The sequence below is a fragment of the Pezoporus wallicus genome, unplaced genomic scaffold, assembly GCF_028554395.1.
Source record: "Pezoporus wallicus isolate ANWC-B61680 ecotype Strahan unplaced genomic scaffold, APGP_CSIRO_Pwel_v1 scaffold_3294, whole genome shotgun sequence".
NCBI classification, from domain to species: Eukaryota; Metazoa; Chordata; class Aves; order Psittaciformes; family Psittacidae; genus Pezoporus; species Pezoporus wallicus.
In genome coordinates this window covers 4,683,595-5,228,786 of record NW_026635478.1, presented here as the reverse complement: position 1 = coordinate 5,228,786, position 545,192 = coordinate 4,683,595, and the positions used below count along the sequence as shown (strand labels likewise).

The following is a 545,192-nucleotide window of genomic DNA, read 5'->3' as shown; positions in this document are numbered from 1 at the left end:
AACTGCCACCAGCCTGTTCAAACTTTCCTCTTTCCAGAGACAGGTATATGGTTTTGGTTTTATTAGTCTACTTTCTATTCTTAAACGATAGTAACTTGTCTTTTTTTAAATTTATTTTTAAGTGCAGAAATCACAGACTCACACATTCTAATCTAATCAGCAGGTTTTCTTTTGGAAACGTACATCCCAGCTGGGAAAGTACAATGCTTCTTCATTATTCTGTTACCTATTTTAATTATTTCTCTTGCAATGCTCTTTCTGACCTGTCTTATACTGTCCAGGCTCTCTTATTTTAATGGAGTTTGTGCTTTTCGTTAAACTCGGTCAGACTTTTTCACCTACTTTTGTCCTCAGCCAACCTTATAGATTTGTCTGTCATAAGTTATGCCTGAAGCTGCAGAAAACTAATTTAAGGTAGTTATTTGAAGTTTCTACAGTTTTGGGGTGTTTTGCTTGGTCAACTTGAGCATGATAGAAACAAAAACCTCTATAAATCAAAGAGTGATGTAATTTGTCAAATAATCACTGCTCATACAGTAGACCATAATTTTGCTTGTATTTTTTTTTTGCTCATTTTAATAAGATGACACTTAGTGTCCTGGTAAGTCATTGAATCATTTTCTGTTCCTTATTCCAAAGACCTTTGTTATCCCCAGTGTTGTTTTCCCACTTCTGTCGTTATAATACACAACCTTTCCTTTATTCTCTGAGCCTGGAATTAATTCTTCCTCTAGTTTAGAGTTGGTTGATTTTGCAGGCATATTCATTCTCAAAATGAGGCTTTTCTTGTCCCAGATGTTTGAATAGCTCCATATTGACCGGATCCCATTCTTTGCTGTTGCTTTCCTAGCAGCACTTGTATGGTGACAGTCTTTATCCTGAACTCTAGTTCTTTTCACTGTTGGGTTTAATTGTGTAGTGTTTTCCTTCTCCTATAACTGGCACCTCCTAACCCAACACACTCTTTTTTTTCATGCCATCCAGGCACAGCACATCTGGCTTAGACAATATGCGTGGGGGGGGGTTGTGGGGTGTTGTTTTTAATTTTTCCCCTGTAGAGTGCAAGGACAAGAAGGAGGATGCATCATTGAACACTGAGCACTTTGTGGTACATGCTGATGCTGCTGGTGGGCATGGTACAGGGAGCAGTATGCTATCTATGTCCCAAAGCACAGCTATAAAGGAAGTTGAGGATAACTTGGGAACAGAAGATAGAATCAGCCTTATAAAGGAGGTGGAGAAAGATGGAAGATACTGCACCCTGCAGGCAACTGGGTCAGCTTCCCAAGACTCAGCAGCCTTTGATGGCCAGCTTGACCTTGCCTCTGTATGTGGGAGGTTGTCAAATTTCCTCAGTGACACAAAGGCTGTGCCTCCACTTTCTGTGGTTGAATCTGCACAGGAGCCCACATCACAGTCAGGGTCCCATGAGCAGTGTCAGAGCTATTGCTCTGATGGGATTGAAAAGGAGGCAAAGAAGAAGAAAAGTAAAAACAGAAGTGGGATGTACTCCAATAAAGTACCTGGTGGAATACCTGGAGACCTCTGCAGACAGGACGTGTGTGGCCCAGCTACTCACCGATCATCCAAATGTACTTCAGGCAGCGTTGCAGCTCAGCAATCCTACAACATGTCTTCAGTCCTGGAATGTGGAAGTAGCCATGATGGGACCAAGGGAAAGAAGAAATTATTTGAGAATCCAATAATTCTGCCACCAGTCAGGAAGAAGTTACGCACCTTCTATAACGCAGGTAGATACTGGGGAACCCACTGGCAGTGACACTTGTAGTGTCAATGGCACTGATGTTTCCTTCACCATACTTAAGGCACAGTATGGGGGTGCTGAACTGCTCTAAATGGCATTGCAATGCATTCTACATTTAGATGTGTGAAGGCTTCTTCAAATAAAGGTTTCTGAGTACCTGATGCTTGAAGCATCACTAGTAATGCTCTTTGTTTTAGTGTAGAAGATTTTTACTTTTGTGGTTTACTTGAAAAAAAAGCCCAAACCAAACAAACTAAAAAATCTCTTATGTTGTTGAAGTATTTTTAGGTATAGTAAAAAATGTTCTGTTTTGGCTTTTCCTGTCTTGTTTCTTTGTTTGTTTTCTTATCGCGTACTCCCGGTTTTTCTCTCTCTCTGAACAATGTACCATATCTAGAGCAGTTAGAAGAGTTGGAGAAGATGTTCCACGAAGACCACTACCCCGACAATGAGAAGAGGAAGGAGATTGCAGCTGTGGTTGGTGTAACGCCACAGCGTATCATGGTAACGCCTGCATGGGTAACAGTGCTGACAGTGTGTGCGTTCTGTGCAGAAAATTGATGGGAGAGGGACTGGGGTACAGAGGAAGAACTTGAATAGGAAGGAAAGAGGAGCTCATGAGTAGCAGGCTAGAGACTGCACTTGCCACTGGTGACGAGAGAAGGAAAAGACCTCACAAGGATGGACACTGCACAACCAACTGCCCCATTCAGAATGGCAGTGGAGCCTGCAGTTGTGTACTCCATCTCTTCCCATTTCCTAAGACTAGACACATGGTAGGTAAAAGAGGCTGGAGTTAATCTCTTACCTTGAAGATCATGAGCAACAAAGGAAACTGGTGTTCAGGAGGTATTGTTCTACTGTTCTTCTCTTTTATTTGCAATAAATCTTGCAGGTTCTTGCAGGAAGAAAGGTTTCTTATCTGGTTATGTGTGGAGGCAGTCATTGTTGCCTCCTTGCCTGTGTCCCCATGTGTAGATGGTTTCCTCTTTGAATGCATCCTTTCTTGCATTTATCAGGTCTGGTTTCAGAATCGCAGGGCAAAGTGGCGGAAATCAGAGAAGTTGAGTGTGAAAAGCGACAAAAAGCATCCAACATCCTCAGCACCGTAAGTCCCCCTTGGGTCAGATGGTTATGGGTGAGGGACTTAACTCTGTTTTCTCATTTCTCCACAACAGATACCTAATGAACTAAGTATTTTCCCTTGCCATTTCCCCTTCACTTTTAACCTATGGAGAACTGACCATTCAGTTAGACCTCCGTAGCATGTTGGATTTATGGGCAAGTCGTAGTGGACCCTCTTAAAAGCACTTTTGATTAACCTGGAGCACTGTTTTTGAATAAAACTGTTTAAATGGCTCTGGCTCTAGGATTTGCCCATCGTAGAACAGTTAGAAGAGATTACATTATTATAATGTCTTGTCTTGTCCTTTGGTCCATGCTCATACACTTTATGTATACCTCCAGGCCACCTCTTCTGCCCATGCCTCCATTGCCTGACATTGCTCATGACCAGTCTGCTGTGCTGGACGTTGACACTACAGGTGGGAACTACTCCAGCTTGCTCAGTGGATATCCTGCACCACTTGCCTCCTCCTCAGGTGAGACCCTGTATCATCACAGGTGTTTTGTGGAGCTGCAGCATTAGCTGGTGGTGCTGGTAGGTTCTCAAACACTTTAGGGACAGTCATCTGAGATCCCTATGTCGTCAGTCCAAAAAGTGACATCAGGTTTAACAGCTCTCTGCTAACTGAGTATCAGTTATGTACCAAGTTTGCAGTCTTGTTCATGTCCTAGCACAAGCCATTAAGGAATTCTGAATATGACTTCATAAGCATACATGGCTGGGGCGTTCTTCCATAAAAGTTGTTTGACACTAGTACTGCTTCTCTGAATTATGATGAAAGTATTATTCTGGTTATTATGTCCCTCATGGCAGATACACACATCCCATGTTCTGGTTTAGGCTATAACATCCTGCCTTGAATCTGTAGTCAAGTGAGCTGTTTGAGGAACATGCACTGTATAAAATCTTAACTGTTGGGGTTGTAGAGCCTCCCTCAGGTACTCCATACGTTTAAATCTCCAAAGGAAGTTCCTTGACTTCTCCAGCCAGTGCAGTTTTTGTGCAAGATCTTGAGGGAGTGAGACTAGTTGAGTGCTTAAGCATACAGCTTAATTGCTGGTGCAGTGTTGTTGAAAGTCAGTGGGGTGTGCTATTTGACCGTTTTTCTATGTAAGCTGTATTTAGACTTTAAAGATACATGGCATCCAAAGGGAGAGGATTAGTTCAATTGTGTATTCATGCATGAAGTACCAGACCATTCCCTAGAGTCAGGAATGTTCCCTAGAGCATTTCCTATATATGTTTATGTTTCCAAGTTGGCACAACTTGAAAATATTTCCAAAGTGATGAGGACTTCGCCACTTCCTTAGGGATGGATATCCCAAGCAGTAAATGAGCTGACATCTGGTACTGCTGTACATATTTTCCTGCTTCCCAGTGTAATTAATTCTTCTGAATTTTATGTCATCATTTCTGCCCGCTCATTATATTCTAAATATACAGTGTTATCAGTATTAAGGGCAATTCTATCCACGTCATTTTCTAATAATGACTCAAAGACTTCAATGTATTTTTAATAATGCTGATACCTTAAAAGTATTTCGGCACAGTAGAAATCAACTATAAGATTGTACCAATAAGCTTAGGATACCAATAAATAGATATGTATGCTAAAAGTACTTAACTGAGATATTACCTTGATACCATCATTTAGGACTTGTTTAAATTTGCCTGTCATAGTTGCAAGGCAAGGACTACTTCAGTCTATCTTATGAGCTGTTTAACCAATACGACTGTAATTCAGTTAGTTCCAGTTTCTCCATTTCTTTGTGTAGCAGAATAAATATGGGCAAAGTGTTTGAATAATTCACTGCTTTCCAGAATGATGAAGTGGTGCAGTCTGTTGAGTCCTGTATTTAATTAGACAAAGACAAAGATTTTGCAAAGTAATTAATTTAAAGGAAACAAACCAAACATCCTCATCTTTCTGCTCTTGTATTCAGAACTTTCCTGCTTCCTAAAGTACATCTGCAAACATGCTATTTAGTCAAGAGAGAATATGCTGAAGAGATTCAGGGATGTGATGTTGTCATCTGTCTGTATGGAGCAATTTCTTTCTGGGGAATCTGCACAGTGGGATGCAATTCTCTGTGTAGAAAACACCAACAATCTTTCTGATACAAAAGAAATGTCCTGTGAATTCTTTGTGCAATGTGTAAGGAAGAAAAAGGGCAAGTGAGCGTCTCTGAGAGTGGACTGGGTATGTGAGAAAATAAGCAACAAAGATAGCTGGGTTTTTTTACTCCTTCAGTCCTTTGAACTTCCAGCTGGCTGACATCTATTGCATTTGTGTATGCATCTAGCGTTTATGAAACACATGCTTCCTTTGCTCATCTGAAACCCCTATATCTTCAGTGTAATGGATCTGTGAAGATGAGAATGCACTTCATTCTGCTACATTTATAAGAGGGAACAAGCTTCCCCATGTTCTCTTTAAATCATGCTGGGCAAGGAGTAATGAAATCTATTTGTGCCATCTAAAGCTGGTAAATACTTTCCAGATACAGATGTGGGTGCAAAAAGAAGAGTACCTTTTCTAAATCACTCTTCAGAGAAGAGGCATGCTTTGCTGCATGGTGAGGTTTGGTGATTGGTTTTTAACCTCCTTCCTTGAGGGAAGGGAGGAATGTGGTGTGTGTATAAGACACCCACCCTGCCCTCCAAATGTGTACATAAAAGGTGGAAGTCTTAAAAATTACATTCTTACAAGTCATGGAAGAACTGGTGCCCAGGCAGTGTAGAGACCTAAGTTAGTGCTCCCTCTGAGGAAAAAGACTTAACTAGGTGTAGAGACTCCTCATGGAAGAGAAATCTGCATGGTAGAGTTGCTTGAAAAGCTTCAGATGCAATTTTGCCTTACTAGAAACATAATAACACAGCCATGGGGAGTGAAACTTGCTTTTTTTGTTATCTAGCATTGCACAGGCAGACTTTTCTCTTTAAGAATGAAAGCTGAAACTGAAATGGAAAGAAAGACGATCCGACTTCTTAATTCATTCAGCCTCCTTGTTCAAAAAAGGCTTGACAATAAATACAGCCATCTAGGGTCCACCTTCTTTCTGTATTAGAAGATCTCGGAAAAAGAAGGAAATAAAACTTGATAGGATAAAATCCAAAATAACAGAGGCAAAACAAAAGAGGGAACAAATGAATTAAGTCATCAACTTAGAAGGCAAAAACCAATTGCTTGGTAGAAGTGAACCTTGTGGAAACAGCTAATGGTGGGTTTCAGCAAAATAATTTGTGACCTGTGCATAATGGTGCAGTTATATCTGGAGACTGTGGCCTAATGGAATGGCTATTCAGGTGCTTTCCTTGGTAGCCATGTGTTTAACCACTTTCAGCAGGACAAGGAAATGACTTACATGCATGAGAACAGTATGATTTGTTACCTGACACTTTTGGAGAGTGTTCAGTCCTGCCTTTTCCATTGTTTTCCCTTGCTCTAGACAGTAATTCTGACTGTCTGATGTGGGGTCTCTTTTATGTCCCACTGTTTCGTACAGCTCTCCAAACAAGCTGATTAAAAATGTATTTGATATGTATTTTACCTTGCTGGCAGTTATGGCTTCTGGTTTTGGTATTAGACCCACTACTTGCCCTAACAGCCTTTTCTGCTTCAAAAATTCCATCTTGACCTTATTCTGATCTTTGGATTTTATTTTTTTTTTTTTTGCTGCTTTTGCTAGACAGATAGGTTGCTTTAAATTAATGTAGGGTTTTTGACATTGGCAGTTATTTGAAATTTTTCTTATTTTTCTGAGATTTCTTATGGATATATAAATGTGTGTGTGTGTGAGAGAGAGAGTCATTGACTTAAAACATTGGCTTATGTTTCTTTAGAGTTAACTTTAGAAATTAAAAATACTTTCTATGCCCATGGTCTGTGGGAGGAGACTTTTCTGCCCCGCAGATGCTTTTGTAGGAACTACTTTGTTTCATATGGCTATCTCAAGGGCCCAGGAATAATATCAGGAGCCCAGCCTGTGCTGGTAGCTCTGATGCAAATAGCAAGATGATTTTCAGTGGCAGAGATGGGATTGTAATCTACATCTTGGGAGCAGTTGGATAAAGTTGGATATCGTCTGTCAAAGAATGGTAAATAAATGACATGCTGTAATGGTTTCACTTAGAGGATTCTGGCTTTTGAACAAGTTACTTTAAAGCTGATGATGTGTAGCAGCCATGGCAAGAAAGAGTCATACCTTTCAAACAAGTGGTAGGTTCCAGAAGAGGATCAGAGTAACATGCTTCTCAAAGCAGTGCAGTTAGAGCCTGAAGCTGATTTACTAATCTTCAGTCCATTAAAATAAGAACACTCTTGCTTCTGTTTGATTAATATTTTGTTTACCTTCAAAATGTCATTTACAGAGAAATGTATTTTCTTGTGTTTTCAAGAAGAGGATGTATTGATGAAAAGCTTTGTGATGGCCCTTAATGTTCCTGTAAATGGTTTCACTAAAAGAAACTGGATTTGATTGTGTGTGATATAGAGACTCTTAGTAATAGAGCCTTTTGCTGTACTCTTGATTTGATGCTTGACAGAGCAGCCATAGCAAGTAGACTATCTGAGGTTAGTTAGGTTGTTCAGCCTTTAATCAATGTCAGCTGCATAGTGCCCAGTACTGGGCTTCTTAAACAGTTACAGTCATGGTCTCTGGCCTCTCAATTTGCATAGTTAACTGCCAGAATCATTGCAGGTTTCTCATGCCAAAGCCTTTTGGAGTCAGCATAAGTGCTTCACTAAGAAAGTCATGTATGGCTGATGTCAAGAGGAAGGCCTCAAGGGCAGGGAGGTGTCACTCAGGCAACAACTGTTGTGCACATAATCTGGTCTGTTAATAACAGTGAAAGGAGCCTTCTCACAGCTGAAACCATTCCCTGTTGGAAGTTCATGGGCACCTTTCTAGAATAGGCCTTAAGTCTCCTTCAAGACTGGTGAAAGACTTAAATCACATTCATCCTGACAGAAATATATACACATCCAGTTCTGTTAATTTAAGGCTCTGTCCAATTCATTAGAAGCTATGTGCATTTCTTTAATGGGTCTTCTAACTGCCAGGATATTGAGGAAGCAGCTATATAGGGGGAAGATATCTGTGTAGCCAAAGACTTCAAGTACCAATTCTTATGTTAAGACAAGTGTAGCACCAGGACTGGTTCAGAGATTTGAAGCTGCAAATTACTATGTTGCTCTCAGGAAATTCCCAAGGTTATCTTATGGGCTGAAAATCCAGAAATAATGGAAGAGATAAACAAAGATCCTACTGTTACATTCTCATGTTCACTGGAAAGCCTCTGTGGTTATTGTATCAATGTCAGGAAGAGTAACAGATTTGGGAAATGTAAGTATTATCTCAAGCCAGTGATCAGAATTCATCACTAAACAAGATCTGTAAATATAGTGTCAGATTTAGCAGGTATTACTTCTCTGGCAATTATTTATTCCTACTGCATTTGTGACTTTATTCAGAAGACTTTATTCAGACACAGAAATTCTGTGTCTGTCTTTGAAAGGGCAGAGAAGTAGGAGCAGCTTTAGAAAAGGCTGAACCAGCTCTTTGGAGGCCAAGTGTGCCATCTTCACCATCTTTTTGCCTGTGTCCTAGTGCCGTGATCCACAAAGATTATCTGTGTTGTTGAAAATGTTTCAAACCCAGAACTTAATTCTTACTAGGTGTGAAAGTGGGTTTAGAAGCAACTTCCTTATCTCTGGTGTTAATACTGCTTGTATTCATCCTGAGCAAGACCAAGGCCTTGTGCAGAATAGCTAATAACACTGTCATTATTGAAGTTTTGTCTGGATATAGTCTTTTTCTGGTAAGTTGTCCCTCACATGGCTTCTGTTTCATAATGTTTGTGTGAACTCCTACATTCTGTGACAAAATAGTTAGGAGAACCAATGCAAATGGAGGTTCAAAAAAAAAAAAAAAAATCAGAAGAGATCTTCAGCTTCATTTCTGGCTAAGCCATTTTGACTTCTGAGGAAATAAAATGTTGACAAGTGCTTTGTTTGTGTGGGGAGTAGATTTATGCTGTGTCAAAACCCAGGAATGTGACAGGTACATTGTAAATGCTGCCTGACATAAAGAAGTCATATGTTCAAATAAAAAAATGTAAACCATGTCTGGGCATGTGAATGCTTTAGGGATGCCACCCCAGATCGTGCTCTAGTTTTCTAAGTGAACCTATTCATGTTTTCATTGAAATGAAAACTCCCTCTCTCCACAGTTGCAGAGAGCTGAAAAAAAATTGATATGTGAAGGTGCAACAAGATAGGCACAGTTGCACAGCACACTGGCAAATCTCAGAACTGATGCTGTAAGATGTTAACGTGGCATCTCCTTGTCAGTTCTCTGGGCATGCATTCCAAAATTCTCTAAAAGTTGCTCTGCTTGCTGTGGCAGCTTTATGTTTAGGTTTTGTCTTTAGGCTTTATGTTTAAGGCCTTTGATTCACATCTGGTGGATTGTATTTGATGTTACTCTCTATGTTTGCAAGGGTGAAGTACAGCTGTAAGCCACCCATGCTACTAGCTTTCCCTGAATACTTTAGTGGGTGGGAGTAGACCAACTTTACCTGAACAGTCAGTGATACTTTCTCATACATACCTACCTCATCTTTGTGCTGGTTCAGCCTAGCTAGACTTCACAGAATCACAGAACGGTTTAGATTGAAGGGACCTTAAAGATCATCTAGTTCCAACACCCCTGCCACGGACTTAAAAATCATTTCAAGTTGTGTCATGCACACTTGATCATTAACACTTCTCAAGAAGGAAATCACTTGCCGTTTGGCACAATAAAACAGAATCTTGTTCACCATGTGCACGCTTCTTGAACTTCCGTGTATATATGTTACTCTGGATCACCAGTATACATGATTTTGACCTTTTCATTTCCTATATTGTCCTCTTTCCGCAGAGGCTGTTCTGTTCCTCCCTCCTTTTCCAGCAGTGACCGAGGAGACGGGTTACCAAACAACATTCTAGCAACCAAATGGTGTTGGTTTCCTTTTCCACCTCCCAGCTTCTTTTTCCCAAGGCCCTTCAGCTGATGTATCTGCTTTTTTATTTTTTTCCTAACTATTTTTTTTGGCATGACTCATCAGAGGCCAAACCAGGAATGAAAATTTGGTTAAAAGATGGCTCAGACAGTGGATCTCTACAGGCACATTTTTGTTTCTTTCAAACCACAGTTACATTTTTCAAAAGAGTAATCTGTGCAGCACACTCTTCCCAGAGGACAGCAGAGATGGAAGATGGCTGGGGGATTGTTCCTGGCTTTTTTCCAGGAAGTACTCTGCTTCATTTGGCTGCCTTGAGAGCAGAATAAATCTAGTATGGAGAGACTGAAATCATGAAGGTAATTTTATTTAACCAATAAACATCATCCTCTGTTCCAGAGAGCTTGCTACTACTCCCCCCTTTTGCTTCCCAGCAGCAATGCTGGTGCTTGTTTACTTTTATTCCCATCAGTCAACCTCCACTCTTTCACTGGCATCTTGTTTTTCTGTTCTGCCACTTTTGTCATTCCCTCTGCTTGCTCCTTTTAATTTTCAGAATGACAGCATAGCATGACAGTCCCTCTTTTTATTTACAGTATCATCAGTGGTAGGAATGGTGACATCCTGTGAAGCAGTTCAGACAAAGGCATTGCCACAGCTCAACTTCAGTTTCAGCAGAATGGAGTGCTTCCCTAGTCTTCCCAGCCCTCCACCCATCCGCAGGGCCAGCCTGCCCCTCAGTTTGGCTGTCAGCTTGCACAACCACGTTGTTCCTTTGATGCTGGACACTCCCAACAGTGAATGCTACTTTTCCTGTCAGCAAAATGGCTCGAGAGAGGCCTTCACGTACAGCATCCAGAATCAAGGGTAGGAACAAACGAGATTAAAAAAGTGAACCCTGGGAGAAACTTTGGGAGGGTGAAGGTGGGACTTGGGACAAGGAAATAGCGCAAGTTTAAAGTCAGACATGGGAATGAAAATGTCCTTTAAATGGAATATGAAAAATATGTATAACCTGTGTGGTAGGACAGGTCACCAGCTGTTGATAAAGTGATGCCTTTAGTAACAGTGTTTTCAGAACTGCATGCCTGTCAAGTGAAAGTATGGTTCAGAAGCACAGTGAAAAGGAATTCTTGAGTGCAGATGTTTTAAGCATTAGGGTGTGCTTTGGAAAGTGGGAAGAACTGCAGGAAAGGTAATCCCCACTAACACAACTGTTAAAGAATCTTGCTGTGAAAGCCCTGGCTCAAGTGGTTTCTGTTACCCTTCTCCCTCCTTGCATTTGAGAGGAAGGGCTGGAGTCATATCAGCTGTCAGGGGGAAGATGCAGTTGTTTACAGGTTGCTGTAGCTGTTGACCCTACTTGAATCTCTGAATTGCTTCTCTCCTTGCTCTTTGCAGTTTGAATTCACCAGTTCCCTTCAATTACCCTGAGGAGCTGGAGTCAGCAGGCAACCTAGAGGACACATACTGTTCGTACGGCAGCCAGGATGGAATTTACCAGCTGCCCCAATATCCCCAGCAGCACCAGCTCTCCCAGTTCCACCAACTGCCAGCTCACCTGACCAGCAATGTGCTCGCCAGTGTCCACCTCAGTCCTACACCCACTGAGTCCCATACAGCTTTCCTCCCCTTACCTGGTAACAGTGGAGTTGTAACCCATGGGGCACCGGGAACCACACAAGCATACATACAAAGCCACGTGGGGGAACAACTGTTGTTACAGCAGCCAAGTGAAAACTCAGGTAAATTCTGAAATCTTTTGGCATCCTGCTCCTCTGGAGTAACTAAACAGTGCACTGAAACATTCAGGATGACCAGAGGTTTTACTGATGACTGTGAGAGAAAGGAGGAATGTGCATATACATGCACAAATATATCTATATAGATATATATGCTGCCTTTTACGTATTTTCTACTATGTTATTTTTTAAAAGCGCTGAGTGACCCATTAATTTGATTCAAAAGTTACTACACAGGCTGCATGTCAGAGAGAGCATTACTATGTGAGTATCTCAGGTATTGCAATAGTTCTGTCTGTAATGGAAAGCTAACTTTTATTTTTCAGGAGTGTACTGTTGTGCAGACTGACATGCCTTCAGTGTATGTGGGTGGGGGTCAAGGGTGCAAAGTGAGAAAGGTGCCACAGCAAATGGAATAGGTGTAGGCAGAACAAAAAAAAAGCATGCTTCCAACTGCTGGGCTTCTGCAGACACCATTTTGAAAGAATGTTGTGTATGTAAAGGTAGTGCAAAAGGAGAGAGTTAGATGGGATAATAGTATAGATAGAGCTTCTTTCTTTTTCTTCTTCTGATATGAATTTGCAGTACCACTTAGATGAAAGCATTTCAGGAAATTTAGTAGAAAAGCAACTAGGTAAAAATGGCATTGTCAGTCTCCTTGTTTTATGTCAGGGATTTGTATTTTTGAAGTTGTTCAAGTCGAGATACAACCAAAAGGTGAACTATTGCAGTTTATTGTCTGGACTGTCAGGTTTGTTAAATTAAGCTTACGGTCCAAAAAAATATCTCTCTTATCTTATAAAAGAGCAAGGAGTTTTCAGACCACAGAGCTGCTCCTGTTTTTCCACTGTTTTGTGGACCTTGTTGGGGAGAGAAGTCTGACGCACAGGCTGGTGGTACAAGCTGGCTCATGTTCACACTGTTCATGTCTACCACTCTGCAGAACAGGTTGGCAGCACGCATGCTATCTAGCACAGAAAGGATTCTCCTTTCTGCTTGTAAGGGATAATTATTATTTTCTGTGGTGTTTCAGTTTGAAGTGCCAGAAGTAATGGGGTGGGCTGTGTTCCATTGCATGGTGTTATGTTTGTATAGAGTGATGCCAGAAGTGGCTTGCATGCCTTAAGGCATGTCTTGTGAGCATAAAGGGATATGTAAAGGTGCAAACCTTGTTAGGACTGGTAAAGTTGGGGGATTGTTGAACAGAGGCAGAGATGATGTTCCCTTATGCTATACTTAGGTCCAGAGCACAATTAGCAGTGCCCGGCTCTTCTGTTCAAGGAAGGGATCCTCTGATTGTTATGCAGTGTTGACAACCAGGGCCTGGGGTTCCAGAAGTTAAATGGGGAGGGAACCAATCTGTAAATATAGGCACACTCCTAATTTTTCCTCAGCATGTAAGCAAGTGAGCAGTTCAGATGGATTATACATATTCATTAAAAAACATTCCTGCTTCCTGGATGGCAGCTTTTATATATGAAAGTGAAGATTAAGCATCCAGCTTATGCTTTGCAGAGCTTACTTGGAAGATAGGAGTGGAGGAAAGACAGTTGGGGTGTGTGTCTCTAATATTATTACATGCACTCAGGATATATGCTGAAGTGACATGGTTGTGGGTTTTTTTTGCCTTTTTTTTTTTTTTTTAGATTATAACAACAGTATGAACTTCCAAAGTTTTTCCTTCTAATAACCATGTTTTGGATAAATACACTGCAATGTATACAACAAAGTTTACCTTCATGTGTGTGATGTCTGCAAAACCGTATTTGCATTGAATGTGCTCTCTTAAGCCCAACATACATATATATTTTTATATACGTGATTTTAGTCCTCCTTTCCTTATTTTCATTACTCTGTCCTTTGTTGCTTTTTCCTCAGCAGGCATTCCTGCCTATCCAGCTGTCCCCTGGAATGATTTCTACATGCAGGGAGCTCCCTTCTCAAATCAGCTGTGCTCACGAGTGCCATTTTCTAGCACAGTAGGAGGAAAGTACTTCACTGAGCAGACTTCCTATGCTCAGGCACCTTGCCTACCCTCCTCCCCCCGTTTTCAAGTGCCCAATGGAACAACACTGGGATCCATGCCACATGCTGAAAAACAAAAGGGAGGGACACCACCAGACCAGAGTTCCTATCAGAATCACCAAGAGCCAGAGATGACATCTCTTCCTGAAAGAGAGGAAGTAGAGAGTAGCAGCAAGAAAGAAGAGGCTATTGTTGGTAATTAAAAGGCCAGCTGATTTTTTTTTGAGAAGGAGGGGATAAAGAAAGAGTTCTAAGACAGCAGTAGCTCCTCTGAATATAGGATTGAAACTATGGCATGAATGAGAATGGTACTTTTTCTTGGGTTGCTGTCCAAGACAGATCCTATTATCCTATACCTAGTTCTTAGATTTATCTGCTTTTAGAATCGGACTTATAGGTCAGTAATATAGACTGATAGACTCACAGAATGGTTTGGGTTGGAAAAGACCTTAAGATCATCTACTTCCAACCCCCCTGCCATGGGCAGGGATGTTTCACACTAGACCATGTCACCCAAGGCTCTGTCCAACCTATACAGATAGCAAAGTTTTGTCCTCTGTCAGATATTATCTGTTGTGAGCTGAACAATTATACAGGACCAGTTATTTCTAAGATTTCCATAGGCATAGACAAGGTAGAACTTCTAAGTAAGAAGAGGAAAGGGAAAGGAAAATGAAAACTTTGTGTTTGGATTGCCATTTGCAGACTTTTATTTTGGAAACAGAATTACCTTACTCTGGACTAATTGAAAGGTGTCATATGCCTTAAATAGTCTTTGTTTGTCTAACTTTGAAATATAAAAATTTGTTCAAATTTAAGATATTCTGTGTCATGTGAAATCACATTTTCTTATGCATCTGCCTCTTTTTTCTTCAGAAATTAAGAAGAAACTAATGACTGATGCTGCACTCTGAGGGGGGGGAAAAAGTAAAGGAAGAGGAAACGTTGCCATTTTTTAAACTCTGCAAAATAAGAGCCCGAAAACAAGAGACAAGGATAATATTTGCAACAGAAACAATATTTTGTTCCTTTTTGGGGGTGTTTTTTTTTTTTTTTTTCTTGTTGTCATGATTATTTTCTTGCTGAGGAAAGAAGCAGGGAAATTTCAGCCAATAAAGGCTTCTGGCCTGTGTTTTTTTTTGCAAACCTCCTGACTTTATTCTTAATGAATGAATTCTAATCTTGAGGAGCACGCAGACAAGAAAAAAAGCTGATACAGGCACCACAGCCCCATGAGTAGGTGGAAATTCCAGATCATGCAAGAGTCAGAAGGTATGACTGGTATCCTGGAATACGTGGGAAGACAGCCCCAGAAGAATAACTCATTTGCAAAACAGGGAGAGGAGCTCCAGCAACTACACCTAATCTTAGGGACTCCAAACAGTGAAAGAAGTATCATTGGAAGTCCAGCACTGGTTTGGTGTTTACTAGCCTTGAACTACTTTTCTTTAAAAATATTTAATATAAAACTATAACAATAAATGGCAGCAAAACTGGGATTATAAATGCTGACAGTGTAACTGGATCCCTCTCAGTTATGAATTGGTTTAGCATCCCATTTGAATTGTACATGGATTTGAATGTCTGAGGATTGTGTTAAATTTTTGTTATGAATTAGTTGATAGCTGAAGTATTTGGTGGGTACCGCTTTCTTAAGTTACTTGGTCATCATCTGTGGAACTAACCCAACTGGTATTGCTGAGATGGCTTAGTTATCTCAAAAGTGATTAAGCTCTCTACTGTCTTTGAGTTAAGTGGGTATGCCTTGCATTTATGTCTGCATCCTGTTGGATGTTTTACAGTTTAATCTGATGGGATATTTTATAACTGTGGCTTTTTTTCATGCATTCCTCAAATCTTACTGTGGGAATATCACACTGCAGTGTCAGCAGGAGTAGGGCAGTAGAGCAAGTAATCTTGGCTTGATAGTCTCAGCTTTTGCTTTACCTGGGGCTGTCATCCTGGGAAACGGATACAACATGTCTCTGAAATCAGTCATCATCAGCAGTAGCCAAGGACTCAAGTGAAGAGATTGTTTACTCTGGTACATAAACATATGGCTGCAGTCTGCAGGAACTGTGATTTCCAAATGAACTTTAACCACCCAAATGCATGGGATATATGAGTACCTAAAACAGTATGTCAGGCTCTCACTGTGTCCTTGTGAGGAAAGACCATTGTGTTGAGGAAGCTGGGGGTGCATTTCCTTTGATAATTTGTGCTTAACCCAGCGTCTTTCTGCTGTCTTTTGGAGGCAGGCAAGGCCTGAATAGTTTTCCTGCACTGAGCTTCCCTTCCTCCTGCACTGAGCTTCACTACCTTCTGCACCTTCCAGCAGGGCTGAGAAGGCCAGGTGCTGGGGGATGGCCCCAAGTACTCAGCACCACCAGTGCCCTACACTGCTGCTTAGCTTTGGGGCTCTCTCCTTATATTTGAGAGACCAGAGGTTAAGATATAGTAATTTACAGTGATTTAATTACCAAATAATAAGTGGGATAATTTGGGAGTGTGAAGTTTTCCAAGCTCTTACATAAAGAAAGAAAAATGTTTTGTTTTCCTCATACTATGTGCTGAAGAAAATTTTCATAATTTGAAGTGAATTTTATACAGTCCTTTCTTTACTGAAATGAATAACATTTGATTGGTGACTTCTCAACACCTTGCTTGGACTGAAAAGACAGTCCTTGTTTATTGTCAATAAAAAATAGTGATCTTTTGCCATAGAAGCTTTGTTTCCATAAGTGATAATTTTAAGAAAGCAAGCACCATCTTCTCTACTACCATAAATTAGAATCAGACTTACACAATTTCTTAAATAAAGTAGTATATAAAAAAAGTTTATGGTCATTTGCTAGTGGCAGCATTAGGAAACTGGCAGACATTTGCATCTTCAGCTGTGTGCTGTGAGGTGTGGACAGAGCTGGGTCCTGCCATCATTGCAGCCGTGGCAGAGTAACACTGAAGGGACTAGAAGAGGTTGGGATGCCTTCGTGGCTCTTCTTTTTCCCAGTGTAATGCCTTAAACCACCCGGTATGCCGCCATGGCTTTCTAATACCTTTCCACATAAACAGTTGTGTGAGTCACCATAATGACTAGGTTAGGTGGTCTATAAGGCTAGATCACCTAGATGGTTAGATGGTCTTGTTTTGTGTTTGGCTTGGGAGTTGTGACCCACACTGTGAAGATGTTTAAGGCTTCCCAAACCCTATGGACTGCAACTGGCAGGCTTTGTCAGCAAGAGTAGCTCCATGTGGAGCATGCTTCTGCTGGCTCCTTTTTGGGAGCAGTTCCCACTGAGGGCTTTTGGGCTGTTGTTAATTAAGTGAAAACTGTATGGCAGGGGGGTAGAAATGGATGATATTTGAGGTCCCTTCCAACCCAGACCATTCTGTGATTCTATGATTTTTATATCTACAGTGATCTGGGTGCTCCTTTTGTACCTTGTGAAATTAAGCTTTACCAGGTCTTTCAGTTTCTCCATAGTGTATTCATAGTGTCTGGCAGGAGCTGAATTCTGCTGCTCCTCTCCTTTTTCTTTCTCCCATGTCTTGTAAAACCCTGTTTGAGAGTGGCTGAAGACTAAGCAACATACTGAGGGACAGATTTATTTCATGAATATACAGATTTGTGTAGAGATTCTGGAATTTCCATTTCCTAGAGCAGAAGTTTATTCTTGTCTGTAACAAGCTGAGGATCAGTGGGGAATGTGCGTTAATTCATACTTGTTTCACTCACCCACAGCTGAACAGCCTAAACCAATATTTCCAAAGGTGTGAATAGGAGTTTTCATTGCAATTACAAGTGCACTCTGAAAACTGTTAGTGGTGCTGACGGCAGAATTCCTCATAGCTCAGGCCGGCTATGAATCTTGCCTGGATCCAAACCCAATCCTTCCAAGAGATGAAGAGGGCAAAACGAATAACAGAATGCCAGCTTGTCCACCCCTTCCTGACCCTCCTCTTAAAGAAAAAAAAACAATTTAGGGTGTTTTTTGAGAAACTTTAAGAAATACGCCTTTTCGCTGTAGTCTGGTGGCAGAGCCATGCAGCCAGCTTGCTTATTCTGCCCATGACATTGCCATGTCATTTGGACATTCAGGATCACTAAGGGCTATGTGATACAATCTTAGGAAGTTTGGAGATTGAGCACAGACAGATTTTTGAAATGGAAAATCTTTCGTGTTCAAGCTTTTGGATAAAATGTAGGCTTCTCTGGGAACAGTTTGAGTGGAACAGTCTGATTGGTTTCCACGCTTCTACCTTAAACTTGCCAAGTTCAGTCAGGCTTGAAGTTTTGAACTGAGTTTTTTTTCCTACCACTGTTAACAGCTGAAGGGTGGGTACCTGAGAGTACACAGAGGGCTGGATTAATCCTTTCCGTGGGTCCGCTGAGTTTGATGGAGCTAAAGCAAGGTTAATCTACTCCAAAGGTATGCAGATTGCTTTTTTTCCCCTGGTGCTGATACTGGCAGAAGCAATGACAGCCCTTGACATGTGCCAGGTCTCCCACCAAGGTGAAGAGGCTTGCAGTTGTGTGAGCCTTTCTATTACACCTGCAATACAGAGTACACTAGTACTTTGGAATTGCATCACTCCTTAGTCTCCTTGTGCAACTTAATTTTAGTGGAATTATGTACATGTTGCACAGACACCTTGGGTTGAGGCCCCTGTGCACTCCTATTAGCTATTTCCTTTGCAGCTGAAGTCTCAAGAAGGCTCACTTCCTTAGGGTGGCAGGATCAAAATTCAAAATGCCATGGCTTTCTGACTGTGGCATCTCCTCTTTCAAAGTGAAGAACTGTTTTGCCTCTCTATTGTAATTTTAATTGGAAATACCAAGCCAAGGAGTCAGAATTTTGAAGGGAGTCAGACTTGGTGCAAATGGATATGGCTGTGTGTGTGTTATTGAGTACTGCTGTGGCTTTTCCTAATTAACAAAGAGGTTTACGAGGTGGAAAGACAAATCATGGATGTGTGTATTTGTGTCAGATTAACTCAGTACCATTGTTGTAAGACTGGAAACAAGAGTGAGGATATTGTTGCAAGCACGACTCCACGGAAGAAAAGCCACTGTAAGGTTTTGTCCTGTTACCAAAGCACAGATGTTCAGCTGAGCAGTACACACACATACATACTCATATGCATATCTGTACTCTGTATGGTACATTTTAACATAATTAAAATTGTTATTTTAAAAAAGTAATTTAAATTGTTATTAACATTTTAACATAATAATTAATTTGTTAACCTTCATAGAATCATATACTGGTTTGGGTTGGAAAGGACCTTAAGACCATCTAGTTCCAACCCCCCTGCCATGGGCAGGGATGCCTCACCCTAGAGCATGTTGCTCAAAGCTCTGTACAACCAGGCCTTGAACGCTGCCAGGGATGGAGCATTCACCACTTCCATCAGCAACCCATTCCAGTGCCTCACCACCTTCACAGGTAAGAACTTCTTCCTTATACCTAACCTGAACTTCCCCTGTTTAAGTTTAAACCCATTACCTATTGTCCTACCACTGCAGTCCCTGACGAAGAGTCCCTCTCTGGCATTGTTCAGATATTGGAAGGCTGCTCTGAGGTCTCCATGCAGCTTCTCTTCTCCAGGCTGAACAGTCACAACTTCCTTAGCCTGTCTTCTTATCTACTGCTACTTCTAAATACCTGATGTATAAATGGGTAAATTTGGTATATTAACCTTCTCCTGTATGCCTTAGCCAGCAAGGAGACATTATTTTCTACAAACAAGTCCTGTTTTATGTCGTGAAAAAATATAAAATCTCATGAACAAACTCTTTGGTTTTAGTCAAAAAGAGAAATATTTTCTTACAGGCTTTTCAGTTTCTGTAAAGCTACCAACATTTAGAAAGTATCAACATTTATTCAGTATAGCAGTTGAAATTCCCAAGATATTTTTTGCATTGCATATTATAAATATTGCTACAAATAGCATGAGAAAATAATCTATTGCTGAATGGTAAATGAGGATTTTTTTTTTTCTTCAGTAGCTAAGCACAAGAACAATAATTTAAAAACCCCAAAAGCACAAACCAAATCTATTATCTGACTGACAGTGCCATCCATCTTCATAGCTAAATGCTGATGGGCATGGAAACACCTGTGAAACCTCATCTGGTGTAATGATAATCATACCTTCAGAGCCAATAAATAAAGCTACCCGATGAGTCTGCACAGCGTAAGTCATTGATTCCAACACTGGGGGAATCCAGGACACATCGCTCAGTCTTCTTGTATGTCTCATGTGCCCACATTGGAGTGGTCCTATCAGACAAGGGCTGGTAAATCTTAAACCTTAAGCCAACAGCTTCACAGAGACCAGGGTTCTGACAGCAGCCTTCTAAAGAAATGAACTGTGGAAAAATGCTTGATTTTATGGCAAGGCAGCTGTAAATAGCCAGGAGCTTAAAGGCTCCAGTTATACAGGCATATAAGCCATCCTCCTGGGATACTTCCTGTGCCCTTGTGCTCACTATATATTTTTACAGCACCTAGAACAAGGGGGTGAAATTCCGCCCTTGGTTTCTTTCCAGGAATTAGGAACAAAGTGTGAAAACAGAGAAAGAGCTGCAGCCTGTTTTACCTGCAAAGTACATCTGAAGCCCACCTCTCCCTCTGGTCCTGGGGAAGAGAGGAAGCCCAGCTTTTCCAGTGCTCCTTGCTCCAACAGATGGGCTAAGGAACAAGCTCCCACATAGTTTGTGGGAAGGTAATTCCATCCTTGTCTTTCTCCCTTACTTTTAACAGGGAGATCACACAGCTGCTTCCCCTCAGCCCAGTTGCCTGGGGAAGTTGGGTGGAGGCTTTTTGTATGAAGTCCCACCTGCCTGCCTGGAGGTTCAGGCAAAGGCTGGGCACCTTCCATTTGTGCCCAGGCTCTTCCTTGTGCCACATGCAGCTCCAGGTGGTGTAAATCAAAACATTGTGATCAGTGATGACTGGCCAGAGCCTCTTGTTTTGAACTCCTGTAAGCATTGAGGAGTGCAGAAACTGTGCTGGGAGATGGTCTGAGAAAAAAAGAGCATCAAGGGGAGACAATAATAAGAAAGAGGGGGAGAAACAGATGTGCGAAGGCATGATATGACTGTGTTCAGGCAATGGTGGGAATGCTGAGGCCACAAACAGCTTTGGCTCATTACAGATGTGTTTGTGTCCATGCAATCTCGCTAGTGCTGCTGCCTGGCATCTCCTCTAGCCATGCCCCTGCAGTTTTCATTCCATGAGTGACCTGGGGGCTTCAGGCTACCCGGTGGTCCTGCAGCAGTCTGTGCTGGCAGAAAGGTGAGTTGAGCCTGGGAGGCTGCCAGCCATCTTTTTTAATCTCTCCTTTGTATTTTCATGCCGGGATCAGCATGCTGTGATATCACACCCCCACCCTCTGAGCTCATTTTTGCATCTCACTGAGGAGCACTTCAGTCTGACTGAGACCATGTTGATGCCACAGGAGCCCTTCTGGTAAGCCAACAGCCTCTGGGCACCTACTTAATTTGAGCCTTTTTAGGGAAGAATGAGCCAAAATAAAGGTCACTTGGAGACTGCTATTGAGAGGAGGATGCCCACAGCATCCAGGCTCTGTGCTCCAGTGTCGTGGTGGTGGTCTGGCTGGAGCTCATCCTTGGGGAGCTGGTGAGGCTGCCACAAGGAACTGCATCCCAGCACCCACAGCTCCACCTGCCAGGGCTGTTGTCCTCTCATCACACCCCTCCAATACTCAATGAGAGCTGAGGACGTGCACAGCCAGTGCCGCAGCTTCAGGGCTGCATGGCTGTGTGCAGGGAGGCAGCCCGCTGCTGCTCCCCATCCCACACACACTGGCAGCTGGTTCCTGCGGCTGGGTTGTTTACACTCGCACTGCTCGCAGCAACAAAGGCTGAAGATACTTCCCATAATTTTCTGTTTGCTGTTCCCTGCAGAAGAGTCACAGTTTATTTTTACAGCATTTGGAAAATCACCTTCCTGTTTGTGCCATGCTCCTGCAGTGGCAGAGGAATACATGCCCTCCCAGCCTGCAGAGTACAGCTAAGATGTGATTCCAGAAACACTGAAGAACAGCGCATCTGGAGGCATGCTCTCTGCTGATTCATTTAGTTAATGGCTCAGGAAGAAAAGCCCTTTGTGTATTCATGACTGAATAGCAGCCAGTGTATCATAAGCAAAAGTCATTGCCCTTTTCTTCTTTTCCAAACTAGGCTCCCCACCCTGCCAGATCTCTTTTACCGAGTCATTCCACTGATTTAAAACAATGGTTTAAACTTCGTCTACAAAGGGAGGAAATGGGAAGGGAATCCCCATCTCCCTGCCTCTCTATAGGGGAAGCTTACTCGGCCATGCCAGACTGCTCTCAGTGAGAGCGTCTGCCTGGGGGAAAGAGTGAGTAATACTTTACAGGAATATGTGTCTCTCTTGAATGCAGCTACAAAGCAGCAGAGCAAAGGTGGAAAAGAGAGGGTGAAATTGGAAGAGGCACAGAGGCATGGGTGGGCAGCAGGAGGGGAGCCAGCACTGCCTAATCCAAGCAGTTGCAGAATGCTGTGGGCAGGGAGGGGGAAAGGCTGGTGGGACCCCCAAGTTGTGTTAGGACTGTCAGTGCCCAGCTGCATACCATCACAGCACTTGGCCAGTCAAAGTGGCTACAGATGAGGAGTGAGGTGGGAAACAGGATTAATTCCTGTTTGATTTAATTCCTTGTGAAATGAAACAGCTTCTGCCTCTAGCCAGAGGCAGCCTGACTGGGTGGGTGGGGCTCGCAGCCTGGAGGTGCGGGTGCAGACTCTGCAGGACATGATGCAGCAGAACTGTTCCTCTGCTAGAGGATGCTTGGCTATTTTAAAGCGCAGGGTACCCTGCAGTATCTCCGGCATCTTGAGAGGAGGATGGCGCCATCTGCGATAACCAAGGGGGGGAGAGGTGCTTCCCTCCAGCCTGGAGGAAGGTCGCCAAATCCTGCAGGGATTTAAAGCGCCCTTTTGCTGATGTTGGCAATGATTGCACAGGCTTGGCTGTAGTGAAAGCCAGTTTAAGGAGCATTTGCTCTGGAGTCTGAACGGGTTCCAGTCTGGTGGGCAGGACTCCTCCCACAAGGCAAGGCTCTTGGTAAGTAAGTGTGCTGCTGGACAGGCTCTAGACCAACACCCTCCCTTTGTCCTACTCCACTGAGGGGCTGGAAGCCCAGAGAAATCAAAAGGTGGAGGAGGAGAGGGAACTCCCTGTTCTGCTCTGAAAAGTGACTGTATAAATGTGATGCTGCTGAATAAAACACTAAACCGAGAATAGTTTCTGTGTAACTTACTGGATCTGCAAACCCCAACCTAGCCAGGGGGAAAAGAGCAAGGCATGCTGAGCCAACACACTACCCAAATTAGGTTCCTGGTTCAGCAGCACCTTTTGCCCTCAAAGGTATTTGCACAAAATAAGCCCCAAAACCACTAATGTAAAAAGGAGCGGCTATCTGGAGAGAGTGCAGAGGCACGCATGGAATTCTCTAGGACTTTCTTACTGGCAACTGCATACAAAATGGAAAATACCCTGCTTGAAACAGAGCTGGTAGGCAGAAAACAAACCCCAGCGTTACATGGAGCATAGCTGATGTGCAGCCAGAGACAGGCAGCAGGAACAGAGCCTTGTATAGTCACTATTTAGAGGGTAGAATAGCATATTATTGAGAAAAAATGTAGAAAAATACTTCAGTTACTAGAGCTGAGAATTCATTAGCAAATGCTGCTATGAAGGTGCAACTTACATTCAGTCTCTTTTGTGCCTATGCATACATGATCTTGTAATTAAGGCCTATTTTTAGCTCAGAACCTCTGTCTCAACCAGTGAGTAGGTAGGTAGTAATTTGGATTTTTTTTAGTCTATTCAGCCAGTGTGTGACTGGGACAATATTTACTTCATGTACTCCTAATTCCACACAGAGTAGTTAATAATTTCCATGTGGCATTTTGATGATGCTCATCAGTATTGTTTGTCACTGTCCCACAAACATGAAAGTACTCACATAACACCCCGCAGGAATAGGAGGCATTATTACAGTTCCCTTCTACACCCTCGCTTTACAGCTTGGGAGCTCAGGCACAGAAATTTTTAAGTTCAGAACTAGGTACCAGCAACTGATTGAGACAATAGAGGTATAATTGTTCAGGAGGAGCAATGTTTTGTAACCCATGGGTCTTACACACTTCAACTGTTGCCATATGGCCTCAGGATCCCAGCAAAGCTAAAAGCATTCTACCAAGTGAACTCAGAAAATAGTACAGAAAGAGCCCAACAGTGTGCCTTACCTCACATCACTTTGGGTCCGAATCAAGGTTATCTTCATCACAAGAATATTCTTTCTCTCCCTTGAGCTCTTTGATTTGTTCATTGGAGCCTCCAAACTGCCACCAAAAGGGAAGCGCAAATCTTGCAAGAACTGTAGTGCACTTATGCTGGTTTTGGCTGGAATAGAGTTAATTTTCTTTGTTATAGCTTGTGTGGGGCTGTGTTTTGTTTTGTGCTGGAAACAGTGTTGATAACACAGGGATGTTCTAGTCATCGCTGAGCAGTGCTTGCACAGAGCCCCACCAGTGGGTGTCTGGGGGCGCACAAGAAGTTGGGAGGGGACACAGCCTGGACAATTGACCCCAACTGACCAAAGGGATATCCCACACTGTAACACGTCTTGCTCAGCACATAAAGCATGGGTAGATTTAAGGACTGGCACAAAGGAAGAGGTCACCAGCTGCTCTGGGACTTTTCATTTAACTGTTGGAACAAAACAAGGAAAACCAGAAAGGTCCCAAAGGGAGGATCAAACCCCTGATGTACCATCCTGGAGATGCAGAGGCCCGGCTGTGCTGTTTCCTTATAAAAGAGGTCACTGTAAAACGTGTAGTTGCTTTTGGAACTGCTCCGTCTCTTCTCCCAGCTCCAGGAAGTGCCACAATCACCGAGCTGTGAATTCACATGTCTTACTGAGCACCAAACTGTCCCGCACACTTCAACACCACAACAGTGGAGGTGTGGGCATGAGAAAACCTGCTCTCGTAGCTGCAGCACAACAAGATGTTTCTGCATCACCTGGCATGTTTCGCTGTTGTGTCATGTGCAGTTTTTACAGGAGCTTGGCCACACACCCAAGACAGCAAGTTTTACAGCGTGGGCCTGTGAAGCCTGCCATGGAGTGTTTAGCATCAAGCTGAGAGAATTAACATGAACCAGTTAACCAGGAGGGCCAACTAGAGATAAATCTTCAAGGCTGCCTGCCAGGGCATCCAGAACTAGATCAGTAGGTTTTACACAGCAGATACCTCCCGAGATGAAGAGCTGGGCACCTGGGATGCCAGCAAGATCGAAAAAAGCCTCTCTCTTTTGATGGGACTATCTCCAAACCACCACGGAGTAAGGCACTCTGGGTTAGAGCAGTGCCTGGGCACCAGGCTGGGAGCACTGGGGGAGGATAAGGCAGGTTAACCACTGACCATGATTGCCTTTTATGTCTCCTTTACTGGAACCCTTTTACTCCCCCGCTCCCCCTAAGGGCATGCCTTGCTAGATACATTCTGTTTGCCTTTCACTGTGAAGCCTGAGGGTGCCAGGGGAAAAGATGAGGTGAACCTGAATGAAACAAGCAGATTTGCAGGGTGTTGTCCAACTAGAGGCAGCAGACTGCAGCACGGGGGTATTTGCGGGTGTGCCTGAAAGACTGGTACCTCAGGACATGTTTCAGTAGCCCGGGTGCCTTGTGGCAGCCTACAGCTGGGTTGAGCCAGGTCTGATGCTTTCAGGTTTCAGTATGTGTTCCTCCTGCGCAAAGCTGATGGCAGAGGTGTGCTGTGGGCTCAAGAAGCCTGAGAAAGCACTCTCCTCCTCCACCCAGCATGCAACATGGAGAGGTAATTTGGGCCCTCACCTACACTTGGGTGTGAAGGATGGCGGGTTGCATGCCTAAGGCTGAGAAGGGGCTCCTGGGGAGTCTGTTGTATAAAAGAGCTCTTTCTCCTGCTGTGCCCCTGAAAATATTTGCCTCTGCAGTATTTACACCACATCCTATCTCCAGGTGCGCCGCAGATGTCTGTAGGCATCCAGGAAAGACCTTCCCACAGGGGCAGATCAGGCCATCGTCTCCCGGGGCAGCCCGAGGCAAGAGCTGCCCAGCTGAGCCCTGACCAGGCTGACAAAGCTGGGTTTGCGTTACAGCACAGATCTCATTCCCAGGAGAAACTTGATGGCTATCTATGGATTTTAGGTGCGTGTGGGGCTAAGTGTGGGTGAAGCTTTTGAGCTTTGCATTGTCAATCCCTTAGGGACATGCTTAAGTGGCCAGTTGTTTCTGTGGGCTCACCTCCAGCTCTAGCAGGACTACACAGGTGAAGGTGTCTCCCATAAGCTTATACTTTCGTGCATTCTTTCCTTTCTAAACAGCCATAGGCACATCTCTAACAAAAAGCAAAGGCATCCACAACTCCCAGGCACTGCCTCCAGACCAGAGGGTGTGCTTCAGATAACTGGTTGCTATTTTTTCTTAAACATTGGCAAAACAACATTTTTTCCTCCAAGCTCATTGTTGGCAACCACTCGACTCCATTTGCTGATACTTCAGTACACACAAAAAACCCATTCAACTTGAGGCAGGCAGCATAGAAAGTTTTAGCCCAGACACTTGAACTCTGGCAGTGATAAGGTGCCAGGGCCTGATAACGACAAGAACAGAGGAATAGCTAGTACCAGCTGTAGGGCTGATTTTACAGGTAAATGGGGCACGCTTTCTAAACCAAAATGCTTATAGAAGAGATACCTACACTTTTAAATAGAAATCTTCCCCTGGAGTAAGATGTTTGCCAGAGGAAGGAGAGCTCCTCTCATGGTGCGAGGAGATGATATCAGCAGTGAGCATGGGGTTCACTGTTCTGGGAAGGGATGTGGTTATTTGCATCCACATGGCTGGAAAAGCCGAGGAAGTGGCTTGCAAGATATGCCAACAGGCTCAGGAGGGGGAACCGATGGCAGCAAAAGTCAGCTCACTGAAGTGCCAAGTCAAGGGTGGAGCCAAGCTGGCCCTCACAAAGAGGGGAAGTTTACATTTTAGTGGACCTTGGCTTGTGGAATTAGCAGTCCTTGATGGGAATGACTTGCCAAGTGGCATGCTTACTGGTTGCTCAGCTTTCTGCCCTATTTCCACCTTGTTTTGTTTCTTTTTCCACAATAAAGTCCTTAAGGATAGACATGCTATCTTTCACAAACCCACAAAATACTTTGCAGCGTACCAAAAAAACTGCTGATTGCTTTTCATCAGTATAGTTCTTCTAACTTTGGCTACTACCAGGCCAGAACATCCCAAAGGAGTGCCAAGGGCACAGACTGTTCTGAAAGCAGCAGAACAAAAGCCATGGCTGTGATGATGTTTTTCAGGCAACCACCCTATGTGGAAGGCAAGTCTTGAAGATTTCCCCAGAAGAGTGGTGAGGTATTTTCCATGCATTTAGTGTATTTGTTTCTGTCAGAAATAGACCTTTGGGTCTCTCACAACCAGGGCAAGTTTCCAGGTATGCAAAAAGGCACAAGGTGCCTGCAGGGAACTGTCCTATTTAACATCTGTATTAAGAAAGAGGGGATGGAGCCCACTCTCCTCCCAGTTGCAGGGAGGCTGGTCAATACACTTGCAATCAGAGCTGTTGTCCAGACAACAGCTGTTGTCCAAGCTGGAAGAATGGGCCAGAGACCTTAGGGAATTCAATTACTGCAAAGTCTTGAATCTAGGAAGAAATAACCCCATAGCAACAGTGCAGATTGAGGAGTGCCAAGGCTGGGGAGCACCTCTGCTGAAGGCCCTTGGTGAGGAGTTTGGTGAGGCTGAAGGCCCTGTGGTGAGGAGTTTGGTGGCAGCTGTGCAGGCTTGCAGGCTGAATTATGACCTGGGAGTGTACCCCAGTAGTGATGAAGGCCAACAGCATCCTGGGTTCCATTAGCAGGAGCAGAATCAGTGGCTCAAGGGAAGTGATTACCTCCTGCTTCCTGCCACTCCTTTGACTGCATCTAGAACGTTGTGATCAGTTTTATCCCTCTCCAGTATCAGAAAGGCACTGACAAACTGGAGCAAGCTTGGAGGAAGACAACGAAGATGGTCAGCATGCTGGATAGAACATGTACCCTGTGAGAAGATGCTGGGGTTACAGGGATTGCTTGACCTGGAGAAGAGAGGACTTTGGTGGAGGGCTAATGGCAGCCTTCCAGTAGCTCTGAGGAGATGATCAGAAAGACAGAGCTAGGCTCCTCAGCATGGCAAGACAAGCAGCATAGGTTGAAACAAGAGCAAGCTTTTAAGGAGAAACTTTCCTGCTAGAAAAGCCAAACCAAAGCCAAGCAGTGGACCAGGCTGCCCTAAGAGGCTGCATGGCTTCCACCCTTGGAGGTTTTCAAGATCAGGTGAGGCGAAGCCCTGAGTAACCTGGTCTGACTTCATGGCTGACCCTACTCAGAACAGGAGGCTCGACCTCCTGAGGTCCCATCTAAATTGGGCAGGTTTACGATCCAAAAATCTCTTTAAGTAAATTCTATGGATTATTACAGCTTCTGATGCAAAAATTAAAGCATGCAGACTGTTTCTTAATCCTGTAAAACATGATGAGAAGGTGCCCCTAGGACTCACACTGCAAATAAAGCAATTTCTCATCTTAAAGACAGCTATGGTAAGAGTGTGACTGGACACAGAAGGTGGCAGCATTTTTTCATGTTGGCTGGTTAAACACATGACATGTCCCTGCTCAGCCTTGTGATATAAAAACTTCTGCAAATATACTGGTAACTCCCATCAAGGAATGGCACACAGTACTGGCTAACATGGACTTTGCCCCTTCTTTTCCTCCTCATAGGCCTAGCAGAGGCAGCCACAGTGCTGCATAGCGACAAACCTGCACCATGGTACAGCACATGGGAGCCATTAAACTCCATCTGAAAACAGAGACTGACATCCCTGCACAATACAGATTTTTCTGTTTTCACTATCCTGCAGAATAAAGTCACATAGAACTGCAAAGGAGCGGCCAGTCCTCTTAACAAGAGGCAAAACAGTAACTTTATTGAACACCCACTGCCACTTTCAACATGTCTGCATTTACTCTGTGCCCTGAATAGCCTGCAAGTAGACCTAGTCACACATCATTACTTGCTGTACACTAACCCTGTATCTCTTCAGCTCTTGCTGTACTGCTGATGGTGTTATGCGACCTGAAATACTACTGCGAGATCAACCCTACTTCAGGTTACTGAGGCAAGGAGGGGGACCAAGAAATTGCTGCAACAGAGAACACTTACAGCTATTCTTCTAATTACAAACCTGAACTGAGGTGAGGCTGTGAGCTGGAAAGAGCTGCTGGGTACTCCCCCATCTTCCCACAAGCAGAGGCAGTGCTGGCATAAGTTGGAGTTGCAGCTTGCATCAGGCTGCACTAAGGCAGAGCTGAAAAACCTGTCCTGCAGTGCAACTTCCCCAGCTCCTCTCCACCCTATTCCTTCCTCATACACAGCCATGAGGCAGCATCTTGAGACAAGCTCCTTTTATTGAGCCAGACCTGTCATGTTAGTGTTTGTGAGAGAGTGATTTTGTTGATGGGAAAGCGCAGTGAAAGCACAGTGGTCCACTGCGTGGCAAGTCAGGGACTAAAGGCCAGCATTAAGAACAAGGCATAAAAGGTCACTGCTCAGCCACAGCCTGAATAACTATTGAACATCACGCAGGCAGCTAAAGAAGAGAAGCATTCAAGATACCATGAATGGGTGCCTTGTGGATTCATTTGGTGGGAGCCACACATGTGGGAGCCTGTGTCCAGCAGTGGAAAAATCTCACTAACCTATTTTTAACATTGCCAGCAGTGTCTGACAACTGTCTAGATGTTCTAGGTTCATTTTAAAGTGACTTTTGATAGGGTTCAAGATCCTTACTGCTGGCAGTTCAAATTAGGTCATTTCTTCAGAGCTGCCAACAGGCAGCAACTGAAAAGATGGCTATTTTATAATCACCATAATTATACACTAGCCATAGCATCAACCACCCCCTAAACATAGAAACCCAACAAAACCCCGCTCAGGCTGTGCTAAGTTAGTGCTTGCACTGGCATAGTTAAAACAGCAACTCGCACCCAAGGACACCAGCTCAGTCCCTGGATGTCCCTCATGCGCAGTGGTAGCAGCGGGTCCTCCATGGACTTGTTTACTCTGCTCCAAGTCTCCTGGGTCAGTTTCAAGAGCTACACAGCACACCCATGCCAATCCAGGGTCCTCCAGCCCGAACCTACCTTTGTATTACCAGCCTCAGCACCAGGCTGGCAGTGAAACAATACAATTAGGATGAAAACAAGAGTGCTGTAGTACACAGAGCCCCTGCATTGCCCGTTATCACTGCTGACAGCTAGAGGCTTGCAAGTGCTTGTCTTAAGAGCTTGTAAGAGAACAGGGCAGGGCACAGCCTGAACAACACAGCACCTCCCCCATTGGAAACTGCATCCGACTCTTCACCAGGATTTAGTCTCCACCACTTTATGTTTTCCTCGTCTTCCCTCGGAGCAATTGCAAAGTTTGCTTAGACTGACAAACTCAGCTGAAAAGCAGGAACAACAGAGATGTACAGGCAGGTCCTAAAAATCTGCCTGCAAGCACTTCATATTCTTTTCTATGGAGGGGTGCGGAGGGTGTAGTATAGCCCTGACTGAGATAGATAGCTGGTAAAATAAGATTAGGCTTTTTTTGTCCACTGGAGCAATTCCTTTAGGAGCTCTTTTTGAAGTCACCCTGCAGGGAACTACATCCTCCCCTTCTGCAAATACATCTTCTCTACACCCTTTCTGAGTAAGCCTGTTAATTGCTGAAACATACTCAGAAGGTGGTATGATGGATTCAAGTTTTTAATGTGTCTGAGAAGATAGTTTTATTCCCCTACAAATATGTTAGGCTCACACCTTTCTTTCCACTAATGTCATCTTCCCACATCCCACACCCTTCTTATGGTTCATGGACCTGATGTCATTTTTTCCCTGTATTCAGTTACAGGGCTGGTGTGCTAGGATTCCTGTAAAATGACAATGCTCTACCACAAAAGACCTTTGCAGCTCCACTGTAAAAGAGGAAGCGCCTGTCTCTGTGGAAAACCAGGCTTGCCCTGCCTTAGCAATGCTCTCCTGCCACTCCTACCTGTGCAGCTAGCTTCGAGACTCCCCTCCAAGGTAGGCTAGCTCTGATCTTCTAGTCAGTAAAAAAAAAACAAACAAAAACCACCACCCAAACAAACAATGCCCCCCCGCAACAAACAAAAAAGATCTTTCTTCTGGCATAACTGCCTTATAGATCCCCAAATCCAGCCTTCCTCAGGCTTCACCTGTGAAGTCCTTACCCCTTAGTCAAACATTTATTTTATAAGCTTGCAACAGCAGATAAACTGTTTCCTGGTGCAAACTGCAATATTCTGCATACACTATTTTTTCCCTACTGTCTTTGGATAGCTTACAACATATAAATAGCCATAGTCTTTAGCTGTTTGGCTTTATCCTTCCTTGTTTTCCTCACAGCAGCAGGCAAAAGGCACAACTGACATCAGCCTTGGAGCAATCCTATGAAAAACCCACCAATATGTCCCCAGCTACACAAGCCAAAACCCAGCAGCAACCTGTGCTCTGCCACTTTGCCACATCTTTCATCACCTCAATACCATCTTTGCATAACTTTAGTCATTTGACAGCATTACAGGTGGTGTTTTATGTTAGTGTCTAACATAGAACTTGCTCCTATTACGAGTCATCTCTACTAGCCCAATCCAAGCAAAGATCTAGCCTAGGACTGCTCTGATCATAACAGTGTTTTGGGATCCCTTTGCTATCCACAAACAATTCACATAGATGTACAATATATAGTGTCACCTGGGCCATAAAACACAGCTACAAGTTTAGCACTAAGGATTAGCAGCACCTGTGCTAAATGAAGAAGTCTGCTTGTGCTTGGAAATAAAGCTCCTTAAGCCCCTTTCCTTCCTGGAGTGGTTTCTCACATTCCAGGCAGGCTTTGCAGTCTAACACCATTACACCTTTGTTTACCAACAGAGAAACTAGGATGGCATAGAAAAGTCAAAACAGTGTTTTATATTATTGTATGCTTCCCTTCCTCCTGTCTATTCCTCCCAACAGACAATACATCCCACCTCTAGGATAATGTTTTCCTACTCTCAATTTTTTTTTTTCCAAGCATTGGTACTTGCTTCTCTGCTGACCCACCGACCCAGGACAGATCTCTTCCTAACAGGGATCATTGCTGTGTCCTGACTCACTTCACTTTCCCTCCCTTCACCAGCATTATACCACCATTAGTCACTTCTGCCACAGCAAATCCATAAGAAAAAACATCCCACAAGCCCATTCTGACATTCATTCCAGGCTCGCCTGCAGATCATAGGATGACTGCAACCATGTTCTGAATCTGTAGTTCATGCTCTTGCTAGAAGGAAAGTAATATACAGTAGTTCTTCTTCAATAAAAACACAACTTGCTCATCTGCTGGTTACTCAAAACTCACCAACCTACACACATAGGATGTTCAAAGAGAAGGGCTAATGATTGGGCTGTAGGACTTAGCATATAGGGATAATGGGGCAGGCATCACAAAATTATAAAGTGTTGCAGTAGACACTTGTTAAGGCAGCAGTATTGCAAGGTAAAAGCTAACTCACTGGAAGCCCCCATCCAACTTTTGTAGAAGGCAGAAACAGCAGATGATATAAACTTAAGTCTTCTGTATATTCAGTTGATCTGGATTTCAGTTTGAGAGCTTCTTCCATAGCTGTTGTCCAAACCCATCTTGTGAGCTGAGGTGCTGAGCTTATAGCTTAATTCTCACCATAACAGTTAGAGCCAATTGCATTTTCTTGGACACTGACAAACACTCCTAGTTCTGGACTAGAGCCATGTTGAATGCTGGCAACCTGAACACAAGCACCAGTCATCATGGAGCAATAAAACCAAGAGTAGTTGAAGTCAGCAGTAAACTTCCATTATGGTTGACAGCAATTCACTCCAGCTGTTTCAGGTGCCAGGTTCAGTTTCACACCCAGAATTGCACAGCTGGAATGAAGCTACTTCTCAGTTCTGCAGGAGCTCAGGGACATGGTAGGTCTCAAAGTCCCGTATGAGATTAGATTTTTCCCTCTGTACTGTCATATATCCAAGGAGGAAAATTAGATCAGCGCCTTTCTGGAGTCATTCCAGTCCAAGACACACAAAAACATGATTACCATTTGACTTTTTTGAAATCCAGACTTTAAGAAGGCCTCATTAACACATAACACTACAATACATTACAGAAGAGGTGTAGGGTTTGCATCAACCCTTAGACAAGTGACAGTGTGTAGCACAGAAGGTGGGCAATACATTCATGCATTAGTCCAGAGCTGCAACCAGAGCCTGACCCTCAACACTTAAGGCTTCTCATAACAAATATCCACCTAATTTAAAGAGAAAGATAGGAACAAGGACTACTAGTAGACATTTGTAATACCTGAAGGACAAAGACAAGGAGCTCCGAGGAACACAGCTGAGATATTTCAGTAGGTGAACACCAGATACAGGTATCACACATCAACTTGCGGGTAAGGGTCCAAGTCCATAGGTAGTCTCCACCAGAAGGTTATTTTAGAAGGAAAAGCCCACACATTTAGAGTGGAAGACAAATTGGTAGTTCTTTAGGCTAAAGTTTCCACACTACTTTCTCTGTTCCCTCCCATCTCCACTTTGAAACAGGATAGTCACAGCTCTAGCTGCTGCAAGCAGCAACTGCAGAGCTGTACTTTTTCATGCAACTTTTTTTCCACTTGGAAACCTGAGATTTGGCACATGTGCTGTAAGCTCTTGAGACTGTAATTCACTGGGGCTTTGGAGAAACAAAACACAAAGCCAGCCACTGAGAAAAGTCCTGAGCATTACATTATGGGAATCTGCCTTGCCAAGGGACTAAGGCTATGTCAGATGCCAGGGGACACAGTTATGTCAGCAGACAGGCTGATAGAAGAAAGCAGCCCAGCTGGCTCCAGGGTAGAGCCCAGCCTGTTTGCATCCAAGTACAAAGTATGCACTGCCTGCACATCACCACTGCAACAGTCATCCTTTGCCACCCTTCATGAATATAACAGCAAAAGTGTTAAGGCAGTAACATTTTAGGTATTTGATTCAGCGCTACTTTTGTTCACACACACCAATGAAAGGAAAATGACAACACCTTCCCAAACATGCTCTGACAGTAGTCCATTCCTTGGAATTCCCTTCAAATATGGCATTGGCATAGGACTTATTTCTTGCTTTCTACTAAAGCCCTAGTGATTTAACGCTTGACACATTATGCAAGTTCAACTCCATGCCACACATCAAATAATGATTAATAAGCGTAGTATAACCTCATCTACCCCAAACACACAATACATCTTATTCTTTATTATCAAATTGTCTCCAACATAAATTACATCCAAATTATGTAAGTTTCAAGAAAGTCAGATATTTTATGTACAGTATTTGTCTTGAGTCAGATATATCTTTATCATTTTAATCTATAACAAAAAGCAAACCTACATCAGTACCAAATAAAGCATTAAAAAGGTAACAAATATATAACTTTTTAGAAATGCTTTCAGAACACTAAAGTTAATGACAGATTTTATAGTGCAGCAGTCTTGGGTTTTTAAGCTCTTAAACCATTTCTCTGTTTCTGCGGATAGCACAGCAGAGAACCATACTGAATATCATGCCGAAAATCTGTAAAGAAAACAAAAACATTAGAAACTGGGAGACCAAAGCACATTCTTCTGTCAACATGGGGACAAGCATAGCCTCTGGGCTGGGAAAAGTAGCTATGTTAAGACTCTATTCTGCAATTCATGTCCCTTCTCCCTTCCTCTCCACCCTCAAAATTTCACTCCTCATGAATCCCCTTCATGCTCAGTACTTCAAAATAAACAGCTATAAACCACTATCTCCTAAGAAGTCTTTGATCATTCCAGCAGATTCACATCCATGTCATATTTTCCTTCAGAGAAGTCAAACAAAAATGTTTTCATTTTCTTACTAGCACTGTTATTTCAGTTCTCTAGCAGATCCTTAATAGTTCTAAAAGGAGAACAAAAAAAAGGCAAGGATTCCCAAGAGATATTAGGATTATGTGGGCTGGCAACATGACCAATACATCTTCACCCTGTATTTATACACACACATGCACTACTGATAACTTCACCATTACTAAAACTACAAGGAGGCAGATCTTAATCCAAAGCAGAAGCCAGGAGGTCCAAGACACCCAACCCTCTGTGCTGCCTCAGGGCCCTGCAGTACACACCCCAATCCTGCTGGTACTTGTCATTACTAGAATGGGCTTGTAGGCTGCCATGTCAGGCACTGTTCAACAGACTTGTGCAGCAAGTATCCTTTAGCCACACAGCTACCCTTTAAATAACCCGAAAACTCACCATTATTATAGCAATGCCCAGGCCAACTGCTCCAATCACATTCAATTTTGAATTGAAGACATCATCAATGGCAGCAGGGCATGACTGAAAAGAAACAGACCATTCATTAGTGTTTCATACATACATACACGCTTGCTTGTTTGAGCTCGAGCCTGCCAACTGATGCTACACCTTCAACCAAGTCTGCTTGTATTAGAGATGAAGCTTTTGAAAACTGCTCTGAACTGGCCTTTATTTTCCACACAGAATCAACTAGGTTAGAAAAGACCTTTAAGATCAAGTCCAACCACCACCCCAGGACCACCAAGGCCACCACTAAGCCATATCACTGAGGACCTCATCTACATGGTTTGTGAACACTCCCAGGAACAGTGACTCCACCATTGCCCTGGGCAGCCTATTCCAATGCCTGAGCACTCTCTCTGTGAAGGAATTTTTTCTTAATCTTTAAAGAGCCAGGGATATTACAACACAAACTGGAGAAGTAACTCTACTCTTCAAGTACCTAAACCTCTTGACTGTGCCTTGGTTACAGCAGGATTCCCTTGATCAAGTAGATCAGGACCAACACCAATTGTACTAGAATTGGCTTGTTACTACTGGCTGTCATCATTTAAGTTGATGTATTGCTCAGCCCTTCCTGAAACAGATTGAAGCCACTCTTAATATTTCCAATTGCTATTGTAATTTTCCAGACATGGTAATGACAGGATTTCTTGAAGTGCATTGCATACATGCTAAGCTGTGGGTAGTTTCATAGATATGCCAGTTTGAAGCTCCTAGCACAGTGAATTACCACTGCAACTAGAAAAGTCAAGTACAGTCCTTTCTCCAGCAAGGACATATGGCAGCCAAAGAAAACGGCAAGGAACTTTTACAAAGGTCTAAATCTTTACAAGCCTGGTAGCTGGTCAAAGCCTCATCCCAACTCCTGTCCTATTTACTCCAGCAGCAGGCTAGAGTGAGCTGCTGAAAGCTTTTCTCTTTAGTTGTCCCTTATACAGTCCAGAAGGAAAGACTGAATCAAGTATTAAAGGGATATACTGGTGAGAATTACTCAGTTAAGTCAGTATCAATACAGCAGTGCTTCGTAGAGGCACACAGATGAGCCACACCATTACATCCCTTTAATCTCACAGTCTATATACTGTTTTTCTACAGTTGAGACTAGGCCATAAACAAACCACAAGATGAAACCAACAGATGAAACTTAAACACACTTAGCAGAATAAAGCCAAGCAATAAAACCTGCATGCTGTCTCAGCTACTTCCACATAGGCTAACTCATAGCAGATTGTACTGACAAGACTAAAAATACAGTCTAAATACAGATTTGAAGTGTTTCATGTGGTCAGTTATTTGAAGGCACAAAATTATCTGCAGCAAAAGGAACACCACAAGTAATATGAAAAAAACAAATTAAGTCATTAACTTTAATTTCTGCATCATAAGAAACTTATTTATACAGGAAGACTCATACAGGCTGTCCTGGAGCATGAAGTAAAAGCAACAAGTAAGAAAGAGGAAAAGGGGTAGTTAGGAACTATACAAGATGCCACAGAGAGCTATGGCATACAGGCACCTTTGCAGCAATTTCAACAGGGGAATCATAATAGAGAATTGGCTTCACAGTGACATACTCACCAGGCCACCAGTGCATTACCCTCCCTTTTCCCCTTCAGACCTGCTCCCACCTCATGCTCCCTAACCAAGAAGAAAGGCAACAGCTCCCATGCAGCACCAGGAAGTTGCTCTGGCAATAGGAGCAGCCAGGAGGAGAGCCTTCTAGCCTTTTTTTTTTTTAGGTGAAGTCTTATGCTGTCCATCCCTCTAGCAAGCCCAGTGACACAGATCATGCACTTCCTGTCCAAGTTCAGATTTCCTGCTGACTCTGCTTGTTCTTTCCATAGTAATAGTATGTTGATTTTCCACAACCAGACTGAATATAGACATAATTTGCAAAGTGCAATATGGGTACTTCCCCAAGGACTAGAAGGGTTTACTCGGAAACATGTTTCTCATTCTACTCATTGGGCAGAACTGTTGAAGTAAGTCATGCTTTACCACTACAGAAAGCGACTCAAGCATGGTCTTCTTTGGGCAGGTGTCCATGAACTGCTGCTCCAGAACTCCTGTAAGACCACAGCAGTCTAGCTATAAGAGAAAACAGGAAGAGAACCAGGTTAAATAATCCTTACTTTTGCTCTGCATTTGGAGAAAGAAATTACATCAGGTTATCACAGATCTTGTGCAAATTTGCTCAGAAGTCCTGCAATGTCCTGCCCCAGCTCCTTTCTCCCCCCGCCTCCTGGAGGGATGGGGAGGAGAATCAAAAGAATGTAACTCCGATGGGTTGAAATAAGAACACCCCAGTAACTAAGGTGTAACACAAACCACTGCTGCTACCACCAATAACAATGATAAGAGAAATAACAAGGAAGCGAATACACCCACTCACCACCCACCAACCGATACCCAGCCTGACCAAGCAGTGATCTAGCCCTTCTGGGTAACTGCCCCCAGTTTATACAGTGGGCATGACGTGCTGTGGTACGGAATACCCCTTTGGTTAGTTTGGGTCAGGTGTCAGCTTCCCCTCCTCCCTGGCAGAGCATGAGACTGAGAAGGTCTTTGGTCAGAGTAAACATTACTGAGCAGCAACTAAAAACAGAGTTAACAGCACTGTTCCCAGGCTGAAAGTCAAAAACACAGCACTTGCACCAACTACTAAGAAGGAGAAAAATGACTGCTACTGCTGAACCCAGGGCAGTAATATAAGCCTCATTTTAAAAAGCCCTTATTGCATAAAAGGAAAAGATTATGAAAGGAAGAGCTAGATCTCAAAGCACAGACACATTTTGATGACAACCTGTACCTCTTACAAAGATGAGCTCTTCACAGAGATGCAGGTATGCATACTACAGTGTCTCTAGATCAGTACCCACAGATCTAGAGTTTAGCACCTTGCTTCTGAGTTTTAGGAAAGCAAGGTTCTATGCATTTCAGAGGTTCAAAGGGACAAAAAGGCATACTGAATTCACTGACACAAATACCTCTGCAATTTGTTACTAATACAAACTGGTTTCTAGTTAGTTCAGTACAACAACGTAAAGGGACTAGATGACAAAACAGTGTTAAAAAGCTGCATTACTGTCTCATTTAAGTATAACCACATACTTACGGCTAACTGAAACGCTTTCAGGGTCTCTCTGGCAGGTGCCTGAGATCTCTTTTCATAGGTTTCCATGTAGAACTCCTTTAACTCTTCAATAACCTACAGGACAGCAAAGAGTTGTGGTATACTACTGTCTTACCTTAGTATTAATTATGAAAAACTCATTTTAAGTCAGTCATTAACAATTCTGCAACCTGCAACACTCATCCATTTGATATGTAGAAACAGAAGGTGGACGGTATTTCTCACCCAGAACAGGTTAGCCTAACTGGTATACACCCTAGAAACCACACCTAAACAGGTAAGATTAATTTTCCCTTCTAAAGCTCTGAGGTTCTATGAATGAAAATACCAAATCTTTGCCCACTGGTTACATAAAGATATTCCCTATTCATTTACGTACCCCAGAAGCTGCTGTATTTCCCTCCTGTATAATGTAAGCAGAAAAGCAACCCTGATCACCAAGCAGCTTACTTTGAAACAAGATAATCTTGACTGCTTGCAAAGAGACAGCCCTAACCAGTTATGTTTTAGCTGCAGAAACATTCAGCCCCTATCTGCCCTAGCTTATACCTAGAAAAGGTAAAGTTTCAGTGATGGCCTGCTTCATTTCATAGCTTAACCAGGTACTGCCTGAAGGTCATTTCTAGCATGCAACACCATCTTGGATTGTGGCTTCTCAGCTACAGACTCATTATTAAATTATTGCTTTGCTACAGCAAGTCTTCTTCCTCTCCCCCAAATTCCCTGGGTAATCAGGATTTGAGTAGTACAAATTTCAGTACAGAGCTAATTTTATGTGGGCACAGTTACAGAATTACAGAATGGCTGGGGTCAGAAAAACCTTTAAAGATCACCTACTTTAGACCCCCACCATGGGTAAGGGCATCTTTCACTGAAGCCAGGTTGCTCAAAGCCCCATCTAGACTGACTATGAACACTACCAGGGATGAAGCATCCACAGCTTCTCTGGGCAGCCTGTTCCAGCATCCCACCACCCTGCCAACTTCACAGCAACCTACCTTTTCTTTGTTTGCAAATCCCCAGATTGCAGCAGCAATTTCAAGGGCAAAAATCACAAATAGGAAGAGGAAGAACTAGAAAAGAAAGATCACATTAAGACCACAGCACCACAAAAGAGCATCATACACATGTACTACAAGCTTGTTGAGTCCCCAGGTGTCCACCATTGCAGGAACCCTCACTTAATCAGGTTCCAGGTGGAGGTCTGAAACACTGGTAAGACTAGGAAAGAAGCCACATTGCTTTGGCTCAGCACTTCTTCCCAGGAGCATCAGAACACCCAGCAGTGTTTCCCAAGCAGAAGTCCTCCTTTTTGATCAGTGGTAATTAAAGCCAATCATTTGTTAACTCAGACTTTGAAGTTGTTCAGGTCACTCAGGCACATCAACAGCTGACACCAGTTCTTTTCTCTGGTTTGTCACTCCTATTGCTTTAGGAGTCATTGCCTAGGAGCTTTCCATCAACTCCTAAAGAGCTAATGGTTACTGCTTTTTTTGTGTAATCCATAAAATAGAAATAAAAGTGTCTGCTCTACATTTAATTGACTACCAGGTCCAAAACACAAGGCACTTTAAAGATATGGTCAGAATTACAAAGGGCTAGAGACATAATTTTACAAGAAAAATATGAAAGCAACTTCTTCCATGCCACAAAAGGGGAATTGTTTGTTCACCAGCTATAGCAGTAGTCTTATTAACTACATCTGGTTATTTGGATGAGTAGTTCCACAAGTGTACAGATGTGCATGAACCCAGTAAGCTCTACTGGCCCCTCCAGTCTGAAAACAATGAGGTTGCTCTCCAGTAACTGGCTTGCAGAGCAGTTGTTAACTGGAAGAGCTCATCCTGTGATTATAAACAGTAGAGGCTTGTTGTTTCAAGGATCAAATACCACAGTTCTGGTCTCATGCATAACACAGCCTTCAGAGTTCAGGGCAAACTGTTTAATTAGCTTTACTCTTATCAATATCTTAAGTCCTGTGTCCACATATACCCCTAGCCTTCATACTTTAGTGTCTGAATATGTCACTAACTCCTGAGGTCATCCTGTATTCAAACACAATAGGGACATTTGGATTTAGGGTCAGAAATGGAAACTATATTTAACACTTTAGTGTTATGTAAGTGACCAGGAGTTTAAACATTGTGGAGCCAAAACAACCAGCATCTATTGTCCATTAACTGCACAGTAATGTTTTCCTTTCCTCACTATGCTGCTAAAAATTTAAACACTGCTCTAAGCACTTACCAGGCCAAGCATACACTGAGATTCCTGCAACGCACCACAGCATCCCAAGAAACCAACCAGCATCATAAGTGCACCAGCTCCAATAAGGATGTAAACACCTAGGGAGGACAAAACCAGACACATATACAGGCTGAGACCTCAGCAGCAACATATAAGATTAGCTGCTCCACAAAAAACATTTGTGATTTTTGACAAGGCATAAGGTTTTTACTGAGGTGTTCCAAGCAAAAAACCCAAAACCAAACCAGGGGGCCATGCTTCATTTTCAAAGCAAACATCAACACTTACAGGAAAACTGATCAATAGAAGTTTAAACTTGCAACAATTAATGTGTACCACCACCACAGTTTCACAGGTTTTAGACAATGGGCAAGATAAAGCCATCTAGGACAAGCTGTAAGACATTTTAAAACTGGCTCAGAGCCAGAGTTATTAACTTATCTTCAGATGAAGAGTATGTTACAGTCAGAAACAGCTGGAACTAGTGATATCAACATTAGAGAATTCTTGAAGCATGCTACCTCTAGGAGAATGGTTATTAAAAGGCATTATAATCATCTGCCATATGCCTTTAAATGCTTTCTACCCTGCTTCTCCATCAGGAAACACTGAATTGTGTCAGTGTCAGTTTCCATGAGTCATGACCGCCAGTCATGGTGGTAAAAGTCTACACTACCTAACTTAACAGCCTCTAAACTACAAGAGGCTGTTTTCTGCCTTTGCAAAAGCAGATACTTCTTCAAACCATTATCAAGTGGCTGACCATGTAGACTATTCTGCCCTGAATTTAGGTAGTGTGCTGGATAGAGGGCAACCATTTCTGGGCTGAGACCTCATTTATGCCAAATCTTCTCCTCCTAGGCTTGGGAGCCACCAGCATTAAGCATGACAGCTGCTAGGTGGTGAGAGCAGCAAGATGTAGTGAGCAAAACAACTCCCAAAGGATGGCAAGAAACTATTACTGGAGTGGTGAAACATGAGGCAAAGAATTAGCACAAAGCATGTTAAATCAGTATGACATTTCTATCAATATAGACAGAAATACAATTCTGGCCTTCAGAGACCCAATCAATACTATTTAAAGAAAGCCATACGTAAGCATTTGCAAACAATATTTTCTAGATGCAAGCCAGTAAGATTAGCTGCCAAAGTAAACATCTGCTTGATTAAGTGTATGTAAGGGATTAAGGGTGACATTTCTATCAGCAGGAAATTCCAGCACTAGTTTTTTTTACCCCAGCTTAAACATTTTCCATTTTGAAAAAAAGACCATCAGAACCTCTTATTTCAGTCCTATAGAAAGCTTTTGTGGTAACTTGCTTCATTACTTTGTTACAAATTGGCAGATTCTTTCAATTTCCCATTGTGAACTGCAGTCAGTGACTACTCGCAGAAAGATATGTTAAAACAATAATTCCTATTAAAGTTTTTTAAAACTCACTTTAGCCTACAGATATTTTAGGTAGGTTTCACTGGCTGCATTGAGCCAGTAGCTTAAATATCAAATCATAAAACTTTTATGTTTTTAGGAGGTGAAAGAGTTGTTTTACACTACCCAAAATAAGACTTCTTAAATATTCAGCTCAACTGCTAAGTTTAGATTTCTGCTCCTTTTCCAAAGAACAGTTAAAAGCATCTGAAAATCTTCCTGGCAGCTGCCAGAAGAACCCAGTTTGTTACCATGCCAGCATATCAAGGGTGAAATACAAGCTCTCACAGGTAAACTGTCTGCTGTGGATTCTTCACAAAGTCACAGAAGCATTTCAATAATCCCAGCCTAACCACCCTATGGACAGCCAAATGATGCCATATAGGACATGGCAAATCTAGGTGCTACAGGGATGCAAAATATGTATGTACAAGAATTGTCCAAATCAAAGACAACACATATACATAAGGTATATATTTGGATTTGCTTTCTTCCCAATTGTTAGAGGTCTTCAAACACAACTACTCAGTTTCAGCAAAAGGGGCTGAGCACCTACAGGTAGCAACCACCAAAGCAGCATGTATTCCTCTGCCCAAGCCTAGAAGTGAATGTGGAGATCAAAACGTTACACTTAGGATAAGGTCCGATTCAGTTAGGAATTCTTAGAAGATGAGAATAGCAAACTGAACATGTGTTTGTTCCCTACTTAGTAATCCTGCAAAATAGAATACATCAAGGAATAACTTCCACCTGGCCTAACTGAAGCTACACTGATCTAGGCTGCCTCTCATAGTTGCTCATATAAGCCAAGATATTTGCGCATCCTTTCCATTACATTCAATATACATTAGCATACATAGGGCTGTAAGAGTTAGACAATATGCTCCTCCTGAGAGATGAAGTGATAGAGTTGTGGATTTGGGTAGCTCAGGTTGGAGAGGAAAAAATTAGTTACTGATATCATCTGTGACTACTCAGTTTGCAGTGAAACTTTGCTGACTCACTGTGAGAAGCATCAAGAGGAGACATCTTCCGTGTTTAGCAGGAGTCCCTGGGATTACAACACACTTACCAACAGCACCCAAAGAGGAACTGCAGGGTTTAAGCTGGGAAAAAGCTGAAGTGATATACAACACAAAGAGCCAAGGAACCACTAGCATGATGCTGCTGCTGTCCGTGCAAGAGCTCGCAAGAATGGCTCGCCCCCTGCACCAGCCAGAGGAAGCTGCTCTCCACCCTGCTGAGGCTATTCAGGGCTGATACATCTTTAGCCTTCAAGGAAGGCTAAGGTTTCTAAGCAGCCTGGAAATCAGGGTGCAAAAGTGCAATCTATCACCACAAGCCATCTCCTAGCTTACCTGTGTAAAATGTTGTGTTGTTGGATTCCAGTTCAAAGATGCTTTTGGTCTGCGAATCAAACCGAAGCCATAGTCCAATTGCAAGAACTGCTGTCCCTGCAAGCTGCAAGAACAAGTAAGCCATGTTAGATAATACAAATACGCTCACTTTTGCATTAGTAACATCAGAAGTAAACACAGGATACAGCTCTGTTATTTAAAGAGGTGGTGACAAAGAACCAGCATAAAAGGACAGGGATACCAAAACAAGAACAAACTTAGTTTCTGACAGGCGGCATCTTGTTGACAGATGCATTTATATATTAAAGTACAATGTCACACAAGAACAATACCATTCTTATTCTTTACTGAAAATGCCTGAGGTTTATCCAAGTGCCAAGTGTCAGTATTTCCAATATCCCCTCCACCCACCATTTTATTCTGGGTGACTGTAATGACACTGCATGGCTTTGTAATCTTAAATCTTCACACTGAAGGACAAGTGGATCAGACGAAAACCCACCATGCAAGGCCAGATAAGTTTTAGCATGTTAAACAGACTGGTAAGAGTTCAGCATACTACAGCAAAGCTTTTAGAAAGAGTGGTCTTTCTTGCAAAACAGGACAAAACCAATCCAGTTAAGTTACCACACTAACAGGAAGAGGCAAAATACATGCTGCTGAAATAGGAACATTGCTGTGTGCTGATCTGGAACAATGCAATCAAATTTTAGATAATATCTAGTTTTATTTTATTATCATCTCTGCCTGTGTGTCTCCAGGTTCCTCTTAACATCAGTGCCTGTGTTTGCAGTAAATCACTGTGTGTATAAATTAGTTTCTGGATGAAATATCTGGAAAAAGGTATTGGAGAAGTGTTGCAGGAAAGAGGGGATTGCACTTGGGTAAGGCAAAAGCAACAGTTTGCTTTGAACAGACTGAATCCTTCCAGTTTTAAAAGGAAAAAGCCTAGGGTTGTCTTGCAGGCAAAAGAGAAGCCAGGGCAAACTAGAAAGTTTGAGTGTGCTTCTCAGCACACTTCTCTCCTTTGAGGACTATTTAACTATCAAAAAAACTCTACAAAAGTGAGATAAGGGCAAATACCATGCACTGCAGCAGACATTTAAAATTTAAACTTGAGAGTAAACAACAAGCTTCATAAGTCTAGAGCTTTGGTTAGGCAAAGCATTTATGAAGAGAAAAATCCAAAGCCTTCTCCAATAAGTTCCTTCAAGAAGGGAACAACATACTTGATTTACCTCCAAGACACTGGAAAGTGTTTACTAATGTCAGTATTCAGTGAGAGTATGGAAAGGCATTCCCACAGAAAGCACCTGTGAGTATACTCCTTCCACAACAAGCCCAACTCCCTCAACCATGGGAGCCCTTTCTCACTATTGTGAGAGTATCACATTCAAGGATGGACACAGATTTGCTGCCCACAGCTGTCTTCTCTAACCTCCTAAACTTGTTTACCAAATAAAATCATAGGGAGAGCTTTGGAGATTCACACAAGGGGCTAAGCAAGAGTTTAAGGGAAGGTATATCCCTTGTAGCTTCTCAGCAGAAAGGGTCCCAACTGAAGTGCCAAAGGGCTCAGGTATCAGTGAAGAAAAGCAATAGGCCAGCTGCACCACAAAAACCAGCATTTCTTGTGTGGCAGGTGCCCAACTCCCAAGCCTGCCTCAAAGAGAAGGTGCAGAGCTCTAGCTGGGAAAAAGATGAAGTGATACATCATGCAAAGAGCCAAACCCAAACAGAGGTTTCCAGACCCATGCAAAAGCACTTTATTGGTGTCACAGGTGTGTAGGTGCAGGCTTACTCACAAAGCACACAGCAAGAACAAAGCCTGCATATACCTGCCACTTTCCTTGTTAGGGCTGCACTGACAAAACAATGTTAAATTATGCTGAAGAACCTCAGTAGCACACAGTATGTCACAACAACATTATTTCAATTTACTGTGCCACAGCAGTACCCCAGGGGAAGGGAGAGGTGCAGTGGGGAGCCTGGCAGAGAGAAGGGCTGCTGCTCTACCTGCACTCACTGCTACAGCATCACTTACAAAAGCCTCTCCAATCTCATCTCACTTCATTGCCCCTGTTCGGAAACCAGAAGTGCTTAGTGACGGAAGAACACCCTCATGAACTGTTTCTAGCCTACTGCTAAGTCACACAATATTAAATAATATTCTGCTTGAGACTCACTTTCCTGGCTCAAGCACTCTTCAGCTTTTATAGGCACCCAGATCAGCAGCATTAGAAGAAACCTATAGTCCCTGCTTGTTTTGCTAGGAACTCATGAATTGCAAAGCCAGAAGCCTGAGCACATGCAGCTGTCTGCTTCTACCTGTGCTTGTGGCTTGACAAACCTAAGTGTGCAAATAGAGAGCTCAGGGGCAACACTGCACATTGAGCACAGCACAGCAAGGGGACTGCAAATCTAAACCCCAGAGCTGATCCCCCAGCAGACCTTTAAGGCCAGAGTATTCAAACTGAGAAGAAAATCTAAGCTATGTTACAACTGTGCAGATAATCTTACAAGTCTCAGCCTTCTGCTTTGGTTGATGACCTCTTCCAAAAAAATCAAACTGGGAGAGATCACATACCCAATATTATTCCTTTCAAAAAACACACTTAACTCTGTGTGGTGGTGGGGGGAAAGGTTAAGTGGCATGTTTTCCCCTTAGAAAAGCCAATCTGTGGAAAAAGTTAAGATGACCATAAGGAGGCCAGAGACTTACAAGATCATAGAACAGCAATAGTGCCAGCTATCTGTTCCACATCACTAAAAAATGGTAGGGTTAAAGTGATGATTCTGTCCATCACAGACTAGGGGAAAAAAACAGGTCCTTCTTGCAAGAAGAAAAGTGGCTTTTTGTCTCCGTTTGAGGAAAGCATACTTGTGTTCTCAGTTCATGCTCTCCTTACCCACAATGACCACTGCACTAAAAAAAAAAAAAAAGGCACTTTTAAAGCAGAAGGCAAGAAAGTAATTTGAAGCCTCAAGTTTCCATCAAAACAACAAGAGACCAGGGCACCAACACCAGAGGAAGAAGCAAGCACTGCCCCATGGGCACCACTGCAATTGGCAGCATCTCAGACCAATCTGATACAGCAGAGGCTGGTACACAGCCACCTCTCTCCTCACCCAGGCTGGGCCAATAGCTTTTGGCAGCTTTGTCACAGCAGTTTTGGTAGCTGTGCTTTTCCTCCCCAGGAAGGGGGGGGTGCAAGCTCCCCTGCCCAGGTTGCATGGAACTATATCCACTGAAGAGCTGGTTGTTGGGTTTTTAACCCAAGTGTTTTCCCAATCTAACAGATCAGATGACCTGTTTTGTCATAGGAGTTGAGTAATACAGGATATTAGTAAGATCTATCCTGTGCTGAAAGAAATTTAACAGGAAAAGAACAAAACTGTTTCCCTGAAACTTACCACTTTGTGCGCAAAACCCTACAAAACTAGGAAAACAGGTTTGTGTGCTTATGAAATACTTAGTATATTTCTGTAGCAGCAAGTACAGGAAAGGGACCTCTGAAGGTAGAGGGTTTTACCAATCTGACTAAAACATGAAGGGTACTGTTCACTCCCTGTATTGTAAGAGTTTGTGGCAGTGGTTCTCGTGCATGTCCTGGCACAAGTATGCTACCAACATCTCTGCTTGAGCTAAGGAGGCTTCCTTGTGTTTCCCCTAACCACTACAAAGCATCTTAGAGCTCCCAGCAAATTTCTGCTTGACTTCATTACAGAATAGACACATAACAGACATAAGCCAAAGAAAGATAAAAATACCAGATTATTCCTCCTCTAGTCTTATAGGGACTCCTAGTTGCTTTTTGCATTGCATGCAAATATGACCCATTGCCTCACAGGATCTACCGTTGCATGCATCTTTCTGCCTGCTGTGACAGGAAAAAAAAGCTTTTCTTGATCTTTGTTTCTTACACTGCCTTGTGCCTTCTCTAATAAGCTTCTTGTGCAAGATACCTTCTCCCACCTATTCAGGCTCCCAACACTGATGAGTACCTTCTCCAAAGTCAGCTCTTGCCATCTCCCCCTTCCAAATTACATGTTTTTTCCTCTGATCGTATCTAAGGATGTGTCCCATTATTTATCTTTAATACCCTACTTTCTTTTACCCTTCTGTGACAAGAGAACTGACAAAGGATCAGTCCACTGCAGAGGGCAGTCACTATATACTTGAGATGAGAAACAACCTGTCCATTCTGGAGGCAGAAGCAATATAGACCACTCTGCCTTCCTCCCTTCACCATACTTACCAACTTCAGCATCAACTTGGAGCATTCAGTGCTGAGGCACACTATCAAGCAATTCCCACTGCATTTTTTTCTTCCTATAACACCTGAGTTTCACAGATACCATCTCCTAGCAGAGGGCTTGCACAGGAGTAATTAGATTTTACTAGTGGTGTAAAAACACATCAAAAGACTGTGCTTTTCAAACAAATTCCAATCTTTGTTAGCGTATCCCGTGATATAGCAGTGTGTGACAGTACTCTGGAAAGCTGGAAGGCTTATTCTGGGTTTAACCACTATTTTGCAAGGACCATTTTGTACAGTTCCTACTGACTTTATTGCCTTGACCCATCTTGAGAAAGGACAATCCCCTGGCAAGTACCCCACTTGCTGCAGACACCTTACAGCACACTGCAGAAGAACCACCTCTCAAGGGGCTCAAGGTCCAGGCAGCTATCTATCCCTTAGAGCTAGCAAATAAAGCTTTCAAAGGGGTGTGTCCCCTCAGCATCCACCAGGTTACCCTTCAACAGCATGTAGGCAGGGACAGGGAAGAAATACAACACTGCAATAACTCCTCATATATAGATCAAAGCACATAGAGAAAAGGCCTTTGTAAGGAAACCATGGATTCTATTTCAGCACATATTAGGTGAAGCTTATATCCTACTTCTAACAAGTTTATGGCGTTACCTCTAGCAGAAGGTAAGTCAATGTGTGGAAATACGACAGTTTGTAAAAAAAAACTACTACTTTCAGTTCTGTCAGCTCAGCATTGCATCCATCAATACTGTTATTGATTCTTTCTTGAAGATGATATGTCAGGCTCTATGTGGTTGCTCCTTACACAGGTTTTACCCAGGGCGTGGCAAAAGTAGACTGAAAAAAGCCACTATCTTCCCTTCTCATAAACTGAGAAAAACATTTAGCTAAAATCTGACTCAGATCTTCTCCATCCGACAGACAACTAACTTTTTCCTGACTGACCAACCAAGACTGTGGATTAACTAAACCAGGGCCAGATGTATAATATTGCAAAGCACATGGGCAAAGAAACTGAGAACATTACAAGCAGTAGAACAGTCCATTTGTCCTGTTACTTGCTGGTACTCTATAAATAAAACACCATAAACAGTAAGTACAGATGAGGCTCACCATCAATCTAAACCCTTAATTACAGGATTAGTGTTACCCACTAACAGCACAGGTTTTCAAACTTCTTTAAAAAAGCTTTCCTAACAGATGTGTAGTGAGTGCTAGCAGTTATATAAGAAATTGCAGATATTCCCAAACTCTTTTAAAAGAGCAGACTGGAAAGGAAGGATTTTCTTTCTGCTTAAACTAGTTTCAAGAATGTTGTGGACTAAGTTAATGTCACAGCATTAACTGAAGTAAAATGGTGCTCCAGTACAGTAGGAGCAACATTACAGAATTCCTGAACCACAGCCAGGCCTAGTACCCATTTCATACAAGTTCCTATTCAGAAGCCAGTCTACTATATTTGCAATTTAAATTGCAAATAGGAGCTAGGACTGCTAGAACTCTAAGTACAAGTAGCTTCACATCAGGTTTCTCAAGGCAACATCCTCCAACTCCACTCCTGACTTCACAGCACTTAAGAGTTAAAATACAGTGCTGAGCCCAAGCAGCATTTTGATTCATACACACTGCAGTCAGCAAGTAAATTGATTTATTACAGAAAACAAAAACTAACTTGTTTCTTTCGTATATGTGTGCAGATATACACACACGTGCATATTCCCCTATCCATCCTGCAAGTCCTCTTCTCCACTTGAGCAAGGAAGACCCTCTTCAGCAGTCAGAGCACCAACCTGCTACTGGCTGTTCCTGGTGCAACATGAGCAGAGGAGATTATGTCTCAGAGCAAAGTCACTGGTTATCTTCAAGTTACAGAAGGAAAAAAGCCCTCCAGGCCTAATCTTGCTAATTGTACTTTAGCAGGCACTCCCTTAGACAAATGCATTTGTTTATATAGCAGAAAACATTCTGAAGAGCAGAGTGCCAGGACAAAACAGTTGCTTTGTAATGTAAAGGAACAAGAAAATAATTGCTGTAACACTCAACATGAACTCTGATCGCATGGTACAGCACTTCTCTGCCTCTAATACTTAAATTATAAATATTAGCAGCAGACGCCTGTGTTCTACAAAATTCACAAGGGGAAAAACACAGCATTTAAGTTTAATGATGCAAGCCCTTGCTTTTGTTCAGCAGCAGAAACCCAGTGGGAGAACACACAGGCACATGCTCCATATGTGTGGCCATGCTAGGCACCTGCCTGACATGCACTGAGCTGCTTGGAAGCCAATAGTGTTTATTAGGAAAAGACTTTGTCACCAGGGCCAACAGCCTGAGCAAACCCTGCAAGTTAAGGGAGCTCGGCCAGAGGTAATCACTCATTACACTGCTCAAGGTAATCAAGCACACACACTAAGGTTCTTCAAGACCAGCTTTGCTAAGATCACTCCACTGCTTGGGTTTAAGGCACATAACATGACTTTTCCATTGACTTCTTGGCCAAGTTTGAGACAGCATGGTAGAAAAAACATGTAAGTCTTTGTATTAGTTCCGTACCAACTTCAACACCTCCCTCCCCACTCCAAATCAGCCCCAGAACCTTCAAAGACCTGAACTGGTAGAGCTTTCATTACAGACCAAACCAAATCAAAGACACCAGGGCCAGCACTAGCAACACAGGAACTGCATGCAAACCCAGATGAGACTATACCACCCTGACAAAAACAGCACAACAGGAGCTAGGAGCCTGGTGTCTGCAGTAATAGCTGAACCAACAGGAAAATGCTGCCACCCCTCCTTCCCACACCTCAGAGGGGATTGGATCTCCTTACTGATGTATTCAAGCACACTAATAAAAACCGTTCCTTACAAATGCAACAGTTAGCCAGACTTCATGAGCATTTGTAGCAGCCATCCATGAGCACCCTCCCTCTTCCAGTCAGGCCACAAGCACATCCTAACCAAAGCTCTGGAATCCCAAAAGTTTCAGAGGACACCATACTAGCTAGATAAATGCCTGGCCTTGCCAACTGGAGAAAGCCATCAGGCCGGTTATGATCACAATCTAGCACAGCAATCTACAAGGGCCTCCTCAGGAAGGGTTATCAAAAGGCAGTCAGTAGCATTTCCCAGAACTAGCCTCCCTGTTCACATGCTAAACAGGTTGTGCAGAAACAGACAATACTTTTAAAGAAGAAAAATTAACATAAGACTGCTGCACAACATGTTAGCCAGGTATGCTTTGAACCACATGCTCCACATCTGCTGGGTATAAAGCACAACCACTGTTCCAACAGCTATACCCTTTTCTCCTGAAACTTCCTCTTTACAGACTTAACACCTGTCAGTTCTTACCAACTTTTTCAATACAGTCAGGTCCTACCTGGCCAGCTGTGATCCTACAGACCTCTAGCACATTTTCCTCATTTCCACACTGAAGAATCCCAATTCACTCGCAGTTCCCGATAGCAAAACCCCTCCTCTTCCTTTTCCACAAATCACCAAGCTCTACAACTTTCCCTTCAAAGTAGACAGAAGGCCAGAGCAGCCCATAGCACTGCAGGACATCAGCACACCATGGATTTATGCAGTGGCATCACCTTCCCTCTTATGTCTTTTACTTGTGAAGCAGTTTTCCTCTTGCAACTGAACACTCAGCTGGTGCTTTTGTGAATTCATCACAGACCCTTTTCTCCCAAATCGTCATTGCTCTGTTGAAGAAGCTGCCCCTGAACCAACTATTTCACAACTCCAAGCTGCTTACTACTCATGCTAACACACGTTACTCTATGCCTACCTGTGGCGTATGTCACATAGCCTGCTACATTAGCATGCACCTATCTTCAGCACAGCTTAGAACGGATGCTGCACAAGCACCAAAGTGTTACTTCACATGCTTGTCCAGAGTAGGTGGGACTGCACTAATCACCACTCAGTTCACTCCTCCATACCAGCTCTGTTACTTCTTTCTACTGCAAGAGATTTTCACCTCATCTCATCCCCACAAAGAACTTACTCCAGAACTGCTGAGTCTTCTTTAGGAGCTCTGTGATTTCCAGGAGACAATGAACAAGTGAACTAACATCAACCAGCCCTTGTCTCTAAGATTCAGGCTTTTAAAGACTTTAACAGCTTCATGAAGTCCAGCTGCCCCGCACAGTAGCCATTCTCTCTTCTCCAACATCACAGCTCCATGTGTACATCAACTTTTTACTTCTAAAGAATCTTCTCCTCTGCCTCTTCCAGAAGCACCATGTATGCCACTCTCTACATACACCAGAATATTATAAAACAAAACCCAGCCTCAAATTCACTGCATTCCAGCCCTCCAGCACCGAAGTGGGTGGTGAGCATAGGTTTTACCTAATCACAACACATTTATAGTTCTGAAACAACTGTTGTGTGTGACCCTGCAAAGATGTTAATCAGCATTTGCTATTGTTGTCTCACCACCTTTTCATCAAGAGGTCAATTCAAGCTTATGAGAGATTCAGAATCAAAGGTAGGTTATGGCACAAAACTTCCCCAAGGTATTCCCCAAGCATCGCCAGCAAGGGGAAGTCCTACAGAACATCACTTCCCCACACACATCTGGACTGATCACTGCCTCTAAGGATCTCTCCAGGAAGATCCCTGGTCCTCATGTGTCTGAAGAGAGATATTTTAGTTGGGTTTGCTTCTGCAAGTTATTCCCCTAAAGCTTTCCTTTGGCTAGCTTTATCTTTGTATTTGACACACCAGTATTTATCAACCTTTCTCTCGGACACAGCTTCAACTTTCTCAGAGTTTCCCAATTCTTGTTTTTGTACCAAGTTGTTTCACACTTTCTGCTTCTTTTCACCCTTGCCCAAGTCACTGATGGAGGCAAATACAAGCATGCAGTCTACAGATACCTACAGGTTTGCTGCAGACTGTTTAAATTCCTCACCTGTCCTTTTAGGACAGCTTATTTTAAAAAGGAGGTATCGTTTAAGCTTCACAGGATCTTTTAGAGTCTCTTGCTCCAAAAAGTGCATTAAATCAAACTACATTACCATCACCAAGTAGTGTGTGGACAATAGGACCTCACACCCAGGACTACTCAGAAGCAAGCAAAGGCTTTTTTTGGGGGGTAGGTTCCCAAGGCCAAGAGCCAGTCACTGATTGTGCTTTAAATTTTCGGGTCAGAATTGCACTCAGGCACACCACTTTTGCTCAGTCTATTTCCATTACTTCGTAGACTTTTCACATCTCCAGTGCCATATAAGAAACATTAAAGTCTTTGTATTAGGGTTGTTCCTGCCCTCTAGTGCTGCCCGCCCCAAGACACTTCTTTTTACACTGTTCACCAAGGCCTAACATTCTGAAATAGCCCAAGATATTGCTACTTTATTCCTCTAGAGGACATGAGGTTCACTAACACCATACTCTAAACTCCCTTCAGCAGTTTTGTTAGGGCACAAATACATGTAGTGAGCCATGAAAGCCAAGGACTAATCCAGCCAGTCTACAAATACTTATCTCTGGCTAACCCGAGCTGCTTGCATCTACTGCCTCTTGGTACTTCCTGCCACTTGTTGGGATACTCATAAGGAAAGGAACATCTATCTCCTTTTAATTCTTTATCTTCTTACTCTTTCTCTTCCTTCTCCCACATCTTATATAGCCCCCTGAGAGGGCTACTTGAAAAGCATCACTTTCATGGCTGCTCTGGGCAACAGCTCTACTCAGGGCAGCCGTACCAGCTTACATGTGGTATGGCCCCATTCCCCACCACTCTTCTTCCCTTCCACCTTCTTGACAGGTCAAGCCTACATCCACACTTACTGGGCACCCAAAGTGCAAGTAAAGCTTCCGAGCTTTATTACCATGACACCCCCAGGCAACAGGTACCTCCACAGCTACATAATGTGTCGTGTTCTCAGCCACGGGCTCCAGACAAAGTGGCAATGCTCACATTAAGAGCATCTTGGAGACAAAGCCTTTGCCACAGCAATAGCTCTTGTGCTGTAACATAGTTTGTAGGAAGTCTGCAGCTTTAAAAAGAAATATAAAAGACCAGAAAGCAAGCCATATTTCCTATGGTTTCAACAAGACTTTCAGCACCCCGCTGACTCAGAGGTTTCAGCCAGGGCACTGGTAGGCTTTTCTTTTTACTAGTTATAACCTTCTGAATATACGTCCCCCACTCACCCTCCTGGTGAGTCTCAGGTGGCAATCAATGCATGCTTTCCTGTACCCTTGTAAAGTTCCTCTGCACAACCTCCCTCAACTGCATCCCAATTTCATTTCCTTACTTTGCTGAAAGCCATTTTTGAGTGATCACAAGTATTTTATCTGTTTGCATTGCACTGTCCGGCCATCCCACACGCAATATTCTAACTCCAGAAGTGAGTTTTTTCCACAGCTCTGACTTAATTTCTCCACATCAGATGGTAAAAAGGAGTCACAAGGCCATTTCTTTGCTGTAGCAGATAGCCAAGAGAAAATCCATTTTTCGATCCTCGCACTTCACGCCTGCTGTAATAGGCACATCCTTGGGTACTTTTCCATAAGGCAGAAGATGCCAAATTCAGACATCTACACCCCAAGTGCTTGAGAAGCACCTCTCAGTTAAGCTATGCTTTCTGACAGAGAAAGATAGTCTTGCGGCAAACTGCCCCAGCGATGTGATTCCTACTCACAGGGGTAGTGTGCTCCTACAGATTAAACTACTACAGGATTTTCTTTACAAGACGCTGCCTGGAAGATAGGAGGCAGAAGCCACAGCTCCAGCCGAGGCTCCCACTAACGACCGCAAGCGCTGTTAACTTGCGAGGAACCGGCTTCTCGAAGGCGTTTACAGCCGTCGAGGCGGAAAAGACCAGGGAGAAACAAGTACAACCCTCCAAGAGTTTCAGGGGGAGCGCCGCGTGTACTGTTGGAGTGGGAAGCGCTACCCCTCCCGCACACGTTAAGAGCCAGGACACACACCTGCCTTACCTAATCGCGGTCCTACCACCACATACACAAACACAGCACGTAATCGGACAGCATCAAAACCCGCCCGCACCGGCGGGGCCGGCCAGGGGAGAGATACACCGAGCCGCCGCTGGTGCCACCGCCCCACTAGGGTATCGCGGCCACACCGGGGAAATCCCCGTAACAGGAGGGAGAGAGGTGGGGTAGAAGGGCTGTGCACCCACCCCTCTCCTCCCGGGAACCAGGAAAAGTAAGGGAACAGGTGAAGCCAAACAACGAAAAGCTCCAACCAAACCACCGCTCCCGGCGCTTCGTCCCTCCCCCGCCCCGCTCCCCTCCAGCTCCCTCCCGGACAGCCCCACCGAGCACGTCTCGGCCCCGCCGCGACCCAGTCCGGGAGCAGGTCCCTCACCCAGAAGATGAAGTTGAAGCCGAAGAGCAGGTACTTGATGCACTTGGTGCCTCCTTTGACAGGCATGGTGGCTGCGTGCAGCAGCAGGGACGGCAGCGGCAATGAGCAATCCGCCTGGAACCACTCCTTAAATCCGTCTCTGCCCAGGTTTGTCCCGGGCTCTCCCCGCCCCGCGGCTGCCCGGCCCGGCGCTCTCCCCGCCCCGCGGCTGCCCGGCCCGGCGCTCTCCCCGCCCCGCAACGGCCGCCCATAGACCTGCCCCCGCCTCCACCCGCACCTGCTGCCGCCTCGCCCCGCCCCGCCCCGCCCCGCCCCAGGAGCGGCAGCCTACCGTCGCTGCCTGTCCGGTGAAGGGGGGCGTGTGTGGGGGGTCCTCCAGGGGTCCTGTACCCACGGCCCCGCCGCCGTCCCGGGGAGGTGGTTTAGTGCTGCAACAGGCGGGTGTGCGAGCACACGGGAGGTGGATGGGTTGCGAATCTGTGTGTTGTAAGCGCGCAATTGTTTGGCCTGGAGAAGAGAAGGCTCCAGGCAGACCTTAGGGCAGCTCCCAGTGCCTAAAGGGGTCTACAAGAAACCTGGAAAGGGACTTTTCACAAGGGCATGTAGTGACAGGACAAGGGGGAATGGATTTAAACTGAAAGGGGGTAGGTTTATATTACATAATAAGGAAGAAATTCTTCATTATGAGGGTGGTGAGGCACTGGCACAGGCTGCCCAGAGAAGCTGTGGCTGCCCCATCCCTCTCAGCGTTCAAGGCCAGGTTGGATGGGGCTTGGAGCAACCTGGCCTAGTGGAAGGTGTTGCTGCCAGTGGCAGGCGGTTGGAGCTGGATCATCTTTAAAGATGTCCCTTCCAACCCAAACCATTCTATGGTTCTATGAATTTAGAAAAATTGGGTTGAGTAAGTTTCAGCCCACCACATGCTCTTAGGTTACCCCAGTTGTGAGACAAAACGTTAAATTTCAGGAAAAATGAAGAATTGCCCTTTGGTTTTAATGGAAAGTTCAGCACTCAACTTCTGAGTCTGTTAGCTCATGAATGACAACTGAGGTACAAGCGTACCTTAATTTAATACAATGTGACTATATATTCAGCAGCTATCCAGAGTCAAAAACCCCCCAAGCAAAACAGAAAGAAGAGACTTACCGAAATGCACATAAAAACATGTTGGAGTTATTGTTGCCAAAATAAATGATAAGATAGAGTGCATTCCAGAGCTAATTCAGTGGAGGAGATGTTGAACTGGGCAGCTTTTCACATAGCAGCTTGCAAAGCATTAATGAAATGCATTAGAAAGCAAGGCAGAAAAATTAAGAGCTAGGAAAAATTCAAAGGTAGTAAGGAGTGCACAAGAGTAGCCAAGCAGAGAGGCCTCTGCACCTGCTGCATCACAGGAAAAATGGGAGAGTTTGGGAAGTGTGTCTGGCTGTGGCTGTAGCCAAGTATCCAAGTGGCCTCAGTCTGAAAGCAGAAGAGTGGGGAGCTGTGACAAGTTAAATGATGCCATAGGATGTTTTCTGCTGCTTTTGGTTTGGGGTCTCTAAGTAGGCTGGTAGTAGATGAACTTGAGTCCAGAGAGGAGATTGAACAGTGTTTGACTTGAAGCAGACTCTACCTCAAGCATTGTGGTTTGTTATGTAGTCAGTAAAGGGAATCAGAGAGATGGAGGCTGGCCACAGCAATATAGATCCAGCAAGGCTGAAACTAGTAAATGCACTTGACTAAACTCATGTGGTAACTGCAAATGGAGCAAGTGAAAGTCCCTTGTCTCACTGCTGAGCTGAGACTGATCTCATGTGTGGCTTTTGGTCTGGAGTCTTTTTGGATAACTTTGCCACTAAGAATTGATGCCTCTTAGTTAATATGAGTAATATGTCTCTCTTTAGCTTTCTGTAGTTAAGGGTAAAAGAAAAACATTGGATACCCTCTTCCCGCCCGTGTATTATTAAGCTTTTCATGCTTACTCTGTGTTAAAGCAACTTCCATTAAAAATCATGGGCAATAGCCTGTTGATCAGAGGCAAGAACTGGACCTGTTGGATCAAAACATCCTGAGAGTTTGTGCTTACTTTAAACTCTCGCTATTTGTCTGGTGAATTAATTTATGAAGAAGTGAAACCTATTTGTGCATTTTTAGTATCCTTAAGAATACTGAATGAAAATAGTAAGAATTATGTGGCACTCTATATAGGAAGGGTCCAGAGAGAGCGTTCATGTTTCAGTCTTCGAGTCTGCTGATCTGGTAGATGCATCTCTCTGAACATACCTGATCTTCTGTGACCTTTGGAATGAGACAGTAATTAACGGAATTTCTACACAGTAGACATCACTAATGGAAATTCATGACCCTTGTAGAGGTACTTCAGAATGATTTATTGTTTTAAAACCTTGTATATGCATGGGATAATAGGCCAAAATATTTTGCATGAAATTTTATTATCTGCACTTAAAATTGTACTGGATGGTTAAAGTGTTATTTTGTCCTGATGCAACAGAGAAGAGCAAAGTCAGGATATTGCCAATAAGACTAAATCTGAGTTTACCAGAAGCCTCCTAAAATTACCTTTCTAAACATCTATATGTGACACTGACTTAGTTTTCATATACAGATAAGCTGAATTATTTTCTCCTATTTTAATACAAAATTAAATATCTTGTTTGGACCAACAGTGAAGAGGAGAAGTGTTTGTTTCTCACTGGGAAGAGTTTTCCCCTCAGACTGCACTATTCAAAGGACCTTGATCCTTTTATTTATAGAGCAAGGCAAAGGAGAGAAGGGGTTTCTCTCCTAATTGCGTTAAAGGATGGTGGGAACCACTGGTAAGTACTGCAGAAGTAATGGGGTTCACACCTCCTACAGTTGTTTTCACCATATCTCTGCCTTTATGAACATGTGGAAGAAGTAGTGTCAACTACCTTGATGCCTTTAGCCTTCTTTGCATAAACAATTTCAGGTCTTTTAAAAAGCTTCTTTCAGCTCCCTTAAATGGCCAGGCATAAACGATTTGAACTGCAGGGAGATAAAGTACAAATTGTTCCCCAGTGAACAATTGGGATTAACAGAGTTTCTTGAGAAGTGTGGATTAGAGGAGAAAAACGATAACAATTTTGTTCTTTGTAGAGAAATAACATCTCTAACTGTACAACCAGTCACAAAATTAAAGACCCCAAAAGGTCGTTTTGCTTACCTTTTAGCTTCAGTGATTTTTTTCTTCTAAGTGTAGTGACTGGTACACTATGTGCTGGGATGGATCTGACTGTCCAGTGAGGATGGAGGCTCTACAGCCACATCGCTTCTCTGCTGTCAGGGAGCTGATAGCTCAGATGACACCAGCATAGGGTCTGGGGCTTCTTATTTCCCATACCTCTCAAAATCCATCCCCTGAGTTCATGCATGAGCATTCAGCTTAACTGCCTTACTTCTGGCCTAACCTTTTCCAGCAAATTTTAGAGGTAGTGATCTGGTTCTTTCAAATACAGTATATCATTTGGAATGGTGTGATACATGGGAGAGTACCGTGATGGGTAAGTGTTCCTGCTGGCTTTCTGTAGCTGTGAAGGAGGGGCTGGTCTTGGAGTTGTAGAGTCAAGATTTTCACTCTATTGCAAAAATGACTCATAGGATCAGTCATGCGGATATCAGTGTGTCAAAGGCACTGGCCTTTTTCCACTGCTGGTGGAAAAGTATTTGGTGTTTGGTATCCATAACAGCTAAATTCTGGAAGACCTCATGCTGTGAGAAAATCTGTGCATTCTGAAAGTTAGTCTGCTTTCTGCCACAAGAGAAGGGCTTTAAGGAGTTCACAAAACCCTAGAGATTTCACTAGAAATTAGCTCTTCCCCTATAGCTGGAAGTGTAGCTGGAAGTAAGGACTTGAATCCAGACCTCTTCAGTTTCAATTTTTAACTCACTTTTTTTAAACTGAGATTTGAAGATTAGAGGAGATTGAGGCACATCCTTGCAAGTATTTGGCATAAGACCTCTGTGTATGATACATTAGTACTGATAATGTTGAGAGAGCAACTGGAAAATATCAGTGTGAACTTAGGAACCTTTATAAAATAGTTTCATAATCAGTTATCATTTTCACACTGAGATAAAATGTATGGGATAAAAAGCCAAAGTATTTTATTCTTAGTTGTTTAAATTAAACTTTTAGTCAAAGTATAAACATCAGTTCCAAATAATTCAGACTCTGTCTTACTACTACCAATGATGGAAGTAGGTCACTTCAGGAAGGAAGGATGTAGAAAATGTCATAGTTTTACTTAGGGAAGAGAAGACACATCTGATTTGCAATTGTCATGGAATACAAATACAGTCTTGATGCTCCTTAATTTCTCAGAGAGTCAGTTTGACACCATTGAATATGTAGCCTATGGTTTAACTCCTTTTCAATTCAAGTTAAATTACCACTTAAGACCCTCATGCTGCATATAGTAGTAGCTATATCTGGCTTTCAATCTGTGAGCAGCCTCGTACCTGTAGGATGGGTTCCCAATGCTTTAATAAGCAGTAGGCTGTTGATAGTGACAAATGCTGTGACTATGAAGGGTTGCAAAATGCCTTTGTGGAAATCATGACTGTAACATGCATGCAGCTCTGAGTGTGAGTCATGTAACTACTATTTTGATGTCTGTATGTGTCAGAACTCTTGGTATAGGTGAGGTTATTTTAGGAGCAGAGGACAGAAGTGAGGCCACAGGCTGTGGCTTCTATTGTGGTGCATGCAGTTACATGGGTTCTTGAGCACAGGGACCCATGATTTGCCACATATCCCTTGCTATAATGTAGCACTGTACTGTGTGTGTTGAGCTAGGGCAAACCTTTTTAGATGTCAGATTCAAAATTAGGTCACTGAGGGCCACCTAGGACTTTCGCGGAACAAACTGTTAAGAAAAATCCTAACTTTTCAAGTGCATGAGAAACACAGGTAGCATCAGAAAAGAATGAAGTGGTTCAAAGTTTATGTCTCATAGCCAAGAAAACAAAGGCCGCCGCGGGATTTCTCATTATTCTGATGGGCAGGTGCCAGCATCCACAAAGGTGGCTGACACTAAATCGTATCCCTTGACTGGAAGTCTGGCAAGGTGCTATTTAGAATAAATTGTTGCTTTAAACAGAAAAGCTTCCCCTGGTGTGAGTGGTTGGCGTAAACAAGTGATACCCACTCTCTTGCATTTTCATTCTGTACTTCCCACTAAGATGTCCCTGGTTTTCATCTTGTATGTACAGTGGAAGAAATAAGTCATATACATGCAGCTTTTAAAACACCTGGGATTTCTGCCAAGTGCTGCTGCCCCAAGGCTACTTTTATGCTGCCAGAGTGACGAGGAGCTACCTGCATACATTTAATAGTATTTCAGTTAAAACAAACTATATATCAGGTACTGGAGTGTATTTCAGACTGTTAGGAGAACAGATCAGAAAGTGGTTTACTCAGTGCTGTGCAGTGGCCCCAGTATCATGGCTAGCCAAACTAGTGCTTTACCAAGAACTAACAGTTGCCTGTGTTAGTCTTTCAGGAGGCCTCCCCCCTCCCCTCTCTCCCATGAATAGTATAAGAATAGCTGAGTTGGAACTTACCTACAAATTATCACCTAGTCCAACAGCCTCACCACTGCAGGGCTGACCCAGAGTTAAAGCGTAGTATTAAGCACATTGTCCAGTTCTCAAACATAATTACTAGTAAGTAATACTGAAAGTATTTCTGGTCTTTATTCTGTTCTCATGAGGAGCTCTGTAAGCTTTCATGGTTCTTTTCATGGTAGTCAACACGTTTACTGTGCTTGGCTTTAGCTGCACACATTGGCTACATCTACTTGTCTGACCAAGTTGAGAGGAGGAAGTTCAGGTGATGTGGATTGGGCGGCAGCAGTGGTCCCATGAACATGTTTAGTTCACATTTTGTCACATAGGGCTCCCAGCACTGTTGTTGGGTCTGTCGGTCCCTGCACTCCCTCTGCTTCTTCCTTTCTGCCCCTTTCCTAAGTGCTGTCATCGAGTACACTGGGGTACAAATTCATCTGTGTTTCCCCCGTGCCCGCCCCATGGGAGGACTGCCAGGATGGGGCAGCCAGAAGTGGATGTCCAGGTGTTTTCCCCAAATTCTCCTGGAAGTCCTGGTATCTCTCTTGCACATGATCCAACTCATTGACAGCACATGTTAGGGAGACACTTGGCTTTTCTTCTTGGTGCTGCTAGGTGGCTAACTGGGAAATTGTCAAGACGTATTTTTAACTTGAGATTCATGGTCACATTAAGAATTTTACAATTTAAATTTCTGATGCAAAACACTCTGGCAGAACCTCCATTAACTGTGTTTATAAATCCTTCTGTGTGTATAAGCATAAATGCTTTTCAAACCCAACTAGAAACTTTAGAGTTACATGACTAAGGTTTGAATTAGTGGGGCTTTAACTTTAATTCAAATTAAGAAACCAGGAAAGGTAATGTTAAACAGTGGAGAAAGTAGGGGTATTTTCCTCCCCAGTTTTTCAGTTATGCAGAACTTTTCCAGGAGATTATTCTCTCTGACTTCTCAGAAAGAAAATAGCCTTTATGCAAGTGCAAAGAACAAAAAATCATATAACGAATAACAAAACCCCCCATACATGAAAAGAATAAAAACCATCAAAAGATACCTTTCATTTTTAGTGATAGAGGTTTAGTATTAGGAGCTGTTATGGTACACAAAAAGCCTTCATAACCTCTATCCTCACTGAAAATTAGCATTTCTTAACTTCATAGTAAGTACTTCAGATTAGCTGTTGCAGAGTAACCCCCTATCTAAGCACTGTCTGAAAGGGAGAGGGTTTTGTTTGTGGGTAACTGCATAACACTTACAGGTGGAGCTAAATCTTTTTGAATTCTGAAATAGCACTCCTCTAAGGGAGCTGATCTAAATAGATACTCCAGCACAGGTTTAATGAATGATGGACTAGATAATGCTGACTGTTTTCCAGTACTGATTTCAACAAGTGCATGGATTTATTTTTAAGCTTGGCAAAAGCCAGACTGGGGAAGGCGTGGATGCTGGGATTCAGTTTAGAAGAGGGAGGTCACACCAAATTTGAAATGATTGCCTGATATCCTTTCAGTGGGTGCCCAAAACAGGGCTGTATTTACATTAAATCCAGAAGCAAAGCAAGATTTTTCAGTATAAACAGGTTGTTGAACACGCTTTTCCTTTTCCATATGATACTCTTAGGGGCTAGGGAATGTTTTCTCATCAAAGACAAGACATGGTGGGTAAAGAAGTGCTATTTTTTATAGTTTACACCTGTTCTCCTGCATTTCTTCCTATGAATCACACTGCCTTGAAATTATGGGCACATATTTCTGCAACTGCTCCTCAAATCATCACTAATCAAATGATGATTAATTAAACCCTTCAGAAGAAATTTGTGTCAGCACATATCCTGTAGTGTCACTCAGGAAGGCTTGTTTCCATAGGAAGGCTTGGTTTTTGAAGAGTGAGGTGATTTTGTAGAGCCACAGCATTGTATCTCTTCCCATCTCAACTTCAGCTTATGCTACATTAAACTTAAAATCTTTCTTTAAAGGCATAGCTGTTACTCATGCTGACATAACTTGTGAAACTCTCTGATAATGGAGCAAAACCGTATGTGTTATGATTGCTTGATCAGCCCATAGGTGAACTTAACTTTGCTGGCCTCTAACAACTGTAGCTTCTTTTAGCTAGTGCCACAACTTCCTTTGAAGAAACCTCAGGTGAAATGGGTGGATGAAAACATGGATCAAGATAGAGCATAACTGAAAATAATCTCTTCCATACCTAGTAAGTCATGAAACAAGGATTGAAATCCTCCTTACACATGGGGCTTGGTATATGCATTTTTTTTTTTTATAATCTGCAGGCTTCTGAAGGAGGCAGAGTTGGATTCTCTGACTTTGAAGTCTTGTTTATGTAGTGTTTTCTGAAATAAATCTCCACCTGAGAAGTTAAAGAGGTGGTAAATAAGCATCATCATCTTATTTTGATTCTTTTTGCACTGACATAATAAAAATCTTTTGCTTTTAATAAAAGATGTTATCTTATTCAGCTCACTACTAAATTTGAAATTATGTTTGTACTGTGTGTAGCCATAATATCAGATATTACTGCTCAAAGGATGTGCTGATCTATAGCTTTGGTCAACCCTTTTGAGATAATAGGTAATACCAATTTTCCTTGTTTGTGAGCAGCTCATCACCTTAGGTCAGGATAACAGGTGATTTCAGTTTTGCAGTTGATTAAGCAGCTTTGTGGTTTTCAGGCTTTAAAGCCCTGTTGGAGTTGTTTAGAATGAATTTTTTGATATGGAGATGTGAAGAAACAATGCGTTCATCTTCAAGTTACTGTGAAGGAGTCTGTTTCTTAAAGTAAGCAGTGAGTATTTCTAAAGAAGTTGTAATAGAATAGTTAGGGCTGGAACTGACCTTAAAATCATCTAGTTCCAACTCTCTGCTATGGGCAGGGACACCTTCTACTAGACCATGTCACCCAGACCTCTGTTCAACTCTCCCTTGAACACTGCCAGGGATGGAGTGTTAAAATCTGCTTGTGTCTAGTTAATAGTAAGTGTGGGTGCAGACCTTGCATAAATAGTGCAGGTTTGCTTTTTTTTTTTGTGTTATTCTTTTTTTATTTTTACCTTCCACTGCTTGCATACAGACATGTTGCCGTGGAGCTGACCAATGTTTGGTATAACTCATCATGTAAACTTGAGAGTTTGGCTAACCAGTCAGCTATATATAAAGCAAGAAAGAGCTGATTTTGTTCTCTCTTGGAGTCTAGTATTGACTTAAGCTGTAATTCTCAGTGTTCTCAGCTCCTAGGGCTTTGTTCTCATTAAAAATAAGGATCTCTTATAAATGCTCAGCAGTGAGTCAGGTGTGTGGATATCTGTATTTAATTCTCTCAACTTGGAATTAAGTGCTTAACTTAAAATTGCTAAGCTTGAAGATTTTGCCAAGTAGCTTTATTCCAAAGCAAGTCAGGGAAAATAATAAGAAAGGGGGTGTTTGATTTTGCTTTAAAACTCCCTTTTTGCCTTCAATAATCATAAAAGATGCTGGACAGACAGGAATGGAGATTGGTTTCTGGTCTACCAAGTGTGGCATGGGAATTAGCATGGCTCAGCCTTAAACTGAAGAGACCACCTATATATTTACGCTGCAGAACAGCACCCTTTTATCCTGCATGAATGGCCTGATGCTGTGCAAGACACTACTCTCACACGCCATCAGTAGGCATCTGAGGCTGGCTCTGTGTGGTGCTTTGCTTCCTTGTGCTAGCTGGACTGTGAGGGCTGGGGGAGGTTTGTGGAGAGCTGACCCCCTCTCCTTTCCAGCTGAATAGTTTCCTGAGGAAAAATAAAAACCTGTTCTTGTTCTTGACTTAATCATCCATCACAGCCGTCAAATTATCTCCTGTGCAGAGATGCCAGAGAAGAATGGGCCAGCCCAGTTAGCAGGTGGCCACTACTTAGAGAAAAAAAGAATAAAAATTGCCCTTGTTCACCCCAAACTGTTAATGGCTTGAGATTACAGTTTAGGTCGTAGCAAGTATCACTCGGCCTGTAAGAGGCAGCACTGCAGTAAATGTCCGATTGTCAATGCATTTATTTATTTATTTTAATCTATTTTTTTTAACCTGGTTTTAACCTTTTACCCCAAGTTCTTTTGTTTCCTCCAGACTCGTGCTTCTCTTGCTCATCTCTGACCTGAGCAGTGTTATTTTCTGATCATTTTGCTCTCAGTCCTTTACATGGAAAGGATGAGAGGCACAGCTTTCTTCCTTGTGGCCTCAGCACTTTCCCTGCTCTAACTTCTCATCAGGGTTGCTCGCTTGTCCCTTCTGTCTCTGTCAGCCTCTGTTCCCTCTGCTTTGCACTCCTCTCAGCTAAAACACAAACTTGGTATTTCCACAGCAGGGCTTGAATTGCTTCTTTAACTTTCTGGGTGGAGGAGGGTAGTCTTTTGAAAAGAATACGGGAACACTGTGCAAAGGGCTGGGCTCATAATTCAGTATTATCCTGGAGCACACTAGGATAGTCAGCAGGAATGCAATATTGAAAACTTGCCAGATACCAGAGCTCTGGAGGACTGGAATATATTCTTCAGAAGACTGTGACAGCTGAGTACACAACCATTCTTTTCTGACTGCAGAGGTAACGAGTGTGTGAAGGCTGGGTTTTCCAGTGCTCAGCTGCCACTTGGTAGCAAAGCTTTTAGGAAAGTCCCAGATCCAGTTTGAGTACCTGGATTACAAATGCATATTTCCAAAAAGTTTCCATTTCTAATTTGAGGTCATTTGTTTTGGAGTCTAAATAGGAGTGGACATTTGCAAATACATGTTGTTCAAGTGCTTGATTCTGCCTAGGGTTCACAAAACACAGGCTCAAGCCTGGGATTAGATGATAAAAAAATCTGAAAAGAAACCAAACATGTGATATTCATGATGGATATTATTACTAAACTGTTTGCCATTTAGTATGTTCTGGTCCTTTAGAAGCCTGTGGCCACACATCTGAGGGGGAATAAATCTTTGCTTTGCCTTGCCTTGGCTGCTGCAACCTGTGTCAGTCAGGAGGATGGAGTGGGGGGACTGTGCTTCCCAAGGATCTGCTGAGCCCAGGGTGGGAGACTTAGTGGGTAATGAGTCTTAATGGTTTTTAGGTGTCCAGCTTGAGATACCAGGTCAGGAAACTGAGAATATTTCAGTCCTCATACTTTTAGTTTTATATATATATATATATAAGTGCATATATACACATACATAAATGCATGTGTACTTATACATACATATGTATATGGATGTATATTTTTATATATATATATATAATTTTCCAAAGTACCTTCTAAGTGAACACCCTCCAGTTTGTCCAAGGAACCTGTGGAAATTCACAGCTGAATTGAGATTCCTGGTATTGCTGAGATTACGTGTTTTGTTGTTTAATTTCAGGCAGCCATTAAATTTTGTCAATAATTCTATAATGTATTTAATAGATATGTATAGTCTCCAGAGCATAAACAGCTGGGGGGGCTTATTATTTTTTTCTCTCTACTCCTTTCTTTTTTTTTTTAAATTGTGTTGTCAAAAGGTGGGAAAGTTTCTGTATACTGCCATAGTTCTGTTATCTGGTTTGGGATGAAGGGGAGGAGAGGAATGTCATTCTGTGCAGATGATTTACTTTTTATGTCTGGAAATAAAGCCAATATTTCTTTTCTCCTAGTATGTTTAATTTCTATAGTTGAATCCAGAAGTGACAGCCTTCCCATTAGTGTGATTTGTGGTTGGTTTGTTTTCATTTCAAGGGCTTCTCAGCACAGACATCAGCAGCCCAGTAGGTACTTTCCTGCTGGATGCAAATCCAGGTGTGTTCCTGTCATTTTGAGAATCTATACTGAAAAGTGTATGGAAAACATTTCCCAGAGATAAACAAGTTTGAGTTGCATTTGCACAGTTAGAATAACATAACTAGCTGCCTCTTGTCACAGTGATACTGTCATCAGTGTTGAATCAGTATTGAAGATAAATCTAGAGGAATAAATATAGAAGTTCAGGCATTTTTATTTTTTAGTATACTGGCATCTGATCTGGGATTAAAGCAAATACAGTTGTGTTTCGGGGCAACACCACCCTGATACATCCTGAGCTGGAAAAGTTAATATTGTGTATTGGGTAGAGGCTTTGCTCAAAATTGTCATTGCTAGACCTCAGATTTATCTAACCGTTGCTGTACTTGGTCTCATGATGTTGCAGGGGCTTGTGCCTGCCAGAAAGGATGGTTTCCTGGTGTCTGAAAATCTGCCAACATACTTGCCACAGCGAGACTGGTTCTATGGCAGCAGAAGTTGCAGAACAGTTGTAATACAAGTGCTGAGGAGTAGGAAAGCTGGGGAGGCAGGGGAAAAGTCATGGCATCTGATAGATGAAAGCCCTCAGAACATAACTCCCCACTGAAGCACGGTGTGAGCATCCTCTCATTGCATCTGCCCATGAGTCCAGCTGGACACAGCCCGCTGGGGAGCTTGGAGCCGGACTCATTGTGCTGCTGATTGCAATCCCTGTGCTCCATCCTCCTCTCATTGCGGTAGGAATGGTCTGTTCCAGAGGCCAGAAAGAATTGCTAGGCAGCCTGTAAAACAACAGCAATAGAAGGTTAGATTTATTCCTGCCTTGTATCAAGCAGGATGGATTTAGAGTGTCCACCTCTTCACAAAGCAGTCTTTAACTGCATTTCTTGTTTCTCAGCAGTTTGCATTTATAGTGCCTTATTAGTCCTTGGTTTCTGGACATTCCTTTAACCACGGTTAGCACTGAGAACAAGTTATTGCTGTACATCCTTGCTTTTCAGTGAACAAGGATTTTTATTTTTAAAATTAACTATTTTGTACAGATATTTAATTTTTCAGGATGCTTTCTTAACCCTGGCTGAAGATTTTGGAGTCTCTGGTTTCCTGACAGTGACTGTGGTGGGCACACAGTGCCTTGGCTGCATGCTTGTTCTTTCCCCATCTCTTAATCTCCTCCTCTCCCCCCTCTTCTCACCTAGTGCAACACTTTGTGTTATTTTCCACATCACAGGATGTGCAAATTGGTTAAAATGGTTGGAAGGAGCAAGAATCAGGGGACAGGCTGACTTGGTGCACGAGGTTGTGAAAGACTTCTAGAAAATACGGTTGAAGACCATCATATTCTCACTGTTTTGCAGTAGCCGGCCCTGGCATAATTTGGGACCCCCATGTGCAAAATGACCTTTGTAAATAACTGGTGAGGTTTTGGTAGATCTATATCTGAGGGACTTCGAATTTAGACTGTGTGTTTAAAAGGCACAGTAAAATTTCAAGACAGTGAAAGTCAGCATGAATCTTGGGTGCTTAAAATCTTCTCTAGCCTTAGCCTCTACCTTCATTATAGAAGAGGGTGAAACTGTCTTCTGTGCCACTGCACTTTACTGCTTTCAGTGTACAAAGCTTTGTCTAGACTAGGATTTATGTCAGTTGTGCGATTAGTTCATTGATGGATGTAAATTCCAGCCTAGGTATGAATGTGTCTTTCATCACTTGCAAAGACTTTACCTTCTCTCCATTCCATGGGATTGAACTTAAGGTGTTCAGTGCGTGTGGTAGAGCTCAGTTTTGATTTTCTTTTCCTTTTTTTCCTTAACGTTTCTGCTGTGGTGCTGGTGCTGTTTGTAATGCAGAGTGGTGGACCTGCTCCCCACTTTGCTAAGTTCTGTACTGAGAATATCAACAAGATATCAGGTCCATATAGTTTACACTGTGTGTAAAAAAAGTTACCTGTAGACAGGAGGAGCACAAAAAATAGTGAACCAATATTGTCAGCATCCTTGCCTGTGCCCTTGGCAGTTCCTGCAGCCAAGCCACCATCAAGGACCTGTTCTGCTCTTTATGGGAGCCCTGATTAGGTGATAGTATGTAGCAGATCAGCCTGCCATCACAATGTTCAGTCTTTATCAGGATAAATAATGTGAGTAGTATATACTTTCTTCTGTGCCACTGAACTGCTGAGCTCCTGTACTTTTCAGCAACAACTGGATAAAACCAGACTGCAAGCTGTTTTGAGCATTATTCTGCCCAGAACATCCTTGTCAGGTTTATCTTCCTGCATGGCAGAGTGACATTTCTGGCTAAGTTCACAAGCCTTCCTTTGTCCCCACCGAGAGTCCTTCAGCCTCCTTGTTCTCCTGGTGTGTTACCTGCTAAGGAAAGTAATTGATGAGGAGGGGCACTGTGGTACTGTTGAACAGGAGGTGTGGTTCCTGAGTTCTCAGTACAGCTTTCTAGCATTGTCATTGGAAAATTCTAGTTCATCAGAAGAGATGTTATGCCTGTGGTACCTTTGGTTTAGGTATCGATCTGTCCTCTTGACTGATCCCCTTTTTTGTCATCACAATGCCTGATTAGGCTGTTGTGGAATGGGGGGATGAAAAAAATCTAGGAGGCCTCCAAAACTGGGATGAAAACCTGGAAATGAAGAATTTTCTAGATGGCAAAAATGTTGTTTCCCAGGTAGCTCAGTTATCACCACGTTGTGGAGTTTTAAATGTCTAACAGGAGTTTCCAGACTTCAAGCTTCCATAATATCCTTTCAATTAGGAGGCAGGACAGGAACTTTGCAAAATCACGTCTCAGATTTTCCACTTGGAACATTAAAAAAAAAAAATAATGATATATATATATAGTTTTAGGAATAGTGGGAAAAGCAGAGTTAAGTATCCTACAGATCTGTACCCTCTGCATCTCCTTCCCACTGTAATAACCAGTTTCTCTTCCTCTCTCTCAACCACATCTCTTCCTCCCTCTCCCCTTTCTGACCTCCACGTTTTTCCCCTCCTGCTGTCACTGAAAGCCACCCCGCAGAGCAGGGACTTCCTGCTCCTTCCTGTATTTACAAACTATCACCAGGGAAATGTACTGACTGGTTTGCAGTTGAGGCAATGCTGATAATGTTGAGTGGGTGCTTCAGTTTTTCCTTCCTTCCCACACAAGGATGCTGATACTCATTAAACACATGAGGACATGATTTGGTTAAAACTGGCCAAAGAATTAAATATATATTAAAATATGTATGTAAGTAAAGTTTAAACCAGACTAAAAACCAGGCTTAAATACATCCCTTTAGGAAATGTTGACTTTTAGTTTCCAGTGCTGTTAATCCCCAGCCGTCAAATAGGAGCCAAGAGATTTGGAAGAGGCTGGTCCCACAGGCATCAACTTCAGTGCCTGGGAACCACTTTTTTGGGATAGAGCCCTTCTGTAGTTTAATGGTAGCACAGAGCTTCGTACATACAAACATGGCACAGAAGCGGCAAATCTGTTACTTAACAAATACGGCAGCCAGTCTTTAGAAGGACTAAACCTGAGTTTTAACCCATGTTTGTAATTTCATAGTTACTGATGCTAGTCTGAATCTCACTAGTTCTAGTTATTGGAAATTCAGGCTTTGGTGCTTTCCAGCTTTTCTTTGAGGAATGTTTTCTTTGGCCTTTTTGCCAAACAGGCCTTTTTGCTGTAACTTGAGTTACAAGTTTTAGATGGTGAAGGTAAAAATAGACTAAAGTAGTGTTAAAATATTTAAAGCTTAATTTATTTGCAAACTGAGTAAATTCTCAAACCATGCTAAGGTCTAGTCAATGATCTGTAAAATTTTGTCAGCATAACTACCTCACTCAAGTGTTCTTTCTGTGGTCTTCCTACTGATGCTTTGGGTTTGGACAGCGTTTGTTGTCCTGTGTTTATACAGCAGTTAACATAGTGGTACGCTGGCCTATGAGTAATCTCGTAGGTGCTCCTCGGGGTTCTATAATGGAAGTGTATTTTTCTTTCCTCTTTATAAATAAAACACTTGCTGTGGGATGTGTTTCCACTTCTAGTTACATGTAATCAGCTCAACACTTTTGAGTCTGGAAGAAAATCAGTATGTGCTTGTAAGAATTGAATTTCATGTCTTTTAATAGATGAGATGTAGCAGTGCTCCTGCTTTAAAATGCAGTGGTTTAGATAATTTAAGGGTGTTTTTTCTTTTGTTTCCCCAACGAAATGACTATACTATAATGGTTAATGATAAGCAAAAAAATGTTTTCAAGGTTTTTTTTCTTACAGAGCATTTATTGCATTTTTGCCGCTATCCTGTACAGAGGAATTGATGGTTCTACACGTTAAAGAAGCAATTAGTTTATTTGGCTTACGGAGTTAATTAAAGTAGTGGATGTTAACTGCTTAGAAATGAGGAATAAAAGCTCCCTGGAATCAGTTCTGGCACTTCTGCCAGCCCTGTAATTGCTATAAAATTATCTTTATGCAATTAGTAGTGGCACCTGTTACAACACTGCCTACTATGCATCTCTGCCTTCCTGTCCTGAGAGTGATGACATGACCTGGGATGTATTTCTGAAATCAAGGGAAGGAGGAGAGGAAAAATGGAGTAATACACGGAATGATGAATGTGTGGAAAAGAACACGTGTCACAGCATGTTAATTAAATAGTCCGTATTAAAGTAAAATGGCCAAAGGTGAGTTAACTTTTGGAAACCTTTTCATTTGTAAAATGAATACTAATTTCAGGGAAGAGGATTTCATGTCCTGTGTTGAAAGGTGAAATGGGACTGAGAAAGATATTGCAAGAGCCACTGAAAGGTGAGTGTACTCTTTCTCAGCCCGTTAGGTTCAAATTAAACTTGACTTCTGCTGATTTCATATACGCTATACAATCTACCCTAACCTTCCTGAAATCTCTATATATCCATGCCTGAATCTCACCTTCCAGAAAGCATGTCAGACTGCTGGGATCAATAGCTCAGTTTTGTATGTGTGTTGAGACCTGAGTGTTTCCAGAACTGTTTCTATGCATATCTACAAAGCCAGCAAGGAGGGTGCTGACCCTGTGCTGTCAATAGGGAAAAATGAAACAGAGTAAGAATGTGAACAAAAGTAAAATCAAATGAACAAAAAATTCGGTTACATCCATGCTTGCTGGATCCTCAATACTGTTCTCTCTAAATAACATGTATTTTTCTCCTAAACAAGGGAAGGAAAAAAAAGATTATATTCTGATTATTTTAGTTTAATATCAAAAGTAAGTAAGCATAATTTTTAACTGTTTCATGGTTTCAGAACAAGTTATGACCAGTATTATGTCAAGCCATCAAACAGAAATAAGCAAGATAGTCTTCTTGTTGTTGTTCTGCAGATAACATCTTTGGAAATGGGCTCACAAAATAGTGAACCCGAGGTAGCTCTCAACTTTGAGGCTGTTAAAAAACTAAACTTTTAGAACACAATTTTTTGCACAGTTCTTGTCCCACTCTAACTGGAAAATTGTTGGACTGCGTCAGCTGTTTCTTCCTGTTAAAATCATAGAATGACAGACTAGCTTGGGTTGGAAGGGACCTTAAAGATCATCCAGTTCCAACCCCCTGCCATGGGCAGGGACACCTTCCACTAGACCAGGCTGCTCCAAGCTCATCCAACCTGGCCTTGAACACTGCCAGGGATGGGGCAGCCACAGCTTCTCTGGGCAACCTGTGCCAGTGTCTCACCACCCTCATAGTGAAAAATTTCTTCCTAATGTCTAGTCTAAGTCTCCCCTCTGCCAGCTTAAAGCCATTCCCCCTTGCCCTGTCACTACTTGTCCTTGTAAGAAGTCCTCCAGATTTCCTGTAGCCCCCTAGGTACTGGAAGCCTCCCCTGAGCCTTCTCCAGGCTCAACAAGCCCCATCCCTCTGATCATTTTTATGGCTCTCCCCTGGACTCACTCAAGCAGCTCCACAGCCCACTTGTACTGGGGCCCCAATGCTGAAGGCAGAGTGCTCAAATTATATTTAGGGGGTGTTTTTAATTTTTAATGTAATTTATATAAAATTCCGTAATTTTTGGAACAGTTCAGTTCCACACGTCTCCCCTCCCTCACCCATCCTTGCATCTGCATTGTCATTATGCCTGATGATGTTTTGGAATCTTGCAGCATTTGGAGGGTTTTATCTTTTATTTGAATGCCAAATACAGGAGTTGGGAGTTCTTCTGAATATCTCAGCTTTGTTCTTCATCTTGAAGTAAATCTTTACCCTTCATGTTTATGAAGAAAGCCTTGTAAATGCTAATCTACATTTTTTGATGATAAAAAAATATATCAAAAGGCCTATGAGAGAGAACTAATTTTTATTTAGAATGTCATAGTTCTTGTATTAGTCTTGTGATTTTAGGATACGTGAAGACATGAAGAAAAATTAGGAGCTAAAGGCAAATTTCACAATATAAGCTTCCCCCCCTATCTCCCATGCTTACATAAGATGATTGAAGGAAAAAAAGGGTGGTGGTGGGGAATGTGCATAAGACATAGATTTGTTGATCACATAATGGTGCCAATTGTTCCCAGTGAGCAGTGAATGTTTCTGTGACTTAATTGTCCTCCACATGCTCTGTTTTGTACTGGGGTAAATCAGCGTTTCAGAAAGAGAAACGCGTGACTTTGCGTGAACGATCTGCTTATTATTAGAGTTGTTCCTAGCTTGGCATTATAAAAACAGCTAAATAGAAGTCACATCCATGCACAACTTTTCTTTTTCAAAAGTGATGGAAAATGGAATAAACATTTAAGGTAAAATCCTGTCTCCTCTTGGGGCAGTGGAATGAACTTCCATGGGCCAAGACTTCAGTGCTAGGGGCTGTTACTAGTGGAGACCTTCATAAATTTCCTTTTTTTCAATGGGAACTGCCATCTCTATGCAATTTGGTTTAATTCATAGCACTCTTCCCAGACTTTTACAATTGTTTTGTTTGTGTGCAGAAGCTTCCTGAAGAAAAGTATAGCAACATTTAGTCAGAAAAGTTTCCTTGTTGTAGTCCATATTCAAAAGAGAATTAAGTCAGTGAGCCTGAAAGCATATATAAATATTTTAAGTGAAGGCCAGTATCATAGAATCACAGAATGGTTTGGGTTGGAAGGGACCTTCAAGCTCATCCAGTTCCAATCACCTGCCAAGGACAGGGACACCTTCCACTAGACTGGATTGCTCAAAGCCTCATCCAGCCTGGCCTTGAGCACCACCAGGGATGGGGCAGTTGCAGTTTCTCTGGGTATGTTTCACAGAAAGTTTGTATCATAGCAACTCACTGTTGCTGCTAGAAATACAGTTTACAGAGCAAGGAAATCTGTGGCTTCATTTTATCAGAAACATAATAGAAATTTTAAAATTTGCCTGCTAAAAAGTATCTGCATGATGTTATAATTGAATATAGCGATTGAAGCTCTGGTAGGGATGTGAAAGTTGAAGTTCCAGAAAAGTTGAAATCGGTGGGAAAAAATATTTTAATGCCTAAGCTCCCCCTTGCTGATTGGTGTTTCTGGTGACCTGTACTTCGAAACCTGAGTTACAGCATGCATTTTTAACATGGTGTGGCATTAATTGTTGGCACGGTTTATTAACAGTAGTATTGGGTTGAAATGTTAAATGAACCCTGGTGGTATTCTAGTTCAAAAAATAATTAATCTAGGACAATCCTTCAGTGGTCAGCCTTGAACACAGGAGCTCCAGCTGGCTCTGAATGCTGTCTCCACCGAGCAGTGGAAAGATGTTCATCAGCTGCAAACCTGGATGGAAACCTCTGCTCTTGCACGAGCATTTTGGGAAGCCTGTCATTAGTGAACTTCATTAGTAAACCTTAGACCAGCCCTGTGCATGGAGAAGATACTAATTTATCCTTGCTTACACACTTGTGGTGCAAATACTGGAGATACTGTTTCTATCTTATTGCAGAAGGCAAGAGGGATGAAATTGCTTCTCAAGCTGTAAAGCCAGCACATTACCTATGCTTGCCCCCTTCTGTAAAGGCAAAAAATAACCACTTACACCATTTAAATCTCACCTGGCAAAGTATGACTCCTGTTGCTATTGTCGTAACTGCTGAAAGAAGGGGATTTATACTGACAGGAGCAAAAGCATGGACATGTACAAGATGTGATTCAAAATCAAGAGAGTTGTAAGAACTAGCAAAACAAGGCGTTAGTTCGTTAGTTGTAAGAACATACAAAAAAGATGGCTTTCCTCTTCTTTTTTTTTTTTTTTTTTTTACTTGTTTGCCACTCTAAAAGGGTATTTTCCATCTTTTGTCTGCTCTTATTTATCTCTGCTCCTGTCAGGATATATTAGTGTTTTCCTTTCAGAACAGATGCAATTGGTGTTTATATGCGAGTGTGTACATATATTGGTGTATATTTGTACATGCTTGCATTCATGGTGCTTAATTGTAGAATGGTCAGGGTTTGAAAGGACCTTAAGACCATCTAGTTCCAACCCCCCTGTCATGGGCAGGGATGCCTCCCACTAGATCATGTCACCCAAGACTCTATTGCTTTTGGAGTTAGTAATATACTTTGATTCTCCCCCCTTCCTGCCTGAATGGAGAGCACGGTGGTGAGGCTGTGACATCAAAGCTACATTTCTGTTCTGTTGGCCTCCTCCTGTGTTTGGTCCAGGATCATCAATCAAGGGCAGTTTTACTTATATATTTACTTTAAAACGGTAAATCTTAAAAGTTGACAACCCCCCAGATATTCCAGTTAGAAGACTGAATGAGGACATTTTCCATATAAATGAAATTTGGAGATCTTGGTGTTTATCTGAGGGTAACTTTGGCTAATTTAATAATGAATTGCTCTACTGCATATATGGTGTTCCAGGGTGAGTTGTTACTGCAAATGTTTTACAGTCCCATAGCCTGGAAGTGTTAGCTAGTCACGTTTTTCATGGTTTCATTTAAAGGCATTTTAGCAGCCAGACATTTGGACAAACCTAATCCCAAAGGGAGGGATTAACTGCTTTTAAAGCATGTGTTTTGAAAACTGGCATGACGTCATGCACACTTCAGACTCTCATTTTCTCTTATTATCTTAATGGAAAAAATACCTCCCATTGTATGTATCTTATTAGGATTTTTTCTTCAGGAGCCTAATGGTGATATTGTGGTGTTTGACTGTCTGGTGTCTGATGTCAGTGCTGATGTTAAGGTGTGATGAGGATGTGGAAATGTTTGCTCTGTGCAGAACAGGCTAAATGAATGGAAAGCATCCCACAGAGAAATTGAGGGCTTGGTGAAGTGAATATAGCATGTATGCACTGAGTACACGGCTTAGAAAATCTTATGCCTGTAAATACATAATGCAAACTAATAAGGCTAGAGTTTTGACTAAAAAAAAAATAAAAGGAATATGAAAACCACAATTCCAAGGGTGGGGGGAAATTGTTGAATTAGGCTTTGCTGACTCCCAGTATGCAGGGAATTTCAACCCGGCGTGGAGGTTTAAGACATTAACAAGCAAAGAGCAGTGAGCAACTGCTTCCAAACTCTTACAGGAGGAGACTGAAAACAATCAGTCCCCTCCCAAGGTCTGCTGTTCTGCTGTTGCAGCATCCCCTTCCTGGGAGCGCTGAGACGTGTTAGTGTCTAGAATGTAGTGTCAGGTGTATATCATTGAGGTGCTTCCTAACTTACACAGGGGATAAATAGTTCATAGACTATTAGAAGAAAAATAATCTCTCTCCTGATCTTTCATTCAGTTTCTGGTAACTCTTTGTAATGTAATGCAAATTTATGAGGTTTTTTGGCTCTTCAGCTAGCGCAGACTAGAATAGTGCCGCTGACTTCAGCAGAGCAGTACCAGTTGACACCAGCTGAAGATTTCATCCTTCAGCTATAGTATGCTTACTCCATAGAGATATTATAGGATCATTGTACAGGAGGGGGGATATTTTGCTTTGATGCTGTGCTGCATATCACTGGTCTTACAGGAGGCATCTTGGATTGTATTTTATTGTGGCAGGTTTGTAGTGTAGTGGTTCTGCAGCTACGCTGAAGTGCTTTATACAGGGTAGCACTGAAGAGCCTTGCATCACTTGCTGTAGCCTGAGGTCCTTTTGGCTCAGATGACTTATAAGATAACCCCAGGAAAAGCTGTGAAATTGGAAATCCCATAAACTTGCCACCAGGGCAGGAGTTCAGCTTGTAATAAAAAGAATTATCTTTAAAAATGCCCTTCTCTGATGTGTTGTGTAGTTAGGGGAGAATGTCCAAGTGTTTGATTTACCTTGTGCAAGTGGTAAACAAACAAAAGTGTTTGTTTGTCTTTTGCCTTTCCAGCATGTGGAAGGATGTCCGGAGGTTGAGGGCTTATGGACATTGCAAAATGTGGGTGGTTGGTGCCTATGGTCCTCTTTGAAGAGTGTCTCTCTACGCCATCTATCATTAACTGTGCCAGGAGAAGGAACTGAGCACTGATGACCCCCAAAATGCATTGAAGCCTCTGCAAATCATATGGGACTAGAGCCAGGGGCACTGTTTAGTTTTCCAGATAGGCTTTCTGTGTGTTTCAAAGAAATGGACTTGCCGCTTCTTCCTGAAATTCTTTTATAGTGCTGTGTGCAACATAGTCCTGTTTGGGCAGCTGCCACAGGGACAGATCACGGGCCTGGCTTTCTTGTGATGCAGCTTAGCTGTTCGACTTGCCTTGCTGAGGAGTCCCTTGGCACGGCAGAGAAGTGGCGGAGGGGCAGCATGCAGCTCCAAGGGCAAACAAGCACTTCTAATGCCATCCTCAGGGACATGGGGCAGCCCTGATGAGTATCCCTTACTTCTGGCACTATACTGCATTGCTAGTACGCATCCAGTTTGCTGTTTTGGCCATGGCGTCTCTAATATCTAATATCTCTAAGTGGCTTATTTTCCCTACCCTTATGTGTCAATGAATGATTATGCACTATAGATCTCATTCAAAGCTTTTCTGCATGGGGAATGTCAATACTTCATATCAGTACTACTGTATTGTTCATCTATTTTGCTCAGCTTTTTCCTCGAAGGAGTACAAAAATACATAAGTATTCCAAAGGGAGGGGTTCAAATAAAGTGTTATATGAGTTTTGCCATCTGATATTCTCTTGTTTGTGGGGTCTGTCTGTCTATCTATCTGTCTATCTATTTTGGCCTTTTATTTTTTTATTCTCTTGGGGATGGGAAAGGTAGGAGGGGATGCTGTGCCCTGTGTTATTTCTGGCCTGCTGCACTGGGCTTTCAGGAGCTGCTGAGGGATGCTCTTACTTTCGGAACTATTTGCAATGTTTCTTATTTTAGCTTATTCGTTTTTTTTTATGCTGAGTTTCACTCTTGGGTCACTAATGGAAAAGCGTATATGAATCTCAGTTGTGAAAAGACACAGATATAATTTCCTGTGGACTGGGGTAAAGAAAGCAGGGTGTTTTGGAGTTTGGTTTGGATTGGTTTTGTTCTACCCAAAAAGTAGGATTCTGGTGGCTAACACCTGTTGCTTAGGGAAACAGTTGTAAGAAATGAGGTGTAGTGTTAAAGGATGGGATTTCACTCAACAGTAAAGACCACAAGCTCTTATCTGATTCATCATTTGATGCCTGTGATTTGATTTATCACTATGATGGACCAGTCCTTCATTAATTTATCTGACTTCTTTCTGACAGAGTGACCTGTGCTGAGGCCTTCCAGTTATGTGTTTTAAAGGCTGAGAATTTCATTGACTGCTCCCAGCTTTACACTGGGAGAAATGATAAATACTTGTTTCTTATTTACTGTCTCTGTGCCATTTGTGATATGGTAGATGCCCCTCATGCTTTCCTTCTCTGATTTTCTGAGATTAGAAATTTTCTTCCCTTCCAGAGAAGTTGCTTTCTACCTCTAATCATCATTTTATCTTTTCATTTTCTATGCTTAAGAGTGTCACTGTTTTTGAGATAGATTGGCTGAAAACACAGAATATATTAAAGATTAAAGTCTACGTTGCATTTATGATTGCACACTGATTTCTTTTTTTTTAATTACCAATTTCCTGTAATTCTTTCACTTTTTCTGAAATCTCACTTTTCGAAAGTGATAAAAGCTCACTTTCGAAAGCTCACTTTTTCACTTCCAAGCAATGAAGCAGCGTGGCTTCCTTCCCCATAAGTTTCTGCTGATTTATGAGGTATGTCTTATGTTCCAACATTTCCTACATTTCACAGTACACCATCCTTCATTTGTTTTTGTGTGGCATCTCAGGATGTGGCATTTGGGATTTCAGTTTACTTAAGATGAGTTTACTCAAGTGTAAGAACACTTTTTAGACTTCAGAAAATCAATCAATGCCTTTACCTGCAGAAATTAAGTGATACTTACAGAAACAAACTTTTTCAGCATAGGATACTTCTACTCAACATGCTTACATCAGGGCCAGAATCAGGCTGAAACCTTCAGATTAGTTAGCTCTATAAAGGTCCACGTGTTGATATCCTAGACTGGTTTGTTTCCCACTTAAAAAAACAATTTTAAAGAAAATGTTGTTACTGAACTTCATGGGTGTATTTTCTGTAAGGTGAATTTCTTTACAGTGGATGCTTGCATCTTTTAAATAGTCTTAAAGTGGCATCCTGTGTTGCTACCATAGGCTAATCTAATTTGCTGGTTCCTAAGAACAGAATCAAAACTCAGTATTGCTAGGCATTAGTTTTCCAGCTTATCAACATATTTTGGCTGGTTTTTGTTGTTCAGGCCCTGTATGCTTCATCACTGTTCCTACAGTCAGCGATGCTGTTTCATAATGTGGATGCTTTGTATCAGTACTTGTGTAACCAGCTTGATGACAAACGTGGCATGCTGTCTAATGCTTTAGTGCATGTTATCATATAACTGTTAGGAAGCTTTGGACTTGTTGCATGTTACCTAGTATTTGAACAAAGCAATGAAAATCAGTATTATGGATAATTTTTCTCAGAAATCCTTTCTATTCTGTTCCAGGAACTGGCTATAGGGGGCTTTCCAGCAACAGTGCATAGTCCTTTATTTTATTTCCCTGTGTCTCAGGTGTATTATTTGTAAAACTCCACGTCAGATCTGTCCAATCACTGTGCTTTGTATTGGAACAATGTACAATATCAGTCAATGAATGTGCTCTTTAATTACCATTTCCCTTTTCTGGGGGAAAACAGAGCCAGGAGGGGAAAAAGACACCCAAAAAGCAAACTTCCTATCTCAATTAATTTTTTCTGTTATGTTCCCCAAGGCACTTAAAAGGTGTCATGATGTCTGGCTTATCTGAACCATCTATTAAACATTGGCAGTGCAAGTCACAGAATGTCCCCCGGTGTAGACCAAGGCTCTGATCATGCTGATAAGCACCCATGGACTTCAGAGGCTCAGTCCAAGCTCAGTAACCAGCCTGCCTGCAGCCTCCTCCTCTCTGAAGCACCTTTTGATGGGCTCAAACTTTTGTGCAGTTTGGTCTCTTGCTCCCTGGTGCTCCAGATAAAGCTTGTTGTGGTGTGAAAGCAGCAGCACAAAAGCTAATAAAGGAAGATCTCAGCCATCCATCACTGTTACAGACTAAACAATCCTGTATTGTTGAAGAACTGGCCCCTTATTATAATAACAGTAAAGAAATTGCTATAGAACAAAACCAGCAATCTTTTTATTTTTAATGAGCATTTTAAGGAACTCTCTATCCTTGGTATGTACAAAAGACTGAATCAAAGCTACCTGTTAGATTTAGATTTGCAAGAGAAAGTTACCAAATGAAGGGACTTAGGGTCTCAGGATTTGGGTCTCAGGATTAAAACTGAGAAGGAGACAAAAAAACAAGGTGATAGGAGCTCTTATTCCCTGTATTGTGAATAATACTGGGATTTCTATAATTAAAGGTTTTGAGAACACCTCCCTGTGATTACTAACGCCCAGGCTCTTGGAGATGTGAAAGACTTGCTGAGATTTGGCAGATGGACCCAAGAGGAGAGAATGATTCCTGGTCAGCACTCTTCCTCTGTCTTCACACAAACCCAGAATTGGTTATTGTCCTTTACTGGTACTTTATTGCAGCAACAGGGATTGCTAGGATTGTTCCATGCTGGAGGGATGTCTGTGGAGCACACCGAAAGCCATGATTGCACTGGACACCAAGTTTCTGCGCGTGTGGAGCCTTTTACTGTATGTTTCCCAGGATTTTCCCAGCTGCTCTCAGGCATGGGCCTTGCATTGACATGAATGTGAGAGGGGAAAACCTCACTGCTGCTGGAGAAAAGGCAGGAGGATCTGGCCGAGAAGACCAGGACTAAAGGTGTTCATTTAAGAATCTTGTTCTCTGGCTTTTCACATGGAAAGAAACAACTTGGTCTGTGTTGTTTTCTTTTTGTCACTTGGTAGCTGTAGTGCAGCTCTATAGCATTTTAACATGCAGATGTCATGAAGAGTTCATACAAGACAAAGTAAGTATGGCTAACAATTTATTATTTGTATTTTTTGTAACTACTCAACCGAAGTAGAGTCATCACCTAAATTGTCTTATCTATTGCCATTCTGCAAGTTTCAGCTTAGTCATCTCTGGAAACCATAAGGGAAATTGCCTGCAGGAAGAAAAGATATTACAATTTTTATATTTATTTTTTATTTTTTTTTTTCAAAGAACTGTGTGCAGGGCTCATACTCTCTGCATTCTCAGAATTGCTTGTGCACTAGACAGGCACACCTGCTGGGGACTCTGGGGAGGCACATTTTTATTGTTGTGCATTGTTTTTCTTGGTTCAATTAAGGATGCGATTCTGTGAACTAGTGGCAAAATATGATTTACAGGGAATCGTGTTGCCTTCTGACCCCTGTGTTGTTACTAGGATCTATGGAAAATATGAAGCATGGGACATTGAAAGTAGTGTCATCTGCTCTGCATTTTTTGCTCAGCGCTGTACATATATGCCCATGAAGCTTGTGCCCACCTCTGTAAAGAAGTATATGCATGATTAATTTGTTACCATGTCTTGTTCCAGAGGGTACCTTTATAAACATTTGTGAATTTAAGGTTCCAATGTGTTGATCTAATACAATGGACAAAATTCAAACGTGTTTGTATGTGGAGAACAAAACCAGGCTGTTACCAACTCTGAGTTGTTTTTTTTTCCTTCTTTCTTCTTTAAAGCAGATGTTTGCAGGAAAAAAATAGTAGGGTTCTGCGGCCTTTAAGGTATGGAGCATCCTTCTATTTCTCTTTAACAATAGTCTTTTAAATAAATGTGCTGCCTGTTGGCTCAGCCAGTGAGATCTGTCACACATACACATGCAAAATATATTTCAAAGAATTACCTGTCATGTAAGATTTTAAAACTATTTCCCCTCATTGTAACTTTCTGGCAATTAAGGCTACTGATTTACACGATAGCAATTTAATCTATTGTCTTGAGACTCAAACGGATGTGACGTTTGCTCTTTATCTTTCCTTTTAAATGAGCAACAGTTCCTGCTTGTACAAAAACAAGGAATTTCAGACCAAAACCATTCCAGTCCTGTCTTCTGAGGGAACGTGGGAACAATGGTGTAGTAGGCTATTGGTAGCAACTGGAGGAGTTTCTTGTTCATGTGCAAGAGGAATCTCGCATAGAAGAAGGTACATTCATTTATCATTAAGCCAGTGATAAAATTTATTGAGGGTTATATACTGGCAAATCATACTTGACTGTATTCTGATTCGTTGGTGGCAGCTGCTTTATCACTGTTGGGAGAAAGTTCAAGTCTGCAGCTTAGAACAGACTGGGAGGTGGAAGGGGACTGAAGAGTTTTATACCCTGTCTTTTTTCTTTGCCTGCTTTGTAAGACTGAAGGGTTAACAAGGAAAAGCAATATCTGGTTCTGTCACAATAACACAGTGCATGCACTAAAAATAAACTAGCAAGTGTGTAATCTGAGAATAATGCCTATTGTTTTCTTTACCATTACTCTGTAGTCACATTTCCATGCAGTTCCCACTTCTTAGCTATCTTTCAGTAGTAACAGCCTTATGTCAGACTGGCATTTGCAGCACTAGATTAGACTGAGTTTTATAATGGATCTTTCTTTTCCTGCCTTTGGTAAATGTGGCAAACCTGGTGTTTATTCATGTGGCTGTGAATTGGACCTACATAATTGACACCAGAATTTGTCTTTGCAAAATGTATTCTGATCGTTAATCAGAGGGTTCTTTTAGAGAAAGGTGTGTCTGATCTCCTGGCATTAATGTATTAAATATGGTATATTTAAGCTTCTCTAGTTGCTTATCTGACCACTGAAATTAACTCACTTAGATGGAGCTCCCTACAGTTTTCATCCATTAACTGTTAATGAAATACAGAATGCATCTGTAGTTCACCATCTGTATAACACTCATATCCCATTATTACTTTTACAGGTCTGGCAGTACAGGAGGTACTTTACAGACATATGGGGAACAAAGGCTGATGTTTTCATTGTACAAAATAGGAGGCAATACTAACACTGATTTTGGTGAATGGAAATTTTCACCCTGGGTCTGTAATCTCTGCACGATTTCCTCCCTTTACTACTTGCCATTTATCTCAAGTACACCATCACCCTGAAATCAGTGGATTATAAGCATGTGGTTATAATGGTCTGCCAGCCAGATCTGTTGGCTGGTGCAAATCCTATCTATTTTTTTCCTCCTGTGGAATTTTGGGCAGGATTCAAATCTTGTGCAGTAGAGGTGACTTCTGCTGGAGCCAAGTTGGCTGATCCAGTTTGGTGTGCTTCTTCATGTCAAGTTGTCTGATAAATAATGCTGTGTATTGAAGGGCAATGTATTAACTTGAGTAAATTGGCATATATGTGTATGTTGGGTTGCATTTCCTGTGGAGGTAGCTCACATTGCTGAGGGGTGAAAACGGAAATAAAGAATAATTAATCTCCTAGATTACCTATTTAAAGAAGCATGGATGGGTAACTGAATTACTGTGAAAGTCTATAGATTATTGGTTTATGAAATGTAGAGCCTCAGAAATAACTTTATAAAGAAAATGATGAGTTGTTGCGAGCCAAACAGTATATTCTAATCTTTCTCTTTTTGATTTTTGACAGATGCTCCTCTTGACAGTGGTGCTAACAAACCTACTACAGGCTACTGTAATATCAGGTGGGAAAACGTGTTTATTTTCTGATGTCTAGGAACTGTAATATGCTTTCTCTGTTTCTTCTGTAGATCCTCCCTGCCTCCCCACCTCACCCATCTAATCCTGCCATCCTGGCTCAGGCAATATTCTCATCACAGTGAAGGCATCAATAAGGTTACTGCTTTTGGCCCTTTACCTTGCAACAAGCACTGTATTGAATCACAGATTCTCTGAAGTCAGTGATGCTTGGCTGAACAAACCATGCGACTTGTTCATGCCGCCCTATTCATGCTAAAATAAATAGGCTATCCTGTTTATTTTGATAGGATTGCAGGCAGATACAGATGAACGAATGCACGGTATTCGTTAAAGAATCAGAACTGGAATTACCCATGCAAGGTTTGGGCAGGTAGAAATAAAGCAAAAAAGCCATTTCACTAATGCATATAATAATAATCTGTGCTTGATCCTATGTACTGTCATGCTGTCCTAGAAGCCAGAGCTGGAGGTTCAGAACACGCAATGATCAATGGCGATGAATTCCAGCAGATAAATTCCTGAACTACAAAATGATTGTTTTACATTGCAAGTTGTGTTGTGTTTTGATATCCAGGATCATCAGGTTCTTTGCTTCAGGAGTCATCAGGTTCCCGTTGCAGCCTATTTGGGAATGATCACATCAAAACTTTTGATGGTTCTTTCTACAGTTTTGCTGGGGACTGCAGTTACCTCCTTGCTGGGGACTGTCACAAGCGCACCTTCACACTCTTAGGTGAGTCTGAGCAAGATACTAAGAAGTAACAAATGTAAAATGTGTGATACGGCATTTCACTTAGGTCGGGTTCCACCACTGAAAAGAAAAAACAAATAGCTGCCCTTTGTCAGATAGGATGGACCACTGCATAAAAGGGTCTTATTTGTGGTTTGTTCCATGTGGTGTTTTAATTTTCTTAGGTATGAAAAGTAAGGAAATTCTGTCACTTTGGTTTCAGTTATCCCTTGGTAATATTGCTCCCACATAACTAAGCTGCCAAGGAATGGAGATTTTCTTACTGGCTTTTCTAAAGAGGGAAAGTTAGACCTTGTTTAATTTTGATTTTTCTAGAGGAATGTGGCTGTTAAAGCTGAGTACAAGAGTAAGAACTACACAACCACATAGAATTAATTGTACCTGTATGCTAAATACCCCCAGTGAGAAAAAAATCCCATCCTACAGGACAAAAGGCTTTGGATTAGCATGAGTCTCTGCAGTATTACTCTTAGGGATGGGCAAGAGAGATGAAAACTGTGTATTACTCTCACCAACTCTTTTGGTAGATATTCTAATAACAGTTCTGTATTAGTCATAGTTTAAAATGACTCTTTGCTGACTACAAGTAAATTGAAATGAACTGATCCCATCACTCTGAAAAGCAACCATACAACGAATTAAGTAATTTTATTCTTCAACTTGAACAACTTGGTACAAAGTTTTTGTATGTAGAACCCACCAGCATATGAATTGATTACAGTATTTCATGTCATCAAATAAATCTTAAAAAAACCAACAACCCAAACCAACAAAATATGAGCAGACACTTAGCGTTTATATTGAGCACATAAACATGGCATAACCTATTTATGATTCCTATCTTAGTGTATGTGTGTGGGTTTGTTTTGATTCTAGATAACTGGCTGTGAAGTGCAATCTGTGTTGCTGAGTAAAGTGTCCAGGTCTGGGCAGAGCTGGCTACCTCAGCAGGAGGTCCATTGCACAAGGAGCTTCTGTAAAGCCAAAAATAGACAATGGGCAAAAGCAGAGAAAGGACTGTGTCTGAACTCTCCTGCCTCTCTTCTCTCTCAGAGCCTAAATTGTTTTCATCTCTATGTACTGCTGCTTTTGAAAAAAGCAGAGTGAGTTGCCCCCCCGCCACTTGGATAGCCAGTATTGGCATCTACCCCTCAAAGGCTAGTTGAGATGATTAGAGAGCTTATCAAGTATAATGACATTCAGGCTCAGTTCTTCCCTAAATTCAATGGATTCAACCTCCTTCTCTTACCACTGAGCTATGCATTGGTTTTGGGAGGAAACAGGGAAGGGAAAGAGCATAGCAGATCTTCACATTCTTCTCATGTGGAAACTCCTCCAGTGTGCATGGAAGGATAGGAAATTCCCTGGCTAGACAGTAACAGTGAGAGCATGAGTCCATAGCCAGTGCCAAGTCACATGCTTGCCAGTGGCTGATGCCAGCCCTAATCCTGAGGCTATCTGTCCATTTCACATTAAGCAACTATGGGATGAAATGCATGGATGGAACTTGAAAATCTTAGATGATACAGTCCCAACTCTGCAATGTGTTACTTACAAGTTGTCCTGCCAAATCCCGGAACTAACAATATTTACTTATGTCTCATCTCTTCAGGTGACTACCAGGATGGGAAGAAAATTGGTTTCTCTGTGTATCTTGGAGAATATTTCAATCTTCGCTTCTCTTTAGATGGAGTTGTGATGCAGGAAGACAAAAGGTACCAGTGGGAACAACTATTCCAACGGAACCCCCCAGTGTTTTCAGTGTGTCATATTCTGAGAAATTCCTATTTTTCTTCACAGGGTTTCCATACCTTTTGCTTCCAATGGCATATTTATAGAGAAGGAGGCAGGTTATTACAAAATATCCAGTGATGAGCATGGCTTCATGGTGAAGATTGATATCAGTGGGAATATTCAGATAATCTTTCAAGAAAAGCACTATAATAAGACCTGTGGGTTGTGTGGCAACTTTAATACATTTCCTGAAGATGACTTCAGAACTCAGGAAGGTAAGACTGCGACTAACTGATTGTATTTTAATATACATTCTGCACACTCTTCCTGATGGGTGATTCAACACTAACTTCGTTGATCCAGCAAAATGTTTCTACCTGTCAGGTGCCTCATCTTGATATGCCGAAAAGCTGTCTGACTAAGTTCTTTTATCTTCCTTTCTCCTCAAAGGAATGAATTTAACACTTTCAGAAATCTTGAATCTAGGGACATAAAGATAAAGCTACAGGCTAAAAAATGTATAATACAGTGTTTGGAGAGGCCGACTAGGAGAAGACCCAGCAAAAAAAATGTAAGGAATACTCATTGATTCCACTTCTAATTTTTCATGAGTTAGACAAGTGGGAGTATGAATAAAGTGGTTACTTTTAGTGACATTTCCCTGTCTATGTGGGTTGTTGGACTGGAGGTGCACCCTATATCACGCCAATCCCTATTAAGAGGGAGAGACAGGACTGCTTTGCTGCTTTATACACCTTTATGTGAAGTCTGCTGGTGTGGGTGAAGACTTAAGAGTTGTGGAAAAGCCATGAATATGGCTTTGAAGGACTGATCTTAGTATGTGGTGTTTGAGAGTGTTTTCTAATTCTTTGCACTTGAAAAGGAAAGGTTAAGAGTAAAGTTAATTAAACATTAGTATGTTAAATTGATAGTTTAGAGTATGTATTAAAAACAAATGATACAGAAAATAGAAAGGGAGACAAAGCAGCTTGGAGAAGAGCCTGGCATTGCTTCAGAGAAGTAAGATGTGTTTTACTGACAGTTGGGAAACACAAGCATAGCTTCAATGTCCAGAGAAAAACCGGATTTTATAGTATGTTAAAATGATTGATCAATCCTTCAGCAATGTAAATAATAAGAAACAAACTCAGCTCACAGAATTGAGGGCTTTGATACCTTGATGTCTGAATGTGTTGAGATCTGAAGTTTACATCTTTTTAATAAGACCAGAAATAGGAGTAAGGCTATTGCAAAAAAGGAGAAGGGAAGGAGACTGTATTGCCTTGGACTCTTCAAATGTAGAAGGTTCTTTCCTGCTTAAAAGTGATTCATGCTGTATTTGTTTAACATGCCAGAGACTGTATCCTCCCTCTTAAAAAAAAACAGTGCTTTCACAGCCACAGATTTCTGAGTGTAAGGAAGTACATGACAGGGTCATTGCTTGGAAGAGCTGAAAAATAATACAGAAGGTGACAAAGAACATGTGTAGCTCTTCCTCCTTACTGAGGAAGGCCCTGACTTCTGTAATCTACATGGATATACAGTTTGGTGCTTTTAGCCTGAAGGATAGAGTCGTATCTCAGCAATTCTGCCTTCTTTTCCTCCCTGATACAATAGACCTTTCATTTAAACTATTTTTGAAGGAATTAGGATTAATTATGGTTTAATTTGTTGTATCAGTGAGGAACGTCACTGTTCCCACACATTGTTTGTCCCCTTGGCAGCGCTGGTGGGGAGGTTCATATGAACATTTCTCAACTTGCTCTAAGTAAAACCAGCTTTTGATTAATCCTTTTTTTTTTTTTTGAAACTGTTGAAGCTGACTTTCAGATTAGGGGCAACAGAAGCAGCTGGGAGAGGTAATATTCTTTAAACAAAAGATCTTGGCAGACAATTGCTAGCCTATGAGGCAGTTTACCTTTTCCTTTCCACTGCAGTTTCTGTTTGCTCTCCATTTAGCCAGATTAGATCTCATAAAGGTCAACCCAACCCAGGATGTGAACTTCGTGGCATGACTTAGCGATCTCAGGGCACTGAAGTGTTACTTTAAGGGTGCTGGCAGGCTGAACTGTCCTGTTGATGTGTCCATTGCTTTCTGTTAAAATCTGGCCATATTTTGGTTTATCAGATTGGGCCCTGAGTTCTAATCCATTAGATACATTTCTGGGCTGGATTTGTGCTGATAATAAATACAATAAGAACTTTCAGGTTCAGAATGATATGCAATAGAAGCATAGTGGACAAAGGGAAAAGACAATGATCTAATGTTGCCAAGATTATGGGCTCTCATCTGGAAACCGCTGGTGTGCAGATCTGAATGTCAGAGGGAAAGGAAGAGAGATGATGCTAGAGGTTATACATCAGGTATTGTGCTATAGCCAGTGAGCTTGTGAGAGAGCTGAGAAGCGTTAAGCCTTCCTCCATTTTTTTTTTTTTTCAAAGGCTCCTCAAGATGTACTAGCCCTTAAACTGCTTTGATTTAGACTGACATGGTAGACTCTCTAGTTGATAATAGGCCTGGCCTGGTGGGAGACCCTATAAGAACCACTGTGGTGGAAAGAGGTCTGCAGCTGAAATGTCATCTTCTGTCTGTCTCAGACACTAGCTCACACATTTTAAAAAGTAATGCAGGACTTGTGTATCATCTTGTATCTGCCTGCATAGAAGGAAACTCATGTAATTTGATGGCCTATTTCGAGGGCTTCTCTGTGGCATCAGAGGACCAGATCCCAGATATGTGCAGAAGTCAGAGTTGCCATAGATAGAATCTAGCCCATAAACAGTGTCTTTCATGAAACATAGAATCATACACTGGTTTGGTTTGGGAAGGACCTTAAGATCATCTAGTTCCGACCCCCTGTCATGGCCAGGGACACCTCACCCTAGACAGTGTCACCCAAGGCTCCATCCAACCTGGCCTTGAACACTGCCATCATACATTTTTGTCACAGTTTTCAACAAAATGACAGTGTTTATGTTGAAAAGAAATAAACCCATATTTTTTCTATATTTTATGTGAAAAAAAAAGAAAGAAGTGACTTAACACGGGGTTAGTTTGCTTTGTTGCTAAGAAAGTGGCTTATGATACAGAACTTCATTTATTAGGTGAGACACTAAGGTAACCCTTCAGTGCCCTCAGATGGGCCCTACAGGAAATCTGGAGAGGGACTTTTTACAAGGGCATGTAATGACAGGACATGGGGGAATGGCTTTAAGCTAATGGATGGGAGATTTACATTAGACATTAGAAGGAAATTCTTCATTGTGAGGGTGGTGAGACACTGGCAGAGGTTGCCCAGAGAAGCTGTGGCTATCCCATCCCTGGCAGTGTTCAAGGCCAGGTTGGTCGGGGCTTGGAGCAACCTGATGTAGTGGAAGGTGTCCCTGCCCATGGCAGGAGGGCTGGAACTGGATGAGCTTTAAGGTCCTTTCCAACCCAAACCAGTCTGTGATTCTGTGATATTTGGATTGTTTCTGGGTGGCAGAGAAATAAGAGTCAAAGCAACTGCTCTAATACTGGACATTAGCAATTACAGCGAGTAAATAAAGGAGGTGTGAAGGAAAGGGTGTTTAAACAATAAACAGTGTGAAATCATTTTATTTTCTTATGATATATTTATACTCATGTACTATAATTTATCCAATCACATATTACTGTCATGGCACTCCTTTGATTCCTCACTGTGTTTTGGTGTGCAAACGCAAAACTGATAGTCTGATGAGAGGGTAACACATTGCTTCTGGATACATTTTTGATGCTCAGTTACTGGAGGTCTAAGTGACGTGACTCAAACTAAGATACCCTTACAAATGAACATGGGTAGGACCCAGCTTTGAAGGTAGTGGCCTTAGGCAGTAGCTCTTGAACAAAGTCTCCCCAGTAGGTTTCAGTGTGGCAGAAACACATTGTCATTCAGAGGATGGGGTGCTGAGTCACTCCCATTGACATAGTTTGTTACTAAATTTGCTCATCCTGCAAAGAAGTGCTCATGTCCTGTCGAGACTTACAAACAAGATTGATTATTTTGTATGTAGTTGCTTGTTTATTGTATATGGCTGTAAATACATGCCAGCTGCCCCTTGACAGTTTGTTCTCACACTTTCAGCATAACTCATAGTTATGAGCATTTTACAATTGGGGATCCAAAGCACAGGCCAAAAGAGATGACTTCCCTAATACTACAGAGGAAATCGGGCAGCTTGATCCTGATATCTCCTCAGGGCATGCATACATGTGTAAGGCCCCAAAACCTCATAGCCTTGCATCATGTTAGTGATCAAAGGGCACGTTCTTACCTTGTAGAAAGTGTAAGGAATTTTCTCCCCAGTGAGAGACACTGCAGTGCAAGCTCCTAGAGCTTATTTGTGTGCCCGTAGCCTCAGTCTTTGCTTAGTACTCTTATCAGTGAGCTGTCTAACACTGATAATCGCTGCGATAGGTGCTTGGATGCCTAGGTCATCATAAAATCATATACTGGTTTGGGTTGGAAAGGACCTTAAGATCATCTAGTTCCAGTCCTGCTATAGGCAGGGACACCTTCTACTAGACCATGTCGCCCAAGGCTCTGTCCATCCTGGCCCTGAACACTGCCAGGGATGGAGCATTCACTGCTTCTTTGGGCAACCTGTTCCAGTGCCTCACCACTGAAGTTTATTTGTACAAAAGAGCTCATTCAAGTCCAACACAGGGATATTAATCCATCACTTTGTTATTTGTACATGTTAAATACTCTTAGCATTATGGGGGGGAAAAACCCAACCCACATTAATCCAGTGTCAGTCCCATTATGCTTTTCTTGGCACTGGCAGGAAACATATTTCTGGGAATCTGTCTCCAAATTACAAAGACATTAATCATAAAACAATGCCCATGGCTAATTTTGGATAAAGGCTTGATATTCTGAGCCTGCTCCAGCTGTCAGCAACACATTCCAGCCATTTAAGCTGCTGAAATACAGAATATATGATGCCCCTGGAGAGTGACAAGGAAAAAATCCAATGTTTCAGCTAATGTTTTCATTCCAAAAGTAGTATAAATGCATGTGAATGAATATGCAGCTTCCCTGTGTGGTACCTGTTATCTTAAAGCATGTTCTAAACACACAGGTATGTTAGTGCAGATATTTATTTTTTTTCCCCTAAAAAAATATAGCTTCTCATCAGTCTGAATGGTTTGGCATTTTAAAGGATATCACTAATTTGATTTTAGGCAAGTTTTTGTTTGGCCTAAGTAAATGATCTTATTTTCTTTTTTGCATTTTAATTTGAAAGCAAAGGGAATCGTTTCACAGAGAATGTAGCTGTTATTTACAAGCAGTATAGATGAAGAAGACTTGCCTTGTACCTGTCCTCATTGTATGGCATTTATCTGAGATGCCAAAAGCCTGTGTTCATAATCCACTCTGCTTTATTCAGAGTTTGGAAAAAAGTTAGACATTTATTTTGAGGAGTGTGCTTTCATCACTGGGCTGTAATTTGAGGTGTTTCTTTCCTTCTCTTGTCTTTTTTAGTACTAATTTTATATTTACTGACCCAGAGAGGGAAGGAAAGACTATATAGCCCATGACTTCAACATTTCATAGTCCATGACTTCAACATTTCATATCATTCATTTGGTCCAAACCATAGTTCAATATTTGGTCAACTTTGCCAATAGTTTTGCTTGCCTGGAACCATGTACAAAACTATGTAAATCTGTGTAGAAAAAAACAGAACCAAAACAAAACCCAAACCAAAAAATGCAAAGAAAAAACCAGAAACACTCTCCACCCCTCAAAAAAAACAACAAAAAAAAAAAAGAGAAAAACCCCAAACAAACCCCAAACCAAACCCAAAAAGGAAACAAATAAAAAACCCCAACAACCCCGTAACAAACAAAACCCCCTATTGCTTCATAGATAACCAAGGTGTGAAAGTTATGCACCTCTGCTGACAGTATTGTAGATCCCTGCACAAATTCTTGCATGTATTTTACAGATGAGCTAACAGACCCTGGGAAGAGTTAACCTGATGGGCCTATAGCCATATGGAAAATCTGGAGGAGGTCCAGGGAGGGAGGTCAGGGCTTCTGCCTCCTACTCACATACCTTGAGTGCAAGGTGGTTATTGCTAATGCTTCCCCTTTTCTGACCATCAGTCTCAAAGTAAACAAGCAGCACAACAGTTTCAGATTTCAAAAGGAACTGGTGATTTTGGGACCCAGATATCATGGTGAACACTGATTTTTCTGTCAGGAGTGAATATCATCTGTGTGAAAATCAGATAAGTGGAAGCAACTGTTCTGACCAGAAAAGAAAAAAGTTGGGAGAAAATGGGTGTGAAGTTGTCTAAAACATGTCAGTGTGGTGTGTGGTTTTGTTTGCTTGCTTGCTTTGCAGCAGTCTCATTTTAAAATTATAGTGCCTCTCTAGCCATTTATCAATTGCCATAGGTCACTTAAGGCTACATAAGACAAATCACAGGAAAAAACACTGTTGGCTGATATCTCTTAGGTTATTACTATCCTAGATTTTTACTGTCCTATGTTGAGGAGACTTGCCTGGGGCAAGACCTTGAGCTATTGAGCAAACTCAAATCGATCAAGTATTGCCTGTTCAAAACAACTTGTAGCTTGATTTAAGGGCCCCAGGACTTTGCAAGGAGATAGATCTGCTCTGGCAAGTTGTTGGCAAATCTCTGGTACCTTTGGAAATAGCTGCTAATATACAGACAGGTGGTGGCAACAAGAGGGTTTGAAAAGCAGGCTCCAAAAAATATAAACCCAAATAGCCCCACAATTTTATTAAAAAAAAAAAAAAAAAAAAATTAAAACCCAGGTGACCAGCATTTCAGGGCCAACAGTTGTCCCAGCCTTCAAATCTTAACTTGTGGGTGAATGAGGATCTTGGGGTACCTGCCAGTAATGGGAAGCTCAGCATGGATGTGCATTGAGACCAGAGGAACATGACTTCAGAGTGGAGCCCATCTCCCATTACATATAGCTGTTGGTGTAAGGCTGAATTAGTGTAAATAAAAGTCAATGTATTTAATCTGGCATCTTGCTTCTCATCAGACTACATTTCATTGTTAAACTAATCTCTACAATCTATAGTAAGCTAAAGAGTTGTGTTCTTGTTTTTCTTTCCCTGTGCTCAATTTTGGGGGTGTAGATGAAAATTTCATGCCTTTTACTGTTTTTCCCTGTGATACTTTCCTTGGAGTCTTCTTCCTTTTATATCTCTTGCTGGCCTAATATGCTACATTTATAAACCCCCAGTTTCTAGTTTACAAAAAGTCTACTAGAGGCTACTGGCTTTATTACATCTGCCTTAGCATTCCTAGTGTAGACTACCCTGTAGGAACATTTTTAGAGTACAGTATATTCTGTGTGTTTGTACTTAATGTACAGCAGGTAGCTCAATGACGATCTTATTTGATATAAAATGATATAAAATATGAAATATAAAAATATTATATAGATACATTTGGGAAACATTTGTTACGTTTTCCAAATACAGTCAGGGTCATGTGTCAACATATTCTCTGCATAAGGTCTTGGGTATTGTTTTAAGAGCGGCAACTGATACTCTCACATGCAACACAGCAGGGTTTCAAAAAGCAGTGTTGCAGAACTGAGAGTCATTAACTGTTTTGTAGCAGGAGCTCACAGAAGGAAGCAGAGGTAGTCCTTGGATCAGCCATGCCATAAGAGGCAAAACGGGGAGGAGGGAACATTCCCTTTCTGGGAGGATCCCTCTTCTCCAAAGGATGGAGCAAGAGAAGCAGAGAACCTGGTTTGCATCTCCCACAAAGTGCTAGTCATACAGTTTACCTCCTTTGGTTTTGCTTTTATGCAAAATGGGTGCAAATCTTGTCAAACCTGGGCCAGGAGATGCTTGTAATAAGGCAGAGGAGCTGTTTGAGGACAAATTGGACAGTAAGATCATGGGCCAAAACAATTATGGTGCATGTAAGTTCCTTTGCGCACAAGGTTTAGTTTCAGACAGGAGAAAATCAAGGCTATCTGGGGTCAGGGATGCTAATACTTTCTTTGGTTAGGGAGAGTATTTTCATTTTGTTTGCCTCTCTAAGATGTCTTGTATCTTACTGGCAACTTTTAAATAGTACAAAAATGTGTATGCATGCTTAGGGCTCTGCAGATTATAGCTGACCAGCAAATGACTCCTACCATGTTCCTGCAGGTGTGAGAAGTGCTGGGAGCTGCCTTCCGCAGGCTTTAGTCTGGCCTTGAGGTCCTCTGTAGGAATCAGTCCAGATCACTGAAAAGGGCTTTTCTACAGTCAATCTGTTTTGGAATAGAAATTCATTTGATATGACAGGTTTTATTCTTAGAAACAGATTTTATGGTTTAGTGGTGGCCTTGGCAGTCCTGAGGTAATGGTTGGACTTGATGATTTTAAAGGTCTTTCCAACCTAGCTGATTCTATGATTCAGCAGACTATCACAGTGGTAGTGGCCAACAATGACTACTTGTTGCTTTAGCTCTTAAAAAATCCATGTGCTTCTCCTCTCCTTCATTCACAGGGACCCTTGTGGCAAACAGTTATGACTTTGCAAACTCCTGGGCTTTGCACAGTGAAAACAAGCAGTGCAAGAGAGTGCAGACTCCAAGCAACACCTGCAACATTTCATCTGAGATTGCAGAGAAGGTTGGTGCCGCAAGATACCATTCTGGTTTTGGTCCTCCCATACCTGAAGGCAGCTTGCTTGCCCTGTGGCAGAAGAACACAAATGCTTCCTTGTAATCCATGTCTGCACCTACCGTGGTCCTCCCACAGCAAGTGATTAGGATGCAAGGTGCAGGAGATATGTGTTTTGGGTTTCTGAGGTGCAGTGTGGTCTGAGATAGCTATGCTGGGCACTGATCTCACCACTGCACTGGAACAAGGTGCATGGCTCCTCATCCAGCTAGTTAACTGTGGGGCTGGTGGTGGCTGTATGTAGGTTGCTGCTGTGGTGCATGAGGATCAGGTGCAGGGTGAAGGTGGAAGTAACACATCTGCAGCATGGCCTGCGATGTCTGTGTGTGTTTGCAGTGTTTCCATGAGCCAGCGTAGGGCTGGATGCAGGATGCAGCTGTGTGCCTGCAGTTCCTGAGCTCCCTGCATGCTCTGGCTGGGAATAGCAGAAGGATTTCTGTACTGGGCTGCCCGATGCTATAGAGAAGCGACCTTGGAGACTGCATGTTATGACTGATGTATTTCTTACATGCAGTGTTGAGAAAGGAACAGTTTATTCACTAGTTAGTGAATGCAATTTTTCTCCCCTACTGCACCCTTCCTGTCACTCTTCTTTCTAAAACTGTAGTACCTATATACCCCTCCCTCCCAACACACAAGCATCAAATGGATAAGCAAGGAAACCAACAGTGCATTTGAGACTGAAGGGTGAGTTGCTGCCAAGGAAACTTTGGTACTATTTGGGAAAGGTGTGTTTAAGTTGTGCCTGTAGAATGAAGTAGTCAATTCCTTTTCTGATTCTGCAGTTGGGAAGCAACAGTTCTGAAACCTCTGTGAGCACCACCACCACAGATGGTATTTGTGATTGTGTTGCAGTTCATGTACTTGGGAGGCCCCAGAGCGGTGAGGTGCTTCAGCCAGGCTATTTTTGACACAGGAGATGTTCTCTGTAGATGTTGCAAAGGCTCTGTGCTTCTTCCCTTGCCAGAAGAAGGAGGTTCCTTCAGCTATGCATATAATGGTAGCTCTGATTTGCTGAAGAAACACAGAACTGCTTGTCTCACCCATCTCTGTGACCCTTTTTGCTGCATCAACCTTTTTCTTCTCCTCTTTTATAAGTATAAACATGTTCCTTGTTTTCCTTAGGCACAGGGTGGACACACGCAGATCGTCACTTCCAGGGAGGAAGGCTACTTCTAGGGGGGAAAGTAGCTTTGAATATACACTGACTGCATGGGGTATTGCAGGTTATGACTGTCACAGTAAATTGAGCCTACATCCATTGAGGGCTTGCATCTGGTCTCATGTATTCTATAAATCAGAATAATATCATGGGTGTCAGGTTTAGATTTATGCCAGGGTAACTAAGGCCAAACTTTACCTGTCAGTTTCTTGCTATGCAGGACCTGTAGACCAATACTTGTTGAACCAAGCTCAAATAATTTCTCAGGAGTAGTGGCGCTTTCTGGAACATATCTGCTCTACAGCTACTTTGCATGCTGGTTTCCCTAGTTACCTGGAAAAACCTGACTAAGACTTGGACAAGCTTGCAAAGTTCTGACTCTATATTTCCACTAAGCTTTTGGATGGGGACATATATATTAGACATGTTCTGAAATTCAGTGAAGCATGCTCCATATCTTCAGCCTTACAGCCTGCACACTTGACTGAGGAAACACAGCAGTGATTCCAGGTTGGAAACCTGCAGCCTATGTTTCTTGTTTGAGCTGAGGTGGTGTGTCGGGGCATTCCTGTCAGGGACAGGACTGATGGAACAACTGACTTGAGTAGTGCTATGCGGTGCCAAGGGGGTGACCAAAGCACGAAGGGTTTCAACCTGGTTAAGATGTCTTCTGAGGGACAAGACTGTGTTTTAAACGTGGTTACAGCCCTGCAGCAGGGTTAATTCTTGTGAATGGTGCTGGCCACTGGAATTTTATCTGTTCAGGCAAGTTTAGTGTTTAGAAAATGTCAACATTGCAACTGAAGTCCGGGAGAGGCATCCTGTCTGATGGGTAGACTGCAACTAATATGAGTTTTATACAGATCATGTTAAATATTGATGCTTTGTTGGATAAAGTTTGCTCTCCTACAAACGGATGGAATTATCTTCTCTCTCATGTGAGTTCATGAGCTCACAGCATTTAACATTGGCTTAATTTATTCACTGTGCAAGAATAAACACAGCACTATTAATAGAAGACCAGCCAAAGGAGTGCCTTTCGAAGAATGTGGGGCTTTTTAATAGCCTGCTTTGTTTGCTTGCTTCAGCTTCAGGAATGTAAATCTCCTCCATCTCCCAGCCGGGCGATCAGCTGCTAGGTGAGGAAAACAACAGCTTTGGTTCAGTGTGCTCCTCCCACCCATCCACCCACTCAAGGTAGATCTGTGGTTTACTTTGCCCTCTCTGCTCCCCACCACAGCAGCATCCTTGGAGAAGTGGCTTCTGACTTCTTTGCAAGCGCAGTGAAGTCAAAAAGTGCTGTTGCTCTAACCTCAAATCGTAGAAAACATGGGCAATTTCATATTCTTTAATAAGGAAGAGCTCTTGTTGTGATTAACAGCTACGTGTATCAGCTAAAGGTCTTGACCCAGCTAACTCTTATCCTGCTGTTGCTCTGGTCCTCTCCCTGCCCTCCACCTCTAAAACACATACACACTTCCACGTGTTTGACTACTGCTCTGCCTGTAGATATGGTTTCTTCTCAGATACTGTGTTCTTCTCCTAGGGCAGGAGGCAGCTTGGCATCTGCATAATGTAGCTGCCTGTTGGCTACCTGTCTTGTGACCCGCAGAGCATGCCAAACTGGGTAATGCTGAAGGGAGGGAGCTGCTGCCGCCCTTCCATGCCCTGCCCTCTACGGTTGCTGTTGAGTTACCAGAAAGAAATCTGAGACCACAAAGAGATCTCTTTACCAAAACCGATCAGTGTTTTCTGTTTTTTTTTTTCCACCACAGGATGTGATGATTTAGGCTACATGTTCAATGAAGTACTGCCTAATAGGCTTTTAGATGACTGGCATGGTTGTCATGTTAGCATGGGTAACATGGATCTTGAAGTATAAAATGGAGTGACATGGATAACTATAGTAACAAGGCAGCCTTGGAAATAATATATATGTTTTAAGGCATTATGTTTGGTTTATGCATTCTTAGATGTTTATTTTTCAGATTTCACCTCTAATAGAAACGGTGCTTGAGGCCACAGTTTACTGTATTCTTTCTTTCTTTTTTTTTTTTTCTTATTAGGAAACTATACCTGTAACATGTTAGACATGAAAATAATTGAAAATAGAATTCAAATAATTCCTGCTTTTGCTGAAACTCAGCTTTTCCTGTGGTTGGTAAAAAATAAACCTACTTGTATCCCATGGAGTACTTCCATATGTGGTAAAGAAATAGCATTTATCCCCAGATCTGAAAGCAAGTGGGAGAGGTTCTTGTCTACCATTACAGATTACGGTCCAGAAGCTATCACAAGCAGGTCCAGCTAAGACATGGACATACGGTGCCATAAAAGGTTTTAGGGATGAAAATGAGGCCTGCTATATCTAAAATCACTTTTTTTCTGCTCCTGAAATGTACAGGCTAGCTGAATCAGCATTTGAGTGAAGTAATTTCTGTCAGTTATTATGTTTGCTCAAACATACAGCCAGCATTTCGTGTACTAAACATGCTGGCTTTGGAAGCTTTTTATCTGGAAAGATGGGAGGCTAAGTCATTCTCCATTTGAGTGAGCCAAAAGATGTATTCTGAAAAACTTTATCCAATTACAGCATCAAAATATGCCCTTCCTAAAGGGAGAAACACTTTCATGTGTCTATATATCACAGGGTTTAAATTCAAGGGAACAAGAGAGTGCCTCTGCTTTCTTCTGTCATTTTCTAGGTTATATCTCTTTAATGGCAATTGTTAAGCAATAGGCAAATGCAGTTCTTGTAGCAGCAGAAGACAACGCCACAGAAATTGGAAGAATGTACAAAATTCCACCTACAGCTCTGTGTGGTGGGACTGGGGCAGAAAAAAGGTCAGCAAGTTTGTGGTTGCTAAGGGTTGTTAGTGCCAGGACACCACTAACCCATTTAAAGAAACACTTAAAATAGAACTCATGCAGAAGTCAAGGGAAAAGTTTCAAAACCTTTCTTTACCTGTGCTTTGGATATTGCAGTCAGTTCTGCTATGTTTAATCTTACTGGCACCTATACTCTAAGCACTCTTTCAGCCTAAGGCTTCCCTCCCTGGCTGACTAGTTTTAGATGATTCTTTGGCTGTGTGAAGCTGCTTTCAGGACTGTTCCTCCATGAGCAGGAATGCTACAGCAGTGGGTGAGACTGGCAGTCTCTGGTGCTCATCATGTATGTGCATTGTCTCTTAAACTAGAGGACAAGGACCTCTCTTAGATCAGCCTGACCACTGTGTTTTAAAGAGAGAAAGGAGAGAGAATAAAAACGATCTGCTTCCTTTCTTCTAGTTGTTTGTTTTGTTTTTTTTTTTTTTTTCCAGCTGGTTCATCATGGTGGCTGCTATCTGGGCATTAGATTTATTCCAGGCTGGAGCTGATTTTCTGGAGGACAATCATGTTCATCTCCCTAAAGGCAATATGTTAGCATTGCTTTTAGTTCCATGAGGCCTTTCTCGGAAAGCTCAAAACCTCTTTCTGCATGTGGTTGTTCACTGAGCACTTTCCTAAACTCTAAATATATTCCCAAGGGACCAGACATTTCTGGTTTGTCTTCATAAGTAAGAAGTTCTCTCAGTTCAGACATGTATTAGTTTTTGCTGATCACCTGGACAAAACACTCTTTAGGGAAAACGAGTCTTTTCTACTCAGCAGTTTTCCTATACAGGTATACCAGCTGAAATTCAGAGAAAACATCTAGACATCTGCTGACCTCTGGGTTTTGGGGTTTTTTTGTTCCACATTTTAGATCTCCCAAAAAATGAAGGCTCCCACCCCACCTTCTCCCCCCACTTTTTTTTGTTGTTATAACACAGCAACCTGCATGTGCAATCTCCTCAGGTACTTGTTGAGGTATTCAGGAGTAATGCATTGTTACTGTAAACTGCCCATATTTAACACCTGAAATATACAGCATGGTTATATCTGTTTATATGAAACACAGACAAATAAGTAAAAGAAAGTTATGCTTCAACTGTTTGTGCCAGAGTTGTCTCAAAAAAATCATTTCTCCACTTATCTAAACTCAGCATCGTTGAGGATCTCAGGTTTATTGAACTGTGACATAATGCATACATAAGAGAAAGTCTATTTGGGGGAGACTCCCTTAGAGAATGAAGCTAAGTTTTCTGTAGGTTTTGTTTCACATACAGCTAGGTTTCCTCTTAGTTTGCTGCCATTGAAAAGAGAGGTCTTGGTGCCCTCCCCCATCTTACTGTGCAGTCCTCTCATTACACTAGCTATCACCCTGCTGATTTAACTTGTGAGAAGAGCAGAACAAATTGCTTTTCTTCCCTGGGTTATTTTTCTGCTATTTATCTGGGATAAATTGACCTGTTGTGCATTGGACAAGCTAGCAGGAGTGACAGGAGCATGTGGCCAGAAGTGGGAAACAAATTTGATTCCTCAGATTCCAGTCAGACTTGATCTTTTAGTATGAAACTTACTCTGTTCCCTCATTATCCAAAAGATGGTCTGGTCATTTTTCTTCCTAAGTACTTCAATAGTAAGTTCCTCTTCCCTTGCTGTGTGTATCTTCCTGGTACTTGAGACGCCATCTGGTTCTTCATTGGTAAGAAGCAGTTCTTTGCTTCCCTCCATTTGCTGACTGGTTGACTGGCATGTTTCTGCATGAAACCTCTCTTATATGACACTCTATTTTATAATAATTAATATATTAATGTCCCTCTGTGTGTATATATATATATATATGGGTGTGATGAATAAATGGATGTATCTCACTACTAGCTCTTGACTATTGATGTTATTTAACTAAGCAGTGCTGTTAAATACTAGCTGTTAAATACTACCCATTTAACAATAGCGATGACAGTGTGTTTTGAAAGGTTGGGATTTCTCTCTTCTTTCTGAGACTATAATAATTAATTTTGCCCCACTTTTTTCTCTCTCTCTTTCTACCTTTGCCCCTCACTTGTTGTGCAGGGTGTCATTGAAACCTGCCAGCTACTAAGAACATCTTTGACCTTCTCCCGGTGCCACCATCGAGTTGACCCAGAACCATACATTGATCTCTGTGAAAGAGACATCTGTGCCTGTATCCAGGGCATGGACTGTCACTGCTCGGTGTTCCTTGATTATGCAAGAAGCTGTGCTGATGAAGGATTGATTTTGAACGGATGGCCTGAAGAGAGCGCATGCAGTAAGCTGACAGAATTATTCCTAGGCTGCTTATCCCAAATGAGATCATGCTTGTATTTCAGATTTATGTGCTGCAGCTAAAAGTAACTGGTGCTTTTTTAGGATGTTGATTCAGGTTGATTTAGGCATGGCAGGTTAAAACTTGAAGTGCCTGTTACTTCCATTTATCTGAAGAGCCTTTGCTCGCTCCCTTTTTCAGCTCTCCATCACCCACCTTTTTCTAGAATTTGTTGTCACTAAGGCAGGACTGTTTGAACCACAAATTCTGAGCTCTTACAGGTCCTGCCATGGTATACAGAGTCAGTAAAGACTTACTTGATACTCAAAGATATAGACTAGGGTGTTTAGGAGCTATTTCACATATGACCCAGTTGTGTGATGTTAACCCGCCTGTACGGGTAAGTCAGCATCCTTGTGAAAGGCTCTCCTTGACACTTTATTTATTTATTTATTTATTTATTTATTTTAGTACAATCAGTTATTTCATCCTTTATTTGCTTGAACCAGTTACACTGAAATGGAGATGTTGCCTTTTTTAAAGCCAAATTTTGTCTACGTTAGAGATCCTGATTGCATTTTTTAATGCTGCTTTTATTAGCTTAATTTTGCTGAGGTCAGAGGTCCTGATTGCATCTTTGCTGAGATTTTCAACAAGGAAGTGCATGGATTGACTGGGATGAATTGCATTTATAGAGAAAAGGTCATGTTTGCACCTACTGTTGCTATATGCACATGCCTCTGCTGGAGAACCCTGGTTAAATACATAAGCACACAAATGAATAACAATAATATCAATCCTCTGATATCATATTCTCAATGATTTTTCTCATGTGTTTACATTACACAGGAAAGACAATTTTCATAGGATGTTTATGTAAATTGATTTCACAGGGTGAATGGCTGTTATATATTAACAATGCCTTGTTCTCTGGTAAAGATATTCTGCTATTGGCCACCACTGAAGAAAATGGAAAGAAAATTATGATTAGGGCAGGAAGATGCTGCCAACCACCTTTTGAATGGATTGGACACCAGTCTTCTAGCAGTAATTTGTTACCTTTCCACTGGGACATAAAAGGGATCTTCACACCAGGAGCTTAATTTTCCATCATCCTTCATCCCTGCTATGATGCTTTCTCAGGAGATGATGGTGATAGTTGTGTTGGAGGCATGAAACACTCTGCTGCGTTGGCAGGGCTCTAGTGCTGGCACACTGTACTAGTGCGAGCTGGTGCCCAGGCCCTGGAGCCACAGAGGGCAAGACTGCTAGTTCGTTATCCTCCCACCTCCTTCAATAGAGGGTTTGCTGGGAAAGGGCAGGCTCTAATATTTTCTTCCCACTCCATGCCCACAGAGTTTTGAGGTGTGTCTATGCATCAAAATGAAGGGATAGCTGTAGTGTATGCTTGCATAATGGCCTAGCCTAGATAATGACAACAGTGAAGACACCACAGCATAGGTGTTATCCTGGGATGGCAATTCTCTGGAAGAAGAAGGATGGGATTTCAGTATTAACTGTCTCTCAGTTCTCTCTGGAAACATGGAACAGTATAATTTCACAAATGAGTGGAGTAACTGCTTAGCTTAAAGGTACAGAATATGCTTGTCTACCCAAATTACTTATTTGTTATTGCAGAACTTCACATGTTTAATTGTTCTTAATGCATTGGTTTTAGTTATTGTGACTCAATTTATTAGAAAAGAAATTGGCTTTAACTTTTAAGTATTTACTACACTGCCTGACAGATGATATTGCAGCAAACTGAAAATGAAGTATTTCTTAAATGTCATGCTCTTGAATAAGAAGTCATTGATAGGAGAGCATATAAACTTTCTGGTGTCCCTGTGATTCAGCCTTTGATAATTAAAGGATTTATTTTTTTTACGAGTTATCGAGGAATTTGCATTTCTAATTTCTATTAATTGTTTCAGGGCCAAGATGTCCAGTTGGCATGCAGTATAAGGAATGTGTATCCCCTTGTGCCAAAACCTGCCAGAGCCTGAATATCAATGAAGTATGTCATGGACAATGTGTTGATGGCTGCAGCTGCCCTGGTAATTTATTTACTGGATTATTTACAGAGAAACATTTGGCAATGATGCTACGTATTTTATTAGAAGAAGGAAAGCTGTGTCTTCCTTAAATTTTCTTGAAATCAGAACTAGTTCTCTTTTCTGGGACCGTGCCCTAGAATAAACCAATTTCTGTAATGCCTGTATGCTCACTTGATGAAAGGGCCATTTTTCAGACCCAACTGAAAAATAAATGTTTCTGTGAAAATCAGCACCATCTAGTACTCTAGGGTTGCCTTTGTTTCTTGGTGAGGGACTGCTTGCCATTGATGTATCTAGATTCCTTTTGAATTGCTTTTGGTTAGAAGCATCCAGTTAGAGGAAGGAAGAAATAGAATGTACTGAAGGAGTTTCTTACAGAAAACCAGCATGTGTGGGCCTTGCACTATAATTCCAGAAATCTTAATGATTGTACATGAATGATTTCACTTACTATTGAGTAATTTGTACAGGAGAGTTGATTGGCTTCAAGGGGCAGCCTAACCACCACAGTCTTCCTCCTGTGTCCATTGTACTTAAGACAACTGCAGGAAGAGAGTCATACAAAGCATGATGGAGGTTTGCTGAAAACATAATTTGGTTTCCAAAACAAGGCAGTAATGACAATGTTATCCTTGTTTGAGGAGTTGTCATTGCATCCAGAGCTTAGTAGTTGCACATGGAGGATGAAGCCAGATGTGATGTAGCCAGACACAGGAGCTTATTTTGTTGTGAAGGACCTAGTTATTATATTTGTGTAGTCCTGGGGCTGCTGGGGAAGGCTGAAGGAGATGAATCCACTGGCTACACAAGGGCTTTCACTGTGTTCTCCCTTTGGTAGCTGCACTTGTTAGTTCAGTCCAGGAAAGGTCTAGGAGAACAGGAACTGAGAGAAGCAGTTCAACAGAAAGCTTCCTGAATGAGAAACAGATGAGTAGAAGGAACTGCATGAAAAGAATTACCAATCAGCAGTTCAAAAATTTTACTGTTACTTACTGCACAGTCAACAGGGAAGAACTTTGATTTGAGTTTCATAGAGAACCAGGCAGATCTGACAGATGAATAGAGAAATTTGGGATTTACAATGAGGATTATACATTTACTTAGCTTCTTTCCAGTGCTCCAAGAATCAAAAGGATCTGTTCAATGGTGTGTTTCTTTTTTTTTTTTTTAAACTTAAATGCACAACACAACAGCACAGTCACTTTAATTGCTGTAAATGGAATTACTATTGTCAGGAAAAAAGGCGGATGTTCTGTTTTGTTGTGCTCTCTGGAGAGTCACACCACATGCTCACATGTTGTTTTGAATATTTCTCACTGAAAGGCTTTTCTTAACAGCAAAGGTCTTTCCAAGCAGCTATATGGGAAGAATGGGATAAAGGGGACTTACCTGTGTCTCACTGTCAGTGGTAACTGCTGCTGCCAGGAGAAGGGGCCAAAAATCTCTGCAGGCGATTGGAAGGAGTCCCTCAAAGAGGAGTGACAGGGGTTTTCAGCAAACAAAATGTTTTGCTAAACCAGCTCTTTTTAAAATAGAGGAATATCAACCATGTTTCAGCATGGGGATCTAAAAGAAAGAAACATGTCATTTATTCTATTGCTAGCTTAGTGCAATCTTGGACAAGTCTTGTAACCTTCTGGCCTCTGTTTGTCTTTGTAAGATAAAATTCTCTCTGTATAGAATAGGTAACTATATTTGTGTAATATGGAAACCTCAGCAGTTGGATCCAAGTTGGGAAGCTGGCCCTGTCACTTTTTGTTTCTGCAGAAGTTGAGAAATGAAGCACAGCTCCACATTATAATGTTTCTTCTCTTAGACTCAGTCTGCTAGACTTTTATGGTGTCTAACTTCATGTCTTCATTCCCTATGTCTCTCCTCATACAACAGGTACAAAGCCTGTCTAGGCACCCTTTACTACAGTCAAGAGCAGTAAACCAACAGTCAGGTTTCTAGATCAGCTCTGATCAACCTTGATTGTGCTCCCTGTGTTTGACTCATATATGTTCCAATATGTGTTTTTTGGACTTGAGGACTCACTAAACAAAGAGCTCTTCTGGGGGCACCAGAAATGCTCCATTCAGCACATCTGAGGGAGAGGCAGCACTAAAAGGAATGTAGACATCAGCACTCATAAGGCTTTTTGGCAAGCCTAATTCATTTTAATTGCTGTGACTAACTATGGATAATAATGCATATGAATAACTAGAAAATCTAATTGTATTCATGTTTGTGCCCCTGTGTGTGTGTATGTGTGGCATGTGTATCTGCTGCTACCTGACCTATCCAGATGGAAAGCTCCTCGATGGTGAACATTGCATTGAAAGCTCTGACTGCTCCTGTGTCCACTCTGGAAAACATTATCCTCCTGGCTTCACCATCTCTCAGGACTGCAACTCATGGTAAACTGCGTGTCGCTCTGGTGTGGCTGTTGTTGCTCTAGATAAGTACTACACATCAGTCAGTGACTGTTTTAGATGATCTTTCTAGAAAGCCTTTTAACAAAAAATCCTTTCATTGGCAAAGGACCTGCTCTCTGACTGGAAATGCCAGACCCTTCCAAGAAGTGAGCTGTTCACAAAGACAAAATCAGCTCCACTTTTAAAGGGATATTTGATCTGATAGAACAATGTGAGGGTCATACTCCTTCAAACAGTAGAGAACTACCTGTTTCCTGTGGATAAGAAAGACTGGCAGGTTCCCATGTCTGGTTAGTGTCAATGGTGGTGTCTTTGTTTTGACTTCCTACATTTATTTAACCCCTAAACCCCATTTCTTTCCAAGAGGAGTTATCTCAGGCACGTCCTTGAAGCTTCTTGCAAAACTAATGACTCTTCCCAGCTGCATGGCTCATGAATGCCAGCCTGAAGGGGAAGGCTAGCTGTCTAAAGAAAGGAAGGGGAATGAGTAATGTATTCCTAATCTGGTTTTGTGTAAGTGTGAACATATTTGTGGAAGGAGTTCAGGCAACTTTGTGCCCATATGTTTTCAATTAGAGTACAGAAGAGGGACCCAGTGCAGGCCACAATATGCAGAAGAAAGACGGTCTGTGCATCATCACTGCATCTGTGCATCATTACCTGCACCATGTGTCACAGAATTGAATCATAACCATGACAGTAGCATTTTGTCTTTTTCCCTGAAGCTGTCTGTAGCTTTGAGTTTGGCCACATTGTTCAGCCTTTTCTCTTGAGAAATCAGTGCTGCCTGATAGACTGCGTTGTTAGAAAATGCTTCCTATTATTCAAATTTGGTAATACTGTGGAGGACATTGGCTCTGCATTTACCAGGCTCAATAAACTGACGCCCAACGAATGTTTTTCAAGGGCTGAGATAATTAAAGAAGTAAGAAGAATCTAGCATCTCTTGAAACTTAATTGATTTTTGAGATTCAAGGATTGTCTGGCATGGTATCCCACAGACCCAAGAATGACGGACATCTCAATCACTATCAGTGCATGTTACTGGTTACTAGTAGTGCCCAAGGGAGATGGCACTAAATCCACCACCCAAAGACATTAAGGAAGAGATAATCCACCTCCCTACAACTTGCACAGAAAGGGAAACCAAGCAAGAGGAGCTTGGAATTTGCAGTGTGCCATTGAATTGTTGAAGGTCTGCTTTAGCAGAAGTCTAGCTGGCCAATGAAGGAAAGGCATTATTGCTCTTCTGTGATGAACTCATGAGGTTGTGAGTTGAGTAGTGTGCCCACTGCAAGAGAGAGGCACTGGAGAGGACACTGGAGATGATCACATCAGGGTAGTTTATAATGTGAGAAGCATTTGTTTGAAGGCTAATGGGGGAACTTTCACTGCCTAAAGGAGGATTGTAAAGAAGACAGGGCCAAGCTTTTCTCAGAGGCAAATGGTGAAAAAACATGAATCAATGGACAGGTTGCAGCAGTGGAAATTCTCTTTAGACACAAGAAAAAATTCTTCCCCCCAGATGGTGCAGCACTGCGACAGCTGCCCAGAGAGTCAGTGGAATGTCATCCTGTAGGTTTTTAAACTCAATGGACAAGGTCCTCAACCACCTGATCTAGCTTTGAAGTTCCCTTCTTTGAGCTGGGGGTTGTAGTATATAATTTTTCTGAAGGTCCCTTCAAATTTCAATTTTTCTATGATTCTGTTGTATTAACAGACATACCTTGAGAATTGTATTTAAAGCTCACTTCACATCAGTGTAACGTAATTGAATACTGTATTCAACACAGAGCTTTGTCAGGAGAAAACAGAATTTCTTGAGTTTGCAACCATTCTGGCTCATGTTACTAGCAGCTGCTGTTGAATGATGGTAAGAAGGATTGGGTATATTAAGAAATGAGATTACGGGAGGTGGAAAGGATGTTGGGGACTGGTCCAACTTCCCTGAAACAGGGGCCCATCTTTCAATTATTTTGGGAAAAGTTGCAACAGAAGATTTGAATTCATGTGCTCTTACCTAACTTGTCATGATGTTTCCTAGCATTTGTCGGCATGGCACCTGGATCTGCAGCAATGGGGAATGCCCAGGTAAGTCAGCGCTACTCTTTTCAGGTTTTGACAAGTAAGCCTTGTCTAGATCCCTCCCACTTACATGTTTTCCACTCAGAAAGGGAATCTGTCTTGCTTGCTTCCTCCAGTACAAACCAAATAGGATCATCATTATAAGTTATTCTCATGAGACAAGCCAAACACAGTGTTACCTGGGTTTTGTGTAGCAATAAAAAATCCTTTTGGTGAGAAGAATGGTTCCTCTTTTGATTACTTAGTTTACCAAGATTTAAGGGCCTGTATGTTCAGAGGACTGACTTTCAGATAGAGGAATACTGCTGGGTTTCTTTGACTAAGTACTGTTCCCTATGTGTTTGTATCAATCAGCATAGTTTTGTTGATGGAACAATTTGAAGCACTGGGAAAAGATTGGATCACTTTTAATACCCCATAGGTTTGGATGCTAATGATCATATTACAGGCAAAGGAGGGAGAAAGTGGCCACCCTGCCTTCCATGGGTGGTGGCAGACTGGAGAGGTAGCTCTGCCTGTGTTTGTGCTCCCCATCCTCCTACTTTACCTCTAAAATTCACCGTTACTGGTGGCTGCTGTCCTAGTTTTTTGCCCACATGGGGAATATGACTTCTCATGCTGTTATTTGGCCAGCAAAGTGCTGCCTTCCTTAATTCCTCCTGCTAGTTCTGTGGCATGTCCCCTGTCTCAGTTCCTGCACTATGTTCAACCATGGAAAGGCCTCCTTGACCTGAAACAGCATTTGACTCTGCTTGTGTTGTGTATGGAAGACTGCAGGGAGACAGTGTGGCTCTTTGTCTTGTTTGTTGTCCTTGCTTTTGGGAAGTGAGAGTGGAAGGGATGAGAAGGAGGCTGGGGTTATGGCAGGACAGGAAAAGTCAGAGTAGGGTTTTTTTTGCTTTGGTGGTTTTCTTTTGTTGAGATGAGGCTGTGCAATCCTCACAAATTAGAACTGCAACAGTCTTAAAATGGCTATCAAAAAGTCTGTCTTTTGATTTAACCTTAAGCTTGCCTGACCCATCAATGCTCCATTTCTTCCTGTTTGTGACTGAAAAAGCACTTGCCCTACTGTGTCAGCAGTAGAAAAAATAAAAAGTAATCCGCAACTTAAGAAATGAGGGGGGGGAGTGGGGTATTCAAATGTTCAAATAGAAATGACATTTTTAGTGAGCTGTGCCAGGCAGGACTATGAGAAGCCCTGTGCTTGTGGTGTTCATTAGAGATCTCTCTAAGTGCAGGAAACCTCATTGTCTAAAACACGGAATCAAGGACACAGGCCCAGCTGAATCGTTACGTCTGTTAGCTAAAGGGCATCAACAGGTTTACAAACAAGAAATGAATCTTTTTTTAACTTCAGTTTTTACCTAGGTTATGTCCTTGCTTTCTGGTCTACTATGACTATTATGTGGGCCCAGTGTTCATCCTCAGCTGCAGCCATGTTTTGTTCATAGTGATTATAGAAATGATGATAAACCTGATATTGAGGCTTGCAAACGGGTACTGATATATGGCTTTGTGCAAGAGGGCGTATAGTACCCCTGCCTTTTTTCTGAGTTGGGAAACTGTGCCAAATGAGCAGAAGTCAAAAAGGTTATTTTTGTACCTTCTGCCAATGTATCCAAGTCACTTTTCAGCTAGGCTTGTGCAAGACTGAAGGCTGTATAAGTGCAGTAGTTGTGCATGTGCCTCCTAACATCTGCAGACTGTTCTGAGACAGTACAGGAAGGCAGCAAACCTTCCCAAAGCAGCAGCCCTTGATAGGAATGGTAGCCAAGTATATATTGTTACCTGTCCTGTTTTGTCTCTACTTGAAGCAATGTTACAGAATATTTTTATTGTTGGCTGGTTATTTTTTCAACAAATATTTCTAACATCATGAGTCACAGAAAGTTTATATACTTAGACTCGCATATGCTGGAGGTAGTTCCATTGATTTTTTTTTTTTACCAACCTGTTTATCAGGAAAGGTTTCTTTTATATCATGGGAAGGAATTGCCTAGCTGTATGTTAGGTGATAAAGTTGGGTGCCCAGCTGGAGGTAGTGCTACAGAAGGCAGTGTTGTGTCAGCCAACTAGCAATAGCTGGCTAGCACTAGAAAGAAGCTCTCAAGCTGATATCATAATTAAATTAATTATGAAGGCAGTAGGTTTCAGGGAATCTCATGGGATGCATTACACGAAATGGAGTAGATAGAGGGACCCATAAGAAGAGACTTTGCCGCAGGAAAGAAATTTCCCTTCCAGGAGAAAGGCCAAAGGGCTGGCACTTGCTTTGGGTAGCAGACCCTAGCTCTCCATGCTGCAAGGCTGTCTTCTTTGTTCCTAGTTTCAGAGAATTCCCTGGAAATAAAACTGCGTATAATATGGTGGGTTATGCCTAATTCTCTTTAAATCTGTTCTCCGTATCTGATAGTCAGTTAAATGACTCTGAGTAACATAACACTTGGTTTACCTTTATCTAAATTTAACTGAACAGAAAATGGGGCTTCCAGGGTGAGCTAGTAAATACCGAGCTGCCTTACTCTCTGGGGGATGTCATGCAGGGGATGACATACAGTGAGTACTGGACTTCTTTAGGGCAAATCAGAGATGCACAAGGCTGAGAATCTTCAGGATCTGTGAGGCTGTGCTGTAACACGGGCTGATTTAAGATGATTAATGCTGAATAATATATTGAAAAGTGAAATTTCCACTTGATGTTCATTAGTCAAATGCTATGTGGGACTCAAAGGGAGTGAAGAGGGAATAACTCATGGAATTCATCTGCCAGTTTGTGACATTTAACCTTTCTCCATCCTTTGTCAGGGGATTGCCAGTGTAGGCCCAGCACCTGAATTTTGTTCTGGACAAGGTCTCTGCCCACCTTGTTTGCCATGGGACCATCTCTAAGTGTGAGGGTCTATCTTTGCAAGTTCTGTGGAGCTGAAGCCTCCCTTTGTGTTTGCAGAGATCCTAGCATAACAGGGTACTAAATCCCAGTTGTGGCATCTGAATACAGCCTTCCTGGAAGTGAAAAGCCACAACTTACCAAACATTTTAAGATGTTGGTATGTTTAAATAGCCTGTTTTCTGTAATAGAAGGGTGGGCTTCCCAGGCTTTCATACTATTCTGTAAGGACTTTAGATGTAGCTCTTGTAGAATTATTTTTAACTTTATGCTAGTTAATTAAGATAATGGTTCAGAGTAAAGTCCAACAAAAATTCTGCCCTTGGAAGAACTCTAGCCCTGATTATCTAACAGCTCTTCATTCCGATAAGGTATTTTTACTTCAATGCTAGAATAAGTTCTTACAAGGCAGCTCAAAGAAGAAATCAACACTTGTGGGGGCTGTCTTTAAGGAGGATTTCAGACACTGTTGCCTTCATAAAACACCAGTAGGGAGATGAAAAAGGAGCTCACTGTCTGCCAAGACACAACCGTGAAACAGAATAAGAATTGAGGCATCTCTGCAGAAGAGCAGAGCAGCAGTGAAAGTCCAACAAGTCTTGTTGCAAATCTTGATTTTTCAAATCAGTAAAAATGTCTGCATTGTACAGCCAGCTCCATGGATGCCCCAACGGGCTAAGTAAAAGTGGATTTAGAGTGTGCTGTGTCAAGATGTTGCAAGCTCCCGCATAACGGTAGAGAGGCAACATGTCCTAGTGTATGGAGGACTAACGCTGGGTAATCCTGAGTGTCTTTCCCAGCTCTGTCAGTCTTGGGCATTAGTGTACATCCACTCTCTGTGCCTCAGTTTTCCCATTGCATAAAGGGGGAAACTTAGTTCCTACATAAAAGAGAGCATGGGTTGCTGTTTAGAATTGGTTAGTGCCACCAGCACTTACATCCTAGGTGTGACCTACCCTGTGGGGACATTGACTGTGCTGAGGCATGTACTACCAAAGATTCAGATCTGCTTCAGTGCAGAGCTGAGCCATTTGCTGATGTCCTCATGACCCTTTATTTGAAACACTATATATGCTTTTCTGTAGGCATGAATTTCATCTCTTGAGTGCGATTTGCACCATATTCCACAGCTTTTGCTGGCGCCTCTGTTACTACTGGTAATGAGTTACAGGAATAAACAGTGAGATAAGCATCTCAACGGTGCTTTCTGCTCTGCAGAGAAACTGGTCCTTGTGCAGCCTGCTCCACTGGGTTGCTCTTCCAGCTCAGCGGTTTAGGTGGGGATGGGCAGGATTTTGCTCACAACTGGCACTGGGGTGATTAATGTCTCTGCCTTTTTCAGGAGAATGCTCTGTCACTGGCCAGTCCCATTTCAAAAGCTTTGACAACAAGTATTACACCTTCAGTGGCATTTGCCAGTACTTATTTGCCAAGGACTGTGTGGAAAATTCCTTCTCTGTGATCATCGAGACCATGCAGGTAACAGCAGCCATGGCTGGTGCCTGTGTACCTCTGTGCATGCTCTTGAGAGAGTAGGAAGGAAGGGCTGTGGGAGCATGACATGAATTGCAGATATACAGGCCAACCAAATTAATTTTCCTGTGAAATAATTAGTTTAAATAACAGATGCAGTCTTTCTCCTTACTTAATAAGTGCTTTGCTTCTCCTCACTGCTGTTCCCAGGAGCCTACCTGGAGACTGAGATTCATAATGAGATTTGGAGAATGAGCCCTCACCGCCTCTTTGCCAGCTGAACAAACAAATGCAGGCAAGGGTGTGCCCCTTGCAAAGCACCCTGAAGGCTGGGGCCTGGATAATGCCTGGGGAAAAGGCATTTCCTCGAACACAGAGTAGGGTGCACAGGCAGAGTAGACCCTCAGGTTGCTTTTCATTAAGTCACATTGGCCGGTGATTTCTGTTGCTCATTAGCCAGTCATCGACTCCTGACTTCCTTCCGTGTCTCCCCTGCTGGATGTGAGAAAGGCAGCTGGAGGACAGTGAGTGGAGACAGCTGGAAGGAGGCAGGAAAGGGAGCCAGGCCAGCGCGGGGAGGGAAGGAGACCCTGGAGGAGGTGTCATAAGAGAGGTTAACCTGGCCATGAAATTAATCAGTTAGTTGCATATACGAGTAGGTGAACTATGCTGGAGACTGAACAGGGTACTGAATCAAGCAGTGGGGAAGACAAGGGATGGGGATGGAGAAACTGAAGGCAGGGAGGGGTACAGTGGAATCAGGAGACTGGGAGTGAAGGGGAGTATGAGCCTACTTTGCAGGACGCGAGCAACAGAGCAGTCACAGGGTGTGACGGTCTACGCACCATATACGTCTGCATTAGAAAGCGCTGATAATGCAGCTCTGAGGTCATCTGTGCTGGGGAACTTGCAAAACGGGTTTCCACTGAAGCCTCCCTTTCGAAAGCGGGGAGGAGCCCCAGGGGCCTGCAGTTCTGGTTCCTCAGCCAGGAAAATAAGTAGCACAAGAGTGTGGGGCAGCATGAACCGTGCAGCTGTTTCCCAGGCTCATGGGCTATGCAGGGCATCGTGTCCTTCCTGCCGCAGCCCGGGGGGGGGGGTGGCTGTCCATCACTGGTATGGGCTGCTCCCAGGGGTCCTAGGGAATGCCTGTGGATTGCTTTCCCAGCTCTGAGGCAGAAGCTGTGTGGGTAGCTCCCTGGTGCATGATTAACAGGATAATGGAAGAAGGGCTTCCAGCCTAGTGTTTGTGGGATGCAAAAACTAGATCCATAAAACCATCAAGACACTCAACACCTCCCGAATTAGGTGCAGAAATGCCTTCTGGGGGCCCGGGGCTAAGTATCCAGTGAAGTGAAACTTGAGGTTCAAGGCAAATGTTCCCTTCTCTGTAGTGTGCAGATGATCCTGATGCTGTGTGCACTCGCTCAGCTTCTGTTCGAATCCGGGATATGGACAACAGCCTTGTTAAAATGAAACATGGAGGAGGAGTTTCACTGAATGGACAAGACATACAGATCCCTTTGCTACAAGGTGTGTTTTCTTCAGCTAACTCTGGCCAGCCACTGATGAGTGAACACTTATGAATGTTCAGTTCAATCAAAAAGTGTTTTTAAAACCAAATTCTCACTTGCAGTCTCTTCTAGAAGCTCTGTCATTTCAACTTCTCTCCATTCAGTTGATACATCTTGGCTCAGCTCCTCTAAAATCAGAATTAAGCTGGTTTGTTGGTCTATGCTTTTTCAAATTATTATTATTATTATGTATCCAGAAGCTGAAAGTCCCTCCAGTTATCTTGCAGAATGTCACAGGTAATGCCTGAGGTTTTGCAGATTGCACATACATCCTCTCCTAGGACTCCCGAGTGCCTTAAAGCAAAACCCATGAACTAGTTCATGCAGATGTAAACTGCTGAACCGGCTCAAAGCTTGGGAAGTGTGAAGCAGGCATTGCTGGCACTCTTTGCTTTGGAAGACCTGAATGCCCCTGTTCCATGGCAGCTACTCTGATGGCCTGTTCAGTCCAACACAGCAGTCCCAGGCAATCAAACACCACATCCTGGCTTGGCTGACTGACACTGTGGTTGTCTTAAGGTGCCCTCCGTATCCAGCGCATGGTGAGGACTTCAGTTCGCATTTCCTATGGGGAAGATTTGCAAATTGACTGGGATGGTCATGGTGAACTCCTAGTGAAGGTACTCTTTCTTTCTGTCTTATTTCTGTCTATTTGCCCCCTCTCTCGTCCCACCCAAACATGTACAAATATCTTCTTGATGAAATGAGAAATTGTTTTGTGTTGCATGTTAGAAATTCCATTCTTTTTTGCTACCCCCAGAGCGATATACAGGTCCTTTTGTATTCCAGAAACAAACATTTTCATCCTACAGCAGCTTGGTAGCTTTTTTTTTTCCCCCTCTTTTTTTCTGCAATGACAGCCATTATTACCCATGAATAGTTTTGTGTTTTGTTCAGCACATATCATCCAAACTGGATTTCTGCTTTCATTTCCTTTGACTGCCCTGTCTAAGACAATGGATTTGTATGACTTAAAATAAGGAAAGAATGTGGCTCCAGAGACACAGTTACTCTTAATTTCCAGGGAGAACAATCAACTCACAGAAGTTATGTTGCGTGCTTCTTCTACAGTGAGGAATGCTTAAAGTCACCCTTGATTAACAATTAGCGTTTGTCTGTGCTGCAGACCACAGAGTGTAGAAATACCCAAACCAGGGTGTGCGTGTCTGTGTGTGTGTTACAAGCTGCAAAATTATTTTCCTGTGAACGAAGGGGAGGGAGATTATTCACTGCGGAATAGTCTCCTCATAGGTGATAAACCACCACAGTTTCTACAGCTAAGCCATCTGTTTCCCTCTTTGCTTGTACAAGGGGCTGTTTCCTTTTGATCGCAGGTCCCAGTGACTGCAGTTGTTGACCCTGAGTGTGTAAGGAGCATGAGTCCGCCTGTAGTGTTGCTCCCTGGTGTAATGAGCTGCAGGCTACAGATGCTAAGTCAGATCAGTGGGCTTCCATGTGCTGCTGGGCAGCTGCAGACCTGTGTGCTCTGCGCCATGCTAGCATGGGTGGGTGCTTAACCACAGCCCTGCTGCCTTTAGCCCCATTTGGAATAGGGGATCTGCAGCTGGGCCCCATGTGGGGTGGTTTTGCTCACCGAGAAGATTTTGGCAAAGAATGCCAGGTTTCCTGGCGTTTTCTACTGGGCAGTGAGTGCTGCTGTCTCTAAACCATTGTACTGCTTTTGGAATCCTCTTGCTGCCCCCACATCTGGCTTAAATGCCACATCTGGCACAGCGTAAGGGTTTGTGAAACCTAGTTCAGAAATACAAGAGTTGAAAGGACAACAGAGAAGGGAAGTCAAGAATAACTTCAGAAAACATCTGTGGTTTTGTTGTTGTTTCCATCTTGCCTTTATCTCTGTGTTCCAGGGGTCCCAGAAGTTGGTTTTGGGTTCAGAATAATTCAGTTCAGCCTCTTGCCACATCTCAGAAGTTTTGGCTTTTCTCAGTATTCAAAGTAATTTTTCTTTTTCCTGGTCAGAGGCCTGTATAGCCTGGCAAATCCTTTCTTAGTTAAAACAAATCTAATTTTCTGCTCCAGATCCTCCACCCATAAGAGCAGTAGAAGCTTCTCCAATTGTCTGCATTTATTCAGTTCTGCTCCTAGCTCCTTCTGTCTCTGGGCATTGAAAGCATTTTTGGAATTGCTTTTGGAGAGTTAATTTACGCTGGATTTGTAGACTGACCTGTTGCCAAATATTTCTGACAGCTGGGGGAAGTGAAACGCTTCCATTACTTGGGCAGACTTCTGGCAAAACTTCTTTCTGTGTTCCTCAAGAAGGCTTCCCTTTCTGTGACCACTTGATATCTGTGATTCGAGTTTCCACTCAAAAATACCCCAGACTCTGGATTTGTCAGAGTCATTGTCTGTCTGCAGAGTATATGGAAAATGTAGCCTCCTTGGCCTTCAGAACAGTAAGGATACATAGCCTCTAATAATTCATGTTTGTCCTCTCAATGCTCCATATTTACTCTCTGACCACTGTGTTTGAATGGAGGGAAGTATTAAGTTAAATTTCAGAGAATGTTTATGTTGTTTTTGTTTTTTTTTTTTTTTAATTATACAGAAAACCAGTTTTCTTCAAAAATGTGTTTTTCTTTCTAGCTTTTTTGGTTCTGTTTCTCTGGTTACTCCTGCAAATCTGACTAAAGTAACACTCTACTAAATGTGTAGAGAGAGCTATTGTAGCATTAAGACACAGAGTCAGCTCCCGAGGACAGTTGGTTTACATGTGATGTACCAGATCTTTACTTCTAATAGAAACTGACAGTTCCTACTAGAATAAAAGGTATTAGTGCTTTGTGTTGCACAAGTTTCTTAGATTTCCCCCATTTACTACTTCATTTAGGGTCCAATTTCAGCTGTTCCTTAATTAGCAGCAAGAATAAGCAAGGTGAAAAGTCCATCTGCTATATGGGTTGTTTGCAATGCCATCGTAAGTTTCTCTAGGCAGAAGGAAGCTCTCATGTGAGGTAATATAACTTTAGGGGTAGTATCCTCTTCCTTTTTTTATTAATGATCCTTTATGTTGAAGGGAACAACTCCTCCAACGTTGCCTCTGTTTTATGACAAAACAATCTGTTTAAGTTTTCTTCATTTTCAAGTTTTCTTTTAAAATGTGAAGTGGTTTTGGATGCAGTATCTCTTCCCAAATTACCATTGGAAATATAATCATCTCACTATATTAAAACAATGCAACCCCCACTGTTACTCTGTTTTTTTATATGAATGAAGGGGAAACACAGGGAAAGACTAAACTGGATCAAGGCACAAAAGTAATTTTTCTCCTAGTCACCTTCAATTGCCATTGAAATTATCACTGTACCATGCAAAAATTGCTAATAGTAGCATTTTTGTTAGAAGTTAAAAAATGCAGTACAATGAAATTGTATTTGTAGTATTTTAATGTGTATTTGGGAATCTCCTTGATTGTTAAATAGCGTATGATTCATTCTTTAGAAAATCATGTCATACATTGAAGACATATTCAGGAGGATAATGTTATGGCTAATATTGTGTTCCTTAGATTTCTTCAGTCTATTCCGAAAGGATGTGTGGGCTATGTGGAAATTACAATGGTAACCAAGGGGATGACTTTCTTACACCTTCTGGCATGGTGGAAGCTCTTCTAGAAGATTTTGGAAACTCCTGGAAGCTCAACGCAGATTGCCAAGACTTGTTAAAACAAGACAGTGACCCCTGCAATCTCAATCCTCGCTTAGGTACTGAGCTCTGTCCAAAATTAACACGTGCAGCAAACTATGATGTACCATTTTACATAACAATAAAAAAATAAGAAGAAACAGAAGTAAAATAAGGAAAAAAAAGAGGAAGCTAGTGTTGCTTACACGGCCAATAGGGTGGCTGTTAAAACAAAACCAAACCCCGACATCAAAACCCAGAGAGACACACTGATTGATGCAGGCTTCCTCAGGAAAATGTAATTTTTTTTTTGCAAATTTTAAACAAAAATTAGTAATGTGGGATTGTGCTGCTGTTCAGTTTGAATCACAGTCAGAGTTAAACCATCAAAGCCACAGTACAAACTTGTGCCACTGAAACTCCTTTTACAAGTGATACCAATACTGTGATTTGCCCACTCTGAGGATAAAAATCTGTCATCTTCACCCCTCTGATTTTTACATCTTATACACTTGCCCTGATCCCTTGTCTCCCTTCTTTTACTGCATTCTAACAGCCTTCCTCTTTCCCTCCATACTACTTGGCTGTGCTGGTTAGAAATGGGGAGAAATTTGTGTCCCAGGGGTTACAGCAACTTCTGATTCTGGGGAGGAGTAAGCACACAGAAAAAAACCCAATAGCTGTGTATCAGAGCAGGCTCTGGTGATCTGTGAGTGTAGAGCAGCCTAGAAGGTTTAATTTTGCAAATGTAAAAAGCAGCAGAAAGCAGAGGCCCCATAAAAGGAAGTACAGCACCAGAAATAGTGCTAGCAGAATATAAAAGCATTGCTTTTTCTTGATTTGTTTTACTAGTGAAACATTATCCTTTTAGTGGAGCTTATGACCTTATGAGCTATGATGCTATCTACGCCTCCTTGATCCTATTTTATTCTTCTGTGTTTTTTTTGTTGTTGTTGGTTGTTTGTGTTTTTTTTTATATTTATTTTCATTTTTTAAAAAAAAGAAAATGCCTATTGTGTCTCTTCTAGCTTTTCTTGAAAGCCATTGATTGATTCAGTGCAAGCATGTAATTTTTCTCCTTTTCAGCCAAATATGCTGAGGACTCCTGCTCAGTTCTGATGTCTTCTGCATTTGAACCCTGTCACCATGAAGTCAGTCCCACTCCCTATGTGAAGAACTGCCGCTTTGATGTTTGTGCCTGCTCCAATGGCAAGGATTGTCTGTGCTCTGCTATTGCTAATTACGCAGCAGCCTGTGCTAGGAAGAATGTCCTGGTCCACTGGAGGGAACCTGACTTCTGCCGTAAGTGAAATGCTCCTAAACCCCACTTATTTTCCTGGTCTCAAAGGAATTTCTTAGCAATGTCAGATGAGAAATCTAGAATGAAGTGATTTCTGCAAGGTGCCAAGTGTTACTTATGGCAAATCATGGGAGAGAGTATAGCTTTCCTCCACTATCAAAACTGTTCACAGAGACTGCTCAGCACTGGGGAAGAGCAGCAGTCATCTAACGTACCTTCGCAGAACTTTTGACTGGATTTCCATTTTCAGCTGTATTTAAGTTACCTGGAAACTTCCTGGATATCCCAGGGTAGGAATATCCAAGTGATTTGTAGTAGTATATTAATTGCTTTTTTGGTACTGCCTTCTTTCAAGGCTCAAGCTTCCCAGGCCCTGACCTCGTCAGTGACTCCTGACTTCAGCTGAAGTTGAGGGTATGGAGAAAGCACAAAGTCAGGTACTCAGACAAATGGTATCACAGAACAGAATCATACAAGTATAAACAAACTCATATTAGAAGTGGCCTCTGGCAGTGTTCTGGTACCACCCCTCCTCACTGCAGGGCGAATTTACTGCAGATTGCCTAGGGTCTTCTCCAGACAAATTTTGAGTATCTTCAGGGATGGAGATCTCACAACTTCCCTGGCATATCTCTCTCTTAGCAGTTTGATTATCACTCTGTCAGTGCAGAAGTCTGAGACCTATGTCAGATCTCCTTTCATGTGCATCATTCAGCTCGTGGGTGAACATCATTTTTCTAACCACATATGAGCTCCATTCCTTTTTCTCCTTGTAAATTCTAGTATGAAGTGATAGCTGGTTGAAAATGTGATCCTGAACTTTGATCCAGCAGGGCATGAGTAGCACCACTGACCTAGGCAAACAAGAGCTTTGATTGTTTTGGTTTCTTTTTTAACTCTGAGTGTCAGCAAGAGGTGAGTTTTTTAATTCCCCTGAGGGTTGTTTCCAGGATTTCACCTATAATGAATGGCAACCCTGGTTCAACAGCTTGCAGTCAAAAAGATGAGATGTTGCTAGATGATAGAACAAAAATTCAGACTACAGATTTAGGTTACAGAGGTGGGGTAACAGAAAGAATAGGATGGTTTTGCACACATCAGTCCATGTAAGATTAATAGCCAAGCTGATAAGAAGCTGGAGCAGAAGCAGCCAACATCCCGTGTTTCTTCTCATTCTCAGTTAGGTCAGTATGTTAGGAAAGAATCCCTTGCAATGGAATCTTTGTGGAACATGGCCACGCTTTTCCCAATAGGTATTTGTGAAATGGATGTTTTTCCATTTTCCTGAGCAAGTTTGCAATAGCAGCAAATAAAGGAAAGAAGACAACTGAAAATTTTGGGAAAAAGCATGTATACTTGGCAGGCCTCCAGATCTGCTAGTGACTTCTTCCCAAACAGGGGGTGGGAAATACATTTATTTATAAACTGAGTGTGTAGAAACTGGAAGAGAGAGAAAGAAAGGTCAGTGGCCTTCCACCGGGTGGGGTCTGTACCTGTAATGTCAGTGACAACATCTTCTGCAGGCTGGAGAGTACTTACCACAAAGAAGAATGAAACCAGTTTATGTTAAACTGCTGCATGGTTTCATAATATTTTACCTAATTTATGTAAATGTTCAGATAGTGGAACAGTAATGTAATAAAAATCCTTTTAAAACTGCAGGTCTGGAGGCTGAAAGAAAGAGCACTGATAATGCACCATCATTCTTTCTGTAACTGAACAAGTCAATTTTGACAATTAATCTTTAATAGTGCAGAGCTGCTTCTTCCTTTCTGTGCATTACAGAGCGCTTTATGCTCTCATAAAGTGACGATTTTCCTGATTGCAGATCCATCAGCACCCATTAAATAATTCTGATGCCCTAGACATCTCCTGTCACATGAAGGAGAGCAATCCCTCTTTTAATGGGCTTGAGAAGTGAATGTGCAGGTTGCGTAATTTGTGCTGACAGCCCAGTGCACTGAACACATGCTCTGCTCCTGCCTTGGTCAACAGAGATTCAGTTTCTTGGAAAATGACTTGACAGAACCGGTTTGCTTCATTTGAAGTGGGTAAGTGGCAGGGAGGTAACTCATTAGTATAGCACAGCATTTCTGCTGCGTATCAAAATAACAAGCCTTCACCTTCCATGTATTTGAAATTGTTTTGGTTGCAGATTGATTGTTGAAGGTTTGGTTTGTACTCTTGCAGCCCACCATGAATAAGCAACAGAGCAAGGAAGGAGCAGATAGGGCATGCTGTGAAGGGCTGTTTCTCATGCAAATGCATGTGAAAAACTGGCTGGATGGCCAGGCCCAAAGGGTTGTGGTGAATGCACTTAAACATAGTTGGCAGCTGGTCACAAGTGGTGTTTCCCAGGACTCGCTCTGAATGGGGGGATCAAGTGCGCTCTCAGTAAATTTGCAGACGACACCAAGTTGGGTGGGAGTGTTGATCAGCTAAAGGGTAGGAAGGCTCTGCAGGGGGATCTGGACAGGCTGGATTGATGGGCTGTGGCCACTGGCATGAGGTTCAACAAGGTGAAGTGCCAGGTCCTGCACTTGGGCCACAACAGCCCCATGCAATGCTCCGGGCTTGGGGAAGAGTGGCTGGAAAGCTGCTGGGTGGAAAAGGACCTGGGGATATTGATTGATGGAGCTGAAGATAAGCCAGCTTGTGCCCAGGTAGCCAAGAAGGCCAAAAGCATCCTGGCCTGGACCAGCAATAGTGTGACCAGCAGGGCCAAGGCAGTAATCATCCCCTTGCACTTGCACTGGTGAAGCCACACCTCGAACACTGTGTTCAGTCCTGGGCCTCTCACTGTAAAAGAGATACTAGGTGCTGGAGTAGGTCCAGAGGAGGGCAATGAAGCTGGTGAAGGGTCTGGAGGGTAAGTTCTGTGAGGAGCAACTGAGGGAACTGCGGTGGTTTAGAGAAAAGGAGGCTCAGGGGAGACCTTATCTCTCTCTACATCTGCCTAAAAGAGGTTGTAGCATTGTTGGTCTCTTTTCTCAAGTAACAAAAAGTAGTAGGATGAGAAGAAACAGTATCAAGCTGCACCAGTGAAGATCTAGACTGGATATTAGGAAAATTTTCTTCACCAAAAGGGTTGTCAAGAATTGAAACAGACTGCGCAGGAAAGTGGTGGAGTCACCATCCATGGAAGTAAATGATGTGTAGATGTGGTGTTTAGGGATATGGTTTAGTAGGGATAAACCATATCCCTAAAGGGATATGAACTTGGTAGTGTCAGTTTAAAGGTTGGACTCGGTGATCTCTAAGGTCTTTTCCGACCAGAATTATTCTATGATGTCGTGTGTGTCTGTGTGCATGTGTGTATGTGTATATTGTTCTGTGCCACAGGGGAAACAGTCAACAGGTCCCTAGATGTTTCTTCAGATTTTAGGACCTGCTGATAAGCCCACTATTTTCCTTAATGTGGTGGTGTTGGGTAGTTTATTGTCACTGCATGAAAACCCACCCACAAGAAACTGGATGAACTATCTGATGGGTACACATTTTTCCAATGCTTTCCCACTATTTCCTATCTTATCCCTGGGACAGGCTGAGTTTCAGACCACAGCACTGAGCTGTTTTGGTTTTATAACAGGCTCCGTAGAGACTCGCCTTTTCCTCTCATTTCCTGTCATAGTGGGATGGTTTTATTTTTTTTCATGTCAGTGTATTACAAAGTGTACAGACAACAGTCCCCTCCCAAGTCAGTTGTCTTGCCTTTTTGCTGTTAAAAACAGATGTTGCCAGGAGGTGATGGAGCAGTGTACTAGGACTTGGAGCGTGAATATGGCATTAGGTAGCATAACTGGAAAAATGAAATGTTTCTAAAACCTTAGGAGGTGCACAAGCAGGTAAGATGACTTGCAAAGCTTTAGCTAAGAAAGGGATGACTGCAAAGTCATCCCTGTGGGCAGGGAGTGATACCACTGACTAGAAAGTAGGGCAGGATAGTGGGCTCAGTTATCCTATCTTTTTTGATTCTTCAAACTCTAGTAAATTGATGTACCCACCTGAAATCTGCCAAACCAGTTCCTTGCTTCCAGAGGCTCCTGTGTAGCAAATCGTAGTTTTGGCTGAGGCTTCATAGTTGTCCTGCTTGCACATGCCTTTAGTGATGAAAGTTACTTTTAAAATGGTCTTCAGCCCTGGGCTGTGACTGACAGTATTTGATTTACTGCAGAGATTGTGTTTAGGTACATTAGAAGCACTGTTCTATGAAAAGCTGCCAAGATGACTTTGAAATGCAAGTAAATCTATCACCTACTTATTTCTGAATTAGGAGGTATTTTCTCTGCCTGCTTTGTTGATGTGAGCACATATTAATTTCTTGGGCTGTGTTGTGAAAGTTTAAATAGTTTGGGCACAAGTCCCAAACTTGGGAGATCTTTGCTCTGAAGAAGTCCTCAAGTGACCTTAGATGCCTCTGGGCTGGATCCTCAAGTTAAGGTTTACGCTTCCACCCATGGGACTGGGGTGCCTCAATAAAAGCTGGGGAGATGTTAGTGCAGCCATGTCTCTCTTCAGTGAGTAGAAGTACCTCTTATTTGCAGAACAATTTTGTGGAGGTATGCATTAGACGTCACTTAGCATGTAGGCCTTGCTTTGTTAGCCCCAGTATTAATTAATTCAGCCCTACCAGCAGCTGGGCAAGGCTGCCGGGCTGTAGCCTTGCTATAGTTTTTCTTTTACTGCTGTTGCTGCTACAGTTCCCAGGTGTGTGCACTCACAAAAGAGAGGGTAGGGATTATGGGATCATTCTGCAAGGGATGACAAGAGGAAAGGCTTTCTCTGTAACCCCTTGATCTTGGTTTTAGAACAGTACAAATGTGCCAACTTTTACTTGCAGCTGCTTCCCTCACTCTGCTGAACATCCTGCCTTATCGCTTTACAACTCCAACCGTTTGCTTTCGCGGGTTGCTACAAACGACAGGTTTTGTAAATCCTCGTTATCAGGAGGCCTGTTAAAAGCCCTTGACATAGTAACTTGAATTCTCTTCTTCTGCAATCTGTTGTCATAACTGCCACCTAGTGCTGATGCTGATGTATGCAGAGGAGATTGTCAGTGCTGTTGTAGAACTATGTGTAAGCTTTATAAACAAGGAAGCCAAAATGGTTCCAAAGGTCATAATTAGGTCTCCCTAAAAATGAATCCATCATCAAAAATCGTTAGTGCCCAAAGTTTGGCTCCATGATCACTAAATGACTTCATTATTTGCACCTGCTTCCACAGAAATCACTGAGAGCTTCTGGAATGTGAGGCTTTAAGCTATTGTGGCACCTGCTTGTCAAGGCAGAAACCTACACTTCTACTTATTTGGACTAAATTGTCCCTTAACCATGTTGCAAAGGAAAAGAAGTGTGAATGTGTACATAACACTTGTAATGCTCCTAACTTGTAGATCCAAGTAGTAACAGAGGTTGGACAGAGCCTGTGTTTTTTCATTCTGGATGAAGATTTGTAGATAGATTTCCATCACAGGGTTTGCAGTCCAGTCCCAGTGTTTATTGGGAACTGCATGTAGTAAGGTTTTGCTTGTGTGTATGTGTATATAGATATACACATACATATAAGCAAAGCCATATATGAAGCAATGCTTCACTGGTGCTGCAGAATTAAGGAGAGACAGTATAATATAGGCTTCCATCAATGAGTAACTGAGTAAATACATTTCAATCCCAAGCTTTTTAAGCAGCTTTTCCTGTAGTTGGCTTCGAATCAAATGCCAGCCTCCCTAATGTGCACATCATTCAACAGCAATGACCTGTCCTGAAGGCCAAGTGTACCGGCAGTGTGGGGTGTTGTGCAACCAGACCTGCAGATCTTTGTCCTACCCGGATGAGGGCTGTGATGAACTCTGCATGGAAGGATGCTACTGTCCCCTTGGGCACTACCTGGATGAGCATGAGCAGTGTGTACCAAAGTCCCAGTGCTCTTGTTACTATGACGGTGAGATATTCCAACCAGAAGACATCTTTTCAGATCATTACACCATGTGGTAAGTGCAATGTTCGTAAATCATCCTTACATGCTGTGACTTAAATTTTTGGATAGCCTGAGTGGTTAACTGGTTCCTTTACCTCCTCTGAAACTAGTTTAAAAGAGAGCAAGATTTTGGCTCCCACAAACAGAGTGGTAACTTTTGCTGTTGCATCTCTATCCATATAGTTTAAAATGCCACCTTAGTCAGAAAACAGTATAAAACCCTCATCTGTGAACAGTTCCTAGCAATTTGAAATGGAGTTTAATTACTGACAATAGCTACTTTGTAAGCTTTTAAAATACACTTCAGTGTACTGCGATATATTTCTTAAATGTTAAAACCTAATTACAAATATTAAAAAGCATTTCTAATTGTTAAATTGAGTAGCTGTACACTGAGAGTAGGAATGTAATTGCTGAGCTGTTCCTGGTAAGTCCAATTTAGGGAACAGTGCCTTATCCTTTTCTCCTCTACCACAGAAGTCATGTAAGTTGCAGGCACAAAGTGGTCTCTCGCCTTTTCCACAATAGACCTGACTGTTATCTTGCCCAGTTTTAGGCCTGTGCAGATGGAATTCAGCAGGACAGGGCTAGCATGCAGCTGTATTACCATTATATCACATCAACTATCTTAAGGAAGGTTTGCCTTTAAGGTGGATAAGCACAGTGGAGGGAGTGCAACAGATCATCCTCAATGAGAGGTGTAATTTTGGTATTCTGTCAAGTTCCCTGCAGCCTATCTGAAAAAAAAACCAGTGTGAATGAAAGCTTAATGTCACTTCATTAAATATAAGCTCTATTTGTTTTTCTTAGCTATTGTGAAAATGGTTTCATGCACTGCAGTACAAACAGAGTTCCTGGTGCCTTCCTGCCAGATGTTTTCGCTGATGAGAGGCCATCTGCCAGAAGTTAGTATGCCTTAAAAAAATAATATTTTTTCTGTTTGGTTGTTTTTCTTTTCTTCTCTTCAGCCTCAGTAATCTCGGATAGGGAAGAAGCACCGGAGGCTGCGGTGTCTGGTGATGTTGTGAGACTTCTTCCTACTTTTATATGTTTTACAATATTGAAAGAAAAATTTAACATGGGAGGGGTGCAGTTAGCCACTGTGATCTCTCCTTATTTGAAGAGGTTAAGGACTCCCTTGGCGGTGATCTGAGGCCCACAGTTGCTATTTGAGGATCACACTACACCAGTAGCGAGCTAGCTTTATACCCTCTGCTTCTGACTAGTGGGTTTCAAGCTCTCTTTTCTGGTGCAGATGAAGCTTTTTGTTGCCTGCAGGTTAGACTGCCACCTGGCATCAAGTGTGTCTTCCAGCCACCAAGCATCTCTGCATAAAACCTCCTGGAGCCTGACAATTTCCTTGCAGACCTAGGGGGTTTGAGACCAAATGCATCTCAGAGGGGACTGGGATAGTGGGGATTTGATGAAGCCCAGGAGCATCCCTTCATGACTATCAGGAGTAAGCCCAAACATAGTGTCTTCTGTGGCATACTGCCAAATGCATCCGTTCAGGGTGTTTGGACAAAGTTTTTGGTTGGTATTTCCCAGATCCTTGGAGCAAAGGGTTATTGTTTGCCTTTGCATCTTCTGATAAACTACCACTCACCCCTACTGCCAAGCTTCTAGTGGAAAACCCTGTAAATCTGACTGGTTGGTACAGGGTAGTCACCTGCTTAATGGTGCTTGGTAGACAACCAGTAACAGTGTCCCTGGTTGGCCCATACTGTTCTCCAGGTGAAGCATTCTGGGTGTATATCTCATCAAACTTTTAATTTAATGCTGTTAAGACATAATTTTCCTACTTTAGAGCATTAAGACTTACAAAACCTCAGAGATGCATATTGTTAGAACTGCTTGAAATAATAACATGGAGTTTCTTGGGACGTTCTGATCTGCCAGAACCTAAAGACTCAGGGTTTGAAAACTTTGTTTTTAAGCTTAGGACATTGTTACTAGCTCACCACTGTAGTTATACGCATTGGAAGTGAGTCTAAATACAGTAATATATGGGGGTGTTGCTTCTCAAATTATTGACTTTGTGCTGACATTGCTAGTGTACACTGCCGACAGGCTGAAATATGTTTTGCACTGAGGTGTGCTCATAGCCCCAGTGCAATCTGAAATTGCACTGTTTATGTTGCTGAAATGCTATTTACCCTAGTGAAGCTTCTTTTGCTTCTATATTAGAATATGCATGCCTTTATGGCAGCCTAACTGAGGTCACTGTCATTTCAGGAAAATGAGAGCTGTTGTCTTCACAGTGTCATGCATAGTGGTGTAGTGGTTTTGCTTCAGGCTATATTCTAAATTAGTTTTCTAGTAAGAATGTTGATCCATCCTTTAGAAAAATACTGTGCTAACAATATTTAAGTTCCAATTACAAGTTTTGTAAATTTATTGTTTTAAAGTAAAAAGGAGCTTGACATGCAGATCCCCCATGGAAAGATTTGTCTGTCCTGCAAACAACCCAAGAGCTGAAGGGTTGGAGTGTGCCAAGACTTGCCAGAACTATGACTTGGAATGCATCAGCCATGGCTGCATATCTGGATGCCTCTGTCCAAAAGGGATGGTAAGCAGGCTTAGCTGCAACAGAGAGAAACAGATCCTCTTTGCTTTCTTGCCTTCATTCTTTCCTACCAGCAGTCATCTTGTGGCTTGGAAGTACATGGTTGTGAAGTATTGACTCTGCCAAATTCTGGCTGGTGTAAAGTGTATTTGTTACTCTATCTGCATAGAAGATGAAGTTTAGCTTGTAGTAATAATAATTGATAATCAAAAGCTAGACCTTTTCTGCTTATACCAGTTGCCTCCTTGTGAAGTCTCTATCTCTGCTGTTGCTTTCCTGTGTGTGGTAACAAACTGAGAATTCTCCATGAAACAGAATGTGGGACATGAAACTTGCTAACATGATGCTGGCGGGTGTCCTGGAATTGCAGGTGGTGTGCTAAGTGTGCTTTTTTTCCACTGATAAGATGCTTTCTGGAGTCCAGGGTGATGTCCCCTTTTGACCTGCAAATTTAATCTTTAGTTTAGTCATTTTTCAACAGAGCAAACAGCAAATAGTTATTTGCTCAGCCAGTGACTGCGAGCTCAGTGTCAATTTAGAGCTCTGATACAAAGCAGATGGAGCAGAATAGACAGCAGATTGCTGCTGTTGTTCTCTGAGCAACAGGGAAAAAAACATCAGTGTTCAGTTCTGTGCAATGCTCTTTGTGCAGGCGAAGTCGTGCACAGGATCTCACCAGGGGCTGGGGGTGCAGTCCCAGGCATCGTGTGAATAGGGTAGAGGTGGAGCACGTGGTCAAATCTTTATGAAGTTAAATAAATGGCACTTTTGAGTTCTCTGTCCAGGAAAACTGATGAGATTTAAGAAGTCTGCGATGTTCAATGCATGCACTGCAGGTGAGCATACCTAGTAGATGTTGGAGAGAGTTGTGTCTTTATTTTGCTTGAGGCCTACAATACAACTGTGAGACTTCACACCTGTGGCACTTTGAGACATTGCTGGTACAGTTTTCTGGCTCAGAGAGGTGTAAAGTAAAGCAAGGTGTTTTCAAAAGCTACGAAGTTTAGTAATTAAAAGATTACTTTTGTTCTTTTTAATCTTTTATACTTGCTCAAGGATCAGGCTTAGATTATTATGCACTTGATGTTGACAGTTAGCAAATGAAAGTATGGATTATTACTTTTAGGGCTGAGATGCATGTTTAGACTTCAGCTCTAATGAATTTACTTTAACCACTATTTAGCCACTAGTTTAAATTCTATTTTAAAAAGCAATTATCTTTACTTGGAACATGCATTTTTATAAAGGCATGTTGTTTTTCCACTTCTGTGTGTATATACAGAAGAGAAAATTTCCCCCCAAATTCCTTCCATTGTCTTACTAGACATCCCCCCTAAATTCTTAAATTAATAATGAAAGTAATTTCTAGAATTAATATTTTTAATGTTGCTATCATATTCTGATGATAAGCATATGTTTAAGTAAATAGATGTTACTCCTTAATGAAATGCCAGCTTGTAGGCAAAAACTCAGGCTTCTGAAGTGTCTTGTAGGTAGAAAGCAAAACATACAGAACAGAATTTAAACTCATCTGTATCAACATTGAGCAAATTTTTACCACAATTTTAAAACCAAATGTTGCTTCTTCTCACGTTTCAGTTTTTAAATGTCTTTCCTTTTAGAGAAGAAAATTCCCAAATAGTAATATGTTAAATAAACTTCCAAATGTTTGTGTACTAGTAAAATTCCAAGAGTTCCAGTGTGAATAGGTTTTTCTCTGTACATCACAATCGGAATTCTTTGATTTGTTGAAGGGGCTTGAGATTTGGTTTCAGTCCAGGATATGGTAATAGTATACTTTAGAGATAGTAATGGAAAACCCCCTTATGATAACTGCTCAACAGGAAAAAAATGGGCTGGGACCCCCCCCCCCCCAAACCCTCCCTAGATCAGCTTTCTAGTAATTAACCTTCACATTTAGTATAGAATGTCGTATTTCTTTTCAGTGGGTTGAAACTATCATTCAAACGATTGTTTCATAAAATTCTTGCCAGGAGAAGCAGTCTTTGGCATTTTGGAATTGGGAGCTGCAGTTGACCCTGCAGTGATGGGACACATGCAACAAGATGGTTTGTCAAGTTTCGGATAAAAGAACGGGGCTTGGTTCGTTTTGGTTTTCTTAAAAAGTAAAATAAGTTTTTGTCCACTAGATGACAGTATGGTTCAATTTTCCAGTAAACTCGGAATATACTGTAGTTCTTGTGTGCATCCAGTCCGACAGGGAATAAAAATGATGAGATACACGTTTGTCAAAGCCACAACGGGAGAATGTGGTATCTAGGAGATTTTGCTGTAACCACTGCCATGCAAAGACAGGATCAAGCTGGGTGCCCTTCAGCCTCCTGGTTCCACAGGGCCTTCCAGCTTCTTTTCAAAGAGCAGTTTCCTCCTCACCACCTGTAGGTAGCTAACCAGGATGGTTTTAGGGAGGCTTATTTCTTATTTTTTCACTCTACAATGAGACTTTGTGCTTCCAGTATTGTTTGCCAAAAATGTGAGGATGTGGGGTGATGAGCATGTTCTCCTTTCCATCCTGCCTCCCTCTACCTTAAAGGTGCTGGGCAGACTGGAAGAAAATGCTTGCAAAGTCGCAAAGTCTCTGTTTTCCAGACTTGTACCCGCAGAGCTGAGCAGTAAAGGGACCAGGAAAAGGTTTTAGCATTTCTTTTGCCAGTTAATCTCCCTTGTTGGCGTTCTGTAATGCTGCTTCCTATGCAAAGCACTCATGGAGGTGAGTTACTCTTTGTACAAATGTCTGTGGGAAGCAACAGATTACTGCACATATATGGGAATAAATATTTGCACATATTGTCACTTTGTAAGGAACTGTGCCTTTTTACTGAAGATTTTTGTTTTTCTTTTGTGGTATAGTAGCATATAAAAATTAGGAATGGCCATGGATAACTTACTAGTAAAAATCAAATAAAATCTCCTTGCTTCTCTGAAGTGGTTTGTACCATCAGGAAACACAAAGATATATAGTTTACAGAAACAACTCTCCCATACAGTTTGCAAGTACATGTAGCAGTTAAGATGTGATTAAGTGCAATGCTATCTCAATGTATATAAAGAGATGTTTAGAGATTAGTTAGCTGAGTTACCAGTCTTAAATAGAGGAATCCATAGTCTAAAATCTGTATGTACAGCCTGCCAAGTTTGACTAGCATACCTAAAAATAATTAAAAAGAAATAAATCAGGGAAAAGAAATAAATCAGGGGTTGCTCATGAACATGATGCTGCAGTTGGCTGGATTTGAATTGGAAGATTTGTTGGGGTGAGAAATTGCCAATCAATCAATGGATTATTTTCCCAGCCAGAAAATGCAAAGAAATCCTAATTTCTTTCAACTGAAAAATAAGTTTTCCAGTTCATCTAATATTTTACAATATTTTTATTTCTTGAAAATAAAAACGTTTGATATGCCATGAAAAGTAATTCTTCTTCTTCTGTCTTTGATCATCTGGAGGGTGGGAAATTCTCCATACTTGTCACCCTTTTACAGAGCAGAAAAGATAAATCATAACATATGTGCAGAAGTGTGGGGAAAAATATGCTTTCTCAGATTAGTTTACTGCATTCCATTTTTTTCCCATTGGAAAATATTAATAAATATACAAATGGAGTGTTAACCACCTTTCTGGGAAAAAAAAGAGGAACAGAACAAACAGAAAGCACAAAATTCAGACACTCTAAAACTAGAAATTAAACATTTTATTGTAGTCTGACTGCTGAAGTAAAATTATTTATAAAATTATGAGAAGTTGGTAGAGAAAGGAAAAAAAAAACCACCCAGACCAAGCCAAAAACCCCTAAATATTTTAATCAGAAGAGTTTGGAAGAATTTTTTTCTTCCAAACTGTTTTCAACAGAAATTTACTAGAGTGCTATATTGATTTTCCTGCTAGCTCTACTGTATATTGTTCAGTGTAGGCTTATCCTATATTATAACATAAGAGAGTTTTCATGAGGGGGTGGGTGCCATCTTTCTGGTATGTACATCTGCCCAAGGATAATACTTCATAAAACAAACATAAGAAGCATACAGCTATTGTAAAAAAGAAAAGCCAAGTGTAAACCAGCACGTGTTGAGTGGTCTGTCCTAGCATGCTTTTGACTTGTCTTTGCACAGAAATGATGACAGGCTGGTTTTGTTAAAATGTATCGGCTATTGGGTTCTAACCTGACCCACTTCCTTTACTTAATCCTGTACTCCTTTGTACCTCTGGCTGTCTTTCTGCTGAAGCCCTCAGGTGTATCAGGAGAAAGAGTGAAAATCTGGGCTCCCTTTGACAGTGCAATACTCATCAAAATTGTGTGACCAAAAGAAGTTAAAATTCAGCCTCATCAAGGCAGAGTTTAGGAGAAAAGAAACTTAAAGGTTCTGAAATCTGTAACACTGTCTTCCTTTTGCAAGATTTGTCAAGGATTAACAATTAAGGAGATAGAGCGAGGAAATGATGGACATATCTGTTAGATCCCCAAGTCGAGGAGGGTCAGGAACATCAGCTAGTCAGCCTCTTATAATCCGTGGACATACTCTCAGGAGAATCATTATAAGGGTGTGAGATGGTGCAATCAGCAGCTGTTCTCATTACAGACCTGTGTCTTTTCTTGTGGTTGCCTCCCGAAAACTCATGCCTCTCATGAACTCAGGCACTCAGGACTGTTAGGTCTCCTGTATTAAGTGCTCTCTATTGATGGGTTGACAGACTTTCACAGGAAGTCCAGCTGTTTGTCTGTAATGCCACTGGCCTTGTAGTACCACATGTATTGTGTTTAACTGACCTGCAGCATGGCATTGGTCTGCCAGATATACAGGTTTTGGGTGTGGGGTCAACATGACCAGTATATTGTGTGTTACTATTAACAGAATCACAATGTGTTGAATTTTGCAGGAAAAATAATTAGTCTTCTGGTCAGAGCCTATTTTGGGTATTTATGTCCAGCTTCTAAATCTACTCACTCTGCAGTGTTAAGACAAGGTAGTCTTCTGTCTTTGTCAGTGGATTAATAGCTGCTGCACTGTAGCTTCATGGTGGCCAAGCATTCATGATGGAAATACTAATACCAGCCTATTAAGATTTTAGAGTTGAGGATAGGCTGTGGCTAGCTTCTTATCAATGTGTGAGGGAGCAAGTAGAAGAGGTCCTAATCCTGCCTTTATTAACCACATGTCTAATCTCAAGTTTTATATCCAGAAGCTAGCCCTCAAGTTTATTATGCACTATGTTGCTGAACAGTATGGGAAAAATTCAGAAATGTAGTCATGAGTGTGAAGTCATCATTTTTTTTTTTCCTGAGTGCCAGCAGGAAGGAAGGAAGGAATTAAACACCCCTAGAAACATATGGTCGTCTCTAGCCTGTTTTCTCCCCATCCTTTGTGGAGCTTAAGTCTAAGGCAGAGCCCCAGCTCTATCATCTAGAAAAGCATTTCTTCGTTTCCGTCTAGCTTCTACTGGTGTGTGTTTATTTGGCATAATATAGCTTTCCATAAGCCATAAAGCAAGTGGAGCTGCATATGAATAAAGGCTCTCTGGGCTGTGAAATCCTTTTTATAAGTAGTTCCCTGTGGCCATTCCAGGTCCCCATAGGAAAAGGCAGAGCTGTTCTACTTTATTAACCTGGTTTTCAGGCTTCATTGGTATTATTGTCTTGTATTTATGGTAAAAAAGAAACTATTTTATTGATTTTACAGAAAGAGTTTAAAGTGGGAAAGTGATATTTTGTGACTTTTGAATGAGAGGGGAGGGAAGCCCTTTCTCTTTCAGTATTCCATGAAGTATGAGACAAACCTGCTTCTGGCTTTGGAGAAACACGACCAAATGAAAAACAGCATAGCCAGCCTTGGTTTTGTTTGATACTCCAACACTGCCTGTCTTCAAAATAGAAAGTAATCACAGAAAAAAAAAACCAACAGAAAAAAGGAATTAAAAAAATAAAATAGTCTAAGGCATTACTTGTTATTGAATTTGTTTGTTTGTTTAAGTGGAATAAATATTTTGTTGTTGTACAAGGAGAAACTAAGATCAGTAGGGTATGACTGAAAAAGAAAAAAATGTTGGCAAATCGTAATGACATATTTCCTAGCAACAGAGCCTGTGAAAGTGAAATAATGTCTCAAGTGGACTGATATTTATCTTGCTTTCTAGGAAATAAATAGGGATTTGAAAGTAAATGAGTGACTACTGCAGTTTTCAGAGGCGAGCCAACAGGGGAGTTGGGGGGCTGTTGTCTGTGACAACAAAATGTGCAGTTGCACTTGAGTTCTAGTGCTACAGCTCCTTGTCTCCTCAGTGTTCATATTTTAGCCCAGCTGAGTTGTGTGTTTGGTTGCTTTTCTGGTAAGCCATCCTTGAGTTTTCTGTATGTGATAAGCATGTTCTATTCATCTGTTCTCCATATTCAGGTTAGCCTAATTTATCTTCATTGCATCCTGGTTTTGGTCAAATTGGACTTTCTCATCATGATGTTCTTCTCTAATCTAATTTATTCTCCCAACATTTTAAACAGGTGTCCAGCCTCTGAAGCAAGACTGAGATTTATGTACCCATAGCTCTAATTATGTTAATGGAAAAAAATATTAGCAATGCTGTACCTTTCTTGCCCTAGTCTTGAAGCATTTCCTCTCTCCTTTCCTTTATTCTTTATCACATTTTGTGCTTGCTCTTCTACATACCAGCACATACTGACAGACCCATATGCTGACGAACTTTGTTTTGCTTAGGTGCGACATGAAAACAAGTGCGTTGCTCTTGAAAGATGCCCATGTTTTCACAATGGAAGAGAATATGCCAAGGGAGAGACAGTGACTAAGGACTGCAACACCTGGTGAGCCACTGGAACTGTGATTTTTGCTTTTTCTGGGGCACCTAATATGTTTAATAAACCAAACATTGTTTGCTTAACAGATCTGTTTTATATAAAATCAGGTTTTGAAGTTTAGTAATGCACATATTGCACAGACCAGCATATTCCATTTGCATGGAATAAAGATCAGTGCAATATCTGTTGAACTGTATGTGGTACCTTACAAATAGGGAGTCTGTGTGTCTGTGGAGGTCATCATAGCCACTAGCTAGTGGATTTGCTCCTTGATTTTACAACACAAGATAACAACATAGGAGATCCTCTGGAGTGGCAGGAATGGAGTCTGTGCTTTGTTACTAAACTTTGCTGTCTGCTTTCCTCTTTTGCCAACTGGGGCCCTTCAAATCAGCCCTTTTCAGCAAGCATCAACAGAAGGTGTGTGATATGCCAGCTATAATAGACAAGTGGGACTGTTCCTAACTAGTGTGAGACTTAGATAAAAGGTTTTATGGTTTTGTATGGAAACAGTGACCTCCCAGTGTTTTGTTTCTTTTTTTTTCCTTTGCAGCTACATATTGCATTGTGAATCATGTACTATAATTAGACCTGGGGAAAAGTAGGTTTAAAAGAAGGAAGACGGAGGAAAAATTGGTATTGTTATATAGATGCCATTTTAACTGACCTTTCCTCTAATACGTAGAATTTTCTTCAATATAAGGGTCAAGAAAATGTTAGAAATCATGCTTTTTCTCACTGATAAAAAGTTCTTCCTCTCAATTTAGGTATTTTCCTAGAATGTGAAAGCAAAATTGAAAATACGGTCCCTTCAAAAATGTCACTAGGGCTTTTTTGAACTATGTGACTTTGAAAAGTTTCATGATAGTTCTCAGTAAATATGAAGTCAAATGTCATTTAGAAAGTGATATAGGAAATTACTATTGCTTTGAGAATTAATAAGAATTGAGAGTCTGCATTTTGGGGGTGGATCTTCCTTTTCTTTTGGTGTTTTTTTTTTTCTTTTTGTACTGCTGTTGCAGGAGTTCTCATTCTCACTTGTTCTTAGCCAGATGTGAACACCTGCAAACACAATATATGAGCCAGAGGTGTCACATTTGGCATTTACATTTGAGTTGACATATGGGAGACCCTAATTCATGAACAGTGGAATGTCTCCAAGACTAAGCCAGTGGCAAAACTTTTGTTATGCTATGTATTGGGAATTCATTGTAAAGCTCAGTGAAAATTTTAGAATAACATTTATGAACAGTACACAGCAGAAATTTGCTAATCTGACTTTTGCTACAGCACATACTTTATAATATGTCCATGCACTTATATGCAAAATCTTGGTCTTGCTTTACCTGTTAGCAGAGATTTAATAGCAGAAGGTGCAATCAGTTTCCTGTTACTGAAATGTCATTCTTTGAAGAAAATGCATTGCACAATATTTATTATACTGTGAAGTGTTACCAAGATTAAGCAGTAGTTATGCTTGGATTAAGGCATTACTACAGAACTTCATTCAGTACCTAGCTTTTCTTTGGTTGGCAATTTGATCTTGGGAAAGTTCTTCAGGTTTTTTATCCCTGAGTTTTATGTCTGTAAAGCAGGGATAGTATTTCTCTTTCCCTGCTGTTACAGAGTTAGATTAGAAAATTCCTGGGTCAGTGATGGTGTCCGTCTGCATTCATATAGCATTTGGTAGATGAATGTTTCTCCAGCCTCAAGCAACATATTGCTTATTAGATGATGATATTAATATTATTCGATTAGATTAATAGATATGGTGTCAGATGCTATTCTGAGTCTTCAAAATTAACTAGAAATGAGTGAACAAATTTTATGCTTTTTTTATGCTTAATTTGCCTGGCTTTTTATTTAGTTTGTTTAGTTTCTTGCTAATTAGCACATTAATTTAATTCACTGGTCAAAAGCTCGTGGATGCCAAAAGAAAGATCCCCTTTCTTACCTGCAGCTTCTGTAGCAAAGCTTGTGGTTCTCCAGGATACCTCTGGGAAAGGGCAAGAGGATCATGTGGATGCCCTGAAGTCTGTTCTTTACTTCTCAATTTCCCTCTTTTCCTCATTTTAGCATAAGCATATATACCTCCTTGAGCCTTATTTATCAGGGTACCATGTAAGATTCAGATTATTGTGTGTCACAACAGTGAATGGATACAAATGTTCTTGGAAATTCTCAGAAATTTAATAATGATTGGTGTTGAATATGGCTGATTTGGTGTCATCACGAAGACTAGGAACCCTACTGTTTTTCTTCCGTGTGTTACACTGGTATAATTGCACTAGAACCCGATGAGTTGCACAAACGCTTTCTCTGCATTTTGAATATCCACACAGAAGATGGCCACCATGTGGGATTTTTGTTTTGTGTTTTTTTTTGTTGTTGTTTTAACAAACAAAAAAACAGAATAAGAAAATAATAAAAAAAAGCAAAAAGAGTACAAAAAGAGTGAAATGAAAAAAAAACCACCAAATGCTGTCCTTTCTGTAGTGTTTTTGTAGGATTAATAACAGTGCAGTACATCTGCTATAGCAATGTGGGCATAATGGTATCAAGACCTTTAACCCTGTGTTTCATTGCTCTTCAGAATTACCCTTCCCCTGAGAAAACAAGGCATCATCTTGTTTTTCTCTGCATGTCAGGATGTCCCTTTTCTTTTCTTGCATATTCTGTGCTTGTGAGGAAGTCTAGGAGGTGTTCTGGACAGCCTCACTTGCAAGCTGTGCAGGCAGACAGCTACAGGTGTATCTCCTTTCATGATCAGGATGTGTGTCACATCTTGTATTTGTATGTCCTATTTGTATGTTGCCAAACTTGAATCCTCCTGTAGGGCAGATGTTCTGTTTTAATCACCACAGGAGACCTCAGGGGACAGTAACACCCTCTAAGACATTTCTCATAGGGTGTATGTATATGTGCACCTATGTACAGAAAAAGAAATATATCTATCTGTGTTTTCTTGGCAGCCTGTGAGGTAATGTCTCTGACTGCTAGGTCAGCTATGCTATCCTGAAGAGTGAACTTAATTTAAGAGCAGAGAAACCTCTTTGGAGAAGGGTGGTATTATGCTTCAGTATATATTCAGAACAAAAATTTGCTGGGTTGAATTACTGTCCTGGTTACTTGGTCGCAGAAGTTGATCACTAGACTAAGAGCATGTCATTTGGCATCTGCTGGATATTAAATTTACTAATATTTTGGCTTTTAATAGGGAAAAATGGACAGTACTACAAATAAAAAAAACAGGGTTGCTGGCATTATACTCCATATTTAACCTGTCTATAGAGGGTAATCAATCTGTTTTTCTGAAGGGTTGCACAGAGCAGAGTAGGATATCCAAAACAAAATATTAACACAAAATATTCTAGCAGGCTCTGTCCAAACCGCTTCTTGTAATAGGGAAGTTCAAAAAGCACATACTCCTACATGCAGCTTGTAAGAAAAAGGGAAGAACATTCCTTATTCATTTATTATGTTTCAATGCACTATTTGGACTTACGCACCCAATGCTAACACACACTAATTTATGTTTATGAAAGTGTTATCTGATGCACGGTAGTGTAACGTAGTTATGGACATCTATCTAAAGAAGGGTTCTAGCAGCTCAGGTGTGTACCCCTCTGAGAGTACCTTCTCAAGGCCAAACACAAGCAGAAAGGATCTGCTGGGGATATACCTGAGGTCAGACAGCACCACCGACAACTGCAGAGGTTCCACACAGAGCTGCAGCCCGTGTCTGGATTAAGATACACAGGGGAACAGTTCTCCTGTTTGGTCTACAGTTGGTTATTCCCTGACCCAGCCTCAGGAAAAAGGCAAAATAGCAGCTTATCACCACTTGTGTGTCTTCTGGAGAGTTTTCAGATCATGCTGTCTTGGAGGAATCAATTTTTGCTCTTTCACTTTGCCTAAAATACCTTTCATTCTCTTGCTTATTACTTTGGGAATAATGATAACTGTCACTGACTTGTTTTCCCTCTTACAGTGTGTGCCATGGTCGAAAGTGGGAGTGCACCAAAAATGTATGTGATGGCACCTGCACTGTTATTGGTACGGCTCATTATTTGACGTTTGATGGATTGAAATACAAGTTTCCAGGAAACTGTCAGTACGTATTAGTTCAGGTAAGAACATGTCAAATTCCAAAGCTGTCTAATAATATATAAGGTGTTTTATACCTGGATAGAAGTCCAATCTTTGGATAAATCACAGTAAAATAGTCTTAATTACTAAACCAGATGTGTGGTAGAAGAAAGAGAAGCTTATTAGTGACCTCAAAGATGCCTTGAGAACTTTGAAGATGCATTGTGCTCCATAGATGAGTTAGGTTGTCGTGTCTAGCTGGCAGTCATGAATCGTATGATAGCAGCATGGTACAGAGAAATGTTATCTGAATATCATCTCTAACAAGGGATTATAGGTATCCATAAATCAATCTTTCCTTACTCTCCACTAACTTCTTTATCCAGTATTGATGGCTCACTGTCTAATTGAGTGAGACAAGCAGTGCTCGGTGAACTTTCCCTAAATGCATCTAGGGCACAGGTACTGCTTCTTCATTTCAGCAAAGCTGCTGTCCTGTTCCATGCCTATTTGCAGTACACTGACAATATCCATTTTCCTTGCAGCAAAGAACAGAGGTAGATAGAGTCATAGCACACTAACATCAATTTGTGGATTCACTGGGCCAGTCAGAAATAAAGTTAAATGAGATTACATCTCACCTACAGGCACAAATCATTGTGTGTTTAAAAATGTGTGTGCAGAAGATGGATTTAATCTGAAAATTTGGCTTAACATGTGGATCGATCCACTGCTAATTGGTAACAAAAGTCTTCTGCAGTTACAAGTGGCATGCTTCTTGGGTGGGCTACTGTTTTCTCCACAGATCCTTTTCATGAGGCACATTCCTCCTTGCAGTTCTCCTTGATCACAGGAGATCACACAGGAAAGTGTGATCAACCTGTCTTTGGCTAGGTCTTTGAAATATGCTCCCACCTTGATGCCGGCCGGGTTACCGTAGAAGAATGGTTGCTCTGATGCTAGTGAGAGCTCTGTGTAAAGGTCTTGTGGGCAACAATAGCATAAAGTACTATAAAACTACTTAAAATGAAAATGAGATCCATTTCCTCATGAGAAATACAGAGAGCTGTGTTATTCTTTAAAGCTGTGTACTGAAAAAAACCCAACCCAATTTAAAAACCTAAAAGGCTTGAGAGTCATGAATTGTCATATAAGTGTAGTACTAACTCTCTATGCACCTCAGAAATATTTAAGTTGAAAGAAAATCAATGCATTAAACTTTTAAATTTTAATTTAAAGTTTAATACATTAAACTTTTTCTTACTAAATACATGAGAAATAGGTTGACATTATTGTAATTATTATTCAGGTGCTGGTGGGAAAACAAGGGCATCAAAATTTTTGCTCGAGACTGTGCAGTAACTTTATTTCTAACCTAATATTCTAGTTTTAAGTTTTATTTTATCATTAAAGCTGCAGTCTTGTTTTCACTGTTAAATAAATTAATATGTGTTATTAAGATGTACATTGTGCTCATTGTAGGTCTTTAAAATACCACAGATATTATAATAGCATGGATTCTCCCTGCCAAAAAATACCCTGCAAAATATGTGCATGTGTGGGTGTAACTGGCAGAGGGCACCTCATTCTTTAAGGGGTGGACCGTATGAATATCAACACTAAGCACAAAATAAGTTAATATAGGAACAGTTGGCATGCCAACGCATATCCTACTGGCCACAGATTACACAGAGTATTTGAGGCTTCCTTTTTCTCCATAGAGCTGTTTTGTTTTTTTCTTTTTTTTAGAAGTCCCACATTAATGTTTCTTTTGTTTATTTTCATCTGATAGGATTTCTGCAAGGATGTCTCTGGGACATTCCGGATCCTCATTTCAAATGAAGGCTGTGGCTTCACTGGAGAAAAGTGCACCAAAAGGGTTATCATTCTGTATGGAAGTGGGGAAATAGAGTTGCTTAATGGAAATGTATGTACACTTTTGTTCTCTTTAGTTCCCTTTTTTTTGTGAAAATAATTTCAAGTTGTTTAGTAAGATGAGCATGAATAACCTCATGCTCAGTGCTTCTTGGTCATAAAATGAACAGATCAGCAGAATTATAATTGTCCATTTTGTTCCCAGAGGTGTAATACCATTTTGATATTTCTGTTTGATACCAGATAAGAATGCTGTTCCATGCAAACTCATGCAATGAATGCCCTTTCTAAACATGGGAAGCCTAACTCTATTTCAAGCTACATTAAGTGCAAGGAACAGCTAAGAAGTGACTGTCCCATGACTAGTAAAACTTTCAGATCTAATTTAGCCATCTGCAGGACTGAGCACACAGGAAAAAAGTCATGTCTCAAACAAGTTGATGTTGCAGAAGCAAATACCAACTATCCTTTCCTCTGTTAAATTGTCAGATGGAAAATCCAGATGACTGGATTCTTCTTTTTTTCCCTTTTCCTACCAACAAACACTAAAGAATTGAACAAGAATCACTTCTACATCCCACATCCCTTCATGGCAGGAAACAAGCTTTCCACAGGGCAAAGCCTTGAGAGCTGTAGCTATTAAGACTGTGTGTTCAAACAGTACGCAGCTACAGTGGATTATAGTGTTTCAGATGCTCAGTTTTCAGAAACACTGTGATTTGAACTGGCATCTAGACCAGAGATTTACAAAAATGTTGCCTGTGCAAGGTGAAACCAGGCTACATTTGCCTTGTTTTGGGTTCACAAAGCTGTACCAGGTTTGGGCTAGCCTGCAAACTTACTGTGGTTGCTGTGTGCACTGATACTTGACAGGAGACATAAAACGTGACTATTATTACTAGTGTCTGTGCGGTGCATCTTGACAGTGTATGATGCATGTAGGCTTTTGGTTGCTGGAGAAATGAACAGAGGACAGATTGGTTGCCCAGCTCTTTATTTCTACTGCTAAATAATCCCCTTCCTGGGTGAGGATGAATTGAAGTGTAGGGATCATTCCATAGAGCCAGGAAAGCTTCTTTAGGTGGCAGATTTTCAGAAAAGCTGTGATTCATTTTGGACACCTAAAGAAGGGCTAGAAAAGACAGGAGGTGATGAGGCATCTAGCAATTCCAGCAACAGAGGCTGTCTGGTTCCTAAGAGAGTATATCCTTCTAGGAGCTAGGCTTGTATCATGAGACTGAACTTTTAGCTTTCTTCCTAGAGTTTAAGGCTCAAAGAAATAATATCTAGAGCAGGTTTTCACAGAAAGAACAGCAACTGAAGGAGAGATTAAGATAAAACAACTCATATGAAGACTCTTAGGCAATTTCTTACCCAGCGATGACTTTCTACACTTTTTCCACAAGAAGCAAGCAGGAGAATCAAGGCTTTTTGCCACTGAAATATTCCAAAGCAGGATAGTTCAAGTTTTAAGATGATATTATTTTGAAAGCGGCTTCTAGTTTTAAGTAAATGAGGGCTTAATTGAAATATCTGCCTGTTAAGGTTCTGGCTTACAATAAAAAGAAAAAATCTCATGAATTCATTTTTGCTTTTCTGAAATATATAGATCTGCCTGTTTGTAAGGTCAAGAGTTTATGACTTCATGGTTTGGCAAAGAGCCTTCATAAATACAGAAATATTGTAAGTTAGGTCAATCTCCCAGCTCAGCTTTGTTCTTCTCTGTTTTTTTTTTTTTGCCCGAGTTTGGATAGAAAGACTACTCTATGGAGAATTTAAGTAACCAGCGTGACTCGATACTAATATGTTTGGCATAAGAGAATATGAAGAAGCTTCCAGTTCCTAAAATATCTTTTAACATATTATTCCCTAAAGACATTGTAGGCCCTCTTTAGGAGATCCTTTGAGAATGTGAACTATCATCTCTGGGGATAAAGCTTTCTGATAATAACCCAGAGGTGAGAAGAAATGAGCTTTTACTGAATGGAGCAAGAAAGAATAGTGGAAAAAAGAAATCTCTTGCCCTCAAACTAGGAAGTGGGTGAATGGTTTGTGGGCTCCTCTTTCTTCCTTGCTTTAGTCACTATTTGTGCTGATTGAAAGTTTTCATCTGCCTCTTCCATGATTAAGCAGTTCATGAATTAACGGTGCTTAAAGTAACAGCCATGCCAGACCTTTCTCTCCAAATGTAGTTAATAATCCTATTAGATTTCCCACTGAAAGGGGATTATGGTGTGAAAGAAAGCTTTTTAAATTAATCTCTTAAATTCTTAGGAACTGAACACCTCGAATTTGCAGCCAGATGGAAAGAGAAAGATGCACACAGGGGAAGTGAAAGTGATGGAAAAATAAAGAGATACCAAAAGGAATCTCTCAGGATTTTTCCTATTGGTGTAGCTGTTTGGGAAGAAAGTCCTTCAGAATCAGATTCTGGTCCTTCAGAGACCACTGGTGCATGTGATTCTCCCAGTTCACATTGAACTTAAACCTAGCCAGCCCTTTTGTCTTTTCCTGACTTAGGAACACGAAACTGTTAGTTTCCTAAAAAGTTGAAATAAAAATAAAACATAATTTTTCAGTGAGCCATCGACTGAATACTAAGATGATCATTAATTTTTTATATCCTGTCTTCTTTATCAGCCCTCTGTTTAGCAGTCATTGCTTTGTGTCAGCATTTGTGGCAAATATGTTATACTCTGGCAGCAGAAGGGACATTGCCACATTCAAACTTAGAGAAGTGTGATGAAAATGGACTGTCGTATTTGTCTCCCAATTTTCTGTTCAGAAGTGTTGTTTTTAAGGCAATAATTTATCCACAGCAGTGGCGAGTGTAGAGACAAGCCTGTAATCAGTGTCTTAGCAATACCTTGCCTACAGTTTTGCAAGTGCTCTGGAACATCTGTATATCGTATGGGAAATACCTGTTCTCTGGAGAACAGCATGTTTGAAAGTAGCTGTTAACCTATGTTAACACGTGTCCCACTGGGAAAGTGACCTATATGAAATAGTAATTAGAGACACAGTTGATAGCACAATGTGCTTTTCCTATTCAGGTAAACATCAAGGTACCTCCTAAAGACGAAAATGATTTAGAAGTCATGAAGTCTGGCCGTTATTACATCATTTTACTGGGCAAAAGCATCAGTGTGACCTGGGATCTGGCCATGGGAGTCTCAGTTATCTTAAAAGGCAATTTTAAAGTAAGTGGTTTTTGCTTTACTTCTTATTCTCACTAAAGAATGCACTTACTCGCTCTCTGAGGAATAGCATTTTTTTAATGCAGACGTGCTGATAGATTTCCATGGAGTATTAGGCACTTGCTTGAAAATGAAGGCAATTTTTTGTAATACCATAAGGATTCCTTACTTTTTCAGTAGTTCAGCTGTAAGGAGTAAATCCTGGGTCATTGGAGATGAGCTATGACAGAAAGGATGAATGCTGTGGTACTTTTGAAATATGCTGTTAGTGATTTCTTCTGTATTCAAGAGCAGTATAAGGAGCCAGATTTAGTAGTTATGGTGATGAGATAGTCATCTCCAGAAATAAAATGGGATTGTAGGGTCATACTCCAAATAGGGCCAATCGGCACTGCTGGTCACAGTTGTCGTCTTGCTTCCTGGAGACCTTGGAGACAGTATGGACCTACTTTCTGCTAAGCAGTATGGGAATATGAGCTAAACATTCTCTGTGAGTGACTATGTCTATTTTAGTGAACTTGGCAAGGTCAGGGATATTTCAGTTTTTAAGCCTTGTGCCATTAAAGCACTGGGCTAAAAAGACTTCTTAACAAAACCCTAAGCCAATCTACAGACAGAAGATTTATGTATTTTGTGTTTCTTTCCCTGCAAGGATCAAGTGTGTGGTCTGTGTGGAAATTTTGATGGAATCCAAAACAATGATTTGACCAGCAGCAATGAACATCTTGAAGTAGATCCAGTTGACTTTGGAAATTCTTGGAAAGTTAATCCATACTGTGCTGATGTTGAAAAGGTGATTGCGAATGAACTGTGAAAACTAATTAATACGGGTTACAGTATCACTCAAGAGCAGGCAAAGAGGTTTGAAAGGATAAAAAAAAAAAAAAATAAAAATTAACTCCTTCCCCCATCTTTTTGCCAAATAATATTATTTCTTGAAATCCGATAAAAGATCAATTAACTTATTTAAGGATTCTGTGCAGCCTGGCTTCAGATGAATGTTAAATATGTACAGTAGAGGGTGTTCATAGAGTTTGCCAGCCCAGATGATTGAAATCCAGGTATAACTGGAAATCTCATTTTAGAGCTTAATCTGAAAAAACAGCTGTAATTTTCAGATGGGGAGTTCAGATAAGAATTTCTTAATTCCCTATCCAAAATTCTATATCCCAAATCCTAGTCTTTTAAATTCAGTATGAACAACTGAATGTGCAGGTTAATTTCTTTCTATATGCTTCTCAGTCTTTTTTGAAGAGCACTCAGTTACTATTTTTAGGTTGGAGAGGCTTGAAGAGAAAAAGCAAGATACAGGAGGGAATGCAAGACCTTATTGCCCTTTTCCTCTTTTCCAAATACAGAATTTTGAAAGAATAAAATTGAATAATAAATTTGTCTTGAGCTGGCAAATAATTATGGCCAGAAGTATTTCCAAACCAAAAAGTGAGAGGAAACAACTGAAAGACAACTTTTTTTTGACATTTGCAAAATTAAGCATTTCGTTCAGATGATGCTTTAAGGCTGAAAACTTTCTCTTGAAAATTCATCTAAATTTTCAGAGGTTGGGGGAAAAGGCTTTTTTTTAGATCTTTCTTTACAAGATTTAAATTATCAGAAAATAAAATGAAGCATTTATTTTTGATCACCTGAAACATTTTAGGTTACTTTAACTAGTCACAGCATTATCTTGTTAAGTGTCACTTTTTTGATATGACTTGATTGGAGCACAGAAGAAGTAGGAAAAATGAGGAGTGATACCACAGCGTAAAACAGAGGGAGCAGCTTATTTTAGTGTAATAGGCACAAGACAGAACCGGCAGACTGTCTCTGTGAAAAATAACATGTCAATACTAGTGCTTCTTGTTAGTAGATAAATTAAATGGGAGAGGAGGAGGCTACGAAACCATTCTTATTCAGCACCGGCCTTGGGTATTGTCTGCTGAAGACTGATTATATTTGTGAGTCTCGTGGGCCTTCTGTAGAGCTGTGAATGATCATTTTTCAGTGACACTTACTGTCATCAAAATGTCAATGTTAAAACTGTTGTTTTAGCAAGTAAGAGCTGGAGAAAATGTAGAAGGTGACCTGCTCAATTCTAGGTTCTGCTGTGGCAGGATTTGTGCCTGTCATACAATAGATTGAAACGTTCTCAGGGAAACAGTTTCTTTTGTCATGAAAATTGTCTAGTGCTAGTGAGTCTGTACTTCAATTTGAAGTTGTGAAGGCACAGCTAATGCAGTGTGTACTTTTTCTCACAATATTAAGCCCAACAGGGAGCAGACCTTGATGTCTCCACTGTGTGATGGAAACATAGTGAAGCAGGTGATGGTAGAAACATCATGCAGCATTTTGTCTGGGGACCTCTTTGAAGAATGCAAAAAACTTGTGAGTATTGTGTCATGTGTTTAACATTCTTTAATCTGCAATGATCTGTGCTGACACTGATTACAGCTGAGGGAAAAGTATGGTTGTGCTGACAGCATACAGGACTTGGAGGAGGCCAACTAATTGGCATTCTCATCTCTGACCCTCTCCTGTAGCTGATGCTTCAAGAGGAAATGCAGGGTATCACCAAGTAGTAAGCTATAGAATAACTTTTCTTGAGGGAAATTTTATTCTAAAGCCTACAGACTGTCATGTGAAGTCAAGCACAAGAGTTGAGGTTTGAGGGGAGAGGGATCTGAGCTAATGTAATACCATTCAGACTTCATTCTACCTAATCTTCTACACAAGGGGGTATGGGGACAGGGCCCAGAAACATATGAAATTACTCCATAGAGGGAATATGAAGGGACAATAAACTGCACTGTCTGTAGCAACTTTGAGAACATAACCCAGTTTGAGTCCTTGCTGACATCAGTAGAAAAATCTGGTTTATGTGGCTCTTGGAAAATGAAGCAGCCAAACCATCTGAATGGTAAAATATGTCTACAAGAAGGAGACGAAGGAATCACTAAGTGTACTTACCCTGTATTTCTCTTTCGTAGGTGAATCCTGAGCCCTACATAGATATTTGCATGTATGACACTTGTGCTTGTGAATCTATAGGGGATTGTGCTTGCTTCTGTGACACTATAGCAGCCTATGCACATGTCTGTGCACAAAAAGGTGTTACTGTCCACTGGAGATCACCAGCTTTGTGCCGTAAGTACACAAATGAGGAAGTAATGAGGAAGAATTGAGTGAAAAGGTTCAAACTTTTAATAAGTAACCTGTTGGCTCAGATAGACTGTTCTCATCCTGCTCTGCTCCCACTGATGTCCAGAGAAGTTCACTTTTAATGGGACTGGGTTAGTAGCTCACGCTGACATTTCCATTGCCTTTTCTGTTTGTGTTCAGAGCCGTACCTGGAAAAATCAAACCATTCCCTCAATTAGGAGATATAATGGTCTGTGGTACAAACAAATCTAGAGAAAGAAAAGGTTTCTATAATATATATATATATAAAATAACACATATATATTAAAGCTTAAAGCTTATTTTTTGCAAGTGTTTTTATCAAAACCAAAATATCTGGTCCAGAGCTAGTATTTTACTACGTGAAAAAGAGATGATGCTGTGGTAAAAACCATAAATTCTCATTCAAAGATGGAGATCTTTCTTTTTCTAGGTATATGTGGTCCACTTTACACCAAGTCATCATAGTTCCGAGGGGCATAGTGAATACACTCTGATTTGATTCTTTTTTTTTTTTTACCTCTGTTTCTTTCACTGCATAGCACAAAGCTGCGAGGACCTGAATAAACAAGAATTAGATTATCAATGTGAATGGCGATATAATAGCTGTGGACCTGCTTGTCCTATAACATGCCAGCACCCACAGCCTTTGGAGTGCCCTCTGCAGTGTGTGGAAGGATGTCATGTACACTGTCCTGCAGGTAGGTCCATCTTTAGCTTTAAGCAGTTACTTGCCTTTTTCTGCTGTGCTCCTGTTAATTGTAGGTATTGCTGTAGAGTTTTGTTGTAGTTGGGTTTTTTTAACCCTCTATGTGTTTCTATTGCATGAAAGCATTGCAGTCCAGAAATATTCACAGATATGTAAGGCTGGACATTGCAAAATATTTGCATGTAGAAGTTAATTCCTTAACAGGCTTACTGATGTGTTTTCACTACAGTTTCTTACTGCACAAGAGGAAGGTAGTTAGGCATCCTGGTTTTCAGTTGTGAAATGAGCACAGTATGTGGAGGGCATGAAAAGTTACCTAAAGGAAAAGAATGAAACATTGCTAGCAAGAACAAGAGAGGATGGGAACAAGGTGGTAAGAAAGGAACTTGTGAAAATTAGGGGCTGTGTAGCAACAGAGGTTGTTGACTATGTGCTTAAAGTAGGGTATGAACTTGTGCTGGACACTCGTAAAATGCCCTGCTTCAGAGCAATTACTGTAGTGGTGGAAACCCATTGCCTTGACCTGCTTACTACCTGCAAGGCTCTGATGCTCCTGAGAGTGCCCAGCAGCCATCCTCCTGAGAGCTTGATCTTTCAGCATAACTGTTCCCAACAACTGTCTCACAGAAACAGTTGTTTTTAATCAGTAAGCTGTTGATTACGAAAAAGGGAAAAGGAAATTAAAAAATACGGGAAATATGGGGCAGGGAGAGGAAAGACAGGCATTAAGGGAAAGAGTGAAAGATAAGCGGGTGAATAAATAGCTCCTAAAGGCAAAGTGAGAAGATAAGAAGGTGAAGAAAGAAGGTATTTTAAGACCCAGAATAGCTATTCTAGGCCCTGGTATCTCTGATCAGAGGGAGGTAGGGGATACTGGGAGAGATAAATAATATACATGTAAAAAGGAAAATGCCATTTTCCCCTGTTGCCATCAATGCTTTGTTCTAAAAATATATTCACCTTCTGAATGGTACTGGCTGTTGCAGATTATGTTTTTTTTTCATAGCAGGGTAAATGCAATGATTAGTTTCACAATAGATGAAAATTGGCATCTTTTATACTACTGTGCTATTTTGAAACAGGGAAAATACTTGATGAACTGTCCCTGGATTGTGTCAGTCCGGAAGAATGTCCCATGTGTGCAGTTGGAGATGTCAAGATCCTGCATGGAAGGAGAATAGTTTTGAACAGAGATGATCCACAGCACTGTCAGTCTTGGTATGATAAGCTTATTCAGTCAAATAGCATGCCTGTTGAGTAGGATGAAGAGGGAGACATGAATCACATCCACATGAATAAGTTTCTGGATGTAACTTTAAATATACCATTGAAGGTGAAGCTTGGAAACCATCTTTTATGTCAGTATTCCTTCACATAAAATCTGAAGATGAAGTATTTCAGTGACAGTAGGGATTACAGAATGTCAGCTGAATTTAAGCAAGTGAAATTCATAAATTCCTTTCAAAAAAGGCATTTTCCCATGTGTAGGTGGCCCTGCTGGCTTCAGATGTTCCATTTCTTTCTGTGTGAGGTGTGATTCAACATCAGTAAAGCCATCAGACTCTTTGCTTTCGCCAGTACGAAAAGAAATCTTAGATATAGTGCAAGATCTGAATGTGCACTCAGCCTAGCACTCGCTGAGACTTTTAGCAGTTGGAATTGTGTGCTGTTATTGGAAAACCGTTTTCCCCAAGATTTTAAGATGATATCCTGTGGCCTGATACTGCACGGATGCATTTCCAAATATGATGAAATTAATGACAGGATGCACATGTTGTGCACCATGCAGAATGAGGGCCATAGGCTGCAATGTGGCAGAGATCAGTTTTAATTCTGTAAACTTCCCAGTGGCATATTATGCCATGGCCTGTAGTATTTGAAAAGTTTTTATTCTTTGGATGTCTAGACCCTTGGTGGATATATGATGGATAATAATTTCTAACACTGTGAATACAAGAGAGTTTTCCGTCTTGCATTTTTGACCGTATTTAAAAGTAACTGAGTTGTAAAACTGCAGCAGCTATTTAGCCCAGACTATCACCTTAGCTCCAAGTGCTCTGAACCTCTCAGAAGCTGTGGATGGGATGGAATTCCTGGCCTCTTGCCGGGTCTAACGTAAGTCTGTGCTATAAACGCAGAGCATGAGACTATTAGGCTAATCAATTAATTTTTTATTATTTTTTTTTCAACAGTATATGCAGAGCATCTTAAATTCCATCAAAAGGTCAAAAAAAAAAAATTCTTCATAAATGAGTGTCTGTTCCCTAATTTTTGTAATCCTTAATAATAATTTATCTTAAATGTTGATACACTGGCCACTGTTCACAAACGATTTCAGAACATTAGGAAAACTTACCTCACTAGAGAAACATCCTTTTGCATAGCTGTCACCTAATTTAGATGCCTACACCATCTGTATAAACAATAGAAAATCTTGCACAAAAATGAATTTTATAGCAAATATCCAAAGGAAATTGAAAACTAGAAGAGGCTCATTCATATTAGGATTAAAATAATAAATCTGCATTTGCTAGATGTTAATGCCAAAAGTAGCTGTGCATTCTTCAATTAGGAAGACACTAGAAGCAGCTTGGAAAGAACATAGTGCTTAAACTAAGGGAACTTAAACTAAGCTGCCACGTTGCCAGTCTTGTCCTGGAAAATGGCACCTTCTCCCAGTATTGACTTATTTAGTTGGTACATCATGGGTTTCTGTGGCAGCGAAAACAAGCATTTCTTTTAGTCTTTGCTCTTTCGTAAACTTTTCCTATTCTGTTTCTTGGCCTGTCCATTAAGCCAAAGAAAATGTCTGTACCACCCTGTGCATAATTACAGTCAAGTTCTTTGCTCTGACAAGTGAAGAAAAGAGAATCTTGCAACCAGGAATTAGAAAAGCAGAAGTGTTAAGGCTTTGCTTGAGATAGAAAGAGATGAATTATAAACAAGTTCCTAAAAGGTGAAGGGTGACAGAGGTGAAAAATCTCATGGCAGTGCAGAAGGATGAATAGTGGGAAAAGCAGAGATGGGGGAAAAGAACAATGGGAGCTGAGATGGAAGGGGAAGAGAAAAATGTACTAGTGGAGGTGAATAGAAATGGTGGGGAAAGACGACTATAAAAGAGATAACAGCTATGGATGAAATATGCCATTTAGTATGAGAAAAGGGACTGAAAAACAGAACACAGTAAATAAAAGGAAGATAACGCAGACATAAAAAATATGGAGGACAAACGTGCCAAAGCTCTACCCAAAACAAAATCAAGTTGGGAAAAAAAAAAGGAATGTAGAGCACTTTAGAGGCAGACAAAAGGCTGTTTTTATTTTCAGTACAGTTAAAATCTAGGTAAGCTTAGCCTCTTTACAAAGTCTGCTAAGTCATATCACATCTGAAAGCATCTTTCCTACGCCAGAAGTTTACTTTGTGTTAGCTGCCGCCAGTTTGCCTCATGTTTTTCTTGCTTGTGAAGCAAACCAGATCTGCCAGTTCAGTCTACCAGTGGCTTGTTGACGAAGCTCAATGGATTTCTAGGCAATTTCCAGACACAGATTTTACATATTCTGCCAAAGACTATTGTAAAGACAGTTTCCTCTGACAAACACATCGTAGTTTGTCATATGTTTCCTGTATCTCAACAAACATACATGAATATATAGGGTTTAGCTGTACAGTACCATACTAGGAGCTGTGGGGAAATGGGGAAGGGGATAAAAAAGTCATAGAATCATCGAATAGGTGGGGCTGGGAAGGACCTTAATATCATCTAGTTCCAACCTCCCTGCCATGGTTAGGGAAGCATCACACTAGACCATTCTTTCACATTGATTGAATTCACATTGCTTCACATCATGTTTTGGTTTTGTTGTGTTTTTGAGATATTTAACTGTTTCTGTATGAACATTCTCTCATTATATGTGGGTGATGTGTTATTATAAGAATTGTTTTTTTTTACAGTTAAATTTGTTGATTTTTGTAGTCTGTGTGAAGGGAAGAACTTAACGTGTGTATCCTGTGAGCCAGTGGAAGACACCATAACACTGACAACCCCTGCTCCAGAGGAGGACATTGAACTGCCACCCAGTGAATACTCTTGCAGCAAGATGATGGACCTGGCCTTCCTCATGGATGGCTCCAATAAACTGTCAGAGGAGGACTTTGAACAGCTGAAGACTTTCATAACTGGCATGATGAAGAAACTCCACATCTCCCAAAAGAAAATCCGAGTGTCAATTCTAGTGTACAGGGCTGGCCCCACAATCTATCTTGGCCTTAAAGATATCAAATCACAGTCCCAGATGAGAAAAATTGTCCAAAACATAAAATACACAGGTGATGAAGCTTCAAATGCTGCTGAAGTCCTTAAATACATCGTGTTTCATGTATTTGGAAAAGCAGAAAGAACCAATGCTGCCAGAATTGCAGTGCTATTTATAGCAAGCAAGTCTTCAGGAAAACTCCGCAGCATCCTCCCAGTTCTGAAGAATAAAAAAATCACAGTAATACCTGTAGGGATCGGGCCGTATGTCAGTGTGGAGCAAATCAGGTTCATTGAAAAGCAGTCACCAGATAATAGAGCCTTCCTACTGAACAACGTGTTAGAGCTAATGGATAATAGGGGTCTCCTCATTGATCACCTGTGCGATCTTGGACCAGAAGAAAGTTCTCTGTTGCAGGCTACATCCACTCCACCCGTATCCAGTGTCTTATTTTCCCCCTGGGGACTTACAGCTCCACCACCCCTTTCAGAAAAGCCCACTCACAAAAAGCTGGACGTAGCTTTTATTGTGGAAGGATCTGACAATGTGGGGGAGGAAAATTTCAGTATTGTCAAGAAGTTCCTTGAGAAGGTGGTCACAGAAATGAATGTGGGACAGGAAGATATTCATGTTACAGTTATGCAGTATTCCGAGTCTGTCACTCTGGAGTATTCCTTTAGGGAAATACAATCAAAAGAAAGTATTCTTGAGAAGGTGAGGAGCATACCCTACCAAGGAGGGAAGGCTACCAACACTGGGAATGCCCTTGATTATATTTCCAAACACACATTTACGGCAGTGAATGGGGGCAGGCAAGATGTTCCTCACTTAGTATACATGGTGTCATCCAGTCCTTCCACTGATGTTATCACACGACCTCCTGGGAGCATAAATGTTATTCCCATAGGCATAATCCCCAATGCAAATATCCAAGAGCTCAGAAAGATCGGTCACCCTAATAATCCCATTATCTTGCATAGTTATAACACACTTATTGAAGAAGCACCTGAATTAGTGCTGCAGTCATGCTGCTCTCATAAAGTTTGGAAAGCTTGGACAGACCTTCCAGGTAAAGTTTGGATGTATTTTCTGTGTAATTTACTCTTTCCTCTGTCCTGTCTCTTCCACTTCCCCCTCACATCACTGAAATTTGAAGGTTTCCTGTATCTCATTTGGTATCTTCTTGTCCAAATGCCAAGGATGGACCATTTATCTTCAGTGGAGGCTGAGGCTGCTGCCCCAGTTCAGCAGTACCAAGCAAAGACCTGCAGCCAGCCTTCTGTAGGCACAGAAGTCCTTGGCTTCATTTTTCAGTAAAGTACAGTAGCTTTCAGATAGGTTGTACGGTGACAGAAGAAAAAAAGTTGTTCTTTTCTGTGTGTCTCAAGGAAGTTAAAATTATACTTCCTCTTTCCTCAAGAGACTTCATTGGTTTTGTGTTAGGTTTTTGCTTTTTTGGGGGGGCAAGGGGTGGGGTGGGAGGGGGAGGAAGGATTTGGGAGGTTGGTGGTATTTTGTGGTTTGGTTTGTCTGTTGTTGGAGTTTTGTTGCTGCTGTTGGGTTGTAGTTTTGTTTTGTCAGGGTTTTTTTTTTTCTTCTTGTTTTTGGTTTAGTCCACTGAGAGTAAAATAGCATTATCAGAAAAGCAGGAATTGAAATACCCATGCTTCCCACTGAATATAAAATCTCAAAGTTTTCATTGAAGGGTCATCACTTATTGTTTCAATTGGTCATTATTTCTTTGTTTTCCCAAAATGCCCTTTCTCCTCTTTCTGCTCCTACCAATAGATTACCAGATGCTACTTGTGGTTATCATGTATAAATAACATTTTTTTTTCTTCCTCCTCCTCTTCAGAGTTGTGCAACAAACCAATAGATGTCATGTTTCTTCTGGATGGAAGTTCCAGTATTGGAGCATCAGAGTTTGAGGAAATGAAAAACTTTATAAGGGCATTTATTGAAAGTGCTGAGATCAGTATGTGTCTGTCTTTTAAGTCAAACACATGAAAACGTTTTGTATTCTTTTGCTTATACAGGACAAAATAGCTTCTCAGTATCAGTTTTCTTAATTCTTTATTTTAAAATGACTCATTCCAATTCCTCAAAAAAAAAAAGTTTTTATTGGGGAAATCAGGCTGGTAAAGCTTTTGGTTCAGATACAGTTCAGTTTCATCCTAAACCAAGCTGTTCTGGTTCAGGTGAATAAAGGTTTGATATCGAATTTGGGAAATTGTGTGACAAGAAATAGCTCAGACATCAGCTCTTACAATAGCTTCCGTGTATACTGCACTGGACATAAGAAGTGTGTGTGCCAAACCAGCAAAGAGGTCCTTGTCACAGCATGGAGATTTAGCTGAATCATTTTGTATGGCAGAAAAGCAAAAATATGTGGTTGGTTTTGGTTCACTTCTGGATTAGGTTTGACGCAAATGAGAGTAATAGTTCAAGTTCAGTTCTGCTTCAGGTTAAAATGGATATTTCAGAGGGGTTTTCGTTCAGGGTTGGTCCCACTGCAAGGTTTTAGTCTTTAGAACTGGCATTCCTGGTTCTGATCAGCCCTTTTTGGCTAACGTAGGATGCTGGAAATGACTTTTTGAGATTTATTTCTTGACTTATGTTGGATGACAAATGCTTTTTGGGAGTGCTAGACTTGCTTGCAAGGTATGTACTGATGGGATGTACACCTTTAGTTAGGTCGTTTAGCACAAAGGGAAATTTGCATGAAATGTAGTCGTCTGGGGAACTTGGCCCATCAGACAAATGGGGCATCAAGCTACTGCTCTTGCAAACCAATGTGCACATAAAAAAAAAAAAGATGTTTAGACAATTTTAAAATGGAAAAGGAATAATATTTAGATATTATATGTTATGTATTTGGATATTATAATATTATATTAATAATATATTATTATAATATAATATCTAATAATATTATTTCAACAAATTGGATTCTCCAGTCATGGTCAAGTTGACCTGAGGTAAAATATTGTATGCTAATTTCTGACAGAAAACAAACTGTTTCCAGCAGTATTGCATTTTTTTTTTTTTGCCTGTAAATAATTCAGTTTTGATCGTCTGATTGAAACTGCAGCTATCTAATTGTGCTTAATGTAAAACACAACCGTAGTGTATCCTTTTTATTTATTTTAAGACATTCATATGCACTGCTTAGAATGTGTATTTCTTGCTTTTTCTTTCAGGCAATACTTCGATTCATGTGTCAGTTCTCCAGTATGCCAGGGAAAATAATCTAGAAATTTCATGGAATGTGCCTCAAGAGACTAAAAAGCTTGTAGAAATGGTGCAATCAATTCAACAAAGGGAGCAAGGTCCTACCAGACTAGGTGAGTGATTATGTGGATGTTGATGTTTAAACAAGAGTTAAAAATTCCCCAACCAAAACATGGAAATACTGAATATAGCCTGGCCCCAGTCACCAGTTTGTGTCAGTGCTACTCCTAGAATCAAAGAATTGTAGAATGGCTTGGGTTGAAAGAAACCTTCAAAGGTCATCTAGTCTAACACCCTACAATGCTCAGGGGCATCTTCTGCTACATCAGGTTGCCCAGAACTACATCCAGCCTGGCCTTGAATGTCTCCAGGGATGGCACAGTGGTATTGTTCTGTAGCAGGACTCAAGGGTTTTTTTAGTTCACTCATATATTTACCAAGAAATGTACATATTGTACAGTTTCAATTTACTCTTATTAAACTGTATCTGTAGCTTACTTGAATTAGGCTTCATTTTAATGTACTTTGGAAAGAAGACGACCAGTTTCTTTTTTGCCTTGAAGTAGTTCTCAGCATTTGCATTCATTATCTTTTAAGCAAGCAAGACATAACTAAGAAGTGAAGATTTTGATCATTAAAGTTTCACCAGCAATTAGTTAATTAGACATTCAGCAGCACAACTGCTTATCCTGACTTCAATAGCTGCTACTGTCAGGTGTTTGTTACTCTGTTCTGAGCCACTGTAACCCATCTGGTTGAAAAAAAAACTTAGCAAAACAGGAGTTATATTCTGGGTGGTTCAGTTTCCTCACCCAAGTTGCTGTTCTGGTCCCACAAGGACTTGGGCTGACACAAGATTAGAGATGGTGTCGGGGAGCAAGGATCACCTTAAAGCGGCACCTTAGCTGAAAAGCTACTTGTGAAACATCATCTTTTGTTCCAGACAACTGCATCTTTTGTTCCAGACAACTGCATTCTGAAAAACATGTCCACTTCAATTTTCATGTGCTAAAACATAACACAAAATTCCCACTGGGTCTGTGGAAATTCAGTACACACACATGTATCAGTTGTAGGTTTCAGCAAAAAATTATTCTCCTACAACATATCTGATCTTTCACCAGATACCCTGAGAATTTTGTTCTTCTGGACTGGAACTGCATATGCTCTGGCAGCCACCAAGCATTAGGGTCCTATAAGAGTTGAGGAGTACACAGATTTTTAGGGTCTTTGGCCTACTTCAGACTGTAAAGAGTTATTGGTACAGAAAAGTGAGAAATAAAACCTGACTTCCATAGTTCGCAAGAGGATTAGCCATGATTGCTTTCTCAGCCTGGAGAAATAAAAATACCAGATGGCTGATGAGACTTCTATAGGCTCGTTGTGGGATAAATTGTTACATACAAATAGATAAGTTTCATGAAGCCTTCCATTTAATGTGTATAGTAAGCTACGCTGAACTACAGGATAAACAGAGAAAACATGGCCTTTGGGAAATGAAATGGGAGAGGCAGCCACATGACATACTCGTTAGTGATTTGTTTATGTCTCATTGGAAAATGCTCAGAGACCACAATGAGGGATGTGATATAATGAACCAAAATGGAATAGAGTAGAAGTAGTTCCTCCCAAATGAAGTAATGAAAATAAGTCACTGTGGTCCTGTCCTGTGCCTTGTAATGTGTATGAATTCAGCTGACTGTGTAGAAGACTCGGCATCCATGGGAAACACATGGTCATTCATGTCTTTCTGTCTGTGCTCTGGCTTCTGAAAATGCAGAGGCTGCTTAAAAAGTGTGGATGGCTCAGTCTGGATATTGCAGTTCCCTAAGTAGCTTTGGAAATCTTTTCTAGCCTATGGAGGACTTGATTACGATTTACCTATCAAAAATATTGTTACTATCAGACCAGCGCTGTCTCTTCTCATTTGCATTGGTTTCCCTATGGTAGAAACACAATCCTGTGTAAACTTTATTCAATCTTTGCTGATCCAAATCATCTTATTTTAGTCAAAAAAACTATACGTGCAGAGAGCTACTGTAGGCACTGTTGCCAGTGCTGCAAAAGGCTTACTGTATAAATGTTCTCTTTCGTTCAACCGTAAGGAAACTCCAGGAGAGAGATACATTTTATTAGTAAGAAATAATGAAAAACTAGACTATTGGAGGGCATAGGCAGCACAAAAGAGCAGCTTACACCACAAAGCTTTCCCATGCTTATGCAATAAAATAACATCAGGCAAATTACGGCTCAAGTGACCTATTGAGAAGCAGCTCTGGGAATATTTAGACATAATGAAACTGTGTATGACTTTACTGAAGAAATAACTGGGAAACAAAAAAAACCAACCAAACAAACAAAAAAACCCAACCCCTAACTGCAAGCAAGAGCTGACTATGTCAGCCTTCATTCATCTAAAAGGGTGATCTATGCAAGAGTACTGAGAATCACATAAACATGCCTCTGTTCAGCATTCATGGGTATTTAGGAAAGTGATGGGGAGCATGCTGAGCAATCCCTGTAGTAAGATCACAGAATAAATAAAACCAGAATGGTTTGGGTTGGGAAGGACTTTAAAGATCATCCAGTTCCAACGCCCTGCCACAGGGAGCACCTTCCACTGGGCCAGGTTGCTCCAAGCTCCATCCAACCTGGCCTTGAACACTGCCAGGGGTGGGGCAGATACAGCTTCTCTGGGCAACCTGTTCGTCATAGTGAAGAATTTCTTTTACATCTGATCTAAATCTCCCTTCTTTCAGTTTAAAGCCATTACACCTTGTCCTACCACTGCATGCCCTTGTAAAAAGTTCCTCTCCTACATTCTTGCAGGCCCTCTTTAGGTACTGGAATGCTGCTATAAGGTCTCCACAGAGCCTTCTCCCTCCCATCCACTGAAGGACAGGACTACCTCACTTGCTTCCCCACTGCTGTTTCTGAATTGCTGGTGTCAGCTTCTTTCTGAAGCCGGCTTTGGGTGACTACCAGTCTCTTCCCTTCTTCTCATTTAATTCATTATACTGGGAGGTGGTTTTGTTTGCTTGCTTGTATTTTTAGTTCATTCCTTACAAGGTTTGACAGGTGAATATGGCCTTGGTCGTGGTAAGAGAAATGCAGGATTTGTGAACTGCAGAGTCAGAAAAACAGGGAAGGCGGTTTGTGACCTTGTAGCCTGCTTCTTTCAGTGCTGGTAGGCTGTTGGACTGACAAATCTATGCTGCTCATGAAGAGTTTAGCTATTCTGTTAATTGGCACATGTTAATGCCAGGCTATTAATGTGCTAAGAATTGGCTGTTTAAAGCATTGATCTGTGGAATCAGTTTGCAATAGCTAATTTGTTTCAAAATTAAAATAATCTGCTATTTTCAGTTCAAAAACCCCAATTCAATGTCAAGTTAATACTAAGTCAAAATGTCAAGTTCAAGTCAAAATAAGATGTAAAAAAGCAGCTACAGTATTATCATCATGGAGGGTTGTTCCTAATTAGACAAGTCCTTGGTTAAATAGATGCCCTCTGGACTATCAAACAGTCTAGATAGTGTTGGCTTTTCCTATGCTGCTTCAGGTGCTGGGGAATCATTTCTCTTCTTTCCCAGGCAGCTTTCAGTACTTGTGAATGATTAGGACCTATTGTGTCTATTTTCTTTTTTGGTCAAGATGTTGCAGAAATGTTAGTGAAACCACTGAGGCCACTTAAGGCACTGATTCACAGGTTCCCGGCAGGAACCTCCATCTAACTGGAATCCCCTGTCTGTCACAACTCCACAGACCCTCATGGGGGCCCTATGTTTTGTTCCTCATTTCAGACAAAATTGAAGAAAATAACTCCAAAGGTTGCTTTTAGGAAGTTTTTGCTTTCCTTGAGGCACCCACCAAATCATTAAATGTGTGTTGGTTTATTTTCCTTCAGATTGGCTTATTTTGGGATGAATCCTTTTTAACTTTAATTTCTTGGATGTATTTCAAACACTTCTAGAGCACCTTGTGCTCTTTCAGTTCTTTCCATGGTGTTTATAATTGCTCCCAGTCTAATATCTGTGATTTGGATTAGTGTGCCTTTTTGCACATTTTCCCTCCTCTATCCAAATCATTAATGAAATTACTCAATAAGGCAGAATATAGTGTAATTCCCTGTAGGCTGACACTAAACATCTTCAACTCTACTCAACAGATTGCCTTTTATCCTTAAAGTTTGTTTATGTCTATTTAATCAGCTTTCAGTCCTTGCAGGAACCTCTTACATGAACCGTTCTGAAATATTACTGCAGAATATGAGTTTGGCTTGAATGTGCATCAGGTGATTAAAAAAAACAAATAATTATTCAGCTAATTAGCCCTTATTAAATAATCTTGTTCAAGAAGTTTCTTGCAAAGGCTTTTCTGACTGTCAGAAGTTCAGCATCGCAAGTCCATAGCCTTAGCTGGCAGGAAAAAACTGTGCAGTAATGTCACCATTTTCCATTCTCCCCAGACCCCTAATTTTTGTAGGATATCTTCTATTGATTTTGCTTTAATGATATTCCAAACAGACTTTTGTTTTGTACTCTATAGTGTAGTCAGGAGTGTATCAGCACTGCAAGATACATTCATGACTATACTAGTACTAAAAGTATTGAATGCTGGGGAGAAGGTGATGTGCTGTGGTAGCATCCTTTGGAATGACTGACTCACCTTTTTTAAAGCAGCCAATATAGATCAATGTTTTTTTTGTTTTTTCTTTTTATTTATTGGTATTTTTTCCCTGGACATGGCCAGTGACCAACAATCATGCTCTACCGACTGAGCTGAAAGGCTGCTGGGGGCTCGGTACTCCTGCAAGCTAGACCAGTTCGTTCAATTATGCAGATAAAGGTTTAGATGTTAAAATTTGGGAAGTGCATGTGCACATGTGTGAAATTGTGGCTGTTATACCTGCCAGGAACCAGCATAAGTGTAACATGTTAGGAGGCAGTAGAAGAGGGGGCAGGAGGTCAGAGCAGGTGACCGGACATGCATTCCCCATCACATCCCCTGACTTTGGGAACAAGATTTCTTTTATTGTGTGTCATGCTGCGCTTAGCTCTGTTATTCTCCTGTATGCAGTGAAGGATCTTGGCTTTGAGACTTCCATCTTGATTTCTCATGGGTTGTATGTCTAATGCCTTAAGAACTTATGAGTATAGAAATCGTTCTGCTTCCAAAGCCGATCTGTTGCTTTTCTTTTTTTGGTAGTACATTGTATATGCAAGAAACAGAAACCTTTTGTAACACATGAGACTAACATAATCTACTCCCATGTTCAGTATGTGGGAACATGTTGGCTGCTAGTCTGCATCTCAGTTAACAAGCACACAAAAAAGAAAATCCTTGAAGACATGTAACCCTTAAAGCCTATGGCAAACCTCCTGTTCACTTCACTGGGGCTATATGATACCCCTTGTCAATGCTAGCAAAGGATGTTTTGGCCACTGTCAAATTTTCTTCAGACAAAAACTATTTTTTTTGTTGTTTTATGGAGCAGGATTTAGAGTATTTTTCTGTTAGTGTTTTGATTTTCTCTAGGGTCCATCACTGAAATGATGTGGTCCCATACAGCTAAGCAGGTTTAAGAGCTAGCTACTGCAGAAGGGCCCAGCCCCAGCCTCCTGACACATAGTGCTGCACACTTGCTCTGCCTTCTTTCTGTGGGAAGAGATATGCATTCAGCCTTCAGTGAGCTGAGGGAAGGGCCAAAATGACTGAAAGCAAGGTACTTTGGTTCCTGAAGGAGTGGACCCTTCCTTCTGCCAGTAGCTTGCTATGGCAGTAATGCAGCCAGAGATGTGTTTGCAATGTATATAGAAAGGTCAGAGCAAGCTGGAGTGGAGCCATCAACAGCAGTGGCCCAGATGTCAGCTGCTGGAGGGATGTAAAAGACACAAGGTGGTCTCATAAAGGCTGAAGCCTGGTGATCTGGTCATTTTAAAGCTAGTTTAATTATGTCCAAGATGCTGTGCACTCTCTTTTTGATCTTATGTAGCCTTATGCTTGATGATATTTATTTCAGTGTAAACATTTCAAATTGCCTTGGTTGGTATGAAAATGGCAGATTACTGTTATGTTTCAGTTCACGTTGGTCACTTTACTAGCAGTCCATACTTTTTTTCTTATGGCTTCTGAGTAGTTTGGTATTTCTCTCCCTGGTGGGATCTAGAGGTAAACAGGTGAGAAGAGACACCTTCCAGCTTGGGATGGTGACTTTCTTAATCCCTCTAGCAGGACAAAAGTTTTCATTTGATCCTATCTTCAGACACCTGGCTCTTTTCTCTCTGGCTTCAAAATAAGGGGAGGCATCCAAAGAGTTTTTAGTACACTAAAACAAATTTTCCACACGTTAAAATGAGTAATTGTTTTTTGGGGACTTTGAAATAGTCCCTGGTTCTATTACAATGGAACTTGATTTCTTTATTAGAAATTATAAAAATAATGGATTTTCCAGTTTACAGGTTTGTGTGCAAGTTTCTGAAAGTTTTCAGAATTAATGGGAGAAATAAAAATGGAGCTGGAGAAGTTGGTGACCACACCAACCACACAAAAATCAAAGTGTCATTAAAAACTGACGAGTACAGAAGTACTTTTCACAAATAAAAAAATGAAAATCCATTTGTAATTCTTGCTGTGTGAAAGTTTAACCTAAAATATTTTAAAGTTAAAACTTGAAATACTTTTTTTAGTAATTCTTCATAGGACAAAAGGGAAATGAATCAATTTTTTGGCAGAGTGACCATCCTGGAAAGATCTCGGGGACTGGAATATAGTCATATTAATTTTCTGAAATTTGTTTTATCCCTTAGTTTTTTATAGCTAACATGCCATTCTTCATCTAACATCTGCCTCTGCAGACATGTAGAGTAACTGTTGAACAACAAAACCATTTGTAGCAAAGATTGTGAGACAGCTATATTGGATATGAGTTAAATACCTGGGGCTAGTTAATTTTTCTGGTGAGCAATAGTAGTTTGTGAAATTGAATCTCCATTGCCTAACTGATAATGATATTTTAAAATATGTTTTGTTGCAAGTAGAAAAATATTCGAAATTTCAAGGTTTTCACTAGAAGCTCTAAAGTGTTTTCATTTTGTATATAAAATATAATTCAGAATTAGAGTAGAAAGGAAAATCAAATTATATGAGTGAAATTCATCTACATGTCGAAAAAACTAAATAAAAGATAAGCTTTGCAAGAAACAGAATAGAAACATCCCATTTTGTTCCTAAGCACTATTGAAAGCTTTCTGTTGACATTTATATTTTTTTCTTTTAAATCATAATTTACATTTCCAAAAAGCATTTTGATTTAAACAAACTTGCAACTTTCTATTTAAAAAACTAGTGTTTGGGAAAATATACAACCCTCTCTAGATAGAAGATGGCTAGTGGAGATAATAATAGAATCATAGAATGGTTTGGCCTGGAAGGGACCTTAAAGATCATCTAGTTCCAAACCTCCCTGCCACAGGCAGGGCCACCTTCCACTAGACCAGGTAACTCAAAGCCCCGTCCAACCTGGACTTGTAATGGCACATGCTGGATAGAAACTTACAAGAGAAGAAATTGATGTGGATCCTGTTCCTCTGGTAGATATGACAGGGCCTAGCTGCAGTTCCTGATGGGTTACAGCTCTTCTGTTTAGTTGTGAGCATCTGTATGGAGAGATGACACATGAAAATGAGGCTAAGGCTCTGGGGTTGAAACAGTGATAATGGTCTAATGGGGAAGAAGAGGTAGCTGGATAAGGTGGGAAGAGGGTAAGAAGCTGTTAGGGAATGTAAGGTGTATGAGACAACAGGAAAGGTTGGGGAAAACGACAATATTTAAGAAGGCAATATCGCCTCCAAACCAGTGCTGTGGTAAAGGAAACATCAGGGCTTTTTTGAGACACCTATTCAAGGATAGATTCTTCCAAGGGGTAAATTCTTCCTGAACCCCTGATTGATTTCCTGAAAGCCTTCTAGGATATCCAGTTGCTGTTTCCACATTATCAATAGTCAGTGAGCTGAGTGTGCTTCCTTGAGGTTGTCCATGCTTGCAGTAGCCTGGGAGAAGGAACTTTTGCATCTACCAGTGAAAGGGGGTGGATGACATGATGCAAGAAGACATGAAGTGTTCAGATGTGCTAAGGTATTTTGGGGGTGTGCTGGTGAATTACCTATGAATTACCTATGATATGACTTCTAGTATTTTGCAAATGTGTTTGTTATTTAAATTGTTCAGTGAGTTCCTCAGGCAAACATATTTCTGCTCCGTGGTTATTGCAGATTGCTCAGAGGAACTAGTCTTTTAAGTATGTATTATTCACTGTTCACTGTTTACCCTGCATGTCACATCAGTCACACACTATCATTCCTACTTCCTGATAACTTGCAAGCCCAAAGGAGCTTTTAAGAAAGCTGCATATCACAATTCCCAGTATAAATATTTGTGTAAATACATATCTAAATACAAATACTAGCAAAGTGCTGTCTCACTGAGGTCATGAGTTTGAACAGAAACTTTCCTGAGTGTTCACAGATGTTAAATGAAAAAACAGCAGCTACTTATTTAAGCCAGTTGGTGATTTGGTATCTGAGGTAGAATTTGTTCATGTGTTTTGTAGGGTTTGGTGGGTTTTGCTTGGTTGGTTGGTTGGTTGGTGGTGGTTTTTTTCCTTGCTCTGTTTTTAATACGGATTGCCCTGTTACTGTATGCGTTAGTCTGACATTATGGATTAGTCTGTGTCTGTATTTCAGAGAGGTTGCTGGTAGTAGGAAGGCAATACTTTTCACAGCCATAGAAAAAATGGACCAAATTAGGGAAGGACTAGATCTTTATCTACTAGTGCGTTCAGTTCGAGATAGTGTGAGTTGTAGGTCAGATAGCCACTGGATGTCACTGTTGCTCTGCAATTGGGAAATAAGTGTTATACAATATCTTCCCTTCTGTGTATGCAATGGTAATAGTTCTGGAAAAGGTAACTAGAAAAGTGAGGAGAATAACTTTATCCTCATGGATAAGGAAGGGTAGTAAAATTCCCATTACTTCAGAGATTGGAGAGCTGAGGATGGTCCTGTGTTGGGCTGTATTAATAATACGAGCAGGTTCTTAATAGCTAAGATCTTTTATATAGCAGGAATAAAGCAAGCATTAAAAATCCCTGAAGAACAAGTATTTTCCAGTACTGTATAACTTACTAATACAAATTAATATTTAGTTTTATAGCCCCCTATGAGTTTTCTACCATATGTCTCATCTCTTCATTCACAGGAAAAGCCATTGATTTTGTAGTTCAGAATGCAATGTCGGAATCCCATGGGGGGAGACCCAGTGCATCAAAGGTTGCAATAGTCATCGTGTCGGGGAGATCAGAAGACACTGTGGAGGCTGCTGCGCTTTCTGCAAGAATGAACAGTAAATCTCATTTCACTGTCACTATTTTCAAGCAGAGCTATTGCTTTTTAAATAATTCACTAGAACAAAGGATGTAAAATTAAGGTGCTGGTATGGTCATATAAGTTCAGGACTTACTGTGCGTAATGTTCTGGTAAGAAATAGGCCTGAACAGAATGTGCCTGATGAAGATGACTTTGATTTACTGCAATCTATGCTGAACAACTTCCATAGGCTTCACATATTAGTAGGATTTCATTTTCCAAGGTCCTGTGGATAGACAGGGATGATATAATATTATAAATTCAATACTGTTGCAGAACAGTGGAACTTGAAGAGTTCACTGTAGTAATAATAAATAGAAGGAGAATTTGATCAGATTCTGCACTGACCTATGCAGAAATATGCTTTTGCTATTAATGTGTGCTGCGTGATGTTTTTTTCAAGTTTTCTGGCTGTAGTCTCTGTACCTGAGCTTCCTCAGGTGTTCAGCAGAGGAATATGGACTTCCTTTGTAGGCTGCTTTGGAGCTATTGAGTAAGTCATGGACTAAATGACAAATAGGAACTGTTATTTTTTAGCAGAATGTTTTGAAAATAATCCAATTGCCATGTAACTGGAAAAAAAAGAAAGCACCACATTGAGATTCTTTTGCATTTGGAAAAAAGTGAAGATCACAGAATCATAGAATCACAGAATTATTGATGTTGTCTAAGTCTGCAGATGATCTTACACTTGAGAAAAATAGAGGTCCTTGTAGCTAACACTGTGATTAGAGCATCACCATTTCTGCCTTTAATTGCTTTTAGCCTATGTGGAGGGAGTGATGCAAGATGTGAATGAAAATTAACTGTTTTTCCCAGTTCTTTTTTTTAAGCAAGTAAAAAAAAATACAACAAAGGCCTGTTGTATTTGCAAAATGTCCTGTGCATTTCCCACTTAAAACCTGTTATTCTCTTTTCCTAGGGGTATCCCTATTTCCAATTGGGGTTGGGAACAGATATGATGAAGAGCAACTAAGGACTTTGACTGGGCCATCTGCTGTTAACCGAATCATGAAGCTTCAGAATTTTGAAGACTTGTCCACTATGATCACATTGAACAGTGAATTTATCAAAAAAGTGTGCATGGGTAAGTCCAATAAAGCTGTAGCCTCTTAACTGAAACCCAGAAACTGAAATGCCAAAACCAGAACAATTTTTCTTGGTTTAAGAAGTCAGCTCCTTAGTTAGTGTTTCACCAACAGTCATCACAAAGGCTAACCTAGACCACCACCATCGCTTTGGGTGTAAAACAAAATCTGAGCCCTTTCACCATGTAGCCAACTGCTATTATAATCAAACAACTTTCAACAAGATTTTAAAAATTGCTTAGGCCTGAACTTTCAAGCTATCATCTCGATAATTGGGGCTGGTCATTAACTGAAGGACACTAGGAAAGCTCAATCTGTCAAGAATGAATGAGGACATGCTTCAGAAATGTTACAAGTTAATTGTGAATAAGGATTTCAAATTACGTATTTTTCTGTGTATATTTATAAAGAATTCAGCCAAAGTGTAATTAAAAAAGAGCATAAGAAAGCATTTACTTTTCCAGGAAAACAAATGCTAGACAAAAATGTGTACAATACTTTAAACAAAACCCCGTTTATTTGTAGATAGCAATGCTCCCCGTGTAAGGAAACTTGCTCCAACTCCGGCCAGTATTTTACTCCTTTTGAGCCCTTGTTCTGTGTGTGTATAGGTATTTATTACTCATATTGTTTTTGTTATTTCTATTACAATAGCATCTATGTGTCCTCTCTGCAAACCACTGTCTCATTGTGTTAGTCATTGCACAGGTTTTCACCATCATTACTAGGGCTTTGTTACATCTCCATTAAAATAAATGGACTTTTTTTCAGAGCCAAGTACCACTAAGAATGAGGAAGTTGCAGAGTGTGCACAGTCCAGCTTAGAGATATCCGATCAGTCTCCACTGGGATCACTTCTGGCATTTTAAAATCTCTCCAGAGCATCAAACAGCTGCCATTTTCTAGATTTAAACAGCTGCCATTTTCTTTCTTTTCAGAATAAGCTTTTAAAGATGCATTTCCTCTCTTCACACTGTAAAATATGTGATTTTCTTGCCGTAAATTACATTGATCCAAGATATAGAAGGGGGAGCAGGAATTTAAAACTATTAATTTATTGCAATCTGTGCTATAACCTGTCAGTACTAGAGGTAAAAGCTTTGTATATTTATGGAAGCCTTTGCAACAGCACAAAGTGTGCGCTCAAAAACTTGAATGATAAGTATTTTATATTAGACACCTAAATCTGAAAAATTTAGTTTTCCCTTTTGCTGCTGGTAAAGCCTTTGTTATGAGCTATGAAACTATCTTCTTTTTTTCTCCCTTTTTCTCTTTATTTTTTTGTTGTTGTTGTGTGTTTGTTTTATATAAGTCTTTTACAATCTGCAAAGTATAATTTTCCCCTCCAGACTCATACAGTTGGATTTCTTGTGCGGAGGGAGTCTTACTTTATGTATGGAAGTGTACCAAAAATAATAGCATTATAAAGGTTTAAAAGGTTTCCTAAATGCTTTCAAAATTCATCACTTGTCTTGGACAAGACAGAGCATATAGTGTCTATATGCTAGAATAGTATAGTGTTATATAAACAGTTTACTAGTCAGTGGTTTAGTTACCTGGACACATTGTCATGCCATAGTACTTATATGAAATTACTTTCCTTTCATCTTTAGATATTTTATGAGAGCACATAAACATAGAAACTGCAATTGAGTGGACAATCTAATTGATTATATAAAAAATTGTCCATTACAATAGTGCCTGAATGGAAGGAAACTGAATTTAAGTATTCTTATTGCATCTATTTTCATAATTATGCTAGTTGCCAACAAACCTTATCTTGGGGTTACTTGCTATATATATGTTTCTGCATTTAATAAATGTGTGTGTGCATGGGTGTGTGAATTCTCATTACCTGCTAATTACCAGAAATATTCTCAATTCATAACAATATTCAGAAGTAAGGCTGGACTCTGCTCAGAGCTAAAGCCATGATCTTCTTTTAAGAACCATCTGGGCAGAGCTGTATGCCAGTATAAGGAAGACTGTAGAATTACAGCATAGCTATTGCTCACAGGGTATTTTGGGACCAACCTCAGGGATGAAGCCAGGTAATGCTAGCAGTAACAAATCTATGCATTCTTTCACTTACTGTTGTACACTTTGGACAAATGCCTGCAATCTTCAGGTAGGGATTCTCGCATTCTAACACAAAAAAATCCCTTCTTACAGCCTAAGACATGTATTTAAATAATCAATCTGTAAAGCTGGATAAGGGAGCGAGATAGCTAAAAATGTCTGTTTTTCTTTCAGACCCTGTCAGAGAATGTATAGATGAGGATGGAAACAAAAAGAAAGTAAGTCTATTGGCTGGGTCTCATCCATCTGGTTTTCAAGTTACAAAGTTCATGCAGGACCACAAATACCTCCATAGGTCATCTGAAAGAAGAAGTGTTGGAAAATAGTAAGAATTCTTTTGGAGGGGAAAAACTTTGGCTTTTGAACTGGTGGGATAACTTTGAACACAAAGGAGACTTCCTCTAATGATGCCTGGTCTTGCAGTGCATTGGAATACTATTGGCAGTGCAGAGCCAAAACTCATGTCAGTATGTGTCTTCCCTGACAAAGAAAAATATATTTCCATCTGCTGATGAAAGAACTTCTGAGAAAGCTAGGTATAGCCAAAATAAAGGTGCGTGTATATGGGGAGGAAACATCATTGTCCAGGTCCTTTCCTTCTGTTAAAAATGCAAGTACCTTGTCCTTTAAAATTTTTGTAGGGAGATAATTATTGTGTGATAGTCATCTCTCCAGGGAAAACCACATCTTAAGTAATGAAATACAAGTTCTTAGCATTCATCTACAGAAAAGCTTTTACTAATACCAAGAAAATGCTCAGAAATGTTAGTAAAACTATCTGATGTCTCAAACACAATCAACTCTAAGAAAGGAATGATGTAGATGTTATAAATGGTTCACTTTGTTCATCTCAGGTGAAATGCCAAGGTTTTTGAGCATATATGACACTTTATGCATATAAAAATATTAGCATAATGTTGTTATGAGTTTTCTAATAGAGGTCAGTCATGAGTTCTACCCTAGAATTTATTTTGAATTTCCAGTATATCAAAATATTCCTCTAATTTTTCCCTTGTGAAGACATGACTGTAAGGAAGGATGTGGCTAATAAAGAAATGCTTATGAATTGTCTAGACACAGGAAATACACTTATATCAAAGCTGCCTTACATGGTTGGCCTCAGTCAGCTAGTCAGAACTCAGACAGGTTTTATCTAAATCAAATCCTATGTATAACCTGGTGTCTTTGAGGTTGACAGCCTAATTAAGAAAACCCTGACAACTTGAAACTTGAAAATTAAACTTGAGAAACTTTCTTATTTAAAACAAACAAAAAAAGATATTTCTGTTGTTTATTGATTTGAACTGCATGTATCTAGGCCTCTGGGCTCCTAGAAGCAGATGCAGGTACATGTAGACAAGTTTTGGGAAGGCTAAACTTGAATTTCACAGATGTCAGGTTTAATTTTTGTTGGTGATAAAGCACAATTTCCTTTTTGACTAAAATGGTTTTGGAAGAAAGGAGGCCAAGCTCCAGTGCATATAAAAAGCAACCAAACTTTCAAATGGCAGCCTTTAGGGGGATTTTGTGTTACTTTTTCTGTCAGCCAGGAAGAAAAAGGGTTTTAGAAGGCACTGCCAACATGGTAGCCATTGCTTTTTGGAGCAGGCTGTTGAGCATCCCCTGGTACCTATAGAACACCATGGAAGTGTTCTGCCTCTGGTGTTCAGCACCACACTCTGACAGTGTTAGAGTTACCTTACTGGCAGTAATGTACCATGATTGGTTTCTTACCCTGTTCCAGCATAGTCCACAAATTCACAGGGATGAAAAATCAAGGCTCTTTCCTAATTCAGAAAACAGAGGCTCTTACGTCGGATCCATAATATTTCAGGCATTACTCAGGGAGTTACTTCAGGAGGCTCAGTTCCCCAAGTGGGATGTCTGTCATGCACCTGGAGATTGTGGGAACTGACCTCTTGCAGTTTACAAGGAAACCAGAGTTCTCAGGATCAAAAATCTCAGCTTAAATCCTATCAACATAGTGAGTAATATGATTTGTTACAGCTTTTTAATTTTTTTTCTTTTTTTTAATTACCCTGGAAATTACTATTGAAGGAAGAGTCATTGCTAAGGTCAATTTTAGTAGCAGAAAGACAGAAGATCAAATGTGCTAGGTCAGGCCAAAAAATCCATCTGATCCCCTGTATTATGTGGCCAAAAATAGAAACTGTGGAAAATATGAATAAGTATATATGAAAATTCCCTGAACTGTCATAGTTTTGAACAATTTGACTTAGGGACTCTCTAAGCTATGAGTGGCACCTTTTTGTGTTTGATAGTGCTCAATAATTTTCTCCTCCATGAATTTGTTCAGTCATTCTTTGAATCCATGTAAGTTTTTAGTACTCATCATACTCAGCTGCAAGAAGTTCCAAGAATGCTAAGTACAGGCCATGTAAAGAACCACTGTTTAAATATTTGTACTTCCCAGCTGACAAAATGTGAATTATTATGATTAATTTTTTAATGTAGTTAATTTTCATCAGTAGTCTGATGCTTCTAAGCAGGCATAAAGGTGATAATAGAAGCTTAGGTACTCATATTGGTAGCACTTTATCATTAAATGATCATTATAGTGATTTGTGTTTTTAGTCTACATATGGTGATAAAACCCACATTCCTAAACTAGCAGTTTCCATAACATGACTTTCCTAGTATTGTTCAGTCCTTGGTTTAGAGAACAAACAAAGAAGCAAAATTCAGACTAAATTATAAGGTGCCAGCTGATGAAGGTGGTTAAGATATGTGACTCTCTCTTGCAGATGCACAATAAGAGAAAGAAATAGTGTGCAAGTTCAGGTCTGTAGGTTCAGAGGTCCCTTAGAGAGGAAGTCTGAGGCTTCCTCCGGTGTGCTGGCAGGCTCATCGGTTTCAGCAGACTTATCCTTCACGATTTAGAAACCTCTGCTTTTGCTTTTCTTTCTGTCCTTTTTTTTACTCCTACGATTTCACATCAATTGGGATTTAGGCTTTCTTTGTCTTCAGAGTCCCTGCGTTTTCCTCTGCACCAGAATTCTCCCTTTTTTTTGGATCCTTCAACTGGTATTTTTGCTTTAATGTGCTGTGCTTTGCTTTTCCTTTCCAGCTCTTAGATGTTTTCCAATAGATGTCCTGTTAAGGCGTGAAATAAAAACAATTAAATATGTATGGAAGCCAGAGGGTCCTTTGCCAGACTTGCACAGCTGTATATGTACCCTTCCAGGTGCTCCACATTTATGGAGTTGTAGGCAAGACAACTATAATTAAAAAACATTCAATTTTTTCCTATCTAAATGTTTTTTCCATACTTAAAGCTCCTCATGTTACTTTTTCACAGCCTCCTTTAGGCTTATAAATCTGAAAAGGATTAAGTCACTTTCAGGACAAGTTGCCTTCTCAAAGTCCTGGAACATACAAAGCAGGTCCAGTAAATTAACTCGTATTTACTATGTAAGTTTTCATGACTGCAAATCTGGCAGTTCTCTTTTAGATTGATGGTATCACATAGCTCAGAGATGCAGAGCAATGCTTCCAAATCACTGTTCTTGGTTTGCATGTTAGTGCCAAGAATAGTCTGTGAATTATGTTGCGAGTACCTAGGTATTTTATCACTTTGCTCTTCTTTTTCATGGGAATGATAGGTAAACTGAAAAAGGAGAGGATGGGAGACGACCTTGCCCAATAGCGATTTTCTTCCCCATTCATTTCTGCTTGTGGATATCAAGAAATATTATCCAGTTCATAGAACCACTGTCTCGCTTGTTACTGATGTTTCTGGACTCACCTCTGTAGAGACAGGTCTGGAAATGGCTGCTTCCCATATTCAGGGATATTCTTGGGAATGCAGAACTTGGGGACGAATGCTGTTTTGAAATTCATAGAGCCTATTTGCAGAGCTTTGTGGGGCTGGAGGCAGAGAGCTCAGCTTTTTGCAGATATGAGTCTTGAGATATCCCAGATTGTGACCACATCTATTTCTCTGTCATTTAGTAGTATGTAGTGTATGTAATGTATGTAATTTTGCTGCCTTAAAATTTAGACTGTCCTTTAGAAGATGAGAATATTTTTTACATTTTATTTTCAATTTTACAAAACCATTACATATATCTAATAACATTAAACTGGTAAAAGAACAATTTCCCTTTGGGAAGGGAGGAACTGTTTTAAAGTTTTGGAGTTGTGGAAAGTAACTGGAGTATTCCACACCTTTCTAGCTTGGAACAAATATTGTTAATTCCTGCTGTGCCATGTTCATCTCTGGCTTATGAAAACTAAAGGCTTTGACATTTAAGGAAAGGCTAAAGGGAATTCTTTGTTCACTATGCTATCCATACATGCTGTAGGATGGCTAAGCTAACAATAGTTGAAGTACCAGATACTTCATTCTGCTGTAACAAAACATCTCCTGTTCTAGACTATTATCTTTTGCTTGGGATTTCAGAGTCTATTTCTTAGTGTTGCTAATTTAAACTTTCTCGTCCTCGTGAAGTCGTTAATACACTGCATTCTATTATTTAATTATCCAGGGCTAATTTGAGTAGCACTGCTGTCAGTGTCAGTTTACTTGCTAGCTGTAGGATTGTGGCAGCAGCCAAGTTTTGCATTTTTTTCCCCCTCCATCCATGTTCCTTTCAGTTCTTAAATATCCATGTCTTCCTACCTAGCCTGGTGATAAATGGACGTTACCAGACCAGTGCCACACTGTGACATGCTTTCCAGGAGATTACACAGTTCTGGAGAGTCACCAAATTAACTGTGAAAGGATGCCAAAACCAGTATGTCACAGCAATCTTCCTGCTGTTAAGATTGAAGAAACCTGCGGCTGCCGATGGATGTGTCCGTGTGAGTATCTATCTTTGCATGTATGTCTCTCTCTCCCCATCGCTTGAAATGTTTATCAGACATCTTAGAATCACAGAACTGTTTCAGTTGGAAGGGAAATTAAAGCTCATCCAGTTCCAACTCCCCTTCCCTGCACTTCATGGTGAAACAAGGGATCGGCTCAGCTGCTGTGTCTTTTGGTACACCTCAGCCTGAGTTTGGGGACTGAGCCTTATGTCCTCTCTGTGGAAAATGCAGTATAGTCACATGATTTCCATACAAATTAGTTAAGATATTTATTTTGAATTAAATGTCAAAAAGGTCAGCTCCAGTAAATCTTAAAGGTTGTAGCTATACAAAAGAACGCATTTCTTCAGTCTAAGCATGCATGCTATTACATCTAAAACTTGCAGAAATCTCCAAAACAGGAACTTGTAGGTGCTCCAGCATTTAAATAGTGTTCTGAGGCTGAATCTCTTTGGCTTTGGTGAAGTTTAGGGTGATTGTACTTCCCAATGTAATTCTGAAGATTTGGTTTACATTTAAAGTCATATGATTACTTTTTAAAAGTAAATCAGAACCCTATATAAATCTTTCCTTTATAATGCATAATCTCAATTTAAAGTGTCCTCTGTCTATATCTTTAAGGCATGGCTTGAAATACCTAAGTGGGGTAGCTAGATTTTGATCCCTCAACTATTAAACATCTAAATTTTAAACATCCCAAGTTATAACATTCCCTAAAAGAACATTTGATTATCCAAAACCTTGAAAGCTAACATTTCAGTTTGGATGCAGGTATTTCAAAAGGTTAGAAGGATTTTAGTTGAATAATCATAAATATTTTATAAAGTTTAAAAGATACTTGGTAATACGTATCCATAAAAAGTGCATCTGTAATAAGTTTTTCAATCCTGAATATACTGGTAACAACATCAATTGGTTCCACATCCTCATAATAATTGTGAAGAAATAGTATTTGAACAAAAGCAGATGCCTATGGATTTTTCTTCCCTCATTGATTTACAGGTTTCTGTATAGGAAGTTCCTCTCGACATATTGTCACGTTTGATGGGCTGAATTTTAAGCTGACTGGCAATTGCTCCTATACCTTGTTTCGAGACATGCAACATGATGTTGAAGTTCTCCTCCATGAAGGACCATGTAGAGCAACACCGAAGATGAACTGTATGGACTCCATTGAAGTGAAATATCGTGGTGTATCTGTTCAGCTCTTCAGTGACATGGCAGTAAGCTGAATACAATGAAGTGATCTGTGCATTGTCTGCTCATGCTATAGAATTCAGGTTACAAGGGCAAATTTGTTCCCTTTATCCAGTCTCTGTTCCCCTTGCAGCCTACACTTAGGCTTCTGAGCAAAGGCCTCATTTTCATTTCATGAATACAATCTATGTTCACATAACAAGCCAGACACGTTTCTCCTTTTGTTCTCCCTGTTGTTCTGGTGTGACAGTATCAAAAACATGGGATTTGGCAACATCTCCCTGACACTTCTGTTCAAAGGCAGGGATTATAGACAGGACATGCTGCACTCCATGCTCTACTCTGATTCTTCTCTTTTGGCAGAGATCTTTTGCACAATATCATCATGTGGTGTATGAGAGAGCAGCGTATTCTTCACAAATCTGTGCATCACTGGCTAATTAAGAGCTAGGAGGTTGGTTATTACCTTGCATGCAGGTGGACCTCAGCATTAGAAGAAAAGCCAGTTTAGTGTGCATTACTTTTGTTTTATAGGCAGAGAAGTATTCAAATTCAATACGGCACATTTTTCAATCTCTGGGTTTCTCAGGCATATAAGAGTTGGCTAGCCTGCAAAGGTGGTGTCTTCTGACTTATGTGGCAAAATAGGATGGACCAAAACACACACACCCACTTCTGCATGGTGATGGACATCCTTGACTTTAACTGAGGTTCATTGATAATCACGTCATTAGATACTAGTTTGTAACTACATGATGCTAAAGGAATGCACTTGTATAGGAAAATGTTGAAAGAGTTGTTCATATAATACCCAGGATGAAGGTCAATTAGTTTTGTACATTTTTAGACTCAATAGAAAATTTCAGTTTGCAAAATGAATTCTTACATCCAGAATCAGTTGGGTCTTTAAATACTTATGAAGCCAAAATGTTTTTCAGCTGTAAGACTGGGCTAATTTTTAACTGCTTCCTAGAACTTAAGTGATGATCTTTCCTTCTTGAAAACAGGTGACTGTTAATGGTGAAAGGGTTCATATCCCCTATTCTAGCAGCTTGTTTGAAGTCACTGTTTATGGATCAATAATGCATGAAATCAAGTTTGTACATCTTGGACATAATCTCACATTTACTCCAAGAAATAATGAATTTATTCTTAAACTTAATTCAAAGAGCTTTTCTTCAGGAACACAAGGGCTTTGTGGTAAGTAATTTTAACAGCTTCCTACTTGGGGTTCAACTGCTATTTATGTTGTAATTCATGTGGCTCTGAACCTGTGAACTCTGTTTGAACCGATCCTCAATTGTTAGCACATTGCTGATCTATGTAGGTTTTTCTACTGTGGCCATCAAAGCTCATTGACTCCCAGTAGTACTTTAGAAATAACATGCTAGTCGTCTTCCATGTTTACTTCGTGCTATCTTCTCAAGGATGATTTTTTTTTGTTGTTGTTGTTTTTGTTTTGTATGGGTTTAACGTTAGGCTCTTACATATACATTTATGTGGCAGACACGACTTATGCTTGCAGTGAAGATAAAAGGTTTGTGAGGGGTACTGCTATCTGGGAGAATTAATTCTATGGTATTCTTAATGGTACAATCTGTTGTATAGTTTATACCTCTGTGGCATAGCCTGTACCTCCTGTAATAAGCAAATGGGAAACAAGACCCAGGGTTTTTATGCCTCTACTGGTAATAGCTGTGAAGAGCTTCGTTCATTCCTCTTCTCCTTGGCATTCACTGAGTGGCCCTAACCTGTCCTGTTTTCTCTAGGTTTATTTTATTGCTGACTGTATTCAGAGATTTTCTTTTCCTTTTACTCACCCTCCTAGGGGTGTGTGACCAGAATCATGTCAATGACTTCACATTACGTGATGGCTCTGTCACTTCTGACAGCAACGTATTTATCCAAGACTGGACAGTGGAAGAACCAGGAAAGATCTGTGAAATCCGGAGAGAAGAGAGATGCTCTGAGCATGCAGTGAGCCACTGCCACCTTCTGCTCTCTGATCGGTTTGCAGAGTGCCATAGGTTAATCTCCCCCAACATGTTCTATGAGGCCTGTGTAGAGACCAGCTGCTATGAGGATGAAGCCTGCGAAATGATAACTTCTTATGTTCACATCTGCATGGAAAATGGGGTCTGCATAAACTGGAGAACACCTGACATTTGTCGTAAGAGGCTTACTCTACCTTAAAACTGATCTAGAAACTGTCTTACTTGATGGTGGTGGTGACAGTGACCATCTTGCTGTGTAATAGGCAGAAGTTCCAGATCAAGTTTCCCATACAAGTCATATTGCAGGTCTGATAAGTGGTTTGTCATTTACTAAGTTGCATGTTATGGAAAAAAGTATTTCTTGGGAAACTGCTAACTAGAAAAATGCAAGGTAGTTATGCAAGGATAAAGGGATAACCTATGAAATAAAAATACTGTGAAAGCTGTGCACAGATAAACATTTCTATGTGACAATATGTAACTGCAGCCAATCATGGGGCCACATTTGGACTGAGAATCTGCTCTGAATCTGCCAGACAGTTTTAACTGTAGATACCATTGCTTTGATACAGACACTGGAGGATCTGTACAAGGCAGACAGGGAAACTCAGAATTTGGACTAGTGGAACTGCTTCCCAGCCTGTCAGTGTCGTAGCTGCAGATAATGGCAGAAAATGCAGAAAAAGACTTTTCTCTTTAATAGTTTCACAAATTCCCCACATTCCAACTGAAGACTAAACCTTTAGATTGTGATGGAAGAGCCAGTATGACTTTAAGTTTCTACTACAGTGAAAAGGGAACCAGCCATTCTCTTTGGTGTTGTTTCTTGCCAGCACATGCCAACTACACTGATCAAACCAGCTGTAATTTGCTTTGCAAATCCGGTTCTCCTTCTGGCTGTGTTTTGCTTGTATTTTGGAGGTGAAGAGTTTGTGCTGTGAGAAAGCAGTATAGCAGGATGCGAGTTTTGCAAATTGCCCTGAGCCCGATAGAAGCAGGACAAGCATGCTACTGCTAAATTCAGATGTTTGTCACTATGTATACCTACCTCCTTAAATTCTTATAGACATAAGAAGTTCTACCCTTTCTTTTTTTTTTCTTTTTTTTTTTTTACTGCTTTTTTTCCTCCTGACAGTCCTAATATGAGTCACACCTAAAGATGTGCCAAAAATGTAAAATATAGTTAAGTAAATATAAGTAACTCTTGAGGTGGCTTGTTTCACATTTTCTCCTGTTAGCCTGTCTGCAGTGATGGATACAGACATTCAGATATTCATTCAATGTTTCTGGTTTAGTCAAGTATCTAAGGTGTTTGCATGTATGTATGTAGGTATTTTCTTTCCCAGCTAGTGCCTCATATAGTTTCTTGAGATCCCATTTTTTTTTTTCACGTCTCTTGTATCTCCAGTTTAATCAGTTCTTGTTACCTTGCTTTCTTTTCCCTCTTGCTGCCCAGGTAGTGGAGAACTAGCCTCCTAAAGGCATGACAGCATAAAAGCTCAGTACATATTTTGGGTTTGTTCATGTTTTAAACTCGAACAGAGGGGATGATGGGATAGGAAGTTGGGAATGTCAATGTGAATTTGGCCTGAGCTTCCAGTTACTGTCTTATATATATGGTTAGACAAGTTATTGAATAACATGTTACTTTTACAGACTTAATCTTGAACAACACAGTCTGTTTTAGTGCTGTTTTAGTCTGTTTTTTTTTTTAGTGTTTTAGTTAGACTTTGCAAATTGCAATGTCCAAGGCTGAATGACACCTTAATAACTATCTGCAGTTTTCAAATTCCCATCTTGTTACACAGCGTGTACAAGGACAGACAAAGAGTTGCCCATTTTAACATGAGTTGCATAAAACAGTTGTTAATGGCCTAACAATATCATCATATTCTTTCTTCAAGTAGGTGCATGTGTGCAACTACCAAAATGAAATTACCAATTACAGGACATTATACAGGTTACATTAATGTCTAAATAGACAATGTAGCTTAATCACTGTACCACTACATATTTAATAGCAATGTCACCATTCTTGAATACCTTGCATCACTCTCCCCACTCCAGTGAATCTCTGTCATTTTTGTGGAGTTTGATTTGGGGTTTTAACATGCCTTACTGGGACATTTCAAACAGTAGAAGTCCTTCATGACTGCTCTGCCTGGATGGGTGAATATCCACTGTAATGTCTGACAAAGGCAGCGCCTGCTGTCCATTCTGTGCTCATTCACTTCCACTGCCTGAGTTTTCCTTCTGCTTTTTGGAATGGGGGATGTGTTGAGTGGAATCTTGTAGACTCCAGCTTTGTGTCAATGGATGGAAAACTTTACTTCAAGGTGGGAATGCATTGTGAGTAAGATTATTTATTTCACTTGCCTTCTTCTTCTCCCCCCTGACCCCACACTTAGTAGACCTAAGTCATAGTAGCTTGTAGCTTCCACTGATAGCCATGTAACTGTGACTCTGAGGCATAGAATATTCACCTCTTGAGCAGGCTCACCCTTACAATGAATGCCTGCTGAATAGGGTTTCCACTTCAATGACAGTATGGTTTTTATCTTAATGTGAAGATCATAGTGATTTCTAACACATCACTGTGTTACTAGGATTGACACATGTCCTGATTCAGCTTTGTGTGAAGGGGAAGCTTTATTCACCAGGAAATAGGATTGTTTATATAGTGACTTATGATATATTCATTCTGCAGTTACAAAAAAAATAGCAGCCCCCATAAAGATGACAAAGTCAGCTTTGAACTGTGTAACTCAAGTAACAGCATCAGTCAGCAAATTTTGCTCAGAAGGTAAATGACAGCAGCAGCAGTGGCAGTTGTTAATCTTCATATGCTGATGTTTCCATGAGTGCTTCTCAGCAGCAATTTAACCTCATTTAAATACAATGTGGACATGCCCTCTAGGTACTTACCAATACTAGCTTCCAGATGAATGAAATTTAGATTGGTAGTTGATACTTGTATGGTGTATAAAACAAACTGCTAGTTGGTACTGCTCAGTAAAGCTGTGGTTCTTAGAGGTGGATGCTGGTGACATTCAGCAGCTGCAGGGATTCCTGGAAAAACATTTCACTTGAAAACATTTTTCATGAGTCATTCTGGTCATTGGTGGGATTTTGTCTTTCACTGGGTTTTTTTGCAGTCCCAGGTTAGAAAGCAGATGGATAAAAGGCTGTGCCTACTTAGCTAAGGAGCAATGACATCTGGCAGAGAAGCAAGAATGAGGGTCAGGAGGAGAAAGGAGCAGCAATGGGATACAAGAAACCTTTAAGCCAATTCTGCTAATGAAGGATTTGTGTAGTGGAGCTACACTGAGATTATCTGCTGCTGTTCATTTGCTGTGTAAGCAAGGCTTGCTGGTGAGGACCATAACAGCTGACGGATTTAAACCATGACTTGGAGATCAGCAGTATGGGGGTAGCTTTACAACTGACTTCAGCTGATCTGGGGCAGTTTTTCTGTTCCTCTTCCACCTCCAGCCGTGCATTCCCACTCCTTTTGCTGTGCTGACACTAGCCCTGCATGCTGCTTGGCAAGCTGTGAAAAGTAGCTATAAAAGGGAAAAAAGTGGCAGCAGGAAAGAGCAACTGAGGTGAGAAGATTAAGGAAGAGAGGGGACTGCTCCATTTGATGGCAGCACTTATATAAGTTGGTTTATTGTGGCCTTGCCATCATTCCCAAGAACATTGGGAAAACCTTTCTAAACATGTTCATTTGAGTAAAGAAGACTGTTAAGGGAGATGTAAGAAAGTGTGCTTGAGCAATGCAGGGAGGTTGGCTGGCAGCTGATGAGCTATTGGCCCTGGTGCGTTATTCACTCCAGCTTCATCCGCACTGGGGTTTTAGCTGTCCTTTAGGCTGTACATGACAGTACAATGAGGCAAAATGCAAGCCAGCAGTATGTGACCTCAGGAGATAGCTAGCTAGCTGCTAAATTTGTGCTAAACTATCCTACTGCTAAGGAGTGGAATTGCTGCCTGAAAGGGCATGTGTCTTTCTCCATGTATCACAGGTTTGAAAAACAACCCCTCCCCTAAATATTCATTTAGTACTTTAACCAAGGATGCTCTGTCTTGTCTTATCTGCTTGAGCCTTATTTTACCCTTTTCAAGACCTGCGGTCTTTTCCTTTTTGTTCAGAAACAACAGACATTTGAGGTGAGCACTGGAATAGACAGCCAGGAGGGTGGTTTGCTAAAATACTTGTTTCTAAGGCTGACTGTTGGGGGTCCTTCATGCCTCATCACATTCCATACCTCTGGCTGAAATTTTCAGACAAAAAGCAGTGTTACCTGTAAATCATGTAGTACTTGGCCAAATCTCTGGACTAGAAGGGCAGTAATGTGTCTGAGGTGGCTTTCTATAGTCACCTGATTGTCATTGTGCCAGCGGGATGAAGGGATGGTTAGGATGATTTCCTGGGCATTGATGGAGTGTATCTGGTGTCCATGGATTGCTCTTCATTGCATTTTGGTTCCTCATTGCATTTTTCACATACCTGGTTCCTTAATGTCAGCCTAAGGGGAGGAAGAAGAAGGAGATACATTATATGAAGTACACTTGAGGCTTTAGCATTGGTACTCATTCTGCTTTAGAGCTCCCCAGGTTCTATGCTGATGGACATCAACATTACACTGTAAAATAATCTAATTTTGTGTAGAGAAGACTTACCAGATTTGCTTTAGGCTAGTGTTAGGTAAGGAAGATGGAAACCAGTGTGCTGAGTATATTTACTAACACTGGAATAAAAAAGTAAATGACACACTACCTTAAGTGCTGTGGATGTATTTTCACACATTCATTAGAGCTGACGAGAGACCATCACAGGCAATAAGCACTAGTACAAACTCTAGGCCCCTTGTTTGCAGAACTCTTTCTGGAAATTACTTTTTTTCTGGAAAACGTAGTATAGTCTAGGTAGCTGCTAGTACAGGTTTATAAACAGGTGATTTATCCTGTTTTATTCAGATAGATCTTTCTGTGTTTTCAGAATCTAACCAAAGCATTTCATGGTGGGATTGGACTCCCCATCAAGTTCCTGTGGCTTTTCAAGTTCCTTTGCCTTGCTGAACTATGATGATTATCCACAAATACAACCACAGACTCCAGCACACTGGAAATAATTGGACTTAGTGTGGCTTGAAACAGAAAAGGGTTAACGTTAAAGACATTTCTGTTTCCTTTGGTTGCCAAGAAGGGTGTGTGTAGACAGTTCAGCTGATGAATCTTGTTTGGTTGGGAGCTCAGGTCTTCTTTCATTAATTTTCTTTCAGTGTTTTTTGTCAAGGGACTGGAAAAAAAAGGTTTATAAACCTCACAACAGTCACAAACTGGGAAATAAGAAACACTTTTTCTAATTGAATCTGTAGAAAAAAATAAAGTAGACCTAAGGGAGTATGCTATGTGGAAGCTGTGTCCATAGGTTTCTTGAATAGCTGTAGCCGTAGTTTTGTGTTTGCTTTTAGCAAAAAATATGTTCAGTGTCGTGAACCCTTCAGTAAAATGTTGTATGTTGGCTTAGGGGAGAATGCAACTTTCCTTGATTCAGTTAATTCTGTTAATAAGACAATTAAGATGCAGAAATCCATCAGGTTCAGTTTTAAAGTACCAAAATGTTCTGTTCTGCTAGCTTTCTTCAATTGCTTGGGAACACTGCCTCCTACCAAGTTGTCGAAAACCCTGTTTATTCAACCTTTTATTCTGTCCTGGCTTTCTCCTAATTACAGACAGTTACCAATGCTTCTCTAATATATGTAGAGGTGGTTCTAAATTCTTATGTCACTTGCCCAGTGTTGAAAAATTTAGGTAAAATGTTCAGCTCATGTAAGCCATTTTATCATTGTTAGGGTAGGTCATACTTCGCTGATTCATGTGGTCTGAAAATGTGGCTTCAATCACTTCCCACTGTGGATTTTGTTAGTTTTGAGAACATATTTTCAGATATGTTAGTGGCTGCAAAGACAAAACGTATTTATCTGATGATGGCTTTTGAAAAGATGAACAGAATTCTAAAGAAAGTGCAAGTGGAAACATTTATCTGCATTTTAAACCTCTCTGTCTAAAGAGATTTTTTCTCTCTTCCTCAGCAATGAAATGTCCCACATATTTGACATATGATCACTGCCACAGCGCCTGCATAAAGCACTGTGAGAACAGTACCAATCTCAGTGTCTGCAAGGATTATCCCACAGAAGGCTGCTTCTGTCCAGACGGACAGGTGATTTTTAATGACAGCTGTGTTAATGAAGAGGTCTGCACACAATGCGTCAGTGAAGATGGCACGCACCATCAGGTAACTATATACTTAGCAGCTTACCTTTGTGAGCAGTTGGGGTGCTACTTTTGGAAGAGAATCTGTCTTATAACTCAACTATTTTCCCTTTGGATACTTCACTTTCTAGCTAGTTCCCCATAACTGGTCGGCTGTCAGCCCCATGTAGCTCCCCTAGTGTGAAATTGGCTGGGGTGGATATAAAATTCACAGCTGGGAGTGCACAGACCTGGAAATGCATGACAAATTTGTGTGAAGGGAGGTCTAGAGGGAAGACAGGAGGGATGGTATAAGTCAACATTTACCAAGATAAGCACCTTCATTCAGTAGGCTTTTACCAGCAATGACAATTTAATCATAAATCTGGAACTCTTACTTCAAACGTGTTGTCTTTGCTAAGCTTGCCAAAATATTTCCAATGGTCGATGGGGACCAGTGAGACTGAGATGACCTTATGTCAAGTTTATTAGTCTACCTCCTTTTTTTTTTCAGATGAGAATTATTCCTTTTATGAAATTAATTATTTTAGTTTTACTGAAAATCCGCTTTCCTGAGCTAAATCAGACCTTTCCCTGCCAGAATGGGATTGGGAAGAGCTACAGGTGCTGGGAGCTAGACTGCAGTGAAAGTATCAGTTGATTTCCCTTTCAGCATCGCACAGCGGGTGTGCAAACTCCTCCCAGTGACTCCTGTTCCAAGTAATAGGGGTTGTTCCTCTTCACCCCCAGCTTCTCAACTCTGGGAGTTTTCACATAAGTCAGCCTGTCCTCCTAAATCTGCAGGTTCTGTTATGGGATTTTAAGAAGGGACTTTAATTTCAATATTTTATGGGCTTCAGATTCTCAACAAGATTTTTGGATGGACTTATCATACTCACCAAACCTTTTGTCAAAGGCATAATTGTTTTTTGCAACACAGATCTTCTGTAAATAACAGAAGTCTCTGTGGATAAAGTAAAAAGATGGATTTAAAAAAGTATAAATGAATGTATGAGCTCTGAACAGCTTCATTTTACACAGACATATTTACTCACATTTCGTTCAGCAAGAAATGTGTTATAAACATTTACAGTTAAACTGAAAGGAAGCAAAGACTATTTGTGGCTGAAACATCTCTTTTAAGTACTGTTTGCATTGATTAATGTAATGACTAAAGTATCAAACCTAACAGAGCAAAGACCTGTCTTTAGGCGGTAGGGTGCCAGCAAGAGATGCACTTGACTTAGTGAAGCGAATGTACTAGATAACCTTTGAAAGTCCCTTCCAACCCAGCCCATTCTGTGATTCTGTGAAGTGTTGCAGGCTTTGCAGATGGAAGAGTCTCACTGATGGCAGGGCTGCACCGGGGGTCACATGTGTGTTGGTGCTGCCTGCCCTCACACAGGACAGCCCCATTGGGGTACAGCGGTCTCTCTTTGCTATAGTTTGTGCCTTTCTGCTGCATGCAGCTACCATCAAAAGCACTGGAAAAGCATCCACCAAATGCAGTTTTGAAGTTTCTGCTGTACCAGAACACAGGAGCCTAATAGCATTCGTCCCCCTCCTGAAGACATAGGTACCCTACTGATTTTGGCCGTGAGAGGAAAGACACAGGGAAAGTGTGTTCTTTCGTCCCACAGCTGCGTTATCACAGTAATGTTTTTCAAAACAAAAGGTTAGAGTTTTCTGAGGGATAGAGTACACATAGCTTGTGTTAGTTTTTATGTTAAGGTTGCAGTATCTCCGTATATATGGTCATGATTTTTAATTTATGTTCTGTTTTGGATCTTTTTTTTTAAATACTGCATCCTTGGATTTGTGTAATGATTATAGAGTTGGTAAAATGGAAGAATTGAAAAAAAACCCTCAGTAATTTTTGTAATAAAAGGAATAGGGGAAAAACCCCTTTATTATTTCTCTGGAAGGAAAAATAGCTTTTAATGTTATAATCACTGCCTTAAACACAGATCAATTGTGTGCAACTCTTGGTGACCCTTAGAACTCTAGTTATTGTATTATGATTCTGTATGAAATCATTACTGCAAATGCAGATTAAAGCCTAGGATCTGAGTGCCTCAAATCCCTGTATTCTCGTGCAATGCAGTGCATTTTCCATTTAAATAATTGTTTCAAGCTCTCATGAAGAAAGTCTCAGTGCACATCTTGGGAATGACATCTGCAGTGGTATCTACTTGTTTCTGTAGAGGTTCTGAAATTCATGAGTTGTCACATGCCCCTTAATAGGGTTTTAACTGACGACTTCTCATCTGTACCCCAGTGGCAAGGCTTAGATGCAGCTGCTGTGTGGATGGGGAGGTGGAGGGCAGGGGAGGATTGGATCACACAGACATTTTGCATCTCCACCATCGCAGGATTAGCTACGTGAGCAATACAACAGGCAGTGCAACTGGTGGTGGGTTATGATGTTCTTAACCCCCTTCTTTCCGCCTGGTGTTCATTCCTCTGTTCCTTTCTACCCCCATCCCCCTCCCCCCAGATCATGCTTGGGTTTATGGGATTCTCAGTACCAATGCTCGTATACAGTTCTACTAACATCATGCTCTGTCTCGTCATTTCTTCTGGTGTTAGAAAGAAGCTCCTACCTATGCTGAAGAAACCCTGTGTGAAAATCATGGCTGATGAAAATGTTAGAGTGAATGTTGTGATTCTTTTTCTCTGGGTCTTGAAATGTCCACACCCTTCTCACCACCACCTGCAAATGTAGGCATTCTCGATCATCTGCCTTCGTAGGGCTTTTTAACCCTGAGGCCATTGAATACTCTGGCAGAGGGCTCCAAGTTGTTTTTCCTAGCTCTGAAATGATGTTCTTTACTAGCAGTACATTGATGCAAGCCTTCTTTGACTAAATAGATTTCCTAAAGATTAACCAACCCTATGTGGTTTGATTCCTTGGCTTTGTTAAATCTCCAGTTGGATTGTTCTAGCATGCCTGGTGTCTTATCCTTGTCATGCTGTTAACCTTTGAAAGTAAACTGTCTTTTCAGACTCCTGTGATGTCAGTATGCTTAGATATTTCATTCCTTTCTTCTTATTAATGAAGATCTCAGCAAACTGTTGTTTTTAAACTGCTCTCCAAAGTTTTCTGGATGACACCTTTTTACCTTTGTCTTTGTCTTAACCTCTTCTGTATGTTCTCACCCAGAACCTAGACTGACTGTGCAAATTAATGCTATTGTCCCATTGTGGACCTTTTTACTCTTCCTATACATGTGGGTGTTAAATGTGAATAGGTTTTTATAGGTAATTACATCTCTAACATTAATGATTTCCTCCTCTGTCATGAGGAGTAGTGGTTAAATAATGACCCACCTTATTGGCAGTTTCTGTATGTGCTTATTAGCTCCAGGTAGCCACCACAGGGACAGTTTCAGATTTGGGGTTGTTCTAGTGCTTTTCCAGTACTCAGGCCACTGGCAAATCAAGTGATGACACCCCACATATTCTTAGTTTAAAATATGCTCTGTTTATTTCTCTGTGTTTAAGTACTACTAATTTGGGAAAGCGACCACTTCTGTATATTTCCTAAAATATTGTTTCCCATATTACCACTGAACATCCAATCATGGTATGTAGTTGTGCGAGTCTGCTGTTACTTGCAATAGCCTGCAACTGCATTTATATCATCTGGATATTTTTCATGTTTAAAACAATAGTAATTCCTCATCCCATTCATGCATTCTTTACATCTTTTGCTAAGCTGGTACACTACAGTCATTTCAGAATTATGTGTCTCCTTAGTTTCTTACTGTTGACAGAGCAACCAACCAATCCTGTATAGAGTCTTCTGGTTTTCAATAAATGTTGCTCACCCTCACCCACTCCCATGCCCAACATACCAGTGAATGGAATATTTGGTTTCTTTTTCTTTCTAACAATCTGTTTGGTGTTTTCTTTTTTTTTTTTTTTTTTGCAGCTTATGGAAACATGGATTCCTGCTAATGAGCCTTGCAAGATCTGCACATGTCTCGATAACAAGAAAGTAAACTGCACGGTCCTGCCTTGTCCTACTGCCAAACGTAAATTCATTCATCTCTAAGTATGATTGGACTTGCATTGATGTTTCTGTTACCTAGTTTTCTAGTTCTTATCCAAATTTGTTTTATGGATGTTTTCTTCCTACTCCAGCTGTTCAGTGTGGTCCCTGTGAAGTCCCTCGTCTGCGCAGGGACTCCAGCCAGTGCTGCCCTGAGTATGAGTGTGGTAAGTTCTTATAAGTATTGGAATCTTCTGGATCCATACTTTTACCAGATCCTTCAGAGGTATACATTCCCTTTTCTTGTTTAATGCAATGCTCTATTTTTGAAACCGCTGAATGACTGTACAATCATCTGCATGGAAAAACAACTCCTGGGGATATGAGTCCTTATCTCACTTGACTTGTCCCTCTTTCTGTAAGAGATGAGGAAGGGACTGGAGCAATTTGTTTTTCTCTAAATGATGTTAGCATGGTCATTTTTCAAGTATCTATTTTTGAATGGTCTATATTTGCACATTAAATATAACATTAGAACCTTAATCCTCATAACCCAAGCTTGAACTGTTCCCTAAGCTATTTTGAAAACAAGCTCTGATCTGCTGAACTCTTCTTACTTTATATTTTAGTATAGCAATTGAGGGTAGGGAAAAAAAGTTTAATGGGGATGTCTTTTCTTGAGGGCTAACTGGTGAGGCATGGTCTTAAACACTCTCTCAATTTCTCTTCTTAGTCTGTGATCTGGTTTCCTGTGATTTGCCTCCTGCCCCTGTCTGTGAGTTTGGCCTGCAGCTTGCTCTGACCAACCCTGGAGAATGCAGACCAAATTATACATGTGGTAAGATATTTATGTTTTTTAGCAGGGAGTGACACTGGAACATTGCATTTGAGCAACCCTGACGATTTCCTTTAGACATTGTTTTTTTTCCTCTGAAAGGCTTAATTTTGGAGCCAAAAGACACCAATTATTTCACAGACTTGGAAGAAGGGTATTGTTGACACTTTCTGAGTATGCTTTTGAATTAAGGAAAACAGAAACATTTTACTCTTGGACTTGTATGTTCTGACCCTTATGCTTATTTTATAAATGTTTTTGATTGTATATGACTCAAGAAGTTTTTGGCAGAGTAGGAACTTTACCTTGAACCTGCAGCACAGTCTTTGACCTGGGTCTTTTATATTTGCATTGCCACTTAGCCTTTAAGTAGATTTATAACAGCTTGCAGTAGCAACTACTGCCTTGCTGCCAGAGAGCTGTCTTGTTCACTCGCGGCACTTTGAAATGCTGCGTGCTTGACATGGTACCTATGTGTTTTCTCCTAGCGTGTAACAGAGAAGCATGCAGCTTAGTTCAAAGACCTCCCTGCCCACCTCATCGAGAGCTGACTGTTAAGAAGACCGAGTGCTGTGATAAATATGAGTGTACCTGCAGCTGTATGAACTCAACAGTGAGCTGCCCTCTGGGATATCTGTCAAGATCTCTTACCAATAACTGCGGCTGCATATCTACCACCTGTGTTCCAGGCAGGGTAAGGGGAATGAGTTCTCGCTTCCACAGATGAGAGTATCTTTTCTACATGGAGTGACAACACAAAAATAAGTGGGTAGCTAGGTATTAACAACCCCAATGAAACTACTGGATAATTATGCCAGAGTATTTTTAATTTACCTGTGTCTGAGGGAAATACACTTTGCATTACAGTGGTGCTTGTTTTATTATAGTCATTTATTCTGACATAACCAACCCATTAATTTGTTGTGACTTGAAGATAAATAAGTTTTTATATTTATACATATATGCATATATACACACACATACATGCCAAAACCATTTGAAATTTCAAGATCATTGAAACATTAGGAATTTTAGAGGTAACTTTTCAATTTTTAATTTCTTTCTAGCTAACAAAGGTACGTGCTTTTTGATCAGTACAGTTACATTCTTTCAGTCCTATACTAACTTCACTGTACATTCTAACAGTACATACTAACAGTACATTCTTTCAGTCCTATACTAACTTCACTGAAATGTTTGGGACACCTTAGACCTAAACTCCTTGTGCTCATTGATTACTTTTGCCTCTGCCTAAGAAGCATTGTATCTTATATGAACTATATTGCCACTTTAAAATGTTTGCCAAATTAATATCTGATTTTGTTAAAGATTCACCAGGATATACTTTTACTTATTCTGACAACCTTTTACTAAGTTGTTATATTAACCTTTAAGATAAGATTGCTTAGAGGAGAGGATGCAGGGCAATGTAACCTTTTCATTGAAGCAGCCTTCCCTAAAAGCTTAACACAGGGTTATGCTGTCTTTCAGCTCAGGAGATCAAGCCTTTATTTTCTGTTGCTAAGTAGTTCATGACCTTGCAGAAGTCATTTTATGTCTCTGTGACTTGCTCTATCTATAAAAATAAATGTTCATCTCTAATAGCATGCTGTAAAAATTACTAATAGAAAAAGCAATATAAGACCAGGCACTACTTTTGTGGTAGCTGTGTTGGTCTGAGGATACAAGAGAATGAAAGCTTGTAGCTCAAGGCAGGATCTTTTCAGATCAGCTGATTTAGCTGCAAAAAGTTTGAAGTGCATGGCTCCTTCTATAAGCCTCACTGTTTATTATCTCTAAATATTGTGTCGTATTATACTTCTAGGGAAACTGAGTCAGGCCCTGACTCAGAAACTAATTGCAGATAAAATTCTGCAATTCTTTATAAAACAGCAGCTTTGGTTGCGCTTATTTTCCTTTCCCCAGCAGAGGGGCCACGATTTTAAGACCTGTGGCATTTCTACTGGGTTCAAAATACTCCATAAAATTTATGGAGGGTTTCGCATCTTAAAAAGCAGCCTTTTGGAGCCAACAGTATGCCCTTACAAACAGCAGTGTGCTTTTTCATGTGATAATCGTTGCATTCTATAGGTGTGTGTGCACAACAACATAGTCTACCCTGTTGGGACAACCTGGGAAGATGGTTGCAGAGAATGCTTTTGCACTAGTATGAGGGATGATGTTACAGGACTTCAGATGATGGAGTGTCACGACAAGACATGCAACACGTTCTGCTCTCGGGTGAGTAACATTTAAATCAGTGCGTTAGCCAGCAGAGCTCTGGTGGGGATCTGAAATGATTACTTTTAAACCTGTGTGTTTCCAGAAACCAGAGAAAAATAGAAAATAAGTGTTGTAGCAACAAATTATCTTGGGAACAAAGTCTAAGAGGGCCTAATCATTACTGGCTTCATTTTAGGGTTATTGTTTTAGGATCATATCTTTCTGCCAAGGAAATTGTGGACAAGTTTAGTTTGTATTTCAATAAAAGGAGAACTGCATCCTGAAATGTCTATCATTTACACCACTTGCACAATAAGCACTCATAATACCTGAAGTTCAATTTCAAACAACTGTTCTAGTTGAAGTTCACTTTCTGAAGAGAATATTTCAGATCTGTCTGTTGCTCAGCTCTGCCTATTATAGCAGTAATAAGACCACATACTGTGGCCTTTATTATGCTCAGACATCTGCTACATGCTGTAAAATTATGTGGTCTACTTTTGGAAGCCCACAAAGGAAGTATGAGCTGCTTTGTTATATCAATGTAGCTGGTCAAGCAGGAGGAGACAGATACTTGGTAAAAAAGTTAATAGAAGAATTCTAGAAGGGCCAAAGGAATTGGTTAAAAGTCAGTAGCACTTCCCAGTGTCATAGATTAGAAGGCTTTGACTATAACATGATTTGTGCAAATAAAAGCTCAAAATTGTTTTTATACTTCCTTTAAACTTCCATTTTACATCCCTAACATTCCTTACCTTAACATAAGGTGGCAATTAAGGAAATAAAAAATCACTGTAAAATTAAATGTTATGCTCTAGAGTTGCATTTTCCTCTGGTATCTAGTACCTTGTAGCCCAAATCCTTGAGCATTACCACGTCCTTGCTTCATGAAGTTAGCTTGGATGAGTCACTCTGAAAATAGTTTGAGTCTACAGAAAAAGCAGATGGCAGAAGAGAGGTTAAGAAAAATCAGCACACAATACCTCTTATTTCTTGTTGCCTTTCATAAAATTAACTAGGTTGGAGGAGACCTTTAAGATCAAGTCCAACTGTTACTTCTGGGAGAAAGCTTTTCATTAGCAAACTTTGTATATACAGATATGAGAAGTTAGAGGTGTTCTTTCAGCTTTTGGAAAGACATTGTGTATAGTGTGCCTGGGAGTCAAAGACTGACCTCGGGCATAGAGCATGTGTGTGCAGCAACATTAACTCGGTCGCAGAGTTAACATTGTTGAAGAAACCCTGCATTGTCTGATTTATTTTAAATTCTCATTTGAATATTGACTAATATTTATCTTAAAACAGTTAACCCTGTATTGAAGTTTGACTGTGAATGTTTCAGTTAACCAGACCAATATCTGAAAAGCAATTCTCTTTTCTGGACTCTATTAAGCTAATTGTGCCTAGGTTTTTAATGAATTAATACAACTATATTTCACTACCATTGAACTTATAGCTTCTGTATCAGAACAAGGCTAGACAGCATATTTATATATATGTGTATGTGAACTTGAGAAGGTGTGAGCAAAATATAATCTTTTTTTTTGTATAATATTTTCTATTTAAGACACTTCTAATAGTGTCTTAAACACTGCATCATTCCTTAGAACCAGAGGAAAAACCCAGTCCATTAAAACTCTCCCTGACAAAGCAAAATAGTGATCTTTCTGCAAGCATAGGGTTTAATGAGAAAGCTTGAGGATGCCCAGTGCAGTGAGAACCATGATGTGAGAGCTTTCAGTCGTTGCAAGAGAATCCCATTTTTAGAAGATATTTGTTCCTAGTATGCAAATTGTTATGAAATATTAGATCTAAATATCTGGCTGTGTTTTGGCTCATAGCCATAACTTTATCAATAATTCGTTATTCAAAAAAAGTATCATTAAGGCAGAGCTACAGATATGTAAAGAAATATCATAGAAAAAAGTGAATGTTTCATTTAAATAAAAAAATCCTACATTTCTCTGAGGAGGTTAATGGAAAATACAGAAATTTTGCTTGCAAACCATATGTGGGTTTACTTCATTACACGTCATAGTCCCCTCACTTTTTTTATCCTCTACCGTCTTTCTGTTACCAAAGTTTTGAGAAATCGGGCAGACAGTTGCTGCAATCATGGCATGTGCCACAAGGAGGAGTGGTGTCTCCCTCCTGGAGCTTATTATTTCTCTTGAGAGTACACCAGGCTACATCCCTTCAGAGCATCGTGATCGTAAAATAGCTAACACCCTTCTAAACATCTTAAAATCACTAGTATACTAGAGAGGGGAGGACTTTGCTTAATTTCTGTCAGTGTTCTTGGAGTTAGGTGCTTTTTAAGTGATATAAAAGAGTGTGGTTTAAAGTAGTGGATAACTTAAAGCATTAGATGATTATGAGTAGAATGAAGCATAATTTTCTGGGATAAGTCTTTGAGACAAAGCCATTTGGCTGAGTGTGTGTAAATTAATTAGGTTAGGTTTTCAAGTGTCTTGATTAATTACATTAAAATAAAGAATATTTGGACCCTATGTGCAAAAGCATAGTGAATGATGGTTGTAATAGATGCTGACTACAGAAACTATGACTTTAATCTCCAATATTACAAAGGGATATTTTTCTTTGAAATAACATGCAAAACATGGTAGTAAATGGCTTAATGGTGCATGTTAAGGAGGTCAAAGAAACTAATGTAAGAGTAAGACTGTTGTTTGAATATCAGATGTGCAGGATCACATTCGAAAAGTATGAGAGTCTTGTTGAAAGGTAATTTCAAACATCCTGCTTTCATTTTAAAGCATAACTTATTATGGAAAGTAGGAAGTGATACCTTAATGTTCTAGAGATTTTCAAACAGAGAATTAAGTCCTCACCTGGGTTACTTTTTCCCTTTCCACTTCTGCCTTTTTTATGTCATTGTTCTTTTCTGTCTTGTGGCAAAAGAGGGTAGATTTAGATTAGACATTAGGAAGCTCTTCACTGTGAGGGTGGTGAGGCACTGGCACAGGTTGCCCAGAGAAGCTGTGACTGCCTCATCCCTGGGTGTTCAAGGCCAGGTTGGATGGGGCCTTGGAGCAACCTGGTCTAGTGGAAGGTGTCCCCGCCTGTGGCAGGGGGGTTGAAACCATGTGATCGTTATGGTCCCTCCCAACCTAAAATATCGTGTAATTCTACAAAATCCTTGTGCTATTACATATTTGAACAGAACCTAGGAAAAGAAAGATGTTTTGTGTGATTTCATTTTTTTTCTTTTTTTAAGTGCTAGGCAGTGTCAACGTTTTCTGTACTCCAAGAAGGGGTGGTCCATACTACACTAGAGATGCTGATATCCTCACAAAGTTCATTAATTGATTGGCATGACATAAGGAAGGATAGTGCCTAGAATTAGTCCATGCAGTTGAAATGAATATGTCTTATTTAGCAGGAACTAGTGAGATAAGAATTTCTGCTGTTAATATTGTGTGCATTTTAATTTATTTTTTCTGACAGGTAATGTCATTTAACAGGATGCTGAGGTGGGTGGACCACTTTTTTGCTTTGTAAATAACAGTGTGTGGCTTTACAGTTCTATTTTCAAACTCCCCTTTCTGCAAAAAGTTGCTAATATTAAACATCCCAGTGTTTTCTTTTGGGATTAATCAACTAATCTGTCTCTTATTCCTGGATCAGTCAGTCCTTTTATTTTCTCCTACAGGGTTACAAGTACGTCATCCAAGAAGGGGAATGTTGTGGGAGATGCCAGAAGACTGCCTGTGAGGAGCAGATATTCTGGTCTCGGGGTGATGCAAATCCTCGCTTTCATGAGGTGAGGTGTCAGTGGCATGGACACTTCCTCTTCTACCAGAAGTGCAAGGGGATTAATTTGTGTTCCACAGGAGGTTGAAGAAGATAAGAGCTGTTTTTTTTCTATACATCAAGCAGCACTGAAAACTAGTCTCTTGTAGGGTGTGTAACTTGTTTGGTTCTAACAAGCAAACCCTCCTCACCCTTTTTGGTCTCTAAGGAAGCAATATATTTGTGTAAAATTAATAATTTCATAAAAGGTAGCTCAAAAGAATGTTAGTAGGATGTGATGCTTCTCTGGCCAAAGGCTACATGTTTAAATTATCTCAGTTACATAATATTCCTCTATGGATAGCAGGCAGATGGGGTAGTGGATTACTTGAATTTCACAGTCCTATGTAAATGGGATGTCCTATTTGGCACACACGGAAATGTCAGAAAGTAAATGAGGGTAGAAACATGAATTATTCTCTGGTTGCTAAAGATGATTGCTGCATGTCAGATCAGCCCACAGTGGTCCAGGTCATGCTTGTTTTCTGCTCAAAATAGCTGCTTATTTTCAGCCATATGCCTCTTCCCTTAGGATTCAGAGACCCAATGGGACGTGAGTGCATACAATGGCCATTTAAAATGTGCTGCAGATACCCTGCTGCCCTGGAAAGCTACCTGGATATTTTTTTCTGGTTTTGCCTACACTTTTAATTCCTTCAAGTTATTCACTTTGTTCTATCCCTAACCCAACCATCCTTGGCAAGCCTCTGCCAGTAACATTGAATTGCTTAATCCTATGCAGAGCTTTGGATTCAAGAAAGGCAGGAGCAGTTAGTTAAATATTTTTAAAATAACAGACCTTCTCCCCATCTTTTCTTCCCTAAGTGTTGTTCTTTATAAAGCATCTGCATTTTCAGCTACCTCTCACGTTCGCATATTAATATTGTTTTTTTAATTGCTTCTTTTACAAAGGCAGTTTGATGCACTCTTAAAAAATGTTAATGGATCATTTTGCAGCCTGCCTCTTCCCTGATTTTTCCAAGGGAATTTCTTAACGTGGATCAGTATCCTTTTCAGCTGTGTAAAACAAGTCTTCAGAAAGCCCATTTGAATGTCCCAATGTGTCTTACTGATTTGTGTTGTACTGACAGAGTAATAAATACTGATACTCTGCTACCTCTCTCTTGCTGTGTCCTCTTTCAACTCTTCTGTCATTAACAATGAAGTGTATAACATGAGAAGTATGAACACATGAAAATATTCCCTAACTTTCTGAACAAAACCATTTGATTTTACTGGGCTTTGGGATCTGATTTTCACTTTCAGTGTTCTTGAAGTGTATTCAGAATGTTAACGGTGGAGGCATACAGCTGCAAAGCAGTGATCAGGTCTTCCCAGTGCTGAACTGTCTCAGTATCTTCTTTCTGGCCTGTAGTGATGTCTCTTCCCATAATAGTGCTTGAAGTTCCCACGTTGTCTGACCCATGGGCAATTATAATCAGTAGAACAATCAACAGGTTTCAGTCTCTTCTACATTTGCAAATATTTTCTGGTGTAGAGCCTATTGCCAAAGCCTCCTTTGGGCTGACTAGAACTGACTTGCAGCAGGTTCCAGCAGAAAGAGGACCAGCAAAGAGGTGCAGCCAGCTACTGGGTAACAAATGTAGATTTAAATCTAGCTAGGAGTGCTGTTTCTTCTTCACATTTTATTTCACCTGCCTCTTTATTTTTAACCTTAAGGATACTCCTGTAACTCCTATGCTTTACAAACTAAGCAGCAGACTGTTCTATAAACTGATTGTTGCAGTGAGGCTTTGTGGAGAACTGTTGAGTGACTGTTCTTGACACAGTAAATGTGCTCTTTGCAAACCAGCATGCTTGCAAACAACCTGTGGTGGTCTTCCCTCTATGAAGTGGCGCAAATACCACTATCTATAATTAGTTCTACGATTTCCCATCAGGTTGGCACAGAGTGGCGATCCCCCTTCAACCATTGCATTGTCAACGAATGTGTCCGGGTGAACAATGAGGTTTTTGTGCAGCAAAAGAATATTTCTTGCTCTCAAATGGATGTGCCTGACTGTCCAGAGGGAACTGAACTACGCTGTGACCAAGTAATAGATTGCTGTCCTTCCTGCAGATGTGGTAAGTTTTTGTGTATGACAAATGGAATCGCTCATCTCACATGTTGATGTCTTGTTTCTCAACAACAATTTCCAAAGTGCGTATTTTGCAAGTATACTACTGCTTTGAAAATCTCCTGTATAATTTAGACATTGAGTACAATAGCACCTGCTGCTATTACTTTCTCTTTCCAGCTGACATTTACTGTCTCTTCTTGAACAAATTGCAGTTGAAGCTATTTTGCAGTGCTTCAGAGAGACATACCAGGCTATGTTTCTACAGCTCCAGCCTGCACTTTTTAGCATTTTGAAGAGGTCTTGAGATGCTTTTGTCATAGGAAGTGCTTGCTATGAACATGGAATTTGCAGCCATGTTGTCTTTTCTGTGTCTCTGAGCATGTGACTGTGGCCATTTCTTAGCACAGACTTTGGTCAAAAGTCCAAATCAGAAGATTTGGCTAATTGGCCTCAGTCTGGGAAGATGCCCAGTTATATTTAGTTGACTAGTATACATGCAACCACAGGGTGAGGATCTAGCAGTGGGAGTATCTAGCAGTGGGAGGAGAAGGGGAAATATGCACTGTAACTTGCAGAAAACCTAAGTGCATCTTCTGAGAGTGCGAGGCTTGAATTGGAGGGGAAAACTTATATTGTGCCATGTACTTCTTAACAAAAAACTCAGCAAGACATAATTGGAGGTGGAATTCAAAAGAATTACAAGTTGTTACCTTTCAAGATATAATGTAAGAGGGCTCAGTTATGCCTTTTTTACAGTGAAAGGATATAAATGTTGATTGGAATGCTAATAAGTCAAAAAAGCGTATCTGTGGTTTAATAAATCCTGATAATGTCATGATAATGGTAATGTTAAATAGACTATTATCTTTTCTTTCAGTACCCCTGAATGGTTGTCCTTTGAATGGCACTGTTATTGGGGTAAGATGCGATTCCTTTTATTTGCTGTGATGGTGAGACATTTAGATATAAGAATGAGCTTTTGAAGAACACAAACTGGCCAGAATACACATAAGCATGTAGGGCAGCTTTGTCCAGACAAAACCTCTGGAAGTGAGACCTTGGTGTAAGAGAAGTGGCAAGAGGCTCAGTGTGTATATGTCCAATTCATGACTCTGCCACAGTCTCCCTGTATGCCAATAAATATTTCTGCAAAAGGGACACAGAATGTTTGCTTATCTTGAAAGGAGGCTTAAGAAAAGTTCTTAGAAACTGTGGTAATCTGTGTTGTGCAATGACTCGCAGGCTACCAAATGCACAGGAAACTGTCTGTGAGAGATAATCTCAAATATGATCCTTACCCACTTCAGGGAAGCAAAAACTTCCTACATTCTACCTAGAGGATAACACAGATTAAAATGGATGGAGAGTCTTGCTCCACCTGTGTGGAAGGAGGGGTATCCCTCCTTGGCTATTAGCAGGAACAGGAAAGCTGAGCTTCCTCACTGTTTGACCTCTTTTGCCTTTCAAGATCTCTGCTGATATGCCCTCAGAGGAAATTTTTTCTCAACTGCACATTTAATGGATAGATTAAGACATGTTTAACCCAGCCCATGTCAGTGGGAATGATGGGAGTTAAGCATCTGATCTCATTTATGCCGAATTTATCTTTGGAGAGCTCTGTCAATTGTCCATTGTTTCCCTAAATCCATATTCTGGCAGCACCTCCAGTGTCAAAGAGCTCAAAATATTCTCATCATTCCCCAGGGAAACAGGTCCTCTTTAGTCATTTAACCTAACTTCTAACCTACGTATTCCTGCATTTTCAATGTGTGTCTTTCTTTCTTTTTCATTTATTTAAAAGATAAGTTTACCCAAATCTGTTTGGACTTTTGAGGTATGGCAGAGAGAACATTTCTCCATCTATTTCTTCTGTGTTTGATTTTTTTCTTAGTTCAAAGGTGTAAGTTTATCAGTTTGCTAGAGCTCCTGTCATGAGCTCCTGTCATTCTGTGTGGGGATTACTTCCCTGTAGAATTAAATCCAGGGAATAACTCTGCCTTTCTTGTCAGAAAACTGGGAGAAAGTCTTAAAAGTGGTAAAATCTAAAATCCACTTCTTTCTCTCTGATTCCGCTGTTTATCTCATCTATAGTATTTTGTCAAAACTAGTTGTGGCATTTTATAAAGACCATTCTTGTAGAGAATGTCATGCAGTATAGTAAACGCTAGCTTCTGCCACCTTCTGTTACATAGGATATACATCTATATATACTCTTATGTGGCAAAAAAGTTTCTTTCATGAGCAACTAATTTTTTTCTCTTCCAGCAAAATATTTCCCTGATCTGTCACGTCTTTGTTCTATTTTTGAGTGTTTTAAAATATTTTAAAATACTTTAAAGCATAAGCAAATTTTGAAATAAAATGTCATATTGAAGGCAAGATGAGAAGTATCCATATTTTGCAGACTTTAAATATTTCAGCTTCTACAATATGGAAGAAAATTTCTATGTTAATAAGATTTTCCCAGTTTAGAATGAATTCAGAAAGTGTTTCAGGTGACAGTAGACTGCATTTTGACTCATTCTTATTTGCTATCTGGCCATGTATAAAAGCTGTCTCTTTTTTTTTCCATGTAATACAGATTTTAAAATGTCTTTGTTGTATTTCCTGACAATTAATCATTTTATCAGACACTGCCTGTGCAAGATTTTGAGGGTGTAGGTAGGCCCCAGCTGTTATGCGACTTCTGTGCTCTTGCTGTTGCAAATGTCAAGCATTACTGAAGTTAGCATTCAACAGCGCAGTCACAAAAATATTTTCTCAGGATGGAAAGTGTGAAATTTGAGTTGAGATATAATCTTAAATGATTTCTAAACAAAGTGGACATTTTGATTAAAAAATATATATGTAGCTTATAGTAGGACTTGTCTTAATTACATTTTCTTTTCAATTAGACCACCTTAATTTAATAACTTATTATAAGCTTACTAGCGTATAATACAGCTTCTTAGCTGCGTTTGAGAGCTTTTGAGCAGCTGGCGTTACTACAACCCTGTCTTACACTATTCTCTATTTCAATGACTGTTCCAGAGTTCTGGTCAGAAAGGAAGATGTGGTGTCCACAGAAGTTTGTACTTCCTGGATTTCAAAACCTTTATTCTGGGTCCTTTAAGAATAGGTTTCAAGTTTCATTTTATATCAAGGGAAAACTTTGCTCCATTAACTCATTCACTAAATAGTTCCAAGTTTTGAGTCTTTTACTGCAGTTCTGTTCACTGACTGTGTTCTTAATCCCTTTACATTTTTGTCTTGTATCTGGTTACCAATATTATATTCCAGTAATTTGGTGTATTGCATTCACTCTGCTGTTCTTAACAATGCTGTGGGCTTTAACTGCAAACTTCCAAGCAGGTGGCTGTATTTACCAAAAGGATTATCTGTATCACTCATCTGTTTTCCCAGGCTTTTGCTTAGTGGCATTTTTAAAGGAGATCTGAGTAGATCTGGGCTCTACGCAGGTTAATTTGGTTGCACTAACACAGGGACAGCAGATGTTGACATTTCATTTAAAGTTAGCCAAGAAGACACATGATAGGTATATTATAGAAAGGAAAAAAGATGTATCAATCCATTATTTCATTCAGTTCTGTCATGCTAAGCTATGTTTGTTCAAAGAAAGCCATTGTTAAAGCCATTTGCATGCTGATCCCTAAATACATTAAATAAAGATCATAGAATTAAGCTGTGATGCAAACTTTGGAACAAGGCGAGACCTTCCTCTGAAAGTTCAAAGCCCTTGTGTGTGAGGATTTAGTTTCAACATGTCTCTAGTAAGCCCTAAGTTCCTGCCTGTAATAGTGTTTTTGGTATATACTCCACTTTATCTTTTCTGTGTTTAACTGGAATAACTATGAGAAGATCCAATGAGGACATCAATTGTAATATCAGTTGTGGCTTTATAAACCCTTCATGATGTGAAAACCTAGAGCTACTGAAGCATTCTGTGATAAGCGTTTACTTCTAGAGGGCTGGAATTAAGTATGATTATGATTGTAAACAGAACAAACCCAACCATGTTTTGAAACAGGTCAATACAGCAAGGACATCTCCCAGATTTGGAAGGCTTTTGTGTGGACATGAACCTGCATGTGTGGAGTTACTAATCAGTAAAGTGCTATTAGTGGCAGTGGACTGAATGCCCTTGAGAGGCCTCTAGTGTGTAATAGAACTATTGCTCTAGTGTCTGAAAACTTTCCAATGTTAAGAGTTAAAAAGAAGTCTGGAGTTTTGTATGGCATTTGCTATCTGTCCCTCTCCCATAGGAAAATGTTATCAGTGTGTCCTTGTGCCTGCATCTGCTGATGTCTTTTAACCCTCAAGATTAGTGACCTGATATTCACTATAAAATGTTAAACCAAGAAAGTTGAAGAGTCCTGTGTTGAGGTATCAAGATGAGTTGCTAAAGGCAGGGATCACCCCGTTAGTATTACTACCTCCATCATGTTGCATGTGGAGGATCTTTTTTTCTAGACCTTCACAAACCAAGAAAGAAGTCATTGCTCTTGCTGGTGCTTTGTATTAGATCACTGAGTCCTGAGGACCTCTGTTGTGCTGGAGTGCAGATTAAGAATGTAATTAAAAATAAGAACATTTATCCTTCGGTGTATATGTTGGAGTGTTGACTCTTAACTACTCATAAATTTATTACCTTTACACTGTTACTCTGGCCAGCTTCTTAGTTTTGCTCCATTTGTTCCATGAGTGTTTACCAGTGTGGCACAATTCCTCTTCCAAGTGAAGTCAACAGGGACATTTTAATGACTTTTGGAGCACAATTTAAAGCTTTATAATCTAGCAATATTCAGTATCTGTTTACCTTATTTATTAGGTTTTAGAAGCTCTTTGTGAAAATCCTCAATGTGACTCCTCGCATTTTATCCCTTCAACCATTGTGAGTTGTTATTTTGGGGTTGAAATGAAAGGCTGTACATTTGGGAAGCAGAAGGACTTTGTATTTAGAATTCCTTTCAGTGCTAGGAGTACTGTTACTAACTCCACATCCTTTTGTTTTCCATTTAATAGTTTGGCATTTTTGCCCTACATTTTAAATGTCATTTTTGTTTGTTTTGGAAAAGTGGTTGGATCCAGCAAACAAGGTGCTCAGGGAATTTGAATTGCGTGCCAGCTCAGCCACTGCTTTGCTTGCAACTATGAACAAGTTCTGTTCTTCACTCAGGAATCCTGTTTATGGTTTTGTTTATCTTTTCTTAATTTTAATCTTTTAGGGCTCTAGAAATTCTAAGCAGTATTATTACAGGAACAACAGCAAATAATTTCTGCCCCTGATCTGTGGGTTGCAATGGCTCAAGAATAAAAAACTTGTTGGCAAACCAATTCACTGCACTTGGGAAAAATGAACTTATGGCAACCCCCTATACACATAGCCAGGATAGCTTTCGACAAAATCTTTATCACTTTCACAGATTCCTCTCTTGCTTGCTAGCTTTGTAAGCAATGCAGTAAGAAATGCCAATGCCATTTCCCAGGTTAAGGAATTCTAAAAGGCTTACTTGAAAAATATCCTCATGTTATGCTGCTTATTCTGGAATTATATATGCAAAAATTTGGGTCTCTGGAAAGTGGGGACATTGTTTTTCTGTTTGTTTTGTAAAGAATTGCAATGCAAGATTTAATGAAAGAGATTTAACCTAGATAAAACTGCTCGTTTATTTGAGTTATGCCGAAGAGACTGTCACTGACTTAACAAACTGGTTCTAATGTTTCAGCCATGGAGACGCCTGATGGTGGATCAATGCACAACCTGTCACTGCACCCTTCAGTCAACACCTTCTCTGAGATATACTCTGACATGTACAAAATTAAACTGTGAACCATGTCCAGTGGTGAGTGGTCTGGATATTCTGGTTAAGAATGGGTCACATAGGAAGTTCATATTCTTAGTTGTATACAGTTTATATTCTGTACAGCTCTGGGACCTGTTGCCTTTCCTCAAGTTTTTCTGAGGAGTCATGGCCCTGTGTTCTTCTTCTGTTGAATTAGGCTGCATATACCAAATGTGATCTAAATCCACACTGTTTGAAAGGTAATGTTTCATAGTACTCGGCTCCACAGGCATTTTTATTGTGCGCTTTAGATTACTTGCCTTTAGGGCAAAATAAGGTTTGGCAAATCATTTGCAACAGGAACTGCTGTGTCTCCTTTCCTATCTGTCCCTCTGGGGACCAGCAGCTTAGCCAGATCTTCAGAGCTTTCCTATGACTATTCTAAATTGTCTAATAGCTGGGCTCAGTAACATTTCTGTCTGCTTCCCAGCCATGCCTTAGGTGATTTAAGGTGATTGACCCCTTCAGTTTCACTGGCTTTTTTGAAGTCTTTGCTGCTGCTTTGCTGCCATCTTCTGAAAGGAATGAACTTGGCTGAGAAAGTCAGAGGCAAATAGCATCCATTTGTACTCTGCTGCCCAGCAGCATGACCAGAGTGCTTGACTAGTTCTGTTTAGTCGTGCAGTTTTCTTTCTTAGCACCAATATCTCAAGTGGAAGGGGACCTAAGCAAGCTGCAGAGGCTGGCTTAATCTTCCTCTGTCAGAAAAACACAGACCAGCAGCTGAGTTTCACAGAAAAAGGCTTAAATGCCCTTTCCTCTTCTGTCTTATCCCAGATAAAGAATGGAGCCCAATGAGCCCAACCAAACTCAGGGCCTGTGCAAGTGGTGTGGCCATTGTACCAAAAAGTCACATCTCTAACATGATGATATGGGATTCCCAGTTGAAATTCAGCAGAGGCATACGTTGGTAGGGTTCCTGCAAAAAAGAGGGGGAAAGTTTTGAATGAGTCCAGTTTTCAATCCCTAAGTAAAACTGGAAAGGACAATGTAGTTCTGGACCCTAATATTACCCCTTCCCTGTAGGTATGATTATAGACACTGGCTTCTGAAAGGAAAATGAAGGGCCAAGCTCAGTGCTGAGCATCTTCCTCACTGCTGAGCATCTTCCTCACTGCCACAAAATATAACCTGGCAGATCAATGGAAAAAACCCAGATACACTAGAGTGAATCTGTGGCCAGAAACATGTGTGCATATGCACATTCCCATATAAAAATGCACAAACATTAATTCTTGCTTTTCAATGCAAGAAGCCAGCTGTAGAAATTAGAATAGAGGAATCAATAAAGTACATGTTAAAAAAGTGGGGAAATATTCCTCTCCTGGTTCTTTCACCACTCACACGGTTCCCAAACAACTTCTTTCCCCTACCTGACCCAAAAATACAGACTAATCTAACAGCCCTGAGGAAAGGGCAATTTCCAGTTGGGCTTATTAAGCACTGTGAAGCTGTGTTTAGGTGATGTGCAGCCACCCAAGGGAGATGGCAAGTCTAGGTGTTTATACCCACTTTAATGAATCTGTGGAGCTTGAGGGGAGAAAAATATCAAACAACATTCAGAATGTCTTCAACACCCTAAGGCCAGTGGGATTCACACACATACTTGGGGTCTTTCCTGTCTCTGAGTCACTGATTTCATGATATGCCCAGATTAAAAGAGATGTCTTCATAACGGATAAAATCATTAGTTAAGAGTATATGCTCTTGAAGGAGCACCTGCTTTCTACTGGATGCTGAAGTTGAGAAAATAAATGCACTGGTCACTGAAGTGCACCCAACTGCAGCATATTCTGCTCATCAGCATAATTTGTTTTGGTCATTTTAAGACCTACTTTAGGTGCTTACATTTTTGTTAGTAGACCAAGTTCACTTAAATAACAATGAAGTATGTTTTCTTCCAGTGATTTAATAATAACCCCCCACCCTCCCCAGATTCTTTTTCTATAAAAAACATATGGATAACATGCATGCCTTCACTCAACCAGAGTGTTTGTTGTCTTAAAAATGTTCAGCTCATCATAAGCAGCTGTTGGTTATGTGTAGCAGCTGGAGACATTACTGTGGGACACTTCATGTGTTAGCTCAGTTCATTTCTGATTTTTATTTTCCATTATCCACTCTATATCTTTCTTCCTCTCCATCTAGTGCTGCTCATTCTCCCATACATCTTTCGCCACCAGTGTTTTTGCCTTTCTGTGCCATTTTTGGGTCTTCCTTATTCCTCTTTTCTTTCTTTGTTTCCTTTTTATTTTATTCCATCATACCCTCTCCACTGCTTTTCTTCCTTGTTTTATCAAGCCATTTTCTTTTCTTTTTTCATAGTCCAGATTTTCCACCTCAGCCTTATTCTCCCCATTCCCTGCCCACTGCTTACTAACCATCTTATCCTTTTCTCCTAATTCAAGCACTTCAAGCTACTTTTCCAAGTTGCACTGTCTGTTATTCATTAGCTTTACAAAGAAGCTCCTGCACACCACAAATGCAAACTGTGGTTCATTCAAAACATTATAGTAAGCTTCTTACCCGGTCCTATTGTCATGTGTTGTTTAGTGGACCTGACCTTGCAACTGTTATAGTCAAAGAATATTGAATTTAGTGGTCACAGAAATACTTGGAAATAAATTTCCCTCCCTACTGTATAATAAAACACTACAAAGATTAATACTAGCCTTTTAAAAAAACCTCCCCAAAGTATGCAACTAACTAGATTAAACTAGTCTAGTCCTACTGTTTAAAAAGCTAGGTATCTCTTTGTCCACTGAATTAAAAACAACAAAAACAAACAAACAAAACCACCCAAAAAACCCCCAAACCAAAACCTAGAATCTCTCTTGAAGTAAGTGTTAGGAAGCATGTTTAGGACAAAATAAACCCAGAAAAATGCCCTTTACCTTGTAGAATTACAGAAGGCAGGAAATCTCTGGCTCTTGCTGTGGAAAATGCGTGCCAACTTCATGTGGCATCAGGCTGAGAGACGGAAGGCTTAAATACCTTCAGGTAAGTTTTAAGCACTTTTGTTTATGTGTAAATGTAAATGTAGCACAGACTTTTGGTGAGCCCAAGGAAAAGGCATTTTTTCCTCCTTTTTGGTTCTAGAGGGACATTCTAGATGTACCTGCAAGCATGAATATCAAGGAACATCAACTGGAATATGAGCTCAAACAACTACATAGAGGAACTTAAAAACCTCATTTTAAATGAGAAATTTATAATTAAAGTTGCAAGTGTGTATTTTGAAAAATCTTTCTAGCATATAGGTTCTTAAACAGTCATGGATATTTTTCTGGTAAAAACCAATCAGCTTGCCTGCTCTGTATAACAGTATATAATTTTTTTTTTTTATTCCATTCCTGAGCTAAGTTTTAGATGGGGAGAGTGTGGGAGGAGCAACGAAGCTGATGAAGGGTCTAGAGAACAAGGAGCAGCTGAGGGAACTGGGGTTGTTCGTCTGCAGAAAATGATGCTCAGGAGAGACCTCATTGCTCCCTATGACTATCTGAAAGGAGGTTGGAGCAAGGAGGGGATTGGTTTCTTCTCCCAGGTAACAAGTGGTAGGACAAGAGGAAATGGCCTCAAGCTGCACCAGGATAGGGTTAGATTGGATATTAGGAACAATTTATTCACCAAGAGGGCTATCAGGCACTGAACACAGCCTGCCCAGGTTGAATCACCCATCCCTGGAGGTATTTAAAAGACTTTTAGATGTGGTGCTTAGGGACATGGTTTAGTGGTGGACTTGGTGGTGTCAGGTTTGTGGTTGGACTTCATGATCTTGAAGGTCTTTTGCAACCTAAATGATTCTATGTGAGGGTGGGTTTATGTGTTTCTTAAAGAAGCTCCCAACTCAGCCAGCAGTTAAATGTTCATATATACGGCTCTTAAAAAGGGAATTCATAGGTTCTCACTTAAACACGTTTCTTTTGTGAGTTAATGGAATTTTTTCCCCGTTAAGAGATGAAAAGGTCAGGTTTTGGCAGCCATGACTGAGCTGTAATAAATTTGGCTATGGAAGTAAATAGAAGATGATGACTTTGTTGATAAAAAATTATGTTTACTAAACATTTCCATGTTTTAAAAACTTCACTATCACAGTACCTTAATTGAAATATCAGTGGAGGAATAGTCAGGTTGTACAGTTTTCTGAAAACTGCCCATCCAATGTTGTTTCTCTGTGAAGCTAACAGCCCTTATCTTTACAGCCAAATGAATCACTTCAGGATGGCTGTGATAGTCACTCCTGTAAAGTAAATGAGAAAGGGGAATTTATCTGGGAAAGGAGAATCACTGGCTGTCCTCCATTTGATTCCAGAAGATGTTTGGCTGAAGGGGTAAGTAGTGAAATGGGTCCCATTTCCAGATTTCCTAGTAGACACTCTTATGTTTATGGTTCTGTATATAGGTACCTTATGTGTATTGTGGTGGGAAGCCCCAGCCTTCTCCCAGCACCTTGGCTAAACTGAATTTGAACATTCTTTGAAATTCAGAAAAATTAAAGTTTGTTTTTTGTTTTTTTTTTATTTTAAAATGTATGCTGGGTTTATATGGGACTGTACTGTAGGGGGGATGCTGAGCTTGCAGTAATTCTGTTCCATGTGAAACAGCAAACATAAGAAACTGTTTATTCTAACAAGGTTTTCAGTTTGGTATCCAGAGTACAACTGTGTGCATAATTACACAAACTGAGAAAACAGTTGGATCACCCCCTTGTTTTCTATGAATATGTATATGACATGCTGAGATGTTTTTCTCTACCCTCCTATGAGGTTAGGGAAAGGAATTTTCACAGTGCTGTAGAAAGAGCTGACACTTCCACATTTGCAGTTATTTGGTCTAATGGTATAATAAAACCCTCCTCAACACGTCCATCCATCCTTCCTGTGATTTGAGGTTAGCCGTACAGCAAGAAACAGAGTGCATGTTGGGGTGTGGGACATGGGGTAGTGCTTTTGCTCATCTAGCGTCACACAGATGTTTATTTCCACCTGTCCCCATTTTCTTCAGCATGGCAGGAAGCAGGAAACCTTTAACAAAGCTTGTGCCCAAACCTCTCTCTGCATACACAATGGAGGACTTTGTATGTATAACACAAGAAGAATAAAGCTCCTACAGTGCATTTCTTTGTGAAATCACTATAGCACACACAGTTTTCTTATACAAACAAGTATTTAGAAAAATGCTGGGTTACGTTACAAGCTTCAGATTATTATTGTATTCTAACGGTCTTCATTGAAAATCAAAGAAGAATAGATTACTTTTTAACCAGAACTTCCCAAACCACATTTATTCTCCTCCCATCCAAAAAACAGAACTATTTCACCTATAAAATTAGTGGGTTTCATCTAGTTACAGATGGAGAGTTTAGGGGGTTTAATTAAAGAAGTATCCAAGATTCAGGTGTTTAGTGCGACAATGGCATTACCTTGCAGTATAAATATTTCTCAGTTTCTCTTTACTCTATGGGTTTTCAGCAATTTTCCACCATATGTATATTTCTGAGAATTATTGTCTATGTGGTAGTAACGAAACAAGAAAAATAAAATTTTTGGCTGTTAAAACTTATTCGACAGGTATGAAATTTTATGATGATTTGCCTGTACATTTTCATCTGTTGTGGAATAGGCATGCTTTCATCTATATTGCTAAAAAAATCAAAAGGGACTATTTAAATTCCTGTCTTAAACAGACATAAGAATTGAATGCTATTCGGTTCATCACTCTGGTTTCCAGAAATTTATTTGTATTCAGTATCTTTACTTCAGAAAGCTCCTAATGTAAGGTGTTAGCAATATTTTCAGATATTTAACTTGATAATGTAGTCAATTATTTCTAATCAGCATTCAACAAACATAATGGCAAGTTCAAAAATCTTAAAATGCATGATTACAAATAGATGATAATTACTAGTTAGGTGATTGCTAATGCCAGTTTCCATTTTTGTACAACATAGAGATACAATTCGCTTGCTTAATACCCTATGTTAAATATCCCTTTATATTCTTCCAGCAGAAGAAATATGCATAACTTGTGCCAAAATAGAAATTTTCTTTTTCTATTGTTTAGGGCAGAATTGCAAAAATTGGCAATACCTGCTGCGACACATGTAAGTAAATAAGCCAGAAGTTTTGTATGGAAACTGTAGAGAATGTAAGCTACTGTGTGAGAAGCTATGTTTTGCATAAGATGAAGGCTAATGAAATGGAGTTTAGCAATGTGGTTAAAATAAACTATCAAACAAGTCTGCCCTCTGATTGGGATACTCTGTCATGTTTTGTCCCCCAGAACACGTGTTTTGACAGTATTCACAAGTGCTTAGAAAGAAATAGATACTCTTTACATTTTATGCAGATGTTAATTATGAATGTTTTAGTTTATTGTTCACCTAAACATAACAGGACCAGTATTGCACACAGGTTGACAAGCCACATAACCTGATACTAAATATGAGAGGCAACCACTTCATGAATAATCAATCAACTTAAAATGAATTTAGCAAAAAAACCCTGGTGACAGTAACGTAATTATGATTGGGTTTTGCTATTGTAATCATCAAAAAATGGTACAGGAGAGCTTGTCAAATGTGCATTCCTATTGAATAGCCTGACTGCAGTTTAAATTTGGCAGTGTAGGAGTCAGAAACTCTTAATTTCATGCATCATTCTGTAGATAATCCAAATGTCACTCAGGCTGTGGCAGGAAGGGTTTGCTTACATGAGGAAGGATTGCAGGGTTGGGTTCTCATTTCTAAAATGAATATCTGATGCTTTTGTGAGCAGACAACCTCTCAGTTTTCTCTCATTTAAGTAAAAAATTAATAATACTGGTAGCTCATTTAAAAAAAACCAAACAAATGACAAACCAAAAGGTTGATATTTAAGGTCAGAATATCAACATCTTGCCTGTGTTCTGTTATGACCTTTTTTTTTTTTCCTCCTTCCCTCTGTACGTGTGCTAATAAATAAAAGATGGCCAGCATAGCAGCCCATCACCACATTGGCACAGTAACTGCTGTAATAATACCCCTGATGAAGGATGTTAACTCCTACAGAGTCTGCAGCCTTTGTCTGTCTGTACCATCACTGAGTCCAGCTTAAGAAATAGAAGTCAGAAAGCTATTAAGATAGACTGTCATCAGATGGCTCACACAGGTAATTTAGTTAAGAGAGCATTAATCTACCAGGCTTCAAGTAAGGTATACTCAATATTATTTATTAACAAAAACAGATTTTTAAGATTTAAAAGACCGGATGGTGGGCAGGCTCTACTAATTGAGAACACTTATCACTACAGTTGGTGAAAGGAGAAAGCCAGTTCCAAATGAGTACTACTCAATAAATATATTTATTAGCAATTATAGTGATTTAAAAGTGGTACCTCCTTGCAGCAGGAAAAGCTAATTGATCTAAGTGAAATATTGCATGCCTAAAAATGCTCATATTATATGGGCTTTCAAATCATTATTCTCATTGATGTTCACTTGGATGTAGCTCAAAACTGAAAAGTCCCATGTGACAGCAGAGTCCTGTTCCTAATTGATTTTCTACTCAGTGCCCTTCATAATGTAAAAGCCAACATACTGCATTCAGCCTACTAACCATGAGTTATCAATTGAAGTACTGTGATTAACACGTAGCTTTGAATCAAACACATCTAGATACCAAACTCTCTTTCCTCTCTATTTATATCTTTCTACTAGGGCACTCAGTAGCTACATGCAGTCTGTTTCATACTTTACAGGGAATACCAAGGCTTGGCAAAACTATCGTAAAACCAGAATAATTATTCTTAAAAAACAAATAAGAGAATAATTAATTTCTCATGTACACAGAGACTTAGATATAGGTTACATTCCTTCCCAGGTCTTGAGTGAGTTAGTCTTTCAGACAACTCGGTACCATAAAGAACTGGGCTAAGAACTTTGAACTTGTTCTCACAAGTTCAAAGCAAAGTTCAGGGTGATGCCTTTGGTTCAGTAGAGTCCAACACAGCTTTGAGTAAAGGCTGTTTAAGCCACTTTCCCTTTCTATGTTATGCCCTGGCAATTGGAGTTTGTTAGTGTGTCTGAAGACATTGTTCCAGTTTTTAACTACATAGGTACGTGTAAGTGAACAGGCTTATTTTCTCATTGGATTTCTGTGGTACTAGCAAAGGACTTGGTTATTTGCAAAGGATATTCCTTATTTTCCCACTTAACAAAGAAGTTGCATCTCTGCTTCTCACCTCTTTTCTCTGTTCATCTCAGTTGCATGTCTCAGTGTTACAAGCACTTGCCTTTGCAAAGGAGGCACAGTCTACAAAATAAGGTAAATCAGCAGTAAAGTAACTTGAGAACAAGTTGATAAGTCAGGACCAAGAAGGTGACGAAGCTGCATTGAATCTGATGACAATTATTTTGTTTGGACTTTTCAAGTGTGCAGACACAATTGTGTAATCCTTCCAGGTGGACAAGTTTTATCAAATGAAGTGATGAAATCATTCAAAGAGAACTGGCAGTTCCAGCCCTGGAGCCAGAAACACTTTTCAAGCTTTTTTTTTTTAATATGAAATGTAAAGCCTTAACAAGGCACAGAGCCAATTTGGTAATGACATTCCAAGGGAAAAGGTATTGAAAGCTATGTTTGCTGCTAGGGAGATGTATACATTTCTCTCCAATTTATGTATCTACTTAGTTATGCAGTTGGCCGGTTGAATTCCTTCAGCTCTCTGAAATGAGAGAAAACAAAGCTGTTGTGTAGTACATGAAAAAATAGTTCAGTATTCTGGTAAATACAGAAATTCCACTGGTTAGCTAGAAATAAGTAAAAGTAGGAGCCTTTATACAGAGGCATAGCATTCTGTTGACACTACAAAGAAATGTTTGCAGTGTGTAAAATATTCACTTAAAAAAGCATTAGCTCCTTCACAAGTCTTTAGATGTGGACCAAAACAGTCAAGAGTGTTCAGAACAAAATATTCTGGATTAGTCCGTATTTAAGCAGGTCAATTACAAGATTCCCTTTGAAATTGGAGGAGCAGTCACTCTCAACTACTGCAGTTAATAGATCATAGCAAATCAATCTCACTTCACAAAGATGGATCAGCAGATTCCCTGAGCTTGCACCCTGCACACATAACAAATCCAGACCTACTGCCTCATGTGTGCATTTCTCATTTGATGGAAAAAACACAGCAAGAATTTACCTAACACTAAGACCAAAAGTACTGGAAAACAAGTATCAGAGTTTTTCATTCACAGTCTTCACATACATACAAAGTAAACTGAGTAAACTGGTGCACACAAAGAGCACCCACATTTTCATCCTGATCTCTGGCTGTGCAGAATCAAGATTCTTAGCGGTCCTAGGTGCTCACTCTGTCCACTAACTGGTCCTGCATCCTTGCTAACCTAGACTCATGGACCCTATGACCTGTGGTCCAGTTCCAGTTTCTGGCAGTTAGACCTCCGTACATGCGCATCCACACAGAACAGAGAGTCCATCAGCCAGGACAAGTAGTTAGAAATAGAGTTTAATAAAAAAGACAGAGCAAGCTGCAGATCAAATGTAGGACAATCTCAGGCAAAAGTATGGACCAGCAACTGTTTAACATGTAACCAGCCCTCTGTATACCTTTATATGTCCATTTTCCCATGGTTGTTGCACATGAAATCACCTTAATCCCTTTTATCTCCCACCTTTGATCCCTCCCCTAAAAATCCCAATTGCAAAATACTCTTCCCTAGCATCTCATAAGAAGTCCCACACAGTTCTGAAGGCAGTGACCTACCTCAGTCTGTAAGGTAATCCAGAGAACTGATCTTATTGACTCATAAGCTTGAAGGGCATCATCCCAAGACAATTGGATCTCTCTCCTGTGACAGCCCCAGGAATAGCCAGATCAGGGTGCACTGTTTCTCTGATTAGATTATTTGGGTTTCCATGTACATTATCTTTTTCCTGTACACAACAGCAATTTCAGTAATAAGGGGAAGGGAAGTGAAAAAAATCCCCCCAAACCAATTGTCAGCACTGTCAAACGCTTTGTTTCTTTTCTTTTTTTTTTTAAACTTGGTAGGTGTGGAAGTGGAATGTCGACCAGTAAGTACCAGACTGCAGTATGGTAATGTCAACGGATGTGTGGCTGACAAGGAAGTGCCTATTTCTCATTGCGAGGTAAATAATAAAAACCATCCCCCTGCCCCAAGACCTGCCCTTGCCCCCTTACACTCTTCCACAAGGAAACCTTTGCCTTCGCTATAGCTTCACTTTAGCAAATGGAGTATCACTTTCTGTCTTTCTCACTGAGAAGGACTCACTCAGAGAGTGTAAATCTCCTTGGCACTTATTTCCTAAAGTAAGTTGGTGATGCTGAATTTTCCCTATTTAAGCCAGAGTGAAGAAAGTAGCATATGTTAGACACAAAGGCTTTGTTTGTACCACTCTCCTTTGCTTCCATCAGAAATTAGTGACTTGAAGTGTCTTTGCTAAGACTTACATAAAAAATAAATTTTAATCTCAGTATTATTGAAGTGATTTTCAGATCTGAGTCTACAGTTAAGCACACATATCCCTCTTCAGGGTCTGAAGTTGACTAAGTGTTAAATAGGTATTTAGATGCATAATACTTTAAAAGACATTTAACTTCAATACTATTGTGAGGCGTCCCTGCCAATGGCAGGGGTTCCATGGAACTAGATGATCTTAAGGTCCTTTCCAACCTTAGTTATTCTATGGTTATATGATTTGACTTTTGCTCCCTATAAGCTCCCTGACTTCTCTATTAGCCTGAGCACTAAGCTGTTGCTTTCTGCATGTCTTGCACATTTCTTCCATAATCAGATTAAAGTTTAATTTCTTGCCTATCATGCTTACACCTTTAGGGCATTTGAAACAGGAGCATGGCTTCCATTCTGGATGTTCCCATCTCTCTGAGACTGGGAACCAAAGATGACATTCTCTTCCTAGACTGGGTTGTAGCAGGATAGCTGCTCAATCTGAGATGACCAAACTTTGTACAACCCTTGTATACAATCCAAACTATAGCATAGAAGAGTGGCAGCCATGAAGATGGCTTGCACCCAGACTCTTGAGTATTTTTTTTTAGTTAAGGCAGTAGGCAAAATTAGTCTCTATCGTCTTTCCCATGACTACGGGAAAAAGAATGGGAACAGAGAGAAGAAATACTAATGGCATACATGCCCCAGCTATTCAGATAGTTACCAGGCAAAGAACCTTCATTTGCTACACAAGTCTTAACAAGAGTGGAAGCTTTAAGAACAATAGAAACACTTGCCTTCAAATACTTCAAACTTGGCATTTCTTTTTTTGTTGTTGTTTCTTCATTTAGGGCAAGTGCAGAAGCAATACCAGATACTCTGTTCAGACAGGGAAATGGGAAGACTTGTGCAGCTGCTGTACAGCAACTCAAACAACCATAGTCACAATTCCCCTCCGGTGTGCTAATGGGACGGTGGTGCAGCATTACATCCCTTCTGCCTCTCAGTGTGAATGCTATTCTCGGAAGTGTACAGACTGAATTTTTCCAAGAAGCCCAGTTTTTTAATCTCAAGTTTTAAGATCATTTTTGCTCTGTAGACACTTTTATCCAGTAGAATCCTGACTAACTGTATCAATATAGCAAGCAATAAAACTTATTAGCACAGTAGAATATTATTTGATTATTCTTGGTTTGGTTTATAGAAGAGAGATTGCAGTTGTATTGTTTCTCTTCATCTTCACCATGGAAAGTAATCCACATTACTATTATTAAAAAAAAAAGCAAATCCACAACACAGCAACAGAAACAGTTGTTTCTACTGAAAGAACGTATCCCAAACCATTTAGCATTGTCTTCAGAGACATTACACTTGCATTCCCCGCTTCCGTGACCTCAGTGTGTCACTAAAGTCTCTGGTCTTTTTTCCCCTCCAGTCAGGGAGTACAGTAATTATGGCATAAGACTTCATAGGAAATAGGTAAAGTTCTTTGTACACAAACAATACTGGTTATGGCTCAGGCAACCAAATATCTTTCTACAATGCATATACATGTTCCTCCTGAAGCTAAATGCAAAGAAACTGTGTGCCAAGGGCAGGCTGTGTGACTTCTGCAAGTCCCCAATACTTGTGACTGGGGCTGAGACAGCTCTTACCTACTTATTTCACCACTTCCACAGACCAACTTGAAGAGAAAGGTCATCAGTACTCTCCCTTATTCCCAGATGCCAGAACTTCGTCTGCTGCATTAGCTACAAAAGTTAGAGTTCTTTCAAATGCAGAATTGTCAGTGGCATGTTTAATTTAGTTACTGCTGCGAGGATAAATTTAGCATGATTTAAATTCCACTTGGTCTGGTCAGGCCATGGAAGATAAAAGATTTTCCAGAAGGTTGTTGACCCTGGTGGGATCTGGTGCCAGTCAAGTAGTTTCATAGGGAAGTACTAATTTCTCAAAAGTCTGAGAGAGGAAAAACGGTTCATTCCATTTTATTTTGTGAAAGACAAAAATATTTAAACTTCTCCGTGAAGTAACCTTTGTTAAAATAAAAAGGATAATATATATATAAATCAGATATATGAGTTGTATTTAAAAAAAAAAGAAAAAAGCACACCCCCAAACTTTCCATGTGTTTGTGATGGAATCATTGAGGCTAGGAATAGGTTATGGGTGAAAAAAAACTAAATCATAGTTTCTTCCACTCTAGCAGAAGTGTTCTTGAACTAGTGAAAAGCATATATGGAAGTTCTGAAGGGTAAGAGTGCTCCTGAGAAGCACAGCAAAAAAGATCAGAATATCAGGTTATTCTTGTGCAGCTTTAAGGCTGGCATCTGCAGAAATGCAAGCCATTTCAGAGGACATTGTCACCACTGCCCCTGGGTCAGAGGGAGGAAAGTTTTGAGATGAAGAGCTATTGCTCCCCACGTGAATGCCAATGTCACATGGTTAAACAGGTCAAAACACCTCACCATCTACATGAATGGCTCCCTTTGGGAGCAAATAAAAACTCCCTCTGTGCTTTCAACTAAAAGGCAAGTTGTATTCCTTTTTGAGAGGAGCCAGGCAGTTCTCTGCTGCTTCTCTTTCACCATTCAGCTGTGGATTCAACACATTGAATTGTGGGCCCTTTTTTCCTTTATTGTTCATTCAAGACCTCTTATATTGCTGGACAGTGCTGGGAGAAGTGCAGGCCTTCTATGCATCTGTTTCTTCTGCTATGGGACTACAATAATCCTAGGGAGAGAAACCATGTTTTAATTAGCACCAGCCCCACTTACTGCAGTAGATAGATCTCTGTCACCAGTTTTCCTCCATCCTCATTTTAGTTTCTTATTGTAGCTGGCTCTGAATGTTAAGATCATTGATAGATGGATTCGGGTCAACCAGGTAATCAACTGTGCAGCAGCTCACCTGAAGCTGCAAATAACTCCTGGAAGTTCCAGAACAGCTTCAATAACAGAGTGGACCAGAGAAAAAGAGTGGATAGAGGGTAAAAGACAATGTCTTCCTCTTCCCTTTACTGTCACTGGAGTGCCCCTTATTTGGTGCCCTCACCCAGGCTGACCTTTCTTAGCTCATGAAAGCTGACAGGATTGCAGCCTAAGGCTTCACAGCTGCAGACAGGTCTTCTAATCAGATAATTGAATGAGGCAGGCACCAGCTTATCAACATGGGGAGGACAAACAGGAGCATCTGCAGGGAGCTACAGTTTTCTGGAACTTCTGAAAAGCAGACACATACAACTAGTATTTTGCACCAGCAACAAAGTAGATGAATAAGCAGGCAAGCATTCCTGCTTTCTTCATTCCCACCTCAATTAACAAGAAAATAACTTGTGAATCTAAGTGTATCAAGAAAGAAACAGACTTAAATACGTTGGCTTTCAGACTAGAGCAATTAGTATTTTTTCCTAAGAAGCTCCAGATTATTTATTGGAAAACTGCTTGGTTATGGGATCAAACTCACAGCAGAGGTATCTCAGTGGAACTGAATAAGAAGAACTGTATTAATACTTTACACCAGCTCAAGAATATGTCTCGTATTATGTGGCTTTTCTTCACCTCCTTTGGTTGTAATTTTGCTTTCAGGCATTCATGCCAGTGTGTGGACTAAAGTGGGTGCACAATACATCCCATGAGAGCTTATTACTTTTTCTTACAGAATAGAGTTCTGTGGACTTCTGTATGGTCTATATGTTATTATTCAGGCCTGGCTAGTACCTATATATTCCAAGCAAAGACAAGGCCCTGTTGTGCTCAATTCCAGAAGGAGCTTCTTCCTTGAAAATCCTATCACGAAAACAGAGAAGCAAGAAAGAACAAGAGGAAGGGAATATTATAATGCCTCCCTTAACAGATTGATATGTACATAAAGTTTTGGGCTTTACATGCTGGCGCTTGAGAATCAAACTTTTTCAGCCAGCCTGCCCTAAAAGAGCTGTCTTTTCTGTAAGGCTATAGTAGTGCCAGTAAGGCAACAGGCTCAGACTTCCTCCATGCAGGCTTCAATGGTGTTTTTCATAGCCCAGTTTCATTTAGTACAATTTAGAAGCATTCTTCCCTGGCAGAAGTGAAGAGCCTAATCAAACCTATAATCAAGTACCTGCTTAGTAAAGAGCTGTAAACAATCAGAGTAGTAGTGTAACAGCACATCAGACAGTGCTGTACATCAGACTGTTCCATTGGAAGCCTGGAAGCATCCAGGCTTCCCAGATCATTATTTTTCAACTTGTACATGCCACTTGTGAGTCTTGGTAGTTTATAGCTACCATTGCCTTTCTGAGACTTGGTTTGGAATGCACCCCACTACTTCAGAAGATCAGCTGGATCATTGAGCATGCTACAGGATAGGTATACATAAACATTAAATGGATTTGGGGAGGAGCCTTCTTAAACATTAAAAGCATCTAATCTCTCTGATAACTTTTACAGACTTGGATGCACCACTCCTCTGCAGCAGATGAAACACAATCTGGCATATTTGTATTATTTGTCACATCTCTGCATTATCAACTAACACCACAGCCAGGTACCTCATGAAACACAGTGATGCCAAGAGATGATGGCCAAGATATGACCATTGGAAAATGTCCTTGAAAATAGATTACCGACCCAGTTCCATTGTAGCCAGCTGGGTACTGCTCCCTATCATATTGCCTCTGTGTATATTATTTACTACCTGTGCTAACTGTATTAGCCTTAATGGACCCATCCTTATGGCTTATAGGAGCTCGTAATTCGAACTCGTGCAGGTAGAGCTTTGTGTCCAGAGTGATCCTGGCAAGACCTGGCTCTACGTTCCTATACTATTTCACAGTTACTGGGTGTGCCTTTCTGTGTTAGCATTTAGTTAGTGCAGTGTATAATGTGGATATAAAATAGCATAATTTTCATCAAGTTTTCTGCTCTCTGTCCAGGGAAGCAGATTAATTCAATATAAAACATCAAGGCAAGAAACAGTTCAGGAATTACCTTGTAATATTCTCTGATCCTGCTTCATTAACAAAAAGGTACCAGGAGCTCTATGTGATTGCACCATTGCCCTGTAACAGGTAAGCGTGAACCAAATTGAGATCTGTGCCACTGCAGACATTTGAGCAAAGAGATCAAGCAAAATGCAATTAATTTGTTCAAATGGATGGAGTGGTAGTGCAATAAGAAATTTCAGGCACACCACCTGAAAACTTGTATGCACGGACTAATGTGCAAACAAAAAAGTCTGTATGAGGGATCATCCCCCTTGCTAGAGAGCCTACAGACAGCAACTGAGAACACCATTTTATATTATTATTATTTTATTGATTTCTGCAATCTAGTACTTTTCAGATTAGCCAGTTCAGAAGCTATGGCATCTAGGTTTTTCCCTGTTTGGTAACTGAAGTAAGTCAGCTTCTAAATGAAGTTCTGAGATCAACATAAGTTACTAGCAGAGTAAGAAGAGCAAGTATTTGAGTGGGGCAATTTCACTTTTCCTATCTGAAGACATTATTCTATGTGAATACTAGAATAAGTATTGAAAAAGTATTCTGTCCCATTTAATGTACTTATCTTCCCTGTATGCATGAAGAAAGATCGTAATCACTACTTTCCATCTTTTGTCAGGGGTAAATTATAGGGCAGAAAAATTTGACAATATAAAGCTGTTCAGGATGGACTCAGAGGTCCCAACCACTCTCCCTTTTAAGTAAAATTAGCTATATATTATTAGCATAAGTGACACATAAAATTCCTTGTGTGGCACTTCAGTTGAGCTAAAGTAAACAGATGAACACAGTCACCTAATTTAATCTCACTCTCTTTGGTTTGCCCATAGCTGTTTCACTAAAAGGGCAACTACCTAGTGACAATCTGTCCAGAGTTTAAAGCTGCATATGTGTCTATTAGCCTTTCTGGGAAAGTTTTACAACACCCAGCCCAAGTTTTAGGACACAAAAGACTCACGGCTCCCTGTATAAACTCAGCATCTTTGATAGCATAGCCATAGCACATCAGTACATCTCTGTGTGATATAGACAACTGCTATTCTTGTCAGTTATGATGTGCACAATCCTAATTCACAAGATATTAGAAACACTTTATTCAGTCATTGAATAAATCCGTTTTCCTCTCTCACACTAGAGAAACTGTCGTAGTGTCATAAGTAGGCTGAAAGAAGAAAAATATTTGAACTCCAAATAATCACACATCCCACCAATATCAGTACCAAATAAAAGTCTTTTCTCAGATGGTATTAGTCATCAAAAACTTTTCTTCCCAATGCATTGCTTAAATTCTAAGATTGAAGGTTAAGCAGCATCCATCACCTGCTCTGATTAGACAGTTGATTACAAGATAATCCTCTGAATATTTCATGCAGGAATGACAGCGTTGCATCCAGGCAGTAAGGTAACTTGAGTAGTTAAGATAGAGCCTTATAAAAAGGTTTCTGCACTTACCTCCTACCTAGAAGCACTTTAAAGCTGTGCAGATATAAAGACACTCTTCCCCACAGAAACCCCTCCAAGATAGTCTAATCCTCGAATAACTTTTTTTTTTTGGAACAAAACTGGCTCTGTTCTAGAGCCCTGATTTAGCATTAGCTTTTTTTCCTCCTCTCCCCTGCCTTCTGGGGAGTTAAGACAAAATACGCCTGTTGTTAGATTGCTTGTTGCGACATTATGGAGCATGAAGAGAAGATGCTGAAGTTACAGCAGAGAGTTGCTATGGACTCTCAGGTCATGGGAGTTTTGCCTTTTCCCCTGTCAAGATGGTAATCACCAAAACAGAAGGTCTTGCTAATTAGCTTCAGTCTGTGGTTGCTGTAAAGCAGGATCAAGCCAGGATGGAAATAGAAGTGCTGTTCACTACTTAAGCCAGTGCAGAAGCAGATTGTGCACATGACCAGTATAGCCACATCCTATTAGCACTGATGCAACTTCCAGCCAAACCTCCAGGCAACATGGAAACACACACACCCGGTAAGTTTATTCTCTGCTTTATTGTTAATTGCTGCCTATGAAGTTGAATATGTGGAAAGAGGGTGGGGAGCAGAGAAAGAAATACTTTGAAAGGAGTTCTCTGTCTTCTTTCAGGACATTTTCAAAAAGAAAAAAACAAAACAAAAATCTGTGGCCCAGGTTACATACAGACAGCTCAAAGATAAAACACGTAGAGTTCATTTCTTCTGCAGCTTCATGAGTGCAGCTGTGGGTCATTGTTGTGGTCCATGTGGAAAAGACAATAACTAGGCAAATGTCTTGTGCTGGACTTCTGCTCTTTCCATCTGCATTTGCCTTATTGCAGTGCAGTGGGGGAAGCAAGCAATATTCTTTTTCAGGAGACAATGTGCAGCAAGGAGTTTTCAGTTCCCATACACAAGAAACAAATCTGCTCAGTGCATAAAACCTTTTTGTTTGCATTCCCAGTTAACAAATTTGAAAGAACGTCCAGTGTTGGTATTGTGTCACTATTATTCTACTGCTGCAGTCAAAAGCGTTGTGGTTGTTTCCATTGTTATCTCATTGTTTCTGAAGCTGTAGCTCTGCCGTGAACTCTGAACTGCGAACTTCATGAAATTATTTGTATAGCAGACCACACTGTGCAAAGAGACATTAGATTTAATACCTAATGATGATCTCTGTTGAGTTATTACAGTGTCCTTTTTCTATCACTGTCAGATTTAGTCCTGATATATACTTTATGTCAGAGAAATCATGTGTTTTCTGTAATTTTAACACGTAGAGTAGGATTAAAAAAAAACCCAACAACCCAACAAGATGGGAATCTGTAAAGTTATACACACAGTTACATTATGTTGCTATATCTCCATTAAGTTTTCAGGTAATGCAAACATTCATAAGGCAGCTAAGGTTTTTGTTTTATACCGTGTGGCTCCCATATCTATCTCCACAACTCTACCATTTCCTTCACTCTTGACCATTAAGGTTAATGATTTCACCCTTTAAGAGACCCTCTAACTAATGGTGTGTGCCAGCATCTCCTTTAACTCAGGTGCATTCTTCCTGCTCCTAATGCTAGAGGTGAGGGCTCCTGTGCACAAGTGGCTACTACAGGAGCACAACCACAGGTTTTTACATTTTTATTTGTGACCACAGTATTCAGGTCAGTTAAAGCCGACAAGGAGCCATGCTTCCCTTTGCTTGCCCTTGTCTATCTGAGCTGCTGCAATGCTGTTTTTCTGGCAGCAGTTCAGGGGCGGACTGTCAGGGCTCAGAGCTCATCCCCCTTCTAGGCATTCAGTGGCCCATATTAAGAGTTCAGCCATCTGAGTCCAAGGCCAGCTTCTTCACCAACCAGAGCTGGAAGTGAGAACCTGCCCTCCTTTCCTCTGGGAACCTCTTTCAAGCTGAGGCTTTACAGCTCACCCCCACCTGTGCTACATCTTGCTGGGGGATTGCTGAGCTGTGTCTGACCCTGATCACTGTCTCCAGCCCTGAACCTGCCCTGGACTCGTTGCTCTGCATCTGGGTACCCTGTCAGCAGGGTCATTCACTGCTCTGTCCTATCATGCTCTGCTCCAGGCTCACCTTTCCCCATGGAGAAGACAGCCATAGGCCTCCTTTTCCTTAAAATGACTGCAAGAGTATTGTTATTATCATCTGCATCAGGAATTCTTACTTTAAAGAATCAGTGAATATACACTCAATTAAAAGGTCAGAGGATTACGGACAAGTTGTTTTGTTTACTGCATATTAACAGCTTCCTTACTCGTTGTCTCAAAGTGCATGGCGATACAAGAAGAAGCTCAGCTTGTGCCAGAACTACTTCTTGTGCACAGCTCCACCAAACTCAACACAGATACAGTACAGTGTGGTTTCCTCCACTGTGTCTTCAAGACTGCTATTAGTGCCTTTTAAGAATCATAGGAATTAAAGACACACAAAGCTTTTTGGATTTGTCTCTAATGCAGCATGGTACATTACATGGTATATTAAAGCAAATTTCAGTTTAGAGGATATGAAGCCAACTATGAATAGGTGAAACTTAGAGGAAGCTTCTGGAAAATGAAACTGTAGGTGTGGCTTAGAGGAAGTAACAAGGGTTAAGAGAAAGTCAGAGATGGAACAGTCCTGCTAGGGCTTAAATTGGGCAGCACAGCCCCACACAATTCCCTGTCTCCCTTCCATCTTCAACACATTGTCCCAGCCACATGCTCTGTGCTATCAGACCTACTGGGGAATGACACTGGGGATGCAGCCAAAGGGAGGAAGAAGTAAAGCTAGAAACAGAAAGCATAATTTTTCAGGTTTGCCACTTCCCACAGCTGAGTTTCCACCAAAAGACATAAGATCCAAATTTGCAGCCTGTGATTTGAGTGCTCACACAGTACCTCTTAGACTGCAGATGGGAACCGCAAAACCACCTGTGACAAGTGCTTGCAAATACCTTTGACAGCCTGGGTGCCTCTGCCTGTCTGGACCCCATTCCAAAATTCAGTTCGAAATGCCACATCCTGAGCCTCCAGGGCACACAGCAAGGGCAATCTCTTGGGTTAGGAATTAGTATCTCAGTCATGTCCCTTTAGACTCCACAATATGATCAGAGAAGAAATACTCTATAGAGAGAACTGTCTAATGCTGAGCTTAGTTACGGGACTGATTTTAGTAGAAGCAGTTAAGTAGTAGGGGGCTAAACATCTAAATAGTTCTTAAACCATCCCAAAGAAAGAATGTCAGCTATCTGAAATTTAGCAATCAAATTCCATCTTCTTTTATTCAAATAAGTTGTCCAAGAGCACTGCTCTAATCTAAATTATCTTTACTAAAACCTACTGGACCTCTTCTGCAAGTAATATTGAATAAGCAATGGATTTCTTATGTAAAAGTTTATTCCTAGACATTTTCTCAGGTGGCCTGTTTCCTTTAAACTGGACCAAAACTTATTTAATTAACAGGCATTCCCTTGTGTCTGAAACTTTTTAATTGAAATACTAAATAATAAGCAGTATTTTAAAGAGACAAGAGGTGGCAGCTTTAAAAAGAAAACTGCAGTGTGATGAAAATACTTGCATACTTGTACAGTATGCCTAGCTGTATCGAAATCAGTAACTCTACATATGCATGATCAGAACTGAGAAGTCATTATCTTAGTGGGGACCTAAAGAACACGTATATAACCATGGGACATCTTATTTACACATGCCTCTTCCAAAGAAGATACATTTAAGGAAATCTACATGGAAACAGTAAATTGAAGTAGTTCCTTTTCATACCTATATGGAGGGTAGAAGGAATAACAAGTTTGTCAGTAATGATCCTAAATAGCAGACAGTTTGAAAAGCCTTGCGGAGGAGTCTGTGTGAGTACAGGTACACTTCTGTGGTGTCCCATTTCTGATACTTAACTGGAAAAAGAGGAAGATAAATGAAAGCAGCCCAGTACCTGTGCTCTTGGTGGCCAAAACATTGACAACATATTCTGCAAGTAGCTGTGCCTATGATAATCTGGCCATCTGGACCACTTAGGTCAGATAATTGGCTGTTACTCAGGATTTGATACAGAGCTCCTAATTAGGTAAACTCCCTTACTTCATATTTTCCAAGCATTGTGGCCCTTTAATACACTCTGTCAGGCTGGAAAGACTTTTGGCAGTATAGTATATGCAGCTTCTTCATCACTGCACCTTAGACGGGGAACTGGAAGCTTAAATGATGAGGTCAGTTGGTGCACATATGACCAGACTTTAAATTCACAAAGAACTGAAGCAATAGAGTGCAGGAAGTCTGAGTGAACAAGTAGATGATTCCTGGCTGTGACTTGTTGCTGGAGCTAGAGCTGGCCACTGACCTCTGTCCTGGCTGTACCTTGTCTTTGGAAGCCATTTACAACTTAATGAAGTTTGACTGGAGGGATGCTTCCCAGGCTATTTTTTCTAGAATGAGTGTAGTTCTTGAACATTTGCTTTCAAGGTTGAATTCAAGATTCACTCTACTTCTGTTCTCTGGGGAGATAGATATATATATATACACCAAAGCTATGCATGTGTGCATGTATAAAAATGTATATATATGTGCACATGCATATGCACACAGCTTGTTTCTATCAATACTAATTCCTCTAGCATATTTACAGAATGAGAACACGTAAGGCCAGATGTTGTAAAGGCTTACAGGGTAGAATGAGGTCAGGCAGCATCTGAAGCAGAAGCCCCTGAGGCGCTGCAGCACCACAGGCAAGCACTGTCAAATATGGAACTCATTCAGAACAAAACATATTGGTTCAGTCAATTTGATTTGGGAAGATGAAAAGCTTTTAGGAAAACAGAAGTCTTCTAAATACAGATTTGGAAATTGTATTTCCATCAAAAAACTTATTCTGCCTGGAAGTCCCTGACTGTCTCACCAGCAAACCTCAGGTTTGTGATACAGTTTCTGAAGGTTGGGGAACATAATGGAAATGAAATAATTTCATTATAAATGAACTGCAGATTTATTTATTATTTTTTCCCTTAGACCTAGTTAAAAGGACTGGGAAGAAAAAAAGGTCTTTAATTGGCTATGCAAAGGTCTTGTGAGATATCCCAGGCTCAGGCTGAAAATACTGGAGAAACATTATATGCAGCCTTTGGGAATGAAACCTTCACTTATTAATTATTTTCCTTGGATTTTCCCTTGTGGCATCATTATGTGATTCATTAAAGTAAACCAAGTGTGAGTCTCCTTCAGAGATCAGAAAAGGAAGACTGGTGAGTCAATCTACTGTACTGCTCAAGTGCTGCAGGACCCTAATCTATAATTGATAGGAAACAGAAGAATAATCATAACATTTAGGGATCAGGTCCCCCCCTCTCCAAACACTTTCCTTTTTAGCATTTTACTGCCTTCTATCTTAGCACACGATTGTGGATAAGTAGATTTAGCCTGTGTAGAGGGCATAGAAGGGCTTCAGTCAAATAAGGTGGAAATATGACTTCCAGATTATAGCAACGTGCTATGGATGTAGTGTCTCCCTTGGTATATGGGAGCCAATGAATGTTCCAGTTATTTCTTCTTCCTTGGGAAGTCAAATGTCCCAACCAGAGAGGCATGCTGCTTTATGTCTTTAGTGGAAGTGGGACTAACTACCTGAGCAGATGGTTCTGCTACACCTATGTCTCCTCCCTGTTAGAAAGCTCTAATGCCTGAAGGACCAAACCATAGTTTTTCTCCCACATAACCTTCCCAAAGAACCTATGGGTAAAGATCAATCAATCCCATTTCAGTTATGGCACCACTAGAGGGGGAAAGAGTATGAAACATTTGTATGTCAAACCAGTTTCTGTACCTATTGCTTTTTATCATCCTTTTTTCCACTGGGCTGCTGACTGTGTGGGACTGACTTTCTCCACTTCCTACCTGTGACCAAGCATTCTCCTTATACACCGTTATTGCTGTACCCTACTCTATGGCAGAGATATTGCTTACCAGTGGTGGTGGTGAACAGGGAGTGTCATGTAACTCCCCCTTCCCTTCAGACTCTCCATTATGCTGCATTGTGACCATGTAATTTACCAATATAAGAGATGAGGAACAGGAACACATCAAAAACTAAAGGGTTCAAGATATCAGTCCCTCAAGACAAAACATGTAGGTATAAACTTTATGTATGTACTTTACAACTTTACTGGATGTACTTTATGAGAATTTCACTCCATTACATGTTCAAAAGTTAAGTTCATAGTGGAGAATGGCTGTTAACCAGAAGTTTGTACCTGTACCTGATGCCACTAAATTTACTCACACCACACTAGAACTGAAATACAGTCTATTTCAGGCCTTGTTGTAAGCCATAAGCAAATGTGGCTCAATCAATTTCCAGTCATTTGGCTTCCATCTGGCATGAATGCTGCACCCAGAGAACCAGGGTGCAGTCACTGAAGACGCATAGCTTGCTCGTGTCTTGCAAGGTGCTTAGCTAGCTGCAAAGCACACTTTCCAGCTCCTAACCTCATGACTGAAGTGCAAGAGTCCAGATGCTGTTGACCAACTAGGGTAGTGCTGAGCTAAGTGCAGTGCTGTATCATTGTTCTCCCTTTCCCGGCAGTTCACACAGGTAAGTAAGTACCTGTTGTTCCTCTGCAGTTCTGTGCATGCCTCTACATTTACTGAAGCACAGCATCTGAAGTTACATAGTGTCTACTAACTGCAGCGTTTCCTGTTCTTTTAAGAAACTACCTGCACAAAACCTGCTTTATATAACAATACTTTTATCTTATTCTCAGACTTTCCTCTAACGTCCTCACACCCAACCCTGAATGGACGGAAGAAAGCAAAATCAGCAAGGGTCTCTTTTTCAGCATACAACAGCAAATACCTCACAGTTCCTCAAAACCGGGCTTCCTTGCACAGCAGCAAGATCAATGGAGCTTTTGAAGCATCGAGCTGTATAGAGTCCTTCAGAAGTTCTGTAAGTCTGACTTTATGTTCATTGACTTACCTCTAATGCCTCTGAGGTAAAGAAAAGACTTGAGGCAGGGTGGGCAAAGCGTGTCGCACTCCTGTCATGCAGGCAAATCCATGGTGTACTGGGAAAAGTGACTATGCAAGTAAACTAATACTACAGCCTTAGGTGGCTCAGTAGCTCTCTTAGTGTACAGCAAGAATGAATTACTACTGTAGTAGTCTTACCAGGCTTTTCTTAATTATTTACTTTATTCCAAATCCTTCAGAGTAGGAATGAATGGGTTGCTATTACCCCTTGGGTAGGAAAAGATGCACGGGATGTTGACTAAGTAAGTTAGTTATCCCTATGAAGAACCCTGTTCAGGTTTTAGTGTAGGCTGGACTAGAAGGTGGAAACGTAGTGTGGCTGCAGCATTCAGAGCAGAGCTGTTGTTAGAGGAGACACCTCTTGGGATACGCTTGTAGTGATAAATTTACTATTAGAGGACTAGAATAAAATTGTCATGAAATGCTGTTCCTACCTTTCCTGTTTCCTTACTGCTTGGTGTGCTGGCTACTTGTCTTGGAAATTTCAAGAAGTAATGAATGTGGGACTGAAGATGGGAATTTAAATCACTGATTCTGATATTTACAGTGGCTGTGAGAGGGAAAGAAAGATCTTTATAGCTCCTTCAATGACATTTTGGAAATTGCAATTTATTTGTGTTCCTCCCTAATATGGTCTTCTTGTGCCAGAATGTCACATAGTGAGGAAAGCAGGCCAAATGCAGGGACAGAAAATGTCCTCAATGAAATTTCTGGGAACTTTGATTTTGTTTTCTGTGTGATAGATGTCCATAAAATTTAGATAGGATTTTGATGCTGAGAATGAAGAAAAGATCTAACAGAGAGGCAGAGAGAGAGGCGTTGTTGTATCTCTTCATCTTATTATTCTGTGTAACTCCAACAACATCAAATGTTGCTATGGTGCTCTCTCAGGTGGCTGGGATGTGGCAGCTGACTACACAGAGTAATAAACAAGAAAACCTCTTAGTGACTTTTCATGTTTTCCAACCACCTTGTTCCCTCTCCTGTGTTTTGTTTGTGCTTTTCATTTCTGCCCATGCTCTCTCCAATAAGAGAGGAGGGGATGCTTAGAGCTCATCTGCTCTAGGGAGCTAATGTACTGTGTTGTGCCAGTGACCTGGTGGTGGTGACATCATTACTTCTGTGCTGTATAGAGTGGTATTCTCAGGAAGGAAGACTAGAAATCCTCAAAGGGCTTTTCTTCACTGTGGGAGAAATGGATGATCCAGGAGGTTTGCATGGACTGCCCGTGAGTATTACATGAAAATGTATCTAACTAGGAAATAGGGAATTGCAGTAAAATGCTGTCTCCCAAGCATTATTAGTCTGCCAGAATGTAGTGCTGAGTCTAAGGTTAGATATGCCTAAGGGGACTACATATACACTTTACACATAAAGTGTGGGGTAAGTGTAACATGCAGAACAGATTTGGTGATAATTTTGTGAAAGAATGAAGGATGTAGTATGCATATAAACCCAAGAATTATTTAGCGATATGGTGACTGAAGGCTACTTTGGGAAAGTAAATGAAAGCAATGAAAACCAAGAATCTGGGAGATATTTGGGTATATAATAGTATACACATTTATATAATGCCTTCAGAAATTTGTATTGTGTTAACAAACAAGAAAATTGCCATACAGCATGCTTGATTCATTCTGCATCCAGGACTTCTAGCACATGTAATGGAAGAGGAGTTAGGGAGAGAAAGAAATCTGTTATCAGTACTTGTTAAAATTTTGCTGATTTAGCCAGCTATGGGAACCATAAATGTTTGGAACTTGGTTGTGGGCTGATTGCTTTGGATTAGGTTGACCCTGTTTGTTTGCCTGTATCTTGTTCTCTAGCCACTGGAGGTCTGGTGTCACTCTAATGAATGTCACTGTAGAGAGCTCTGTGAAGGGCTTTAAGCTACAACACTGAGCTTGAAATGGCCAGTAACAGTTTTGGAAGAACTAGTTTGGCTATTTTAGTGAATGAGAAGTAAAAGTAAGCACCTTACATTTGGTATCAGAATTAAACATCAGTGTTGCAGAATTGCTATTCAGGCTGGGGCATGTTGGTAAGGTTAGTACAGAAGCAGCTTCACCCTGGAAGGATTTGGAGGCTGGAGACAGGGAGGCAAGGACTAGTGATGGAGTGCAACATAGGTGATTTGAATTGTTTTAGTCATTGGTTTCCTTTTGCAGTGCTACTGGTCAGTCACATTGTCTTTTCATAATATACTAAAATACATTAGCCATCCATTGGGTGTATCCTCTCTAATCCCTGGTATTTTCCAAAGTTTCTCTATCTAGTGCTACCTTTCTTACTCTTGTACTAGATTGAGGATGTTTCTCCAGTTCTAGCTCAGATTAGTTTCTTCCTTTTCTTCCCAAAGTTTTTTGCTTCCCTCCCGTTCCCAGCTCTGCTTCACAGCACATCCTTTCTCATAACCTGTTACGTGATCCTTATTCTCACTTCTCCATCCCACTTCAAAATGTGTGCGCGTCTTCTCCTATATGTTCTGTGTATGTGCAGGGCAGAGAGACAGTGTTGGTGTGGTCAGGTAGGTATCCCATGCACTGGGATAAGGCTGTTATCTTTAGCCACTTTATTTTTCTTATGGTCGGAGGAGTCAGTGTGATCTAATCTGGTCAGCCGAGTGCATGTTTGTAGGTCATAGTTACCCCTGGCTGACTTCCAGTTTTAACTCCACATGTCTTTATGGGCTTGTGTGGACATAGACCCCAGGTCTGCCACCTTCTTGGGCTTGTTATCTTTCATGTCTGTGAGACTCACGTGTTTCTCTTCCAGATTATAAACAATTACCTGGATGGGACACAGGCTGGGGCCATGGACAAGGCATCCCCGACTGGCATGCATTTCAGGGACAGCAAGAGAAAGGTTGACTACGTGTTAGCCTACCACTACCGAAAACGCCTTGCTCAGCACCCGCCTGGCATGGGCTCGCCGGAGCCAACACGTGCATCTGCCTTCATGGCACTGGTTTTGAACGGAGGGAACGGGAAGGGCCGTGCTGAGCCACAGCGGCAGGATGGTGGCCAGCATGCTCTGCAGGAGCAGACAGGGCCACTGGGCGTGGAGGTGATTGAGCTTGGCCCACTGGATGCTGTGGAGGAGGAGAAGCGGCTGCAGCGGGAAGAGTATGAACGCAACCTGGTGGAAGCAGGGCTGGAGATAGAGAAAGACCCTGAGGTAAGAGGGGAGACATGCTCCTCACATGCAGCTCTGGGTGGCCTCATGCATGTGGCTACTTTGGTGTTGGAGGTGGCTATGTGCAGGATGTAACCATGTCTGGGCTGTGCTGGTGGGGCAGCCTGGCACTGACTGGGTCACCAGAGCATTGCTGCTGCTCTCCCTGCTGGTGGGGAGGCAGGAGCCTGGCTGTGGCCATGTGTTAGAACTCAGCCTGAACTGCCCTCATTCCTGCCCTGCATTAATTTTAACTGAGAGGCAAATCACGCCCATGCCATCTCTTAAGAATAAGTCTGTGCAGCTTTCCTTCTAACTCGGCATTACTGAGTGCCCCACTATTGCTTCTGAAGCTGCAGCAAGTGTAGTATGTCCTGGAGGTATGTCTCGTGGCCAGCTTGAGTTGCTAATCCTGAAGACAGCATGTTACTGCTTGAACAGTAGTTAGTACTGAAGAGCCCTTGGCCAAATGCTGTCTCCATGTAAAGCTGCAATTAGGGATCTGCAAAAATATGTTGTACAAGTTATTTCATACATGACTAAAATATGGTGTGAAGTGAAGAAGAATATGGCAGGGGTTTTTCTGTGTTGGTTGGTCCTTACTGCCTGGAAAATACGTAGTTGTTATTGTTTAATGCACTATTAAGTAGCAATTTCAATCTTACTTCAGGAAACATATTCTTTATCTAAATGTTATGGCATGGAGTGAACACACTTTTCTTACAAAAAGTGTTTACATTTTAGTATTATTAAATTGAAGAAAGGCTGTCAATTAATCTGCTGGAATACAAAGCATTGTCAAGACATTTCCTATTTCCTCAGAATAATTTGGTGATTTTCACTGTGATTCTTAGCCTTCTTCCCAGCGATATGTAAGTTTTGTGTTATTTCTACTTTCACCCATAAAATGAACAGCTCCTACAGTGCAACAGGAGAACCTCCAGCCTTTAATGTACTTATTCACTCTATATGTGTGAGATGTTGGATAGTGCTGTGGTTGTATCAGCTGGGATCTGTGGTTAGGTTATTTGACTGCAGCCAGTTGGTCAATCGAGCATGAGTCTTCCAAATCCCATGGTGATGCTCTGAGGACTGTGCTATCACTCTGGACCTCTTTGAAAGACACAGATATTTATATCTGTTGAAAAGAAGTCCCTGATGGGTTCTAATTTTAGGTGCTTTATTGTTTTTGACACCAAATTTAAGAAACTTAGGGCTTCTTTTCAGAGGTGCTGAGAACTTACAGCTCATACTGCTTTCAATGCAACCAGTCAACACTTTCAAAATGTGGACCAGATCGGAGATTGCATCTGAGAATCTGACTGTAGTTGACTTGGCATAGCGTATGTATATTAAATTGCTGACAGGAATAGAAAGAAATAAAAAGACCTTTTAACTCTTAACATTTCCTTGCTCGGTTTGCTCAGTTGCAGGTGGCTATGGGTTGTATTTCACTGCACAGCCTGGCTGAGCCATCCTTGCACTGAACAGAAAAAAGTGATCTCAGATCCTGATTCTTTTATGCTAAGCATTGGTTCAATTAGGGTCCAATTACTGCTAACGCATGACTACCTTACTGCTATGACTTTTATAACCAGATTGCAAAAAACCCATGAGAACACTTTTTTTACTTTTTTCTTTTTTTTTTTTTTTGAGGCTTCTTTCAGCTCTGAATTCATCAGAACCTGAAAAGTCCAACAGGAGATTTGGATTTGATTATTTGACTCATTACTTATCCAAAGTCCAGCTGGATTCCAGTTCTGGTTTAAACTGTTTCCAAGTGATGACAAGTGGTCTTAAATAATATTCAAAGTAATAAATGATGTCAGAGGGCTGATCAAGAAAAAAATTTTGTCACGGTTTTATGTCTGAAGAGGAAAAGGCTCTTTGTAAATGAATTGGAAGGTGCTGAGGAAATAATTTGGTGACCAGATCTTCTATGAGAAAAATAAATTGATTTTGAAAAATTTTTTTTTAAAAAAAAAGCAATCCCATCACCTCTCTATCTGTATATGTGTATGTACATAGTCACTTCTGCCCCCCAAAACACAGGTTGTCTAATCAAAAAGGGAAAGTGTTTTTCCCTCGAGAATCTCATAAAAAACTGGAAGGGACTGAAAACCATGTAGATGAGGCCCTCGGTAACTTGGTTTAGTGGTGGTCTTGGCAGTCCTGGGGTAATGGTTGTTCTTGATGATCTTAAAAGTCTTTTCCAACCTAGCTGTTTCTATGATTCTATGATTATCCCTTTTCTTCCCTGACCAAGATATGTGCTTTTTATTTCTTTTTATTTTTCTCACTTCAGTATTTGTTTTTTTTTTAGTTAACTCATGCTAAATAATACTGAAGCTGCTGCCTGGTATCTTGCTGTAAATTTCATAGAATGTGCTGATCAGACAGATATGAAGGGTACAGCTGGCCTTATATGTTGATTAAAATTTTATGTTGAGCTGATATGAAAACAGCTTCTGAATTTAGTCCTGGGAAAATTATATGTCCACTAAACACAGAACAGTCTAAATCACAGAACGCTGTATTTTTGATGTGTAACACAATGGACTTTCAACTGCTACGTTTCTAGTGGTTTATGCTGAACATGAGTGTTTTTTTGTGGTTTTGGTTTTGTGGTTCTTTTGGGGGCTTTTTTCCCATTTTTTTTCAGTGCTGGTATAACAAGTGGATCTTTTTCATATATTAGTGGAAGTTGAAACATTCTGTAATGCATATCTCACTCTTGCAGCATGTTCTGGACCAGGACCTAAGACAAGTATGATCTCCTGCTCAGAGGGCTGGCTGCAAAGGTACCTCAAAACAGTCCTCTGGGCTGCAGCTTCTGTGGGAGGGACTCCACAGCCCTGGGTTAGAGCAGGCCTTAGTTTCTTTACTTAATGTCACCTGCATACAGTCTTGCATAGAAAGTTGTTCATTTAAGAACAACAGGATATCCTGAACACAGTCTTATTCCTGAAACAGCATCAGGTTTTACTTGAAGCAGTAGCAATAGAACTAGAGCAAAAGGTTATTTGCTATGTCTGTGGTCTTCAGTGAACAACTCTGCACTGTCCTTTCTAGGTGGCCAATAGTAGCTATACAGGTAAAATATTATCTTCAATAGGGCCTGTATTGTAGTTCTGGTTCTTGTTAACCTCATTACTTGAACAAAAAAAAAAACAAACAACCCCAAACAAAACCAAAAGAAAAAAGGGATCACGCCGATGTCCTATGTTTACCTGTACTGTGGGAGTCATGTCATATATATTCATTAATACAGCTGATTCAGCATTTAATGACTTCTAAGGGCATCAGCCTTTTTGTAGCTGGAGCGTTGCTTAATCTACGATCTCAGTTAACCCTACTTTGTAAAGACTGTAAGCTTGATTAACCTAAATGAACTCAGCACAACTCCTTTTGCATCAGGCTACTCAGTCTACTAACCTCGCAGGATATTGGAGTTCCTCTAGAAGCTGGTTTTGTAGGCTAAAACTATTTAGACGTCAGGAACTTCATCTCTAGGAACACAGGATAGCATGGATAGCATTACAGCAATTTAAAAACCTGTATTTCTACAACAACCTTTTTGAATAAATAGGAATTTCCATGATGTTAATGTGTTTGTTACCATATGATGATAATATGGTTGTTATATGCCGAATAACTAGGGACAAACACCTTTCTCATTTATATTGTCAAATTGTTCATAAAAGAATAAAGACAAGAAATAAATGAAGATATATGATTTGTATTTGGAGATGGGAATATTGCTCCTTTTGAATATTTGGAAAATAGGCAAGATTATGCTCTGTCTCTATATCCACCCAATTATTATTTGTGAATTAAGGATTTTGGACTAGTTTTCAACTTCCCTAAATTTTCTGTCATTTATTATTGCTGCCTTCCAGAGAATGTGAAAAAGTGGAATTCCAATGGCCAGAAGTTTAATTTATTTGGATAGACCTTTTTTCTTGACCAAACGTTTTTCTGATATGAAATATTTCAACTTTTAGTTACAAGGTTATGGATATAACTTAATTTAGCAGTAATTAAGATCCTGATAAAAATGATGCCATTTTACAATATCTATCAACATGAATTGCAGGTAATTCAAAGAAAAGCATCTTATATTCTTAGTACAATGTGAAACATCTTGCTGGTACTCAGTGTAAATATTATAGTTGTCTCAAAATGTTCATTCATCTAAAGTGCTGAGGAAAGCTTAGTAGCTAACAATTGTAAAAGGATAGTGAAATTTACTATGAGTCCAAGACCCTTAATGATGTTAATGAATGCTTCCTGAAGCCAACGAGAATGCATACAGAGTAATGTAGTGTTGAAAACAAACTGGGGTCTTTTGTGCTGTAGGTCTTTGGACTTTGTATTTCACTCTCTCTTAGTACAGCACTTAAGCCAATTCTTCTTTGGGGGCCTCTTCGTCTACCAGTTATATAAATATTTGATGATTATTTTTCAACTACTCTAGCTGCAGAAGCATTAATTAGCTAAAACGTGTTCTGTTCCTTTATGTTACTTATATGGGGCTGAAATGTAATACACAGCTCTAATAAAATTAAAGTTGAATGCTCAAGGAAAGGTTTTCAGTGATAGTGAAGTGGACATGATGAAAATATTGGGAAGTTGATTATTTAAGAGGAAATTATGTCTTCATTTTAGAGGGGATTTTCGAGTGGCCCCATGGGAGTCAGGTGTGGTACAATCAGTGTTGAAATAATGGTCTACGGTAATGGTGCCTAGATAGAATGGCTATGCTGTCAAAGCTGAAAAGTCTATATTATTAATTCTGTTTTTGAATGGTCGTTTTGTGACTTGAATAAATGGGCAGACAGCCTCACTCTTTGTATTTTAATTAGCATCCAGACTCTTAATGCTCAGCAATTAGAAACCTTAGTCAAAATGTCTTCTGAGAGATTTAGAGAAAATTTAAGAGATATACAAAAATGGGCCTGTATATATTTCTAAAGCTCTTGGTCCAGCAATAATAAACCTCATCAATCATCTGCAAGTTGGGAAATGATGACATACATTCAGTATCATGAATTTCAGATGCTGGCAGATTTGGGGTGTGTATTCTGGTGATATTTACAATTTGCTATTCTACCAGACTTAACTGGTAGAAATAGCAAATAGCCTCCAAGATTTGTCTTAATTTGGCTGTATCCTGTGTCTAGTTCTGTCTCCTGCTGGAGGAACAACTTCCATTTTTACAAACTGCTAGATAGAAGAAAAGTCCACAGAACTGGCTATAAATCTCTGCTATGGCATAGCAGAGGGACAGCTGGGCATTTGTAGGACAGGGGATGACAAATAACAAAATCAACTGCTTGGCTCCTTCACAGATGAATTACGAAAACATTTTTTAATTATCAATAGTCTTGTTTGCAGCAGAAATTTTAATCTGCAAATTAAATCCATGGAGACAGTTTGAAGAGGAATACAGGAAGCCCTGAGGGATGACACACTGCACTGATGACGCTGCAGTAGCCGAGGAGCTTGCAGAGGAGAACTGGAGGCTGAAGCACTGATAAGATGTTTAGGCCAGTGTAGCCTGAATAGTAGTTTCATGAAATTAAAGTAGTAAAATACAAGATAGTTTGGGATTTTGATATTGGGCTTAGTGCTCTTCTGACATTTTAAAGGACAAAAATCATGGTGCTGTTTATTGGGATGAAGAATAACCTCCAGGTGCTTGGTGAGGACTGCCCCAACTTCAGTACCTGCTGCATCTCCAGCTATTCTATGGCAGAATTATAAATCCTGAATTTCATTGATTCTTTTGGAGGTGAAATGGGATTTTCTTTGCTTTGGTGCTTCCAGCTAATGCTCTACTTTGTCTATGGCAGCAAACAGACCTACAGGTATCTCTGATACCAAAGGAGTGATCACTTCTGCATTTCTGCTGATTGAATAGCTGCTGTATGATTTTGCTATTTTTTGGAGCATTGCTTCTTGGTCATGATTTCATGCCTTATGCAGAGGAATACAGGGAAGTCTGCCTGCAATTCCTTTATGTAACTGAGTGACATTGATAATTCTACAAGGGAGTGGATGCAATATGGGATTCTTTTTCATATGTTTTGGACTCTTCTAATCTAAAAAATGTTAAGCACTTGCTGTTAGCAGTGGGAACTGTTAGGAACTGTTGGATGTATAGTACTTGGAACACTGCAGCACTTCATGTTTCTAAAAAGTAGTTTCAAGAAGCTGCCTTTTCAATCTGGCGAGAGTTGCATTTATGTTTTCAATTTTTATGAACAAGTAGAAAAATTTCAATATACTGTCATCATTCACAGGTGCCTTGGTGGCATCTCCATTCAGTGGCATTCTGCTTGCAATGTTATGATGCATTCAAGCAACTGCTCATAGAAGCTCCTCTCTCTCTTCCACAATGACCTGGGAACTCTATGTGGATGAAGGCAGAGCTCTTGTTCTGCAGTAAACAAAGTCACTTTTCTCTCTCCAAGTGTGGTCTGGACGATACAAGCACAGAATCATAGAAGAGTTTGGGTTGGAAAGGACCTTAAGATCATCTAGGTCCAAACCACCCTGCCATGGGAAAGGGCACCTTCCACTAGACCAGGCTGCTCAAGGCCCTTTCATATGTACTATTATGTAGGACTGTGTACCGTGTAACTACTATGTACTGTAGCAGACTGTCCTTCAAAGTGGCTTGGCCTGATAAGTATTTAACTTACCTCTGACTGGGACTTCTGCAGGAGAAAAGACCTTCAGTTGCAGCTTAGTTAAACTGAGACTGGTTCTCTGTATAAACCATACGTCTTTTAATGCCTATATCCTTAAAAAAAGGGAAACTGTGATACATAGCCATATAGAAGGTTGTAATCAGATTGTTTTCAGCTAGAAGTATCTTTGCCAGTCATTGTAAGGCCTTTCTAAATCATAGGACAAGGCAAATAATTCAAAACTGCACTGCATACTTTTTGTGTTTTTACAGATCAACTATTAGGTTGGCCTGAATAGAACAACAAGGAAAAAAAAATTAGCAGAGTGGCATCAGGCTGCACAATTCCCATTAACGTTAGTGGGAGTTAGGTGACTAAATCCCCATGCACAGCATGGAAAATTTACCCTTCAGGGTGAATTATCTTCCTGATGCACAGGGCTGATAACTCTGCACACTCTATTAGGTCTCCCTTATGTGTACAGGTATGTGCTCATGGTGACAGGCCAAAGAAGAAAATCATGTAAGTGCTAGATATTAATTTTTGTGCAGTTATACCAGGTTAGCATTAATGTAACAATGATTTCATCACCTGAAACAACAGTTGGACAAAATTATTTATTTTGAACAGATGTATGAATTTTTAGTTGTTGTTTCTGTGCGGCTTCTCTTTTGTTGTATTTGTGTTTTGTGGTTTTTTTGTTGTTGTTGTTGTTTTTCATGAAGATGGTGGTTATGTTTGCTTTAGCTCCGTACTCAAACTCTGTCATCTAGGAATTATTTCGTCAGTTCATTGTTGCCTTCTCCCTTCAATTCCTAGATCTCTGTAATAATTTTAGAGCATTTTTGAATTCACTAACAGGATTGAGCCCTATATATTGTACATTCAAGGAAGTTCTTCAGCTGGAGTTAGGAAGATGACCTTGGAGTTTCACAATAATCATAAAAAAAATTTATAATTTCGTAAGTAGCAAAAGTTCATAAGTGATAAAGCAAATGAAAAATATGTATTTGAGAGAGGATGAGTGTCCTGGGTTCAGCACCAGTGTCCTGGGCTTAAACCATGCCAATGAGCTACTGGTAGTTAGGGTGAAAAATGGAGGTATGTAGACTGTATTTCTTCTTATCTTTGGAAACGGCAACTTTTCTAAGGGGAACACAAAGACACCACTTAGAAGTATTCTCCTGAAAATGTAGAGTTAGCCATTACTTTCTGTAGGTGAGTGCCAACATTGAGTACACTGGGAGAATACTAACATCTTTCCTTTCCAGAGGAGTGCAATGCTCTTTCTCTTAGCCATGGCATCACTTCATCAGATGGGAGATGGGGAATTGTCTGCAGGCTTTATCTGTATGTTCACCAAACTCAGTCATGGTTTACCTGGACTAATTTAGTAATACAAAGAAAATTTAGCATCTCAAAGATAGAGAATATATTCAAGGTCTTGCAAATGTTTAATCTGAACACCAAGCTGGCACCTCTAAAGTGCTAGTTCAAACTATTATTATTTTTCCTCAATCCCTTCAAGATAGGGAATGATGTCCCTGCCTATCATATGCTTAGGAGTTTTCTCCAAATCTAGAAACTAGACACAGGATGTGAAGGATTACTTATCCTTTGTTACGCTTTGAAGCCAAGTTTCAACTCTAGTGCAGGTCTCTAGGTCATCTTTATTTTCTAGATTTATGTGTAATTGTCTCTATCCCTTTCTCACCTTATTCATCTCCCATTGTCTTCACTTATTTGTAAGTTGTCAACCCCTGATGCTCGCTGGAAAGTTTCTGGTGTTCCTGTTCTTTTTTTCAATTCTCATATTCCATACTTTATTTTACAGGCTTTGAATAATCATTCTCTACTTCCTTCTTAACACATGTTCAAGTGTCACCGAACTTTGTTAGGTAATCAACACAAAGCAGCATCCTAAAGATCATGTATCTGTGGAAGGTCACTGGAAAGTTACTGTATCTTTGCATTGCCCACACTCTGAATAATGGGACCTAGGAAATTTTGCATTATATTCTTTGTTACATAGGTGCACTTTTAGGTCTTTACTGAACGGATCAATATACTGTGGTGCCTTGTACCTCTGGCAAGCCTATTTGCTTTTCACAAGTCTTTCTGAGTTTACTGGATGATGTTTACTCCCTACCTCCAGTGGCACCACTCAGCTTCCACAAGTCAACGCTTGGTAACTGCTTCACTTCACCAGTGCTTGACCTGCTCACCTATCTCTGGCCTATGTATTCACCTCTGTATCTTTCCACCAGCCTTCTGCAGGACTGCTCGCCTATCTACCACAGACCACTGCTCCTTCTAGAATTTTCCATTTCTGTCCATGATGCTCTTTCATCTTCATATCCTATACTGGTAGCAATCATGCCACGTCCCAGTACGACTGTGTATCTTTCTTTGGTCTACATGAAGTCAGTCCTTCACTGTTCCCTTCTGTCCATCAGTTACAACAAGTCAATCACAGGCCTATATGAAGTCATGTCCAAGGCGTCTGCTCCTTTGTGAAAATCTGGGGACTGCTATATACATGAGGACTTCATACTCCATGACTGCTTATATCTCAAAGACTTCTCTGCAAAGTTTTGTTTCTCCCTTATTCTTTCCTGTTTTAAAGTATCACTGTCCATAAGGAACTGCTCACTCAAAGCTAACAAAGCTCAGATTCAGTCAGGCACCAAAGCTTGATCAATTGAGGACTTGCTTTACTTTTGAACTGATCTGTTGAAGGAGGAATTTGAGTATGCCATGGTAATGACGTAAGTCACAGCTTGCACCACAAGGGATCCCAGTTTGTTTCTCACCTGTGAGCCACAGTTCACGAGTTATTCTCCTGGAAAGTATTTGCTGTTTTAGGGGCTTTTGTCACATCTGGCCACCAACTGGCAAGTTTCTTCAAAGAAAAGTCGTCACAAAGAGGGTTTTTAAATGCTCCAAGATCCTTCTGCAATGCTCTAGTGGCATCGGACTTACTCCTTGGCAGGACAAAACCCACAAAAAATTCAGGAGACCTGCTGGAACGTGTTATTAAAGACAGCTGATCTTAGCATTAAAAAATAGGTACGGTTTATCATATGGTGATTGGTAACCCTGGCAGTATCTGTATAGTTATTCTGTAGTAGTGTACTGTTCTCCTTGTAATGGATTCTCAATTTCCATCATTTCATAAAAGATGTCCCATCCCTATCAACACCTTCAGACCTGTGACAGCTTTTGGATGTTTTTTTATATATATCATATATATATAGAGAGTATATAAATATATTTACATATGTTTAGTGACATGGGAGTAGTATTTCCTTTAAATAAATACTTCTAAAATTTGACCTTTCACAGCATTTTTGGCACAGAGAAAGATACAGGTATGAATCTTGGCGAATTTTCAGCCTACAAGTCAGTCCTCACAAGTGCTACCACTTTAGGGAACAAAAAGAAGGAAAGCTGCAGGAGCAGCTCACATGCAGGAGGCAGCAGCAGCTCATTAAGCTCCTGGCATTTCTGAATGAGGTGATGGGGCTGAGCTTGTTAACTGCAGGCGGGCAAATTGTACTGGAGTAAGATTTCAATGGAAGATATGATTGATCAAAAGTATTTGCGGATTCACACTAATTCAATGATTAATTTGAGGGAAAACCCCCCAAAGTTAAAAACTTCCCACATTGTATGCTTTATCTAGATATTAAAAAAAATCAAAAGAAAAAAAAAAGACATTAAATTTGAGTCAAACAAACTTTTTTTCCCTGCTGCTGGTTTCATTTTTGCAAGCATCCTGGAGTCACAGGGCAGGATGATCTGAGTTAGGTATTCTGTGAATCTGCCCTCTTTTCTGCCCTGAGCAATGCGTTTTGCACATTCCTCTCGCTTACAGTGCTGCCAAGAATTGATCCAGCTGTGTATCCAGCTGAAATCTCACTGATCTTTAAAACCAGGATTTAGTTTACAGGGAACTGATGTTGCTAAAGAAACTCACTACCCAGTTATATGAATGTGACTACTGGCTTGGGGGCTGGAGTGGTGGGTGTGTGGCCACATGGCTAGGGGCAGGGAAAAATGTGGGACTACAACCTTCTAATTTACACCAGCATGAATTAATGTGAAATGGCAACCTACCAACTGCCTGTGTGAGTTGTGAGCCTGCTAGATGAGGTGCTCAGATGGATCACAGAGAGAGGACCAGCAGAGCCTGCCTTAGAGAATAACAAAGTATGATGCTCCTGCTCAGGACTCAATCTGTGCTATTCCCTGTATATCCATACTGATCTGTGGGAAGCCCAAATGCTGGTTTTTCTTTTGGTGAGGAAGGGATAGAAGGTTTGAACACCAAGGCTGTCTCCCTGGAGGGTCAAAGTTTGAGTAGGGGTTACTAATTTATATATATAAAACTGTGTGTACGTATACTGCGTATGTGTATATATATCATCTATACTAATGTGTGGAATTAAGGAGAATTAAGGCACTTTTTAGGTTTTTAGTCGTATAAGCTTGTGTATGTGTGTTTGTACTTTTAGTCAAAAGGAAGCACTGCAATTAGTTGTTGGGGTTTTTAAACCATCTCTAGAAATATTTGGAAAGAGCTAACACATGTTGCAAATATTTAGTTAATGGTCTTTGTTAAAACAAAACTTAAGAAAGCTCTAAAATCTTAATATCGTATCAGTATTAAGAAGTCATTTTGTGTCTGTGTGAATGCCAAAACACCTGTTCGGTTATCTGGGACTGATATACGACCTTTTTGACAAAAGACCTACTCAATATTTTCAATTGTGAGTGATAAATTCGTGTTTTTATCAGTTTAACATCATGTGCAAATGTTATATAACCAGATGTGTGTCTGTGTGGTTACTGCTATTTATACTACTGTTGGGGGATACCACACATGAGAATCCAGTGGTGTTCTGAATAAACACAGGAGAAGATGGATCCTTTACTACCAAGATTATCATTTGAATGTAAGAAAATAGAATAGAGTAGCTAAGATAAATTGCAATGGGAATACAAAGAATCAGTAATATATGCTATCCTCTTAAACTCAATCTGCCCAAAGAAATTTATGGTTAAAAATATTATAATGCATTAACTATAAATGCATTATTTTGTAATATAAATTCCAGTAAGCATATGTGGTAATGGAAGGCAAAGACACAGTTTTCTATATTGGTTCTTTAGTAAGCCAAAATATGCAGTTAATTTATTGCCATGCCCTAGTCTGCTCATTTCTTATTGTTTGCCAATTACTGCTTAAATCTGCTAAGCTTATTTTTGCTTGTTTGTTTTTCTTGCTCCCAGTTTTGCTGAGTAACTCTGAGTTTCTCAGAATATTCTCCCTCCTGCATGCCAAGAACAAAAAGCATCGTGTGATCAGTATAAAACAGATAGATTTGGTGATGCCCCCTGCAAATGGACCAGAGTTTTGCTTCAGTTTTGCTTCACCTCTTTTTTACTGAAAACTGCCAAAAAGAGAAAAAAAAAAAAAGGCAAAACATGCCCCCATTTTTCCTTTTTCTTTTGATCTCAGTGCTGATATATCCTTTCTTATAAACTTTGTTAATGAAATCACTTGAAGTGTGATCACCTCTGGACTCTACACGTATGTTAACGCTAATCCAGCAATGTCAGCTATGTGAGGACAGTGAAGGCTGTACCATCTTTTGTTATGAGACTGTGTCCTGAGGTTCCTTCTCAAGCAAGCAGTGACTGAAGTCCTCTAGAAGCACACCTTACTGAGGCACTCAAAACTTAGCATAATATGAGGGTTTGCTACAGCAATGATTTCCTGTATGTTCAGTTTGAGAATGCTCTTAAAGTACCCCTTCAGATGCAAGCTAAGTATGTGACTCTAATCAGGGTTTTAAAAATAATGACTAGATTCTGCGGGCCTTAATAACACTAGTATAAAGAGATTTTTTTTCTCCCATTGATTTCAGAAAGCTTTGATTTAGCATCTATGAGTAGTTATCAAGGAAATACATTGCAGAGTAAATACGTTACAGGAAGTCTAAGGATCGCAGTGCCTAATTTACAGGAAGGATTTGGCTTAGTCTGAGCAACAGGCAAACCTCACAGGACTCTCTCAAGAGTAGCTGGCTTTTGCTATGCAAGGTTTGGGTATTCTGTTTCTGAGCATGTCTTCCCATTATTGTCACAGTCTAGCAGAATGTGTATGTGGCTTTCTTACATAGCCTCCCATTTCTGAACTTTTATGGTAATAAATAATAATAATAATAAATAAAATAATAATTAAAATAATAAAAAAATAATAGTACTTACTAATCCTATTCAGTGTGGCAGAAGTATAGGAAAAATACAACAGGAGCATGCCAAAGCAAAGGTACAAAAATGTTCAAGTTGTTACTATATATATATATATTTAAAGGCTGTCTAGGCAGAGGTATACTGTGTGATTTTCTTTGGCTATACTGATGTAAAACAAGCAAAAAGATTCTTCAAAAAGAAAAAGAAAAAATTAGGACTAGTTCTAATGAGGCATAAAGCAGATTTTAAGATGTGTAAGATGCGAATGAAGGTACTTACTGCTATCAGTGTATAGAACAGTATCTATTACAAAAATCTGGTAGTGATTACCTGTGAATTTCAAATTATGTGGTACCACCAGGTTTGGAATAACAAGTCTTACATGTTTGCTTTACTAATTCATTTCCCTTCAGGCACAAATATCTTTGTAATTGTATCATGATATTATTTTTATTCCACATTCTATCTGCTAAGTATCTTTTTTACAGTCTAAAGTTAACGGCCCACCTGAACCTTACAGCTCTAGAAGTGACTTGTTGAGCTTTCTACATAAACCTTCATTTTTCAATATCAGCCCCAAAATAAAGTCTTACTAACATACAGTTTTGTTGAATGCTGTTATGAAGTGTATTGGAGAGCCTACAGCATTACAACGTGTCAAGCTTTACCAAACATTGTTAGAATAATATTTCCTGGTATTTTATTCTTAGAATTGTAATAGAAATTGAAACTCACATTTCAGTTACAATGGTTTGGCAACTGTTTGTTTTTTTGCTTATGTTTGTTGTTTGTTTTTTTTTACCTGACAGATGTCTGGTCAAATAAGCAATATAGCTGATGTCTAAACCCTTTTTAATTTCTGTGTTAAAATAGAGCAAATTGGCACTTGTAAATCCCGACTGGCTGCTGCCTTCTTTTTTTCTGCAGTGACTCCAAATTTATCATGATGGAGATGGGAGCTAAATCTGGCCAACAAAGTTTATGGCATGTACTGTACAGCAGCACTGTAATGGTTGAATGCAGTATGCATTGTGATAGGTGTTTTACTAATATCTACCAAGTGATTGCCTTTTGGACAATAATGTTTTGGGGAGCTGAAAGGATCAGCATAGATGGGAGAGATACCTGATGTGGTAATGGAGTGTATTGAGGGCTAATTTTCAAAACTGTTGACAGTTCAGCACATCCTATGGAGATCACTAGAAAATGCGTGCAATTAACATTTCTGAAAATCTAATGCTCTCCATCACTGGCTGATTATCAGTAGTGATTATCATGCCCTCATGACAAGATATTGTTTCCAGCCTAGGTACCACATTAGCTGAGAGATCTGAGTCTCTTAGAGCTCCATAAATATTATAATACTGAGCTTTTCATCTATGAAGGAAGACATTGATTCCCAGGCTATTTGCCAAGCTTCTCATGTTAGGCTCAGCTGCAGTGTTTCAAGCAATTACTGTTCTTTGCTTGATGATTTGCTCAGATTGCAGGGCTGCTGATGCTGTTGTTGCTGCCTTCTAATCATCTGCAGAGCCTGCAAGCATCCAGCAGAGCTTATCAGCTTGGCCTCCACACTTCATCTGAAGCATGCTTGTGCTTCACTGGCAGGGTACTCCTTCTCTAGAAAGCCCTTGGTTACAAGAATCTTGTCCCAGAGTGTGTCTGGCTCTTTTATACTCCTGTTGATGCTGGGCAGTTGAAAACACAGTCTGGTTCCTTGCATTATGTGTGTTTAGTAGAAAAAAAAGAAAGAGGTGTTCCTACCTGAATTTAGTTGTCTTGCTTGCTGAAGAGGTACAAGAAAAGCCATTGTACTTTTTTGTGATCTGTCTTTGCCCTTCTCCACACTGGGCTGTACAACCAAAATGAATAGCACCAGGATTGTAAATACAGCCTAAGAATAATGAAAAATGTATCATCATTACAACTAACCATAGGCAAGTGTTGTAGTCTGGAGGTGGGATGAACTCCCTTGAAGAACACATGCTTTGGAGAAATTTAAGTGATAACGCTGTCAACATAGGTAAGGTTATTAGTTATACTCAGTATTGTGATTTTATAGTGCCAAAATGTAGGAAAAGGAGATATACTGATAGTGACCTTTTACAGCACCCACTTTCCCCATGTAAAGTTAAATCCCATGTTTTCTAATAGACAGGTAGACAGCTCATTGGTCTTTGTAGCCCTCAAATAGTTTTTTAAGCATTGATGTATCTTGACTCACCCAGTATGAGATCTTTTGGTTCAAAAAAGAAATTAGTTTTCAAAGCACACATGGAGTATGCTGTACTTCAGTCTTGCTCCTGCTTATTCCTGTTGACAGGCACCAAGAACAGAACAATTTCCCTGGTACTGTGCAAGAAAAGAAGTGGTTTTTTTTCTCAAGTAACCTGAGTACTGGAGCAAAATATCATTAATTTTCCTTTGATTGATTGATGAAGATGAAAAGATTTCTGGTCCTTATGTCCAGAGGGCCAGAAATCTTTTGGCCCTCTGGACTTAGAGGCCAGAAAATGTATTTAATGTTAAAAATAAATTTAAATTCTTTTTCTTGCGTGAAGTTTTGTCTGGATTTGTTCTTCCTTCAGTCAGTGCTTCCAGACTCCGAATTATCTTTGATCTTTTCTCCTTGCTTATAAACCTGCACAAGTCCAGATTTGAGTGTGTTCAATTTTCAGGTCTTAACCTTTAACGATGCCCATCTAAATAACTCTGTTAACTTGGTGTAGCCATGCCAAATTATATCATCTAATAGAGTAGCCTGATAGTCTCATTAAAACATCAGAAGGAAAGAAATTGCATCATAATCTGTATCATTTATTATAAACTACCCACTAGATTGTAGCATAATCTGAAGACAGAAGAACTGCTCAGGGTGAGATTATGAACTAATGACAGCTCTTGAGTCCCCACTACTCTCTAGCCTTGAGATGCTGTAGAACGTGATATGGTAGGGAACCCAGGCATGGTACTAGCACCTAGTGAGATCACCTGCATCAGTCAGGTTCTGCTCTGCCACAGAAGAGAGCTGTTAACCAACCCCTTTGTTAACTGGCATTGAGGTGACCCCTGTGACAATAATAAATTGTAGCAACCTATAATCTGTCCAAGGGTGAGGCAGTTATATTGCTTACAGTATATTTTTCTTTTTTTGGCTATGCAGTTAATTGAATAAGAGATGATAGCAGTAAATAGGAAGTCAGATACTAGGGAGAAAGAAAGGCCTAAAATCCTGACTAGATATGGCATAATAAACATAAAATAATCCTGTTGTTTGAGACAGTCCATCAATGCAGTACTGTGTATCTAACAGTTGCAATGGTAAAATGTGTAGGAAAAAATAGGAACGGTACAAAGTTTTAAGACACTCTTCCTCTAATGTTCACCTGATGACAGCTACTTTCAGTTCAGGTAGTTTCCCCTACTTGGTGTAGTTGCGTATCTAGTAAGCTTCTGTGGATCTCTATTCCAAAGTCTGGTATAATTTCTGCTTGAAACATTATGCAATTTTTGCACCCACAAAGTCTTTTGGCAAGACAGAAGTGTTAATAATTGTGTTAATACCTGTGTCCTCTTGTTTATTTCTAGTCTGACTCCCAGTAGCTTATCAAGCTTTCTCTGAGGCCCTTTAGTGCTTGCTCTGAAAAAGGCTGTAGGGAGTCCATCCACACCCCGCCTCCTTATCATGCATGATTTTACAGACTTCTACAGTGTCTTCATTAAGATTGCTGTTTTCCAGAATGAAGGGTCTCAGTCTATGCAGTGATTCCTATATAGCTGTCATAGCAAGGCTGTCATGGTAGTTATTGCCCTCCTCTGAACCCATTTGTGGTCCAATTTATCTCTTTGGAAGTGAGGCAACAGGGACTGCACATTGGGTTCAAGATGCGGATAGAGTATGGATTGATATGTTCAAACAGTTTTTGTGGTTTTTTATCTTAGTCTCTATTCCTTTCCTAATGGCACACAACCTTTGCTTTATTTCTTGGCTTTTACAAGATATTGACCTGATATTTTCAAGGAACTTTCTGTTGCAAACCCAAGATGTCATTATTGACTGGTATAAGTCAACTCAGAGCCCTATATGTGAAACTAGTTTTAACCCATGGATATTGTTTTATATTTATTCATGTAGAAAGCCATTTGCCATTGTTCAGGCTCCTACTCTCATAAAGCTTTTCTACAGTTTCTCACAATCTGCTTGCTACACTGAAAAACTTCATCAGTGCAGTTTGTCTTCTCACTGCTTATTTCTTCTTCCAGGCTGCTTAAGATGGTGCTGTACAGTGCAGACACTGCGAAACCCCTTCAGCGACTCTTTTTTCCAGCAGTGCAGGATCTCCTCCTATCCAGTTTCCTATTGTTCAACCAATTATTTATCCACCCCAGGACTTGTTGCCTTATCCAAAATGTGTCACATGATGTTGCTGAGCGACTGCCAGTGCTTCTTCCCTTCTCTCCCTGTTTACACTGAGGCTGTAAACTGTCCAGGGAGATTTTGAATTCCTTGCCAGCAAGCAAGCCAACCAGAATACTTTGATTATCTTCATCTTAATCCCCTCCCAAATCAAGCCTCTGCAAATATAGCCAACCTTGCTTTCACTGCTACTGATCTTTGGTGAGAGACCTCAAAAGGAGTCACCATCCTGGAAAGGCTTGTAGCATATGATTAGAAGAACATACTTGGTAACAAAATATATTTGTACTATCTGCTAACACTTTTAAATTAAAGAAAAGTAAACCCATCAAAATATTTTTCCTAAGACTGAATTGAAATTTAAAATCTTTCAACACAAAATTGAATCATCCATTTATGTACTTGACTGTTAATATCCCAGATCAAGTATTGAGTAATGACGCAGTATTTAAAGGTGGCATTCCTCTGTTTTTCTGCTTGGTATCTTATACACTTTATTTTCTTTTTCTCCATTTTTTATTGTGATATTGATATTGAGTCTGCTAGAGTGGGGATTCAATCTCTGTTTCATTAATCCCCCTACTGGTAACAAGCCTATTATCTGGTCTAAAATTCACTTCCATGATCATGCTGCTTTGTCTGGAAAATTATTTAGGGTTTCAGTCTCTGTGCAGATTAGTGTGTCTCATTCCCTCAAGAGGAATTACATTTTGCCCTTTATAAGGTTAACTCTTTGGCCTCAAGAAGTTTGTTGATTTTATTATTAATAATCAAGTTTGATATGATGTATTTTGCAGAATATTGGCTTATTTGCTAGCTAATTTGGCACCACATGTAGCCAGGCCAGCTGATTGCGTGTTTTTCCATGGACACTGCGAAAATATAGGAGGTGGTAGAGTAGGAACACACCTGCCTTCCTCTTTGAGGAAGTCTGATTTGGGTGTGATTTTTTTTCAGTTTTGCATTTTATTATTATTTCTGGTATTCTTCAGTCTTAGAAGATGTCCTGTAATTGTGATATGCTTTTGTAGCATAAAAAATGCTGATGAAGTTAGTATAAAGAAATAGGAAAAATTTTGCTTTACATTTGTATGTCACATTTTCCATGCTGTATTAAGTAGTGGCCATAGGTAAATATTTAGAAAATAACCACGACAATGCACTAATTTTTAAATCCAAAACGTGCATTCAGGAAGAATTAAAAGTCAGTTACAATCCTGACATATTTGCTACTCACCTTCTTTGTGTACTACAGTAATCAGAGGTCTGTGCATTTTGTTATTTGGCAGACTTGACTTAACAATCTATTTTACATTTGTGCTTGAGTTTCTAACAGGTCATTTTCATTCTGTTGTGTGCCAGTAAAAATTTCCATCTTATTCAGTGAAAGTACACCTGTGTTTTTTAGGCTTCCTGTATCATCGTCTATTCATGGACACTTTCTGTCTATAGATGCACGGGAAAATTTTGGTTGGAAAGGTAGCAATTCCACGAAGAAACATTGCAAAAGATGTGCAAAGTCAACTGTTTCATTCCACAGTGCTTTATCTAAAGAAATAAGGTTATATAGCTTCTTTGAAACTGTTTTGGCCAGATCTTTCATTCCAAGGTGTTCTGTTCTTTGCTTACACACACTAGTATGTTCTTTAACCATTCACGTTCAGAGGTGGGATTAAGAGAGTAAAATAAACAGGACATTAACACCATCACTGTTGGTAGAAATGAAGAAAGAGAAAGGCAAACTGTCAAAATGTGTAAATTATTGCAGCTTTGCTTTAGGTCTGAAATTTGGACCTAAGTGAGTCTGCTTCTTATGTTGTTGAGCAGCTAAAAAACTAACTCTGTGAACTAGGTGGAGTTTACTTTTGTCATCAGTGAACAAACCTGTGCTTTGCATCTTTTCACTCGTGCTTTGTGTTACTGTTTGTCAGGAGTGGACAACTTCTTGGAGCTGTTGGGGATTGCTGCTAAGTATTTGTAATACTTTTGCATGAGAATAATGCAGTCATTAATGAGGATCTTGTTATACTAGGCACTATGCAGACATACAGTAAGGTATGTATCCCAGAGAAATAATGAAAATAGAAAAGAAGTTTGGCGAAAAGTAAAAGGACTATAGTTTTTAAAGGAAAACGTGAAAATCATAAGATGTGTAGTATGGCTACTGTCTGTAGCCATACACTCTTATTTGTTTATGGTATTATGTGAGCACCTCTATCTGCAACAAATGTATCTTCATCAACATCTTTTGATTGAGGGAAGATCCATTATCTTCGTTGACAGAAAGTGACAGAAAGAATTAAATTACTTGCCTATGTTTGGATAGATATCATGAGTTAGGAATTGTTCTGAACTGACCTCTCTATGTCAAGATATCCTGGGTCTCAATATCTCACCCAGACCAGTGACTGCTCTTCCTTTTTACGTCATCGCTGGCATACGTTTTGATATCCATGCTTTGTGATAAACTGATGTTGCATCTTGGGTACAAAACATTAAGATCAGCAAAATGCCAATCCTTGTGCAGGTAGTGATTCAATACTTTTGGCACTAAACACAGACAGTTTTCACAGTCACTGTTTGAATCTGGCAATGCCACGTCAGTCCACAGAGTTCTGTGATAGTAACAAAATATTGCATTTTATTTGCGCTATGACATCACATTATTATTTGCCTCAATTTCCAGAGCTGGTGTCAGGAGAATAGACAATTTTGAACAACTGCATTTGCAGACACAGCTGGTCCATTTGGTGATGGAATAAATGGAAGATGATTACTTTTACTGAGCTACTAGGAACCTTTTTTTTTTTTTCCTCTCTACTAACTCTCTCATTGCTGCTTTCCTAGTGTGGCTGGTATTAGCAATGTCAGCAAAAGATGTCTGATTATATTAACTGAAGCCATTAGAAACTTGCTGTCTGTATGTGTCTGGTATTTTTCTATCATCTACTCAACGATCATAGAAGGATAAAATTTTTAAAGCCCAGATGATTTGTCTTTGCAAGAAGGAAGTTTGCATGCTTCAGATTTTATAGTTTATGCCCTTCCATCCACTTTGGGTATTTTTTTTAATCATAAGAAAGATTAGCAGTTCCCTCAGACTTCCTTAGACAGTAGTTAATTACTTCTGTTCAGCTTCTTTCTACCCTTCAGTGTTTCTCTCTTTTTGTTACTAATATACACAGCAGAAATCTCTTTGTTTGGACAAGTATTTTAAAATAATTTAATTACTTTAGCATATATTTTATATGTAACAATATTCCTTTAATACAATATGAATGATGAGTGATTTCATGATAAGGAAATAATGAGAAAGGCTTACTAAAAAGTCGCGTTTAGTAATAAATTTTTGTATTTACAGAGTTGCTAGAAGCAGTATGCTAACCACAAAGCAGTCTGAGGTTCTCACAGAGTATAATTATTGGGTTTGCCCTTTTTGTTTTCTTGACTGTGATGGACAAATACAATGCCTTTTGCATCATATGCTTTAGGTCATGTTAAAGTTGTCCAAATAAACTGTTGAGAGCACTTCAACTTGAGGTGACGTGGCTGAAACACGACAGATAGGTTGTCTGAATGAGGTAAGGTGGGAGTCAAGTTGGCCTGAAAAAATACTGGCACTATGAGAGATCTTTGAGCTGGACATGCAGTATTCCATCCGTTACGTTGTGCTCTTATGGACCAACAGGACTCCTGCAAACTTCTGCTTTAACAGAGAATGCTTCATGGTACATCTCCTTAATCTGTGACCTGTTCCTGCAAGGGCTTGAATTGAGAAACTGTGAACTGGAAGAAGGCAATAAAAGCATGATAATTGTGTTATAGTGGTTAAAAAATATTTTATGCTATGGTTGGACAGCAGTGACTGTCAAAGTGTGTGAGAAATGTGGATAAACCACTAACTTTGGAATGACAGAATTCTCACTTTTGACATCTGATTTTTACATTAACCTAAATTCAATGACAAGTCTAAATTTTTAGGCAGAGAAACCTTTTCTACTTAGTCTTGCTATTATGCTTGTCTAGCCTTGTTTCAGAACATTGTTTTTAGTTAAAAAGAATAATAATTTTTTGAGCTATCATTAGTCAAACTATAACCAATAGGAGTACATCTATATGAGAGCTTTCATATTTATCATACAAATTTTTCTGCTTTGGCCCTGATAATGATAAGTCTGCACTAAATCTTATGCTTGCAGTTAATGCAGTTGCTAATGTATTTTACTGTTAAGGCATGAAAGACAGAAAAAGTCTCCTTTGGAGAAATTTGTATTTTATTTAGCCTCTACATTTCCACTATGAGACAGAAAAAAAGGCAATGTAGACTGCTGTTAAAGTCCTGCTTTAAACTACTTGGAATACATGAAAAGACTGAAAAAAAAATGTGATATATTTTTCTTCATGTGCTGATTGAAAAGCAAACCAGACCTTCCAGATTTTCTTCCATTTAATTTCAATGTTGAGTTTTCCTATTGAAATGGGAAAGCCCAATTGAACTTTACAAAATGGAATAGAAGCCAAGATATATATATCTTGAATAATTCATAACCAACTTATTGAAAAACTTATTCTTGAAACTTACTGGAAGAACTCTGAAATATGGAAGACAGATTTGACAAAAAAGGGATCATGAGAGCAACAAATCTGTTTGTTTGTCATCTGCATAGCAGTACTTTGTCATTTCAGTAATATAGTCAGGGAGTGCAATGATATAGACGTAGAACAATGCATGGCCAAGAATAAAGTCCTGTGGGTCATCAGCTCTAAGTGAAAAAGGACTTGACTGAGGATGGCTGTATTAAATAACAAGTGAATGGTCAGATAAAAATAATGTTAGCCAGCACAACATGTTAGCTTTATTAATACATCTAAAGTACAATGAATAAGCAATGGTGACTGTGAGTATTCAAAATAGAGGACTGACAGCATTTCATCAGAGCAGATATTAAACCATATTTACAAACACATGTACCTTAATAATTTCAGGAGATTAACCAAATGACACCATGTAGTGGATGTCTCCAGTAAGCAGTTATAAATCCACTCTGGCCATGAGAAAAACAAGTTCTCATTATGTTAATATGTTTGCAATACAATAAGCATGCTGGGAATCAGTTAGTTAAACAGATCTTCACCAGCCATCATAATGATAATGGCAAAAAGGGCATGCAAAGATACAACTGGAACTACTGCAGGTGAAGGCTTAAAAAGTAGGGAAAGTAGCCTTACTAGAGGAGTAGTGGTATAGATTTTTATTTAGGTGACTCAGTAGAAAACTAGGTAGATGATTCAGCCCTTGAGATACAATATGAGACTGATGATTTAGTTTTTGTTAAATTTCTTTGGTTAATTTTAATGTTAGGAAAACATAGCAAGATGTGGAAAACGTGGTTCTAGTAATCCCAAGATAAATATTCAGCAGTCCATTGTTCTTCACCTGGTCCTGTTTTCTCTACTTTTGCATTAGTCTTTATTAAAATGATCTCAATTTCCTATCATGGGGTGATTTTTAGGGCTTTTAAAGATTTTTAAGTTTCTGATTCCTCTGCATCTGATATCACTTCATGAACAGCACAACTTTCCAACATATTTTTGTTCAAATATACAAAGGTCATATTCTTCATCTGGTCTTTTCTCTCAAATTATCTGACTGATTTTATTTGCAATCTGTGTAGTCATATGAGCCTGAGCTGGAAACAATCAATTAGATCAGACTGTCCTTTCTCTTGCCAATGTGGTATATAGTCCCCCAGACAGAGGACACATGCTTGATTTTGGCCAAAAGCTGAGAAGAAGCCTCCTGATCTTAACACACTGAAATTTAAACTCTCATCTGTTATTAATGTATGTTCAGCAAATGATTACCAGAACATCTGCTCATGCCCAGTGAGTTTTTACTTCCTTCTCTTAAAGCTGACTTCCCCAGTGGACTGATGAAAGAGTCATTCTGCAGATCATTCTGCTCCTTAAAATAACATCGGTTCACTAAAGAAATGTTAGCTAAAAGTGATGTAGTGATCTTTGTAGTTCATGTTGCAGCTATCAAGGAAATAAGAGCAAAATGATTACAGTAAGAATAGTAGGATTTCCATCTAATAATTTATTTTTATTTTTAAATCGGAAAGCATTATGAAACATTCAGCAAATGCGTGTTTGGTGTTTGCATGAAGTTGTAAACGTGTATACACTTTGAAAACGTTAAATACTGGTTCTAAAACGCTGATGCCAATGTGATATGATACAGCTATAGGTGAGGAGAGCCTTTTCTGGGGTGAATGTGCTACAACAGTCTTATATTTAGACATACATTTAGACTGTGACTATTTAAAAATTTTCTTAAAGCTTTTGAGAAAGATAATTTTCTTGGAGTCAATTTCCAGCAGAAGATGCTAAGTTTCCATGTGGCATGTGTTCCCAGCTTTGTAGTTATGCTGCTGGTTAATTGAAAATAATTTATAGTGACATCAAGCTCTGTTTATTAGCATTGTTTCTCTAGGCATGTACGACTTTTTGTACATAGGCAGCTACTCACAGGTGAGGCAGTTGAGGTTTGTACTTAAGGCCGATATATAACCCAGCTATGTTTCTCATCAAATTGAACACTCTACTTCAGTTTTCTTGTCTCACTTCTAAATTTCTGGATATATGAGGAGGATATAGGAGGGAATCAAAAAAGATTCATGCTCCCCTGAAGGGAGGGGACGGTCCTGATCCTTACACATATGTAGGAGGGAAAATGCAAAGTAACAATATGCCCTAGCACTATAGCCCAGCATGCACACAGCTACACAAAGATCATTAATCTTAGCATTATTGAAGCCTTTAAAGTTTCCCCTTCTCCACTTCCATGTCTTTCCCAAAATATGTCCTCATATCCTCTTTCTAATCTCCATCCCAACTTTTATTCCATTCATTTCCACAGTACGCATTCCTCTGTATAATTTACAGATATAATTTACTTCTGTGCATTGAGGAAAATTCTGTATCAACATGCCTGCATTTAAATTTTCATGGTTTTGTCAGGGGTGCTGCTTTCTGATCTTAGAGTGCCTTTAGCTCAGATGGTTTATCAAGGCAGAACCTTCTTAACAGTGCAGATCACAGCAAACTGGCTGTATGAGGCTCTCTCATGTAGTCCTCTGCCTCCGAACAGCATAACCAGTTATTTAAATAAACATTAGGTTTGTGTCTCTCCGCAGAAGTTAAATTTGAATGTTTTGTTTAGGGCTGTTACTCCAGCTGTGGATATTAAGAGCACTAAATGTTGGGTCTGTTCCCCTGTGAGGCGCTACTAATCTGATGGAGTGTCCACGACATAGTCAGACAAAACTGAAAATGGGAGCCTAAAGCAAAGTCCACCCAGAGATGAAGAAACTCGCTAATTAAGTCAGATTACTTACAAAATTTCTGAGTGTGGAGGTGGTATCATGGGGGTTTCTGGTTCACGTGATTGCAAAGCCTGAAATTGTAGACTTCTGTCCTCATGGTTCATACACATCTACACTTCAGGCAGCAGACTGGTTGATTTTAGAGTGTTAGAAGATTCAGCTTTTAAAGAAAAGGTCACTTTTAAGCCCAGATGTAACAGCAGTTGGTTATTCACTGTGATTGACTACTATTGCCTGACTTGGAGCTGACATCATGAAACCTTTTTACTGTATTCCGTTCAATAATATTGAAATACATTGTTTTCACTATTTAATGTTTTAGAATAAGAACCAAGGATTGAGTTTTGTCCGTATACATGCACCCTGGCAAGTACTTACTCGAGAAGCGGAACTCCTTAAAATAAAAATGCCCACTAAAAAGGTAATTATTTTCTATTTTCTATCAACTAGTTGTATGACTAGAGGAGGGGGGATCAGATAGATAGTTAAATGTACAGAAACCCATGGACTTACTTTATTTCTAAATCAGAGCAAATGAATTGTCAGGCTTATTCTTTCACATTATTAATGATTTTGGGATTATTTAGTATACAGAATCATATTTAAGATGAGATTTTCAAAGGCCTCAGAGGCAGCGGGCTGATAGTCTGTGGTCAGAAGACTGATGACAGAGGTGAGTTTTAAGGAGGGTTTTGAAAGCTGAGAAGGCAGTAGCTAGTTGGATTTTTGTCAAGGCACTTACCTCAAAGGTGAGGTGCAGTATTGCAGATATTATACTAGCTGGTCATTACCTTAAGATTCCACTAAATTCTCGGGATGCCAAGAGAGTCTGTTTTGGTCGTACCACTGACTTTGTGAATTCAGACTTGCCTAATATCATTAAAACTTTGGCTCACTATCTTCTTTAAAATCTTTACAGTCCACTTTCAGCAATGTTGCTGGCAAGCACTGTAAATTCTGAGTAGCAGATCTCAAAATTCATGGCCCTGAAATGATTTAGCATATTGGCTAAGAACTTCTATTGAAGTCAATAGAACTGCCTTGTGCTTTCAGTTAGAGATACTCATCAGTTGTGTTACTGAGCACTTATTTTACAGCATTGTCATTAGACTTTAAGGACAGACTAATTTTATTTTCTTCTACGAGGTTGTTTGGTTTTCATTTGGGATTGTTGGGGTTTTTTTTTCATAGCCCTTATGTTCAGTGTTACTCACATGTCCAGGTGTTACAATCTGTCACTGTTAGAAACGTAGCTAATTCAAGCTTGGATACCCGTATTGTGTTTGCATCGCAGGAAAAAAAAACAAAACAACCAAACAAAGAACAACCCACAAACCCAAATCTGGTTACTTCTTATCAGTCTTTCAAAATGAACATGTTTTGGTATGTTTTGGACAGCTACAGTACCTCTATTCTTTCTGGCATATTGATGGATGTTTAGGCCCTTTCCAGAAATGGACCTATATATTCAACTTCATTCTTTTATCCCTTCATTTCCTTTGCACATTTTTAGTGCTTGTTCATTTCTCCCTCCTTCCCTCTTGGGAATTTTCCCCTCCTAGCTTTTTACAGACATACTGAAGCAAATTTTATACTATTTTAATTGATGAATATTGACATGCTATTCTGAGCTAAGGTCTGTCCTGGAGCTGACAGTCTCCAAAGACTGCCCTAGTTATCCATGAACAGTTCCACATTCCATTTTCTCCTCCGAATGGGAAAAAAAGTACTGTATATCATAAGACCCTAATGACAAAGAATCATTTGGTGTAAAAGACATCTAAAAATATTGACAAATTATTTCATTTAACCACTATGCATTATTTATAGCATCTTCTCCTTTGAAGCAACAAATTTCAATGAATGTATCAGGTCTGTGCACATTTCATGTTGAATGAGGTTGCCTTATAGCAGACATTTATTGAGTAGTACGATAAATATTCTAAGAGTAAATGAACATGCAGTCAATGATTAGGGGGTTATGAAAACAGTGTTTAGGTTTGTACTTTTAATTTATTTTGGTGTGTAGAGGAAGACAAAACTGAAATATGTCTGCCATCAAGGAAAAAAGATCTCAATTTTCCTGAAAATCCACCCTAGGATAATAAATGGTTTTCTATAACTTAAAAGCAATATGACAATTTTAAAGAGAAGATTGTTGACAACTCTTGTTGACTATATTATTTTTCTGTTATCTCAACTGCCGAAATAGAGCACTGCCAGAAAGGAAGCATGACAGGAATATTATGTTCATGTCTTACTTGTTTTTTTTTGCAATTAAGTACAGTTGAAAAAGGAATTTCCTGTGAACAAAACAAAAATCTGTTTTGAAAAACTGAAATTTTATATTTTGGGGATTTGGCAACACAAACTGAAATATTCAGCCAGTAACCACTAAAAAGAAAATTCGATTTTTGTTCAGAAAGACAAAACATTGTTTTCAAGATGCATTAGGTATTTTGTGTGATGTTATTTTTATTTATTCAAACACCCAATGAAACCATAAACAAAACATTTTCAGTGGAAAGTATGCATTCACCTCTAAACATGAGGAATTGGTTGCAAAAACTTTTTTTTTTCTTCTAAATATTCAGTCTTAAATCATCTTTCAGGACAAATACATTCTGAGAAGAAGTATTCTTTGAGCAATTTTATCAATATGATTATTTCTGGGTATGAAAATACAGTTATTTTTGAGGAGTGAGAATGAGCCATACTCAAATGTGAGTATGAGAAACAACCAAGAACAACTGGAAGCATTGGTCCATTCCCAGAGCTATGATGTCTTAATGAGACTTGGTGGAATGAGTCTCATTACTGGAGTGATAAGATGAAGGACTATAGGTTCTTCAGGAGGAATAGGCAGGGGATGCAAGGTGGAGGTGATGTACTGTGTATGTAAGGGAGAAGTCTGACTGTAGAGCCCTTGCTCAGTTAGGGGTGATATGATTGAGACACTCTGGGTAAAGGTGTCTGCTAGAAAACAAAGCAGTGGTTGTGGGTGTCTACTAGTGATTGCACAGGCAGAATGATTAATTTATTTTAGTGTGTAGAAGACGACAAAATGAAATATGTCTACCATCAGGGAAACAAAATCGCAATTTTCCTGCAAATTCATCCTAGGATGAATTATTCTATAGGAAATTAGGAGAAAATTTCTGATCAGTTAGCCTGTTAGGGTTCACCAGTTAGGGTAAACACTGGTCCTGCATTGACGGATCCCTCTGTTCCCAGTTACAAAGTCAAAATAATTGCTCTGCCTTTTTGTCATCTCTTTTCAGCTCCTAGTTTAGTTAGTAAGGATGTTTCTTGTATTAACAATTTGGCACTGAGTTTTCTTCTGGAAGTAGTTTGTGAAGGACAAGAACTTTTTGGAATGGAAACCCATATGGATTCAGGTTCTTGCTTTTATAGGGGACTATATGTTCAGAGGAGGTGCTTATTTTAATTACAGATTTAAATGTGTATAGCGAATTCTATCTTTTTTTAAATGAATTTTTTGACATGCTAATGTACGATATTTTATTTATTCAGATGTATGAAATCACAGAAGAAGGGGGAATACTCAAAAAGTTTAATGAGATATGGTGCAAATTGACTGAACCTCTGCAACCCCAGGTCCCACAACAAGGAAATACCAACATGAAAAACCTGTTTTACCCATTTTCCAGAGAGAAATTATATTTGTGAGTATTTTAAATTGTGATGAGCAATGAATAGAGCTGTAACTTATCATTTTAGTGTTGTCATTTTTTTCCATCATTATTTTAATCAAAATACAGAAATTTATTGAGTATTTCTGGAAATCCTGAGGAAATATCCAAGTTGCCAGATTATTTCTGGATAATATTTCCAAGTGATGAAAGCATATGTCTGCATAAAGTTAAATTTATTGAATGCCAAATAGATCTAAAGTAAATGTACATGCATCAGCACATAATTCAGTTTCAGTGAATTAGCAGAAATCTAAGTTGCAGAGACTTTCTGCCAGTGTTTTAGTTCCTTCTGCTGGATAACAGAAGTGCAACAGATAAAATATTTATGTTTTTAACTTGAACTGTAAAAATCTTACCATCAAAATCCTGATTATTTGGTTAAGAACATTACCGCTTTGAATTGAAAAAAAGAAAGAGCTAGTAGAAATCTGATAATAATTTTCCTCTTCGTAGATTTATTATAGTAATTGAAACTTGCTAATAATATGAAGGTAAGAAATTCTTGACACCTGGCCTTTCACTCAGAATAATACTTCTGGGCCCATTTTGACATGAAACACTCCTTTTCTCCTCATGGGTGTCTCCTTGTATTTATGTCTGATAAATAAAATTTTGTAATAAATATAATGAACCACCATATCATTTATTGTCCTCTCTGACAATTTTAATTAATACTGAATACAAGTCAAATTTATTAAGGGGAATAAACTGAAGCTAATTCCACATATGATGATTTTAAAATTTAAGGGAATGCATAATTCCAATGGAATGGTTGTTTGAAAGCAAGTAAAATGCTGACTGGTTAGTCGCCTGGAAAAAAGTAATGACATCTGCATTAGGCTAGTTGAAACCTAATAACTTAACCTTAGAATGTTAAGAGTGTAGAGGGTGTGTTATAAGGAAAAGATTAAAAGGTCATATTGTGTAAACAATGTACAAGCTCTCCTTACATGAAAGGCATTTTACGTTTGTTTGTTAATATTTTTGCATTTCTGTGCCCACCATCATTTCAATCCAGGGAGAACTCTGAATGACTAGGCCTTAAATAACACAGTGTATTATGCTGTACTATTTCATCTATATTTTTTTTAAGCATCTGTTTTTCTTACTTGCTGTAGTTTCTAAAGGAATTCTAAATAACAATCTTATATGTCATCTTTAGGTTTTACTACCACATCTGAAAAAGTAAGGTGTTTTTTTTTTCTCTCTCAATGTGTTAGGTATAACATTAAAGAGAAAGACACGTTTTTCGACAATGCTACCCGCAGCCGAATAGTAAGTAAACAAAAGTAACATATCATTCATTTTTGGTGCTGAATGGGATTTACTTTAATAGTGAGTATTGGTAAATACTTTGTTAATTTCATCAGTTTATGCATTTCTCTGTACCTGCAAAACACGAGGCAGTCAGAATTACATAAAAATACCCTTCTGAAGCTGCCCAGTGGTCTAGGAGTAGGAGGTGCTCTGTAGAGAACACTGCTACTGACTCCTTTCCATTGTTCAGAGGTGTTATTAAACTCTGTTTCCTAATCTTTAATTGGATTTTATTCCATAAAAGGACCTCCTCTGGAATCTATACTAACTTCCTAACTCCAGCAGTCTTTGGTGAGAAACCTTGCATCATGTTCCTAAGATCCAACAGGCTGGAAATGCAAGATTTCTTTCTGCATAAGCAATGCCAACAAGAACAAGTTATCTATCTTCATCCATACACACTTGAGTTTCATAGATACAGCATACTCATGGATCACTTTATGAGTCTTGATGTTATACTTCCACCTGTGAAAGCTAGATGTGTTTTTTTTCCAAAGTCTGATATTGTTGTAATATTTTTTACAATGTAAAATTCTCATTTTACCTGAATTCTTTATGTTTCACATAGTATTTTAAGGATGTGACAAAGCAGGATTTATCCTATAAATGTTAGAGGAGTAATCCACTATTAAGCCTTGGCATAATGTTGTCAAGTGTTATCTAGCAGCCTCAAGTCATGCATTTATATGAGTGAAATGTACGATTTAAACATATATGCAAATGAACTCCACAGAAGCTTCTTATTTTAAAGTTTTGTTTTATTGCTACTGCCATGATGATAATAATGATAAAAGATGATTTGTGTGATATATCACTGTTCTTTTGCACAGGTACGTGAAATTTTGAAGCGCACATCCTCAAAGTCAAGAAACAGCATGGGTAAGGAGGAGGGAAGATAATTATACATGTTGTTTTGAAAGGAATTGTTTAGGTATCTCACAGAATATTTATTTTTCTAGCAGAGGACAGAAGTATGCTGAAACATTTTCACAAAAAAACATAGAGATGGAAACAAATGCTTTTTCTGAAGACTAGATTCAAACTTTTCTACCATGTTTGGGATAGGACATGGTAATGGGAGCTTGCTTTTCATTTCTACAGGTGCAGGATCAGGCACGTAACTTGCACTTCATGAGTTGTTATAAAATTTGATTTGATTATTATATGATCTGCTTTTGAAAATTCAGATGTCAGCTACAATATGTGGTATTATTTCTTCCAGAAGCAGATTTTTCTTGCCATTTTAATATAATAACACATCTTTTCAGGTTATTTTTACCACTGCTGCCTTAAAAAAATTATCCATGAACTGCATAGTGAAATATATGACTTGACTATGACTATTGAGAAGATTCTGAGTGATACTTTTGAGATAACCCTGAAATATGTGGAGCTTTTGTTTTCTTGAGGTTCAGAACACATGCAGCTGTGTTTATTCTCTCTTCTCTACCTTTTTTCTTTCACCCGCTGTGATGGATGACACGTATCTCCCTGATGGCAAAGAAATGATAGTACTCCTTGTCTGGCATGTTTTCTGGAAGTCCTTTTGTGAGCTTGACCTCTTATGTGCAGCTCACAATGTCCTAGGGTAATGTACTTGAAAAGAGTAGTATTCAGTAAAAACCTGAAAAGATGGTTGAGAAAATGTACGGCATTCTTAATTTCTAAACCATTATTCAGCTGGTGTTTTTCTATGTTGTGTGTTTCTATGTTTTGTTCTTCTCAAAGGCTCGGGGGGGGCACTAGGGGGGAATGCTACTTTATTTCCAGAGAACCCTTTTTGTGACTAGAGAGACCATGCTTTCTTTGGGAGCTGTGGAGCCTATGCAAGCAGATGTTTCTGAGTGCAGGATTTTAGAGACAAGGTATTGTAAAGGTTATAAAACAAGAAGCCTGAAGTGCAGCAGGGACACTAAGCCTGTTGATGTAAAAGACAGCCACCAGAGCTGACACTTTCCCAAGAGATTCAGAGAGAATGTGTTGAACCCATTGAAACTCTTAAGACTTTGTAAGTTATTGGGCTGAGAGAAAGCTTGAAAGAAGCGATCTGTCCTATAAGGACACAGCAGGAAGGGAAAGAGCACTTTATCAATGGGGTTGTCTTTGCCTCTTCAAATATTTTTCTATATTAATATGTTGTTCTGGTTTATAGTGTAATAAAAGCCATCATTAGAACACTACTAGTGATTTTTCATGCTTTTTTGACACTCCAAGTTGAAAATACAGGCTGATCCACTTCAAGCTCTGGTCAGCTCAAGATCCCATTTGACATGAAGCAAATATTTCAACCTTCCCATCCTTGTTATCTTTCTGTCTCATAGTCAAAACACGATTATGCGTCATGTTTGACATAAATTCACTAATTATTTTGGTCTTCTGAGATTCTCCCCCAAAAGTCCTGTTCTTCATATGTTGCTTAGGTTTTCTATCTCACTGGTCTTAAGACTTAAAACTACTCATCATAAGTGGTTCAAAAGATGTCTTTAAGCTTTTTTTGTTTGGATTTTTTTTAAGATCCCACTGATTATTTTGCAGAGGAAGTGGGACAGTGGTAATGGAAATACTTATAGCAGTCTTTGATTTCCATAAAAGTATGATTCATATTATAGTAGGAGGAAAATAACACTTAAATCATTTCCTCATTGATTTTTACACCTATGTAAGGCTGAATCTGATTCAACTTCTATGACATTGTACAAGGAAGGCATATTTTCTTTTAGCAAGTCTCTGAACCACTGAAAACTTTCCAAACATGGAACTCTTTCAGTAGAAGACTTGACATTATACAAACATGAAGATTTCCCAATTCTATTAATGCATGTATTGGTAAGTTCTTTCTCTTTGTACCAAGGAAGAAATTTGTTGGCAATGCCTATCTAGCATCTCTGACCAAGGTTTTTTTTTTCAAAACATTTCAGAATGATGGTTGCCTAATTTGACTGTGGATTTTTTTCATCCCTGAAGACAAGCTAGCTAGGTACTTTTTACTGGGCATTGAAAGTCTGGAATAAACTACTAATCTTAGCTTTAATTGTCATCTTATGGAACAACTGCTTTCACCTACAGAGACTGAAGACAGAATGGCTGTAAGATTCGTAGGTAGTGAGAGCCAATAGTGATCTTGTGTATGTCTGTAGGTGCTGTAGTAGTTACCTTGGGGATTCGGTTGTTTAAGCCCTGAAAGTAAGCAGTCAATGAATAGTGCCATGTCTCTGTATCTTCCTGTATCTTTCACCAGAATTCCTGTTTGCAATCTTTAGGACTCAGCAGTCTGTCCTTGTGCATCCAGGATTTCAGCATAACTGTTGACTTGGTGAGCACAAACTGATATAGCTCCTACAAACAGGAGTTGCTTCAAACCCAGAAGGATGGCCTTATGTGTTGATATGAGGAAGGGTAGAAAACCCAGTACTTGGTTCAGTGAAAATGAGACCTGATCTAATAATAGTCAATAGAAAATAAAAGTTTCTTCAATCACAAATTTCCTTGCAAAAGTGAGTTTTTTGTTCATTTTTGTGGTGGTATGTCTGTGGGGATCCATGGTTCTGATCACTGTCAATCTTCAAGAAGGACTTCCCAGGTGCTTTCCTCCTCAGCCACATGCCTCTGCTATCAAGGTAATAAAGTGGTCAAAAGGGCCTTTGTAAAATACTAATTCAGTCAAGAAAAAGCACTATATGGAAATGACCCTTTGAAAACAATTTTTCCATAGTCAGGTTTGTATATGCTCATCTTGACATGATTTTGACTGTTTCAGTAATCAAGCTCAGTTCCCTTTGTAATGTCATTAAATGAAATCTGTAATATTTTTTTCTGTTTACCTATGCCTAGCTGTTGACCATGTTAATTTATTTTCTTTCAGGTATTGGGACATTAATAGCAAACAATGTTTATGATGCAGCATATCCACTTCATGATGTACGTATATACTATCAAAAATATAGTTCTCTGATAGTATTACTCAATATTACAGAGAGATCAATGTTTATTGTCTGTGACAACAGTAATATATTCCAAATGTGTGATTTTAACATGAAATCTCTTACATGTAAGTACTTATTTCAAGTTGTGACCTGAAAGTGAAATCAAAAATATAGGAACAGCTGAGCAATCTTTTATTGAATTTGATCTGTCTTTACATCATTTACTAAAGCATTTTCTTTCTACAGGGTGAATATGAAGGCCAAAATGATTGCATGAATGAAAGAAAGGTAAAATATTGTGAAAAATTAATTTCATATTAGATTTAATGTGACAAACATGAATTCATCTCCTAAATGTTATTAAAGTCGTTATTAAATGTTATAAAATGCAATTTTATATTATTATCCTGAATATTACGTTATTAAATGTTATAAATGTTATTAAATGTTGCTAAAAGTATTAACTAGTGTTCAATCAAGTAGCTTTTTTTACAGATGCATATATTTTTTGCAATGTTTATTTTCCTGTATTTCTGTGTGTAAAAGGTATGTCGCAAGACTTTTTATAAAGTCTTCTTATGAAGTACTTCAGTGAATTTAATTTGATATTTACATCTTGAAATGCTTCAGGTTTCCCTACGCATGCATGGACAAGATTTTTCAGTATCTCAGGAAGCAAAAGTTGTTAAATAACTTAGATGGTTATTTTCTTTCCATAACCAGATGGTACTATAGAACAATGGTTACTAGATTAAACCGTGGTTGTATTTTTTATATGATTGTGCATTCAATTAAATTACATGCAATGTCTATAAAATCTGCTTTCAATTATTTTGCATGTAAAAAGTTTCTAGCTATCAAAAGACTTTTGGAAATATATCACCCACCAACACTCTCCACAAGAGAAACGGATGCATAATCAAAGACTATATGAAGTCAGACTGGTTTTGTTACATATGCTTACTATTAGAAATGTACAGAATTACTGTAGTCCATTAAGATCCATTCCATATTGTTCTCTAATGTTTGCTCTTGTTCTTCTTTTCCCTTGATATATGAATGGTAGGAAATGAAAAGTGTGGGAATAGAAAGGGGTGTGGGGGAGAAAACAGCAAAGAAAAATAGAGTGTTTGGATGCCTAAGATATTTACTATAACAGAAATTAAATTGCATATATTCTTGGTGACCTTAAGTTATTTCATGCATGTTTTTAACTCAGCAGTATTATATGTTGGTACGTGCCATTTGATGCTTGATGGAGAGGTAAGAAAATGTCATTAATTTGGCAAAAAGTGCAGCTCTCAAGAGCAGAATTGCCACAAATGATGGTTATATGAGCATTTGAAATGAAGACCGAGTTCGTAGGTCATACAAATGAATTTGATTTCTCCAGTGCTGGGTTAGTAAAAACATGAAGCATATCTTCTTTGTAGTTTTGGTAAATAGCATTAGCATTCTGCCACTAGATGTCTTCGTGTGCTTCATACAATTTAATTTGGTATATGAAACTTGTAAGCAAAGGAGACAAAGCTGGAAAAAAAACCCTATAAAGAAACTTGTATATTTATGTCTGTTACTTTGAATGGTTTGTTAATGAAGAAATTTTCTGCACTTGCAGAATTTTCTCTGAGTAAGTGATAATACTGATACAGTAATGGACTCTGAAACAATCAGCTACATAGTTTACTGACTTATAAGGTTAGCAAATTTGAAGAGAAGAAAGGTAAATGACCATTAGTCAATGAAGGAAGATTGAGTGCTGTGGAATATGGTGGAAGAAGGCCTAAATGGGCTAGTGTCTGGAAAAATATTCACCCTACTAGTTGTGTGTTGTGCTGCCTTCTTTTTATTCTGCCTATTAGGCTCAGTTATGAAGTGTTAAGTATTAAAAACATAAAAGCTTCTTTCCAGAAATACATCATTGATTATTCACATATGTCTCTGCTGCCTAGCCACTGAATATGCTGTAGTATTTCTATGCATAACATCATCTGTTTTCTATCTGAATCTAATAGTCTCAGTGTTTAATTTCCTGAAAAGACCAGATCAAGTTTAAAGGCAAGGGGGGCATTTTTGATCTTTTTTTTTTTTTTTTTTTCTTACTTTGCCCATTTTTATTTTGTCCATTTTAACTTATCTGTATCTTCCATTTTAATTGTCTATTGCATAAGACTGAAAAATTATTAACTGAGCTCATCTAGGGTGCTTAAGCCAATAAGGCAGCACAAGTAATTCAGATTTATGTACCAATTCATAATATAAAAAGTTAATCCTTATTAACCCTCTTTAGGATTTCCTTGGAAAAAATGCACAGTGAAACAATACTTTTGTCACATCCTATGAGAATTAGAAATCTGCAGTCAACGAAATCCACTCTTTTCCTAAGATGGTTGATTAGCGTAAAGGAGTAAAAGGAATTTCCTTCTTTTAGTGTAATTTCTGCTCTAGATTTTTTTTTTTTTTTTTAAGAAAGCTATTGCACAGCAGCATGGTAATAACTCACCATGAGTATAAACACTGCCTTGGTGTTCTTTAAGCTTCTATCTCACTGGCAACTTTTAACCCTGCATTGCTAGCAATACTTTTGACATTGAGAAACACATGAGGGCTTTGTTACTTACCTGGGAAATACACTGTTGTCATATACTACAACAATATCCCTAGAATATTAGGAGCAGATTGGAAAGTGTTGCTATAAACTTACAGAAATTGCTGCTTTTAAATGAAGCTGATAAAATACAATATACTATATTACAGAACTCTTCCTAGAATTCATTTCAATTTAAGCAATATCATGAAAGGAAGCACATTCCAGTTTCCAGATTAAGCTTAATCTTTTAAAATTGCAGTATTGAAACCGAGGCTTAGTGTGGGCAACACATGTGAATGCTATAAAATACCTTTGGTGTTATGGCTTTTAGAATCAGAATAACTCCGTGTGAACCTGTAGTCTGACATAATCCCATAGCAACCTGTTCCTGAATTTACTGCAATTTTAGAAAGACCTTTGGTTTTGCTCTTAAAATTCTATTTTGTAGGTACATTCAAAACAGCTTTTAAATGGTTTTAAGAATTTAATAGCTTTAACTTCCTTGTTTTGCATATTTCAGTGAATGTATGTATCAGTATGATTTATTATGGAAATAAATAAAATTTTAGGTAATGTTGTGGGGTAATGGCAAGGGGTGATTTCGAATAGGTGACCACAATTATATGAAAATATCAATATGGCCACCAGGGCAATCCTCTTCAACTCCTGTCGAAGCCAAAGAGTATCAAACGTAGTCTCATAATTTCTTTCCACAAGTGTATAACACTTTGCAATACTGTGCTCTGTAAGAGCAATATTCTGAAAGCTAAGGCTCTACACTCTGTCAATCTCATTGTCAAATTCCCAGTTGCTTCAGCAATGTGGGGTTTACCCCTGACCTATGAACAGAAAATACTTTATCCTGCATCTTTAAGGAATATGCAATGGCGTAGCTTTGTTCACTTAAATAGTTGCGAGGAAGTTTCCAGCAGTACTTTGTTGGGTGAACGTTTGCTGGATCCAGGTCTTAATTGCTCACTTGATATTTATTTAGTTCTTTCACATAGCATCTGCAGGAGAAGAGGCATTATAAACAGCAGAAAAATGTGATAGGAAAAGCTCAAAATATGTCAAGGTAACTCTGCAGTTACAGTATCTGAAATTTCTCCACACATTTTAATTGCGCTGTTAACCTCATGAGGTAGCGTAGAATTGCTGCTAGCTGTCAAAATGGACCATCTGACAGATACAACTACTGGTAACTGCAAAACCTATACGTACATCCTCTCCAACTCCTGCTGGCTGTGTATTCATGTGCATGTTTCTTGCTCTGTGTCTTCCTCCCTTGCAGCTTTAAAATTTATTGTCCAATCCCAAGTTTACAGGAGAACAGAAGTCTCCAAGGTATTCACTCGGCAATTACTTGCTTCACATTAATTAGAATTTCCATGAGACAGATGAGGGACGATCAGTTAGTGCGCGCAGCAAGTTTGGAACTGAACTATGAGGTCATCTATTGGAGACAGCAGATATTCAATGCAGAGGCTTTTTCTTAAAACACAGCTTCATCACTACTCTTATTAGGAATGATGTGCCTTATTTTAAAGGAGCCAACCTCACCTCTCATATGCTGATCTTTTTCTGGACCCCCTTACTTCTTTCTTGAAAAGAGGAACAAGAGGCTTGACACCTTCTTTTGGAGTGATACAAAATTATAATCTATAAATAATAATGTGAGTAATTTAGTAATTTATTATCATATTCTGGTTATTTGTTTAATATTTTGGTGCACTCTGTACTTCAAGAAATAGTTTTCAATGAGCATGTTGTCTTAGACTGTCTGCAGGCCTTTCATAACATAAAACTGAAAGGAATATGAACAACTCAGGTGGTTCCACACAAAATCTTACTCTTTTGCTTAGGACTGCCCTGATTTTTATTTTTCTCTGAAGATAAAATGTGGTGAACTTTCATCTAAAACAAAGATCATGCTGACATCTCCTCTGAGCTTCCTTTGGTCTTCACATAATTCTGGAAAGCTTCATTTTTTCATGTCCTTTCTAATGGATTAGTAATAAATTCGTACACAGTTATAAGATGTACTCTTTTATCACATTGTTAATTACATTGTAATTTCTATTCAGCTGCTGGCTTTTATTTCAGAACAGCCTTTCACACTGTAATTATCAGTTTCCTTCACAGCCTTTTGTAAAACAGTATCACAGGTTTCCTTTTTTTTAATTGGAAGTTGATGAACAAAGTTGTGTCACTTATATCACAGCAGTGGAAGAGGGAATAAGGAAGACTATCCAGGGTCCCTTGCGTGTTGCATTTTAGTGTATTGTGGTTAATGTGCTATAGGTCCTGAAATGTTTCCTTTTATTCCTGACTGTTCCCACTGGATTCCTCCCCTTATAAGAAGTTTATATAGTATCTATGCCTTTCTTTGAGCTTTCTGTAAGTTGTGGGTGAATTTGCATTTCCAACAGTAAACATGTGAACTTGTCTGTCCATGTGCAGTGTGGGGAGAGAAGGGGCTTTTGTCTTGGCTCTACTGGGTATAGTAGCCTCAGAAGCTGGGCAGAAGAGCAGACTAATTTTGACATAATTACCTCTTGGTATGTTTTTACATACTGTTTTACCAGTTTTTAACACTTACCTCAGTTCTCTTCACCTTGGCCCTGGAAACACTGGTCAGTACTTACCTAAGGTGTAATTTCAGACATTAAATAGATAGTATAATAGAAGAATTTCACTCTGCAAGGAGGATAAGTTCTAGCATTTTCCCAATGATTTCCATAAGACTACAGCGTCTTTTGTGTTTTCTTTTGAGCATTCTACTTAACATCACTATCTAATAAATGTGGTGGGGAGGGGGTAGGCATATGGAGAAAGATGTTTGTTCACCATACTTGCATTGCTGACTTGGTTGGAGTCTTCCATAACTGTCTGAAAAAAGTACTTAGAAGTATTTATTGAAGTATGGGAAACTTCTTTTTTTCAGTGTGTATATTTTTAACTCTTAAAAGATGTTTGTAAAAACAGATGGGATTACTTTTTTAAAGTTCATTTTCTGTTTTGTTTGTTTGTTTTTTAGTTACTTTATCGAGAATGGGCGAGATATGGAGTATTTTACAAGTTTCAGCCTATTGACCTCATAAGGTAATACAGACTTGCACAAAACATTAAGGGACCTGGTTCTCAGCTGATGCAGATTAATTAACTTCCTTCCAGTTACTTCAGCAAATGAGATCTTGGATTAGTCAGAGCATTAAAAATAATGTTCTCACTGTTTTTCTGTAGCTCTAATGATAATTTACTGTAACAAAAATGCACTAAACAATAATGTATCTTTGATTTTGTATGGTGTTATTCCTGGAAGAATGTCATAGTTTAGATTTTTTTTTTTTTAAGTATTATTCCCTACAGAAAAGAGGAATTTCCATTTACATTGATGATTTAAAGTTTTTTTGAGAGTATATTCACAATGTCTGGTGAATAATTAGAATCTGGTGTTCACATCATGAATCAGTGTGAATGTATTTGATACTGTTTGTTTGGTTTTTTTTTACTCCTGGTTTTACAAGTTTTAATCATCCGTATGTGTTCCCTGTGGGTTTTTTTGTATATCTTGAATATCAACTATACAAACACAGAATCCGGGCTTAAAATAGGACAAAACCATGATGCTTTTTAAGGAATTTCCATAATATCTCTACAAGAAAGTCAAACCAAAACAAAACAATTTTTGTTGTATACTATAAATACTGAGTAAAGTAAATGTTTGTGGAAAGTGCTGACATGAAATATTCTTACATAACATATCTGTCTAGTAATGAACAAACTATGATATTAACAAATAAACAATAGAAATAAATATTTCTGGATAATCTGTATACACAAGAAAGATGATGTGTTAGTACTTATCTTAGTAATAGTCAAACTTCAACTGGCTTTTATTATATGGTCTACCCCTAAGTAATTACCTGGTGTAAGTAATATGGATATTCAATAATCTTCATAAAATGTATTTATTGTATTTTGAATTAAAGTTTAAATACTGCAGATAGTTTTTTCAAAGATTTAACTATTAACTTGTAACATGAGCAGAATTGCTTTTTATTGGAAGAGAGATGTTTCAAATTGGCAAATGGTCATGAGACCATCAAATCTTACTGAGGTTCTGCAAGGCTTTGAAATTTCCTCTTTTTTTCTTTCATTTTTGTGCAGAATTTATATACATTTTGAAAAACAGTTATTCCAAGCCAGGCTACTGTATAGGACTAGGTAAACTCATAAGAAGAATACACCACTTGGCATGTTCTTAGTAAGTAATATAAATATTAAGTTAAACTGACTGTCTAGAGGAATTCTCAAGTTCTACCAGACCTGACAGCTCAGCTGAATTAAAAATAGAGGTACATCTGCTTACACTCCATCTTAATTTGTATTTTGCTGTCTCCATTATAATGTTGCACTATACTGATATGATTTCATAGAAATTCTGTGGTTTAAACTTCTGTGAGAAAAAAGAAGGACCAGACATGTGCAATTGATTCTCTGTTCTCAGAGATTATTTTTCTTGCTTTTATCTTCCGTACTTTGCTTGACTGTAAGTTTGATTGTTACCACTAAAATAAATGTGTTTTTTATTTTCTGGGTAATGTTGGAGCTTTAGAGTACATATACCTGAAGAATTACCACCTTTTTCTTTCTGCAACTGGAATAGGTTTTTGCACTTCTGTACCATGGGGGGTATCAGAACTCAGTCTCAGTGTGGATTCTTATTCCCTTGGCAAACATCAACACTTTGTGGAATTTGATAATTTACTGTGACCCTTCTTAGATTGATCAGATTATACTCAACTTTTTCCTTCAGTATGTAGACTGTGTAACTTAACATGTCTATATTCAGACTTTAATGGACAGAAGCAGCATTTATTTTGCCTTATACTCAAAGCCTGTTTTGACTGATGTTTTCAAATATGTTAATTCTGTTGAAGTATGTTACTTAAATGATATTCACAACCCCAAACTAATTAGATGTTGTAGTCTAATTTTTAGTACAGCTTGCAAAACAGTGTAAATCTTTTAAACTATTCCTGTTTCATCTATATTGTCAGAATGCACATTGAAAGTCATTCTTCAACTGAAGTTCCTATGCTGGAAGACCAGGTATGGCACTGTAGAATTGTTATAAATCATGCCTGGTGCTTCAATACCTTGCTTCTGGCAATACTATTGTTCCGAGTTTCCAAGCGATTGTACACCAAAGCTAGGAATCACGTTATTTCTTATGCTCACTCTTGGCCCAGACCTAGGATTTTGTGAGGTCTTTTCTATTATCTGATATCCTGAGGGAATGCTGACTGCATAGCCAATCTTAGACTATTTTTGACTTTTTAGTAACATAAAACCAAATAAAGTACCATCGTGATATTCACTGGCAGTTCCACCCACCCGTGTGTCTTAATCTGTAAAAGTGTTCTGCTATGGCTTTATGCACCTCTTTGGGCTATAGAGAAAAGCTAATATTTTTTTTAAATTGGGAAATGCAGTTGTGAATGAGGAGGTTTTCACCAAATGAGAACATGGTGGGTGTTATGTTATAACATATGTTATATGTTATAGAATGGTTTGGACTGGACTGGAGCATCTAGTTCCAACCCCCCTGCATTGAGCAGGGATGCCTCACCCTAGACCATGTTTGATGATGATCATCTCTGTGGCCCTTAAGTCTAGAGGAGGGTCACACAGATGATCAGAGGGCTGGAGGACCTCTGCTGTGAAGACAGGCTGAGAGAGTTGGGGTTGTTCAGCCTGGAGAAGAGAAGGTTCCAGGAAGACCTTGTAACAGTCTTTCAATACCTAAAGAGAGGCTACAACAAATCTGGAGAGGGACTTTTTACAAAGGCATCTAGTGATAGGACAAGGGGGAACGGGTTTAAACTGAAAAAGGGTAGATTTAGATTAGATATTAGGAAAAAAATTCTTCACTGAGAGGCTTGTGAGACGCAGGCACAGGTTGCCCAGAGAAGCTGTGGTTGCTCCATCCCTGGCAGTGTTCAAGGCCAGGTTGGTTGGGGCTTTGAGCAACCTGGTCTAGCATAAGGTGTCCCTGCCAGTGGGGGCTGGAACTAGATGATCTTTAACGTCCCTTGCAACTCTAATCATTCCATGATTCTATAATTCTATGTATTTCTAGTCTACAGCAAAGCAATTTCCATTAATAACTTTAAAGGAATATATAATGCAGATCATGCAGATTGTACAGTGTAAATTGAAGGTTGGTTTGTAAGGATACTCCCTAGGAATTTCATGAACCTGTGTAAAGAAAACAGGTTTTTATTATTTTTAAATAAACATTAAAGTATGTTAATCAGAGTTTTAACAATATGATTTTAGAATTAATTGATTTTCTTTAGACCTACTGTCTGCCCAAAGCAGGGCTTGCTTGAGAACTAGATCAAATTATTCATGAGTTTTGAAACATCTAAGAATGGAGATCACCCAGTTTCTCTGGGCACACTTTCCAGCACTGCATCACTCTTGAGGGGGAAGAAATTTTTCCCTCTGTACAGACCAAATTTTCCTTGGTACAACATACAGTCATTGTCTCTTTGTCTCAGCAGTGTACCTCTAATGAATTATAGCAAGTCAAGAAAATCCAAAGCAATTATAAGTACAACAAAATTTATATAAAAAAACCCTCTATTTCTTGTTGAATGCAACCTTTACCACTTAGGAACTCTAAATTAATTATGAAGTGAGTATGCTAAGGTTACTGATATCACAAAGAAGTGATTATACTTCTGAGACAAAACCTTACTTACCTCCTTGAAAACTGGCAAGTTATAATCTTCTTAATGGACATCTTGAAACGCTTGTAGATGGGATCCCATGTATGAACTGAAATCCCCGATAAGAGACCATCATTGTAGAGGGGAGGTCCCCTTTCATTATTACTATGAGATTACCTCCCCCTAGGGAAGTCAAGCAAAGCTAGTTCATTTTTAATTGTGGTAGAGATTATTTTAATTGGTGCTTCTAAAACACTGGTGCTTCTAAAAGCTTCCAGCTCATCAGCTCCTTCTCACCCATCTAATTTTTTATGTTTTCATTTCTATTTCCTATTGCTAGGATTTCACCTAACTTCTTAATAGCCAACAGGCTACATTATCTACAGCAAGATTATTTTCAAATCTCCAAATGCATGTATATGCTTACCTTGCTGTTAAGCCTAAGACTGGGAAGACATGGTCATTGTAAAGATTAAGACTCTGTATATAATAACTCTTTTTGCAGGAGTAAGTTGAAAAGTGTGTTAACCAAAATATTATTTATAGTGTATAACATGTAAATCAAAACTTGGGAGTTTCTGTTACTCAAGCTGTCTGCCTAATATACTTCCTCCTTCCTTTTTTTAAACTGTTTTTTGTGGGGGTGGAAAATTATTTCAATTTCACAAGTAATGGATTCTGGTCCTTCATTGCAGCGTGCCTCTGTTAAACCTGTCACCAGTTTCCCCCTGTACCTACACTTGAATGCTCTCTTCCTAAAACACAGCTGCCTATAGCTTTCTTGGCAGTTTTTAAGGCAATAATAGACCTCCAGTGTTCTTGAGTTTGACTGTCTCAGCATACAGCTGCCTTCACTTTCAGTGTCTTAGGGCTTGTGTAGTGCAGCACACTAGTCTATCAGGCCCCAGAAGTGTTATTTCTGGTTTTACCTTTTTAGTTCTTCACCAATCTTCACCACAAAAAAACAAAACTGAGTATATCTGCTTACCCTACTTAGGATAAGGCAGTTTTAAAGTGGCAGTAAAACAAGAAAAGGGAGGTTCTGTTGAAAGGGCATTTTTATTGTCTTCAGAGATAAGTTTTTCTTCCTCAGCAAAAGTGTGGTTGAGATCAATTTCTGGTACAGCATTCCCCTAACTATAGCCATCTATCTTACTTAATACATTAGCACATCACTGCCCCTTTCATCACAGTGCTTTGTAGCCACATCTTTACCTCTTGAGAGAGAACATTTTTCTCCACATACTGTCTAGAACTCTAAGACCTGTCTAAAGTCTGTGGTGCCCTTTCTAATTCCAGATGTACACTCGAATGTTGTTCATTTTTTTATACTAACTTCGGAGTTATTGATCATCAAAGTGCAGATTCTCCTGTATGTTTTAATCGCTCTGCTTCCCCGACACTCCTCTGTTATTATTACAAGCTAACATAATCACACGTCTGATCTTATTTTTTAATGTAATGTAACCACTTTGGCAGAAAACAGCCTTGTAATATGTGGTTGTCTCACAGGGATTGAATAACCTACTTGAATGCTTGGCTCAGAGCTGAGCCTAATCATTCCAGAGTAATAGTTTGAAAGAACCTGGTCTAGTGGAAGATGTCCCTGCCCATGGCAAGGGAATTGGAACTAGATGAGCTTAAGATCCTTTCCAACCCCAACTACTCTGTGATTCTCTGATACAGCACCCCATTCCATGGTGGGCTGGCTGACCCAGCAGGTCAGTCTTACACTTCCCTGATTCATGAGATCCTGGAGAGGGTCCCTTTATACCAGGTGGGTAATGAAAGTAAAGAAAACAGTTCTTCTTGGTAAACAACTTAATGACTCAGTTCCCATACAGAAATATGAGAACACTATGCAATTCTTCCCTGACTGTCTTTAGCAGGTCTGTCTTCAACATTCACAAAGATTCTGAGGCTATATGCAAGGAATTCTTTATAAGGAAAAAGAGAAAACAGCTTTAAGCCTGGGAAAGTGCAGTAATTGAACAAACATAACATTAAGGAGAAAAATGCCCATAAGCTTCACCAGCAACTTTGGCAGTAGTCCATCTAGCTCCTTTCCAAACCTCTGATGAGAACGTGACTGAAGCAATAACCTGAGCATATCTTCTCACTAGAACCCTTTTACACTTTGGGTCCAAGATCTTTCTATAGTTCCAAGGAACAAAGATTCATTCCCAACATGAGGTACGTTCAACTTACGGTTCATCAACATTAAAGCGCTAGCTACAGTGGGAAGTGCTGTGCCAGCATCCATTCAGCCTTGGTGTTGTCTTTTGTGCCAGTTTTTACAACAGAGAGCTTCCTGGACAGAGCCAGAAGCAGCTGGGACGAACTCCTAGTTGTTGTGAAAGGAACATTTTCTCCGTTATTATAATTCGTTCCCCTTTCCAGTGTCTTTGTGATCCCATTATCCCTCACAACCTCAGTTTATTTATGAAAGGACTTTTTATCATGTCACACATCCATTAAATGGACTGCATATTAAATGCTTGATGCTGGGACTGCACTTTTCATCTGCAGTTTTAGGGAGCTTCCCTTCCACCCCTGGGACTTCATGTCACAGGACTTACATGAGTGCTCCAGCCTGTGTTTATTTCAAAGCAGAGGGGTTTTGCTCATGGTGCATAAATCACTGAGGAATTTGTATTGACTTGTTCTGCTGGATGCAGGCCTGTGACTGCAGTGAGATGATTTACTTACGGCTCTGCATTTTGTAGAATTTGCCAGTCCTGGAGGAAGTGGTTTTCTCTCTCTGTTTTGGCAAGAGCTTGGTCTTATTTATTGGTGCTTGTATGAGAGATGGTATTTTAAAACAGTAGGCTTGTATTGCACTGGGGAGGAAAACCAGATCCCTGCTTTCTGATAAACATAATTCCCTTGCTTCAGGTCACTGTCTAAGGACTAGAATTCCTTACTCCTTTAGTGGGATTTTCAAAAGCTACATCCAGCAATGGATATGCACACCTACATCAGGATTTATGCGAAGCCAAGGTGCTAAGACTGAAGTTACTGTACAGTTTCCTGGTGCCTCCCCCTTGGACTGTGTGGTTTTGTAGGCAGCTAGAGTTCATTTTTATCTGTGTGCAGAACTGTCTCAGGCCAAATTCCACAGTATTTATGTATGATGACTAAACTTCACAGCCAAAAACTTGTATTTCTTAATGGACTAGAGCAATAGCTCCCAATGCAGGTATTTTTGGAGGTGATATCAGGATATTTTTATAGGAAATTAAGCTTGTTTTTTTAAAGCAGAGAAATGGAAGCCAGACGTAGGAATCCACAGCTGGAAACAAAAGAGAAAATCCTGCACAATTTTATATATATGCATACAAATATTTGTAGGCATTTAAAGGTATGTATGGCTGGGAACTGCAGGGAGTAGGAAACAGTTGCTGCATTTAGATGGTTACAGGTCTGCTTCTCTTTCTTCTAAAATTGCTCATGACATCTTAATCACTGTAGAACGTTCTGGGTGTGTCAATGTGGGGTGAGAAGAGTTCCTTTTCTCACTCCTTGAACACTGACAAGGGATTGAGACCATCCCTTGTCAGCACTATACTAGTCAATACTAGTTCATTGGGTTGCTCTTCCCCAGGTGCGTGACTGCCCTTCTCTTTGTTGAACTTTATGATGCTCCTGTCAGCTCATTTCTTTAGCCTCTTGAGGTGCTTCTGAATGGCCGCATGACCCTCTGGCGTATCAGCCACTCCTCCTGGTTTTGTGTCATCTGCAAACTTGCTGAGGGTACACTGTGCCATATCATCCAGATCATTAATAGAGATGTTAAAAGAGGACAGTATTAGACCAGCATTGACCCCTGGGGTACCCTGCTAGTCACCCAGCTCCAACAAGACTGCCGCTGATCGCCATGCTCTGGGCTGGCCATCATCCAGTTTTCAATGCATCTCGCTGTCTGCTCATTCCACCCATACATCAGCAGCAGCTCTATGAAGACCTCATGGAAGACAGTGCCAAATGCCTTATTGAAGTCCACATAGACAATACTCACTGTTCTCTGTGATCTACCAGGTCAGTCACTTCATCATAGAAGTTTATCGTTGGTCAAGCATGATTTTCCTTTAGTGAAGCCATGCTGACTACTCCTGATGATTTTCTCAGATTTAATGTACCTGGAAATGGTTTCCAGAATTAGCCACTCTGTCACCTTCCCTGGGACTGAGATGAGGCAGGTAGGCTTGTAGTTCCTTAGGTCATCCTTCTTGCCTTTCTTGAAGATGGGGGATGACACCTGTTTTTCTCAAGTCTCCCAGTTGTCATCATCAAGCAAAGATTATCAAGAAAGGCCTTGAAATGACATCTGCCAGCACCCTCAGGTCTTGTGTGTGCATCCCATCAGGCCTTATGGACTTATATATGTCCAGTCTGCTTTAGTATTCCCTGACCTCATCCCTTTCCACCAAGGCTACATCTTCCTTTCTCCAACCTTTCTCTCTGATCTCTGGAACCCGTGATTCCTGAAGGCCTGAAAGATAATGAACCAGAAACTTATGTGTGCCTTCAACTTGCAGGATGCATTTGAATGTGTTTTGTTTGCCATTTGTCACAGTCTCAGAAGTCTTGAGCACTAGCAGTTTAAATTTTAATTATGCATGTTCTGTAGGTCTCTTAGTGTCTCAAAATGACAAAAGGCAAGTCTTGCTATCTCAAGGAGTGCAGCAATACTGTGACTGAAAAAGAATTTATTACACTTGGCTTTTAGTGGAAATTATACATCTCTTTATTAGCCACTAGATGGAGTATGTCTGACAGTAGTAATAGAGTGCAAATACAAGTACTTACTGGAGCAAATACGTAATTCAGTGTCTGTAGTAAGGTTAAGTTAAATTAACTTGAAAAGCAAGTTATTGTTATAAATCAAAGTTATTTTTGAGAAGTCAGTATTTGAGCTTCAAACTCTGTTACCCGACATGAAGAAAATTGTGCAAATTATCTTGTGAAAAATAAAGATGAAGAAAGTGATAAATAACAGTGACCTCACCTCTGTTCAAGGTAAAAACTTGGGGAAACACCCCATTTGCAAGTAAAGAAAAGCCAGAAAAGCTAGTATTAAAAACACAGGAAAAAAACGATTAGGTAATTTTCCTGACAGTCTAAAATAAAGGCAGATTCACTATATCATATTAAATAGCTTAGTCCTTATTTGTAGGAGCTTTTAGAGTAATTATGAGAGAAAATGTTATAACTGAATGAATTAGTTTCTTACATAGAGCGTCTCTTGGTGTGCTGAGGTGTTTATAGAGTAAAACTGTACTCCTGTCCTCGTAGGCAACCTGTATTAACTTACATTAGTATTGACTCAGCCTCAGGTAGGCAGGCTGCCTGCTGTGGATTTTTAATTTGCCAGGTTTGGAGGGTTACTGACATTTTGATAGCTTAAATGTGCTAGAGAAAGTAAAGTAAAGAAAAGTAAAAAGAGACACTGAGTGTATTACCTACTTTCAGAGATGCATAGAACATTTGCAGGCAAAGAACATCATCAACTGAATAATGTAATGCTTTCAAGAGCTGAGGACTGCTTAAGGTTAAGGATTGCTATTGCTGTACCTAAAGTGCTATGTATGAGTACATTATTATTTTTATATTCTGGCATGTCATATTCTCTTTGAGTCTAGCTCTCTGATAAGAGATCTCTTTAACTGTGGGGATCTGGGCACTTTACAAAGGCCATAAAGTAGTCAAATAATGCTCTGTAGAAGCACTGAAGGTTTGTTATCTCCCATATCAGAGAGGAGAATGCAGTTACAGTGCTTCTGATCAACCAGCATCATGTTTATAAAAAGTGGAAGCAAGGACAGGCAGCCTGGGAAGAGTAGAGGGATGTTGTCCGGGAAGCTAGGGACCAGGTTAGGAAAGCTAAGGCCCAGTTAGAATTAAACTTGGCTAGGAATGTTAAGCACAACAGGAAGGGATTCTACAGGTACTTAGCAAATAAAAAACAGACTAGGGACAACGTAGGCCCCCTCAGGAAGCTCTCGGGAGAACTGGCTACATGGGATTTGGACAAGGCTGAGGTTCTGAATGACTTCTTTGCCTCGGTTGTCACTGGCAAAGGCTCTGACCAAACCACCCAAGTCTTGGAAGGCAGATGCAGGGACTGTGAGAATGAAGACCTTGGGCCCACTGTAGGAGAGGAGCTGGTTCGAGACCATCTTAAAAATCTGAATGTGCACAAGTCCATGGGTCCTGATGAGATCCATCCACGAGATCCATCCACGAGTCCTGAAGGAGCTGGCGAACAAAGTTGCTCAGCCACTGTCCATCATATTTGACACATCATGGCAGTCAGGTAAAGTTCCCAATGACCGGAAAAAGGGATAAAGAACTGGCTGGATGGCTGCATACAAAGAGTTGTGGTCAATGGCTCAATGTCCAGCTGGAGACCAGTAATGAGTGGTGTCCCTCAGGGATCGGTGTTAGGACTGGTCGTGTTTAACATCTTCATCGCTGACATGGACAGTGGGATTGAGTGCACCCTCAGCAAGTTTGCCGATGACACCAAGCTGGGTGGTTTGGTTGATACCCTGGAGGGAAGGAATGTCATCCAGAGGGACCTTGGCACGCTTGTGAGGTGGGCTGATGCCAACCTCATGAAGTTTAACTGTGACAAGTGCAAGGTCCTGCACCTGGGTCAGAGCAATCCCAGGCACAGCTACAGGTTGAGCAAAGAAGAGATTCAGAGCAGCCCTGCGGAGAAGGACTCGGGGGTGCTGGTCAATGAGGAACTTAACATGAGCCGGCTTCAGTGTGCGCTTGCAGCCCAGAAAGCCAAGCGTATCCTCGGCTGCATCAAAAGCAGTGTGACCAGCAGGTCGAAGGAAGTGATCCTGCCCCTCTACTCTGCTCTTGTGAGACCTCACCTGGTGTATTGTGTGCAGTTCTGGTGTCCTCAACATAAAAAGGTTATGGAACTGTTGGAACAAGTCCGGAGAAGGGCCATGAGGGTGATCAGGAGCCTGGAGCACCTCCCGTATGAAGACAGGCTGAGAAAGTTGGGGCTGTTCATCCTGGAGAAGAGAAGGCTGCATGGAGACCTCATAGCAGCCTTCCAGTATCTGAAGGGGGCCTGTAAGGATGCTGGGGAGGGACTCTTCATTAGGGACTGTAGATAGGACAAGGGGTAACGGGTTAAAACTTAAACAGGGAAAGTTTAGACTGGATGTAAGAAGGAAGTTCTTTCCTGTGAGGGTGGTGAGGCACTGGAATAGGTTGCCCAGGGAGGTTGTGAATGCTCCATTCCTGGCAGTGTTCAAGGCCAGGTTGGATGAGGCCTTGGGTGATATGGTTTAGTGTGAGGTGTCCCTGCCCATGGCAGGGGGTTGGAACTAGATGATTTTAAGGTCCTTTCCAAAGCTGACTATTCTATGATTCTATGATTCTGTGATTCTATGATTCTATAATTCTATGATTCTGTGTTCCTTGCTTAGGCAGTTGGTAGGTAGTCGGCCTTAACTTCTCTGTAAGTCACATTACATGTCTACTTATTATGCTTCTATTGTTTGTATTACAGTCAGTAAAGAAAGGCTTTTTAATTTAATAATTCACCACCACAAACTATGCCCTTTCAGTTGTATTCTGACAATTTCCTGGAGTGGAATCAATAAGGTTTGTTAGTCTGAAGCTCTGTGAATTGCTAATCCTGGTTATCTTTACATAGTAAGGTTTTATCTTTTGTTATTTTAAATTGAAGTTAATACACAAAACCTGTGATTCTATTCTCGATATTTTTCTCATTTTTTTTAATACATTAGAAATTAAATATTCCTTTTCTCCATACACATCACCTTCTCCATAAAGAGTACCTTGTTATTGTGTTGATTGTACTTATTTCTGGAGCCAAGAGACTAGGGGAAAGCATTGTTCTACATCTAAAAAACTTTCTGTTCTCTAAGGTATTGCCATATTTTGACTGTTTTTGTTTTTGTCATATAGTGGTTCACAAGTAGTGTTTCACAGTGCCTTGGAAGAAAATATATCTGTGGTTGATAAAATCTGTAATTTAGGTGGGTTTGGCTCCAAATTTCATGTACCATTGGAGGACACAGCAAATATTTGTTAACTAATGTTTTCAAAGACAAACTTCAACTAAGAGGGATTAAATGGCCCCTGTGGCAGTTTGCTTCAATCTGCTTTCAGGCAAAAAGGGTAAGATTTGTAGTTTCTCTGTTGGCCTTTGGTGAATGCTCCTAGTTAAAAGCACTGTGGATGCCTCAGTGCATTACTTGCTAGAGAAAATACACAGAATATGAAGTCTTTCATAGATATCAAAAACCAGGCTGTGGCTCTAAACATTTTTTCAGGTCTTACTGATATGGTACCAACTGTTCCAAAGTGAGTGAGGGATGTGGCCACAAACACAAATTTTAGAACTAGCTTTCAGCAGTTGGGTTTGGTTTTGAGTTCTTGTACAGGCTTATCCACTATTTTTACAAACCCTTATAACTCATAACCCTCACAAACCCACAGACATTCTCTACTGCACAGTCTTGATCTTCATCTCCAGTTCAGGGAAAAACATGTACTCTTACCTTGGACAGAGGCTCTTTTCTTTGTTTTCTGTATGCAGAAAAGTTGACCTTTGTAATGAACTTTTTCTTTCCTGCCTCAGACTCAACTGCATTGTAATTTAGCTGAGGTTCTGTGGTTGTTTTTTTCCTCCTCTTAAAGTTTTAATGAAAAAAGATTTTCAGTCTCTTGGCAAGTTTTTCCAAGGGGTGTTGTCTTCTGCCAGGATCCTTTCTTGGCTTCCAGATTGCTCCATTTGGTGCACTTTCTTTATATCTGGATTTAGCACTGATACATTTCTTCTTGGGACTGTCTGGACAGAATATGTGCGTATATGCTGTCAGGCACAAACATGGTAGAAATCTCCAGGATCTCTGGATGCACAGCAACCTCAGTGCTGCTGCTGAGCAGTAATTTCACCCAGGTGTCTCAGATGGTTGTAATAAACGCTTGAATCCTGCCCTGAGAAAATTTTCAAATGGAGAAAAAATGACAAATCCAGGAAAGCTTGTACATAGGCAACTCTACCTGGAGTGAAACTGTGGGGTATACGGAGATGTTATGTCCGATTCCTGGTTCAGTTATAGTGACTGGGCTTTTTTTTATACTTCAGCAATCTTTCTGAAATAATTCTACAGTTTTGAGATGGAAAGTTCAATTTGATGGTAACTGTTATCTCAGAAACAACGAAAAATATCCTATGTTCTGAACTTAATACATGCTAGAAATTCTATGTTTGTAAGGGTATTCATTGTTCTGCCTTTGGTTTAATGGTGACAAAACCTCCTGAAGGAATTAACTGTATTCCTTTGCAACAGGTTCCTGTTTTCTCCACTGGTGTGTCATAGCTATTAATAGGCCTACACTGAGAACTGGCTTGCTGTGGGTCAGAAAGCAAATGCATCTGGGCTGGAAGCTGGAGAGGAAAAGAAAATTTTCTAACTGGCTCTGGTAACAGAGATGTTCTGACATGATACTCTCCTTTCAGAGGACTGCTTGTCCTTTCTTCTGACAGTAGAAACACCATAATTGTGCCCAAAATCTGTGTGAATATGTTTATTTTGAAGGCAGACGTAATATATGTGACTCGTTTGACCATTTGCACAGGGGAAAGCCTACCCAATTGGTAGCTGTAAATCAGTTTGGTTTTGCGTAGAAACTATTTCACCACTACAAGTGTGAAGGCATGAATTGTGGCAAACATGAAAAATCAAATGGCCTAGAATGGGATATGGAAATTCAAAAACTGAAAAGTTTTGGACAGATTTCCCAGTTAGGTGACTCAATATCCACAGTGTCTTTTCCTTGCTTTTTAAACTTTGTTCCTGAACAACTCCAGAGTTCTTTCCAGTATGTGTCATGCACCACATGCTTTATTCACATTCCAGGTATCCCACATTTGTTTTCAAAGAGTCAAAAACTAAGGAGTTTTTTAGTTCTCTCTTTCTTCCCCCTTCCACAAATCTAAGTCTATTTATAAATTGCACAACTTGGCATGGAAGCACTGTGACCAACGTGCAAGCATGGCATTTAATTATCAGTTATTCCTTTTGATGTTGGTTTGGCAACCAGAAAGACAGAAGTGCATTGCAGATGTCTGGTTCAAGTGTTATATGAGTGAAGCAGAGGGAACTGAGTAAACATTTTCACTGTGTCCTTCTCAATACTTCTTATTCTAACTCTGCTATGAGAGGGAATACACTTCCTGTAGGTGGTTGTTGTATTTATTTAATGCTGTTTCTGATCACTTTCTTGAAGCACAACTTTTGTTCAGCTTCTGAAGGAGTTATGGATGATTTGGTTGAATCCTTAAATACATGATTCTTACTCTAGATAACTTAGTGCTTGGTAGGTGGCCATTTTATCAGTGTTCAAAAAGTCTTCCAAAGTGAAAGGCACAAAACTTTGCCTTGTACTGTAACAACATACAGAACAAAATTCTTGGCAGCTGCTTCTGATAGGAGCAGTGTATGTTCACTATTAAACCATTTACCCCTTGCTTTGGATGAGAATTGCTGTTCTCATTGTGTATGCATTTACAGAGGGACATTTCTCTACCTTAGAATACAGCTGATGTGGAAATAAAGCTCATGCAACACAGAGGGCATACTTTTCTTTTGTGGCACTCTGCAGTGGGCCATCCATTACTAATCTAATCCTTTGGAAAGGATTAGTCTTTAACTTTGTCTGGATAGATGTGAACTTGATGTGAGTTAGCTACTGAGGTAAGGCAAAACCCTCATCTCAATACTCCCCTTTCTCTATGGCAGCATAAATCATTAGTAATTCCTTGAGGATAATAAAGCAAGACTGGTTTTACCCTAACATAAATGAGAGAAAATGGCAAGATCTTGGTGAAAAATTTGTAAAAATTCCTTTTTTTGGTGTACGCCTCATCAAGGAGAACCTGCGGATGAAGCACTCTACAGACAGATAGGAAAAGCCTCACCCTCACAGGCCCTTGTTCTCATGGAGGACTTCAACCACCCTGACATCTGTTGGAAGGACGGTACGGCCCGGCACAAGCAATCCAGGAGGTTCCTCCATTATGTGGAAGACAACTTCCTTCTGCAAGTAATAGAGGAGCCGACAAGGAGAGGTGCCATGCTTGACCTTGTGCTCACCAACAGGGAAGGGCTCGTTGGAAATGTGATGCTCCAGGGCAGCCTTGGATGCAGCGATCACGAGATGGTCGAATTTGAGATCCTCAGGACAGTGAGAAGAGCGTGCAGCAAGCTCCCTGGCCTGGACTTCAAAAGAGCAGACTTTGGCCTCTTCAGGAACCTGCTTAGGAAGGTTCCATGGGATACAACCCTAGAGGGTGGGGGGCCCAAGACCGTTGGTTGATATTCAAGGATCACCTGCTACAAGCTCAGGAGTGTTGCATCCCAATCAGAAGGAAGTGCAGCAGGAGGGCCAGGAGACCTCCTTGGATGGATAAGGAGCTCCTGAGGAAAATTCAAATGAAAAAAGAGGCTTATAATAAGTGGAAGCAGGGAGAGGCGGCCTGGGAAAAGTACAGGGACGTTGTCCAGGAAACTAAGGACCAGGTTAGGAAAGCTAAGGCCCAGTTAGAATTAAACTTGGTTAGGGGTATTAAGGATAACAGGAAGGGATTCTACAGGTACATAGCCAATAAAAAACAGACTAGGGACAACGTAGGCCCCCTCAGGAAGCCCTTGGGAGAACTGGCCACACAGGATTTGGACAAGGCTGAGGTTCTGAATGACTTCTTTGACTCGGTCTTCACTGGCAAAGGCTCTGACCAAACCACCCAAGTCTTGAAAGGCAGATACAGGGACTGTGAGAATGAAGACCTGGCGCCCACTGTAGGAGAGGATCTGGTTTGAGACCATCTTAAAAATCTGAACATGCAGAAGTCCATGGGTCCTGATGAGATCCATCCACGAGTCCTGAAGGAGCTGGCGAATGAAGTTGCTCAGCCACTGTCCATCATATTTGACACATCATGGCAGTCAGGTAAAGTTCCCGACGACTGGAAAAAGGGAAATATAACCCCCATTTTCAAGAAGGGGAAAATGAATGACCCAGGGAATTACAGACTAGTCAGTCTCACCTCTGTGCCTGGCAAAATCTTGGAGCAGATTCCCCTGGAAGGCATGCTAAGGCACATGAAAAACAACAAGGTGCTTGGTGATGGCCAGCATGGCTTCACTAAGGGGAAATCCTGCCTGACCAATTTGGTGGCCTTCTATGATGGGGCTACAGAACTGATGGACAGGGGTAGAGCAGTTGATGTCATCTACCTGGACTTGTGCAAAGCCTTCAACACTGTCCCACACGACATCCTTGTCTCTAAATTGGAGAGACATCAATATGATGGATGGACCACTCAGTGGATAAAGAACTGGCTGGATGGTTGCACACAAAGAGTTGTGGTCAATGGCTCAATGTCCAGCTGGCAACCAGTAATGAGTGGTGTCCCTCAGGGATCGGTGTTGGGACTGGTCGTGTTTAACATCTTCATCGCTGACATGGACAGTGGGATTGAGTGCACTCAAAGCAAGTTTGCCGATGACACCAAGCTGTGTGGTTCGGTTGATACCCTGGAGGGAAGGAATGTCATCCAGAGGGACCTTGACACGCTTGTGAGGTGGGCTGATGCCAACCTCATGAAGTTTAACTGTGACAAGTGCAAGGTCCTACACCTGGGTCAGAGCAATCCCAGGCACAGTTACAGGTTGAGCAAAGAAGAGATTCAGAGCAGCCCTGCGGAGAAGGACTCGGGGGTGCTGGTAGATGAGGAACTTAACATGAGCCGGCTTCAGTGTGCTCTTGCAGCCCAGAAAGCCAAGCGTATCCCGGGCTGCATCAAAAGCAGTGTGACCAGCAGGTCGAAGGAGGTGATCTTGCCCCTCTACTCTGCTCTTGTGAGACCTCACTTGGAGTATTGTGTGCAGTTCTGGTGTCCTCAGCATAAAAATGTTATGGAACTGTTGGAACAAGTCCAGAGGAGGGCCACGAGGATGATCAGGGGACTGGAGCACCTCTTGTATGAACAGAGGCTGAGAAAGCTGGGGCTGTTCATCCTGGAGAAGAGAAGGCTGCGTGGAGACCTCATAGCAGCCTTCCAGTATCTGAAGGGGGCCTGTAAGGATGCTGGAGAGGGACTCTTCATTAAGGACTGTAGTGATAGGACAAGGGGTAACGGGTTAAAACTTAAACAGGGAAAGTTTAGATTGGATATAAGGAGAAAATTCTTTCCTGTGAGGGTGGTGAGGCAGTGGAATGGGTTGCCAGGGAGGTTGTGAATGCTCCATCCCTGGCAGTGTCCAAGACCAGGTTGGACGAGGCCTTGGGTAATATGATTTAGCGTGAGGTGTCCCTGCCCATGGCAGGGGGTTGGAACTAGATGATCTTAAGGTCATTTCCAACCGTAACTATTCTATGATTCTATGATTCTATGATCTTACTCTTCCCGTAAAGAAAACAGTTTCTTCCTTTCATTCACTGTAGTCATTCTATTTATTTTTTTCCTTTCCTTTTTTTTTTGTGCAGATATTCATGGCTAGTATGTTCACATTTGAGAAACTTATAAGTTTGCTTTTATAAATGAAATAGCACTGCAATTTGCTAACATGAAACTATTGACTCTAGTAGGGGTGGAATGCTTCCATCCTTGTGAAAATATGCCAGTGCGACTTTCTTAAGAGTTTTTTAGGCAGGTGCTACAAGGAAAGCCACTTCATGGTATTAAAGTCTGAGGCCAAAATTGCTGTGTATAGATGTTGTTACAGGTGGTCACAGGTGTCTCCAGAGGCTTGACTGCTATTGAGAGCAATGGGAGAACAGTTATTGGGATATGTCAAAAAAGGAACATGTCCACATTCTGTTTTTCGGGCTTGGGTAACTCAGATAAACTCATCATGCTTTCAAACAACGCCATTGTTCCTCCTTAGATTATTTCTCTTTCTGGCACACTGGTGGACTGAGCTTGGACACAGAAGTCTCAATTATTTTTCTTTTTTAAAACAGTTAAGCCACAGAACATTGTTCAGTTTTCTTCTTGGCAACTGCTTTTTATCCATGCTGCCAGGACATTGTTGAGCTCCTCTCACTTTCTCTTGGCATGGATGCAAAGAGTAACCCTTTCTTTATAGGTTGCAGATTGCATTTACCACTGGAAGGCTTAAAAATTCTAGTAGAAGCCTCACGAGCCATAAGCTTCAACTTCATGGACCCTGGTCAGCTGCTCTTTACTGTAATGTTTCTGGCTTCTAATTCACTCTAATTCACTTTCTTTGGTAGTTTGTATCCCTTTGTCAAAAAAAATAGACAGCTTAGAACAGCTTAGGTTGTGAATTATTTTCAAGTCTGCTTTGACCTATTTGGAACACATTACTAGCTATTCATGTTGCCCAACTCTACAAATAAGGAAGCAGTAAGAAGATAATGAGAATAATTCCCCCTCTCCTTCTTGTTCCATGTGCTTAAAATGTAGCCAGTGATGTTTGCCTTACTGGCAAATGCAAGGTGTGTCACTTTCCAGTCAGGAGGAAACCGGAGAGCAAATCAGTTCCCCCTCTGCCCTGTGCTGCTTCAAGGCCATTGCTGTTATGTGTTGACTGTTTTTTTTCTGCCACCATAGTGTGAATGTATGTCTCCCTGATTCAAATGCAATGAATGCTCTCCGTTATAGCTGCGTTCTATCTAGCACTCCTCCATATTATTTTTGTTTCTATGTGTGTTGCTTTTTTATCTAATTTAGTTTCATTTTAATGATGGTGAGTTTTTGAGCTCTCTGAAACTCTTGGTGTTTTGCAATATTTGTAATAACTCCTAACACTACTTTGGAATGGTCAGCGAGTTTCATCTATGTTTAGTTTACTTCTTTCAGGGTGATTCATGAAGATGTTGGGCTGAGTACTAACACAAATTTATCAACATCTACAATAAACTTTTCCTCAGAGAAGAAACTGGGCTGATTTTTTTTTCAAACCATCTGTCCAGAGACGGTTAATTTTTCAAAAATAGTGTTTCTGAAAAGCGGTGCTTAGTGTGCAAGTAAACTTTCCTTCTTTAACAGGAAATTGAGGTTGCTAATCTTTTAAGATACCAAAGGATGTTGTCAGTATGTTCCCATAGATGTCATTTCCATGACTCTCACCAATTGAATCCAGAACTACAGAGGCAAAGAATGGTGGCATATCTAAATAATCTTCTGGGGAGACAAATCCTTTCCAATGTTTTCAGCTAAACATTGGGTTGAAATTCTGCTACTCTTGATGGAAGTGAGGGATAATTCACTGACGTCACTTAAGAGACTTAATAGCTGCTGTCCTGAAGCAGATATTAAGTATCATTACAGTGATACAGGACTCTCTTTAATTTCTCAGAATGGAGAACCCCAAACTACCTGAATCACTCCCTTCATTTGGTGATATTGACTTCAAGATACTTAAGGTTTTCACCCATGCCTAATGTATTTTGACATTCAGTGAGTGTTTAGAAGCTGTAAAACACAATTGAAAATTATACAATTATATCCTTGACACGTGACTTTTTTTTTTCTTTTTGTTTTTTTTTTTTTTTTTTTTCTTCCCCAGAAAGTATTTTGGAGAAAAGATAGGACTTTATTTTGCATGGCTGGGCTTATATACAGAATTCCTCATTCCATCTTCAGTAGTTGGGATTATTGTATTCCTTTATGGATGTATAACCATTGAGAGTGACATTCCTAGGTAAGCTTCTCTGTGATCAATAATCTGCTAATTGAAAGTTGCAAGACTGTGGTTGTTTATTTTAATCCTTAGTGTGAATAATTGCTTCTAACATGTCTGAAGAGGGGTGATGTATCATTAACAGCCCTGTGAGCATTAGAAATACACATGCATTAGGTAGATAAGACGTTTGAATGGCACACATTTATTTGGCTGTTTGGTGTTGCAGCTACTGAAAAAGAAATTTTCAGTCTGGCTACTGCATTATTGTAAGTCCTTTTTCAAGACATCCATTTGCATTTTTTTTTAATATCTCCAGGATCATACAGAAAGACATTGTGTAGAACTCACTGAAGTTAATACAAATACATTGGCTGGATTACTTTGTTTTTAGTACAGTCAGACTATTTGCACAAGTGAGATGAACAAAAGTTAGCAGATTTAGTATATTTGGTACCCACAGTATTCTCCTTGACAGTTACAAAAAGTTGTTGACTTCTGTGCTGTCCTGAGGGTGTTATATACTAAACAAAACCTGCCAAATTGATACAGTGATGTTAATGCTAATTACAATGCATTAAAATGCTATTTAATGGTGGTCAATATAGGAATAATTATAATCACAATCTGCTTCTCAGTGAGAAAAACCCAATAATTCCTCTGTTGTCTGTGTCTGACTTCTGGCGGAGACAGGATACTAGATTACTAGTTCTGCTGGTCACACTTGCTGTGGAAATTCCTGCATTCTCTCAAATGAGTTGGCAACTTTTAAAGTTAAAATTGGCAGCTTCCTGCAGTAAGACATTATTATTGATAGGTGAATGAGTAACAACACATCTTAGTCAGGGTTTGTTGTACTTTAGCTTGAACTCAGCGAGTCTTGATGGGCTGTGGGAAAGCCTGTGCTAACATTTAAACTTAAGTGAGATTTATGGCTAAGATGTATCTGCAGCACCCTCTACTGCCTTTTGAAACAGAAGAGAGCATTACTTTAATGATATGATAGCTGGAAACATCTGTATGCCTTTCAAATGATACAATACTGATACTACAGTTTGAATAGTTTTTTTTTCATTTGATGTTATTTAATGATGGCAAATATAAGAACAATCATAATCATGCTATGCTATCAAGGAAGCAATATTGCAAGTATTTCCTTAGCTTACAGTCCTGGCAAGGATTCTTGAGCTTTGCACTACTCAGTTCACCTGAAAAAGACTGCAGCTACAAAGATCTTCCATATACAAACCTTATGGAAAACCTGGAAAGCATGCTCAGCAGTGTCAAGCAGTCTTATTTAAGAGACAGTGCTAACGATTTTTTAATTATTTTTAGAAACCGAGTAAATACAGAGCAAATAAGACTAAGAATTAAAATAACAACCTTAAAGATTTTAAAATCTGCAAAAATCTCTTATCTCACATTTTCCAGAGGACAGCAGAACAAATGTTGTAAACTGAGGGAAAGGAAATGCAGCATAATATCAGAATATATGAGGCAGAAGTGGAATATTTCTAGTTCTTTTAAGATTTACTGCTGGGAGAGTGGATTTTTCCCTTTTTTTTTTTAAATTTTTGAAAATTAGGTTAGCACTCTGTACTAGAAAAACAAGGAGCTATGGAGACTGAGAATACCACATCCATATTCAGCATTCAAAGTTGAGAATCCTGAAATGTAAAGGTATCTGATTCCTGAAACCACTGTACACACAATATCTGAACACCCTTAAAACATATTAGTATGACTGCCTAAAATAACTCCTCACACTTGAAGAATTTATCCAAAAACCTAGTGGCACAGATGAGAATTGGTGTTAAAGACCTATGCTGGAAAAACTACCATTGCTTTTATAAATACCTCACAAATAAAATGCAGGGCAGAGGTGAATCTCAAAGTAAATGTTGTGAAATATAACATCTCTGCTAAGAATGACATGCTTGGCAGGTGTAAGTCTTTCAAATTCAGTACCCATATGTCAGTTTGCACCAAAACCTAGCATATCTTACAAATTGTATTGCAGATCTGTTCTGTCTGTGACACAGACCAACTAACATGCCTGGGTACTGGTTCTGGCTTTTATATGGACGCACATGGCCAGTCCTGATACACAAAGTAGCATGGTATTTGACATGGATTTTTGTGCCAACGTGTTAGAAATATGTTTTGTCAGTGGCACAGAATTTCCTTTACTGTGGTTAACCTCAGTCTTTAGTGAAGCAGTCTTCTCCAATTCACTAGTACAGTGTAGTGATTAGATTGGTTGCTGTGTTGCACTGGTTTTCTGCTGGTAAATTGCCTGTGTTTTAATATTCCAGTGCATGGCAGTGTGCTTTTGAAGCAACATACAACTTCTGTTCTCTACAAGTGCAAGCCACATATTTTGCAAAAAACTTGTAGTAGCAGTAGCTATGATGTGCTGCTTGATATCAATATTGTATATCCCCCTTTTCTGAGTCATAATACTCAGAATTTGTGCACTTGTCATTCATAGCAAAGAAATGTGCGACCAGCGCAATGCCTTCACCATGTGCCCCCTGTGCGAAAAGTTCTGCGATTATTGGAACCTCAGCTCTGCTTGTGCTACTGCTCGAGCTAGCCATTTGTTTGACAACCCAGCCACAGTCTTCTTCTCCATCTTTATGGCTCTCTGGGGTGAGTATTGCTTTGCATGTTAACAGTGTCATTTGATCTTTGGACTCCTGTCAGAAGTGAAAGCTGTGATGCACAGTAGTAGAACAAATAGTAGCCTTACATATAATGAAGTGCTATTAGATTAAATGTGATATCTATAGCTTTATGAAACTGATAAGCCTCAGAAGGCCACTTGGGGCTGTCAGTACTGGAGAAAGCAGTATTACAAGGCTTTCTGCTGTCAACAGCAAGCTTGGGAATAAATGGAAAGGAGTTGGGTAGTTCAGGGAAGAAAAAAATGTGTTCTTTCTCTCTCTTCAGGCTTGTTTAATGGCACTTCTAATCTTTGCCATGTTTTTTCTTCATTTTTCTTGACAAGCTGCTTTAACATCTTCTGCATTTGTGGCCAGAATATATTGGGGGATTGGTATGGTGGAGGCAGCTGAAAGGGTTTAATTTAAGCACAGAGTGCACTTCCATGTGGGACAACTTAGTCACATCATTTTATGAAAATTTTATAGGATTCCAAGAACAATGGGACTATTATTGTTTTAATTATAATACGTTCTAAAGTATTCCATTTAAAGAAGATTGCTTTTCTTCAATGGCAAATATACCCTGTCTCACTGAGGATATCAAAACACTTCATAAACACTAATGAGTGCATTGTAATATTATTCTTATTGTTCTGACCTCACCTCTGCCGTCAAAAGTGCTTGTGTGTATTGTTGCTGGTGTTATGCCCTCATTCAGTCTAGATCTATCATCTTGTTTATTCTGAAAGTTAAAGGTGTTATTGTTACTTTAAAATGATTTTTTATTTCCCTATTCATTGTTCACAAAATGAAATACTCATTCTTCATTTGAAATTGAACAAATACATTATTGCATCATAGCCATTGCTCAGCAATCAGTGTGTTATACTTTGCATTGGAAAATATATGCATTGAAATTCATTTACTTTGAAATTTTGCAGCTTGTTTTAGAAATAACTATTTGGTAGCTTGGTGTTGGGTATGGATAGCAGAGGCTTTTAAGGAAGTTGCAGACAGAAAAAAAACATAGAAGAGGTTTTTGTTTACCACTTCCTGGAAACCCTTTAGCAGGAGTTAGAAAATATATGCGTGCTATGACTGAGAGAAATGGCAAAAGATAATGAATTTATAGACTCTCACAATGACTTATTTTCCTACTTCAGATTGCTGCCAATTACAGAGTAAACTGGCAGAAAAGGTTCAGCAGTTTACCTGCTGTCATGAAGCACGCAATACACTGCATTGTCCAAATTTCAACATAGCTGTTTGGACAGCATGTGTGTGCAGGACAATTCATGTACTGTTTCATAAGCAAATAATATTTTCCTGACAGAGAATCTGTATTGTAAACTTGCATCCATGCAAATGATCATTTCCATGCAGCCTCATCCAAAACACTTGTATTTTAGTATCAGCAATACAATGTGCAAAGCAAAATGTTGATATATCATTGCACTAAAATTAAATAGTAGAATCTGTCAAGTAACAGAATGGAACAAAAAGTTCTGTATGCATTGCTTTTAAAAGAAGGCATGAAAAAAAAACCAAAATTCTTTCTGAGATGTAGTCCCACTCAAAAAAAAATATTTCACATAGACTGGAAAAGTAGGTTCTTGGGGCCATGATAACTGAGCTTGTCAGTGAAAGAAAATACAGCCATCATACACAAAGAACAGCAAAGTAAAATCAAGTATACTTTACTAACTCTGCCCAGCTTGCCTATTAAGTATTAGATTACACCAAGTTTGTTTCCTTACTACTAGGAGACTGTACTGGTTATGTCTAGACCTCATTCTGCTGAATGACAGATCTCACTCACATACCTTATCACCTTGCCTTAGTATCTTACTATTTCTACATTGAGTAAATGTTGCCTGAATGCTTTGCCGTAGGCTATAGTATAGTGATGTGGAATATGGCATGTCTAATGACTTAGAATTGCATACTTAGGAGAGTAAAGTATGTTAATTTGAGCTGGCTTCATTTTGTGATGTTTGGCACAAGGCGGCTTTATTCTGTTAAAGGCATACAACACTATATGTTAGTATCTTGAAAGGAATCATGCTTCCACTAGCTGATCTTGATGCCTCATAAATTATCTTTCTGATTCCAGCAACATTGTTTGCAAATGACCATATTCACATACTACAGAGTAATGCCTGGCTAATAGGGCTTAATGTCACTGGTGCTCTGGGAAGCTGAATTTCATCTATCAATCAGATGCATTTATTAGAAGAACGGCTGAATATAATGGAACTATTTTACTGCTAGTGTAAGTCAGTGCAATCTTGCTGATTTGAGAACAGCTACTGCATCTAGCCAAATAAGTTCTTAAATAGCTAAATGTGGAACTGACTTTCTGAATAACAGAAAAAGTGGAAGGAGTAATAACATCCTATAAAATAACCAAATGTTTTTGTGTTTAGGATATCTAAAAATTCTTGTGTTTTCAGAGCATGTTAAATATAGCTTTTATATGTCCTTTCCTCTGTAAGGAAGGAGAAGAGACTTAATTGCTTGATGTCTGGATTTACTTTCAGTGTTCTTCCAGTCATGTGTTTAAGAGATATTTATTTCTTGCATTATAGTAGGATATCTGTGCAGAAAATATTGGCAGCTAACTGTAGAAATAGACTCTGTCTTGTAAAAGTCAGGTGAGTTTAATAGTAGTCTAACTTTCCCCAGTGTTATCTTACATCTTACACCTAGTGTAGATGTAAAGGAAGCTGGATCTCATTCTATGCTTTTGTGTGTCTTGTAGAACTATATGCAAGATGTTCAATATTCTATTAACACTGCTATGACCTAACAAGATTTTTACAATCCCCTTTTCACCAGCTGAAAAGGTGAAGTCAAGCATAAGAAAAAAATGTTTATAAATATAACTTTTATTAGTATAGCGGGTGGTTTTGGTTGGTATATACTGGTTTAGTATTGATATAGTCATCTGAAAATAGGTGTCCACAAGTCAAAAGTAAGAAATGCTATTTCTAATAAACCTATAAACTGATAAATCATGAGCAGCTAGGCAAAGGGCTACCTGGAGGGCAATTATGAAAGGAAAATCAGGAGACTGTAAATATGAGACAGGAGTGCAACATTTTTTCCTTCATATGAATGAAGAAGAAAAAGTAGGAGATTGAACTACTAGCCAGTCCCTTAGGGCAAAATCATTCTGTCTATGCAGGAGAAAAACATTCAACTGTACCACTATAATATATTTCAAAAGAACAGTTTTTTTCTTCATGTTACTAAAGGTCTTAGTTTACATACAGGTGTCAATGATTTATTTCAGTAGAAGGTTACACCTACCTTCTTCATATGTTTCTGACTGATTAGAAACACTGAAACAGCAAAATCTGTTTACAGTGTCACAGATTAATACTTAGACCCAACTTTGTACTCATGAATTATAGAATGACTCATGGTAAATTAAGAGAGATGATGCTCTTGGAGTGGATATCAACAGATATGGGGTCAGTTCCATTCTCTGACAAGTATTTACTGGTATCTTTGGGCAATTCATATTGTTTTTTTCTGTATTTTATTTGTAAAAAGACGGTAATTATTGCTTCCAAGATTTGCTTGTATTCTTTCTTTAAAATTGGCTCTGATGCTGTTGCTTAGTGCTTATTTATAAATGGCTGAGCATAATGGGATTCAAATATCATATCAAATTTATTGAATATAGCAAATATTCAAATATAAGTAACACCATAGTGCATTTGATTTATAATTTTAGTTCAGCTTTGTTTTGTTTTGTTTTTTAAGCTACTATGTTCCTTGAACAATGGAAACGTTTGCAGATGAGATTGAGTTACTTCTGGGACCTAACTGGACTAGAAGAAGAAGAAGTAAGTTTCCTCTCCCCGTGCTGATTTCCTGCATAAATTATTCTATATCTGAACATATGCATTAATATTTAGATTTATCATGTGTTCCCCAGCCCGGTGCAATTCATACCTAGGTTTTTTTTTCTAAATTACTAGAATTTATACAGTTTTGAGTATCAATATATCATTAAAAAAATCATCACCTACATCTTACTAGTCAGCAGTTTAATTTTAATAATGTTGAAAAGGGCTATGGGATAACAGTAGATCAGTCTTTGCTAATAATGCTCATATGCTGTTGCACAGAAGGCAGTAACAGAATGATACAGAATAAATTCTTCCTCATACAGATGCTACTTCATTATGTATAACAAAAATTCTCTGTGACGATGATTGTAATGTGTCAGGGTAGCATAAATAATATTTGCATCCAGGTCTATGCTGCATCTATGATACCTTAGGCCCAAAGATCCTGAGCTCTAGGTACTCACCCATAGAGCTGTTGCAAACAACAACAGACGGAGTTAGTTTCTCGAGAACAATATTTAAGTGCTTTGCAATAAGCCCATGGGGCTTCTAGCTGTACCTGAGTAGACCAAAATGTGAGACATACTTGTTTATTATCATTTACAATGTCTTTATAGTTGTTTTTAGTTCTGCCATAAATATCATACTAAGAACAGGTAGACTTTGGACCTTCCATTACATACCCCCTAACAATAGATGTGGCTTTAAAATAGGGTCATATTGAGTAATTCAGAATTGCAGCAATTAGATTCTCTTTTATCATTAATGGTGAGCTGAACACCTGTATGGAACAATTCAGTGTGCCTTGCTCTCTTCATTGACTTAATAAAGTGTGGTCAGGAAGTTGAGTTGTTGGCCTACCTTGGTTTTCTGGGAAGATTCATATCCTTTTCTTCATGTTCGAGCACAGTTCCTTAAACAACAGACCACATACAAGCCTCCAGTCCTGCTACTTGAGCTCAGTTCAAACTCAGGATGTAGAGTGCAAATAACATCAAAAAAAGGGTAAGCTGACATCATGAACTCCATGATGTAGCATGGTGATAAAGTTATTCCACTTTTGCCTATTCCTCAGATAAGAATCATTGGATAAAATGAAAAAATAATCCTGAGAACAGAAAGCAGAATCCAGTATTTTTCTTATTTCATCACTATGTCATAACACAGTCTTTAACAATGTCTTTAGTGTAAGGGAGACCTCCCAAATGTCCCTTCACTGATAACTTGACTACAACCTCCTTTATTTTGCCTCTGGTTTCTCAGCTTTTTCACTGCTGTCTAACCAGTTATGACATGGGTGATGCTCACAGTATAAACCAGTACCCACAGCTTGTAAGCTGTCAGGGAAACCAAGTGCATCAGCACTTAAGGAGTTACTGCTTGTCCTATATGGAATGTCATACTGTTCCCTGGGAGAACAGAAATTTTGTAGTAATTGCAGTATAGACTGAGAGGCTGGAGAACAAACTCTTGGCTCTGCAGCATACTTGATGAACCCACTAGATTTTATTGAATTTCCAGTTCATCGTTTGCAGAATAAAATCCTAAAGTTTAGCTCGATATTTGCAAAATGCTGTGAAATAATCTATGGAGTTGTGAGGTCCTGTGGTGAAGAGTTCTGAACTGGTAAGAGTTCGTGGGGAGGAACTTTGGAATCAGCAAGAATCCTTTGTTTATGACAAGTGAAGGAGTGCCAGACACATATCAGCACAAGCTGAAGAATTAGGAATGCAGTATAAAAATAAGGCCAGAATGGACCTTGAGGGGCCATCCCTTGGGCATGGTAGGATCAACTCTACTTAAATCATTATGCAAAGATGTTGTCTAATTTGTTCTTAAATAAATCCATCAGTGGAGATTTCACTTTCTCCCTAGGCACTCTATTCTAATACTTCTCTATCTGTACTGCTAACAAGCTTTTCTTAGTGTCTTAAATCTTGCTAAATGTTCATTTTTTCTTGTTCTTTCTTTCAAAGATAGAGTTTGCCTCTGTCCTCTTTTTGCAAATCTAACATAATATTGCATTTGTCTGCCAGTCTTTTTTTTTTTTTTTTTTTTATAATATAAACTAGCTTCTGCTTTTTCAGTCTTTGTTCTTTAACAACTGTTTTCTGGTTGTTTATTCGTGTTCCTTTCTGAATGTTTTCTAATTGATCCAACTTTTTCTTGAATGTAATGCTCAAAAGGAATGTGTCTCTTGACCTGATGTCTTAAGCAAAAAGCCATGCTCTATATCATCTTCTGTCAGCTCTTGATACTTCAGGAGTACCAAAGTGCAAAAGTTAGATTAGGTTTTGTTCAGCTTGTATCCATCAGATTAATAAAGATGAGGATAAATTTGTAGGACAGACACTGGCACAATGCTTCAGTGGTGGTGAAGTCTTTCCAAGTGTAGGAAATTATGGTGGAAAATTGAAAATTTTGTTTAATTAGGTTAGGCCAAAAGGAACTAGAAGTGGAATGCACAGGATCACGTAACAGAGAGCAAGAAGAAAGGGACAAGGAGGAAATTAAAAAGGCTTAACAGTTTTAAGGCTAGATGGTGTTAAGTTACTTATTTTTATCATTTTATTTAGAAAGGAAAGTTATGGAACCAAACCAGGGAGGAAAAAAACCATAAATACTGAAGAACTGAGAAGTACATTGTGAGAATTATATGGAAATAAATGTCTTCAGTGTAATTTTTGTGGACTCTTGACTGTAAAGTTTTCAGTAAAATTAGTGTCTTTAAACACACTGTGTCAAATCTTTTGGTTCAAAAGTGTCACACGAGAGATTAATTTAGTTCCCTTATTTGTAAATATTTTGGCAACAACAGTCTGAGAAAGCAGACTCCCTAAGGCTTGCATGCATATTTGACTGTACAGACTGGCAGCTGTACAGACTTAGAACATTTGTTTTTGTAGATGTGAAATCCACAAAAATAATAGGTAGCACTGGGTAGTAACTGCTAAATAGGTAATTATGTAGAAAAGCAATTGAGTGACTGATAACTAAATGACAGAGGGAAAGAAGCAATGCAGACCAGAACCATCAAAACCTTGGAAATAACATGAGTACCGAGGAAAGACATTATGCATATACCGTGCAAGAAAAAGCCTTGGAAATACCATGCATAAAGCATACAATGTGTCATACCAGATGTGTGTTTGTGTAACCTGATCAAACAGGTTAACATTTGTTCATTTTTCAGGTTGTGTAATAAGGAATATTGATATCAATAAAGCAGGGGTAGATGTGGAAGAATCCATACGCTCTTTTACTTGTGAAGGAGCTGATGAAGAAATACTAAGGTGACTAATTAATGATGTGGGAAGTAGAAACTATTGGCCTCCCATGAATCTTCAGAAACTGTATATCTATGACGCAGGATGCTCTTGCTTTAGGTGGAAGAGATTTTACCCCATTTTGCCAAAGTCCTGTGTTAATTGAAATTGAAATGCAATCATAAAAGATGAAATCTTAGAATGCAGACCAGAACATGGAAGAATAAATGGAGAGAAAAAACACAAAACTGAAATGCCAGCAAGTGGGGGTATTATCCAAATATTCATGCTGTTATACTGTTTCAATACAACAGGGAGGAACTTGGGTGTCTATCTTCATTAGAAACATGTTTGGTAAGATACAATATTAATTTAAAATTCTGTGCTCTGCAAAATGCTGGCAAACTTTTTTTGCAAACTCCAGTTCCCAAAGTCTTGTTCCTCCCTTTGCTATCTGATGCCTCAAAAAAAAACAAATGAACCCAAACAAAACAAACAAACACCCAACCAACAAAATATTGAACCCTGTGGATTATTGCTAAATTAAGATAAAATAGTAAAGAAGGTAGACTGGGTAAGACAGAATTAAATAGCAGGCAGAGTTAGCGACATTAAATATGTTTACAGATGCATTCCATTCCTCCCAGTTTGATCTTGGTTTAACTTGGTCTTCTCTACTACGTTTTCAAAATTGATTGTGATTAACTAACTTGATATTTCCACCTTGTTTTCCACCTTGCAAATTATAGGAGCAGACTCCTTTTCTGAAGTTCTAGTAGTTTCTACTAACACTAGCAGTCTAGACATTTTTGTTTGTTTAAAAAATGGAAGCCTGCCTTTAATAAAATAACTGTCTATTCACAGCTTAGTCCTCTTGGAAGAAAAATGGTCAGTAATGGTAAAAGGGGAATGCATAGCTACAATATTTTATGATATCTCAAATCTGTCCTTTCATCCTCATTACATTCTCAGATTTCTTGTGCCATTGAGACCTTCATTTTGGTTATTTTCCCCAGGTGCATTGTCTCGCATTTTTCCCATGCCTATTCTGATCCTGTTTGGTCCATGTTTCCAAATATTTTCTATTTCTTTGTGTGTTTTTTAGTACCTTTTCTTGGTTTTCATCACTCCTTCCAATGAATCTTCTGTCACCTTCATTAAATTCCTGTTAACACTACTTATTTAATGATCCTAGGATAGCCCCAATCTTCTGAACAAGTCCTTTCAACATTAGATTTAAGTGCTATGTTTAGGAGGATGAGAGTTTTATTAGGATGATTGGGAGAGGCTGAAAAATGGGTGTTATCCCTCAGGCCTCCTCAGGCCTTAGAGGAAACTATTTAGTACCAGCTGTTGCTCCATTAAAAAATTGCATGTAAAGGCACACTTTAAATATATTTTAATTTGTAAACTATAAGAACGAAAGCATGTGATAATTTTTTTCTTGCCAAGAAGTTGGTGAAAATATATTGTTACTTTTTCTTCCTCCCATCCCTGTCTATCTAGAGATGTGCCACAATATGCTGGGGCTTTAGCTGATTTTTCTCTTTTATTACATACTTTTGTTTTCTTCTTTTATTCCTTTCCCATTATATTTACTTCCTGTGTCTATTCCAGGACTGAATTTTCTGTAAAGCTCAAAGACGGCGTGGATTTGATTCTCTCTTTTCTAAAATTCATGTTTCTTTTGGCTAAGGTGATTATCTATGGATTTAATTGCCTCAGTTTATACATTAAAAGGCTGTGTTTGTTTTGTTTGCTTGTTTTTTAAATATAGAATCATCGAATCATAGAATAGTTAGGGTTGGAAAGGACCTTAAAATCATCAAGTTCCAACCCCCCTGACATGGGCAGGGACACCTCACACTAAGCCATCTCACCCAAGGCTCTATCCAACCTGGTCTTGAACACCACCAAGGATGGAGCATTCACAACCTCCCTGGGCAACCCATTCCAGTGCCTCAGCACCGTCACAGGAAAGAATTTCTTCCTTATATCCAACCTAAACTTCCCCTGTTTGAGTTTTAACCCATTACCCCTTGTCCTGTCACTACAGTCCCTGATGAAGAGTCCCTCCCCAGCATCCCTATAGGCCCCCTTCAGATACTGGAAGGCTGCTATGAGGTCTCCACGCAGCCTTCTCTTCTCCAGGCTGAATAGCCCCAACTTCCTCAGCCTGTCTTCATACAGGAGGTGTTCCAGTCCCCTGATCATCCTTGTGACCCTCCTCTGGACTTGTTCCAACAGTTCCATGTCCTTTTTATGTTGAGGACACCAGAACTGCACACAATACTCCAGGTGAGGTCTCATGAGAGCAGAGTAGAGGGGCAGGATCACCTCCTTCGACCTGCTGGTCACGCTCCTTTTGGTGCAGCCCAGGATACAGTTGGCTTTCTGGGCTGCAAGCACACACTGAAGCCAGCTCATGTTAAGTTTCTCATCGGTCAACACCTCCAACTGTTTGCATGCAGCCATCCAGCCAGTTCTTTATCCACCGAGTGGTCCATCCATCAAATTGATGTCTCTCCAATTTAGAGAGAGGGATGTCATCTGGGACAGTGTTGAATGCTTTGCACAAGTCCAGGTAGATGACATCAACTGCTCTACCCCTGTCCATCAGTTCTGTAGCCCCATCACAGAAGGCCACCAAACTGGTCAGGCAGGATTTCCCCTTAGTGAAGCCATGCTGGCTGTCACCAAGCACCTTGTTGTTTTTCATGTGCCTTAGCATGCCTTCCAGGAGAATCTGCTCCAAGATTTTGCCAGGCACAGAGGTGAGACTGACTGGTCTGTAATTCCCCGGGTCATCCATTTTCCCCTTATTGAAAATGGGGGTTATATTTCCCTTTTTCCAGTCATCGGGAACTTCACCTGACTGCCATGATTTTTCAAATATGGTGGCCAGTGGCTTAGCAACTTCATTCGCCAGCTCCTTCAGGACCAGTGGATGGATTTCATCAGGTCCCATGGACTTGTGTATGTTCAGGTTGTCAAGATGGTCTCGAACCAGATCAAATATATTGGCAATGTTATTCTCTGAAGTCTCTGTTTGGAAGATCTTGTCTCACAGGGTGAAGCTGAATAAAATGTTTCAATAGTTCACTGATACCAAGAGGTAGAGATCCCCTCCTTACTTTCATACTTTTCAATTCTAGTGTCTCACCCAATACCTGAACCTACTGACTAAACTTGTGGAGAAGTAATTCCAGAAATAAAGTTGACGGTGTTTTTGGTGGAGGAGACCAATACATCAGATATGTTTTCACATAGTGTAATCAGGGCATTGGGCAGGGAAAGAGAAGAATGCGTGGGTTAGGAAGTCCGTTTTAGCAATGATGAGCCATTAAATCATCTTCTCTGTAGCGTGCAACTTCATTTATAGATTGCAGCTGCATAGCAGCTTAAGCCAAGCTATCTCCACACTACCATGGTGCTACTGTCTCAGCCATGCAATCTTATTCTTTCTTTTACGGGCATGCTAGCAATCACACAGCTGAGTGGTGAACAGTTCAGACAGCTGATACAGCTGAAGGGTAGCTGTGGCTATGATGGGTAGGAGTTCTTATCCTGGTCATGCCATGCAGCTGCATGTGCACTGGTGTTGTGGTAAGGACAGAAATGGAAATGTGTGGCTTGTATAAGGTGAAATTGAGTCTGTGAATATGGCAGCCCAGGCTTGGATAGGCTTATGCTGCAGTGAAACTCAAGCCAAAACCCTCAAGCTTTAAGCATAAAAGCTTGTGACTACAATTTAAACTACAAATTCAACATTTGTGTTTGCTTCAAGTAAGGTATATTCATGGACATGACTGGCTGTAAATCCAGTCATCCAGATATTTATGGGAAACAGCTAAAGAGGCACTGGTGTGGCTGAAACAAATTAATAAAGGCTGAACAAATATTTATGAACAAAGATGTTGTTCAGTTTAGCTAATCTATCTGTATTTCTTCACATTAGAGGGGAAACAGTGCTCTAATCTGGATCATGGATTAACTTGCAAAGTTCACAAAGGTTTGGAAAGAGAGTGGTCGGTCAGAATACAGATCTTCTGGAACCAGATAATTCTAGGTATTATAAAGCTTTTGTTATCTTGCCTCTGATATATGTGATATAAGATATTTCAGGAAGTGTACCTAAGAATGGTATATAGAGTCCCATAGCTTTGGCCTAGTAAGGCAGGTTGCCTGTAAGCCATAGGTTCCAGGTACACAGAGGCTGAAATGAAAAAAAACTCCATGGAAATAAAAATCCATAAATATCATAAACAGTGCTGGGAAATATTATTTCATAAATAAAAATCACTTAAAAACCTGAGGCCATATTTCAAAATTTAGTTTTGCAGGTAATCCTGCAAAGCACTCCTACTTTTGTTGCTCAATATGAGCAAACAAAGGCATTCTATCTACCTATTTGTCCATACAGCAAATATATTTCCTTAATAGACCTTATGGGTTCTTTTGTTTTAGCTACTTCAGATTTATGTTGCTTTAGAATACCTTTGATAGCCAACTTCCTCTCTTGTACAGTGGCTTTTGTCTTTTAACATCCCTGAACTTGGAACAACATTAAAAGTCTTATTCAAGCTGATGTTTTAATTTTGCATGAATCAAACTTATTGTGCAAGTGATCTGGGTTTAAAAGACTGTGAACATCTACCAGTGATCCCTTCATATGTGCTGAGATATAACTGTGCTTTTCCTTGGATGAGCATCCCATTACTAGGAAAGTCTAAACAGATCATTGATGTGAATGACAATCTCTTACATATACTTCTTCCGCACTACCCACTGTTGCCATCTTCATAAGAAATAATTAAGAAATAATGTATTGTAATAATTAACCATCTTGCAGCAGAGAACAGCTGGGCTGTCTGTTCATTCCAAGTTTCCATCTTGATTTGGATCAGGAGCTGGGTTATTCCAGCTCATTTGTTCTCATTTGTGGAAATCTGCCTTCCTACCAGTGCCCATTGCTTTGCTGTTCTGCTTGTGTTCAGCATATTAGAGCAAGGCTGCTCAATGAATTTGCAACATTTCTTTGACTTTCCATAAAGTGTAGAAATGAAACAGTATGATGGATTAATTTTTGCTTACAACTACTCTGGTCTGTTAATATGGGATAGGTTCTATGGTTTTATTTTTCCTTAGCAATCATAGAATAGTAAGGGTTGGAAAGGACTTAAAGATTATCCATTATCAGTTTCTTCCTAAATCAAAGAAAAATTAAGGAGAGATAAGCTTGCATTATATATTCTTATCAAACTGGATCATTACCTACACAGCCTTAATATGTAATGTATAATGGATACACATGTTGTGGATTTGAGGCAAATCTGGGAGAACGTTCTCAGGGAAAACTCCCACTGACGTCAATATAAGTTTTGTCTAAGTAAAAAAGTCATTTTTTGGCTCTTTGTTTTCAGGATGGGAATTATCCTTTTCTACTCTAAACACTCATTTGGCCTCAAAGTACCTTGGCTCACATGGTTTTCAATAAGTGTCTGGCAGCTGTACTGGCAAACTTCCAACATTGTGGGATTCATATTTATCCCTACATGGATATTTGGTCTTCAAGTCATTACAACTATTTCTAGCTTATTGTTATAAGTGTTGAACTCTTCCCATTTTCAGACAAAGAATTGTTTCTAAATCACACTGTCTTTACAGCAGAGTGAAATTGTTCCTTCATATCCATGTATCAAGGATTGAGTATCTCTAAATCTGTATTGTAAAGAAATGTTTCATGAAATATACTCATAAAAGGAATATATAGATAAATACATTCTAGGAGGCACTTTTTTTTTCAGTCAAGAGTAAGATGACTTGGCAGATTCAGTGAAGACAGATCAACTAATTTCCCAGTCCAGATGCAGGTACATGAAATAGAGTTTAAAGGACATTGAAAAATCTTACTAAGAAAACTAAACATAACTTGAGCAAATTTGAACACAATATGCACTCAAAACAAAACTATCAATAGCAAAAATGTAAGTTACAGTACAATGCGTTGCTTGGCATTTTATTTTCTCACAGTGTTTCTTTCAAGCCAATTTTCAAAAGTTGCTCTGACCTCTGGCAGCTGCTTCTGGTGTCCCAGAATGCTTTGTTTAGCAGAAAATAAGAAAAAAAGGAAGAAAGCCAATTCAGCTCTGCAGGTGCTCCCATAGTGTGATTTGATCTCAGTTTCTTACAGCTTCATTTATCTCATTTCCCTACTTTCACCAGGCTGTCTCCTCTCATGTAGCCAGCCATGCCTGATGCCTTCATCCTGTAAGTCTAAAGACATTTCTTCCATTTGACCTACATACCTTATTTAAGGAAACATGATACAAATTAATGCAAATCAACAAGCTAGTGAAAACTTACAAAAAAAATTGAGATATAGGCATTGACTACAGCATCTTTAAACACTTACTGTTGTATTGTTGCATTGTTGAATCGTACCTTTGTCTTTCCTTTCCTCATCCTACTCACCACCATTTTTGCTGCTGCTGAACTTTGGTAATGTCAGAGATTACTCGTGCCTCATTATTTCTTGGAGTTCCACATACACACGTAGCATTTTGTAAGTAGTAACAACAGCTACCCTTGTGACAATAAGTGCTATAATGGTTTCTGAACTTCATTGTGGTATTGATTTTTATGTGAGCCATGAGTAATGTAAAAGAACTCTGTGATGCAAATGGTGTCACACTTGCACCCTCAGAACATGTTTTATTAATTTGAATAGTACAAGAAATTGCAAGGGTAAAACAAACTGTCATGCTAGCAGTTTTATTATATTTGCTTGGTATAGCATTGTAGTGCAAGAGTTTCAGAGATATATTGGTACCTGAGCTTTAGAGAAAAAATGTTCTCTCACACCTCCCATGTTAGTACCAGACTCCACGGGAGCAATAGGATGCACATACAATTTCTGTGTCTGTCTTTAGGGACAACATAGGTGTGACTTGTTCATAGAGTTCAAAAAGAAAAATATTCATTTAGAGCAGTTATTTAAATGATAGTGTGCTCACATACCTTTTTAATGTTTCATGAAAATCTCATTATCAGGATTAAAAAATACATTGGAAGTCTCACTATGTCTGTGCACTAGCGTGCACTAGCAAATACTCAGGATGGTGTCTGGTGTAGTGAAAATGTTACATAGAACAGAAAATGAACAGCCCATGTATCACCCAAGGAAGACTGCTGTAACCCCTGTTTTATTGTCCAGAAGGATTAATTACTTAAAAAAAAAAAAAAAAATTTATATTTTTTTTGTTGCCATCATATTCATTTGAAAGGGTTAGTAAGTCAGTTTAGTGACTGGACTCATAAGCATATATTCTAATTATAGTAAGTGTGGATGGTATGAACAATGCTGTAGGAATAGCCTTTTTGTGGGAGGCATAAAATCCAAATTCCAGGCTCTTAATGAATTCAGAACTTGGTAGAATGAGGAGACACATCCAATTTGTCTTTTTTTATGATCTACTCTCTTTAAAATCTTGGTAGGTTTGTGCTACCATGTTTAATTTGTGTTCTAATTTGGAAAAGAAAAATATAATTTGCAAGGAAACCTTGAAAGGTTATTAGATGGGGAAGCTGGGCCAGATCCAACAGCCCAAGAGAGGCAAGGCAGCCACAGCTCCATGCCCCTGGGTCCAACCTGTAGCAAGGCTATGCATTTATTCCCAGTAGACACATGTATGCACATATACACAACATGCATACATTACCAGCTACACAGACACACATTCAGCAGGCATAGAAACACAGAGAGCGTAATCTCCTTATCCTGCACGGGATGGAGGTCTGTTGCAAGAACATATATATACACATCTTTACAATGAAAACCCCTCCAGCAGCTGGGCTCCCTCAGCCTCCCCAGTTCCTGGCACCCAGAGGTACAAGCCCGCAATGCTACTGCCTTTCTCTACTTGCTTACTCACATATGCATCCTGCTCTACCAGAGCTGGCTGGGACTCCCCTGGTCCCTCAGCAGCTGGTCATGGGCTTGAAGACACACACACAGACACATACATACACACTCCAGTGGGTCACACTCCTAAGAGACCTGCAGACCCTGTGGTCTGTTTGGTGATTGGCTCCCCTCATCTTTCTGATAGCCAACCCCACTCCACTATGGTCTTGCTCTTAGAGACTTCCTTACTGGCAACTTCACCTACTTGCTAACTACTCCAGCTTGATTTCCACCAGCACTTGCATACTCAGCTTCACACCTGTACTTGCTCCAGTGACTGATGGTCAGACCCCCATACAGACCAGCAAGCTATTTAGATGTGACCAGTCATTTTTATCCCTTTATCCCTCTATTTTTCCACAGATGTTCCTCCCCAAGTGATCTAGATCCCTCCCTTTTCCAATTTTGTTTCCTCCCCTAAGGAGGACTAATAAGTACTGTGCAACCCACAAACGCTTTTTCCCTGCATCCTGTAATTGTCTAGAAAGGTGTTGCGGTATTGAATCATCTTGATGGCTTATATAATGAATAAGTGACCAGAACTCTTTTTTTTCCCTTCTTCTTTTCTCTGGATCATAATCACATATTTGGTTGTTTTTTGTCTTTTTCAGGAGCATCCCAGACCAGAGTATGAAACCAAACTACTACAGAAAAAGCTGAAAAATAAAAACAATACAACAGAAAATTCAAATGAAGTAAGGTGCAACTTATTCTTTTTACTTGTGCCAGATGTGAGTTTCATTATACTGTGATTGTCTTTGATAGATAGTTTGCAAAAGGTACTTTTTGGTTCTCCTTTTTAGCTTTATAAGTTGCTTGCTAGGGGTCTGGTGTTATGCAACCCTGCAGTGCCGTTGAAAAGCGTTTTTCACTTTGTTAGCTCTGCAAAGTAAAGCGATTTGCACTGGAATGTGGTTGACAGTTCATTCAGGATCTAATCTGTAGAGTGGTGAATATTTAGGAAAATAATATCACCACAGGGATTCATCGTTATGACCTTGAATTTCAGAACTTTTTTAACAATAAAGAAAACTGCTTTTATTGTAGTGATTTCCTGTTCATAGGTAACAATGGTATCTTTAGTCATGCTGCAGTTATACATTTGTGACATTCTGATGGTGCTTCCGGTATAAATAAAAAAATAATAATTGGTTTATCATTTTTAGATTTAGGCTTTTCTATGTATATTTCAAACCTAAGAACAAGCACTTCTTTTTTTCCCAGTATGGGTTGAGGTCTATTTCCTAAGCACTCATAAGTTCCTGCAGACTTGGTCCATTAGGCCAAGTCACATGCACTAGCAAAGCCAAAGTATTCCAAAACCATGTCCAGTTTCCAGGTAGGAGGAAACAGTTTAGTTTCGTTAAATGTTGAGAGTATCTGAAGTGGAAAATACTCCAGTTTTCAGGTCTGGTCCAACAAATTTACCGCTGCAGTTTATGAAAGAACTTAACTATCCCTTTCTTCTGCTGCTGACCATCAAGATTGTGAAGTGTTTCCAGTGAATATTCCATCTCAGTGAGACTGCCTTTCACCTGCTGGGCCCAACCAAACTCCACAGATAACAATAAAAATACTTTCAGTTACTTCAATGGGCTTTGGATCTTGCCCAACATGAGCAGGGACTCTCACATAGTAGGATGTAGAGGTCTTCCCTTACACATTAAAGAGCTTTCTAGGCTTTCCAAATGAGGGAGCAAAGGCTGTGAAAGATGGATAAAGCAGCTGACGCTGTTCAACTTTTTCTAACTTAAAGTAAGTGAAATCTAGAAACAAGTCAGCAATTAATGCTGTAGAACGTTAGACTTCTGTAGTCATGAGGCAGTTAGGTGATTACCTTGCTTACATGAGACAGAAATTACAGCATTGAAAGTTAGAAATTAATGTAAAAAGAAGCTATGAAAATTGTTATGTGTAAGAAGAACAGGGGGAATAATTAAAGATCAAGCACTATAAACTTGGGAAGAAATCCTTTCAGACACTGAGAAGGGAAAGACTTTCCTAGAGTATTTTTCCTCCAATTACTGTTTGTGCCCATGTGAATGGAAAAGTAACACGCAGAAAGAAAATGTTTACTTCAAGTTTTTGGGTCATCTGAATGCTGACTTTCTCCAGTGTCCTAAAAGGAGACAAAATCCTATTTTGGAAATTGATATAGGCAATTTGATCTGAAAAAATCCTGATTTTCATTAATATTTAATTCTGAAGTAATTTTGAAAACAAAAAATAGTTCATGATTTCTTTATATAGTCATTAAAGTATTTTCTGGTCGCATTTGCCAGAGTCATCTCAATCTCTAAACTTCATTAAAAATTAAATTACTTTGACATTTGCCATCTTACAGTTACTCAGAGAGAGCAGTTATTCATATGGCAGAAGGGTTCACTTGGGTTAAGGTAAAATTCAAATAAATGCGTTCATCTTACAATTTACTGTCTACCATCTGAATTACTGAAATGTATTCCAAATATCTGAGCACTTTTCCATTAGTCAACATTTTGCTTACTAATTCTGTTGCAATCACTTTTTTTTGTTTGTCTCAAATTCTTTCCAGCAAATAACACATTAGTCTGGGTTTGGAAGATGTGTTGTACAGTGGTTTGTACCTCAATTGTACCTCAATATTATAAGGGTAATATTTGTGTGTGAACTCTTGAAAAGGAAACAGACCATTTCTTTTACTGAGTTGTTACTTTGAATGTTAACTGTGTAAATGTACCCTTACATTTTTCTTTGGAAGATCCTGCAAAATTAGACATTAAAAGTGAATATTTAAGACTGAAATAGTTCTTCTGACTGATTTTTAGAGGTTTTGATCTTTTTCCTCCTTCAGATGGGTATATGTTATACTTATTGCAAGACCATTAGCTCAGGAGTTTTGCATGGCAGGTTGATATTTAGGCACAGGTTTCTGTGAAGTCTCTGGCTCTGTCTTGTTGGGTGGAAGCCAGTGTACAGAACTTTGTCATATTAATAGTGCAGATCTAGTGTTTGGGCAGGCATCAAAGTAGAGGTCTCTCTGTAGTTAAAGATTCAGTTCTCCTAATTTCCTGGGTTTGTATGAATACACAGATTCCTGTGAGGTCTCAGTCTCACCGTATCTTGGTTGACAGTCTAATGTCATGGTATGTCTGTGAAGTTCTTGCGTGAATATTTTTAGCTAACTAGTACAACTTAGTGGCATGTCTTTTGGCTGTAGTTGGTCAACAACTGTAGTGTGCTGTGCTGATATCAAAGGACAGGCTCTGGCACCACTGCATAAAACTTCTCATTACTTATCTAATATGAAGTCAGAAGTCTCTAGTTGAGCAGCTGTGGCTTGTTGGGATAGAAATTATGCCAAAGCTGTGGCTATTGTGAGAATGCTTATTTAGAGCTTGCTTAAAGTCATATATTTCTATAAGATAATTGGCTTTTTTCCAGTGTGTTAATTCCTCTGTTCTGGTGATGATGTGACTAGCTTTATGGCAAGAAACTGAGCTTTTATGTGGTAAGCTCTGTGTATAGTGCATTTTTCTTTTTAACTTGCCTTACTCCAACAAGAAGTTCCTGTGAAGCTAATTGGATTATTTTTGAAATGAAGGGCTAAGGGTTTGGTTATGGGCTGGTTTTGTGATTGCAGAAGAAAATTGACACTACTAACATATTCTCTTAGATGATAACTTGGGAATACCTGTTAAGAGGATACGTACTTCAACATGCATTTTCCCCTATCTGCCACTGAAGTCATTAACTTTAATGAGTGTGGAAGATGCCCAGCACCTGTCAGGGCCAGTAAACATATGAGTCACTCTACTCGGGCAACAAATTCCAAATCAACTTGATGAGACTGGCAATAGAAAGTATTGCAGATCTAATGTATTACTTGCCCGATGGGGTTTGTGTTCTAGAAGATAGCTCTCATAAAAGTCTACTTAGGGTATTTATGCTACTGTAATAAGCAAAGAACAAAAATTCAGCCTACACCACCCTGAGTGGTTCAGGCTGGTTTAATAAATATTTTATTGGTTATTTTGAGAGTCGGAAAGAAACTGTGTGGCCTCAGAGCCCTTCACAAAAGACTGGTGTGAAGTTACTCATACAATAACACCCTAAGGTTCTAGTATTTCAGAAGAGGATTCATTTAAAGCCAAAGGAGTTGAAAAATTTACATGAAATGCCTCAGGTTAGGTTAGGTAGGGAATGCCTAAGCAGACAGACCTTATGAATGATGACATTCATTTAAAAAAAAATTACAGGTTCTAAGGGAATGATTCAGGAAACCTCCAGTGATCTAACTCATAATCAGTAGCACTCTCTGATTCTTTAGAGTCATCTAAATAAAGGCTTGCAATGTAGAGCTTCTTGATTCATGCACGTTAAACAGCTTCTTTGTCCTTACAGCAGAGATGAAGCCTTATGTGTGCATGCATGAATGCATGTGTCTGATAATACATTCATGCAAATATGGCAGATGCATTTTTTGTAATAAAAAAATTAATATTTTTTGTTCTTCTTGTTTACTACACTATAACACTGAAGATATGGACAGAAATATTTAACAAATAGTGTAAAGTTGCTGTATCTGCAGAATGTTAACTAAAAAAGGTGTTGGATATTTGTAATCTTCTGATAAGTTGTTCCTCTGTCTGTAAAATACTAATGTTCTCAATGGAAATACACACAGGTCAGGAAATGAAAATTGGTCTTGTGCCTGAAAACATGCAGATGGGGCTAGATCTAACTCTCACTGGAGCTGATGGAAATAAAGACTTCCAGTCATCTCTGGGAGAGCTGGATCAGGCCCTGACTCCTTTTCATTAAATGTCCAGCTGATCTGGCAAGCATGATCCAACATCATATATATTCTTATCTTTCGTATTTGGCAGGAAACCAAATAACTCATTCTACATATTTCTGAAGGAAAATTTTCTTTGTAGAAAAAAATGGTTTGTCTCTTGGCTCATATTCTCGCTTGGAGTAAACCCTGGGAATAATAGAATCTGGCATTATATCTTGCCTTTAATTCATTTTAAATACGCAAGTGGCAAAATAAGTTATTTAAATTGTTCATTCAGCTGGTAATTGAAAGAAAAGAAAGAAATATTTCTTATTGAATCACTGTTTCAGTTGACAACTGAATTAAAGCAGATAAAGAGGAAGATTTCTGGTTCAAAGATGAAACAGGAAAATATAAAATAGAATTGTATATTGCTGATCAATACTTTATATATATGCTTTTAAATTTCAGCACTGTAAAACATGAAATAGTAATTCTTGATACTAGTTGGTTCCTTACCCAGTATTTCAGAAGTAAGTCTCCCACAAGGCCTGAAAAACACTTCAGATATTGGAGTCCACCTCTTTATTAAGCAAGTCCTTGATAAGATTAACTAAAAAAAATATATATTTTTTAATATATATTAGCTGTAATTCTATAGAAGAAACTAAGATAATTGGTCATAAACACTAATTTGAATAATCAGAACTGTGAAAGAACTATGAATAAACCCAGAGTTCCTTACTCACTAAAACTGAGATAATTTTTTAGCATTTATTAGATCGTATCGTTAACGTGATAAACCCAGCAATTTTGATAGAGTATTTCTTAAACTGGCCAATGTCTTTCCAGCCTCTTTCATTACTTTACTTTGACAATTCACTGCCCAAGCCTATGGAATAGTAAGACGAGTGTGTAATAGCTGATGTTTTCTCTTTTCAACTTATTCTTTGCATCATTAGCTTTTTAAATAAAAAAGAATAACTGAAGATAAATGGGGACACTATGATGGATAATCTTAGAGAGAGATATCTTATTCTCTTTATTGTAACAATATTTGGCTGTCTAATTGGATCAAGTCACATTTGAAGGGTAAATCATAGAATGGTTTCGGTTGGAAGGGACTTTAAAGATCCTCTAATTTCACAACCCCATTCTATGGGCAGGGAGACATTCCACTATATCAGGTTGCTCAAAGCCCCATTCAACCTGTCCTTGAACACTGCCAGGGGTGAGATATCCTGTTCCAAAATCTCTCTACCCTCACAGTAAAGAATTTCTCATAGTGAGAAATTTTGATTATTTTAATGTTTGAGTTCTGGGTTACACCAGTTTTATACTAGAGTATTCATAAGCAGAATTTATGTCTTTAAAAGACTGTTGACATAGTCTTTCAGTGCGTTCTTATATAAATCTGTGGCTTCTTTGAATGTATGGTATATGATGTCTATTCAAACCTCTCTTCCCTATTGTTGTCTTGGACTTTGGTTATCTTTTTATGGAATAGTGTAAAAAATCTAAAAATGTCCTACTTGCCCATATGTCTCTGAGAATCTCAGTTGTTTTTTCTCATTTTTTTTTAATCAAATAAATAAATTTGGCATATAACCACATTCTGTTCTCTGTTATTCAGAATTTTATTCCAGTCAGCCTCCAGAAGGAGGTAGCTCTTCCAATACTCTTGATATGAAAAAAAAAAAAAAAAAGCTTAGAAATAACCTCATAGAATAATTTAAGTTGGGAAGGCCTTCAGGACTTTATCTAGTCCAAAATTCTTCCCAAAAGAGTGTCAGCTATGTTATCAAAACAGGTTGGCCAGGGTATTACACAGTCAGGTCTTGGAAACCTCCAAGGATGGAAATGGCAAAATTCTCTGAACACTGTCTGACTGTCCTTATGGTGTAAAAGCTTCTCATTATACCCAGCCTAAACATCTCTTTTTTTCAGCTTATGCCCATTGCCCCTCATCCTCCCAGCACACACCGCTATGAAAAACCTTGCTCTGTCTTCCTGATAAACTAGCTAAGCAAGCCTTGTTCCTCAGCCTTTCTTCATGGGACAAGTGCTTCAGGGCTCTGTGCTAGACTCACATAAGTTGAGTGATTTGTTTGCTTTTTCCTAAGTTGATGAGGAAGCATTCCATTACCTCCTCTGGGTCCTTCTTTAAAGATGTTAACAGGGGGTCCTACTATTGACCCCAGCAGTACTCCAGCTATTACAGGTCTCCATGTAGAGCATGATTCATTAGCTAATACCCTCTGAGCAAGTCCATCAAACTTGTATGTTGCTGAACTCAAGGCAAACGGCATTGACAAGCCTCCTCTTGTCCACATGTCTAGTCATTTTCACACAGCAATCAGGTTGGTACTTGTGATTCACTTTTGGTAAATCCATAATGCCTATTTGCAATCACCTACATTATATGCTCAGAAAAGGGTTTCAAAACCACTTTCCAAGAGACCAGTGCAAGGGTGGCTCCTTGATTATCCTTTTATGCTTTCTGTAAAGATGGATACAAGATAGTTCTTTCACTGGTTGTCAGGACCCTTTCCTGATCTCACTGTCCTTTCAGGGATGATAGAGATCAATCCTACAATAACATCAGCCTGCTCCTCTAGCTTCCATTCCTTTTCTTCAAAGTTACAGGTAAACTAAATCACTGCTTATCTTTTCTAAAGGAATAAATCATCACTGTTTTGCCTAGACAACAATATGATGTTCAACTGGAAATACTGGATGCTTTTTTATTCAACTGTTGGAGACTGAACAGGGCAGATTTTAAGAAAAAGGTATCTTATCCTTGTAAGATTCCTTCTGCCAAAATAAAAATTTGTGATCTTTTTTCAGAGGAAGGCTTTGAACATAGAAACGAGAAGAAAAGGGTGCTGTCTGTTGGTCTTATTTGTACTACATATTAAGAATTTGGCTCAAAAAAGCCTCTTTTCTAGGGCAGTATTATAGCTTGTGCTGTTTAATCATGTAACTGAGACTTAAGTATATGATTAAAGTTAAGCACAGGCCTCAACATCCTGAATTTGGATAGAATTAAGTGCTCTTTTGAATTCAGGCCTAAGCTTCTTATTGACGACATTAAAGATGATGCAGGTCTCTTTCCTGTTAAACTGAATGGGAAGACTCATTCCTACAGATTCTATTCATCAGTACTTAAAATTAGTTGAGTTCTGTCTGAGTAAGTAATAAAGTATTAGTCCTTAAGTCTGCAGTTGCTACAGATGACTTACTATCTCATTGTACCCAGTCAAAGACTATAATAATAGGTTAGAGAGTTACAACAAAGTCTCAGGTTAAAAACTAAATCTCCAGAAGTCTGCTGTGTTTTAATTTAAGGCAGATACTTGAACTAGAAAACTACAGTATTTTCCCTTTCCTGTGTGCTGGTGACAAACTCCTGTATCTTGGAGTATATTTTCTACCTTCTGTTGAGAATATTTATAGCGGAGATTTTAAACTATTTATCTCCAAGGTCAAAACAGAAGCCTAGATTTGGGACAAAATTTATACAGATTGGCTGTGGAAACAAAAGTCAGTTAAGATAGTTGCCAAGAAGTTTTTATTTGATGCATACTGCAATCCTGTCTGCAATTTTAAAGAAATAAACTGCATTTACATTAAATTCCTTTGGGCATCCAACGCATGAAGATTGAAATTCCACATACACCAAGCTTAAAGAGCTAAAGAAGTCAGTTTGAACTGCTCAACTTTTGCAGCTCTTACCATGTTTCATTGAAAAACACTGGCCCACTGATTTTCTGATTTTCACGATTCTCTTAATTTAGGGATAAGATGGCATTGTGTATAGAAGCTTGTTCACACCATGGAATTTGATGCAATCAATAAACTTGAATGCTTACCAAGTTATTCAAATCAGCTTTTTCTCCTATTGATGTCATCTGGGTAGAATTTAATGGGAGCAGACATCTAATTATTAATACCCAATGTCAGGTTCATTGCTTCTTCAAATCTCTATTGTTTGTTTAGTTGAAATATAAATCTTGTTTGCGTGCAAGGACTAATGTGACAACTTCCAATGCCATACTCCAATTCTAGCCTCAAAGGCTGATGCATAGCTAATGACATAAATAAAGATGGAATTCCCTTTTTAAACAGGGAAAGTAAATGCCTAGTGCACCTTCTTTTCCATTAAGGCTTCCATTTAAACATGATGGGGTGGTATACCTTTACTATTATTTTAGCTATTCCTTTGTAGGTAAGCACAACTATTTAAAATTCAGTCCTTCGCATGGTTGTCTTCTATTGTTAAAGTTCTGTGAAATCAAATAAGAAAATCAAAGGAGGACTTTAAAAAGCTTTTACCACTGTCTGATACCAAAGTGCAAGAACAGTTTTAAAGATCTGCTGTCTTTGCCCCAATTGCCAGCTTTAGCTAATATGATTAAAATTAGTCATGTTTAAAATGGCCACTTTATTGGTGTAGCTGTCCAGGGGTTTTTACCTCCCCTAAAACCTCTCCCCCTCTCAAAAACAGTGAAGATCATCCTGATGGGTTTAAAATGGGATGGTCCTTTGAAAATCAGTCTAACCTACTGTAATATTTAAAAATATTTAATATCTCAGATTCCTTTGTTTTACAAATACTGTATCAAAAATACAGCTTCAGTTCTGTCTTCCTCTGATGCATTACAAAACCCATCCTTTAGTTAGGTGTTTGGGGGGGGGGGTGTTCTTTTTTTTTTTTCTCTTTTCAGGGTCCATCCAGTGAATTAACTTTTTACATCTGTTTCAGCCTCTTCTGTCACACCTTCACTGCTTGGTTTCAGCCCTTCCCTTCTTCCCTCCAGTTCCTGTTTTCTGCAGCTCCTAATCATGGCCTCATCTAACCCTAATCTCCTCCTTCCCCAGATCCTTTTCTTCTACTCCACCTCTAAAAATGTGTCTTTATTTTTCCATCCTCATTTTGCATCTCATAGTTTCACATTACTGCCCATATCTTCTGTCATCTTTTCCTTAGTAAGGGCAGACAGTATAGCACAGTATAGCATGTAGAATGGCTATATCAGTGAAGAAGGAAGAGATCCCCACTTTATGGGGCAATCCCTGACTCTCAGTTCTAAGTTGAGAGACAGCTTAATGAAAACTTAGAGTTTAAATTTGAAATATGTACTCAGTTGTCAGCTTTGATTAACTGAACATTTAAGCAACCTAAAATCAAAAGTAGAAAATCTTCGCAAGAGAAGGAAGGTCAGATTTAACGGTGTGCTGTTAATTTTAAATCAACAGAAAGGAATGAAAGTGCTTGTATGGCATGGGTTAGGCAGTCCTGTGGCTGTTTTCATTTTTGATAGGATCTAGTTTGACTCCTCAGGAGACTGAAGACTAGCTGTGGACTGTGTACAGAGATGCCTTAGTATGTCCATTGCCTTCTCTAAAGCTGAGGATGGTGATGATAAAATTATACTAAAGTTCTTGTAGAGGATAATTGGCCTATCTGTGAGTTCCCTAGAAGGGGTAAGTTAACAGACTCTTACTGGTTTAATGTGTAATTTTTCCAAAGCCAGTGATCCAACAAAACACTGAGGAAAAGTTTAGTCAAGTTTCTCTGATTCATAATGCAGCATACTGTTAAAATGTCAGGTTTAAGATGTTCTCAAACACACTATGTAAGTAAGAGCATTCTTCTACTTGAATTTGTTGTGAGACAGATATTCACCAGTACTATTATTTTGCTTGTTGTCCTTCTCTATGCCACATTGGGACAATGATAACATATGCTAGCTTATTAATCCTTTCACATGATTGCTAACACAGAAAATTTTGGTTTGTCTGATGGATATCTTTTAAAGACTGTACAAACCAACATTCTTCATATGGAAAGATTCTTTGTCTGTTAACAAAAGTTACACTGAATAACAAGAATATTGAAACTAATCTGATCTATTGGGGCATTATTTAAAGTGGAAAGACTATCAAATTCAGACATGAGGAATGAGGGTTCTTAATTTGTAGATAAAGCAAACAGGAGTTTTAAAGAACTTTTATTTCCATAACATTGAACTTAAAAATATTATTGGTTTTGTTGGGTTTTTGTTTTTTTTTTGTTCACTGGATCAATTATCAACTAACTGCTACATACACAGCAAAGTGAACGATGTTTATGACAGTATCCTTACAATCTTGTGAGTCATAGCACCAGGCATTATGAAGCAAAACAACAAAACTCTAGATAACAATGTTTCAGATGTATCTCTTGAAATAGTCTACTATTCTGAAAACAATACTGCCTGCAAATATGACATATTCATTCAGAAAAGATAGTATGTAAATAGGTTTGGGTTTTTTTTACTGCACTGAGGTAATCTTTTGGAAATGAAAGTTGTCAATTAGTGAAGTTTGCTGGATTGAAGAGCTCCATGAGTTGAACACGGAGGAGGCTTAATATTTCAAAGTTTTAAAAATTATTGTAAGTTTGCATCCAGAGCATGCATGAAAAAACTAATAGGAAAGGACTCTGGCCATAATTAATCACCTCAAAAAAAAGATATCAGATGCTAGAAGACAGCTCACTATTACAAAGAAAGTGTTTTTGTAGATGTAAAGTTGAAATAAAAAGTTGCAAAAAAAAAAAAGAATTCTGAATGAGGCTTTTAAAAGGAATGTTAAAACAATTGAAAGGTCTTTAAGCATACTGATAAAAACCCCAGGAAATAGATTGCGCATCTATGGAGTAAAAATGGGATTCTAATTGCCAAAGACAATACTTTTTCTCCAGTAAGTTGATGATTTTAACACAATAGACAAAGGCAGGAAATCTAGTTAGAAAAACAGAATGGGAGGATATTAGCTGTGTAATCTGTATTTAAATTTGCACCAGCACAGACTAGGGAATGACTGACTGGAAAACAGTTTTGCTAAAAGAGGACTTGGGTGCTCTGGTGAATGAGTTGAACATGAGCCAGCAATGTGTCTATGTAGCAATGGCCCACATTCTCTTTGTATGCATTACGAAGTGTGTTGTCAGCAGATTGAGAGAGGACAACATTCCTCTTTACTCAGTTGTGGTGATACCACTGTTGGAGTGTTGTTCCCAGTTTTGCATCTCCCTGCACAAGAGAAATATGGGCATACTGGAGTGAATGCAGTGAAGAGTTACTAAGATGTTTAAAGTATTGGAGCATCAGGCGCACCTTTGTATGAGCCTTTGAGAGGCTGAGGGGTGAGATTATTGAACCTTACGAAGAAAATTACCAATGTGTTCAAAAACCTGAATGAGAGGGATTAAAGCAGATGGGATCAAGCTCATCTCAGGGATGTCCAGTGGAAGGTAAGAGATAATGGGCACCAATTGAAATACAGGAAGTTCCATTAAACAGAAAAAAAAAAACAAAACCCTCTTACTGTGGCTGGTCAAACACTGGAACAGGTGACCCGAGTTTGTGGAGTCTCCATCCCTGAACTGGACAAAAGCCTGAGAAACCTGTTGTAGCTGACTGCTCCAAGCAGGGTATTGGACTAAGTTGATCTCCAGAGGTCCCTTCCAAACCCAGCTGTTGTGCAATTCTGTGAAATGCAGGAAATAAATGATCCAAGCAAGTGCAGACAAATTGGTTTCACCGCAATAGGCACATTTTGAAAAAAATGTAATTTGAGCTTTACTAGAAATACTTGAGAAATTGGTCAAAATGTAGCATGGGTTTCCTAATGGCAAATTAATAACCATTTAAATTGGTGTCTTTTTTTAACAATATAATTGATTCCCTAAGGAAGTGAAATAAAAAGTACTTCAGTAAACCCACATAGTGTTATGCCACAAGGGGAATATCACATATTTGATAGGTTATAAATCAATATATTTCACTGGAACTGACTGGAAAAATAATTACTGGAATTTTTATTACAAAGAAAAAAAAAGTCTGGTTTTAGAATGGTTAATTTGGCAATGCAACTACAGTGCCTTCGAGCTGCTGCTCTTTGGTGCTTCATGCCTATTCTTACCTGCTGTCCTTCATGGGATGATTTCCATCACACCTATTTTTAATTTTTTTAAATGAACTAACCTTAGAGCACAGTGTGCTGTAAGGAGGGCAGGTGTTCCTGAGTCCAAGGAGACAGAAGAGCATCTCTCTGTGGGTACCTGAAGAAGGGGTGTCCTACATGTTTTATGCCTTCCTACTCTTGTTCCTGGTAGACGTCAAGGGGCTCATTGCATATCATTAACAATTCAGGGCTAAAGGAAATGATCTCATTGTTTTTCAAGTTTACAGGACTACCTGTGAAAAAGATGGGATTAGAACTCAGGCCATGTCCTTGTGGTCTTTTCTAGTTAATTTATGTTATTGATTTTTCATGGATTACATTTCAGTGGGTGTACCATAGGACTTTTTTCCCCTTCATCAGAGTTGTCCCTTCTGATCCTAATATTTCTTCCTCCCTTCCCACCACCACTCCCTCTCCCCCTCCAATCTGCTTTTCCATACAAACCTGCAGCTGAGTCTTTCTAAGTGTATGGCACAGTTTCTTTTTCTTTCTGTGCTTCATCTTTCCATGTGTTTAGGTGTATACCTCTTGATCCATCCAGGTGAAATAAGATAAACTATCAGGCTGTGTAGTGGGAAAGGTGTCATTCTAAATTTGTCTGTATGAACTTCACAAATTTCCCCTCCTCTGAATCCATAAAGGGACTTAAAGGTGCTATTCCAGCCAGAATTCTCTGAATAGATTTTTTGGAATTCATGATTTTTGAATATCCATATTTTCAACTTTAATGTACTTTTTGATGTAATTGATTGTACAGATGCATAGAAGTTGCTTATATGGAACAATCTCTATCTTAATAATACATTTGCTGAATCTTCTACTTCCTAATTCTTATAAAGCATAAATTCACCTTAACTCTTTCTTTACCGTTGCTGCAACATAGGCTGGTACCGGATTGTGTTTACCATGTGTCCTTTAACAGTGTGAAAGACAACTTTTTTTTGTTTCATAAAATTTATAATAGCTGCAAACTAGAAAGCAGAAATGAGACTCTAAAAAAATGCAGTTCTAGCTTGTCTGCTGATGAAAAATGAAGCTACCATTGCAATTCCAATGCAGCTATTTGCAGTTCCAAATATTTCAATAGTATTTAAAATGTTTGACCAAAGTTTTTTGTTCTTAAGACATTGCCAAATATTAAGTAACATGTTGGTTCCTTCTACTCTGCTAGATCCTAGTGTGGCCAGTGAGTAGAAATAGGAGTCTTGGTATAGTTTCTGTAGGCTTGAATTGCTAGAGCTGAACTTTTAATTCCCTGGTGAATTTTAACAGCACTGATTGTACCTGCTCAGTCACACTGTTTTAAACAAATGCATAATTCACATTGTCTCTTTCTAGTGGCCAAATAAACAGTACATTGAAATATTGTTTTCAAAATCTGTGTCTCACAGAAGGTTAGATTTTCAGTGTAGTATTACCTTTCATTAAGGGCTCAATTGTGTAATTATGAATGAAGTGTTTTAAGGTTTTCTGACAAGTTTAGAAGCATAACTTAGATCCTTGCTTTGAAGTAATTCTGAATATCCTGCTGCCTCACTCTTGAGTCAGTTATGACTGAGTTTTGGGGCAATCATTGCCGGAAGCAAAGTTAATGGGGTGTGGTGTTTAAATGAATTTCAATTATATGTGCGGCTGCATTGCCTACAATGTTAGCTGGACTGATGTGATAAGTCATTCTATTTGTCTAAATATTGTAGGGTTTGGAAGCAGCAGTTGTGACATCCTAGAAGGATAAGGCAGAAAGGTCTTTGGTGGTTGAATTGTTAGTGGTACACAACTATTCTAACTGGTATTCACATAAAGATACAACCAAAAGGGTACTGAGCATTAACACAGCTTTCATGCTTCTTAACTGTTCAAGAGCACCATCAGGATTGTAAGAAACTGCTGGCTTTTGGCAAGGAGAGCTATCATCTTTCATATGATACCTAATGGCAAGATCATTTTGAATGGGAAATGGTTCATCCAGCTGCCTTCAGAAGTGTTTGGTAGGGAAAATGACCATACTGAGTTGAGGAGACTGCTTTAAACCCCTGGATAGCTTCTGGTGAAAGTATAGGAGGTAGAAATTTCAGGGAAGCAAAGTAAAACCCAGACAGCCAGATGAAACCTAAACAAGAAACCCTGGCAAGCCTACCCTGAAAACCTGAAGTGTCCCATATTTACAGCAAGCAAGTCTCTCCAGGTTTCTCTGTTTGCTCCTGGAGCTTTATACAGACATGGTACTCTTCTACATGCACTCAAGCTAAATGTGAAACAGCCCTTAGGAGTGTCTCAGTGCAATAATTTAGCAGCATGCAGTAAAACTCACTAAGGGTTATGCTCTATTTCAACTGAAAAATAATTGGAGTCCATACAGCATGCCAAAGCATTTCACTGCCAAGCCAGCCAAGTGCGTTGGCTGCAGTTTTATAAAGAAAAGAAACTATGAGTCACTCACTACCAGATGCACTGTGCTGATGCTGGTGGAACCCAGGTATTCAGCAGAGGTGGCTGCTAAGAGATGATGGCACATTCCTCCTAGTCTCAGAGGGTCTACATTTGAGCGGTTCTCAGGGAGAGATGCTGCTCATGGTCCACAAACTTGAGGTGTAACACTCTAATCCCAGCTGTTGGGAATGCAGGCCAGAGGATAAATTGAATTCAATTAGTTTTAATTTTATGTATGTCTATGTTTTCAAAAGGGCTTAATAGCTGATAGCTCCCGCTGAGAATAGTAAAAGCTGTTGGGAGTTGAGCACTTTTGAACATCTGGCCAGCTGTACCTTTTCAAAAAGCATCTCTAAATTTTTCTTTTGCAACAACTGAAACAGTGAGGTTTTCTCAAAAATTTGAACTCGAGAGGCAACATCTGGAGCAGGACCATTTTTAGGGTGGCTTGGCCTTTTTTTTTCTGGCTGGTGATTATGGATGGTCCCATAAAATGGAGACGTACCCACATCATAGCCAGCATCTAGAGCCATTGGGAAAAGGTGGTTGGGATACTTCCAGAGATGAAATGTCAGCTCTCCTGTGCCCATAGGTAGGTGTGATGTTCAAAGGTTACATAAAAGCCTTAATGTATCCCTTCATGACATATATCAGAGTTCTGTTACATCCGCTGAGAACATACAGATAAACTGTGGCACTGAGTGCTGATCCCTATAGAAACAAAAGGAGGGAGGAAGGCTATACTATCTCTCTGCCTTAGATGTCTCATAAAGGGAAGATGAAATTATTTCCTTTAAGAGATAATTTAGGGAACATTGTCTGAAGAGCTATTCTTTGACTATACATAATCTAGGGAGCAAGCAGCAAGTATTAACACTCTACCCGAGACTGTAGAAATCTAGGGGTCTAATGTGAGATGCAACCCTGCATTACTAGCTATGCTAGATTTTTTTGTTGTTGTTTTTACCTCTTGCATTAAGTGTTTGATAGGCAGAAATTGCAAGTGCTCAAAGTGAGTAATTGTTTTTAGAAATACTGCCCCAGGCTAAATGTTCTGTTAGTTTCAACATGAATATAGTTATCAGTTGAAAATTGAGTTAACAAAGAGAATGCAGCTATGACTAAACCAGTTGAGACCATGTAAGTCATTCTGGTGAGGCAGAGTGATAAAATGGATTATCTATCAAACAGGAGGCAGATATGAACGAATAGCAAGGTACTGCTGGGAAACACATGGAGTTTAAAATGTTCCCTTGTCTTGTCAAGCTTGTGATAGGTGTTGCGTCCCAGATGGGAATTAGGAATTCAGGAAGCATCATGCTATCTAGATGCACTGCTATCTACCGCAACAATAGTATCAAAATACCTAGGAATGAGACATAACACTTCTTGCTCTCTGCTCTTCTTTTGCCTGTGATTATGCATCTTTTCTTGGATCTTCTAAGAATATGCTGCTGTAGATAACTCAGCTAAAGAGAATACAGATTTAAAAAGAATATTTCTGTAATTATGCTCTTCAGTCTTGACCTTCTTTCTTGACTATGTTTGCAGGGAGAATACTTCACATTTAAAATCCACATTTCTGTGTGGATTTGCCTTAGTGATGTTTCCTGAGAGAGGGATTTATAAATATATATTTTTATTTTTATTTTTTTTAATGGGGTAGTGTCAAGTATATTCATCCTGTCTCCCAGCTACTGTGCTCTCCTTCAAAAATGTAGACAGAATCAGGAAACATGTAGTCTATGCTTCGAAAAAAGGAAAGGATGCTGTCTAAATGCAGAAAAAAAAAAAAAAGCAATAATGCCATTCCAGGCATCCATTGCACAATGGTTTCTTTGTCACAACATGACAGTATTATCTAAACAAGATTCTGGAGAAAGAAAAGATTACATGGGAAAAGAACTGTAGCAACTACTTACTGCCTGTCCAGTAGCTAATTGTCATAAAAAATGACTCAGGTTAGAGGTTTTTTTATTTTTATTTTCTTAACTTACTTTACTTATTGGATTGTTGCTGTTGTTCACCTGGAAAAGCTGCCATTTTTTTGCTTACTTGTCTAGGTGGGCATAATTTCTTTACTTTCTGTCAATTTCTTTCAGACTTTCATGCTATGTAAGAAAGAGTTATAACCCCATAACTCTTTTAAGGGCTTAACTCGTCCCAGTGTTTCTTTTGTGAGGAGTCTAAAACAAGATGTAGGTCTTCAGATGCAGTCTCAAATTTGCTAAATAGAGTTAGGGAATTATCTTCCTTGACCTGCCGGTTATTCTTTTGCTAATACAGCCTACTGTGTGATTGGCCTTTGCAGCAAGGGTGCACTACTCAGCTTTACTGTTTGATATCATACAGGAAGCTTCCAAACACACAGAAATACATTTACCACTTGAGGGAAGTACTGTATTAGCAAATGAGATAAGGAAGATCCTCCTTTAAAAAACAGCATATCATGATATTGCTGGGGTTTTCCCAGTGTGGCTCATAACATGATTGAAAAATGCTTGAAAGTTCTTCAGCTGATTAGCATTATCTTTTCATTATTAAAACAGCAATAGCTTGTAGATTTAATTACCCATTTTTATTGCTAAGGCTAGTAGCTCATACTGACAGCAACACACATAGTTTTGTGTGGCGAAGAAGAAGATGTTTTATGGAGAATGTAAAAAGCTCTTGTGGAATGGAGAGGTATTCCTTAATTGGGTTGTATATCATGAGGATTTTAATAAATATGATTAAGGGTGTGATTATGCTATTTCTTTCTCCAGAGACCTTACTGAAGTCAAAGGGAGGGCTACAAATGGAAAGCTTGCAAGACAAGGTCCTGCCATAAGAGATCATTAAGGAAAGCTTTATTCTAGAAAGCAGACACATAGCATCTGTATTTATTACAGTGTTAAAGTTTGATGTTTATAAAGATTATTCAGAGTATTGAAAACATCCTTAGAGGTATATTAAAAATTACTGGTTTTACCTTAATTTTTCAGTAGCAATTACTCTGTAGCCAAAGTCCATTGAAGTGACTGGATATTTCATTTCACCTGACTTTGAGGCAGGTTGTTAGGGAGGGTGATGGGGCAGCTGCCATAACTGTTACAGATTTTCATCAAAAATAGCTTATGAACAATGAACATAAAAGTAGATTTTCAAAAGGCTTTTGATGTGTATGATTTTGCCACCAGAACTAATCTTGCCAAATGGGGGCTAGTCACAGCAGTAAAATCAACCAGATATAGAAGGAACTAGATCTGTGAATCTTAAGTACTGTGTCAAGACTCTACAGTTTCATGTAATTTACTGAGTCAGTTTATTTTTGAAAAGGAAAATGGCAAAATCAATACACATTTTGTTTAAAATGTATTGATTTCAAATTTTCATTTAAGTTAGTTATGTAAGGTTCTTACTCAATGGCCTTCAATTCATTTCTGAGGATGTGGAATTTTTCAGAAGTAGAAGAGAAGGAATAGTTATTAGTAGTATTTAATGTGTATATTTAAAAATATTTTATGTGAAAAATGTTTTGGCAGTGAATTATCTTGGACTTAAAGTGCATAATTACTTTTTTCTGTGCGTGAACATTAATGAACAAGTTTGTAAGGATCATATTCCATTTAGATCGTACAAGTGAACACTAAATAGAAGCCAAGTAATGCCTAATGTCATAATGACTCTTTATTTTCATTTTTGTACTTAAATCTACTTTAGATGATTCTACTACTGGAAAGGTTAGGCAGTGTTATGCAAGATAATGTTTGAAGCACTGAAGTTCTCTCACTGCTGCACAATCCATGCTTAAAAACTAGCAAAGCAAGAACAAGATGAATTTGGCTTACAGCTAGGGGTGATGATAGGAAGACTGAAAGACAAGATATAAATGAGCCAAAAAATGAAAAAGCTGTAGTCAGGTGTGACTTCAAAATGCCATTCTTAGAAACAAGAGTGTGTTTTCATACAGCTCTAATTCACTTGTGTTATTGTGAATTTAGCAGCAGAGAAATGATAACGAAAATAGTTGGAATTCCATTCATGACTCTATCTGCCTTTTATGTTCTATAAGTTTCTATTAGAAGGAAGTTTTCATTTAACATTGAGGAAAACACTTCCTTTTAATTTTCTTAAGGTCCATGTATGATTTCAACATGAGCTGAGCCTCAGGTGACAAGTATTCAAGATTTTATTGTGAAATTTTATGTCTGATAGAGTAAAATAATTTAATTTAGAAGGACTATAGAGTGAAATGCAAATATGAGGCAGAGCTCAGACCTAGGAAAAGTATGATCTGCCTGTTGCAATGAAAATCATAACAAATTGCCTACTGTCAAATTGCAACTATAGAAATAACTTTGATACCCCAAAGCTCATTCAGGCAAAGTTTAATTTATCATAGAAATGGCTACTAATAAGCTTACAGAACTATTTTCATAAACAGATACTGGTAAGACAAAAATTACAGTTATTTGTACAACCTTGATTATCTTGTGTGTAGGAATAGTGCTTATTCACATTGCCTTCTGCAAACAGCAAGAACAGAGCTCTCACCTTTCTGGAAGCATGCTGCTGGCTTGCTATTTGACCTTTTCTTGTTGTTGGAAATACATATTAGATAACCGGCTGATCACAAATGCCTACACTGTTAGACACCCTCTTTCACTAGCAGAAGATGCAAGCAAAATCACTTACTATGCTATGATATGAAAGTCAGCCCTGGAGAAACTGAGTATAAAAACATTCCTCCTTCATTGAAATGCTTTTTTATGCTGCATGTAAAGCCCAATTTAAAAAGAACCATTCTATCATATCTAAACAACATTGGGTTACCCTTATATATCTGCTTGAGCATATATAGTAGCGTCAGCATGTTTGTGCATGTGTGTGTTTGTAGGAGGCTATGCATTTTTAAGATGGCTCTTGCTTAAGAAGAAGAGTTGGCAGAAGATGCTTTTTTTTTTTTTTTTTAAATGCTCATTTGTTACCTTGAGGTTAAGACCACCCTTGCTGGCCTACATGTGCTGGTCTGAATCTAGATGCTGTCTCCAGATCCCTGCTTCTGGCAAATGGAGTTTGTATTTTGCACATATTCAAGCACATACTTACGTTTCTGCTTAAACATTTTGTGCATACCGTTAGTCTCACTCTGCTGGTCAAAAATGTGATCATTTCACTCCAAAGTTCACCACTGAACATAAACTGAAATAGTAATGAAAGTTAGATGTCTGTCAGAAATATAAAGGCTTTCCTGAAATTTCAGGTTCCTGTCATCATAGATAATATATGTGCATGAAAACTGTAATTGTCCCTTTAATTGTAATTGTCCCAGCCTGGTACAAGTTACCATTTCTGAACAAGTCATTGATCTCGGCAGGGGGCTAATGAGGAAAAGCACTCTCACCAGAAACAGCCGGCTGATGCACTGGTAAAGAAGATCTCTACTGGTGCTGCGAGGAAAAAGTGGCGGGTCGTAGTAGTAGGGGACTCTACTTTGAAAGGGACAGAAGCACTTGTCTGTTGGCCTGACCCAGTCTCAAGGGAGGTGTGCTGCCTGCCTGGGGCACGGATCAGGGATGTGGCAGAGAGGCTGCCTGCTCTAGTAAGTCCCACGGACTATTACCCACTTCTAGTGATCCACGTGGGTGCTAGGGATATAGATAGTATTAGCCTGGGGAGCATAAAAAAGGACTACAGAGCCCTGGGAGAGGTGGTTAGGGGCTCTGGAGCTCAGGTTGTCTTTTCATCAATTCTCCAGGATACAGGAGAGGACCTTAAGAAAGCTAGGATGATTGGCCAGGTTAATAAATGGTTCAAAGGGTGGTGTCATAGTCAGGGCTTTGGGTGTCTTGAACACTGGACCCAAGTTTGTCGGCCAGGTCTACTGGGGCTGGTGGAGCTGCTTATTTTGGTAGGCTTGCCAGACTTGTCAAGGAGGCTTTAAACTAGAAGTGTTGGGGGAGGGGGGCATCATTCCATCCCAACACACCCAGTCAGTTGCCAGCACCTATAATAAATGCCTGGAGCAATGTAGAAATATCACAGCTGCTCCAGCCAATGAATCAGCTTCATTTGGAGCTTGGCTCAGATGCCTCTACACATATACCTGCAGCATGGGGAACAAACAAGAGGAATTAGAGATGTGTGCACGTCTACGGGGGTATGATATAATAGGCATCACAGAAACATGGTGGTATGGCTCCTATGACTGGAATGTTGGAAGGGAAGGTTATAGGCTGTTTGGAAAAGACAGGCCCTGAAGGTGGGGAGTGGGAGTCGTTATTTATGTTAGGGATAGGCTGGAGAGTATGGAACTCTGTCTGGGGACAGGTGAGCAGTCCACGGAGAGTTTGTGGGTCAGGGTTAAAGGGAAAACAGATGTGAGAGATATTATTGTGGGGATTTGTTACAGACCGCCTGATCAAGAGGAAACTGTGGATGAAGCACTCTACAGACAGATAGGAAAAGCCTTATGCTCACAGGCCCTTGTTCTCATGGGTGACTTCAACCACCCTGACATCTGTTGGAAGGACGGTACGGCCCGGCACAAGCAATCCAGGAGGTTCCTCCATTATGTGGAAGACAACTTCCTTCTGCAAGTAATAGAGGAGCCGACAAGGAGAGGTGCCATGCTTGACCTCGTGCTCACCAACAGGGAAGGGCTCATTGGAAATGTGACTCTCCAGGGCAGCCTTGGATGCAGCGATCACGAGATGGTCGAATTTGAGATCCTCAGGACAGTGAGAAGAGTGTGCAGCAAGCTCCCTGGCCTGGACTTCAAAAGAGCAGACTTTGGCCTCTTCAGGAACCTGCTTAGGTTCCATGGGATACAACCCCAGAGGGCAGGGGGGCCCAAGACTGTTGGTTGATATTCAAGGATCACCTGCTACAAGCTCAGGAGGGTTGCATTCCATCTAGAAGGAAGTGCAGCAGGAGGGCCAGGAGACCTCCTTGGATAGATAAGGAGCTGCACAGGAAACTTTGAGGGAAAAAAGAGGCTTATAAAAGGTGGAAGCAAGGACAGGCGGCCTGGGAAAAGTACAGGGATGTTGTCTGGGAAGCTAGGGACCAGGTTAGGAAAGCTAAGGCCCAGTTAGAATTAAACTTGGCTAGGGATGTTAAGAATAACAGGAAGGGATTCTACAGGTACTTAGCAAATAAAAAACAGACTAGGGACAATGTAGGCCCCCTCAGGAAGCTCTCGGGAGAACAGGCTACGCAGGATTTGGAGAAGGCTGGGGTTCTGAATGACTTCTTTGCCTCGGTCTTCACTGGCAAAGGCTCTGACCAAACCACCCAAGTCTTGAAAGGCAGATGCAGGGACTGTGAGAATGAAGACCTGGCGCCCACTGTAGGAGAGGATCTGGTTCGGGACCATCTTAAAAATCTGAACGTGCACAAGTCCATGGGTCCAGATGAAATCCATCTACAGGTCCTGAAGGAGCTGGTGAATGAAGTTGCAAAGCCGCTGGCCATCGTATTTGAAAAATCATGGCAGTCAGGTGAAGTTCTCGATGACTGGAAAAAGGGAAATATAACCCCCATTTTCAATAAGGGGAAAATGGATGACCCGGGGAATTACAGACCAGTCAGTGTCACCTCTGTGCCTGGCAAAATCTTGGAGCAGATTCTCCTGGAAGGCATGCTAAGGCACATGAAAAGCAACAAGGTGCTTGATGACAGCCAGCATGGCTTCACTAAGGGGAAACCCTGCCTGACCAATCTGGTGGCCTTCTATGATGGGGCTACAGAACTGATGGACAGGGGTAGAGCAGTTGATGTCATCTACCTGGACTTGTGCAAAGCCTTCAACACTGTCCCACACGACATCCTTGTCTCTAAATTGGAGAGACATCAATTTGATGGATGGACCACTCAGTGGATAAAGAACTGGCTGGATGGTTGCACACAAAGAGTTGTGGTCAATGGCTCAATGTCCAGCTGGAGACCAGTAATGAGTGGTGTCCCTCAGGGATCGGTGTTGGGACCGGTCTTGTTTAACATCTTCGTCACTGACGTGGACAGTGGGATTGAGTGTGCCCTCAGCAAGTTTGCTGATGACACCAAGCTGTGTGGTTTGGTTGATACACTGGAGGGAAGGAATGCCATCCAGAGGGACCTTGACATGCTTGTGAGGTGGGCTGATGCCAACCTCATGAAGTTTAACCATGCCAAGTGCAAGGTCCTACACCTGGGTCAGAGCAATCCCAGGCACAGCTACAGGTTGGGCAGAGAATAGATTCAGAGCAGCCCTGCGGAGAAGGACTTGAGGGTGTTGGTCAATGCGGAACTTAACATGAGCCGGCTTCAGTGTGCGCTTGCGGCCCAGAAAGCCAAGCGTATCCTCGGCTGCATCAAAAGGAGCGTGACCAGCAGGTCGAAGGAGGTGATCTTGCCCCTTTGCTCTTGTGAGACCTCACTTGGAGTATTGTGTGCAGTTCTGGTGTCCTCAGCGTAAAAAGGACATGGAACTGTTGGAACAAGTCCAGAGAAGGGCCACGAGGATGATCAGGGGACTGGAGCACCTCCTGTGTGAAGACAGGCTGAGGAAGTTGGGGCTGTTCAGCCTGGAGAAGAGAAGGCTGCGTGGAGACCTCATAGCAGCCTTCCAGTATCTGAAGGGGGCCTATAGGGATGCTGGGGAGGGACTCTTCATTAGGGAATGTATTGACAGAACAAGGGTTAATGGGTTAAAACTTAAACAGGGAAAGTTTAGATTGGATATAAGGAAGAAGTTTTTTCCTGTGAGGGTGGTGAGGCACTGGAATAGGTTGCCCAGGGAGGTTGTGAATGCTCCAACCCTGGCAGTGTGAGCCTTGGGTGATATGGTTTAGTGTGAGGTGTCCCTGCCCATGGCAGGGGGGTTGGCACTAGATGATCTTAAGGTCATTTCCAACCCTAAGTATTCTATAATTCTATGAGTCTATGATTCTATGCAACTACTACAGATCTTGAGTAATTCACGAGCCATAACTGAAAGTCCTTCTGATTTACACATGTGGACCTGAAATTAAGGTCTGACTCACCGCATATGTTGAAGTATAAGAAAAGAAATCAAACCAAACAAAAATTGTCAGTGTATAATGAAGATTTCTTTCACATATGAACTTTACAATTATGCCTTATGTTTTTCAGTTTTCATGTTCTGGGATAAGAGTTTTGTTTATAAAATTCAAAACAAAAACCCAAAACCCATGATTCTGAATTTCCAAAATTGTTTAAACATGTGGGAATGAACGAGTTATTCAGTTACTAATCCAAAGCTCCACAGAAGATGTTTCTGATTCACATGCTGTGTTTTAATGAATCCAATTAGCAGGCATTTGCCAAATACAGATATGTCAATAATTCTCTACTGAACAGGGACAAGATTGTCATATGTAATCCTGGAGAATTAAAAAAAAAAAAAAAATTCACTTGAGTAATTGTTTCTTAATGCATTAAATTAAGGTAGAAGCAGAGGTGTATGAGACTGAAATACTTCACTTATAACCAGACATTTTTGTATTGATTAGACAGAGGAATATCAGATTGCTGACCAATTCCTAAATCTGCTTTCTGAAGCATATTCTCTCAGAGAGATAACTGCTGTGCAGAGAAACACAAAATTATTCTATCAATTCTGAATCGTATGAGCTGTTCTGACAGAAGGGGCCAGCTCAGAAACGTGCACTAATTTTTAATTCAGTGCATTTTTCTAGACTAAATCTCCAGACAATCTGATTACGTGGTAACTCCTTGAGTGATTTTTGTACCAGGACCTTTTTTTTTAACTGGATGTGTTTTTTGTTTTATTTGGCCACATTAGTGGAAGTCAAGGAGTACGTATACACTTCCATAGGTATTAGTATGTGTCTGCATTTCTCTAATATAATGATACACTCTAAATCAATTAATGTCACACAATACAGTAAAATATGATCAATGACAGTGACAGGTTTTTTATTTTCACGGACAGTAACTGTATGTATTGTGAAATCATGCCCTTCAATTCTTTGTAAGAAAGGATTCATTGTTTTATATGGAACTTTATTTCTGCTGATCTTATATGTATAAAAAGTCTCATATTGCTGATCCCTTTATACTGCTAATGGCTTTATTTGGCTGCAGCTTTAGACTGGATACTTATTTCTCCACATGGCATCTGGACCTCCTGAAGAGGTTATGATTTGACGTGATCCTGTTGTTGAAAAGTGATTCTGTTGGAAAGCATTCTCTGTGCTATGTCTCCTCATCTGGGAGAAAGATTATCACTGACTGTTCTGTACCATACAAAATCATATATATGCAACAGTTTCTGTAGCAAGTATCACATCTGAGCTGTGGGACTGAGAGATTTCTAGTACCACTAAGCAGTTCCTTGCGGTTACTGTTACACTGAGTCATCTTGAGAGAATCATTATTTCTTTCTCTGAATTTATAACAAATGAGATATAAGTTCAAGGGTCAGAAACAGGGTCCACCCTTAGAGGTATATAGAGAAATGCCCATTCTGTCAGCATCAAAATATACATACATGTGCTGTAAAGATGATTTTTTTTTTTTAATTTTCCTTTTGTCCAAGCAGGATAAAGTAGCTTTGGACAAAAAATAAGGACCTTCTTTTATTCTAATTATACATGTTCACTTTCAGTACTGGTTTCAAATGCTCAAGGAGAAGCACAGACCAACTCTACCTCTATATTCAACAGCATTCAGCTCCAGTTTCAGCACACAGCCAAAACCAAGCTTATGATAAGTTGTGATAGTTCAAATTTCCTCCCAAGTCCTGATACATTTAAAACCTAAATGAATGTTATTAAATTGTACATTTTGGCATGAAAATGATGTATGAAATGCCAAAATACATTTTCTATTCTCTTTTGTTATATATTCACAAAGAAAATGTAAATTTGGAGTAGTTGGATCTTGCAGTATCAAAGATAACAAGGATTTTGACAGCAGCCTTTGGCAAAATGGAAGATAGAGAAGCGAGAGCACACATAGTCCAGATTTTTTTCATCAGGAAAGGAATGTTAAAGAATAGTTAGAATTTCTGGAGTGCTATTGTCCTTTATTAAAGCTGAAAGTGTGAACATACTCAGAACAAATTGATGTGTATTTAGAAGCATGGTGTCACCCTTTGGCCCATATGTGGAAAAGTGTGATAAGTCTTTACCCTTTGATCATAATTCCAGGAAATATGTACTAATTTGAGTATTGAACTGGAAGTTCAAGGAACTGGAGTTCCAGCAATCTCTGAGCTAATTTCTGTTTTTTTCAAGTGTGTGAATGCAGGGTGAGAGAAAGAAACTAGAATGAAACTTTGCCTGCTCTTGAACTCTTACATAAGTTGACAGCTGTAATTCCTTCATCTGTACTCCTGAAGCTTTTACATAGTTCTATATGGAAGAAGCAGAAACAAATCTAGTACAATTGAGAAGTGTAATCATTAGGCAGATTGATGAGCAACTAGCTGATACTGTGAAAAGAGACTTATTACAATTAACATTTTGCTAACTCTACACCTTTCCTATGTCAACCATTAGGCTTAGGGTGCATTTCTATATTAATACAAGTGTTATCAAACTGTTAAGCATGGATTAAAGATTTGCTTCAGATGAGGTATGATATCATAGTTCACAGCGCTTTTTCCAGAAGGTTATGAAATATATCAATTGTTATGATATGTGTGAGATCTGCAGCAGAGGCTCTTCAGAGGATTAATTGTTACTTTAGGCTACAGATTCTGCTAACTATGATAACATTGAAAAAAACTAAAATTAAGTATATGCTTTTAGATGAGTAATATTATTATGTGGCTATCCATCTACATAATGGCCAAATGCTGAACAGAGACTTGGTAAAGCGTGGATCCTCCTGTATGTGGGGAATCCAATAGGAATCCAGATAACACAGACAGTAGCAGGAGAGGATCTGATAACCAAGCATGCAAGAGAGTGAAAGCATCACTCAGATTAATTGCTGTGTCTTTCTGCTTTTCTGGGTTGTAGCACATGGGAAGGAACATGATTTCAGCAGCAGCTGTTGAAAAATCAGATACAGCATGTTGTGTCCCTGCAGGTAAAGGATTTGTCCTAATGCACTCCTTTTGAGTTACATCAGTGGTTGATTGTCATTGAATATAACTATCTTTTGATAAGCTACTGAATGTTCAGGACTCTGAGTTCAGTTGCAACTTGCTTTAACAGAACGAGAATGCTAAAGTATTAAATAGTACATGTTATATGAAACAGATATCAATTTAATGCAACTGAAGTTAAAGAAAGAACTTCCAGTTCTCAGAACAGGGTTACAGCTTGGAATTTAAGTGTAATGATTAGACTCCTTTATTCAATAGCATGATAATTAATTTCAGCCATAGTGGGGCCTTAGCAATTCCATTGTTAATATGACATAGAATATTGAATCCACAGAACTTAAAGATCAGCTTTATCACTACATGTTTCTTCTCTGTGGTTGCATGCATTCGTCAAGATGTTTCTTCTTAATATAGTTATGATAAAAACATAATACTTGGTCTTTCATTACTATTGCATGAGGTAGACTTTTGCTGTTTTTCTCTACCAAGCTTCTTTGTGCAAATATGGAAATAGATTGTGGTGGTGCAAGAAAGTATTTTTCTGTTCTGCTAAAAACTGAAAAAGATTTTCTGAGAAAATATGTCTGCATTTTCAAAAAATGAATTTTTGCTCAGTATCTTGCCACCATATATGCACAGGTTTGGAAAAAAAGTCTTTGCAAGTTTTCCTTCTCTTCCTCTTATCCATTTTCTGCTTACCAAACAGTCTCTTCAAGGCAAACAGGCATCAGGAAGCAACTGATACATCTGACCAGCATTCCACAATGTCTCATCACTTTTCTATCCAGATATAAATACCAGAACTAGTACCTCTTAGGGCCTTACTACTATGTTTTGGAGACCTAGTCAAGGGTAAGACAGTCTTTCACAAATCTACAAGGTATGAAAGGATAAAATACAGCACCAGTGACTTTTGGCCTGGGATTCAGATAAGAGCCACCTTGTATGCAGTGGTCCTCACAGTTCCACATTGCTTTTTGAAGTGATTTCATGAACAGCTGTTGAAGTGTTTGGAGTATGTTGAGTGTAGTACTTCTGCATGAACAAAGCACAGAATGCAGGTCTATCAAACCTTTTTTTGAAGGTCAAGTGAGCTGAAGTACTTTATTTTTTTCTGTCTTCAATCCCAGGAAGTATATACTATATGAAATCATACTATTACCAGTAGGCATTATTAGACATGATAACACATGACACGCATGGTAAGCATTAACAATGAGGCAGAGCATGAAATTTAGACATTTCCATGTGACATTTTCCATCTATAGACACCTGTTAGTACTGTGTTGGAAGAAAATTGAGAGCAGAGCTGTTAAAAAAAAAAGTAGAGTTGAAACCCGTCTCCACTGGAAAATATTTACTGAAGCTATTTTTATGTAAAACATGTCTTTATTTTAATGAAATATCTTAGTTCAATCTTTATAGAGTGAGGAGTTTCCAACTGCTGTTATTAAATGACTTTTTCTTTCAAAATGCAATTTATGTTAAAGGGTTTTTAAAAATAGAATAAATCAAAACAAAATATTTTAAGTTGTTGACGTAAAACATTTGGTTCACAGTAATTAAAAACACTTTTGAAAACAAACACTTTAGCTTTTCATCCTAATTTAGGACATATCTCCTGCCTTCTTTTTTCTTTTTCTGAAATGCTATACAGCTTTCATTGAAGGGGGAAAAAAATTACCACTTTCTGCCTTATTATCTTTTTTAAGTGCCTATGAGGCCTAATTTTTTACTGCCACCTGTTCAGAACAGATCTTTTGACTCCTTTTCTAGGTTGAGGTTGACTGTCTGGTCTATCTATCTTCTTCATCATTCATATCCTTACAATTTGACCCAGGTTAGAAGAGAAGGAATAGTTTTGCTACCATCATTAAGATACATTTTAACAGACATTTTGGAAATGAATGGAATATTTTACAGAACTTTATGCCAAATTACCATCCCTATCAATGAGAGATTCCAGTCTAAGATGAATACTTGAAGACAGCAGGTGAACATGGACATGTGAAGAGGAACAGTAAGAAAAAAAATAGGAGTAGAACACCCATGTGTTGTAATGGAACCACTCTTTCTGTGATTCTGCAAATACAGTAGTAAGACTGGAAAAAAAAGGTAGCAAAGACAGAGACCTTGCAAAGACAGGCAGGGGCCGATGTCTTCAAATGAAATAGGATTTGATATGGAAGAGTGAGGTCTGTGCTGGAGGTTCTTTAAGGGGAGGCCACATAGTGCATATAGAGAAACGGGAATAGACGAAGAATGGTAAGAAAGGAATGATGAAGACAAAGTCCTTGGTAGGATTTCTGGGAGGCACCACTGCAGAGATGCATGTTCCTCACTCAAGAGGAGTTTTCTGGTGGGAGGGAGGGCAGAGGAAATACCTGTCTTGCTAAAGAATAAGGCAAGAATTAAAAAATGTGCTGTCCAGAAGTTCTGTGACAAAGGGGCTTTGTGGTGTCTGGGTTATTTTTAGAGTAGCAGAATTCCACAGGGCTAGAGATTATGACAGAGCTTCTTTTGTAATTGCTGGGGAAACATCCCACCCACCCATTGTCCCCAGAGTACATTCTGGATTCAAAGACTGGCAATCCATACTTAACAGCATCTCTGAATAACTTGTCTTTCATGAAGAATAACCACCTGCCATCCCTGGAGGTACTGACAGTAGGATAACTCAGCAAAAGAGAAAGGGGTAGGTGTGGATGGGGTTCATGTAATTTCTCTGGAAAGCAAGTACCGCAGGCATGCCAGGTTCCATGTCTTACGATAGTAGAAGGAAATTGGAAGATGAAATTCCTTTCTGGGCCTCTGAAGGCCCCAAAGTGCAGCCTTGGAAATTTGGACGTGGAAGCATTTGTTCCCTGAGCTCACTAGTCTCCTTTGAACCTGTTAGTGTTTTATCACTTCCAGACCTTTGTAAAACAGATTTCAGGGTTCAGCTGACCAACCACACACAGGCCATGCCTGGCAGGATTAGCACAGTGTTAGTTTTCACCTTCTTTAAAGTATAGAACAAATAGTTCATTTATTGAGTAAACAAGTAAACTGTTTTCTTTTGGCTGTTTCCCCTGCTGCCTGATGAAGCTCATCTGTGGTGAAATAAATATTAGACATAAATCCCAACAGAAGAAAACACATCTTTTCTTAATAATCCTGCACATTTAGTCAAATTATTTAAAGGGTTCCAGATGCTTAATCTGTTGCTAATTTGTTCATTCTTATTTGGACTTAAATTCAATTGCTTTGTTTCTGAAGGCATGATTCCATCTTACTATTCACATGAATATTCTGTTATAATCCTACAGGTTGATAGGCTTTTCTACAAGTGAGAAAAATTACATTGATGCATTTTAAGCAGTAGGTGATGCAATTAGAATACCTCCATTTATTTGCAGTTAATGAATTTAGCACAGTGCCAATCCCATGAACTATGTAAACTGGTAGTAGCACAGGTTCACAAAAAAAGCAAGCAAGAGTGCATCTAATATGTATCTTTTCAGGACTTCAGGAAACTTGAATTACTTGTAGTAGATTCAGCTTTAGTTATCTAAAGTATCTGGGGCAAGGATACTTCATTATCTTGCATAAAAGGACCAGTGAACAACCTCCAAAAGTTGGAAATAATACATTTCCAACTAGAAACCATGGACCACTAATTAAACTCACTGACTTGCGTGCGTGTGTGTATGTGTGTGTGTGTGTATTTGTGTTTGTATTTAGTTTGTGGAGCTTGATGGGAAGGCACCGTGCTCATGAAGCCTCTAGGTGAGCATCATCTCCTTCAGCATCTCTGTCCTACACTTCTTGAGGAGTCACGGATTAGTGAAAAACATTGGGATAAAGGAAGAATTCAGCTCCCTCAGAAGAACAACAACACAACTCCTAAAGCAGGAGCTAATGTCTGAGAAAGCAGACACTTCCTTTATTTCCTCAACAAATGCCAGTTAAGTTTTGTGACCTTGCTGATTTGGATGGACTGTAGCTCATTGGACTGATATTACTAGGTCTGAACTTCTGGGTAGTCATGATTTTGTTTAAGACATGGAGCTCTGAGGCCCTTGAGCAGTGATTTCATTAGAGTGGTGTCTAGGTTACATAACTTTGTAGACTTAGCACTTCTGGGTTTTGGCCTGATACCATGTGACAGGATGCCTTAGATCATTGATTCAGGACTTGGCTTATTAGAAAGCATATTTGTTTGCCTGTGAAGTCTACAGGTTAGCTCTCCTTGCCTCATCTGTTGGTGTTAAGAACACAAGTTATATACATATGTTGACTGAGGAAGTCGTGCGTCCCAGTTGGAAAGAACCCACCACAGCTGAGTATGCTACTTATGTCACGTGAAGAGAGAAGATTTTGTTGGGAATGTGGGGTTTAGCAGCTCTGTTGGGTTGACTTGCTGTGAACAAGTGAAAACAGCTTTGCGAACTGCTATCTCATCTTGTCTCCCTATCTCCTTGGCTTTGTGTCAGGTGCTGGCTGCTGTGGAAGTCATTGGTCTGGTATATATAAACTTACTGGTTATATTCTAGGTATTGATTTCTCTGAGGTAGCCATTATATAATAACCTCTTTCATTTAATAAGGAACATGTCTTCAGTGGCCAGTGTTCCCCTGAAATCGTTCTAAGGTTGTTGTATGTGCTCACGAGTTAGTGTGTGATAGTACCTCTACTTGCATCCTATCAGTAACCACAGGTAACAACTTCAATTTCTAATTTCTCTTACTGATAATCTGAGGAAAATACTTGAGATTTATTAGCATTTATTACTTTTTTTTTTGTGAAGAACCAGAAAAAGAAATAGAAAAAGTTCTCGGTAACTTAAAAGGGTTTATCACTGCAGAGGTCATAGGCATGACGTAAAAAATAAAATGCAGGAATTAAGCTTAGAAGAAAACCCATGAAGACGTGCAGTTGCTTCACTGTTCTCCAAAGCAGGACCATGTATATTCAGTGTCATGTCTGCTAGATGTTTCTTTAACCTATTCTTAAAAATCTTCGGTAATGAAGATGCCACAGACTCCTGAGGGAACTTGTCCCAGGCCTTACCTATGCCTGTTTGAAGGATTGAAGGATTTACTGTTCCAAGGAGTTACATCCAATCTAATTCTTCCTGGTAGTAATTTAAGCCCCTACTTACTTTTTACCCATGTTAGCAATAGACATGAAGACTGTTCATCTATTCCTTTGCATAAATTTACTTTAAAATACTTTTTTGCTTTAATTTTTGTATAATCTGATTTCCTCTATTACCCAAGTTATGGAATTTCACTAAATGAATCCTGCAACAAACCCATAACAACTGACGGAACTACAGCAAATAGAAAACTATAGAAAAGCATATGGCCTTGATTTCAAAACTGCAAATGGACAATTCCTCAGTATTCCTAGATTCCAAAGGTCTTTTTTCCTCTTTCCCTTGTTTCTGCAGATGTACCAGTGAACAATGCGTGTTCTATCAAGGGTGAAAAACAAACATACCCTTTGCCTTTTGAAAGAGGTCAGGCATGTAGAATGAAGCATGAGTGAGGTCTCTACACAAGCTCTCTCTGCCCCTGTACTACCTTTCCTCCCATTGACTCTTGGTTGAAGGGGAAGTTCAGAGACTGTAATATGCAATGAGTCAATTCAGGGAGACTGTTTATTTTGGTACCATTTTGTCTCATTGGGCAACACAACTGTTTTGTGTGTGTGTATGTAACGACAATATGAAGCTCCAACATTTCAGCTAATGCCTGCCAGAAGTCTGGTTGCCCAAATCAGAGGCCATTTAACTGAAACTTCACCCAAAGGCAAAGCAGTAATGTAGATATGGCCTAAGCCATATCTGTAACCTTCATTTCAGCCACATATCACATATACTAGTTGGAAGAACGGGATATGTAATAGCAGCCTTTATATCAAATTTGTGTCAGTGGATGATTCCCAACATATCCTTGCAATTTTCCCTTGGACAGAGTCTACCTTGAAAGCCTTCCAGCAGTCCAGTGCAAAGTAGTTGCAGAAAATGAGAGAAAATATCAGTCTAAATATTTCTGGGAACTTTAAGGGAATACTACATCAGTGACTTCAGACTGAAAACTGTTTTCTAGAAGAAACTATTTTTCTTCACTTTTGTTGAAATTTCTTTATAACATAAGGTGTAAATGCAAGACTTCACTATAAATGTTTTGTGGTCTTCAAAATGTAGTGAGGACAGTGTCAGAATAAAAAGAGATGTAAATAAGCATTGTTTACATAGAAGTGCTGCATTCTTCTGTGCTCTGCAGTAGGAGCTCTGAGTCTTCTGCACAGGGCAGTGCAGTGAGTGGTGATGCTCCAGGATGCAAAAGATGTTTCAGTAGTCTAAAACCACAGAAGATGCATGGCAATAAAATGCTGCACAAGAGGCCTCCTTTGTAGTCTTGCCTCTTGATTGGCAGGTGTCTATTTCTCCTAAGTATTTCTGTTCCTGTTCCCACAGCTTAGCTAAATGATCTGGATTGTGAATAATATTAGTAACAGGATCTTGTCCACTTTCTGTAACAACACCGGAAGCTCAGAAAATCTTCAGCTTGGTATAGGAACTTTTAGTAAGTCTCTAAGGGGAAATGGAACATCCCAAATCACCCTATTCAACTCATGACTCTAACCAGAGGTCCTCTTGGTGGCCTCATATCCAGTCATCCTGGGGATCCTTTCTCTAGTTCTAGAAATATCACAGGTAGGGTCAGCTGAAGTCTATGCTTACCCACTGGTATTTATGTACCCATGCTGTTCTGTCTCTCTCCCATGTGTAAACAACTGCCATAAACACAGCCTCATGCCTCACTGTATGTGAATGCTAGTGGGGTTTTATTGCAATTCATTAGAAGTCTGATTTTTTTTGCTTACCTCTCACTTAGCTCGCTCTGTGGAATTAAAGTTTGTTCAATTTACTCCCATGCAGATTGTGCATGTTTTATAACGTTAATCTCTCTGCTACCTGTGAGGATGACCCAAGTATAAATTGCCACTATTTCTATTCTCTCCAGATTAATTTTTTACATGTAGTAACTCATTGCTTTCCAAGAACTTATTTAATAACTACTTTTTTCTTAGCTAAGCATTATTGCAGTTTCTAATTATCTTCCTAGTTGTGTCAGCCTTAGCTTGTCCTACCTGAATCTCATTATGTTTCATGCTTGTATTTCTGACTTCTCAACAGTCCAGTAATTAAATCTCTGTCCTCTTCAACAGTCATAACCTCTCCTAATTCAGTATCATCTGTAGATTCAATTGACATAACTTTCAAAGTCATTGCTGTGTTATACAGGACAAACAACATATTGATCTCTGACTAGATACCATATCACCAGTTCATGTATAGGTTGCCAATACTTCCACATTTTTCTGATATGACACCACAGAAATTTATTTTGTTGATATACCTACTCCACTTTTGTTAACAATGGGAAAGAATCAGACAAGCATTTTCAAGAGAATGAAATGTGAAACATTGATTCCCACTGTTTCTAATGTTGCCAAATTGTTGTATATTAATTGTAATGTATATTACATTAAAATGCCCAACTGGAGCATTTTAAGGCAACTTTCAGCAGATCTGCATTTTACTGCCAACTACCAACACAACTATTTCTTAAATTAAATTGAAAAGACAAATGATCTTGGATGCTGGTGGGAAGGAGCTCCCTGGAGATCTTTGTGTGATTTCTATACAGTTCTAGCACATATATACAACTTGAATAAATATTACCTAGCTCAGCCTAGTCTATGGGTAGTTTTTATTTCCCTGTTTGGAAATCAGAAAGGGCTTGGAACTAGAGTGCTAGCAACTTTTGCTCTCCATCTTACATTTAGACTCTTATATTTAGACTCTTATATTTAGAGTTCTAAACAACTTTGTAGAAAATTGCTGTTGCCTTAATGGAAAGCAGTTAAGATGTATTTGTCAGTTATCTTTGGTCTAATATCTCTATCCACTTGTGTTAAAGAAAAAAAAAAAACAAGCCACAGCTCAAAAACCAAAAACCAAAAACCCTCAAACACCAAAAACTTGAGTGACCAAGCATTGTGATTTGGTGGTTTGAAACTCCAGCTTTGGGAGCACTGTGAAATATTGTTTTTCATGAGAAGTGACGGCCAATTTTATAGTGTCAAAAATGTATATAATTTACAAAAGTAAATTTATCATTGAATTTACATTTTGGAAAAATTTAAATTGATAGACACTGGTGGTTGTAATTCTCTGAAATACCCCATTTGCTGACTGTTTACTCAGAACCCTTCTTTGATCGTCATCTATATATTATTGGCAAAATTTTGCCTTTGTAGATTGTGTTCTGTAACCTAACATCAATTTTTATAGCATATTCAAATGTTAGAATACAAATTTAATTAAGGTTTTACAGTTGGTAATAAATGCTCTGGAGTCAGGGAAAGAATTTAGTGTAGCCACATCCCCTTTTAATTCTTTCCCTACTTCTCAAACATTTCATTACCAACTTAAAAATGTTACTAAAATGTATACCATTTTGCTCTTCTCTGCTGTTGGTGTGATTATTCACAGTTTGTGTAAGCTAAATTTGAAATTGAAACCAAAGGAAATCGATAATGTGTTGCATGCCTTTTTCTCCCACTTTGTGTGAGCGATAAGTGGCTTCACATGGTGTAAGACACTGGAGAATCTGGTTCTAAGTGTGCAATGCCAAAGCCTTGGGATGAGATTAAGCTTCATTGAAGTAACTCGGAATTTTGATGTTGAATTCACAGATGCAACAGCTTCAGCATAGATGCTTCAGCCTGGGACATTGGCCCAGAATTGAGCCAGACAAGCTTCAAGGAAACACAGAAAGGACAACTTTCTGCAGAGTCTGGCACTAAATGCATCTCATCCAGAACTAAAATCATATGCTTAGTTAAATTTTTTAATTGTGTTCCCTTCACATTAAGGGAAGTTAACATAGGCAGTTTAGAAAAGTAACAAGACTATTAAATGTTGCTAAGAGACTCCCACATAAAGAATTGTAATTTGAGCTTTGCTAATTGCAAAATTGCCAGCTGGCTTAGTTCCACTGAACCCATGTTGCTTATGTTAAAGTGTATAATGGTGACTGAATGAGTGATTTTACAGATAAATTTCAGGGAAGCTGTTATCTGTCTGAGGCAAATAAACATGAAGTTACAAAAAATAATATCATTTTGGACTTTTTATATTCTAGGGGGAGATACTGCAAGTAGTTGGGTGTCTGATTGTGTAATTGACACCTTTTAAAAGGACTTACACAGAGAAGATAGTTCTATATTTAAAATAATTTACTGAGAGAAACTTTTAAAATTATTGCCAGTATTAAAATAGTACCGAATTACTGAAACTAGTAAAAGGAGTTTTCCTTTTTCTTAAAAAAAAAAAAAATTATGCAGATGAATTGTTTTAGAATGTGCTGTGTTTACTGTGCCATTAATGTCTCCATCAGATGTTCACAGTTTACACAAGAAAGTATGAAACTAGCTTAGGGTGATGCTGTTTTGGATTTCAGGGTACAAAGTGTCTGAAAATCCAGTCAACCCCAGGACAGTGTAAAGTAGTGAGTATTACTGATTATTGATTTTTTATTGATTTTTTTTTTTCTACAGGCACTCTTTAAAGCTAACCTTGTTCTCCCTTTGTTTTACATGCCCAATAGGTCCATGTTTAGTTAATGTCAAAGCATATTAAACTGATCTAATCATGCAAATTAGAGTAGGCATGTCTGGCTCAGATGCTTCCTTTCTTATACATGACTATATTTCTATAAACATATTTTAAAAACGTGTGGCATTTCATTGCCTTCTTTCAGAAACTTCAGCATTTACAATGAAAAACCAAGAACTGAGCAGGTGACATACCATGAACTTAACTAGTGGCATTCCACTACCATCTTCCCTACTATGACAGCCCTGTGTACAACTGTTAGTTCTTTGGAAATCCCACCAGGTGTCTAAGTGTATTTGTACATCTGGCCCCTTGCCTTCTCAGGATCAGACTCATTATGATTTATTAATCATCTACAAAGACCATTGATAAACAATGAATATTTATGACTACAGATGTAACCCTATTGTTTGTGTAAATTATAGTGTTTTTCTAGTAATGTTCTGAAAGGCTTCAAGTTTACATAAATAATTCATACTTTTAAAGCCATATGTTAAACTGTCATTGTAAAAAAAGAGTGCTGCCAGTTTTCACTTGAACCGTAAGCATCAAGAAGTTGATTTAAAAAGTGATATAAAGACTAAGCACCTTAATGCCATTTACACAATAGCGACTGCAATATGCTACAGTGCACTAAATCCATTAAGATGAATGTCAAAGGCAAAGTATAACAAAGAATATCAAAGTTTTAAATACAGCAGAGAAATAAATATTTTTTATTTCTGGATAAACTACAATAAATAAAATTAATTAAATCTAGCTTTACAAATTTAAATTACAGTAATAGCAGACCTCCAGCCTTTTATCCTTATTTCTAAGTGAATGAAGCTGCTTGAAATACTTCTCTGAAATTACAGCAAGACCATTAAATTTTTGCCTTTGAAATCCAGGTAGAATTTTCATTAACACCATCATATACATGTGTGATTTTGAGATCTTCTGACACTACCTGCGTACATACAGCTAATAGCTATCTCCTGATGTAGTCTAGGTCCATGCTGTTGCTGCAGAGAGAAAATTAGTAAGAAGTCTAGTTAGCATGTTGCAGCTAATCCTTATTTCAACAGTACTGGCATGATTGAGCAAATGGCCACATTCACCATGCCTTGGAGGACTTTAACAATGGATTTCATCAATGAACTGTAGCTCATATCTCAGTTCTAATTTAATAATCGGGACTAGTTTTTATAAAGGTATTCAGCGCATGCATGTGATATACACATATCACATATATAAACACACATATTTAACAATGTCTATATATATATATATATATATATATATCAAGTGGTTTATATATACACATGCATATATCCTTTGAGAAAGTTCAGAATATAGCATTAAGGACTAGAAAGTACTTGGATTAGCAGATCTTTTCCACCATTCCACCAGTGCCTCTGTTGATAAGAAAGAATCTGGTATCTTCTTTTCTGCTATGCTTCCTTGTGCTCCATGACTGGAAGTATGACCCTGACCTGACATAATAACCATCACATCATATGTTTGGTCCTGTGGAAAGGATGTGTGTATCTTGAGGCAAAGGGACTTGACTATTCACACATGCTTTCATATGACTTATGTGAAGGGCCAAGAGAGCTGCCCATGTCAAGGTTGTAGCCTGTGGAAGGTTTGTTTCCAGTCACATTGCAGGGGAAGAAACACAGCTGTGGCTTCACTGATTGATCCCATTCTGAGTGAGTGGCCTAAGGCAGCAGAAAAGCCAAGAAGTGGCCTGATCACAGTTTGTAAAAACTTATAACCAAAACCAAAAATCTGCCAGTAGATGCTCTGATAAAGTTGCAGCTGAATGCCAAGGCTGTAAGAGGCAGATAGGCAAATACAGCTTGGAAATAAGCCACACATTTTCAACAGCTAGTATAATTAGCAATTGGGATGACCTAATAAGGCTTGTGACTAACTTCATCACATAAATGCTCAATTAGAGCATAAAAAAAATGCTGTCATTTGAGATTTCTCTAAAAAAAAAAAAAGTTAGTAAAAATACATTTATTATTCTTATAACAAAAATAATCTCAAGGATGTTCTGTGGTTACAAAGGCAACCGAGACTGGGATGCTTAAAGTTGTTTTAGCCTTAATTTCCATGATCCTAGTAGTGAGCCTTACACACACTTCTCATAGCTCTCTAATCTTCATTGCTTCCACAAATGATTCAGCGTGTCCATTAAGCTCAACTGAAACCTATTTTGTGCTATTCTACATGTTTCAAAGATAGCAGAAAGTTTTTAATTTCATATTTTGCAGTCCTTCAACTGGCTCCAAATGAGTCTTGGAAATTTATTTTCCATGTGCAAGTCTGAAACAGAACATTGCTCACAAAACAGAATGGTCTATACTGTTAAGTTGCCCTTATTGCTTTCTAAGTGAGAAGAATAGCGAATGTTTTTCTCTCTTTTGATAGGTCTTTAACTAAAAGCTATTTCACCTTCTGTAGAAGTGTTAAGGTAGAACTCCTAGAGACATATTCAGACTGGGATAGACAAAAGCATTGTCAGATTCCCAGGATGGCAGCAGTTTTGTGTTTCCTCTCAGAAGTTTGAGGGCTAATGGTCCCTAATACAGGCTGGAACAGTCCCATGAACTTGTCCAGAGTTTCTTAGCTGTAATTACCACTACAAGGTAATTGTCACTACAAGGCCCCAGAGATGCAGATGTGCCTTGATTGTGCTTCCTTTTGTGCTGCCACCCTGAGCGAACTGTCTTCCAAAACTATCTGTGCTGGAAGCTTTTTTCTGGCTCTTAACTTCTTTTAACCTCCAAATAGCTCCAAAATATCTTTTTTCTCCTTGCCTTCATCTTCTTTCATGCGCAAAGTAAAATTATAGGAACCTTTTATTTCACAAGAATTTATTTCATTCCTTGTCTTAAGCCTGCAATACACATGCAATACTTTGGGTGTTACACAAATACAGTAGAGCTGTATTTGATGCCACAATCCTAATTTCTAGATGCTCGTTTGGACAGCAAAATTTTTAAACAAATGAAAGCTTTTTTTTTTTTTTTTTCCTACCAAGAATACTGCCATTATAAACATGACATTTATTTATCTGATGCTTCTGGGCATATTTAGACATGAACTTCTGGATTTTGTCATCAGAAATATAATTCTGCAGCTTTTTTGCTCTTGCTAGCTGTTCAAGATATTAGGAAGCCAAGAGAGAGGGGTCCTGGATTCTGTTCTTCCCTGAGCATCTTTAACTAAGTTCCAGTCAATTATTGCAGCTCTGTGCAGAACCAGTGAAGTCATTGGGGCTGCCCAGGTGCAACCACAATTGGAGAGCCTGAATTTCAAAACTGGAGTTACAAAGCAGGATGCAGAAGAGAGAAAGTATGTTGCTTTACTCCCCAAGTGCAGGTTGAGCTGGCATGGCTGATGGTTAGAAACACCTGCTTTGAGGAGGTGTTCTCTTGTGGGAAAGTATAAATAAATAACTGAAATACTTGTGATCCGAGCAAACTGGCTGTGGTTTGATTCATGTAGAACCATAGAACTGTTTTCACAAAACTGCTTGGTGCTGTCTGCCCAAGTGCAGTATGTTTCCAGGTTTCCACAGCTCAGAAGCCCACCTGGGGATGCAGAGCAGCACAGGTTGGATCTTTGCCATGTTAGGTAACTCATAAGGAAATAAACCACCCAACATAAACTAGATGGTGCTTAATTTCTACTTTAAATATATATATATAATTTTTTATTTTATAATAGGAAAGAATTGTACTCCTGCAACAAACACATTCAACACTACATTAAACATTAAAACAGGAATGCATCGCTACACCCACAACTATTTTTTCCTCCAATACAACTGCATCACTGTATTTAAAGAAACTGAAAGAAAGATTTTAAAATATATCCTTTATTTCGTCTAGGTCACCACAAAAATGTAATCTCTATTGTGAGATTTTCTGTCTGCATATAAATATTTCCCTGCAATACAGTTTCCTTCAGGGAAAATTCCACAGTGTAATATGCCTGTCATTGAAATAGTTCTTCAGATGATCAGTTTCATCTTGTTATATACCTACAAATGCATACACCTCTTGGACTGCTCCAGAAGATTCCCTGCCTGCTTGGCTGAATTTCCCAACCTTGAGGAAAGCTTTCCTACCCCTGTCTAAAACTAGGCAATGTTTTGTAATGCATGTTATTGATTAGAATTGAGCACGTACCATATCCTATGAGAAATCTATATGTGAATTACTCTCAATTAAAATAAACCACGCTGCAGTGCGCAGGTCTGGTATTTTGATTGCAGGCAAGGTGCTCTTGATACCTCACAGTACAGTCTTTTAGCGGCTAGATGGCACTATTGCTAGACTGTAGAACCAGGTGCGACAGAAAATACCAAGTGAATTCACAGATTTCTTTTTCTTAGCAAAAGCTGTAACAGAAAACATCTTTCAGGTGCCTACTATATTGTTTTAAATGTCAGGGTTTGGTTTGTGCCATGTATGTTTACTGTAGTGATAGGACAAGGGGTAACGGGTTAAACTTAAGCAGGGGAAGTTTAGATTGGATGTAAGAAGGAAGTTCTTTACTGTGAGGGTGGTGAGGCCCTGGAGCAGGTTCCCAGGGAGGTTGTGAATGCTCCATCCCTGGCAGTGTTCAAGACCAGGTTGGACGAGGCCTTGGGTGAGATGGTTTAGTGTGAGGTGTCCCTGCCCATGGCAGGGGGGTTGGGACTTGATGGTCTTAAGGTCCTTTCCAACCCTAACTATTCTATGATTCTATGTTGTCTAACTCAGTAATATTTTCATCCGGCTTTTTCTTTCTTCTCACAATGACCTAGCAACTCAGGCATGATGTTCATATCCCCCTTTGGCTAAGGGCTACAGAGAATTCCAAAGTCACTTAAAGATAAAGGAAGCACATGTGTGACAGTGAAAGCTGACTCGATGGCATGCTGATCTTCTCATCCTTCCTTTATCCACTTGTGCTTTCTAATGCACACCCTCTCCTTTCTCCTCTTCCTAATTTCTCCCATTGTGTCATTCATTGTAAGAAAAGATGGGAAAAGCACTGCAGGAGTGTCTGTCACTCCACTGCATTACCTTGTTCAGTGTTCAAGTGCAAATGTGATTTTCCTTATGCCGTTGCACCAACACCATAAATGTACTGGGTGCTGGTGTACAGGCACTGGCAGCAGTGGCTGCAGGGGTGGCCTCTGTGAGGAGAGTCTAGGGCCTCTTCAATGGACCCATTGCAGGGCACATCTGAGAGTCAAGGCAGGATGGTGGTGCCTCTGTGACTGCCAATGTAAGAAAGGGTAAAATGCTGTCTGTCAGTGAGGAGAGAGGGAGAAAAATGTTCAAAAGCCCTGGAAGCATTAAAGTGAGAGCAGGAGATGGGCAGGAGATGCTCCAGGTGCCCAAACAGGGATTCTACTGAAGCTTCTGGAGAGACCATGGTGGAGCAGGTGTTTCCCTGTAGCCCACGGAGAGCCACCATGGAGCAAATACCTGTACTGCAGTCTGTGTAAGACCCCATTCTAGAGCAGGCAGGTATTTTCTGAAGGAATCACAGTCTCTTGAGACCCCACAGTGCAGCAGGCTTATCCTGAAGCACTGCAGCCTGTGGCAGGACCCAAGCGGGAGCAGGGAAACTGTAAGGAGTAAGGAGCAGCAGGGAGGAGCTGTTATGGACTGACCCCATAACCCACCATTCCCCATCCTGCATCACTTATGAAAGGAAGTAGAGGAATCAGAAATGAACAACTGAACTTGGCAGTGGGAAGCAGCTGGGAGGAACGTGAAATGGAAGGAGTTTTTAGTTTTTCTTCAATTTCTCACCATCCAAATCTGGTTTAAATTGTGATAAATTAAATTAATTTTTCCCAGGTCATTCTCGTTTGCCCATGATAGCAATTGGTAAGTTATCTTCCTGTCTTTACTTCAACCCACAAGTTTTTCCATCTTAATTAATCCCCTGATCTTCTTGAAGAGGGAGAATAAGAAAGCAGCTGGGTGGGCATCTGGCTGCCAGCAAAGGTCAACACACCACAAGAGAAAATACTACTTTTGTCCTGCTTAGCAAGGTAATTTGTTTTTGAGGCAGTTCATATTTCATTTAGTTATTCTCAGTAATAAATCAAAATTTTAAGAATCAGATATGCTTCTAAGTCTTTATTCCAGGAACTTATTTTATTTAACTCATCAGACACAAAGTGCTTTTGAAAAGTAATAATTTATGTAAAACAAGTATTTGGGTGCTAAATGAAGGGCTTCCAAAATGACTGGTGATAACAGATGTCTCTGTGTTTTTAATACAAATGTTGAAATTAAAGGGGGCAAATACTCAGTTTAAGGTCACTGTTTTTCTTAAACTCTCCTAGAGTTTGGACCCTTAAATGGATTAATCCTAATGTCTCTTAATGCCTGAAAATGTAGGCTTAAGCACACCTTAGCCTCTGATATTCATCTCTAAAATACATGTCAATCATTGCTCAATTTTTCTAGTTTTTCTTTTTCTTTTCTGTAACTATTCAGTCCTATTTTATTAAAAAAAAAAGGGGGAGGGTGAAAGGGGGTAGGGCAAACAGGGCAAAATTGCTATTTCTTTTTCATAATGGACAACTGTTTCTTAAGGTATTCCCTGATTTCTCGGGGTATTTGAAAATTGCTGAGGTGTTATGAGGAGACTTCCAGCAGTGATTGTTTGGGTTTTTTTTTACTTGGAAAGCCCATAGGTCATTTCAGAACTCTGACTGATATTTCAAAGTACAGTAAATGTCTTACATCATCAGAAATATTGAACAAAAGACCCCAAAACACAAAAAACCTTAGTCAGTTTGCCACTCAGGATTTGATGAGAATGATTCATGATATATGAACATTTGATCTTGATATTATGATTTCTCATTTCAAAAATTTTTATTGCCAAAGATATTTTGAAGTAATTTTCTTGGGCATTTTTTCCTCTTCCTGGCCCTTTTGTATAAATCACAATTTTCTCTTTCCACCTCAGTGTAGTTATAAAAAAATTTATGTTTTTCTTTAACTGCTTTGGCTAGCATTAACTCATTCTGCTGTTTTTCTTCTTCAGTGTGTTTCCCCTAGTGGAATTGTTAGACATGGTGTCCTTCAGGCCTTCTTGGAGTATAAACACTTAGACCTTCTTTATGTCCTGTATAATTGCTGAGTGTTAAAAGCCAAAATGAAATGAAATGCATCTGTGCTTTCACAGAAATGCTATTTAAAGTAGCCTTCCAGCTAAATGATGGACTCCATTTATTTACTGTATGGAGTATTTATGTACTGCATACGTTGGGCCAAATTATTTGTGCTTCTGCTCAGGTTTGTTATTACCCAGTCCTGCCAACATTCTCCCAAAGGAGACTTGCTTAACTTGTCTCTTCGAACAGCTGAGCTGAGAGAGGGAATGCTGAGTAATACTACTTCCCACAGTGTTGGAGGCACCACCACAATGACCACGGATATGTAGATAGGATCATGTCTTAGGTCTAATTCCACATTCCAGTAAACTTTGTGAGAAAATTTATGGCTGCATTTCTGCATGTGGAGTTATATACTGGATTCCTAGTGGTACTTTGGGAAAGCCTTCTACAAAGGCATAATACTCCCAGATTTTTATCTGAGGACAATTGTTCCTTAAAATGGTTTGTTTAAAATCTTTGACCTGAATTCTAATCTGATTTAAATTCATTTAAATTCAGAATAACTCTGGGTTAGGTCCAATGTAAGTGAAGTACAAGTCCATGGGATAGCAATGGTGCTTCACAGAAATGGAAACAGCAGCTGGTTCTGTGTCCTTAGATAATTTGATTATATAGTTTTAGTTTAACTTAAACAAAGTAATGACATTATTATTATTTTAAGAAACCTATTTTGAGAGTAGGGAATCATATTTCTTATATAAATCCATCTTCAAATATCTTCTCTAAATGTACACATTGCTAAAAATGGAGTTGAGTTTGTTTGGGGAGAGTAAACGTATACGAGATTTCACTAATTGCAGTTGCTTTAAATTATGCAATGAAGAGAGAGAGATGCTTTTTAGACATGAAGAAAACAAGGCTTGGTAGCAGAGATCACAGAGCGGGCTTGCCTTTATAGTTTCTCTCTACTATAGAGCAACTACCAAGAGAAAGATTGGAGTGTGTTCGCAAGAATTATATTAGGGGCTACATTTGGCTAGGGTAACCATTAGGCAAAACATGTGGGTTCAATGGTAATAAATGCTAATTTGATGATTTCTGTCTCAAGCTCTGTTATTCTGCTGTTTTCCAAGAAACATATCAAAATAAATGGTTGAATCTTGCTTTGCCTAAATGTAAATAAAGGTGAATCTCAGGGATATCCCATACCACAGCACGTCATGCCCAGGATATAACTGAGAGTTACCCAGAAGGGCTGGGAGACTGCGGGGTTGAAGGAGGTATCGGTCAGTGCTTGGTCAGGCTAGGGGGGCGAGTTATCGATCAGCTGGTGGTGAGATGTTGTATTCTCTTCCCTTGTTATTTCCTTTATCATTGTTATCATTGGCGATAAGAGTAGTGATGTGTGTTATACCTTAGTTACTAAACTGTTCTTATCTCAACCCGTGGGAGTTGCATTCTTTTCGATTCTCCTCTCCATCCCTCAGGGAGTAGGGGGAGGGCAAGAAGGGGAGGAAGTGAGTGAATGAGCTGTCTGGCTGGGTTTAAACCACGACAGAGCTGAATACATTTTTTTCAAAAGGTAAACTCAGTTACATGTATTTTCTGATTTTTGCAGACATTCTCTATGTCTTATTTATCCTCTTACCCTCTTTTCTCTCAAAGTAAAATCTGCTTTAAAATATCTGTGTTCTAAATATTATAATCGTCTTCAAAAGAGGATTAGGACAATTGAGAAGCTTTTTCAATAACACATCTGCCTAACTCTAATATTTGTTTTTGTACAGTCCTGTAATGTCTATTATTTTATTTTTGTGTTTTGTCACAGAATGAAAAGGAGAAGCTGACATGGAATGACCGTATGCCTGGATATGCAGCAAACTTTGGATTGATTTTATTTATGGTAATATAATCTGCATTTCTGCACATTTATTAGGTGTGAGAAACTTTGCAATGAGCATATTGAGTGGAATGCTGAATTAGTGTTCTCACAGATGATAAAGATCTGAAGAAAGCTAGGGTTATAACCTACAGTTAGTGAGAAATATGTGTCCTACTAGGGAGATTCATAGAGTTCAATGCCTACCCCCAATTTCATTCTCTTTTTCCAAAAGCTGCTTATGAGAGGGCTGTTGGCTGGATGAATTGCTGTAATGACAGCAGCTTGTTACTAGAGGCCATCTCTCCCGCAGGCTTTCTGTTCCATTCTCTATTATCTGGTGAAGGGAAGGCCACTGTTTATTTGCTTGTGTGCACAGTACACTGTCAGAATTATATTCAGGAGTATTGAGTCTACTTAACAGGTGATATATAGGTGAAATAAATCCATTGCTGAGAAGTATTTGTGCAAAACACATTCAGGGATGAACTAGTAGTCAAGGAAGACCATGGGGTACAATCCTCACTTGAGAACAAAAATAAGGTGTGCAGGTCAGCCAACTGTAAAGTATAAACACCACTTTCCTAGCAAAGTTTCCAACAAATCATAAACACATCAAAATGCTAGACTTTGTAAACAGCAATATGAAAGCCTGGCTAATAAACCTTAAATTACATTGTTAAATATTCTATTATCCCTCTGGTTGCAGAAATTCCTGAATGAAAGCATGTACTGACAGTTAGAGCCAGTATAAAATATCAATGAAATATGCCAGTTTACACCACCATAGCACCTAACACGGGAAATTTACTTAGGGACTACATTATTTTAAAATACCTACATGATTTCTAATTTGCTCAAATTTGCATATACTACAACAGATGTCCTGAGAAGATTTAATTTCCTTTAATGACAATCAAAACCATTTTATATTCACTTGCATCCCAGAAAGCCAACTGTATCCTGGGCTGCATCAAAAGCAGTGTGACCAGCAGGTAGAAGGAGGTGATCCTGCCCCTCTACTCTCGTGAGACATCACATGCAGTACTGTGTGCAGTTCTGGTGTCCTCAGCATAAAAAGGACATGGAACTGTTGGAACAAGTCCAGAGGAGGGCCATGAGGATATCAGGGGACTGGAGCACCTCCCATATGAAGACAGGCTGAGAAAGTTGGAGCTGTTTATCCTGGAGAAGAGAAGGCTGCGTGGAGACCTCATAGCAGCCTTCCAGTATCTGAAGGGGGCCTATAGGGATGCTGGAGAGGGACTCTTCATTAGGGACTGTAGTGATAAGACAAGGGGTAACGGGTTAAAACTTAAACAGGGGAAGTTTAGATTGGATATAAGAAGGAAATTCTTTCCTGTTAGGGTGGTGAGGCACTGGAATAGGTTGCCCAGGGAGTCTGTGAATGCTCCATCCCTGGTGGTGTTCAAGGCCGGGTTGGGCAAAGCCTTGGGTGTGATGGTTTAGTGTGAGGTGTCCCTGCCCATGGCAGGAGGGTTGGACCTGGATGATCTTTAAGTCCTTTCCAACCCTAACTATTCTATGATTTTATGATTCTATATTCACATTGAAGCCAAATTAATGCCTGCAGTTTTATGAATACATGTGCATGTATTTATGAAGAGGTAAGTATTGTTTATTAGGTATATTTTCTGTACATATTAGGTGAGTCATTCATATAGATATGTATGCAGTTACAACATTTTGGGTGAGTTTACCATGCTGAGGTCATAGCAAGCACTTGCTTTTTAGACAACCTCTCACTGCAGCAGCTGAGACTTTGCTTAAAGCAGAGTATACTGACTAAGCATATAGACCTGATTTAGCTTTTACAAGCCATTCTTTTGCAGACAAGGTGCTTGCATGTGCTCTTGACTTTAACCACATGTTTAAATCTTCCCTAAGCATGAGCTTAAAGTACTTTCCGGAGTCATAGCTTATGTATTACACTCCCTGCTTTACTGTAACGTCTCAGAGATTTATGAAGGTAAAATATAGAGCTCCAATTCTTCAACTTCTATTAGTGACTAGTGGAACTATGAGGGCTTTCACTGTTTGGCCATGATGATTTTTTAGAATATTTTGAACATTACTAAGTTGTAAGCACCCACAGAAACACCTTACAAACTATGCATGAAATTCAAGTCAGCTCTTGATGAGGGAAGGCCAGCTCTCCTTTCCTACATGGAAATTGCTATCTGCTTTTTACTGTATGTGATTTTCTTTCTTTTTTTTTTTTTTTTCCTGCTAGATTAATTGAACAGTGATAGGAGACACCAGACTTAAGTTTACTGTAAGTCTGTGCAATAGAATTGCACTGAGAAAACTAAGTTGGTCTCATCTACTTCTGTTATTCACACAGGCTAATATTTTAGCTGTGTGCACTACATTCATAGTAAGTGATGAAATCTTGAATTTACATGTGCATGTGCACATATGCAGCACACAGACACAGAAGGCTGACACAGATACGCACTAATGTGCTGCAATTTCTAGTGCTGCAGAAGCGGTCACTGAATTATTAATACTGTATTTTCCAGGCCAAAGGATCTGGTAGCACAGCACAAACCTATAGGCATTTTCCATTAAGATGTATACATTGCTATAGAATGATGCTGTTGTGTTCTGTCCCTCCTTCCCACAGCTTTACATGCCATAATTTCCCTGATGATTCCTGGAGCTGCTAACAGTTTTCTTATCGTAAAACCTTTCCTCTTTACTTTTCATTTGTGTACTTCTTTTGCGCATTTGACTTTCATCAGTGCTCTTTCAAGAGCTGTGTTCTGGTGTTTTGGTTGTTGTTTGTTTTTTTTTTTTTCCTCTGTCTGGCTTTTCTTCTGTCTTTATTAAGCCTGGCATCATGTTTGTTTCTTTAAAAGGGCATGTTGAATAAAATGTTGGATTTGGTTCTCTTGCGGAGTCGGTCTTGGTGGTTTACAGCACCAAATCATCCCAAAGATCATTTTACATATTTATGGCTGCTTTAAAATCTGGTCACAGTTCTTCTGTTGTACACAAGCCTCACTCGACTGCAGAGGGGACAGAAGATCCAACCTTGATTTAAGCAGTGTCTTTTGCAGGGATTTTAGAACAGAAGTTCACAGGTCTTATTTTTGCCCAGTAAGGCCAGTAGAAACAGAAGGTCTAAGCTGAGCTGGGCATGTACATGTTAGGTTTGTCTGTGATTGCAATAACATACATCATAGTTTAGAAACTCCACATTTAGAAAGCTCATGTTGTAGCAAAGGTTTCTGGGTATAGGGTGAAAACATTGGTAGCTGTTGGAAGAAAGCAGGATAGCATGGAGCAATGCAATCACTGGAGCCCTTCCTTGTGTTAGTTGCATTTGGCTTAGAGGAAGAAGAAAACAAATTAGTGTCATGGCACAAGAGTTTAGCCTGCTTCTTCTTTTGGACCTCGTTACAGTATTCTTATTCACATGGCATAATACTCAACTTTAGAATAGCCCTACTGGGGATAATTCAACAAAGAACTATTTGGATATTAAATTGTTATCCTATTTGGATGAAGGTAGCAGTCTAGCCCATGGGGATTTACAGCTCCTTCTCAGATCTAGTATGCTTTCCTGTTTGCTTTCATTCATACCAGGCTCAGTAGGTGACCTTTTCTGCAGCCAATTCTTACATCTGTTTCTAAGCAGTTCAGTCCTTGACAGACTAGTTTAGCTCACAGAATTATAGAATATTTGGGTTGGAAGGGACCGTCAAAGGTCATCTGGTCCAACCCCCCTCCAATGAGCAGGGACATCTTCCTCTAGATCAGGTTGCTCAGAACCACATCCAGCCTGCCCTTAAATGTCTCCAGGGATGTTGCACCCACCACCTCTCTGGGCAACATGTTCCAACTGGTTTACTATCCTGACTGTAAAGAATTTTTTCCTCATGTCCAGCTGATTCTCCCCTCATTTAGTTTAAAACCATCACCCCTTATCATATCACAACAGGCCCTGCTAAAAACTCTCTCTTTCTTATAAGAAGTGAAAGGCCACAATAAGGTCTCCCTGGAGTCTTCTCCAAGCTGAACCACTACAACTCTCTCAGCCTTTCTTCACAGAAGAGGTGCTCCAGCTCTCTGATCATTTTTGTGGCCCTTCTCTCGACCCTCTCCAACAGGTCCATGTCTTTCCTGTACTGAGAACTCCAGAGCTGGATGCAGGACTGCAGGAAGGACTGCAATAGTGGAGCCTCCTATACTATCTCATCTTCCACTAATCTTCCTCATTGCTATAGTTCTCTGAAATCCTTTGGTCTGGTTTAAGAGTTTGCTATTCAACTTCTCTGACCTAAAATTTCCTCTTTCTCTGTTTAGTGGTGACTGTCCTTGATGACTCTTCTTCCTGTACTGTTAAGATGACATTTCTGAGTGATGTGTGGAGATAAGGTGTCTATGGGTGCCCAGAGAGCTCATCATTCCCAGAATGATGCACACAAGTTTACTTTGCTGGTTTTCCTTGTCCACCATGGAGAAAGGAAGCAAGAGAAGAGTATTTGGAAGTTGATTAAGAGGAAGGAACCTGTGATTCAAACTAAGAAAATGTAAAGGTGACTGTAGAGGTGGAAGGTGTATTAGATTACTCTCCGGCAGTGCTGTTTTGTTTTCTCTCTTTAATGGGGCTATTGCTCACTAATGTAGTGATTGCTTCTGCAAGGGGCAGGTTAGGAAAAAGTCTTGATCTTTGTGTTCCTGCACCACTTCTGTCATAGTAAGACCTGAGCAGATAGCTCTAAATTAATTAGGCTTTTTGTCTGCATGTTTCGTAGCTAAGTAAAAAAAAAATCCAAGAGAAAAATGGGCACAAAGATTAGAACTGTATTCTTGACGCAATAAAAACTATAAAAGGAAAGAAAAGAATATTTTATGCCATTTGAAAGGTTTTGAAGTGTTTTATATTTAGACTTTTTTCTTTAGACCAGTATTTGAATTAGGAAAAACTTATAATTCACCTACATTTAATTTAAAATTAATGAAGCAGCCCTTTAAAAAATAAGAATTAGATGTTTTATTAGATCTAGCATTTTATTACTATTTTCTCACAAAATATATTTGCAAATTTCATCTGATATGTCCAAGAGTTTTTCTAAATCATTATTTTTTAGTATGTTTACTAATTCTCCATTAAAATAAAATGTGCCCAGGTTTCATCTTCAACCTTTAGTATAGATCTGATTCTTGTTCTGGTTCTTCTGCAATAGCAATTTTTCATGAAACAAGCTTCCTTTCTATAAAGGACGTCAATAAACTATTGCTGGGCCATTAAAATTAATTGTTAAACTACCTTAAATGTGTGTCGTGTATCTGGGCCCCTAGGCTCATTGAAATAATTGCAATAGTCTAATCTTTCACATTTAGATAGTCTCTTTCATCTGAAGATCTCAATATGTTTAACCTAAAATAATGAACGTACACTGGAATTCTTGCCAAAGGCAAAAAAATGAAAGAGAAAAATGTACCCTCTCCCCCTTTCCTGTTATGCCTATGAAAATTTGCTAATTTTTATTGTTGTTTTATTGATAATTTTTTCATTGTGGGGTGATGGGATTTTATTGAAACCAGAATACCACAGCCCTGTGAAATTCAAATTCTTCTTGTGGGAACTTGACCTTAAGTAGCAGGACTGACTTTCCTCATCTCATGGGTTAAAGCCAGCCCATGAAGGACGCCAGAATACCAGCTGATTTCTGGGACAGAAATGTAAAGTGAAGCCCTAGTAACCCTGTTTAGGTCAGTCTTAGAATAATAATAAAACAAACACAACTGGAGTGTAAGGTGCCACTTCTGCTATACAGAGGTGAAGCTGTATCAGCCGGTATAGACCATTTACCTGAACGCACATACCTGTAGGTCCTACAGTCCAAGCCACCTGAACCTATTGCCAGATGAAAGCGCCTGCTTAATATCTGCATTTGAAAGTGAAATACCTGAATTTCACTAGTACTGCATGAATAATGTATGGAAATTTAATCAGAAAGGACATGTACATCTTCAGGAACTGTGCCAGTTCCAAGTTCAGAACCCATTTTCATCATTATATCCCTGTTAGAGAGTTTTGAATTCTCACATTTTAATTGGATTATGCTTGTATTACTGTGTTGCTTTAAGAAATAACCACACAATGACAATTCATGGAACAAATCCAACATATCAGTTAAAGCTTCTGTTTAAATGCTAGTACCAAACTTGAACTAATCTATCTGTACGCTTGTTTGCAGATTATGCTGACGTTTTCAGCAGTGTTTGGTGTGATTGTATACCGGATTACTACAGCAGCGGCGTTGTCATTCAGCACAAACGAGACAACCAGGTCAAACATTCGAGTGACTGTGACCGCAACTGCTGTCATCATCAACCTCATTGTGATACTGATACTTGATGAAATTTATGGAGCTGTTGCCAAATGGCTGACAGAAATTGGTAAAACTATCTCACCACATTCCTCATTAGTATATTACATGTATTGACATGAGACTATGCAAGAACGTTCTAATAAGAGTAATTCCCACTGAAGAGTGACAGTGAAAATATTCAGGCCTATGGAGTACGATGCTCAGACATACATCTGTGAACTAGGGGTCTAAGCCACAATATGCAGTGTGCCACTAATAGGACTAATTAGCCTGGCCAAAATGCCATGTTAACACAGCTGTGCTATTTCCAGCATCTCAGCTGGCATTTCTGCATTGCACTGGCCCTGGGCCAAGATCCACTTATCTAGAGCTGGTTGAGAATTTTTGACCTGGTATGCATTTTGATGTATGTCTTTACCTCTAGGAGCTGGGTTCACTGAAAGTCATTGGGTTGTTTTAAGATGCTGGTCACTCTGGCAAAGCTGCAGTGGCAAATACTTACTGTGTTGTTTTGCTGATGTGATTTTTAACAGATGCTTACCATTCAAAGGACCTTTTTTGCCATTATAGGAGCATGTCTGTGCTGGACATTTTTATAGTAATATCTATTTCAGTTAGAGGTTGGATTATTATTTTTTTTTCTTTTAATGTCATATTGTTACAAACCTGGCAATATATTTAAGTCTTTCAAAGTAAATTCATTCCTTTGACTACTAGTCAAAGGCTTCTAGGCTAGAGTTTTGTTTTGTTATACACATTAGGCTAAAGATGTTTACTAATAGGAGTTTAGGTTGGGATTTTGTTTTGTCATATACATTAAGACAAAGATGTTTAATGGTAAGGCCCTAACATGAGATTCTTGTAGCTGTCATTAGGTATTCTTTCTCACATTTTTATGCATCTCCTCTAATTCTAGATGCTTAAAAATCTAGGAAAATAAAGTCAATTATCCAAAACACTGAAAATAAATCTGCAAAATTTAGATGCCATTAACTGTAGCAAGTGTTCTACCTGTCAGTTTTGAGCATCTAAACTTAGGCATCCAAATTAGAAACTTTTTGACATCTAGAGCCTGACTGAGTCATTTGAAATTCAGATTCCCTATCTGTAAAACCTACAGTGATGTGAAGCTGGCTGGAACTAGCAAACTTCAGATTAAAACCTTAGGAACTCTTACAACTATGTTTCTTATTCTGTCTTTCTCAAGACACTTTCAAAATCACAAGTGAAACATCTCTGTTAGTCCTGTTTTTTGAAGAACACCATAAACTGAAATTTTGTAGCTGTCAAAATAGATATCCAATCCTGAATTTTTCAAATATGTTCCTGTGGTTTTATCAGTAAAGGTAGCCTGATAGTTTAAATTAAATTCATAAAGTATTTGACAGAAACGGAGATAAAGCAATTAATCTTCAGAAAATGCCACAAAATGGGCTTAATTTTTTTGTTTACTTCTGTTTATATCAGGCTTTGGGCAGAATGTGGCAGGGTTACACAAATTAACTCTGTTCTAGTGGCATAAGGAAACTCAGGCTCACTGTCCAGGCCAAAACTATACCCAGATTTTCAGCTTTCATGTAACTGACAAGATGCTGTGTGTGACCAAATCATTTCTGTCCACTGCACCTGCCCAGGTAAGAAAGGACACAAATGTTAAGGCATGATAGGACTGAGTGGAAAGAGCAGGAAGAGATGAAGGTGAGACTTCTCCTTTCTGGCTGTTTCTAGGCAAAATTTGGGAAGCGCAAGCCACTGCCATTGCCTCTCTGGGGAAAGCACAGGAGGAAAATCTCTCACTTTGAAATGTGCATCCTTCTGAATTGTGAAAGAAAAAAGAATATCTCACTTACAGCTCTTGTCAGCATAGGTTTCTATTCCAACATCGAGTACACTTGAATCTTTGTTCAAGTGAAAAATTCCAACTGTAAGCACACTAATATTACCACTGATAGCAATTCCATTCATCATAGGATCAGAATAATGGATCTGCCTCAATACCTGCCGAATCAGTGCTTGGGGGTAAAAAGCCAGTAGTTTTGTTGTAATCAGTGCAGAGAGCTCATGCAGCAGGCACTAGGACTCTACATAACTCTTATGGGCTCAGCAAAGTGGAGCACTGATGCCCACTTATCACAGATCAGACCAGCAAAAGTTCATATAATATCCTGGTATTCACAAGTTGAATAGGTAAGTCATCTTCAGTAATCAGGTGGTGCCAGACCTGACCTACATCTCATCTGCTCACTAGTAACTTCACTCAGGTCAAGGAAGAACCAGTTAAAAATGGACGAAATCAAAAGTACTTGTGTTTGTGCCTTATAAAGGTAGCAACTCCTTCAGTGAGTTAAGGCCCTTGCCACAGATATTTCAGCTCATTCTCTGGAAAGCTTCAGCTGCCTAATTATGCCAATGCACAAACAATGGCGCATTATCAGTGTATCATTTGGGGGGGGGGGGGGAAGTTTTCTCTCTTACTAATGCATCTATTCTGGCTGGATGCATTTCTTCTATAGCAGACTCCACTAGCTAGAGGACAAATTCTGTACATGCCTCAGTATGGTATAGTATATCTGAGTGTGGGGAGGGAGTGAAGAGCTGACTGAATCTCTGGAACCATATATGGTGTGCAAATTTTCATCCAGAGGCTGAGCTCATCTTTGTGGGTTTCTCCATGAGGGAAAGGCTAGGATTTTTCTCCCTCAAATTAAAGCTGCACTACTGTCATACGATATACCTGCCACTCTGAGCTGTTGCCCAGCATTTGGGATCATCTACAAACTGTTCAAATAATTTGAAGGTTTAATTCAGATTTTCAATACATATAGGTGAATGATGCCTTACAGCTCATCAGATTGTATGTTGGCCTGTTATGAAAATATGGTTGAAAGTATCACAAATAAAGTTCGTCAACAGGGACTCATTAGAGATTTGCTATTCTTTACTGCCAAAATTAACATCATGCTTCTTCAAAAAAAAGAAAAAAAAACCAAAACAACCAAAAACCAAACCCAACAAAGCTACAAAGTAACCAAAATACCCAAACTGTGCCCCAAAACAAAGCCATACAAGTACAGAAGTATTTTTAATGAAGTCTTTAAAGCCAAAGCTGTGGATCTATGTTTTTATTTCACACTTCCATCGTGCTACAGAAATTCAGTCAATAACATGCCACAATAAAACAATCTCCTTTCACATTAGTTAACAGCTCAGAATTAGTGTGGCAGTAGAGTTTAAGCCATATAGATTCTTTAAAAGTATCCTACTGTCAGGTTGAAAAGGCTCTGTCTTGTACCTATTTGTACCTAAAATCTTGTACCTATTGGTAGAAAATTTCCATGGAAATTGAAATTAAATCTGGGAACAGAGTAATTAATACTCAAAATATTTGAGACACTTTTTCACAGTTTATCTAAACAAGTCTAGAAATGTAGACTATAGAGTGAACAGAGAAGGGTTAGCAAAAATGTGCATTTATTTTGCATGGCAGTTAACGATTCACATGATGCTTTATTCAGAAAGGTACTTAGTCTTGTGTTTAGTGTCAAGCTCATTAACAATCTCGTTATAGAAAAAAAGGCTTGTGCACACAAAGTTAAAGAGGCTTTAAAGGCTTTTTTTTCTGGATGAAAGTCTGTGCTTTGCTTTCATCATTCATGAACTGAGAATATTAATGCTTTGTTATTTCAGTTGTGTAACTGATATATATGCTAATAGACATATGCTTATGTACAATTAAAGCTGTTTGCACTGCTTAAACTTTATGCAATTGAATATCAAAATCCAATTTTTTTTTTTTTAAATTCCAGATAGCTAGGAGGAGAACCATGTAAATATATGATAGTCATTTTTTTCTATGATTATTATTAATAATATTTACATTCTGTTAAAAATACACTTAATGCTATTATATATTTGAGAATATAATAGATGACAGAGTAATGATGGAGGTCTGTGCTAAGATTTCATAAATGGGGCCTGAAGCAGAGAAAGGTGATGTGGTCTGCCCAGGTTTCTCAGTAAGGCAATGAAAGAGACTGGAAAAGTGAGATATTGCCTGGTACAGGACTGATGTCAGGATTTACTGGCTTTTTTGACATCGGGGTATTTGACAGGCAGCCAAGAGCACCTTGGGATAAGCTGTCAGAGGCCTATCAGAGAATCAAGTTCATTAATGTTTCTATTAATGAATTTTCAATTTCCATCTGGAAATATGAGAAGGCTCTGGATATCAGAAGTTGGTGGCAGAGCTAGTGTGCATTGATACAAATTAAAAGTAGAAAAGAAAAACTAGTATTAGCTCAAAGTTTGCAGTTTGGTTTTGTATTTGGGGATATCAGGGATGTTTACATATTTACTAATTGATTCCTTTGTTTTTTCCCCCTTCCTTCTCCCAGAGGTACCCAAAACAGAGAAAAACTTTGAGGAGAGATTGATTTTGAAGGCATTCCTACTGAAGTTTGTGAATTCTTATGCACCAATTTTTTATGTTGCCTTTTTTAAAGGAAGGTAGGTTAAAATCTCTTTTAGGTACAGATATTTATTTATATAGATATTTATGTATATATATATATATATATATGTCTGTATTAGTGGATCTGTGTTTAAAAATAGGCACCAAGGACTCCCTAATTCTGGGAATTGTCACCTTCACCAGATATGAAAAAGTATCATAAACAGGGTTGTCTAAAGCTTGCTTTTTAATGATGGAGTGTGATGAGTACTGTTCTGTCTCTGTTCTAAGTAGAGAATTGTTCTGAAAAGCAACAGTTTTAGTTTTCTTTCTAAAACAGGAATAGTTCACAACTCAGAAAATAATACTTTTTAGTTAAAGAAAGTGTTGCATTTACAAGCTAATAGTAGTGCATACAGGTCTTCACTTTCCACATTTTAGCATAATCTTTCTTGAAGCATCATTTAGCAAAGAAAATTTTTCCTGTTTCATTTTGAATTGTGGAACTACATTATTACTTTCTGAACATTTTGCACTATTTGCCTGTATCAAGTTAAATTAAGGAACAGTTATAGTCAACTGGAAGTTGCATGTTTTGGCAAATGAACTGATTGACCCAAAACCTAATTCAGCTGTCCTGCTAAATAAGTGTGACTTCCTATGGGTTCAGGATTATTGTCTTTTGGGACCCAGTTATCCACAGCATAACACATGCTTTTGAATGGGAAGTTTAAAATGTTTGCTAAAACTTTGGCAAAAATATTTTAAATATCCTCTGGATTTCATTTCATAATATTTTTCTGTTCCTTTTGGGGGCTGTGAAGTTTGTTAATCTATACTCTTTAGTAATCCTACTCAGCATCATTGATTAAAGAATTACCAATACATTTTACTAGCAGTTGTAAATAGTCTAAGACATTAATGAAAAATATTGCCAATTTCTTTCTTTTTTAACCATAGTTTAGTGGTTTATGGTTAGAATAAAATCAATTTCACTGTTTCTCCCTGTGTAGTTGGAAGAGCCTTGACTGTGCATAGATGTGTAAATAATTCCATTCAGGGCATTACTCAGGTGCAATAGAATGTGAGGTAGGATAGATATTCCCAGTTTTGTTTGTGATCTCAATCAAGAGAGGGATATTATTATTATTCAGCACAGAAAAATATTTCATTAAAATTATTTCATCAACATGTAGTGAAAAAACATTTGTAGAGTACTACTTCAAAAGAATTTTAAATAATTGAAGTTGAATAAGTGTTGAGTCTTAGAATTCATTTTGAAGTGACTATTTGTGAAATTTATTTTAGTTAATATGCATGAACACTTATGTTGTTAAAGTTAATGTTGTCTTATATTTATGTTACTTCATATCTTGGTATTGTTTTCAGATTTGTTGGCCGTCCTGGTCGTTATGTATATGTGTTTGACAGTTATCGAATGGAAGAGGTAAGTACATATGAAATTCAAGAGGAAAAATCCTTAACATAAAGGTATGTGTACAATGCATTTCACCAGAGTCCAGACAATAAGAATTAAAAATAGAAAACATATGAAGACAAGATGCTAAATCTTCAAAATAAATGGAAACCCCTCAAATTTTCTATCTGAGGCACCTGTATGTTCTTTCTTTCTGCAGTTTTGGATAATCCATGGTCCTTCTTAGGTGAAGCTTCACCATTTCTGTATTTTACAGCTGGGCAGTAAGGCACAAACATTGCATGATTTGAATGAGGCCCTTGGGAAACCTATGGCAGAGCCAGAACTTGAATCTGGCTTATCATACTCTAGATAACCGGAAACCTAGCATTTAATAGTCTAAAAATCTATAACCATTTTGTGCTGAAGCTGTAAACACTTGTTTGTTGTTTTCTTTCTTTTTTCTTTTTTTTTTATTTTTTCTTTTTTTTTTTCCCCTCCCAAAATTCCCTCTAACTGCTGTGGTTATTCCCTTGAAAATCAATAGACATACTAAAGGTTTTACCATAAAGCTTATGCATAAGTCTTTGAAAGATGGAAGACTTTCTTCCCCCTTGGGAGACATCAGGTTGGAAGAGTATTGGTGATACCGCATTATGTTTATTACATTGATTATATAGTAAATATTTAAAAGGAAATATAGTAGTCCCAGGGCACAGTCAGTTATTTCAGATGACTGCGCATTTTCCATAATGCAGTTTTATGAGTAGAGATGAAATACCTTTTTAAGCATAGAATTCAAATGATTGACAAGCTCCACGCTCTTGCGCAAATTGGTGGCAGGGGAGATGGCCACATATAGACATCGGTATGTCTTCTAAGTGGGTACTTTTAAATTAATATTTTTAATCCCTTCACACTTTATGGTCTTGTTTAATTACAGTGTGCACCAGGAGGATGTTTGATGGAACTTTGTATTCAGCTGAGCATCATTATGCTTGGAAAACAACTGATTCAAAACAATCTGTTTGAAATTGGAATCCCGTATGTATCCCAACTTCTCCATTACCATGCAGCACTCCTATGACACAGTAAATTAAAGGCTTGATCCTTATTCAGCTGGATGGGACTTTTGCCACTACCTTCAGTGGGTTCTAATTGAATGTGATGATAAATCACATTTTTGGTTGTGGTGAAATGATCTGGCTGTATTTTATGTTGAATAATTGGCTATATCTGCAGTAAATGGCTTGAAGAAAGTGATTGAATATATTAAATAATTGATCTAAATTAATTTTAGTAACCTGAGAAAACAGGCAAGGTATGATAGATCTCTTGGGAAGTTTTAAAGCTTTCAGGGTAGCAGTATCAACTACTATCAAATTAGTATAAAGTGGAGGAGAGATGGCAGGGAGAAAAGCAATAGCTCCTAAAAGATGTTAACATGTATCACTTGGTCTATGACTATGCTATGGGTTTACAGATGAAGTCCACACATTTCTAAGGTGCCTGTATGTCACTGTATGATGCAGGAGCTAGAGTATGGGAGAGATGCTGGCATGCTGCTCAAAGTCTGTTTGCACCAGGATGCTTACTGCACAGCATCCTCTGCTCCCAATACGGGAAGAAATCTCTCTTGGTCTGTCTCCAGTGTCAAGGATGTCTTCAGGCACTGAGAATCCACTGAGAATGCCCTGCTCTCCTTCCTCCTGGGAGGTTTGCTCTTGTTTCTGTTAACTGAATCATCCTTGCTGGTGGCAGTGGTCTGTGAAATGTTGTACGAGATGAAGAATCTGGCTTAGACACAAGCCTTGGCTCCACTGAAGTTAGTCAGAACCACCAGCTCTGGTGTCAGTAGCTTTTGGCTTGCATCCCTAAGGAAGGCCTTGATGATGCTAACTAGAAACAAAGATGAGTGATGCTTGAAAGATTATCAAATATTTTTAAAATGAGCCCTTTTCCTCCCTTTTCCTAGCAAGAAGTAATTTAAATAGAGAGCAAAATTTCCCAAACAAATCAAATGTGGGTTATGGATGGTTTCATTATTCTTGTGTCAAAGTTCAATAGGAAGGCCTGTTTTCTGTCTGCATCTCTTTGAGTTTACAGTTTATTTTGAAAAAAGGGTAGTAAATCATTCCCAAAATATCTGACATGTTGAAGGCTTAAAGCTTTCTCAGTGTAAACCTGGTGTGACTTTTTTCCCCCCATCTTCCAAAAACTCACTGCTACTGGCTTTTTTTAACTGGGATTTTATGATGTTAGAAATACTGAATTTATTACTTTTGACTCATGAAAGCAGAGGCTGATCCAGTCCAAACAGAAAATTCCTGTCACGTTATTTCTCAGTTCCCTCACTACAACTCTTGGTGCAAGAATGTGACAATTTCATCCCATTTTTCTCCATCATTTCTGCTCCCCTACTTTTCTGCCAACAACCTGTGGTGGCCTCAGTTTTTAAAACTGAATAACCGTCTAAAAACAAACATGCTTTCATTCTCTCCTTCCCAGTGAAATACCTCATTTTAGTAACAATGCTATCTTGTCATCTTGAACTCCTTTGTTTGTTTGCATTCTCCAGAAAATCACATGCATGTCTGTAGGGTTCACCAGACCTGTTATCACCAGCAGCACTGTGCTGTACTGAATTTGAGTTAACTAAATCACTTAGCCATCTATTTCTGCATGGCCACTCTACTGATTTGGACTAGACTCGTAACGATACTCATCTGCCCCACATACACAGGCACACTGACAGTTTTTCAGAAGGCTGTGCATAGGTCTGCTGGACACACATAATTCCAAACCAATAGGGACTCCAAACATTCATGTGTTGCACAAGTGGTAGTTCTGCGTCTCACACATCATCTACTATGTCTATAGTTATTAGGAGATGTGACAGATGCATAGATAAAGATACTGTTGCCCTCTGCCTTCCATCCTTCTTATCTGCCTTCTTGTCTGGCAGTGGTAAATGATCCTTTCCTGGCAGTGTTGAAGGCCAGGTTAGATAGAACCTTGGGCAACATGGTCTAGTGTGAGGCATCCCTGCCCATTGTGGGTGGAGGTTGGAACTGGATTATCTTAAGGTCCTGTCTAACCCAAACCATTCTATGATTCTTTGATTCCTACTGCATCCTATTCTCTCTGTTCTGCTACCTATTTTCCTTGGTAAACTCTTACAGTCCGCTCATCTCCTTTGTTAGATCACCCTTTTTTTACCAGTAAGTTTTTATTTTCCTTTTCAGAATTTCTCTACCTTCATCAGGCCCCTGTTGTATCTTCCAGTGTCTACTTCTGCAACAGCAGCCTCACTGTGATGAACAGTCCTCCCATGGCAGAAAGATAGATCAGTCTTTTCTATGTCTGATTTCAGCAGCTGCACATTTTCTACCCCCCTTGCCGTATGTCTCTTTGGAGGGAATGAGAAAGTGAATAACACAGATTCTTAAACTGACTCCCTGTAAATCCACTGAAGGCAGAGTATGAGTGCTGCAATCAACCTTAGTTATCTGGAGAGGCAGAAGAGACTAACATAAATGGTGATTTCTTCTTCAGAATCTGGAACTGTCCTCTATATGCCTGTAACATGAAAGTATCTCTCTGCTAAGTTATATGACCCAGATTGAAAGAGTTTTCTCCCTTATAGAAAGCTTGGGATATAGGGATTATTTCAGAAAACATTTTTATTTCATTCACCCTAAAACAAAATGCATTTGAATTGCTTTGCAGAATGTCACAAAACCTTACTTCAATTTGCTGTCTCCCTCAAAGTACTAAATAGATGGCAGACTGAGTTCATAAGCAACAGCCATCCATTAAATCTCTAGTGCCCTATTGTTGCTGCAATTGGGAACCATCATTCAGTGTCTTTATTCTGGATTATTCACTGTCAATGCTGGCTGAAGAATTACAGAGTTAAAACTCGGATGCATTGTTTGGCATCATGGGGATACATGCTATTTTCTTTGCTGTTTCCTTCAACGTTTCTGAAGAAACTGCTGCACAGCTATGGCAGATGTGACTTGCTGGTCTTCTAAACATTTCTGTGATTTCTTCTTCAATTTCTGCACCCAGGTATATCAAAACAGCTAGGTAAATGCAATAGCATTTGAATTATGGAAAACTAGGCCTTCTTGAATTGAAATGTGTGTTCTGTGGGGCTGGAATTCATAAGTTTAACAGATGTAAATATGCCATAGTTCACTTAGATGTGTCACATACCGTAATTCTCTTACTGTTGCCACAGGAACTGACCCTAAAAGGCTGCAGGGCTTCAGAGCCTTAACCTTTTTTTCAGTTGTTTTTCTGAACTTATTGAAAAAAATCCATGTGGTTATTTTATTACTCTCTGTCTTTGACCTTGGTGCTAAACCCTTAGGGTGAAATCCTGGCCCTATTGGAGTCAATGGCAAAACTCCCATTGACATTTGTGGGGCCATGAATTTGGCCTTTGTATTCAGCATCACTTAGTTCAAAATGCATTTGACTATGCCGGATAAGAATACGAAGAGTTAATAAAAGCAATTTTAAAGATGCCTTTTCATGGCTACTATCCCTGTGTCACTTTTCAGCTTTAATATGTTGCTGTTAATTAATGGCATTGGAAGGTTTCAGAGTTTGTTGTTTTTTTTTTTTCTTTCCTGTTTTTTGGTTATTGATTTCTTCTATTAGAGAAATGAAAAATTCCCAAACACCACTTAAACTCCCATAGAACCCAGGAGGTCTGAATGTGCCAGCAAAGCATGACTATACCATAAACCATGGAATCAAATGAGAGATTAAAGTCCTTTCATTCTCCCTCTGAATCCTTCTTGCACTGCCTGTGTGTGAATATGAGGTCTCTCCTTATGTGAACAGACTGTAGGAATATGACTGAAGAAAAGCCTGGACCTTCAGTACTCCATTCAAAGCAAACAAAATTACAGTCAAGAACACAAGAGTCTGAGCCACTGCACTTCCTTTTCTCTAGATAAAAGTGTTCATCTACTCATTTTTTTTTAGTCTAGCTTTCTCCTTTTACACTTTTCTATCATGCTACCAAGACAAAAATGCTAAATGAAAGGACAGTCTTAAAACCCACCTGATATAAATCATTCATCCCAAGCAGCTGGATTTTAGGGGGTTTCTGTCTTTTCATATAGTCTATTTGCATTTCCTTCTAGCAAGTATTGCCTTGCAGTACTTCAAATTCAGCCCTTGGTGACTGTCACAGGTGATCTGCCTTGAAGTACCCAAGAGTGTATTTGGTAACTGAAAGTTCTGAGAAACTGGTAGGCTGATCTTCATTTCCAGTCTTTCTGGCAGGCTGTGGTGGAGATGTACCGTGAGGACTGCATAGCCATCAAAGACACACAGACTTGTGCCTCTGTCCTATTTCAACCTGCTCCCAGCTGCTCTGCCTTTCCAGCCTCTATACTTTCCACTCACTGCGCAAATTTCTCACTTTTCTCAGGTCATCATCATGTCTTCCCCCAGATTCCCCAAATCCTACTACTCCTTTTTAGTGTATAAATAGAGCAACTGTTCAGTCATCTGTCTTTTTTTAAAAGCACCATGTGCTTGCAGCCCAGCCAGGATCACTTTGATTTTGATTTCTCTCTTTTTTTTTCCTCATCTTTTTCATCAAAAGCTTATGGATTCTCCAGGGGTGGGGTATTTTCCTTTAGTGATTTTATGCTCTCTTCAGATGCTGATTACTTTGCATAATGCTATACTTATTGGTTATATTAGGAATTATAAACAACATAATTAAACCATGTTCCAACCTCCTATTTAACACAACAGTTTGGTGCCAATCCTTTGTGAGAAAGTGCAGTCATTTTTAACTGCTCTAGACATAGCCTTCTGACAAAAACCTGTTCATTTTCTTTCTCCCTGATCCTCCGCTCATTCTTTTCAATGCTACTCAGTCTCTTTAAGGAGGTATGTTGCTTTTTAGTATTCACTGGCAAAAGGACCAGAAATAATGGCTAATCTATAGTTTTCTCTCTCCAGAATCATATGGCTACTTGTAAGGTCATGAAACCTTGCTGCATGTGCTTCTTCAGCACAAAGCTTCTTGGAGACTCATTCTGAAGGAGTAAACCTACCTCTGTCTCACTGTTGGAGCTGCCTAGCATGCAGAAAGCAGAAGCTAAAGTAGCTGACAGTTATACTTCTGTCAACTTTGTTTAAAAATGTTGATCTGAGGAATTAAAAACCAGGTTTCACACAAGTGCCTTTAAAAAGCTTACTCAGTTTTAATAATACAATCATATGTGCATCTATAGAGTTCTGCAAAACTCATTTTCATTGCCCTACTGCTGTATAGCTGGAGAATAACACTGTGCAAATTCCTGTTTTCTGTTCCTTTAACTTTCTGACACACTTCTGTTTGGTCTCAAACTTCACATGCTTGGATATGACACAAAGGTACATTTTTTTCATGGAATATTTGAAAGAAATACTTTGGCTTGCTTTCAACTAGTTGATCCTTTAAAAAAATGTCATAAGAATAAAAATAAGAACACTCTTCAAAGCTTAACTCAAAATGGTGAAAGGTGCCACTCCTGATGCCTGGCTTATAGATAGGCAGATGAGAAATTAAAAATCATTACAGAACCCTGGATTTAGTGTATTCCCAAATAAACATGAAAAACAACAACTATTGTTTTAGTTACTGGGTTCTCAGGAGAGTCGAGCGCATGCATTAAACTCCGTAACTCGACTCCATTGTGCTCTAACCAGAGAATTAGATCACACATGTGCAGACTTCACATTTAAAAACACCCAAATTTTATCTCAGCTGCTGCACAGTGACAGCAAGATGCTCTTCAATCTCATCTGGCCGTGGAAATGAGAGCAACATTTGTAGCACATATCCTTTTATTGGAACAGAAATCAGAATCAGCACTGTCTTTAACTTATGGTTCACTGTCCTCTGAGAGTGCCTACATTAGGATATTAATTGGGATATGCTGGAGGAGCATCTTGGGAATTGATTGTTTTAAATCCTGACCCCAGTCTCCTACCTTCTGAATACTATATCACCTCTGTCATGGACCAGTTCCCTTGATTGCCATAAAGGCAGAGGGGAGGCGGGAATTTTAATGTCTTGAAATGGCTGAGTTTGCATGATGTATGAGGTAAATGCCTCTGTAAGGATCCATTTAATTTTTTCTTGTGAAATACTTTAAAACTCTCCATCCTTTTATTAAAACTGTGTAAACTGAATGTTCTGGGTACTGAAAGTATTTGGTTAGCATTATTGTATCTGGGTATTGACAAAGTACTGAGAATATTACTGTTAGAGATATGCCTTAGCTACACTTGGAAAAAAGCTAGAGTTGATCTCTTGATTTTTGCAACTTTGTGATCCTGGCACAGAGAGGACCTGATTGCAGTCTGGGTCATTTTAAGAGTGTCTGCCAGTCCCCATTTCCTCCATACATAGATGATGAAATTGAATTGGTCCTGTAAACCCTGGTCAGTGTAGAAATTCTGCAGCCACTGGTCATTTCCAGGTTGCTGTAGAGCCTTGTACTGTGTTTCTGTGTATATCCATGAACAAAGCAATAAACCTACCCAGCAAAGCCTTTAGTGTGTTTGCCAGCTAGACTTGCCCTGCTACTAAAGTTGGGGTCTGAGAAAGTGGTTCTGCTTAGCTGGAAGAACAAATGAAAACCACTACCCCATACAATCTTGCCTCCAGGCCACACACCTCTAGTTCAAAGGATTTATCGCAAGCTGTGGGGGAAATGTTTGTGGGAGAGCCCCGCTTACACTGTTGGCAAAACATCACTGGGATTAGTCTGGATTTTCATTCATATGGCACATATGTGAGGAAATATAAAATAATGTCGTGCGTATTTGTGAAAGATAAATTTAATCTGCAAAGGAAGACATGCAGTAAGTATAAATATTGATGTTTTGTGCTAATTTGCTGTATTTCGCTTCCTTGATTTTGAAGAAACAGCTCAATCTATTGCATTTTTTTTCCATGCGAATTTCTCTTTTTAAAAATAACATGAAGTTATTGATGCATATGCATTTAAAATGTCATTTCTGTAAGGGCACTGGGAATACTTTTCTTTTAGAGATGGATTCATTCTACTCTGGGATTTTACTACTTAAGAAATTCATGTATTTGTCAGTGTTGTGAAACACGTACCCCCATTTCAGTAGGACAGTGGTTTATACTACTATTCATGCTGAGATCCAAAGAAATACTTGCGCAAATAATTGCTCACCCATGTGAGTAATTTATAGTTGGTCAAAATGAACTATGCTATTGTAAAATGTGATCAAAATGCGAAACTCTGATCCAACCTCTTCTGATCTAAAGGAGGTATGAGATATAACTGATCTGGGCTTAAATGGTTTTGCTTTTCTGCTTCGGAGGCAGTGAAAACTCACCAGCAGAGTTGGGCTTGCAGGATAAACAGAGGTTTCCAAGTTTCACCGTAACAGTGGTCATCTGATAGCTCAGCTTTCCACCTTTATACACACTGTGACATATCTGAAGAAAAATTTAGAACCTCTAAAACTCTTATAAAAAATCTCTTAAGGAAGATTATACGCTTATGCAAGTAAAGCATCTAACTCACAGCGAAGTACGTATTTCAGGGTCTATATAGATATGCATAATTTGCTGTATGCATGATCAGTAAGCTCTCAGGAAAAATAATTACTTCGGAAATACAAAATTATTATCATAAGCATTAAACAAATGTTTCAGGTTTTATGTTAGGAGTTCTGAAATTGTGTAGTTTCCAGTGGGTTCTGGTGAATTCCAGTTCTTCCCCAGTGAGTTCCAGTGGGGGCTGCAGCTTGGAGCATTGAAGAGGTTGTTACTGCCTGCATCCCAAGTTATGTTTTTTTAGCACTAATTTGTTACTGAATCCAAAGAGTGTGAAGTGACTAAGGTAGGGTTTCTGTTTGTGCTGACAGGAAAGGTATACCTGTCTGAGACAAAATTCTGGCAACCTTGCTGAAACTCTTGTGAATCTGATTCTCTCTGTTAATTTAAACCCTGTTTGCGCATTATGTAGAAGCAAGGAGATTGCATTTCTCCAGGATGACAGTCCATTAGTAAAATTAAGACATTGCTTATACTTAACATTTCATTGATACATATCTTGTTGTCTTTATTAGCTGTAACATCATTTTAATTAAAGAGTGCTTCCCCTTTAAGCTTTCACAAGCAGCATCTTTTTTTGTCTATTTACATAGACTCCGGTATATGTGTTTGGGACAGGAAAGCACTGGAATTGAAGAGCTGTGGGTGTTTCCTGGTGGTCACAGGGCCTGCTTTATGTCAATATTATTCCTTTTTGGAGCCCTGAGAGGCTTTGGACCTATCAGCACCTTGGAGACACTTCTTCTTTGGTGCTGAGGATTTATTAGCAGAGGTGCTTATTTCTTTTCACTTTGAACAAGCAGGTTGCATGCTTAAAATATTCGCAAGTCCACCAGGTTTAGGAATAAGTACATTCCTGCACCTTCTTTGGCAAAATATCTGGTCATTTTGACCTAAAAGTATATTATATTGGAAGTTCCCAAGCTTCATGGTGAGAGAAAAATTTACCTGTGCTAGATATGTGCTATGAAGATATCACATTACCTTCTGGTATATTGTTTGTTTCTACTTTCTTTCTTTCTTTCTTAAGGGAGAAGTGCTCAGTGTGTTGGTTTTGAGTGTATTATTTATTATCTATATTTAGGCCTGAGGTGCTTGAGCTTCAGGAAGATGTCCATTCAGCACATCTAGAGAGAAACAGTTATTAGAAAGTACTGAGTTCAACACCATTATGCTGTTGTAACTTTTCTCTTGACACAGGAACATAGAAACTGCTTACTTCAGCAGCCTGTCACCTGGAAAAAGCTACATTAGAACTTTAGAGGATGATGTAGACTAAGCCTGTTGGACACCAAAATAACATGGTCCATATTTTATGTTGCTGTGCAAAAACTTGGGCCATATCTTGTAGGGTTAAAAAGAAGGAAAAAAGGACTTGGTTCAATCTGAACTTTTGTTTCTCAGGAAGCTAAAGAAACTCTTCAGGAAGCTGAAGGATGAAAGAACTGAGCTGAAGGAAGTGGAAACCAACCAATCAAAGGACCCTCAGCAGTGGGATCTGGACTACACTTTGGAACCTTTCACTGGGCTGACTCCAGAATACATGGAAATGAGTAAGTTTTCCAAATTCCCTTTCTCTTTCTGCGACAGCCATAGCTTTACATAAGACCAATCAGCATATAGTATATGACTGCATGTCGTAAATTGTCATGATAAAGGGGAAAAAATAACAAAACACTTTAGTTTGCAGAAATTGTATGCAAGATAGTAGGGCTATGAGGCTACCACATCACCAGCATAGGAGCAATGATGAGTCCTAGTATCCGTTCAATACTTATACTGTAAGAATTCAGTGTTCCAGTTGAGAAAAGTGCATAGGAACCATTCAGCCACAGAACAGGATAGATAAGGTTGGAAGGGATCTCTGGAGATCATCTAGTCCAACCCCTTCCTCAAAGCAGGTTCAGTCAGAGCAGATTGTTCAGGGACTTGTCCAGTTGAGTTCTAAATATTTCCAGGGATGGAGAACCATTCTGTGCAACCTGCTCCAGTATTTGATCACGCTTACAGTAAAATAGTTTTTGCTTACATTAAATTATATTTCCTGTATTTCAATATGTGTCCTTTGCCTCTTGTCCTGTCACTGGACACCATTAAGAAGAGTCTAACTCTGCCTTCCTTAGTCCACCCAAGACTGGTAAAATCCCCTGAACTTTCTCTTCTAGTTTCAGAACAATCCCAACTTTCTCAGCTTCTTCTTGCACATCAGACCCTCCAATCCCTTATCTTCTTAGTGGCTCTTCACTAGGTTCACTGCAGTTTGTCCATGTCTTTCTTCTACTGGGGAGCATAGAATTAGAAAGAGCACTCCAGGTGTGGTCACAGTAGTACTGATTAGATAGGAAGGATTCCCTCTCTTTACCTGCTGTCAGTGCTCTTCCTAATGCACTCCAGAAGGCCATTGGGCTTTGTAGCTATGGCATATTGCTCATTCATGTTCAACATGCTGTCCAGCAGGACGCCAGTCATTTCTCTCTCAATTGTTTTAACTCACCTTAGGATCTGGCTGTGTGTTGCAGCCTCTACTACTTTGTCCCCTTCTGCACGTGATGATACTTTGTTGAAAAATTCTCCTTTAGGATTGATTTTTTTCCACACATTACTTCAGCCTGAGGTTACTTTTTCTCCTGGAAACTTTAAGCACGCTTCTTTGCAATTTTTGAGTTAGAAAATGATGAAAAATTACAGAAATTTCACCTTGTAAACATTTTCATATGTTTTTATGCTCAGGCATAACTCAAAAACATCTGCACTTTGACATCCAAAATTTCCTGGTTAGCTAGTTCTCTCTAAGGACAAGGACCTTTAGTTATTGGTAATAAACAGAATAAATACAACTGTTTATAAGTATTTAATTTCTTGTCCTTGCACATCTGTGATAGTTGATCTTATTAATTCTGGGAACTAGAGTACACGAGCAGTTACTAGAGTACATGATCAGTTACAGGATGAATGGCTAATTGCAGCAAAAGCCACTGGTAGGTTAAGGAGGAATCAGACTTCTTCCCAGTATACAATGGGCCAGAGAATGCTGAGTATGATCTGTGATAACCGAGAGGTGTGGCTGACTGATACAGAAACATGATAGAGCCTGGAGTGCGTTATGAACTAGAATATTTCACCTTCCAAATATTACATGCTGCTGCTTTTTTTCTTCTAATTGTAGTTGACCCCAATTAAAGTGTTCAGGTGTGGGAGGAAACTCCCATTGCATCTGAGATGATGCTGCCACCCTGATTTGAGATCTCTGTAGGAGATTACCCTTGATTCATTGATAAGGACACCACTTAGATGCAAAGGCTTGTCTTCTTAGAATAACTTGTCGTATCAGGGTCTAAGCTACTTATGTTATAAATCACTGGACACTAAGCCTGTGTTTTAGATTAGTCCCTTGTGCCTAGATCATAAACAATGTTGAGTGCCTCAATCTGCAGTCATTCAGGGATAATGAGATAGATGCCCTACAAATCAATGGATGAATTACTAATCTAAACATTTGTTTACAACACAAGAATTAGCTTCTCAAGTGAAGAGACTAGCTCACTGAGCCTTGTAATGTGCCACAGCAAGCTATGCCCTACCCGTGGGATAAAAGACGAATGTGCAGCAAATGAAACCCAAGCTGCACCTCCCCAGCCTGCTTGTTGCCGCGGGTCCATATCTCTGCACTCAGCTGTCAGATTCACTGTGGAGTGACTCAGACCACCCACGCCGGCAGGAAGCACTTTGTACGGCTCAGCACTGAACCTGTCAGCTGAGATTGTTGTAAAGGGCATCAAGCTGAAATGGTGAGGCAAGAGGCAGTTACACAGGTTATTTACCTATTTTTCTAAATTTGATTTGGGAGGGGGAGGGAAGGGAAACAATGCAGCAAGTGCTAAGGAAGCTTTTGTTTTCCACTGAATTGCTTAAAAAGGCAGAGTAACTAGAATGTAAGAAGAGGTATGATGCTAAGGAGGAGAAATCTGACTGCTCTTTCAGAACTTAGTTCCAAATCTTCACACTGATTTACTCAGGCATGCTCCCGCTAGTATCAGTGGCTATCTGCTCAACCAAGAAAGAAGCAGCTGAATAAGAAACTGTAGTCTGGGCTTAGTGTAGCCATTGGATTTCCAATACAGATGATGATGGACTTTCATGCAGAAACAGGTATAGATCTGTGTGTAAATATTTGCTACCTTTAGGTTTGTCTTGCCAGGGTGCTTCTCCTTTTAAGGATGGGTGGCATCCTTAAGACTCCACGGAAAACCTCTGACCAAGCTGAGACTCTTGACTCTGGGTCTACAATTCTATAGGCCGTAACCTAATCACAGGCAGTCCTTGCCTTTTGTACCTATATAGAGTCTCTTTGACTGATTTCTATCTATGTGTCCTTTCTGATGGAAACCTGGATTCGTGCCCGCTCCCCAAGTGGCAGGTCATATATTCTCTTTGCATTCCCTTATTAAGCAGATTAGCTCTGGTAAATCACCAGTTGTGGATAATGTTTGTAGTGGTCTCAGGATGTATTTTACGTATGATATGCCACAATTAAAGGAGATTTTGATGATCAAAAGGAGTGTGACCAGCAGGTGGAAGAAGGTGATCCTGCTTCTCTACTCTGCTCTCGTGAGACCTCACTTGGAGTATTGTGTACAGTTCTGGTGTCCTCAACATAAAAAGGACATGGAACTGTTGGAACAAGTCCAGAGAAGGGCCACGAGGGTGATCAGGGGGCTGGAGCACCTCCCGTATGAAGACAGGCTGAGGAAGTTGGGGCTGTTCAGCCTGGAGAAGAGAAGGCTGCGTGGAGACCTCATAGCAGCCTTCCAGTATCTGAAGGGGGCCTGTAGGGATGCTGGGGAGGGACTCTTCATTAGGGACTATAGTGATAGGACAAGGGATAACGGGTTAGAACTTAAACAGGGGAAGTTTAGATTGGATATAAGGAGGAAATTCTTTCCTGTGAGGGTGGTGAGGCACTGGAATAGGTTGCCCAGTGAGGTTGTGAATGCTCCACCCCTGGCAGTGTTCAAGGCCAGGTTGGACAAAACCTTGGGTGAGATGGTTTAAGTGTGAGGTGTCCCTGCCCATGGCCAGGGGGCTTGGAACTAGATGATCTTAAGGTCCTTTCCAACCTTAACTATTCTATGATTCTATGATAACTGTCCTACTTCAATCTATCTTGGAATGGCCATTTGGTGGTTGGAACTAGGTGATCTTAAGGTCCTTTCCAACCCTAACCATGCTATGATTCTATGATTTCAAAGCTGCTGAGATATCCTTTAGTTCTGATTTCTTGTATAAGGAAGCCTGAAGCCTTGGAGAGATCAGAAAGGCCTACCCGCTGTATCACAACCATCTCCAAGAGGAAGAAAAAATGGGATATAGTTGGAAATGACTCCCTTCTGCACGGACAAAGGGTCCAATAACCCAGAGAGAACCCCCTTTTAGAAATGTCTGCTGCCTCCCTGGGGCCTGGGTTAAGGACATCACTAGGAAACTTCCTAGCCTAGTATGGCCCTCAGACTATTATCTCTTACTGCTCAAGGGTGGTGATGAAGCTATAATGCATAGTTCAAAAGAGATCAAAAGAGGGCTTTGGAATGTTTGGTAAGGGAATCTGGAGTATAGGTTATTTTTATTTCTATCCTTCCAGTTGCAGGCAGTGACACTGAAAGAAACAGATGGACGCAGTCTGTTAGTACATGTTAATAACACCAGTCACTGCTCTGTGGCTGGTGTCACCACCACACTTTTGAATTTTTCTATAGTGGATTGGCCTAGATGGCACCAGTCCTGCTGGCCTTCCACCTTTCACAAAGGGGGAAGAGGGTCTTTTCTAATGAGCTAGTGAGGCTCACTGGCAGAGCTTTAAACTAGCCTGTGACAATCCATGGGATAACACACCAATGTTAGAGGGATGGGGTCCCTTAGCCTGTTGCTCTGAGTCATGCTGGCTAGACTGGAGCATGCTTGAAGTCTTACGGAGATGAGGGCCTGCTGAGGTAATAGGAGGCAACAGGGAAACATCAGTGAAATACCTCAAAGGAATTAAGGGGTGCTCCTCTAAGAAGGTGGTTCAGCTGAGAGCCCATGTGAAGTGCTTCTACACCAACATATACACCAACACATGAGCAACAAACAGGAAGAGCTGGAAGCCACCATGCTGCTAGAAAGCTATGACCTAGTTACTGAAACTTGGTGGGATGAATCCCATGAATGGAGTGCGGCCGTTGATGGCTGCTCAGAAGGGACAGGCAGTGAATGAGGGGTGGAAGTGTTGCTCCCTACATGAAGGCACGGATACAGAGTGAAAAGCTGCCTCTGAAGAATAGCCACAAGCAGGTTGAAAGCTTATGGGTAAGAATTAGAGACTGATATGATAAGGGGAACCTTGAGGTTGGTCTCTATTACAGGCCCCCTGATCAAGGGAAGTCTATTGATGAAGCCTTCTTACTCCAGCTACAGAAGGCACCACATTCACAAGTTCTCGTCTTGCTATCAACTACCCTGATATCTGCTGGAAAAGTAGCACAGTGAGCTGTAGGCCATCCTAGAAAGCACTGAACTTAAGCCAGGTTGCCCACAGAGGTGGTAGATGCCCCATCCCTAGAAACATTCAGGACCAGGTTAGACAGCGCTCTGAGCAAGCTGATCTAGTTGAAGATGTCCCTGTTCATTGCAGGGGAGTTTGATTAGATGACTCTAAAGGTTGCTTCCAACCTAAACCATTCTATGGCTCTATGATTCTCTGATTTTTGGGGTTTTAAAAAACCCAAAGTCTGCAAGTCAGGCAGACTTCCATTGACTTCAGGGGCATTTTAAAGATGCTGGTAGTGTGGGAGGAAGAGGTTAACACTTCACCATGGCAAATAAACCCTTAAGTTTCTTTTTTGGGAAAGCTTTTGTGGGTCATTTCTTCAGTGAGCTGAACTCTGAATGTGATTTTCGTCAGCAGACTGTGCTGAACTTCCTTCTTGAATGAGCCTTGTCAGTCAATAGTATGTCTGCACATAGTTTTGATTTGCACCAGTGAAATTTCTGATGACTGTTTGTTTTGATATTATTGACTGATATAGGTATTTGTATTTTTTAGCAGACACTCTTCAGCAAAGATACTCTTACAGTTTCTGCATGATCAGAAAGTTTGGTTCAAGGAATTCTAAAACATAAATTGTCGTTGTTAACATGTGTCAGATTTGTCATTAGTACTTCCTGTTTCTAAAACTGTGCAATGACTTTTGACCCAGCCTAATATACCAGACCACATGCATTCCCAAAGTATATAGCATATATAGCAGTTTCTTTATCCAGCTAGTAGCAAGGTTGCAACGTGTGCAACTAGCCTGAAGTGTTAGAGCTGGCAGCAAATTAATGTTTAGAGTAGCAATAAATATTGCTAATTAGACAAACTTTATGAAATGGGCTCCAAAGCCAGCTAAATTATGCACGTGAATTTCTGAAATTTATACAGTTTTCTTGAAATGAAAATGACATCAGCAATGACTCATGCTTATTTCATTCAGTCTTCCCTTCTCCAGTCTAACTCGTGTAAGAGACCAAAGTTCATGTGGCAATTAATTGGAAACACTATTTCTCAAAAAGGGAACATCCAACTTCTGTTAAAAATCAAGGGAAAAATTCCCTTTTGAATTTGAAGAAGAAAATTATCAGATCCAGCGTTTGTAGCTACCGACTACTGTAAGGATTAGCCTCAGAAATTTGGAAGAATTTCCCCTAAAGCAGGAAAAGCCATCAGAAAGGCAATGTGTGAGGCAGAAAAAAAAAAAAGGGGGAATCATAGAAGAGAAACCTGCATTTTTGTATAATCTTTATAATGAGGATGGATTTGAAAATACCAACTCAGCCTGCTGTGTGTAGGCTTGTTGTATACATTTATTACCGAAAAGTAAAGTAGTAAATTATAGCTTTTCCTTGGTTTATCAGGTAGGTTTGGCTATGTATTGAATAGTTCCTTAAAGCCTGGAAAAATGGAGTGATGGCACAGGAGTGATTCTTCCATTTTTTACTTCCAGTAACAGCGGAAGTAAATCCTATGACAAATATTACTGACACAGAAGTAAGACAAAGGCACAACAGAAACTTAAAAAATTACCTTCTCTTATGCTAGGTTTTGATGTAAAAGACACTAGGTTTATTCACACTACTCAATGTGTAAATCTGGTAGAATCTGAGTGATATTCCCCATGAAAGGATTTATGCTGCAGACTGATTCTTTATCCCTTACACAAGAACACTAGCCAGAACTCTTCAGATCCATGATTTAAAAACCTTGATCTTAATTCTTAATCATAATTTGGAGGACAGAGTTAGAGGGACAGTGTGTGCTATGTCTTTGTTGGCATTGGGTTCTGTGAGGGCCCTGTGCACAGAGGAACAGCTTCTGTGAAAAGTGAACTTTTGAGAAGTGCTGTGGTCTGAGAGACTTCTCTTGATGCTTTTGTTTTTTCACAGTTTTTGTCTCAGGGCCAAGCCAGCCTAAGCCTGGATGAGATGTTGCAGATGTTACATCAGGTGTTAAGGACCTCATGAGCTGTCTTTGCCTTGCCTCTTGCCTGCTTAAGTCAGATAGTAAGGAAGACTTATCTTGAGCAAAAATAGTGTGTGGCTTGGTTGTTTTCTGTCATTGGAAATACAGTCTGTGTCACTGACAGCACATCTTGTGTCCTGCTTTGATACCCCAGGAGGAGTTATTTCCCATGTCCTTGGCTTCCCCATGTACACAACCTGCAATCATTTTCTTCACTAGCTTGTGCCACGAGGCTGGGTGATGCTCATTTCTGTTGTCTCCAGGCTGGCCTACCAGGCAAGTAAGAAAGCTATGAAAAGGCTGATTGTCCAGACGTCCAGCCCCTTGCACAGTTCTCTTTAGTTTTTTTGGCTTCAACCTCAGAGGAATAATCACCCAACTCAGGTAGGCTCCTGTATGGAGTCACAGGGTTATAAATGAACACTAAAAGAGCTTGTATAGAGACCTGATGGTATACGTGTGAACATAAAAAGATGTCTTGGTGTTGGCTGTCCTGGATGGAACAGTATTTATGAGTGCCCTAAAAGTATTCTAAATGTTTCCACTGTGATGGGAGAGATATCCACAGAACGTTAGGATGCTGCAACTAGGTTACTTCTGTGACCTGAGCTGTAGAGCTATTTCCTTTGTAGTAGATACAGCTTTAATTATTTTTATTTCTGACCAAACTAAACAAATACATCTAAATTGTTGAGGTTTTCACAGGCTGTTTGTTTTGAATGATTGCTTGCTAGTTTACTACTCAAGAACATCTAAATTATGGCATGCTTGGGTTTGTTTTCATGGGGGTTTCGCCTGTTTTTTGCATCGTTCACACTTTCTTAAAAAGAAGGCTAGAAGACTGAAGAGATTTCAAGATGGCCACACAAACACTTCTGGAATAGAGTTTTCTATGAAGATGTATTTTCAAAATTGTCCAGAAGTCCTTTGCATACCTTGAACATTCTTTCATGAACTTGAAAAAAAATTAAACTGCATTTTCTCAGGCAATGAATAAAGGGGATGCAAACATCAAAGCAAATGCGTGTGTGGTTTATACTTAAAGCATACCTTCTTGTTTTTAACAGAATCCTCCCAGCTCTTTTCCTGCTAAATTCACTTAAAAGACATATTTTGGTGCTATGTATTTTTCTAAGCATTTCACAGATTTTTGGGGCATTAACATCTGCTTTTATTTCCTTGTTAATTCTTTTTCCTGACTCTGACCATAAAATATTCAGGAAAGTATTATTTCAAGGATAGGATGTTTTTATGCTTTGAAATAGCTCCATCTAAGTGTACGTTAGGATATGCTCTTCATCTCAAAGCAAAACAATGAGAATGAAAATCAAAAGGCCATATACATAGACACAGATAATACTTTACTGCGAAAATATGTCGTTGATGAGAAAAGAAAAGCACGGAAGTCAGAAGACTTGCAATCGGCACACAAAAAAAGATGCACATAAAACAAGATCCTGGAGAAAGCTGTTGTATCAGTTAGCTGTAGGCTGTGACAGCACTGCCTAAAGAAATGATTTTAAAGTAAAGAGTTGTGCCATATTAGCCTCAGATTTTCACAAGAAGTGTAACAGATTCCTCCCAATAGTGGAGAGAGAACTTGTACAGGGATTTGCCTAAAAAAGAAACCACAATGAATAGGGCCTCAAACCCTTTTTTTTTCTATACTGCTACTTATTTAATTGTGAGGTATAAATGACATTTAGATTTATTTGTTTAATCTTATTGGGGTTACTGTCTTTGTGTTTGGGCAGCATGCATTTTGGTTTGTTTCTTCTTCTACTTAGTTTTCTGGGGTAATAAACCTCTCCCACTTTCCTGAAGTATTACTTTAAATAAGGTAGCATTTTTACAAGGAAATGGTTCAGTCTCATGAGTAACATTCCCTGCTGGTTCCTCCTGCTTTCCATGGAAGACACAGCCTTTTCAGTCTGTAATTATACCCAAATGAGATTTACCCAGATGAGGGAGATCCTGAAGTGCCACTGAAAGAAGGGAGAATTAAGGATACCATGCCCCACCTACACTAAAGAAGCTTGTTTAGAGGAACTTGGTTTTCTGCTACATTATTCCAAGCATCTCTAGAGCACTGAGACTTCTCAGAAAAACACAGTTGTCTCAGCATTGTGCTTTTGCAGGGTGGCATCAGTTCCTTAGCTGTTTAGAAGATTGTTTGCATGAGACGGGTCATCCCATGCCCTAGAAAATAGATATAATTCACTCAGAAAATAACAACGGGTGCTGAACTGAACTCTGTAGTGAACTCAGTCTAGTACTGGGAACACTTTTTTTAACCCTGTGGAAGAAGCCAGGCTTGTTAGTTATGTATCTGTTCCAGCAAGCATGGGGAACTCAGGTCTGTACTTCGTTGCGTACTACCTGTCTTTAGCACCAGTGCACCAATGTTTCTTTCTCCCAAGCTACTTTATCCACATTGAAAACTCAGAAATATATAAAAAAAGTGACAATATCATTTAAGCCCCTAGGACTTAAAGAGGAAGATTTCTAATTCTGGAGGGTATAACTCACATAAGGAGGGATAAAGATGCTATATGACACCAGAGGCTTATGCATACATGAAGATATCCCGTTACTGCTCTTGATAGATTGCCACCAAGTTTTCCAAAGGAAGCTGGGAAGAAGCAGTGACAATTTGTATATTTTCTCCTCTTGCTTGCTTGTGTATCATTTTGCTTACAGGCAAAAGGGTATGGAAGAACAGCACACTCTTAATCAGTTAATTCTGTATAAATACAGAATAATGCACTTCAAACTCTTTGTCCTTTATTAGATTTATTATTTACTTTGTGATTGTGCTAGAGACTGGAAGCATTATTAGAAACATTCATAAAGCGTAGTGACAAACCTTTCTCTCTTTCATAGTCTTGTTTTGTGATATTTATTACTGGGACCAAGTTGTGAAGTGATTTTCTGGGTTTTGTAACCCACAAAGCTCATCAGTGATTTGCTGTCAGCTGCATTTACCAGATCTCTTTAGAAGACATAAAAAAAAAAAACGTTGCACATTTCTCTTCCAGTTATCCAGTTTGGCTTTGTCACACTCTTTGTTGCCTCCTTTCCTCTGGCACCTCTCTTTGCTCTCCTGAACAACATCATAGAGGTCCGGCTTGATGCAAAAAAGTTTGTTACTGAACTGAGGAGACCAGACACAGTAAGAGAAAAAGATATAGGTAAGTAATAAAAAAAACAAACAAACAAACAAACCCCCCCAAACACAAAACTGAAGATAACACCAAAAATTTCATAAGATAGAGCAAAAATGATAACAAATCCATTAATAAGTTCTATTTTCACTTACAGGAATTTGGTATAACATTTTGAGTTGTATCGGAAAGCTTTCAGTTATCATTAATGTAAGTATTCCTCTACATCAGTTTCTAAAGATGATCTTGGGAGCTTATACTGTCCCCAGCATGATTTAAAAGTGAAGTCTCGATTGATATAAAAGACAATAAAATTTAAATTAGCTGGTTCATTCCTGTGGAAGTGTAAAATATGATTTAACTACCAACAAGATCACCATTCACTCATCTCATTCCTTCCTTTTGTTGCCTAGAACAGGAAGTCTAATTCATATAAGAATAACCAGTGAAGGGGATGTAACCAGGCAACAGTCCAGATAATTGACAAAGATCAACTTCTTTCATACCTATGCCTTTTGCTGTTACTTTGCTAGTGTAACTGCTGGTATGAATAAAAAGGATGTGAATATATCTTGTCCTAGATTCTAGGAACAGAAATTCCTTAACCAGATAGCACTAGCATTTGTTTTGCTATATACAAGTATGGTTATATCCTTAAACACAATTTCTATCACAGAGTATTTCTGTAAAAGTAGCTTTTGTTTTTTCCTTTGAGTTGGGTTACACACTCCCCAGGATACAAAATCTTAATGGAAAAATATGTTCTTTCATAGAAGATGAATTATTTCATCAACATAACGCGTGTCTGGTATACCTATATACTGCATTTATTGTTCTACATGTATTCCTTAAGTAAAAACTTTCTGTATATGATTTAAGATAAAAAAGACTCCGCACCTAGGAGTTCAATTGTAATGCTATATACTGCATTTTGACTCATAGATCATAAACTCATAGAATTTCGTTTAGAAAAGACCTCTAAGAAAAATGAGTCCAAACACAAAATATCAAAGTTATCAAAGCACATTAGAAAAGCAGATGATTTTCACTATTGAAGGAGAAACTTGTACAGAAGTGATATGCAGTTTATTTAGTACAATAGCTTCCAGCACAACAGCACTCTGTAGTAGTATCATTACAACTGGGAGAACTATAATGCCTCCAGAGAAGCAGTGGTTTTGATTTGGGTGGAGCATTCTTCATTTATGGTTCAGCAATTTCCAGGATTTAAGGTAGGAAATGTGTGCGGCCCTGCACATATCCATAATTTTGCTGTCAGGCATGGATTTGAGGTTTCCAGCACTGATCTGTGCTGCAGCCTCTCAGTCTTATCCGAATATAGCTTGAAGATTTATGATCCTTGATTATTTTCTGTGTCAAACAAACTCTGAATATTTTTATTTCCTGGGGTTTCCATTAAAATATCAATTAGATGCTTTTTCTTGACAGAAATATAAATGTACGCATACCCAATTTTAAAAAAATACTGAATGCCCACATCTGCTTCTCCATCTGAGTAAGACTAGTGCAGAGGAACTGTTTAGCAAAATGTAGTTTTAAATGAATCTAATGAATTCCTATTGATATGAGCTAGATACTCCAGTGTCTGGTTCACTTTACAGTTATACCAGTTGTATACCTGCATGTCAGATGTGTGGTGCAGAGGGGGAAATGAAGGATGACTACCTTACACCCAACTGGTTTCTCTCAGATAATATTGTGTATCTACATCAAACAGTTAGTCCTGTTGTACTTTTTTAAAACTAGTGATAAACTTTCTAAAGGCTCCAGGGATGGAAACAGTTGGAGAAATGTACATTACATTAATTGCATTGCATACTTTATGCTCTAAGAAGTGCTGCACTTCCCTAGCTGCTACTTTTCCCTAGAGAGACAGAGCAGGTTACTGTGCAATTATATATGTTCTGTACCAGGTTTGGCTATTTAACTCACACTTCACTACTTTAAACTTAATTGAATGTGAAAATTAAAATCTGAATGAACTCAATCTGAAGCACATTAGACATAGATTCATGACACTGTTGTTTGGTTGGTTTTTTTTGTCTCTCAGGCTTTTGTAATTGCTGTCACATCCGATTTCATTCCACGCCTTATGTATCAATATGCATACAGTCAAAATGGAACCATGCATGGCTTCATCAATCACACGCTGTCATACTTCAATGTCAGTCATCTCAAGGCAGGAACACAGCCAGAAAACTCCCCATTTGCACAGGATGTTTTATTCTGCAGGTAAAGTACTTCTAATAAGAGTTTGCATAGTCAGAGGGTATTTTGTCAGACAAAACTTTTCCAAGTGGGAGCTGACAATATTTTTGGCTTCAAACAGGTTGTTTTAATAGTACAGCTTTTAGAAGGCTCTTAGAAGGGTTTTCCCAGTGCATTAAAAGGCAAAAAAAAGAATTTAGGCAGATTTACTTGAATAAAAATATCCTTTCTTTATTAAAAGACAGAACTTTCATTAAAAACAATGAGTTTTTAAAGCAGACACACACTGATTAGAACCAGGCTTTCTTTTTCTTTGTTAAGTTCATTATTTACTTTACAGAGTTTTCAATATGTTCTGCCCATCTTTAAAACCTGCAGCATTCCCCATCTGCATGTCTTCTATGTTAGACTCATCTTTTTGGACTAGGGAAACAAGGCTTGACGTCCTTCAAAATATGGTCAAAATGTCTAGCGCAGTACAGGTACTTATGGAGTACTCCAAGTTTGCATGAGAAATAGCTAGCTAACATCGTTTCAGGGCTCTCAAAGTAACCTTACTTTTTAATGAAAATATGCAGAAATTCAAAGAGCTGTTTTCTCCTTTTCTTGCAATACTGACTAGTGAATATTCAGATACTGGCAGAAAATACTGCTAGTATTGTAGATATTGTAAATATCAAGTAGTGTTTTCTGGTTAGAACTTCAGAATTCTTTTTTCTTTCCTCCCATTCACTTGAATTAGTTGTCCTTGATAAAGCTGTATTTAAAATAAAGATAGATGTCTTCATTATAACTTCCAATAGCCCTACTTTTCTGCATGCCTGACATTCAAATTTTCTTAAGAATTTGGATTTACAGAGTAGATAGAGACAGGTAAGGCAGCTGGAAGGTTAGGGTTACTATTAACTCATAAATATTAGTCTCTTCTACAAATGAGCAAGGACAGCTCTCAGTTTGAAGGCTTGTAACTAATGCTTCTTAGGATGCACATTTTTGTGCTACCAAAATCTTTATCTTCAGGTTAAAGCTGGGGAGAGAAAATATTTCAAACCGATCAATCTTTTTTATTGAAAAAATCCCTACATAATTCAAATAATTCTAAATATTTGCTGATTTTACCCTTCTAGAAGTAAATTAATTTAGAAAAAAAACCAACTTAAAAGCAAAGAGAGAAATTAATTTTGTCATTATCCTTCTAACAGGTGCTGTAAATCACCCTTCAGAACAGTACACTTCTTTTCACTGATTATTTAAGGGATCACGTTCTAGCCAGCTTCCTGAAGTAGGCAAAAACTTCCCTTGCTTCTGAATGACTGCACATTTCTAAATGTAGGCTACATACCTACCTCCCATGAAATCAGTTTTTTTTCCATTTTGATTTTATTAGGGAATAAGATGTTTTGCTCAAGTAACTTGAGAAGGGGTAGATGGAAGTTCAGGAGGCCTACAAATCAATAGCCATCTAAGATAATATATTAAATATTGTAAGGTAATAATTTTCAAGAAAGAAGTCCTAAAATAGGCATTATTCAGTGTAGCTTGCATATGTTTATCTTCTGCTGCTGTGCAAGCACACTTTAATCATACTTTGGAACCCACTGATTTTAAGCAGGGTATTTATCTCACCCAACTATAACCCACAAAAATTATTCATCTCAGTTCCTTCATTGCAAGAAGCAGAGTAAATGTAGAGAGAAATCTGGCCCCCTGCTCTTAATGAAGAAATAATGAAGAAATAATGCTCTTAATAAAGAAATAATGAAGAAATTTCTCTGCCCCCGCTGCTCTTAGGATTGCCTTTGGGATGTACCTACCTTTTCACCTTGAATACAACGGAGGGTAGGTGCACACATAAGACTCCTAATTCTGAAGCAGGTAAAGAGAGAGCATATTGGCTGGGTCATCACGCTCAAAGAGTTGGGGTCAACTGCTCGATGTCCAAGTAGAGACCAATAATGAGTGGTAGATATAGTAAAACACCTTAAACCAGGGGCCTGTCCTCTTTCTCAAAATGTTATTCCCTCTGAGCTCTGCTATTTTCCATTTCAGTATGTTGCTAGAATTTATTTTTAGTGTAATATTAGATGTGAGAATATGCAGCATCTCTGTACTTTTTGATAGACTTATAAATCTGTGAAAAACTTTTCTCTTTTCAGTTCCTAGCAATTTTTAATTTGTATCCCCAAATCAGTGTTTTCCTTCAAGAATCTTGATCCATATAGTTCTCCTACATCACTGTGACAGCTCCTTTCACTTTGCTGCTTTTTACCTGGTCTCAGTCTCTGGCAACTATTTATGATGTATGAGTGCCAGTGTATTTGGAAATATGTTCAATCATAACAGTGATTAAATGCCCTCCTCAGACTAGCATGGATTCAAGAGAGCCAAAATAAAGAGAGAAGAGAATAATCTACACTAAATATAAAAGCGGTCCCTGCCTGATAATATCAAATCTATGCCACTGAGGGGAAAAAAAAAAGAAAAAAATTGATTGCAAAGAAGGGGCATATCCTAAATATTTGACCAGGGAGTAGTCTGAATGAGAAATAACTGTGAGAGAATTTCTGTTCCATTATCCTGAAACAATTAGGAAAAGATGTCAGCATTCATATTCACTGTTTCTCATTATCAACTGCCTCATTTGAATCTTATCAAAATCTCAGTTTTGGTCAGAGCCAGCACTGTGATGAAATATGGGTTATCTAGCTTGTGCCCCAAGAGACAGGGAACAAACACTGTCCCTTAAGCTGGAAATAAAATCTGTTTTTCTGTTTCTGGCAAATATGTTGGGAACAAGCTGACCTCTTTTATTCTTAGATTTCTGTGACCCCTGGAGATAAATGTGGTTACAACAAGCCCGCATTTTGCTCCTTAAGGGCATTGAGAGAGATTAAGGTATCTTAAAAATAACCATAACAAGCCAGAAACAACTCTCCCACCAAACATCCAGAAAACGTTCTTTGAATATTTTGGGCAGCATTTTCTAACAATGCTGTGAACTCTTTGACACTGCTTCCAAATAAACATTGCTGTAACACCATTCTGACGCATAGCATTAGTTGTTGTTTTTCGGAGAAAAAACATTTGTGTAGCTAAAGGCGAATTCAAAGCAAATCTTGCCAGGTTATGTGACATTTTTATTGGTTTAGTCCTTTTAACCTTTATAATCTGGTATGGTATTGGAATACATGAAAGCATGCTGATCACACTGAAAAGAAGAAAGCAGCAAATACAGAATCATTAAAGGGACTTTTCCCTTAACACAAGTCTGCTCCAATATTCAGCAAATGTATAAAATGTCTTTGAATGAATTAATTTTCTTAATGCTCTGGGGTCTGTCCTCTTTCTTTTCTCAAAATTTTGTTCCCTGTGGGCTCTGCTATTCCCTCTCATCTACTCTCAGTGATCAGTTGTGGATACTAATGTTTTCCCCTGAGCAATTCTTATATACTCCTGCATTGCTGAAGCACTACTTCCTTCTGATTCAGTCATGTTTTCTTCAATTTCTTGTCAAAGACTGGCTAAAAAAGTATATCAAACAGATCAGCTTATTTGGACTGATTTGCATTTCTACCTACATATACATTTTGATTTTTTTCCTCCAGTGATTACCCATGTAATATACTTGGGAAATACACTAGCAAAATTCTCCTAGCTTTGGCTTCAGTTCAGTTTTTTCTAAGTCTTGCATGGTCCTCTCCATCCATTCCCCATCATTTCTGTGCTTTCAGTGTTCATTTTTTCTTTTTTCCCCTCAGAACTTTCCTGTGCTCAGTTCTTAAAGCACATTGACTACTTCACATTCTTGTCCTTTTCATGTGGAAGTAGAGTTTGCTATTTTTGAAACACTGTAGTCTATGTAGCAGGGGTCATTTGGTGTTCCTGGCATACCTGCTGAATCAAATATTTAAAGCATGAAGATTTGAAGAGGTGAGGGAAAAGATGGTCTTTTTTTTAAAAAAAATAAACTATATGTGGATTAGAAAAGGATGGATTATTGTGCTTTGAAGTCCCATGTGCCATGGAATTATTAAAAAGGGAGGTGGGGAGGAGGCCCAGTCACCTTGTCTATAGCTCTGAAAACATCTCACTTCACCATAAATCATTTGTTAATGTTCTGTTGAATGTAGATTTCAGCATCATAAACAGTGTGATTTCCATCTGAGCCAGGTGAAATTTCCATGGGTTCTGATGTCCTGAAACACTTACATAGTTTGTGAATCTCAGAGTGCATTAAATGGAAACCCCACCACATTTTGTGACCCTTCCAGGTGAACCATTTTAAGACTGGGACTGATTTATAGTGCTAGGCAAAATCTACAACATACTCAGTGGTTTTCGTTGGCTTTGAAGTTCAAGAAGATTAAATCAAGGTAACTGACTCTGGCCCTTGATGTAGTCTCTGTACACAGATCTGAGCAGCACACGGGAGCCCACACTGTACAGAAAGGTACCAGAGAAGGAATGTCACAGTGCAGGCACAGCACAGGACCAAACAGGAATCCCATGTAAGACAGGACAGAGAACTCAGCCACTGTGCATGCACCATTGAATAAAACAAATGATCAAGCGTCTAATGCATCAAAATAGTGCTTCCACGAATTAGTACAGCCACAAATTTGAAAGTGTTTTCTCCTCATCTCCATCACCTCTCTCCCCACCATGAGTTGTACATCGTGTCCTTTGTCTCCAGAAGGTGCAGCACAGAATTACATCCAGCATTTCAGACTGAATTTCTTGGTGGGGAAAGAGCAGGATGTAGGGGCTGTGTGATTGAAAATGTATAATTTAACATGCAAAACCATGCAGATAGAACCCGAAGGTAATTTTGGTAAGCACACCTGCAAACTGGAACTGACAGATTTTATATATGAACCTTCTCCATTATCCCCCAACGGAGGCTTTTCCACAGTCTAATGAATCTTACTGTCAGGACGGGTTTTGTGGTATTCAAAACAGATTTTTCCCTCTCTTAATTTCATCCCATTACTCCTAGTCAAACATTGTGAACAGCACTAAATTATCCCTTTCAGTCCTAAGGGTACAATTTGTGCATGGTTATCATGTCCAACTGCGGCTGTTGCTTACCAAAATGTGCTCTTCTTTAATCCTTCTTGGTGAGCCAGCCTCCTCAGCCCCTGGATTGTTTTGCTGAGCTGCCTTCAATTTGTTGCTACCTTTTTTTTTTCCTTTATTTTTTTTTTTTTAAACTCTGAAATCCCCACAGCTGAATGCCTGAATGCAGCATTCCAGGTGTGGTTTTACCTGAGCTGTTCAGAGAAGGGCTAATACCCCCCAGCACCATTGTGCCTGTTGTTTACACATCCACAAGTCATACCGTCCTGCTGCAATATTTCAGACTTGTGCTAACTTGCTGGCTACTGTAAGCACCAGGCTATTTTCACTGCATTTTCTTTCAAACTATCCTTTCAAAGATCCTTCAATTGTTTTATTTTTAATTATTTTCCATTTCCCCAGATTATTCTCATTGTTTCCTGTCCGTATTTCTTATTGCTTTCCATGTTTCCTGCTATTTGCAAAACTTTCCAATTTAGGAGCATCTGTGACTTTTATTAGCCTGTTGTTTACTTCCAAATGATTGATGGTAATACTAAAATCACCAGTCTTTACACCAAAGCGCTAAGGCTCTGTTTTATCCTGTCTAAGGCTAGACAGTTAATTTAGGAAGTGCCCTACCCATGGCTCCCTGTGTTGTTAACACAATGACAAGAACCACCAAAGTGTGAGTCAGATTTTATGTGGGCTGAATTATAACCTATATTAATCAAGGTTTAGGTGAGACGAATGCAGGCTTGTCTCCTTTAGTGTGAAAATGCCTTGAACTATCACTGTGCGTTAATTTCAACACTTTATTCCCTCTACACTGAGATCAATTTAACATTAAAAAAGAAAAAAAAAGAAAAGGGGGACACTTGTAAACCCAGGAAAATCTGGAAATTTCCAACATTAGAACAATGTTCTGATTTTGGTTACAACTGTGAAAACCAGACAAATCTTGCTAAATTCAGTGGAGATAGTCCAGCTCTAATTCGGGAGTTGTGTTTCACAATAAGGGATGAAGCAGGAGCATCTGGAGGATTTGATTCCTTAGGTTTTGTGACTGGAAAATCATGTTAACCAAAGCAATTAGTGCAGGAGGAGATCGGTGGAACTGTGTAATAACTGATCTGTCTCCATCAACAGGTTCAAAGACTACAGAGAACCACCCTGGTCCCCAAATCAGTATGAGTTTTCTAAACAGTACTGGGCAGTTTTATCAGCTCGCTTGGCTTTTGTTATCCTATTTCAGGTAAGTTTGTTGAGTTGCTGCAATTTCAGTCACAGAAATATTATAACAAATGGTTTGAAATGCATGTGCCAAAGAAGCCCATGTCCAATAGAACTTTTCTATTCTCAAATACTCAGCCTCATGTGCTTGCATCCAGCTTTCTGAGGTGCCAGTGGGCTGCAGGTTCTGTCTTTGGAGCATTGCAGATTACTTCCTCAGCGGTTTTCTCTCCCTTCAAGGAAGGGAAGCTTTACAGCCTGTGTTAGGCCCTGACACTTAACAGTGATACCTAAAATGCCCCAGGTTTTTGGATGCTTCAGTTAAGTAGACTTTATCAGCTATTGTTACTCTCAGGGACATCTTTGAACACATAAATGCTGTATAGGCTTGTTAAGTGCTGTACTTTACCTAAAGGAAGAAACAAACAGAAATAGTAAATCCTCCAAGATCTTTTGCTACTTTCTACAAGTAAATAAAATAAATTCTCCCCAGTGTGGAGATTTCATTGGCAAGGGATTTGCTATCATGCCTTCCGAATGGCAGAAGCTTTCTGCTCTCCCCCATGATCTGGGATCCCTCCATAGTCAAATTGTCCCTACCCCTCATACTGAAATCTTCCTGTCTTTTGTCCTCATCTGCCAAATATTCCTAAGTGTGACTGTGAGTCTTGCCTGGCTTTTATTGCCATCTTCTGCTTCTTTTTTCTGTCTTTGTTCTGTTCTGTAATTTTCCACCACTGGCTGCAAAACATTTTAAACCAACTGGTTATGCTGGGCTTCAAATAGCCTGCCTGTTGTTCTGCCAGAGGACATTCCCTGGCTAATAGCTCCATTGTCTTAAATGGGGACAGAGGGTTCATGCTAGTAGCCTTGTCAGCAAGTGTTCTCACACATTTTGAGGCATTACACAACACAGCAGTTTTCAAATCATTATGATGATACTATAAACCTCAAGGTATAATTTATCTATACAGTTCACAAACAAGGAGAACTTCTTGCCTAGTCTGCTTGCCTGCCTCTGTGCCTGAACATCACCTGTGATGACCTTGACACTTGAGGTTCAGGGTTGTGGCTTGCATGGTGCAGAGTGTAATAAAATCCTACTTGCCAGCAGACAGAAGGATTTGAAGGGAGAATGACCATGAAAGTTGTCTGCTGTCTGCTCGGGCCATATTGGAAACACATGGGTATGATTATGTTGGAGAGTGCTTTCACTGATGTTGCCGTTATAGTAATGGACTCTGAACTCAGTCTCAATGAATTTGGTGTTGAGAACCTAGCACCTTTAGACACCTGTAAGGAATAAGGCTGTTTTAGCTACTTAGGCCATGAATCACTTGATGAATCCAACTCCTTTCCCATCTCAAACCTAACAGAAGCATGTATTTAATTTGGCATCTCCAAAGAGGTGGTTCTGTTCACAAACATGAGCTGTTTCTTGAACTAAGGCCTTACTCAACTACTTAATATTGCATGCCATCAGCAAAATGTGTTTGATATTTGCCTCATAGCTGTAGAAAAAGTTTGGTTTTGATCTAGTGTGAGTATTTTTGATTTTTCATACTTGCTTCATGTCTGTTGCTGTGTTTGCAGAACTTGGTGATGTTCCTCAGTGTTCTGGTTGACTGGATGATTCCTGACATCCCCAAGGACATCAGTGAACAGATCAAAAAGGAGAAAAGTATGCTTGTTGACTTCTTTCTAAAGGAAGAACATGAAAAACTGAAGCTGATTGAAAGCTTTATTGCACGTGACAAGGAAAAAAACAAAAGTGGGGCCAAAGGTGGAAAGATCCGGGCTGCCAGCTTCAGCCAGTTTAACCGAAGTCCAAAAGGCAGCTTTGCCTCCTTTAGCTCACAGCACACAGAAGTGTGACTCCTTAGGGAAGGATTACATACTGTGCTTACCTCTGTAATACCTGCTTACTGTGTGATGTGATTCTGTACCTGGAGCAAGGGAGGGAGGCAGTCAGACAGAAAGCTAAAAGGAAGCTTCTTTTGCTTCCTTAGAAACTCCATATTCAAAGTTCTCTGTCACATTTTACACACTATCTGAGCTGCAACATTTTCAGACTTTATCAGTGCAACATAAGGGCTATACTGTGGCTGTAGCTGGTCCTTGTGGTGATGCATGTGAGTTGAGTAGGCATGCAGGAATTCTCCTCACTCATGCAGTCTCCACAGTAGGACCACAACCATTGCTTTTCCTGCAGACACCCCATGGGCCACAGGGAATAGAAGGGACACTCCTGCTCTAGTATCTCTCTTTCAGCAGATCTGACCAATCTGGTGAAGTGCACACGACACATGTTCTCACGGCTTATAGCTGCCAGCAGATGGTTTGTATACATGTGAAGTCTCAAGTCTTTGTGCCTTCCTAACATATACTGCCACATGGTGCTGTCTCTGTAGAGCATGCAAGGCTGATGTTAAGGGCACAGAGCTGTGGGAACAGAAGCAATGAAAATCACTAAGCACTTTCATCTACAGATATATTGTGTTTCGCTTAGCAGGATCTCGAATGCTTGTGCTAATGAGCAGAGAGGCCACAACATATGCGTCAGAATGAAGTAAAGCTGCTAGAACCAGGGAAGCTCACTGTTATTCATTGCCCTGAACAAAAAAAAAACCAAAACCCTGGATGTTTGATTCTCCTCTCACTTAGGCTGGGAATTAAGCCAGTATCAAGAGGAATCATGCCACTAAACCAATACCACTGTGAAGCTGACAAGTGAGAGTGGAATCAAGACCTGTAAATCATGTGGCATTTTCATGTACATTGTGCATAAAGTAACAAAAGTTGCTGCAGTTGTGCATTTACTGTAAAGTAAAATATTTTGCAGAACTACATCTCATTGAAAGATAAGCATATTCACTAACCAAGCTTTCATCTACAAGCATTTAATGAATAACTTTGTTCTGTTATGAATGAAAATAAAACTTTCTTTAAAAAAATCTGGTTTTTTTACGCAGATTCTGTCTCTAGCTCAACTTGAAATTGAATCTAGATAAAAGATTTTGTTCTCATTTCGTCTTCCCAACAATGTGTTCAAAACTATCAAAACCCACAAAACAAAGAGCAGGCATTATATACAACATGATTGCACTTTAACATTATGATGGTGATTTATATATTTCTAAAGCCTATCAATTTCATTTTTCTCTTAGACGGAAAGAATTTTTTTTCTATGAGAACTTTTGATAATTTAATGAGAGGTGTGAAAATAATTTTGGTGGGGTTTTTTTTCTCATTCACTGGCTAAGTCAAAGAAAATGAAAATGGGAGAACTGTTTCAGGGTGGGCTGAAATTAAAAGTTTCATTTTTAACATTTCCTTTAAGGTTATTTATCCCTTGTATATAGTAGATAAAATTTGAAATTATAACCTTAACTTGAATAAGATTGCAAATTTTTAACTTTGTTGGGAAAAAAAAAGTCTGACCTCTCAAAATGTTTTCTTCGCTTTCTCCTGTCAAAATTCATTTGCTGAATTTTAAATGAATTCAGGGAGAGTTCTTCCACCTTCTGAAGCTGTTTGTTTTTTTTTTTTAATTAATAACAATTTGCTAGGCATATTGCCCAATTTTCAGTTTGTTTATATACACTTAACACTACAAATACGGCTTGTAAATGTGCAAAGCTATGTAGTATTACAATGCTTCTCCTTTTTTTTTAGATATACATTATCTAAAACAACCTATTTGAAGAGCTCCTGACACAATGTACTGTGTATAAACTATTTGCTGTGTATATATTTAATGTTCCTAATTGACTGAGACAGTGAAATTGTAGGAAAACAGTCTTCTTGAACACAATTTAAACTTTTTCTTAGTATAAATACCTTACAGTCACCCGTGGTCATGCGAACTACACACTTGTCAGGCCCTTAAGTCGTGTTGCTACATCATGGGGATGCTCAGATGATGGGATCTGCATGGACAAAATATAGCTCTTAAAATTTGGGTTGGTTCCCTCGGGAGTCACCAGAGAGAGGAAGATACCACCAGCCAGGTACTGATCACATCTCACCCCTGCTGTCTGACGTGGACAGATGGATCACCTCAGAGGATGCCCATCTCCTCTTCTCTGTAACAGGAGCCCAAACGTCCGCCTTTCACATTATGCACTTGGGCTACAGTTTGCAGAAGACCAGCACCTAACCTTCCAAGTCAAAGTGCTTAAGATGTTTAGATCTCTGAAAGAATTAGTGGCTGCTAGATTCCCAATTGATAATGCTAGTTTTGTTTAGTTTTAATTTTGTTAGGTGCTTGACTTAATATTTTTGTTAAGAATTTGGCTGCCACCTGGTAATCTGTAACAGGGCTGAAACATAAACCTTGGTTTCCCCCCTCTAATATTAACATTTAAATGAGGGTACTGTGTCTCCTCAAAAACAAATCGTTTCATTTTACTTTCAAAAGTCCAACAAGCCCTTTTGGGAATTCATGGTCTCATATATTAAGGTAGTCAATATTAATGACATTTATTCCCTCGTTTATACTAGAGGGTATTCTGCTGGTGGATTGGGGGATTTGGAACTGCCTATGTTTGTTTTTTGCAACTCTGGTTGGTTGAAATACAATCAATTTTCTTCACTCCAAAAATGCCTCTGAGGGCAATAAGTGTTATGTATCCAAACAGTAGAAATATCTATCTTGCCAGACCTTTGGATTGTCATAATGGCCCTTTTCTCTATCAAGCTATATGGGAGTGCATGCAGGAATGGGTTCAGAAAGAGGCTGACAGTTACACGGCACCCTTTTTTCCAGTGGCTTGCTTGATCAAATATATTCAGAGTTAAGGTGCTTTTTTTAAATAGAACCATTTTTGTACACCCTCCCTCTACCCAGGAAATACCCTCTTGTCTTTTTAAAAACTGTGAGCTACTCAAAAACAGTCAGAAAAACGCCATCCCAAAGTTGAATGCACTAGGCTGTTGTTACACAGAATTTCCATAACAAGCAACTGAAATGCTTGCTGTGGTCCCAAAATGATAATGTGTTTCTAGATTTCCTGGCAAAAGGAACTAGAGAAGCTGGCAGACATACACTGATGCTCTGAATGTTCTCCTGAGGTTTACGTATTTCACCCAAACAAGGCTGGGAAAGTGGCATAGCAGCAATCACGGCTGACGTCCAGATGGGATCTACCATGATATCACAAACAGCTCAATTATCTTTATCTGTGATATGGTTTCTGTTTTTCTCTTAAACTTGAGAGTTTCATTCACTGGGAATTCCTGCAAGTTTGGTACTTGACTCAGGTGCCGTCCCTGAGGATTGCATCCTTTGTTACAATTCTATGGCAATCTTTGGATTCTCCTGACACTGCTTCACATCAGCCCCTGTAATTGTAGATCACTGATCAGGCATTCATTCATTCCCTGTTTCTAACTTATCTCTTTTGGACAAAGCAAGACTTTATCTGATCCCTTTTTATCAGCATGATACTTGTAAGTCTACCCACAAAGCATCCCTTACCAGAAGTTATGTCTCAGTAGCAGAGAATGACTTGTTCAAGAGGCATGCATGGCAACTTCTCTCTAGGGAAGGAGAGAACAGGGATGCAAGTAGAAACACAAAGGTAATAAAACCTGTGAGCTATTGCCACTCCTTGCTTTGGCAATGAAAACGAGCTAAAATCTCTGCAAAGAGAAGAAAAAAAGTAAGCAGACAAGAAATGGCATAGGTGTGTCTGCACACATTTCAGAATTTCATAGCTCTTTGGACTGTTCCAACTATACAGTAAGTGAAAACCCCAATTAAAACAAGCAAGCAAACAAAAGAAAACCTACATGCCTATGTGCATGAGTAGCTAATGCCACACTGAGTGCTACACCTAGTCATAAACCACCATATCCACACTCAAGGCTTCATTAATAGGCGTTGCATTAATAGGAATGTATGTAATTGCATATCTAATCAGAACAGTGTGAATAGTAACAAAAGGAAGGAATGAGGCTTGCATAAAACCTTAACACAGGTATAATTGGATGTGACATTGTAATTATCAGGAAGTGTAAGGTGTGTCCACCTCTCTGTGCCCAGCAGAAGCTTATGGTGGCTGAAAGAGTTTGCTGCTCCACTTGCCACAGCTTCCCCACTGGGCTGTTGGCACAGGTAGTTTCAAAGAGCTCTCAGAAGTTATTCAGAAGAAATTGACCCAGACTTGAAGTGGCTCTCTGCTCCTGACTCATGTTATACTTAAACACCGTCAGCCACAGAATCCATCTGACCCATGAAGGCAGATGAACCCACTCACAGTGGGTACGTCTAGTTTTAAAAAGGGCTTTCAGGAACTGAGGGAAGCTGCAGAAATGTTAGCCCTTTCTGTCATGCCTTCCTCATGAGACTTGCTTATTCTATTTTATCATTGGCACTAGATGCCTTTCTTGTTGGGTATTACTGGCTTTTCAGCCCTCAGCATTCTCAGTATGTAGAAAATACTGCTATCTAGACTTCTGCAATTTGACCTTTCATGACACTCAAAACTAATGAAATGTAGTGCAGAAAAAAAAAAGGGTAGCCTATGTGGATGTATGTCTGTTAAATTACTGCTTGGAAATACCCAACTCAACATGCACAATAGTTACCTCTGTTAGCAATAAACTCTTCTGACTACAATAATATAGCATCTGTTGCTGTTATGCAGTCTCACCCTTTAATTAGGCACAGATGGTCTTCGTATTCCCCGTCTGGTCTAATTCTTTTGCTTTTGAGAAGAAAATATGAACCAGTTTTGTTTGTGACCTATTCTTGGAGGTAAATTCCTCCATACCATATACTGGTTAAGACATCTTGCAAGTCCAGTAACACAGGATATACCAGATATATTTCAGCTATACCAGTAGAAAGTGCCCTTATTGCACTTAGAGGTACAGAGAGAGGAGAAGGGTGTACATCGGAGCTCCCAATTCTTACCTTGTGAAGGACATCAGTACATGGTTCATCTGAAAGACCCAGAGCCAGTGGAGGTTGAAGAGTATTTTTAGCAAGAAAATGAGTATTAATTCTCTATGCCCTATGTGCAACCTTTTCAAAGAAGGTTCTGTTTTAGTTATTTCCTAAATGTGTTTTAACCCTTCTTAAACTGCTCACTACAACCAAACCCCTGAATATTTCCTACGGTTCCTATCCTTTGCTCATCATCTGCAATTTTACTCAATTATTAATTGATTACTAAATTATTAATTATGGCATTAATTAACAGGCTGCTTCAATGCGTTTTTCACACCCCCAATGAAATTGTCAAAATCAATCAGATTCGGTAACAACTCTGAGACAGCCTGATAATACATTTTATTCATACATAATGATTTAATTAAATCTTTTTATTTATGTGTATTTTCAGTCTGCTTGTCAGCACAATCCCAAAGCTTTATTTTTCCTGATTCTTAAGGAAGTCAATAATAATGACTCTTCTACTCATGGACAGCATTTTCTAAGCTATTCCCACTGATGTTCTAGTTCTACAGATACAGATTTAATGAGCAAAATTATTACTATCCCACTGTTATATTATATCCGTCTCTAATATGGTTACTTGAGACAATATCCCCAGATTCAAACCTCACTGCAAGCAGTGGAATTCTTTTGGCTTCAATATTCCCTTGATCAGAGAGTGTTTCTTCTTTGCAACTCTTGGTACAGCTTTCAACCAGTAGAGAAATGTGCATCCACAGCAAGCTCTTACATTGCTATGGTCTTTAATGAGTCCCACTATGTCAATGCTATGGAAAATGTGGGCAGTCAGCAGTTTGGCATTTTCCTCAGAGAGGATCACTCTTCAAAACTCTCTAGCAATTTTGTCTACATTAATATTGATGTCTTGTTAGGGCTGGCTTTAGGAAACTCTACTTTCAGAACTGTTATCATTCTGAGATTCTATGTGGCATGGATTTAAGGCAGACACAACTGTGATACACTTTAAAAAAACATGATCCTTGAATCCTTTAAATATAGAAGGAATATTGATCAACAATCTAGCTAAATCTATGTATTTTATGTAAGATACAAAACTTCTGCTGGCAGGGTGCATGTTAGCCCATGCTATAGTGTTTGATTTCAGTAAGTTCGGGGTGTGAATAAACAGGAAACAATGTGATCCATCTTGGAAAGGCTATTGCAGCCTTTCGATGATGAACCGCACATTTTTGGGAAAGACAATTCTGAAAATGAAAGTCTTTAAAACTAGAAAGAAGCTAATTAAGGAGGTGGAACTAGGGGAGCACGTGAAGCTGTGGGAACAAACTGTTCTTGTTCAAATAAAGGTCTCTGCACGCTGTTTGTTGGTAGACACGTGTTTTGGAACTTACCAATATTTTATTGCGGTCTGTAGCCTCATCCTTTCCTGGAGCTTCAACTCTCATAACAGGATCACAGGAAAAGACTCACTAGGGATAGTGTTTCTAAATTTTCCTGTGTAAAATATCTTGGTCCATTCAGTAAACTGTAGAGGCTTTAACTGAGCAAATACAGACAGAACTTCTATCATTTTCAACCCACCACTTAAACAGAAAGTTAGCTCTATCCTAAAGAGCCAATTATTAAATTAGGATTATTTTCAGAAAAGTTTTCCAGTAGCTACTTCTTTAAAGAAGGGACAAGCAATCATGACAATAAAATTATATTGAATCTTACAGGTGTACTGTAAACTTTTCTCTGGCATCTCTTTTTTTTCCTTCTTTTCCTTCTGTTCTGAAGCTTTTTTTTAATTATTATTTTGAAAAAGTTAAATATGACTGGTACAATTCGAATCTTAGCTAATTGCACAAAACATCCCTCTGTTGATGCTGGGAGAATTTTTTCACTTGTTGTTGATTTGCTACATCTAATCTTTTGAGAAACAACGACATATTTTCATGAGAGTTTGGAAACACTGAAGGTCAGTAAGAACACAAACCTCTGAGGACATTTAGATCTAGAAGTGTATTCTTACTGTCAGGGCTCTGATTAAGAGCCTGAAAAGGGGAAGATTTAGTTTACAAAATGTGCACTTTGTTATAAAACTAAAACAAATAAACTGCACAGACTGGATTAAGAGGTTTCTTTTTTCTTCTTTTTTTTCTAAACAAGAATAAATAAATACACTCATCATGTGACTTGTCCCTTCAAATGCCATGTAGAACTGGTTCCAGTAGATGGAGCAAGAAAACAGAAGGAAAACAATGCCACATACCTCGGATATTCAATGGAGGTGGACGAATTCATGAGGCAGGACATGAAATGCACAAACGTTCATAAACCATCAGAGGAGAAAGTAATTCCAAAGCTACTCCATGGATTCAAGTTCAGTCAGAAATACTTTTCACGTAACTGACCCTGGCAGGAGGTTTTGGGTGGTGTTTTTTACATTGGCTAAGCAGATGAAGAAAAATAACCACTTGGGATTTCCTCCAAAGCCAAGAAGATAGATTAATTAGAACTGGCTTGTTATTCTCTTGGCTTTAGCAGAGATTAGGACAACTTAATCCTTTAACAAAAGATAATGCTGTGAAAAGGTATTCAATGAGACAAGCTTTACATATTCCATATGATGTTCAGCCTCTTCTTTTCTACTTCCTCTCTCTCTTGACTCTGTGTGTGCTGTATGTTACTTTGTTTATAAACAGATCATGCATCCCAACGAGCATCCTGTGCTGCAGGAAACATGGCCAGAGGCCCTGAACAGGCACAAGTCATCTGAGCAGCAGCTCCTGGGAGACACTGTAGCACCTCAGGACACAAAATAATGCCAAGGCCTTCATTTGGGATCATGCTGGATTTTTTCTTTCTCTTCCCCCAAGTTAATCTCTTCTAGGAAAGACAAACCAAACCAAACCTAAAAAACAAAACAACATTTGGTTTTTTGACCTCTCACTCAAATCAGTAGTTATTTTTTTAACTGGATTTATTTATCACAGAAGCCTCCGGCTGCCGACCAGCATGAGGCCTGTGTTCTGTCACTGGCCCAGGAAGTCTGTGACACCCAGCTTAAGGGAAAGGGGAACATTTGAGAGCATGTCTCCTTTCCCTGCTGACAGTGAGGAGGACGGTGTCCTTCCTCCTCCAAGCTCAGGGGAAGTCAGCCCTTCTTTTTGCTTCTTCCCTAACTACTAATTCTGTTACTCAGCCCTATGTGATCATCCCCACTGGCAGGGCTAAAAATACAAGAAAAATATTGCAAAGAGGCTCAACTCCTTTAAAACTGCCTCCTTTTTAAAAGGTATTTTTCACAGAAACTTTTTGTTTTCCTGTGCTTGTCAGATGGGAAGACCTGAATGGAAAGACATGCTGGTGCTGGGTTTTGACTGCACAGCTGCCTCAAATCCACGGCTGCCCAGGCTGCGGCCAGTGATTCAGGTGGAGTATGCAAGTAGTGGAAATGTGACTCCTTTGCTGAGGCTTCCATCCCAGGGCCAGCAGCAAGTCTGTGTACATGCCAGGGATGATGTGGGAAGCCCTTTTGTCATTTCCTTTAGTGGGTCTGCCTCAGCTTCAAGGTACGCAGCTGTGATTTGTGACCACGTTGATGCATGTACATGTGATGGATGTACAGGCTTGCATCAGCCCCAGCGTAGGATGGTCTGTGCTTGTAGTGCGTTAGACAGCAGTGGTTCTTTCTGCTCCAGGTAACCCCAGCAGGTTCGTATGGTTTCTTATTTTCTCTTCCTTTTGATAAAAAAAGTTGTCTTTTCTACCAATTTCTTCTCCTTCATCAGGTTCAAACCCCTGAGAAAGGCAGACTCCCTTGTCTCCTATAAAAAAACCCTTTAGTCGGGGGCATCCTCGAGGTCCAATGTGGCATGTATCGCTTGCAGGCATAGGCGGAGCTAGCTGAGAGGTCTGTTCTCCAGCGACATCTGGGGAAGGGCATAGGGAAAGGCAATGGAAAGGCTCCCACATGCAGCCCCAGCCTTCAAGTGCGCATGCAGGTATGCACTTATATCTGAGTGCATGGGACAACATGAGGATTGCGGACACCTGGTATGAAGAAATAAACACAGTTCTTCTCTTTCTTTCCCTCCCCCTTTCCCTTCAGTAAAAGCCGAAAACATCTGAGTGATGGAAGTTAGCATATCAGGGAGAAAGAGAGCCAGGGAGATAGGACACTGTGCTCACATAGCGTTTTACAGCTGTTGACTGCAACCACAGGGGCACACAGCTGCATGGAGACCTTCCCAAGCTGTCCAGGGCCATACCTTCTGTCCAGGAAAGCAGAACAGTGAGCAAGAGATATGAGTGAAGAACAGGGAGATGCCTGACACTATTAATTAGTCTATATTTGTAGAAGATTCTATGTCTGGATATAAACATTTCCACTTCCAAGATGTCACATAGTTAGCCGTGTCAGTCATTCAGGCATCCCTGTCTTGCAGAGCACATCCTAGCAAGCCACTGATGGCACATCTCAAAGAAGCATATGGGGAAAGATGCTGAATGAGGATTCTGCTCTGAATGTCTGTAAATAATTTTTAATTAATACCAACTTGGAAAAAAAAAAAAGTGTTTTGCTTGTAGATGTTTGTGATAGGAAAGGGTGGGATTTGTTAAATAAATAATTCCTTTTGAATTATACACCAGGTCTAATTAAGAAATACCAAAGGGACAAGAAAGCAGAACATCAAGTTTAAAGAAATATCTAGCTAAAACATAAGATAAAAGTAGTATTTGAGAATATCAAAATAAACGGCGTGTGTGAATGTTTTTTTTGGGATGAGCCAAGGGAAATATTTTCCTGGGTTTTGGCCCATACAACATGTAACAGATGAAACCAATCTGGCTGTCCTTTTGAATGAATTACACAATTAGTGGATAAATTCAATGAAAAGGAGATAGAGCTGATGCTAATGCAAAGTCTGAAAGTCATTTGAACAGTAACACCTTGTAAATCCTGATGCTTGGAGCCTGTCTTATCTTACAACTACCTTCCTTTGTTGCTGGTGTAACTCTTTAGATTCCAAGGGGCTCAAACCTGATTTCACCTGTTTGAAAGAGAAAAGGGCTCTTTGATTCTTGGCAAAAAGTTTTAGATGTTTCAGCTCTACTGACAAGACTGCATTTGCTGGAGGATTTTTCACTTAATTTTAAAGAGAAATGCAATTAACATCTCTAATCTGATCCTGAGGAAATCTATTAGTCACAGTCTTGCTCCTCAAGCCATCTAGGCAGCCCAGTGGATCCTCTGCCCTTCTGATGTTGCTAACAAGGCTTGCCTAAAGCCTAATGGGTTTCATTCCAACAGCTAATAAATGGCTTAAAACATGCATATGCTGAAGGCAATGCGTGGTTTCTCAGTACAGCATCATAGATATGAAGACCAGACATCCCTTTTTAGTGGCCACCTGTTCTCCTCCTTCAGATGCCAGCATAAATCAGCCACATAAACGAAGCAGCAGTGAGAGAAGAATCTCACTTAAAAACAAGGTAAGAAAATCCATATCTCATGCTCTGTGCCACTGCTGAGACACACTCCCCATCTGTTCCTGCTCCCTTTCTGTGTAAACCCAGGGTAACTTCAGTTACCTCTGCAGAATTACTCCAGCTTGACAAATGAGATAAAACCAAACAGTGAAGGTGAGATATAAGTGTGCAAAATGCCTGTGTGGCATTTGGTGAATATTAAATGCAGAACAGGGTACAATACAACATTGTTCTTGTGCACGGGTTTCTATTCAAATACAAAATTTCCTTCTATCCACAGTATAATCTGTGCTGTTACTGAAGTTTTTAACACTACTGTTCAGGAAGGATGTTTTCTCAGTATTGCTTGTGCATATCCTTAGTTTATGTGGTTCCCAGACATAAAGCTATATGAAGCTGGGAGTAGGTTTGGGAGCCTATACCAGCAACACATGAACAAATGGTGTTATAAAAGCACTTTAATGATCAAAACCCTCCCATGCATTTCAAATTATGGAAATCAAAACTTTACTGTTAAATCGAAAAGAAATCCAAGAGTGCTAATAAAATCCCAAACAGTTAAAGTATATTCAACTCTTAGATTTACTGGAGAAAAAGTATGTGTAAGACATATTGCATTTTAAGATAATTTCTCTTAATGTGAACACTGAAATGTATTAATGATAATCATATGACTACTGCATAAAACTATAACCGCACGAACTTGCACATTCTCAAAAAAGTCATTCTGTACTTAAAATAAGAGTGCGAACAGATCTCCTGCTGTGGCTTAACACAAGCATCCAGCTATGAGAGCAATGGACTGTACTTTAACAGTCTGTGGATAGAGAAAGAGGAAGGAATTGGGTCTCAAAACTGAAGACAAAGCCTAAACAATAAAATACCAGTAATGCCCAATAACTTTTTTTCTGTCTCTTCCCAGAAACACACGGGTCAAAAGAATATTGTGCGTCCATCCCTTCCTTCTCGGCTGAGGCAGAAACAGAGCTATCCCAAATTCCTGAGGTGAAGAAAGAACAAAAAGGCACAGAAAGATTTTTATCTTTCCCCTTTGCACATCTGATCTGCCTTGTGTTATCCCCAGAATCTCAGTGTCAGAGCATCTGAGAAAAGAAGTTGGAGTATTACCTACACCAGCAGAACTGGACATTTACAGGTGGGCTGACAAGGGTGCTGTACGTAGCACTTTAGGGACAGCATTGCTTGCTGAATGGGCTCTTGCCTGGAGAAGCCTAACCTCTACATATAAGAAAGTCCATTTATTTTTCCATCAGAAATGTTTGATTTTTGACATTTGGTCTGTTAGAAACATGGCAGTACTGTTCCACCTTAGGCTCTACACATAGCTGTGAGAGCAAATGGCAATATTATCTTTCCCTCCTCCCTTCTTCTCTTGACATAGTCTTAGAGGACGTAGATCTATTTCTCAAACTATCATTCCTATACACGTATGCTAAGTATATATTAGTGCTCTATCTTGACAGAAAGTGGTGTATAGGTCAGATCCTTAGTCTTGGGCAACTGAAAGAAGTCTACTTGTAAATGTGAGCAAGAAGATTTAAACCAAAAGTCTTTCTTGTCTTTAGCTCAGATCAGTTTGACTTTTTTCTGTTCCCCAACCCCCATTTCTCCCATTTACAAAAATAAGTACAAATTTTCAGAGAGAAAAAGGTGGATTGTTCCCTTCTCTACCTTAGAAGTTGCTCTGTAAAATGTTATATATCCCACAAAAAAAGTTATTCAGAAATGGTGCTGAGCATTATAATGAGAGAATGAAGCGTTGTTCCAGCCAGCCTTTGAGCTGGGTTGGGATGTCCTTTCTATATTAGCATAACTTGAAGTAAAAACTGGGACCAGATCTCCCTTTGCCATGTGTGGTATTACTCAAGTAAATCTATACTCATCTCAAAGTGTCAAAGAAATAGGCCTTTTAATAATGGCTAAATGCATGGTTAATGTATTATATTACATGGTAACTAGTTATGGAAATGTGCCAGATTGTGGTAAATGGAAAAGGATGAGGTAGGCTCTTTATGTATTACATACCATAATTATCACATGCATTTGAACCTTTATTATTTTCCTTTTACATTTCCCATTCCTGTCCTATTTTGAATGTTACTCCCAGGATTTTAAGAAAATATATAATAGAAACTGGTTACACCTTTGCAGTGGTTGTATAAACTCTTCTGCATCTGTCAATTGATCTGGGAACATTATTTACAGCCATAAATGATACTTTTGAAATTAAATATAAGGAGACTGTGTCTGACTGATGGAATAGGACAGGTAGCTTATTTTCCTCCTTTTCATTTTTAAAAAAAAGTTTCTACTTTGACCACGTGTACATCCTGTGCAATTATGGCAGAGCTAAATTCCCAGATGTAAGTGTACTGCTTCCATCATATGTTACTACTGACGTTCAGCACTGGTTATCCAAGCTTTCGTTTCTTCATCTTTAAAACACTGCCATCTGTTGTTTGCAGACGGTTCAGTCTCCTGTTTATCCAAAACTTTGTCCAGGCCATATGGAAAAAATATCTATTTTCAATTAACCATCATATTTTCTTAAAATATACCAGAGTGATGAGGAAAAATAGGCATCACTTACGCATAGATGTTCATGAAGGACATGATAATTTATTATGAACTGTAGTTTCAAGATTCTGACCATGTGGTGATTCAGTATGCTCAGATACCACAAAAGCTGGCCAACTTTGTAATAATGCAAACATGCTTAGAGCATTTGAATGGTGTTATCATATAGAGATATCATTGGTACTAGCATATTGATCTAGTAATTTCCATCTGATACTTTTCTAGCTGGGCCTTTTTCAACATTTTTCTTCCATGGTCAGAAATTTCTAACTTCTTGCTACAGGCTTCATGTGACTTATTGCAGATTTTAATCTGATTCCATAAGCTGCCGATTAAGCCGTTCAAAACCCTTAGCTATTATATTAAGTTTGTGATGTTAGGAATACGTTAAAATGCCATGAGAATGGCAGTTCATTCTGCCTTTATACTTATGTGAGCAAGCAGTACAGACCATGGTGTAGCCCAGATGTCTGCCTTACACACATTTGAGAGATGGGCTCCTTTAGACTATGTCCAACCTGGGTGTTTGGACTGAACTCTGTTAATGACTGTAACCCTTCAAGTATAGTTCTGGATGCATCTTCCAGGTTAGTTTTCCCCAGAAGTAATCTTGGTTGTGTTGTGTGCTATGAGACCATATTGGAGTGTGAACTAAAGCAGAGACAACGAGGACATTACCTTCAACACAGAGCTGAAATGAAGGGGGTGAAATAAGTCAGTAGAAGTATTCACCTAAAAATCCAATGAAATCAATCCCATCTTTTCTTTCCTGAATCTGAATTTCTGATATAAATAATGTTGAATGCTAAAAGTGAAGGAGATACCATGCTTGGGCAAAAATAGATTTCTTCAGAACTAAAAAAAAATATAAAAGGATGTTATTCTTAGGAATGGACTATGTGTGTCATTCCCCAGTTCAAAGGCATATTTAAAATGAGAAGTTGAGTTTCCATTCAAAGCTATCCTCTTTGATGCAGGATAAAGGCCTGCCCTTCCATCCTTCAAACAACTGCAAGATTTTCTCCTCCTGAGTTACAGTCTTCTCCTCCCAGCCGCCCACAAGCACCAGCCTCCCCCAGATACAGGCAGATTATGGCTGTGTAAAGTGACCCAAGTTGAAACTAAAGAGGAAAACAGGTGCCAGGTGGCTAGAATATGTGACGGTCACTGGTAGAATCAGAACAAAGCTATAGTGATAAAGATGCGTATAAAAATGGGGAACAGATGAATCAAGACTCAGGAAAAACACCGAGTCAGAGCATGCTTTTGATTGTCCATTTGTGTAAAAGAATATGGGCTTTGGCTCCTGGTTTAGTAGGGCACTTCATGGCAGTAGGAAGGAAAGCCACCTCTGTGGATTTTGAGGGAAAATATTATAATGGCTGGAAGCAGGATGGTGCAGAACTGCATGGATGTTTTGGGCTGTTCTTCACCTCTAACTTTACCAGCCATCAGTGCAGGCAGCCAGGCAGGCAGCCAGCAGGGAGAAAAACAAAAGACAGTGTGGGACAGATGTGGGAAATCCTGTAGTCAAGATCAAAATCTAACTGCATGTTAAGTGTACACATAAGGCTAATGTGAGTTGTACTTAATTAGTCAGAAAAGAAACAAGCCCTAGTTGAACACTTTCCTTTCTGGTAGCTACTTACATTCTGCTTCTCGGGTTGAAACAATGCTGGATATGTTTTTTGCCCACCAGTTGTGGTACTTCATCCAACTTTCATCCATTTGAGGGTGCTTAACTGTGTATACACTGCAGCTCCAGAAAGGAAAATTTTGTGAGTGCTGCGCAAAACATGCTGCATTTGATGTAAGGCATGAAGAATTTAGTATCTTCCTTTGTCTATTTATATAGTTTTGGTTTGTTTGTTTGTTTGTTTTTTTGTAATAGTCAAAAGAACCCCTTACCAGGTGGACAGTTAGAATGATCTTAGGTTTTGGATTTTCCAGAACCTTTAAGCTCTCTACTTCTTTCTGTAAAGCTCATCTCTGTAGAATATCATGCTTTCTATCAATCAGACCACTTTACTCTCATAACCTTATTCAGCTTCCTCCAAAACTAACTCTCATAACCTTATTCAGCTTCCTCCAAAACTACGTGTTTTAAAAGTCTTCAGTGTTTATGTCTTAGTGTCAGGGAACTGGAGAACCCTGAGTGATATTCCACATATTAAGTTTTAGGGCAATTTTTCACTTGTTCTCTGGCAGCAGTGATCTTAGCTTAGGAGTATGTTGTACTTGCAAGCAAATAAAGTCCTTTCTGTGAATTTACAACCAAAAAGCAATGGGGATTGATTAGAAACCATACGTACACCCCCCCCCCCCCCCCCCCCCCCCGGAAACTATAGGTATAAGCATATGGCAGAGTGCTGGGCCAAGGTACCCAAGCCAGCTGTGTATTAGGATATTAGGATCACATGGATATTAGGATCACACAGATATCAGCTCGGTGCTGACATTGTGTTTACAAAGGAACAGTGGTGCAAATTAGAGAGCTTGCTATAGTTAGCTAGAGGATAAGAGGCTGAGGCATGGGCCCAAAGTGTCTTAAGGAAATAGTCCTTTAATGTTAGCCACATTTTGCACTGGCAGCACAAGTTGTGTGCTTCTCTAATGTAATAAGAATATGTTTCCATTAGCTACAGAGACTAGAAAGAAGCCATAGCATAACAGTCTGATCTTCCTTCACTGTTTTTCCTTTTCTCGGTAATTTGAAAAATGGCATTTAGTAGTTGGGCTTCTCTGTGATTTTTTAATGGACTTTTCCTCTGGAGGGAAGAATTATCCTCCAAAACACTTACTCAACCCCAAACTAATTACTGCCCATGGATGAGCCTGATAGCAGACACACTTTCTCCATGCCCCTGATATGTCAGAGAGCATGCTTCACCTAATATCCTTCCAAATACCTCACCTTTTTCCCTGAAGAGCATCCTGCTGCTCTTGAGTTATCAGTGCTAACATTATTGATACTCCAGTTACCTCTAAATTGTAGTAGGTGTTCTGGCGTTTACAGGTAGGAAAGCTGAAAATGTGGCACTCATCCACTGTCAAGGTATACAGCCCTGCTGAGGAAAACTTATCCTGAGTCTACAGTTAGGCAGGGCTGTCATGAGGCAACACTTTTGATTTTGAAAATGAGTTGCCTGGAGGCCAGGAAACACAGTGAGGTCTCTGTTATCTTCAGTTCTCTGGAGATGTAATGTATTTACTATTCTACAGTCTCTTGGTACAACTAGTTCATGAACGTACAGGCAGGACTGTTGAAAGAGCTGCATTGCCCCTGGGTTCTGTTCCTATTCAGGCATATAAATTATTAATTTTTCCTTTGTCCTCTTATTTTCCTTCATGTACTTTCATAACACAACTTTGGTGACTATCACCAATCTTTTCTACCTTGGCACATCGCTCTTGATGGTTGAGTCATTAGATTTCCATTGTCTACGTGACACAAATAAATAAAGCATCTCTTCAAAAGGGGCCTTTCTCCCAGGTTCCTATTTTGCCCAGTGGTTTATGACAGAGACATTGGCATGGGAAGCACAGGTTCACACCTAGCTGTTATGAGAAGTGAAAAGAGTCACTTGAGGATCATTTCCCTTACTCTGATACAATCAAGTTCTGCTGGCTGGAGATATTCTGGGCTATTGGAAACATCCTCATGGGACTGCCTCATTTGTCACAAGTTCTGTTGGAGACCTGTGCCTTTCCAAAAGGACAGGTGAGAATGAGCTGGGCCATGCTTGGGGAACTCAAATGGACAAACATATAGGACAAATGAATAGAGCTGTTGATATCTCCTTTTTGCCAATATTCTATCTGCACAATGATGTAAATAATGCACTCTGTTTCAGCTGAGGGCTTCTTGGCAGTGTCACCTGAAACTGAATTTTATTGCCTTACAGATGAGAAGTTACAGGATGGCTGCTTCTGCCAGGAAGAGAAGAAAGGGAAGATGAGGGAGCTGGGAAGAAGCAAAAAGAAAAGCCCTAGAAAACTGGGGTTTCTAGACCTGGTGCAACAGGGCATGTGAAATATATAGGGAAGGTGAGTGCTGTTTCTCTGTGAGGCTGATTCTTCTGCAGCAAATATAGCTTCACAGTAGAGAAGGAAGGAGGACTTTAAATGATTTTACAAGTATATCATTCAGTTGACAGCCGTCTCAGGAGGAGAGTTGGTATTTGAAAAGCTTGTAGATATGTACATGCCTACAGGATTTCAGTCAGTGTAGTTCAGTATGGATGTGAGGTGGGTGGTGCACAGGCAGGAATGATGAAAAAATTGTAACAGTTGATATAGAAAGCTGAGGGAAAGAAGAAGGGGAAGGAAGCTTATAGTCCAATACTTAATAAACAGGAGAAAAATGCTGATATTAAACGTTCTGTGACTGTTAATGAACTCATACGCTGCTCAAGACTGAAAATCAGAGGTCAAGTTTTGATTTTTATAAGGTTTTTCTAAGTGGATCTTCCCAAGTTATTTAGCTCCCTAGAGGTGGAGGAATATGGATTTTGTGGCAGTAGGTCTTAGATAACTTGTTAGTTTTGTCTAATTTCATGTGTGTCTTTAGGCATGAAATGTTTTTACAGACCTGCTGCTCTCAAGGTGTTATTGTGGTCACAAGTGACTGGATAAACATGATATCTATTTACTCCACAGATCCTCTAACCTAAGCGACAAATGTTGGGCTTTGGCAGATCCAAAGTAACAGACTTCCAGTTTCCACATGGGTATGGGAGTCCAGCTGGGCAAAGGAAAGAAAATGTTGAGATTTGGGGAAATTTGAGAATCTGGCAATGAGGGCTGGGGGCTTGTGAAACTCATTTGTTGCCTATTTTGTGGTATGTTTCAAAGCCTCTGATTAACTACTTGAGGTATGTAAGTGTCAATCCCATTCTGCTATTGGCAATATAAAAATAATTCATGGACATGTTAGACATCATTCTGCTAGCTGTGTACTAGAAACACCTAGGAGATTAGTGGTTAGTAAAGTCCCTTTATATAAGTATTTCATTTCCGGTACTAATTAAAGACACGCTTTTGCCTGCATAAGTGTGTATGACAAGTGAAATTCACTGCTGCAGGGTATTGCCAAGGCAAATGCAATGTTAGGGGAAGACAGAGAAACATTAAACTCAACTAGTTTGTTCTGACTGGTGCATCCTTGATAGAACTTTTAACTTAGCTATGTGACAAAATATAGCTATTCTTCATGGCAGTTTGAATGATGCTGTTGCAAAACTTGGAAGAAGACAGTGTGAGGAGAAAAACTTGAAAGTATGTCAGTCTCTGTATTTGTTTCAAGATAAAACTAACTCATCCATATGTTTCAGATTCCAAAATTTTATGCTTCATAATGTAAAATGTAATAAGGGAAAATAAAAGGGGCCATGGTAATACCTCCTCTCTCAGCTGCCAACTCAATATTCTTGAAAAGTGTTCTTTACCTGAAAAGTGTGAATTTGTGCTGAGGCTAATACACTGTCTGGAAATAAAATCCACATACAGGACTGGCACTTAGGTAGAACATCTCTTTTACTGCAAATGCAGTAAGTATCTGTGTGTGGGGGGGGGAAGAGATTTGCTATGACTTAGAGACAGGCAATGATCTAAGAATACAGGAACACTGTTCAGCAGAATGAAATATTCCTCTGAAACCTTCTTCTGTGTCTTGTGACAAAAGAGTGCATTTAGGTATGGTCTCTTTGCAATGACACTGTCAAAGAGGCAGAACCTTGTCTGCACTAGGATCAACCCAACATTAGCAGGAGACACGGGCAGCCTTGTTGAGCATGCCTCTGCTGAATAACCTTGTGGCCTTATCCTCATCACCCCACGTCATTCCTTTACCCTGGCTTGTGCTATATCCCCTGGCCCCTTTGTTCTGTCTGTAATTAGTGTGTCAGCCTTTCAGGGCACTGACCACATCCCCTTATCTCCGTGGAGGCTTTTGTGACCTTAACATAGATGAATGGAAGACAATGACCTCTCTCATATCATTGCTTTGGATGATTTCAATGATTGCTCCTTTCCGATCTAGAGTACATTTAATCATGTAATACATAGACTTCCATCTGGTTTGCATATCCTGAATAAGCTGCTGAAATGGGATGGTTTTGTACTCAGCTGCATTCCATGCAAGGGTTTTGTAAGCTTTGGTAGACTGATTAACGTGGCTATAACCCCTCTCCTTATCTTCATTATGGTGAGAGTCAGTGGAATTTGCCTTGGATGAAACCAATAAGCTTCAACACTGACTCCTTTCTACTAAAAGAAAATAGAGCAGAGCAGTGGGGCGTGGGAGGTGAAGGTTTTATTCCTGGTCTGGTTGCTGATCTCCCGTGTGACCTTGAGGAAGTTTCTCTGCAGAAGCTCTCATCCTATACTTTTGTATCCTGGCTATAGAGATTTAAAGTGCTTTTTGGGGTGAGGATTGTTTCTGCATGCTTATGAAGTAGCTCACCAGCCCTAATCCTGGTTGGGATCTTAAAACTCTTTTGTAACATGACTAAACCAAGAAGATTTACTGACAGGAAGAAATAGCTTCTACTGACAAGAGAAATAAGTTCTAATAAAGACATTGAAATGAAGGAACAAACAGAAGAACAGCAAAGCTGTGATGCAGAGCCTGTCAGTTACCGTAAGTGGTCATGTTACTTTGACATAAGTTACACAATTTTCACAGTCTCTGCACAAGCAATTCAGCTGGTAATCAGACATTGCATATAAGAAACCCCCAACAACAACAACCAAACACACACAAAACCTCAAACAAAACCACTCACTTTTTCTGGTAAACAACTTTTTTTGCTTGAAATATTTGCTTTTTGTAACTGTAGTGGTGAAATAAATGTATTGGCCAGTGCCACAAAAAAATCTAACCAAATATTGGCAAACATTAACTAATCAGACAGTTCTGTCACACACAGCAGCTGTAATTGAGATAAAGTACTCAGAAGACTATTATTTTATCAGGTTTCTCAGGGTAGCTTAAGGAAGTTATTAGGGATTCTCCTTAAGGGGAAATTATACTTTAAATCTTTTTTTGTGCAATGGTCTGAAACAAATCTCTTAACAGAAAAGAGGTCTCAGTCCCCATTAGATGTTGGAGATCATTTTGGTAGAAGCTGGAAAGTCAGTTCTATGCTGTATGTCTCTAAACAGAGCTTTCAATGCTTGGATCTTGCAACTGCTTGCATAGGAAAAATTAGTAGGGATCTGCACCAGTTGCAAGACTGGGGCCTCAGGGAAGGGTTAGTAGCCAAGCCTGCCGAAACAGACTTGGAGATACCACTGCCTAACAGCCATGCAGCCAGAAAACATCTGTATTTTCAACTGAGCATCTAAAGCTAGTTGTCTGCCTTTCCAGAAACAGCCCTAATCCTATTTATGACCCTGTGACTGACAGGCATCTGCATTCCAGACAAAGTACAGAAGAGTTCTCAATTACAGGAAATATGTAGAAAGTTGCAGCAGGTTATTTGCTCATTAGACTTCGCTTTCAGTGACTGTGGGAGTGCACGGTATGTTGGTAAACCCTCCTGCTGCCGATCATTTGTCTGTCATAATGTGATCAGCCATTCATTCACAATGAAAAGCTAATGCCTCAGGAGAATCCAAAGGCTGGAGTTCAGCTTGGCTTCTTATGAAGATAAAAGGGGCAAAGCTGATTCTGAACGGATGTCATTTGTGTATCCATGCGGCTGTTTCTGCTTTTATCTTTTTTTAAAACCTGTCCAAAGCTGCAGCCCTCCTTAGTGTATAAAGATTTTAGTGTCACTGAGTTGCCTGATAAAGGGTAGCAAGAGTTTCTTGTCTCTCTTCATGTCTTATTCTGTGGGGTCTTCCAAAGTATCAGTTGATGGAGCCCACCAGGCTCTGTTCTCAGCAACCATGTAGCAATACCGAGTTCTAACATGGTGCTTCTTAATTGCACATCATCCTATTCTCACTTTACAGGTGAGGAACTGAGATACAGGGTGAAACATGGCTGGGTCAAGGTCATCCTTCCTGTCACTGCTGCATTAGAAATTTAGTCTCCTATTTCCCAGTTTGATGGTCTCATGATTCCTGCTTTTCACCCATTGGAGGCATGACCTAGAAGTGATAATTTTACTTGTTTCCACTATGATTTCTAGAAAGAATGAATGAAATTTTGTTCCCTGTGATGGCTTATTTCCTTAGTGATTACAAAGCGCTGTATAGTGCTTGTGTGAAGATTCTGTGGACATGGATAGGATATAGAAGAGAAGGAGCTAGGACCTCTGTATGACTGCAGAGGTCTTCAGAGAGAAAACACAGAGTTTGTGCAAGATAAATTTCTTCTCTGGGATGAAAGAGTGAGTGAGAATGAGACAAAAAAAGGAATGGACTGAAGAAGTGGTTGCATATAAACAGGTCTGAGTACTATACTGATGTAACTATCATATTTCAAATGGGGTGATCTAAAATTTCAAAGTGGATTAATGTGTCTGAAATATCAGATGAGAGTCTGTTCTGATTGTTTGATATTACAGCATACATGGAAGTTAATATAAAACATTTTTGATCCATAATAGGTAGACAAGTACTGGAGTAATGGATAGTTCATGTATGAGAGCAATGGATATTTCTCAGAATAGAGAACAGAGAAGTACGGTATGCATTCATAGATAGGATAAATTACAAATAGTTATAACCAATGATGTGATTTTCCACGTGCATCCATGATTCACAGCTCAGTGGTGTTCTCAGTCCAAGCTAACTGCTCATCTTAAAACCTCACATGCCAAGCATCTGAGTTAACTCCAGGAAAGACATGCCATGTCATGAAAGACCATGGGGAGGCACAGCAGAAATGAGATATGAGTATTTTTGCCTAAATAGTAAGTGTCCCTTTCTTTGCCCCCTCCCAGCATCCACTGCTCTGAAACTCTCTGGGCACTTTGACAAAATTTGACCCAAACAATATTTTCTAACTGGTCAGTGTGTCCTTAAGCAAACCTTAAACCCACTGCAGGGTTAGGCAAGAGAGGAAATAGCGGATCCTGACATCTCCTACAGATCCAATGCCCAGAACAAACAAACAAAGATTAATCAGAAAGAAAAAAAGCCCCACCATCTGGAACTTCTTCTTGAAAGCGTTTGCCACAACTGGACTTTGGCATGTGAGAAGGAGAGGCTACCAGCACCATAGGCCACTGTAGATGAAACTGTTACTTTACTGGCTAATTCAAGTGTCTTTAACATTATCCCTGCTTCTGGAGACATGTAACATCAGGACAGGCATCTGAACATTTGTGCTAAATATTTGTAAACAGGGCCAGCACCTGTGAATAGTTTTCTTATATGAATACATCTGTGGTTTTTGTTTCAGTGATATCCTACAACGAGAGTCATAATTCACTATAATAGTGTGGAAACATTCTGTTACTTTCTTCCACCTTGACTCTTTGTAATGTAACACATCAGGCTTTTATGTTTGTGGGGTGCTTTCTGCTCTGGTTTTTAGTTTGGATTCTGAAGCCTAAATTAATGGACTTATCATTTAGACAATGAAAATACCAGCTCCTTTTTGGTGTGACTGAAGAGAAGAGAGCAACAATTCAAATAGCTATGATTAAGCACCCAATAGTCATGACAATGGAATACAGAAAATTCTTTTGGAATCTGCTTTAGGGGTAACATTTTTCATTAAAAGCACTAAATCTGGCATCTTTACGCAGATCAAGGTATATCTCATCTGTCAAGAAGTATCAGTGTTCTCTCTGGCTGTGTGTGTACAGGCAAGACCTAAGGAGCAGAGAGGAACATCAGGTACACTAAGATGAACCCTGTGGCCACATGGATGTCCTGTATGCTTGCAGCCTGTCTGTGTGTTCCTGCGATGCTTCACCTAATTGGGAATCACAGCCCTATGAAGCTGTATTTGGCTCATTTGGGATGCAGAATTGCATGTATTTCGAAAGTGGTCTCAGAGTGTGCTGGGGCTACACTTTTAGGTTTGATGACTTAGATAGGTAATCTGATCTTGGTAAATTAGATGTGCTTTTAATAATACTGTAGGAACATGCACATTAAAACTTCTCATGGAGTACAACTGCTTCTCAATGCTGGTTAAAGCTGTTCAATGTGACATTAAACCTAAGCTGTATTAAATAACTTTTTTGTCTCTTGACCTGAACATAAAAGTGCTTCAGATAACTATATATAGTCAGTGGAAAAAATTCATTGCCTATAACTAACATTATTTACAAAATGCTCTAAATAGGGCTATTTTCCATTGCCAAATATAGACACTTTAATTGAGTTGGAAAGCCAAAAGCCCTACAGAACTCCCCTTATCATCTCTGAAGCTTGGATATCAGAAGAGAGGAACTATTATGGCACTACTCTGTACTCTTTTCTTGGCTTGCAACTTGACTCATACCTCACAGAAGCCAAGGAGAGTCTTTCCATTGACTTCCATGTTACCTGGAACTGTTCCAGTGATCCAAGGCATGCATACTTGGTTGTTTCTTGTCAGACTTAAATATTTATATTTACTACCAAGAGGCAGAACATACAGAATATTAAGCAGAACACTGAAAATCCTTTACAGAATATCTTCACCTTAAGAGTAAAGCATGTATAGATGCTTACGACCTCTGTTATTTTTGAAATAGTTTTGGCAGTTCTGTGCATGGTAAGAAGGAGCTGAACGCTCACTCTCTGTGCTGAATAAAGAAATCTGACCACAACGAGGTTACAGGGGAGTCATTCCAATTACTCTGTAATATCTACCAAATCAGTGTCATGGCTCTGAAACAGAGGTATTCAAACCCAATAATTATGTATGATTATTGTCATGATTGTTTTATAAGTCCCCTGGGGAATGAGGAAAGGGAATCAAACTGAAGTGCTGAAAGTTAGAATATGCAAAGTGGGAACACATCTTCTGTTCTGATAATCGTGTACATGCTGAGAAGACAGAAACATGGTCTTCTGAGGTGTGGTAAGGGGATCAGTCCATGATTTCTGACCTAGCTCCCTGCCCTGTTTGGTGGGGATGCGACTGTCTCTTTCCTATAAAATGCTAGGCATGCCTAAAGTTAAATAAATAAATAAATAAACAAATGAAATCCAGGAGAATTCCTAGTCCACTTGCAATAAATAATAAGCTTCCACAGATTTCCATCTTAAAAGACAGCATAAATCATATCTCATATTTGAAAATTTTTCTTAGCATAGAGCTCTGTAATGTTAAGATAAAAGAGGTGAAATAAAATACGTGCAAAATACTAACTTGAAAGGAAAATTCATTTTACACTTCTCCATTTCATAGAAAGGTATCATACATGTGAAAGTAAGAAAATTATTAGTTATTGCCCATCCATTATGAAAAGGCTTCTTCTACTCATTAGGTTACTGCAGAATTCCTAACAACTTAAAAAAATTTGTTATTTCATTTGTACGCATCAACACATGAAGCGCTGCTGTAGAATTTCCAACTCAAATAGCAAAATGAGGGATCTAATCCTACAAAATCTCCAGACATCATTTTAAACCTGCAGTGTCACCATATACTTTTTTTGCACTGTGTAGAGCCGAACACATGTGTAGTCTTCATATAAGTGGATCCTGAGCATCTTGTCACAGATGACTTCTTTTTTGTCCACTTACGTTCTTTAAATTATACACCAACGCTGAATTCTATAGAATACATGACACTGGCCCCATGTCCATTTAGGTAACAATAAAGACATTCTAGCAATTTTTTTATTTTTTTAATCTCAAGTGCATTTCATCATTTATATATAACACATAAAACGCTATATATAACACATAAAACACATTTATATATAACACATAAAACGCCTCACTCTGAGGCTGGAATGTTTTGTCAACTAGGACCTGACAGCAGGGAAGCTAGTGCCAAGCTGGCAACCAGCATCCGGGCTTCAGCTGGACTAGAATTTTTCTAATTGCCTGTACTGCTGGTAGCTGACAAACAAGGACATAACCAGCAGTGTATAAGCTGCATGCCATTCATTAATTTCCTCTCATGAGCCAGCGTGTCCCCAGAGACTCTCCTCTTCAATGAGATCATTGCCCTGTAAGGAATGGATTTAAAATGCAATGATCTTGTAACTTTGATATATGCCCTTGAAGAAAGGTTCTTTCTTGTGGAATGCTACAGACCAAAGCTTCTTGTCAGATACAGAATGCAAGTGGAGAAAATTCTTGCAAGCAACTGCTGTTTTCCACTAGGTGCTTTCTCCCAGGAATGCACACAGGAGAAAAAATGTACAGTGATAGACCTGCACTCTGACTTCATATGGGGTGGGGGGGTGTGTGTGGGGGGGGTCTGAGATCAGCCCTGCAGATCTAAGAGCAGGATTTGCCCTTTGGTCTTTGCATCTTGGCTGAGTTCTTGCTAAACCACTTGGCCAGTATATAAGAACCTAATCCATGACATCCTGCCGTGCAGCAGGCAGCCTGAAGTTTCTTCTTCACAGAGCTTTGAATTACTAAGTTTGTTAGAACAAGTGGCTAAGTCAGAATGGACACTGCCTTATCTAACTGATTGCATTTGGAATGGCTTCATGCTTCACAGTGCTTTACAGATGCGTTTTCAGAGACTTTAAGCAAAAGACAGCTACCAGAGGATAAGCTGTTTCTGAAGACATTTGGCTCTTGCAGCTAATTCATATGCCAAAGAAAACTCTGTGTTCCAATTCTGTGAGAACCACTGGAAACATTTCTCCTGCTGTCGTCTGCTCCACTCTGCTTTCTCAAGCAAGTGCCTATTGTCTTTACTAGACAGGAAATCTCAATCTCTTCTATAGCCTCTCTTTTTTTCCTTCATCAGAGCTGCTTTTTTTGCTTCCTCCTTTTTCCTTTTGCAAATATAGCAGGTTTCTCCTGCAAACTACTTTATCTTCTTCCTTATCATGTTGCTTTTCAGCCAACAGTCTTTCAGAAACCTTTTTTACTTCTGAAAATAATGTGAAGAGGTAATTTCACGTAATCTAAAATAACCACCAGACAATTTTGCACTAAATAGCATTTCCATTTTCTGTAGAACATTGCCTAACACAACCCTGGCTGCAGGAAGCTGCACACCAGGCATCAGTATGTATGTGTGGTATAAGTATCTAATGTGGGATATGTTAGCATTTGATACTGCAAAAGATGAATGTTCAAACTTCAGTACAGTAAAAAGAGTTACATGCTTACTTAACCAAATTCCTATGTCTACATATATTCAAGGGAGCACAAATCCAGCTTTTAAACAATTAAACCAAACCCTGTAGAAAGCTATAAAGTGACCTGTATGTATCAAAGTATAGTTGTATCATGGAATAGTCTATTCTGCCTTCATGTCTAGAGGGACACACACTCTGAGTTGCTTCATGTTAAAGCAATGAAGAAAAAATATTTTAAATCTTTTTCTCTCCAGACAATAAATCTTTCGGTAACTAAGTTTTTTAGGACTATGTCTCTGGGAAGTGCAGCCTGGCTCCGAAAGCAAAAGGGTTCAAACTCGCTGAAGTTCCTTAGCCTTGTTTATCTACTACCTCACCCAGAGATATTTAAAATAATCACTGGAATATTTCCTGTCTAATTTTCTTATCCCTGTATGGTAAATTCTCCCCACCTATGTTAATGCCTTACAAGAAACCTTTGTTTTAATGGCAGGGTATAAAGAAGTCCCCTTAAGAGACTGCCTTTGAATTTCTATTATTAAACAGTCTTGAGGCGATAAACCTAACCCCATTAACTGATTGCAGAATACATGAAGTCTTACCCTATTAGTAATGTTTGAACTGTGTAAATTGCCATGTGTTCAATGTCTGTCACCCAACCCCACTGTCTTCAGAGCTGTTCCTGGGAGTAGGATTGAGCCCACAGATCCCTTTTAATCTTACTCCACCACACATTGCCTTCAGAGTTATGTTTCAGAATGAACAAAGTATAAGAAAAAGCAGATTCAGGCCCAGATATTCATTAAGAATCCAATTTTAAGTTACAAATGACAAGTTTTCACAACATGTTAATGACATGTAATCAATCATGACACACTAAAAAAGCTGCAACCCACACAGCTATACAAAATGTGAAGTAAGAACTACTGGCACTAAGCATTGGAAACTGGACTGTAGTAATCAGCCTTGCTGAGATGACTGTGAAATAATACAAACTAGCGGTGTAAGTAAGAGCAGAATGGGTCTGACATTATTTCAGGGTATTTCAGTTAGTGGGGAAAAACTCACCACATTTCCTAAGACATACTGTAGCAAAAGAAACTCACAAAGCAATTCCTCTGGTGCTAAGATGTTTGAGAAGGTCATAGCCTCTTATGTCTGGCGGCAATCAAAGATGAGTAGTTTATGGGTTCTGTGCAAGTCAGAGTTATTGCATATATAGAATTTTATTTGGTGATACAAACTTAATGAAGTTTTACAAAGTCAAATATCTCCAATAGGCTCTAATGTCGATTTCAGATTTGTGGAAACCTGAGAAGAGCATAGAGGAAAATCAGTGACAGGAGGAAAGTTACGGCACTGGGAAAATTGCTATGACTAGTTTCTAATCATAGGGAAAAAATGCACACCAAAAATAAATAGTGTTTCAGTTCTGACAATTTTTAACTATTTACATTATTTAACATAAGCAAATAAATCCCATCAGCAACCCAATAGCTGCATCCCTGTGGCCGTATGCAAAGGGCTGGACACACTGTAAGGCTCCAACTGCCCTATGTAGCCATGCTGTGATTGGGAAGCAAGGGTAAGAGGGAGACCTCTTTTGAAACCTGATACTGCTTCAGGGCCTTCTGCTTTAAAGTCTTCGTCCCATCTAGGTAATTGTAAGAATAAGTGCTAACACTTGAAAAGTTTATCAGTCATGAAAGTCACTGGATGTGGCAGATAAAGAAAATGTTATTTCTTTGATAAAGTGCAGAAAATCGAAGCAGAGCGCAGGTATGCATAAGATCACTTTTCCAATGGTAAGCTTACAAAGATACCTGTGCCCTATCATTGGGGTGTTTCCACTTTCCCTTTAAAAATCTTGATGCATATTGGCTGCATCTCTGTGATTGGGTTATAGAGAAGAGGGGAGTTGTAAATCAGAAACTTACTTTGACCAGTCCAAAGTTCTTTGAATCGGATGGGGCCTGTTATGGGTATCACACTGAATACAATAGAAATATTGAACTGAATACATAAACAATGTTTGTTGTATCAATTTTTAGACCTATTTTTATTTTTATTTTTTTTCTTGGACTCCTAGAATATATCTTAACACTTCTAAGTGATCAGAATAACTCACCAGTCAGAGAAGTGCCCATGACTGTACCACATTCCTTTTGTGATGAAGCTGTAACAAGTACTCTGCTAGGGCATCTCCTTGCTGAGTAACTGTTTGTCAGTAAACACAGTCCTGCAGACTTTTATACACATGCTTAATTGTTTGTACAGGAATACACAGACTGAAGTCAACAGGAGTACTCATATGCTTAGAGTTAAGGACATGCTTAAATATTTCCGGGACTGGGGCCTGCCTTCTCCCAGTGGAGAATTCTGCTCTTACACAGGCTTTTCCCCCAGTGTGCTTGTATAAATCTGGCCCTTTAAGTTTTACAGAGCTGAACTGCTCCAGTCTTACTGTAGCCATTTTGCAACTGCTGACTGCTGGGTGCCTGTTCTGCCTCCTGTCTGGTTAGTACCTGTTACGCTTTTCCACAGCCCTTTCCTTCTTATCCCTGCATCTCACGCATGTGATTGAAAAAGGTTCATCCAGTGGTAAGTCTGACTTTTCTTTTGTGTTTGATTGTGGTGAAAATGCTGTAGCACATCATTTGCTAGTATTAAAAGAATGTCCATTGCCTTGAAAAAATGTCTCTATTCTTTAGCCAGTACTGAAGAACGGGGTCTGTTCCAGCAAGCAGCACTTTGCCAGATTACATTGATTGAGCAATCTTTCATAGGCTCTTTCCTTTGCAATTTTAAGGGATGTTTTTGTTTTTCTCTTTAGCTCAGGCAGCTCAGTGCTTCACTGTAAATACTTAAAACAGGTGCAAGACAGGTACCGTTTTTATTGTATAACTAAACTTCATTTTGTTGTATTCTTGGATTTGAAAATAAAAGGCAGAGGTAACAGCTGAAGTTGATAAGAGGCACTATAACTAAAAGATGAGCTACATCTCAAACAGATGTCAATGGTTGCCATTCTCAGATGTCTATCATACATTGATTCACCAGATAGTATCCGTAAATGTTTCCACCCTTGATATATATCATATCAGCTAAAAATCTAGATGACACTGAATGCTTTAGAGCTTGTTCCTGAAAATATGGAATAACACTGAGATAATAAGGACACTGGAATAATAATGATATTTGAATAATAACTTTGGAATAAGAAAGAATAGTATTTGCAAAGCTAAGGAACTAAATTTGGAAACCTGATTTCCACCACAAATCAGAAGTTTTAATAGAAAAACTGACAGGCTTATCTACAAATTAACGTCTGATGAGGCAGCAAAGGTTCTACATAGTTTTCTTGTATGAATGTGGTTAGTCTGCAGGAAATTCACCAGTAAGCTCAGCAAACTTCCTTTCTCTTCTGGCATGCCAGCGCCTTATCCCAGTGTGAGTGTGTGAGTAGTAACTACTGCGTCATAAAGCAAGATGATAGTCTTTTTCTTCTTTGTGACTCTTTCAAGCTTTGCAGAGGATTTTGGAAGTGCTGATAAGACTGTAAGATAGAAAACTGTAGAAGTTGTCATTGGTTTGCATTTGTCATGTATTGCAGCTCGAAATGAAATTTTAAGAGCTGTAATAGTGGGGAATACTGGGCTGGCGGGAAGAAGAGCGCAGAGAGACAGGCAGTATTAGTGACTGTGTCCTGTGCTGTTACATTCTTGTGATGGTTGGGAAGTGCAAAGAGTTTTTTCAGTTCCTGAACTTGCGGTCCCCTGCATCTTCTGACCTGTGGTTCTTCTGTGGTGCTTTGAGTGTTATCAATGCTCACTCTCAAGCACAGGTGCCACTGACAGATGAATAATTAACTCCTTGAAACATCCATAGCAACATCTTGCCTCAATTGCATCAGCTGTACTTCTGAACTGAAGTGCACAAGTTCTATGTAGTTAATCTTAATCATAGTATGTCTGAAGTCTATGCTCTGCACTGAGTCAGCCGCTACAGTCATAGCAATCCTAAACTCCAGGGACAGGTGTTGTCCTCATAGCAATTGAAGTGGTCAGGCTGAATGCTGGGGCAGAACTGGAGTGTTCATCCCTACAAGGTTCAAATGCCCATGGGTTTAGAGTACTTCAAACACCACCAGCAATGGAAGCTGTTTTCTCAGTATCCTGCTTTTGGTGCAGGTGCCATAGGAAGATTTTTCCATGGACTTGCAGCCCAAATGTTGCCTTTACAGGCAGTAGAAAGCATTATCTGGTACAGAAGAGACGCCTGTTTCCAAGTGCATGCAAATGTGTTTTGATGTTCTGCCTTCCTACTCCTTGGCTTGTGTTATGGGAACAACATCAATATAGTGGGAAATCCTTTTAAAACATCTAATATTTCATTGTTACTTTGAAGACTGCTACACTGGCCTGTGAGACAGAGCTGTGTTGCCATCTCAGAGGAATGCAACCGTGCCTTTCTCCACACGGAGCTGCCCTGGCTGAGGGCCTGGCACAGCCTATTTCTGATAAAGCAGACGGTGTCTTTCCATCCAACCACCTTTCATTCAACCACTGAAGAAAAGTTTGTTCTGCCTTGCTGTACAGCTGTTATTTTACAGCTCTGTGTTCCCAGATGAAGGAATCAGTTATATTTTTAACTCGCAAAATGTCTTTCCCATTAGCGCTTTCCTATTTGATCTGCGTGGGTGGCCTTCAGCTTCTTGGCCTCAACTATTCCTTAACCTTAGTCAATCTTCTTGCTAGTTTATCACATTCCTTGCCCAGACCAGAAATCGTCGATTGTCTTGTACCCAATTCATCATCTCTATTGTAAACTGCACGTTTTTATCTGAGCATACTGGCATTTTATCCCCACTGCCAAATGTCCAAAGAAATTGCCTCTTCCTCCTTTGCTCTCTCCTGCCCTCCCTCTCTCTCCCTCTCTTTTTCATCTCTTTGAAGCTGTTTGCCCTGGGATTTCCATCTCCTACGTGCACTGTTGCATGACCCCTTTCATTTTCAGTCAGGGTTGACAGCTTTAACTTCATTTTCAGAACTCACACTTGTGCTGAAAACACCTGGGGCTTCCTCTTCACAAAACATCTCAAGTCAAAATGCTGGTCTTGTGCTTCTCAGTCCATGACACTTTCCTTTATTTAGCTGGGATTTGTGGGCAAACCATACTAAGGGACAAGGCTTCCAGCCCATGGGAGGTTTCTGGAATTGCAGAGCACAGTATGTCTGGGAAAAAAAATCCCACAGAATAATCACAGGCACCTCATAGTCAGTCTAGCACCAAGGGTAAAAGGGAATCAATAAGTATATAAATGTATATTTACTTGCAGTGAACCCTTATATCTTTCATTATTTTAAGGGAAAACTAATTTCTCTATAGGCTATACTCATGTTTTCTGAGCACTTGACTCTCATGGTACCAAAAATCTCTCTCAATTAGCCCAATCCCATTTTTCCTCACACATGGTTCCTAGATGTTAATCTGGTGGTGAACATTGGGCTGGACGACAAATTAAGTGGTGTGCAAATGAGTTTTTGATACTGACAAAAAAAAAGTATATAATCTATTTTTGTCACTTTTTTAAAGTCTTTGATGAAATCCATCATTCCCTAAGACAGGGATGCCCAGCCTGCAGCATACAAGCTGTTTCCAGCTGGCCAAATAGTTCATCTCACAGTCTGGTTTTGTGCACTTTTCTCTGGAGTCCCTCACATAGAGGTGACAGACTAATAAATTAAGCTGGATAACGAATTAGGAAGGAAAGAAACAGAAATCTGGTTTACTCTAAGTAGCACAGATAACTTTCATTTAGAACTGGCCGGCTTTTTTTAGAGATTCAGCTGTTTCTTGTGTCCCAGATGGTAACTTTTTCTTTAACTATATATATGGCATATAACCTCATAGACTTCCCTGTATTAGTTGTTACAGTTGCCCAGCCTCTCCAAGGCAGACAGGAAACACAGACACTTCCATCCAGAACCAGAAACTAACTGCAGAGGGAAGACAGATGTGAAAGCAAGTGTTATTGCTATCTTAACAACAGTTTACCAGCTTCAGTGACGGTTATTAGTCCTTTTCTTTTAACACTTCTGGATCTCCACTGTGAAAGATGCTTGTCTATCCTGACAGCAAGGATGACATTAAACAGCATTTAAGTCAAAAGTGTAGGGAGGAGCTACACAGTAGTTCCATTATCACACCCACAGTTAAAGCTTCTAGAGTACTAGTCAGATCACATGGGAGAGAAGAGAGTGTTTGTTCATCCATTTCTCCCAGTATCTAGTCTCCTCTGATGATAAGAACATGAATCTCCCAGGATCTCTCATCATGGTTCTAAAGAAATTCTGGTTTCAATGTTTGAAAAGTCTCCTTGTCTGTTTCCTCCATCTGCTGCCAATGAAGTAGTGTCTGTGCTGGATTATTTTGCACTGGGTCGGGAGGAGATCTCCAAAGTGCCCCATTAACTGGTACTTGCCCATCTGCTTCTAAAGAGCAATGTTTCTTCTAAAGAGCAATGTTTCTCTTCCAGCAGCCATCAAGAACCATGGCTATACAAGAACTGGGCACAGAAGTCTGCACTGATCATCTGCATGGCACTTGCTGACAGCAAGACAGGAGACTGGCATCAGCTATCTTTAATGCAAATGGTGACACATGACTGCTTGTTTCCATGATGTGACTGCCAGGGTTTCCCTGGTGGTGATAACAGTGGATCTAGATTTAAGTAAAAATTTGTGAAGTGCTGCTGAATGCTTTACTGTACTCTAGATGTTAGTTTATCTGCTAATTTTGATGATTTAAAAAAAAAAAATCTGTTTTATTTGGTGTGTTCTTTTCTTTATCCTATAAATCCATGGCATTTTATTGATCACAGTTCAATTATTAAGCATGTAATTCAGGAACCACTGGAGATTTTTTGAGCTTTAGAAGAACTTCCATGGACCTTGGATCAGTAGGTTCTTAAATGTTTACAGATTACCTGCTGTGCTTCTTTACTTTTTTTTTTTCCCCCTAGGAATTTCAAGCAAAATTTATGAGATGGGAATTTGTTTTTTCATATTCATGTTCCATTTGCTTTTTTAGTGAACCACTATTATTTCCAGTAATAAAATCACTAAGGAATCTTATTACCCTGGTCCATAAAAACATTTGACCATATACTTAGTTTTAAGCATTCGGTTAATCTCAACTTCAAGATAAATATTTTCTTTGAAATTGGGCATATGCTTATGGGGTATTTTTGATCAAGACCTGTGCAAGCAGGTTGAGTGAACTAAATCCACTTAAATGCAGCCCAAGTTATGGAACTGGCTCTCAGAAAACCCTGTGGTTTTTTTTTGAATAATGAACCTATAAACCACTCTCACAGAGATTATTAGGGATGCACTAAAAGTTTTAAGCATGAAACTTTGCCTGACAGCAAAATTTCACCTCAACCTACTACATTTTACTTTCATGGAAAGGGAATGGATTTTTTAAGGCAGTAATCCTTGTAAGATCATCAGATGGATGAACACTATGAGGAAAACCAAAAGAAGATAATATATGATTATTGCTGTTATCAAAGGTCAGCTGATCTTTTTTCTTAAGATTACAAAATTTTGGATTTTTTTTTTCATCTTCTGTTTCTCCTATTGTTGTCTCTTGTTAAACTTCACTTTTGGCTTTCGAGTGAATGTCTTGGTATCAGCTTTTTTGTTATTTGCTGTATTCACACCTCCTGAGCTGTATTTCTTCACTTATGGGAGCCTGTACTGTTTCCACTGAGTAGGTCATTGCTTGAGGTAATGAAATATTTAGTAAACACTTCATGGAATAATGAATGACCTTAGGGCTGACAGAAGCAGACACTTCAAATTATGTTTAAGGATTGTAAAATCTTTGGCATTTATGAAGGTTCTATGGAAAAGCAGATGAAAAGAAAAATCTCAAAGAAGTTTTCCAAGCCCACAGAGTCAAGCTTTATGTCCTAGTTTGCAAATGTAGTTATTACTGAAGGCTGGTAAAGGCTACAAAATTCAGGATGTGATGCTTATCCAGAAAGAATAATTTCAGTTTATTTTAGGTTGTAGTTCTGGAGTGTTTCTAATGTAGTAAGTTGTGTTAATGGTACTGAATATTTGCTTACTGAAAAGTGCTTAGCAAAGCCAAAATGTGAAGTTCCTGATAAATTAAAAAGACGACTAAATTAAAAAGACCTCTTTTTCAGCAGGACTTGTTTCTTAGTTGTTTAAAACAGTTCTGGATCTGAAGAAAAGCATCTTCACTGATCTTGTAGTGTGCGCATGGTATCTTAAATTTCCAGTGTTTTTTGTTTTGACAGTAGTTGCAAAATTCAGAATTTAATTCTGAATTCCATTACCTGCAAATCTATCTTTCACTTCTTTCTCATAATTTTTTCAAGCGAAACAAGGCCCAATGAAGTTACATCTGAAGCAAGAAGTAAGGTTAATTCTGAATGTTATGTATGGTGATTCTCAGGGGAGGCCATTTAGCTAGTGCCATGGAAAGCCCCTGGGTTTACCTGGTGAGCTGCATTAAATCAGTCTGAGATCTGAAAACAATATCCCTCTATGCAGAGCAGACATAGTTTAAAGCTGCTACAGCATTGAAGTGTAAGACCCCTGTAAATCGATCACTAAATAATTTGATTGGTATTCATCATGTAGCGATACAGGCATCATCTATTTGGTATAAAGAAATTGAGAATCTGATCAAGTTCAGAGCTCACCACCTGCCTTAAAATATCACAGGCATAACTCTCAGCGTTAATGTATCAGTAAAATCTGGGACTAATCCTGCTGAAGACAGACATTAAACCTGTGTGAGATCAGAATAAAGTATCTATTAGTTGTAGTTGTGGGGATTCTCCTTAAAATTATATGGATTACTTAAACACTTTCAACTATTCAGACTAGCTTTTCCTGTACATTCTGAATGCAAGTGAAACTGTTTAAGAGTAAATATTATTTAGACAACTACACTGACTTTTGCCTTCTTCTTTAGTCTTTCACTAAAGACAAAGGTGTGAACAGGTCCAAATCATTGCAGGATTGCCTTGATATTTCTTAAACTTCATTTATAAAATGGCAGTGAGGAACCTTCTTTTCAAAGATTTCACGGGAAGAGGTGTAGGAACTGTCCGAGGATCAGCCTGTGAGATGATGGAATTGACCTCAGGTTCTCCCTGCCTGGCTGTTGTGAATAGGGAAGTGTGTTGTGCAGCTATGTTGTTATTGCTCTCCATTTTCATGCCACTGGAACTCCCCAGTCTCCGTGCCATTTAGAAAAAGAGGAGCCACAGGGACTGCTGAACCCCTCTCCTTAATCCAGTTGTGGTACTCCAGTGCTCTTCTTTTCCACTCACATAGCCTGCCCTGCATCAGGATCTACTACTGAAGCTGGAAGACTTCACCACATATTTTCATAGTGAACCACCAACATGTTAAGAAGAAACATGAAGGGAAAATAGACTACTGAATAACCCCACCAAAGGAGAACTTTCCTCTTTCTGTCTAACTTCCATTCTCCAGAATTCTCATAGCCCTCTGAGAAAACTACATACAGTAGGCCTTTCTCAGGAACCCATATCTTCAATTGGGTTGGAAAAACCCCAACAGAAAAAAAAAACATGGGAGTTTGAGGCAAAACTGTTCCCATGAGAACTCCTATTTGCTTAACTGCTGTTATTTGATTATGGTGGGAGAAGGTTGTTGTTTTTCACCTTTACCCCAGCCTAGGACAAGTACCATATCCTGACGTCAAGTCTCAGGAATCCAAGACAGCCAAGATTATTGACCAAGGGGATATGTGCCTCTGAGTAAGATCCTGAGGTCAGGAAAATCATGGTGGCTGTACAGTATATTTTATGTGTTTAAGGAGTCTAACTTTCAAGGAACCAATGTAATAATTCTTGCCCTACCCATCCCATTTTCTTCTAACCTTCAGCTTTCCAGTGGGCCAATTGGCCAATTTCTACTTCCTCAGCACTTCAAACATAGGTCTTTGTGATATCATGGCAGGGACAATGTGACCGTGGCAGCTGAGCTGTCATTCTCTGCAGAACAGAAGAAGTTCCTTCCTGGAAGTATTTTCCTCAGGACATAAATTCAGGGGTCATGCTCTGACCTGTGATTTGGCTCATATTCTGGGCTTATGGTGCATGCTCTGTCAGCAGCGTAGAAATGAGGAAATTTCTATCTTCTGAACTTAATGGGAATCACATTTAGTAGATTTGTGCAATAACAAAGATTAGAAAAATTACACTCCATATGAGCAGCAGGCTGTGTCACATATGAATCTGACTCAAAGTATTTGTAATAACTTGACAAAAGCTGCCGTTCAGTATTTTAAAACATGTTTAATCTCTGAGCCTGAGAAGCAGATTCTGTCACTTTCACAGGTTTGGATTAACTATCTACTGTACAAATGTGGACTTGAAACTTCTGCATTGCTCAGCAATTTTAGAGATATATTTCTGCTCTATTATCCACACAGATTGGACACCACAAACATCTACAAGCAGTAAGTTGAGCTGCTTATATAAAATACCATCTGTGAAACAAAACCATGATTTGTATTCAGATTCTCTTCTCAGACACTGAGAACCTAAATGGGAATCAATGGAAGTTTTTTAGAGTGCTAGAAACAGTATTTTATTGCATACTTCCATTTACAGTTGTTTGGGTTTTTTTTTCTTTTGTAAATTGCTGCTAAATATATGCGTGCTGGTCATATCAGGCAGTCCAAAACTTATTTTAAAAGCTAAATCCCTGGAGCTAGACAAAGTAATGAGCAATTTTCATGACGCTAATGTTAAAATCTTGGCTTATTTCTCGTGGTGAATAATGCTTTCAATTTAAGCTCTCCCTTATTCATTAAATTGGATTTAATACCTTCTGGGCCAAATTCTGCCCTCACTTAACAGGTTCATAGTCCAAAATGCTGACAACAGAGGCTGCAGAGGGCTAACCAAGAGCAAGACTTCATCTGTGCTCAGTGAGCATAGTTAATTCCCAATCAACACAGTGGGATTGACCCCAATTAATAGAGGTTCATTTTCCTTTTGAATTTCAGATGATCTCATGGTATTTTATTAATCCTTATCAGAGCAGGAAAAAGCCTTTCATCCCAGGTTACAGCTGAACAATCTCTCTCCCTTGCTTTCCTAAGTCTCTGCAAGATGTTTGCCAGCCAACACCTATGACTCTCTGGGTGCTTTTTCAGCATTTTCTCCCACCTTCCATGGAAATATTTTTGCTTAGAGAAATGGAGCATTCTACCTTTTTCCTTAACATCCTCCTCTAGACAGATTAGTGTTTTCTGTCAAATGGTCTCAATGTAATTTACAAATGATGAAGCTGGTTTATCAACAATGCTCTCTTCTCCCTGTGACACACGTAAATACTAACAACGTGCTGTGTTCGAGAAAGGAGACAACTGACATCCAGCAGTCACAGCACTGTTTTACAGGAGGTCCATCCAGATTTACATAAGGCACACTTCTGGGCAGGCAAAACATACGGGACTGTCCTGTTTATGGTTTACCTGGCATCTCAACCCTTGGACATGCAAGAAGCAACCCTTAATTATGCAGTCTTTTATCATGCAACCTGCAGCTCAAGACTGAAAGCAGAGCAGATTTGTGAAGCTGAATATAAATATGGCTTAGGTTTGCCTCAATCTTTTTCCTCCTTGGCTGCTGTGTTCATAGCCACTTCTCAAGCATGATTTAGAGCAGCCTGGTCATGATCTCACCTAAATGTGTGGCTAGTGGCTCCAAAATAGGATCTTGTGATCAAAATGTCTGGAAGCATGAGGTCATGACATCAAACGGCCAGTTCCGTAGTGAAAGTGTGGCTTTCAGGTGCCACTGGCTTCAAAGCTCAGCAGTAAAACAGCAGAGAAATCTATATTTGGGGTCTTTCATGGAAAGCATTACCATTTGCTGTTCATCAGAGGTACCAAAACAGCTAGTGAGTAAAAAGCCATAAATAAAATTATCCAGATTGTGAATATAATAAGTTTCAGGTAAAAATAATTTTTTTTTTGCCGTAGAGTTTAGTTGAATAATTAAACTAAGAATGTCATTGCTGAGTTCTGAAATAACCTGCAGAGAACTCCACAGACCTACAGTGGTACTGAATGGCTGACTTTCCCAGGAAAATTTTTGTTATCATTATACTGCTTGACTTTCTTACACTACATCTGTGCTTGCTTCGTCACTCTGCCATCTGCTGTAACAAAATACAGGCAAAGATTTTCAGAAAACAACCCCTCCACAGTTTAAAAAGCTCCAATCCACAGCACCGACTTTTACTACACACAAGCTGTAGTGCCTGTTATCCTCTTCTACTCCTCCTTCTTCTGCTCCTCCCCCTCCTCCCCCCCCCCCCCCCAACATTCATGATGAATTATATATGCGAGTAACAAGTGCGGAGAACACACAATCCCCCTGACTTTGCCACAATGTTTCTATTAAATGAAAAGATTGGTTATGTGCTTTACTTCGTTGTACAAATGTATTTTCTGAAAGGTCAGAAACAACAGGTCATTATCATTAAATTTTTAATTTTGGAACTCCCAATCAGACTTGTTTCCTGTTTGGTATTGTCTTCAGATACACAATGTATAGCCAAGCAAAAGACTGGGATTGCTAAAGCATCGAAATAACAGAGTATGAGCAGAGTGGATTTGAGCACACACACTGTACAGTCCAGTCAAAGTTTCTTCCTGGTGCAGCCGCACAAATCTCTTGGTAGCAGTAAACTTGCTGCACAGACTTCATTCCTGAACACATGTTCAAAGGTGATAAAATAAATGCAGATGGTTTCCCAAAAACCTCAGTGGAGCGTTTTTTACTGTTACTAAATGGACTGTAAAAAAACTAAGGGAAAAATGGATAAAATACAGTTTGACATAGGCAATTTCAGAATAGCATTCGGTTGTTTGGGAGAAAGCTAAATAAAACGTGTGTTTATAATGATCTGTTGGCAAAACAATATTGACAGAGCATCTGAGCTGCCTAATGGGAGTGGGTTTTAGAATACTTAAATTAAACTAGCATTGCTAGATGAATATTTTGCTTAATTACTTAACACACATAAAAAAAGTTTGGATACGGACTTTGAATTCATTGTGCCATGACTGAAGTTGACAATAAAACCATCCTCGGTTACAGTGAAAACAGAATTAGGCCTTAACAAATTTATTACAGGCTTTGTTTACAAAATAGTTACAAAATTATACAGCATCTTATGCGTACACAGGATTTACAAGAACACGTCACTGATGTGTGTGATTGCTGTGCTCTCTGGTTGAGATCCGCAGGCTTTTCTTTGCTCAAGGCCTGATCCAGCTTCCACTGGGGAAGGTGAGAATTTTTCCATTGACTTTAGTAGAAACTGGATCAGATCCAGAGGGTAACACTTCCGTTCATTGTTATACTGGGGTGGGAGAGAGGCAGCAGATCTAATAACCTTATGCACTATGCTTCTTTCTCATTTAATGTGTTTCAGATGACAGGCTTTGTAGTTATTCTGATACATTTTTGCTGGCCACTTGTAAAATACCTGGTGCATTGGTAAAGTTAAGTGTCAAAGACCAGTTTCTGTTACTAGATTTCCACGGGAAATGACAAATCATTTTCCTTGAACCTATAAAGAATTAACATCCCTTCCTTTTCAATGAGCAGAAATAAAGGCATTAGGATCAACTCTGATGCTACAAACCTACATTTTCTCTCGTCTTCAATAGAATTTCTCTGGATTTACAGTGATGTAAACAAGTGTGCCATCAACACTGTAGAAACAAAGTAGTTTCTGATTAATGGTATTTAACTGAACTAAGTTAGTCTTCTTGCTTCCTCTTCTCATATGGAGAAAGACCTATCTGGAATTGAAGCACAGAGATCTCTAAAGTTAATGATCTATGACAATATCTGCTTTCAATTACTCACAGCATCTGAAAATTATCTTTATTTGAGAATTGATGGCATAAAAATAGGCTTTTAACTTGCAAAAAATTTCAGTGGGTCAGGACTCTCAAAAATATGCTTGTTCCCTAAGCAGAAAAATTTAGTTGAAAACTTCAACTTTCCTACCAGTAAAGCTAACAAAAGCTCTGTTGAGGATTTTTTTATTGTTATTTTGTAATGTTTGCCAAGGAAGGAAAACACTGGAAAAATTCTAGTCCAATATATTAGATAACAAGTTCCTTATTATAATGCATTCTCTCCATTTAACAATTGCCTTCTTATCGAACCTCTGAAGTTATTTTTTCTTGAAGCAAAGTTAGGCATTTAGTACTGCGGGGTGATGATATTTCCTGTGAGGTAAATACACTGGCATCCTGTTGAAAATTGAGATGGTTCTCAGAACCTTTGTTTATGGCCTCCCCTGCAAAATTATACCTACAAGCTCCAACCTGGCTCTTAGAGGCACTCCTATTCCAGTGCTTGACCTCATGAGCGACCTCTCCGGTTCTCTGGTGGTTTTGCAGTGTGTAACGCTCTCTATAAAGGATTAGGGGAGAGCACACCATTTGCTGCCTCTGATGACCTGTCACAGATTCGAAGTTGGTTCTCCAGTAGTGATAGCTGTATGAACAAAGGCATCCCGCCACCTTGGTTTTGAATGCTCTCATCTCATTGTCATTTGTGATGCTGAACACTCTATAAGAGTGAAAGCTGTAGTGTAAAAACCTAAGACCACTGCAGCTGTAATGTTTTTTCAATGGCTGGCATTTTTCAGCCCTAACTGTGTGCTAAGATCTAGCTAGACACAGATAATATATGCAGTCCAATCTTAATTCTGTTGATAGCCATGACAAGACTTTTACTTATTTTTATGGGAGTGGGATCCCATCCAGGGCATTATACAGCTTATGTATAATAGACCATCTCTTCAAGTACTGTAATTATTGCTGGCCCTGGTGGACCTATATGACAATACTTGGAAGAGTCTGAGGTATATATGCTAGTGCTTAGCCTGTTCTAAGTACCAACTCACCTGTATAATTGAAGAACTTCATTATAGCTATGGGCTACCTGGATTTTAGTCACCATAATGATGAAAAAGATGTATTATTTCACATCCTTATGAAAGGTACCAGGTCTGTTGAGCAATTCTACATGTTTTTCTCTCTGCAAAAAATGGAGAATGGATTGATGAGGAGAACAACTTTGTAAGGGTGTGTGGCTTTGATATTCATGCCAGGATACTATCTCTTTCTTTACTACAGTTTCCAAGCCAAGGGCTCTTTTAAGGTTAAGACACCACCAGCTTTGTTTCTAATTTAAAAACAGACAGAGAGGAATGATCCAATAATGCAAGCAGAAGATAACTGAGGAGGGATACACTGATCAAAATAAATAGTGAATTCTGAAGAAATATTTTTTTATGTATTACATTAAAGTTCCATTCAGATTGGTTCTTGGCTTCAGTAAATTTCTGCTAAGAATATTTTAGATTTTTTCATATTTTTTCTATGAAGAACTGGCAGCATTAGAAACAGTTGCAAAACAAATGTGCTTCTAAAACATAAATGAAAGTTGCTGGGTTATTAGCAGTCTTTCTGAAATGCTTACAGAGAGAAAGTGATCATTTCACTGGCAAAACAGGCAAAATACACAGGAATTGTATTTTATGGATATTTGATGGCTATAGTGTATTTTGTCTAACATGTATTTTGGTCCATTTCTGTTTGGTGGTGAGGAGTCAACACTGCATCCAATTCAACATGAATGTATAAAGCTGGGAATATAAGTATGTACACAACTCTTGACATTGATCTGGTTTTTAACAAGTTTACTAAACGACAGTCACTGGCTTGACAATACTGAATGAAAAATACTGATTTTACACAGATTTTACAGTAAGGTTATGGTATGCTGCCAACAAGCAGTGTCACATAGTCTAAAAAACCCAGAGTTGCCCACAGCAGAGGCACACACCCTTTACTCTTGTTTATGAGAGAGAAAGCTTATATACTGTAGATTTGCTGAAGTTTAATAAATAAGGTCAACTTATAATATATAAAACAATATAAACATTTATATGCTACATGCATATCATATAATTTAAAGTAATAATTTATATAGCAAAGAGATGCAGATCTATGTTCTTCCTATTTTCCTTGACAATGCGCACACACAGGAGGTGTCTATTCTTATCCATCTCCAGCCTACCAGTTTATTGTTTTCTGAAGTCAGTGCTCTAACATAAGTTTGGGATGTCTTGCATTGGGAGTTCCAGTGCTTGTCATCAATGCCGCGGCAGCCGTTTTTTACAGGCTTGGCTTCTTTACACCTTGTTTCATAAAAGTATTGCTTAACTGGAGAGTTACCTGTTTTAATTTCTCCCAGAACAGTTACCTGGTGTCCTCTAATGTCAATTGCAGATGATTTGTCCGTGACCCATAGACTTTCACTGTCACAAACAGAATATTCCCCTCGGTGGCTTTTATGCTCCGCGTACCTTTTACGCCGGGAGGTTCTGTTCACCACCACAGGATTTCCAATATAATCCTCCATGAGGTACAGCGGTGGTGGTTCCAGCGGTGTGTTGTCACTCAAGAGGACTCGGGGAGAGCTGTAGCGTTTCTGCTGCCTTAAGAGTTCTGTATCCATTGAGATAACTGGCTGGAAGTCTGATTTCACATTTTCATCTCCATCTATGTCTTGCTGAGGGTCTTTTTTCTGCAGTGTGTTTTGATAGTTTTCCTTAATATCTACCATCTGCTTAGAAAGCTTGTTTTTCAAAATGTCTGCCTGAATGAGTTTAATAATAAGAGAATTTATTGAATCTTCTGGCAAACTCCTTTGATCCATGTTGGTAGAATGGGTACCACGAAGGTAAGCAAGAAATATCACATAAAACAAGATGGACATCACCTTGTTCACCTGTAAGATCTGCGGAGAAACAGAAAGTCAATATAAAACCAATTAAATAGAAAAGTTTATTAGAGGCTGTAAACATGAAAATTCGGATTTGTTTTAATGACATCTGCACTTCATAGATGTACATAGGCTATGTGTTTCTTTGAAGGTACTATTTATATATTTATAATGAGTGTAACCCTTTTCTGTCTTTTTTCTTTTCTTTTTGTTTTTCCAGTATTTCATCTGTATTGCATAAACTTTTCAGGATGACCTTTCCTTTTTCCATGCGTAGTGGCATATACATCAGTTAGGTCCTTTCTCTGCAGAGGTAGGTAGTTTTTTGGATAGTGCATCCAGGTCTTGGCAGTAGAGAGAGGCCAGAGTTATGCTCACTAAGTCTATTCTACAGAGTGGTTTAGTTTCAAAATTAAGAGGTTATGCAGAGTAGCAGACTATCTAATGGTGTAAAATGAGGAAGTTCTGTCTTTGTTAACTGTTGCCAAGTTTTGTGTGTTGAGATCTCCTGGTTCCATCAAATACCTATTCATCAAACGGCTTGTGTTTGATTTTACCCTAAGAGCATTATCATAGACTTGGAAATATATATCATGTTTCAATAGCTCTTTCTTTATGTTTCTCTCTCTGGTGTTATAATAGAATACATTCTTGAAGGAAAAGGATGCAGTCAAGCAGCAAAGTGTGGTTTCTTATATTTTGAACTTCAGAAAGACTCTATAATGCAAGTGGGAAATTCAGATGCATCCACAGGCCATTTTGCACCAGTTGTTTGCAGGGTTGGGGCCTGTTTCTGTTTTGCTTGTGTTGGTGGTTGGTGTTTTTTTGTTTTTGTTTGTTTGTTTTTTGTTTTGTTGTTGTTATTTATGTTGTTGCTGTTTTTTAATCAAGTTCCTTCATTACATTTATATAAATTGGAACAAAACTGACAGTATTCAGAAATATTCAAGGACGGGTGGAGGACTCCCCCTTTCCCCTCCCCTGCTTTCCCTTCTTTTTGCCTCCCCTCCTTTTACCCCTTTTCCCTCCCTCACATTCCATCCCTCCCTTCTCTCCCCCAGGTGGAAGAATCTTGTGCAAAAAGATCAAAATGAAGTCAAGATCAAGATTCTGAAAACTGGACCTAAAAGTGTGGTTCTTCTCTGTTGCACTGTACTTTGGCATCCACCACTCTCTACGGATTCCTGTAGTGTCTTTGTAATTCTAGCTTTTGAGCATCTTCTAGAAGCTCATTTGTCATTTCTTGTTAAATCTTTCTGCCTCCCTGTTTGTGAAGTTGAGAACTGTGAGCATCCATCTAAGGAGGTGGGATTTTTCCATGTGGATACTGTATATTTTCTATTTGCATTTACGTTTACATTAAATCAATTTTCAACGTAAAAACTAAATCATGGGAAATGCTTCCTTTCAAAACACACCATTTCTTGTCATCCTTTCATGGGACACCCTAGAGAAGATCCTGGCTCTATCTTTTTTATTCCCTTCTATTAGGTATTTCTATACTTTGACAACATCACCCTGAGCCTTCTCTTCTGGCTGAACAGTCCCAGACTTCTCAGGCTCTCCTCACATGACAGATGCCTTAGTTGCTTAATCATCTTTATGGACTCACTCCTGTAAGTCCATGTTTATCCTGCACTGGAGAGCCCAGAGCTGGACACAGAGGGAAGTATCCCCTCCCTCAACTGGTGACGCTATGGATTCTCTGTTTTTCTCAGAAGAAATTGTGGAAATATCAGACCTCTTGAATTGAAGATTTTCCACTTTAGGAAAACAAAAAAAAAAACAAACCATCATTTTCTGCTTAAGAAGGCAAAACAAAAAGAAAAAAAATACTGGACAATCTTCTATCCACTTAAGTAAAACTCCTTTTAGCAACAGAGTCCCCACTTCATAGTTTGGAACTGCAGCAAAATCAGAGCTATCCTCTGTGGATGTGTGATCTGTCCTTTTATGGACAAGAAATGTGTTTTCTCCATTCTCAGTTTGTCACAGTATGAGTTCACCTAAATCTAGACTGCTGCTTGCAGCAATGTTAGGCTTTAGGGAAAAAAAAGTAAAAATAATCTAAGATTTTCAGTTACCATACAATTACTGTCATACCTAAATAAATATGAACTTAACGTAGATGGATCTCAGAACCAAGACTGTGCTGCATACAAAGACCCTTGCTCAGTTTGGTCTTCTCTCAATAAATTATTTGTTTTTAAAACCAGTAAAAATATTAGAAAACAGCTGTCATTCAGCAGATTGCCTTAGAGTACTCAGAAGGGCTAACCCACATGAAGTATGACACACAGGTCCATAGGATGGTGAGCAAAGCTTTGACAATGCTCAGCTGAAAAGCTGAAAGCATTATTCATGCCAACATGCAGCTGCATGTAATCACTGGTCTGCTTAGTTTCAAAACTAAGTGGCACTAGCAAAATACACAAGTTGGAGCAGGTGATGAGGTTGGAAAAATAAGACTGGAGCTCCTGCAGACTCTTTAATGTCATGGTGTGCACAAAAAGGAAGGACCAGGGACCTCAGAATTAGATCAGTTCAAATAACCCATTTTTCTTGTCCATGGAGGAACCCTGTTAATGGAAAGATGTTTAGAAGTATTTTTCTGAAGCTAATGCGGATTTGGAGGGAAGGGTGTTAAGTTAGTCTGAAATTCAAATTGTAGGTTGATTACTTCTTGGCTAATTATTTGCTTCAAAAGCAAAAATGTTTCAGAACCAATTTCTATCTTTTTCTGAACTGTTTCAGGGTGCAAAATTTGGAAACAAAATGTAAATGCTTGGTGAGACTGCAGTTTTCAGGGAGTTCCTCCACCTAGGAGATTCAGAAGTGGAAAGCTGAGACATTCCAGTCCATAACTTGAAATTGTCAGGTTGTCTATGAAGTCCAGCACCTCAGAATATGCCTAAAGAACTATTCTAGCTACGAGAAATGGACATTATTGGGAAACTGCAGCTGGTTTATGGCTTTGGATCTATTTTGAGTATAAGTCATCTGAAATGTGAATTGGTTTGTAGGACTTGACTATGTTTTTTTTGATAAATGGTTCATTGCCAAAATAGAATTTTGTGCCTGTCTAAATTGAAGATATGCAATATTTACTTTTTTTTTTTTTTTTGTATGTTGCTAAACTGATAAGGTGAGGGAAATGTAAGATACTAAAATGTTTATGTTTTCTTATTTTCAAAGCAAATAATTCTGATGTGTTCTGGACATGCTTCAGAAGTTACACAATGGAATTCACAAAACAGAAAAAGAGCTTAGTCACTATGGCCTAGTGAGTAAGTTACCTATAATGGAGACTTGCATTCAGAGGCAAGACTTTAACATAGGTATCCTGTCTAAAAGAAGATTAACCTAACATCAAGGGTCCTGGGGCACAGACTTGTATGTACCTTAGTAGAAACTACTCCAGCACAATTAGCAATAGCTCCTTCTTTAGCTTTTTGAAGAATGGTATAAAAATGTCCCAAGAATTTATTCCTTCACATGATTTTTCCTGTTCTTTCATTAAAGATTCTTAAAATATAAAGTATTCATTTCAAGTAAAAAAGCAAATTTTGTTCAAGCCAAACTTTTTCTACTTAGCTGGTGATTGTGAGACACATTTCTTGTTCTTCAAGGTTCTTCTTGAAATTTTCCATATATAAATTTCTGTAAAGGGTCATTTTAGCTGTCTTTGTGGACTGTTCGTAGTCAAGTAAGTGTGATGAATGGTCCTAGAAATGGACACAATGCTATTTACACTCCTACAGAAAGTACAGACTAGAATACTATATTTAGGGCCTGGGTCTAGGTCCCAAATAGGCATAAGCAATCATTTCATGGTGACTTCAGAATAAAAGCACAGCCCAGCAGAATGCTCACTAGTCCAGTATCAAACTGAGGTAATGTTAGTAGACACAGATAGAGAAGACTATAATCAGTGACTGTTTCCACTTCATTTCTGCCTGGTATTTGATTGTGCTAGAGTATTAATGCAGGTACCTCAGCTCTGTTTCTGTTTCCATGGGCTGTCAGGTCAGCTAGACACACAGCTAGTCAACAGTAAGGTGTATGAAGGCACATGACTTTAATGGGTCTTCAGTATATATTGGATATAACAACACATCCATCTGAACCAGTATATTCATCTTACTGTGCAGTACCTACTACATAACTTAGAAGCCATGTGGTTGTAGAACAGTTTAGATGATGTGAATCCAGAAGAATTGACCCAGTGCCTTCTCTGGATTCACATCAAAAGGTATCCCTTTTTGACCTTTTAGTTTATGTCAAACTCATCATTTGATTGGGTCTCAATAGTGGCTGGATATAATGGTAGACTACTTGTCTCACTTTGTGCCTGTGCCACAGATAGTAAGGAGCTACCTAGTATGAGCATAAGCAGCCTGACACAATCTTCTTGCTGGGATATTCACCCTATTTTATGTCTCTTTCCTCCTGTATCACCCAATTCCTTTTCTATTTTGTATCTTGGGGGTTCATCTAGGGCTGCTGACATATTACAGAAAGTTTTTTTTCCTTGTCCACTGAGAAGCTTTGGACCAGCCCTGCTACTGTGCTGTGCTGCTCTGTGTGACCTTCTAGATGTTGGGATGCCTTGAGTTCTTGCCCAATTTAATTAAAAAGGGGGTGAAAGAACATGGCTCTCAAATCAGCCTTTAAATGTACTCAGAAAACACTGCTATGTGGAATTTAGAAAAGCATTGGACATGAAGGTGGAAAGATATGTTAGTCTATTTTAGTTAGTTCCTTTGCACAGTGGTAGTTTCCCCTTATTCAGAGATACTACTCAGGCTTTCAAAAGTGATTGCAAGCATCCAACAGAAGCAAAGAAGATTGTTAAAGGAACAAGAAGTTGAACTGAGAGACAATTAGGCATTATGGATGGTAATATAGAGTCAGTTGTTAATTTGCACTAAACAAGTTTGTCTTAAAGATTGCTGGCATTTGTGGCACACCGGATAAAAAAAGCTCATGCATTACAAAATTGTTTGATCTTTCAACTATAGGTTTGTTTTACTTTATTTTAATGGTTTTATTCCTGCTTATCATTGCAGTGTTAACAGAGCATTAATGCTGTCTAATCTAGGTGTCTCAGGAAGCCTAAATTTAGGAGAAATAAATAAGCTTACGTATTACTTCCATTAATAAAATGAATCCCCAACAGACTCTGGCAGAGCACTTTCTGCTTTTTTCAGACTCAACACTTTACATAATGTTGGAAAGTTTTGTTTAGTTTTGTTTGGTTTGTAATGATTAAAAAAATATTTTAATCAGTTTCTGAACAGTCTAAGCAGTTGAAGAGCAAAGTGTCATTTAATATGTTTTGTAAAAATAATGAAGTTCTGTGAGATACTGCCTAAGCATTTACTTTTAAATCATTGCTAAGTGGAATTGGAATAGAAGGAAAAGTGACTGGTGAATTTCATGTTCAGCGTTGTAATCCCAACATGATTTATCTAAGTCAGCTTGAAGTATTTGGCACTTTCTGAAAAATTTAAGAGCAGCTTTTGTTCTTCAGACCGAGTAACTAATGATCATTTGTGGTGGCTGACAGCTTATTCAGGCTTTTGCCAGAGATGACAGTGTAATTATTCTCATTGCTTGCTAAGCATTGTTTTCACAAACTCACAGAGAGCAACAAGTAGCAGAATACCCTGTTGATTCCCTCATCCTAATAACCATGTTGAGACAAAGTGTACTTCTTCTCCTCTGTGCTTAAGAGGATATTGAAAAGGTACAAACAAGAAAAATATCACTGCATTCTGAATATTCAGAAAGATGCAAGTATACAATAGTTGCATATGAAAATTTGCACTGTATTTCATAATAGCAATCGATTATTTGGACAATATGGTATACCTAATCTCTTTTGGAAATGGAGTTCAGTCTTCTGAGTCACTGACATTTCCTTTTCCTCTTCAAAAGACTGTCTGAGCAAAGCACATCAAGACAGCTGTTCATCCAAGTATGAAAAGTATCATCTGCACTTTGAACCAATCTTCAATACTATTTATTATTACTATTGTGACCATGACCCTGTTGCTCATTGAGGAAAGCTTTTCTGACTGGTGACAACTTTCTGAGGGACAGTTTTGTGATAATACATCTGCTGCAAGGGACAATGTTTTATGAACAGTTAAATGTGCTGTGTAGAACCATGGCAATATTGGTTCATTTCAGACACAGCTGATTGCAATGGCATGTGTGTCTATATTTGATCTTTCCACAGATAAATCTTTCTGGAGATCAAAAAGCGATCACCTTACACATACCTGCCTGTTTCCAAGAGAAAAAGGTCAGAAGCAGTTCCTCCATGCTTACGTCACTAGTTGGAACAGCAGCTGCTTCTCACACCTTGTGCAAAGTTAATTCTGTTAGGTTTTAGCCCTGCACCTTCCTCCCCCACCACCAACATTGTCTGGAGTTCAGGGCACTTGAAACCTCCCTGGAGGCATTTGACACTCCCCAGCATCCTCTAGCAGTCCCAACAAGGGACTTCACTATTAATAATGTCGGGTACAATGTCAACCGTACTAGCTACATCCCCGGGTCTATAATCAACTACAGAAGTAAGTAGGCTTTTCTCAGTCTCAGCCACACCTTTTTCTGGTTTAATTCCTCTCATCACTGACATTTTTGTGACATGGTATTTACACCTGTCTGTGTCTACCCTGACTGCCATGGTATAATTTTGCATTAACCAATTTACTAACTGATCTCTGTATTGAGAAGGTCAGAACAAGGTTTTGGGAGGCTGGTATCCTGATTTCTCTGATTCAATGGAAGAGTTTGGTCAAGTCAGTCTCTGTTCATTACTTTCTACATCTGTGGAATGGTGTGAGGTGTTTATTATCCCAGATATATAGCCTGACATCCTTTGTTTTCTCCCTCAAAGAGCTGGATGTTGTTGCCCTACTAAGAGAGCAAAAGTAAAGAGTTCCTTTCTCCACACAAGGTACAATAGCATTACAGTGTGATAGCCTGGATGCTGCGTGGGAGGTGATTGTCTGTTTTGAGAGTAATGAGGCATCTCAACAAATATATTTCCATAAATATTCTCAGTGTAAATTATCTTCTGTTTTCTTTTACCATTCTCATGTCACCGATATTTGAGCACTCTATAAGCATTTATATTAATACCAACAAAGTAGGAGGGCTGCCACTGTTACCGCTTTAAAGAACAGAAACTGGAATAGACAAAAGTCATGATGCTTGCAAGGTCATACAGGTATTCTGCTGCTACTTGGGGTTCTCATGTAGTAGCTGTATCAGTAAAGTCCATCTGTAACGCTGTATGGAAGTGTGATAGATAAATGACAAGCACAAAATGCAAAGAAAAAAAAACAATACCATCTGAGATGAGCAGTCAGTTGCAGAATTAAAGCCATAGTTGGATAACAATGTCCGCAAAAGCTGAAGTCTCTCTACATATCAGTACTGTGTAGCTCTGAAAACTCTCCAAAGTAGCAAGAATTTTAAAGGTCATATCCTTAGCTAAATCAATAAATTCCAATGACTTGACTAGACCTGGCTAATTTTACAAAAACAAGATTTTCCCATACTTAGCAATTGCCTTTTGTCGTTCTTGTTGTTCTTTGAGAAGTCATTTATAAACAGAAGAATAGAAAGCACCAGAACTAAATCATGGTAGTGGATAATTTAAGCTGCTAAACTCTGTGTGTTTAGTTAATCTTTTCGTTGCTGTTTCTTAAAAGTGGCAGGGCCATGCAGCAAACAAATTAAATTTGCAGCTGAATTTGGAGGGGATGCAAACAGCAGTGAGCAAAGAGAAATACAATCTCTACTGGGGAGATGGAGACATAAAATATTGGCAGAAAATTACAAAATGAAAGTCAAAGTAGAAATTACAAGCTAGCGTGCTGGGGGAATAGTGGTATTGAGCCATGATATACAGAGGGGAAAAGAAGTTTAGAAAGGAGCAATACCTGATCAGCCCCAGGAATGATCTAAAACCTTGGAAAGGCACTGTATTCAGCAAATGAGAACACTGAGTCATTCCACTGCATTTTGCAGCACAGCAGAAAAACTGAGAAAGCTGTGCAAAAGCTGGAAGGTATTGTCATATGAAAAAAAAATTAGGAAAGAGCAGCAAAATTTACTAGAAGGGTTCTATAACTGATCTTTGAGGAAATTGCCTTGGATGTGCAAGCCTTTGCTATGAGCTGACAGAAAGCACAGTGGATTGGTGACAGAGAGCATTCACTTTAGGGTGGGGCAAAGGAGTGCAATCAGGAAAAATGGGATTAAACTAAGGAACGGGAAGTTCGGCTGATCATCAAAAGCAGTTTTCAAGCTCTGCAAGATGTTTGTAACAAGCCCAAAGCCACACCAAAGAGGCCTGGTTTCATGTTTCGTTGGAGCCCTGAAACTCCATCTAAGTCTTTTTTAAAGCAGTTTGAAGATCCATTAACCTTTTAAGTCAACCTGGACCTACTTTGGCTCAACCAGGGCTGATTAATTGTTATGTATAAAGTAAGACAATAGTTGCAGTTCCTCTTATTTTGGTCAGAGAGATGCTTTGAGGGCTTAAGCTCTCTGTAATTAAAATTTTCCAGATGAAACTCCTTTCACCTCCCCACACTTCGGGGGGGGGGGGGGGGTGAAGCCTGGCCTCTGGGTATAAGCAAAGGCACAGCTATATTTGATGTCTCCTGGAAAGAGCAAGGGAAGCCATGTAAAGGGTTAAGGTGAAGTGGTCCACATTGCTCTCATAATTCTATTTTTAAATGCCTGAGGTGGGTTTTGTTCAACTTAGTAGCAGGAGGAGAAACGGAAGCACCTCTCAGATTATCAGAATTTTGTCCCTTTCCTGCCTTTTGGTTTTTTGCAGAAAGAAAAAAAGATAAATTTTTAAAACAGTTTTTTAATTATTATTTTTTTCCAATGTTAAGAAACTCAAGAAGAAAACTGTTTCAAACTGTGAATTTCAAGATCATTATTTTGCTGGATTTTACACTGAAACCAAAAGGGTTTCTACTTTGTTTTGGTTTAGAAACTGGAAACTTCCTCTTCCATTCTTTTTAATACCTTCCAATTTCTTTTTTTCTTTTATGAACTAAGAAAAATAGTGCAATCAAGCAAGCAAACAGACGAAAACAAAGGTTACAGCTTCAAAAAATATTCGAGTCTCAGTATGAAAAATCTTACGTTCCTAAACCTAGCTTATGGGTACAAAGAGAATTCACACCCAAAAGGAAACAGAAATAAAGTAATAGGGAATGCTAGTTAAAACTGCAATGATCTTTTGTTTAGGTAGAAGTAAAAATTCCTGAAGTTACCCTGAGATATTTCTCTTGAAAAAACAAAACAAAACCCAAAATTAGGTATTTCTTTTGTTTTCTGCCAGCTCTACTGTGACCCTTGAATACAGATGTTTGCATTGAGAGTAGAAACAGTGTTAGGGTAACACTGCCTCTTACAAGGCCCAGTCAAATTTCTAAGGTACCATTTGCTTAGAAGCATTAATTATAGAAGCATTAATTTATAGCATTAATTTATAGCATTAATTTATAGCTTAGAAGCATTAATTTATAGCAAGTTGTTTACATATAGGCTTGTCCTGAGGGTAAAGACTGTTCCGGTAAATCTAGCTACTCTGCATTTTTTTCCTTGTAAAAATTTGCCCGAAGTGGAACTTTGCTTTTGAATCCCCTGGTTCATCAATGTTTGTGTGGATAAAATTTCCTGTATGCAGTTCTCTTCGAGACATGGAAGTTTTCTAATTTTAGTCTCAGTTAGCATTTTGCTGTGAGTTTGACTACCTTTAGGGGTTAATACTCAAGGATGGTGAGAGTATTCTGCTTCCAGTCTAGCAGAGTGTACGATTTTTGCATGAACTGCCCCACTGAAATGCAGATTGCTCATGCATGAAGCTTCTGGTTGACTGCTCTGCTAAACTGCATCCAAAGCGTCTGCTAATTTGCAAAGCTGAGCCTTCCCTTCCAAAGTCAAAGCATGATCCCTGTGTTCTCCTATTGCACTAATGCAGGCTCTGCACATCTGCCAGGTCCAAAACTCATCTGAAAACTGCTTTGGTTTTTGGAAACCACTGTACTTTCTCTTATCTTTCAATCCAGATGTCACTTTGCCGTTAATACACAATGCCTTCCCCTCCACTTTGTTAAAAATCTTTGAAAAAAGAATTTTAGAACTGGGAGTACTTTAACACATGCTGTCTCTCACCAGGCATATGATTTCCAGATATTTGGTAGAAAAGCAAGGTTTTAAACTGGGCATGGGAAGGAGACAAATGAGATGTACAGCAGCTGGCATTGCCTCTCCTTATATGATAAATAACTGGTATGCCTTTTTAGAAAATTTCTTCTTAGTGTAGGAATTCTAGTTATGAAAAATTTTATCTATAAAAGGGAAAGAATAAAATAATTCCCAGGGTAAGGGAGCTAGAAGCAAAAAAAATTGGACTTTTGTTCACCTCTTGTCATATGCACACTTTATACATTTCATGAGAGACACCTACTGACATCTGATAACACAAAGACTAGTTATATCACTGGATAATGGACTTGTATGATAGATATGAGCTATGGAGGTGCTGCTGCATCTTTAAGTTTACTCCTTTTATAAAAGATGGGGTGTTCACAACCTCACTGCAAGAGCAGATGTTGTGAGTGCATGAGAACTAATGGAAGGTAAGCATGAAATTTTGTTTTCATAGTTAAGAATGCCTTTGGTGACCAAGTGCTTTTGCCATTGTTTTAGTTTGGAACCTAACATCTGTACAGTTTATGTGACTTTTCCAAGGTTATGTGAGCCCAAGGTCACATGTGAATAAAATGGGAGAGATGGTGTTCGGACCCTCCTCTCATGAGGTCTAGGTTCTGCCTGGTTCTGCCCACTGGACCAGATTCTTCCTTCCATTTTTTCCCAACACTCTGCTGGCCCAAACTGAAGTCCATTGGGTCAAGTGTCCAAAATTAAAAGTACTTCCATGCCATATTTCTTCCTATTGAAACAGTAGAAAAAGGAAACTACCCCTACTCTAGTGAAGTTAGAAGTAACAGGAAAGCAAACAGAGGGAGGGAAAAGGATGTAGAAAACTTTGCCAAAGGTGTCCATGCAGAAGATCTCAGGTGCCTTGAGGAATTAAAAATAACTTGGAATCAGCCTTAAAATGAGCAAGCCAATGTAAATCGGCTGTAACAGTTCAGTAGTTTTCCCCAGGAGCTAACAAAATAATCAAGGGAGAGATTTTTAATTCTGCACATAGGAAAAGCCTGGTCCTAGACTTCAATTTGAACAGTAGAAATCACTGATTAAAAAGGAGCCAAAAGCTGTTGTGCTTCAGGAAGTGGGAGAATTAGGGATGCTTACTTTGGACGACAGTATAACTACAGTGTAGTCTATACAAGGGGAGATGCACAGCTGCATCTCCCCAGGAGCAGAGTACAGAATATATTGTGAGTCAGTCACAGTTCTTCTCTATCTTCTCTCCACCACCAAAGTCACTCCCTTTGCTCTGCTACAAGAGTCAATTACTTCATCCTTCCTTTATATTTGTTTTCTTTTTTTACTTCTCGTGGATCAGTTTACTCTCCCATGCTCCCAGCCAGCTACTTTGGCTAGCAAGGAAGCAGAGTGGGGTGAAGCTTGGGCTCTCTGCACTTCTGTCATCTTAACACCCCCTCTCCACTCACTTTCTTTCAGCAGGGAGTATAGGGTGAGCAGCCCCTGGTCTCCTTGCTGCTGGCAGAGTTGCACTGACCAAGCTGAACTTGAATAGTCATGGGAGTAAAGCTGGGGTGTGTGTGTGTGTCTGTGTGTGTGTGTGTGTGTGTGTGTGTGTGTGTGTGTGTGTGTGTGTGTGTGTGTGTGTGTGTGTGTGTGTTAGAGAAAGGCACAGTCCTCCCTCCCTCTTATATTCCAGTCTGCCTGGGTACTAGTCCTGATAATATGCGGCGAGTTTAACCTAGGAAGTGTGTTCTGTACAGATTCCAAGTCAGAGGCCAATGTTAAAATGATACAGGATATTATCAGTACTAGAAAATGGAACATGTTCACTGAAACCTGTGAAAGACCAGCATCTTCCTAACCTGAACTCAGTCTGTTACTAGAAAATATACAAGGAAGCCCATTGCAAAAACAAAGCAAAATGATCACATCCTCAGGAACTTTTGGGAGGCAAACATATGGGGAAATTGTTTATTAAAGGTGAGAGGTCAGTCAAGATCTTGGGATAACTGGATGTAAAGGGGATAATTTCTCAGGTCTTTTTGATAAATGGAACACAGAGAGCTTTGCTGAGCTACAAGTAGTAAAGGGCTTTTCAAATGGAAGTCAACGTCTCCTGTGGCTGGTACTGACAGGAAGCCTACACATACTTGGGAAATATTTCCTGAGTCCTCTCAGAAAAAGGCAAAAGCACACACATACATCTTTTCTATCCCATGTTCCCATCATCTCACCCTAAACCAAAATCTGTGGTCTGGAAGCAGCTCGAGCTTCAGAAATGTCTTCTCTGACCATGTCATAAAGACCTTACTCTTGTTAGCATATATACGGGGGTATAGTTTGTGATTTCAGTATAGCTTTGATTGGGAGAAAGGTGAGTAGAAAGCAGAAGATAACCAGGCAGGCCAAGACTGGGGGATTCAGATCACCTGGACCATGGGACTCAGGTACTTGGGCAGAGGCTGGATTTACAAGAAAAATAGTCATTTAGAAAAGATAAGACACAGATTTTGGGACTGCTAGATATTAAGGAAAATTGCAAAGATTTATTCCCATTTTAGACTATTAAATGGTGCTATGCTTGGAGACAATTGTCTATATGCAACTCTTAAAAATTAAAGATCTAGGCCAAATTCTGCTTTTGGTCACACAGAAAGCAGGCGACTGTAAGATGAGTTGCATATAACTGAGGTCATAATCTGGCATAGTGTCTGAGCTGGCTCAGTTTTCTGTTCAGCTAATGTCAATACTGGTAAGCTATTCTGAGGAAATCCAACAGGGAGTAGGTCAGGTGTTAATGCTCACAATCAACATGATTCCAAATAAATTGGAGGAATTTAAGAAACTGTGCTGTGCCTCCTGATTAAGTTGCTTGTTTAGAATTAAAATAACTCCATTGACTTGAGTGGTACTACTTCATATTTACCCTGGTGCAAGTTAGAAGAAAATGTGACTCTGTGTTTAGAAGACCTTTCCATGCCATATCTCTAATAAAAAGGAAAGAAGGAAGCATAACGAAATTTTTGAACAAGGTGGTAAAACCAAGTTACCTTCTTACCCTCTTTTCTGTTTTCATTGAACAAGATGAAACTAAGATCATAATTTCTCCAAATTCTTTCCTTTCTCTTAAATTGGAAAAAATATTAGTATATGCTGTGAATATTGGAGTCATCTGTTTTGCTGTTTCAGATGCTCTACAGCTATGTGAAATGAAGAAGATGACATTACTGCAAGGAAGGGGGCTAGTTTATTTACACTCTAATGAAAGAAATACCTTAAAATGCAAGTACCATTCCACAAAAATACATTGCAGCTTCACTGCCTTCTTCTTAACCTGCAGTTTTTCTGGTGGAAAAGAGACTTTTTTTCACAATATAAAGAAAATGGTATTTCAATTTTCTTTTATTTGTTTCTAACTGAAAAGATCTTTCGTACTACAATAAGGTCTGGATTTATTTTCAGTATTTGCCTTCAGTTCTGGTTCCAAAACTACACAGTTGTGTTAAGGGATTTAAATCCCTTGCTTCACTGAGGGTTGACTTTCCAGTGTGTGCAGGAAGGTAAATATCCATCCTGCCTATCTATGCTGAGCTGCCTAAATGGTATACTTTGTGTTAGGGGTAAACCTGCAGCACTTTGAATTAACCACTGGAGAAATCTTGTTTCTCCTACAGGCTGAAAGGCTTCAGGTGGGAGGTTGCAATTTGGCCTGATCAGCTTTTCTCTTTTTCTACTTACCTGAGTCCTTGCATCTGTCTTAAAACATTACGTTAGAGGTTGGCTCTCAATATACAGGAATCAAAAAAGCACTGTACTTCTTTAGCCCAAAGGGTAATGCAGGAGACAGTGTCTGCAATACCTAGTCATCAGGTTGAACAAGAACTTGTTCAAGGAATGAAAGGACAGCAGAATAGGGCCAGCCATACTATCACAGATTGCCTCATGACTTGTTCTTATGATAGCTAGCCAGTGTCTAATTCTAGCCAGACTAAACCATAAGAACATTTTCAGGACATGAGGTTTGTCCTGATATGTAAAATGAAGTAAAATGCTCATTTTCTACTAAAAAATCTTCACACTCATAAAACTCTAGTGAAAGTAAATCAGAATACAAAGAATAATATTTTTAAACCACTACGTATTGGAAGAAATACATAGCCATTAACATTGCATTAACTTTTGTCCTTTCTGTTCTGGGAAGACTAAACTGCAGCCCTTCCAATGAAAACAAAACAAACTAAATCCCACAAACAACAGAGTTAAGAAGGGGGTTAGGTGGAAAGAAATAATGTTTATCATAATTTCCCATCAGAATGGAGATACTGATTGACTACCCTAAATAAATACATAAATAAATAGGAATTTTATTCTTTTTGAAGCTTTCATGGTTGGAAACTTCTTTATGCAGTTCCCTGTCATTTTCTTTCTTGAAAACATTTATGCTCCTTGCTTTAGTTACTCTTTAGGGTAACATGTTCCATATGTCAGACAGCTTTTGTATGAAATAGTTTAGACTAAATTCTCCTTTCATCCCTATGACCTAATTTTAAGGTCTTACTGCTGTGGAGGACTAATCTGGATCAGTTAGATCAGACCCTCCTAGTCTATAAATGTCATTTAACTCACCACAACTTTTTCCCTTTCCATAACTATAAGCCCAACAAAATCATCCTTTGCAAGTGTTGCTATTATAAACTCCCTTAAATTCTACATGTAAAATGAACACTGCTTTCTGCCTCAGTTCATTATTATACTACTTGCTTTTTTTCAAGTGAATTTTTAAAGTAATGCAACACAGAAGCTTATTATCTTTTTTTTTCTTGATTGCTGTTTTCTGGACTAGAAGCCAAAGAGGATTTTTTTGTCGTTGTAAACAGTGGCTTCCCAATTAGTTTTCTATGCTTTGCATACAGCATAAAATTTCTTCCTGCACAAATATTTCCTTTGATCATTTTTCTCGGAATAAATTGTATTTAGCATCTTCACAAGCGTTATTTTCTTTTTGCCTTCCCACCAGGTTCCTGTGTAAGAAATGTATGCACTTAAAAATTTCCCAGACTGTTCAGTTCACTAGCTAATTCAAACACCCTTCCTGTGGACTTCTGATTTTCCCTGTGCCTCTTCTCTTCCTTCAACGCTAGTTTAGACTTGGAGAAACTCCCCTGCAGCGTATACAATTACACTTGCGCAAAACAAGCCTGAATGACAAAAAAGCATTCTCCCCCCAGGAACGCACTACTTCTGCTTGCCTTCGACACAACCATGTGGGCAGAATACTCTTTGAACCTGTCCTGGTTCAAAAAAATGGATTTTTACTCCTTTAGTCTGCTTTGCTTGTGGAAGGTAGCTGTATCTACACATGATCATGCCTCTGGTGATTGTCGCTTGCAAGGATATCGATCTGGTGGAGTCAACCATCTGTAGGCCCAGGCAAGATCTACATCAGAATTTTTCCTTTTGATTTTAAAATAAAAATATCTCTCTCAAACCTTGTACAGCTGAAATGCTGACGCAGACCTACTGCTGCAAAGTCCTTGTGTTGTATAGCTAGCCTATGTTTGGGAAAGGGCATGACTCTGTTGGTAGCTCAATCCCTTTTCTTGTCATATGCTGTCATCCCATTAGAGAGCTTTGTTGGCAGAGAAAACTGGTGGAATTGTGGCTCTAGACAAGCCCTTCTGTTCTCCTCAAATTTATAAAATTTATGATTTAGTATCTTTAGAATATTTACTTTCATGATATTCCCATGAAGCTGAACTGTGCTCCAATTGTTTCAGTTTTGCAGGTGGAAAACTGCCTGACAAAGAAACAAGCTGTCCTTGCTCTTCATTCCTGCAGAATGGCTTCCAGAGGGAGGGATAGGAGCTGCAAAACATAGGCCTCTTTCCCATGTCATTAAGCAGGTACTATCTGACACCACAGAAGTTCCTGAAAACTTTAGCCCACGTAGGCAAAGGAGGCCAGGCTTTGAATGCAGAAAATAAAGCTAATTAGCTGGGGATAATTGAGGTTTATACTTCTACTCCAGTTCCTGGGCTGATGCATACTAATTTAAACTGCAAAACTGATATGGTGTTATTTAAGTTGTACAGAAGCAATTGGTGTTAGGATGTCAGTTAGTTCATATTTTTTCTAGTTGTGAGAAAGAGGCAGTCTGACATCCCTCGAACATGATTTCATATGCACTGCTTCTTTCAATGTTCAGGAATAGGGCACACCTTGCATTTGAGTGCAACTTGCCTCTCTGGTTTAAATAAAGATCAAGAAGCCAAACTTTGTGTCAGGATCTCAGTTTTGAACTCAGCATGCCATGGAACCTTCATGCTTTCAAGCCCTCTGCTTTGATTTAGTACTTTCATTCCAGCTTGAATTGTGTGATAATCAGAACCTGCACAAATTACTTCTTGAGTATTTTGGTTCTTTGTCATTATTTTTATTTGTTTCTATAGGCCATTTGATTCAAAGCTCTTCATGAAGAGCTGAGAAGTCTCTTTCATACTCAATAGAGTTATGTTATGTTAACTTTTTTTTGTGTAGTCTGCAGAACCTTGTCAGCCTGTTTCAGCCCAGAAAAAAAGCTTACATCATTGACCTTTAATGTAAGGAAGAATAGAATATGCATTTGAAATACAAGAAAATTTCAAAAAAATCCCTCCAAATCAAAGTGCAGTCACATAGTCTGCTGACGAAGAGAATGTAGGAACCTATATTGAGTAGAATTGTACATAGAGAAGGAAACAAGATTAAATACCTAGAGCAAATAAACAAAGCAAGTGCTAACTTCTTAAAGCTAAATCTTGCAAAAGTCCAAAACCACTTTAAATCACTGGAGCATGTTTCAGTTACAAATATGAAATGGGGTTTGAAGTTCTACTTGAGATTGAGAAGCTGTATCAGAAAAGCTGAAGAAGTCCTAAAGAGTTAAAAATCATTAACATGGCAAAAAACCCCATGAGTCAATGTCAAAAACTTTACAAGTTGACCATCTGAAAATATGTTTGGGTTCAAAAGATCAAAAGAGCTTGCTTGACTTGAACTCTAAAAGAAATAAACAAACAAAAATATGTTTAGGAACACAAATTGTTTGCTTGAAGTAAATAGGCTTTCCTTCCACACAGTTTGTATTTAATTGGTTAGAGCTTTCTGATTCAAAACCTTTGCAGGGATTTGGGAAGACTGTGAATCTCATCTGATTGCTAGATACTAACAGGTCAATGACCTGAAGGATAATGTTACAGTGGAATAGTAAGAACAATATTGTCCAAAGTATTCCAAATATTTAAAAGCCCTGGAAGTCCTTTTTCCCTGACAGTACAGGCATCTGAATTTGGCCAGATCTTCCGTAGTATAGCATCATGGTTAATGTCATTACTCTGGTTTGCGCTGTGGTGAGGATCTGGCCCTTAACTGAAAATGCTTCAATGCTTTATGAAATTACATCATTCAGTGAAAAAAAAAACAAACCAGAAACCCAACTAACCGCCCCCCGCCCCCCCCATTGTCAGCATGTGACATGCAGGAACTGTTTTATGGTTTGATGCCAGTGCACTTTTTCACCAGCTCTGAGATTCACAAATTTATTTCTTCCTGAGAAATTAAAAACAAAAATTATCTCCTCTCCTCCCTCCTACTCATATTTGCTCTTCTCCCAGCTGTCATCACTGTTTACAGTTTGAGTAAGCGAAAATATATATTTACAAGTACATCTTACTGCTGTGTTTGCTGGTATAGACTGCCTGAGGGTATGTCTGTGAACTGAGCACCCAGCTACATACATACACATATCCCCTTCTCTTGTCAGCTTTTCCCCTCCCCTGCCTTGTTTTCTTAAGCTATGTGTTCACCCTTTTCTGTTGGATTCTGAGCTTTGTGGGATGGAAGCTGGCACCTTAATTCATGCCTGAACGTGAGCTCTGTCAGAACTCTGAGGCTCCTATCACTCTTGAGCAGGGAAAGGACGAACCTCCTATCTCCATCAAACACTGCTGTTGGCTTTTCTCCTGTTCTATGAACCTGCATGCTGGATTAACTGAAGTCATAGAGCAGGAGAAACATCATGTGCCTGCATTGTAGCTGAGTATTTCACCTCACGGTGTTGTGTGTGAAAGCAGCATTACGCGAAGATTTTATTTTCAGCTGCAGCCTCATGCTACGGCCCTTCTCCTAACTGGACATGTGCCCATTGAACAATTCCAGAACATCTTGGTTGCTTACCAGCCCTAGATGCCAGAAGCATGTCCTTGCTTCCTCTCCCCTTACATGATGAAGTCTGTGGGGTCTCATTCACTATAACTCAGAAGAGCTGTGTCTTACACAGTCTTGGGGCAGTGAAACCAGATCCTGATGAAGGTCTCCAGATGTTACTGCAATAGCATTAATAATTAAAAATCTACCATAACTAACTGAATAATATATCATAAATTTAAAATCTGGGTTTTCATACAGTTGTAGAAAAATGTTACGAACACCTATGATCTTATTGGAACTAGGCTTCAACATCATGAAGGCTATTATTTATGGCTTTCTGAATGTTCATGACTGTAAGTACTGCTGGGGCCAATTGAAAGCTGACAGTTCCGAGAATTTTGCAGGATACCTTCTCAGTCTTTAACCAGTCATAAAGAGTGTCTGGTGGTTAAGGCAATTAACCTGTGGTCAGTTTCTAACTCCCCTAGGAATTGCCCTCATAAGTTTGGGAAAGACATTGAGGACTTGTTTACGCTGCTAAAATTAACTTCAATTTTTACTGTAGCATTACTGATGAACATGTAGCTGCCACAATGTTATACTAGTAAAGACAAAACAAGTTAGTTTAGTCTGAGATGTATTTGCTGAAGTTGACTGTTAGTGGCACAGCTGAAGTTTTTTGTTTGTTAGTTTCAACTTTGTAGTTTTGACTTTGGGTAGCTGGAGTTCGTTTAGTGGTTTTGAAGTATAGGAAGAATGCTGCTATCTAAAGCTACTTTACTACCTGTGAAATGTGAAAGATAACACTAATTAGCTTTGTCTCGATACTGTTGAGCGCACTGTAAAATCTGAGAGACTGTATTTGCTGTGGGAGCTGCTGTGGGAGATGAAGACAACTCTTGTACCCAAGGTTCCTGGATTTATTCATGTATGGGCAAAAATATATTTAGATATTTGTCTCAACTGTGCATTTCACTCATCTGTGTCCCAAAAACTAAAAATAAAACCTAGGAAAAGCTAGCTTATTGTTTGCCACTATCTTCCAAGCTACAGAATATCTATAATAAATGTTTACATGAATAAAGCTGTAAATGGTATTGCTAGGTCTGGTAGACTCATGACTGATGCAGACAGTGACCAATGGTCTGTGGGCAGCCTGAAGCATGCTTGACAAAGGTGTGAACCCACTCACCCCTCACCTCCAGAAGGATACTAACAGTGTTTTTTTTGCTGATGGTATAGTAGATCAGATATTTGGGCTTGTTTATGTAAAGGATGATACTGATTTTGCTAATAAAACTTATCCATGCACTACTTTCTGATCACAGATTCTTACTGGTTTTATATAAGGCCATTTAAAAGAAATTCATTTTTGTTATCTATAAGAAAATATTTGTGGTGATCACAATAATATCAGTGAAGTTTTCTGGGGGATCTGCACCTCGTATGCATAGTGAAACTTCACAGTGATGACTTAACCAAAATGTAGGTTCAAGAAACAACACACATATGTTCAGTTCTTTTCAGTGAGTCATCATCTCTGGAAACAAATAGGTGAAACTAGAATCTTACACAGGATTTTCAAACTTGTCTAAATGTGCTCACTCTTTCAGCTGCTGAAAGTGTTTTGGTACCTTTGCAGATCTCAGAACTTTTTACTTTGAAGAATGGCTCAACATTTTTATACAACAAAGATATATTGATTAATATTAATTAATTAATTAAAGATTAATGACATGATTGCTCTGTCTCTATGCTCTGCATCTATCATCTGGACAAGTCCTGTTACTGTGTTGTCTGACAAAGACGCAGCTTTCCTGGATTACAGAATTGATATTCCCTACACAGATAAATCATACCACTATGAGATTTAGCACATGAAGTTTGTGTACAACTACCTTTTGCTGACAATTTTGTTCTCAGAAACCAAAATACATTACTTGGTTAACATGTAGGATGACTGCAATATTTTTCAGAAAGTCCTTTCCTCTATTTCTCACAACAAATTTACACAGGAAAGCATGAAAGTGGCTTCTAGTTGCTAAAGTATGTTAGTGAAAAAAAAGGTATCACCCTAAAACATGGACATACAATGACAAGTTAAGTGGTCATAGTTTCACTGGACACAAAGACAGACTGTCCTTGGTATACCTTCATGCAAGTTACATGGCAACCAAAGATGGTTATCCTGTGCTTTTCTTAATCTTTCATGACTTTTCTATTGTTGACTGGTTTATAATCTGACAGCTAAAAAAATGAATCATAAAATGGATACAATTTATGCAAAAGAATTCCAGTTAATGAGCATCCATGCACTTTGTTAATATGCTTTTAGCTATTTATGGTTGGACTTGATGATCTTAAAGATCTTTTCCAACTTAGTTGATTCTATGATTCCATGGTTTTTAGGCTTCTAAGCAAATAGTTGTATATAGGATATGTGGCACATTGCAGGACCAGTTCACCTCCAAAAGAAGTCAGTGGCAGCCTGTCTATCTCCTTTAGCTGAGATGGAATTGGACTGATAAAGCTGAGGAAAACTGGGGAAAACTATGGGAATACTTACTCAAAATTACTTAACGAGTCAGCATGAAAATACATGATCCCTCTGGTATTCCCTAATCCTTCGTATTTTCAGTAATAGTGTATGTCAAGATATTGGAGACCAGAGTTTATCCTCTAAATGCATGATACCCACAGCTATATCAGTGGGAGCTGTCATCTCTCTATAACATTCATGTAAGTACTGTGCCAAAGAAATGTTAGGTCTGGGAGTTGAAGAGTGAGGTCACTCATGGCTCCTCCACTCTTTTGGTCCCTGAAATTCCCAGCCATGACTACATCCAAGATGGCATGAATCACTACTTTGTGTGTAAGTTAACTATCCAGTGTGAATGGTCTTCTGCATCCAAATCCTTAGGCTCAACTTCAACTTCTGATACTTTCAAATATGCCCACGCTACCTACCATCAATCTTACTTTGAAAGCCTGGGAAGCCTGGGAATATAGCTGAATCTAAAATCTTAATGATTTATAGATAGATGAACATGCTCTTGATGTCTTCGCCTTTCCTCTTTAAATCACCACTGGTTATTTTTTCTCCCCAGTTAACATAGACTGTAACATTTCTCCCCCTCACCCCCCATATTCTCCTATTAAACTGGCAAATTCATGATTTGCTGTCACTCCTACTGGAGCTTGACTCTCTACTGTAGTGTCCTACTGGTGATTGACCCACTTAGCGTCCTTAAATCATGCAACAGGGACTTCTGAAATAACAAATCAAAGTATCACTGGCTTGACAGCCATTAGTTGTGACCAAACCATCACAGCAGTATAAGGTACAAATGTGACACAGCAAGAAAAATGCTGCTTCTGAACCATCTGGAAACCAAGTACTTGAATGCTGGAGAGGGACTTTTTGCAAGGGTATAAATGACATGACAAGTGGGACTGTCTTTAAACCGAAAGAGAGTAGATTTAGATCAGCCATTAGGATGAAATTCTTTTCTTTGAGGGTGGTGAGACACTGGCAGAGGCTGCCCAGGGCAGTTGTAGATGCCCTATCTACAGTGTTCAAGGCCAGGTTGGACGGGGCTTTGAGCAACCTGGTGTAGTGGAAGGTGTCCCTGTCCATAGCAGGAGGCTGAAACTAGGTGATCTTCAAGGTCCCTTCCAACCCAAACCATTCTGTGATTTTATGACTTCAGCAGACACAAATGAAAGTCTTCTTTGAAAAGAAACACACAAGTCACTTCAGTTATCTTTCAAAACAGTGCTTGAGTAAGAAAAGACAGCCACTATGCCTTGGAAAGCTCAAAGAAAGTAACAAGAGCTAAGTAAAAATAAACTTGATTGAAGATGGGTACTGAAGAAAACCAGTACAAACAAAACAAAGATATGTAATTCTGCCATAAATAGATCACGCTAATTACCTATGTATAATATTTTAGACTTAACAATAAAGGACATTCATCCAAATGCAAGCAGTCATAACAACAAGTACGATTTTCATTAAAAACAGGCTAAGCCTTGTCTTCATGTAAAGCCCATTATGCTGCAAAAGTGTAATTAAATGAATTTCAGCAACTCTATACCTCTTCATTATTTTTTTTTTTTTATTTGAGTAGGACTATATAATAAACCAGCATAATTGCAACTGTTTAGTGTTTTTAAAACTGAAAAGCCAAGCTACCAAAGGAGAAAATCTTTCTTAGAAACAATTCTTCAGTATTAATTTTTACTTGTAAATTCAGATTTCCAGGATTTCATATACAGCCTCATTGTTATGCTATGCTCAGAAAGAAGTGAGATTTTGTTGCCCTAACTCCTGTGTTTTCAAAAGGAATACAGACATTCCTTATGTTTTATAAAGATTTGTATTATCAAAAACAATTATCTATCCTCTGTTTTATTTTTCATAAGAAATAATTATAAGAGGGTAGGTGAAATACACAGTGATCCTATTCTCTTGTATCAGTTCTGTGATCCAACTGAGTTTGCACCTTCTAAAGTGATTCCATCTTACAGTTGAAGGCTGCATTATCTGGGAAGGCTGCAACCAAGTGACTGTAGAAGTTTCTATCAAAGTCGGAAAATCTTCTCATCCAGGTTTTTATTTTTTTACATTGCCTTCATTTGACTCCAGTTGGCACGTCAAGAGATTACAAGCATCTAGTTTCGCCTCACAAATTATAATAGCCATAAGGACTGTATTTAAGGAAGTGACTCCCACCTCAACAGAATGGGACTGCTTTTACTATATTATTATGATAATCAACAATTAAGGCAGCATTTGCCAGCCATAGACACAGATGTCTTCTTTGAAGTGTGGGAGAAACAACACTAATGTCAAATACCACAGTGTGGGATACCAGTTGGCATACACCACCAGCATAAGAAAATTGAGCATTTGGCCGTGCTCCTGGAAGATACTGTGATTGAAGTGACATAAATATATATTTAGGAGAATCCATACATCAACAAGAGCTGCACTCATTTTATTGTAAAAACAGTGGGAAAAATCACAGCATTTTCATTGTTCTTCACCTCTTCTACCATGGAGGTATCTGAGACAAACACATATCTGACTCTGAATTGAAGAAGGCTTCTGAGAGGCCCTTCTTTAGCTATGATCCCTACATGTACAATAAGCAGAGCCTCCACAGCAATGAACTGCCTTTAAATCACTTTCTAGTAGTAGTGTTCATATTTGGCTAGTGTATGTCTTGCTGAGTTCCAGTACAGTAAGTTCAATGGGCTTGGAGCTGAACTGCAGTACAGCCATTAATCAAAACCTCTATAAAATTGAGTTCCAGGAATTTATAAATACATAATACAAATATGAGCTGTGGGATTTTTTCTGTAAACACTCCATCTCAGCAATGCTTCATGTCTCCCCAAGCACCGTAACTTCACCAGCCAGCATAGCTTGATTTCTATCTGCTTTGACAGTATTGTCTTGCTTTATATGCCTGCTTTTCAGTTTACAGCCATTACGAAGGGTAGAGAGGAAGAAAACTGTCACCACCAAAAAAGACTACCTATTTTTTTCCATTAGATAAGCAGGCCATGACCCCATAGGTCTCTGATCAACTGCTTGTGTTATTTCTGGAATAAGGTGGACAGGACTGGATCCTGCCCATATGCCAGCAGCTTTGTCATGAAACACCAGTTCAGTACAACACCAAAGTCCACCAAAGTCCACCAGGAACTGAGTCCTGAGGAATCTTTCTATTAACTTCATTGGGGTTGATCTATAGGATCATACTGTTTTCACTGTAAGAGTGGGAAGAAAAGACTGATTACTTTTGCTTTGCTTTGCTTTCTCTGAAGAAATGTTTTCTCTGTTTATGCTATACTTTTATATGAAAACTCCCTTTCATCTCGTTCACTGTTATTCTGCATTAAAAAAAAAAAAAAAACAAAGAACTAAACCAAAATGAAATACAAATGCAAAAACATTTTTAGCTGTCATAGAAGGAATTCTGGAAAGTGTTTCTGTTGGTTCCATCTCCTACTGAGACCACTTGACCCAACCGTCAGAAAAGCTGCTACGTGATTATTTTGGACAAACCTGAAAATGGACATCACTTCCTTTGCCTTCCAGGAGTGACCTGCAAAGGACTTTTCCAGTGAATTATTTTGCTTTCGCGTACTCTGCAATGCTTTGTTTTGCCTTGACTTGGGCCAGACTACACTATGATGGCATGAGCACATGTTAGTCTCTGACTTTAAAAGTCTTGTAAAGTGGAGAGACTGAAGTATTTTTGTAGGTGTTTGTTTTTTTATTTTTTACTTTTAGTTTGGCATGACAGCACAGCTCAGTAATTCATAAAGCACTAAAGAAATTCACTATAGCCTGAGTAAATGGAAGTAACGTAATTTTTTCATATTTAAGTAGTGATGCAGAACATAATACTGCATATGCAGTATAACAGGCTCCCAGCCCTAGCATTTGGACTTCATTTTAAACTTATAAATCATATGCTAAGTATAGTGCTTGTTTGCGTCTGTTAAATATTTCCTTCTCGTTTGTTCTTATCAACATCCAGTAATGATATATACATATGTCATGCAAGACAGTAAATATGCAGAAGTTCCAAGGAAAAGTTCAGTGCCATATATCTGCTGATTAATGTGTAAATTTTAGAAACTAGTGTAAGAGCTAGAACAGCGATAACCTCTAGCATAGTCTGGAGGAATGAATACAGCAGGTAATTGTGTTCCTATGGAAAGTGCCACAGAGAAAATTATGCCACCCAGGTTTCATTTCAAAGACTCCAGACAACTATGTATGTTCCTTAGTCCTGTTCATTCCCAGGTGTATTTCACTCAGTCTAGGAGGCAGGAAATTGCATTTTCATCTTTATTCTACCACCAGCTGTAAGCTAAATCCAGACTTGAAGACTGTAGCAACAAGTCCATTAAGTACAGGAATCTCCTGCCACTGTGCTTGTCAGTCATTTTAACTCTGTGCCTCTGCTTTCAACAGCTGTACCATATGGGTGAGGAGCCTTACCTACATGACGCAACTGTGACAATTAGTAGGGGAGGCTTTGCACAGTGCTGTTGGGACTAATATAACTGAAGCATTAAGAAATGGAGAAGATGACGATGCTGTACATTATAATTGAGAATAAGAGATCATAAGATGCAGAAAAAGATTTTAATGACAGGTCCAGCAAACTTATATTATCTTTCCAGCCAAATCTTGTTACTAATACAACCTGGTTACAGACTAAGACCTGTACTATGTGTTTTCTAAGGGACTGTTTCATGAGGAAAAAAAAAGATATGAACCAGGAAAACATGATAAACCTTATAGATATTTCCAGAAGCCTCTCAACACAGGACAATGTGTTTAACATTTTTAGACACAAAGGTTTAATAAAGACCTTTTGCCTTGTAAGTGTCACAGGGAGCTAAGGACTTAGCTGCTCACCCACTGGTCTGTATTTCCATTTGACATGCCCAAAAGAATTTTATTTAGCCTCCAATGAGGCACATTGCTCTAGAAGGGCATGGGTCTTTGATAAACTAGGGCAAGATTTGTATGGAGCAGCATGTATCTAATCTTCTTGACTTATGGTTCAATGGCATATGTTTATGGCATTGACAAGGTATTTTACATGAGAGAAGTTATAGTTCATGTATTCAGATCTTGCCACACAGGTTTGTCCCACTTATGATGAGCTCAAATTGCCAGAACGGATTTTTGACCCTCTTAAACGACAACGAAGCAAGATCTACACTGCTTGGCTGAAGGATCAGGCAGGTACAGGATGTCCTTCTAAGAGCTATAGATGCTATAGTACAGCAACAGATGATTGCTTAGAAAACATGTACAGTTTTCATAATTGGAAGCTACTGAGAACAGGATAGATAAGTATTTATTTACAGGAAAGAGTCTGTAAGCAAGCGAATGGCAATCTCTTTATGTCTATTCATGAGTCTGTGTGATTTTCCTGATTTAATCTTTTTCTTTTTGAGAACTCTAGGGCTGCTGCAAGAGGAGAGGAAAGTGTGTCTCATGTTGCAGAATTTATGTTTAATAGATGACACAATTTCCACAGAGATTCTGTGACATGTTATTTTAAGTTATGCACAAATGTCTATTTCTGCATTCGTTGTCTTTGTAAAATCAGTAGGAAGCAAAAAATTATACATTCTAAAAAAAACCCTAACAACCAAAGCAAACAGTGTAAGTGTGCTGAATTTCCTAAGCTATAGAAAATTAAAACAGCATCTTAGGACGCATTAGGTTACAAGGTCTACTGATCTGCCACGTTAATATTACAATACATGCCTGTGTGCATATGTTTATTGAGACAAGGCTACTAAGACTGTGAAGGAATGCCCCTGTGTTTCCCTTGCAGGTATTATTCTTAAGATAAAGGTAAGTCGGAGGCAAGGAAAGATATGTCCATGGTGTATAGCGCTAAGTGGACACTGTACTATAGTGTGATCTGGCAAGGATGGGAGGAAATAGTTCAGCATTTACATGTTTATGCATCATTGTGTAAGTAAAGCCCAAGATACCATACTGATTCTGTACTCATGCTGTGTGTGGGCAGAAATCCAGGTTTACCAGCCTGACAGAGAAAAGATTTAGCCTTGAATCTGTCTATCTTACAAAAATAGTATTGTGATCTGATAAACAAAATATGTAATGATGGTTTCAGAGATTTCATGAATAATTTTATGCAATTGTGTATAATTACAATTATAAAAAATGTCCTCTGTTTACATGGCACCTCAGTAAATCTGCTGAATTTTCTGTAGCCTCTATACATACAGCATCATGAAATGCAAATACTTGTGTCTTGCTAAACAGCCACTAACAGACATACTGTGAAAGACAGGGTGTGGAAGGAGACTTTGGCCAAGAAGATCATAGCCTGGGCTTATAAGGAAGAGTGTAGCATCTTTTATGTCTGTGTGAGATATGGTTACATGATTACATCATAAGAACAACAGAAGTCAAGAAAGAATTCCATATTACAAAATTACACACTGCTACAAAATTAATAGCAAACATGTCTTGAAAGAAAAGTAAAACCGGGATGAGCATTAACCACTTTTTAACAATAGTCATGGGTAACAATACTTACTGTAAGTATCCCATCCTTGCAGAAAACTAGCTAGCCCTCTTATAGAAGTCTAGCACATAGCAGGTGTTGAAAATGGAAATGCAATTTCCCATCTAGGCAGACATCCAATATTTATGAGCCAAGTCTGTGGAAATAACAAACTGCCAATAGGGACAGAATAATTTAGTGGAAAATTGAGTAAGTTTTCCACTTGAAGAAAAACTGCCATTTACCTTGTGTCCGATCATACTCCTTCAAGTGTCTGAATGCTGAAGCAGTCATGCAAGATAGATACTAACACAAAGACTTAGGTATCCTCACAGTTTGATCTGTCAGAGTCAAGTGATGCATAGATGGGAAAAAGCCAAAAAAAACCTACAGATGCCTGAAAGCGGAAACAGCCTGCTGACTTGCACCAACAACTCTAATACCTAGGCAGTGCTTTGGTACTGGATTAAATGTAGTCCAGTGTTTGACAATGTCACAACCTCGACGTTAATGCTTTGAAATTTCCTCCATGTCGGGTGGAAATCTTTCATGAGCAACAGATGCTGTTCTGAGATTTGCGGAGCATAGGAATGTGACCTTTGCACTTTTGGACCGAAGCTGTAACCAGAACTACAGAACTAAGAATGGCTTTGGAGAACCAGCTCTTGAACACATCGCCTGGCCAGGCAAAAGCTGAAGACACTTGGATTTGCTCTGCAGCTTTAAGGGGAAGAATTGATAATTGCCAGACAGAGGGATCTGTGCCTGTCAACACTCCTAATTCGAAAGTCAACTCCCAAATTTGCTTGAGAATTTCCTGTCTCCTTCTGATAAGGCTCCTGTCTCATTTTGGCAGACTACATACATCGAATTGCCAAACTATGCATAACAAGCTATGTTTCAGGGTATTTGCACAAATTTGGATACTGCTGGCACCATCACACATGGCACAACTATTACTGTACCAATGCAGAAAATTAAGGTGTGGAGAACTGAGTATGTCCAAAAAAGGAATATATTCAATGAATTTCCCTTTTTCCTCTGTCTGAAACTCACTCTGTTAGAAGACTAGTAAGGAGGGTGGGCTCAGGCTAAGCTCTCAGTATAACAGAACAGAGTGATCAGTGTGGTGGACGTGCCCATTGCTGGCTCCATGTAAGGGGTGAGTTTCAGCCTTTGAGAACTGGTTTTAAGTGGATTATGACACCCCTGCCCCCACCCCAGTGCATTTGTTCTTCAGGCAGGCATGCCAAATAACCTCCACTAAGTGACTGCTTTTTTTGAGCTGGGACTCACTCATGGACAATTTTCTGTAAGCGCTTGGTCAGAGTCACAGCAAGACACTTTGGAGCCTGTTTTGTCAACCCTTCACCCTCCCTTCCCTCATCTTTGGGTTCCTCCCAGCTGCTGCCAGCAGACTTCTGCATCTCCAGAGGTCTGCGGGCTCTCCTTTTGGAGAAGGTCAACAGCTCTAGTATGCAACCCTTTTGGTGCTTCTCTGAAGTGACAGCGCTCCTGACTCTATCCCTTGCTTTGGCTGTACACATACTGCTTAAATGTCAAGCTGTGCCACTAGATGTATCATTTGTGTATGGAAATGGTTTGTCTCAGCTTCTCCAACAGGCACTCCACTTTCAAAAGGTCCCCATGCAGATACTGGTTTTTATAAATTTACAGTAACCGCTCTGGGCTCAAAGTCCAAAATTCCTGTAAAAGTGAATTAAGTTGAAGGAATGATTCTGGAAAGAAAGCCAAACAGAAATACTGAACACTGGCAAAACAATTTTGTTAGGCATTTATTTTTCTGTTCAGGAAAAAATATTTCTGTTCTCTCAGACTGTACTTGTTTTTGGTTTTTGTGGGGTTTTTTGTTTGTTTTTGTTTGTTTGTTTTTTGTTTTTTTTTTTGTTTGTTTTTGTTTTTGTTTTATGTAGATGCATCATCTATAAGCCGAAACTACACAGGTCAATATAAATGGTACGTTTATATCAAGAAAGCAAGAAGTGTCATACCAATGAGTTCACAAAAAATATCTTTGTAGAGCTTTAGAGATGGAGGCCAAAAAGAAACAAGAATGAATGACTGAAAGACTGAGTGAATGCCAGAAGGCTATGCTAGGTTTTAGCAATGCCTTACTAATTACAGCTCATGAAATCTTTCTCACAGCACACATTCAAACTGGTTTGGATGCAAACGTGTTGGTGTGGATATGACATTGGCAGACCACTCATTGCCTGACAAATTCCTACCCCAAAATATTTGTAATGCAGGGGTTCAACATGAAAATATGCCTCCTGATGGTTTGATACTAGTAGAACTCAGGGATTTAAGAACACATGAGCAAGCTGTTCTAATTCTTTTCATAGAATCCAGATCTTCCTCTGTGGTGAGCATTGTCTATCAGCTGGTGTCTTCAATCCATGACTTGAAGACTCACACTCAGTTCTGTAGGATAGTTAGCTGGCATTTGTTTGACAGCTGAAGTCCTATGACAAGATCTCACACTACAGTATGATACAACGTGCACCTTCTCAGGTAGCACCTTTCTCTTTGGGATGCATACAATTGGGAAAAAATACATACCCATGACCAGTGAGTAAGCTTCATTTTTCAGATGCATACCCTTCTACAGTCATGTAAAAGGATAAAGGAATAAAGGATAAAAGGATAAAAAGAATTTACCAACTTAAAGCTGTATTTTAGTGCAAGTCCCTACTTCTTGAGGGTGAAAGAGCCTGGAAGCTTTGGTCACAGTTTTCTCCAATAGCATCATTAGGAACTCTTGGGGACTGGTGATCACTTTTGAACAGTTGTACTGGTCGGGAAGTCAGACAAGAACATTTTTTTTTCCAGTACCAAGATCCAGAGCAATACCCAGCACCACTATAAACCTTTTAATTCGCTGGGTTTATAGAGGCACTAAATAACTGTACAAACTGGACTGTCAGCACTGAAGATCTTCGTCTAGACTGTGACCAGGTGCTTCCAGTACTGTGATACACAATGAACAAAATTAAACAGAGGAACAGACTGACTTAGTTTGTGAACTAGTGATAAAGCCATCATAGATTTATTTTGGGGCAAGTAGCCACCAGAAAACAAAAAAGAATTGAGTTGGCTGCTTTTTCAGAATTTCCCAACACAGTCTGGACAGACCCCCAGTTGCTCCTAAATAATTTTTAAAAGTTATGCTAGATCACAAAATAAACATAAAAATATTTAGTGGAACAGAAATATTCTTTCGAAACGTGTATTGTTTTACCTTGCAGCTCCCCCTGTGCACTCCCTCTGTGCCTTTTTTAGCCTGTTTTATTAAGGAAAAAAAATTTGCACGATCACATTACCTGCTAATCCCTCCCAGTAATTCGCAAGCTTATTTTAACCTAATCTACTAAAAGTGTAATATTCTCAAAAATACTAAGCTTTTATGAGTTTCCTTTCAATGCTAACTATTCCGTGATTCTAACTGGTGGAAGAGGACACTCAGGTTAGCGATTGTCTCACTCAAAGAGCAAAGTATTGCAAGCTAAGTAGCTTTTAGGCTATGCACCAGTATAGGCAGTGCTCCCAAACAGCAAAAGCACATATTGAAATCTGCCAAGCTAGTAGTCAGAGAACATGGAAAAGAGATAAAACACTGTGTAGGTGCTTACATCACAGGGAAATGAGAGCACGAGAGTAGGAGGTAGCTGAGGTATTGCAGAACGAAAGGGAGTAAAACTCAGGGAAGGAGTACAAGCAGAAGACAAAATTCGTAAGAAACCAGGCCTCATTCATGTAACTGCCAACAAACAACTTGTTTGGTGTTAGTCATGGTTACCTGGAAAATAATTTATGCTAAACTCAAAACCAGGCACTCCGATAACATAATCAGTTTATGTGCACATGGACATGCTGGTAAAATCATAGCTTGCTTTAAATTCACAGTTTAGGCTTTATAATAAAGGTGGCTTATTTATTTATTTATTTATTATTTTATTTTTATTGTGGATAAATTAGTCTAAATCTGTAGTGAGGACAACCATTATCCTAAATTTGCATGAGCAATGACTTATAGGAGGGAACATAGACAAGGGTCAGAGTTTCTAAAAGCCTTTGATGAAATGGAAGGCAAGTAAATAAAACAGTTAAATCACCATCTGATGGTGTTGACGGAGATGTAGTTTGCAAGTCTGATAAAGCCATTCTTTTTCTGTCCCTCTAAACAATTTTGGCAAAAATGTATTTTAATCATTGAAAGATGGTTTCAATTTGTGTCTGTCCGAGACAGGGATGCAGAGATGCCTTTTCCCTTAACTAATTTTTCTGTCTGAATTCTGCCTATCATGAGGGTGCAGTGAATTGTAAGGACTTGGTCAGAGTCATGTTTTCAGGAGAAAAAGATGAGCATATGTAGCTCCTGAAGAGCAGAAAGATGATGAGAAAATGGAGATGCCAAAGGTCATCAAAGAGCCTAACCTTTCCTGAAGTCAAGTAGAAGAGATTCAAACAAGAAATTATCTTCTTACAAAGATAAAGAATGTTATTGAGGAAGAACATGAGTGATAATTTTATGTCTTTTATGCCTTGGAGGGTTGGTCCTAAGTCCTAGATTTGCTTTGTTCCATGGCATTAAGCGACAAGCAAAGCAGTTGTCAGACTGTGGTAAAGAAATTTTGAAAGGTATCAGAATCACAGAAAGAAAGAGGAAATGGGGATAAAACTTTTTTACGTAACATATTTGAGACTTCTTCAATCAAACAAGCAATTTCAGCGGAGCTTGTGGACCTTGTATGCTCAGATGGGGCACAAAGCTGTCAAGTAGGAAAAAAAAATATGCAAACTCCGGATGTTTAGAGAAAGAAAAAAAAAAAATAAAAGCTATGAAAATTTGCCAGGTTGTACAGCAGAAAGAAAACAAACTGCATGTTTTGGAGTGAAAGCAAGAGAAGGCCACAGCTGACTCTTACCAAACCACAAACCCATACAAACATGCAGACACGGGAGAAAATTGAGGACTACAAGAAAAAACTTATGAAAGGCAATCACAGCCGATGTGTAAAAGGAGCATAAAGGATTGTATTATGCACTGAGAAAAGTACCAGTTTATGCAGCCCCAGCTTCTGGGAAAAATTATATTTGCAACTAAGTAACAAAATTGTTCTGCAAAAGATGGCAAAACAGGGCTGAGGGTATTTGCTAAGAAATTCAGTGTACATGCATTCTGCATGTTTGAAAAAGAAAAGCATTGGTTGTAACTGTTGAATAGCATTTTATATATATTAGATGGACATAACCTTGAATTCAAATTAAAACTTTCTGACTTTGCTCTTGTGCCCAAGTTAAAACTTGAAATGATGGGAAAGAATCAAGGAATGATACGGTATTATGTGATGGGGTTTTATTTGAAGGTTGTCCTTAAATTTAAGAGATACAGCAGTTTCGTTGTTTTTTTTCAAGAGAAGTAATTACACAGAAGTGGAAAACATGAGACAAAGATGCAACATGTTACTTCAAAGAAGTGTAGGGAGATAAAAACATAAACAAACAAAAAAAGCTTTAAAAAATGGAATTCACAGCACTGATGTTGGTGATTTCCCAGAACTTTCATCTAGGCCAGGCCTGGCACAGGTTGTTTATTTGAATTTTGCAGGATCTGTATTATCTCATTTGTATGCAGAAGTTATATTATTTTCTCAAATGTCCTTCACTGGAAATGTAGTTATAAGTTTAAAACCGAAGCATTGTGAGTTCTCACAACTGAAATTAAAATAAAAAGCCAAACAGAAAATCTGCTCAGACAAGGAACAGGACATATTCAGTCTCATTCTACGTACAGTTGTTGTACACACATATATATATGCAGACATATATACATATATATGTGCATATATATATTACTTAGGCACATGCGATTTCCATATCTAAAGAAGAAAAGTCAGTGGACCTAACACCATCCAGAGACTGAACTGAACTATGACGGATTTTAGACTTCTGATTTCCCACTCAAAGATTGAAGGGTGCTATATTTCATTTGAAATTGTTCTGAGAACAAGGTCCATATTACCTATAAATAAATTCTAATTAGCATAATATCAGAAGATGATGACACAGCTAATGCACTTTAACTGGAATCCAGACGGCAGCGTTAAATGTAGTGTAGGAAAGACCAAGGCAGAACATTTACTCTGATATAAAAGGTAAAACTCTAAATTAATTTATTTTGTGCTTCTGTGTATAACTGTATAATATTCAAAATAGTTGAACAATTAGGTTGCAAAAAAAATAATGAAAGAAATGGCTTTCCAAAATCATTTATCTTTCTTGTTATTTAGCCCTTGTTGAGACTAGGTTTTGATGTTGATAGCTGGCAAGGATGAGCTGGTGATGAAAAACTTGACACCTGGCCCTTTTCATACTAATCTTTCAGTCTTTCCAGATGGCAGAGTTTACTTCTGTTCCCATCTGTTCCTTTTCAGTAAGAAAGAGGAAGGAAGAAATGAAATCACTAAAATATTTCATGGCTTTTAGAAGGATCTTTGAGATTCTTTTCAAGTCCTTTATTCCGGACCACCTTCCTGTGGAAGGCTGGTGATGGCACCTACAATTATTTACCTCAGATCAAAGGTAAAATGCTGGGTTTAATTTTTCAGATTTTCCCTGAGATAATTCATCTGGATGAGGTTCATGGATGGAAAAAACTGAAACAGCCAGAGTCATCACATCAGCACATTCTTGTAAAAAAAGTAAAAAAACAAGCCAGCAAGCAAACAAACAAGAGGGGTATCAGACTTGTGATTAGACAAGATGTGATGCCATCTATCAGTAGTCAGGTCAGAGCAGAACTTCAAGTGAAAATTTGTTAGTTCGGATTTACAAAACTGTTTATACATTAAGAAAACTTCTTGTGCAGAAACAACTACTCTCATTTCCCTGGTTATTTGCAATAGTTTAACTGTTGAGTTCTCAGGTCTTGACTCTGGGCTAAGTTTTCACTGCCTCAAGATGAACTTATTCCCTGGGGGTCGATTAGGGTTCTTCCATGTAAGTGGGGTCAGAATTAGGCTTCTGTTAAGCTAGTTATCTCCAGAGCTAGCAACTGACTGTGCAAGAAAATTCAGCAGGAGGATGATAGAAGCTGATGGACGGGAAAAGACAAAAAAAAAACAAAGTGAAATCCATCAATGGAAATCTGCCAGTTAACGAGGAAATAATTTTGGATGCTACTTCGTAATCTGTAAATTTCCATGTGTTAAAATTAATCTGGAGAAAACTCAGAATGCAATTAAGCAAGTGGCTAGAGATATTTATGACTAAATATCAAAACAATCAATTTTATGGACCTGGCTAAGGAAGACTATGGTAGCCATGTGTGCACACATTTGAATATCTTAAATAGCAAGAAGCTGTTCGTATCTTTCTCTTGCCAATGATTTGGCATATTTCCCTTAGAAGACCAAGAAGATTTCTGACTCCAGCCATCCTAAAAGAGCATGTTGACCTGAGGAAACTGGAAATAGGCTGTAGCTTAGTTCATGTGTCCCACAAAACAGTCTGAATGTGTGAGGAGCCTTAACGTGTTTTCAGGGACATGGCAGAGCAAGTGGCTATCTTCTGCATGGCATAGCCTGTGCTTACTATGCAGGCAGTTCAGGGCGCTGGCTCCTAAAGTGCTGTCTTTTCTGCTCCACCTGAGCCTCTTTACACATGTGAATGTCTTCACACTAATCTACAGAGTCTTTGAGCAACTTTTTCTGGAGAGCTTTGCAATGCCATCCAAACAGAAGTAAAGCTAGTTATCCTGATGTAGTTTTGCCAGTTTATTGTAGGATCAGGAGACCCTACTAGAGCAGGGTGCTGTATTGTGTAGGCATGCCAATTTGTATAAAATTACTTTCTGGATCTCTGTCCAGGTTGCTGCCGGCCTACAGACATACCTCAATTATCTTGGGAGATGCTGCTAAGCCTATCTCTTGAAAAAGAGATAGTGACAAAGAATAGATTATTTATTAAAATATTTCTGTTTTTTTTCAACAATGATACCCTTTATTTTCAGCTCTTTCTCAAAGAATGCCATCATTAGAAAAAATCACTAGAATTTAACTCATAAAAAATAAAATTGAAAACAAGCCTCTACTCTAAAAAGAACTCTTGCCAGCTGTCCTACTGCCACTGAGGATTGTGCTATTGTTAACAACTTTTACATGGAAAAGCACTCAATACTGTAGTAATGAGTGGCATTAAAGTTGGATGGGGGGTTTTATAAAGATTCTGAGTTGACACAGTCACTTGATGAATTTAAAATTAGACATGACAAAGCTTTGAAGAATATGCTATCTGGCTCGTCGGGATCTTAGGGCCACAGACCATGTTAGGAGCTATTGCAGTGTAGTAGGAGACGGATTTTGTTTGGTTTAATTCTCCAGTTCTGAGGAATTCCACCTGACCCCCAAGCTCAGCAGCTTTCAGAGTCGCCTGTGAGGGGGCAGTATGAACCCTGTGTTGCTCCAGTTCAACAAACTTCACTAGCTTTATCTTTGTAGCTGCAAGTATGAGTTTCCTGGTCTGTGGATGGCTTGTGTCTCAAGCAGCTAACAGATGGGTCAACAAGGAGACAGAGTTTTGAGCAAGGGGGAAGCCTACCATGTTTTTAAACTTTGTTGTCCAGGGGGACTTAGTTGTAATTTAGTAGAACAAACAGAGGAATGGTTTATTTCTAGGGAACTGGCAAATTCCAGCAAATAAATGTATTTGCTACAATTTTTACAATCAAATACACCGCTCATCTAATATAGGCATATTCTCTTCCCCTCTCTGACTTCTTATGATTCAACATACTAAAATGCTTTGAATGTGCATCCATGTTTTTTAAAAAAACAAACACCAAGACTGAAATTTAAGAGTTGTTTATGGTCCCGTTAATTTCAGGAGGATTGCCTGGGTGCAGCTGATGTCAGAATTTGGCCTGCAATCAGGTGCATTTCCACATTTGCTTAGGTGAGAATTCCTGCTTCTGTGTAAATCAGAAATAAATGCATTGAGTTCAGTGGAGGTGCTGGTGTCAAATTTATCATCAGAAACTGTCAGTAAAGGCACAATCTGAACCAGAGAAAAAATAAGATAAACAAATGAACTCACCAAAGAGCAACTAAACTGATCAGATTTGCTTAATGCTGGTTCTGGGGATGGCAAACACTGAAGACACTAGCTTTTATTTCAAGGGAATAAAGCAAATGAGAACAAACTATGGGAAAAAAAAAAGCAAAGCAAACAGGAAGATTTCCTAATAGAGAAAAGACAGAAGAAAAAAAAAAAAGCAAGAAAATTCAGAATATTTCCTTGGACTTTAAAAACATATCTGTTTCCCCAAAATGCAAACTCTTCCAAGAGAGACCACTCCCTCTCCTAGCAGATGTTAAAAACAGCTTTAGCCTCCCAAGGCAATATTTAACTCCATGAAGCTTTTGTTTGTTTTTGTTAAAAATAAAACCAACCAACCAAACAAAAAAAAAATGGCAAAACACAAACAAAACAACACCAAAACCGCCAAATTCATCTTGTATTGGTAGACTGGTTTGCTTTTCTCAGAGCCTGTAGTTGCTACTTTTTCAATACAAAAGCAAAACATTGTTCTTGAGTGATTCAAATGCAACCTTTCAGCAGAAAGATGGTCTCTGTCTAGATTGCTTCATGAATAGATTTTTTACTAATAAGCTGATTCAACATTTTTTCTAGGTACACATAGATCCCATCCACAAGGAAAAAAATATTAAGGCAGTACTTCCTAAAGATGTTAGAATAATGTGAGATATTTGCCATCTCTCTGAAAAGGAATTTTACTTCATAAAATTGTCTGTTGGAAATCACACCTGCTACCGGAAGTAGCTGGACTATACTAGTCACTCTATACAGCCAACACATAGTCACTCAGGGGGCTGAATTTTAGCAACCTATCTTTTTAAACAAAGCAGGACCAGGATATGATGCAAAGCCTGATTCATGTGGCTGCTTTATGGGCAAGTGCCACACAGAAGTACTGAGAGGTGTGCTTGGCAAATGCTGGTACTCACCACATAGGCCTGAGGAGAAAGTATGACTCCTCTTTAACACAGATATTTGCAAAGTATAACTATTCATATTCTTACCTACAAGGCCAAGAATATTTAAAAGAATTCTAGTTTGTAGAACTTTCAGATCCTCATGGCATTGGATTAATTGTGCTTTTATTACTATCGATACTAAAACTTCCATTTGTTTCTGAAAAGAAGTGTCAACCCTGGTTTTGAGAATCCTGCTTTTTCTAGACCTTAAGGCCATTAGGTTCAAAAATAATATTGGTAAGCAGTAACAAGGAAGGAAAGTTGCTTAAGATGTTGGGGGATCTAATTGGGAGAACATACAAATATCAATAAACACTGAAGAAAACCTGTCCTTTCAGGAAGACTTTTTTTATGTTACAGAATTATCTGCATCATCCATTTGGAACTTTGATCAAGTAAAAGACTAAGGAAATTGTTTGAGAAATATGTGGAGGAAATAATTTTTTACTTATCACAGGAGCTCAAAAGAATGAACTGAACAAATATTTTCTTTCGATTGTACAAATCCAGGAAAGACCCCTAGCACATGAAATGACATATCCCTCTTAATGATCATGGTTTTGTTCCCTAATCCAGAGCAGGGCAAAGTCTAAGATGTGTCACTGGACTTTATTTTTGCTGTTCCCTTGCAGCTACCTTGGTTTTGTGCCTACAGCTTGTATGCTAGGTGTAGGTAAGGAAGTGTGAGGAATGGTAAAGGACACACACAAACATTTCCACATTCTTCCAAAGCGTTTCTTAAATATTTCTGCTATACTATTTGTATATAAGGAATCCTTTCTTTTTTTTTTTTAACTCAGCTGACTATGTATTATGTTTTTTATTCCCCTAAGGCATTGGATTTGTCATTATCATTTAGCATTTCTGAAACTAAGCTCATCACAGATCACAGCATCTAGTGGTACTACAGGTTTACCTCAAACAGATCATACTGGGAAAACTGGTTAAATGTCTCTATCACATTTATAAAGTCTGTATTTAATAGTTAAAAGTCATAACATCTGATCTTGGTTTGGAGCAGAAACCAAATATTGCCCTAATCCTATCTCTCAAGGGGACAAAAGCTGCTTTCGTCTTGTGAGTGTGCTTGTCTACCTCCTGGCTGAGGCAGAAGACACAGGAGAGGAGGCTAACTTATAACTTGTCTAACCACAGAGCTTTTCAGAAGCAGTTACTGTATTTAAATTTCACACTCACAACTGAATTCACTTTTGACTGTAGATGAGCCTTTAAACATTCATGTAGAGTACAACTTCCTTCCCCTGTAGCTCTCCAGTTAACTGCCAGTTACCTCTGACAATATTGATTTAGACTTCTGGCAAATGAGCATGAATTTTTGTAGGGCCATAGCCTAGAAATATATATTTCAAAGTTAACTAGATTAACGCTTTCTCACATGCTAACTCAGCTAATGTAAGATAAAACATGTAAAATCTATAGCACGGACAAACCCAAAATAAAGGAATTTATTGCTGGAAAGTGTGAAAGAGCAGCTGAGAAAAAGAACATTTATTGCTGTGGTTCCATTATTGAAAATACGCAGCTGAAACACAGAAAATCTTGGAGGAGTGCTGCAAATCTTACCCTATCAGTTGCAATACTCCATGAATGTTTTCATCTCCTCTGGTACAAGTTTGTAATAGATAACACAAAAGGAGCTTGTTCTATGGAATATGTGTATTTACATGGCTAGGCAGGCGGTAACTCCCTCTAAAGTACAGGCAGAGTGGCAATGACTCATGCACGCTGGTTTCCCGGCATTGCCTGATGGAAAAGTGGAATTATCTCCTATCCTTTCCATGTGCATCGAAACGCAACCAACATGTTGACTTCTCTGAGCTCCAGATGACTACTGATGAACTTTGTTGCAACATGTACTGACACACAACCCTCCTCGACACACCACTGTCCTCATGCAAACATACCTTTATCATACATTCCCACAGAAGGCAATTTCAAACACAAACTTAGAAGCCAAATTGGGAAAGACCCTTTTGCGTGTGTGCAAAGAGGTGGAGAGGAGAGAGACATGAAAAATAAGAGAGGGAGGAGTATATGATCTTGTTCTGATCTTTCCAAATCGTTGCTGCCCTGAAGGAAAGGGCCACCTTGCTTAGCTTGCTCACACAGCAAGGTGCTTGTATCACGTGAAGGAAAGAAGGATAGTCTTAACTGTACTGGATACTTGGGTGTATTTTTCTTTTAATTCCTCAGGAAATGTAATGTTCCTTGAGGCTTTCTGCAGAGGAGTCCCCTTCCCCTATGGACTTGAAGGTCATGATACAATCAGGAACATAGCTCTGTTTATTTCCTCCAGAACACAACCTTGAAACTACTCCATACCCACCCTTACCACTTCTTCCTTCACATGCACTTCCCATCTGTCCCTCCAGAAAGCAACTTATCCCCATATCCCTCACCGACAGATGCTTGAACAGGGATGGTTGTCTCCCACACAGAAACAGCTGCCATCCACCTCTGTCATCCCTACCCACACACAGCTTCTTTCCACTGTCTGCTCCTAGTCACCATGAGGAGGCACACACGTGTTCCCGCACCAGCAAACATCTGCAGGGACACCCAGATGTTCCAGCAAACACATTTCTCTGGCTGTGCCATGGCTACAAAGGAGTCCAGGCAGGCAGTAATGCCCCATGTTCTTCTCACTCCAACAGAGCTCAATCACTCATACTTTGATCCACTTCCTGCCACAATCCAACACTAATTGTACCCATCAATCCATATCTCTTTTCCCAGACAGCTGGCAGGTCCATGCCACTATTTGCTTTTTATTTATTTTCTCAGCGGTTAGGTGGGGAGGAAGCCGAGTGGCCAGAGACCAGAGCATTACTGGTGCCAGTGGGCAGGGGAGGCCGGGGCCTGTTTTGAGCCCAGCTGCATCCCAGTGGCTGGGGCTGATTGTCTCCCCCTCATGGACAATCTCTTGATATCCCCACCACCCACAACCCACCTGTGGGAAGTTCACTGCCACCACAGGAGAAAGGGGCTTTCCACTGACCACAGCCAGCTCCAAGCACCACCAGGAAATATTATTTAGCTGGGGAGCTTGAATTGGACTCCTTAGTGGGAAATAATCATATAAAGTATCACAACACAGACCATGGTTGTATTAACTGCCTACTAGCTAAGTATTTTAGAGAGTACTTATTTTTTTCTCTTTTTTTTTTGGCGGGGATTGATCCATGGAATAAATCAGATTGGGATCCATGAACTTTTATGTGAGTGATGGTGTGTAAAGTATGGGCCCAGAGGCTTCAGCCTTCAAGCCTAAAGGTTCGGTGTGATCAGACTGTCTTCTCCCGCTGCAAGTCTCGCAGAATTGCTCACAATCTTCTTATTAGCTATAGATGTACGCAAACACTTTCCTACCCAGTGTAGGACAGTGCTTAAAATGTCACCAAACCCCTAGGCAAGCCAGACATTTTGAAGATATTGGTAGAGCAAATTAGAAGAGCAGATGTCAATATATGTGATTGTTTTGAAGGGAAAGACATTCTCAGTGTTTCTCACACCCTTAATGTGTCCTATGCATTTAACCTTCAGCCAGCTGCACATTACTCCAGCACTGCTTCAAGCCATGCAGAAACCTAGCTCTTTCTTGTTTCCTTTGATTGATATCTGTACTCCCTATGTGTACTTCTATCCTATGGTTGTTCATCCAGCAGCCCTGGTAACTGGCCCTACAGAAATATCTCTTCCATTTTGCACCTGCAGTAGTATAGTGAAGTTTGAAGGCATGAAAATAAGACTCATTGATATGCCTCCAAACGAAGCTGGTATAAATATTTTAGTTAGACATCCTGGGGTTTTGTTCAGGATTATTCAGTCATTCTTTAGAAAAAAGTCTGTAAAATCTCTAAAGGAGAGCCTGCCTGCTGCACACATCACAGAGAAGGGAAGCACATCGAGGGCACGTTTAGTCCTATTGCTACCCACGCACCAAACCATTTTCTCAGTTAGTCATCTTTCCCTACCCTCCTTCTCAATGCAAACATTGCTTCTTAGTCCTCACGAAACTCACCTCTGTTTTGTGTCTTACATAACTCATTTCAACACGGAGAGTTGTGCCACAAATGCAGTGGACACGTGATTCTCCTGCTGGCCTCCCATAGCCATCTTCATGGGTGCATTTTTGTAACTTCCACACAGACACATGTCCCTTATGGCAACCTGGGACTCTTACTTTCCCCTCAAGGATTTCAGCTTCTTCCTGCAGACCCACTGGATCATTATCATCACATGCCTGCCTCTACCACTCTGCCAGTCACATAAGCACAACACTCACTGAACAAATCTGTCCAGCCAGCACACAAACCCAGCAGCTATTGTCACTGACTACATGCATTTACCTGTGTCCCCTACTTGCTCTCCCTTACACTTAACTCCCAACCTGCTCTTATGCTGCTATGCATGCATGTACAGACCCTTGCACACTTAGGCAGCCTCCCTTAAATTAAGAGGCAGATAACTACAGATGGCTTAAGCCGTCATAAACTTTTTCTCACTCCTCATCACTCTTCCCTCCCCCATGAGCTGTTTCCCTTCTCCCAGGCCCCACACCCAGGTCTGCAATCCTTTCCTCTACTTCCCTCATTTACTTAGAGCATGCTTCATGCACAAATCTCCCTTATCAGACACAGCTTTTCACTCCTTTCACCTTCCCTTCCACAGCCCTTACAAGCAGGCACAAACTAGCAGATACTTTCCTTGCTTACACACTATTATGTGACAACCTACACTAAGTTTCTCACCCCTTGTAACATGAACTGTCATTCCCATTCACTTCCACTTCATGCCCTACAGCTCCTAACTCCCCTTACCTCTCCACACACTTCACACTTTACTTTTGACCTTAGTACAGCCATGTGGCTTATAGGGCCCTCCAGGTAGTTATCCCTCCCATTCCTTCTCTTCTCACCCTTTATATCTCTAGTCATTTCTCCGCTAACACATTTGTTCCATTCCCTCTTGCTGCTTCACTTAGCCAGTACCTACCACAGAGATATAAGCACATTTCTTACACCTTTCTTAACAGAAAATCACTCCTTTTTGTTTGTGTATGCATTCTCCTCCTCCTACACCCCTCACATTATTCCTTACTTTACATTATTTTCCTCAACTGCTTCCCCTATAACATATTACCAGTTCTTCTCATGTTATCTCAACTACCTGGCAAAGAGGCATCCTCTGTTTCTGCTGGCCAAGGCACTCCTGCATATTTGCATTATTTTCTCTGTTTACCTATGAAGAAATAAACCCCTAAATTTCCTCTCATCCTGTGCTGTCCTGCTTATACCTCCTTTGGATGCCGAGGCATCTTTACAGAAAACCTAAGTCTTAATTTCATTCTTATGCCTCCTACATTCCTGATTTTTTCCCCATTCTCATGCTTCTCAAGACCTGCTACATCTTTATATTCCTGTCACAGTTTACCCTGCCCCCGTGGTTTCTACTATCTTGCATTTCCTCACAGCACCTTCACATGGCTTTTTTCTCAGTTCTGTCTCTCTCTTGCAACCAGGCAGCACACTCCAGCAGGTTTCCAACCTCCTCTGAAATTTCTCTAAGCAACTACCCCCTCGCATACCCTTATAGGTCCCTATACCCTTTCCCATCACCACACCCTATCTCCATCCAGTTCAGCTTTTTCCTCTGCATTCCTCTTCTCAGCATGTGTTTCTATCACCATGCAAGCCTTGCTTTTCATACTCTTCACACCTTCCTTGCAAATACATCCTCATAGCTATTTCTTGGCAGAATCAAAGGTGTCTCCTTTAGATGCCCCCCACAAGCATCATGTAGCTGATTATTTTCCATACCTTTCTTCAAATAGACAATAGTTCACATTTTTCTTCCTCCTCCAAACATCCTTTGTGCCCTGTGCTTTCACCTTTCTCCCTCCACTGCCACTCCATACCCTGCCTCCCCCTTGCACACCCTAGCATCTTTGTATATCCCTTTCATATCATCATGCAGCCTCCAGTCTGCACCTTTTCCCATCCCTTTCAAGTGTTACTTCCCCTTCTGAGATCCTAAACTTTTTTCCACCCACAAAGATCCTCTTTTTCCAGTTGACCTGCAGCAGTTCCCCTTTTTAGCTGACCACCTTTGTATGGCTCATCTGTCCTAATTAACCCAATACACAGTACTCAATACATAGCAGTTTATTTTCAGTACATAACACTTTCCCCCCAAACTCCTTATATCTGTATTTCTAGTAGCATTTAGTTCTTCTTTCCATGGTGAAAAAGACAAAAAAAAAGAAATCCTAAACCTATGTGCATTGCATGTCCCAAATTATAGCACCCTTCTACACAAAAGCACTCCCCTTCTGGCTCTCTGGTACATCCTCTTTTCTCTGCATATTTTACGTCTACCACCTGCAATCACATCTAGTTTTTCTCCCCTCTCTATGCTCACGCACAGAGCTCCTGGTACTGACACGTGTATCTAAGACCAATCTTTTTACTACTAGCAGCTGGAACCATGCTGAACTCTCTCCTGTTCTCTACTGCTGTTGTTTGCCTTACCACAAAGTGATTTTTTTCTCTTTTTATTATTAGTTTTTCTTTTTTGCTGCATCTCATTTATAGGTGTTTCTTAAGCCTTTCCTCCACTTACAGGTTTGCACAGATCAGGTATATCTCTGTGCCCAAGAATGTCTCTCCTATTTGTCTGAGTATTTTCCTGAAGGCGCAATGTAAAAGCAAACTTAACATACCATTTGCACTCTTCGTGCAACAAATCACATGTGCCTAAGAGCAAAGAGTGCTTTCTGAAAGGCTGTAGCTTGTAACACTTGACTGGACCATATAGCATGCATCCCTGTCTATTTAAAATTGGGGGGAGGGAAGCAACCCCTCTCACACACACAGAGTCATCTCTAAATAACTGGTTTTGCAATATAGGAACCAGAGAATGTGCACATAGCAGCCCTATTCAATCCAAAATATCCATCTCTCCAGATACTGCATATTTATAGTTCAAGAGATAGGACCAACACAGAGCTTTGCCATTTATTTTAATGAAGGATTAAGAACTGATCAGAAAGCTATCTAAACCATTCAAGGACTTTTCCCCCTCTTGCTAATAGCAGTTTGGTGTCTCCATAAGGACTCGCCAGTAACTGACGCTTTAAGCTGCATTTCAGCTGTTTAGATGAGAAACAGCTTTCTATTTTGCTCTCTATATGTGCGTTTATGTTGATTAGTTGTGTGCTCCATTCCTAGAAGGAAATTGCAGCGTAAGAATAGTTTTCCTGCCATCCTAACACAGAGTGAGTGTATCTTTTTCACCTAGACACAGATGTGCAGGCAATCCTTTGATCTCCAGTTTCTCCCAGAGAATTTAATGTTTGGGTTTGAGGAGAATGGGGATTAATTCAAAGGTCATTAATAGGGTTTCCAGTGTCTGGCACAAACAAAAAAGAAAGCTCCGGTGAGGTTATTTACCTGAGACAGGCAAGGTCTAGAAATTCGGAATTTTGACTTTGCTTGTCATGGGCTCTAACTTTCCCTTAGGGCAAGCATGCTACATGTGCTGAGGCTGATCCTTGCGATCCACGATCAAGATTTCCAACCCCTTTTGTTATACCTGCAGTTGCTGGTTTCCCTCTTAAAATAAAACCAAGAGTCTCCTTTGCTTTTGCCTCTTAAATCAGATTCCTTTCACACCTCATATTTCTTCTCTGCTGTTTTCTTGCCAGGGACCCGAACAACTGTGTGCAGAGCAGGAGGAGAGAGGAACCTCAGGACTAAAGCAAGCTATAGGGCAAGTAGGGGTGGGGGAAGGAGGAGGCATAATGGGAAAGGCAACATTTGGGACAGATCTACTGCTTACAAGAACCCCCCTCTTCCCCATTATACTTCTTTAAAGGACCCCTCTCCCCCCCCCTCCCCTCCCCGCCCTCTTAGGACCCTATTAGAAAACGTCAAATTTCCCTTACCGTGGTAGGAGTAACCATGGCATCCGTGTGAATGTTTCCAGAAAAGTCGACATGAAGAGAAAGGTGGATGTAAATATGTTCATTCAAAGTCCCAAAGTTGGTCTGCTTGGGTTGTGCAGAGTTGCTCTATGGGAGAGGAGCCTTAAACTCTGAGTCCCGTGAACATAATCTGCTCGATTATAACAAACCAGCTCAGCCAGATGGCTCTGTGCTTTGCAGATTAACCCCTTTATTGCCATGCTCTGCTTTCCTTACCTACCATTTATAATAACCTTGTCTGGTTGTGGAATTTCAGAGAATAAGGCATTTTTTTGAAAATGACATAACTGTCATAAAGGTAATATTTTCCCCTGCGTGCTCTAAAAAACCATCACGTGCCTATTTTTTTTTTTTTAATTAAATCGACGGTTTTATTCCTCTTCCTGGCAAAATCTTTTCATATTATTAAGAACAGTATTAGCACCGGGGAACATTTTAGAGAATTCTTTTGTTAAATCATAACCATCTCTTCCAGACTGCGATTCTCAGAAGACAAGGATTTTATTGCAGGAATGTCTCTGTGTTTGCACTCTAATGGACCATCGAGTCTCCCCACCCTTCCCCCCTACTCTCTCTGTCTCCCACATGCACACTCACACACATGCACACGCACACCCTTTGGTCAAACTGCCAGCATGTGTTGCTATTCTTACACATATTCAGAAGTCATTATAGGACATGTAAAACAGGTGAAACAGAGACACAGAACCAGAATGCCATAAGCTTCTGCTCTCTCCCTCTGGCTCTTTTTTTTTTTAAACTTTTTCTTTTTAATTACTAAAAAATCTTAGACAAGTTTATTTTTTTGCTCAGCATTTCTGTCAATCATGTCTCCCCCCCCATGAAGCAAAATAAGTGTTGGGAAAAATATCCACTGTTAAGAACAGACCTTACGATGGAGTTGTTTCCAGATATTCCTCCTGTTTCGATTTGCAGATTAGTCCATTAAGTAAAGGATGGTGAATGCCAGAAACATGGAAACTTCATCAGCAACCAGCAGCGACTGGTTTCCCAACTTTTTATTTAGAGTGATCGCTTACAGAGATGGCTGATAAATTTAGCTGCATGCCTCTAAGTCTCCCTCTAAATTTACATGCTTAAGTCATCTTTCTTTTCTATTTGATTCAAGCATAATCGAGCAAGTTATAACTATAAGAACGTGTTCATATAAGATACAATACAGCACTCCAAATCTTAAGAGTCACCAGAATGTTTCCTTAAGAACATTTCCTTGACTAGCTCATGAAGTTTTTTCTTTTTTCCTTTTAACCAAGGAATCTTTACTCTTTGCTCTCCCTGTAAGGATGATCAGCCCTCTCGTGCTGTCAAAGTGTTGTACCATCTTCTTTGAGACATTTTAATCCACCTAGATAGTTATCACAGTTTTATTGGAATATTTTCCACTGCAGGTTAAAATACAGTCGGTGTCGTTTGTTGTGATTGTCCTTTATATGACTTTTTTTCCAACAATAAAATAATCTTATTTAGGGAGCTCTGAACTCTACAAATTGTATGTCTCATTCATCTCTGAGACACTTATTCCCTCCAACTGGCCAAATGGAGAATGAAAGAGTCATCTTCCACTATTGACTTCTAAGAACTCTGTACTAAAACTTGCTGCTTTGCCAATCAAAAAAGCACTGAAACCCGAATAACTCTAGAACCTTATTGTCTTCAATCATTTGGCTGAATGCTGCTTCTGTCCTTTTTGGAGCTTTTTCAGCTCAGAGGAGAGAATAGGAATCAAATCCCATTCTCCTCCATCCAATGCCCCCCCCGCCCCAGCACTGTAGTCAGATCTGAGAAATGCCTAAAGTGTGCCACAGGTTTTAATCTCCTGAAGTGGACAAACAGTGCCAGGAACGGAAAACTTTCCTGTGGCTAGTGAATATTCCTCCAGAAGCAGGCAAAGGGTTAAGCATCTGAAGGCAGCCCTAGCCCAGGAACTTTGCATTTGCAGCTAGGCCAGTAAAACAAGAAGGAAAATAAGTAGGCTACAATCAAATATCGTAGGCAGAGGGGCTGCCTACCTCTGATGGGAAGCAAATCGATCAGGGCCAGGCAGCTTGTACAAGTTGAAGGGTTTTGCCCTATACTTGTGTCTGAGTCTGACTTGTAATTTGAGATGTGACACCTTAATCTTGCCAAATACGTCTGCACTGTAAAAAGCATTGTAGACAAGGTGTTTTTGCAGCTACTCAAAAGGGAGATATGTTTGGTCCTTGCAGTTTTCCAGCCTTTCCTCTAAAGATATTTCTGTTGTTCTGAAGCTGTTTGTTTTTCCTAGATATTTTTGTGTCTCTGTTATTCTGTGGCTGGTAGGCTTTATTTCTAATGCTAAACCTTAGTGCAAATGGAATCTTTTTTTTTAGCACTTTAAATATGTTTCTGAATTTTTGATGAGAAACAATAGAGCTCCCAAATGGTCACCTTATTTTATGAGTCAGTCTTGGATCTGACATTTTGACATGACAAAAAAGCATTTATTTTGAATAAGTCTCTGTTCTGTCTTGAAGAATTTGAAATACTGCTCAAAGCATACTATAAAAAAATCATCTTTAAATTCTGGAGACTTTGACTGGAATAATTAGACATTGATCTGATTAATCTGGCACTTTGTTCTGACTTCAATATGTGTAACATTTTATGTATTTTGAAGATGTGTATTTTTCTCTACATATTAACAGATAAAACTGTCATTGCTTTTGATATTAAAAATGGAATATTTATAGAGAAGAAATGCATGTGACTATGTAAATGGAGGAAAACTTAGTTGGGTTTAATGCATGCCTTGGGTCATTATAAAAGGAGCGGGTTTTCCCCATTAACCGTTAGCTTTTGCAACAGCACCACTTTGTGGTTGAAGTCCCAAATACATAATGGAATGGTGAATGTTTGTGAGGACACCACATGTGCTTCAGGAAGTTTGTGCTGTCCTATGATGGTTTAGATATGCATGGACTAACACGCTTACCTGCGATGGAAGTATGTTCCAGCGCTATGGTCCTCCAATTATGCGATGGTAGATTTGAAGCAAAGACAAACAAGAAGTGGAAGCAGAATATTACCTCTGAACATTTTTGTCTAAGCTTTTCAATACATGAAATTGTTCACATTTCAGATGTCAAAACAGCTTCTGTTCAGGTTTCCAGAACCTAATAAAGGGTTTGACAACATCTGTAGAGAAGATTTTTTTCTTGGCATGCGTTGTAAACGTTTATTAAAAGTAAAAATAAATTTAAGCATGGTTTTCCTTAATTAGTGGATATGGTGGTAGGAAAGAATAGGTTACTTTAAAAAAAAAATTAAACATTATTTGACTATTCTTTTAAGAATAGCAGTGGTATAACTACAAAACTAAAAGAATTGCTGAAACCTCATTGACATTGGCCTTCCATACACTTCCATTAGTGCTGAACTTGAGCCATCAGGTATGCTCACATTTGTGTTTTCCTTACACTCTTGCACTCAAACTAGAAAAATAAGAAGCATTAAAAAGAATTTCCAAAGAAGATTCACAAATTAAGTCAAATTAGATTCTGATAGACATTTCCTGGAAAGTCATACTCTCCAGTTTTTCCTCTTTCATTAAAAAATAATCTGATAAATTCTAAAAAGAATTACAACAACTCATAACAATACATTAGATCAAAGATGACATAGTGAAAAACATGCACCCAGAGCTGTAGACATGCCAAGAGGCAGGATAGAAAAATTGCAGGGCAGTTACTATGAATTAGGGTCACACCCTGAAAGCCACTGCTCTTCAGAGCTGTTCCTAAAAGCAATATACTTTACAGAGTTAGCTTTTATGTAATTCATCTTTAAACCTGTTTTCTTGACTGAGAATTAACAAACTGAGATTAAATATAGGAAATATAATATTAATTAAAATAATATGAAACATTATTTGATACCTACTGAGTATAATTGCTGGTAGTTTCTTATGTAAAATATTTCTCATACACACAACGCAGCAGTATTCAACCAAAAAAGTGTGTTACAAATATTTTTCATTTCAAAGTTTCCTTGTTTAAGTAAATGTAGGGAACCGTACTTCTATAACAGTATAAAGCTGTATGTTAAATAATATAGAAGAGGGGGGGTACATTTGCTATTTGTTTTGGCAGTAGATTTATGGGTCATTACAAATCTCTCTACTATACTGATGTGCTACATCATTTATCAGTTTAGAACATATTTTGGACTTATGTAAATATTTGCCTTTTTCTGATGGTACCTAATTTTTCCAGAGATAATTTTTGTTGCAGAAATAAATAAGAATTGCTGCAGCAGAACAAGGTTAGTTAATGATAGGCATCATTTCGTGAAAGAAAAATGATCTTCTTTGTAACAATAGGCATACTTTTCACTGTTACTCATTTGTTATGATTACAAAATTAGTTGAAGAGAACTCGCATGACTATCTGTAAAGAAACAATTTCTTATTTACATAAATGCTAAGAACAAAAGTCAAATTAAAGCTGCATGAAGAGTTTTGGTTCCACTACTTACACTGAAACTGGGAAGAGGTACCTTCAGTTTTTAGTGATCCTAGATGAAGAAGGTATTGGGAATCACAGAAGCATTCTTTTGCAAGGAATATAAATTCCACATAGAAAGAGGTGCCTAGCCTGCAAGATACATGAAGTACCCTGGTAAGACATCAGCTGGGAGGTAGGATCCAGTTCTGACTGAGTTCAAGTGTAATATAGTTTAAAACATAACATATAATGCAAAAAGTTTACAGAAGAAGAGAGAATTAGCGAGGTGTTATGGTTCAGTGCTTCAAACTCATAAAAATCTTCTGCATAGAAGAGACCAGCTCACATCCTGACTGGGACAAGACCTGGTAATCTGCAGTAAGATAGGTTCAAGTCAGACGTGAGGAAAAACGAGAGCCCAAGCTCCAGAACTGGTTACCTGAGGCTGCTGTGCTACCAGCTTCATGAAAGGTCCACAACAACAGGGAAAAGAAATCTATCAGAACCCACAGGGCTGTGACTGATCCTGGACTGGGTCAAGGGAAGTTTTAGGTAGTCTCTCTCAACCCGTCTTTCCCAGGACTGTATCATTTTTGAAAACAAGTACTTTCTAGAACATCATGTACTTAGTGCTTTGAGCTAGCTTTTGAAGATAACTCCTCAATGAAATCTTTCAGGAAGCTTCTGTTAGATATCCATATGCCTCAATTTGGGACACTAAGGGACTTGATCACTGGGGCATTGTACTACAGACAGCTACCAGCATCTACAGTAATCAGACCTGCCTACTAAAACAGTAGTACACATTAAAATTTCCCCAGCAGGGAGGTAAACTGGCTTTCTTTCCTGGACTGATGCTTCTGTGTCCCTGAAGTCCAGTGGAACTATAATATCTGAAGCAAGGAGAAAGAGAATAAATAAAGGAGAGGACATTTTATTTTTTTTCAAATAGAAAATGAAAATAAGAATATCTGCAATGAACTCAAGCAGTTCCAAGGTGAAGGGCCTCAGAGCATTGTTGGTTTGCCAACATTGCATAAGCTGTGTCTGTTAAATTCAAACAGGGAACAAAGGCGTCATTGAAGTGAAAGGCACAGTTCCATGCAATACACCTGATAATACTCTAGCCACAGGAAAATGTGCCCTGATTTTTCTGTTTACATTCTTAACCTTAGTGTCAAATATAGGTGTTCTTCTCATTGTCAGTTTCCCCTACTGGAAGAAATAGAAAATAAGGCAATGCAAAGAAAGGAAGGCAATAGTAAAACACTCCATGAAAAATGCTCCCCAGCCTTGCTTACTCGCTTGCAAGCAGCGATAAAAGCTAGTGTAACAATGGAAATACAATTGGGCAATAACATTTTTTGTCAACTAATTTAGTTAAGGTTGTTCTTTTTGTTCTGCATTTATGTTTGCTAGAACAGAAAAAGTCTTGATTCAAAATACAGCTGACAAGGTGTGTTTAACAGCAGAAGTCAGCTTTTGAAGTCAGTGGGCCATTGGGCCATTTCTCTACACTAGCTTTTATATGCTGTATTTAGTATTTGTGTGTTCTGATCTTGCAAGGCACTTTAATTTGAATTAAAGCAATTTTTATTCAAACTTTTTATCTGATGGGTGCTGATGCCCATTTGGCTGAGCTTCTGCGTTTTAATTTTCTGAAAGCTTAGTGTGAAATCACATCTGCTGGAGGAGGAACAGGGCAGCAAACATAGCATGGATCAACTTTCAGTCAGCCTAAAACTGAAAGTCCTGTTTGAGCTAATGCAGATGTACAGGCAGGGGGGTTTAAACAATTCTGAGCCAAACTGTGCTCTCTGTCAGTGCTGGCCTATCTTTATTTAAAAATAGGCTGTTTCCCAAATTTAAGCAGTATGCCCATCTAGCTGCCTAAATACTCTTTCATGGTCTTTAGACAAAACATTTAATCCATCTGTTATTGTATTAAGTTTAAGCTCACTGTGGTTGTCTGTGAACTAGTGAACTATTAGGAAGACCTGGCTTGAACCAGCACAGTTTCAAATGATGGTGTCCCCAGTAATTGCCAGTTAGTTTGGGCAGCTGGACTGCTGCAGGCCCATCCCCAGCAGATAGTCTGCGTACCCCTCTTGTAGGCAGGTTGTTAGCATGCCTGTTGCTCCTGGTGCCCAGGAATGCTTAGTTTATTAGTATTAGATGATAGTAATGATTTGAACAATCTTCCATGCACTGTAGGAGCAGGACCTCAAAATGTTAAGATAGGAATTGGAAGAGTACCAAAGGAGCAAGTGGCATGGGCTTAAGTGGAAACACAAAAGTCAAGAGCCTGTTCTCAAGCTGAGTTTGGCTCTCTATATGGAAAGCAAGCTTGCAAAGGCAGCTTCAAGTATAACCACAGATTGCTCCCTGGAACATGTGGGGCTCCAAGGACCGAAGCCTGCAAGCATCGTACAGTGCTGAGCTGAGGCAAGGTAAGTGTTGGTCTACATGCAGTGTGAGAGACTCCCATGATCAAACATGCACTACGCTCACAGTCAAGACCACTCCTAAAGAACTGTGTGAACAGGCAGAAGAGTTTTTTCCATGCTCAGAGACTTTTTTGATCTCAATTCAAAGAAGGAGAATACCTTTTTTACATTGCCATGTGTCTCTTTTTTTAACCAATGAAAAGAACAAATGTTTTTTGCCCAGAATCCATCCTTCACCACTTTTATTGCAAGGAGAGGAAGGAAAAATTCAGCCTGTAAGGAATGAGGGGGAATAAGGAAAGAAGCAAAGAGATAGATTCTTAAATTGTCGTTTCTTCTGAGCCTGAAGACTTCATGGCATGGCATTCCTAGGCTTTTGACGCCATCTCTCATCATAGGAGAGGGGGAAAATAAGAGGCTGAATGGGAAAATTCAGCATGTTCTTTTGACTGAATAGTACTACTGACAGTTGAGGCTGATTGTGCTTCAGGCTGTTCATGTCTGAAGTTCTTAGTTTCTAACTCATTCTTCTCTCTGCCTTCTAGGGCAGCTCATGCCAAATACTGTTCTGCTACATGGTCATGGCTAATCTCTCTTCCCAAATATCATCAATGTTTAACCCACGCTTGTGATTGTATAAAAGGTCCCTACTCATGTGTTCTGTTGTCTGTCATGTGTCCATTCCAGTTCTGTAGTTGAACTACTTATCAATCACCACGAGGTCCAGAATAGTAACTGAGGTTAATGCCCTGCAAGGAAGGAAAATGAAGAAACCACGTGTTAAGCAGAGGACAACAGAGAATGTTTATTACAGAAAGATGGGCATGGTCACACAATTGTCCATTACTGGCAAAGCCTAAGGCATGAGTCATGCAGGCTTGGTCACACAAGTAGCAATAGGAAACTTTATGGGACTTTACAACTGTTACAGAGTTATTGTATGTATGCTCTGTAATATGCATGCCGTGTTTGATTTTCGTCTTTGATTTAATGTTTAATTCAATGCTTTTCCTCCTTGATTTAATGTTTAATTCAATGCTTTTCCTCCTTGCTGAAAAGTTTCTGCTGAAGATAATTCTCCAGCGTGAATAGCTTCTCTTATTAGCCAGCAGTGTTAGTTAAAGACAGACTCTATTCCTGTAGGCTTTGCTTTTAATATAAAGCAAGACATTATTATGTTGTATAATGTCTTGAAATGTGTGCAAGTAGTTGCAATCTAAAGGTGTGAAGGACAGTTTTCATGCCATTACTTACAGTCTAAGTACGCATCTTGACTTTGCCTTAATTATCATGGTCTCACCTAAACATCATGAAGTGAATAAAATGAAATTTTTATCCTGGGAGCAAATAAAATAGTTTTTCATGGCTAGTTCTTCTGAAGTTAGACATTATTCTTGCAGCGAGGCACTAGTCAGTGTTGTAGTCAGAATGCAGCTGATAAAGGCAAATATTTTGGTTCCCAGCAACCCCAAATAAAGCAAAACACCAGGAATCCCAGATTTCATTATGTAAACATGATTATACGGGGCTAGGCCCAAAATGTTAAGCAAATAATCGTTTAAATTTGTCCATACCAAACTCCACATTCTCAGTGATTAGCTCACTTTCTTTATCCTATCTTGACACCATCCCTGTATATTCCCTTAAGTTATTGCAGCCTTCTCCTTTGTTCTGCACCAGACTTCTATTTTCCAAAATATCCTAAGAAAGGAACAGATGCTATACTGTGTCTGAAAAGGTAACAGATCTGGATTATAACTGAGCAAGTAAGTGAGGAAGTTTCAGAAATCCTCCTAAAAATGCCTAGGAAGAACCAACACATTTCCTAGCATGTAACACAGTTCTAAGTCCAACCCCCACACAGAGGCTTTTGTCCTGTGATGTGATACCTACAGCAAGTTGTAATTGTTTCACTTGGAAAAAAATAACCATGCAACATGCCTTGCTCTGCACTGAGAGAAATGCCACATGTCATTTTTGTTGCAGCCCTCTCTCAAGCTCTTTAAGGCAATTTCCATGCTTCAATGTGTTTTTCCCAGGGATGATATTCTGAATCAGCTTAATAAAATGAAGAACATTCAAAACTTCTATGGAATTATGCTTGGGTTACTTATTAAAAGGCAGTAGACATGTCCCTGCTCACATATAAAAGGCTTGTGCTGTTAAAACACCCCCTACTGTTGTGAAGATTGGTTAGCAATTAATGCTTGTGTCACGGTCTCTTGTATGGCTCTGTGGGATGCACAGATCGATGGGAAGGGGACAGGAAAGCAGGGGATATTCATGCTGTCCCTCTGAAAGGAAGATATAAAAAAACATTCAAAGATTGGGGCTTGCATTTAAGCCCCAATTGAATTTATTAAGAAATTGTACCGAATGCCAATAGAGAAATCCTCACTGCGCAGATGCGTGGTAGGTTTGTGTGGTCTGTGGTTTTAGGGTGTCTGTGTGGTACACTCTGTGCCTATGAATTTTAGCTTGCATGAACTTGGTGCCTCGAGGTAAAATCTCCTGGGTTTTTTTTCAGTTCATGGCTCTTTTTCATCTCTCAACAGAGATGAGCTGGATATGCCCATACTGTGTGATTTACAGTGACTTCTTTATGAAGTGCTGCTCTACCATTGCAGTGGCTTTTCAGTGTGAGGGCTGCTATCACTGACCCCAAATTATAGATAATATTACACCCTTGTGCTCTGCACAGGTGGGATTGTGTGTATAGCATATGCTCCATGGTCCCAACCAAGGGCTTAACACATCACCTACCCTTTCATAAGACCAGTTCTGGGTTTTGTGTGAAAAAAGTGAAGTAGAGTAAGAATGTCTAGGAAGTGAGAGGCAAACACAAAGGCAAGTGGACAGAATAGCTAGTTGGAAAATTTAATAGTACTGGAAAGCACAAGAATAAGCACAGTTAAAGGAATTTGGAGAAACACAGATAGGCTACAAAACCATGTCAACAGGCAGAGGAAAGAGATAAGACACGATTTTGCTTCTCCTACAATAGCCTGAGGCACAATCACTTTTGCAATTATTTCACACTACCACCTACTCAGGCCAGTTGTTAAAAGCTACAACTGAATTATCACCCTCTATGCTCAAAAGTCCACCCAGAGTCTAACTCTGACATGAAAACTTTGCTGCTAGTCAGAGATTATTATGAACAGTTCATTCTGGTACTGAATATTTCCAAGATCTCAAATTAGATATTCACTTTGTCACTGCATTTTAACAAAAAAAAAGAAAATACATTTTTATTTCCATGAAAATAAAACGAACCCAACATGTTATTAACATTCTATCTGAAGAAAAAATGTAGGTTTAGGTCTGTTTAAAAAAACACTGAATCTCTACTTAAAAGATTATTTTTGTTTCAAAACATTTGTACTTGAAAGCATTCAGTTTTCAAAGTCAACTTTAAAAGCAAGTTAACTGTAAGATCAATCTGGATGAGATATTCAAAAAATATTCAGTGAGTATTTTAAGCTAAATGACTGAAAAACTTAAATGAGAATGACATATTACTGCAATACTTACATTATGCTTATGTATTTATCTCAAAAATTGTATTTTGATTAATAGATTTCCACCCAGCTTGCATTAAACCATTAATACCCTTTGATGACTCTGATCTGGCATAGTGCAGTAAAAATTATGCAGGAAAGCTGACTCTGATTATTTTGTTAATAACTTCTACTGAAGCAGAGTTGGGGTTTGATGGCTTATACAAAGATTGACCTCCTCTCCTTGTAGGTGCAGAATGATAATGACAAGTCCTCTCCTGGGTGTTCCATATGTAATGTTCAAACAAAATATCCGCAACTTCGCAAGCACAGATTAGTTACTGAATCTCCTGTATTACAGGTGGATACGACTGTGACAACACAGGCAGAAAACATTTAGCTATCACAGAGCAGCATCTGAAAGTATGCACAAATGGACCATCTTTGTTGTTTTGCTATGACAAGCCAAAGTAATCTTTTTTTTTTTTGTAACAACTCCCCTGTGCCTGCCAATGTCATACACAGGGCAGGCAAGACCAACATTTGGTATTAGGGGTTAACATAACAAGAGCAGAAAAACACACTTCAGCCTCCAGGGAGGTGGATAAACATTGTGATCCCTTGCTGGCAGTGGCTGTTCTGCTGAGAAATGTCCTTGCTTTTAGTCTGGGTTGTGGGAGGAAAGGCATGAAGCAAACTAGCCTTTTTCTTCCATTAGATGTGATTATGAAAGTCTTCCACCTTTGTGAGCATGGAGTATGTACGCTGATCCTTTAACTGCTTTGTGACCAGCAGAGAAGCAAAATGTTCTCTTTATCAAGTTTTACACAGTTCAGAAATGTTCTTTATCCTCTGAAATTAATGTCAAAGTGTTTAAAACCCACTGAAAGTAAAATTGCTTTACATCCAGCTAAAAACAAAATTAACAAAAGTAGTGAAGCTAAGGTAATTTCTTTCTCATGTTATATCTCCTCTTCATTACTGGAGTCATCTATAAGTGCCCACAGTGTAAACTGGACTCCTGCCATGGATTACTTTGAGTTTCTATGCAAACCACTCTATTTCTTTTTAGGAAGTTAGATTTTTCCCCAAACTTTTTGGTTGCTCAAGGGTGGGGGAGTGAGAGACTCCTTTTGGGTTGATATTAGCTACTCTAAAATATTTTTCAAGCAGAATTGTTTCTTTTAGGATAGTTCCATGCTAATCAGACTCTCCCTTTCTTCTACCCTATTCCTGAGAGCTGCAGTTCGGGTTACCTCCTAATACTAGTTTCCTAAGCAGGCCAAACTCATTGAATGATGGATTGCATTTAACACCAAGGTATTAAAATGTCAGTCACGGACATCAGAGGAGCAAAGTGCATCTCAAGAATCAGTGTTTAACCCATAACTGGAAAAAAATGGTGACAAGAAGACTTTGAAATATATATCCTACAAATCCTAAGGAGATCTTGAGTGAAGGAAGATTGTGTTGAACAAAGCTGTAAAGAAATATTTTCCCAGTTTGCTTGGGACTATTTCTATTTGGTCAGAAAAGTAAGCACCAAATATAAATCAAAAAGTGATATTTTGGGTTTGTATCTCAATGTAGGACAAATATTTCCATTTTGAACAGTCTTTAAAGCATAATAAGTGCAATTTATCTGCCTCTAGGTTCTAGTTCTGTGTATGACAGCTGGTAAGTAGTGTTTTGCAAAAATGTAAAACAAGTCTTCTTAATATCACATTTATAAATTCATATACTCTCTTAAAATGTTATAAATAGTAGTAATTCTGATGCATCTCTCCATATATATTTATTTCTATCATCTCTGTTTGGGATCATTTCCAAAATTTAGGGAGTTTTACTCTTAAAATACATTCACAAGTTTTAGTATTTGCTTTTTTTGTCCTTGTTTAAGACTTAATTTAGTTTGTTTTCTCCCTCTTAGCCTACAGATCCTTCCATTCCATTCCTTTAAGCCTTACCCTTTATCTTTCTAGAATTGTGGGTTTTTGTCCTCTAACAAAAACAAAATGACAAAACCTCAAGAAAGTGCTTGGAGACATTAAATGTTGCAGAGAGCTGTGTTACATCAACAGCAGGTGTAGGCAGCTGTTTCTTTTGCTTCAGTGGAGCTACAAAAATTTATAAGTTAAAATTTACACTTTTCTGTTTGTGTTCCCTAAATAATAAACTGTTTAAGCTTTTCCTTTGCTAAATGCTTTGGAAAATTTTGCAAAGAAACCCTTCATTACTTCAAGGGAAGCTCATGGTGTTAATGAAGCTCTGTTGATTCAATCAAAAGAGTATTTATTTATTGCAGGTGAGGATCTGGCCTTTATCATCTTTGCTTTACCAATGTGCTGGCCTCCGGAATCCTTTCCATTGTGACTGTAATGACTCCTGTATTCTTTCCACAGTGAGTGGTATAGCATACAAATTATCCAGTGATCTTCAAAGGTTCATTTCCATTTCTATCGCACCTTTCAGTGATGAAGAACTAAGTGTTTTATGGTCCTCAACAAGCATTTTTGTATATTAAAATATTTATCTCCCTAGACTGTACTTATAGGCAGCTTATATATGCATACATCTCTCTCTAAATATTAAAGCAAATGTATATAGAGTTGTTAAAGGTAAATATGATTAATTTTATCTATCTGTACTCTCTATCTGTATTCCCAGCACTTCCCCCCACAATAACTGTGTCTTAAGTTCATTAATCAATGTAGGTAAGGAAATGCAAGCATTCCAATTTTAGAAGTGAAAACATACCTGAATAAATTCAGTAGTAACATTAAATTAGGAGCTGGAGGAGTTGAGAAAAGGCATGGGGATGAACAAAGGAAGGAGATAACACCAAGTGGATGATTTCTGCTGCCAGTGGTGACGGTGCCAAGGCTCTCAAAATGTTCCCACTGGTTTCCTGCAGCACTTCTGAATTGCACCCAATACCCGAGACAAACGTAATCTAGCTACTGAGTGAATTAAGAAGGAACAAAACGCCTGTGCTGTCTGGAAGCTGGCAGGAGTCCTGCTCATTGACTGCTGCCTCCATTCATCCCCAGCTTTCATGAGCAGGTTTGATTCCGAAAACGTGTTACACTGTTGTTGTTGGCACATGAGATGGAGCTGAAGCAGGCGAGCGGTTTGTGTAATCACCACTCCAGCTTTTCAGCCCCGTATCGGTTTCTCATAAACAAACCACAGGCCCAGTCCTCCATGGAGGTCACTTCATTCAGCTGCTGCTCTGGCCATACAAAGGACCCTTGCAGGTGTGAATCAGGAACAAGCCCAACTAAACCAGTGGTTTTGCGGTAATGGAAAAGTAGCATGTGTAAATCACAAGCAAGACCTTTAATTTTAATAGCAGGACTCAGGGTCTTACGGGATCAGCTCCCATGGTGGCCAAAGCCAAACAAAGATTAAAACCCAGGATACTTCCAAAACAGGCTCTGGATTTTCACCAGCTGAGAACTGTATGCTTTCTGGAGGAACTACAAGATGTCTACGAAACCCTGAGGTTAAAGATACTGTAAGAACAAAGAAAATCTGAGGGAAACGGACTCTGAGTTTCTCTGTGGATGCTCCAAGTAATTTGCTTCTCTCATTTGCAAAAAAAAGAAGAGACTGTCCCAACCCCTCATATATAGGAGTCCTAATCCTGGGATTGTGTTATGCTTGAGAGGTGAATTCCCACCAGTTTTTCTCTTAGGAAGAATGAGAAGCTAAGTTAAGCATTAAGAAAGACTCTTTTTCCTGTATAAGCAAAGACTGCTGACTGACAGCACATGATTTTTTTGGTTTTATTGCTTGGTCACAAATTCTGCCTGAGGAAAGCTTGACAAAAGACACTCCAAACTTGTTCCTGATCCCATGGCAGGGGGATTGGAACTAGATGACCTTTAAGCACCCCCTTCCAACCCCAACCACTCTATAATTCTATGATTCTCCGAGCTATAAAGTTGGCCGAAATTCAGTGTTTTTTTAAGTCCTAAAAACCCCCAACAAATAATATTTCTTGATAGAAATACAATAAATATGAATATTGATAAATGAAAATATTGTTAGTAATTAAAATATGAAAATATTTTAATAGTGTTTATGTTGTTAGTAATTATATTTATTCTAAATAAATATGTTTATTGAATACAGATTATATTTAAATTATATATACGTATTCTTTCTTAGATATATATGTGTTCTTCCTCAGACTAATTCATTATCTTTCTGTGAGATTAAGCAATTGAAGAAATCTAATAGTGTTAATTCAACCCATATTCGGCTAAAAGAGTACACATACTGTAAACACTGTATCCTAAGTCAGTCTCAAGGACTGTCTGTTTAAATCACTGGCACTGTCCTTATTTACAGCAGTGGAGGATCCCCTTTACTGTAGCTCTTTAAAAAAAACAAAAACAAAACCAAAAACTATCAAGCTGAAACCCTCCAAAGATCTAAGTAGAGAGAAATGTTAACATTTCCATGTTAACGGTACAAGAACATGTATATACTGACTAATAAAACCAAAAAGAAAAATCCGATGCAAGTTACCAGGATTTCACAGTTCCTTCAACAGAGATGGTAAAAGTGCTGTGCATTCTGTGAATGTGAGGTATGTGACAGTGTGTACACGGAATGTGTGTGCTTAAATGAGATTTAGAATTGCTAATCATTTACATAACACTTGAAATCCAATCTTCTGGGCTGTATGTGCAAAACCCAGTATGGAATTAGGTTTTGTCCCCATATTGTGAAAAATAGATCTGAGGACAAAATTGCCTGATTAGATCTACAAAGACCCCTTTTCCCCCAGCACAGCATTTCTAAGTGGGACTTACCTGACTGGGATTCCAGGGAATTAAGCAAGAACTATATTTTTTCCCAAGCTTTCCTAAATAACTACAGCCTTTATGATATGTATCTATGAAGGTATAAGAGCTCCGGAGTACTTAATTCTTCCTCTCCAAACTTTTTTTTAAAGCCAAAACAAAAACCACAAGCCATTAAAGAACAAGGCATATCTAATAATCCCTTGGGAATTATGCTAAAATGATGGCCAAGTATGGAGTTAAATATCACAATGTTGACTGTGGTGGGTCTCACCTTTCAAACTTCAGGACATGTACACTTAAGCTGAAAATAAGCACTCTATGTCACAGGGTGTATGTGGGCTTCCCAAGGGGGAAATGGGTCATTAAACTGCTACTTTTTACAAGATTAGGATTATTAGGCCTGTTTTCCTAAAAGACTTCTAGCTATCAAGTAATTTCACACCAATGTGAAGTTCCCATGACTATTAACCTGTGATATCCTGTATGTTTTTTTCAAACCTACGATGTTCTGGCAGCAAGACTGTTGAAACTACCTTATGAAACAGATGTTATTTCTCTATGTATACTAGAAATCATGATCCTAGAACTGTACACTCTACTTTCAAACAGTTCTTTCTAGTACCATTGCCAAAGCCTAGAATGGTGAGACACAATGAACACTTCAATTTCTATATTTAAAAAAAATTTACTTGTGGCTACGTCTATGGCTATAACAGGAATGCAATCAAAACAATCAAAATATGCAATACAAACCATAGCCCCTTAGTTAAACGGTCCTCCTGGAGTGAGAGAGAAGCAAAGAGCTCACATGGAGGTCTCCTGTTTTTCAGGTGATTGCCCTAAATTGAAGTTGGTGAATAACGCAGTTGACCTTAATCAAGAAAAAAATCTGAATTTCTCCCCTAATATGAGGCCAGGTTTGGGGCTTTTTTTTTTTTGTTTAGTTATTTTTTTATACTGACATGTAAGGATGGAAAAAATTCCTGCCCATGTCTGTTTTAAAAAGAAAGATCTAGATAAAAATTTATAAAGGTTTTTTTGTCTTCTGTAATCACTGATCTTGCAGCACTGTCAGAGAAAAACATTCAAAATCTTCCTCCTTAAATTGTAAAATGAATTAAAACATATATTTTTTTTAAAGACTATTTGTTTTAGTCATTGTCTTTTACATCGTTAGACTGCTTTGGTTTTTTTCCCACTCTATTGGGAAACTTCTGCTGCTTTCCAACAGGGCACCTCAAATCTGGACCTTTTCATAGCTATGAACACCTCTGCAGGGCTAGGTCCTTAGACAATGACAAATTAAAAGACGTAGTGATGAGTAAAATCCACATGCACTTAGCAGCATCCCACTTATGAAACAAATGTAGTATTAAAATTCCCCACCAGGATTACCTTGTTCTTTGTCAACATCCAACCATGAGAATTTTTCATTTCATGTTAATATGTAAGAGGAGGATGATGGGTGTTTCCACAGCATTTTTATCCATGGGACTGAGAAATGGGATACAGGAATGAAGGTTAAAGCTGAGACTCCAGGGCTGGGGAGGGAGCTCAGGGCCAACCCAGGGATGACACGCTTGATGTGAGGCATTCTTGGTGGAAAGACTTTGGCAGACATTCCAGAAAGGCTCGAGCTGGCATTGTGGCTTGGAAATATCACAGTCCCTTGCACTTTGAGAGGATACTTAAATTGACATATTGGCTCCCTTCCAGGACTATTACAGCGTATTAGTAGAAAAGCAAGGCTTTCCTTTCTAAGAAGTCATTGTAATTTTTGTAATTCAAGATGTAGCCAAAAATGGGCACAAAGTTGCACTGTATAGCTTCAGTCCTTTATGACTCAGTTTTTCACCTTATATCCAAACAGTGAGACAGGCTGCTGTCAGAACATGCTGGACTTTTTACCCAAGTCTTCATATTTCACTTGTCATAACATCCTGGACTCAAGGAGGTACTTGCCTGCAAGCAATTGCCAGCTGAGCCTCTTTGATTGCTGGCACATCCTCAGCCTTATCCCTCCACCTCACAATAGTCATGGAAAGCCTGCAGGTATACACCTTCTTCATTATATCTTTGCTTCTGCCACAACATTAACTCTCACCACTAATTCCTGTTAACGTGTGAGGTGATCTCAGGGAGCCCATAAATTTATGCTTTGGTGATTTCCTCTGCTTTATAATTAAACTTCCATTCATCAAATATATCAAGCACATATGCTGTCTGCTGGCTCAGAAACAGCAAAACAGGTACATGGGAAAGCTTACAGCTATCTCTCTCCTGCTTATACTGCCTAGCTGAGCACGGGCAGGCTGCAGTGTACCAGCAAAGGGGAGGCAACCAAGGACTTACTGTGCAAGGAACTGCTCTTACACTCTCAATGCAAAACACCAGTTTTACAGACACATTACCAGTGTGATGCTTTCCACACACAGAACACTTTCATTGAACTGCTGCTGATTTGGGTACTCACAGAAGACATACTCATCTTCATCTACCTGTAAGAATTGCATTTCAAAATGTGAACAGGAAAGACAGCATTTATTTTCAGGTACAAAATCTGCTTGGTAAAAAAAGGGGAATATACTGGAGAGAGGGGGTTTCTTGTACACGCTAAGAGGTTTAAGTGTATGTTCATTTGTATAAATGCTTAAACAGTTGCAGAAATTTATCAATAATATTAACTTTATTTCTGAGAGTATCACTGAGGTAACACTTAAACCCCAGCTGTATTTTAATAATATCCCTAGCCATTTGAAAAGTATCTAATTATTCCTTGGACCAAGAAGTAGTTCAGTTGCTCTAAACTGAAAAATGTCTTAGCATCATTTTGATGGGACCCCATAGGCCCCAATGTAAGCCTGCATTCTGACTTTTCAGATGTAAATGGGAATGGGTTTTGGTTAACATAATATTCTTGGTTTAGTAACCTGGTCCGAGCAGTGACACTATGACAGCTCTGTTCCTAATTACCTTGAAACCATCCCTGATAGAGGAATGGCTCATGTGACTTAGAATAATAGGAGAATTATGACAACAGAAAGCCCCTGCCAAACCCCTTGGGGCATTGTACAGCCTAGTTAGAAACAAACTAAAAGACAGTTAGAACGACATCATAACAAGCTCTTAAATCAAGCAGATAAAAGCAATTAAGTAAACACCAGGGAGGGAGAAGAGTGATTAAACTAGAGGAAAACATTGGCACAGGAACAAATGGGTATAACCTAGACAGGAATACATCTAAGGTGAAAATTTGATAAGCATTCCTCAGTTTTCAAGGACAGAGATTCTTGCAACAGCTTTCAACTAGACCAAAGGGGAAGTGAGGAAATAATCCAAGCTGCTTTTAATGCAGAGTTTTATGGGTTTGTTACCAAGATTCTATGATGCAGCCTGAGACTGCAGTAGCTGAGTCAGTGACCCTGGAAAATTCCTTTTAGTCCTGTATCCTATGGTTCTAAATAAAGGAAATTCAGAATGAAAAATAAATAAACACATAAAATAAAAGGCCAGACAAAAAACTACTCCAGAATTTAGCTGTGAATCTCTGACCTTTCTTTTCTCATGCGATGGGCCATTTGAGCCAGCAGGCAGGCATAAATGCTACTGGCAGAACTGTGTACTAAGGAGACCCAGTGTTGACTCTGAATCTACCATTATCATTGTAACTTGGCTCAGTATGTTGGAAAAAGCTTATCTCTAGGAAGGCTAAGACCTCCTGAATTGCATCCTTGTAATATTCAGAAGGGCCACCCCATCTATCAGGCATCACCTTTCTCTTTACTTAGCTCTGATGCTGCAAATCTAGCTATTTTGATTTAATGGCAGCTCTGTGCATCTCATTTCCCTCCCACATCACTCTCCAGAGCTCTTATTTTCATCTCCTCCACCTGAGCCATTTTATCTCTGTTGAAGGTCTCCTCTTAGAGACATTTTTATTAATATTGCTTAGTCTGCTAATTGCGCAGGAAGATCATTTATCTTCTTCTTTTGGTGTGTTCAATTATCCTGAATCTTAAGAACACATTTTTTCCTCATGTTGCCCCTCCTCCTTTCTCCTTCTGTGCTCTCCCTTTTTGCTCCGTTCTACCCTATGTCATCTTTCAGGAAGCAATATACTGTGTCCTCCATTTACATCTCTGGCTTCAAGCCATTTTGAAACTGAAATCCCCGTTAGAAATACAGACACAAATGATTAAACAAATCTTAAAACAGGGGCAGGGTGTAGGAAAGTAATTAAATACTCTAAATGCTGTAAAGCCTGTAATGAAACTGCCATACCATTGAGCTAGTGGCCTATGTAAGTTGCTACCCAGGGAAGAGTTCAATCCTGACATTCAGCCACAAGGAAGAATTCCTATTGGCTTGAATTGCTTGTCTGCGGCTGAAAGAACATTTTGGCCAGTGTCACTCCTGTGCCCTCTGGGGGCGTTTCAGGCTTTGATTTTTCTATTAACCTTATCACCTATCACATAACAGCCAAAGCTCATCTGGAGCTGTAAAGATCCACTGAACCATGCTGAGGAGTGTGGTTGAGGGGCAAGAGAAGTTGAAAATATTGTATTGGAGATACATTGGGTTACTCCTTATTAATTGCATTTTAAAGAAGTGGCTTTATGTGCTTCAAAACAGTAAAATTACTGCCTGACAGTACCTGCTCAAAGCGAAAGGCAGACACCTCTGTTAATAAAATACTTGGGGGTTTTAGACCTGATTTGCCTTTTCTGCTTTTAATTTTGTTGCATGTTGCTGACTGAGTTATTACTGGGCCCACATGTTCTTCAGGGAGCAAATGGTTTTCAAAAATACTTAGCAGCGAATTGATTTTACAGGCATACACCTCAAAACAGAATCAAATCACGGTTTCCTGTAGCAGTTTGAATTACTCTGCTTGTGGTGTTGCAGCTTCTGATGATAGTCAGGAGCAAATACAGCACTGGTTTGCATAAACCAAGTCAGATATCAGCATCAGACACCCGCTGAATGTGATGACTACAGTCTATTTTACTCTTTCCTTACTGTTTGCTGGGCAGTGTAGTGTGGGGAAAAAAATAGATCCAGCTGACCTACTAGATCACATCTTAGATATTGGACATGGTGTGGAATATGGTACAGGTAGAACTTTGGTTCATTTTCACTAACATGTTGCAAGTGGGAAAATGTAAAACAGAGATAAAAAAAGAAAATTATTGGAAAGTCAGTTGTTAGAATAGATTTTTCAATAATTACAAGGAAACTAGTATTTATCCAAAGTGTATCTCTGGAAGACCTTATATATCTGGATTGCACAGTCTGAGCAATATAAAACCCAACTCAGTTGTGTTTCTGTGAAACACTCACTTCCATTATAGCATTCTGAATTATGCTTAATTCTGTTTGGTAAGCTCTGTGTCCAGGCAGCCATTCCCTCTGCTTGAGTCAACTTTTACTTAAGCTATCTATCTCTTCACTATGTGTCAGTTTCTCCAGCCCCTTGATCAACGTTGGGCTTTTTTTCCCTTTGAACTTCATCCAGTTTGTCTCCAGTACATTCGTATAGTGAAGTTCCAGTGACCAACAAAGGAACCCAAGTGTAGCTTTGTAAAGACATCTTAGTGCTGTGCAGCTGGAAAACATTAAGAAAAAAGATTGAAATTACTTATTTTCCTAAGGATTGCTACAATCACTGGTATCTTACCCTATGTGCAGGATGTTTAAAACTTTCCTCTCCCATCCAAACACACAAGGCCAAACTTTACTCCCTAAAGTAATTCCTTCAAACTCCTTAAGTTTACTTGTATGAGGAAAGATAAATCATTGTGCAAGTGCCTACAAGGCTTTGTACATTTTGCACATGTGAAATGGACATATCTGCTAGATTTGACACATTACCTTTTGATATGTCCCTCACAAGCTAAAGAAATAATTGTTAATGCACGTGACACTCCCTGGACAATTACCAGAGCATGGAAAATACTTTATGACACTAATTATATGCATTTAATTAAAAAGTGTTCAATTCCTTATTATCTTTTATATTGCTTCTTGCTGTGTTTTTATTTTCTTGTGACTTCCAGTTACATTTTAAACACTTTACAAAGGGTCTTGGTTTGTCTTGAAATCTGAATCAGTTTTTACATAAGCTTCTTCTGTCGCTTTATTTCTTATTCCTAGCTCACTTGGTCAGCTGTAACTCACCCTGACTTTATAGGTCATCTGGGGAATTGCTGCCAAACCATGCCATATAACCTAGAATGTGACATGCAACCAAATTCTTCCTATGCCTGTCCTCTTTTTAACATCTCTTTTCTTTCTAGCATAGCTGCAAGATGCTGGTTTTACACCAACAAAGATTCCCAGTAATAATATGGGTCTTGTTCAAATCAATCTGTACAATGCCAGGAGCATCAAATGGCCTGAGCCACTCTCAGCATCTTTCTTTTTATTTTCAAAGGCTTCTTAATTTTCCTTCCATTTTTGCACACACAGTTTTGTGCCTGCAACTGTCTAGAACAGCATTTTTGCAGGCACATAATGATCTGCCTTGGATCCCAATTTGTCTAGAGATCCAGTTCTAGTTTTGTTAGGCAAGCCAAGGTTGGTTGTTTTCCTGGACATAATCTTAAATTGTGTATTGGCCCCATTTGTGTAGAAAGATGCTGAAAATACCAGATCATATACCTCTAGATCAGAAGCTGCAATACTCTTACTAGATGCTTTACTTGAGGTCTTTTAAAAGAATATGATGCTGAGCATCAGCCATGTCACTTATCAAAGTACAATCACACAGAAAACACTTCTGGTTCAGTCTGGAACATGATTATTTTGAGGTTGTTTTTTTTTTTCCAGATAATAATCTTAGACAATTTCTTCTGAACTGATTCCATCTGTTTCAGTTTCCAATCCAATTGTTTGAGACATTCCTAGTTTTTTTTGTTATTTTTTTCTTAATGGTTTGCCATGGTAATGACTTTTCTTTTGCTAACTGTCAGACGTATAGCCCACAAAATGGTAGACTTCATTTCTGGTGTATCACTGTTAATAGTAACTTCATCGTTTGAGGAAGCAATTTTCTGAATCACAACTTTATCTTGCCATAAAAACATATTACCGGCCCTTGTATTAAATGATGATTTGACCTACTCTAAAAATCCTCCCATGACAGATATACAATCAGAAAGGAGGATTTACCTCTTATTTTCATTCAAAGTTTCATGGCATTTTTGAAAGATTAAATAAATTAAATATATAAAAGAATGTAAGCTATTTCTGAACAAATAAAATATATTCTCTCTAAATAGTTAATCAGTCTTCAAGCATCAGTTAAGCACAGAAGTTGTATTTTGGATAATGGACATTAGATTATTAATGAAATATGGGATATGATGTGCTAGAAGAAACCAAAGATACATCTGGTCTAATATACAGGGAAAGAGTTTAAGTGCAATGATGTGTACAGTGATATGTACTCTGAGATGCTGTATTATTTTGCAAATCTAAATGAAAACTTCCAGATCTGGAGTTTTTATCTGTAAGATGATTTAGTATCTGTCTAGCCCCCAGGAATTTCTCTCATTTGAGTCCTGCCTCTGGTATTCCCTTGTCTTGTTCTATAAGAAATAATGACTGATCATTCCCCAGTCACATTATTCAGATCATTTATTACTTTGTAGATCTCAATCATAGCTCCTTCCTGACATCTGTTCTCTAAGCTGGTTGTAGTCTTTTCAGTCTTTCATTTCTTTAACCACCCTTCTCCAGATGTGTCCTAGTTCTCAGTGGAATTCCTCTGAGTTGCAGTAACCTGAACTGTGAACAGTATATCAGATGCATACACAGTGGCATAACAAAGTGCTCTCTGATGCATTTGAGCTAACACCATCAGAGTCACCCAGGTATCCTACCTGGGGTGGGGAGCCTGGAATAATGGTCACATTGAGTAAAACCCTACCTTGATTTATGAATCCTGAATCCATTTTTTCTCATGTACATTATTTTGCATTTATCAAAATTTCATTTGAGTATTTCTCCTAGTCAACCTTCTCATTTCTGGATCATTTGTGAAATTATTGCACAGCAGAGCTGCTAGTGACTCTGCCGGTAACTTCCTGTACCTACAGGAAGTTTCTTGATTCTTTCATGAAGCTATAAAAAGTCTGTAAGACATTGCATGCAGTTGAAGCATGCCATGCATCTACAGGACCTGACGCAAAATCTAAAAACCAACTGACAAATAGAATGAGTCTTTATTCATACCTCTACATATTCCCTTGTGTATTGTATCTGAGCACATGTATGTGTATGTATGCATGCACATGAGACAGAGCAAGATATACGCAGAAGCTGCACTGTGTAGTTGATACATGTGAGGGTAGGGATGTCATTAAGAAGGACCATACCAGGCTTGAGGAGTGGACTCATGTGAACATCGTAAAGTTCAACAACGCCAAGTGCAATGTCCTGCACCTTGGTCAGGGCAATCCCCAATGTCAGTACAGGTTGGGGGATGAAGGAATTAAGAACAGCCTCATGAGCTGGGAATGTGTGCTTGCAGCCCATAAAACCGATCGAACCCTGGGCTGCAACCAAAGAAGCACAGACAGCAGGTTGAGGGAAGTGATTATCCTGATCTACTCTGCTCTCTTGAAACTCTACCTGAAGCACTCCGTCCATCTCTGGAGCTCTCAGTACAGGAAAGATATGGACCTCTTGAAGAGGTTCCAGAGGAGGGCCACAAAAATGATCAGTGGGATGTAACAGCTGTCTTACGAAGAGTGGCTGAGAGAGTTGCAGTTGTTCAGCCTGGAGGAAAGACTCCAGAGAGACCTTATTGCAGCTTTTTGGTACTTAAAGAGGGCTTACAAGAAAGATGGGACAAGGGACAATAGCTTTAAATTGAAACAAGGTAGATTTAAATTGGACATAAGGATTTTTTATGATGAGGGTGGTGAAACACCAGAACAGATTGCCCAGAGAAGCTGGATGCCCCATCATTGGAAGTCTTCAAGATCAAGTTGTTTGGGGTTTTGAGCAACCTAGTTTAGCTAAAGATGTCCCTGCCCATGGGAGAGGAGGTTGGAACTATGTCTCCTCTAACACAAACCATTCTATGGTTCCATGAGTCAATTTTTTCACAACTTTCTTTTCATCAGAATATGAAAACTAGAAAAACAAAGCTTACCAAAATTTAAAGAAATTTTCAAAAGCTTTTTTTTTTTTTTCATATGTCATAGAAAACTGCATTTTAAAGATCAAGGATAAAAATGTACTTCTACACCTCACAAACTGGACTTCCAAAAGCATGTACTAATATTTGTTCAATTTTGAATGAAAGCCAATGGTTTTAAAAACTCTGACAAACATGGACAAAAAAAATTGAAAAATTCTTTACTTTTTAGACCTTGTTTAACCCCTTTTCCTGTCAAAGGAGCTGCATAAGAAATCCTGTATCTGTTAATCTACACGGAAATTATCTACCAAATTCATTGCCACTAGAGAAAAACTACAAAAGCCATGCTCACTATTGCATGCTTAGGAATTGCCTAAAACCTCTGCTGTATCAACACTACTTTTAGTCCTCCCTTTCTGTTTCAAATAACCTCCCCAGTTCTTTGCATTAATATATTGTTTTACATGTGCCTTACACATAAAAGCTAAGTGCTGTGAAATTCTATTTACATGAGCAGTCCCTTCTAACTTCAATGAGATCAAGTGAGCAAAACACTGATAAAACATGTCCTGTATCTGTAATACTACTGTAGCACTAATGGCATTTTGCAGACTGAGTAGTTCTATTGTTTGAAAAATGCCATTGTAAAGTCATAAGAATATAATTTTAATCTGAATATCCATGAGTGACAGGTAATACTCTCATAATAATTATACAAGAAAGAAAAAAAAAAAGTTTTATTTCTAAGCCATCCAAATGCTGATGAAAGGAAAATCATAGACAGCCTTTGTTTTTGTAAATATCTGCATATATGGAAAAAAATAGCTGTTTATACAGAATTAAAATAACATTAAAGAAATTAATAGCTTTTAGAATGAGGATTACAAACAAAAATAGGTGAAACAAGGGATTCTTTTCCTTGAAATATAGTACATAATAACACAAAAATAATATAATACATAATAAGTAGTTTCCAGTGAAGAAAATTAAATACATTTTTAAAAATATTTGTTGCTGAGACTTTTTTTTTAATAAAAAACATTTTGGCTTTTTGAGAGGCTTGTTCATTCAAAATTGAATTTGATTGAGCCGTTAAAATGGTTAAATATTCAAACTGGAAGCCAAATAATTTACTTCAGACTTAACAGAGCTGCTTAGGTTAACTAAAGTAAACAAGTTTCAATGCTCTTAGGGAGAAGGCAGAAAATTTAAAATATCATTTGAGGTTGAGGAAAACTAATTTAATTTTTTATTTATTTTTTTCCTTCAACACAAAACCAGGAAGTCAGCTACTTATACAGGACCATCCATATCCCATGAAACTAACTTGGAGAAAATATTCAGGGACACCATGATTTCTTTATCTCTGAAGATTTTTTAGTTCTGTTGTCATGGAAAAAAAGATATTTGTACACTGCATTTCTCACCAGGTCAGAACATCATTTTGCAAGAATTTGAAATACTTAAGAGGAAGTAAGTGTCAGCAAAGGACTCAATCATGCTCATAAACACCTGAATAATCTCAGTGAATTCAATGGGATCAGATGCAGCCCTAAGTTTGCTGGCATGCTTCAATGCTTTGCTGAGTAAGATCCTTAAAGAGGATTTGGAGGGGAGGTAAAATGTCTTTATCTTTAGTCAATTCAAGATCCTGGCTGTCTGGGTGATGCTAAGGCTTTCAATAACAGCTGTCTTGTACCCGACATATTCTACTTTAAATCTGACCTCTGTTCACTGCTTGAGGGATAGATGAACTAAGCTTCCTGATTAGTAGGCTTTGATACTCTTGGAAGAAAATAAAAAAAAAAAAAGCACACCTTATTGATGCAGAATGAAATCTGCATCTGTGGTTTTGGGCACAGAGCCAGAAGGAGGAATAAAACTGCTAGAAAATGCCACTGAAATATTCCATGCTTACAAATGCGGCATCAGCAAGGGATACCTTTGTGTGTTTGTCTAACTTCCTCTGGCTGTTATGAAACACAGTTACCCTAACCTTAGGGTGCAGCTGTCCAGTCACACTTGCATGAAATTGATGGATTTGTTTTTATGACTATGCAAGAAGGAAGCATCATAAGGAGTCCAGTACATCCCCCTAGGTTTGACTCATTTGTCTTTGCAAGGGTACCACAGTATGTTCAGGGCACTGCCAGCAGCACCACATAAGAGGTATTTGTCTTATCTGAAGAACTTCCCATATTGAAGAATTCACAGTAGATGCAGCCTATCTGATGGCTTAGCGGCCCTGCAGATCATCATTGTTTTTACAGTGTTTCACTTTTGCTGTATTTGTCCATTATTTTTCCTCCTAATTACAATGCCCAGGAACAACAGGCTATGTCTTTCTTTTTTGCAGTAATCTTTTTATACTTGAAGACTGCTGCAGTGATTGCCCTAACTCCTCAGGAGCATGAATACTCCCAGCTCTTCTGATCTTTCCTCACAGGTCATGTCTTTAAGGCATCCAGTTTTAGTAACTGCTTTACTATGGACATCCTTCAATTGCCCCTTGTTCTTCCATGAGAATGAAACGGTTATTTTCATACATGTGTATGTAAAAAGTAAGTAAAAAGGATGTAAACTCATAATGAATCAATGCATCAGTGATTTGTATCTCCTTCCCTGTTATCCAGTGGCACAGAAGAAAAACTAGGAAAAGAAAATTACAGAGGCTTGACATTTGTTTGAACCGGTCCTGCCACATGGCTCCTTGCACATTGACTGCATAAAGGGACAGCATGATCCAAGTTTCCAGACGTGCTAAGAAATAAACACTAAAAAGTGGCATAATTTTCACGTGCAGAATTATTGCCTTTGTGGAGTTGAAGAGGCGGCAGGGAATTAGAGGGACCGTTCCTTGTTTTGCGTTTTTGCCTGTGGCAAAACATTCCACTATTAATTCATTGTTGTTTATAAAAGAGGTTCAACTTCCTCAGATGAAAGGTATGACATAAGTGTTTGGTATTAGATGATGATTAATTATTTTTATTCCTTACTATTTTTCAGGGCAAGGACCTATTATAGGCCTCATAAAGTTTAGGACTTCATCCTTTGTACTTTGAATTATAAAAGAAGAAAATAAAAAGTACAACCTCTGCAACACAACAGAGTTCTTTACTGTGCAGTCCTCAGAGAATTTATATTTAAAGGAAGAAGTAGAAACAGAAACCAAAGGGATCTATCAACAGAAAATAATTTGGATCAGTTTTTAGAAAGGGGTCACTGCTTGTCAGATCTTTCACTACTTTAAATTGTTGTAGTTCTACTGATTTAGTTTGAGTAGTCTGTGGTTAGCATTTTTAAAATCAAGCTCCAAGTTAATAAACCTTTCCATGGTACTCTCAATAAACCTTTAGCTGGGACTTGAAAGCTATTGTGTATGTAACGTGGACAGACAGTCAAAAAACAGAGAAATGCAGGAATAAAGCTATGTGAACTTATTAAAAAAGTCTAAACCAGCACCAAGGTTCATGTAAATGAACTTTGCTACTTGAAAATTAGTAGGTTAGTAAGGTTACGGTGATATATGTCAAGTGAGTTTATAAAGCTCTTAATATTTGTACCTTAACTTACACACACAATCCAAACTGAAAGTAATAAATCAGAGAAGTGATTAAAGAATGTTATTACCTTAAACTTCATGTGCATCATTGTCACCTCTAAATAGCAGAACTGTGGTTATCCAATTGCTCTTTTTTTGCTGATGGAAGTATTGTATTTGTTGCGACTGACACGTTTCCTTATTGTTTTAAATCACTGAATTCATATTTGCTGCTTTTGTGCTTGGAATATATTCATTTTGTTGCTGGCTGCAATTTTTCACATACAACTAGAGCAACTAGTTTTCTCTTTGGGTAGAATGTGCTTGCATTTGTGGACATCAGTGGTATTTTTCCGTTGACTTCTGAATCAGGATCCAGCCTCTGAACTTTGGAGAAATCTTACTAGACACACAATGCAACACACAGCACTGTAGTCCTATCTGTTTGGGAATCACTAAGCTTATTTTACATCCCACAGAGAAAACTGCAGCCAGCCTTGTCTGAGGAATCTGTGAAGGAACACTGTTCTTAAAACTCTTTCTTCCTAGGCAAGCTTTCTAGGTAAGGTTTACAGCTCTTCTCAGTTGCGAAAAGCAAGTACAGGGTAAGCTGAGCTCACAAAGACCTTGTTGTTAGCCTCAGCTGCACTCTTGCCCTGTTTTTATTTTGACCAACAAAAGAAAGAAAACATTAACTTAAAACCTTAAAAAGCTACTCCAACATCACCATGCCTAGGGAATATGGAAAAGTGCTGTTAGCAGCACTAAGCAGTTACAAATTCAGAGGTGATATGATGCTGTTAAACTTTATACATTTGTGGTGCATAATTACCTGTTTCACCCTGGCTTATTCACTGACAGCTGTATGTGAGAAGTGAGCAAAGGTTGTAGCTACTAAGAGTACTGGTTCATGGAAGTACTGTCTCCAGCAGACTGGCTTGACCTAAGGGTCATTCTGAGCACAAACAAAAATTGGAGCAGCTGGAAGAAACACCAAAGGCTTCCAGCTGTTCCAGACAAGAAAGAGTAGACCGAACAGTTGTGGAGCATGCCAGCTGCTATTTACAGTTTGGTACTTTGGAGTATTATGTCATTTATCTCAAAGCTCTGGCACGCTAGGCCTGGTCCTTTGTTAAATGACCAGTTTCACTTCCCAGAATGGATCAAGAAACATTTTTCTCTTTTTCTGGTGCTTTGGGTGATTTCTCGAGCACTGCAGTATTTCAGGTTATTGAAAAGTTTTTCTTTGGAATCTGTGTTTGTGCAACTGGATTCCTCCCATCTCCTTCTCTGCCCTCCATTACTTATTAGAATGGGCAGATTATTTTGCCATGAGAAAGAAGTTTCTTGTTGGATAAAACATGTGTGCTACTGTATGACTATAATGTTTAATTCACTGAATAAACACTCTGGTTCCAAAATTCTTTTTCAGCTCCTAGATCCTCACACATGCAAACCCAAAGAAGGTCCTCCTCAGACCACCCTCCACATCTTTCACTCAACTGAGTGGAAATGCCTCTTGTTAATGGCCTTTCCTATGTAAATTCTCAAACTTAATAACATTTCCTGTTGTAAGTACCAGCTACATAGCTCTCAAACAGTCAAAACTTTATAATACCCAGGCAGTGTTTTCTCCCAGTTTGGTTACAAAAAGATATCACCCGTCTAAGAAATATAAGCAAACTTAGTTCCATTTTTCCACATTCAGTGTTCTTGTAGTTATCAGAATAAAAAATTGTCAGGCTATACTGCAGCCAAAGTTTTTCTTTTCACAATGAACTCAAAACTGGTTACACTTAAACTGCACATTGAGATTTTCCAAGAAGTGTTAAACAGGCTCCCCGCAGGAAGAAATGAAAACCTGAAACCAAGAGTTTGTAACTGAAGAGATTTAGTCTGGCAGTTGTGCAAATTGATGCATATTTTATATTCAAAGGTAACATTTTAATCTCAATGTATTATAAAAAGCATTCATCCTAACAGTACAATGATCCTATTTGTAGTCTGCAATCTGCTGAGGTCAGTCAAAATGCCTGGAGGCCAAGGACACCATCCCATATTATGCTGAGAATCCAGGCCATCTCTTTTCTTGCTGCTGTACACTATGCACCTCCTCAGTCCCTGTTTTGTCACTGTCCTGGACCCATCCATATTCACAGAGAAACAGAACTTCCTTTTCTCACACATGTTTTCATGTAGATCTTCATGGCAATGAGGCTGGTTTCCAAAAAGTTAGAAGAAATATCCATGTTGGGTCTCTGTAGATTAAAAAAAAAGAGGTTATTAGGTTTTACTATCTAATAAGTTAATCTTATCTTTTTTCCTATATTTTGTATTTTATTTATAGTCTATGCACCAATGAGTTAATATGATAGGACAGTTATCTTTTTGAATATATCTGGTGATTCCTAAAAACATTCGAATAGTACTCATTTTTGTTTTATGACAAATTTCATACAGTTCCATCTAAACTTAGCTAATAAACACAGCAACCTTCAGCTGCAGATTATTTTGATTTTGTTGCCTTTAAATCAAGTAATAATTAAAACCAGGAGGACTATGTTAAAGAAAAGTTGAACAAATGAATGAATGAAAATAACTTATGATCTGAAATGTTTTGGGTATTTCTTCATCTCTCTTGCTATCATGAAGTTTCACTTAATATTAAGTAGTATCACATATTTTTCTTAAAAACATTTATCAATTTTTAGCTTAGTAAGGACCTCTTTGACTCATCAAGGTCTCAGTTAACTGCACGCATGTTTGTGCGTAAAGCTTTCCCTGTCCCCAAATCATCCCGCTTAGCAAACTGAGCTCAGTAGTGTTATGTTGCCTGTGCTCCTTTTTTCCCCTTGACATGAAAAAATATCTCACAGCCTGCATTTAGAGAAACTGTACAGTCATATACCTGCTTCTGCTAGGGGCTCCTGGAAGATGCTATCATCATCATGGCTTGACTTGGCAAACGAAGATTTGGGAAGGACTTTACCCACGCTTACTACAAGCACGCTAACGACTAAAAAGGCCAATGTGGGATAGGCAAATCCGGCTGCAAAAAGCACAGTGAAAGGTCTCCTTAGGTGGTATAGGCGGGGCACGATTCTTTCTATGTTGACTTTTCTCCTTGAGACTAATTCTGCGTGCGTGAGTTCTCAAAGGAGACAACGGCATTATGGAGTGACCAATGTCCTGAGCCCCCTACATGCAGGCTTGGGTTGCGACTTTCAGTGTGCCTTATCACCTGCTGTTTCGTCCCTCACCTGTCGCTACAGGGCTTTGCAAGTGTGGGTAAACCTTTTGGGCCTGCACAGTGGATTTTTTATGTGAGGCACAGCATGCACGGAACTGGCCCCACCCTTTACACCTGAGGTTTATCTGCCAGGGCCTAGTGATCTTGGATGGTAACAGCAAAGTCCTCAGGTCATAGGTTTGATTAGAGTGTCCTTCTCTTAGATGTATATCCTTACAGGGCTAAACGAGCTCCATCTGCCTGCATTTGAAGTTAGAGTTGCCCTTCTCCTAGGATAGTTGCCCGAAGGCTAGTGAGCCCATGGGCACACTTTGTCTGACCCTTCAGTTGAGACCTGTCTGGCATGGGAGACCCTACCGGAGGCATATGCCACCACCAGCATAGCTCCCAACCTCACAAGGGCACGCAATCTCTTTGCCCATGACAAGGGGGTGTCCGTGAAAGAGTGGAAGGTGCTATACAACTTAAAGAAATGGTTGCCATCACATGCTCCTCCCAGAACTTCTTTCAGACCTGATAGTTGCACCCCTCTGTAAATCCATTTGGTTAAGGCAAAACAGGCCTTTGTGTTGTACCAACCAATAAGTGCACATACTCTGCTGGGTCATTTACGTACACATTGTCTTGCAGCAATAGGCTGCTTGGCTTTCTCTGGAGAATGAGTCGCAGAAGAGCTTGGCTTTGCTTTTTCCTCGAGCTTCTCAATCCCTGGAAGATGTTCCTAGAAGGCTGATTCTTTGTTTTTATCTCCTTTTTTTCTAAGTAACATGTTGATTTTATTTTTTTCAGTGCATTTTGTACCCTATTCTTATTTAGAGTTTCTTTTCTTATTTTCTTGTAGGTGCTGACTCTTCCATCTCTACTTTATGCTGGTCTCCAAAAATCATTAATCAAATTTGTGCGTCAGTTGTCTCTAACCCTTCTCTCTAACTTTCCTGCCTTTTGTTGGGGTTACCTCTACCAAAACATTGCTTCTTCACATTACACTTTTAGCCTCTCCTTTCCTATGATACAGGGAAGTTAGTGGCTAACACTGATCTGTCTGCCACACTGATCAGCATTACTGTATTGCTTCCTTGTGGTCCCCTGTTTTTCCTGAGTGATGTTTTCTCTTGTATTATACAGAAACAGTAAGACTAGAGTAGGGCTTGTGCGGTCTGGTACATAATTTGAACTCATATTTAGTGTTGCAATACAAATAATAAGAACAGTTGTAAGACTACACCTGAAAACTGGTAAAATGTTTCAAATTATCTAAATTTTCACTGTTTTTTCAAGTTAAAAAAAAATAAAAACATGAAACTATTTTTAATCAATTACAGATTTGCTTATATTTCATATATTATTTTTGAAATTGCAGAAATGCCTGGAAAAATCATGCAAATCTCCACCATTGCTTTAAGCTACTTGTCATATTATCCTTTGTTCCCTGTTAAGACATGGTAACATCACAAAAATATAGAGTTTCTGTGGCCTCAACGTAACTGTTCTTACTTGCCATATCCAATTTCTCTTCTCACTGTCTTTTCTCTTCGATATTCAGGATCTTTCTTTAAGGTTAAGAATGGGAGCACTCAGCCTTTATTGGGCTTGTTGAAGATGGGTGTTCTGTTACTATCCAGTCAGTATGGTAAAATGAAAGGATGGTATAATTCAAGCAAAAGTCAGACCAAACAATGTAGGCCATAACACAAAGGCAGCTATCTATGATGGCTGTGACTTCAGCCATCAGACAAAGTTTTAAATGAAAAGCCCACTGTCACAGCTTACTCTATGTGCAGTCCGTGAGTAGACATCAATCACAGATGGTAGCCCAAGCATCCATAAAACATGAATGTGGCCAACAATTCAGAGCCAGTAATTCAGTGGATCACTTCCTATATGGCCATGGACTTCTCTGTTCTTTTTGTGCCCCTATCCCAGATTTCCTTCTCTGTGCCATCAAGGAGATTTACTCACACTATTGCTCACAGCTTGGAGCTTTAGAAAAATATCCACAAAAGCAGTGATCTGTCTATGCTTCTGGAAGGGTCCTGACACATACAGAATCAGTATCTGAATAAAGTCAACAGGTACCTGTAAATCCAGGTTCTGTCCCTAGCTGTCTGAAGTGACATGCTGCTACTGTCACTCTTTTTTTAACCATTAAGAGTCAAAGGGCTGTCTTGAACTTGGCTGAACATGTTGCCAGAACCTATTAAATGTTAGTAGTTAACAAGTGTAAAAACTGAGCTCTGATTGCATATATCTCCACCCAGATTAAGAATAATCAATTTCCACTTAAGGATGTAGTCAGTGCTTGTATTAAAGTGGAAATTTACTACAGCAAAACATGAAGAAGATGAAAGTCACCTTCCAAACAACATTCTTAATGATTCATAGAGCATTGGCGGTAAATAGTTTTATGAAATAGTTGTTTAAAACAGTGATACATCTAGGATTACAAAGCAAAGCAGACCACATTAATCCTCAGGTACAGCCTAATAAGACAGTGAGTCAGAAAAGTTTTCACAATATGGGCTTTTGTCTGAAATTTTTAGGTATCTGCCTTCCTGATTCATTACAGCATCTGAAAATTGCTTAAAGAAGCAATGACATAAAACTTCAGGAGTATTTCAAAACTATAGAAATTTTCTATGACAAATGAAAGTCACTATCTGAAATTTAAAAGTAAAATTTTCATCCCACTGTGGAACACTAAATATTATTAGACACGTGGAGAAAAAGAGTAGTTGAAAATAATACGGATATAACGATTTATATCTTTAAGAGCTTAAGAAGTTCAGTATATAACATTTTCACAGTAAAAAAAAAAAATAATAAAAATCACATTATAGAATCGGTACAGAGAATAGGAAGTGGTTTCTTCAGTGCTTGTAAACTTCTGCATGTTGTAAACCTTGTTCTTGTAGAACTTATAAAATTCCTAAGTCCACAGCTTGAGATCTAGTTATCATTGTCTGTCTGACTAGAGTACTCTACAAACGTTGCTAAACAATAATCCTTCTGTGACTAAGCAGTCTTCAAATGCTGAGCATGAAAAGACCAGAGACCTTTGTCCAGCCATCACCCATGGTTTTAACTAGAATTGGCCAAAAAATGTCATCAAAACGTTTTCTAGAAGCCTGACTGAAGAAGATGCAGCATTTATCTTTCAAAAAGATCAGCACATCCATGGCATTTCAAATCTAGAAAAAAAGCCTCTAAATTTTCCTGTTCCTTTACAGAACATCAAAATTTGAGGGTTTGATTTTCTAGCTATGATTCATTTCACAAGGTTTTTAAGTTCTCTAGCTATAAATAGTACATTATTTTGCATTGCTGTCTTACAGGAACCCAGTCAATGCTAGATATTTAGGCACCCCTTGTGGTTAAAGAAGCAGCACCTCCAGGAATGAATTCATCCATCTCAGGAAAATAGGATAAGCTGCCTGCTTATGTAACACCTCCATCAGATGCAGAGCAAGTCTTGCAGCCAGGGTGCTCTAAATGCCATACCTACATGTCTGAAGTTACATGAGATGAATGCAATTCGTACCATGACTCTACTGATTACGCTTAGAAACAAGTGTTTGGCATTAACCAAGTAAAGAATTGGATTGTGTCTTACTTGACAATTTTCAGAGATTTTGTTTTAACAGATTAAAACTTCTCAGAGTTTGAACCATGGACTGATTGTTAGCAATGGAAATTGTATTTTCACATCAGCAGCAGGTGTAACAAACAGGCAAAAAATTGGTCATGGTGATCCTGAAGCTCTGGGTGATTCAACGAAGGTAAATGATGCAAACTACCAAAAAAACTGCATCAGAACCAAGCATTAAGGTACCTTCTAAATCAGTGTGTCTTCTAAATTCTAGCGTCTCTTCCAGAATCTTTCTTTCACTCAGGAAGTTTTTTCCCCTAAGAAGTTAATAAATTCCTTCCCTCCCTCCTTTACTACAAACTTTAGGACTTAACAGCTAGAGTAATTCAGTTATGTTTCTAAAAACATGGGAGTGCAATATTATACCCATGAACTATTCCATGAACCATAAATGTATTCTTCCAAGCTAGAAACTATAGATTACTACTAAAAACTACGCACATGCAATCCATTTCCATTCACTGAACTGAGTGTAAAGGAACAGACAGCAAAGGTAGGCATTAGCTGCAAAGCCTTGACAGTGCTTGGATTGTGAGGGAAGGTTATTTGAGGTCATACCTAGCACCCTTCACTGCTCTTGAATGAAAAGCCACAGGTGCATGAGTACTTCAAGAGGTTCACCTTACTGCATTTGGATGCTATGTTGGTGTCTATTTCGTTAGTTATGCCTTTTTGGTTTTTTGTTTTATCAGTGGTATTGTCAGGTGTGAGCAAGTAAAGATGGAAACCTTCATGAAAGTGTTCTAAAATGGAGTAGGCAAGGAACTCTTATTTAGGCATGTGCTCACAGTGTACAACCAATGCAGGTTATTGAATTTCTTCCACGCACTAGTTTTGCTTTAGCATGATAAAGCTGCTGTATATTAGGTCCCTTCTTCGTGGTCAGCTGAGGGAGAATATATGCATTTGTGCAACGTTGGAGATTGTTTGGGAACAGCAAAATTGCAGTTGGGTATGATCAGACTTTATTTCCTAGGTATTGCGGGCTAAGGTGCTGCTGAAGAGTGTGATTTGAACTGCAAATGGACATAACTGTACATTTATAAAGGTTTGAGGCTTTTGTCACTATCACTTCGATCAATTTCTCTCTTTCTTCTTTGATGTGTTTGTTTGTTTTTTCCAGAAAGAAATACTACAACACAACTAGCAAAAATTTGGGCATCTGAGACATTCAGTAGGAAGACAGGCATTTTCCAGTTTCTAGGTGCACCTGCTTTTTCCCTCTCATAGTCTGATTATGGTCAGTAGTACCAGATACGCTTGGTCTCGATAAGTTTAATACTAGGATGGGTGTATCTCCATGTGGCATATTCATCTTAAAGGTTTCGATTTATGGTCCAGAAGCAGCACATCTTTGTTGAACCATCCCATTACCATGACACTGTTCTGTCTGGGACCACTACCACTCTTACATAGCCTTGCTCTAAGTGTTGTTTCCAGCCTCTTTCTTCTGGATGCTTGTCATCCAAACTTGTGCTTCAACAACCTTTTCATTATGGCTTCTTCTGAATGATGTGGATTGTGTAATAGTTGTAATGAATGTTGAAAAGCTGAAATAGAGTGGGCATGACAGGGACCCTTGGCTGAGTCCCAGACAAGCCAAAACAAGCAGCAAGGAAAGCAGTAGAACATCCAGAGAGTTTTGTTTTATACCGGACTCTGTGCCTCAGGAAATTATTGCTGGGTAGGTCATGTGTATGTAGATAGGAGGCATCAGGAAAATGCAAGCCTGTGGGCTGATTTTAGAACGCATTAAATCAACCTTAAACTGAAACAACTCCAAGCTGCTGCAATATAGAATACGCAGTGCAAGCACAGCCTTCACGGAGAGCTAGTTATCATCTAGCAGTTTCCTTGCTAGAGTAAACCCAGAATGTGACTGGTGGATGGAAGGATTAGCTAAAAGTGGTAAGTAATGTTACCAATCTCAAATTTAGTAAAGAATATGTCATGGTATTAGAGATCTGTGGACAGTATATGCCCAAACACATGTAAGAGTCTATTAACTAGTTAAATGCAGATTACAGCTGCTACCTGTTTCTCAAATAATACACAATAATTGTCAGATAACTGTAAATTTGAATGATTGCATTTTTTCCAGCTTCTTTCTATCTGACCGTATTATATAAGGGTTGATCCTGATCTTATACAGGTATTGGACCAATAAAATTCTAATGCTGTTAGTTAATACATGCCATTTTTCATGGAACTTGTGAAGGAAATCCAGAAGCATGGTTCCAAACCGTATGATTTAATCTGATGTAGTCTTTTTCTCTATCTTCAAAATGTTTCCATATCTGCACAATTTTGCTGAAGTTTTTAAAGCTAAACTGTGCTAAAACTCAATGGCAGAGTGAAGAATCAGTATTAATGAAGAAGCTCATTAAGAAAAGTTATCATCTTTTTGGCTTACAGAATCACAGTGTGAAAAACAAAATATTCAGGTAACAGTCCTTCAAGGGAAGATGATTAGAACCCCTTCTAATCCAATTCTTTGAAGATAGGAAGAGTTAATAAAAACAGTGGAAGTGTTAGGATTTTAGGGGAGATGAGTATAAATTTTGGGATACCCACAATAAATATAAAAAAATATTTTTCTGTTGTATGTTTAATGAGAAGTGATGAATAGTAAATGCAGTTTGAAATCCTTGAGAAGAATAATTTGTGATACAGCTGTAAAAATATGAGGTCAACCCTCTCTTTAGCTCAGTTATATTTAATTAAAGATGCTTAAATATACATCAAAGATTGTCAAAGGGTCAAAAATAAAGTGGTTACATGAGGGTAGATTGTATTTTCTAAGGCAAAGGGAAGGAAATTCCTGCAGGAAAAGGAAAACTAAACCAGCCATAATAAAAGAATCAAATCTGATCTAGCTCAAACATGGGTAAGGGGGAGACTAATTTATCATTAGTAATTTAATTATAAAATAAAATCAAGAACCTTGGGTGGTAGAATCAGCAGTCTGGATGAAGAATGAAGGAACAAATTTGCTTGGCATTAAGGAATATTTTCTGTCTTTTCAGAGTTAAAAAACAAGAAAGGATACATATTTAAATCTTGTTGGGGGGTTACAATAATAAAGTTGAGCAGACTGAAAAAAAATCTCTTTTCTGCCACTCCACTTATTATCTAAGGACCTGATCAACCACATAGATGCAGCCATGAATATGAGACACTACTACGTATGAGCATATTTAAGTCATTGATGAAATTGCCCCTAGTACTAAAATCCATATTGAAGATAAATGCAAGCCTGGACTCCTGGGTCAGAATTTCACAAAGATTTATGGATGCATTTAACTGTATGCACATGAATAATCCCATTGATTTCTTTGAGACCACTTACACGTGTAAAATGAAGCACAGGTTTAAATCTTTTCTGAATTATAACTTTAGATTGTTATTTTCTCAATCTATGAACCAGTTTGCAAAAGTGGCCTGATCCTCATCCATAGAAGCTCTTACAATTAATAACAGTTGGAGTCAGGCCTATTTCTGTAGGATTCTTGGCTCACTTTTGAGACGTGTCTTAGTGAAGATGCATATGGCTTGGAGAGCAACGCAGTGGATATACATTATCTGATCAAGCACCTTTAAGGATCTATTATGTGAAATTCATGCTTGGGAGGTATAGTTGAGAAAGCATACTACCAACAAAGCAGTAAATGGAAGACCTGTGCCACAAATGTGAAGCAGGAGATAGGGAAATGGTGGAGGACAGAGAGCAAAAGCCAACCAGTTTGTTTTCACCCTGCTAAATGCTTCTTGATTTTCATGCATATCTGTAATGAGTGAGGAGATCCCACAAAACAGGTAGCCCATATAAAAGTCAAAGTAGTAAGACTGAGGAGTACATGCACTATTTTTTTCTTCCTCTATGAATAATTATTGGAAAGAGAGAGAGGGAATGGTGATAGAGTCAGTGCTCCGTTCCACTATGGACCAGTCAGCAGAAGGCAAGTAAAACTGTTCTAGAGCAAAAATAGCATTCTTTGGACATTAAGCAGACTAATCTATAAGATGCAATAATATACTGCTTCTAAATTCTGCTTCATGCAGTCTCGTCCAACCTGACCAGTACCAATGGACTCCATGTTGTGCAGTGTGTAAATCAGATCAGAAATCAGCCCACATTCTCCCAAAATGCAGTGGATTAATGACACTGCAAAAAAATCTCTGAAAGTGAGCAGAAGGAAAATGTAGCCAGTGGAACATTAGTTGCATAGTCTTTGATTCTATTAATATTGTAATAGCTAGAGTAAAAAAACTAATGGGGAAAACTTTATCAATAATTACAAGGGGAGAATCTGTCCCTAATTACAATTTGCATACAACAGACTTTTATTAAGGTTTTTTTTTAAGTGGAAAAAAATAATAATTGAATAACTTTTAGCTGACCAGTTGGTCAATTTTTTTTTTTAATAATAATATTTTAACACCCCTCCCCCCACCACTTTTCTGTTTTCTGTTTTTAATGCTAGTAAGGTTTTCCCTTGCAAGCTGTTCACTCAAAAATTAAAAGAATTATGTTTTCATGATTTCTTGTTCTAGTACAATTTGCCAGAAGAATAAAGCAAGAAAGGATGAATAACTTATATGTTTTAAATGGGTCCTTTAATCAAAGTCATCTATTTCAATGTTATATTTTATGGGAGAAATAGGGCACTTTGTGTAGGATGTAGATTTTATCTCATCATAAAACAGTCCCAAACTAGTGCCCCAGGCTCGGCTCACAGGCCAAGTGCCATGACCTGACTCCATGTCCATATGCTAGGGAGTACACTTGCCATTAAATACTCACTGCAGAGGTCTTTAAGTTAGTACTCGAGTCTATTTACTTACATAAATGTATAAGTATATATATTGTAAATCAGAGTGCATGCGTTTTTAGCACATAAGAATAAAACAAAATGCTCCTGTTAAAAATGTATCCTCAAGGTTGATACATCATACCATTTATTTCAACACAGAAGGTTCGGGTTTTTTTAATAGAAAAAAAAGCTGATGCCATAAGTTGACGGCCATAGCGCCCTATTAAACACTGTGTTCAAACAAAAGTGCTGATGAATGACAAGAAGAAATGAAAGTGCTTTCAAATAAGAAACAACTGGGTTAAAGCAAACATTTCAAAGGCAGATTAAACCGTGTGGTCCATTTTAAGACTCCTGCTCTGGTGCAGATTTAAAAAGAGCAACTGAAGAGTTTTCCTGACAACATCCTTACATTACAGCAAGTATACTCACTCTCAGTTCATAAAGCATGTTTTGCACATAGCAGGACACATCCACAGAGCAGTCCTGTAGTGGCAAAACAGTCATATGGAAGTATGAGATGCTCTAAACCTGCTGTCTGTAAGGGTCTTAATGCAGAAAGTGGGACATAAGGCAGTTTCTTACAGCAAAATCCACTGTCAACTTGGACATGGCAACCCAGTCTGAAAGAAATGTGGTCTCAACATCAGGTCAGACCTCTTCAAAAGTATTACTGAAGAGGTGTCTAGCAGCTTGGAAAGAAGCCTCAAGGGGAAGGCTGGTTCCACGTTAGGACTAGCATAAAATCAACTAGGGTAAAACTCCTACCTGAGGTGTCGCCTTTGATACCCCCTTTTGACATCTCTACTGACTCTTATTCAGAAAGACTCTTTGGAAGGACTCTTCTTTCTCTCTCTTTAGATTAGCTGCAGAAGAAGTTGCTTTCAACCTTCGCATCACCAAAGCTAACAAAGATAAGTAATGGAACAAATAATTACTGTACATTTCACACCATAAAAATCAGGATAATTTGACTAATTTTATTACACTAATCTGGACTAATTTGACAGATATTTTTCAAACCCATTTCAAACACTGCGATTTTCAATCGACATATAATGCAGCTATATTGATCTGTACATAATCAGATTCTTTAAGGTTGCAGTTGGAGAATTATGAAAGTGCAGTGGAAGTGGTAACACATGAGTGTACTCTTCCAGAAGAAAAATATGGGAACCACTATAAGTATACTGTTGAGCTACGTCCATGAAGAAATGGCTCTCATGCAGAAGGTGGACTGGTACAGTTTCAAGCCGCACTGGTGCAAGGAGAGTCCTCCTCAGCTGAGGAGCCCTGGGGTTTTCTAGCAGCTATGAAGTAATGCAAAACTAGGGATAATGCTGGTAGTCCTGTACTTCTTCCACTGAGGCAGAACACCCCCCACCCCACATGTTTTTACATCTGCGCTGCCTCTGCAGCTCACCTCTTTGCTGTTCGTTCTACCTTGGGACAGCAGAAAGGAAACAATAGAGATAAATGGTGCATGGATTAAGAGGTGACATGGATGAGAGATTAGACAGTAATTACAGCATTTTTCATATACATATGCAAGGTATATATGAATTTATAAACATAAGGCTGTTAGTTCTATTCTATATGGTACTGCAAGCACGGAAATGAACCAATTACCTCTGGACATTGGAGGGCCAGAGGTGCCTTGAAAGAAGAGGACAGGAGGAGGAAAAGCATGTATTCTTACTACTCTTATTGCCTGTACGTATAGATTTGACTCCAGAAAAATAGACTGAAAGACTTTGTATTCGTAAGGTAAAAGGCCTAGTAAAACACAGCTCTGACAGCAAATACATGGGAAAACATTTGCTGTGTGAACGAGGAAGTCTCTAAGTCTTGCCAGGGGGAGGGGAAAAACAAATCTTGGGAGTTTTCAGTCTGCAAGGATTAGCTTGTAACTGTTTTATGGTCTGTCAGTTTATCAGAAATGGAGTGTGTTTCAAAAGCGGAGAGAGATGAGAGCAGATTGGTATTTGTAATAGATCAGCTATTATAAGTGATCTTTACTTTGGGATACTACTCTAAGTAAAATATTTTCTTTGTGTTGTAAGCATTTTGTGTTACTGTGATGAAAATGTTAACTGAGTTATGTTTATTAACAGAATACAGCACCATGGGTTTATTGTGGAGTCCCATATGCCACATTTAGATGATCAAATAATAATTAGTTTAATTACTTTGAAGGAGTATAAACAGAGAGCTTCTGAGAGCTGTTCCCCAAAGTAACACTGCAAATTATGATCTTCATTTTGTTTCTGCCATGCAGGTAAATGAAAGACCTTCCCTTTCATTACGAAAACCTTGATTTTTGCAGTTAAATTTCCTAATACCTCTTCTCCTTGACTTGCATGAACTTGCCTGAACTAATTTCCATATAATAGCATTAGTAACATAAAAACATTTATACACGTTTAGGGGGCTGAACCTCACAAATCCAGCAAGCAAACAATTCAAATAAATAGAATACTTGGAAATCCAGTGATTACAGTCAAGACATTACTAATTAGAAATTACTAATATTTTTAACAGAGTATCTCTGAAAGGTGTGAGGAGCTTTACCACACACAGACACACGCAGACACACACACATACACACTATACTTTGCTCATCACTTCAAGGGAAGACCAAGACCCTTTTCTGTGGTTTGGAAGGAAGAGAGGTAAGCGTATGTCACAAGAATCATCTTTCCAGCATGCCATGGGAAGGCAGGTGATGTAGCAGCAGGAAGCATTTACTTTCTCCAGCTCAGTAAAGGAGGATGGGGCAGCCTACGTTGTCTGCAGAATGTGAAGGTCTTAAGCCTGTCTGTCTCTGAAGGGAGTGAGGGAGGGGAAGGCTTTTGTTTCCTGTCTAATCTACAGAAGAAGGTCAGATTCTCCCACTTCCTAGCCTGCCAACCAGCCAAAAATTAGAGCCCCGCAGAAAGACTGGTTTGACATGTCGTGCTGTCAGCAGAGGCTTGCAAGGCACCCCATCTGCTGCCACTGTCATGCTGGTGCTGTTACACAGAAGAGCTGCCAGAGAAGACACCTCGCTTCTGGGATGTTTATTGAGTTCTTGGGAATAAGAAGCATGGTGTATTCAGAGGGGCCGGAGTAGACTGTGGGAATGGGAAACCTGATGGTTTTGGGGGCAGGGAGAATGTGAAGCTGCTGGATTTTCTGGGAAAGTGTGCATGAAATCAATGGGCTGTTGGGGATGAGAGGAGAAGGAAGAATTTGTAATTCATGTATTTGTTCTCTGATAGGGAAATATAATACTGGTGGATTTGCTTTTGAGAGAAAAAAATAATACTGTTTGAGAAGGTTACTTGCATGACCAAAAAATGATTGAGGGAACCCCATTTTAAAAGAACTGGATGCCTAAGCCTGAATTAATGAACTAGGAACTGCTGTTGAAACAATGCAAGGAATTTCCGAAGGAAAGACAGAGGGGACCTTGGAAAAGCAAGAAGGTAGGAAAAATTACTAATTTAATGATCAAGTTCAAATCAGATCAGAGATATTTCTTCTCTCTTATAAAAAATCCTTTTCCTCAGAAATGCATGTTTAAGTGTAATTATATGTAGTTATGACCGTCTCAGTTCTTTTGTTTGTAAAGAAGGAGAAGAGGACTGGACTTTGTTTACTTTGAGAAAGAAAATACATTGGAACCAAAAACTGCCAAGCAGGGTATTGCTTCACTTTTCAAATACATTAGTATAGAAAACATTTAGGCTGAGATCTCATAAATTTTCACTGTGTTTTCTACACTTTTTCCAGCTTGCTTTTGACACCTGAGAGTTCCCAGTAGCTCTAAATGAAGAGAGGAAAGTAACAGAAATATGTAAATTATATAAATGGAAAATCTGAGAGCTTTGGGTAGCTCAAATACTAATGTGCCTGTTCTTCTGCAGTATCATCACTGATATTTAAATGACAGTGTCATTATAATTTTTTTGCTGTATAATAAGAGGGGATTTCACTGATGCCAGTTGCAATTAAGCATGAAATTTCAGTTTTCATTTTACTCCTTGTCTTCGTGTTCCTATGAATTTTACCCAAACTCTTTCTAGCCAATGTGAGCCTTTTCCTTGGTTTTCTCTCACACCGAAATCCTCAAAAAATTTCTTATATAGCAAGACCTTATTTCTGGCCCCATTTCTTTGGAAAGCCTGAACAGAGCAATTTGTATTTTGTGGGAAGATGTGATAGTGCATGGACAGCAGCAGGTTTTCTAGCTTGATTTCCTAGGGAAATAAGATTGATGTTAACAAATAGTTTTGATGTTTGTTGTTGTTCTCGCTATTCATAATCTTAAAACACTTTTTCAATTTCAACTAGATATGACACATAACTTCAGCTTTCAGAGACACTAAATTGCAAATTTCAATAAATTGGTGGCTGGGACAGAAGAAGATCCAAAGCAGTCTTTTTTGAGAAAAAAACTTGGAGCAGATGCTCAAGTACAGTACCAAAAATGAGAGCAGGACCAGAGCAGCAGGGCAATGTTAGTGCTGTAGCCATGAAAGGAGCTTTGGTCAGAATTTGTTATCTGATGGAGAGCTCAACCACAAAACCTTGGGCTCCAGGAAATCAGGCTTCAGGTGTTCTGCTGTTCATGGAACTATTCACGTTCCTAGGAAAGACGATGACTTGTGACTGAAATATTTCTTTGTACTTACAGATTTATTCACATTCTTTCACTTAAAAGGAATAAAAACTTTTACTCTAAAACTTAACAGGACATTTAGAAAATGCAGTTCTTTTCCTGAATTTTCTAAACAAGGCTGGAAATCCAACACGTGCAATCACCTTTCTCTGAAGCGCTTCTATTCATTTGTTTAATGATCTTATACCTTTTTTTTTATGAATGATGAGTCAGAAGTTATTAATTCCTTTTATCAAGTCAAAATTCAAATATTGCCAGAATGAAGCAATCTGCACCAGAGGTCACTTTACTGTCATCATTTATAATAAGAGAGTAGAGACAGTGTTAATGATTACTGTGGAGTAGAGAAACTGCACCTAATTTACATGGCAGCACTTTTTTTTCCTCGTCTTTCCATCATTGTAAACCTATGCACAATTCCCCTTTTGGACTGTAGCATCTCATCTTTTGAACTCAGAAATTGCTCTTTTATTTTAATTCAAGACTTCAAAGAAATGCCCTAATGAGAAGAAAGATATGAGGAATAGTTAGGTAAGTACTGTGCGTTAATAGGAACAGTCAAGGGGACAAATACAAGGTGTGAGACAATGGAGTAGGCGACAGATCTACAAAAGGAATTTTGAATGTGAGTCAGCAGATTTATTCTGATGCAAAAAAGATATCCTTGTACAGGCTGTGTAAATGGGAATGTGCTATATAAGGTATGAGAAGTAATACTTCTTCACCATATGAATAAAGCCTCATCTTGGATACTGTGTACAGCCAAGGGCAGATAAAAGTTTGAGAAATGTCTGTACACAATTGGCAAGAACCCAGAGGTGAACAACAAGAATTATTAGAGGTCCAGAAAACATGACTTGTGAGAAAAGATTGAAAGAGTTGGCTTTGTTTAGTCTAGAGAAAAGAAGAATGTGGAAAGACATGATAATGGCCACTATCAACAGGACAAGTCATGAAGTGTTTGAATTGCCTCAGCAGAATTGGGGTGGGCATTAGGAAAAAAAAAGAAAAGCTTTTTAATGGCAAGATAGTGAAGTAAGGATTAGCTTGCTTCAGGAAGCTGTGGAGTCTTTCACTGGAGACTTACAGAGTAATTTAGACAAACATCTGACAGGTGAGTTATGAGGCTGAAGTTTGCTTATATGTAACCCTGCCTAGGGTAGAAGAACGGACTGGATGACTGCTTAAAGTCTATGGCAGCTGACTGTTTTATCTCAATTACACTAGAGATCAAGTGCCTTTTTTACCATTGTTTAACATAATAATTTTTAATCTTCTTTTAAAAGATTTTTAAAGTGAATAGGGCCTAATCCTCTGTTTCCTCACACAGAGTATTCCCACTTGCATGTACATCAGTGCATGCAAACCATTATTATCTTGACCATTACCCTCACTGTTTGTTATTCTGGACCAGAAACAAGTCATTTTTAAAGTTCCATTAGATTTAGAGTTCTCTGTTACAACAACTATAAAATGTGCAATACACGCGTTTTTAATACATATTCATTAGTATTTTAAAAATGGAACAATTCTATTAATAACTGGACTAGTAGCTTTAGTAAGCTTTAAAGTAACTTCACAAGTCTGATATGTGTCTATTCAAGATAGCTGCTTCTGACGTATATTCAGTTATATTTTCTAACGTGAAAAGAATGTAGTACTCTGTTACTGATTTTTACTCTCTTTAGCTGTGCAGAATAGATACAGATAAAAGGTTGCTCAATTGGACTTCGGCTGAAATATTAATTTTAAAGTTACTGATTTTTAACTCTACTGCTTTTCCTCTGCTCCTGAATTATAGGTCAAAATAACAAAGCTACATTGTTTGTGTTCTTTATGCCAGTCTTTTCCAGTGCATCCCTTTTCATTCACCTCTCTAAAATCCACAGACCTATTATTTCCAGTCTGCCTTGCAGATGTCCCTTTGTCTCTAAGTGTCAAAACAGGGTGTTGACTGAGTGTCTTTTGAGCAACAGCATGTAACATGCAGTAGGAGGATGAGAGACAGCTGAGAACAACATCTTTGGAGCAGCAGCAGAATGACAGATGGCTTTAATTTGATTTTGTGGACCATTTTAGTTAGCCAAGCACATAAAAATTACATGGAAGACAGGTTACGTGGCATTTTCTGGTATCTTAATTATGACAGCAACTACTAACAGTGAAGGAAAATCTTTGCAAAACCTGCTCAGAAGGGTGGTACAAGCATAATCTGCTTTGAACACTAGATTTTTACTTGGTTGCTAACAATCAGAAATTGACATGAAATTCAAAGAATAGAACTTCTTAGTAGGAATGTTGTGACTAATACCCTGGGGAAAAACAGAAGCAAGAATAGTACGGAAATACAGTACCTTCTTCGTCCAGCAGGCATAGTTGAAAAGAGTAACAAGCTACTGAAAAAAGAAATCATACAGTTGGGTCTATCAAAATATGAAACTTAATGTACCATTTAAATTAAAATTATTCCATGTAGAGTGATAATTTAGTTGAATTGAGATTTAAAAAGTAGTTAATTTTTTTTGGAGGAGGGGTTTATTTTGCTACATAAGTTGCATAGGGAGACATCAGCATGTGAGTAACAAGATTATAATGAGTTATAAAACCAGTATATGTATCAGGTCACTGTATTTTAGTATCTAATAGAATAACAAACATCAATTTTCCAGATGAACATTTTAAATATGTGCTTGCCTGCAAAATCACCTGTCAGCTCAGAAATAGAACTATTGAAAAATGTTCTGTCAATAATGGACGTTCCTATCATGGAATCATAGAATCACAGAATGGTTTGGGTTGGAAAGGACCTTAAGACCATCCAGTTCTAACCTCCCTGCCATGGGCAGGGACACCTCACTCTAGACCATGTTGCCCAAGGCTCTGTCCATCCTGGCCTTGAACACTGCCAGGAATGAAGCATTTACCAGTTTTTTGGGCAAACCTTTATCTGTTGTTGAAAACAACCCTTCATCCTGGTGCAAAAGGGTTTTTTTAGCTAGCTTTTAGTGCATTGGATAAAGCTTGTCTTACATGCACAAATATAGGGTTCATGGATTCTGTGGTTCTCACGCAAGCAATTTCTAATTATTCTGGTGGTGGAGGTAAGGTACTTCAATAGGTTTGGAAATTAACATTTTCACAAAGGCTGTTTGATTTTGGTTTTGCTAGTATATAAATAATTTGAAGTCCATTGAAGAGGACAACTGACTGATTTTTTTAGCCCAGAGTCCACAGCAGTCATCCAAGGAGACAAAGCAGGGGTCTGGACCTCAGTCTCCCTCGATGGCACAGTTGCTCTGTCTCTCGATGTGTATTGCAATGGTAGGGCTGATCTTTCTCATGTTTCCTGAGAGGGGAAGATTTTGTTCCAGTGTAATTCTTATTCCAGTGTGCTTTTTCATCCAAAAACAGCAGGATAAAACAAATGCTGAAGCCTCTAAGATGTTAATAAAAATGGAAATTCTTGTCTTCCAGTCAGCTCTAGCTGGTGCCTGTTGCCAGTTTTGGGAAAGATGTTCATACAGCTTCAGAAAATTAACAGCAGGGAATAACCTTACATTGGAAAGACAGCCAACTATATAGCATCTATGTATGTTTGTATGTAACTTGGAGAGCTCCATCATGTACAGTTCACCAAAGGCCCTTTTTCATACTGGAAACTATGAAGGCCAAAAGTATTGGCTTGTTTTAACCAGTCTTGATGCTGTTATGTTGTCTTGGGGTTTTGGTCAAGCTTGAAAACAACTTTCATTGCCACTGTATGAAGTAAACTACCATATTGTTAACATTCTCCAGCTGGCTAATGGTTCCCTACATGAAACTGCAAAGTGACATCTAAGTTGTGATTTATGTTTATAAATTAAGAGCAGGCCCATTATGCCAGCCCTATAAGACTCTGGGTGTTTGCAACAGCCAATTACTGTGGAAACTGCTTAAACAAATAAATGTTTGGATAAGGATCTGGAATAAACTCCCCCATTTAAAAAAAAAAAAAAAATCATGCAAAATATCATTAAACCAAGATGTCCCAACCACTTCTGTTGCTAAATCTATATCTTTCCCAAGAACTCTTCACTGTAAAGGAATAAATGCAAAACTGCTGTTCTCCAACTTAACCTATAGCAAGCATCCTTTAAAAAAAAAACTCATCTGTTACATTCTACTCGTATTTGGCTTTTTTCATCAGAGCTGTGTGGTAGGAAATGATCCCGGGGGGGGGAGATAGTGAATTACCGTGATATGCAAGTACTGCTTTGAATCCAGTGTAATCCTGCACATCAAATCGTCCCATGGACATCCAATTCATAAAAGCATACCTGTACACACCCTTCCTGCATTCAATTCTAAATGCCTCCATTACCGAAATCCTGCTTGCTGTGGCAAAACTTGCTTCTTTAGGGAAAATCATAGCATATCAAGAACCCAGTATCCTTCCGTTTCGGATTATTTCCTTCAATCTTTCCAAAGAGTGTGAATGGAACAAATAAGAAAATACATAGATGAAACATAAATTAAACCAGTATATCAATGAATACAGAAATACACACAAACATAATTTTACACCAGCTGAAAAGGAAACTCTGAAGTATTAGGGTGACTATTTCAGAATTTAAGTTTTAAAAGCAGTAATTGCTTTAGGCGGATTCAAATAAAGTAAGAGACATGCTATTTGATCTATTGTCATGTGACATTGAGGTCCACATGAAATGTTTTCAGACAAAGTTACTAATTCATTTCTCAGTGCTCAATATTTTTCTTAGATTTATCTAAGTTTACTTTAGTAGCATTACACATATACAAATTTATTTTATTCCATTTACAGTTAACAGCTCCTACGATTTTCTTTCTGTAACCACAGGCTTCCCAAGTAGTGAGGTTCCCAGTTGATGTGCTATTTACCACTTTATCAGTGTTCATGTTTCTTATTTCTTGTTGCAAGGAAAAAAGATTCTTACTGTAGCAATATTGGCTCTGGAGCTCCTAACTTCATCCGTTCAACATGAAATGTTCCAACCTATCAAGGAGCCTCTAACTGTTGCTCAGATTCTATTTATAGTGAAGTTAACACATTCCTCATTCCCATAGGTTTATATCTTATGCTTGATCTCTAGTGTGGATTTTCTTGCAGCTCACAAAGGCCAGACACATCTCCATCCTTCCCCTGAGTGAAGGACTAATAGCATCTCTTTCTGTCATCAAGCTCATTTTTACAAAATGTTTCAGGATTTGGTATTTTTGAGATCTCTGGTCCTCTGAAAAATATGGTTAAGATTTAATCTTTGTTTCGAAAGATTTGTGTTTGGAGGAAAGGAGCAGAAAGGAGAAGCAGATGCACAGAGACAGAAAGGGCCACAGAGGAAAAACGGTGTGGAGAGCACCCAAACCTGAGCAGAGCCAGTGGTGCACCCTGAGCCAGCTACTCCCAGAGCTGTCGCAGGGGAACAAACAGTCCCACTGTTTGGATGTAAGACCACATAAGTCAATGGGAGATGTTCTGGGTCACTTTACAGTCTGAGGGGATTAAAGGGCAATGGGACATATTATGGTATGCCAGGAAGAGCATTTTTGGGATGGAGAGAAATTAAGGTCTGGGAACCAAAGGAACTAAGGTGTTTTGGGATATTTGGTAACTAGGAGAACCAATAGAAAAGATTATAAAACCAGCTGTTACATGTAAAAAGGTTGCTGTAAACTTGACTCGCAGTGCCCTGTTCCTGGTCACCACACTCTGCCCCGTCTTATTAGTAAAATCTTTTCCGGACTATTTTCATGAGTAAGAGGCTCTCTATTCTGTGTGCACACGTGTGTAGGGAGGCTTAAGTGCCAGCCGCTGGAGAGGACACCAGAAGACACATAGTATTTTTGTCTGTGGTTCTGGTAATGGGACAAAGTGAAAAGAGCATGCCTATTTTGTAGATGTGTATGTCAGACCTAGCTCCTTTTGTATTTCCAGTAATTATAACCCTTTCTGTCTGTTTTACTGGCCTAGACAAACCCTCCTCTCTTGCCTGTTATTTCTTCTCTGAAGGACTTGCTATCTCTGATGCTCTCTAATATATCTCCAATGTGACTTATCAGATGCCATTCACCTTTCCCCTTCCCATTCATCTCTCCCCCTCACCTTACCCCTCCAAGAAAAATGTCAGGCTACTTCCTCCACTGGTGCACACCAAACAGTATCTGAGCAACGATGTAGAAATGGTTCACAGTCATGACTGATGATGCTGAATAATTCCACCTCATAATTAACTGAAAGAGTTTAGATTAATCTTGATTCTCCACCCATCATAACTTCACAGTCTCACAGAATGCATGTTACAGATTCAACCTAAAGGTCTTTTTGCACATTTCTGACAGATCCTTTTTGTTTTTGCCTGCACGCTACAGGGAAAGGAAGCTGTGGCAGTATCTTTATCCTACATGTATTTGTCCACAGATCCCACCTCAGTGACAATGATAAGAGCACCAGTAAAGCTTGCCAAGTTTCTTTGTGAGTAACTCCCAGATACCAAGTCAAGTGAGATTGCTGCTGAGTGACTTGCAAAATCCTAATCTGGTCTCTGACACTAACACCCTGTGTGGTTTTAGGCAAGTCTGAACAGTTTTCTGCTTGTGCCTTCCCATGGTTAAAGTGTTTGTTTGTCTGTTACACCAGGGTTTTAGGGAGAATTCATTATTCAGCACATTCACAGAACATCGTGCTTTAATTCGCGTGCAGGGAGCTGGAATAAATCAGGCCAACAGAAGTGAGAGCGTCTGAATACAAATGATTATTTGTTGCCTCATTGCAAAAAAGACACTCAGTCTGTCTTTCTGTGAGCTAATATAAGCTACTTAAGGTTCTAATCCTCTTGTCTAAAATCATGTTACAATGAATGGTGGGGTAGTTACCTTTTGCGGACTAATGAACCATGCTTAATTAATAATTTCTGTTAGAATTATCAAATGGAGTTAAACTAATACTGATGAAAATCTTAGACACCTGCCATCCTTAGGCATTTTTAGGAATCTTGGAAGATGAAGGGACTTTATGCCTAGGATCCTTTTAGGTTTTATAACATATCAAACACTACATAAATAAATCACTGCAATGTATACAAGAGAAAAAATGATCAACAGAAGCACAATATAAGAAGCTATTACTCAGCACAGGTTAGTCATCTAAGAGTAACAGCTCCACTTGGAAAAAATCAGATAACAATTGGGGGTATCATCCGGGCTGTAAAACCTATCTCACAGCTGTCACAAGAGATAGGATTTTAGTTTAGTAAGAGTGGGAAAACACAGCACCCTAAACATCCATCACTAAGCAGCGCTCATTACATATCACGGAGCACACAGTTACCTTACAACATGCACAGACTAAACCCTCAAACTCTGACTTACCATAGAAAGATCAAAGATTCCACCAGTTCCTTAATTTCTGCAATAACTGAGAATTTGTGGGAGGAAACTTCCCAGATGTAGCATGAGGATTGGGTGAATGTTTATGCACAATAAATATTAAATCATGAAAAACGTTACTTATAACACAAACGTTGACTGGTTTGGGAATGAAAGCTCTCTTGGTGGACTTCATCAGGCTTGGCGTGCTGGAACACAGCAAGTTTGAAGTACTGGAATGGACAAGGCAAACATTAACCACATATGCATCTGCAAGGAGTAATATCTGAAATTCTGAAACCAGTCAAAATGACAAAAAAATCAGAAAATCCTGATGCAGCAAACAGAAATGCTAAGGGGTGCACAAGCAATAAACTATATGAACTTATGAATACACAGGCTAATAATACAGGAATATATATATGCCTAGACACCGAGACCTTTTTGACTCTATACTGTCACTATAGCTTCAGGAGCAACTGCATAATATGAAGAATATTCAGAACAAAAATGACAGCAGGTTTTAAGGATCTCTTTAAGGATAATAGAGAGTGGAAGGTGTGACATTAATGCTGCTGCAAGGGCATCTCATGAGGAAAAGGAATTATTCCCCGTTTCCAAAAATAGCCTAGAAACACAATTGTCTAAGAAGGAAAATGCAAAGCTAAGCATTAGGAAAATGACTATTACAAATGAAGTAAGTGGGTAAAGGAATTGATTCCCCTTTGATTTTTTTACTTTGCAGCAATTCAAAGCCAGACATATGAAGATATTAGGATGGTTAAATGACAAGATACTGATTAGTCTTACAAAGTAGTGGGTTTCAGACTGTTTTACTGAAACGAGGTTGGGTTGTTTTTTTTTTAGGACTACCTCTGACAGCTTTTTCTAGCTGATATGCCCTAATTTAGAGAGTCCTTTAGATGGACACGAATCAATTTTTTGTCCACATTTCTGTAGGAATAATTAAGCACCTTCACAGCTAATAGATGACAGAAAAAATCTGCTTGCAGTCAAAAATGGCTATCCATTTTCTGCAGCTTTTTTAAGTGGTAATTAAATTGTGCAGCACAGAATTAAAATTCATAGAATCACAGAAACTGGAGATAGAAAAGGGCTCCTAAGGTCATTTTTGTTCATGCCCTTCCTTCTGCCAAGTGCTTTGTCCAGCACTTTATAGCCAATTTGAAATTCTCTCTACTTACCTAGTGCTTTTAAGAGACCTGCATTTGATTTATGCACAGTAGAAAATTATACCTTTTCTCTAGAGATGGACAATTTGCCTCATTCAAACAGTTGTGTAATCAATTTCATTTACCAATTACAGCTCTTCGTTAACATGCAGCCACCAGGGCACTTGGGAAAGCAGAAAGTTAATGAGGTTGAGGATGGGATCAGGAAGGTCTCCTGAATGCCTTGTTTTCCCCTGACAGTCTAGTAAATCTTTAGTTCACTGAGTGCTTCTGAAGGAGGAAGCAGGTTTAGAGGATTAATCTGAGATGTTATCACCATTCATCCAGCTGTGGATTAGATGGGTCTGCTGCCTTTCAGGGACAGATGGGTTTTGGCAGGGCAGAGAGAAATGAACTGGTGAACCAGCTTATTGGAAGTTGCTAGGCGTTCACTGTGTAGTGCAGAGCATCTTGCACCAGTGGGAACTGAAGTGGTTATCAGTCCTTAGCATTCAGAGTAAATGCAGTCTGAAAAAGAAACTTGCCTTTAACATGGCACAAGATGGGAATTTCACATCTCCCTGGAAATCACCCTTTTTCTAGCCTAAGCCTGAAAAGTCTAACATGACTTTACTCTTGCATAAGCTCCTCCCATACCCCTGAGGCTTAAGTCTTAATCAGTTTGTCTGAGCACACCCCCCCCCCACCTCATCACCACTTCCAGGGCTTTTTAAAATGCTTCTCCCCAGGGACTGGAGAGTGTCTTGTCTGAAAAACCAAAATGTTTATCAAGTTTTTTTTCAAATAGATATAAATCTTCTGCTCAAGACACAAGCCATAAATATAAAACTATTCTTTCCCTGGGGATAAATTGCAATAGTTCACAGCTGAACTTCTTTTGAAATAACTGGCACTGCCTGAAGTCAGAAATAGGACATTGAACTAAGGATACAAATGTGATCTGATACAGGCTTCCTAGGCCTGGCCAACTTCCTCTCCCCTCTCATACGGATTGTCTTGAATCTTGGCTCACTAGTTGCTTGACAAAGGTCCTGCTTTTCAAATGGCTGTCCCAAGCCTAATCCTTATATGGCCTAAACTGATGTTTCTGGTGGCACAAGTCAGTGACAATTCTGTGCAGCACCAGGGGCTTGTCTCCACCTCCTGCCGAGTGCCCTGCAGAAAACCCTAAGCCAACTCTGACTATTGGGCATCCAGAGCTGGAGAAAGCTAGCTGTGTCAGGAGGGCAGCACCCCCCTGCAATAAACCCCATGGTGAGATGAGTGCCACGGGTATGGCACTGTGCTGCATGGCTGCTGGTGCACTGCCCGCAGGGCTGAGCTAGCCTCCTGTCCCAGTGGTGTATGGTGACATCTACACAAGACAGCACACTCAGAGCCAGCACTGGTATTTCTAAGCATCTCCTGTGCACCAGCAAGGCTTTGAAAGTGGCTGATGCTGCATTTGCTTTCAGTAGGATGAACATTTTACATCATCCCTCAGGTGATATTTTTTAAGAAAAGAATTGTCTTCAGTTGACTCTGGAAATCCAGCATATTGGCAGTCCTGTTTTCAATGCACTTTTTATTGGGTCCAAATGGTCCACACATGGATCCATTCTGGTTTTACGTCTTTTTCAGAATACACATTCTTATTTACGTGAACTGATACTGCTCAAAAAAAGTGGCGCAGCTGAATAAATACACATTTCAGGGATGACCTAACTAAAAATGTGGTTGTACTATATAAATGAAAAGGCAAGCATAATGAAGGTTAATATGATGATGTAAAAGACTGATTCTTGTAAACCTGAGCTTTCTTCTCCTTTCTTTTAAATAGAAACAATACAGGAATTAAAAAAAGAAATGTTTGATGAAATGAAGCATTCCATTTCAACTCAGAATTTTTTTCACATATCATACATAACCTCCGGTATTTTAGCAGATTTTTTTATTTTAAATTTACTTCCTCTTGTTCGCATTGGTTCAGGACTATTTCAAAATGTGAGAGAATAAAAACTAGATGGTTAACAGCTGACCATTTAGGAAGATTCATGTAAATTCTGAAAGGAAATTTCAATGAAAACAGAGAAAATTGCTGCCAAAGATGCTTGCATGAAAGTTTTCCTTTTTCTTCTCAGATCTTAGAATTCAGATAGAAGTCTTCTGAGGCAGAAATAAACCCATGACCTATAGGAGTACCTCAAATTTCATCAGAACCACTCCCATTCTTTTGAATTGCAGCAGTCCCTTTAATAATTATTACTTTTATCATACTTCCTAACCTTCATACAAAGCCCAGATTCACGCCTGGGTCTTAGGGCTGCTTTGGCTCTAGAGAAGCTGGAAGTAAAGGCTTCCGCATAGGGGTGTGAATACCTTGAGATAGGTGGCAGGTGGGAACATCTTCCTGCATTAGATATGATTCTCTCCTTAATGGGTCTGATCCAAGTCTGAATTCTTCCCATTACTGCAGAAACAGTGAAATTTTTAAGGCAGTGTAAGTGTCCTTCATGCCTGACCTCTAGCTTTTAAATTGCTTTTAACTTTCCTCAACCTGAAAAGAAAATTATGTCCTATGGGTATTTATAAGAGTTCTAGTCTTTAGTTATTATGAAAACTGTGTTAGCTGTAGTACAAGCCATTGCAGAAGGTGTGAAAATGACCACTGCCTTTATATTGAACACCTGTTTGGTCTTTATTTGGTGTCTAAGAATGTCACTATGTTGTTCCTGCTTCCCTTCTAAGAAAGGGGAAGAACAGTTTGGGAAACTTCCCACTCTATGTTGTTCTTGGATTTTCTGCCAATTTTTACATAAAATACCTCTTTGGCATTGTCTTTCTCATTTGAAAGAAGAACATCTAGCATGCAGAAATATTTGTTTAGTGCCTTAAGCCTAGCCAGCCTTTCATTTTAGAAGGAGTTATTGGGTACTTTATTGTGTATTATTTTCTCTTTAAAATAAATGATTATGCGTTCATACCAAGGCTCAGAGAATGTTGTCCAAATTTTGGAATCAGGTACACAAGGGCAGATACCTCAGTCACTGATGAGAACAGTCTCATGCACACAGGGAGCAAGCGAAGCTGTGAGTGCAAGTGCAGATCTGAGAGAAGAGCATGGTGAAAGCAGCACCACCCTGATATTTGTTGTGAGGACTGTGACTCAGATGCATGTGAGTCACAGTTTCTCCCTCCCGCTCCTCTGGCCAGGGAAGGTACTCGTGATTTGCTGGTGTCTTGGAGACGCAAATGATAACACTTCCTCCATCTACAGAAGTCAAGGAAACAAAAGATTCCCCCTCATCACTGTCCATGTGGACTTGCTCTGGGTAATCTGATTAGGGATCAAAAGAAGCGGCATGACTAACGTCAAACTGAGGGTTGGAATGAGAAGCTAGTCAGTGCAGGTTCCTCCTGCAGTCAGCAGAAGGAGGATAGGTTCCTCCAGGGCATGATTCAAGGCAGGAGACTACACTCTAAGATATGAGTTTATGTGGGAGTGGATATGTCTTAAAATGGACAGAGAGTCCATTAAAACAGTCACAGCATATTCTGTCTAGTACTGGTTGAATCTTGTATGTCAATAATGATTGAAATCTAAAGATTAGTAGAGGCAGAAGCAACTCCTACATATTCAGACAAGATTTTATTGCTTAGAAGAACATCCCTAATAAAGTCATCAAATCAATATACAGCAATGTAGCTTAAATCTAAGATAAGGCACTGCCTATTGAAAGATATGGTCTCAGTGCATTGGGAAACTCCCTTTTAATGAGGTTTGGAAAATAATAACAGACATTTTATTGATCTTGAGGTTCCCTAGGAACACATGTAGTCCTTCCTTCTGCTCCTTCCCTAGCTTCCACTGGTCTTCCCACTCTTATGACCTCATATTTAAGTATTTGGTCATCTCTTTCTTTGAGTGAAGGTGGATGCCTGTATTCTTGATTGCTCTATCTGTTAAAATAAACTGTCTGGGGTTTTAATTACAATGTAAAGGTCGTTTTTTTAGTATTCTAAAAAACAAAATACAATTCTCTCATTTGCTTTTTTAAGTTACAGGAGATGCCTTTGATACCACGTTTTACCATTTTTCCTGTTTTTCTGCACCTGGGATTCTCTTTTCATCTTGAGTCTTCCTCCAATTTCTGGAATACTTTTTTGAATTATAGCATTGTGCGGTAGGATCCTGCCAGCCTGGCAGGATCATATATTGGTCTGGTAATCAACATAGTGAGCAATTGAAATGGTTATTGTTCAGCATTACTTAGAATAGCAAAAGTCCATTTATAGATGCACCAGAATCAGTGGGAGATGGATTTCTTCTGTTGCCTGACAGATTAGTAATCATATCCAATTCATTTCCTGTGATACTAATTTTTAGTTCTTTGGCTATTAGCAGACCAAGTTCCTTTCAAAAACTGAGTGCAAAAACATAATAGTTTCCCCATCCCAAAGTTTTCCTGACACACAACAATAACAACTCTTGAAATGAAATCTTCTGAAAGTGGTTAATGACAGCCTTACTGCATGAATAAATTACAGTATATGAAGCTTCTCTTGGCTTGCACAATTCTCGCTACTTTGCTACTACAGTGCCAACAAATGGCCTGGTCTTAGTCAGGAAATATTAAAGTGAGATTCAAAATTATAAACTGTGACAGATTATGTGCACATGCACACTTTTATTTCAATTCTAAAATTATATGTTTATTGCAACTCACTCATAATTGTCTCTGAGGAAGTTTGTAGGGGCTGGCAAAGATAGCAAAAACTTGGTAAAAAAACAAAAGAACAGGAACCACGCCCAAGAATAAAGCAGATCTGATTTACTAGTCATAGCAAAAGTGAATATAAATAATAAGAAAAATAAATTACTAACATGCTGTCTACCGATGACATATTCCTTCAGACTTAAGGTTGAATGTCACCTTTATTTACAGTCTCAAAGAAGTGAGCTTCACAATCTGTAATTAATAAGAGGATATCTTTTCCAAGCTTTTAAATACCTTTACAGACCTGACTGTTCTGATTTATTTATTCACCAGCTGCTAAACACTTTTAAATGTTATTTTCCTGTGTGGTACCTGAACCCCAGTTTTGATGAGGAAAAAGTTTGGCCTCAAGTCAATTTTCTCTAACATGAGAGAGGGTTCTACAACTCAACTTGATCATCCAATGAAAAAAGTGACTCATATTCTAAAACAGAAAAAGAAATAACACTTGTTCTGATCTGATTTGAATAGTCCTGATCCACTTATCCCACTAAAATTTTTCCACTTCATATCTCAAAGTAGAGGAGGTCATTTGCATGTATCAACAAAGTCCAGAAATGCTATGAAAGGCAACAGAACAGAGAGTGGGAAGAGTTGAAATCACTGTAGTGATGAGCTGTAGGTGTAGCATTACATAGCTGTCCTGGTTTCAGCTGTAGCAGTTATTTTTCTTCCTAGTAGCTGGTGCAATGCTGTATTTTGGCTTTAGTCAACGGATAATACTGATAACATACCCACGTTTTAGTTGTTGCTAAGTAACGCTTACCCCAATCAAGGACTTTTCGGTTTCTTATGCTCTGCCAGTGAGGAGGGGCACAGGAAGCTGGGAGGAAGCAGAGCCAGGACACCTGACCCAAACTAGCCAAAGGGGTATTCCATACCACAGCGCGTCATGCCCAGTATATAAACTGGAGGGAGTTACCCGGAAGGGACCGATTGCTGCTCAGGTGGAGCTGGGTATAGGTTGGTGGGTGGTGAGCAATTTTATTGCTCATCACTTGTGTTTTCTGGGCTTTCATTTCTTCTCCTGTTGTTTCCTATTATTAACATTATTGTTGGTATTATTTCTATTATCACTATATTTTACTTTATTTAGTTATTAAATTATTCTTTTCTCAACCTACAGCTTTTACATCCTTCCAATTCCAAGGGAGGTGGGAGCAAGTGACCGCATGGTACTGAGTTACTGGCTGGGTTTAAACCACAACAAAAGCAAAACAGACTTTGTTAGTTCTGCTCCTTATTCTTTCAGTTCTACACCTTAAAGCTTTAGAGCTTCCTCCCAAATGGGGAAAACTCAAGCTGAATTTCATCAATTGCCATACAGCATTTGACCCTTATCTGCAGATTCCCAGCAGAGTATCTTAATCATCCAGCTGTTTATAGCTTTTTAAGGACAAGGGAAAAACTTCTAGCAAAATTATGCCAGTCTATAGCAAAGAAGTCAAGATTCCCTAAGCTCAGAGACAGATATACCTATGCAGGGTATGACTTTTTACTTTGCCTATTAGTATAGCTAAAATGTATGAGGAGAAATTTGTCAGCTATCAGGGGAACAGAGTGTTGTCCTCTCCTGAGCAACTCTTAGCCTAGTGGCAAGACTGAACTTTGTTTCATCTCCTTTCCTCTAGAGCTATGAACCAAACTGGAACAGATGCTGCAGGGAAGCCTTGGATGTCCTTGCACTTCGCAACAGTTAGCTTATAGACAGTGATTAAGGCATTCTCACAGAAACTCGGAGATGGAGTTTGAAACCCCTCAAGTAGGGGTTACTATATGCAAAGAGACACAAGGTAACACTGTAACTGCATATTCATCCTCCAGCTGTCCTTTCACAGGAAAGAGTAGCCCATCATCAGGTCTGAATGAACAGACTGTGTAAAGTCTTCAAAGCAGAGCACATTTGTACCTATTCCTCTTGAGAAGACTCAGGGCTGCAAAGGAAAGCACCTTCTCCATCACTCACATCAACTGTGCTTGTATGGGACTAACAGTTTACTCCTTTCCAGGGCTTTTCCTGACACGATACTTTAGATGACTTCCCGCCCAAGTGGCTTTAGAATGAAGTGATCCCACATCATAGCTCAGAGATCTTTTAGATATACTATCTAGAAGATCTAGGTTACAGAAAATGATTGTGGCTCCATTCGCAAGAGTTGATGCACCTGCTTGTAAGATCCTGCAGTACTGATCATGGCAGCCTCCAAGCTCTCTGTAAAGGTAAGCCACAACGCCTGTGTTTATTCCTCATCTTGAAAATTGACATACTGTGAAGAGATGTGTAGAAAAGAAATAAAAATTATGTAAAGCACTCAGATACTACAGTTACAGAAGTGTCTAAATAACAAAGATCGATAAATATTTTCAGAAGACCTTAATAACTAATTCACCCCACAGTTTACACAGCAAGATTGGCCTCTTCTACCTGCAAATTTTCTGCAAGCCACCAGAATTTTGTTTGAATCTGACAGAGGTGTTTGTCTTGAACCAAGTTGTATAGACATATCTCATTATGCTGTAGACATGAGGATGACAGTATACTGTTACAAGCATGTTTAGGTTTTGTTTTTTTTCTGTAATAAACTCTTTCATAATGTTCAAGGCTATATTTAACTGATAAAGAAAAGGAAGAAAGAAAAAAGTTTCCCCATGGAATATTCTTTGGTTTAGAGTTCTAAGAAGTTTGACTCCATTTACTGTTGCCCTTTCCACAATGAATTAGATTGATTTTCCCCACTCGTAATTCTGTTAAAAGATCCCTTTTGCTTTTAAATATCTCTGTGATATATCAGTTTTGCCATACCAAAAAGCATAATTTTCTGAACAGGAAAAAAATCTATCATGTCTCACTGCATTGATAGTTTTCCAGACTGCAATTTCTCAAGAAAAACTGAGTTCATGTCACAGTGACTGCAAAAATGTTGCACTGTTATTAAGTGCTACTTCCTCAGAACTATCTCAAATTCCTCCAGTGGGAAGTAAACCGACATTTCTCATGACAACTCCCATATTTTTTTTTTTTAATAAACTTTGCATGTTTCATATATCTCATAGCATTCAAATGCTGTGTGGATCTGCTGTCCAGGAACTGCAAGTGTTTTACCCTTCTTAGCATGAAGTTGCAGTCACTGATGTGTGCAGAGCTGGGAGCATGTTGAATCATAGAAGAAAATATTATTTCAGATTTTTTTTTTAATGGCAAAATAAAATTCTTTCCAGCCTGCATTTGTGAAAGTAAATAGCTCAGACTGCTGCCTTACAGCAAGCTTGCCTTTACTATCTTAATTTTTTGTCGTATATACTCAGTCTTCTGTAACATTTTACACTGCCAAAGACTTGTATTTTCCAGACTGCTCCATTTGTGTTCCATATTTAAATGATTAAACCTGTTTACACAGGACTAGAGAAGACCTATGCTTGGACATAGCAACACAGTAAAACACAGTAAAGTCTTGAATACAGTCATATATAAACATGAGGCTCAGATTTTCCTTTTAGACTTGTCACAAAGAAGCAATAAATGAGCAAAAGGGATTTCCTGTGGGGAAAAAAGTAATCACTGACATTTAAATGAAGAAGAATATCTAGCAAGCAGAAGGAGGCACTCACACTATCCCACTCCATTAAGCAGTTTGCTTTGCTTGCAGATTATTATTTTTTATTAAATAAGTCAGCAGTTACTATCCTTCCAGGAAAGTGACCTATTTTCTGATGTACCACTGTGATGGGCCATGACTCGGATAGATGATGGGTAGGGGTGGATGCTGAAGACACTTGAACCTGAAGGTGGCAAGCATTAAAAGCAGGACTGAACATATTATAACAAAATAGTATTTGACCTCTTAGAAAGCAGAAAATGTCACCTTATGCACACTTGTGTGATTTAGCAGTGGTGGCTGTGGAAAGCAGGACTCTCCTTCAGTGATGAGAGTTAAGAGAAACACTGGGTCTAAACACCAGTACGGTTGATAGGTCACTGAACCGAAAACTCAGCTGCGAAGTTGAGTGTTTCCAGAGCTAAACCTGGGGATTTTAGAGCTAATTGAAGATCTGTTTAACAAACATTACTTGGAAGCTCTGTGTAGGGTCTCCAAGCCAAAACAGCTGTACATCTGTGGCTGGTTTCAAAAGAGCAGAGAGGGGGGAGAACAAGAAATGGAGGAGTTAGGACAGGTATTGCAGCTGCTCCTCATTAACCTCTCCAAACAGGGAATAGGAAATCAACAAACGAGTACATTCCAGCAGGAATTCAAAGTGGACGTGATAATAGGAAGGCTAGACTGACAGGTTCTGGCAAGTTGGGAGGGCATTGCTCAAAAAGCACTGGCGGCTGCAGAGCTCAAAGCTAAGGGACTTACTTCTTTCCTGCTTCCCTCCCCCCTCCCGTTTCCTCTCTGCAAGAGAGTTATTTTATTTCATCTGTGAGATGAGAAATTGATTGCTGGGGTACATTCACTTCCAGAGGTGGAAGGGAGTAGGAACAGACAGCATCAAGTAGTAGGAGAGAAGCTATGAATCTAAGTAATCTGAGGGAAAATTTTGGTGGTAAGAGCGTGAAAAACGAGTGTGTGAGGGAAAGAAAATAGCTGAGTAGTAACTGGAGGTTGAATTCATTCTGGAGGAGATGGCAAGTCATGCTAGTGGGGAATCACGATTCCCCTGTGGTGTGTTTTAGTGTGTGTATTGCTGGAAATAGAATGATTTCTACTCTATGTCCTGTCAATGGTAGAAAATACTACTTTTGCTTTATGTTGTGATTAAGTCTATACACACTTATACAGTGGTGTATTAGGAAGTTTATTCAGGCACAAGGGACATAGCTGGAGAGAAATGTCTTGGGCTACTATAGTAAAGTTCATACAAGTGCAGTCAATGTGCTTGAATCTCATTCAAACTATATTCACTTTATATTACTCTATTTTTACTTGCAAAAAATAGTCTGTGCCTGCAAATACAACTCTCTATGGATCCGTAAGGCTGATCTTTAACCCTCATGGGCACTGGACACAAAGAGTGCAGTGCACTGGTCATGTTGTGCTGCAGGATCTGGGAGCTATCACTGTGGAAATCATGGTCCTGAGCCAGAGGAACATCATTCACTGCACTTGTAAGAGGACTCAATGTTGTTTCAGGAAGCTCTCTCCCTTCAGGCAGAGTACATAAAGGTACCTCAGTGGCACTTTACTTTAACCTCACTGCACCGCCTTCCCTGGACTTGAAAGCTGCTTCTTGGAATCCCTCTTTTAAGCTTGTTAAGGTCTTGATATAAGTCTTGTGATACCTGAAAACTTGTCCCCAGTGTTGTAGCCACAGATCAGCCTGCAGGGTTGTAAGGCATGCTTCCAGGCTTCATGAAATGGGAAATACACTTTGGGTTTCTAATAAAATGAAACTGTTTCCTGTTCCTGCCTGTAAACATTCCACAGGAAATTGAGGCAGTTTTCACTTAAGACAAGGAAACTACCAGTAACCACGAAAAGTTGCTTTTACTGTGAAAAATGGCAAACTTCTGCTTATGGCAAATGCACTGAAATGTACACTTTTATCCAGGGGTTGGAATTACACCCTTTTCTTATAGAACAGCTGCATGTGCTGGTGGGAATGGTAAAGTCTTGGCCTGGATCCAATTTGATAATTCTTACAGAAAGATGCAAGGGTGGGTAGGAGTTTTCTGTTGTTTTGCTTTCTTTCAGCATAAATTCTTTCAAAACAAAATTCAGTCAGTGGAATATCAGACTTGCAAGGTGCTGAGTATTCTGGCTGTGATCCAAAAGTGCACTTAAGCACACGCTTAACTCTGAGGACATAATTAGTCTTGCCAATTTTACTGGGGCTATTGACATGCTTAAAGTTAAGCATGTTATTAAGTCCACTGCTGCAAGAATGCTTAGCCCTTTGTAGGATTAAGCCCAGATCTACGCTACACAAATGATCTTTTGTTCAGTCTTGAATGACTAGCGCAGGCAATGGAAGGAATAAACACTGTTCTTAAAAATAAACAGTTTCCTGATCACAGAGATAGATAGTGCACACAGTATTAACACTGAAACTGTCATCACATTTTATTAGTAATGTTTTAGCAGCACAAGTGAGATGATTCACATCTCTGAACCATGTCTCCGCTATCATTTTTTACCTGAAATGGCTGACTGGTTATGTTCCCTGATAAAGCTAGTTGCACGTCACATGAGCAGTCAGTAGTGTCAGGATAACAGTGCTTTCATGGACTCATGTCCACCTTCAATACTGTGCAGCATTAAACATGAAATCACCAAGT

At 39.4% G+C, this 545,192-nt stretch overlaps 5 protein-coding genes across 6 annotated transcripts; 3 read left to right on the top strand and 2 right to left on the bottom strand.

Annotated features, from left to right (window-relative positions):
- The first annotated feature begins 1,159 nt into the window (after nt 1–1,159).
- On the top strand, nt 1,160–14,691 carry NOBOX (NOBOX oogenesis homeobox). The gene is made up of 8 exons (XM_057431127.1): nt 1,160–1,751; nt 2,163–2,269; nt 2,785–2,873; nt 3,233–3,366; nt 10,493–10,763; nt 11,298–11,641; nt 13,520–13,858; nt 14,540–14,691. The coding sequence occupies exons 1-8, from the start codon at nt 1,160–1,162 to the stop codon at nt 14,575–14,577; spliced, it is 1,914 nt and encodes a 637-aa protein (XP_057287110.1). The 3' UTR covers nt 14,578–14,691.
- Nucleotides 14,692–34,104: 19,413 nt separating this feature from the next.
- On the bottom strand, nt 34,105–55,145 carry CD9 (CD9 molecule). Its single transcript, XM_057426183.1, has 8 exons — nt 55,008–55,145; nt 43,383–43,485; nt 40,596–40,693; nt 39,347–39,421; nt 38,331–38,423; nt 37,214–37,303; nt 35,150–35,233; nt 34,105–34,442 (listed from the first exon to the last, which is right to left on the bottom strand). Exons 1-8 carry the CDS (start codon nt 55,071–55,073, stop codon nt 34,377–34,379), a joined length of 675 nt encoding a protein of 224 aa, XP_057282166.1. The 5' UTR covers nt 55,074–55,145; the 3' UTR covers nt 34,105–34,376.
- Nucleotides 55,146–81,835: 26,690 nt separating this feature from the next.
- On the top strand, nt 81,836–211,557 carry VWF (von Willebrand factor). 2 transcript variants are annotated; one of them, XM_057426168.1, is made up of 52 exons: nt 81,836–81,960; nt 83,421–83,475; nt 84,066–84,224; nt 85,855–85,957; nt 86,043–86,251; nt 94,500–94,624; nt 100,776–100,992; nt 102,924–103,046; nt 105,334–105,445; nt 107,508–107,554; nt 111,778–111,914; nt 113,303–113,441; nt 114,002–114,102; nt 117,009–117,204; nt 118,211–118,426; nt 124,174–124,414; nt 125,212–125,306; nt 126,810–126,970; nt 133,693–133,796; nt 137,782–137,920; nt 139,672–139,806; nt 142,808–142,954; nt 143,604–143,744; nt 145,214–145,333; nt 145,936–146,092; nt 146,668–146,826; nt 147,917–148,052; nt 150,808–152,156; nt 152,943–153,062; nt 154,288–154,431; nt 163,577–163,720; nt 164,666–164,830; nt 167,085–167,128; nt 171,557–171,734; nt 172,743–172,963; nt 173,945–174,137; nt 174,766–175,107; nt 181,030–181,235; nt 185,127–185,229; nt 185,339–185,413; nt 185,920–186,024; nt 186,510–186,715; nt 188,113–188,262; nt 191,918–192,028; nt 193,959–194,142; nt 195,016–195,056; nt 199,865–199,981; nt 202,883–202,981; nt 204,184–204,312; nt 206,045–206,084; nt 210,035–210,132; nt 211,307–211,557. In XM_057426168.1, the coding sequence occupies exons 2-52, from the start codon at nt 83,421–83,423 to the stop codon at nt 211,493–211,495; spliced, it is 8,427 nt and encodes a 2,808-aa protein (XP_057282151.1). In that variant the 5' UTR covers nt 81,836–81,960; the 3' UTR covers nt 211,496–211,557. The 2 variants fall into 2 exon arrangements, 1 of the variants encoding a protein (XP_057282151.1); XR_008974509.1 differs by lacking the exons at nt 186,510–186,715; nt 188,113–188,262; nt 191,918–192,028; ... (6 more) ...; nt 210,035–210,132; nt 211,307–211,557 and having other exon boundaries at nt 185,127–185,249; nt 185,920–185,968.
- A 5,546-nt stretch (nt 211,558–217,103) lies between these two features.
- On the top strand, nt 217,104–393,497 carry ANO2 (anoctamin 2). Its single transcript, XM_057426156.1, has 25 exons — nt 217,104–217,410; nt 223,652–223,836; nt 226,695–227,096; nt 252,177–252,275; nt 255,389–255,540; nt 256,791–256,845; nt 257,718–257,766; nt 260,750–260,805; nt 261,057–261,098; nt 266,438–266,502; nt 285,740–285,874; nt 288,345–288,505; nt 292,291–292,373; nt 304,223–304,306; nt 349,514–349,588; nt 355,798–355,999; nt 360,327–360,438; nt 361,772–361,829; nt 362,743–362,843; nt 371,821–371,969; nt 381,988–382,140; nt 382,271–382,323; nt 384,185–384,366; nt 390,547–390,652; nt 392,224–393,497. Exons 1-25 carry the CDS (start codon nt 217,362–217,364, stop codon nt 392,503–392,505), a joined length of 3,090 nt encoding a protein of 1,029 aa, XP_057282139.1. The 5' UTR covers nt 217,104–217,361; the 3' UTR covers nt 392,506–393,497.
- Nucleotides 393,498–434,594: 41,097 nt separating this feature from the next.
- Nucleotides 434,595–481,586, bottom strand: NTF3 (neurotrophin 3). Its single transcript, XM_057426144.1, has 2 exons — nt 481,234–481,586; nt 434,595–435,712 (listed from the first exon to the last, which is right to left on the bottom strand). The coding sequence occupies exons 1-2, from the start codon at nt 481,249–481,251 to the stop codon at nt 434,918–434,920; spliced, it is 813 nt and encodes a 270-aa protein (XP_057282127.1). The 5' UTR covers nt 481,252–481,586; the 3' UTR covers nt 434,595–434,917.
- Between the last annotated feature and the right edge of the window lie 63,606 nt (nt 481,587–545,192).

Bases quoted from the DNA above. Each gene is read 5' to 3' on its own strand.
- NOBOX (XM_057431127.1), top strand. From the start codon at position 1,160: ATGTCCCAAAGCACAGCTATAAAGGAAGTTGAGGATAACTTGGGAACA. The intron at 3,367-10,492 runs GTGAGACCCTGT...TTTTATTTACAG, and splicing joins ACCACTTGCCTCCTCCTCAG to TATCATCAGTGGTAGGAATG. The intron at 11,642-13,519 runs GTAAATTCTGAA...TTTCCTCAGCAG, and splicing joins GCAGCCAAGTGAAAACTCAG to GCATTCCTGCCTATCCAGCT.
- VWF (XM_057426168.1), top strand. From the start codon at position 83,421: ATGCTCCTCTTGACAGTGGTGCTAACAAACCTACTACAGGCTACTGTA. The intron at 83,476-84,065 runs GTGGGAAAACGT...TTTGATATCCAG, and splicing joins ACAGGCTACTGTAATATCAG to GATCATCAGGTTCTTTGCTT. The intron at 148,053-150,807 runs GTATGATAAGCT...TGATTTTTGTAG, and splicing joins CCACAGCACTGTCAGTCTTG to TCTGTGTGAAGGGAAGAACT.
- ANO2 (XM_057426156.1), top strand. From the start codon at position 217,362: ATGCAACTTCCAGCCAAACCTCCAGGCAACATGGAAACACACACACCC. The intron at 256,846-257,717 runs GTAAGTAAACAA...TCTTTTGCACAG, and splicing joins ATGCTACCCGCAGCCGAATA to GTACGTGAAATTTTGAAGCG. The intron at 304,307-349,513 runs GTAAGGTGCAAC...GTTTTGTCACAG, and splicing joins CAACAGAAAATTCAAATGAA to AATGAAAAGGAGAAGCTGAC.
- CD9 (XM_057426183.1), bottom strand. From the start codon at position 55,073: ATGCCTGTCAAAGGAGGCACCAAGTGCATCAAGTACCTGCTCTTCGGC. The intron at 40,694-43,382 runs GTAAGCTAGGAG...TGTCCTCCCTAG, and splicing joins CAACACAACATTTTACACAG to GTGTTTACATCCTTATTGGA. The intron at 38,424-39,346 runs GTAGGTTGCTGT...GCTGTCCTGTAG, and splicing joins GATTTGCAAACAAAGAAAAG to GTTATTGAAGAGTTAAAGGA.